This window comes from Protopterus annectens, chromosome 2.part1, assembly GCF_019279795.1.
Source record: "Protopterus annectens isolate FY-2018-M chromosome 2.part1, PAN1.0, whole genome shotgun sequence".
NCBI lineage: Eukaryota > Metazoa > Chordata > Ceratodontiformes > Protopteridae > Protopterus > Protopterus annectens.
In genome coordinates this window covers 1,735,457,856-1,735,971,598 of record NC_056729.1, presented here as the reverse complement: position 1 = coordinate 1,735,971,598, position 513,743 = coordinate 1,735,457,856, and the positions used below count along the sequence as shown (strand labels likewise).

Sequence of the window (513,743 nt, the reverse complement as noted above, 5' to 3'; positions counted from 1 at the left end):
TATGATTGTTCTGTTGCTTTATCTGCTTTAGGTCGTATACTATTTTGTGATTATATTGAGATGAATATTGCTTGTATATGCAGTCTCTGTTGTACTTTTTCTCGCGACTCTAGTTTTGTGAATATTTAAAGTGTATTTTCCCTGTCATAAGGGGTTCCAGCAGCTTATGATCACAGGTAGATTAGCGTTTGAATTGTACTCATCTTATTTCTTGTTTTTTAATGAAATAAACTGTAAATGTGAATATTTACCAAGTTTCTTGTTGCACGGGGCACCAGCACCTTAACATCACATTTAGATGTATCGGTAGTAATTTCGCTGTAATTTCTTGGTGTAGTACTAAAGTAAAAGGAAGGACTATTGCCTGAAAGTGTACCAATTTTTCTTGTCTTCAGTATCCTGAATTTCTGTTTTCCTGCTTTGTGAATTATTGCCTTGTGTATGTCTACACTGTGCTGTTAACTACTGTTGTCCTGCATTACTTTATGCATAGGTGTAAACACTGCTGTGTTCTTAGCTAGCTATGTGTGTAAGACACTCATACAATGGAAATGAATGCTAGGTATACTGCCTATGCCTACCTGTAGAATTTTTTCTCTCTACCCATGGTATTTTTGTCTCTCACACTTTTCCTGAATTACTTGCTCATAACTAATCTCCCTCCTCTCTGGTTTTATAGCACTAGTGTATATTTCCCTGTGGTTTTACCCTGGCCACAGTACAAGCAATACAGGTTTGAGGACCTTAAAAGATACCCTGCAACTCTAATTATCAGTCCAGAAGACGGCATTTTAAACTTAAAAAAATACCACTGAACCCTAGTGGATTTTTCCCTGTGGTTTTCTTCTGGCCACAGTACAAGCACCACAGGTTTCAGGACCTTAACAGATACCCTGCAACTCTATCGGTCCGGAAGCCACCATATTAAGCTTAAAATAATACCATTGAAGTATGTGTCCCAATAAATAACTACTACATAAGGTAATCTTTTAATTAATGCTAGACTTTATAAGCACAAGAAGAATTTACAATTTTTTTTTGCTAGTCGCCATGAAAAGCAGATGCCAGCAGCTCCTATCCTTTCTCTTTGGTTACCCACTATCCTCATAGTGTTTCTGTGTATATTCTCCTGCTCTGTACTTTACCCTTCCCTGAATTAATTTCTAGCCTCACTCATAACTGCCTTTCCTAGTGCACCTGCCCTATTTTACTGTCTTCAGACTCTTACATATTAATTTTTTTTATTATTTTTTGCCCTGCTTTTAGCTGCTAGTAATACCTCTCTCTCCCCCTCCAAAGCCCCTCTCTATTGTAGCTTATTTTAACCATACAGCACTGGGTTTGCTTCAAGTGAATCTACTTGTGTAGCTTGAGGCCAGTGTCCTTTTGTAAGCTTTCTTCTGCTCATATTTTATTTCTTTTTATTTTATTTCTGGTGACTATACCTTTAGAAACTTTATATACTTGCCTCTCAAGCTAGTTTTTCACTATCTTTTTCTGATTGTTTCTATGACTTCATCTTGACCAGGGCCCTAGCCCAGCCCAGTATTAGTCATTACCCCTCCCCCTCACCTCACTTCCTTTTCCTAGTCTTCATAGGTGCCTCACAACAGCAGGAGCCATTTTGAAACCTTCTTTCCCAATCATGCTGCTGAGCATCTGCTGCTTTGTGTTTGGCATTAACAGTTTTGTGATGTCTTTTCTGTTGCCTTAACTGCTTTAAATCATACAATACTTGGTGATTATTCTGTTGCTTTATCTGCTTTAGGTCATATAGTGTTTTGTGATTATATTGAGATGAATATTGCTTGCATATGCAGTCTCTGGTGTACTTTTTCTCGCGACTCTAGTTTTGTGAATATCTAAAGTCTATCTTCCCTGTTGCAAGGAGCTCCAGCACCTTATGATCACAGGTAGCTTAGTGTTTGAATTGTACTCATCTTATTTCTTGTTTTTTAATGAAAGAAAACTGTAAATGTGAATATTTGCCAACTAGGTTTCTTGTTGCAAGGAGCACCAGCACCTTAACTTCACATTTAGATGTATCTGTAGTATTTTCACTGTAATTTCTTGGTGTAGTACTAAAGTAAAAGGAATAACTATTGCTTGAAAGTGTACCAATTGTCCTTGTCCCCAGTATCCTGAATTTCTGTTTTCTTGCTTTGTGAATTATTGCCTTGTGTTTGTCTTCACTGTGCTGTTAACTACTGTTGTTCCGCATTACTTTATGCATAGGTGTAAACACTGCTGTGTTCTTAGCTAGCTATGTGTGTAAGACACTCATACAGTGGAAATTAATGCTAGGTATACTGCCTCTGCCTACCTGTATTACTTATTTTCTCTCTACCCATGGTATTTTTGTCTGTCACTCTTTTCCTGAATTACTTGCTCATAAGTAATCTCCCTCCTCTCTGTTTTTGTACCCCTAGTGGATTTTTTCCCTGTGGTTTTCTCTTGGCCACAGTACAAGCAACACAGGTTTGAGGACTTTAACAGATACCCTGCAACTCTATCGGTCCAGAAGCCACAATTTTAACCTTAAAATAATACCACTGAAGTATGTGTCCCAGTAAATAACTACTACATAAGCTAATCTTTTAACTATTGCTTGACTTTATAAGCACAACAAGAATTTACAGTGTTTTTTTTTGCTAGTCACCATGAAAAGCAGATGCCAGCAGCTCCTATCCTTTCTCTTTGGTTACCCACTATCCTCATACTGTTTCTGTGTATATTCTCCTGTTCTGTACTTTACCCTTCCCTGAATTCATTTCTAGCCTCACTCATAACTGCCTTTCCTAGTGCACCTGCCCTATTTTACTGTCTTCAGACTCTTACATATTAATGTTTTTTTTATTTTTTGCCCTGCTTTTAGCTGCTAGTAATACCTCCCTCACCCCCTCCAAAGCCCCTCTCTTTTGTAGCTTATTGTAACCATACAGCACTGGGTTTGCTTCAAGTAAATCTACTTCTGTAGCTTGAGGCCAGTGTCCTTTTGTAAGCTTACTTCTGCTCATATTTTATTTCTTTTTATTTTATTTCTGGTGACTATATCTTTAGAAACTTTATATACTTGCCTCTTCTCAAGCTAGTTTTTCACTATGTTTTTCAGATTGTTTCTATGGCTTCATCTTGACCAGGGTGCTAGCCCAGCCCAGTATTAGTCATTACCTCTCCCCCTCACCTGATTTCCTCTTCTTAGTCTTCATAGGTGCCTCACAACAGCATGAGCCATTTTGAAACCTTCTTTCCCCTTCATGCTGCTGAGCATCTGCTGCTCTGTGTAAGGTAACATTTTCATTCTTTGGTATTAACTGTTTTGTGATGTCTTTTCTGTTGCCTTAACTGCTTTAAATCATACAATACTTGGTGATTATTCTGTTGCTTTATCTGCTTTAGGTCATATAGTATTTTGTGATAATATTGAGATGAATATTGCTTGCATATGCAGTCTCTGGTGTACTTTTTCTCGTGACCCTAGTTTTGTGAATATTTAAAGTCTATTTTCCCTGACGCAAGAAGCTCCAGTACCTTATGATCACTGGTAGATTAGCATTTGAATTGTACTCATCTTATTTCTTGTTTTTAATGAAAGAAAACTGTAAATGTGAATATTTACCAACTAAGTTTCTTGCTGCAAGGAGTACCAGGACCTTAATGTCACATTTAGATGTATCTGTAGTATTTTCACTGTAATTTCTTGGTGTAGTACTAAAGTAAAAGGAAGAACTATTGCCTGAAAGTGTACAAATGTTTCTTGTCCATAGTATCCTGAATTTCTGTTTTTCTGCTTTGTGAATTATTGCCATGTGTATGTCTACACTGTGCTGTTAACTACTGTTGTTCTGCATTATTTTATGCATAGGTGTAAACGCTGCTGTGTTTTTAGCTTGCTATGTGTGTAAGACACTTATGCAATGGAAATGAATGCTAGGTATACTGCCTCTGCCTACCTGTACTACTTTTTTTCTCTCCACCCATGGTATTTTTGTCTCTCGCTCTTTTCCTGAATTACTTGCTCATAACTAATCTCCCTCCTCTCTGTTTTTATAGCCCTAGTGGATTTTTCCCTGTGGTTTTCTCCTGGCCACAGTACAAGCAACACAGGTTTGGGGACCTTAACAGATACACTGCAACTCTAACTATCAGTCCGGAAGCCACCATTTTAAGCTTAAAATAATACCACTGAAGTATGTGTCGGAGTAAATAACTACTACATAAGCTAATCTTTTAGTTAATGCTTGACTTTATAAGAACAACAAGAATTTACAGGGTTTTATTTGCTAGTCGCCATGAAAGCAGAAGCCAGTAGCTCCTATCCTTTCTCTTTGTTTACCCGCTATCCTCATACTGTTTCTGTGTATATTCTCCTGTTCTGTACTTTACCCTTCCCTGAATTCATTTCTAGCCTCACTCATAACTGCCTTTCATAGTGCACCTGCCCTATTTTACTGTCTTTAGACTCTTACATATTAATGTTTTTTTTTCATTTTTTGCCCTGCTTTTAGCTGCTAGTAATACCTCTCTCTCTCTCTCCCCCTACAAAGCCCCTCTCTATTGTAACTTATTTTAACCATACAGCACTGGGTTTGCTTCAAGTAAATCTACTTTTGTAGCTTGAGGCCAGTGTCCTTTTGTAAGCTTTCTTCTGCTCATATTTTATTTCTTTTTATTTTATTTCTGGTGACTATACCTTTAGAAACTTTATATACTTGCCTCTCAAGCTAGTTTTTCACTATCTTTTTCTGATTGTTTCTATGACTTCATCTTGACCAGGGTGCTAGCCCAGCCCAGTATTAGTCATTACCCCTCCCCCTCACCTCACTTCCTCTTCCTAGCCTTCATAGGTGCCTCATAACAGTAGGAGCCATTTTGAAACCTTCTTTCTGCTTCCTGCTGCTGAGCATCCGCTGCTCTGTGTAAGGTAAATTTTAGATTCTTTGGCATTAACTGTTTTGTGATGTCTTTTCTGTTGACTTAACTGCTTTAAATCATACAATATTTGGTGATTATTCTGTTGCTTTATCTGCTTTAGGTCATATAGTATTTTGTGATTATATTGAGATGAATATTGCTTGCATATGTAGTCTCTGGTGTACTTTTTCTCACGACTCTAGTTTTGTGAATATTTAAAGTCTATTTTCCCTGCCGCAAGGAGCTCTAGCACCTTATGATCACAGGTAGATTAGCGTTTGAATTGTACACATCTTATTTCTTGTTTTTTAATGAAAGAAAACTGTAAATGTGAATATTTACCAACTAAGTTTCTTGTTGCAAGGAGCACCAGCACCTTAGCATCACATTTAGATGTATCTGTAGTATTTTCACTGTAACTTCTTGGTGTAGTACTAAAGTAAAAGGAAGAACTATTGCCTGAAAGTGTACCAATTGTTCTTGTCCTCAGTATCCTGAATTTCTGTTTTCCTGCTTTGTGAATTATTGCCTTGTGTATGTCTACACTGTGCTGTTAACTACTGTTGTTCTGCATTACTTTATGCATAGGTGTTAACACTGCTGTGTTCTTAGCTAGCTATGTTTGTAAGACACTCATAGAATGTAAATTAATGCTAGGTATACTGCCTCTGCCTACCTGTATTACTTTTTTTCTCTCTACCCATGGTATTTTTGTCTCTCGCTCTTTTCTTGAATTACTTACCCATAACTAATCTCCCTTCTCTCTGTTTTTATAGCCCTAGTGGATTTTTCCCTGTGGTTTTCTCTTGGCCTCAGTACAAGCAACACAGGTTTGAGGACCTTAACAGATACCCTGCAACTCTAACTATCAGTCTGGAAGCCACCATTTTAAGCTTAAAATAATACCACTGAAGTATGTGTTGCATTAAATAACTACTACATAAGCTAATCTTTTAGTTAATGCTTGACTTTATAAGCACAACAAGAATTTACAGGGGTTTTTTTTGCTAGTCGCCATGAAAGCAGACACCAGTAGCTCCTATCCTTTCTCTTTGGTTACCCACTATCCTCATACTGTTTCTGTGTATATTCTCCTGTTCTGTACTTTACCCTTCCCTGAATTCATTTCTAGCCTCACTCATAACTGCCTTTCCTAGTGCACCTGCCCTATTTTACTGTCTTTAGACTCTTACATATTAATGATTTTTTAATTTTTTTGCCCTGCTTTTAGCTGCTAGTAATACCTCTCTCTCTCCCCATCCAAAGCCCCTCTCTATTGTAGCTTATTTTAACCATACAGCACTGGGTTTGCTTCAAGTAAATGTACTTGTGTAGCTTGAGGCCAATATCCTTTTGTAAGCTTTCTTCTGCTCATATTTTATTTCTTTTTATTTTATTTCTGGTGACTATACCTTTAGAAACTTTATGTACTTGCCTCTCAAGCTAGTTTTTCGCTATCTTTTTCTGATTGTTTCTATGACTTCATCTTGACCAGGGTGCTAGCCCAGCCCAGTATTAGTCATTACCCCTCCCCCTCACCTCACTTCCTCTTCCTAGTCTTCATAAGTGCCTCACAACACCAAGAGCCATTTTGAAACCTTCCTTCCCCTTCATGCTGCTGAGCATAGGTAAATTTTTGATTATTTGGCGTTAACTGTTTTGTGATGTCTTTTCTGTTGCCTTAACTGCTTTAAATTATACAATATTTGGTGATTATTGTGTTGCTTTATCTGCTTTAGGTCATATAGTATTTTGTGATTATATTGAGATGAATATTGCTTGCATATGCAGTCTCTGGTGTACTTTTACTTGCGACTCTAGTTTTGTGAATATTTAAAGTCTATGTTCCCTGTCGCAAGGAGCTCCAGCACCTTATGATCACAGGTAGATTAGCGTTTGAATTGTACTCATCTTATTTCTTGTTTTTTAATGAAAGAAAACTGTAAATGTGAATATTTACCAAGTTTCTTGTTGCCAGGAGCACCAGCACCTTAACGTCACATTTAGATGTATCTGTAGTATTTTCACTTTAATTTCTTGATGTAGTACTAAAGTAAAAGGAATAATTATTGCCTGAAAGTGTGTTCTTAGCTAGCTATGTGTGTAAGACACTCATACAATGGATATTAATGCTAGGTATACTGCCTCTGCCTACCTGTATTACTTTTTTTCTATCTAGCCATGGTATTTTTGTCTCTCGCTCTTTTCCTGAATTACTTGCTCATAACTAATCTCCCTCCTCTATGTTTTTATAACCCTTGTGGATTTTCCCTGCAGTTTTCTCCTGGCCACAGTACAAGCAACACAGGTTTGAGGACCTTAAGAGATACCCTGCAACTCTAACTATCGGTCCGGAAGCCGCCATTTTAAGCTTAAAATTATACCACTGAAGTATGTGTCCAAGTAAATGACTACTACATAAGCTAACCTTTTAATTAATGTTTGAATTTATAAGCACAACAAGAATGTACAGTGTTTTTTTCTAGTCACCATGAAAAGCAGATGCCAGCAGCTCCTATACTTTCTATTTGGTTACCCACTATCCTCATACTGTTTCTGTGTATATTCTCCTGTTCTGTACTTTACCCTTCCCTGAATTCATTTCTAGCCTCACTTATAACTGCCTTTTCTAGTGCACATGCCCTGTTTTACTGTCTTCAGACTCTTACATATCAATGTTTTTTTTATTTTTTGCCCTGCTTTTAGCTGCTAGTAATACCTCTCTCTCCCCCTCCAAAGCCCCTTTCTATTGTAGCTTATTTTAACCATACAGCAGTGGGTTTGCTTCAAGTAAATCTACTTGTGTAGCTTGAGGCCAGTTTCCTTTTGTAAGATTATTTCTGCTCATATTAGTTCTTTTTATTTTATTTCTCATGACTATACCTTTAGAAACTGTATATACTTGCCTCTCAAGCTAGTTTTTCCGTATCTTTTTCTGATTGTTTGTATGACTTCATCTTGACCAGGGTGCCAGCCCTGCTCCGTTCGCCCTGGCTACGCTCGGGCTCACTTCACTCCCCTACCCCCATTCCCACCCACCCCATTACAATTATCTTTATACCTAACTATCCCTCCCTTTCCTGTCCCACTAGCCACTACAATTCCACTTCCTGCCTATTGCCACAACCACCTTACTAATCTGTCAATCTTGTCAACACCACTTCCTCTATACCACTGTCTCTACCTACTCTATCTGACCATAATTTATTCCAACATTTATTATTTTCTAATATCTTCTATACTACTCCTTATTTTCTCTGTCTCTACCTCTTACCACTCCAATCTGTCTGATCCACTCCTATGTTCACCATCTTCTCACTCATACAACATGTATCTAACTACTTCATCTTTTACTATCTCCCGTAATCTCTTTACTAACTCTACCTCAAGTCTATATAAACTATCCATAATACAGGTTTTTAAACCTTCCCACAAAGCTAAGTCAAAACTATACAAACTCCATCTAGCATCTACTGCACACTCTCTCCTCACTAAAAACCTACTTTGTTCTGGAGATATCCATCCCAACCCTGGCCCCTGTTCTCTCCCCAAAACTACCTCTACACTGCCCCCATCTTACTCCTCTAACAATCACCAACCTCAGTCACAACAATCATCTCCATCCAAATACTTAACTATTTACTCATTGAATATTCAGAGTCTAGCAAATAAAGTGAGCTGCACTCATGGATAGCTCTCAATACCCCTCACATTCTCTCCCTATCTGAAACCTGGCTCAAGCCACAAATCTCAAATAGTGAAATACTCCCACCAGGTTATAATATCTTCCGATCTGATAGACCTGTAAAAAAAGGTGGTGGTGTTGCCATTCTCTACTCAAACAACCTTAACCTCTCACCATACCCTTCCCCAATTCCTGACTTCCTGACTTCCTCCCAGCTGAAATCATCATCCGTAACTGCCATCAGAATCCCCACAAAAAACTTGCAATTGCCTCTATCTACCTTCCTCCTGGTAACAATCTGCTCATTCTTGAAAACATTCTATCCTGGTTCTCCAACAACATACCATATGAGACACTTATCCTTGGTGATGTCAACATTGATTGGTCTAAACTCACAGCTGACTCCCCCCAACTCAGTATCCACCTACATGGCTTCCACCAACTTATAACATCTCCCACTCGCTTCCATAAAAATTCCACTTCCAGCTCCATCATAGACTGAATCCTCACCAATTCCCCCCACCAATACCACAATCCCACCACCTTACCTGACTCCCTCAGTGATCATCTCCCTACTGCCATCTTAAAACACTACTCCCATATTCCTAAACCCCACCTTATCAAACACTGTCGAAAACTATCGACTTTCAATTCATTCCAATTTAACTCCATTCTCCACAACATAGATTGGTCCATCCTAAAACACCTCCCCCTAAATGATGCTGTAAGCACTTTCAATAGCATCTTCATGAATACTCTAAACTCCTTAGCTCCCTCTAGGAAGATCAGAGTAAAATCAAACCATGCTCCCTGGCACTCCAAAGAGATTAGGTCCCTTATGAAACAAAGAGATCGTGCTTGGAAAACCTGGACTAAAACTAAACAACCACCTTTTCTTCAAAAATACAGGCAACTGAGGAACCTTGCAAAAAAACCATACAACTAATGACAAAAAGTTATACTATAGCTCTGCTCAGCTTAACAACAAATCCAATCCTCGAAAATTTTGGTCAACTCTCAACAACATCCTCTATCCTGGAAAGCCCTCTAATCCCTCCCCCTACCCTAACTCTTCCTCTCAGGAAACAGCTACCCTCCTGAATAAACACTTTATCCCTTCCATCTAAAATCTGGTAACCTCTAAGCCAAACTCTACTTCGACACCCACCCCTCCAAGTCCCACTAACAAAACTTTGTTTTCTTTTGAGCCAGTTCCCATTACTTACATCAAATCTCTACTACTCAAGCTAAAACCTTGCTCTCCTTCCACTATCTCCTACATTCCTCAAACTTGCTGCTGACTCAATTGTCTATCCTATATCTATACTAATTAATTGATCTGTTCTGGAATCAGTTGTTCCCACCCTTTGGAAATCTTTCTTCCCTATCCCTCTTCATAAAGGTGGAAACTCCACTGACCCCTCAAACTACCAACCCATTGCCATTCTGTCCCCCCTTTCCAAGATATTAGAACAATGTATCCCACTTACTTACCCCTACCCAACATGAATTTCGTCCTCACCACAGCAGCACCACTGCCCTCCTCTCCTTCACTCATATCATTGCAGAGGCCCTAGACAACAATAAACTCATTTCCAGTCTCTTCCTAGATCTCTCCAAAGCCTTCAATACTGTCTTTCATCATCTACTACTATCCAAACTTGCAAATCTCCACCTATCCCCCTCTGCACTTGCCTGGTTTAATAGTTACCTATCTGGCAGGGAACAATCTGTCAAATGGCTCTCATCCTCCTCCTTTCTTTCCCATCTCCACTGGTGTTCCCCAAGGCTCCATCTTGGGACCCCTTTTGTTTAACATCTTTACCAATGAACTTTACACCTCATGCAAAGAATCCTCCCTTATTCAGTATGCCGATGACTCCACACTTATATCCATCTCAAATAACATTCCTGAACTACACTCCCTGACCCAACTGGCCCTACTATCCACTGAACAATGGCTCTCTCACAACCTATTGATCCTAAATCCCAAAAAGACCAAACTCCTACTTTTCCTTCCCGTTCTCTTTCTCATCACAAAACCTCCATTTTTATTACATCTTCTAACAATACAACTATCCAACCTGACACCCACACAAAACTCCTAGGGGTCATTATCGATGCCGAACTAAAGTCCAACCTACCCATACTCCATTGTATAAAAAAAAAAACCCAGAAACTAGGATTGCTATATCGGAACAAAAAATTCCTAACCCCTGAATCTAGACTTACCCTGGGCCAGGCACTCCTCCTCCCCTCCCTCTTATATGCCGCCCCAGGTCTTACCAATATCCAGGCCTCCACTCTAAACAAACTCCAACAGACTTACCATAAAATAGCCAGATTCATTACTAACTCCCCATACAACTCATACACCACTGCATTTCTTTAAACTTTCTTCAATGGCTTGAACTTCCCCAATTTCTGCTATCTTATCAATTTCATATTCTGCGCTCTATTCTTTAGAAACCCTCCTTCTGTCCATCTCTATCTTCCTTAGTCTCCTTCTACATCCCATCCTGGATCCTCCATACTTCTAACCAACAATTACTTGATATCTAAGACCCAAAAAGGTCAGTAGGCAAACTACTCTACAAACACTCCCTTGCCCATGCTTGGAACAAACTTCCCCTTGACTTACGTTCAGTCTCCCACACCTCACTCTTTAAAAATAAACTAAAAGCTTATTTTCTCAATTCCAGAACTTGCCCTTGCCATGACCCTATCTAGTCTTCATTCCATTTATGTACCATCAAAAGGACCATACTTAGTACTTTATTACACCTCTCTCTCCAATGTGTCTACTATGCATTTGCATAATTTTATACAAACAATTTTTTTTATTGTTGACCTATTGAACTATATCAATGTAAAATTGTTACTTAGCTTCTTTTTAATGCAACTTTAACTTTATGCATGCAACCCAGCATATGTGAATTTTTTTGCTATAACTGCTATTATATCAATATTGTTTAAAATTGTATTTGTTTAAAATGTACTACTGGAGCTTTTCTCCTCAGGTCTCCACTGAAAATGGGCCAAAAGCCCAGTTGGACAAACCCGGTTAACATATGTCAATAAATAAATAAATAAATAAGTCCATGCTACGGGCATTTGCAGATCAGTTTATGAGGAAGTGGGACAAATATTTGACCCATCTTTTGTTTGCTTACAGTGAGGTTCCCCAAGAATTCATTTTTTTCACCCTTTGAGTTGCTGTATGGGCATAGGGTGAGGGGACCTCTAGATTTAATTTGAGATGATTGGGAAGGTGAGTGGGAGTCTCACAAAGAGTCTGTTGTGGCATACATCCTTAACCTCAGGACAAGGCTTAGGGAACTCATGGGCTTGACCCAGGAGAGCCTGGCAGAGACCCAACAACAAAAAAATGTGTGGTATGACAGGAATGCTCAAGCTAGAGAGTATGCTGTGGAGCAGCAGGTAATGGTTCTCATTCCTGTCAGACACAACAAGTTGCAAGCAGCTTGGAAGGGACCCTACAAGGTGGTAAGAAAGCTAAGTGATGTTAACTACATGGTGGAACTGCTAGGCAGAAGGCAGGGGCACAAATTGTACCATGTTAACATGATGAAACCTTACCATGCTAGGGAGGACCTTCTGCTGAGCATTTTCAGTGGATTGCAGGAGGAGTCTGAGGGAGATCTGGGGACTGATCTCCTCAGTGAGGCTCAGGCTGACACCTCAGTGCAAGGGGTAGCAATGTCCCAGCAGCTATCTCTTACCCAGGTTCAAGAAATCCGAGCAGTGTTGCAGGAATTTGGGGACATGTTCACTGGAAAACCACGGTGCACCCACCTGGTGCAGCACCAGGTGGATACAGGCCCACAAAGTCCTATTAGGCAGGCCCCTTATAGGTTGCCTGAGAGAGTCAAACAAACTCTGTGGGAGGAGGTTCAAGAGATGTTGGAACTAGTGGTGATTCAAGAGTCCAACAATCCCTGGGCCTCCCCAGTTGTGCTGGTGCCAAAGAAGGATGTCAGCACCAGGTTCTGTGTGGACTACAGGAAATTAAATAGTCACACAGAGTTGGATGCTTACCCCATGCCTAGGATAGATGAGGCCCTAGAGCAGCTGGATGGGGTTAAGTATCTTACAACCATTGATCTTACCAAGGGTTACTGGCAGGTGCCCTTTACTCCCAGTGCTAGAGAGAAGTCAGCCTTTGTGACTCCTTTTGGCTTGTATGAGTTTACAAAAATGCCCTTTGGGATGAGGAATGCCCCAGCAACTTTCCAGAGGCTGGTAGATCGTATTCTAGCAGGAGCAGGAGGGTTTTCCCTTGCTTACCTAGATGGTATTGCCATCTACAGCCATTTCTGGCCAGAGCACATTCAGCATGTCAGGGAGGTGCTGGGCAGACTACAGAGGGCAGGGTTGACCATTAAGCTGAGCAAATGTCAGATGGGTATGGCAGAGGTCTTCTACCTAGGACATAGAGTCAGGAGTGGTAAGATAAAGTCAGAACCTGCCAAAGTGGTAGGCATTCAGGCATGGCCTGCACCTGTTACTAAAAAGCAGGTGAGGGCAGTTTTAGGGACAGCAGGGTACTACAGAAAGTTTGTCCCCAGTTATAGTACCATAGCTACTCCCCTCACAGACCTGACAAAAAGAACAAGCCAGATAAGTTAGTGTGGACCCCAGCTTGTGAGCAGGCATTCCAGAAGCTTAAAGAAGCTTTGGGAGGACCCCCTGTGTTAGCCAGTCCAGATTACAGCAAAAAATTTGTTGTGCAGGTGGATGCTTCAAACCATGGGGTGGGGGCTGTACTTAGCCAGATTTCTTCAGAGGGAGAAGAGCACCCAGTGGTTTATCTCAGTCATGGGTTCCAACCCAGGGAGGAATGCTATGCAGCTGTAGAAAAGGAATGTCTAGCCATAGTTGGGCATTGCAAGAAACGTCAGCCTTATCTGTATGAAAGGAAATTCACTGTTATGACAGATCACAACCCCCTAACATGGTTAAACAGAGCCAACCAGCAAAATGCCAAGTTACTAAGATGGCGCCTGGAATTGCAAGCATATGATATGTTAGTGCAGCACTGCAGTGGCAGTAGCAATGCCAATGCAGATGGGCTCTCAAGACAGGGAGTGGGGTGAGGTACACTCAGATAGACCTAACCCTCTCAAGTGGTGTTTCTCAAGGGTCACTTGAAAAACTAGCTTGAGTTTTCCGGGGGGGGGGGGCAGAGAAATGTGAAGACTGGTAGAGATGGGTGAATGCTGCCAGCCTAGCCAGATAGAATTGTGCAGATAATTCTATCATTTGTAAATACTGTGAAATGTTGAAATGCAGATTTGCTTCTTAAATGAAAGAATATGTTGTGAAATGCTGAACTTAAAACAATGTGGAAACATTGCCATCTGCTGTAAAGAAAGCTAAGTCAAGCATTTCTTGTTGGTCCTTTGAAATTAAAATTATTTCATCACTGCCTTTGATGTTTACAATTTGGTTCTGGCCAGGCTAGATAAAGGCTTCCTGCCTATTGTTTTAAGGCTAAAGTTAATGACCAGAATTTACATGTGGAATGTCCTTTAAGTGTAAAATAATGTAAATGAAGTTTCTGTCAGCCTGGGAACACCAGGAAAGTGTGAAATAATGTAATGTTTTATCAGAACTGCAGTTTCAATTTAAACAGAGAGAACCAGAAGGCAAAAATCATTTTGTCTTGATCATCCAACTCACAGCACTCTGCCTTGGTCTATGTAAGTAAGTTATTTTAGAAGTGTGTTTCCTTTTAGAAATAGTTAAAACTAGAGAGATTAGACTAAGTGTTTTTCTGTGATGTCAGAACTGTACTATTGAATTATTTTAAGTATTTCTGTGTGATCTCGGCGCTCTTGTCTAGCACAGTATAGTATAAGGTATTATCTTGTGGTTTTAATTATTTATTATTAAATATCTTAAAACCTTTCAACTGTGGCTGTTTTGTGTAGAGATAATTTAAGCTCTAGACTACATTGCATATTTATAGTGATTTCTGTACCAAGTCCCTCTAATAAACTTTGACTGTTTAATCATACTACGAATTGGATAATAATATTCCACAGTAATAATTGGACACCCTTTTAAAGGGCCTTTGAGTAGCTGATAAGTATTAGTGGGTGGTGACCAGTGGAACTACCATATAGTCTGGGAGAAAGGGGCACAGCTGGAGAACCTGTGCCAGCCTTCCCCAGGAGTGTCTGTGTGGTTGTATAACCTCTTCTCAAAGTGTGTGTGTGTGTGTGTGTGTGTGTGTGTGTGTGTGTGTGTGTGTGTGTGTGTGTGTGTGTGTGTGTGTGTGTGTTTGTGTCATCTACTTGGGCAGGGACACAAAACAATGGTTGGACAGAGACGGTGCTAGAAGTTTTAGCTTGCCCACTAGGCTGAGATCTGGACCCTATAGCTGTGCCAGTGGCGAGTCTTATTGGGGACCTGGAGAGCAAGGGAGTGTGTGCTCTTAAGGGAAGTTGTACTTTACTGTGTGTATTTGTTATCTTTTCCTCCTATGTAAGACGCCCTTTCTGGTGTTGGTGGTGAGGACTGAAGCTCCTTGATTGCTGGGCCAGGGCACGGGCATCATACAGGGCATAGGGGAACATCCTTTTTTCTTTTCAATGGGTATTTGCATCCACCTGATCTACCAGCAAGTCAGGCAGATCGGACATTGGTTTAACATCTCATCCAAAGGACGGCACAGTCAGAAGTGCAGCAGTACCCCCCCCCCCTTTGCTGTACTGTAGTATCAGCAATCCATCTGTTTTGGGGGAGGAATAGAACACACAACATTCTGCACCCAAGGTGTGTGTGTGCTACCTATCGCACCCTGATACTGTTGACAACATGGTGGGTGAATTAGGGAACAAATGGCTCCAGAGGGTACTCATAGCAGAGAAAGGCATGTACCAGATCACTGGAGAGTAAGCATTCTACTGCTAGTGTAAAAGAACAAAAGGGACATTCACAGCTGTGGGCTGTATAGAAAATGTAGAAGTAAGATGGGACAGAAGCAGTCTGGATTCAGATCAGTATGCAGCACAACTGACTCAATATTTGCAATGAGATACAGTGAAGAAGCTAGAGATGAGGAAAGAGTCCATCTGGACATTCCTAGACTTAAAGTATATAACAAGGTCCCAAGAAAGCTGATTTGGGCAGTCCTGCAGTAGTTCGAAGTCCCGAAAACATTGTTAAAATGAATGCAACTATATGTAAGGACCCAATAATGCAAATACAAACAATGCTTGAATCAGAGGTGTTCCCAGTGGGAGTTGGTGGGCATTAGGGCTCAGCTTGAATTCACTGCTGGCCATACTGGTAATGGACTACATTAGCAAACAGGTTGGAGAGGTCAGATCAACAAAACTGCTGTATCATGATGATATGGCATTACAGAGAGACTCTGAACAAGAACTTCAGAAAATGCTAAGGAAATGGAATGCAAAAATGAAGGCATGTGGGAAAGACCTGAGTACAAACAATGCAGTGGTCATGACAGTAAATGATGGAAACCAGAAGAAACTGAAAATTGGTATCAAAGGGAAAATAGTGGAATAGGTTAGAGTCTGAATTAGGAGGTCAAAGCTACAATCAGAGGGGCTGCAGCCAACTGGTACAGAGCAGCAGGGGTAGTGTATGACGGAAGAATGCCAAAGAAGCTAAAAAAGCAAGGTGGACAAAGCAGTGGTTTGACCAGTTCTTCTGTATGATACAGAAACCTGGGCAATGAAGGCAGAGCAACTGAGAAGGTTAGATGTGACAGATAAGAAGTGCCTGAGATAGGTGACAGGATGCACACTATGAGGTAAGTGAAGAAATGGTGACATCAGATCAGAAGCCAAAGTAGATCCAGTTGCAGAGATAGTCAAAGAGAACAGATTATGGTGGTTCAGGCACATGCATAGCAAAGCAGAAGTGCTTAAATGATTAAATTAAGAAGATGTGGGAGAGACAAGAAGAAAGTAAAAGGAAATGAGGGTGTCCATCAAAAAGACAGATGGCTTGCACGAGACAGCACCTGTGACATTCAGACATGACTGTTGAAGAAGGTAGGACACTAACACTGAAACTGAATCAAGACAGGTGGTGATAGTTAATGCAACACCCCACTCGTGTAAAAAAATGGAGAAAAGGGAGTTCACGATGATGATAGGGAAACATGGAAACTTCAGAATGATAGTGGCTAATCTGGCAATTAGCACGCAGGAATAAACCTATGAGCTCTTAACAAGCTGTTTCCTGTAGTGCAGGGTTTAATTCCATCAGCCACCATTTGCCTACTGTTTGACTCTGAGTAAGTCACTTAAATAGACAATGCTCTAGGGATGACTCTGAAAAAGATTCATGTGAATTAGGATTCCGCTGTTAAATGAATAAATGAAGGCTAGGACTGACCCTTAGACCCTGGGGCTTGGAGGCCGGAAATTAAAATCACTGAGCCACTTTCCTGCCAAAACTATATATAAGAAGTTTCAGTAATACACAGGTGGTCAAAAGTTCATTTGAATCTAGCTAACTGACTGAATGAAGCTTTCATAACTTTTGTTTTCCATGAAATGCTTTATATTCCATACTACCACGCAGGAAGTCCCTCCCCCCAAATCTCACATTGTTATTATAAATAACTCTAAGGTGATCACACTACAGAAAAAAAGATGCAGTGATAAAAAAAAAATTGAAAGATCTGTTCAGCTGGCTGTTCATTTGGTCACTGGTCATGTGAAAACAGACTGCACATACTATTCTCTCATCCTTTTCGTATTCCTAAGATCATACAATTATGTGTGATGTGCTTTACTGACCAAATAGTGGTCATGTCTCCATCTTCAGGTTGGTATCAGTGCTGCATCAGGCACACTGCCACTGTCACATCTGGATGGGCAAGCCAGTGATGGCCACTCAGTTCTATACTCCCCTGTCTCAGTCCTGTCAACACCTGAGCTGGTACTCAAACCTGGGTCATAGCCAGGACTTTATCCCTCTATTACTCATGGCCAAGGCAATATTCTGACTTTTACCACAGAAAGGTTTACTGCTGATACTTGTAAAATTAGTGCCATTTATAACCACAAAAACTATATGAACTTTAATTTTATGTGGAAGAAGAAAATATTAACATTAACATTTTGGCTTAAGTAGTGAAATGGTTGAAGAGGAGGCAGTATCCCTGGTGGTCACTTACCATTCTCCATCAAGTATTCAGTGCAGTGGCCATAGTGAAAGTACTCATAACACTGGGGCAGCATGGTGGTAAAGGGGCAGGATATTTACCTCACAAGTCAGGAGTTCAAGCCTGACCTCCAATCACTGTTTGAGTCTGCATGATCTTCGTGTATGTGTGTGTGTGTGTGTGTGTGTGTGTGTGTGTGTGTGTGTGTGTGTGTGTCTGTGTGTGTGTGTGTGTGTGTGTGTGTGTGTGTGTGTGTGTGTGTGTGTGTGTGTGTGTGTGTCTGTGTGTGTGTTTTGGGTACCCTAGTTTTCTCCTACCTCCTAAAACACACTGGTTGATTGCTCGCATTACATCATACCTATATATAGTATTAAGTACTTGAAAAGGGTAGCGAGAACTTTTAAGTTTGTCTCCTTAAAGGGTAGGAAAAACTTTTGTCTTTCTCTCTCTCTCTTTATACATATATACACATGCATACACACACACACACACACACACACACACACACACACACTATATATATATATATATATATATATATATATATATATGTGTGTGTGTGTGTGTGTGTGTGTGTGTATATAAAAAAATATATATATATATTAAAATTTATATAACAAACATATATTTGGCAGTGAAAGATGATGCTACCTTTCAAAATTATACATTCAAACAATACAAAATGTTATAGTGTACCTTTTGGATGGTTTGCTTAAAAATGGCCACCACTGTGAACACAGCTTTCTGTAGTTCCTCTTTAAACAAATGATGCATCTACTATAGCAATTATCTGAAACTAATAGAAAAGTAATTGTTTTGCTGCACCATGTAACTGCCTATATATATGTTAACTGTAGCAAGTTAGTGGACCTCCTAGATTTGTTATATTGATTAGGTAAAGGAGATAATAATATCTATTTGTTAACCAGATAGTCCCATTGGACAAACAGCACCTTTTCAGAGGTGACTTGGGAACACTGCCTGGTTAAATGACTTGCTCAGAGTCACACAGCAGGCAAATGAGGACTGAGGGGCTCAAACCCTGTACTACAGAAACTACAGTTCACAGTCTTAACACTCTATACTGACTGTCAGACTCAATTAAATGAAGTGGAAATATTAATAAACTATGCTTAATTGCCACTCCATTGTTATTTTGTAATTTTGATTTACTATGAGATTAGCAAGGGGACGTTTTATGGTTACATTTTTTTAACAATATTCCACGTTATCCTAAAGTCGGTGAATAAAGTCTCTTTTCTTTTGTAATCGCAGCCAACATATTTTGTGAGTAATATATTACCATCAACAAAAAATGGCAAACAGCGAATGTTACTAGCTAAACTCTGTTCATGATAATTTCATATTCATAATCTCAATAAAGTGCTCCTTGGAAGAAGGCAGTTATTGCAGGATAGTAGCTCATCTTAGGTGGTAAAAGTATTTCACCGTATGTTCCAAACCTACTGTACTAAAGAAATGGCTACCTTCCATGGTTGTGCATGCCTTAATGATTAGCTGCACATATTAGTCATTAAATTCAAACAGACAAACCACACGTTTTGTACATTTTGTTCTTGGACAAAGGTTGGGTGTTGGCATAATGGCTACAGTGTTTTTCTCAAAGACACAAGTACTGGGTTTGCGTCTCACCTTGGGAAATATGACTATGCTGTAATAGGCCCCCTGGGTTTATTAGCCTAGTAATTAACTACGAACTTATTTGACTTTATGCTTGCCTGGCTTGTAAAGGCCTCAGTGGTTGTTACCCTAGTGTACACCTATGAACCTATGAAGGGTGGTACAGCAGTAGATTTCACAGTTCATTTCCCAGCTGGGGTGTCTTCTATGCAGCACCTGCTTTTGATCCCGGGGTCCATGTTTTTTACCCTGCAGGCTCTGGTTTTTTTTCCTGTAGCTCAAAGCCATGTGGATAAGTGATTTGATAATGGTCATACTGCTCCTTAGCACATGCAGCATGTACATTAAAGGGTTTGACTCCTGCAATGGACTGCCAAACCTTCCAGAGTAATTTCACGCCTTAACCCTTTTGCAGGGTTAGTTAACCCTTAATGAGATAAAGCAAGGAATGAAGAATGAATGCAACTAAAGAAGGTTGAGAGGTTATGAATTTATGATAAATATCAGCTCTGGCATTAAGATAAATACACTTTATGCATCCTCGCTTAGCTAGGGTTAAAGTATTCCAGGCGCCATAAAGTCTGCTGTTAAAATTTTCCCTTAGAACTAGCCAGTTTTTTAGTTTTAGCACTCAAATCTGTTTCTTTGAGCTCAGCACTTGTTCAGAACTCATTGTAAGCACTAAATAAGCTACAAATTACTACAGCACTCAACTTTCCTCACTTGTCCAGAGGAAAACAGTTTTTAATACTTGATAAATAAGCACCTATCCGGGCATGTCTAAGGGTCAGCTCCCAGTGTTTTCTCATGTCTACCTGATGAATCTGGGCATCTTGGGGCAATGCAGCAATTGCCTCATGTACACAGACAACCCTCTCCTTCTATCACCCAACACTGCAACCTGTGAGAGATGCACTTATATAGCCAAACTGGAAGCAAAGCTGTCTTCACCCAAGACTGGACTAGACAGTCAAGAGGAGAAGGTAAACACTTGCACCACACCACACTCATCACATAGTCCCTCAAAACCTACACCACCAAAACACACACATACATTCACGGAGGCTCTCAATAAAAATCTTCTCAAGCAACAGAGTCCTCCAAAGCAGAAATGCAAGAAACCTCCACCCCCCAACACAACCCAAATGACACATAGCTCACAAACGCAGTGTGCCACTCAACCACAGCCCATAAGGCATAACAAGGTACCCAACACTCTAGTCATAGGAGACTTTATAGTCAGGCACACTGATGCTCCACTCACCAGGCTATACAAGGAGAAAGTTACTGTCAGCTGCCTGTTGGGTGCCAGGATCTGCCACATAATGCACGCACTCAAGTCACTTCACAACAAGTACAGTTATGACTCTGTCATTGTCCATGTTGCTGTGAATGACCTGAGACATACCTCCCTGGACTACATGAAAAGAGACATGGAGGAGCTCTCCGATCCTGTAGCCCAGGCAGGTATGACCCTAGCCTTGAGTAGCATCCTGCCATCACCCAGAATGATACCACAGTGCAAGGACAAAATGATTGACTTCAACAATTGGCTACACTTCTGGTGTCATTCTAAGAGGATCCAGTATCTGTCTGCCTGGGATGACACGATCGACAGACCACTATGCTTTACCGGAGATGGCTTGCACCTGTTGCCCTTGGGTTTCTGGATACTGGCTAAAGCTCTTGCCACCCCTATAGTGCCTTTTTTAGGCAAGGTTCAAATGACAAATTCACCACCATAACAAGTACAAGCAAGCAAAATCTGAGGGTAATGCTACTCAATCCTAGAAGTCTAAACCTCAAAGTGCATTCACTTGACTCACTCCTTAAAATGGAGAACGTCAACATCTGTGCAGAGACAGAGACCTGGTTCAAGGCTCCAGAGACCACAACTGTACTACCAGGCTATAATTCATACCACACCTTTCGGCCACCTAACCTGGAACGAAACACTAAAGGTTGAGGTGTATTCATATTCATTAAGGATATCCACACCTCCAGGTTAGTTGCTCAGCATAATGCATCCGAGATTATCCAAGTGCAACTAACTCTGGGCAAGACCGCAATACAAATTGTAACTTGCTACAGATCCCCCACCATGCCCCAGGATTCCCACTCCTCATTTCTTGATACACTGGAAAATATTAGGGTACAACTCAACACCCTAATAATAGGCGATTTCAACTACACCACCATTAACTGGGAAAACTATTCATGTACCAACTCTTTTGCTCAAAGTTTTCTGGAATTCATAAATACTAATGCCTTGGATCAACTTATCCACACCCCCACCAGGGGCAGCAATATCCTAGACCTGGTCATTACCAACATGGGCGACCGGTGTTCCACACTAGAGGTCAATTCTTCATTGTTCAGATCCGACCACAAGCTAATCACCCTAAACATCCACATCCCATCCCCACCCCCCATTAGGGAAACCACAGTAAAAAATTTCTCCAAAGCCAACTTCACGCTACTTAAGACAGAAGTGGCAAACTTCATGACACTCATGCAGACGGACAATAGAGGTATGACTGCTGAATCCTATGCAAATACATACATGAGTGCATGGATCATGCTGTTCCTAACAGAACTAAGATGCTATCCTCCAGAAAAAGGAAGCCAATCTGGTGGGTCCCAGTCATAAACAAACTCTACAACAGAAAAAAGAAACTGTTGCAAAAAAGAGTAAAATCCCATGATTGGAGGAACTCCTTGGTCAGCCTCAGTAAGAAGCTGAGATCCCTCATAAAATCCTCCAAAGCTAGTTACAAAAACAAAATCGCCACTGATTCTAAAGACAATCACAATGCATTCTACAGCTATGTCAAGAATCTCAATGGCAACACTCAGATCTGCTCTGAGTTACGGCACAATGGCACTAAGTATACAGAACCAACTGATATTTCCAACATCCTGGCAGATAGGTTCAGTGCTAACTTTACCTCCCTCTCACCCCCTAAATGGCCCATCTCTATACCGGAATAATGCAAAGTTCCTGTAATTATGGCTGCATAGGTAAAAACCACACTCTCCAGAGCCAAGAACACAGCATCAGTGGGACCTGACAACATCCCAGGCTGCGTTCTACACAAACTACAGAATGAACTGGCACCCCACCTAAGCACCATGTTCACTCACAGCCTAACCTCAGGCTTTGTGCCCACTGAATGGTGCACAGTGACAGTTATCCCACTCCACAAAGGGGGAGCCACTACAGACTCTGGGAACTACCGCCCCATTAACTAACGAGCCTGGTCTGCAAGACCATGGAACGTATCACCATGGAACTTATAAACAAAGACATTGGTAATCTCCAAACTCTGGACCCTACCCAGTTCGGGTTTGTAAAAGGCAGATCATATCTCCTAAACCCAATAGACTTATTTGAAGCAATCACCAAGGCCGTAGACGAGGGTAAGGTGGTTCACACAGCCTATCTAGCTCCCCCCACTCTGAATTATAGATAAACTGACTAAACTAGGTATAAATCCCTATGTCACAAGACGGGCTGCCAACTGGCTCACTGACAGATCCCACACTGTGAAAGTAGCAGACTTCAAATCCGACTTCAGACCAGTGACAAGTGGAGTACCACAGGGTTCAGTCCTGGGTCCTCTCCTGTTTGGTATCTACTTTTCTGAAGTACAAGCTAACACAGGAGATCTTTGACTAATGAAGTTCACAGATGACTGCAAACTAGGAGCCATAATCGAAACTCCTAACGATGTGGATATCCTACAAAAGGGCCTCACTAAGTCAGATGCCTGGTGTCAAAGCCATGGCCTCAAGCTCAATGCCAAAAAGTGCATTGTCATCCCCTTTGGTAAAAGCTCTGTACCTATTTGCTACCTCATAGCTGGTAGTCTACTTAACACCAAAAGTGTGATAAGAGACCTCGGGACACAGGTGAACAGTAGTCTGCCCTTTGATAATCACATCACCACAGTAGTCAGGAAATCCTTCTACATGGCACACCTCATCACAAAAGGTTTCTCATCCAGGAAAAAAGAGGTCATTGTTCCCTCTCTACTCATCACTCATTAGACCCATTATAGAGTACAATGCCCCTTTTGGAATGTACCTCACAAGACATCTACAGTAACTGGAAAGGCCACAGAAATACCTCACAAAGAGGATTACCAGCCTCAAACAGATGCCCTATGCAGACTGTCTCAAAAAACTTCAGCTTTACTCCTTCGCATATTACCTACTCAGAGGCGATCTCTGCCTAACATACAAAGCTATGTCAAACCCAGAGCTGTTGAACAAGCTGCACTTAAAGAAATCCCAATCCCTCCAAACTACACGCTCTAGGGACCTACACCTTATCACCACAATAAACAGAACATGCTGGAGGGATATATTTCTGTCCCAGAGCTTTCCATACTCTGGAACAAACTACCTATCTATATCAAACAAAGCTCCTCATTAGCACTCTTCAAGAAAAATCTTGATGATTAGATGGGAAATAGGAAATTCACCCTGGCGATCACCTCTGTGGCTCTGCTCGTCAGGGGCACAGGAAAATAAATTTCTTGGATGGTGAAAGCCAGGGTATCTTTTTGGCTAGACTTATATAGGTCCTATGGCTAATAGCCTAGTACCTACCTATGAACCTAGAATTCATCCTTATTTTGAAAGCAAATGCTAAACATAGAGAAATTATTCCATAAAGTTCTTATGCTCATTATATAAAGCTTAGTTCTGGTCAGAGTGCTGTCACAGTCAGTCTTGATTCAGGATTGTCTTCCTCCTTGTCCATGTTTGCCATTGACATATTGAGAGTATGTGTGTGGCCTTTAAGTGGATGTCATGTGCGATTCCTAAATCTTTGCACGGTTGGAGTACAGTATGAAATAGTATATTAGTAACTGATGCAGAACAGGCAGTCAGCCAACCCTGCACTGAGAGCACTGCCCCCTTCCCCCCAACTAGGCCTATCCTTGTATCAATGAGTATACAAGGACTTCTTCCCATTCCTAGCAAATGATCCAGTTATTTTAACCACTCCTACATTGACTGAAATTCATATAGTGATCTGAGACCTTACCTTCTCCCTGTCTCAGAAAATTATGGTACTGACCAGTGTATCTCTCTGCCCTTCCTATCTACCAATGGGGGAATGTAGCACACTCTTCATCCAGTGAGGTAAGCATATGGACTATATACAGAGACCTCAGGAAAACTTACCTCACTCAGGCCTATCCACTACCTACAATCTAACCCTGTATATGACTTAGTGGAAACTAGAATATTATGTCTACCCTTTGAGGACCCACATTGCAGCTGTACTCACAGCTTATCCAAAATCTCTTCACTTTTGACTTGCACTCAGTACAAACACAACATCCTGAGAAGCACTAGCCATCTTCTTCAAGCTTCCCTTCACGTGGATTATTGTAATAGTTTGTTCTAAGTAATTTACCAACCATTGTCCACTTTTAATGTCCTGGCTATAAAACACCTACTTTCCTTTTATTCTTAACAAGAACATTTTTCTGGACAGAGGGGTAGTTGTACCTCACTACAATGAGACCAATTAATCAGTCAGGCACAAAAATAATAGATTTTGTTTTATATCCATTGGAAAGAAAAATATAAAAAATCATCACAGTATTCATGACTGAACATATACCACAATGGGCCAATAAGAGAAAAATTGAAACGTATCCAGTGCAAATCAGGTTTATTCCCTCTTTCTCTATTATTGTTGTTGTGTCATATTCATCTAACATCATTGCTTATACAGTATGTCTTCTCTTTTGCTTACATTTTCTGCAAATTCTGCAGAGTAGTTATCTGTTTTGCATTTCTTACTGAAACCAGAAACTATTTGCCTTAAATTTCCTTTCTCTGACCCTGTAAGTGTGTGTGTGTGTGTGTGTGTGTGTGTGTGTGTGTGTGTGTGTGTGTGTGTGTGTGTGTGTGTATATATATATATATATATATATATATATATACACAATAAATATATATATATATATATATATATATATATATATATATATATATATATATATATACAGAGAGAGAGAGAGATACAGTAGATAGATTCCTAATAGACAGAGTTGTCCTGTTTAACATTAGCCAGGCTAACCCTAAATCATTTTGGTCATCCATTATTATATAATAATTAACTGAAACATAATAAAATATTACGCAGGTGATACTTCAACATTTGTATTTAATTTCTTTGGGCTAGGAAAAGTTATAAGCAGCACATAATTGGATGCATCAGAGTGCATGTTAGTCTTCATATTTTGATCCACGATTTGATTGCAAGGGGTAGGAGAGATGAACTTAAGTGAACAGAGAATAAATAGATCACATTTTCTATGGAAGATGAGGTCTTTAAGATATTCTTTCTATGTTCACTGTTGCTGAATCTGGGTTTATCAAAACAAACTCATCAAATCAGTAGTAAAAAATAGAAACTAGTACAGTAATTACAAACTTTTTTTTTTTAAAAAAAGGAGTAGGCCCCTCCAAACCTATATACTCCCTATCTTAAATATATAAATCAGCTCCAAAACAAAAGTTAAAAATTCCCCCTATGGAAATGCTTTGCAATTTCATAATGTTCTATTTCTTTTATGAATTGCTGATTTCATGAGATTGCTCTAAAGAACTCAGATCCAATAGTTCTTTATCTATCTATCTATCTATCTATCTATCTATCTATCTATCTATCTATCTATCTATCTATCCTTTTTTTGATGGGGTTAGTCCCACTAGGCTAGCAGCCTTTTTCAGGGGTGACACGAGGTGGTATTTATACTACTAGGGGAGATTTGGTCAGGGCAATATGTTACCTTATCGGTCATCCTAGACTCACTCATTTTAAACATATATCTCATCCCCATGACCAGAAAAGTAAATGATTTTAATCAAAGCAATATGTTAAATGCAAGTTTAATAGAAATATGTTTAAAAACATTGATTTGTAAGTGAACTATATTTATCTTAATATAAAATAGAAAATGATGACTTCAGAGAAAAAAACAAAATTCTAATTTCACTTTCTGTAAGTTCTTCTTTATTTACTGATTTATAATCTATGCTTATAAACTGTACATTTAAATTCATAATACTGTAAGTATTTAATACAATGGTATTGTGATTTGCAATATACTGCTACTGTGTAATATATAAATTAAACATTTATATAGTCTGTTTTTTAAAACAGGTATCTAACTGTATTTATCTCTTGTTTTGCAAAGCAAAAAAATGGACACTCTCTTACATTCAATTATACTGTTTGCAGAACCATATTTGAATTAATAAAGAAATGATGGTACAAATGAAGGAAGGAGAATTTGTTCGTGTTCAGAAAATGAGTCCATTCATTAAGTGCAGACAAGATTTGTTTAAAAAGATGAAGGGCATGATGGAGTTCTGTTTCTCTTGCAGCCAAACAAATTAAGCCTCCATCCATTTAGCGCATTGAATTCAGCTGTTTTTAAGCATTTGGCAAAGTTTACTTCACATCGACAAATTCGATTAATACAGAGTGCATATGAGGAATAGCCCACTGCATTTTCTGAAACAAAAAGTAAAAATATCCCATCAGTAAATAATAATTTTCTCCTTGAAGGATTATTACATGAGTTGGTGCTATCATAGAAATGTGGTGATAAAGAATCCATTAGTAAAATTTGTGAACCGTGTGTTACAAATTACAAATGATTTACTGCTTTACATTTTCACAACCTCCAGACACCAGTTTTTGTATTGGGATTATTTCTACTTTTTGGTGATTTTCATTTTATTATAACATTTTATGGCCTAGCTCTACAGAACAGTGGAATGGGAACCTGAATGTAATGCAGATTACAGGGAGTTGATTCACAGCTCCAGTACTAGAGGAGTCCGGCAGAAAGAAGTAGGAGTGAAGGGGAGTGGTGATCATGCCTCCCCCAGGAGCTAGGGGAAGTAAGTACAGTCACAAGCACATTGGGTAGATACAGTTCCCTAATAGTAAATATTGAAATCACCTCTTGTGGGTTTATGGAGGGACAGATTCATGGATAACCCATTCCACACACCATCATTAGAGGTTTGCGAAGTGCACTAAGGGATAGGGTCACATAAAAAAAAATGATGCCCCGCCATCATTTGAATGAGAGTGTTTTCCCTTTAAATGTACTGTAGGGACAGCATGAAACAACTTTCCGCTGAGAAGGAGTTGTACTAACTGTGTCTGTCTTCATGTCAGATACTTTTATGACTGTTCTGTTATAGTCTTTAGTTCAAAGAACCACAAGGAGATGTACATGAATCGCACACTACCAAAGCACTTGTGCATATACAAATGTATGTCAGATTTTCTGCACTTTTCTTGAAGAGCACCCAGGGAGACATCAGAAAATTTAAACCAGATTTACACAATGCAAATTGAAGTGATGATCTAAGAGTCATCAAAGTACAAAGTAAGCCAAAAGTGAAACAAACCAAATAAGGCTCATTGCTTTGGGCAAAGACCCTGTGTTCCCTGAAAACTCCACATTTAATATAATTGACTCTAAGTTCATTGTAGCTCTGGAGAAAATGAAATACTTATTTAACAGCGACTGTGAAACTTAACTTCTCTGTCCCTGTCTTACACAGACATGTACAAGCATAACTCCAAAAATTGTTGCTATTTCTTCTGCACTATGACACAAAAATACACCTTCCATTCTGAATACACAGTTTAATAACTTTTCATCAAAACCAGTGTGCATTCAAGTTCATGGCACTCAGCTTGTTCACATCTCTACCTTGATAAAATGGTGCATCTGACAAATGCATTATATTGGAACCTCAAATGTCAAGACATACAAGAATATTTAATGGCTCAGAGGCATGCTCCTTAGTGGTATTGTTTAATGGATTATGGTGTTTATTGTTAATAAGCTGAGTATTTTATGGCCTAGCCTATGTTCAGTCCAGAAAAATGATAGAACCTACTTCTACAGTTAGTAATATTCATATATGTGTGTTCTTTATGTTACAGTGGTTTGCAATTGTATAGAATCTAGATTCACAGTACAAGTAGAAAAAACTAAAAGGAACAGTGACAGCGACACACCATATGATGTGGTTAATGAAAATAAGCAGATGGTAGTAAGGAAGATGGTGGCAGAAAGTTGTGTGCCATGTAGGACCAGGTTATAAACCTGGCTGATATCAAAAAAAGGAAAAGAAAATGATGAAACAGGCAGAGGCTATACAATGGATTTGTCAAAAGGTGGGTAAAACATTCTGTAGGATTTCTGCTGCCAAAGAAGCTTTCTTGTGGCTGGCTCAGGTGGGCTTGAGGGGTGGAGCCTTGAGTACTTTGAAGTTGACTCAGTTCTGACTGGGTGAGTTAGGACTGAGTGGCAGGGAAGGGGTGGAGCCTTAAGTACTTCGAAGGTGACTGAATTTTGACTGGGTGAGTCAAGACTGAGTGACAGGAGGGGACTGGGTGAGTCAAGACTGAGTGACAGGAGGGGTGGTGCCTTAAGTACTTTGAAGGTGACTCAGTTCTGACTGGGTGAGTTAGGACTGAGTTACAGATGGTTGGCAGTGCAGCAGCAGGGGGAAGAAATGAGGTCCTTCACTGTAGGAACATCCTCCAATTGAAACGCCTAGGCTAATCTTAGGCACATTTTTGTGCTGTTGGCTTCTTTGATGGATGATCCTTGAGGTGACAAGAATTAATAAAGTGAAGGTGCCATCATGAGCTCAGTTTATTTTTGCTCCCCCTCCACTGCCCTTCCTTACTATTTGCCCAGCACTCTGGTACTTGTTTATGCTGGGTTTGCCAACTGTTAACTCCCGCCTCCTCAGACTTAATGCAGTGTATGTGCTGGGGCAGGTCATGGATTGAGGTATCTGGGGGTGCAGTTCATCTCTGAAGCCATCTGGGGGTTTACTTATGCAGTAACCATTTTATACTATTCCCCCTTGTAAAGATCCATAGTTTAGCATGGGGAGTGGTCTTGTAGGTGAGCTGTCTGGTGTATCACTCCATCACCGCAACATCTCAGCATCATCTCCACTCTTTAAGCCCTCTTGTGGGCACCCCGACGGAGTGCTATCCCCAGCCTCTATAAGGGATTGACACTGTGAGTACCATTGGAGCCACCCACCTGCCCCAGGATAGTAACACCCATCCATCCCTTACTGCTCAGTTAGTCCCCCAAGCAGTGAACTGTGCCCTTTTCAGGGCTTTATCCCGCTACACCACCACAGTGGCACATCATGAGGTCAGTGTTGATTGCACTACACCTTCATACATAGGACTCCTCTTGTTAAGTTCAGTCAAAAAAAATTGCTGTCCATATATTTCTTCCATGTCTTGTTTCTCCCCCATTGCCTGCCAACCATCTGCCTGCCACATCTTGGCTAGTCCATGTTTCCTCTATGAGTGAGACTCAGCTGCAGAAGGTTCACACAGGCAGCCATCAGGGTTTATTTTTAATGTTTTATTTATTTATTTATTTATATTATTTATTGACATGTGTTAACCGGGTTTGTCCAGCTGGGCCAGAGACCCATTTTCAGTGGAGTGCCGAGGAGAAAAGCTCCAGTTACAGACAGTATACAATACATAAAAGTTCAGTTTACAATCCATAAAAAATTCAGTTTATAATACATAATATTGCAATTAACAATACAAATACATAGAAATTCACAGTGTTAGATACGAAAATGAGTAGGGAAAATCAGATCAGTAGATGTATACACAATAGCAGTAACCCCCCTGTTTTTTGTTATGGTACTTGTTCTGCAAAATACTACTGTCAGAGCAATCCATAAAAGTTTTGAAGTGGTGGAGAAGAGTGTGTGTTAAGGCAGTAGTGTTTTGGGAACAGTACAATTATGAGGTGTGAGAGATGAGAATGCATGCATAAGGTGGAAGGGAATTTTATTGTGGATAATTCCCTAATCCCTACCCCCTGGATGGGTAGATGTGGTCCACAATACCTTTCTATGTGGTGAATGCTCCCATGCACCTTCTATGAAAGCTATCACCATATGGTAACTTGATGAGCAAATCCAGGGCCCTAGGACACATTTGCATCTGGAGCCTCTCTTCTGAGGGAAGTGCTGTAATTCATGACTTGCTCCATCTTCTTCCACCAGGGTGGGGACACCTATTTTTCCATGTCATCACCAGTAACCATATGTGCAGGCATTAAAACCTGTGTGACCTGGGTCATAGTAAGGACTTTATCCCAACATGGCCAGTCAGTCTGTTACTCCTGTAACCCCAACATCAGCTGAAAGTAATATTATTGAAAGTATTGCATCCTGCAAAGAAGGAGGACATTTTGTTTACATCATAAAGATGATGATTCATTTATTTTTAATGTCAAATGTGTTCCCAGGATCTGCTATAAAGATTGGGTTTGGGGTTTCACTGAGAAAATGCTTTATGTTGCTTTAATTATTCAAAACTACATAACAATTTTGCTTTTTCTTGCAGTGTGTGGTCATAAAACTGTAGGAGTTTTCACACTGTAGGTCGAGATCCACATAGGTCACAATGAGTTTCTCATCAAGGCATTCTAGCACAAACATAGATGGCACATGCATCACTGATGCGTCCATTTGCGTAGGCAACTTGATACATAGTAACAGCTCTCGGAATCTTTACTTCTTAACTTTATGCCTTTGTTGGTTTCACTGTTTTGCTATTTAATGTTCAAGCAATATAGTTTACATGTTTACACTTTAGTATGTTTTATTTTCCGACAGGCACCATCCTTTACATTATGATCTGGGAAAGGTTAGTCACTTATGTTATGAAAAAGGAGAAAAGGCTAAAAGATTAACACAGTAGACTTGAAACAGATTAAAAGAAAGAAGGTGTGGTAAATAGATAATTTTACTAGACCAGGTGTAAATCAAGCCATTTCTGTTTAGTTCCTAGAGCCAAACAAGCTATTCTGGATGCATTGCATGTGGTTTGCCTTAAAAACTAACTGGCAGAGAAATCTGCCAGCAGCATAGTGTGGTAGATACCAAATGTCATTTAACAGTGAAGTTATACAAACGTGCCATCTGTCTATCTATCTATCTATCTGTCTGTCTATCTATCTATCTATCTATCTATCTATCTATCTATCTATCTATCTATCTATCTGTCTATCTATCTATGCCTCTGTTTAAATATTTTGCCCTCCCTCTTTTCTCCTGAGCACAAATCTGTTCCCCTATTTGCTCTCTCAGTTTCAGGGAAAGGGACATCATAAAGTGGTCTTTGGCCTTAGAGGGGTTTTCTTCTATATGTAGGTAAAAGAAACATGGGAGAGGAATGACCTTAACGGGAGGAGGGGGAGAAGCTCATCCCACCATGCCCATATACTTGTGATCATGGTGTGTCCATTCTATTGCCCATAGATGAGATTTAGCAGAATGTGCACAGCAGTGAGTCACCCTTCATTTCCCTCTAAGGCTACTCCAATTGCAAAAAATTCCTATACCTTCACCCAACAATAGACAGTTAGTGTTGACCACTTGATTCCCTTTCTCAATTGGCTGTATTATAACCAAGTGACTAGGCAATATTGAGTCATCAGTAACACAGTTAGATGTCTTGTACGTTCATAGGGATATACTAAGTTAATGCCCAACAGGGCCATTATAACCTTAGCCGTGCAATCCAAGTCGAGTGTGTCCCTATGTAGTTTATTAGGAGGGGTATGTTAGTTAGGAAGTTTCTAAAGTTTAAGTGGTGATGGGGTATGTTAGTTTAGGCATCACTGTCTGCCTCGGTCTAAAGCCTTGCCAATGTGTTGGTCTGTCTCAGAGTAGAAGCAGTCTTAGACACGTGCTTTGATAGCTGTAGGGAAGTAGCAACTGAAGTGTGTTATTTTTATGAAGCAGACCAGTACAGTAGATTAATGAGGTGTCGGAGAAATTCTAGATGGATTTAGATGTGAATATTCTTCAGATATGCTGTGGCTGGACATGCAGGAAGGGAAGTGGAAGGCTGGACATGCAGGAAGGGAAGCGGAAGGCTGGACATGCAGAAAGGAAAGCGGAAGTACAGGCCTAATTGTTTGCAAGAAAGACAAAGCTATCATGGTTTACAAAGGAGGTGCAGGGGGCTGAATAGTCCGAGTAAGATGTGTCAGGCAACACTGTGGGAACTAACATTGACCAAGCTAAGAAACACAAAAAATTGTGAAGTTTAAATGGAATGAGAAAAAATAGCTGCCAGAAATGGGTGGGCATTGTCCAATGAGAGTAAATCACAGAATCAGTGGCAAAGTCAGAGGAGTTGTTTCTGTTTTGCATTTATGAAAGAAGGTGGCTGTTGGGACTGGAATGTCACTATGAGGAGGGAAAGAGAATGTGGGCAGATGGGCAGATGCAGATGGCATGAGAAGAGAACATGGGCAGATGCAGATGGCATGAGAAGAGAACATGGGCAGATACAGATGGGATGGGGTAGAATTCTGGCAGTTAGTGCGGAGGAATAAAGTTGTGCACTATAAATGACCTACTTTCTGTGGCCAAGGGTTTGACTCACTCAGGTTTCTTTTGTCTGCTGTCCCAGAGCAAAATAGTGATATTAAGGAAAAGAGTGCATTCAGACAGCAGATGCAGCACCTACTAGCTAAAACAAAACACAAATTGTTGTTGATATTGGGCAATTTGAACGCACATATCAGGACAGACAGAACAAGATTTGAGGAATGACAGTACCCACATGTAAGAGGCAACAGGAATAATGAAGGAAGCCACACTAGACTTCTGTCTGGATGGTGGCCAACACATGGTTCAGCAAGAGAGGCAGTCACAAGAGTACATACAAGAGTTGTCAACATGCAGCTCAGGTACACTTCCTTCTAATAAGGAAAGAGCACAGGGCAGAATCAATGATTGTAAAGTCATCCTTAGTGAAACAGTCAGCAGCCCACAGCATAAACCACTGGCTGCCATAATCTGTTGTAAACAGTGGTCAAAGAAAACTCTAAGCTCAACAGAGACTAGACTGAAGACCTGGAAGTTGATTGCAGTAAAAGCACAAAAGTCCAAGGAATAACTAAGGGCTGTAGCACCTCAAGAAGAAGAAGAAGAAGAACAGATGGAGCTAAAGATGAATGGCAGCACGTCAAAACAGCATGTGTGATGATTATAGAACAGATATGGGGCTAAGCCAGGTATGGAAATGAGGTACATAAATGACAGAATTATATAATGTAAAAACTTGTTTCCCTCATAGTAATAACAATTATTTGATAGAAAACAATATATAATTTGGTAGAACTGTTTTTCCTTCACACTAACAGAGGTTTGGTAAAACTGCTTTCAATTGTAGTAACAGTGTGATATTTTTAGAACACAACATCTGCACGTACAGAAAAGAAATATGCAGTAAACAAGTATGATTAGCTTAATAGAATGTGCTTGCGTGGAACAAAAAGTATTATATTTCTGAATGTTTTTGTAACAAATTCTCTACTTCTCTCTCCAACAGGCTGCAGTCTGTTAGATAGCTATCTTTGTCCTCCCTTTGTCCCTGTAAAGACAGGTGTTCCTCAAGGCTTTATCCTTTATCATTCAACATTTTTACAAACCACCTCCACACCTTGTGTTCAAATTCTTCTCTCTTACAATATGCTGATGACTCCACAATCATCTCTACTTCTGATAATCTGATTGACACAGCATAACCCAAAACTCATTTAATTCTGTTGAAAACTGGCTTACTAATAACCAACTCTTACTTAATCCAAAAAAAAAAACTGCTTTCCTCCCAAATTTTTCTCTCACCATAAACCTACATTTTCTGTCACATTCCTTAACAGTACTATCATCAGTGTGGAGTCACACACCAAACTCCTGGGTGTTATAATTGATGATCAACTTAAATTTGAGCTACACGTCCATCACTGCATTATGAAGACACACCAAAAACTTGGCTTATTATGTAGAAATAAGAAATTACTGAGCAATGACTCTAGACTCTCTCAAGGTTATGCTTATCTTCTTCCTTGTCATTTTATGGCTCTCAGATTCGAACTCATTTACAATCTTCTCTAAAATCTAAACTAGAAATTACTTTTAATAAAGCTGCAACATTTGCTGCTAATCAGTCCTTTAACTCCCACCACTGCCTCTCTCAAATATCTTAACTGGCTTGAGTTCCACCATCATCTCCTTCTCCCTCAACTGCTTATCATTCACTCCACCCTTAACAAACCTACCTCCTGCCCTGGCATCTCTTCCCTCATTTCTTTCTGTACCACAACTCGGACCCTTCATATTTCTGATCAATAAACCTTGAAAATACATAAGCACAAAGAAACAATTGGCCAACAACTGTATAGGTACTCTATTGCTCAAACTTGGAACAAACTACCCCCTTTCCATCAGAATGATATCTAAAAGTCATAAATTCAATAATGTTCTAAAAGAATACTGGTTGAACTTTTGGACGTGTCCCTGTTTAAATTCCAACTTAAATGAAATCTTTCTTTTTCCTTCCTTTTTGATTTGTTCTTCTCTTATAACTACTTTATACCACTAGTCAAGTTTGTATCTTTTATTATGGCATCACTGTGCTTGTCTTTGCTTTCTTATTTATTTATTTTTGATTATTTTATTTTATTTTACATTTATTTACCAGGAAAGTCCAACTAGATGCATGTCCTTTTTCAGCGGAGGCCCAGGGGAGAAAAGCTCCACAAAGAGCATAATACATACAATTTAACAACATCTGATTAGAATTGATTGCACAGTGAAATACATGTAATAGCTTAAAACAGTCTGGTCCTGTATAGTAACTAAGAAATCCATTACAGGCGCAAGAGCAAGAGACATTAAAGCCTAGCTAATACAGAATGAAATCTATAAACAGATTCTATAGTGAGTCAGAATATTAAAATAAAGTGCAAGTAAGCAAAAAAAACAGAAAAGAGAGACATATACCACCAGATGATATTATTTGTGTAGGACTTGTATAGTTATTTTTAGGTAGAGTATTTTAGTTTCTCACGAGAGCCAACTGTCCTGTAGTAAGTGTAGTGTTAGTAATTGTGAAGAAGAAGTATTAGTATTGGCTGAGAGCAAGATGGTTTAGTCAGGGGCAGAGCAAGGGTGCAGCCATTTGCTGGATAAGTGATATTTTAGCATTTTTTTAAAATTGAGACAGGGTTAAAGTAGTTGTAATGTCCTGTGGTAAAGCATTCCAGATTTTGCCTACGTAACTTGAGAAGTGGGATTCTCCAGCTAGGTTACTGGTTTTACTGATCTTAATAAGGTGTTTGTTGGTGGTTCTGGTAGTGGAGTATGGTTGAAGTAATATTTGAAGGGCTGGAGTTTTATCAGGTTGATTTTATGTGCCATAGCTAACTGGTTAAGGAGAAGGAATTGGGGGAGTTCTAGCCAGTTGAGTTTTTTTAAGTGCTAAACAGTGGTGTGATCTATATGGTGAGCTTTTAGTGTATCTGGCAATTTTATTATAACAGGATTCCAGTTTTGCTAGTTCTGATTTTCTTATATTTGTAAGTATGGGAGATGTGTAAAGCAGTGTACAGATCAGGTGGGATTGGGCAGTGGTAGCCTTAGTGTTGGTTGTGAAGTAATGCTTGTTTCTATACAGTGTTTCTATTTTTCATGTACGTTTTTTACTGTTTGGGATATGTGGCCACCAAATCTCATGTTGGAGACAATTCCGACTACTAATAGTGTGGTGTGAGGTGGGGGGATGATGGTGTTATTTAATGAAATTATGTTAAATGTGGCAGTCAGTACAATTGTTTTAGTGCGTTGGAAGATCACGAGTTTGTTTTTTTTTTGGGATTCAGGATTAGTTGGTAGTTTGTTATCCAGGTCTCTACTGCTAGAAAGGATTGTTGTTAGTGTTTGAAGTTCCTGTAGCAGTACATATCACTATTGAATCATCTGCATATTGGATGAGTGAGGCTTGTTGGGTAGTGGTATGGAGGTTATTTGTAAATATTGTAAAGAGTAGTTGGACTAGTACTGAGCCTTGTGGGATTCCTAGTGTGACTGCGAGAAGGGGTGATAGTGTTTTCTGGCAATGTACTGCTGGTGCCAAGTTAGGTAGTCCTGGAACCAGGCAAGGGTACCCTGGCATAGGTTTAACTCTGAAAAGACATTTAGAAGTGTATTGTGTGAGACCATATCAAAGGCATTTGATAGGTCAAGGAATATAGAGGATGCAAAGCTGCTGTTGCTGCCCGGTTAATGTGTCACTGTTAGACAGAGGCACAGTAGGGCAGATAGCCTAGTATGAACCTATGAACCTATGAACCATATTAGTAAATGATAGTAGTGCGGTGGTAGTACTGTGATTTGGTCAGAAAGCATGCTGAGTATTGGTTAGTAGTTTATTAGTTTGCAGGTAACCTGTGATTTGTTTGTGAGCTATTCTCGCAAGTATTTTAGGTAGCGGTGATAAAATTGAGATTAGGCAATAGTTAGATAAGTCTACTGATGTGCCTTCCTTATGACATGGTATGATATGAGAGGTTTTCCAAATGGTAGGGACATGGTGTTCTGCTATGGATCTATTGTTAAGAATGGACACTGGGTAGGAAATACCCTCAGCAGTTAGCTTTAAAAATTCAGCAGGTAAGTTGCCTGCTTCTAGTATGGTGGTTTTAGTTTTCTGAGTAATTTTTTGATTGTATCTGCTGATACAAGTTGCAGAAAGAAGATGGTATTGTTATTGGTTGCCATGGATGTCGTTTTGATAGGAGAGGGGGGTTGATTGTTGGCCAGGGTTAAGATAGTTTCTGTAAAGTATTTGTTGATTTGGGTAGTGGTGTTGTCTATATTCTTATTAGTGGTGAGGGGGAGTAGAGATTTTGCCAGGTAGGAGTATATTGTTTATTACTGACCAGACTTTTTGCGGGTGATTATGGTGCTTATTTTAAACCTCTGAGTAATAGTTTATGTTGTCTTGTTTAATTTGTTTCTTTGCTTTATTTCTAAGTTGCAGGTAGGTTTGACATGCAGATTGGGTTTTAGTTTTGTACCAATTTTTCCCATGCCTTGTCCTTTGATTTTAATAGTGACCTAGTTTCTTTCCTTAACCGTGGGGCATAGTTGGATTTATCATGTATAGTCCTAGATGAGGCTTGTGTGTTTAGTTTGTCCAGGAAGATAGTATTGAAAAAAATTACTGCTTCTTCCAGGGAGGTAATTTAAGTGGTGTCCAATTACAATGTTTAAGGATATTTATGAGGTTATTCAGGTTATGTTTTTTGTTTCTTATTTGTTGGTATATACTTTATTTTGTTATGTTAGTTCGTTGTCTAAGTAGGTGGGTTGAGAAATGGTCACTGAGGCTGTCTGGGAGACAACCAGAATGAGAAGAGAAGGGTGGTCTATTTGTTAAGATCCAGTTGAGAGTGGAATGCTTATTGGATGGTTTATTAATCCTAGTGGGTTTCTGTATGAGTTGGGCAAAGCCATGTTGATTGATGGAATTTTTTGGGTTTTGGGAGTTATAGTCTAACCACTCTACATTAAAGTTGCCCATGATAATTGTTTCCTGAGGCAGTGTATTAAAGGACCAGTACAATATATTTTCTAATCTTTGGATAGTATCACCAGATGGAATATAGCTACCTATAATGTTTTTATTTTGGGGATTGATCTTCAATTTAGTAAGTAGGACTTCAGCATTGTTCAAGTTTGGTGTTTTGTTATCCACAGATTCTGAGGAAAGGTGGCTTTTAAACAGTAGTACCACACCTACCCCTCTTTTACCTAACCTATCTTGGTGTATGATATTGTAGCCTGGTGGGAGTATTTCATTACTGGAAGTAGTAGGTTTTAGCCAAGTTTCATCGAGGAGTACAATGTTGTATAGCGAGAGGTTGGCATGCAGCTCGTGAATTTTGTTGTTGATGCTTCTAATATTAACATTTAAAAGTAGGACATCTATTTTGTTTCTAGGAGGAATGGATACTGACAGAGTGTGGTAGTTATTTTTGAGGTTGAGCTACTGTTATTAGTGTTTGGGCCTGGGTCGGGGTGTATGCCCCCACTACAAGTTAGTTTGGCAGTAATATTGACTAGTGTTTTAAGGTTTTGACTATGAACCAATGGTATTTTTGAGAAAGCCTAGGAATGCTTGGGTGAGGGAGTAGGAAGTAGTTTGTATAGAGAAAGTCTGTGATATTAAGTGTAGAGCATGATATAGAAATGTTAGTAGGTTTTGTTTTTTGTGGGTAGATGTATTTCCTTACCTCCATATTTGTTTTTACCTGTTTCCTTTTTTTATCTATAATTTTGCTACTTCTTTCTGTCCCACTTGTCCTTATCTAACTCTTTGCCCATCTACTCATCGGGTCTATATTAAATCAGTGAACGCTTAGAAAAGTGAATGCTGATTTATCGACCCCATGTAAGTGAATCTTACAATTCCGAAGACTCAGAACAACGATTTTTTTTCCCAGGGAAAAAAATTGCTGTTCCAAAAAAGAAAAAAAAAACTTTAAAACATTACATAAAGTGGGGGGCTTTGCCCCCCCATACCCCTGATGTGGGGGGCTGTGCCCTAACACCACCCCTACTTAAATATACCAACTCTGAGATCGCACTACAGTGACGAAATGGCAAAATACCGAAGGCGGCCAAGCGATTTCTTTCCCAGGAAAAGAAATTGCTTATATGCTGTTTCGGTATTTTGCCGTTTCACGCTTTCTGTTCGATCAAGATGCATTCAAAAAAATGCGTCTTCGATCATCTAATAGGGAACCTACTCATCCTACTTTTTCTGTTTTTAATGTAATTCTTTATTTGTTTTACATATCTACTTATTTAACAAATGTTTTTTAATGTTTGTATTGCTTTAAAAAGTATGTTCATTTTAATATTTTGATTTTCTAATGTATTCTGTGTTGGAGATTTTCTTTGCAGGCCTCCACTGAAAATGGATCATGCTCAGCCGGTCATTCTTGGTCAACAAATGTTAAACAACTAAATAAATAAATAAATGGCATTAACAGTAGAGGCTTGTTGAAATATCCTAAACAGTTGAATGTATGCAGATATTCAAGTGCATAACCTTGCTAAAGGGGAAGGGCTAACACAGCAGAAAAAGTTACCGACTATTCTATCAATGAAAGAACATTTTGGCCTGCTGAAAAAAACATTTTCTCTGGATGAGATAAGGATGCAGACAAAGAATCCCTCAATACAGGAAAAGAATGTTTCATCAAGGACAAAGTTTGAAACTAGATAAAAGTGTGACAGAAACCTGGTTCAAGATCCAATCATCCAAAGGCAGGAGCCTCCCAAACAACTGTGAAAGACATTTGGTAGATATTTTTGTAATTTGAGTCAGCTGGGGAAGTGCAGTGTATCTGAAAGTGATCTGTGTTATAAAGAAAATGTAAAAAATATTGAACATAGTGCTTGGTCAGCTTGTTTCAATAAACCTTTCAGTACATGAATATAAAGTTGTAAAGTTAGTCTGTGAAAACTGTTGTTAATTCAGTTTAACAATAAGGAAAGCTGATGGTGGAATGCAGAAGTACAAGAAGTCATCAAAAGAAAGAAGGACTGCATGAAAACGTGGGAGGTAGAAAAGACAGACCAAGCTAGGAAGGAATACTGGTTGATTAACAAAGTGACTAAGAAAGGAGCTGTAATAACAAAGAACAAGGTGTCCGCAGCATTCAACCAGCTTCTGGAAAGGAACTTGGTAGATGGTTAAAAGACGCTCTGTCAGGTTGCAAGACAAAAACAGAAGGATAAAGATAGACACCCTTCTTAAGGGATGCGAGCTACAACCTGCTCACCATCCTGCAGGACATAAAAGGCAGATGGAAAGATATTTTCAGCAGTTGCTGACTGAAGAAAAACCCCACAGAAGCAGTATTTCCCTAGACACAGACTATGGTTAGAGAAGAGGAGGAGTCCACCTTAGAAGAAGAAGAAGTAAGAACAGCACAAAGGAAAATGAAGTCAAGGAAAGCAGCAGTCTCAGATGAGGCCACAGCAGATATGATCAAGATGATGGGTGAGTTAGCAGAGAAATGTCTCCTGAGGGTACTCATAGCAATACAGAGACAAAGGCATAACCCAGATGATTGGAGACTCATCCACAACTGTGGGCAGTGTGACGCCCACCAATGCTGCTAGCATGTGATGGGCACCAACATGTGTCATTCCCATGCTGGGCCAGTAATCAAGGAGCCTGAATCCTTACCACTGACACTGGAGAGGGGTGTGCACTTGAAATACAAATTGATACACTTCAGTATTTCCAAATGCAGACCTCTCTGCTTCGAGTATAATTTGCCTTAAGAGTGCACAGGGAACACGCTCAGCCCAGGGGTCTGGATGCCTCTATATATCTGTCTCCCTCAGGATCCCCAATAAGACTCCTCACTGGTACAGCTGTAGGGTTAGGCACTCAGATGAGTGTCCAGGCCAAGTCTTCCAGCACCCTCTCTGTAAAGCCAGTGCATCATATCCCTGCCCCAAGTAGCTGACACACACACTTGGAGAGATTTCATTTTCACACACACACACACACACCTGGGAAAGGCTAGCACAGGTTTACCTGCTGTGACCCTTCTGCCCAGAGTATAAGGTAGTTACTACTGCCACCAGACACTTCCCAATCAGCTACTCTAAGGCTCTTAACAAAGTGTGTCCAATTATACTGTGCAATATTAATACTAATACAAATGGTAGTAGTTCACCAAAATGGCTAGGCCTTCTGGAGTGGCCCACACAGTGTCACCAAATAAATATAAGTACTCTCAAAAGTTAGATACTCTGTACATGAACCAGCCACAATAAAAGTTTTAAAAATATTTAATAATAAACAATAAAAGAACTTGAAAATATTGAAAATATACTTATAGTAAATCATAGAGTTCAGATCACAAAAAATATTGAAAAGAACATTGAAGGACAGACTCAGACAAATAAAGAAAAACAATATCTTTATTTTATTTATTTATTTTTTATTTTACATTTGTTGACCAGGATAGTCCGACTGGATGCATGTCCATTTTCAGTGGAGGCCCGGGGAGAAAAGCTCCAAGGGTAAGCAGATACAGCATTACATAATACCAGCATTACATATTACAAATAGACTACTTACAGCGATTACATAAGTATGTAAGTTAAACAAGTTCCACAGGTTACAGTTAATCCCGAGCGTAAGTCAGGGTTAAATTAAATTACACAGTAAGCTGGTTAACAGATTTTTACACATTCTAGAGAGAGTTAGCCAGGCTTGATACATTGACATAGGCAGTTAAGTACCAAATGTTGTTTGAGTCTAGTTTTAAATTGACCTAAGGTAGAAAGTAAGGTAATATCAGCTGGAAGAGAGTTCCAGGGTCTACTTACAGAGTTTGCAAAGAGAGAGTCACCGGCTGTGTTATTAATTTTGCTTGTCTGAATTAATAGTTTGTTAGAGGATCGAAGCGGTCTAGGATTGTTATAGGGTGTGATAATATTTTTAATTGCAGGAGAATTGTCCGTATTATAGAGGATTTTATAGGCCATAATCAGTTGGTTATACTGGATTAGGCTGGGTAGTTCAAGCCACCCAAGCTGATTTAGATTGATGCAATGATGTGTCCTAAAAGGCAGCCCAGTGGCAAACCTGGCAATGTGGTTGTAGCAAATTGAGAGTTAAGGACAGTCTTGTTTAAATTCAAAAGTAGAGGGGATACATACAGAAGGGTTAAAAGAAGGTGAGAGCGAGCTATGGCAATTTTACCTGGAGGGGTTAGGAAGGCTTTTATTCTGTAAAGTAACTCTAGTTTTTTATTGATGGTTTTCATAGTTTGGTTAACATGTAGGTCGAATTTTAGATTATTATCTATGATGACACCTAGTCGTTTTGTAGAGGGGTCAGGGCAGATTACTGTGCCATCATTTGAATTTATGGTAAAGGTGAAAGCGATAGACCTACATGTTGGTGAAAATAACAGCATTTTAATTTTTTTGGGATTTAGGATCAGACGACATTCAGAAATCTAGTTTTCTATTGTATTAAAGGTGGTCTGGGTAGCTGACCATAACTCTACTGGAGATGTGGCCGAGCAAATCAGAGTAGAGTCATCAGCAAATTGGATACAGCTGACTTTTGGGATGACAGTATAAAGATCGTTAATGAAGATGGAGAACAGCAAGGGCCCCAGAATAGAGCCTTGTGCTACTCCAAGGGTGTTAGGTAAAATATTAGGGAGTTTGTTCTGCCAGAGGACAGCCTGTTGTTGACCATTCAGGTAGGATTGAAACCATTGAAGGGCTCTAGTATCTAGACAGAATGTGTGCAGGGTGTGGATTAAAAGTTGGTAATCAACCATATCTAATGCCTTGGAAAGATCCAAGAAGAGGGCTGAGGATATATAATTATTGTTGCGATTATGGTTTATGGTGTTGGTAAAGGCTAGGAGGGGGCTGAAGTAGTGCTGTGATGAGGACGGATGATATCTAAACTAAGCTTCACTATATTTCTGACTGAATCTAGAAGAATTTTACTGTTCCCTAGTAAATTACTTGGGCAACGCAAGATGAAATACATGAGCAATATTTCTAGTCAGGCTCCAAAAACAGAATACTCAATATTCTGAGATTACTCCCTGTAAAATATAATATGCAAGATATCTTGCAGAATGAACTCATCTGGTCACTTGAATCTAGGTTCTCACAGTATCTCATTTTGAGCTTTTATGGCAATGACTAGGAGCCAGAAATATTTACAAGACTTCCCTTCTTCATTACAAAACCTAAACAATAATAGCTGTTCCCAGACCTAGCATCTCCAGGCCTACTCAGCACTGTGAGGTGCCATTCAGTGATTTAACAGCTCAATTACATTTCCCTTATTTTTCTTAAAATAAGCTAGCTGGTTAACCATTGTTGCGCTAATGTCCTCTATTAAAACATATATATTTAATTCAGATACCATAATACATGTACATTTCTCTTCATTTTAGCAGGATGCAGTGTTGATGCATTTTAACACAATTAACACAAGCAAAGCTAAACACATTTTCAGCACATGCATCTGTACAGATCAGTCTGAGATACAAATAACATGTAATTAATAAAATTCCAGTTAGCTATGCTGGCACAAGTCATACATCCACTGCCCTACTTCTCCCTGGCATGGCTGGCAGTACCTCCAGTCATCACAGGCAGTACAGAAGAATCAAACTCCTGTCACACTGCATGACAGTTCTGGAAAGGGTGAATGATAAACAAGTATGCAGAGTAGAAGAAAGTAAGATGTGAGGTCAGCAGTTCAGATTTAAAGCAGGATGCAGTGCAACCATCCTGATGTTTATAGTGAGACAGATAGCTGAGAAAAACCTATAGATGGAAAAAAGTCCAACTAGGTGTTTCCAGACTTGGAGAATTCATTTGACAAGGTCCCAAGAAAGCTGATTTGGTCAGTACAGTGATAGTGTGCAGTCCTAAAACCATTGGTAGAATTAGTGCAGGCTGTGTACAAGGAACCAGTGAATGAAGCAGAGGATCAGCGATCCCATTTAGAGCTCAGGGCGAGATTCACATTTTTTTTGAGCTAGGGTGATAAAAAATGCCTTGACAACAGCTTTTCACAAAAACATGAGACCAAGACACACAAAAGCATGTCCAAACAGGAAGTTTTATTCAAAGTTTAATGCATTTTCAGGGTCAATAATTTAACTACAATGTGATGCATAACCAAGCCATTAGAAACCAAGATACTAAAAACGCTCTAGCAAAACACAAATATACCAGCCCAGTTTGCATTAAATTCCTCTTCATAATCCTGGACAAACTCACCAGCCCCCACAGTGATACCAACCTCAGCTGGAAGTCAGAGAACTTAGATGGCAGGTGAAACTCTAGGCTGACATGCCCCCCAGGCTTGAATGGGAACCTAAATGTAAAACGCTTACTAAAATGGATCAGATAAGGCAGAACTAACCACCCCCCTCAATAGCCAGTGGAAAGTCTTAAATGCATAAACCTGCAAGTTAAGAATTGTATTTCTGAAGAAGTTTGACCACGTAACACTACCTAATGAACAAAAGCACTCAAATACCTTATGATGTTTTTATTTTCTTAAGTAAAGCTTTGTAGAATTTGGGTCATAGCTCTGTATTTCCTCCAGATCAAAAGGTTTTTACTCACATGGTTACAGTGTACTCTAACCTTTTTGTGTATACTGCAGAGAAATGTTTAGTGTGCATTGCAACACCATTTGGACCTGAAGTTTACATCATATTGACAGCTGCTTGTAACACAATGTTTTAACAGTCAGTGCTAGTTCAGTGAACACCAGATAATCTACACAGCAATGTGTAGTTTATTGTCTGGTAACAGCATGCCTTAGTCGCATGATAAGACAGCAGACACTCACACTGGGAATGCTCTCCTAAATAATATAGGCTTTATATCTGAGTGCCGTATTTCACTTAAAAACTGATCCCCAATCACAGCAAATAAGTAAAGATAAATGCAAAGTGTAAGCGAGTAAGCAACAGAAGAAATCAAAAATTATTGAAAAAAAGACTAGTCACCAAAGCCGTAGACGAGGGTAAGGTGGTTCACACAGCCTATCTTGACCTCGACAAGGCTTTCAACACCATCCCCCATTCTGGAATTATAGCTAAACTCACTAAACTAGGTATAACTCCCTACATCACAAGATGGGTTGACAACTGTCTCACTGACAGAACCCACACTGTAAAAGTTGCAGACTCCAAATCTGACTTTAAACCAGTGACAAGTGGAGTACCACAGGGCTCAGTCCTAGGACCTCTCCTGTTCAGCATCTACTTCTCTGAAGTACAGGCTAACACTGAAGGCCTCTGGCTAAAGAAGTTCACAGATGACTAAAAGCTAGGATCCATAGTCGAGTCCCCAAATGATGTGGACATCCTACAGAAGGGCCTCACTGAGGCAGATGCCTGGTGTCAGAACCATGACTTCAAGCTCAATGCCAAAAAGTGCATTGTCATCCCCTTTGGTAAAAACTCTGTACCCATGAACAACCACATAGGCAGCAGTCTACTTAACACTGAATGTGTGATAAGAGACCTTGGGACCCAGGTGGACAGTAGTCTCTCCTTTGATAATCACATTGCCACAGTAGTTAGGAAGTCCTTCTACATGGCACATCTCATCACAAAAGGGTTCTCATCCAGGAAAAAAAAAGGTTATTGTTCCCCTCTGCTCGACAATCATCAGACCCATTATAGAGTACAATGCCCCTTTTGGAATGTACTTCACAAGACATCTGCAGCAGCTGGAAAGGCCACAGACGTACCTCACAGAGGATTACAGGCCTCAAACAGATGCCCTACACTGACCGTCTCCAAAAACTCCAGCGTTACTCCATAGCATATCATGTACTCTGAGGTGATCTCTGCCTAACATATAAATCTATGTCAAACACAGAGCTGTTAGACATGCTACACCTAAAGAAATCCCAATCCCTCCGAGTTACATGCTCTAGGGACCTAAATCTTGTCACCACAATAAACAGGACATGCTGGAGAGATAGAGTCCTGTCCCAGAGACTTCCCATACGCTGGAACAAATGACTCATCTATGTCAAGCAAAGTTCCTCATTAGTACTCTTCAAGAAAAATCTTGATGAGTGGATGGGAAATAGGAAATACACCCCGGGGATCACTTCTGTGGCTCTGCTCGACAGTGACACAGGAAAATAACTTTCTTGGGTGAAGAAAGCCAGGGAACGTTGTTGGCTAGGCTTACTTAGGCCCTGGGCCGGTAGCCTAGTACCTACCTATGAACCTTGGATTAATTTCTGATAGTATGAGTCATATTGCGTTTATCTCATATACACAAGTTGCAGGTTTAGATTCTTACCTTTGGGATTAGAAATTTGGCTGGGTTTAAAATGGCCCAGAAGGAGGGCAGATAGCCTAGTACTAACCCATGAACTTACATACACACACACACACACACACACACACACACACACACACACACACACACACACACACACACACACACACACACACACACACACACACACACACAGACACACACACACACACACATGCACACACACACACACATGCACACACACACACACACACACACACACACACACACACACACACACACACACACACACACACACACACACACACACACACACACACACACACACACACACAAAATCACACACGCACACACAAAGTTCTTTTGTTACTGCACAAAGCAAACTATGATTGGTATATATCCAATTTGCATGCTAGTCATCAATAAAGGAAGTGTCTGATCTAAAATTAGCTTAATTTTACTTATAACACATTTTATTTTATGTAAGCCCAGTAATAATCCTAAATATACATTCCAATAACTATTTATATACTACATTACGAAACTCTTCAGCTACTTAAACAGCAAAGGAAGAAGACCGGTTTCCAAAGCCCTACACTAGTCTGTGTATCAGACATACAGTATAATTTATTTATTTATTATTTGTTAACCAGGAAAGTCTAACTTGAAATGAAGACAGTTTTCAGCAGAGGCCCAGGGAGAGATGCTCCAGACGTATGTCTTTGCAACATGGCAGGAAACCCACACGAACACAGGGAGGACATGCAGACTCAACACAGAAGGCACTCCAGCTGAGAATTGAACTGGAGAACCTCTTGCTGTGAGACGACAATGCTACCACTGTACCACTGCGCTGTCCAAATAATACTTTGGGCAACACAATTTGTTATTTTGAAAATTTGCAGTGATTGTGATTATTTCAAGGTACCCTAATGTAGACCTCAAGAATCCTATTAAGAATACAGAGTACAGTGAGACCTCACTTTTTTGATGGGACAAAGCCAATTTTGATTTTTTTTCCTCCTTAGTTCACTTAGGCAACAGATGGACTTTCAAGATAATAAGAAACATGCTGAATATTTAGCTCTGGTCCCTGACCATACCTCTCAACTGTCCAGATTTTCACTTCATAAAATTTGTGGTTTTCTGACAAATCAGTGAGGACTGCACTTATTATTTATTTATTTAATTTAAATTTGTTGACCGGGAGTGTCCGACTGGACGTAGGTCTATTTTCAGTGGAGGCCCGGGGAGAAAAGCTCCACAGTTAAAATAAACAGACAGTATTTACATTGGATTACATAGTGATTAACAATTTACATAGCAATTACTTACAGCATATTTACAGATGAAGAACATAGTACATCAGTAGACAACTAGAATCGTTATCTGTGAAGTACATAACAGACATTAACAAATGTTACAATAAGAAGTTCCTGCTGTATAATAAGTAGTTAGGCTTATGAGTAGCTGAGCTTGCTATAATCAAGGTAGTTAGTGGAGTGGAAAGAAAGGTAGTGGTTGGATGGGGTGGATGATATTAGAGTGGGAGTTGCAAGGGCATAGTCAGCATGTTTTTAGTTGCACTTTTAGTAAAGTTTTGAAGTGGGTGCATGATGGTATGGAGGTAATTGTGGGTGGGAGTGAGTTCCATAATTTGGCTATGGAACAAGAGAATAGTGCTTCACCAGCAGAGTTATTGGCTTTAGAGATCTGCAAGTGATTTTTGCTGCTGGATCTTAGTGGTCTGGTGGTGCGATAGGGTTGGAGTAGATTCTGGAGGGATGAGACATTTAGTGGATGGTTTACTAGTTTGTGGGCGAGTAAGAGTTGATACCACTGAAGGAGGTGAGGGAGTTCAAGCCAGCCTAGTTCAGCAAGTGAGAGACAGTGGTGACTACGGTAGGATGCCCCTGTGGCGAATTTGGCGATTTTGTTGTAGCAGGTCTCTAGCTTGTTTAGATCACATTGCCTTAGGTTGGTATATATTGGAGAGACATAAAGTAGGGTGGAGATAAGGTGGGAATTTGCTATTGAAATCTTTGCTGCTTTGGTGAGAAATTGCTTATTTCTGTATAACGCTCCTTTTTGTGAACTTTTTTTATATTCATGGATATGTGAATGTCAAATTTTAGTTTATTGTCTATTTCCACTCCTAGCAATTTAGTTTGTTCAGTTGGGTATATAGTGGTGTTGTCTTTTGCCGTGATGTTAAAGTGAGAGTTGTTTTGAGTATGTTTGGTGGGTTGGAAGATGAGTAGTTTAGTTTTGTTTGGGTTGAGTATTAATCGGGCATCGGATAACCATGTTTCAACAGAGGAAAAGGCTTCCTGTGTGACTTTTTGCAGTTTTGGTAGGGACTGGGCTGAGCAGATGATGGTAGAGTCATCTGCGTATTGGATGAGTGTGCCATGTTTGGTGGCAGAAGCTAGATTACTGGTGTAAACAGAGAAGAGTAGGTGTCCAAGGATGGATCCTTGGGGAACCCCTATGGAGACAGGTAGTTGGGGAGATATGTCATTCTGTCATACAACGGATTGTTGGCTGTCAGAAATAATTAAATTAAATAATTAAATAATGACATACATGTGTGTGTTTCAGATTTCATTTTCTTCAGAAAATGAACGGTTCTACAAATCCTGTTCTAGCAACTTTCTAAGTTTAAACTTTAGAAGAGCAATATTTAAAACCTGTCCCTATTTTTGGACCTTTGACCCCATTATTTTAGGCTTTGTCCAGATTTCTTGTGCTAAGAGGTTAAGAGGTATAACCCCCCCCAAAACTGCTTTCATGAGCGACAAAGACATATGTTACTTTTTTTAATGACCAAGAGGAGACTAGCAATATAAATTTCAATGCTGTGAGTGGTTCGTCCCCACATTGGGGGTACAGGAGAGTCTACCCCCATGCAAAAACACTTATCTTTCAGTGAGGTTGGTCATCAAGGGGTTTTAATCTTACGAGAAATAATTTACTATACCCTTGTTTTAAAAATCATGAAGAATATACATTAAAACTATTCCTGGCTGTGCTGCATGGCTTGCTTTTTTTGCATAAATGGCCTGGCAGTCCCTTCAGGAGTTTGTCCATGAATGCACAAGCACAGACATGACACCAAAAATGAAACATATCCTCCAATGACCCCTTCAGCAGTCTGTCCACATCTACATGAGCAAGAATATGAAATGTTTCCCCTAATGGCCCTTGAGCAGTCTGTCCAAGTTTGCACAAGCAGCTAAACAAAATGTTTCCCCCAACAACTCATTCAGCAGTCTGTCCAAGTTTGAACAAGCACCAAAGTGAAACATTTCCCCAACAACCCCTTGAGTAGTCTGTCTATATATGCATAATTACCAAAATGAAATCTGTCCTCCATCCGATCCCTTTAGCAGTTTGTATAAGTATGCATAAGAAGGATGCTAGTAAGTAATCCTACTTACTTGAGAGAATTGGTCTTTTTTCTGTCCTAGTATCTCTTCTCACACAACAGATGCACCCACAATGAGTGATTTAGATTTTGGAAATCACTACATCGTTCAGCTCACTGTGGGTGCCAGTGATATAGCCCAAGACACTGTCTTTCTCAACCTTGGCACTGCCCCCCACCTGCCCAACAATTACACGCCTTTTAGGAGCGGTGCCCAAGCAAGATGATGTAAGTGGGGATGGGAGGCACACAGAAGCATCTTGGACATCCATTGAAGATGTACTCATTGCCGTTCCCTTAAAGGGAGGTATTTGAATGAAAATGTATATGTGCTTTTTTTATGCGAGCGAATTTCACTCTGAACAAGACAGTGCCTGTGGTTATGCTACTGGACTGAAGTACAAACACGTGTTCAGTCTCACAGAGAGGTTTCCAGTGGGAGTGGGTGTGTATCAGGGTTCACCTCTGACCCACTGCTGTTCATGTTGTTGGCGGACTAAATCTGAAAACAGATCAGAGTGGAACAATCAACGAAGTTACTGTATGTAGACAGTGTGGCATTACAGGCAGACTCTGAGCAAGAGCTTCAGCAAAGGAGAGGGGAATGGTCTGAACAACTGAAGGCACTCGGGATGAAACTGAGTACAGAAGGCACATAGGGTGAAACTGAGTACAGATAAGACAGTTGTAATGGCAGCAAGTGGGGCAGGGAAAATAGTGGGGCAAGTTAACAGCTTTGGGTATCTGGGAGAGATGATTAAGAAGAAGGGAAGTCTTAATGAGGAGGTCAAAGCTAGAATCAGAGGAACTGCAGCCAACTGGCACAGGGTGTTATGAGTAGAGTATGACAGAAGATGAAAAGTAAAGTGTACAAACCAGTGGTGTAACCAGTACTACTGTATAATACCCAAACCTGGGCAGTAAAGGCAGGGAGGTAGAGGAAGCTAGAGGTGATGGAGGTGAAGTGCCTGATACGGGTGGCAGGATGCACACTGTAGGACACACAAATAAATGAGGACATCAGAGCCGAAGACAAAGTAGATCCAATTGCAGAAAAGATCAGTGATTACAAAAAATCAAAGATCATCAGATTACTGTAGTTCGGTCACATGTGCAGAAAAGTAGAAGATAATCTGGTGAAATGGATTTTGGACAGAGAAAAAGAAGGCAAGAGGAAACAAAGGGCATCCATCAAAGATATGCATGGACTGTGTGAGAGCAGACATGAATATTGAAGAAGGTAGGAGACTGGCACTGAACTGAGAGAGATGGAGACAGCTGACATGGTACCCTGACATCATACCAAAGATATGCATGGACTGTGTGAGAGCAGACATGGATCTTGAAGAAGGTAGGAGATTGGCACTGAATTGAGAGAGATGGTGACAGCTGACATGGTACCCTGACATCATACCAAAGATATGCATGGACTGTGTGAGAGCAGACATGAATCTTGAAGAAGGTAGGAGAGTGGCACTGAACTGAGAGAGATGGAGACAGCTAACATGGTACCCTGACATCATACCAAAGATATGCATGGACTGTGTGAGAGCAGACATGAATCTTGAAGAAGGTAGGAGACTGGCACTGAACTGAGAGAGATGGAGACAGCTAACATGGTACCCTGACATCATACCAAAGATATGCATGGACTGTGTGAGAGCAGACATGGATCTTGAAGAAGGTAGGAGACTGGCACTGAACTGAGAGAGATGGTGACAGCTGACATGGTACCCTGACATCATACCAAAGATATGCATGGACTGTGTGAGAGCAGACATGAATCTTGAAGAAGGTAGGAGAGTGGCACTGAACTGAGAGAGATGGAGACAGCTAACATGGTACCCTGACATCATACCAAAGATATGCATGGACTGTGTGAGAGCAGACATGAATCTTGAAGAAGGTAGGAGACTGGCACTGAACTGAGAGAGATGGTGACAGCTGACACCTGACATCATACCAAAGATATGCATGGACTGTGTGAGAGCAGACATGAATCTTGAAGAAGGTAGGAGAGTGGCACTGCATTGAGAGAGATGGAGACAGCTGACATGGTACCCTGACATCATACCAAAGATATGCATGGACTGTGTGAGAGCAGACATGAATCTTGAAGAAGGTAGGAGAGTGGCACTGAACTGAGAGAGATGGAGACAGCTGACATGGTACCCTGACATCATACCAAAGATATGCATGGACTGTGTGAGAGCAGACATGGATCTTGAAGAAGGTAGGAGACTGGCACTGAACTGAGAGAGATGGTGACAGCTGACATGGTACCCTGACATCATACCAAAGATATGCATGAACTGTGTGAGAGCAGACATGAATCTTGAAGAAGGTAGGAGAGTGGCACTGAACTGAGAGAGATGGAGACAGCTGACATGGTACCCTGACATCATACCAAAGATATGCGTGAACTGTGTGAGAGCAGACATGAATCTTGAGGAAGGTAGGAGAGTGGCACTGAACTGAGAGAGATGGAGACAGCTGACATGGTACCCTGACATCATACCAAAGATATGCATGGACTGTGTGAGAGCAGACATGAATCTTGAAGAAGGTAGGAGAGTGGCACTGAACTGAGAGAGATGGAGACAGCTGACATGGTACCCTGACATCATACCAAAGATATGCATGGACTGTGTGAGAGCAGACATGAATCTTGAAGAAGGTAGGAGACTGGCACTACATTGAGAGAGATGGAGACAGCTGACATGGTACCCTGACATCATACCAAAGATATGCATGGATTGTGTGAGGGAAGACATGAATCTTGAAGAAGGTAGGAGATTGGCACTGCATTGAGAGAGATGGAGACAACTGACATGGTACCCTGACATCATACCAAAGATATGCATGGATTGTGTGAGAGCAGACATGAATCTTGAAGAAGGTAGGAGAGTGGCACTGCATTGAGAGAGATGGAGACAGCTGACATGGTACCCTGACTTCATACCAAAGATATGCATGGATTGTGTGAGAGCAGACATGAATCTTGAAGAAGGTAGGAGAGTGGCACTAAACTGAGAGAGATGGAGACAGCTGACATGGTACCCTGACATCATACAGAAAACTGGGTAAAGTGGGGTTAATGAAGATGATGATGATTCTGGGACCTATTAGGCAACCACCTTGATGCTACTGGTATATATGGTATATATACTAGTATATAAACTCAGGAATATGGTGTTTATGGAAATTTTCATTTCATTTCTGGTTGCTTATGTTCTTCAGGACAATAACCAACATGAATTTCCTGAAGCTGGGTCTTATCACTGAAGCCTGAGCTTCACCTAAGCATCACCTGAAGTTCAACCGCAACATGTAGAGGTGAAATGCCTCTTGAAATTCCCCTTTACCTGCTAATATTTGAGAAAACTGAGTTTTTAGATTTATGCTGACATGTAGGGGTACAAAATAGAAGTTATGTCTTACCATAACGTTTCATTTGTGTTGTTGATCTTCACTAATCCTTGACAGTGGGTTCAGTTCCAACCCTCGGAACCAACTCAGCCAAATACTTCAGCTTACACCTCCCAAACTCTCAAGCCAGGCTCTACACATGATGCTCCTCTCAAATTCACCTCAGATTGAGTTTGCAGAGCATAGTGGTAGAAAGACAAACATAAATCATAGTCTGAGCCAGATATGTGTCTTTAATATGAAGCTAGCTATGGCAGGTCCAGTCTATTAAGAGTCTCAGGTTGGGGGCAGGTGGGTGGGGATGTCCAGGATTGGTGAAGATCGACAACACAGATGGAATGTTATGGTAGGACATAACTTCCTTATCTGATGTCAATATTCACCAAGTCCTTCACAGTGGGACAGTTTCCCTAGCTACCTTAGTCTTGGGAGGTCTCACGGAAGAATATTCCTGAGCACCATCGAGTGGAATGATGCACGTCCCCTTGAGACCTGGTTTAATTTGTAATGAGTAATAACAGTATGAGAAAAAGACCAAGTGGCTTCTGGGCAGATATTGTCCGTGGATGCTCTCACATGAAAAACTGTAGACGTTGCTATGGTTTTTGTGGATTGGGCTTTGACTTGATGTGAAAGTTGCTTTGACTTGATGTGAAAGTTGAATTCCTCTTGAATGATGCAATCTCTGAGCCATTTTGCAAAAGTAACCTTAGAAACTGGATTGCCTAATGGAAGAGAGGAAAAAGCCACAAAGAATTGGTCAGATTTTCTAAAATCTTTTGTTCTGTCAAGATAGAAATGTAACTGTCTGCAGATGTCTAATTAGTGAAGAGCATATTCCCCATTATTTGAGAAATTAGGGAAGAAAACTGGCAATTGTAGAGTTTGGTTAATGTTAGACTCTGAAACAAACTTAGGTAAAAAGGTGGGATTTGTCCTAAGGGCAACTTTATCCTTGTGAAAAATTAAATAGTGAGATTTGCAGGATAGTGCCTGAAATACAGATACTCTTTTGGCAGAAGTAATGGCCACCAAGAGTAAAGTTTTCCAAGACCAATATTTTAAGTCACAAGTGGCTGAAGGTTCAAAAGGGGTAATAGTAAGAGCCTGAAGAATTAAAGTTAGATCCCAAGGAGTAGTGGGTTCCTTAAATGGAGGTCTTAACATAAGGAGACCCTTTAAAAATGCTTTATAGAGTTTGTGAGATATTAGCAAAGCACCATTAATACCGATATGAAAATTGGAAATTGCCACAAGGTAAACTTTAATTGTTGAAACAGAAGAGCCAGACTGGAAAAGGATGGATAGGAAATCCAGTACTTTATGAACAGGACAGTTATAAGGGTCCAGTTTATTGGTAAGAGCCCAGCTAGCAAATTTTTCCCACTTTATTGTTTCCTTGTAGAAGGTTTGTGACGCGATAATAATTTGACGGGCAGGAGAAGAATGGAAAGGATGCCTGACAATCATGGGAATTGGAGAAGACATGCAATGAGCTTGAGATGTTGGAGATTCAGATGAACTATGCCCTCTGGATGAGAAGGTAGATCTGGAGCTGGGCAATGAGGATTACTGAGTTTTCTGACCTTTGGGCTTTCTTTAGAAACTGGGATATCAACGGAGTTGGAGGAGACCGGAGGCCAACTGTGGAAAACAGCATCTCTGGGTGACTCCCACAGAGGGGGATTAGAGCAAAGTAACTGCTGCATTTGTTATTTAGGGGAGATGCGAAAAGGTCACAGCAAGGTTGGCCCCAGTGATGAAAAATGTCTTTCATCATGATAGGGTTGAGAGACCACTTGTGAGTCATGAGAATGGCTATGCTCAGTTTGTCTGCTATCACACTGGAGGTCCACAGAATGTGCATTTCTATGAGAAAGTTGTTGGAAGAAATCATCCATTGTCATACTCTGAGGGCTTCTTGACATAAAGGGTAGGATTTGGTTCCCTCTTTTTTCCTAATGTACTAGACCACCGACATGTTGTCCATCTGAATAGCTACTGTTCCTAGAGGAAGGATGTTTTGGAATGCCTTCAATGCTAAGAGTACTGCCCTCATCTCTAGAACATTGATGTGCAGGTTGGCCTCTACTTGGGACCACATGCCTTGGACTGTCCTTCCCAGATAATGTCCCCCAACCCCATTTGGGAGGTGTCTGTGGTCACTATGGCTTGGGGCTGTGGAAGAGTGAAAGGCTGACCCGAGAAAATTTGTTTGGAGTGGAGCCATCATGTGAGATCCTGTTTGCAGTGATTGGTGATGAAGATTAGGTGAGATATTGGTAGGTGTATCAAGACTGCTGTGAATGGAGTAACCATTGCAAAATTTGCATGTGATATCTTGCCAAAGGAACCAACATGATCAAAGTTGCCACAGATCTTAGTGTCTGAAGAACTAGCCTTACTGGAACTTGTCTGCTTCTTAAAATGTGTTTGACTTGTGACCTGATACATTGAAGTCTGTCTGTAAGAAGTGAGGCAATTCCTGATACAGTGTTTAAATAGGCTCCTATAAATTCTAATTGCTGGGTGGGTTGTAGACTTGACTTTTGGAAGTTTATTGTTATGCCTAGAGATGAGCAGGGCGTAGAGTGTAGTCTCTTGCCTGTTCTAACTGTTGCATGGTGGCAGCAGTAAGGAGCCAGCCATTGAGGTAAGGAAATTCTCAAAAACCTTGCAGTCTGAGATGAGCTGCCACTACTACCATGCTTTTGGTGAACACCCTGGGGGCTTTGGTGAGCCTAAAGGGTAGAGCTCTGAATTGGAAATGACTGGCTCCCAGCCAGAAGTGCAGATACCTTCTGGGGCTTTTGTCCATCTTTATGTGGTAATAAGTATCCTGAGGGTCAGTAGAGCACATACAGTCATATTTTTTCCAAGAATGGAAGTATCAATTGTACTGAGACCATCCACAATTTGGTTTGCCGAATGGCCTTGTTGAATTGGTTGAGATCCAAGATCTGTCTTCAGTCCCATGTTTTTTTGGGCAATAAAAAGAATCTTGAGTAGAACCTGGATCTTGTTTGGTCTAATGGGACTTTTTGGATGACTTTTTTGTCCGCAGACTTTGAATTTTTAAAGTTGCTGTTTCCCTGTGACTGGGTGGAGTTTCTTTTGGAGTAAAGGAGGGATTAATAATGGTATTTTGTAACCTCTGGATATTATTATCTGCACCCAATTGTCCATAGTAAGTGATTGCCAGGTAATTTGGTGCAGAGAAAGACATTCCCTGACTACCTCCAGAGGAGGGCAATCAGGCACCCATTCAGGGGTGCTGGTAGGAAGTACCAGAGAAAGGCTTTCTGGACCCCTGATTATGCGGTCCATTTCTGCCTCTGCGGCAGCATCTCCCATTGCTTCCCCCTCTGCCCCGGGTAAAGTCTTTGCCGCGCGAATCCTGGAAAGGCCCTTTGGATTTTTTAAACCATAGTTTTCCACTTCTCTGGTTCCTGGAATAGGGTCTCTGAGGAACAGAGAAACATACGCCTATGGCAGAAAGGGTCATACCATCCTTTTCACATCTGGCTAATGTATCTTTAACCTTGGGACCAAAAAGTGTAGAGCTATCAAACAGAGCATCGATGAATGACACCTTGAATGGCTCCACAGAGTCACACAAGTGCATCCAGGAATGCTTTGTAATGGCTATGCCTGAACCTGCTGCTCTGGAAGTCCCTTCAGCTACATGAGCAATCAGCCTCATGGATGAAATAGAGATTGCATCAAAGATTGCTAGCTGAGAGGTACCTTTGTCCCGCACCACTACAGCTGCTGCTTCTTGGAGGGCATCTGAAAGCTCCTTGAACAGATCCCTCTGTAACCTTGTAAAGTGCGCCATATAATTCAAGAACCTGACAGCAAATGTCTGAGAAGCATAAACGTGCTTCCCAAATCTATCCAAAGTCCTAGACTCCTTGTTAGGAGGATGGATAGTGGGACTTTCCTTGGCAAGTTCCCGTTTAGTGGCCGCCGTTATCACCATGGCAACAGCTATCTCTTTAGACCAATGTGGTTCATCTTTAGGAGCTGATAATATGAAATCAGGCCTCTTGGGGATTGGCTTGATGGCATCTGGTATCTTCTATCTGCTGGGTGATCATTTTAATAAGATCATCAGTGGGCAGAGAGATCCAAGAGGTAGATCGGGCATGAAAAGCCTCCACGTATACTGACTCTTCCGAGGAAGATTGGATGGAGGACCAGCCAATGCTCTGTTTAAGGATTTAAAGATGTTCCCAAAGGAAACAGCATCAGGGGGTGACCTTCCCCTTCATCAAAGTCAGTATCTTCAGTGAAAGACTCATCTGGGGAGTCTAAGTGCTTCCTCTTGCACTTTTTCTTTGCAGGAACTTCCTCAGTGGGGTGATCCAAGGAAGCGTCTGAAGATGAAACCAGCAAAGTGGGCATGCCCTGGGACTTTTGTGCCCTTTGTTCTGGGGTTGAAATGGATGGTAGCTCAGGTCAAGGGGATGTAGACAGATGTCCCGACATGGATAGCAGGGATTGTGAGTCTCCAACAGGTAAGGCCTTCTCCATGATTTGGAAGGCTGGCCCCCCTTCCATAGAGGGATGGGAGCCCAGAACTGAAATAGACTCCTTCAGAACTGGGGTCACACCCCACATTGAGGAGGCAGGCCCTGAAACAGAAGCCCAGGTTGATGCTGCAAAGGCCGAGGTACCGAGAGGCACGGAGGGCTCCGACACTAAAGAAATCAGTCCATGCATCTTGGACCCGACCAGAGAGCTCCAACCCCAGGAGTCCTCTGGTGCCAAAAACCTAGAGGAGCTCAAGGCAGCTCTTGGAACTGGAGAAGAGGTTGCTGCCAGAACTGAGACAGTCGATGCCAGGAATTTCAGAACGGAGGGCTACAGAGACTCAAGAGGAGTTGGAGTAGGAAGATAAGCAGGTATTGTAGTTTGTATGGTTTTGACTCCAGAGTGGCTCAGAACTGAGGACGATCCCCCCAATGTAAGAAGCTGATCCACCAGTCTCAAAATATCAGCTTCAAAGAGAGTCTTAGTAGATCTGACAGAAGACGTGGAGGGAGACTTAGGGGGTCTCACTTATAGGAAAGGGCTGGGTGGCCTATCTTTAAAGGGGTCGACTGTCGGTGAATATTTTGTTCTGGGGAGCAAAGGTAGCTGAGACTGTTTTGGCACCAAGGATACTGTTGGTACTGAAGGAGTCACAGTCAACTCCGATAATGTTTTTGGAGTCAAGCCAGTTAAACTTCGTGGTGCCGAAGAGCTCTTTGGTACCAAGGGCAACTTAGAAGCCTTCTTGGTCGGTTCCGAAGTTCCAGGAAGCAAAAAAGACCTTTTTCTGGAAGAGAAAGAGGATATTGATGAGGATGTACTAGGTTCTGTTCTAGGCCCAGAAATGGTCTCATCAAATTCAGACTTTGGAAGTCCTTTCAACATTAGTTTGTTTTTACGTTCTGTTAAAGTATGGGTAGAGAACCCGTGACAGAAAGAGTAGCTTTCTTGGAGGTGAAGCTTCCCAAGGCAATACACACATAAGGTATGCCCATCAGAATTGGGCATTTTACCTTGATACCTTTGGCACTTTTTAAAGCCAGAGGTGCCTTTTGAAGTTTTAATTGGGGAAGGTTGGTTTTCAGCCATAATGAAAAGGAGGGCTGAAAACACATGCTCACACACACTCGAAAAGCAGGGAATACCAGTAGAAAGGTAAGAAAGAAAAAGAAATGTAACAACTATGGTAGCTAATAGAACTAGCAATGGTAGATAGAGAAAGAGATTCGGACAAAGCTATGACAGGAGGGACAAAAAGAGGGTAGAAAAAAGTTAAGGTAACAAACATAGAAAAGAGAGAGTTAAAAGGAATATAAACTTAGTTTGAAAAACAGCCGAGGACTGAGAGCAGGAGAAACATGTCTGTCACACCAAGTAGCAAACATGATCTGAGGTGAATTTCAGAGGAGCATCATGGGTAGAGCCTGGCTCGAAAGTTTGGAAGGCACGAGCTGAAGTATTCGGCCGAGTCGGTTCCGAGGGATAATTGGCTAGGCTTAAAATGGCTCACAAGGGCAGTTAGCTTAGTACTCAACTATGAACCTATGAACTGAACTCACTGTCAAGGACTTGGTGAAGACTGACAACATCAGCTCAAAATTTAATCCACTGATATTTTCAGACTAAACTCTTATCTATCTATCTATCTATCTATCTATCTATCTATCTATCTATCTATCTATCTATCTATCTTATCTATCTATCTTATCTATCTATCTATCTATCTACAAGACATATCCACATTACACCTTCTCTTCAAAATTTACACTGGCGCCCAAATTAAACATTGTATTACTTACAACATTATTATTTTGATATATCTTTCTCTTCACAACTATGGTCCACCTTACTACAGGATGTCCTACTGGGCTATGAACCTTTTATGTACCCTGTGTTCCATCTCACTCAACCTTCTGGCCATTTCATCTTACAACCTTGATTCTTCAGGTTGTTGTTCAATTAGTTACCTTTCTCCTCCTACTTTGTGGAATCTTTTACCTGGTTGGTTGCATGGCATACCTACCTTTGCTGGTTTTAAAAGTGCTTTAAAATTGCACCTGTTCAATGTTGCTTATACTTGTTTTATCTTTTACGTATTATTGTTTTTATGCTTGCTTGTTTGTAATTTCTGTACAGTCCTTGGGCTCAAGCACTTAAATAAACCTGAACTTGAATCATCTATCTATCTATATATCTATCTCTGTGTATATATGTATGTATGTATGTATGTATCTAACTACAATATGTATGTATGTATCATTTGTTGACCAGTTAGTCCCACTAAGCATATTGGCTTCTTTACAGGGCATACCTAGGGTGGTATTTATAGCACTAGGGCAAATTGGCTAGGACACTGGGGAACTTCCCATACTCTTTTTATAGGGGTTGAGACAGATAGTAGCTCAAGTAGAGGGGATATAGGCAGATGTCCCGACACAGATGGTAAGGACTATGAGTCTCCATCGGACAAGGCCTTCTCCATGATTTGGAAGGCTGCCCCCCCCCCCCATAGAGGGATGGGAGCCCGGAACTGAAATAGGGTCCTTTGGAACCGGGGTCATACCCCGCACCAAGGAGGCAGGCCCGAAACAGAAGCTCAGGTCAACAAAGGCCGAGGTACTGAGAGACATGGATGGCTCTGACACTAAAGAAACTGGCCCATGTATCTCGGACCCGACCAGAGAGCTCTGACCCCGGGAGACCTCCGGTGCCAAAAACTCAGAGGAGCGCAAGGCAGCTCTCAGAACTGGGGAAGAGGTTACTTAATTGTTTAATGTCTTACTTATTTATTATTGTTTTTATTTAATATTTGTGCAGTGCTTGGGCACAAGCACTTAAATAAACCTGAACTTGAATTATCTATCTATCTATGTATCTATCTATATATCTGTCTATGTATGTATGTAAGTATGTATACATCTATCTGTGTATGTATCTATTGTTTGTTGACCAGTTAGTCCCACTAAGCATATTGGCCTCTTTACAGGGCATGGCTAGGGGTGGTATGTATAGTACTGAGGCAGTTTGGCTAGGGCACTGGGGAACTTTCCATACTCTTTTGACAGGTGCCATGGGATCTTTTACATTTGACTGAGCAACTATCAACTCACCAAATGGAACCCCGTTTAATGTCTCATCCAAATAATTGTTGGAATTTCTTTTGTAGATACCTGGAATATATTTTTATTATTTGGAGAGGTAATGTGGATTTTAAAAATCAGTTTTTGGAACACATATCAAAATCTGTCGACTTTCTATAGTTCATCCACAAATATCTGTCCAATTCTACTCATTTTTTTGGATGTGAACTTTTCAGTAAATGGTGACATTTTTGTTTCATCAAGTTATAAGAAAAGCAAATATGCCAATTATTTACATTATAAAAATTGTTACCCTTATAGGTTCATAGGTTCATAGGTAGGTACTAGGCTATCAGCCCAAGAGCCTACGTAAGCCTAGCCAACAAGGTTCCCTGGCTTACGCCACCCAAGAAAGTTATTTTCCTGTGCCACTGTCGAGCAGAGAAGTGATCCCAGGGGTATATTTCCTATTTCCCATCCACTCATCAAGATTTTTCTTGAAATCAAACTGGACGCCACTTCCCTCCCAGGTTTGAATGACAGCACTTCTATTTATCCAGTTTTAAAAATGAGGGCTGCAAAGTTATGACTGCCATTATTAAATTTATGTATTAACATCTTGTCTGTGTTATATATTAAAAGTTCAAATTGTTTATATTTTTTATAACATTTATACTTTTATAATTCATTTATGAGAAATGATGAGATTGATGTTGGAAAAGACTGTTTATATGTTTTTCACAGCAGAATGGTTATACTTTATTTGCTTAATTAACTACTTAATTGTTTAATTGTTTTATGAAAGTGACTAGTTATACTGATGTTGACCACATGGTTTTTATTCTGATGAAGTCCTAAGATCCTAGATGGAAGCGCTTAGTGTTTTTTGTGTGGTGAATAAACTTTTGACTACTAACAGACTTTGTTGTTGGACTTATTTTTGCTTTTACCCGAGACTGCATTGATCCCTTTTGCATGGTTTCTTGGCATTGGGGAATTTCCTATATTCTTTTGATAAGTGCAATAGGATCTTTTACATCCACTTGAGCTAGTATTAACTCTCCAGATGGAACCTCGGTTTAATATCTCATCTGAATGATTTATTTAACATGTTTTCTGTAGTGGGAAACCTACTAAAAACATAGGACTCACATTTTCTTACATTTGCAAATTAGAAATGGCAGAGATGTATTAATAACATATTAATGATGTGTATGTCTTTTCAACTACCAGCTGGTGGTAATCAACTGATGTTGGACTTAACCTTTCGGATTATGTGGTTATGCATTTCTGTCTGTATTCATTTGACACAATCTTCACCAGTATTAATAAACTTCTTGGGATTCAGGGCCCGTGTCTTCCTCAGCTAAGTAAAAATTCCCCTGGTTCTCTATTCTAACTCTGCATTTCTCTTAATTTTAAGCAAACATTCAATTGTACTGTAGTTTAGAAAATGTATTTTTCAGATATATAAGGGTGATGTGCAGAGCTGCAGTAACTACAGAGGGATAAAACTGATTAGTCACAGCTTGAAGTTATGGGAAAGAGTAGTGGAAGCAAGGTTAAGAAGGGAGGTGATGATTAGTGATCAGCAGTATGGTTTCATGCCAGGAAAGAGCACTACAGATGCAATGTTTGCTCTGAGAGTGTTGATGGAGAAATACAGAGAAGGTCAGAAGGAGTTGCATTGCGTCTTTGTAGACTTGGAGAAAGCATATGACAGGGTGCCTAGAGAAGAGTTGTGGTATTGTATGAGGAAGTCGGGAGTGGCAGAGAAGTACGTAAGAGTGGTACAGGATATGTACGAGGGTAGTGTGACAGTGGTGAGGACTGCAGTGGGAGTGACAGATCCGTTTAAGGTGGAGGTGGGATTACATCAAGGATCAGCTCTGAGTCCTTTCTTATTTGCAGTGGTGATGGACAGGTTGACAGATGAGATCAGACAGGAGGCCCGTGGACTATGATGTTTGCAGATGACATTGTGATCTGTAGTGAGAGTAGGAATCAGGTTGAGGAGACTCTGGAGAGGTGGAGATATGCTCTAGAGAGCAGAGGAATGAGGGTCAGCAGGGCTAAGACAGAATATATGTGTGTAAATGAGAGGGAGGGTAGAGGAATGGTGAGGATGCAGGGAGTAGAGTTGGTAAAGGTGGACGAGTTTAAGTACTTGGGATCAACAGTTCAGAGTAATGGTGAATGTGGAAGAGAGGTGAAGAAGAGAGTACAGGCAGGGTGGAATGGGTGGAGAAGAGTGTCAGGAGTGATTTGTGACAGACGGGTATCCGTAAGAGTGAAAGGGAAGGTCTACAAGAGTGTAGTGAGACCAGCTATGTTATATGGGTTGGAGACAGTGGCATTGACAAAAAGGCAGGAGTCAGAGCTGGATGTGGCAGAGTTAAAGATGTTAAGATTTGCAATCGGTGTGACTAGGATGGATAGGATTAGGAATCGGTATATTAGAGGGTCAGCTCATGTTGGACAGTTTGGAGACAAAGCAAGAGAGACGAGATTGCGTTGGTTTGGACATGTGCTGAGGAGGGATGATGGGTATATTGGGAAAAAGATGCTAAGGATGGAGCTGCCAGGTAAGAGGAATAGAGGAAGGCCTAAGATAAGGTTTATGGACGTGGTGAGAGAGGACATGCAGGCGGTTGGTGTGACAGAGCAAGATGCAGAGGATAGGAAGAAATGGAAAGAGATGATCCGCTGTGGCGACCCCTAACGGGAAAAGCCGAAAGAGAATGATGAATCATTATTTTTTTTCATTGCTGAGTCACAGGGAAGCCAAAATCTGTGTCTGCACTTAGATAACTACTAACTGTTGCACTGCTTAGCCATGGTACATATATATATATATATATATATATATATATATATATATATATATATATATATATATTTTTTTTTTTTATTTAAAGTACTTTGTTACATTTTTGAAACAGATATTTTCATTTCAATGCATCAAGACTGCAACTGAAGCTATAAGGTGCTAAGTGCTCTTTACATGTGCCCAGAACACTTCATTTAAATCATCCAGTAATTTATTGCATTATCTTAAGTAGCTTGTGAATAGTTTCCCCTATGCTGACTATGGACATTCCTGCTGCATCTTGCCTGACCCTGTGAAACACAAGATTCTTGTTAAAACAGAGCATGTTCCTATCTTATGTGCTGCAAAGTTTTGTTATAGACTAAAACAGTCTGCTGTTATTAAAAATAAGTGTCGTGCACAAGAGCGGATTCCCTAAGATTCACCCCCCACCCTCTTATTAATTTTCTCCAGTCTAGTCCATACATTGGTTAGCAAAGCAGCAGATATAGAAAAACATAAAATAGATAATTTTATTCTAATATGGTTTACAGCATTGCTGTTTTTGGTGTCTACACTGACCTGCCATAGACTGCTGTAACTGATAGTTTTTTTCTTAGGTTTGGATACATTGGTTTGGGCCGCTCCGTTCACCTTCGCTGCGCTCCGGCTCACTCCACTCTTCTCCCCTACCCTACCTCTATTCTCACTCACTCCATCATTCAATACTTTTATACTTCACTTAACTCTTTCCCCAGACCAATTAACCTATCATTGCCTCATACTACCACACCTACATCTCACCTCCTCATCTCACTAACCACTCCCCCCACCCTACCTCAGCTTCACCATAACTCCTTCCCTACTTCTCTTCTCCCTTTCTTGCCACACCCATAATCTCTGAACCATGACAATCCCCTTAAGTTTCACCTTGTTTGCTACAGCTCTCTTTACATTACTAGGCATTTTAACCCAAGCCACATCACCTACAAGCCAGTTGCCTCCTTTACACACAAAAACCCCTACTCAATCCCTTCCTCCACAAACCCACAAGAACAGCTTTTCTAACATGGCCTCCTCCCTTTTCAACCATACTTACACACACTTTGCAAAAATATAAATCCTACCATACCAAACAAAAACTAATAATCCACTTACCACCTAGATATACCATCAAATCCAAGCATCTCCCTCTTCTCTCAAATCTTCTCTTACAATCATCCAAGTGTGGGGACATTCATCCCAATCCAGGACCTCCTTACCCACTAACCTCCCTCTGGCCTCTCTCAACAAAAGAACTTCTATTTATCACATTAAACACATGTAGTATCTGCAGCAAACTTACCGAATTTCATGCATGGCTTTCGCAATACTCTCCTGATATAGTAGCTGTAACAGAAACCTGCCTTAAGCCACATATTCTGAATACTGAAATCGTTCTTCTAGGGTACAACATTTTAATAGCCAATAGAACACATAAAAAAGGTGGCAGCATAGCTTTAATGTACTGTAACCATTTAATAATAACCCCTATCTCTAAATGTGTCCCATCTTTTCAGAGCACTGAACTTATCATAGCAACCTCACAAAGAACTGCAAACAATTAACAATTGCAGCACTGTACATCCGACCAGGTCAAAACATTCCTATTTTTAGAATAATTTCTTTCATGGGCACCCCAAAATCTAACCAATAAAACTATCATTATAGGTGATACTAACATTAACTGTGAAGTCCTAATCTCTGACTCCCAGATACATAGTATCAATCTGCACAGGTACGTCCAACTTATCACCAGCCCCACATGAATGCAAATAGCCAATGAGACTCAACCTTAGACTGGATCCTAGTCTCAGACCCTCATAAATACTCGGACACTGGCACCCTCTCTAACATCCTAAGCGATCACTCACCAGTATATACACATAGAGCCCACACTCATGACTTAAAACTCCACACCTGCAAAACATCTAGAAATATAGCTAACTTTGATTAACACATTTTCAATAATATACTAAAATCTATGGACTCGACCCCACTAAAAATATTAGAACTGGAAGAAGCTGTGAAGCACTTTAACAAAGTCTTCTTATATATCCTTAACAGACTAGCCCTCATCTGAATCAAAAAGACCCAGCTAAATTACCCCCACTGGTTATCTAAAGCCACCAAACAACTACTACTCTCTACTGACTGCACCTGGAAAGAATGGCACAAACATAAAGACGAAACCACCCAACTCAAATACAAACAGCTATGGAATATAGCTAAAAACTAGTAATTGCAGACAAAAATATTACTTCAACTACTCAACCAAACAAACAACTCAAAGAAATTTTGGAAATCATTCTCCTCACTCCTTAAAAACCCTTCTCCAGCCCCAGACAAACAACCACATGAAATAGCGCAGCTTTTTACCTCCCACTTTATTAATAGTACTCCAAACCTCATAAATAAGTCTCCACCCGATATCACTGCAGCCACACAGACAATCTAAACCCTACAGATCTATACAAACAACTTCCCTCCTACAGGTACCTCAAAAAACAACACTACAACCTGTTCTTTCTCTGTAAATACAGTTCCCACCTCTCTTGTGCACAAACTTCTTAAAAAAAAATAAAACCTTGCTCCCTACCTGCCAGCAACCTTCTCTCAGTTTACCTAAAACTTGCTGCCGATGCAATAGCCTACCCTGTTAGCATCCCCATTAATAGAGCCATCACAGAATCCAATTTTCCAAAACTCTAGAAAAAATCCATCATAACTCCATAGCACAAAGATGAGAAAGCCAACAAACTCACTAACTACCGACCCATATCTATTCTCTCCCCTCTATCTAAACTTTTAGAGAAATGTATTCACACACAGCTAATAAAATATCTTAGTGAAAACAACGTCCTTACACATACACAACACGTTTTTCATCTAGCGCATAGTACCACCGGTGCCCTTCTTTCTTCACTGACACTGTGAACAAAGCCTTCGACTCTGGCCTACTAACTTCAATAATTCTATTAGACCTATCAAGTGTCACATTCCAAGTTACTTCAAGAGCTATCAGTGGTTGGATGCTCTCAATCTCCCCTTAAATGGTTCTCAAGTTACTTAGCAGACAGACAGCAAAGTGTTACATGTAAAGGTAGCCTATCTGAATATTTAGTCAGTAAAATAGGAGTCCCCCAAGGGTCCATTCTCCTGCCTCTGCTCTTTAATATCTTCCTAAACAATCTACATACTGTCTCCCTTCAAAGCATTATCCAATATGCAGATGACTCCACCATCATCTCATTCTCCAACAATCTCCAAAATCTACTAAGCTTAACACAAAATGGCTTTACATCTATAGAAACCTGGTTAAGCGAAGCACAACTTCTACTTAATCCCCAAAAAATCTAAGCTATTACTATTCTGAACCAAACCAGTATCACAAGACTTCAACATATACTCACAAAACAATACAAAAATAGAAATAGTAACCCATGCCAAACTAGTAGGCATTACCATAGACAACAAACTCTCCTTTGAGCAACGTATACATAATACAATAATAAAACACACTTTAAACTTGGCAGACTATATAGACACAAAGTTTACATGGATAAGCACACCAAAAAAGACCCTTGCCAATAGCCTCCTGCTCCCATCCCTCTTACATGGGGCCCCCATTTTCACCAACCTCATCCAGTCTCTCAAGAACAAACTCCAAGTATGCTATCATAAAATTGCCAAATTTGCAGCTGGCATACCTAAATGAGCACACCACTGTCAAGCCATTAAGGAACTAAACTGGCTCATGTTCCAACAATACCTCGATTCCACCCAACTAACTCTAACTCATAAATTCATTTACAAACCAGAGAACTGCTCTACCCTTCAGCATATCCTACAACCATGCTCCCCACCCCAAAATCTACAATCCACTAACAAACAACGTGTAACTATAGACAAAGCTAATAAAAGAGCTGGACAGAGCCTCTACTGCCACAGTTAGGATGTGGAATGCTCTTTCCCCAGATGGGAAGTTGGCATAAATTTAAATGGCCCATAAAGGCAGTTAGCCTAGTACTACTCCATGAACCATATCTTATGATTTCAGAGCTTTAACGGAAAGGCTCACCCGGACTCTGTCACAACTTGCTGTGAAGGAAAAGTTAGTTTGCTTTTTATTTCTTGTATTTTGTATTACTTTAGTGCCTTTTTCTATTTTGTATACTGTGATTTGTTTTCTTTACAATGTGTTTACTTGTATTCTGCTTTTAACTGCATATTAAAACTTGAGAGACCACAGCTCGGTCTCTTGTGAGTCCGACAGAAATTAGAACTGGTCAGTTAAGGAGTCACACATAAGTTAGAACAGGTCAGGATATCACCCTCCTAAACTCATTAAAGGCATTTAAAATATCTTTAAAGAAATACTTCCCCAACAGCCATATTTGTCCCTGTGCCCAAAACCATAAGCCAAAATAAATAAACCCATATTTTTCATCTCTCTGCCATCATACCAAGCTGTTTCACCAAACTATACATTTCTTCTATTCATCTCTCAACTAATGTAACTTCTTTTCCACACCATACTTTTATCTCTTTCCCCCCCTCCTCCACCCCACTTGCCCAACTTCCCATATGCTTTAACCCCCCTTTTTTGTTGTACTTTCCCTCCCCTTTATGGTTTCGTTTTCCTCTTTCTCCTCTTTACTGTGCACCACTTCCTCCTTCCTCCCTCTTTCTAATTTCTTCACTTCATCTGTTCCTACCTAATTCATCTAGTCAAATGCTCTGTTGAATGCACCTGCTAAGTCAAATGGTTATTGTGGCACTCTGTGCCTACATTTATATTATGTATGTAGAAAACTCTGTAAGTTTTAACTTTACGCTGATGTACTAATTAACCAATATAATTTGTTTTTGTTAAACTTGCTCTGTCTGACATTCTGCACATCATATATTTGTGGAGCTTTACTCTCCAGGCCTCCACTGAAAATGGGTGTCTAACCCAGTGGACTTTCCCCGTCAATAAATGTCAATAAATAAATAAAAACATCTGTATTATCACTACTTGCCTAATTTCTAAAATGATGACTACATCAGAAAAAGAAAAGTTTATTATTATGCAACACTGGGGAAAGAGAGAGAAACATTATTTTTGAAGTCATCCACACTGTCAGACTTCCTCATTAACACACAATATAACACACACACACACACACACACACACGCACACACGCACACACGCACACACGCACACACGCACACACACACACACACGCACATACACACACACACGCAATGTGAGAAAGTGAAGCCCGTTATTTCTCATCACTAAGACAGGTTTTATAGTATAAGGACTTCAGCAAATGACCACGAAATACTTAAAACCACTGTAAGCCAGAAGACAAGCCTTAAAAACAACTCTTTAGCATTAATTTTATTTAACTTCATTTCACACATTTGTCAATAGCAATAGACATCTTCAGAAATGAATTGCACAAAAGATACATGAGCTTAAATACTTGAGATAAAATCATGTTAACCAATCACAATAAAAATACAATTAAAAAACATGCCCACTGTTAATTGCTACTCTGTTTAACCCTTTAACATCAAAACTCCTTTGGTCAGCCTATGGTCCTTCAGAAAACATTTAATCATGGTATCATGTAAACCTGGTGGTTTGTCTGCCTCTAATCTTACTTGCCATTCAGTTTCCTTTTGCTCTACCTGATTTTTGTAATTTGGAATGTATTCTACCACTGCAAAGCGAAACTTTTTATAATTCCTGCACCTAATAGTATGTTTATATAGCACATTATTTTCATTATTGGTTTTAATATCATAAAGGTGTTCCTTTATCCTGGTGCCCAACTTCTGAGTGCTCATTCCTATATAGTAACTTGGACAGCTTAAACACAAAGCTATGTAGACTATCCCTTTAGTCTGTCAAGTATATGTTCCAGGTATTTCTATAGTGGACTGTAGATGTTGTAACATCACATAGGGCCCTTCGTATATAAACATACAAGCAGCACAACTATTGCACTTAAAAGTGCCTTTATATTTGTTGGTATGTGGAGCCCCAGCTTTAGTGTGGTCATGTTGTAACATCTGTTTAATGTTAGTGTTATTTTTATAAATAAAGGAAGGCTGTTTTTCTAGGATGTCAAATAGGTCTCTTTTACCTTCTATAATCTTCCAACTATTAGATATACTACTTCTGATGTCAATACTATCTACAGACTTTCTATGCAATATCTAGGCCTAGCTGTTTCCTCTGTAGAATTTTACCTTTTCATTGAAATCCTTTTACTAATTTGGGTTCAGATTCTTCAGATCTTTAGGCAATGATTTCCTTGCTGTTTTTATTAAACATGTCTACCCTATAGCCTCTTTCTTTAAACAAGGCAGTAATAAAGTTTACCTCTTCTGAAAAGTCACTATCTTTACTTGTCATCCTAGAGGGTCTTATATATTGGCCTTTACGTATGTTGTTCTTTATAAAGTTAGGATGATTATTCTGTGGTGAACATAACTGTTGTAAAGGGTACTCTTGTGATGGATTTTACTTATAAATTTATTTTTACTAGTGTCCCAATTTAAATGTACATCCAGGAAACAAAGTGTGTGTTCTTTGCCTCCTAATACAAATTTTAAGAAGTTGGAAAGATTATTAATACTAAGATGTGATTGGTGTTACTCAGTTCTAGTTGATCTTTGCCTATAATAACGAACAAATCATTGACAAACAGCCAAGAAAAACTATGTTTTTAGCACATTTATTTTGCTCAAAATTTCTTTCTCACCAGCCTGCTACTAAGCTGACAAAGGCTGGAACTACTGAAGACCCCATAGCCACCCCCCAGCTGTTTATAGCATCTGTGATTAAACAGAAAGAAACTATTTTATAGTATTATTTCTAAGAGGTAGCAGTATAAATCAACAACAGAAGTATCTATATCTGTACACTTGTTTAGATATAATCTAATATATTCAATACCTTCTTGTTGGGTATTGAGGTAAAGAGAGACACCACATCAAATCTTCATATCTATACACATCCTGAAAGGACTTAATGCTGTTCAAAAAATCCCAGGAATGCCTGATGTAAAATGGTAAAGCCTGAACTATAGGATTTAATATATAATCTAGAAATGGTGACATTTCTTTAGTGCTACTGTGTGGTGGAGACACTAACTGTTTTAATGGGGAGGGGGCATCTTTATGAATGTTTGGTATCCCAAAAATAATACCTATTTTAGGATATTCAACCAACATAAAACCGTATAGTTAACAATCTATTAATCGATTCATAAGGCAGTCATACAAACAATGCATTTAATACTTATCTATATATCATTTATAGAAAGCTCTGCATGAATTCACTAACTGGAAACAGGTGAGATTCATGATAGCAGACAAGGGGGTAGTATGGTAGTCATGAATGTACAAACATATAACACTACTATTGAAAAAAATGTTAGATAATACTGGAGAAAACTTAGAGGTAACTACAACAAGTGCATGATAGCTTTAAGTATATACAGCATTGTTTTAGTTATTATTTTATTTTACATTTGTTAACCAGGATAGTCCATCTAGGTGTAAGCCCATTTTCAGTGGTGGCTAGGGGAGAAAAGCTCCAGAAATACAACTTACACAGACATTAATATAAAAAGGAACAAATACATTCATATAAAAAGAAAAATACAAATGTACAATTGGCATCTTAGGTATAACATAAAAATTATAGGAATAAATTATAGTATACATTGATATATAAATATCATAAAACATGTTTAAGAAGGAATGAGTTGTTGATTTTTTTTTATAAAAGGTATTTGAAAGTATGTAGTTTTAATGTAAAGAGATGTCTTTTGATAGTGGAGTGGGCATGGAGCAGAAACATAATTTATTGGTATGTTGAACAGGATTAATGGATGGTGGAAAGTTAACGACAATGTATTTTAGTAAAAACATTACGGTACTGATATAATATGAGTTGGACTGGTTGGCAGGGCTTTTAGAAAGATTATTTGGGGAGGGGGGTTCGTTGAGTAGACTGACATGGGTAAAGGAGTTCATTAACTGAGGACCAGAAAAGTCTATGGGTGAATTAAGGAGGTTTGTGTAATACATTGCTTTGTCTAATTTGATTTTACTTTTAACTGAGTTTGTCAACTGTTTATATTTCAGAAGGGTACCTTTATATTTGTTCTGCTTCCATTTTTACTAAGCCATATCCCTTTAAATCATTACTTTGTCTCATTAGCCATGGAGGTAGATAACATGTTATTCTTTTAGTTCTTTTAGGAGCCAGTTTGTTTAGAATATATAGATAAAAATTTGCTGAATAGAGACAATGCTGCCTCAAGTTGAAAGGTATGTAAAGAGCTCCAGTTGCTAGATTTTGGAAGGGAAATTAGAGTGTTTATTTTAATGGTCCAAAAAAAATGAAAGAAATGCCATCTTAGTACAATAACAGAAAACACAAACGCACTGGAATACAGATATGATATAATACCTTTTATTGAATAACTCCTGATGAAAGGATCATGCCAGCTCGAAAGCTCGAGTAATTGTAAAACCTGTGTTCATAGGTTCATAGGTAGGTACTAGGCTATTAGTCCTAGGGCCTATATAAGCCTAGCCAAAAAGATACCCTGGCTTTCGCCACCCAAGAAAATTATTTTCCTGTGCCCCTGTCAAGCAGAGCCACAGAGGTGATCCCCAGGGTGAATTTCCTATTTCCCATACAATCATCAAGATTTTTCTTGAAGAGTGCTAATGAGGAGCTCTGTTTGATATAGATAGGTAGTTTGTTCCAGAGTATGGAAGTTTCTGGGACAGGAATCTACCCCTCCAGCATGTTCTGTTTATTGTGGTGACAAGGTTTAGGTCTCTAGAGCGTGTAGCTCAGAGGGATTGGGATTTCTTTAAGTGGAGCATGTCCAACAGCTCTGAGTTTGACATAGCTTTGTGTGTTAGGCAGAGATCACCTCTGAGTAGGCGATATGCGACGGAGTAAAGCTGGAGTTTTTTGAGATGGTCTGCAGAGGGCATCTGTTTGAGGCCAGTAATCCTCTTTGTGAGGTATTTTTGCAGCCTTTCCAGTTGTTGTAGATGTCTTGTGAGGTACATACCAAAAGGGGCATTGTACTCTATAATGGGTCTAATGAGTGATGAGTAGAGGGGAACAATGATCTCTTTTTTCCTGGATGAGAAACCTTTTGCAATGAGGTGTGCCACGTAGAAGGATTTCCTGCCACTGTGGTGATGTGATTATCAAAGGAGAGACTACTGTCCACCTGTGTCCCAAGGTCTCTTATCACACTTTTGGTATTAAGTAGACTACCACCTATGTGGTAGCTCATGGGTACAGAGTTTTTACCAAAGGGGATGACAATGCACTTTTTGGTATTGAGCTTGAGACCATGGCTTTGACACCAGGCATCTGTCTCAGTGAGGCTTTTTTGTAGGATGTCCACATCGTTCGGAGTTTCGATTATGGCTCCTAGTTTGCAGTCATCTGCGAACTTCATTAGGCAAAGACTTTCTGTGTTACCTGTACTTCAGAAAAGTATTTATTTATTGCATTTGTTGACTGGGAAAGTCCACTAGGCCTAAGAAAAGCCCATTTTCAGTGGAGGCCTCGGGAGAAAAGCTCCACAATATACAAAACACCACAATATTACATACAAGAGACAATAAAATACAAAAGAAGCAATGTTGAAACATAGAAAATATTTACAAAGCAAGTGTAAAAAAGCACATGTGTAACAGAGATAATGGACATTAACTATAAGCACGTTAACTCCAAACAAAGTCTTAGTCTGTTAAAGGAAAAGGAAGCACATTGGCTGAATGTAAAGTGGGAGGTGGATATCCTGTGGGAGAGAGAGATAGTAGAGGAGGCAGAGTGTGATGATGTGATAGTGACGTGGCAAAGTAAATAGATGTCCGTTGTGAGCAGGAAAGGAGGGTACAGACGTATGTGGGTTAAGAGCAAGAGTCTTGGTATAGTGTGGGGCTAGAAGCAAAGCAGTACAGATATACAAGTACAAAGCAAGAGGAAAAAGACTGAGTTACAAGTATGAAGTAGGTGGGAAAGAGAAACAGGAAGGTAACAGAAAAGAGAAGAAGTAAATATTAAAGGAGGTTGACAGTGATAGGGACCTAGAGTGACATATCAGGTGTTTAGGTGGGGTACAGGAGCATATCCAGTGAGAGAAGAGATCTACTTTTACGGACTTTTGAAGAAGGCAGGATTGCTGATAATTCTGAGAGGGCGAGGAAGAACGTTCCATAGCTTGGAGATGGCATAGGAATATGACATTTTGCCAGCTGAGAGTTTAGGTTTCTCTATAGACAGCAACATTTTGTTTTCTGATCTGAGGTGGTGAGTGGGATGGTATGTGGTCAGTATGGATGACAGGGAAGGGCAGCTTTCTGGTTGGAAGATTAACTTGTGGGCTGTGGTTAATTGTATGTAAGTAAGGTGGTGGGGATATTCTAGCCAACTGAGCTGATGCAGTGAAGAGCAGTGGTGTGTAGAATATTTTGAGTTTGTAGCAAATTTGGCGATTTTATTGTAGCAGGAGTCAAGCTTACTTTTTAGGGAGGATTGTAGGTTGGTGAAGATGGGGGCACCATACAGCAGAGTAGGGAGAAGAAATGAAGAGGCTAGGGCCTTTGTGGTGGAGAGGCTGAGGAAGTAGTTGTGCCTGTGCAGGGCACCAAGCTTTTGATGTGTCCTCTTGCTGTTATTGTGGATATGAAGGTCAAAAGTTAAATTGTCATCGATAATGACTCCTAGCAATTTTGTACTAGGGACAACTTCTAAGACAGTATTGTTTTGGGAAGTGACAGTAAATAAAGATTTGTTGATATGGCTAGTTTTTGAGGGGATAAATAATAGGAGTTTAGTTTTATTGGGGTTAAGGCCTAGGTGATTCTTGCACATCCAGTCCTTAGTAGATTTGAATGCTTTTTGGGTCAGACGCTGTAATTTGGTGAGAGATTTAGAGGAGCAGATTATTGCTGAGTCATCAGCATATTGGATGATGGAACTCTGTGTTAGAGTTTGATGGAAGTTGTTGATTAATATGCTGAAAAGGAGGGGACCCAGTATAGAACCCTGGGGAACACCTGTATTTGTATGGATGAAAGGGGAGGAGGAGTGTTGCCATTTGGTGGATTGCTGCCTGTTATTGAGGTAGTTGGTAAACCATTGAAGGGTGGGGGGGGGGAATCCTATGTTAGCGAGTTTGGTAATTAGTAGAGAATGTGAAATGGTGTTGAATGCCTTAGAAAGATAAAGAAAGAGAGCCGAGACTAAGGAGCCAGCATCACGAGCTTTATTAACTGTGTGTATAAAGGAAATAAGGGCAGTTTTGGTGCTATGGCCGGGCCTGAATCTGTGTGGAGTGGGAGAAAGTAAATGGTGTTTTACTAAGTGATTTAGGAGCTGAGTGTGGATATATTTCTCAAGTATTTTTGAGATGGGGAGAGTATGGCTATAGGACGGAAGTTTGTGATGTCGGAGTTATTGCTGCCTTTGTGCAGGGGGATGACAAATGCTTTCTTCCAGATGTCTGGAATGTAGCATTCTTGAATTGACCTATTGAGGATGCTGCTGACAGGGTAGGCGATGGAAGGGGTAGCTAGTTTTAGGTATTCTGAAGGTAAGTTTTCAGGGGCATTTGTACAAGGTTTTAGATTGAGGAGATGTTTGTGGATGATGGATGTAGGAATGGGTGATAGAGAGAAGTAGGGTGGGGGGGTTGAAGGATTGTGAGATGATGGGGGTTCTGTAGTGTCTGGGTTGATGGGTGAGGAGGTGGTTATAAGTTTGGTGATGGTGTCAATAAAATATGCATTGAAGAGTATAGCTAGCTCAGAGGAGGTTTTATATGGGTTTGGGCATGGAATGTTATTAGTGCTAGGTGGAGTAGGTAATTAATGGTTCCCCAGAATTTTTTGGGATTTTGTTTATTCTGGTCTTGCATAGAAAGTATTGTCATTTGTTTTTGGCAACTTAACGTTTAGTTTGATTTCGAAGTTGTTTGTAATGATTGAGGTTGGTGGGTGTTTTGTCTTTTTGCCAGGTTTTCCAAGCACTGTCCCTAGTGGACATGAGTTGCTTTGTGGCTTTTGACAGCCAGCATGCATGTTTAGATTTGACTCTCTTTAGTCTGAGGGGACAAGACTGTTTAGGGTTTGTAGAACTGTAGAATTGAAGAATTCTACAGCTTCATTGAGTGGAAGAGATTTTAGTGGGCTCCAGTTTGTTTTCTGCAGTATGTCATTGAGGGTATCATGGGAGAAATTAGACAAATCTCTAGAATATCTATATTGGTGAGGGCTGGGTGTAGAGGTGGGTTCCATATAATGAATGCTGGACAGTGGTCGCTGATACTGTCTGGGAGAGTGCCTGAGGAGAAGATATTGTCGGGTTCAGAAACCAGGATCCAGTCCAAGGTTGACCCTTTATTATTGTTTTTGTGTGGTCTGGTAATATCAGATATAAGTTGGGAGTAAGTATAGAGGCTGATATTTGTAGAGGAGTTTTTATTGGTGACGTCTAGCCAATCGATATTGACCATCTAGAATGATAGTTTTGTTTTGTATGTTGAGGGTTGCCCAGGCTAGAATGTCTTTTAAAATAGGGCAGTTGTTACCTGGGGGAATGTATATGACTATAATGCAAAGGCTTTTGCTGTTATTAAGTTTGAGGAAAGTAACTAATAGCTCAACAGAAGGGTAAGGGGATTAGAGTAAGGAATGACTGTTTAGGTGCTTGGGTATAGTAAAGCAATGCCATCGCCTTTTTTGTGGAGTCTTTCTGCTCTGAGGCAGGAGAAGTTTGGTGGAAGAATCTTGGAATCTGTGATACTTGACTTTAGCCAAATTTCAGTGAGGGCGGTGAAGTCAGGTTTGTGTTGGCTTAGCCATGCATGCAGGTGAGGAATCTTGTTCCTAATGCTTTGGAGATTAAGAGTGGTAAAATTTAAACATTTTGTGTAGCTGGGAGAGTTATGAGAAGGGGGAGTGGGGCCTGAGTTTGGGTATATATCACAACAGAGGGTTAATTTACAGAGAATAGGGAAGTAGCTAGGAAGAGGCCTTTTTGTGTAGCTGATAAGTTTGTGATCTTGGTGAGAAATAGTGCTGTGCTGTGTGGGGAGGAGAATAACTTTCTTTTGTAGTATAGGATTAGAGGGATATAAGCTAGAGCAGATAGTTGTGTAGCTAGGTGTGATGTGATAGTGAGTTGATGTACTGGGGGAAGATGAGGAAGGAATATAGGTTGTATGATATGAAGTTAGTGTAAGCAGGAGATAGAATTAGAGAGTGAATGTCAGAAGAAAGCTGTTGAACAGAAGAGACATAGTAGAATTTATTTATCTAGATGAGGCTAAGGTGTAAGTTGTTGAGAGTGGGTTAGATGTGGTGGGTAGGTAAGGTACAGGAGTCTATGGCAGTGTTGGATGTATAATTGCATGGAGGAGTAAATAATATACTGAAAGTTTGGTAGGGATTGGTCAGTTAAGAAGTGAGGTGGAGTAAAGGGATGGAGTTGGGTTGGGAATATAGGAGTGTGTGCAAGTAGAGAATTGGTAACGGGAGGAGTATATAGATGAAGTAACATAATTAGAGGTTAGGGAGTGTGTGGTATTGTGAGGTGGAGGAGTGTGATTAGTGGTGGGTGTGGCAGGGTTAAGTATAAATGTAATTGCTGTGGTAGATGCCAAACAGGAGAGGACCCAGGACTGAACACTTTGGTACTCCACTTGTCACTGGACTGAAATCAGATTTGGAGTCTGCTACTTTCACAGTGTGGGTTCTGTCAGTGAGCCAGTTGGCAACCCATCTTGTGCCATAGGGATTTATACCTAGTTTACAGAGTTTATCTATAATCCAGAGTGGGGGGTGGTGTCAAAAGCCTTGGCAAGATCCAGATAGGCTGTGTGAACTACCTTTCCCTCGTCTACGGCTTCGGTGACTGCTTCAAAGAAGTCTATCAGGTTTAGGAGACATGATCTGCCTTTTACAAACCCGAACTGGGTGGGATCCAGAATTTGGAGATTACCAATTATAAATTTGTTTATAAGTTCCATGATGATACATTCCATGGCCTTGCAGACCAGGCTTATTAGGCTAATGGAACGGTAGTTCCCGGGGTCCGTGGTGGCTCCCCCTTTGTGGAGTGGGATAACCATTGCTGTGCGCCATTCAGTGGGTACAAAGCCTGAGGTGAGGCTATGACTGAACATGGTGCTTAGCTGGGGTGCCAGATCGTTCTGTAGTTCATGCAGAACGCAGACTGGGATGTTGCCAGGTCCCATGGATGCTGTGTACCTGGCTTTGGAGAGTATGGTTTTTACCTGTGCAGCCGTGATTACAGGAACTTTGCATTCTTCCGGTATAGAGATGGGCCCTTCAGGGGGTGAGGGAGGGGGTAAAGTTAGCACTGAACCTATCTGCCAGGATGTTGGCAATATCAGTTGGTTATCTATATTCAGTGCCATTGTACTGTAACTCAGAGCAGATCTGAATGTTGCCATTGAGATTCTTGACATAGCTATAGAATGCTTTGTGGTTGTCTTTAGAATCACTGGTGATTTTGTTTTCATAACTAGCTTTGGAGGATTTTATGAGGGATCTCAGCTTCTTACTGAGGCTGACCAGGGAGTTCCTCCAATCATGGGATTTTACTCTTTTGCAACAGTTTCTTCCTTTTGTTATAGAGTTTGTTTATGGCAGGGGACCACCAGATTGGCTTCCTTTTTTTGGAGGATAGCATCTTGGTTCTGTTAGGCTAGCACGATCCATGCACTCATGTAAGTGCTTATAAAGTGCAATTGTGTAGGATTCAGCAGTCATACCTCTATTGTCCATCTGCATGGGTATCGTGAAGTTTGCCATGTCTGTCTTAAGAAGCGTGAAATTGGCTTTGGAAAAATTTTTTACTGTGGTTTCCCTAATGGGGGGTGGGATGTGGATGTCTTGGGTGATTAGCTTGTGGTCGGATCTGACTAACGAGGAATTGACCTCTGGTGTGGAACACCGGTCTCCCATGTTGGTAATGACCAGGTCTAGAATATTGCTACCCCTGGTGGGGGTGTGGATAAGTTGATCCAAGGTGTTGGAATTTATGAATTCCAGAAAACGTTGAGCAAAAGAGTTGGTACATGAGTAGTTTTCCAAGTTAATGGTGGGGTAGTTGAAATTGCCCATTATTAGGGTGTTGGGTTGTACCCTAATATTTTCCAGTGTATCAAGAAATGAGGAGTGAGAATCCTGGGGCATGGTGGGGGATCTGTAGCAAGTTACAATTTGGACTGCGGTCTTGCCCAGAGTTAGTTGCACTTGGATAATCTCAGATGCATTATACTGAGCAACTAGCCTGGAGGTGTGGATATCCTTAATGAATATGGGCACACCTCCGTCTTTAGTTTTTTGGTCCAGGTTAGGTTGCCCAAAAGTGTGGTATGAATTATAGCCTGGTACTGCAGGAGTGCTCTCCGGAGCCTTGAACCAGGTCTCTATCACTGCACAAATTTTGATGTTCTCCATTTTAAGGAGTGCCTCGCGTGAATAAATTTTGAAGTTTAGACTTCTAGCATTGAGTAGGATTACCCTCAGATTTTGCTTGCTTATACCTGTTTAGGTGGTGAATTTGTCATTTGAACCTTGCCTAAAAAGGCACTAAAGGGGTGGCAAGAGCCTTAGTCAGTATCTGGAATCCCAAGGGCGACAGGTTCAGGCCATCTCTGGCAAATCATTGTGGTCTGTCGATCATGTCATCCCAGGCAGACAGATACTGGATCCTCTTAGAATGACACCAGAAACTTAGTCAATTATTGAAGTCAATCATTTTGTCCTTGTACTGTGGTACTATTCTGGGTGATGGCAGGGTGCTACTCAGGGATAGGGTCATACCTGCCTGGGCTACAAGATTGGAGAGCTCCTCCATGTCTCTTTTCATGTAGTCCAGGGAGGTGCATCTCAGGTCATTCACACCAACATGGACAATCGTAGAGTCATATTTGTACTTGTTGTGGAGTGACCTGAGTGCGTGCATTATGTAGTGGATCCTGGCACCCAACAGGCAGCTGACAGTAACTTTCTCCTTGTTTAGTCTGGTGAGTGGAACATCAGTGTGCCTGTCTATAGAGTCACCTATGACTAGAGTGTTGGGTAAATTGTTATGCCTTATGGGCTGTGGATGAGTGGCACACTGAGTTTGTGGGCTATGTGTCATTTGGGTTGTGTTGGAGGTGGAGGTTGCTTGTGTTTTTGCTTTGGAGGTCTCTGTTGCTTGAGCAGATTTTTATTGAGAACCTCTGTGAATGTAGGTGTATGTTTTGTGTTTCTATGTGTGTGTTTTGGTGGTGTAGGTTTTGAGGGACTATGTGATGAGTGTGATGTGGTGCAAGTATTTACCTTCACCTCTTGACTGTCTAGTCCAAGCTTGGGTGAAGAGAGCTTTGCTTCCAGTTTGGCTATATAAGTGCTTCTCTCACAGGTTGTGGGGTTGGGTGGGAGGAGGAGAGGGCTGTCTGTGTACATGTGGCAATTGCTGCATTGCCCCAAGATGCCCAGATTCATCCGGTAGGCAGGAGAAAACAGCAGGAGCTGACCCCTAGACATGCCTGGATAGATGCTTATTTATTAAGTATTAAAAACTGTTTTCCTCTAGACAAGTGAGGAAAGTTGAGTGCTGTAGTAATTTGTAGCTTATTTAGTGCTTACAACAAGTTCTGAACAAGTGCTGAGCTCAAAGAAACAGATTTGAGTGCTAAAACTAAAAAACTGGCTAGTTCTAAGGGAAAATTTGAAGAGCAGTGTTGGTTGAAAAAGGTATTACATCATGTCTGTGTTTCAGCATTTTTGTATTTTGAAGGTAGACAGGATACACACATGACGTGTATCCAATTAACTTGTGGGTAGTGATATGCTCTTACATACTGAACGTTGGGAGGTGGTCACAGTGTCAGGAATGCATTTCTGGAAGTAATATTACTTAGGATATTAGGATCCAGTTTAATGTACATGTTCTCTTAGTGTTTTTGTAGTATCTAGCTGGTGTGGAGATTAACTGAAAAAAAACAGAGTGGTTGATGGCATTGTATTTGGGTTCATAAGTTACAGCTTGCCAGTCAATGCTGAAATCACCTAATGTTATGATTTCTTGTCAGACTGAATTATTTATTATTTGTTGACTAGGAAAGTCCAACTAGGACAGAGCCTATTTTCAGCAAAGGCCCAGTGAGAAATGCTCCAGATGCATGTCTTTGGAATGTGGGAGGAAACAATTGTACCCAGATGAAATCCACTCAAATGTAGGATGGACGTGTAGACTCTGCAAAGAAAGCACCCCAGCCGAGAATCAAACTGGAGAACCTCTTGCTGTAAGGTGACAACGTTAACCGCTGCACCACTGCTCCACCCGGATGGAAGATGAAATCCAAGAAAATTGTTTTTCAGTTGTATGTCTGGTAGTTAGTGCAGATGATTAAGGCTACGATTTTTTAACAAGTTACTTCAAGTAGTCCTGGGATTGATTCCTCTAGCCTACATTTGCCTACTATACAACTATAAACTGGTCATTTAATCAAATAATGCTTTAGGAGATTGGGCAGGCTCCTCAATCGTCCTCTAGACCACATGCTTAGTAACACTCTATGAATCATAATTATTACCTGGCAGTATGTAAATTTCTACTATGTTTATTATTTTACTTTTATTGATTTTCAGGGTAGATAACATAGATTTCACCATTTGTGGTTCTAAGGGAGGGGGTCAATGGAGTGATGAGATGAGTAGAAAGTATTTTTGAAAAATGTTGTCATTCTATGAGAGTTGGTATAATAATTAAGGTGCTTACCTCACAGGTGCAAGGTACAGGGTTTAATTCTCATACTTGAAAAGAAAATTGGCTAGGCCTAAGATGGGTGACTAGAGCAGCTAGCCTAGTACTTACCTATGAGACATGTGGGTCCCTATTAATTTTGTGGGTTGTTGGCATAATGGTTAAGGTGTTTACCTTACAAATGCAAGGTGAAGTGTTTCTCACATGGGCTAAATAGCTAGGCTTAAAATGACCCACAAGGGCAATTAGCCTAGTACTAACCTAGGAACCTATGAACCATCTGCTGTACCCTTTTATCTGTCTGATTGGATGACATTGCATCCAGGTGGGAGAATCTCCTCAACTTTTGTAACTTGTTTTAGTTATGTTTCTGTAACTATAATGTCGCCTGGGGATTGCTGTGCTGTCCATACATATACTTCAACTAGTTTGTTTTAAATGCTTCTTAACTTAACATTAATGAAAAGTAGACCTGAGTTTTTTGTTGAATAAGGAGTGGTTTTAAGAGTAGGAGGTTTTGGTTGAGTGAGAGTATTTACTGAATGGTGCAGTGGGCCTGGATTTAGATGAATGTGTTCACAAAGGCTAAGAGTCAGACAGTAATTTAGGTGATATAGGGTCACTTTTATTTAAATTTTCATTTAGGACATATTTTGTTAGGTCAACAGTTAAGAGAATATTGAGCATGTTTTACCTTGAATGATGAATGAACTTGTATTTTTGCAAAAACTGCAGTAATTGTTGCACTTACACTGGTGGAAAATGTAAGCACCTGATCATGGACTTGTCATGCATTGTTCACCTCTGTGGACACGTGTATAACATATTTGGGCTACTAATTCCCTATGAACCTGCTACCACTGTTCCCTTCAGATGTTTCTTCCATTGGTTTTGTGTCCTTACCAACTAGATTTGGTTTTCTAATCCTGTGGCCTGGTGTGTTTCTTGGTGACTTCAACCATGGAAGACTTCTAAATGCTTGTTTAGTCTAAAATGAACGCTGATCAGAATTTGGTGCAAATTCAATGACAAGTAGTTGTACTGCAGAATGTAAATAAGTGTTCTCACATTGAAAAAAAAATTAAATAAGGAGGAAGGTGTGGAATTATGCATAGTGGCTTTTGGGCAATACATCACACTGAAGAACTTGGGCCAAGCAGACTGGGCAAAACTCCTGTCACACTAGTTGACAGGAGAGGAGCTAACATGTATATGGACATGGAAGAGAACTGGGCCAGATTCATTAATGCCTACACTAACTGCACAGTAAGTGTATGTGATCTGTATTCAAGAACATCCCTACCATGTTTGTTGTGCTTTCTAGTCACTCAGAAAGATTACACTAGGTGTACATATAGTCTACACTTTGTGGTAACCTTTATGAATCTCCTCAATATTTAAGGATGCAAGAAAATCAGCAGGAAAACTAAAATTAGGAGGAAGAAAGTGTGAGTTATGCTTGTGTTGTCTGTTCAGTCAGAATGGTGTATACTTAGTGTACACTTAGTGCAGGTGTGAATGAATCCCAGGGAATATATTCTGAACCTGCTAGAACAGAAAGTGAAGATATTAGAAATTCTAGCAGTAGGGGAGTTTAAAACTGCTTTGCAAAGTAACTTCAGTAGGCAAAGGAACCTTGACAATGTGGTAAATTCAGTAGAACACTTACCAGTTAATCACACAATGTTTAAAACTGAAATGCAATACAGAGTTTATAAAGAGAATGTCCCTGGAGATCAGGTATTAGTGTTAATATTAGTATTAGCATTAATATTGATATTATTAGTGTTATTGTTAATGTTAGTATTAGTATTAATGTCAGTGCTAGTATTAGTATTGGTATTATTAGTATTATTATTAGTATTATTTATTTATTTATTTATTTGCATTTGTTAACCGGGTTGGTCCAGCTGGGTAAGAATTACCTTTTTCAGTGGAGACCCGAAGTATTGTCAGTGTTAGTATTAGTATTAGAGCCAGTGTAGTGTTAATGACAATATTAGTATTAACATTAGCATTAGTATTAGTCTTAGTATTAGCATTAGCATTAATATTGGTATTAATAGTGTTAATGTTAGTATTAGTATTAATGTCAGGACTAGTATTAGTATTGGTATTATTAGTATTATTATTAGTATTAATGTAAGCATTGGTATTAGTGTCAGTGTTAGTATTAGTATTAGAGCCAGTGTAGTGTTAATGACAGTATTAGTATTAATGTCAGTGCTAGTATTAGTATTGGTATTATTAGTATTATTATTAGTATTAATGTAAGCATTGGTATTAGTGTCAGTGTTAGTATTAGTATTAGTGCCAGTGTAGTGTTAATGACAGTATTAGTATTAATGTCAGTGCTAGTATTAGTATTGGTATTATTAGTATTATTATTAGTATTAATGTAAGCATTGGTATTGGTGTCAGTGTTAGTGTTAGTATTAGAGCCAGTGTAGTGTTAATGACAATATTAGTATTAACATTAGCATTAGTATTAGTCTTAGTATTAGCATTAGCATTGATATTGGTATTATTAGTGTTAATATTAGTATTAATGTCAGTGCTAGTATTAGTATAGGTATTATTAGTATTAATGTAAGTATTAGTGTCAGTGTTAGTATTAGTATTAGAGCCAGTGTAGTGTTAATGACAATATTAGTATTAACATTAGCATTAGTATTAGTATTGGTATTCATACCTCTCAACCTCTCAGAGCAAGAAATCTGGACAAAGCCATAATTAATGGAGGGACAAATTCCCAAAAATAGGGACACTTTTTAAATATTTCTCTTACAAATTTAGTTGCTAGAATACCAGGCTTGGCATTAGCACAAATTTTCTGAAGGGGATGAATCTGAAACTCAAATGTCTGCCTTTATTTCCTGACTTCAACTCTATGATTTGCCCATGATTTGCCAGATAAACCACAATTTTATGAGAAAAAGACCAAAAATATGAGGCAAAAATCTGTACAGTTGAGAGGTATGAATTACTAGTACTAGCATTAGCATTACTACTGATATTATTAGTGTTAGCATTAGTGTTAATGTTAGTATTAGTATTAACATTAGCATTAGTGTTAGTATTACTATCAGTATTAGTATTATTGTTAATATTAGTATTAGTATACTCAACAGAGAGCAAATTTCTGGCTCAGTGTCAAGGACCATTTCAGGTCACTGGAAGAGTAAGTGCAGTTAACTACAAGTTTAGACAGCCAGAAAAGATAAACACAGAGCAACTCAATCAATTAATGTACTGAAGCCAGGAAAAATAGTAAAACGTTCAGTGGTGATCTTACATGCTAAAGTTCATACAGAAGAGACCAGACAATCACTACTTGTGTAGTCAAAGGAATCCATGTGAAAGATATAAAATTAGGAAGATAATTTCTCTTACCAAATAAAGGAGTGATTTCAGAGAACTAAGCTAATAGAATACAATACAGAGAGCAACACCTGGAATAAAGGTTATACAGAGACCATCAAGATTATCAAAAAAATAAAAAAACAGTAAAGGAAGAAGTTCAAAAGATTCTCAAACTAAGACTAATAAAAGAGTCCCAAAGTGAGTTGAGGAGCCCAGTACTAATAGTTTAAAAACCTGATGGAAGTATTAGATACTGTAATAATTTTAAGAAGATAAGTAGCATATACAAGACTGATAACTATCCCACGGCCAGAACTAATGAACAGACAGAGAACCTAGGAAGATGTAAATACATAAAAGCCTTAGACGTAACAAATGGATACTGGGAGATAACTCCAACTCATTTGCCAAATTAAAAAAAAAACAGTTTTTGTAACCTGTGCTGATCAGTTACAGTACACGGTGTTACCATTTGGCATACACAGAGCCACAGTCATCTTTCAGACGCTGATGGCTAGAATACCAAGTCCCATGATATGGTGCTGCATACCTGGATGATGTGATCACTGATTCAGTGGTGTGAGAATCTTATTTCCAAAAGTGCAGGTTGTGTTAGAATCCATGAATAGCAGGCTCAAATGTGTATGCTAAGAAAAGTACACATGGCATGGTAGACATCGACTATTTGGGACACCTTGTTGGAGAAGAGATGCTAAGAGCACAACTAAAACATAGTGGCACAAAGAATTGCCAAAATATCCTCCACTAAAAGACAGGTAGAGGCTATCCTTGGATTAGGTGGTGGTTACAAGAAGTTGTTCCTAATTTTGCAACTTCAGTCTGTCCTTTGACTGATCTCACAAAAGGAAAAGCTCCTGTCAAGGTGCAATGGCCCCTTTAGACAGAGCATTCTATATACTAATAAATAAGTTTGAAAGCACTCTGTATGATATCACCAGAAAGTTAAGAATACTAAGAGAAAATATTCAGCTATGTAAAGAGAGCATTGGCAATAAAGTCGACCTTCTGTTCAAGTACTTTTATTAGGTTGGCACTTCAGTAACCCTTACAAAGGCTAAATAAACATACAGACATATGGATACCTCTCAAATTCTTAGTGCAAGATATGTGGGTGAGTCTAAAATAATGAGGGGACAAAGGCCCAAATATACGGACAGATTTTAAATGTTTCTCTTATAAACTCAAAAACTTGCTAGAATAACAAGATTTGTGTTAGCATGCACTTTCTGAAAGATATGAAGCCTGAAACTCAAACGTATGTCTTTATTTAGAGACTTTAATTCTCAGTGATTTGCCAGAAAACAAAAACTTTTAAGAGATACATATCAAAAATATGATGCAAAATTCTGGATATTTGAGGGGTATGGACAGATGGCAATACCAACTTATGCATGCCAGTGAGTAGTATGTTTCCAACTCAAGGATTCTAACACTATCCCCCATGCGGGTCTATGTTTAATCATCAAACAGCACGTTCATCGAACACTAATCATTGAAACTTCCTTTAAATGAAAGGCCATATCATCGTAAAGATTTACATGGAACAATGATATTTGGCCAACATAAATGATGCAGGATGTAGTGCTTACTTATCGGTAACTTAGGCATAAGGAAACCTGTCCTTTCCCCATTGTAGTGTGATCTCAGAGCTGGTGTATTTAGCAGGGATGTGTGGGCACAGCTCCCCACATAAGTGTCAGTTCACCATATACACCTCACACCCCTACTAATTATGTATACCAGCTCCGAGATTACATTAAAGTGGGGAAAGGGCAGGTTTCTTTATACCTATGTTATTACTTCTTTTATGTTGGCTAACTATGATCGTTTAATGTACATCTTTATGATTATATGGCCTTTCAATTAAAGGAAGGTTCGATGATTAGATTTCAATGAATGGCCGTTGATGAATGTGCCATTTGATGATTAAACATAGACCCCCGCCATGTTGGTATTATTGACAAACACTCCCAACTTAACATTGACCTGTATGTAGTTCACTGGACTGCTAACTATTAAGGATGAGGGCATTTGTTCTAGACAGAAAAATGTCACTAACAGTGTTGCAGAAAGATCTGTCCTTGTCCCCTCCTCTTTGATATATATTTCTGTGACATAAAAGCTGACAACAAGGGGTACTGGCTGAGTAAGTTTGCCGAAGATTGCAAATTGGAGGTGGTTGTCAAATTCCATTCTGATACTCAGTGTCCAGCAGGGTTTGGATCAAACAAATGCTTGGTGTATGACTCATGAGCTTATCCTTGGGCGGGTGGCCTAATGGTTAAGGTGTTTGCCTTACAAACACAAGGTGCAGGGTTTGAGTCTCACAAGGGGTAATTGGCTAAGCTTAAAATGGCTTGCAAGAGCAGTTAGCTTAGTACTAACCTATGAACTATGAACAAAAACTGCAGCATAGTTTCCTTTGGTAAATCTGGCATCACTACTACTTACCATACAGATAACATTCCACTTAAATTTGACAGAGTCATCAGGGACTTGGGGGTACAGTTGTTGATAACAGATTCTACTTTGACCACCATGTCTCTGATACTTTTCCAGGTCAAGCATACAAACATATTTTAATTACAAGCTCTATTGAACATCCCTCTTTGTGCTATCAAATCGAGTTTGACTTTTATGCTGACTGCAGGAGTTTGAATGTGATTTATTATGCAAAATATCAAATGTGCAGCAATTTTTATGCAGGAAAAACAAACCGGATGCTGAAAGAGAGTATGCTTCAACATGTTGGGGACATTCACAATAAAAAAACTTAAAAATGCTTTAGCTAAACATAGATCTGATTCTGGCTCTGTTCATTGTTTTAAATTTACTGTTTAGAGTGCAATGAACATACCATTAGAGGAGGGGATATCAGAAATATTACTGAACGTGCTGAACTTAGGTGGATTATTTTATTAAAAGCAGATTCTCCCTGTGGTTTGAATAATAATGTTTTCATGAAATCAGTTTTACAACCATGTGGCTTAAGGCATTGATTTTATAACTTTCTAGAATGATCTTATGAATGGTTTTGCCCTACCACTTCCTGAGAAGTCATGTGACCTGATTGTTTTTTTTCTGATTGGGTAACTTGTACTTTTAACAGTGCTACAGTTTGTAGGTAGTATTATGATGTAGAAGCAGCCTCCAGCTGTGAAAGTGCTTACCATTTACTTTTTGGTTTTTATTATTTTTCAATTAAAGTTTTATAAGTGTGTGGTGGTCGAGCTTGTTTTTACGTGAAAGATTTAGAGACATGTAAATGAGCTGATAATGAGGTCTTTCCTCATTCTTGCTAAACATGTCACTGAATCTTATTTACCAAGATCATGGAACTTGCCCCTTTTAACTGCAGCAGTTTGCTTTCCTGGTGGAGTGCTGTCTGAATCCCACCTTTTATCGCCTACATTATTTCCTGTGAACAGACAATGTTCATTTGCTATGTTTCCACAACAAGGTCATGAAACCACAGTTAGGAAAGAATACAGTGGCATTTTGTTACAAATAAAATTTAATCTTAAAAGAAAGATGCTTACCACAGGAAGGATTACCATTGGAGCAATAAACCTCAACATTTGTTGACTTAGGATTACAGTTCTTTAGTTTCAGCCAGTCGTAACAGCAGTCATGTTCAAAACAACACCTGAAAGAATAATTGAATACTAATGATATTTAGAAATCTCTCTCAGCTATGATAAATTGCTTAACTTTTTAAAAACACTAGTAATATTCAAAATAAATTCCACTTTTGGGCAGGCAGGGATATATCTATCTGATTATGATGAATTAATTAGTTCTGGTACACACACATATGCACTTGTGTTCTACATATGTATATTTAAAAACAGAGAGAAGGGAGATTGTATATGAATGGAGTACAAACTAATACAGTGCAGCTTTTGTGATTTTTTTTAAACATTTTAAGTTGTTCCTTATCTTCATCAGTAGGAGGGGATCTTGCCTCTGAAATCAAGTAGAATGACCATTGTGTCGTCTTTTGTTAATTTCTTCAAATCTTTTGGGTTTCTAATACCATAACAGGAATGGGCTCCATTCCTAAGTCAAAGTATGATTAAAGTTCATGAAATTATTATTGTTTCAATCTTTGTCAGCCAAAAGTGCTCTTCCGAACACCCACAATGTTCCCAGTAATAACTCTTTCTGCAATTCATACTGAGTTACATATCTAAATACAATTGTAGATTATTTTTTATAAGACCCATTGCTCCTACTACTACTGGAACTGTCTGGGCATCTTTCTTCCACATTGCTCCTGTTTCTGCCTGCAGATCCTGATATTTTATGACTTTATGTCTCTATGTACACAAGACTCTGTAGTCACTGGGTGTGGTGATTTTAATGATCAAGGCTACTTTTGCCTTCTTTTCATGGACCACTATATCCAGTTTTCTAGCATCTATCTTTTGAACTGTTGGCAATGGGTGATCCTATGTGATATAAGCTTCATCATTTTCTAAGATGCTTTCTGGCTCATGTTTCTAGTGTTTTTCATCCACTACACTCCCCAGTGCAACAGTCTTGCCACATTATTATGCCTTTCAGTATACAGTCCTTCTGCCATTAGTATGTCACAACCAGCAGCAGAGTGTGTGACTGTTTCCAATTCAGTTTTACAAAACCTACATCTCTCTGTTTCTCCCACATGTTCAATGGACTTTGTAAACCAGCAGCCACTACTGTCTTGGGCTGCCAATATTAACCTTTCATCTCTTGTTTTAAATTTGCCTCTCCTTAACCATTCCTGCATTTATTCCTGATCAACATGAGGTTCTTCCAGAAGTTTTCTTAACTTGCAACTATATTTATGATTTTCCACATTTCTTGCCTTCTCATCTGGTCCTTCACCTTATATTCTTCCTTTTGTTTTTTGGCACATTCAGTTGCTGCCTGGTTTTTATCTATTTCTGGTTTGATTTCTATTCCTGCTTGACGCCAATATGCTTCTGCTAGGTTAAGCAGAGAAGTCATCTTAGATTTATTCTCCTCATGTTTCAAAACCTTCACTATATTTGGGTCTTGTGAGGTCAGCAGGTATGTGTAGAGTCCCATGATTGCAGATCTATACATGTAATCAATTTCAAGGAGGACCATCCCTCCTTCGGAACGGGGAATATATAATCTTTGTATGCAATGATTTTTATAAATCATTTGGTGAGCATGAAGCATCTTTCCTGTTTTCCTATCTAATCTATCCAACACATTTTGGGGCCAGTCAGTCACTCCAAAACTGTAAGTTAGGACAGGAAGAGCAAGTTGGTTTATAGCTTGGATTTGTTCCTAGATGGCAACACTGTTTTCAGGATTAAGTCTTCTAAAGTGTTCCTTACTACATTTTACTCACATTTGTTCATGTTTTATTGTTGATCCTTTATCAGTTCCAAATTATTTATACACTCCCTCTTGCTCAAGTTCTTTTATATCATATTCCTGTCCCAAACTGATGTTTTCCTGATGTAGTTTTCTTGCTTTAAAGGTTGATTTGCACATTTATCAACACCAAATGACGTTCTTATATCATCTGAAAAAAGTTTTGACAACTTACAGTTGTACTTCTCTTGGTGTGTATTAAATTTGATGCATATGAATATATAAAACATCCCAGTCTATATGTAGCTTTCAACCTTCCCTCTCAAAAACATGGAACACTATGTTTCATAATGTGGAACAAATGTGCTAAACTTTGGACACTAAGTAACAACTTCATCTAGGATAATCACAGCATGTTTATTACTTTCTTCATTCTTATAGAAGTTTATTTTGTTAAATTAATATGCTTAAGTCTTATTTATCATCAATATTTGTTAAAAAAATCTTAATGACTATGAGGCAGAACCTCCCAATCAGCTATAATGTGGAACATAGTATTTTAAGACTCATAAACCCACATAAGCTGAAGTTCTTAAATACAATCATCCTAAACCCAGAAGTCCTCCCAGACATTGCACTTAAGGCCTCCCAGACATTGCACTTACAAAAGTATCCCCAATAACTTTAGAAGAACTCTTACAAACACTGCACCCACCAAAACAAATACAGTGACATCTCAATGTGTCTCAGCATCTAAGCTCATAAGGCAAACCACCACACAATCCAATATTTTGGCCACAGGAGACTCCATTATGAGACATACTGACATCCCACTCACCAGGATGAGTAAGGAGAAAGTCATGGTCAGTTGCCTATCAGGGGTCAGGATCTGCCACATCGTGAATGCACTCTGGTTATTGGATCACAAGTATCAGTATGACTCAGTCATAGTCCATGTGAGTGTAAATTACCTAAGACATACTTCCATGAAGTATATGAAGAGAGACATTATGAAGGTCTCTGACTATGTGTCCTAGGTAGGTATGTGCCTAACACTGAGACACATTCTACCTTCTCCAAGAATTATGCCACAATATAAACAGATAATAACTGACCTTAATTATTGGATTAGTTTTTGGTGTAATATGAAGGCGGTACAATATTTGTCAGCCTGGCAGGATATGATTGACTGACCATGCTACTTTGTCAGGGATGGTCTGCACCTGTCTCCTTTAAGTTTTGAATAATGGCTAAAACCTTATCCACCCATAGTTCCTGTTTTAGGTATTGCCAACCTGATAAACCTTCTGACATAGCAAAACAAACCCAAGAAAATCAAACAGGGTTACTGCTAAATGCCAGGAATCTAAAAAAGAAACTCCACTCCCTGTAAGCTCTCCTCACCCTGTAGAATGTAGATGTCTATGTGGTCACTGAAACATGGTGTAATGCCATGGAGAGCACCCTGGCAGTGCAAGACTATAATACCTGCCACACATTTAGACCAGCTATTGCATAGGAAGGGACAGAAGGTGGACATGTCTCAATTTACATCAAAAACAAAGACATCTCAAGGCTGGTCAAATACTATGACTCACTTGTTCTTCTCAGCACCTAAATTACCACAGGCAAAATCCAATACCATATTGTTACAAGCTATAGCCCCTACTCTGTTACCAAGGAAATCCATAACACACATTTAAAATGATTTGCTGATGATTTACAATTTACCTGTGCACCATGATTTATGGTGCACAAACAGCCGAACAGTATTTCTGCCCATCAGCACACATTTTTAGCTTATTCTTCTTCTTTAGGAAAAACATTTTAAAATCTACATTTTCCTTGCACTGACGCCACTGAGTAAAACAACTGAATTCTAACTTTGGTGACATCAGTGTAGGAAAAACATCTTTTGCATTCATAGACTTTAATGGTCGTACCATCACACGTGTGAAGCTGCCCCATTAAAGTCTATAGACACACTGCATGTTAACCTAAGATGACATCAGCCTAAACTATTTAAATTTATTTGGGCAGTGGTTTAATAAAATGGTTATCAACTGTTTTATTAAAAACAGTCCATAAACATAAGGATGGACAAACTGTAACATGCATGACAGCACTTGATTCCTCAAATGATGTGTACATAAACATTGGCAAACCACTTTAAACATACTGGAGATGCTTGCCATTTAACCCAGTACCATATTCACGGGTGACGTTAATTACCTCACTATAAACTGGGAATCATGCATGACCCCACATAGGCAGGCCCAGAGATCCCTGGACTTTGTAAACACAAACACCCTAAACCAGCTTGTCCGTACACCCACTGCAGTGCTAACATCCTTGGCCTGGTCTTCACATACATGGGAGAATGCTGTACCCTTCCTATTATAATGTCCACATTGGTCAGGTTGGGCAATAACACTGTCTCATTTGAAATAAAAATAAAACCTGGGATTCCAATTAACATTGAAACCTTTTGGAATTATTCTAAGGCAAACTTTCTGCTATTAAGTGGCATCCTAGCAAAATTTCAGTCTCTCCAAGCCCTGAACTGCCTTTGTGGACCTGTTCATGAAAACCCTGTACAATCATGTTAATGGCTGCATAGAGACAGCTGTACCTATTCAAATAAACACAGGAACAACTCAAAAAAGAAGCCACCCAAGTGGAATCCCAGCACCAATAAGTTATATAACAAAAAGAAGAAAATCATGGCAAAAATTAGGAAGTGCAATGCCCAGCAAGATAAAAACTCCCTCATTCATCTAAACAAGAAACTCAGAATGGCTAAGTCTAAAAAAAGAAACAAATTTGAGATAAAAATAGACTTCTAGGCCAAGGACAATCACAAGGCATTCTTCAGATTTGTCCACAACCTCAAAGGCAATACACAACAATGTGCTGAGCTATTTGTAAATGGAGACACTTATATTGAGCCAGAGGACACAGCAAATCTAATTGACATTGACCAAACTGATGTTGACACTGTACTCTGTCCAATGTAATGGAGTATACCTATACACACATACATATATAAAGACATTCAAACATACACAAGCACCTGTGTGTGTGTGTGTGTGTGTGTGTGTGTGTGTGTGTGTGTGTGTATACATACACATGTATATATGTATGGGGTTATGCTTTCATTTACAGAATTTATAAATACTGTTGCTGTTGTCTGTCATGAAGAAATGTTCAGAGAATATAATGGTGAAATAAAATCAAACTCATTAATAGTGAAATATTAATATATGTTGTTTATGGCAGTTTAATGAATTGTAGTAACATATACAACGCAAACTGATGTACATACTTGTGTATGTAATTTGTTTTATTGTGTTAATGTGCTTGTTCCTGTAAATAACATTTCAATAAAATATTAAAAAATAAAGAATTCTGTAAACACAGCACATTAAACAGATGCAACCCTTTATAAAAACTAAAATCAAACTATTAAATTTTATTTTGCTCTAATTTAAATGATTTTAGCTACTTAACAAATATCTGTTACATAACTGGTGTAATAATGAATTTAATTTACCATTTTCAAGTTCTACAAGGTAAATAAAATATTAACATTTGAAGGGTCTATATCATATCGTCAAACTTGTATAAGTTCGAACAATGTAAAATCAAACCCAAAAGTCCAAAACCGCACAATAACAATAGGGGAAAAAAATCGCTGTTCCCTAAAAAAAAAAAAAAAATAAAAAAATAAACAACTAAAGTGGGTGGGCAAACTCTGAGATTGCACCACAGTGGAGGAAATAGCAAAGCCCCAAAAACGGCCCACCTATTTTTTTCCCCCGGGGGAAAAATGTATGTGCCATGGCTTCGCTATTTTTGCGTTTTGGACTTGATCAACGCTCAGAACATCAAACTGAAAAGATGTTTGGTGATCTGTTATGGTGGGCCCATTCACAGAAGAACAAGAAGGTGAGTGTAGCATTTTTTCACATCTGACCTAATATTATCTTAGAGTCTTTGAGTGGTGTAGAGTTTGGGGGTGTGGGGGCTTGCCTGCACTTCAGGGATCCTCGAGAGCTTGGCCCCTGCAAAAAAAAGTTTAGTGAGTTAAAACCTTGTTAATGTCACTATTATTTTGACTAGAGACCCCTTCAAGGTTTTTGATGTTGATGATGTTTTGATTTTGATGTTGAAGAATCACAAGTCAGTGAATTAAAAAGTTTTGATTATACATGATGGCATCAAATATAAGACTAATACACAATATGCACTGTAGAAATGCAGAGTATTAGGAAAATTAAACAGGAGGCAGGTTCAATGTTAGAAGAAAATTCTACCCAACATCAATGCTTTATGAAAAGTGGCGATTATTACTAAATAGAAAAATACTAAATTACATATAGTTTTTTTAAGATGCATCATTCATTTAATGTATGAGTCTCACAAGAATCATATACTGCATAAAACATCAGAAATTAAAGATGATGCAAATCATAGCATTCTGTCTCTTCCCAACTAACATAGGTTCATAGGTAAGTACTAGCTATCTGCCTGAGGGTATCTATAAGCCTAGCCAAAATGTGTTCGTTTTCGCCGCCCCTTTAGATTAGTTCCCTGTGCCTCAGTCCAGCAGAGTCATTAGTTCCCTGTGGCTCTGTCCAGCAGAGCCACTGCATTGATCCCCAGGGTAAATTTTCTGTTTCCCATCCCCTTGTAAAGGTTTCTCTTGAAGAGTGTTAGTGAGGGGCTCTGCTTAATGTAGATTGGAATCCTGTTCCAAAGCATGGGGAATTTCTGTGGCTGGAATCTATCCCTCCAGCACATCCTATTTATCGTTGTGGTAAGGTTTAGATCCCTAGAGCGTGTGGCTCTTGGGGATTTGTTTTTCTTTTTTTTTAGGTGGAGCATGTCCATCAATTCTGGGTTGGACATGGCCTTGCATGTCAGGCAGAGATCACCTCTGAGTAAGCGGTAGGCAACTAAGTACAGCTGGAGTTTCTTCAGTTGGGCTGCATAGGGCATATGTTTGAGGCCAGTAATCCTCTTGGTGAGGTACTTCTGTGTTTTTTTCAGCTGTTACAGGTGTCTTGCAAGGTACATCCCACATGGGGCATTGTACTTTATGATGGGTCTGATGAGTGATGAGTAGAGAGGCACAATAACCTCTTTTGTTCTAGATGCAAACTCTTTTGTGATTAGGTGGGCCAAATAGAAGGATTTTCTAACCACCTTGGCAATATGATTATCAAAGGAGAGATTACTATCTACTTGGGTCCTCAGATCCCTTATTTCATTTTCTGCATTTAGGGGACTACCACATATGTGGTAGTTCGCAGGTACTTTGTTTTTCAAAAGGGGATGACTATGCACTTTTTGGCATTTATCTTGAGGCCATGATTTTGACACCAGGTATCCGTCTCAGTGAGACTCTTCTGGAGGATGTCTGTTTCAGCTGGAGAGTCAGTTATGGTCCCCAGTTTGCAGTCATCTGTGAACTTGGGCAGCCATTGTCCACCTGTGCTTGCTTGTACCTCTGAGAAGTATATACTGAACAGGAGGGGTCCCAGGACTGAGCCCTGGGGAATACTACTTGTAACTGGTTTAGAGTCGGACCTAGAGCCTGCAACTCTCACCGTGTGGGTTCTATCCATGAGCCAATTGGCAACGCATCTCATGATGTAGGGGGTTCTGTTCAAGCTGGTGAGCTTGTCTATAATACCAGAATGGGGAATGGTGGCAAAAGCCTTTGTGAGGTCTAGGTAGGCTGTGTGGACCTCCTTTCCCTCATCTAAAGCCTTGGTAACTGTCTCAAAGAAGTCCACCAGGTTTAGGAGGCATGATCTGCCCTTAACAAAGCTAAAGGGTCCAATGTTTGAAGGTTCCCCATGTCTCTGTTAATGAATTCCATGATGATGTGCTCCATAGCCTTGCAGACCAGGCTAGTCAGGCTTATAGGGCAATAGTTCCTGGGGTCCATTGTGGCTCCACCTTTGTGGAGCAGGATAACTGTTGCTGTGCGCGACTCTATGGGTACATAGCCTGTAGAGAGGCTGAGTTTGAACAGTGTGTTTAGGTAAGGGGTTAGTTCATTTTGCAGCTCATGTAAGACACAGCCTGGGACACTGTCTGGTCCCATTGAAGCTGTATTTTTGGATTTGGATAGAGCTGTTTTAACCTGTGTGTTAGTGATTGCCGGGGCACTACATTCTTCTGGTATGGTTATGGGCCCTTTAGGGGGTGAGAGGGGGGTGAAGTTTGCACTAAACCTGTCTGCCGGAATGTTGGCAATATCAGTCAGTTCAGTGTATTTTGTGCCATTCTGCATTAACTAAGAGCAGATCTGAGAATTTCCACTTAGGTTCTTGACATAGCTAAAAAACGCTTTGTGGTTATCTTTGGAATCCTTGGCAATTTTTCTTTCGAAGCTAGCCTTGGATGATTTTATGAGGGATCATAGTTTCTTGCTGATACTGATCAGGGATGTCTTCCCTTCTTGGGATTTTACTCTTTTCTGCACTAGTTTCCTCCTTCTATTGTATAGCTTGTTTATGGCAGGGGTCCACCAGACTGGTTTCCTTTTCTTGGAGGAGTGAGTCTTGGTTTTGCTTGGGGATAGCATGAGCCATGAATTCTTGCAGGTGCTCATAGAGTGCCTTTGTAAGGGATTCAGTAGCTTGGACAGCATTGTCCTTTAGCATGGGGGCTGTGAACCTTTCCACCTCGGTCTTAAGTAACTTGAAGTTTGCTTTTGAAAAGTTTTTCACAGTGGTTTCCTTGATTGGGGTTGGGGCTGAATGTGGATATCCAGAGTGATTAGTCTATGGTCTGATCTAACCAGTGAGGGTTTGACCTCTGGTTTAGAACACCGGTCGTCCATGTTGGTGAAGACCAGATGCAATATATTGTAATCTCTGGTGGGGGTGTTGACCAGTTGATCCAGGGTGTTCGAGTTTATAAATTCCAGGAAGCGTTGGGCAAGGGAGTTAGTACTTGAGTAGTTCTCCCAGTTAATGTTTGGGTAATTGAAATCACCCAATATTAGGGCATTTGGTAGGACCATCATATTTTCCAGTGTCTCGAGAAACACGGAATGGGGGTCCTGGGTCATGGTGGGTGATCTGTAGCAATCTGCAATTTGAATTGCAGTTTTTCCTGTTGTTAGTTACACATGGATGATCTCTGAGGCATTGTGCTGTGCCACTAACCTGGAGGTGTGGGTATCCTTGATGAATATGGATACACCCCCACCTTTTGTGTTTCAGTCTGGGTTCTGTGGCCGAAAAGTATGGTATGAGTTATAGCCTGGTAGTGCTTGTGTGCTCTCTGGAGCCTTAAAAAAGATTTCTGTTATTGCACAGATATCAATGTTCTCCATACTGAGGAGTGCCTTGAGTTTTTGAGGTTTAGACTTCTGGTGTTGAGTACCATTACCCTCAGTTTTTGGTTACTTGTGCTATTTATGGTGGTGGGTTTGTCTTTTGAGCCTTGCCTAAAAAAAGGCACTATGGGGGTGGCAAACGCCTTGACCAGTATTAGAAAGCCTAAGGGTGACAGGTGCAAGGCATCTCTTGGGAAGCAATGTGGCTTATCGAGCATGTCATCCCAGGTGGACAGATACTGGATCCCATATGAATGACACCAGAAACTTAGCCAATTGTTGAAATTGATAACTTTTTCTTTATACTGTGGCATCATTCTTGGTGAGGGCAGGATGCTACTCAGGGTCAGGGTCATATTGGCTTGGGCTACGTGATCAGAGAGCTCTTCCATGTCTCTTTTCATGTAGTCCAGGGAAGTACGTCTCAGGTCATTCACACCAACATGGACAATGACAGAGTTGTATTTGTACTTGTTCTGGAGTGACCTGAGTGCTTGTGTTATGTGGCGGATCCTGGCGCCTGACAGGCAGCTAACTGTAACTTTCTCCTTGTCCAGCCTTGTTAGTGGGACATCAGTGTGCCTGACTATAAAGTCGCCTATTACTAGTGTGTTGAGTATGTTATTTTGCCTTAAGGGCTGTGATTGCGTGACACACTGATTATGTGAAGTATGTGTTTCAGGGTTTATGATGGGGTGTGGAGGTTGCTTGTGTGTCTGCTTTGGAGGTCTCTGGTGCTTTTGCAGATTTTTATTTAAAGCATCCGAGTATGTTTTCGTATATTTATGTGTGTTATTTGCCGGTGTTGGTTTAGTAGGTCTATGTGAGACTGGTGGTATGTTGCAAGTATTTTCCTTCTCCTCTTGACTGTCAGTTCCAGTCTTGGGTTGAGAGAGCATTGCCTCCAGTCTGGCTGCATAATTGCATCTCTTGCATATATTAGTGTTTAGTGGTAGGAGGAGAGGGATGTCTGTGTACATGAGGCAGTTGTAACATTGCCTCAAAATGCACAGATTCACCAGTTGGACTGGAGACTACACCTGAAACTGCCCTTTGGACATTGCTGTTTTACTGATTAGCTGGTAGAGACGAAAAGAGAGCCTTGTCCTTCTGGACAGTATAGGGGGTCTACTGCTAGGGTTAATTAGTGCTTACTATGAGTTTTGAGCAAGTGCTGGGCTGTGAAATGAATGGTTTGAGTGCTTAATTTGAAATTTTGTCTAGTTCCAAGGGAAAAATTGAAGAGCAGACTTCGTGGAGCTGGGAATAGTTTAACCCTAGTTAACAGGCACTGCCCGGCATGCAAAACCGCGCAAATGCGGTTTTTATAGCAGGGAAATTAAAGAGATAGAAATTAGCCCAAAATGGCCAATAAACTACTAACTGCTGGGCTACAGCAAACAAGGCACACACATTTCAGAAAGAAACAGATGAAATAAGCAGTCACAATAAGCCTTTAACAAGAAATTCCCAGCTCAGAAGGGTAGAATCTAGCCACTCCTCCCAAAAGAGTGCAGACCACAAACCTTCTTAATGTAAAATAACTGGCCTTAAGGCCAAGTGCTTAAACCAGAACTAATACACTTTTAGAATAACAGACACTGAGCCTTCAATCAGCAGTTCCCAACTTAGAAGGATGTAAGCTACCTGCCCTGCCATAAGAATGCAGTCCACAAACCTTCTTAATGTAAAACAACTAGTCTGAAGCCCAAGTGCTTAAACCAAAAGGCTTAGAATAACAGTTACAATTTAATCAGGCTACTACCAAGCAGTAATAACTGCAGCAGAATAATACAATTGAATACTTTTAAGAAGAAGCACAAGCAAAATAGGGTAATAAAGTGGGAAGAAACAAAATTACAGTAAAAGCAGATGAATAAAGTGCAATTTTATATATATATATATAACAATAGAAAACAAGCAAACTGATTTAAAGAAATTACTCAATTAACCAGCAAAAAAACTCTAAACTGAGCCCTTTTCCAGCAGTCTTCAATCTGACAAGTTCTAACCGCACACTCCTGCCACTAGGGTGCAGGGGAACCTTCTCCAAAAAAGATTTTCTGGATTACTGCTCAAGTTATACAAACAAAGCTAGATTCAGCAGGCCTGAATTTAGCCTATGCTACAGCAGACAAAGTCCCTGAGTTTATTGGCCATTTTGGGCTAATTTCTATCTCTTTCATTTAGAAAAACAGATCAAATAAGCAGGCACAATAAGCCTTTAACCAGGAATTCCCAGCTCAGAAGGGTAGAATCTAGCCTCTCCTCCCACAAGAGTGCAGACCACAAACCTTCTTAATGTAAAATAACTGGCTTGGAGCCCAAGTGCTTAAACCAGAACTAATACACTTTTAGAATAACAGACACTGAGCCTTCAATCAGCAATTCCCAATTTAGAAGGATGCCAAAAGACTTAGAATAACAGTTACAATTTAATCAGGCTACTACCAAGCAGTAAAAATGCAGCAGAATAAACACAATTGGGTACTTTTAAAAAGAGGCAAAAGCAAAATAAGGTAATAAAGTAGGAAAAAACACAAATACAGTAAAAGCAGATAAAGTGCAATTTTTTTATATAACAATAGAAAACAAACAAACTGATTTGAACAAATTACCCAATTAATCATTAAAAAAACCTCAGAACTGAGCCTTGTTCCAGCAGTCTTCAATCAGACAAGTTCAAGGCCTAAGTGGGTATCCCTACTCAGATGTTCTCTCTTTACTTGACAGGATGAACTAATGAGACTAGACTAGGATAGAGCTGGGATAGGGCTGAACAGATGGGAATGGTAGGAGTGTCTGAAATCAAAATATGATTTCACTGTACTCGGTTGAGTGAGCAAATGAGATGGGCCCAGGAGGAGTGCTCAAACACAAATTTACAGGAGGGGCGGTCAATTCCAAAGCCACCAAGATTAATACCACAAGAACAGGGAAGGTGGGTGGGGAAAACTCACTGCAGACAGGGAGAGAACAGAGAGAGAGCTCACAATTTCCAGTAAACAAATAAATAAGCAGATAAATGTATTACTCTTTTTAACACAATATTCAATGAAACAATAAACAGAAAAATAAAATTCAGTACTATCTTATAACACTACAAGTTTGTACTTATCTCAGCTTGTAATAAAGTTGATGTAGGGTATGCAGAAGCTAACCAAACAGCTCCAGTATGCAACTATTCAGCAGAAATAATTTCAGAGATAAGGGACTAAGACTTTAAGGCATAGAGAATCCCTCTAGGCTAAGACTTCTACACCGAATAACAATGAAGTGACAAGAACAAACTAACTGCAGACAGGGAGAGAACAGAGAGAGAGAGCTCACAATTTTCAGTAAACAAATAAATAAGCAGATAAATGCAGTACTATTTTTAACACAATATTCAATGAAACAATAAACAGAAAAAATAAAATTCAGTACTATCTTATAACACTGCAAGTTTGTACTTATCTCAGCTTGTAATAAATTAGATGTAGGGTATGCAAAAGCTAACCAAACAGCTCCAGTATGCATCTATTCAGCAGCTCCAATATGCAACTATTCAGCAGCTCCAGTATGCAACTATTCAGCAGAAATTATTTCAGAATTTTAACACAATATTCAATGAAACAATAAACAGAAAAAATAAAATTCAGTACTTTCTTATAGTATATATACTCATTTCAACTATGTTGCCATTTTAATTTTGTTTTTGAGCCCAATGTTTGCATGATGTGCCGTTTAGCATAGATGTGTTTGACTGTGCTCATCTGGCAGCAGTGCACAAAATGGAGGAATGGACCACCCAGATTACAGACAGGACCCAGACAGCCACATACATAAACTAGATGCATTCAATTAATACTATTGGCCATCGAGCAAACATGGTAAGCGGCGTTGCACTGTGATTAACAGCGAGAACTTTACAATGAATACTAAGATAGGGAATATTATGTAACTAATCCAGTTACAGCAGATGTTAAGTGTAGGTCTGGAGTGCAGGTGGTCTTGGGTTCTAGTACAGGATCTGCAAATTTAGTTTTACTGTTCTGATATCGCAGAACATAGCAATGAAGTGCAATATACACAACTATTTTCTCAGCCTTCTTGTGGCAACAGCTATACATGTAAGACAACTGTAGACATAGTCCATTTGACTAGCACATTTACACAAATGCCTGCATAACAAATAACCTTGAAATTGCTTTGCTTGCCACTGTTGTGCATTTACCATTGTGCAAACACGTTGCCTGCCAGTGTGCACCCTCGACTATTATTTTTGCATGATGGTAAGCAATGCACAACATTTTCAAATGTTGCAAAACCAAAATGTACACTCTCACTACATGCAAGACATGCCGTTGGGTGAAAAACATCAGGATACAAAATGTAGTTGGTGGGAAATGCTCATTTTACACTGAGCTTGCGCTATGGTGCTGCTGTGTGACTGATAACGCCTGATAAGGGGGGAGGGCAGATTATTATGAGTACAGATGATTATAAAAACAGAATGAATGCTCTATTATTAAGTGATACTTATACTGCGGTGTCACAGAATGAGCTTATAGCCTTTGCAAAGATTGATGTGGTGCTGTATGATATGGTAATGCAGGGGCAAATTAATCAGGAAGAATATGCACTCATGGAGAACAGTCAGACAGTTATTGTGGGTATCTTTGGAATACCTAAATTGCACAAGAGTTTAACTGACTCCCCCCCCTTCAGGCCTATGATTGATGCTAATAGATTGAAAATCCGTTATATAGCCAAATACCTAGATAGTATGTTGAAAGAATCTTTTGCCAGACTCTCCCAAATTTGTCAAGATTCATGGGATTTTTTAAATAAGATCAATGGAATTGTTTATGATGATAAATGTATATTTATCACCACTGATGTTGACAATTTATATTCAGTAATACCACATGATGTGGGGCTCAGTTGGCTGGAAGAAGTTTTATTCAACATACAAGTAATGAATTGTGATAAGATTAATGTGGTAGTCAGTCTTACGTATATGATGTTATCTAATCATTTTAATTTTTTTTGAGGGCCAACTTTTCAAACAAGTAAATGAGGTGACAATGGGGGCAGCCTGTGCCCCCAGCTTTGCAAATTTGGTTATGGCCCAATGGGAATCTGCCTATATTTTTAATAGTGGATATTGTGATTATTGGGCATATTACACCCAGTTTTTGGATGGCATATTCCTCCTTTGGATTGATACAGAGGATAGACTTTTTGAGTTCCTCAGTTATATTAATAGTACAACTGTCCTTTTAAAATGTTTCCATTCTCATAATTTTGAAAGTATCACATTCCTGGATGCTGACTTTACAAATAATAGAGATAGGAAGTTTTTCAGCTCAAATATTCTTTGAAAGTAACATTTTCCAATTCCTTTCTTCCTTATAGTAGCTGGCACCCCAAACATCAGATGAAGGCCATAGTGAAAGACCAGTTAGTGAGGTTAGCTAGGATGATAACTGAAGATGATGTATTTTATTGTGAGTGTGACAAACTTATAGAGATGTTTGAAAAGCCTGGATATCATAATGAATTTTTATGAATATTAAAAGGGAAGTCATTGAAAAAAGATCCTGCGGCTTTTATACTCCTTTGTTATGGAAATGTAATGTGACAATAGATGGTGCACAATATATTACTACATAGCCTAAATCACAATGGGGAGATACCTTTTATTTTAACCTTCACAGTGGATAGTCCCTGCATTTTTAATTGTGTTATAAAAAATTGGGATTTTTTTCTCTGTAGATACTAATGTAACAAATTTATTAGGTGAAGTATATAGGAAAAATAAGTCCTTTGAAAATCTATTAGAAAGAAAAATAGTTCAGTTATTACTGGTAAAAAATGGGTATGGTTAAGTGTGAGTGTTGTGCGCAATGCAAGAATATACTTAGCGGGGAGAGTTTAATTATTGGAGGGAAGGAATGTGGAATTAATGGCTACTACAATTGTAATTAATTTCAAGTGATTTATATTGCCTGTTGTGATGATTGCCCAGTATTTTATGTTTATAAAACCTCCAGAAAGTTAAAAGAAAGAATGCATAAGCATTATTGTGACATTAGAAAGGCTAAAAGCACATATACACACATACATAACCACCCTAAGCATAATTTCAAATTTTTAGTTATCGAACAAATAAAAAAAGATTTGAGGAGATTTATATTGGAGGACCATTTACTGCAAAGAGAATTAGTATGGCAGTTAAAATAAAAAGCTTTGAATGAACCAGGGTTGAATGAATCACGTTCTAGCAACCCTGTGTTAAAATGCAGATCATTGGAAGTATGACTTGAATGTTTTATGTATAAATTTATAAAATATGCATCAAAAAGGATTTACACTATATTTGTAAGTATATCTGCAGAGTATTTTTAGAGATTATATATGCACATCTATACTTGTATTTATTTAATATTGTATATTAATTTATGCATTATGTCTCCATTTGTTGTTTTAAAACCACATGTTAAGGTTGTTAATTATTTAATGGAGGTTTTAATTGCTTTGGACAGTTCTGTGGAAATCCCTGAATGGGATGAAAGTGCTTAATTCTCTTGGTTGAATAAACGTGATTACAAGTTCCATGTGGTTATCTTACTGGGTAGGTTCCAGAGTTTGGAGGTTACCAATGTCTGTGTTTATCAGTTACATGATGATATGTTCCATGGCCTTACAGACCAGGGTTGTCAGGCTAATAGGGTGATAGTTCCCGAGATCAGTGGTGGCTCCCCCTTTGTGGAGTGGGATAACTGTTGCTGTGCACCATTCAGTGGGCACAATGCCTAATGTGAGGCTATGACTGAACATGGTGCTTAGGTGGGGAGCCAGCTCTTTCTGAAGTTCATGGTAAAATGCAGCCTGGGATGTTGTCCGGTCCCATGGATGCTCTGTTTTTGGCTTTAGATAGTGCATCTTTTACCTGCATAGTTGTGATTACAGGGACTCTGCATTCTTCCTGTATAGATATAGACCCTTTAGGGGGTGAGAGGGGGGTAAAGTTAATACTGAAACTATCTGCCAGGATGTTGGCAATATCAGTTGGTTCTGGAATTTTCATGCCGTTATGCTGTAACTCAGAGCAGATCAGGGTATTACCATTAAGATTCTTAACATAACTATAGAATGCTTTGTGGTTGTTCCTAGAATCAGTGGTGATTTTGTTTTCATAGCTAGCTTTGGAGGATCTTATAAGGGATCTCAGCTTCTTACTGAGGCTGACCAGGGAGGTCCTCCACTCATGGAATTTTACTCTCTTTTGCAACAGTTTCTTCCTTCTGTTGCAGAGTTTGTTTATGGCAGGGGACCACCAGATTGGCTTCCTTTTTTTGGAGGATAGCATCTTGGTTCTGTTTGGGATAGCATGATCCATGCACTTATGTAAGTGCTTATAGAGTGCATTTGTGTAGGATTCAGCAGTCGTAACTGTATTGTCTATCTGCATGGGTGTCATGAAGTTTGCTACTTCTGTCTTAAGAAGCATGAAGTTGGCTTTGTAGAAATTTTTTACCATGGTTTCCCTAATGGGGGATAAGGCAGGATGTGGATATCTAGGGTGATTAGCTTATTGTTGGATCTGACCGATGAGGAGTTGATTTCAGGTGTGGAACACTGGTCACTCATGTTGGTAATGACTAGGTCTAGGATATTGTTGCCCCTGGTGGGGGTGTGGATAAGTTGATCCAGGTCATTGGAATTTATGAATTCCAGAAAGCGTTGAGTGAAGGAGTTGGTACATGAGTAGTTTTCCCAGTTAATGGTGGGGTAGTTGAAATCACCCATTATTAGGGTGTTTGGTTGATCCCTAATATTTTCCAGTATATCACGAAAAGAGGAGTGGGAATCCTGGGGCATGGTGGGGGATCTGTAGCAAGCTACAATTTGGATTGCAGTTTTGCCCAGAGTTAGTTGCACTTGGATAACCTCGGATGCATTATACTGAGCAACTAGCCTGGAAGTGTGGATATCCTTATTGAATATGGACACACCTACGCCTTTGGTGTTCTGGTCCAGGTTAGGTGGCTGAAAAGTGTGAGTTATAGCCTGGTAATGCAGGGGTGCTCTTTGGAGCCTTCAACCAGGTCTCAGTCACTGCACAGATATCAATGCTCTCCATTTTAAGCAGTACCTCAAGGGAGTGCATTTTGAGATTTAGACTTCTAGCATTGAGTAGCATCACCCTCAGTTTTTGCTTGCCTGTTCCTGTTACGGTGGCAAATTTGTCATTTGAACTTTGCTTAAAAAAGGTACTAAGGGAGCGGCAAGTATCTGGAATCCCAGGTGTGACAGCTGCAGGCCATCTCTGGCAAAGTATCATGGTCTGTCGACCATGTCGTCCCAGGCAGACAGATACTGGATCCCCTTAGAATGACACCAGAGGCTTAGCCACATACGAAGTTACTAATGTTTTCCCTTTTTTTTCTCTCACCACAACACTTATCTTCTCTCTCTTTTTTTATTTTTTTTTCACAGAGCAGGTTAGGCCTGCCACATAGGATCCTCCTGCCCCCACTCCACCGGCTACAGCTCCACTGCCCTGCACTACCTGGCTCCTCAGGTAGTTCTGGCTGGCAGGATAGGCTTGTGTCTTCCTCAGGTGGTGGAAGTGGTGACTTCATCACTCGAGAAGAACTGCCTGGGTTGGTGCATAGGATTGTGTGTCACACTGTAAGTGCATGCCTACAAAGGATGGAGTGCCTGCTCTCCATCCTGGTTTAGAATACCCTTATGAGACGCCGATGTTGGACACTGCAGCTAGAGGCACAGTGAGTTGACAGTGATGACTGGGTGAGGACTCACTTCTCACTGTCAACCAGCTTGATGTGCATGGGACCTCGATTTCCCCATCCTCTCCCAACCATCCCATCCATGGTGTTCACCCACCTCGTGTCCTTCACCATCCCTGTCTCTTGTCATGTTTTTCTTCTCTGGCTGCAATTGCTTCCTCACCGAGACATCCCTACATCCCTTCTTCAACATTTTCTCTACACACACACAAAACAAAGGGGCACCTGTTCAATAAAAAACATCCGATACATAGCTCTCCATTTCGCATATGTCTTCATGACACACTTGATTCAGTCCCAATCATATTGTATGGCCAATTGGACCAAATTGAGTGTGTCTAGAAGACAAGTGTGTGAAATGGAGAGCTATGTATGGGACAACTTATTTTTTTTTTGTTACAGCTGCCTTTTATTCTTTTTTTTTTGAGAGAGAGAGAGAGGAATATTGGGGAAGTGATGCAAGTACGTCTAGGTTATCTAGTTTGGGTAAGTGAGGAAGCAATTGTAGACAGGCAGGACATATAAGACAAGAAACAGGAATGGTGAAGGACATGAAGTGGGTGAAAACCATGGTTGGGGTAGTTGGGGACATCATAAACCCATGGAAGTCAAACTGGGTGATAGTGAGAATCAAGTCAACACCCATCACTGTCACCTCACTGCGCCGATGGCTGCAGTACCTGATGTCTGCATTTATTTATTTATTTTATTATTTATCATTTGTTGACTGGGAAAGTCCGACTAGGTTCCACAGAGCTTGTTTTCAGTGGAGGCCTGGGGAGAAATGCTCCAGATGCATGTCTTTGGAATGTGGGAGGAAACCAGAGTACCCGGAGGAAACCCACGCGAACACAGGGAGAACATGCAAACTCCACACAGAAGGCACCCCAGCTGAGAATCGAACTGGAGAACCTCTTGCTGTGAGGTGACAATGTTAACCACTGCACCACTGCATCTCCTCGTATTATTCAGTATAGTGATGTAGAGCAGTGTCTCCATCCAGTGTCAGCTTACAGCAGCTGTGTGGCACACAATCCTATTCCCCAACCCTGGAAGTTCATTGCAGGTGATAATATCACCACCTCTGCCACTGCTCCCAGAGGGAATCACTGGCATATCCTGCAGGGCAGAACTACTTGAGGGACCAGGTAGTGCATGGGCAGCAGACAAGGTGCCACAAGGTTGTGTCCCAGACATGCTGACCCTTGGTGCCGTAGCTGGTGGAGTGGGTGCAGGTGGATCCTGTGGGGCAGACCTACCCTGCTGTGCTGTAGGAAAAAAATAGAAATTAAGGGTTGGGGTGTGAGACGTAGTATGTAAGCCAGTCTATATCATTTACTTTAAGATGTGTGAGGATATTATCTGGGAATACAATGATATGCAGTTGCCATCAAATGAAAAGCAGGTTGGATGGCACAAACAAGCATAGATGGCTCTTTTTGGGTGGGGGGGGCAAAGGCGAGTTCCTGTTATAGCACATGCAAGGGCACACTGTTCTTTCCAAGGGGGATGCCCAGGCTGAGCTACTGTTATGCACAAACAAGGATATGTTGCTTTTGTTACCCTCCTTATTTTCCATCCTGCCTGTATGATCTTGTGAGTGTTGTGAAGTCAGAAACTGCAATGTCCCTCATTACTTTCTAACTTCTCTCTGTTATGATTTCCCATTACAAACGTATGGTGGTAAACTGAGGGCATGCAGTGATCATCAGTACTTTGGAGAGGTATGCATGTGTGATCCTTTGATGCCTGAGGTCTACTACTTGCTAATGGAGACATACAAGTCAAATAACTCTCTGCTGTCACATGTTAATTTCTGTACAAATCTCTCACCTTTTACTTGCTTACTGTACTAAATGACGAAATACAAGGGCATGCCATAATATTATTTTGCAATACGGTACATGTTGAGAACTTACCTTTGCAGCAGTTGCCACAGTCTTAGAAGAAGTTATGGTTAAAAAGAAGGAATATATTGAGGGACTTCTGGGACTTCTTGAGAGAAATGAACAATGATTTGTATAGAGAAGACTTGGTGTTTGCTACAATAGATGTGCTACACTTATTCTCTAGCATTCTCCATAGAGAAGGGATGGAAATATATTGATGATGAAGAGCTAACACAGAATGAGAAATTAGTCTGTTTACCTTTAATGGAATTAGTGCTGAAATATAACTTCATTTAATTTAAAGGTGAGCTGTACCATCAAATTAAGGGGGTAGCAATGGGTGCTGCATGAGCCCCAACCTATGCAAATTTAGTGCTTGCAAAATGGGACGAAAAACATGCCCTGGGTTCTATTTACAGGGACTGTTGGATTATGTACAGGAGATTTTTGGATGACATTTGTGTCCTGTGGACTGACAATACTGATAAAATGCTATAATTTTTAAATTTTCTGAACAAAACCACATCTTTTCTGAGTTTTACTTACAACATCTCCCATGAGAAACTTCAGTACCTTGATATTGAAATGTATAAGGAAAATGGCAGGTTTATTTCCAAGGTGCATAGAAAAAGTACCTTTTCAAATTCATATTTGCATTTCAACAGTGCACATGCCTCCCATTATAAAAAGAACATTGCCAAAGGACAATTTATAAGGGCTACAGGATGATCTCCAGTAATACTAAATTTGAAAATGAATGTAATTTTTGAAGGGTTTGCTCAGAGCAAGACGTTATCCAAATGAACTAATAGAGCAAGTGGAAAAACAAGTACATGATGATAGGCAAGAAAGATTTAAACCTATACTAGGGGAAGCCCTTGTTGAGAGACTAGAGACTGAGCAAAACCATAAGGTAGATTTTGGTAAAGCAAAAAGATGAATTAAAATTTATAGGTTCATAGGTTCATAGGTTGGTACTGGGCTATCTGCCTGAAGGCATATATTAGACCAGCCATGTTGTGCGGTATTCACCACCCCTTTAGTAGTTCCCTAGACCCTTGTACTAGCAGCTAGTACCCTTGGCCTCTATCTAGTAGTGCTGTTGGTGTGATCCCCTGTGTGAAATTTCTGTTATGTATAAGAACTACCCAAACCTGAAAAATGTTATAGAAAATGATTTTAAAGCATACAGCTCAAGAAAGAAGGGTACCTATAAATGTGTCCGTTGCCAACAATGTAGATACATTATTAACAGAGAAGAATTGTTGTTAAGTAGCAGAAATATAGTGTTAACTAGTAAAGAATTTTTTAATTATGAATCATTTGGAATAGCATATTTAGCAATGTGTGAAGAGTGTCAGTCCTTCTATATAGGCAAAACTGAACGAAAATTAAAAAGGATATATGCGCACTGCTATGTTATGCAGAACAAAAAAAACAATGCTCTCTATAAGCACTCATTAGAATGTACTAAAGTGAGATTTACATTATTTGTATTGGAAGGAGTGAAAAAAAAAAGCAACAGGGGGGCAATGGGAAGAAAAGGTGGAGTATAGGGAGATATGGTGGCAAGTAAGTTTACAAGCCACCACCCCACCTGGTTTAAATGAAAATGTATCCCTGGCCCTTGTACTAAAGATGAGAGCAGCCAAACTATGAAGTTATTTTTAAACAAAGTCATTTTCATTTAAACTTATATACAGTCTGAGGTTCTCTGGGCCAAATGGTTGCTTTTTAACTGAAAGTGTGATTAAAACTTTGACAATTAGAGGGGGTCTGAGCATTACAAAACTGCCTTTCAGCTTCACTTCATGCCGAAAGCTTTTAGTCAAACTATGTTATTTTATTTTAAGACATTTTAATACATTTTATATATCCTGAAGTGTGTTTTAAAAGATTTTAGAGATTTTGACTTTAATATTTATTTATTTTTTAATAAAATATTTTATATATATATATATATATATATATATATATATATATATATATATATATATATATAGTAAATGTTTTACATTGTTTCAGAAACTTCACAAGGTCATGAATATTCATGAATTTTATGATAATTAACTTTCCACTGTTTTTTTTAACTTCCTGTTTAATTTTATTGGTTAACCTGTGTTTTGGAAGGGTATAAAAGTATTATTGTAGTTGTGCATCCACATCTGATGAAGTCTACTTGATAGAAATGAAAACACTGTTGTTTTAAAGTGTATGCATTTATGTAAGTTCTATTTTATATTAAAACTGCTTCAACTGGAATTGCTCTGCTGGTGGTATCTTTCCTGAGTACCTTGGGTTTGGTCTCAGCTATAAGTATCAAAATACTGTCAGTTTATGGGATTGGGGTGGTAACTGCAGGATACACACTTGCTCGTCTGGCTAGAAACATGCACACACACTTGACTGCAGTGAGAACAGAACCTCTACCTAAGTACACAGACTGCAGAACTTGGTACTTTATGCAAGCACCACAGCACTAGTCTGACTTTTACATGGCTGCAGGTGAAATTATAGTAGATGACATCGGCAGGCCATGTGGGGAAAACAGGTTGGGAGGCCTGCATAGGCACATGGATTCATATGAGGTCAGTAGCCTAACAGCACTAGGGTGTGTAGAAGCCTAGCTATGTAAAAACACAAGTACCATTATTGAGCATAGTTGGATGTTTTGAGTTTAGCAGAGCAAGGTTGTCAGCACCACCAACCGGCCCTGTCTATGAGGGAGCACACAACATTATATATTACACTTTGTAGTGTAGTTGATATATGTGTGTAGAACAAATACTGAGACTCCAGGGTTGTAGTGCTTGGTGGGGGGGGGGCAGCACATGTATGCAATGTGAATATATGATGTATATTAAGAATATGCCCTCAATTTGCACTGTTTCCACATGTACTTTTATGTTATACAAAGGAAATGGACAAAAAACACCAATAAGACAACATCATAGATATACAGTTCCGTAGCGCAGTGAGCAGCAATTTGCCTGACAGTTAAAGTGTACACACATGTGAGGTACACCTGTTTGCGTGTAAGTAAACACTGTACAAATGCAAGCCACATTGCTAATATCTAACAAGCAGAATGTAGTAGTGGACAGTTGTGTATGCATTTTTTTTTGCAAAAGGTAAAGCCATGCTAGTCCAAATAGCAGGAATACATTTATAGGACTATAGTACAGAGTATGCCCGCAGTCATAAATTGGATGATACATGTGATAATACATAGATTACTTCATCAATAAAAGTAATACTGTATGAAGATATGATGTATTCAAACCCAGGACCATGTGCATGGCAGTCCTTGACTTATACCTGTTGCCAAAAGAATGTTGAGGAAACAGTTGTCTGTGTTGCACTTCATTATTATAAACTGCAATATCACAGCAGTAAAACAAAGGTTGCACACTCAGTACTAGAGCCCAGTACCATCTGTTCTCCAGGCTGGTTTTTACGATGGCCAAGGGCATTCATTGACCGTATCCGGTTTCTATTTTGGGATGTCTGCTTTGTAGTTGGTCTACCTCACTTTGTGCAAACCAGATAAAGCCAGCCAATTCCTCGCTTCCACTGTATGTGCTATGCGGCACATCATGCAAAAAGTGCAATTAAAAATGGGAAGAATTTTAAAATACTTCAAACTGTAAAATGAGTAAAAAAAATAAAAACAGCTAAAAGCAAAACAAAACAACTTTGATAAACACAAACATCCAATCTTCAGTAAGTACTTTTGTCCACATAGTGAACGATTTCAGACTGAATTACAATTGTAAAACCCATCTTAAATAAGCAAAAACTGGATCGCATGATTCTAAAAACATCATTGGCTGATTAACTAATGTCTTAACCATTTATGTTTCAAATATTCTACAAAATCTTCCTTATTATTTAAGCCAGGAGGAAAGCAAGCATCTAATTCTACTTGCCACTTGTATTCCATCCACCCTAACTCATCTTCAGCAATTAATTTAATTTCATATCTCTCAACTTGTTCGAATACGATACACTTCAAATTTACTTTACATTCACCTGTCTTGTAGTGCTTAATTAGTGCATTGTTGTCATTTGCTGCTGAAAGTGTATACTTATGTTCGTAAATTCTTTTATATAATTCCCTGTTTGTCCGCTCTATATAGCAGGAACTACAGGACATGCAGCTAGCCATATAAACTACATACTTAGATTTGCATGTGATTTTTTTTCTTAATTTCAATCACTTTGCTGTTAACAACTTCCCCAACTCCAGTATAAAGATAGTTGCAAAAATTGCAATTATAACACTTAAACATTCCTCTCTTAGTATTTTGATTGGAAGTAATTTTTAAAACTTTTTCCTTTATTTTGTACAAATACAGGGGCTCACATACCACTTTCAGTAATTCAGAATTACTTTTTACAATTGTCCAGTTATTGGCTATAATTTCTTTATAGCCTTTGCATCTATACTATTAGTGACTTGCAGAAACAAACTGAAATTCCTGTTTTGGGGGTTGACACCTTGAGTCAAACCTGACTTCGTCATATCACATACTTCACTCCATTTTTCTTTAACTACCTTGTCTGGATATCCATGACTTAAAAACTTCTTTCAGAAACTAACTCCTTGTTCCTTAAAAATCATTATCATTTTTATACTGAGGTTATCATAATCCCAACTAAATTTTAAATACAAACTAACATTATTAATATAATTATAAAATGTTTTCAACATCTCAGGGCTTCCTCTCCAAACTAAAACCAGATCATCTATAAATCATTTATAGATTAAAATTCATTTAGAGAAAATACTAACATATGTACCTTTTCCCAGCCATGCATGACAATATTAGCTTAGCTTGGAGCCATTGCAGCCCCCATTGCTACCCCACTGGTTTGGCAATACAATTTGATATTGAACTTAAAATAATGCCTACAACCGCCATTAATAACTTAACTGTATTTTCAGAAAGAAAGCTTTTTGCCTATCAACTTACACCTTACTACAGCCATTCCTTCGTCATTAGGGATGACAGTATATAATGATCTAATGTCTAATATAACTAGAAGATCGGTGTCACATGTATTGTATCTTGGTCATAAAATCAAAATGATCTTTTTAATATATGAACAACTCAACTACGTTTTGCTGATGTTTATCAACATATATTACCAACCCTTCGATTTTGCTTCCACTTCCAGCCAAAAGTATGTATACAAAAACTCATTTGAATTGTTTTAAAATGAATTGTGATGATAAAACATTATCAAAATAATAAAAGAAAGAAAATGTATGCATATAAAAAAGCTTTTTTCAAACGACAAACTGATATTTCAAAACAGTTTGCCCTCCAAACACTAATCTGAGCTGATCCTGCTTAGCCTTTGAAATCAAACTAGATCAAACACGTTTTTATTTTAAAGACAGGCAGCCTTCAACCTCAAAACACTGCCAATAGAGATTGCATCATTAGTGTCAGAAGGTTGGGTTGCATTCAATAGCAGCTGTCAACATAGTTCATTGTAGTCTAAGTTATATTCTAGGTGAAATATCAACTATATCTGTAATAAAAAAAATCTTTAAAGTTGTAACATTAAGTGGAATGTTTATAAAATGCATTGCTAATAACTTAACATTATAACGTAATAACACTGAAGAGTCCAAGGGTTCAACACAGTCAACCATGATGTTAACATTACTGTTTTCATATCTTTCCTCACTGGTGGAAGGTGAAATTGTTTGTTGCAGGTGATTAGGTTCCAAATTATATATGTTTAAATCCCTCTTTTCAGTTCTGGTTTCCACAGTCATTTGTTCTTTAAATGAACTAGTCTTTCTGTAACTCATAAATACTCTGCTGTAGCCATTGAATAAGCAGTGTTAAATCCATCTGGCTGTTGGAAGACCCTGATATTGTTACTGGACTAGGAATACATATCTTAGGATGACACCACTGTGCAAACAGATGAACAAATAACCAACAAAGCAGCAAATGTTTGTTCTACAACTCAGCAGGTTAACAAGAAACTAAATAATAGACCAACCACGCTGACAAGATGAGATGCACCAGGATCATCCAAGATAAATATGTTTTATTATGATTAAGCACTTTTGTTTATATACAAGTTGAATCAGGCTTCATCAGACTCTGTTAAAAGCAACACCTAGTGTTCTACTTAAAGCAATCTAAATAATCACGACAGCTGACTTCTCTTTCTTAAAGATACATAAATATTTATATATGTCCAATAGCTATCAGTCAGAAAAATGGCACTCCATGCTCTCTACTTATCTCCCTGTCATAACCAGTGTACCACAAGGGTCTACACTTGGTCCCCCTCTTTTTTAACATTTTCACTAGCACCCTCTATATATCCACACAACAGGCCACTCTACTACAATACGCAGATGATTCCACTTACATTTGCACATCTGAAAACAGGAAGCTTTAACAGCCACTGAAACATGGCTTCATAACTCAACTCATGCTCAGCCCAAAAAAGACCAAACTACTACTTTCTCCCTCAAATTCCTACCTCATGAAGAAACAAAATTTAAAGGCATCTATTGATAATGCAACCATTAAAGTAATCTTTTACAGAATTATTAGGGATGATGGTGGATGACAATCGTACATTCGACTTGCATACAAAAAATTGCATAAGAAAAACTCATCAAACTTTACAGAACCAAACACTTTCTCAGTGACTCAACTAAAATTACAGTTGCTACTACTTACCCCCTCCCCTCATTACTTCATAGTGCTTCCATTGTTACTAACCTCTAGCCATCACAAAAATTAAAACATGAACAATGCTATAACAAGGATGCTAAATTTGCAGCAAATCCCCCTTTCAGAGCCCACCACTGTATAGCACTGAAAAGCCTAAACTGGTTAGATCTGCCACATCAACTAACATATACACGGCTTCTTCCCACGTATAAAATTATCCAGCATCCATCTGCCTGTCCAGCACTAAAAAACATTCTACATTACTGTGTTCCCAGTTGATCTTTGCAGTACAGTGACCACAATCACCTGTCTGTCTACAAACCTATCAAGTCTTCTGTGCATTGTCTACTTGCTAAGGCCTGGAAGTCCTTACTTGTATCCATCGGTTCCATGCCTTCCATCCTGCTCATCTTTCAAAATCACTAAAATCTGGCCCCGTGCTTTCTACTTTTCATTGTCTGCAAAGAAGTTGTTCTGTTTGTTCTGTTTTCCTAGCAAGCACTGTTTTAAATAACAGATTTTTTGATGTTTGAATTATTCTTTAGTGTCATCTTTCTGTTTTTCTGCTGTTTAAAACATTTTTAGTGTTTCCCACCTAAGTTAGTGTAACTAGTAGCTGTAGCATAGTCCAGATACAGATTTGCTTTGGGTCTGTTTGTAGTGGATGTTGCATTCTGAGCACATTTTCCAAGCCATCTATAATTGGAAGGGGCCCTTCTTCACCCTTGTGAGAGAGGTGTGCTAATTGGAACCTGTCTGGTGAAGGGTGATTGGTTTAGAGTTTGGAGTAAGCACCCTCATTGTTTCCTTGAGTTTTTTAAAAAAAAAAATTTACCTTATGGTATTTAAGCCCTGTGTTTGAGCTGGTTTCAGTTTGTTTGCACATCTCTCAGCACCGCCCACTGCCACGCAATTGTGCACCATAGCCAGACAGATAATTTTGACAATTTTTTCCCTTAGATACAGCTGTAGTACATCAGTGTGGTCCTCATCTTTGGTACATCTCCAGTCTTAGAAGTATTGGTAGTGAGCTGTGACCTATTAAACCACCAGCCAAAAACCCCGTCAGAAAAATCTATCTACAGGGCATCTCCTAGATCAGTCCTGAAAGCACCCCCTTTGTGATAACAGTTCTTCAAACCTAACATTATGGACAGTTGGGCTACCCTTGCTTCTCTTGCCAGCCTTGTTGACTTGGGTACAGAGTGCAACATATGTATCTACACCAAGAATCTTGAATCCCTGCTCTCTTGCACTCAAAACAGTAACACTAAAGAGGTTGTCAACTCAACCACCACTACTCAAGCACATAGTGCCACTACTCATACACATAGTATGCATCCAACACATAAATCAACATATGCAGAGGTTCTCTCAAAAAACTTATGAAAACACCAGAGACCTCCAAAATAAAAGACTGCTTCAACTAACAAAGGTTCCCACAGCACCCAAGACACATAGCAACACCAGTGTCTCACCTACCAAGCCCTTAAGGTGTAACACTTAAAAAACAAATTTTCTTGTCATTGGAGACTCCATAGTGAGACACACAGATGTCCCACTCACCAGGTTAGATAAGGAGAAGGTAATGGTCAGCTGCCTGTCTGGTGCCAGGATTCGTCAGATCATGCATGCACTCAGGTCTCTTGGCAACAAGTGTCATTATGACTCTGTCATAGTTCATGTTGGAATGAACAACCTGAGATGTACCTCACTAGACTATATGAAGAGAGAGATGCTTGAGCTCTCTGAGTATGTGTCCCAGACAGTTATGTCCCTAGCCTTGAGCCCACACATAGAAGGATGCCACAGTACAAACAAAAAAATGATCAATTTCAATAACTGACTTAGTTTTTGGTGTCTTTGTAAGGGGATCTAGTCTCTGTCAGCATGGGATGACATGATCGATAAACCTCGCTGCTTTGCCAGAGACAGTTTGCACCTGGCACCACTATGGATTCCAACTGCTGGCAAAGGCTCTTCTCTCCCCATAGTGCCTTTTTTAGGTAATGACTCAAGAACAAAATTGCTGATGTGAAAATTGCTAACCATAACAAAATAAGGGTCACGCTGCTAAATGCTAGGAGCTTAAACCAAAAGCCCTGGAAGCACTTCTGTCACTGGAGGATATAGATGTCTGTGCAGTCACAGAAACCTGGTTCTAGGCCTCAGAAAGTACCCCGGCCTTGCAAGGCTACAATGCCTTCCACACCTTCATACCACAAAACGAATGTGTGAGAATCAAAGGAGGAGGTGTTTCTATCTATATTAGAGATACATTTACCTCCCAGCTAGTTAGACTGCACAACTCAATGGAGTTACTCTAAGTTCAGATTACTGTGGGTAAGACCCCCATTCAAGTCATAGCTAGTTATAGATCCCCCTCCATGGATCATGATGCGCATGAGTCCTACTTGATCAAACTGGAGTAAATCCAAATATTGCCAAACACTCTGGTCATCGGGGATTTCAATTATCCCACCATCAACTGGGAAACTTACTCCACCCTAACTCAATAGTGCAAAAGTTCCTTGACTTTGTTAACTCAAATGCCCTGGAAAAAATTGTTCAAAACCCAACAAGTGGAACAAACATACTAGATTTGGTCCTCACTATTATGACAAACAGGTGCACCCCCACAACTGTTGGACCCTCATTAGTTAAATCTGACCCCAAATCAGTCACCTTCAAACTGGCACAAACACTAGAACTCACAAAGGGTGAAGTCAGACTAAAAAAACTTCACCAAAGCAAACTATACCCGGCTAGGGAAAGGTATAAATGCATTCCAAGCCCGAACCACAGATGGAAGTGGTAACTACACCAAAGCTCACACTAAAGCCCTGTACAATCACTTGTATAAGTGTATAGACCCGACTGTACCAGAAAGAATCAAAGCCAGAGCCCCAAGTAAAAAAAAGCTGCTCTGGTGGACATCCAACATCAACAAGCTTTAGAACAAATGCAAAAAGTTGTTGTCTAAGAAAATTAAGGCGATTCCCCAACAATAGAAAAGTACCCTCCTCAGCCTCAACAGGCAAATAAGACAACATGTCAAATCCTCTAAGGGTAACTTTGACAAAAACTTAGCAATCACAGCCAAAGATAAGCATAAGGCCTTTCACAGCTACATACATAGTCTAAAAGGTAGAACCCAACCTTGGATGATACAGTAGTACAGCGGTAGCATTATCGCCTCACAGCAAGAGTTTCTCCTGTTTGATTCTCAGCTGGGGTGCCTTCTGTGCAGAGTTTGCATGTCTTTCCTGCATTCGTATGGGTTTTCTTCGGGTGCTCCAGTTCCCTCCCATGTTACAAAGACCTGCATCTGGAGCATTTCTCCCTGGGCCTCCGCTGAAAATTGGCTTTGTTCCAAGTTGGACTTTCCCGGTAAATGAATGTTAAATAATTAAAATAAATAAATGTTCCAAACTAGTGACTAATGGTATCAAACGCAATGAACCCACAGAGATAGCAAATCTGCTAGTGGACAGATTTGGTGAAAATTTCACTCCCGTATGCCCTGCAAACTTATCACAAACCTTGTTTCCAGCTTCCCCCTCACCCTACATATCTGAATAGCAGGTCATTAAAGCCTTGTCTAAGGCAAAATACACAGCCTCTATGGGAACAGATGGCATCCCAGGCTGTTTTCTAAACAAACTAAAACATGAACTAACATCACCTTTAAGTACCATATTCAGTCACAGCCTGTCCACTGGCTTTGGTCCTGTGGAATGGAGAACAGCAACAGTTATTCCCCTCCACAAAGGTGGCTTAGCAAAAAACCCAGGGAATTATAGACCCATAAGTCTGAGCAGCCTCATCTGTAAGGCCATGGAATGTATCATCATGGACCTCATAAATAAAGATATAGGTGACCTCCAAATCCTGGATCTGACCCAATTTGGCTTCATCAAGGGCAGATCCTGCCTTTTAAACCTGGTGGATTTTTTTCAAAAATGTGACCGGGGCCATTGACAAGGGAAAATCTATGCACACAGCATACCTTGACTTGGCAAAGGCCTTTGTCACAATCCCACACTCAGGCATTACCAATAAATTTATCAAACAGAATATAAACCCCTTTGTTGTAAGATGGGTTGCCAATTGGCTCACAAACCAGTCATACACTCTCAAAGTGGGTGACTCCATATCAACCAGCAGACCTGTCACCAGTGGGGTGCCACAAGGGTCAGTGCCAGGCCCCCTACTGTTTGGCATATAATTCTGAAAAGTTCAGTCCAAAGGTAAGGAGCTGTGGCTGATCAAGTTTGTGGATGACTGTAAACTAGGTGCAGTTACTGAATCCCCAAATTATGTCAGTATACTTCAGGAGGACCTTATGCAGACCAGTGATTGATGTGTTAGTCATAGGTTCATAGGTTCATAGGTTGGTACTAGACTATTGGCCCAGGGCCTATAGAAGCCTAGCCATAACAATTCCCTGGCTATTTCTTCCCACAATATTTACTTCCCTGGACCACTGTCTAGCAGGGCGACTGACATGATCCCCGGGGTGAATTTCCTATCTCCCATCCAATTGTCAAGTTTCCTTTTAAAGAGGGCCAAAGAGGCACTCTGCTTGACATGTATGGACAGTCTATTCTAGAGTCTGGGGAGTCTCTAGGTCAGGAACCTATCCCTCTAGCATGTTTTGTTTTTCATTGTGATGACAATGTTTAGATCCCTGGAGCATGTGGCTCTGAGGGATTGGGATTTCTTTAAGTGTAGCATGTCCAACAGCTCTGGGTTTGACATGGCCTTGTATGTTAAGCAGTGATCACCTCTGAGTAGACGATATGCAACAGAGTATAGCTGGAGTTTTTTAAGGTGGTCAGCATAGGGCATCTGCTTTAGGCCTGTGATTCGTTTAGTGAGGTATTTCTGAAGCCTTTCCAGTTGTTACTGATGTCTTGAGAGGTACATACCAAATAGGGCATTGTATTCTATAATGGGTCTAATGAGGGATGAGTACAATGGGACAATGACCTCCTTTTTTCTGGATAAAAAGCCCTTAGTGATGAGGTGTGCCACATAGAAGGATTTCCTGACTGTTGTGGCGATGTGGTTATCGAAGGTGAGACCACTGTCCACCTGTGTCCCTAAGTCTCTTATCACACTTTTGGTGTTTAGTGTACTGCCACCTATGTGGTAATTCATAGGTACATGTTTTTTCCCAAAGGGGATAACTATACATTTCTTCGTATTGACCTTGAACCCATGGCTCTGGCACCAAGCATCTGTTTCTGTAAGGCCCTTTTGTAGAATATCCACATCATCTGGGAATTTAATAATGGCAACCAGTTTGCAGTCATCTGCGAACCTTGTTAGCCAGAGTCCCTTAGTGTTGGACTGTACTTCAGAGAAGTAGATGCCAAACAAGAGCAGTCCCAGGACTGAACCCTGAGGTACTCCACTTGTCACTTGTCTGGAGCTGGATTTGGAGTCGGCTACTTTTACAGTGTGGGTTCTGTCAGTAAGCCAGTTGGCAACCCATCGAGTGACATAAGGATTAATGCCCAGCTTAGTAAGTTTATCTATGATTCCAGAGTGGGGGTGGTGTCAAAGGCCTTGGGAGGTCCAGATAGGCTGTGTGGGCCACCTTACCCTCATCCACAGCTCTGGAGACTGATTCTAAGAAGTCAAGTCAGGTTCAGTAGACAAGATCGGCCCTTCACAAACCCAAACTGGGTGGGATCCAGTGTTTGAAGGTTCCCAATGTCTTTGTTTATAAGTTCCATGAAAATACGTTCCATGGCCTTGCAGATCAGGCTCATCAGACTGATGACCGGTACTTTCCAGGATCCAAGGTGGATCACCCCTTGTGGAGTGGGATAACTTTAGCTGTGTATCTTTCAGTGGGCATGAAGCCTGAGGTGAGGCTATGATTAAATATGACACTTAGGTGAGGTGCCAGTACATTTTGTAGTTAATGTAGTACACAGCCCGGGATGTCATCTGATCCCATGGATGCTGTATTCTTAGCTTTGGAGAGTGCAGTTTTTACCTGTGTGGCCTTTCTTTCGGTATTGAGATGGGCATTGTTGTGGTCTCAAACTGAATGCAAATAAATGCATTATCATTCCCTTTGGTAAAAACAATGTCCCTTCACACTATCAAATTAAAAACAATACTCTATGTACCTATGAAGTGGTAAGAGATCTGGGATCACAAGGAGATGTGACCTTAAGTTTGACCACCAAGTGTCTACTGTACTAAAGAAGGCCTTCTACATAACATACTTGATTAGCAAAGGCATCACATCTAGAGCAAAGGAGGTTATAACCTCTATACTCAGCACTAATCAGGCCCATAACTGAGTATAATGCCCCATTTGTCATATACTGTACAAAGCACCTGCAGCAATTGGAGAGACCTGATAGGTTTCTAACAAAGAAGACCAAGGGACTCCAGCATGTGCCTTACACAGACTGACTAAAGACCCTGTCACTATACTCAGTATCGTACAGACTTCTTAGGGGAGACTTAATGCCTGGCTTACAGAGCAATCTCTGACCCAAACCTAATGAACTTGCTATACATCTGTAAATCAAACAGGACTAGAGCTACACATTCCAGGGACATATGGCCTGCGACTTGAATAGGACATGCTGGAGGGACATATTTGTCTCACAGAAACTGCCCTGTGTTTGGAATAGGCTGGTAATTCATGTGAAGCACAGCACCTCTATGATACTGTTCAAAAGGAACCTGGGCGAGTGGATGGGGCACCATAAATTCTTACTGAGAATAGCACCCACACCCCTCTTGGACATGGGCTGTCATTAATAAATACAATCCTGGGTATTGACTAAGTATTTATGGTATTACACTGGGATGAAATGACTAGGCTTGAAATTACCTTTGGGTCGATAGCCTAGTAACCTCCTATGATCCTAAACTGTATCCCTAAATTTGAACATGTACCTTTTCATTCCTTATAACTCCTTACTCTCCCTTCTTTGCTTACTTCCGTACTTCTATCAAATTCCCTTCCCTGACTTTCTCTTAAAATATACCATAAGCCTGTTTTGACCTCATTTCATATTGCAATTCCTGTTTGTATTAGACTAATTAACCTTTAATTTCTCTACAAACTGCCTAAAATTTCTCTAAATATTAAACGATTGTCATATAAATTGTATTGATTCTTAACCAATGTTTTATTTATGTCTAATTTGTTACAATTATTTAAACTGCAGATGTTTTTGTTTTATTTTTGAAGATTGTAAAATTGTTCTTAAAATATTTTACAATAATTTGGAGCTTTTCTCCTTGGGCCCACACTGAAAATGCGCTTCTTTCCAGTCAGTCTTTCCTGGTAATCAAATGTCAGTAAATAAATAACTATTTTAAAACTTTAACAAAATTTCTATAGATATATTCAGTCACTAATGAGGTATAAATAACAAAAATACAGAAGTTTGTATAAAAAAACCCTTTGAATTACATTATAATGAATTGTGATAATAAAACATTATATAGTGAATGAAATGTGTGCATATAAAAAAAATTCTTACTACAATGACAAACTGATATTTCAAAACAGTTACCCTTCCAAACACCAATGAGGGCTGACTCTGCTTAGCTTTTGAAATCAAACTAGATCAAACATGTTTTGATTTTACAGCTTGGCTGTCTGCAACCTCGAAACCCTGGCAATAGAGATTGCATCTTTAATGCAGGAGGCTAGGTTGCATTCTAGTAGTTGCCACCTTAGTTTATTATATTCTAATATGTTTTCTCCACCCCCTCCCATAGGAGAAATATTAACTTTATAATACAATTGTCTTGCTACTTTGAGATATTTAGCCTTTCAGCACAGTTTTTAATGCTGGTGAGACCTGTTTGGACTTTTCCAACCCTATAGTGCTTTTTTTTTAGGCAATACCAAATTGACAAACCTACCGACATAATAAAATTAACTCAGTGTACTACATCTCAATACAAAAAGCCTATATAAAAAGCTACAGTCCCTCCAAGCCCTCCTAGCACTTGAGAATATAGACATCTATGCAATTAGCAAGACATGGTTTAAAGTGGCAGACAGCACCCCAGCAGGGCAAAGGTTTCGGTGCCTTCCACACAAGTCAATAGACTGGCAATGTTACACAGCCTCAAATCTAGAGGTACAGAGATTCCTGGACTTTGTAAATATAAATACCCTTGACCAAATAGTGAATATACCTGCTAGAGGATTCAACATACTGGACCTTGTGCTCACAAATATGGGACAATGCTGCATCCGTCAATGTATGGTCCTCTCTAGTATTCTCTGACAATAAAGCTGTCTCCTTTGAAATCAAAATTCCAAGGCAAATTATCTTTTACTAAGTGGTGGCTTGTTAAAATTCAATGCCCCTCTAAACCCTGAGAGCACAGCAGCCTATGTTGTCTTGCTCTCTGAAACTTTGTACAACCATGTCAATGACTGCATAGAGGCTGCTGTATCAACTAGAAGTAAGTCAAGTACTAGTCCAGAAACAAACTACTCTGGCTGCATCCCAAATTAAACAGGATATACAATAAAATGAAAAAAATATGGCAAAAATCAGGAAGGGCGATTCCCATAAAGATAAAAACTCTTTCATTAAATTAAGTTGGCAACTAAGAGAGCTAATTAGGTCAAGCAAATTGAACTTTAAGGTTAAGATAGCCTTCCAGATGAATGATAACCATCAGCAATGTCAGAACCCCAAGGGCAGCACACAGCAATGTGCTGAACTAGTGATTAATGTTGCCACATTCACCAAACCTGGCAATATAGTGAAGCTGCTAGCAGACAAGTTCACTTCCAACTTTAATCCCTTTTCACCCCTAACCATCCCTTAAAAATATTGGACAATAAATCATATTAAAAACACAGTAACAAAAACACAGAAAATGCAAAGATAAAAGCATATAAATACAACACAGACCTACTTAAGAAATGTCTAAGAATAGAAAGTTTACTTAAATAGTCTATTTTTTCAAAACAGGTTTAAGTGGAACATGCTTGTTTTTGTTGCTGTGTTTTTAATATGAGTGCTTGTCCAATCATTATTATTTCATTGCTATGGATCATAATTAATTCATTGTGATTGGTGCAATATTAATTCAGATGCTTTTTAAATGCATTTTGAAGAGCTGGTTTTATCATGGTCTGATGAAGAGATTTTGTTTAATCGCGAAAGCACTTACCTTTTTATATTAAAAGTTTTTTAGTGTATTTCTGCAGCAAGTGCTTGCCTGAAAATATCTGTCATGGTGCTGTGCAGTGCTTCTTTGGTTTTGCTACCATGGGGCTGGATAACGTTTTAGCCAGTATTCAAAAGCCTGGAGGGGAAAGGTACAGACCATCCTTGGCAAAGCAACGTGATCTTTTAACAATGTCCTCCCAAGCTGACAAATAATAGATCGCCTTAGAATGACAAGAGAAAGACAGCCAGTTGTTGAAATTAATCATTTTTTACTCATATTGTGGCATCATCCTTGGTAACGGTACTATGCTGCTCAGCGCTAGGTGCATTCTAGCCTGAGGCACATGGTCTGAAAGCACCATAAAGTCTCTCTTCATATAGCCTAGGGAAGTGCATCTCAGGTCATTTACACCTACATGAACCATGATGGAATCATACTGGTACCTGTGGTGTAATGACCTGTGTGTGTGCATGATTTGGTGGATTCATGGATTCACTCTAAAGGGAGTATTTCCTATACCATTAGTACTGTTTAGGTGAAGGCGTTCAAAGAGTGTTTGGTCATATATAGCAAGAAAGGCTTGTCACCTCACTGAAGCCTTTAAAACACTGACTAGAAGAACTGGGCTTTTAATCTATCAGAACAGCTAAGTACACTGAGAGTTACGTGTCAGTGGCATAGTAGGTAGCACACTCACTTTTGGTGCCAAAGGTTGTGGATTTTGTTCCCGCACCACTTAGGTCAATTGTTGGTACTGTAGGGTAGTATGTGGGGAGGGGGTTTCTCCTGAATGCATCATCCTTTGGCTGAGATGTTAAACTGAGGTCTCATCTGTTTGAGTTGGCAGTAGCTCAGGTGAATGTAAAAAAATCCCATAGCACCTTCCAAAAAGAGGAGGGATGTTTCCTGATGCCCCGTCCAAATTTCCCCTAGTAGTATAAATACCACCTTGGGTCTCCCCTGAAAAGAGACTACTAGCCTATGGGTCTAACTCAGTTAACAAAGGATAAATAACTAAAATAAAATCGAGATATTTCTGGTGAGGAAACTTTGAGGTGTCTTAATATGGTTTAGGTGCTCAGTGAAGTACTTGCCAAAGGGAGTATATATTCAATGATGTGCCTAATAACTGAGCAATAAAATGGGACTATAACTTCCTTGGACATTAGGAAGATACCATAAAAGGGTCAGCATGGTGGTGTAGATGGATAAAGCCCTAATTATAGCCCAGATGACCTGGGTATGATTAGTGGTTTGGACATCTGATGGGCTGGCAGGGAGAGATGTGTGTGGCTATCATGGGAGAGAAGGCATTCATTTCAGTGCTCTTGGAGTTGAGGTGTAGTCCATATGGAGGGGTAACCCTCAGATAGCACAGATGATGGCCACAAGGGATCGGGAGGGGGATGGACAAATGAGGATTTGTCATTAAAAAAATGACTCCCCTAGCAAAAGAAGTTGCCAACATGATCCCCCAGGATGCTGTTAAGTTTTTACACTGGCCCCAGCTTGAAATAAGACAAAGTCTGGAGGTGGGGGCACTGCCATAGGCTAGAAAGTATGAAGAAATTGAGAAGGTGGGAAAAAGAAGATACCACTCAGAACAGCCTGCGCAAGGTCAAAGGATTTACTAACCATGATAGAGACATAATGAGCAAAGGAGCGTTTGCTATCAACAAAGGTACCGACGTTAAGTGGAATATTAACTATATGATAATCAGTCATGATGCAGGATTTACCAATGGAAACTAAGCTGGATTCTTAACAAGCGTATAACTCCCAAGGTCAGTAGAGGGACCACAGTTATGTAAGGACACCACATCAACTATTTCCACACTTTGGGGATGTAACCAGTGGACAGACTCAGGATGAAGAGTTGATGGTGGGGGTTTGCTGGATGGGACATAATATTTCTCACCAAATATCCAGGAATATCATCAGAACACAGGGATCTGGTATTTTTAATTTTGGAAAATACCAAAAAATTGGTACAATTTATTTCTGAAGTGGAGGAGTGAGAGGAATGTTGAGGACAGATGGGAGTGTGGTTGGGTGAAGATGGTAGAGAATTTGTCCACAAGAATATTAGCCATGTCCTAGGGGTCAACCTAGGGGTCAAAGAAGGAGAGATACATTCACTACGTAATTGTTGGTTTCTACTAAGCTTCCTAATATAGCTGAAGAAGGTCTTATCTCATTCAAGCTTACAGAGCCTTTTTGTATTCTTCCAGTTCACACCCAGAGCTCCTTATCATGACCAGATATTTTTTGGGTCTGGGTTCTTCAGTTAGGTAACTTTACAGCTAATAATAGGCAGTGTTAGAAAATGCAAGGAGTTATTAACAAAATGACACTAAGATCATTAATCTAGGATGTCCTTATAGGTTCATAGGTGAATACTTGGCTAACCACCCTGAAGGGCTATTACACGTTCATAGGTGTTTACTAGGCTAATGACCACAAGGGCCTTTTTAAGCCTAGCCATGCATCCCAAATCTTTGACAAGTTCTGTTACCCTTGATAAGTGTAAGCATGAGCCTGGAAGATGAACCTTTTACAGATTATCTGTTTGCATCAGAGACACAGGTGCCAAACTAGGGTTGAATTTCCGGATTCCCATCCAGTTGTCCAAGTTGGACTTGAATTGGGTTAGGGAGGAACTCTGCTTCACATGGATAGGGAGCCTGTTCCATAGACACAGTAGTATCTGGGATACATAACTATCTCTCCAGCAGGTCCTATTTATATCACAGGCAAGGTTTAAGTCTTTAGAATGGGTAATTCTGGTACTGTTTGTTTTGTGGATATGCAGGAGGTCCATCATAGTGGGGTCTGACAGTATCCTGTATGCCAAACATAGATCTCCCCTCAAAAGCCTGTAGGAGGCAGAATACAGAAATAGGGCCTTGAGGCTGTCTGCATAGGACATATTACTTATGCTCTGTATTCTTTTAGTGAGGAACCTCTGTAGTTTAGCAAGGATCTATTTTAAGCCTAGCCAATAACCCAAGGTGGGGATCAAACCTTGTACATAGGGCCTATGAGGCAAAGACTTTAACTATTATGTTAAACCTGTCACTCTGCTATAGAGAAATTAATAACATTTTTGCTTATATTTCATATTGTCATAATTATGTTCATAAGTTTAAAATTGACCTCCCTAATTGTTATTGAGGGCTATGGTGTGATATGCCATGGTGGAAGATAGGATTGTCCATGTATATCACTCTATGCCTGAGATATTGCTAGTTGTTTGTTAGTGATTAGGAAAATAAATAATATTTCCATATGTACTTAATACTTCAAAAAAAAAAAAAAAAACAGTGACTTACAAACTGTTACATGACATCAGGTAAGACCTTAGATTTTGTTAAAGTGTATTGATATTTGCATTATACATTGCACATCTTGAGGGATATTCAGCAGTCTTTTCAGACTTGTTGGCTGTTGGTGAAGTACCCACCAAGAGGAGAAAATGCTGAGAGAAGAAAGGAGCCACTTTTGAGATTTTAAGTATTTTGCTTCAGATTATTTGTTAAGTTTTTCTGCATTGCCACCTACTTTTGAGCATTTTCTGGCTTGTTAAACTTGATTTCTGTGTTGGTAACTGTATTTAGAACACAACCTAGAGCTAATTACTGAATTTCCTGCCTGCACTTATTTTTAAAATCGTTTTTTTCTTAAAACTTGCATTTTATCTGTCTCTGGCCTAGCACTCAAGTGTGGGGTCATTTACTGCACTGTTCTAACTTGTTGATACTTGTGAATCTCTGCTTTCCTTAAAAAAAAACAAAAAAATCTTGCTTCCCCACTTTTCTGAGATTTAAAAAAGTTCAGTTACAGATTTGCTGTTCTGAACTGTTTGTAAGTTTCTTGGAGGCCATTGTTTGCTTGGGCTAAAGGGAAGTCTCTGTGTTCATCAGTGGCAGTGATAAACATTGAGCAGCCTGCCTGCCCCTGTGGGAGTGGCTACTGCCTTGAAACTGTAGTTTTATTGGCCATTTTGGGTCAATTCCTAACTCCTTGATCTCCCTCTCTTAAAACCCAATTGCCTCGTGGTTTTGGCATCTTTTCAGACTTGTTGGCTGTTGGTGAAGCACCCACCAAGAGGAGAAAACGCTGAGAGAAGAAAGGAGCCACTTTTGAGATTTTAAGTATTTTGCTTCAGATTATTTGTTAAGTTTTTCTGCATTGCCGCCTACTTTTGAGCATTTTCTGGCTTGTTAAACTTGATTTCTGTGTTGGTAACTGTATTTAGAACACAACCTAGAGCTAATTACTGAATTTCCTGCCTGCACTTATTTTTAAAATCGTTTTTTTCTTAAAACTTGCATTTTATCTGTCTCTGGCCTAGCACTCAAGTGTGGGGTCATTTACTGCACTGTTCTAACTTGTTGATACTTGTGACTCTCTGCTTTCCTTAAAAAAAAACAAAAAAACAAAAAAACTTGCTTCCCCACTTTTCTGAGATTTAAAAAAGTTCAGTTACAGATTTGCTGTTCTGAACTGTTTGTAAGTTTCTTGGAGGCCATTGTTTGCTTGGGCTAAAGGGAAGTCTCTGTGTTCATCAGTGGCAGTGATAAACATTGAGCAGCCTGCCTGCCCCTGTGGGAGTGGCTACTGCCTTGAAACTGTAGTTTTATTGGCCATTTTGGGTCAATTCCTAACTCCTTGATCTCCCTCTCTTAAAACCCAATTGCCTCGTGGTTTTGGCATCTTTTCAGACTTGTTGGCTGTTGGTGAAGCACCCACCAAGAGGAGAAAACGCTGAGAGAAGAAAGGAGCCACTTTTGAGATTTTAAGTATTTTGCTTCAGATTATTTGTTAAGTTTTTCTGCATTGCCGCCTACTTTTGAGCATTTTCTGGCTTGTTAAACTTGATTTCTGTGTTGGTAACTGTATTTAGAACACAACCTAGAGCTGATTACTGAATTTCCTGCCTGCACTTATTTTTAAAATCGTTTTTTTTCTTAAAACTTGCATTTTATCTGTCTCTGGCCTAGCACTCAAGTGTGGGGTCATTTACTGCACTGTTCTAACTTGTTGATACTTGTGAACCTCTGCTTTCCTTAAAAAAAAAAAAACAAAAAAATCTTGCTTTTCCCCCCACTTTTCTGAGATTTAAAAAAGTTCAGTTACAGATTTGCTGTTCTGAACTGTTTGTAAGTTTCTTGGAGGCCATTGTTTGCTTGGGCTAAAGGGAAGTCTCTGTGTTCATCAGTGGCAGTGATAAACATTGAGCAGCCTGCCTGCCCCTGTGGGAGTGGTTACTGCCTTGAAACTAGTTTTATTGGCCATTTTGGGTCAATTCCTAACTCCTTGATCTCCCTCTCTTAAAACCCTCTTTTGCGTGGTTTTGCATGTTTTTGCGCATAGCGCAACATCGGACAGCGCCGCCTAATTGGGTTAAACTATTCCTGGCTCCACGAAGTCTGCTCTTCACTTTTTCCCTTAGAACTGCTCTATCTCTCAAAGTAAACACCATATTCTCATTCTAAGGCCCCTCACTGGTCCAAATAAGTAATTTTACAAGTTAGCACCAATAAACCATAAGCACTACTTACTCTTATACTCTCTACGATTACCTTGTCCCCTATTGGTCCATTTTAATTCAGTTCCCTATATTACTCTAGCATGTCCAAAGGTCAGTCAATTTTCCTCTCCAGTCCAGCTGGTGAATCTGGGAATTTTGAGGCAATATTACAACTGTCTCATGTACACGGACAACCCTCTCCTTCTCCAAACAGGTTTGAATATATGTGAGAGATACAACCATATTGCCAAACTGGAGGCTGAGTTCTCTCATCTCAAAACTGGTGTAACCAGTCAGGAGGAGAAGGTAACCCCACACAACACAATTCTAGTATCACGTAGTCCCACCACAACAGTGAACAAAACACATAAAAACACAAAAACATACTCGGAGGCTCTAAATAAAAATCTCCCTAAGCAACAGAGACCTCCAAAGCAGACATCCAAGCAAACACTACCCCAAAACAAAACATGTACAACACATAGCACACAAAGTCAGTGTGCCAAGCAGTCACAGCCCTTAAGGCTGAATAACACACCTGATACTCTTGTAATATGTGACTCTATTGTCAGACACACTGACGTCCTGCTCACCAGGCTGAATAAAGAGAAGGTCACAGTGAGCTGCCTGTCGGGCGCTAGGATCTGCCACATAATGCAAGCACTCAGGTCACTCCAAAGCAAATACAAATATGACTCCGTCATTGTACATGCTGGCGTGAATGACCTGAGATGCACCTCCCTCGACTACATGAAAAGAGACATAAAGAAGCTCTCTGATCATGTAGCCCAGGCCAGTATGACCCTGACCTTGAGCAGCATCTTACCCTCACCTAGAATGATGCCAGAGTATAAAGACAAAATGATAGATTTTAACAATTGGCTAAAATTTTGGTGTCATTCAAAGGGGATCCAGTGTCTGGCAGCCTGGGATGACATGCTCGACAAGCCACGTTGCTTCGCTAGGGATGGCTTGCACCTGTCACCCCTGGGCTTTCGGATATTGGCAAAGGCTCTTGCCACCCCCATAGTGCCTTTTTTAGGCAAGGCTCAAAAGTCAAACCCACCTCCATAGACAGCACAAGGAACAAGAAACTAAGGGTAATGCTGCTAAATGCCAGAAGTCTTAACCTCAAAATGCATGCATTCGAAGCTCTCCTCAGTATGGAGAACATCGATATCTGTGCAGTGACAGAAACTTGGTTCAAGACTCCAGAGAGCACCCCAGCTCTACCAAGTTATACCTCATATCATGCTTTTCAGCCCCAAAACCTGGACCGAACCACAAAAGGAGGGGGAGTTTCCATATTTATCAAGGATATCCACACCTCCAGGTTAGTGGCATTGCATGAATTATTGGAGACCATCCATATGCAACTGACAGTGGGCAAGACTGCTTTTCAGTTTATAGCATCCTACAGACCACCCTCTCAAAGTCAGGAATCCCACTCGACTTTCCTGAAAACATTGGAGGACATGAAGATCTCTCCAAACACCATTATACTGGGCGACTTCAACTACCCAAACATAGACTGGGAGCATTACTCAAGCCCCAGCTCCTTAGCCCAAAGGTTCCTGGAATTTATAAACTCAAATGCTATGGAACAACTAGTCACCACTCCCACAAGAGGGGAAAACATACTAGACCTGATCATTACCAACATGGGGACTCTGTGCTCCATACCAGAAGTATATCCCTCATTGGTAAGATCAGACCATAAATTAATTTCACTGGATATCCACATCCCGACCCCACCCCCAGCCCAGAAAACCACAGTGAAAAACTTCTCAAAAGTGAACTTCACACTTTTCAAAACTGAAGTGGAATCCTTCAAGGCCCCAGAGCCAGTGGAAACTACGGCCCAAACTGCAGAATTCTATATAAACGCATTCTACGGAGATCTCCAGGAATGCATGGATCATGCTATCCCAAACAAAATCAAGACCCAATCATCCAAAGGCAGGCGTCCAGTCTGGTAGACCCCAGCCATAAATAAACTGTACAACAGAAGGAGGAAGCTAGTACATGATAGAGCAAAATCCCTAAAAGGAAAGGCATCTCTGATCAGTACTAGCAAAAAATTATGATCCCTCATAAAATCCTCCAAGGCCAGCTTCGAGAGAAAAATTGCACAGGACACTAAAGACAATCATAAGGCTTTTTTTAGTTATGTTAGGAACCTGGGATGCAACTCCCAGACTTGTTCTGAGTTGATTCTAAATGACAAAAAATACACTGAACCCACAGACATCGCCAATATCCTGGCAGACAGGTTCAGTGCAAACTTCTCCCCCCCAAAAGAGCAAGTATCTATCCCGGCAGAGGGCAGCCTTCCAAACATCTCTGATGCTCAGGTGAAGGCTGCCCTCTCCAAAGCAAAAAACACTGCTTCCATGGGACCAGATGGCATCCCGGGTTGCGTCCTACATGAACTCCAAGAAGAACTAATCCCTCAAGTAAAACTGCTGTACAATCTCAGCCTCACTACAGGATATGTGCCCAAAGAATGGCGTACAGCAACAGTGGTCCCACTCCACAAAGGTGGCGCCTCTGCGGACCCCGGAAACTATCGCCCCATAAGCCTGACTAGCCTAGTCTGCAAGGCTATGGAGAGGATCATCATGGAACTCATAAACAAAGACATTGGGGACCTACAGACACTAGATCCTACCCAATTTGGCTTCGTCAAGGGCAGATCCTGCCTTTTGAACCTGGTCGACTTCTTCGAAACAGTCACCAAGGACATAGATGAAGGGAAGGTAGTTCACACAGCCTATCTGGACCTCGCAAAGGCATTTGACACAATACCCCACTCGGGCATCATAGATAAGCTATCCAGCCTAAATATAAACCCCTATGTCACAAGATGGGTTGCAAACTGACTCAAAGACAGAACCCACAGAGTCAGAGTTGCTGGGGCCATGTCAGACTCGAAACCGGTCACAAGTGGCGTCCCACAAGGTTCTGTCCTGGGACCTCTCTTCTTCGGTATTTACTTTTCTGAGATACAGGCCAACGTGGGAGGACTATGGCTCACCAAGTTCGCAGATGACTGCAAACTCGGTGCCATAATCGACTCTCCAGCTGGCACAAACATCCTTCAAAAAGGTCTCGCAGAGACGGATAACTGGTGCCAGAGCCATGGTCTAAAGCTAAATGCCAAAAAGTGTATAGTCATACCCTTTGGCAAAAACAATGTGCCCACAAATTACCACATAGGTGGTAACCCATTAAGTACAGAGAAAGTAATTAGGGATCTGGGGACCCAAGTTAATAGCAATCTCTCCTTTGACAACCACATTGCCAAAGTGGTTAGAAAGACCTTCTACATAGCCCACCTCATGATGAAAGGATTCACATCTAGATCAAGAGAGGTAATCGTGCCCCTTTATTCATCCCTCATCAGGCCCATCATAGAATACAATGCCCCTTTTGGGATGTACCTTACCCGACACCTGCAGCAATTATAAAGACCCCAAAAGTACCTCACCAGGAGGATCAAGGGACTCAAACAGATGCCATATGCTGCTCGGTTAAAAAAACTCCAGCTCTACTCAGTTGCTTACCGCCTACTTCGAGGCGATCTATGCCTGACATATAAAGCTATGTCCAACCCAGAATAGATGGACATGCTCCACCTCAGTAAATCTAAATCCCTTAGAGCCATGCGCTCGAGGGACTTGAACCTCAGCACAGAAATAAATAGAACATGCTGGAGGGACAGATTCATAACCCAGAGGCTCCCTTCGCTCTGGAATAGAATTCCAATTCATGTTAGGCAGAGCACCTCACTGACTCTCTTCAAGAAGAATCTTGATGAGTGAATGGGGGATCGTAGGTTTGTCCCGGGGATTACTTCCGTGTCACTATTAGACAGAGGCACAGTAAACTAAACTTTAAAAAGGGCACAGTATACTCAAATCAAAGGGTGGCGTAAGCCAAACACAGTTGGGCTAGGCTTATAAATGCCCCAGGGCAGATAGCCTAGTATGAACCTATGAACCTATTTCTAATGGTAATTATACAATTAAGCATATGTTTTCATATTTATGTAAATACATAGAGGAATTTCTTGTTGCCTCATGAAAGATTATATCAAGTTACCAAAAGTGTATAGTTTCCAAGATGTTATAATTTGTGAAAACTTGGCACAAATATAATTTTGGGCTTGTGTGCCTTATAATATATTATAGTTTTTATGGAAACACTATGAATGAACTGACTGTTATCATTGTATAGAATATATCTTACTGATAGCACTGCTACTTGTACAGCTGTAATAGCTTTTCACAAAATATTTACATTTGTTTATCTTATTATTTTTAAGTTGAGTTTTCAGAAAATGCACTGTATGCAAGATGTGTGTAGGCTTTGGGAGGTGTGACATTCCACACCACATGGGTGTTAGTGAGATACAGGTGATGTTTGAATAAGGTGCAACCCCAAATTCATAGCTGACCTTACATTTCCTACTAGTGAATTTAAGGGACTGATAATGTATCAACAACAAATCAAAAACTAGTTGGCAAGATTATGGTAGCCATTCTTCAATGGATGAAATTTAACATCTTATTAAACATGTCTCACATCTAAAATAGCCAACAGACGATGAAAGACAAATGCATCCCCATCAGAAATTAATATGTAGCACATAATGTGCCTAAAGCAATAGCTGCCAATAGGACAGTGTGTATTGATCCTATTGTGACCTCTGCCAATGCACTTGTCAGTCAAGAAGTTCTTTCCCCACCAGTGTCATCAATGTGGGTAGATCCAGTTCTCCTTTTCCCTATCGGCTCCCTTACCGATGAAGAAGGACCAAAGGAAAGGCCACTCCAAGAGTTGAACACGGAAGGGGTGGGTGCGACAACTGGATCAAATGAGCAGCTCCACAGGAGTGATTACATGTTCCAAGAATCGATGGCCAATGATTTGGTTATCAATATTTCTTCATCAAGGCTGACAGAAGATCAGGTTTCTCTTTTGAATAAAGGTCTGTCATTCATACCCATGAGATCATCTGATGTAACTGAAGTTCTTACAGATTTAAGATTACTTGCCAGGAATGTGTCATTGTCTTTGATTTATCCAGAGCAGAGTACCATGGGTTGAGGGTTCAAGAGACCTAGTACGTATACTCCCACTATACATCCATTGCTTGAAGCTTTTGTTGTTCTCTCTCTGAAACAAAGATTTGCCATTCTTTGACCCATAAACATAAGTCCTTCCATAATTTGTCATCTGAGGAGGAAGTAGCTCTTCAACAATTACATGATGCACCCCACCTTGAGATACATCCTGCTGACAAAGGTGGGGCATCATAGTTATGGATAAACAGTTGTATTTGCAACGTATGCGAGATTTACTTGGAGATGGTAAGACATATACTGGCGTCAGTCAGCAGCAGGTCTCAGGTCTGATTGACAGAGTACATTTTTTGTTCATGATTTGTTAATGACTGGTCTAATTACGCATGAATTGTTTAAATATTTTTTCTCTTCTACCAGTGCTTTACAGCTTACTGAAGGTACATAAGAATATGTTAGAACCACGTATGCACCCCATTGTTTCCAGCAGGAGGTGGGTAACAGAACCACTTTCAATTTTTGTGGTGAAGAATTTGAGACTGTTCTAAATAAGGTTGAAACAGTTTTAAAATACACAAAGGAATTTTTGCATAATTTATATTCCTGGTCTATCAAAAATGTTGGGCATAGTGACATTATTTCCTGAAGCTTTGTACCTAGTGTGCATCTTGACTTGGTTATTGGTTTTATTTTGTGCACACACCACACGTGGTTCTTGGGCAGTCGCCATTTTATAGTTTCTGCTCTTTTCCGCCTTGGAATGAGGTATGTTAGAGGGATTTGGTATCATCCTTCTTTTGTTTGCATCGTATATGCTACTAGTTAAGGAGGTTATAAATAGGTGACAGAGCTGCTCTTGGTCTTATGTGTGGATGATATTCACCTGACCTTACCTTCACCTAGGACGGGATATGCACTTTCTTACTCAAAAGGACTATTTGGATTCTATGCTTCAATGGAGGGTGCAAAGCTTACCACAGCTTATCCCAGCAAAGACTGAGCAATCCACTGTATATCGCTCACGCTTTCTGTCCTATTCCCCTTTATAATATTTTATTTTATTTTACATTTGTTTACTGGGAAAGTCTGACTGGACACATGTCCATTTTCAGCGGAGGCCCAGGGAGAAAAGTTCCACATGAAGAAAAACACGAACAGAGGTAACATATATTGATGGTTAATATACAGTTGTTTTACATATAGGAAGTTTACATACAGTTAGTATTAATCATTCTGCATAGCATCTTTGTAAGGTCAGATTGTACAAAGTCTAAATCTGTACACAGTCTGCATTTGTAGCTAATACTTATTTATTATTTATTTATTATTTTATTTTACATTTGTTGACCGGGCTAGTCTAACTGGATATATGTCCATTTTCAGTAGAGGCCCGGGGAGAAAAGCTCCAAGCATCAGCAGTGACAAAGAATACAATATATAGTAGTAGTCAAGTGAATTACAGTTCATTGGTCAGAACAAAATTGTACTGAGTCGTTTAGTAGGTTTAAGTTAATATCAAATACAGAGAGAAAAACAAAAAAAATATATATATTTTTTTTTCCGTAGTATGGAGGAAATTGTAAATTACAAAGTAGGCAGCATAGAATAGTAGAGTAGAGAAGTACAGAGAGAGCAAGAAGGGGAACGAGATATCAGTCAGAGTTAGAGCAGGGACAACGCCAGTGAGTTTTAAGATGTTCTTTAAGATGTTTTTTAAATAGACAAGTAGAAGCAAGGGTGGAAAGTTCAGTAGGAAGCTGGTTCCAGTTTTTACCTACTGTGTTGGAGAAAAGTGAGTCTCCAGCTTTGTTGTTGGATTTAATAGTGGAAACTAGGAGCTTATTAGCTGAGCGTAGTGTTGCAAGATTTTTGTAGGGTGTAATCAGATTAGTGAGGATTGGGGTATTGTTAGAGTGGTAAAGGATCTTTTGGTTGATAACAAGTTGTTGACAAAGTAGTTGGTTCTGCAGTTCTAGCCATCCCAGTTGTTTGAGGTTGAGACAGTGGTGAGTTCTAAATGGGGTGCCAGTGGCAAATCTGGCTAAGTTATTATAACTGGTGGAAAGTTTGGTGAGGTTGTTTTTAGATAGATTGGTATATATTGCAGAAGCATAGAACAGGCTAGAGATCAGGTGGGTCTGGGCAATAGTGATTCTGGCTGAAGGGGTAAGGAAGGGTTTGATTCTGTAAAGGGTGCCTAGTTTTTTGTTGACAGACTTTATTGTAGAATTAATGTGGACATCATAGCTAAGGTTGTTATCAATTGTTACTCCTAGCAGACAGGTTGTAGTGTCTGGGGATATGTTAGTTACATTGCTTGAGGTTATTGTGAAGTACAGTTGAGGTGATTTTAGAGTTGGAGCAAAGAGCAATAATTTTGTTTTTTTGGGGTTCAGGAGGAGGCAGTGTTGCATGAACCAATTTTCAACACTGTTGAATACAGTTTGGGTGAGGGACTGGAGAGAGGCTATGGTCTTGGCTGAACAAATTAAAGTAGAGTCATCTGCATATTGTATGCAGGTGGCTTGAGGAATTTTGGTATGTAGATCGTTAATAAACAATGAAAAAGTAGAGGTCCTAAGATAGAGCCTTGGGGTACTCCAATATTCACTGGGAGGGATGTAGAAAGATTATTATCCCAAGGTACTGCTTGCTATCTGTTTTCCAGGTAGGACTTAAACCATTGTAATGCTTGTGGATCAAGTGATTGGGCTTTTAGTACATCTATAAGTATGTTATGGTTCACCATATCGAAGGCTTTTGAAAGGTCAATAAATAGTGCAGAGGAAAAAGTGTTATTGTTACGATTTTTGTTTATGGAGTCAGAAAAGGATAGCAGGGCAGTCATTGTGCTATGTAATGGCCTGAAGCCATGTTGGCAGTTGGCAAGTAGATTATTTTGGAGAAGGTGGTTAAGTAGTTATCTTAGCTATTGGAGAGAGTAAGGCAATAGGCCGAACGTTGGAGAGCTCAGTAGATGACCCACCTTTATGTAGAGGGATGATGTGGGATACTTTCCATATGGCAGGGATTTTGCTTTCTAAAATAGTTCTATTTATAAGGATGGAGATGGGATAGGCTATGGCTTTTGCTGCAATTTGCAGGTATTCAGCTGGCAGACAGTTAGCAGATGGGATGCAAGGTTTTAGTTTTTGAAGGAGGTTGCAGATGAGGGATGCAGGTACAGGTTGTATTTGAAAGGCAGGAGAAGGAGTCTTAGTGGTATTTAATGGGGACATGGTAATAGGTGGTAGAGTATTGGCTAGGGTTTGAATGGCTTCAGTAAAGTAGTTATTAAAGGCATCGGGAATCTTGTTGGAGTTATTATGGTTGAATCCTGCAGGGGTAGGAGCTGTAGAGTTCGTGGCTGAAGAAGTTTGTTTATTCCTGACCAGAATTTTTGTGGTTTTTGTTGATGGGTTTGCTGGAGATGAAGGTAATAGTCTTTTTTGTCTCTAAGAATATCTTTCTTGGTGGCATTTCTTAACTGTTTAAAGTAAAGGTGACCTGATGGACATTTGGAGGCTCTCCATTTAGCCCAGATTTTATTTTTAAGGAGGATGTTTTGCCTAGTTTGTTTCGTGAGCCAGGGGGCAATTTTGGTTCTTATTCGGGGCAAGTGAAAGGGGGCATGGTAATCAAGGATTTGAGGAAATTTATTGTTAAAGTAGGTCACTGCTTCATCAAGTTGAAGATGAGACATTGGAGACCAGTCACATGCTTTCACTTCATTTAGGAAGCTCTCGGGATTAAACATTTTTTTGGAGTGGGAGGTTTTAAAATTATTAGTAGTTGGCATATGGACTCTTTGTTTAATAATGTAAGTTAGCATATGGTCACTGATATTGTCAGGAAGGGTTCCTGGTTTATAAGTATCAAGTTGGCTGTTCATAAGGATCCAGTCTAGGGTGGTTTCCTTACTGCTTGGTTTAAGGATTCTAGTAGGAGTGGTTATAATTTGTGAGAATCCATAAAGATTTATGTGATTGGTAGGATTAGGGGAACTACAGGTAACCCAGTCTATATTAAAGTCACCTAATACAATGGTCTCCTGAGATAGATGGGTAGAGAGGTAACTAAGTAAGTTTTCAAGGGTATTGGTATTATTTCCAAGGGGGAGATATGTGCAAATTAGATAGATAGATTTGAGGTTGTTGATTTGAAGCTTGGCAGTAAGGGTTTCTGAATTGGTATCTCATGGTAGGAGCACATTGAAGGGTGAAACTTGGAGTTTAGATTTGTACAAAATGGCTATACCTCCACCCTTTTTGGTTTTATGGTCACATCTCAGGATATTATATCCAGAAGGGGTAATCTCCTTGATGGCTTTAGCCATGTCTCTGTAATACAGATAATATCAAATGAGTGCACATCTAAGAATGCATGTAGGTGTGTAATTTTATTGTTTATGCTTCGAATGTTAAGGTGAGCTATCAGGAGGGAGTTAGGTGGTTTAGTTAAGGTAGTGATAACAGGCAATGTTAGGTTGTGTAGGTTATTGGGATTATTAGCATTGGGGCCAGGGTTTGGATGAATAAAACCATCTAATAGGGGGTGTAGATGAGGATATTGTACAAACTTAAGGATTTTATAGTGATTATTTGAGTTTTTTTTTATAAGGAAGTAAGTAAGATGGGTAACTCTATGATATTTTGGTAATATATAGGTAGAGGTGGAGGTTATGTTACTGTGGTTGAGGGAGTAGATGAAAGAAGATGGTAGAGTTTGATAGTAGTGGTGGTGTTCAGGAAGAGAAAAATGTTCAAAGAAGGTTAGTGTGTATGGTATTGTAAGAGAAGCAAGAGCTGTAGTTAAGAGTAGTATGTTTGTGAGTATAGTCTTGTGTGTTGGGGCCATTGGGATGTGTAGATAAGTGGTTAGAGTAAGTTGTGGGAGGGAGTGTAGTAAGTAAAAGGAGAGAGTGCTATAAGAGGTTGAGTAGGGAGGAAGTGTCCAAGTAAGTAAATAGAGTTGGTTGTAAGAGAGAATGCTATAGAAAATAATCAGTACAGGGTGCGGTGTAGGGAGGTGAGGGAGTAGGCCAAGAAAGGTTATTAGTTTAATTAAGGAATTGTAGAGGTAGAGGGTGTGGCTAAGTCAAGGAGGTAAGAGATAGGCTGATAAAGGGAGGGGGAGTGGTTACAGAAGTATATGGTTAGGACCACTGGGGGTGTGTGGGTGGGAATTGGGGGTAGGGTAGGAGAGCAGAGTGAGCCCGCAGGGCGAACGGAGCAGGGCAGACCCAAAGGAAGGTAATAGCAGGGAGAAAAACAATCAGTATAGTAGAAGGTAAGACCAAGGGAAGGTAAGTAAAAAGGCAGTGGTAGTGAGTGTAAGGAAAGGAAAAATTGAGAGGCAAAAGGGAGAGTAAGGGCTAGTATAGGACTAGAGATGAAGAAGAAGAGGGCTAGATACTAGGGTTAAAAGACTATAGTAAGTGGAAAATAGTGCAGTAAGAGTGATGTAAGAGTAAATAGTTTATAGTAAGTAGAAAGTAGAGAAGTAAGTGAAATTAGAAGTGGGAGAAGACAGCCATATAGTGGTCAAAACATGTAATTAGACAGAGTGGAGACCACAGTAGATGGTTGGAAGAAAAAAAAAAGAAAAAGTAATTTAGAAGGGAAAGGCTTGAGGGAGTTAGAAATACTGAAAAGGCTGGGATGACTTAGAGAAAGAGGAAATGGAGTACAAGAAAAGCATGCAGGGGGGTATGGCTGCTGGCTGATATGGCAGTTTAAATTGGACACCTAGCAAGTATCACAACACTAACGTATACATGTAGGAGAAGATATAATATTATTTGACATACAATCTTAGTTTAAGTTGGCTTTCAATCCAGGGGGGTAGTTTGGTTACCCAGGTGAGGAGATACACAAGCAGGGTTACGTAGGTGAGTAAAGTTGGTCTTTGGAGTCCGGCAGGGCACAGCCAGAGGTAGAGAAAATAGGTAAAGGAAGTATGCACAAAGTCTTAGTTTAACTTGGCTTTCAATCCAGGGGGGTACTTTGGTTACCCAGGTGAGGAGATACACAAGCAGGTTTAGGTAGGTGAGTAAAGTTGGTCTTTGGAGTCCAGCAGGGCACAGCCGGAGGTAGAGAAAATAGGTAAAAGAAGTATGCACAAATTTAAATACTAATTTAGAAGCCAGGGAACGCTCAGCAGCCACGCGCAGAGTAGGAGATTTAAAGATGGCGCCTCCAGGGAGGTAGTTCCATATAATAGGTTTAGAGCGGATATAGTAAGGTAGGGGGGAGGAGTAAAGTGGGGAAAAGCAGATGCAGACTGGAAGACTAGGATAGGGAGGGGGTGCAGGATAGAAAGAGATTCCAAGGCTCTAATAGGATGGAACCGAGGAGGTAGAAAGGAGAAGGGAGGGAGATAGTAAAGAGAAAACTAATAAAAGATGAAGGAGGAGGTCAAAATAGCTTGTATATACTAGGCACAGAAACAGGGTTAGTACCCTGAGGAATGGACAGGGAGAGAGAACTGTAAGGGTGTATATAGAAAGAAGGGAGGGAGATAGATAGCAAGTGCAGGCTAGGTAGAGTATCAGGGAGAGGACCCAAAGGAAGGTAATCGCAGAGAGAAAAACAATCAGTATAGTAGAAGGTAAGACCAAGGGAAGGTAAGTAAAAAGGCAGTGGTTGTGAGTGCAAGGAAAGGAAAAAATTGAGAGGCAAAGAGAGAGTAAGGGCTTGTATAGGACTAGAGATGAAGAAGAAGAGGGCTATACTAGCATTAATAGACTAGAGATGAAGAAGAAGAGGGCTATACTAGCATTAATAGACTAGAGATGATGAAGAAGAGGGCTATACTAGCGTTAATAGACTAGAGATGAAGAAGAAGAGGGCTATACTAGCGTTAATAGACTAGAGATGAAGAAGAAGAGGGCTATACTAGCGTTAATAGACTAGAGATGAATAAGAAGAGGGCTATACTAGCGTTTATAGACTAGAGATGAAGAAGAAGAGGGCTATACTAGCGTTAATAGACTAGAGATGAAGAAGAAGAGGGCTATACTAGCGTTAATAGACTATAGTCTTACATTAGTTTAAGAATCATAACATTAGAACACATTTACATTGGAATCAGCAGTACAGCAACACAGTGTTTTACTATATAATGTCTTTCCTAAGCAGTAGCTAAAGAGAATAAGTCTTACACTTAATTCTGAATGTCCTCGGATTTTAAATTCAAAGGTTTGAGTGGTGTTAGCATGGTAGGGCTTATATGTTAGTAAGGGCTAGTGGTTATGATTAGTTCAGGTCAGGCTAGTGGTGATAGGAGAGGATTAGCCAGGGGTGGAACAAGGACACAGCCATCTGTTCAACAGGTGTTGTTTTAGGGTTGATTTAAAGTGGGCAGTATATACCAGCGAACAGACTGGAATTTTGTGCCTTGTGTCCATGATCGGGGGGGGGGGGGTTGATGACAGATGCACTTTCTCTGAAACAGATGCTTCAAAGTATCTGTAGTTCAATGTAAACATAAAGGCAGGTTTAAAACTAAAGCCATCTGGTGAGCCTGTGGCTCTGAGTTCAACAGAGATACGGCTGAAGACCTGGAAGTCAACTCGATCAAAAGCACAGGACTTCAGGGAATTACTCAGGCTTCTAGCATCTCAGGAACATGTAGGAATAGGTGGAGCTGAAGAAGAATGCGAGCACCTCAAAACAGCAGGTGTGAGGACTACAGAACAGATATGCTGCCGAGCCAAGTAAGGAAATAAGGTACATAAGGAAAACTGGTGTTGGAATGCAGAAATCTGGGAAGGTGTGAAGAGAAAGTACGAAAGCAGAAAGAACTAGGAGACAGAAAAGATAGACCAGGCTAAAAACAGATACTGGGTGGTTAACAAAAATGCTAACACAGCAACTGCAAAGAAAATGGCATCCAAGGCACTTTACCAGCTTCTGGAAAGTGAAACTACATTATGATGCTTGTTATTGCAAATATTGATTGCATTAAATAAGATACCTTGGAGCTTTAGCCCCTGGGCCTCAACTGAAAAACTGCACCTGTGCCCAGTTGTCAATAAATAAATAAATAAGTGGATCAGCAGATGTCAGAAATAAAACTTACCAGGTTGCAAGGCAAAAACAAAAAGATAAAGAAGACAGACATCCTTAATAAGGGATGCCAGCAGCAATCTGCTGACTAGTCTAGAGGATATCAAAGGCATATGCAAAGAGTACGTCCAGCAGTTTTTTAAATGAAGAAATCCTCACAGAAGCTGTACTGCCCCATGCATAGCCTAGAGTGAAAGAGGAAAAAGAGCCCACACTAAAAGAAGGAAGAACAGCACTAAGAAAAATGAAGTCATGGGAATTAGCATGCAGAGACGAAGGAATGGCAGTTATTTTCAAGGTGTCAGGTGAGTTAGAACAGAAATAACTACAGAACCAGCTCATGTGTTATGGGTAGAGAGGCATATTTCAAATGACTGGAAAATTTGCAATTAAGTTTCCAGTGTAGAAAAACAAAAGGGACATTCACAACTGCAGGCAGTATAGATTTATCAAACTCCTATCAAATGCTGGAGGGGATGAATGATAAACAAATACGCAGAGCAATAGAAAGGAAGATGAAAGATGAGCAGTTCAATTTCAGAAAAGGATGCAGCACAACAAACTTAATGTTTATAGGGAGATAGAGAATTAAGAAGAATCTGGATATTAAGAAAGGGTCCAAATGGGTACGTCTATACCTGGAGAAAGTATACGACAAGGTACGAGCAAAGCTGATTTGGGCATACCTGTGATGGTTCAAACTCCCGGAAACATTGGCAGGATTAGTGCAAGCTATGTACAAGGACCCAATGACTCAAGCAGGAACACTGTTCATTCTCATAGAGGGATTCCCAATTGGAGTGAGTGTGAACCAGGGTTCAGCTCTGAACCCACTGCTGTTCATACTGGTAATGGCCTAAATTAGCAAACAAGTTGGAGGGCACAGATCAGGAAATCCTCTGCATACAGATAACATTTTACTACAAGCAGACTACTAAAATTAGTTAGGAGTTGGCATTATGGATAATGTGTTTACCTCACAGACACAAGGTACAAGGTATGAGTCTCATCTTTGCGGACATTGGCTAGGCTTAAAATGACACGTAAGGGCAGCTAGCCTAATATTTATCTATGAAAGTATGAACTTTAGCAAATGATAGGAGACCAAATGCAAAACTGAAGTCACATAGGATGAAACGGAGTACAGGCAAGCCAATTGTTATGGCAGGAAATGAGTGAATCAGAAAAAGCTGAAAACTGAGATAGAAGGGAATACAGTGGAACAGCTTAACGATCAAGTATCTGTGATTGGTAACTGAGAAGAAGGGAAGTCTGAATTATAAGACCAGAGGTGCACGGAGTGTCATTAGTAGTGTGCCAAAGAAGCTAAAAACAAAGGTGTTCAAAACCCGTCACTTCCAACTGTAGAGAAGGTCAAAGACAGCAGATTACAGTGGTTTAGCCACATGTACAGGAAAGCAGAAAAATGATTCTGAAACAGGAAGAAGACAAGAGGAAATGAGGACATCTAACCAAGAGATGGATGGATTGCAAGAAAGAAAACTTGAGACAGGCAGGCATGACTATCATGGTGGTCAGAACATCTTTATTTTATACTGTCAGATTGATATAACAGGCAGTTAGCATTGATCAGTGCATGTCGCCTGCTGATATTTGAAAAGAAAGAAAGCAGGTAAGTGGTATTCCAGTAAAGTGTCCAATAAGGAAGACATGAACTATGCAGCAAAGAAATAGGGTTTATGTGAACAACAGAGAACTTCATGGACATCTCCACAGAATGCCACTTAATATAAGAAATCAAAATAGAAACAGCATTAATCAAATATAGATTTGTTTGTTTGTGTCTTTCGGCTTTTCCCGGTTAGGGGTCGCCACAGCAGAACTCCGGTCCGCTAATGATTGGCATTTGATTTTTACGTACCGGCTTGTCAGGCCTGACGCACAACCTTCAACGAAGGTACGCCCATTCACGCATGTCTCCACACAGAAGATGCTCTAGCTGAGAATCGAACCGGACAGCGTCTTACTGTGAGGTGACAATGCTACTGCAGCACCACCACCGCGGGTAGCTTCTTCTTCTTCTTCTTCTTTCGGCTTTTTCCCGGTTAGGGGTCACCACAGCAGATCGCCTTGTCCGCACATTGAATGGCAGTGGAGTTTTACGGTGTTGAGTTGCCAGCCCGGCGCCCAACCTTCCACAGAAGGCACACTCACACGCACACCTAGGGCCAATTTAGAGTGTCCAATCCACCTGCAGCATGTCTTTGGGATGTGGGAGGAAACTGGAGCACCCGGAGGAAACCCACGCGACCACAGGGAGGACATGCAGACTCCGCACAGAAGGCACCCCAGCCGAGGATCGAACCGGAGAACCTCTTGCTGTGAGGTGGCAATGCTAACCCAAATATAGATATATGAAAATATTTTATAGTTACAACACTGAAACCATAATTCATGATGATTATCAGAACTAGAAGGTTTCTGTAAATCAAGACATGCAACATATTAAGTATTTGTTCCGAACAATTTGTCATGAAATGTATGCAGTATTGTGTTTGGCTGTTTCCCTTCAATGCATTACTTTTTCACAACAGGTGAAAATAAAGTAGAGATATAGTACCCCTACGTCCAGATTATGGAGGGACTGCCCTGATTTGTTTTCAAACATTTACTCCATATCTCCTAAAATTGGAAATTATTTTGAGAAATTATAAGTTAATCATAGTAATGTGTGAATTTTTTCAATTAAAAAAATGTCTCCTGCTCCTTTCTCTAATTAATGTTTTGCTTTGTCTGTAACTTTGGAGGTAATGTTGAGAGCTGTATGTAATTTGCAATGAGTAACACCAGAGGGCAGCATTTGCTTGTTCTCTGCATCTGCTGTCTTCTGTTGCAAAAATAGTCATGGGGGGGGCACTATAGCAGGCATAAAAAGTGGTGCTCAGAGAGGAAAGCAATATGAATTGTATGGACGGAGTATCTGCAGAAGTAAATATGGAAATGTGATATTCATTATATATTTATTAGAAGTCTGTGACTGGAGCAGTCTAACTAAAGAATTATTTAGAGCACTAATGCAAACTTGGAGTCCATACAGTGATGTATTAGAATTAGTACATAGTGCAGTTATTTGTAGCTAGAACGCAGTGTTACCCAGATTTACAAAGCGAAATATCTCAATGTCAGTGTTAATCCCAGTGATATCTATTGTTGAATGTAGGTTCGTGTCATATCAATAGTCTGAGACTGCACTTGTTAAAGGTTACGTGTTGGTGGGAATTTAGAGATGGTAAAACAGTGAAAAGAAACTTAGTAATTACACTCTGAGGTAATGCAATAAAATAATTTATACTGGGAGAGAGAGACATGATTATGCCTAAACTGAAAGTGAAAAGGGTCTGGTCCTAAAGCAACAGGGTAAAGGAAAGCATTCTTACAGGTGAAATGGCACTTGTAAGGGGTACTGGTAAATTAGACAGAGGTTCCAACATGCAGGACACTAAACATGAGTAGTAAGGATAGCATCTGAAGGGATGGAAATTGGTGAATGTTGAAAAATGCCAACTAGTCATGCATGCTTCCTGCTTATCAAATTGAAAAGAGATGGCTAGGAATAGTGTTTTCACATTATGCCATATGCATTCTTTTTAAATTTTAGAATACTGCAGTAGATGGTTCTGAAATGTCTTGACAGCACATTCAAAACGGGAGGAGTATCTAACCCTGGGATTCATTAAAGCCTACACTAAGTGTACACCATTCTGATTGAATGGACGACATACGTATAACTCACAACTTCTTCCTGGGAATTTTAGTTTTCAGACTGATTTTCTTGCAGCTTTAAATATCAAAGGGAATTCGTAGAAGTTACGACAAAAGGTAGACTAAAATGTACACTTAGTGAAATCTTTCTGAGTGAGTAGAAAGCACGACAAATGTGGTAGTGATGTTTCTGATACAAATCATGTACACAGTGTAAGCGTTTATGAATTCTTTATTTATTTTTATTTTTGTTATTTTTTAACTGGGTGAACTCTTTGGTTTCAGATCCTCTACACCTATGACCCAAACAACAATCCCAAGGTTAAGTGTAACTCAGAAATTAAGTTTATTTAAAAAAGTTAATTTAAATGTTTGAACTGAAACACTGCACAGAGTACAGCAGCAACAGAAATATGCAGTATTAATAATAAAACATAATGAAATAAAGCACTACAAAATGGGGAAATATGACTACTAAAATGAACAGAAAAAGAAAAAAATAATAAGAGAAGCTGATAAATAAAATAACTGAGTTCTGTATACATGCAGTGACATATGGACAGACACACAGACTGACACACACACACACACACACACACACACACACACACACACACACACACACACACGCAAACGCACACACATGCACATGCACACGCACACGCACACACACACACACACACACACACACACACACACACACACACACACACACACACACACACACACACACACACACACACACACTCATATATGTACAAAACACAAGGAGTTGTACATGGTTCAGATAATCCTATATAAAGTGCCATGAGGCCTGAATCCCAACAGTGGATGGCTTACAACCCTTCTTCTCTTGTAACATCTGTATCGTTCACATCTCCAAGTGCTTTACTGGACTTATAAAATGCACACCTACTTAAAAATTATATATATATGCTTACCATTCCTGTTGTAACTGTTTAACAGTTTTTATTTCTTGACTTTTTTACAATTCTGTGAAGACATTTCCTATTTTTATAGTTAAACATTGGTGGAAGCTAACTGCAGAGTCTGTGATTTCAGGACAGAATTGGTGGTGAGGGGAAATGGTTGCTAGTGAGAGTCTGGTGTGAAGAAGGGATTTTTGAGTGAGGTCTAGTTATCCTGTACTAGGGTTTTTTGTATGCATGGAACACATTTTATACACAGTTAACTAGTATTCTGATTGCTCAATTTTCCTTACCTATTTTTTTTTTAAATATGCTTAGTTATGTTAACCAGGTTGTCCAACTTGTCTGAGGACCATTTTCAGTGGAGGCTTTGGATGACCCATCCGTGGTTAAGTGACCTGTTCATAACTGGGCAGTAGGCAAGTGAAGACTGCAGGGATAAAATCCTGGACTGCAGGATGAATATTGTTAGTAACTTGCATCCTTAATTCTTGAAACTAAATTGGCAGATTTTATAACTATATATAGACCGACGTACTGATATGTACATACATGCATGGCCAATGACCAGCATGATTCTGGGATCAAACACTAAGTGCTAAAACCTGTAGGTACAGACAGAATGTAAGTACTCTGTGGAGACAGTAAACAAAGATCAGAACTGAACCTGTGACTTTAAAACTGTGAAGCAGAGACTTTGATGTCTCACTAATGTATAGTTGATAAAAACATAACTTATGCTGTACAATGACTACGACATTGTACTACTCTTTTAGCGCTTATGTGACATACAAACAACACAACACCCCCTTGGGACAATGTCTGCATGCTGTCACTCGCTAGCAACTGAAGGCTTGAACCCCATTAAATAAGCCCTGTGACTGCGATTCAGGCTACCAGACCCCCAGAAATGCAAACTTCTTGTCTACAGATAACTTTATGGGATAAGATTTTACACACATTGTCTGTATAATTGAAGGGTTAAACTGTTACTTGTTTGTATGAATTCTGTGATGGTTTTGTGTGTATGTTATTAGCAACAAATGGACTGAAGAAAAAGTTTTAGGGCGAAGTTGAATGGTTAATATTGATCTGTTACAAAGTCATTAGTTAATCAGAAACCAGAACTATTCCTGTCAAATATAAATAAGTTCACTGACATCTCAGTTACTAGGATTCCTTTTGTGGAAAAGCGGGCTGTGTTTGTTGTTGACCTATTTTAGCACAGGCCAGAGGACATTAATTCATTGCCTGCGTAATTCATAGGTTCATAGGATGATACTAGACTATTGGCCCGGAGGCCCTTATAAGCTTAGCCAAGAATTTCGTCCATGTTCCCACAAAGTCAGCACCTGTTTCCCCTGTCCAGCAGGGAGACGGGTAGGATCCCAGGGGTGTATTTTCAGTTTCCTATCCAGCCATCCAGGCTCCTCTTAAAGAGGGCTAGTGAGGTACTCTGATTGACATGGAGAGGGAGTCTATTCCACAGATGGGAGGGTCTTTGGGGCACACATTTATCCCGCCAACAAGTTCTATGAGACGTACCTCCCTGGACTACATGAAAAGAGACATAGAGGAGCTCTCTGAGCATGTAGCCCAGGCCGGTATGACCCTGACCTTAAGTAGCATCTTACCCTCACCAAGAATGATGCCACAATATGAAGACAAGATGATCAATTTCAACAATTGGCTTAAGTATTGGTGTCATTCAAAGGGGATCCAATGCCTGTCAACCTGGGATGACATACTCAACAAGACACGATGCTTTGCTAGGGACGACTTGCACCTGTCACCCCTGGGCTTTCGGATATTGGCAAAGGCTCTTGCCACCCCCATAGTGCCTTTTTTATGCAAGGCTCAAAAGACAAACCCACCTCCATAGGTATCACAAGGGATAAGAAACTAAGAGTAATGCTACTCAATGCCAGAAGTCTAAACCTCAAGATGCACGCACTCTAAACTCTCCTTAGCATGGAGAACATCGATATCTGTGCAGTAACAGAAACCTGGTTCAAGGCTCCCGAGAGCACCCCAGCACTACCAGGTTATACCTCATACCATGCTTTTTGGCCCCAAAACTTGGACCGAACCACAAAAGGAGGGGAGTATCAATATTCCAAAGATACCCACACCTCCAGGTTGGTGGCACAGAGTATCAGAGACTATCCATGTGCAACTAACAGTGGGTAAAACTGCCTTCCAGTTTATAGCCTGCTACAGACCACCCTCCCAAACCCAGGAACCCCACTCGGCCTTCCTGAGAACACTGGAAAATATGAAGGTCTCTCCAAACACCATTATATTGGGCGACTTCAACTACCCAAACATAGACTGGGAGCATTACTCTAGCTCCAACACCCTAGCCCGAAGGTTTCTAGAATTTATAAACTCAAATGCTATGGAACAACTTGTTACCATTCCCACAAGAGGGGAAAACATACTGGATCTGATCATCACCAACACGGGGGCTCTATGCTCCAGACCAGAAGTGTATCCCTCACTGGTAAGATCAGACCATAAACTAATCTCACTGGATATTCACATCCCGACCTCACCCCCTGCCCAGAAAACCACAGTGAAAAACTTCTCTAAAGCAAATTTCACACTCCTCAAAACCAAGGTGGAATCCTTCAAAGCCCTCGGGCCTATAGAATCCTTTATAAACGCATTCTATGAACACCTTCAGGAATGCATGGATCATGCAATCCCAAATAAAACCAAGACCCAATCCTCCAAAGGCAGGCGTCCTGTCTGGTGGACCCCAGCCATAAACAAACTATACAATAGAAGGAGGAAGCTACTACATGATAGAGCAAAATCCCAAAAAGGGAAGGCATCTCTGATCAGTATTAGCAAAAAACTACGGGCACTCATAAAATCATCTAAGGCCAGCTTCAAGAGAAAAATTGCACAGGACACTAAGGATAATCACAAGGCTTTCTTTAGTTATGTTAGGAACCTGGGTGGGAATTCCCAGATATGCTCAGAATTAGTCCAAAATGACAAAAAATACACCGAACCCACAGACATTGCCAACATCCTAGCAGACAGGTTCAGCGCAAACTTCTCCTTCCCCTCCCCACCAAAAGGGCAAATATCTATCCCAGCAAAGTGCTGCCCCCCTGACATCTCAGATGCTCAGGTAAGAGCCGCCCTCTCCAAAGCAAAAAATACAGCATCAATGGGACCAGACGGTGTCCCGGGCTGCGTCCTACATGAACTCCAAGAAGAGCTAAACCCAAACATAAAACTACTGTTCAATCTCAGCCTTAATACAGGATATGTACCCAAAGACTGGCATGCAGCAACAGTGGTCCCTCTCCACAAAGGTGGTGCCTCAACGGATCCTGGAAACTATCGCCCCATAAGCCTGACTAGCTTGGTCTGCAAAGCTATGGAAAGGATCATCATGGACCTCATAAATAAAGATATTGGGGACTTACAGACACTGGATACTACCCAGTTTGGCTTTGTTAAGGGCAGATCCTGCCTCTTAAACCTGGTCGATTTCTTTGAAACAGTCACCAAGGCCATTGACGAGGTGAAGGTGGTCCACACAGCTTACCTGGACCTCGCAAAGCCTTGATACAATACCCCACTCGGCATTATAGATAAGCTCACCAGCTTATATATAAACCCCTATGTCACTAGATGGGTTGCAAACTGGCTCAAGGACAGAACCCACATGGTTAGAATTGCTGGAGCCATGTAGGACTCCAAACCAGTTACAAGTGGCGTCCCACAAGGCTCAGTCCTGGGACCTCTCTTGTTCGGTATATATTTCTCGGAGGTACAGGCCAACACAGAAGGACTGTGGCTGATCAAGTTCGCAGATGACTGCAAACTAGGTGCCATAATTCACTCTCCAGCCGACACAAGCATCCTACAAAAGGGCCTCATAGAAAAAGACAACTGGTGCCAGAGCCATGGCCTCAAGCTTAACGCCAAAAAGTGTATAGTCATCCCCTTTGGCAAAAATAAAGTGCCCACAAATTACCACATAGGTGGTAATCCATTAAGTACGAAAGAAGTAATTAGGGACCTGGGGACCCAAGTTGATAGCAATCTCTCATTTGAAAACCACGTGGCCAAAGTGGTTAGAAAAACAGTTTATATAGCCCACCTAATCATGAAGGGATTCACATTTAGATCAGGGGAGGTCATCGTGCCTCTTTACTCATCCCTCATCAGGCCCATAATTGAGTACAATGCCCCTTTTGGGATGTACCTTACCAGACACCTGCAGCAACTGGAAAGACCCCAAAAGTACCTCACCAAGAGGATCAAAGTGCTCAAACAGAAGCCATATGCTGCCCTGTTAAAGAAACTCCAGCTCTACTCAGTGGCATACTGCCTGCTCAGAGGCGATCTGTGCCTGACGTATAAAGCCATGTCCAACCCAGAATTAATGGACATGCTGCACCTCAGAAAATCCAAATCCCATCGAAGCCACGCTCTAGAGACTTGAACCTCAGCACTGAAATAAATAGGACATGCTGGAGGGACAGATTCATAACCTAGAGGCTCCCTTCACTCTGGGATAAAATCCCAGTCCAGGTTAGGCAGAGTCCCTCATTGACTCTCTTCAAGAGGAATCTTGATGAGTGGATGGGAGATCATAGGTTTACCCCGGGTATCACTTCTGTGTCACTGTTAGACAGAGGCACAGTATACTAACCTCGAAAACGGGCATAGCAAAATTCATTTAAAATGGGTGGCGAAAGCCAAACACACTCTGGCTAGGCTTATAAATGCCCTAGGGCAGATAGCCTAGTATGAACCTATGAACCTACGAACCTATGAATGTCACAGACCAGGTTAAGGCCTTGCATGTGGATTGCATGAGTGGAGTTTGTCTTACAGATATGCAGCAACTCCATCAAGGCTGGGTCTGAAATGGCCTTGTATGCCAGGCACAGGTCACCTCTAAGAAGTCTGTATGAGACTGAGTACAGGGACAAGGCTTTTAGCCTATCTGCATAGGATAGGTGTTTGAGACCCTGGATTTTCCTGGTCAGGAACCTCTGTGATCTTTCCAACTGCTGCATGTGCTTGGCAAGGTACATGCCAAAGGGAGCATTGTACTTGATAATGGGTCTGATAAGGGTGGAGTACAGGGATGTTATGACCTCCTTGTTCCTGGATGAAATACCCTTACTTTTGAGGTGGGCCATGTATAAAGCCTTCCGTACAATGGAGGCAATATGGTGATCAAAATTCATGTTGCTATCAACCTGGATGCCCAAGTCCCTCATGACTGATTGCATGCTTAGGACGTTGTTATTAATGTGATAATTAGTAGGGACACCATTTTTTGCAAAGGGCATAAGTATGCATTTCTTGGCATTCAATTTGAGGCCATGCTTCTGACACCGGTCATTAGTTTAGGTAAGGCCCACTTGGAGGATGTCCACATCGCTAAGGGACTTTAAGACAGCACCCAACTTGCAGTCATCTGCAAACTTGGTCAGCCACAGACCACTGGTTTTGGTTTGCACCTCAGAAAAGTATACCCCAAACAGTAAAGGCCCCAAGAGCATTTCACCAGTGATCTTATTTGCTTGTTCAGACAAAGGAGAGATTGCTTCCAACTTTGCACTTGCTCCTTCTTGGTCCTGGACAGCAGTTTTTTCCTTTTATTATAGAGTTTGTTTATTGCTGCTGTCCACCAGGCAGATTTACTCTTCCTTGAGGAAGATGATTTGGTCCTGTCAGGTATTGCTGAGTCCATGCAACTATGTAGGTGCTCATATAATTTTTTGGTGTAGGCTTGGACATTAGTGCTTGTTCCATCTGAAGAGACAGTGGCTGTGAAACTGCTTATACCTGCTCTCAGGAGATTGTTGTCAGCTTTAGAAAAGTTTTTTTTGCTTGACCCTGAATAGAAGTGGGTGAGGGAAGATGAAATTATATGGGGTGCTGCAGTGGCTACTCATGTTGGTTAGTACCAAGTCCAGGATATTTTCACCTCTCGTGGGGGTGTCAACCAGCTGATCCAGTGCATTGACATTGACGAAGTCAAGGAATCTCTGGGCATTCGTGATTATTAAGTAGAACTTGATAACTGATAATTATAAACTGATAATAAATTAGACCTACAAAGCAGGGTGGGATTGGAAGAATTGTTAAAGTCAACCTAAGATTTGCAAAGTATGGGATTTGATTTTAACATCTGGTCATTGGCAAAGCTAGTAATAATCTGCAGACTGATAGCCTAGCATTTAAACACAGAGTTAGACATTATTAGGAGATAAGCACCAGGTGGTCTATCTATTACTTACTACTAAGTCATCTAACATATGTCACTATTTTGATACAACTGCCTCTGTAGGAAGTATGTCTGAATCTTCTACCACACTATCTGTTAAATAATACTTCTATATATCTGCCCTGAGTTGCCAGCTTATTTCATCAAATAATACACTCTTGTTTACACCTTATTTTTTTTTTAAATGGTACCAAAATAGGCTCCATGGATTTTCTTGAGATAAAGCATTTCTAGAATGTGGTCTACCCTTCAGAACTACCCATGTTAAACTATATTCTTTAAGTACATTCAACATTATACAGACTTTCATTTCCTATGCTTTCCATTACTTCCTCTTTATTCTTCTATGACCTTTGTATATTTTCTCTCCACATCCTGTTTTGGTAGTTCATTCTATAGCACTACAACTCTCGCCATGAAAAAAAAAAGACTTTCACAGATCCAAGGCATAATTGGGCCCTGCAATCTTTATCTTGTACTTCCTCCTCCCCATTATGATATTCCTGTTGAGGGCAACCACCTCACAGCTCACCAACATGATCTTCCACACCTGTATTATGTCCACCCTGTCTCTTATGGTCTCAGGTGTGAAGACGTTCAGCTTCTATCGTCTCTTGTTATGTCTCTTCTCCTTCATTCCGTACAACATTCTGGTCTTTTTTTTCTGGACTTTGACTATCAGCTTTATGTAGCTCTCCTATTAAAGCCTCAAACTGCATGCAGTAACTAAAGCACAGAGGAAGAATTACCCCTTCATTTTTGTAATCTGTCTCCTTCATAATACACCTTAAAATTCTGGTAATTGCTACCACTGACCTCTCACTTTGCTCCTGGTGATTTAGTTCAGCTGCTGCAACTGACCTCTCAGTCTTATTCTGGTAATCCAGTCTGGGTGTGATCTCTCACGCTGATCCTGGTAATCCGGTTCAGGTGTGACCTGTCACTCTGATCCTAGTAATCTATCCAGGTGTGACCTGTCACTCTGATCCTGGTAATCCGGTCCAGGTGTGATCTCTCATGCTGATCCTGGTAATCCGGTCCAGGTGTGACATCTCACTCTGATCCTGGTAATCTGGTCCAGGTGTGACCTGTCACTCTGATCCTGGTAATCTGGTCCAGGTGTGACCTGTCACTCTGATCCTGGTAATCCGGTCCAGGTGTGATCTCTCACGCTGATCCTGGTAATCCGGTCCAAGTGTGATCAATACTCTCAGATTTTTTCCTGATCTGTCTTCATCTTATCTACTATCCCTAAAAGACATTCCAGGAAATCTGGCCTGCTGAGGCCTAGGAGTAGCAGATTACATTTGTTTCCCCATGAACCTCATTCGCTACCCTTTTTATTAGTTAATGAAGAAAACCCAGTGGGAACAACTGTCCTTTTTCAGGAGCAACACTGACTGGGTAAGTGATTTGCTCAGAGTCACACAGCAGGCAGATGGATGCTGAGGAGATCAAGCTCTGCACTAGTGCAAAGCCTTAATCCTCTGCTGTAACTGCCAGACAAAAGTGTATTAAATCTTCTATAGCTGGGAGTCAAACATTAGCATTAATTACTAACAATTAGACTAACAAGGATTCTCCTTTTCATCCCGCTTATTTATTCTTTCCAGAACCTTCCTATGACTCTTCCACTCCCATCCTCCTGTACTGGTTTAATTTTGTGGCATTTGTGAAGAGACTAATGCTGTTTTATTTCCTCATATATGTCCGAAAATGGGACCAATACCTGCAGTACTCCACTGGTCACTTTTCCTTAGTCCTGACATTGTCTGCCTCACCACAACCCTGTGTGTCTCAGATTTTTCAACATGCAGAAATCTTTTTTTTTTTTTTTTTATTCTTGACTTCACCTCTAGCTCCAGTCCCAAGTTTCCTATTAGTTTCCCTGTAAAGCTGCGTGATAAACCTCAATGAAGTTTAGTTGGATCACATCTACCAGTACTTTGAATTTAAATTCTTGTACAACCCAGTCATAAAACTGGATCAGTCTTCTGCAACAGCACATCTATGTATAAGTCCTCATTAGTTGTGATGGAGACTGTTGCCCTATTGGAAAACAGCGAGTATTTCACTCAGGATTCTCTCTGTGGTTTTCCCTTTGTTGTCAGGCTAACAGGCTTGTAGTCCCTTAGTTACTTGGATTGTCCCCCTTGTACAAGGCTTCCACACCTGCTGCCTGCCAATTTAGAGGCAGCTCGCAATGACCTGTGATCTATTAAAAACTTCAGTCAGGTAACCTACTATGACAATTACCCTGCACATTATCCTATTTTAGAAAATGTAACTCATCTTCCACCATCTCTGTCATGCTCTTCGTCCACTGTTGTGACCCTTTCCTCTACCACTCTCTCAGCAGAGCAGCTTACCCAAGGTCTTTTAGTCTTTGTTTTTCTACAACCTTGGATACACACAGTGTATTTTTTCTTGCCTTTTGAACTTTCTGTATACTATTTGTATTGTTGCACTAATGAAGCCTACAGAACTGGACACATTACCCTAGAATAGGTCTTGCCAAATGTTTGTAAAGAGCAACAGTAATTTGTTTTTATTTATGTATTTATATTTGTTAACTGTGGTTGACCTCTGACCCTTTTGGGTCATTTTCAGATTCAGCCCAGAAACACAGATGTAACAGATGACATAAATCATTTTGGCAGATATCAAGCACAACAACAGACATATAGAATCACACAAAATAATATCACATTAATTAAATATATACAGTATGTACTGAATCATTACAATAAGGGAATACATATTAGTAACAAAGAAAATAAAGCTGTTTGGTGAATATTAAAACCAGTAGGAAGCAACTAAAATAGCAGAGACAGGATCATGTTAAAGAAATATACAGTATTTGACACTTACTACAATAAAAACATAGATCAGATGTAGTAGGGTTGTCATGAAAGGTATGTAGAATGTTACAAAAAATGTAAGATATCTAAAGTCTATGTTATTAGCAGTATTTTTCTGGGTGCACAATTGTCACCATTTTATAAAACACAGGATGTGTATCTGTAGTGTGTGGTAGGACAGTATGAATTGGAAAATATGAGAGAATCAAAGGTTTAGGAAGAGAGAATGAAGGTGGTAGGGCAGAGTAAATATAAAGAAAATATTATTAAGGTTTGTGGGTGTGGATTTTGTGGGTTAAAGTAAAGGTGAGAAGTGGAAGTTTAACAGGTTTTTAGGTTGCAAAACGTTTGTTGCTCATTTGATTGTCATGTTTATGTACCATTTGAATTATGCTTTTTTGATGAGGAGTTTATTTTTTTTTAATTGTTTCAGAATATTTTAAAGGAGATTATATATGTTATTTGATTTGGAATGGCACCCCAGACTTTGAGAGTGAGTACGCAAAGACAATGTTTGGTACAGCTTACATTTGTTTGTGGTGTCTGTATGGCTGTGGTAGTCAGTGAGAGAGACCTTTGGTCAAACAGCATGGGGAGGGATGTCTTTCAGACAGTCTGTTTGCAAAGTATTCAAAGGTCTCTAGGTTAGTAAGATTGATAAAATAAGACTTCGCTGCAGGAGTGTTATTCTCTTTGGTATGGATAGACAATTGGCTTTTTTCAGAGTGGTACAGTGGTGTTCTTTTCTTGAAAAGAAGTGTATTTATTTGTTGTTTATTGACTAGGTTAGTCCTACTAGGCTAATTTTTCCTTTTCAGAGGAGACCTGATGTGGTATTTATACTACTAAGGGAAATTTGGCTAGGACATTAGGGAACTTCCCCTACTTATTATTACTGTGAGTGGGACCCATTTTGGAGGAGCACTTCCTGTTTCCATTCCAGGCACTAATGTGGCCTGGAGAAACAGGATGGAAAATGGAGGGAGAAGAAGGGGATGGAGTGGTCGAAGAAATGAAGGAGAAAGCAAATGTCAAGACTGAAGAATGTGTGCAGGATTCCGAGGAAAATTTTCAAAGAAACCTTTGTGATGGAGATGAGTCAGCAAGTGATGGATGTATAATTACATCCATACAGCTGGGAGTGTTGTGGGAGGATTTATTAAAGAAATGGTGGTGCAGAGTGAGATGGAAAAATGAAGGAGATGTTTTCTTGGGGGAGAAAATACAAAAGAAGGATGAAGAGACAATCCTGAAGAAAAGTGGTGAGATGGAAAAGAAACATATACAGAGAAAGAAAGAGAAGGCAAAAGTAGAATAAAGTAGAAGAAAAGGCAGAAGAAAATGAAAAATGGAAGTACATTGTAAGGATTCAAAGTAAAGAAGGCAAATAAATGGACAGGTATGAAGTGTTGGACAATTTAATCGCTCCTTTGGGTATAAAATCACATGAGATGATATCATTTATTCTTATTAACAAAGAGACATTTTGTGACATTATATTTGAGACTGTTTTTTTCAATGGAAAATTGTCTTAGAGAATATGGAAAAGCTGTAACCCATGGAATTTTTATGTGATAAAACAATTTCACAAGGAAACAAAAAAGGAAAATTCATGTATAATTTCGAATAGAGATAGAAAGAGAGGCTTTGAAAAGACATTTGAAAGCTTTAAGTAGAGAAGTACTGGGAATTGCAATAATTTATGGCAAATGGGTTTATGGACTAGTGGCTGAGATTGTAATATTGTGTAAAAATATAAAAAAATGATATGTATACCAATCATAACAAATATGGAGGGGAATAAGGGTATTATAAAATTCTGAGGTCAGCCCAAAACATGTTTTTTTGTGTGGAAAAGAGGGATACTTGATAAGTAACTGTGACAAAAGAAAATGTTATTTTTGTGGGGAAATGGGATGTGATGCAAAAAAGTGAATTGAAATGTAATAAATGTTGCAAAACTGGACATTTATGGATGGATTGAAAAAAATGAAAATAAGGGTAAAGGAAAAGAAATAGAAAGAGAAGAACACAGGATCATAGGTTCATAGGTAGGTACTAGGCTATCGGCCCAAGGGCCTACGTAAGCCTAGCCAACAAGGTTCCTTGGCTTACTCCACCCAAGAAAATGATTTCCTGTGCCACTGTCGAGTAGAGCCACAGAGGTGATCCCCGAGGTGAATTTCCCATTTCCCACCCAATCATCAAAATTTTTCTTGAAGAGTGCTAATGAGGAGCTCTGTTTGACATAGATAGGTAGTCTGTTCCAGAGTATGGGAAGTCTCTGGGACAGGAATCTATCCCTCCAGCATGTTCTGTTTATCGTGGTGACAAGGTTTAGGTCCCTAGAGCGTGTAGCTCGGAGGGATTGGGATTTATTTAGGTGTAGCATGTCCAATAGCTCTGGGTTTGACATAGCTTTATATGTTAGTCAGAGATCACCTCGGAGTAGGCGATATGCTATGGACTAAAGCTGGAGTTTTTTTGAGGTGAGCAGTGTAGGGCATTTGTTTGAGGCCAGTAATCCTCTTTGTGATGTACTTCTGTGGCCTTTCCAGTGCTGCAGATGTCTTGTGAGGTACATTCCAAAAGGGGCGTTGTACTCTATAATGGGTCTAACATGAACAAAGAGAAGACATTTTAGACGTAGTAGAAGTAGAAGAAAAATTACATGAGAAAATAATACAGAGGACATAAAAGAAGATTCTGAAATAAGTAATGAAGAACCCATACATTGGGAGGTAGTAAAAGGAAAAAGGAGAATTTTATTGGCAAAGATTAAAAGACAGAAAAAGAAAATTTAAAGGGAAAAGTACAAAGAAAAAAAGAAAGGAAATAGATGAAAAAGAACAGATCGAGTTTGTAATTGGGGCTTAATATAATGGTTACTGTGTTTGACTCACAGACACAAGATGCAGTGTTTGATTTTCACCTTGGAGAAGGAAATTGGCTACACTTAGATTGGCCTATTAAGAAAGCTAGCCTAGTAATTAGCTATGACATTAGAAAACCATGAATTAAAGAGAAATGAAAAGTTTAGAGTGCTTTCTGTAAATATTAATAGTACTAAGAACACAGTAAGAAGAACAGGAATTTTGCAGTGGTGTAATACATGTGTTGTGCATGTAATTATATTAGAAGACACAAGATTTTTTGCAAAATAAGTTTGTTAAACAAACACGGCCTTGGGGTGATTACTTGAGTTGACATACTTCACATAACAAAGAAAAAATGTTATACATCATATGAACGTAACCTTAAAACACTAGCCAGTAATAGTCCATCATTCAAACCTTGTGATGTTTGAGAATTTAATCTAATTTGTCATTTAAGTTCACACAACTCAAGTAATCATCCCATGGCCCCCCTCTGCTATTCTTTGTGACAGTATCTAACCCAGAAAATAAAAACTTGTGAATAGGAAATTGGTTATGTCAAGTCTGTCTTTTTTTAAGTGCATTTGTTTAACAAACTTATTTTGTGGACTCACGCTTGATGCAAATGACTTTGTAACTGGAGCCTTTGCTTGGTCTTGATTAATCATGTGTCTGGGAGAGGAAGTACTTAAATGTGAGGATTACATGGATTTGATTTTTTTTTGTATTCTGATGAAGTCTTGGTTAGCGTCAATATATATATTTTTTAATAAAATAAAGTTTCCTGTGTTTTTTACTGGTGGTCTCTGGCATCTGGTTTCTAGCTTCATTTTGGAGTTTTTAAAGGTTCTTGGTTTGTTATATCATCTGTGGAATCTGAACCAAGCAACAGTGACCGACTTGTGGATACTCAGGATGAACTGGTGAAAAATTTGGGATTGCTTACCCAGTTAAGTCAACAAATCTCCCAGAGTCTTGAGTTCAATCACACTACAGCAGTTATCGATGGAACACCTAACTGCACCATTTTCTCTTCTATTCCTCCAGGACAAGGACACTTAAGAGTGAGAAATTTATTTGGTTCAGAAAACAGTGATAGTTTCCTTTTAAGTCAAGCTGCTACTAATAACTGTGAAAACAATACCAGCTTATGTACTTTGTTAAACAAACATTTTATTTTCAATGCCCTGGTTTTAAATCTGGTGGCACTGTAAAGCAATCTGTTACACAACTTGTGCAAACATTACTCAAGTGTCCCAAACTCCCACTTGGCATTAGTTACTTCAAAGAGTGTATTCATTTAAAAATAGTGCCAAAGGGTAAGAGAAATTTTAAATTTCCCAATGAGCTCCAACCCAATTCAGACCTACACAGTGAGTTACTTGGCTTATTCAACAGACAAGATTTTGAATTGATGGAAGTTTTAATCAAGCACAAAGACAAGTGGATAGACTTGTTCAACAAGCTACAGTGCTTGACACTAATATCACTAAAGATTTGTTGTTTTACCAACATCATGTTGCTTACAACATTTTTCTTCACCTAGACAAAGTAAGCAATGAAATTAAGGCTAGAAAGGAGAATAAAATCATCATGGATCAAAACAAGTACAAAACAGAACAGCTTACCCTATACTGTAGGGTGCTGGGCCTGTTGGCCCTTCTAACAACTTTCCAACTAACTGAATTCAAAGAGATACGGGAGAGTCACAGGATGAGGAACTCCCTTTAGAACCAGCAACAATGAGATGCTCAGAAAAGTTGCAAAACCAAAGGAGAGAACAACAGGAAACGGAGTCCTCAATTGAGAGGACAGAGGACCAATTTTCAAAATCAGAGGAGGGGGAGAGAGAGGAGGAGCTACTGAATGCCTTGCTCACTCCCATCCAGCTTTTTGCTGACTACAACAAGCAAACTGAACTTATATAATCAGTAACACTAAAGGTGACTTTTCTGTTTATAACTATTCTAGTAATGAATACAATGGTAATGCTGCAGAGTTGTTTAGCATAGGCTTAACATTTGTTCCCACGGCATGTGCAAAACTTGATCAGCTGATTATTGAATTTAAACTGTTTATTAGGAAGTTACATTTTAATTTTTTTGTTCACAAAATATAGAAAGTCAGTTTCAACAAAACGTTTTGACATGCAAGAGTCTTTTTAACCCACCCCCAGTGCAGGTTCCGGTACTATTTGAAAAAATGTGCATGCTTGACTTTAGACAGTTGATGTTTACTAAAGCAATGTTGAACATAACCTTTCTAAAACTGAGTGGTTATTCCTTAAAAGGTTATGCCAGGACAAGCAGATGCAAGTCATGAAAACCAGCAAAGGGGGTAGGACTGTGATCGTGAACAAAGAAGACTATCTTAATTGTTTGAATATGCATTTACTGGATAATGATTTATATGAGGAGGGGTCCCAAAACTGTGTTCATGGGGCATACCAAAGGGCAGATTACTGTTTGGAGGACATGCTTACCCAAGAACAGATAAGTTTTGAGGAATACAACTTTTTGAAAGTCAAGCACCCAACAATACTATCTAGCTTCGGTATTCTGAAGATTCATAAGGACTTGGCAGGCCCACCATTAAGACTTATTGTTGATGGGGAGAGGTCAAAAACTCATCCTTTAGCCAAGTTCATAGATGTGAAGCTAAAAAACAGTTTAAAATCCTTTGAACATCTTTGTCAGGCCTCCTGGGACTTTCTTGATAACTTAAAAAGGTCAACTTTTCGGACAATACCATATATTTAACTGTAGATGTTCAGAATTTGTTTAATGTGATCCCTCATATGGCAGGCGTACAAGCTTTTCATGAGTTCCTGGTAGATTTTCAGGGTTCAGTAACAATGACATCAACACCCATTGTACTTTAATGGAAATGGTACTAAAAAGCAACCATGTGTTCTTGGAAGGTCAATACTTCCTACAGAAAAAGGTGATGTTATGGGAGCCTCATGTGCCCCCATATTTGTGAACATTGCATGTTACATTGGGAACAAGAATACATGTTTCAAAAATTCCAGGAACCACCCTGGTCTCTTTATGTCCAGTCTCCTGGATGACATTTTTATTGCCTGGGAAGCGGGCTTAAGCGAGTTACAAAAGTTTGTTGAGTACTTGAATTTAACATCTAGTTTTTTGAAATGTACCAGTACTTATGATTTATCACACATAGACTACCTGGATGTTGAAATCACTAAGGATGTTGCCCAACAGAGAATCATAAGTAACATTTTCAGGAAAAGTACATAGTTTATTTTACATTGTACGAGTTGTCACCCTGAAAAACAAAGAAAAAAGGAATAGTGAAAGGGCAATTTGTGTGTTCGGCACGTGCCTATAATTAGAGCCCAGGAGCCATTCAAATCTAATAGGGAGAGTTTTGTCACCACATACACGACTGATAATAACAGCATTCTAAACATTTTGAAAGATAATTGCTAAATTTTCAGTTGTTATGAAAATGCTGTAGAAACAGTGGGAACAGGACCTAGAACGGTATTTAGGAAAGGTAAATCCTTAAAACATACCTTGAAGGTCAGAGTAGAGAAAGTAAGGGGACATTAACAAATAAAAAGAACGGCACATTCAAGTGTGGTTTTTGCACCCAATGCAAACATATACTAGAGAAACACTACATGTTGATTAATTGGTTGAATATTTTTTCTGAGTTCCATTACAATTGCAATACTTCTTACATAGTGTATCTAGCCAAGTGTCAAGAATGTGACAGTTTTTATGTAGGAAAAACAAAAGAAAACTTTGTGATAGTATATACAAACATTTTTTTGATTTAAAAAGCCAAAAGGATTCTAATGCTTTGTTTAGAAAATTATCAAAATTTCCTACTCACAAGTGTTTATTTTTTGGGTTAGATCTTGTCACAAAGAATAGTAGAGGGGGCCCTGGGATGATTTACTTGAGCTGTGTGAACTTAAATGACAAATTGGATTAAATGCTCTAACATCACCAGGTTTGAATGACGGACTCTCACAGGCTAGTGTTTTAAGGTTACATTCATATGATATGTAACATTTTTTCTGGGTTATGTGAAGTCTGTCTTTTTTCTTTTTTTAAGTGTATGTTTCTTTAACAAATTTATTTTGTGGACCACACTTGATGCAAATGACTTTGAAACTGGAGGCTTTGATTGGTCTTGGTTAACCATGCGACTGGGAGAGGAAGTACTTCAAATGTGAGCATTACATGGATTTGATTTTTTTTTTTTGTATTCTGATGATGTTCTGGTTACATTTGATGAAAGTACTCAATATCTGTGTTTTATAAAATAAAGTTTCCTGTGGTTTTTACTGGCAGTCTCTGGGATCTGGTTTCTAGGTTCGTTTTGGAGTTTTCAAGGGTTCTTGGTTTGTTATGTCTTTAATGATAGAAAGTACTTTGACAAAGAAAAAGAATTATATGAACTAAATTGAGAAAAAATGCAAGAATTGTTTTATAAGCAAATATATTTTTACAATGAAAACAGAAGAGGTGTCAAATTACTTAAGCATATTAGTAAGGAAGATGATAGCAATATGACAGAAATAAAAAATGTAAAAGGAGAAATAGAATTCAGGAAAATATTATGAATAGTGTAGTACAACATGTACAAGAAATGTTTAAAGAAAAAAAAAGAAGGTAGGGAAAATGTGGAAGGTTAAAACGTTAACAGAAATAGAGAATAAAGATCTGGAAATGGACTAATCTATGAACCTATAAACCTATATGCAAATGATATTATAATATTTGCATAAACCACTCCACAAAGGGGGAAATTCTACTGACCCAGGTAACTACCGCCCCATAAGTTTGACCAGCCTGATCTGTAAGGCTATGGAAAGAATCATCATGGAACTCATAAATGGCGACATTGGGGATCTGCAGACCCTTGATCCCACACAGTTCGGTTTTGTAAAAGGCAGATCCTGCCTCTTAAACCTGGTTGACTTCTTTGAGACAGTCACTAGTGCCATCGATGAGGGCAAGGCTGTCCACACTGCCTGTTTGGACTTGGCTAAGGCCTTTGACACAATACCACACTCTGGCATCATTGACAAGCTCAGCAGCCTAAATGTAAATCCATATGTCACAAGATGGGTAGCAAATTGGCTAAAAAACAGAACCCATAAGGTTAAAATTGCTGGAGCCATGTCAGACTCAAAACCCGTCACAAGTGGTGTCCCACAGGGCTCAGTCTTGGCTCCACTCCTATTCGGCATTTATTTCTCAGATGTGAAAGCAAATATGGAAGGATTATGGCTGACAAAGTTTGCAGATGACTGCAAACTGGGTGCCATAGTGGATTCACCTGCCGACACACACATCCTACAGAAAGGTCTCACTGAAACGGACAACTGGTGCCGGATTCATGGCCTCAAACTTAACGCCAAAAAATGTATAGTCATCCCCTTTGGGAAAAACAAAGTACCCACAAACTATCACGTAGACAATAACCCACTGAATACAGAAGATGTAATCAGAGACCTGGGGACTCAAGTCGATAGTGACCTCTCCTTTGACAACCATGTTGCCAAAGTGGTCAGAAAGACTTTCTACCTTGCCCATCTCATCATGAAGGGAGTCTCATCCAGATCAAAGGAGGTCATTGTACCTCTGTATTCCTCCCTTGTCAGGCCCATGATTGAATATAATGCTCCATTTGGGATGTATCTCACCTGGCACATGCAACAACTGGAAAGACCCCAGAAGTACCTCACCAAGAGGATCATAGGTCTAAAACATGTGCCTTATCCAGCTAGATTAAAGAAACTCCAGCTCTATTCAGTAGCATACCGCCTGCTCAGAGGTGATTTGTGCCTAACATACAGGGCCATGTCCAACCAGGAATTGATGGACATGCTCCATCTCAAAAATCCAAATCCACCAGAACCACACGAGCTAAAGATTTCAACCTCTGCACAAATATGAATAGGACATGCTGGAGGGATAGATTCATAACACAGAGGTTACCCATACTCTGGAACAAAATCCCAGTTCACGTGAGACAGAGCCCTTCATTGGCACTGTTCAAGAAAAATCTCGATGCATGGATGGGAGATCGCAAGTTTACCCCGGGAGTGACCTCAGTGTCACTACTAGACAGAGGTATAGTTTACTAAATAATGGGGTTCCACATGTGTTACTACTAGAGAGGCGCAACTATATAGTATGGGGTGGCTTAAAGCCACATCACTGTTGGCTAGGCTTATAAATGCCCCCGGGCAGATAGCCTAGTACACTACTATAAAACTATGAAACTATAAAACAAAATTTTGATAAAAGAAGTAATGATTTTCTCAAATGAGTGTCTACAGATGATAGGGATGGCTTTAAATAAACAGAAAAGTAAAGATTTAGGCGCAACTAACAGTGGGTAAAACTGCCTTCCAGTTTATAGCCTGCTACAGACCACCCTCCCAAACCCAGGTACCCCACTTGGCCTTCCTGAGAACACTGGAAAATATGAAGGTCTCTCCAAACACCATTATATTGGGCGACTTCAACTACCCAAACATAGACTGGGAGTGTTACTCTAGCTCCAAAACCCTAGCACAAAGGTTCCTAGAATTTATAAACTCAAATGCTATGGAACAACTTGTTACCACTCCCACAAGAGGGGAAAACATACTGGACTTGATCATCACCAACATGGGGACTCTATGCTCCAGACCAGAAGTGTATCCCTCACTGGTAAGATCAGACCATAAACTAATCTCACTGGATATTCACATCCCGACCCCACCCCCTGCCCAGAAAACCACAGTGAAAAACTTCTCTAAAGCAAATTTTACACTCCTCAAAACCAAGGTGGAATCCTTCAAAGCCCCCGGGCCTGTGGAAAATACGGCCCAGACCACAGAATCCTTTATAAACGCATTCTATGAACACCTTCAGGAATGCATGGATCATGCGATCCCAAATAAAACCAAGACCCAATCCTCCAAAGGCAGACATCCTGTGTGGTGGACCCCAGCCATAAACAAAATATACAATAGAAGGAGAAAGCTACTAAATGATAGAGCTAAATCCCAAAAAGGGAAGGCATCACTGATCAGTATTAGCAAAAAACTACGGGCACTCATAAAATTGTCTAAGGCCAGCTTCGGGAGAAAAATTGCACAGGACACTAAGGATAATCACAAGGCTTTCTTTAGTTATGTTAGGAACCTGGGTGGTAATTCCCAGATATGCTCAGAATTAGTCCAAAATGACAAAAAATACACTGAACCCACAGACATTGCCAACATCCTAGCTGACAGGTTCAACGCAAACTTCTCCCCCCCTCCCCACCAAAAGGGCAAATATCTATCCCAGCAGAGTGCTGCCCCCCTGACATCTCAGATGCTCAGGTAACAGCCGCCCTCTCCAAAGCAAAAAACACAGCATCAGTGGGACCAGACGGTGTCCCGGGCTGCGTCCTACATGAACTCCAAGAAGAGCTAAACCCAAACATAAAGCTACTGTTCAATCTCAGCCTTACTACAGGATATGTGCCCAAAGAGTGGTGTACAGCAACAGTGGTCCCTCTCCATAAAGGTGGTGCCTTAACGGATCCTGGAAACTATTGCCCCATAAGCCTGACTAGCTTGGTCTGCAAAGCTATGGAAAGGATCATCATGGACCTCATAAATAAAGATATTGGGGACCTACAGACACTGGATCCTACCCAGTTCAGCTTTGTTAAGGGCAGATCCTGCCTCTTAAACCTGGTTGATTTCTTTGAAACAGTCACCAAGGCCATTGATGAGGGGAAGGTGGTCCACACATCCTACCTGGACCTCGCAAAAGCCTTCGATACAATACCCCACTCGGGCATTATAGATAAGCTCACCAGCTTAAATATAAACCCCTATGTCACTAGATGGATTGCAAACTGGCTCAAGGACAGAACCCACATGGTTAGAATTGCTGGAGCCATGTCAGACTCCAAACCAGTTACAAGTGGTGTCCCACAAGGCTCAGTCCTGGGACCTCTCTTGTTCGGTATATATTTCTCGGAGGTACAGGCCAACATGGAAGGACTGTGGCTGACCAAGTTCGCAGATGACTGCAAACTGGGTGCCATAATCGACTCTCCAGCCGACACAAGCATCCTCCAAAAGGGCCTCATAGAAACAGACAACTGGTGCCAGAGCCATGGCCTCAAGCCAAATGCCAAAAGTGTATAGTCATCCCCTTTGGCAAAACAAAGTGCCCACAAATTACCACATAGGTGGTAATCCATTAAGTACAGAAGAAGTAATTAGGGACCTGGGGACCCAAGTTGATAGCAATCTCTCATTTGACAACCAAGTGGCCAAAGTGGTTAGAAAAACATTTTATATAGCCCACCTAATCATGAAGGGATTCACATCTAGATCAGGGGAGGTCATCATGCCTCTTTACTCATCCCTCATCAGGCCCATAATTGAGTACAATGCCCCTTTTGGGATGTATCTTACCAGACACCTGCAGCAACTGGAAAGACCCCAAAAGTACCTCACCAAGAGGATCAAAGGGCTCAAACAGATGCCATATGCTGCCCGGTTAAAGAAACTTCAGCTCTACTCAGTGGCATACCGCCTGTTCAGAGGCGATCTGTGCCTGACGTATAAAGCCATGTCCAACCCGGAATTAATGGACATGCTGCACCTCAGAAAATCCAAATCCCATCGAGCTACGTGCTCGAGAGACTTGAACCTCAGCACTGAAATAAATAGGACATGCTGGAGGGACAGATTCATAACCCAGAGGCTCCTTTCCCTCTGGAATAAAATCCCAGTCCAGGTTAGGCAGAGTCCCTCATTGACTCTCTTCAAGAGGAATCTTGATGAGTGGATGGGAGATCATAGGTTTACCCCGGGTATCACTTCTGTGTCACTGTTAGACAGAGGCACAGTATACTAACCTCGAAAAAGGGCATAGCAAAATAAATTTAAAATGGGTGGCGAAAGCCAAACACATTCTGGCTAGGCTTATAAATGCCCTAGGGCAGATAGCCTAGTATGAACCTATAAACCTATGTAGTAAAGATCAGGGGTATATGTTTTACAATGGATGAAATTTCTTTGTTAGGTATAATTTTTGAGAATAAAAATTTAAGTAGAATTCTGTAGGGAAAACAATAAAAGAAATAAATCAAATTTGTATTTTCTGGAGAACATATAAATTATCATTCAGCAAAAAAGGCTTATTTGATAAGTTTAGTACAGATGGAAAAATAGCATACTTAGCAAGTGTATTTATGTTGCCAACAGGATTTGAAAAGGAATTATTGCAGGTATTGTTTTATTTATACAGGGTTCTAAATTAAACCCAATAAAAAAGAGGAGTTTTGTATGCACATAAAGGAGAAGGAAGTTTAGGGTTATCTAACCCCGTGGTATACACTGCTTCATTAAATTTATAAAAAGTGTTTAAGTGGATAAATGAAAAAGATGAGAGATTAGAAGTAAAACTGTATACATATAAGTATGATACATTTTGGGGTATGGTAAAAAAAGAGTAAAAGAGAACAATAGTGTATAAATGTGGAAAATAAAAATTGATGATATACAAAAGGACTGAGAAATATGCTATAAGAATGCAATGATGAAACATTACTATGTAAAACCATGGTAAAATCTAACAGATGAAACAAGTCAGATTGTTTTTTATTAATCAATAGTGAAAATAGAATGGGCAATAAGACTAATTCATATATGATCCTCTGCTAGTAGTTGTTGTTGGTGAGAGTGTGGCTCCAATTTATACATTAAGGGATTTGTCGGAGAAGGCATATCTAAACCAGTGCATGCCTGTAGACCTATGCTGGCAGCAAGCAGTGAGTTTAACTGTATTGTGTGACTGAGTCTGCGAAAAGCTTTTGTCAGGCTGATAAAAATGTCCTCATTAGAAGATGTGTAGTCCTTATTCTGTAGGATTTATTGTTTCTTTCTGTTTGATTACTGGGGTAGTGTGAGTCATACAAGACCCCTTTTCAGCAGATTCTCATAGCTAAAAGGATGTCATATTTTAGGGCATAGATTTTGGTCATTAAACGTCTGCCCTCCCAGTAACCATGCTGATATTGAGAGACTATAGTGTACTTCTGGAGGTACTTGCCTATCTGATTGAAAATTAATTTTCCAAGTATTTTACCCAGGGTAGGGAATGGAGAAGAGCGTACTTCTGAACGACTCAAGAAATGAACATCAGAAATATCAGACGTGGACTGTTTAGACATGAACCTATTTAGACTTACACATCTATTTATTTCTTTTATAATCACTTGACTAGGTGTGTATAGGATTTACCTTTACAAGGTTATGGGCAGTTTGTACTATCCATCTTGAGATGACAGTCAATATAAAGGGCTGGAATGTGATTACACAATATGTGTGTTGGTCTTTTTTAATATATACTGTGCAGATGATTAGTGGGAAAGAAGGCATTAGACCAGGGAGATCTCTCTCTATCTGTGAATGAAGCAGTTATAGGAAGGTGTAAGATTCCAGACCACATTAAACTTTGATTTCATGCAACAACTCTGAAGAGGGGATCTACAGGGCCATTACTGAGAAAACATGCTAGATAAGAAAATTAGACTTGGCAGATACGTGCAATATTGTCAGGTGCAAAGCGATGTCTCAGGCAACTGCTTGAGAACTGGATGAAAACTGGATAGCATGGACACAGAAGTCCATTCCCTATTATTTCCCCATATTTTGATACCAGATGTACGTGATTTACTGAATGGTTCATAGGGAAAGTGGTCATCTTTTGTGATGAGTAGCCAGGTTCAGAACTGGGTCCATACTACGGGAAGAAGGTTCTCTAATTGTTTATTTTTACAGGTTTGGGGCAATGAAGTCCTGGCAAGTCATCCATTTTTGAAAGAAGTCTGTTGCATAAAATTAGCCTAACAATCTGAATACAGAAAAACTGATGTAAAATTCTTAATCAAGCAATCAAGTACTGCCCATCCAAAAAAGCTGCAGTCTATCAGATGCAGTAAAGATAAGTATGGAATAAACTGGAGATGGTGCCCCTGGAGGAGAGAGAGACTTTTTGGATGTAGAGCCTTGAAAGTTAATTCTAATAATATTCTGTCTTCTTCTCACACTTCTTTTCAATTGTCCTTCAAGCCTCTGTTTCGAACATTAATAGATTCATAGATTGTTACTAGGCTAATGACCTGGGGAGCATTTTTAAGCCTAGCCATGTTTTCCCCCAAAAATAATGGTGCCCCTTATCCAAACAGGACATGAGGGCCAGACATTTATACACTACCTCTCTGCATAAGGGACATGGGTGCCAGACCCGGCATAAATTTTCTTTTCCCATCCACTGGTCTAGGTTGTGCTTAAACTGGTTAATAGATGAACTCAGCTTCACAGGGATGGGAAGCCTGTTGCATAGGAGGGGCAGTTTGTGGGATGCATACCTGTCTCTGTAGCATGTTTTGTTTAAGTCACAGACAAAATTCAGGTGCTTAGACCTTGTGTTCCTAGTACTCTTTGACTTACGAATATTTACATAAAACTAGTGCATTTTTAAGATTTAAACTAACACTCTCGTTGGAAGTAATTCATTTTTAGATATTTTTATTTATAGTTTGGATGGTACTATATATACAAAAATATACAAGAAAGATGTTCAAAAGAATAGGTATCTACATAGGGCAATCATGCAGCCTAAGCATGTTTTTAATGGGTTGGTTCGGTTCATGGGTAGTTTTTAACAGCTAGTAGGTTGAATACTGAAAAGCATAATTTTGATGAACAAATTGAAATGATGATGGAATTTATAGACAGAAGCTATCAATCGGATATTTTACAAACAAGTTGAAAGTTAAATTAGAACACAGAAGTATAGGTGCAGCATATTTTTCTAAGAGTGCTAATAGGAAAATTAAATGTGATGAACCTTGTATGAGATATTTTATGAAATATAATAGATTATGACCATTAAGAAATATTGGTCTACACTGTCAACAATTCCTCAGGTAAAGAATATAGTAGGTGAGAAAATGAAATTTACATTTAGAAGGAACAGGAATTTAAAAGAATAATGTTGTAAAGATTTACAGTGTTAATACAACTCAAGTTATGACAGATCATACTGTCTCGTTTAAATTGTCTCTTTTGTACATATATAGCAATCAATAATATATTTAAACATCCAGTTACAGCTAAGGAATATACCTTTAAATAGTTTACTTCCTACAGCTCAAAATGTTATTGTTTACTTACTAACATGCTGTAAATGCACCACATTCTATGTAGGAAAAAGTAATAAGAAAATTAAACGAATGTATTTGCCCCCATCCATCTGCTATTAGAAGAGAAGTGATTCCTAATGTGTTATTTAAACATATGGTAGTTACTGATAATACTCATAGTTTTAAAATTATGGTATTACAGAAAGTATTTGTTTCACTTAGGAGTGCAGACATTGCTTCCTAAACAGGGAATGAGGAATATAAATGGATTTTGTTATTGAGACCTAATCATGCACCAGGTCTAAATGCAACTATTAATCTTACACCAGTGCTTAAGATGAAATTTAATAAGATATGGATGAGTTTTTATATATATTTATTAAAAATGGTTTTGAATAATGTAATTTATTATATTATTTTATCTTATGTTATGGCTGCATTTTTGATTAATTATTTAATTATTGCGTGTTTGTTTATTGATTGTTTGTTTAATTGATGTGGCGATAGAATAAAGTGGATATAAAAAGTGTACACACCCCTGTTAAAATGCCAGGTTTTTGTGATATAAAAAATGAGACCACAATAAATCATTTCAAAACTTTTCCCACCTTTAATGTACAATTCAATTGAAAAGCAACAAATCTGTTAGGGAAAAAATGTAAAAAAATAAAAAAGTACAATAATCTGGTTGCATAACTGTGCAGAGCCTTAAACTAATACTTTGTTGAAGCATCTTTTGATTTAATTATAACATTCAGTCTTCTTTGGTGCACACCTGCCATCAATTAAAGAGACTGATTAACCCCAAATAAAGTTTAGCTGTCCTGGTAGGATTTTCCTGACATTTACTCAGTTGCCTGCTACAGCAAAAGCTATGGTTCAGAGAGCTTACAAAGCATCAAAGGGATCTCATTGTTGAAAGGTATCAGTCAGGAGAAGGGTACAAAAAAATTTCCACAGCATTGGATATACCATGGAATACAGTGAAGACAGTCATCAAAAAGTGGAGAAAATATGGGACAACAGTGGTGTTGCAAAGAACTGGATGTCCCTACAAAATTGATGAAAAGACAAAATGAAAACTGGTCAGGGAGGCTGCCAAGAGACCTACAGCAACACTGAAGGAGCTGCAAGTACTAGTCGTGTACTACATATGACAACAATCTCCCATATTCTCCATATGTCTGGACTATGGGGTAGGGTTACAAGACGGAAGCCTTTTCTTACATAGAAAAACATCTAGGCCAGTCTAAAATTTGAAAAACAATGCATCAAGTCTCCCAAACGCATGTGGGAAAATGTGTTATGGTCTGATGAGACCAAGGTTGAACTTTTTGTCCACAATTCCAAAAGGTACGTTTGGCACAAAACAACACTTCATATCCACAAAACAACATCATACCCATGGTGAAGCATGGTGGCAGTATCATGCTTTGGGGTTGCTTTTCTTCAGCTGGAACTGGGGCTTTAGTCAAGGTGGAGGGAATAATGAACAGTTCCAAATATCAGTCACTTTTGGCCCATAACCTTCAGGCGTTTGTTAGAAAGCTGAAGATGAAGAGGAATTTCACCTTTCAACATGACAATGACCTCAAGCATACATCCAAATCAACAAAAGAATGGCTTCAGCCAAAGAAAATTAAAGTTTTGGAATGGCCCAGCCAAAGCCCAAACCTAAATCCAATAGAAAATCTGTGAGGTGACCTGAAGAGGGCTGTGCTTAAGAGATGCCATTGCAACCTGACAGATATGGACCGTTTTTGCAAGGAAGAGTGCGCAAATATTGCCAAGTCAAGATGTGCCATGCTGATAGACTCCTACCCAAGAAGACTGAATGCTGTAATTAGATCAAAAGCTGCTTCAACAAAGTATTAGTTTAAGGGTGTGCACATTTATGCAACCAGCTTATTGTATGTTTTTTATTTTTTATATTTTTTCCCCTAGCAGATTTTTTTGTTTTTCAATTGAATTGTTCAGGTTATAGGTCATATTAAAGGTGGGAAATGTTTTGAAATGATTTATTGTGGTCTCATTTTTTTATATCACAAAAACCTGGCATTTTAACAGGAGTGTGTACACGTTTTATATACACTGTATGTGTAAGAGTCCTTGGTTTGTTTAACTGTTTTGTTTACATTGAGGAAGGCCAGTCTGGTTGACAGCTTTGTGAATATTAAAATTTCATTTTTTGAGAGGTTTTCTCACTCCTTGTGAATTTTGGATTTCGTTTTGTTAGACAGACACTGTACCTGTTATTTTGATACTTACAAATATGTAGGAGATTCATAAGTATGGGGTTTGTGGATGCCTTGTAAGTGAGTCATAGATCACCCCTCAGCAATCTATAGGAGACTGAATAGAGGAAAAGGGCTTTACGGTGCTCTGCGTAAGGCAGGTTTGTTATGCCTTGTATTTTATTTTGTAAGGAACTTCTGAGGTTGTTCCAGTTGCTGCATATGCCTGGTGAGGTACATACCAAAGGGAGCATTGTATTCTATAACTGATCTGATAAGGGCAGAGTACAGTGGGATAATGACCTCTTTGGACCTAGATGCCATGCTCTTACTTATAAGTTCTGCAACATAAAAGGATTTCCTCATCACTGTGGTCGAAGGTAAGGCTACTGTCTATGTGCGAACCCAGATCCCTGACTGTGTATTATCAAAATGGTAATTAGCCAGGATGGTTGATTTCCCAAAGGGTACAATTATGCATTTCTTAGCAGTTTAGGGCCATAGATTTAGCAACATTTGTTAGTCAGAGATAGATCTTCTTGAAGAATGCTAGTGTCTGCAGGGGAGTTGATGATAACCCCCAGCTTGCAATCATCTGCAAACTTAGTCAGCCATAAACCTTCAGCATTTGGCTCTATTTCAGATAAATAGATTAAAAAAAGAGTGGGCCCCGTATCAAGCCCTGGGGAACTAGTCTGCTAGTGACTAGTCTTTTTATAGAGGTGGCCTCACCTATTTTGACCTCCTGAGTCCTATCAGTGAGCCAGTTGGCTGTCCAGAGGGTGATAAAAGGGTTTATACCTAAATTAACGAGCTTATCTATAATGCCCAAGTGGAGTCTTGTATCAAAAGGCTTGGCCAGGTTGAGGTAAGCTGTGTGCACAGTCTTACATTCATTTAGTGCTTTATTGTCGCTCTCAAAAAACTCCACCAGATTTAATAGACATAACCTTCCTTAGCAAAGCCGAACTGTGATGGGTCTAGTGTTTGCAGGTTACCTACATCCTCATTTGTCATGTCCATAATGATTCTATCCGTGGCCTTGCATATGAGACTTCTTTATGCAGAGAAATGACTGTAGCCATATTCCATTCCTTGGGCACAAACCCTGAATGAAGGCTCCAGTTGAAAAGTGATTCAAGTGGACCAGAGAGGTCATGTTTCATGCTATTTATTAAACATTCCAGGATGTTATTGGGGCCCATCGATGTGGTGTTTTTGGCCTTGGAAAGTGCATCGATGACCTGTTCCCTAGAAATGGTTGGGGGTATTGTGGTATGTGGTATTTCCTTTTTAGTATCGGGACAGAGTGGGGGGAAAAAATTTGAGCTGTATCTGCCAGTCAAAAGATTGCCAATGGCCTCTGGTTCAGTGTGTGTGTGTGATGCCATTCCCAATAAGTTCTGCACACTGTTGTGTATTTTTCCTGAGGATACAGACATAGCTATACAAAGCTTTCTGGTTGTCCTTTGCCTGAGAAGCTAATTTTCTTCAAATGTATTCTTTGAAATATTAATTAACCCTCTTAACTGCCTGTTTAGATTGGTCAGGGGGCTTTTATTTTATATGGCTTTGTTCCTGCTATGCTTGGCCAAGATTTTTTTCCTTTTGTTGTATAACCGATTGATATTGTGATTCCACCAGGGTGGCTTGTCTTTTGAGTTTGTCTTATTCTTAATATGAGTGGGCACAGCTTGCTATCTATAGCTATCAATATGGCTGTACAGGGATTTTATAAGTAGCTTAGTGTATTCTATGGTGTTTACTGGGTTTGGGTGTGCTTGGAATTTAGCCAAGGTGTTACTTAGTAGAGAGAGGTTAGCCTTGGAATAGTTCCTAAAAGATTGCCAGATTTAATTTTTATTTCGAGTAATACTGCCTTATGGTCAGATCTGAGAAGAAGACATTCCATTAGGTGAGTACAAGGTCAAGAATGTTTGTACTTCTAGGAGGAGAATGGGCCAACTGTTCCAGGGTGTTGGTATTAACAAAATTTAGGAATCCCCGGGCTTGTGCATTAGAGGTAGCGTAAGATTCCCAATTTACAGAGATGTAGTTGAGGTCCTCCATGAATATCATATTATGTTCAACACTGAAGGGCTCTAGTACATTAAGACAGGTAGTATGCATTTCCTGGGACATGGATGGCGAACTACAGGTTGCAAGGATGTGGTACAATACCCTGTTTATGCTGAGATGCACATGTATGAGTTCCAGTGGGTCATAAACGTCAACTAGTCTGGATGTGAGGTTGGTTTTAATATAGACTGGGACTCCACTGTCATTAGTTCCCTCCTGTGCAGTATCTGGTCTAAAGGTGTAAAAGGCATTATAACCTTGTATTGCTGGGGTACTCTCAGTAACTTTAAACCATGTCTCCATTACTACACAAACGTCTACACTCTCCAAGGAGAAGGCGGCTTGCAGGAGTGGGAGTGGAGTTTCTTGTTAAGATTTCTAGCTCAGAGCAGTACTTACCACCAGTTAAGTCGGTAGGTTTATCAGTTTGGCATTGCCTAAAAAAGGTATTATTGGGGTGGAAAAGGTTTTTGCTGATATCTGAAATCCTAGAGGGAACAAGTGCAGACCATCCCTGGCAAAGCAGAGTGGTCTGTCAACCATATCCTCCCAGGCTGTCAAATATAGTACCCTGGACTGACACCAGAAGCTAAGCCCAGTGTTAACATCAATAACTTTCTGTTGGTAATGTGGTATGATCCTTGTAGAAGGTAGTATGGTGCTCAGTGCTAGGCTCGTGGCTTTCTGAGTGAGCTTGATCATGTCTTGCTTCATATAGTCATGGTAGGTATGTCTTAGGTCATTAACACCCACATGGACTATGACAGAGCCATACTGGTATATGTGGTTCAATGACCTGATTGTCTGTGTGACTTGACAGATCCTAGACCTTGAAAGGCAGCTAACCATGACCCTCTCCTTACTCAGTTTGGTGAGGGGGATATCAGTGTGCCTCACCATAGAATTACTAATAACCAGGACGTTTGGCTGTGCACTGATTTGTCTTAAGGGCTTAGTAGTAGAGGCACTGGATACAGTGTTACTATGTGTAGCTGTGGGTGGTGTTTAACACAGTGTAGCAGTAGAGGCACTGGATACAGTGTTACTGTGTGTAGCTGTGGGTGGCGTTTTAACACAGTGTAGCAGTAGAGGCACTGGATACAGTGTTACTGTGTGTAGCTGTGGGTGGTGTTTTAACACAGTGTAGCAGTAGAGGCACTGGATACAGTGTTACTGTGTGTAGCTGTGGGTAGTGTTTTAACACAGTGTAGCAGTAGAGGCATTGGATACAGTGTTACTGTGTGTAGCTGTGGGTGGTGTTTTAACACAGTGTAGCAGTAGAGGCACTGGATACAGTGTTACTGTGTGTAGCTGTGGGTGGTGTTTTAACACAGTGTAGCAGTAGAGGGATTGGATACAGTGTTAGTGTGTGTAGCTGTGGGTGGTGTTTTAACACAGTGTAGCAGTAGAGGCACTGGATACAGTGTTACTGTGTGTAGCTGTGGGTGGTGTTTTAACACAGTGTAGCAGTAGAGGCACTGGATACAGTGTTACTGTGTGTAGCTGTGGGTGGTGTGTTAACACAGTGTAGCAGTAGAGGCACTGGATACAGTGTTACTGTGTGTAGCTGTGGGTGGTGTTTTAACACAGTGTAGCAGTAGAGGCACTGGATACAGTGTTACTGTGTGTAGCTGTGGGTGGTGTTTTAACACAGTGTAGCAGTAGAGGCACTGGATACAGTGTTACTATGTGTAGCTGTGGGTGGTGTTTTAACACAGTGTAGCAGTAGAGGCACTGGATACAGTGTTACTGTGTGTAGCTGTGGGTGGCGTTTTAACACAGTGTAGCAGTAGAGGCACTGGATACAGTGTTACTATGTGTAGCTGTGGGTGGTGTTTTAACACAGTGTAGCAGTAGAGGCATTGGATACAGTGTTACTGTGTGTAGCTGTGGGTGGTGTTTAACACAGTGTAGCAGTAGAGGCACTGGATACAGTGTTACTGTGTGTAGCTGTGGGTGGTGTTTTAACACAGTGTAGCAGTAGAGGCACTGGATACAGTGTTACTGTGTGTAGCTGTGGGTGGTGTTTTAACACAGTGTAGCAGTAGAGGCACTGGATACAGTGTTACTGTGTGTAGCTGTGGGTGGTGTTTTAACACAGTGTAGCAGTAGAGGCACTGGATACAGTGTTACTATGTGTAGCTGTGGGTGGTGTTTTAACACAGTGTAGCAGTAGAGGCATTGGATACAGTGTTACTGTGTGTAGCTGTGGGTGGTGTTTTAACACAGTGTAGCAGTAGAGGCACTGGATACAGTGTTACTGTGTGTAGCTGTGGGTGGTGTTTTAACACAGTGTAGCAGTAGAGGCACTGGATACAGTGTTACTGTGTGTAGCTGTGGGTGGTGTTTTAACACAGTGTAGCAGCAGAGGCACTGGATACAGTGTTACTGTGTGTAGCTGTGGGTGGTGTTTTAACACAGTGTAGCAGTAGAGGCACTGGATACAGTGTTACTGTGTGTAGCTGTGGGTGCTGTTTACAGTGGTAGCAGTAGAGGCACTGGATACAGTGTTACTATGTGAGCTGTGGGTTTTTAACACAGTGTAGCAGTAGAGGCTGGATACACAGTGTTACTGTGTGTAGCTGTTTTAACACAGTGTAGCAGCAGAGGCACTGGATACAGTGTTACTGTGTGTAGCTGTGGGTGGTGTTTTAACACAGTGTAGCAGCAGAGGCACTGGATACAGTGTTACTGTGTGTAGCTGTGGGTGGTGTTTTAACACAGTGTAGCAGCAGAGGCACTGGATACAGTGTTACTGTGTGTAGCTGTGGGTGGTGTTTTAACACAGTGTAGCAGCAGAGGCACTGGATACAGTGTTACTGTGTGTAGCTGTGGGTGGTGTTTTAACACAGTGTAGCAGCAGAGGCACTGGATACAGTGTTACTGTGTGTAGCTGTGGGTGGTGTTTTAACACAGTGTAGCAGTAGAGGCACTGGATACAGTGTTACTGTGTGTAGCTGTGGGTGGTGTTTTAACACAGTGTAGCAGCAGAGGCACTGGATACAGTGTTACTGTGTGTAGCTGTGGGTGGTGTTTTAACACAGTGTAGCAGCAGAGGCACTGGATACAGTGTTACTGTGTGTAGCTGTGGGTGGTGTTTTAACACAGTGTAGCAGCAGAGGCACTGGATACAGTGTTACTGTGTGTAGCTGTGGGTGGTGTTTTAACACAGTGTAGCAGCAGAGGCACTGGATACAGTGTTACTGTGTGTAGCTGTGGGTGGTGTTTTAACACAGTGTAGCAGTAGAGGCACTGGATACAGTGTTACTGTGTGTAGCTGTGGGTGGTGTTTTAACACAGTGTAGCAGTAGAGACATTAGATAGAGTGTTACTGTGTGTAGCTGTGGGTGGCGCTGTAATAGAACGTTTACATGATGGCTGAGGACCCTTTTTTGATTGTACTGCACACTGCATAGGCGGTGTTAGTGTTTTAGGAAGGTTTTCTCTAAGTGCACAGAAATGAGATGAACGAGGAAACTGAACTCCGCCGTATGAAATTTATTTTAGGTTTTTTTAGGATGAAGATGTTTTGACATATTTTATTTAATGTGGAATAGATCCTTTAAAATGCCAAAATGGTTTTACATTTCCTGCTGATGTAATTGGTAAGAACCTTATTTAAAGCGAGTGTTTTGTTTGTTATTTGTCTGAAGAAATTAATGAATGAAAGCGCTAACAATAAATTTCCTTCTACGGAGTTCAGTTTCCTTGCTCATCTCATTTTTATGGCTTTAATAGTTTTTGTCTTTGTATCAGTTACTTATCTCTAAGTGCCTCAACATAAGTAGTTTTATGTGTCGGGACTCTACCCTGTGCAGTGGGCATGTTGCAAGTGTCACTGACAACATCTGTAGGATTAGTTTTGGTTGTATGAGTGTTGCCCCCAGCGTTAAAGTGTGTTTACAACTTTCGCATACTTATCTGGTTTATTAAGAATAAGTGGGCTGTCAGTGTACATGAAGCAATTGCTACAAAGCCTCAGAATACCCATCTCAACCAGACCGGCCACAGAGAGAGTCAGGAAGTGCATATCCATGGCTACTGATCTACCAGAGATGAGTGAGGAAAGCTTAAATATTGAACAAGTCAATAAGACAAGGAACTGGATCAGCAATTCTCAGCTATGAGCAAACTAGATGCTCTAGTAGTTAAAACATCTGTCTAAGCAGTAATGCCACAGGAATGTAGACCGTAGACCTTACTAAAGTAAAATAACTACATTGAACCAAAGAACTTGGCTGTATACTTTTCAGCCCTTTTATTAACCACCTAATGCTATATCTATCGTGCAGCTTTTCTCCCCAGGCCCCCACTGAAAATGGGCTTCTACCTAGTTGAACTTTATGGGTAATCAAACGTCAATAAATAAATACATACATAAATAACTAAAGTAGTATAATTTGATTCTTTCTGTTGATGAATTAGTACACTTTGAGTCAGCCTTTAACCATAAAAGTGCCTTGAATAATTATAAAGTAGTTCTTAACCAACTCCATTTGTCTACAATTTAAGCAATTAAAACTGAATGCCAATAAATCTAAGGTTATGTTCTTCGGTTCAGGACAGAGGTTTAAAATGTTACCCATTTTAACAGGTTCACTTACTTCAAATAATCCTACAGTTGAGTAACTATCCACCTTTCGATAATTAGGTATAACCTGACTCTTCTCTTACTATGTCATTCCACTTAAATAAAATAAAAGTTAAAATTAACTCAGCTTTCTTTGTCTGCAGTAGAATATTGTACTTCCTCACCTCTGAAGGCAGAACTGCTATAGACAAATGTATTGTACAGGCTCCAAGTGGAATATGGCCTACACTGCTAAGAAAAATCTCATATATATATCATTAGGATCTGCTGATTTATTTATTCTCTTCTTTCCCAATGCTTATTTATTTATTGTTTATTTATTGACATTTGATTACTAGAAATTCTGACTGGGTAGAAGCCTGATTTCAACAGAGGCCCAGGGAGAAAAGCTCCAAACTATTACAAAACATTTTAAGAACCATAATTTTACAATCTTCAAAAATAAAGAAAAATCTGCAGTTTAAATAATTATAACAAATTAGACATAATATAAAAACATTGGTTAAGAATCGATACAAGTTATATGACAATCATTTAATGTTTAGAGAAATTGTTGACAGTTTGTAGAGAAATTAAAGGTAAGTTAGTCTAATATAAACAGGAACTGGAATATGAAGTGAAGGAAAACAGCCTTATGGTATATTTAGAGAGAAAGTCCAGGAAGGGAATTTGATAGCAGTAAGGAAGTAAGTAAAAAAAGGGAGAGCAAGGAGGTATGAGGAATGAAAAGGTACTAGCTCACGTTTAGGGATGTAGCTTATTCTAGATTTGAGCAAGCACAGAGCCAGATTTTAGCTTGGAAGTTTTTCAGAATGGTTTTCAAAGGTAGGTGGGAAGGTATTGACCTGATAGATACAAGTGAGGAGTTCTAGGCCTTAGCAAACTTGTACAAGTGCAGACAATGTCCAGCAGGTGTGCTACATTTGTAGACAGACAGGAGTATTTGGCCACTGGATCACAATGACCAACTGGAACATAGTTGTGTAGAATGTTTTTAGTGCTGGATAGGCAGATGGATGCTGGACAATTTTATAGGTAGTAAGAAGCTCTGTTTATGTTAGTTGATGAGGCAGTTCTAACCAGCTTAGGACTTTTAGTGCTATACAGTGGTGGGTTCTGAAAGAGTATTTGCTGCAAATTTAGCATTGTTCACGTTTTAATTTTTGGGAACCTTATGTCTTAGATGGCCTGACTGGGTACCAGTACAACAACAGATTGATCTCACCCTTCTGAATGTTGCTCACAGGGCACTCTGTATTGATTGTCTGCCTATACTCATGTCCACACTGCTAGCAGAACCTCCACAATATCACTTGTGCTGTTATGCATCAAATGCCGTGATTTAACAATGATGTAAAGATAACCTGAGATCTATTGAACATCCCTTTTCAGTTCTTGATCTTAAAATTTGGGACACCCTCCTCAGTAAAAGCAGGAAATGCTAATCAGCCAAAGAGTTTAAATCAAATCTATCTGCTTTAGAGAAAAAATGTCCATGTTTCTCATGCTCAACCATACTGTAATCCTTTACACTTCCATCATCTTTTAAACTTTTACTGTAAACATGTAAATTGTTTATGTAACCTCCTCTGTTCAAAACCAGGCTAGCTGCCCTTGTAGGTGATGTTATGCCAATTTTTCCTTTCAAAGATGAGAATCAAATCTTGTACCTCATGTCTGTGAGGTAAACATCTTAACCATTATACCATTCCCCCAACTCTTATGCAATGACGTGCTGATTACACAGTGGGCTGTGTATTTTATTTTGTTTTCACTGCCAATTGCTGGTTGCCGATTTTACATATGTTATTTGATTCATTTTGCATATATTATTCTTGTTTTAAGTGCTGTGCATGTCATTTTTCCTAGTTTACTGTTATAAATATTTATTTTATTTAATTTATTTGTCCATTGATAACAATGAAAGTCACTCTGAGCCACTGTCCTATTTTTGGCAGAGGTCCTGGGAGAAAAGCTCCATAACAGATTCAAAAACATTTAAACAATAGTTAATGAGTAGTTATATGCAAGGGTAGAAAAGTCTGGAAACAGATTCAATATTTTACAGTGAGCTGGGGAGAAAGGCTGCACAAAAACACGCATAAAATCATTTTACACTAGCTGATAAGGAATTCTATACAAGGAGAAAAATCCCTGCAACAGAGAAAATGCAAACAGATTGAAATACATTTACCAAATATTACTAGGATAACTTGCGATCAAGAATGCAAATATGTACTGCACGAAGCAAGACACACCGCAGAAGTGGATAGCCTATGTCAAGTAAACTAATACATACTTATTCAAAAAATATAATTATACAAATAGAATGCAATTTGTACATCTCTCAGGCAATGACTGAAACTGGTTAGCATGGGTAAATCTACAACCCTGATAAACAAACTTTAAAATAAATAAATAAGATGAGACCTGAGTGTTTTAGTAGAAAGCAAGCTATGGTCAGGGTCATTGGCAGAATTCTTGTAACTGTATACCACCATCTAGGTTTCTGTGCTATCCCGTATGTATTTTTTACTTTTACGGTTTATTTTGGTAGACATTTATTGTTTTTAAACTACAGTTTTGGTTAGGCTTCCTGTTTCTTACTCCAAGTGCAACAGAAGTTGTGAACTAAATGATTTCCATTATAGGGAGTTTGCCATTTCCCCTTGTAGCTTAACCACAGAGTCACTATACTGAAATATGAGATGTGTACACTGTGGGGTGGCTTTGTTTCTAGCCTAAAACCCTTTTTTCAGTGTTTATGGCAAATATGTGGGAGTTAGAATTTTAGGTTCCACATTTTACAGTTTCTTTTTTATTCATGCCCAGCATAATTCAGTGATTAACCCCAAACTCATGCTCCCAAACTTTATGAGGAGGTGCAGAGTGGTGTCAGAAAGTGTGCCTTATCTTTCTACAAGCCATAGGATACAATAGAGAGCATCAAACTTCCTAGTTCATGAAAGTTAAGATTTCAAATGGATGCATATACAATTTGTCTGTCAGTTGGCTTAGAGGATTAAAGAGCTGTTAACAAGCTGTTTCTTGCAGTCTAGAGGTACAAGGTTTGATTTTCTCAGCCTCTCTTACCTAACTGTGTAACTTTGAGCAAGTCACTTAAGAAGACACTCCTGGGATGAACATGAAAAAAGTCTGTGGAGATCAGTAATCTACTCTTGAAAATAAACTTAATTATGGGGCAAATCAGGTTAAAATAAGAAACCAGAATGTTTACTGAGGACATACGTGAATGAAAGACTGAAAAATGTGCACTAAATGATTCATTTCTTTTTTCAAGCAAAAAAAAAGTTATCAGTTGTTCTTCCTCTTTCGGCATTTCCCGGTTAGGGGTCGCACAGTGGAACTCCGGTCTGCTAATGATTGGCAGTAGATTTTTTACAGGTGCCGAGGTGCCAGCTCGACGTCCAACCTTCAGTGAAGGCATGCCCATTCTATGCATGTCTTTCGGACGGCACTTGACCGTGGGGAGGACATACAGACTCCACAGAGAAGGCACTCCAGCCGAGAATCAAATGGGAGAATCTCTTGCTGTGAGGCAACAACGCTACCGCTGCACCACTGTTACTGGAAAAGCTCTCCTTCCTGTATAATATGTTCCATGGTGTTCAAAAGTATACTTTTGAGACTAACAGGTGTATAATTCCCAGGGTCAGTAGAGTTACCACAATTATGCAAGGACACCACGTCAGCTATCTCCACACTTTGGGGATGTAACCAGTGGACAGACTCAGGATGAAGAGTTGATGGTGGGGGTTTACTGGATGGGACTTAATATTTCTCACCAAATATCCAGGAATATCATCAGGACACAGGGATCTGGTGTTTTTAATTTTGGAAAATACCAACAATTTGGTACAACTTATTTCTGAAGTGGAGGAGTGAGGAATGTTGGGAACAGATGGGAGTGTGGCTGGGCTGAAGATGGTAGAGAATTTTTTAACAAGAATATTAGCCATGTCCTAGGGGTCAAAGAAGGAGAAATAAATTCACTACATAATTCTTCAGCTATATTAAGAAGCTCAATTATGTTGTAAATTCTCTACATAATTGAGCTTCTTAATATAGCTGAAGAAGGTCTTATCTCATTCAAGCTTATAGAGCCTTTTTGTATTCTTCCATTTCACACTCAGAGCTCCTTATGGCGACCAGATATTTTTTGGGTCTGGGTTGTTCAGTTAGGAAATTTACCAGCTAATAATAGGCAGTGTTAGAAAATGCAAGGAATTATTAACAGAATGATACTAAGATTGTTATGCAAGGAATTATTAACAAAATGACACTAAGATTGTTAATCTAGGATGTCCTTATAGGTTCATAGGTGAATACTAATCTACCTACCCTGAAGGGCCATTTCATGTCTAGCCAATAACACAAGGTGAGAATCAAACCCTGTACCTAGTGCCTATGAGGTGGGTCTATGTTATATATTCGAACTTTCAAAGCTTCAAATACCATATGTTCGAAAACATATGGTCGAAGTTTGAAAGACCGAATATATAATAAAAAAAAAAAGAAAAACATACCTTAACTGTGTGATCAGGGGGGCAAGCCCCCCTGCATCCCCCACACCCCCTACTTAAATATACCAACTATGAGACTGCACTTCAGTGCAGAAAAGGGAAATTCTCCCATTCTGTACCATACGGCACTGTTAAATTCAACCTTCGAACTCTTGAAATGTCAATCATATGGTGTCAACCATATGACGTTCGACATTTCAAGCGTTTGATGTTCTGACAGGAACCCTATGAGGTAAAGACTTTAACCATTATTCCAAATCTCCCACTCTGCTATACAGAAATTAGTATCTTTTTTTTTCTTATATTTCATATTTATGTTCATATTTTTATAACTTATAACTAAACCGAATTAACCACAACAAATGCATAAACATTTTCTGTATTTACATTCCCCCAGGGAACAATACAACCACCCTGGAAGATATCCTCCAATGGTTATCCACTAACCACCCTCAAAAAACCATTGTGCTTGGTGACTTCAACATTGACTGGACCACTTGTGCAGCTGAATCCCCTGTCACCCACATAAATCTCTTCAGGTTCAGACAAACTAAAACCGCTCCTACCAGGATCAGCAAACCTAATAACAGAGAAAGTATTCTGGATTGGATTCTTATCAATAATCATCACCACTTGTATAAAGCTGGAACCCTCCCCGATGACCTAAGTGATCACTCTCTAACTTACATTATTAAGGATAAGGGTGAGAACTCCCATCAGCCCACCTATAGAACAGTTAGAAATACCGAAAACTTTAATCTTGTAAATTTCCAAAATGAACTTAACTCAGTCAACTGGGCAATTCTAAAACGTTTACCACTGGAAGACGCAGTGGCTTTTTTTAATACTAAATTCCTAAACATCCTAGACTCCCATGCGTCATCTCGTAATATTAAAACTAGAACAAATTCAGCACCATGGCTCACAAAAGAAACAAAGCTAAAAATCAAACTTAGAAATAAAGCCTGGGTCATCTGGCGAGAAACTAAAGCCCCTCTCGACAAACTTAAATACTGTCAACTTAGGAATGACACAAAAAAATCCATTCAACTAGACAAAAAAAAGCTACTACCAAAACTTGCAGCAGAAGCATCAAAACAATCCCAAAAAGTTCTGGGCAGGTATTAACCAGCTTCTTCATCCAAGACAACCTACCACTCCAACCCCAGCAAATTACACCCCAAAACCACCAGAGAACATAGCTAGTGCCTTTAATAATTTCTCACTGAAACAATCCAGTCTCTCACTAACCAACTCAATCCCATACACTCTAACTCCACCACTAATACACCCTTGATTAGCTCCTCCACTATCATACCCACTACTCACCACCCCTTCAACTTCCAACCTGTCTCTACTATTTGGTCACTAATCAAAAAATTGAAACCCATCACCCTATCTGCTGACATGCTCCCAGCTGAGTTCTTAAACATAGCTGTTGATGTCATAGCATTTCCCATATCTATCCTGATCAACAGATCCCTAACTCTTGGCTCTATCCCCCCCATCTGGAAAATATCCCATGTTAACCCACTTCACATGGGTGGAAGTTCCACAGAATTATCCAATTACAGACCTATCGCCATTCTTTCACAACTGGCCAAAATAATGGAAAAGTGCGTCCACAAACAAATTATGTACCATCGCATACAGAAACAAATACTGGCCGTCTCTCAGCATGGATTTAGGCCACATCATAGCACCACCTCCGCTCTCCTTTCCTTCACTAACGCCATAAATCTAAACAGAAATAATAACCTGCTGTCATCAGCCTTATTCTTAGACCTCTCAAAGGCCTTTGACATGGTCAATCACCAATTACTCATCCATTCTCTGAATTATTTCCCTGGACAACCATACTATACAGTGGTTCTGAATGACAGACAACAAGCCGTACTTTGGCAGGGCAAACTATCCACTCTGTTACCTCTCACTCTTGGAGTTCCTCAGGGCTCCATTTTAGGTCCTTTACTCTTTTCCATCTTTATCAGTAACCTACCCACTGCCATCCCAGATGCATCCTGCATCCAATATGCAGATGACTCCACCCTGATCTGCTCAGCCTCCTCCCCAACAGCCCTGCAAACCCTAACCCAGAGTACATTCAACACAGTTGAAAAGTGGCTCTCTAATCACCATCTTCTGTTGAATCCCAATAAGACCAAACTGTTACTCTTTACCCCCACTTGTAGGTCCCCCCACTTTCCTTTACTATAAAATCAAACAATGGCACCTCTATTTCACCAGATATTCAAACCAAGCTCTTAGGGGTAATAGTAGACAATAATCTCAAAGTCGACTTACACATCAATAAGACTATCAAAACCATTAACAAAAAGCTCGGCTCACTATATAGAAATAAACCTTTTCTAACCCCTACAGCTAGAATCGCTATCACCCGCTCTCATCTCCTCTCTACCCTTCTATATGCTTCCCCTATACTCTGTAACATAAACAAATCAGAACTTACTAAACTCTGTCACTGCTACCACCATATTGCTAGGTTCGCCACTGGATTAACATATAGGACACATCACTGCCACAACCTCAAACTCCTAGGGTGGCAAGAACTGCCAAGCTTAATACAGTTCAACCAGCTAATAGTAGCACATAATATTCTCAGCCAACCCAAAAACACCCCCGCCCTTAAAAACTATCATAAAAACCATACAGTAACTCCAGACCATTACGCTCATCCAACAAGCTGTTAGTCCAAACACTGAAAGCTAATAACTCAGCTGGTGACTCCCTATTTGCCAACTCCATTGGGAAAGCTTGGAACTTACTTCCAGTGGACATTACCCTGGAACCCTCTCCATGCCTCTTCAAAAATAGCCTCAAACATTATTATAAAATGCACTAGCTCTGTCCATGTTCTAACCCTGATTAATCCCCATAACAACTCCCTAACTCAACAGCAATGCAGTAGCTTCTTGCACACAGATGCTTGCAATGGCAATCTTGTTCTGTACATTTCTTTGTAATATAGTGTTGCTGTAATCCAGCTGTTAATTTTTACATTCTATGATATGCTGTTAAATTGTGGATCCCTCTTGAGGGACACACCTTGCTTCTTGTAAAATCTGCTTCTTATTTAACTGTTGCTTGGGATGTTTGTTTTTGTCTGCTCAATTGGAGCTTTTTTTCCCCTGTTACATTGTAAAACCCTTAATATGTATGCATGTTTTTGTCTATGTTTGGAGCTTTTCTCCCCGGGCCTCCGCTGAAAATGAATATGCATCCAGTCAGACTATCCCAGTCAACAAATGTAAAATAAAAAATAACTGACCTCCCTAATTGTTATTGAGGGGTATGGTATGATATGCCATGGTGTGAGATAGGAATTTCCATTTATATCACTGTATACCAGAGATATTGCTAGTTGTCTGTAAGTGTTTAGGAAAATAAATAATATTTCCATATGTATTCAATACTTCAAAAAACAAATAACTTACAAACCATTGCATGATATCAGGTGAAACCTTAGATTTTGTTAAAGTGCATTGATATTTGCATTATAAGTTGCACATCTTAAGAGATATTCAGCATTATTTATAATGGTAATTATACAATTAAACATATGTTTTCATATTTATGTAAAAGCATGCCTTCATAGAGGAATTTCTTGTTGTCTCATGAAGACATATCAAGTTAGCAAGTTAGTTGTTTTAACAATATTTATCTGGGTTGCATAGTTTGATAATTTGTTTGAGAAAGCTTGGTACAAATATAATTTTGGGCTTGTGTGTCTTATAATATATTATACTCTTTAAGAAAAATCTATGAATGAACTGACTGTTATCGCTGTATAGAATATATCTTACTGATAGCATTGCTACTTGTACAGCTGTAATAGCTTTTCACAAAATATTTACTTTTGTTTATCTTATTGTTTTTAAGTTGAGTTTTCAGAAAATGGAGTGGATGTTTGTAGGCTGTTAGAGGTCTGATATTCTATGCCACGTAGGTGTTAGTGTGATATGGGTTATTTTTAATAAGTTGCAACCCTAAGTTCATAGCTGACATTAGATTTCCTACTAACGAGTTTAAAGAACTTAGTTTTAAATCTCTTAGATAAAGATGGAATGCATGTCTTTTTGTGAAGTCTAAGAGCTTTTTTTTTTATTTTTCTTACATGTTTTGTTGATGGAGTATATCCATGTCATCATTAACCCCTTCCCATTTTTCTACATGTGGTCAGGGCACTGGGACAACTTTTGCCACCTCGTTTGATTCAGTGCCTGACTGTCACGTGTTTTCTTTCATGCAGTCCATCCATCTCTTGGTTAGATGGCCCCATTTCCTCTTGTTTTCCTGTTTCAGAATAATTTTTCTGCTTTCTGTATGTGCCCAAACCAATGTAACCTGCTGTCTATGATCTTCTCTGCAGTTGAGACTCACTGTTTTGAACACCTTAGGTTTCAGCCTCTTTGGCACACTACCATCGACACTCTATGCACCTCTGGTCTTATAATTCAGACTTCCCTTCTTCTCAGTTAACCACTCACAGATACTTGATGATTAAACTGTTCCACTGTGTTCCCTTCTATCTCAGTTTTCAACTTTTCCTGATTCACTCATTTCCTGCCATAACAATTGGCTTGTCTGTATTCATTTTTATCATGTGACTAAAGATTTGCATTTCAGTCACCTATCATTTGCTGACATGTTTAGTTTCACAGACAAATACTAGTCTAGCTGCCCTTACATTTTCAGTCACCTATCATTTGCTGACATGTTTAGTTTCATAGACAAATACTAGTCTAGCTGCCCTTACATGTCATTTTAAGCCTAAACAATGTCGTCAAAGATGAGAATCAAACTCTCTACCTTGTGTCTGTAAGGAAACACATTATCCACAATGCTAACTCCCAACTCATTTTCATAGCCTGCTTGTAGTAAAATGTTATCTGTATGCAGAGGATTTCCTGATCTGTGCCCTCCAGTTTGTTTGCTAATTTAGGCCATTACCAGTATGAACAGCAGTGGGTTGAGAGCTGAACCCTGGTTCACACTAACTCCAATTGGGAACCCCTCTGTGAGAATAAGCACTGTTCCTGCATGAGTCATTGGGCCCTTATACATAGCCTGCGCTAATTCTACCAATGTTTCCGGGAGTTTGAACCATCGCAGGTATGCCCAAATCAGCTTTCCTGGTTCCATGCTGTATACTTTCACCAAGTCTAGGAATACCCATTTGGACTCTTTCTTAATATCTACCTTTTTCTTAACTCTCTGTCTCCCTGTAAACATTAAGTTTGTTGTGCTGCATCCTTTTCTGAAATTGAACTGCTCATCTTTCATCTTCCTTTCTATTGCTCTGCGTTTGTTTATCAATCATGCCCTCCAGCACTTGATAGGAGTTTGATACCTCTATACTGCCTGCAGTTCTGAATGTCCCTTTTGTTTTTCTACACTGGAAACTAGACTGTATATCCTCCAGCCATCTGGAATATGCCTCTCTCCTCATAACACAATGAGCCGGCTCTGTAGTTATTTCTCCTCTAACTCACCTGACACCTTGAAAACAGCTGCCATTCCTTCGTCTCTGCATGCTACTTCCCATGACTTCATTTTTCTTAGTGCTGTTCTTACTTCTTTTAGTGCGGCTCTTTTTCCTCTTTCACTGTAGGCTATGCATGGGGCAGTACAGCTTCTGTGAGGATTTCTTCATTTAAAAACTGCTGGACGTACTCTTTGCATATGCCTTTGATATCCTCTAGACTAGTGAGCAGATTGTTGCTGGCATCCCTTATGAAGGATATCTGTCTTCTTTATCTTTTTGTTCTTGCCTTGCAACCTGGTAAATTTTGTTTCTGACATCTGCTGATCCACATATTTATTTTTTTATTTATTGATTGACTGATTGACATTTGTTTACTGGGAAGGTCCAACTGGGCACAGGTGCCCTTTTTTCAGTGGAGGTCCAGGGAGAAAAGCTCCAAGGTATCTTATTTAATGCAATCAATATTTGCAATAACAAATTTCATAATGTAATTTCACTTTCCAGAAGCTGGTAGAGTGGCTTCAATGCCCTTTTTTTTGCAATTGCTCTGTTAGCATCTTTGTTAACCACCCAGTATCCATTGTTAGCCTGGTCCATCTTTTCTGTCTCCTAGTTCTTTCTGCTTTCCTACTTTCTTTTCACACCTTCCCAGACTTCTGCATTCCACCACCAGCTTTCCTTGTGTAGCTTATTTCTGTACCTGGCTCAGCTGCATATCTGTTCTGTAGTCCTCACACCTGGTGTTTTGAGGTGCTGGCATTCTTCTTCAACTCCACATATTTCTATATCATCCTGAAGTGCTAGAGCCCTAAGTGTTTCCTTGAACTCCTGTGCTTTTGATCTAGATGACTTCCAGGTCCTCAGCCTCATCTCTGTTGAACTCAGAGCAATGGTCTCACCAGGTGGATTTAGTTTTAAACTCCAGTTATGCTAGCATTGAGCTACTGCAGTCATTTCAGAGCATCTATTCAGGAGAAAGTGCTTCTGTTGTCAAAAACCTGCCCCCCATCATGGATACAAGACACAAAATTCCAATCTGTTCTCTGAGGACAGGACAGAAAGAGTGAGCAATATATAGTGTATTGCCTCGGTCTCTGCTGTGGTCAGCTTTGCACCATCCATTGAAGCACGGAATCCAAATAGTCTTCTTTAGTATTAAAGTGCACATCCCTTCCTAGGTGAAGGTAAGGTCAGGTGAATATCATCCACACATAAGACCTAGAGCAGCTCTGTCTTCTTTTTATAACCTCCTTAACTAGTAGCATATACGATGCAAACAAAAGAGGGATGATGACAGAGCCCTTTGATATTCCAAGGGAAAAGACCAGAAACTATAAAATGGCTACTGCTCAAGAGAGAAGTGACCCAAGAACCATGTGTGGTGTGTGCACAGAATAAAACCAATAACCAAGTGAAGATACACACCAGATGGAAAGCTTCAAGAAATACTCCATGAAATTAGATCATTGTCTCAAAGATTTTTTTGATTTTTTTTAATAAAACAACAAAGTTTAGTGCTTTCATCTTACTAAAAAAATGGAGAGGTGAACCACTCTAAGACACTGCCACTCAGTCCACAATAGGACTTCTGCCACTAAGTATGAGCCCATACACTTCATCTCAAACACCACCCCCAGCTATACAACAGACACCCACATATGTGGAGGTTCTGAACAAAAACAAACCCAAACAAAGGAGACCTCAGAGGCAAAAACACATGAGAACTCCACAACCATCCACACCACATACCATGCATAGTCCACACACCAGTGTCTTGCAACCACTAAGGCCTAACCATAAACCCAACATATTAGTCATAGGAGACTCCAGTGTGAGACACATAGATGTGCCTCTCACCAGGCTAGTAAGGAGAAAGTCACGGTTAGTTGTTTGTCAGGTGCCAGAATCCACCATATCACACATGCGCTCATGTCTCTCAACAATAGGTACTGTTATGACTCTGTCATTGTCCATGTTGGCGTGAATGATTTGAGGTGTACCTCCCTGGACAATATGAAGAGAGACATGATTGACCTCACTGAATATCTGTCCCAGGCAGGTATGTCCATAGCCTTAAGCAGCATTCTACCATCACCCAGAATGATGCCTCAATACAAACAGAAAATGATTGACTTTAACAATTGGCTTAGTTTCTGGTGTCATTCCAGGGGGATTCAGTGCTTGACAGTCTGGGAAGATATGACTGGTAGACAGTGATGCTTTGCTAGAGATGGACTGCATCTGTCTCACTTGGGCTTCAGTCTTCTGGCAAAGGCCCTTGCCTCCCCATAGTGCATGTTTTAGGAAAAGTCATGAGGTCAATACTACCAACACAAAAATTTCAACAAAAAATTAAAGGTCATGCTGCTAAATGCTAGGAGTCTAAGCATGAAACTGCACTCATTGCAAGCATTCTTAACCCTGGAAGATGCTGACATTTGTGCAGTCACAGAAACCTGGTTCAAAGCTGTGGAGAGCACCCCAGCCTTACCTGGTTACTCATCCTATTATACATTCAGACCCCAAAATGCAGGCATCAAAGCCAAAGGAGATGGAGTTTCAGTATATATTAAAGACACACACACCTCAAACAGTATGATGCAGAGGAGACACTCCAGGTGCAGTTAACTGTTGACAAGACCCCTATTCAAATTATAGCTAACTATAGGCCCCCAAATTTGACTCAAGATGTCCACTCGACCTATCTGGATCTCTTCATATCTATCAAGATTCAACCCTTTACCCTGATCCTGGGTGACTTTAATTACCCAGCCATAGACTGGAAAAACTACTCATGCCAGAACACAAATGCCTAGAGATTCTTTGATTTTATCAGTGCAAATACCTTGAAGCAGCTAATGGATACCCCCACAAGAGGTGATCATATCTTGGACTTGGTATTAACCAACATGGGTAACCACTGCAACATCCCTATAGTATCATCCTCCCTGTTAAGATCCGACCATAAAGCGATCACTTTCGAAGTCACCATCTCCCCTGACCCCCTTATAGCTAGGGTAAAAAAAAAACTTCTCCAAAGTTGATTAGAACCTCCTGAGGGATGGTATAAATAGCTTCACAGCCCCATCCCCACTGTAGGAACTGGCACCAATGTCCAAATCTACACCAAAGTACTATATGAGCATTTATATAGATGCATGGAATAAGGAATACATGAAAGGACAAAAATCATATTCTCCAAGGAAGAGTAAACCTGTCTGGTGGGCATCTGCAATAAATACACTATATAACAAAAGGAAAGAAAAATGCTATACAGGATCAAGAAGGAGCAGGTGCCCAATTGGAAGCAATATGTCCTTACCAGAACAAGCAAATAAGAGCACTAGCTTATCCCCTAAAGCCAACTTTGAGTCCAAATTGACCACATCTACTAGACAATCATAAGGCCTTCTTCACATATGTCCGCAGTCTCAATGGAAGCACCCAGATCTGTTCAGAACTGGTGGTCAAGGACTTCTGTGATGGCTTGGTGGTTAACTACTGTGACTGTGGTGTATAGGGTCCTGGGTTCGAGACCTGTATAGCTGTTTATTTGTGGGGTGGGAGGTTGGCATAATGGTTATAGTGTTTACCTTGCAAGCATAAGGTGCAAGGTTTGATTCTCACATGGGTTAGTTGGCTAGGCTTAAAATGATCCACAAGGGCAGTTAGCCTAGTAATAATCTATGAACCTATGAACCTATGAACCACATACACAAATGCTGTAGATATAGCCAATCTACTGGCTGACAGATTCAGTGAAAACTCCACCCCTATGTCCCCCCCCATCAATAAATTAGGAACTCCCCAGTACCCCCCACCCCTTATTTCTAGATAACAGGTCATCAATGCCCTCTCAAAGGCAAAAAATACAGCCTCCATGGGACCTGATAACATCCCAAGCTGCATCCTACATGAACTCAGGCATGAACTTGCAGAACCATTAGGCACCCTATTCAACCAAAGCCTGAGTACCAGCTTTGTCCCAGCTGAGTGGAAGACAGCCACTGTCATCCCTGTACACAAAGGTGGCAAGTCCACTGACCCAGGAAATTATAGACCCATCAGCCTAACTAGCCTGATCTGCAAGGCCATGGAACAGATTATTATGGACCTCATTAACAGGGATATTAGCAACCTCCAAACACTCAACCTCATACAGTTTGGCTTTGTCAGGGGGAGGTCATGTCTGTTAATTCTATTTGACTTCTTTGAGACAGTCACCAAATCCATGGATGAGGGGAAGACAGTGCACACCACCTACCTTGACCTAACCAAAGCCTTTGACACTATTCCCCACTTGGGCATAATAGATAAACTCTCTTAACTAGGCATCAATCCATATTTTACCAGATGGGTAGCAAACTGGCTCACTGATAGAACTCACGTAGTCAAAATAGGGGAAGCCACCTCAAGCAGTAGAGTTGTAACAAGCTACATACCCCAGGGTTTGGTCTTGGGGCCTCTGTTATTTGGGATGTACTTTTCTGAGGTGCAGGCTAAAACCAGTGGGCTATGGCTGACCAAGTTTGCAGATGACTGCAAGCTGGGTGCAGTCATCAATTCCCCAAGTGATGTGGACGTCCTCCAAGAGGGTCTAACCCAAACAAATCACTGGTGCCAAAAACATGGCCTCAAACTAAATGCCAAAAAATGCATCATCATCCCCTTTGGGGAGAGTGATGTCCCTACATATTATCACATTAATAACAATGTCCTAAGTACACAATCAGTAGTGAAGGATTTGGGCACCCAGGTTGATAGCAGCCCGACTTTTGACCACCATGTTGCTTCTGTTGTACGGAAAGCTTTCTACATGGCCCACCTCATAAGTAAAAGGGTATCTCATCTAGAGACAAAGAGATCATAAGATCCCGGCATTCTTCCCTTATAAGGCCAATTATTGAATACAATCCCCCCTTTGGCATGTATCTCGCAAAGCACATGCAGCAGCTGGAGAGACCACAGAGTTTCCTTACCAGGAGAATCCAGGGCCTTAAACATCTACCCTACACAGATAGGCTAAAAGCCCTGTCCCTCTACTCAGTTTCATACAGACTCCTCAGAGGTGACCTCTGTCTGGCATGCAAAGCAATCTCAGACCCTGCCTTGATGGGACTGCTGCATATCCGCAAGTCAAGCTCCACTCAAGTAACCCATACGCATGACCTCAACCTGGTCTGTGATATCAATAGGACTTGTTGGAGGGATAGATTTGTGTCCCAGAGACTCCCCCATCTGTGGAATAGACTCCCACTCCACGTCAAGCAGAGTACCTCATTATCCCTTTTTAAGCGCAACTTGGAAAACTGGATGGGAAACAGAAAATACACTCCTGGGATTCCACCAGTGTCCCTGCTAGACAGGGGCTCTGAGTGTTGACTTGTCTAAACATGGGCTAAACTCTTGGATAGGCTTATAAGGGCTTCAGGGCCAATAGCCTAGTAACCTACCATGATCCTATGATCCTCCTATGATCCACACTTTGTAAGGCCATTAAAAGATAAAGGAGGTTCTTCTCCTTTTGGCTGTTCCCATTAGGGGTCGCCACAGTTTCCATTTCTTCCTGTCCTCTGTATATTCCATCTCAAACCTCCTTTAAAAGATAAAGGAGGTTTGAGATGGAATATAACTGCTAATTTCTCAGTACCAGCAGGTCATCAACCACTCTGCTTATGTGCAAAATGCACTCAGGCAGATATTAATAATAACTTAGTTTAACAAAGCTGAAATTATTTTGCAGAATGATCAATGTATTACAGGGCATCTGATTAAGCAGCTAAAGAAATTCCAGGTTTGGGGGTATTAACCTATTTCACTATCTGTCCGTGTCTTCTGTCCAATGTGCACATTATCAAACACTACAATGATTCATTTTATTAATTGCATTACATTTGGACTATGTGCATGGCACATAGAGAAAATCCCATTCACAGGACTGAATAATCCATATTTGAGCACTCCAGAGCATCTAATGCACATGGTCTCTTCCAAAGCTAAGTCTTAAGTCCTGGCCAGGTATGTTGTTCATACATTCTCTTGTTCTTCCTGTTTGTTGGGTTACTTATGTATTCTGCTGGGTGAGAGGAAGGTGCTCCTGCATTTAGTATATGTTTCACAGCAAGGCTGGTTTGTAGGTGAAAAGGAATAGAAGGGTCATTGGAGGCTACTAGGCTAGCGGCCCTAGAGCCCTTACAAGCCTAACCTATATAAGTGCAATAGTGTAGTGGTTAGAGCATATGCCTTGCATATAGTCATTCATGGTTTGAGCCTTACCAAAGCCATTTCCATTTTAGTACAGACCTATGAAACTATCAAGGGTCCAGGGAAGTAGATATTGTGGGAAGAAATAACCAGGGAATTGTTGGCTAGGCTTGTATAGGCCCTAGGGCTGATAACCTTGTACCAACCTATGAACCATGTTAATCCTGAGTTGCCTCACTTGTTCTTGGTTAGATGGACATAATTCACACAGCAGGTCTATGATAAACATGGACTACCCCTGTCCATGAGGGCCATGGGTATCACTTCCCAGGGTGAATTTGCAGTCTCCCTTCTATCTGTCCAGGTTGCACATAAATAGGGTCAGTGAGGAGCTCTGCTTCATGTTTATTGGAAGTTTAATGCAGAGTAGTGGCAATTACTTGGAGATATGTCTGTCTCTTCAGCATGTTCTCTTAATGTCACAGGCTAGGTTAAGATCCTTAGATTGAATGAATTTTGTACCATTTGACTTGCAGATGTGCAACATATGCATCAGAACAGGGTCAGAGACTTCCTGTAGGCCAGGCACAAGTCACCTCTCAGCAGCCTATATGATACAGAGTATAGTGACAGGTCTTTTAGTCTGTCCACTTAAGTCATGGTTTGTAGGCCCTGTATTTTCTTGGTTATAACCCTCTGTAGTGTCTCCAGCTGCTGCGGGTGTCTGGTGAGGTACATGCAGAAGGGAGCATTACATTCTATTAATGGTCTGATGAGGGTCAAGTACAGTGGAGTTATAACATTCTTAGACCTGGATGCGATGCCCTTACTTAAGAGATGTGCAACACAGAAGGCTTTCCTTTCACACAAGGAGGTGTACATGGTTTAGATAATCCTACATGAAGAAGTGTCATGAGGTCTGAATCCTAACAGTGAATGGCTTACAACCCTTCTTCTCTTGTAATATTTGTATCTTTTATATATCCAAGTGGCTTACTGGGCATAAAATGGACACCTACTTAAAAATGATATATATGTGCTTACCATTCCTGTTGTAACTGTTTTAACAGTTTTTGTTTCTTGACTTTTTTACAATTCTGTGAAGATATTTTCTATTTTTATAGTTAAACATCGGTGGAACCTGACTGCAGTGTCTTCTGTGATTTTACAACAGAATTAGTGGTGAGGGGGAAATGGCTGCCAGTGAGAGTCTGGTGACTATGAGGAAGAAGGGATTTTGAGTGAATGTGAGGTCTAGTTGTCCTGCACTAGGTCTTTTTTTGTCGTATCCTTGCTTATGTTTTTTATATACGCATAGTAATGTTAACCAGGTTGTCCAACTTGTCTGACAACCATTTTAGTAGAGGCTTGGGATGACTCATCCGTAGTTAAGTCACTTACTCAGAACTGCACAGTAGTGCACACTGCAGGAATAAAACCCTGGACTACAGGATGGATGTTGTTAGCAATTTGTATCCTTAATTCTTGGCACTGAACTGGCAGATTTTATAACTATATATATATATATATATATATATATATATATATATATTTTTTTTTTACAGACATACTCATATGCACATACGTACATAGCCAATGAGCAGCATGTTTTTGGGAGCAAAACACTAAGTGATAAAACCTGTAGGTACAGACAGAATGTGAGTAATCTGCAGACAGCAAACAGAGATCAGAACTGAAACTTCGACTTTAAAACTGAGAGGCAGAAACTTTGATGTCTCACTAATGTATAACTGATAGAAACATAACCTATGCCATACAATGACTGTCTTGTAGAGCTTGTATGACATACAAACAATACAACACCCCCTTGGGACAATGTCTGCATGCTACCACTCACTAGCAACTGAAGGCTTGAACCCCGTTAAACAAGTCCTGTGACTTTGCGATTCAGGTCACCAGATGCCCTGAAATGCAAAACTTTATGGGATAAGATTTTACATACATTGTCTGTATAGTTGGAGGGTTAAACTGTTCTGTGTTTGTATGAATTATGTGATGGTTTTGTGTTCGTTATTACTAATAAAACTGATTTAAAAAGTTTTGGGGTTAAGTTGAATGGTTTACATCGATTAGCTGCAAACTCATTAGCTAATCAGAAACCAGAACTATTCCTGCCAAATATAAACAAGTTCATTGACATCTCAGTTACTAGCATTCTTTTATTTGAAAAAGAGGACTGTGTCTGTTGTTGGCCTATTTTAGAACAGGGTACAGGACATTAACTCATTGCGTGCTTGATTATTAATTAGAACTTAATAACTGATAATTATAATTTGAGAATTAATTAGAACTACGTGGCAGGGTAGGTTTGGCAGAATTGTTAAGGCCTTAACCTAAAAGATGGAAAGTATGGGATTTTAGTCTAACTTCTGGTCATTCGCAAGGCTAGTAATAATCTGCAGACTGATTTAAACACAGACAGACTTGTTATGAGATAAGCACCAGGTGGTTTATCTATTACTCACTAGATAAGACATCTAACTTACATCACTATTTTGATAGAACTGCCTCTGTAGGAAGTATGTTTAAATCTTCCACCACATTATCTGTTAAATAATACTTCTCCATATCTGCCTTGAGTTGTCAGCTTGTATCCTCAGATTATGAACTCTTGTTTTCACACTTTACTTTTTAAAAAAAGGTGTCAAAATAGGCTCCACGGATTTTCTTGAGATAAAACATTTCTAGCACGTGCTTTATGGCCTGTAGAACTATGCATATTAAATTATATTCTTTAAGTACATTCGACATTATACAGACTTCCTTCCTATGCTTTCCGTTACTTCCTCTTTATTCTTCCATGCACTTTGCATATTTTCTCTCCACTTCCTGTTTTGGTAGTCTATTCAATAGCACTACAACCCTCTCCATAAAAAAAAAAAAAATACATTCAAACATCCAAGGCGTAATTGGCCCCTGCAGTCTTTATCTTGTATTCCCCCCCCCCCCATTATGATATTCCTGTTGAGGACAACCCCTTCACAGCTCACTAACGTGATCCTCCACACCTGTATTATGCCCTTCCTGTCTTTTCTGGTCTCAGGTGTGAAGACATTTAGCTTCTATTGTCTCTTGTTACATTCCTTCCTCTTCATTCCATACAACCTTCTGGTCTCTTTTCTCTGGAATTTGACTGTGAGCTTTATATAGCTGTCCTATTAAGGCCTCAAACTGCATGCAGTAAGTGTAGCAGAAGAATTACCCCTTCATTTTTGTAATCTGTCCACCTCATAATACATCTTAACATTCTGGTGATTGCTACCACTGACCTCTCACTGTGATCGTGGTAATCTGGTCCAGGTGTGATCTCTCACTCTGATCCTGGTAATCCGGTCCAGTTGTGATCCATACTCTCAGATCTTTTCCTACTCTGTTGCCATCTTATCTATTATACCTAACTGACATTTCAAACCAGGACTGCTGTGGCCTAGGAGTAGCATTTTACATTTGTTTCCCCATGAACCTCAGTTGCTACCCTTTTTATTAGTTAATCAAGAAAACCCACTGGGAGCAAGCATCCTTTTTCATGAGCAACACTGACTTGCTGAGGAGATCAAACTCTGCACTAGTGCAGAGAGTGCAGATCTTAATCCTCTGCTGTAACAGCCAGACAAAAATGCAGCAAATCTTCTATAGATGGGAGAAGAACATCAGCCATGGGAGCACCAATTACTAACAATTACATTAGGGAGGATTCCCCTTTTCATCTCACTTATTCATTCTTTCCAAAACCTTTGTATGACTCTCCCACCCGCATCCTCCTGTACTGGCTTAACTTTGTGGTGTTTGTGAAGAGGTTGATGTTGTTCTTTTTCCTCATATATGTCTGAGAATGGTACCAATACCTGCAGTACTCCACTGGTCAGTTTTTCTTAGTCCTGACATAGTCTGTCTAACCACAGTCCTGTGTGTCTCAGATTTTTTCTCCATGCAAAAATCTTTTTTTTTTTTTTTTTTTATTCTTGATTTCACCTCTAGCTCTAGTCCCAAGTTTCCTATTAGTTTCCCTTATAAAGCTGAATGAAAAACCTCAATGAAGTTCAATTGGATCACATCTACCAGTACTTTGAATTTAAATTCTTGTACAATCCAGTCAAAAAACTGGATCAATCTTCTCCAACAGCACCATGTATCTATAAGTCCTCATTGGCTGTCTTCATGGAGATTGTTGCCCTATTGGAAAACAGCCAGTATTTCACTCAGGATTCTTTTCTGTGATTTTCTCTGTGTTGTCAGGCTAACAGGCTTGTACAACTTTATCCCACATGTTTTTTGATCGTGGATATCCCATTGAGATGATAAAAGGGCATTTGACAAAGTAGTGGCTGGTAGACAGGGTAGATTTAAGCTTGTTTTAGGTGAGGACCTTAATACTGTAAACATCAACTCAGACATGCAGGGTGCTGATAAACACACCGATATAGAGCCATCTATTGTCAAAGGCTTTATTACTGAATTTAATGGGGATTCCATGATTATTAGGGACATTTTGGAAAAAGAATGGCACACATTTTCTCACCTGTCGGACTGAGTCCTATTTTTGATATTCCTTTTAAAATTATTTATATTAAGGGTCCAAATGTAAAAGATTATCTTGAGCATACTGGTATAGCAAGGATGAATAGCAGAACTACTGGTACCTTCAAGTGTGAACTTGTCCGCAGTGTAGATACATTGTCAACAGGGGAAACACTGTATTTAACAGCTAGAAAATTCTGTTTTTCCAGCAATGTACATAGTTCATGTGACTCTTATAGCCTGGTTTATACTGCCTTGTGCAGTCAATGCACTGCCTTCTACAGAGGGAAAACTGAGAGAAAATTAAAGAGAAGAATGTACGAACATATGAACGACATTTGTACTAATAACACTAGAAGTGTCCCCTACAAACACACATTCACCTGTGTAGGAGCCACCTTTTCCTTTTTTATGGTGGAAGAAATAGCTAAGGGCCTGAGAGGAGGACCCTGGGAAACTACAATTGAGTACAGGGAGGTATTCTGGCAGATATTACTGGAAGCTAACAAGCACCCAGGATTAAATGAAGTTATTTCTTTAGCTCCAGTTTTAAAATTACGTGCTGCCAGGTTATAACAACATCATTTTAGTAATTCACTCATGAGAATAAAATTTTTTACACAAATGATTATTTTAAATTAAGGTATAGCTTTTTATTATTGTAATGAATTTTCTCAAAATGACCACTAGAGGGTATTCACCACTGAAAAAAGAAAAAAAAATCTTAGTGACTGTTTTTATTACATTTTCTACATATACACAGAATTTTACCCATTATTTAAGTACAAAATCTTCAACATGGGGCATTTGTGTTTTAAATGTGTATTTTTATTATATATTATATGGATTTTTATGTGATACATTTTATCCCGTCACATTGTATTCTGTCACAACTTGATATTTTAATTAGTTACACTGTGATTGGAGCAGCACCATTTATTTATTTATTTAGAAGTATTTAAACTGCTGCTTGTGAGGTACATTCATCTATGCATCTGAGGAAGTCTGTATAGATGAAGACGTACTTGTGGATATAAACATTTATGTTTTACTTTGTGGAGTGCTGTCTCTGAATAAACCAGTGTGCTGTAATTTGTTGGGCTGTCCGTGATGTATTCTTAAAATTTATTGTTTTTATTTATGTATTTATATTTGTTAACTGTGGTTGACCTCTGATCCTTTTAGGTCATTTTCAGGTTCAGCCCAGGAATAAAACATTTAGAACAATAACAAGCAGAAAACAATGAGTAACAAGGTCACACAGACAAACCAATCAGTAAAAACTACAAGAAAAATCTAGCAAAGCTAGATTTTCCACGGTCTAATTCCTTAAAACATCTTGCATTAGAAGTAACAAGGAATATATGCCAATGACCCCTTAAGGACCTCAGGTGTTTCAGTTACATGGCACTTCTCAATGCCCATAACCTTTTTCTTTTTAAGTCTGTTATGGACAAATTCAGGTTAATAAAGCCAAACCCCATTAGCTGTGGACAGGCTGAAACATGCATGTCCTATGTATGACAGACAGTATGAATTGGAGAATGTGAGAGAATCAAAGGTTAAGGAGGAGAGAATGAAGGAGGTAGGGCAGAGTAAATATAAGGAGAATATTATTAGGATTTGTGGGTGTAGATGGTGTGGGTTAAAGTAAAGGTGAGGAGTAAAAGTTTAACAGGTTTTGAGGTTACAGAAAGATTGTTCATTTGATTGTCATGTTTAGGTAGCATTTGAATTATTCTTCTTTGATGAGGATTTTTTTTAAATCGTGGTCAGAATATTTTAAGAGAGGTTATATATGTTATCTGATTTGGAATGACACCCCAGACTTTGGGAGTGAGTACGCAAAGAAAATGTTTGGTACAGCTTACATTGTTTGTAGTTTTGTAAGGCTGGGGTAGCCAGTGAGAGTTTGGTCAAATGGCATGGGGTGGGATGGGGGGTGTTTCAGACAGTCTGTTTGCAAAGTATTTCAAGCTCTCTAAGTTAGTAAGATTGAACAAATGAGGCTTCTCTGCAGGAGTGTTATTCTCTTTGGTATGGATAGACATTTGGCTTTTTTCCAGAGTGGTACAGTGGTGATCTTTTCTTGAAAAGAAGTTTATTTATTGTTTATTGACTGGGTTAGTCCTACTAGGCTAATATCAACTTTGCAGGGGATACCTGAGGTGTTATTTATACTACTAAAGGAAATTTGGCTAGGGCATTAGGGAGAGATGGAAAAGAAATACATGCAGAGAAAGTAAAAGAAGGCAAAAGTAGAATAAAGTAGCAGAAAATAAATGGCAGAGAAAAATTAAAAATGGAAGTAAGGATTCAAAGTAAAGAAGACAAAGAAATGGACAGGTATGAAGTGTAGGACAATTTAATAGCTTCATTGGGTGTAAAGGCACATGATGTAAGAGCATTAATTCTTATTAAGAAAGAAACATTTTGTGACATATTTAAGGCTGTTTTTCAATGGAAGATTTTCTTGGAGTAATTGAAAAAAACATGGAATCTTTATGTGATAAAAACATTTAACATGGAAATTCAGGTACAATTTCAAACAGAGGAAGAAAGAGAGACTTTGTCATGGACATTTGAAAGCTTTATATAAAGAAGTACTGGGCATTGCAAACATTTATGACAAAAGGGGTTTATGGTCTGGTGGCTAGATTTGTAGAAAGTGGAAAAATATACATATACCAAGTATGATAAATGTGGAGGGGAATAAGGGCATTATAAAATACCAGGGACAGCCCAAAACAAGTTTTTTTGTGTGGAAAAGAAGGATACTTGATAAGTAACTGAGACATAAGAAAATGTTATTTTTGTGGGGAAATGGGACATGATGCAAAAAGTGAATTGAAATGTAATAAATGCAACAAGACTGGATGCTTATGGATGGATTGGATAAATAAAAATAAGAGTAAGGAAAAAAGAAAGAGAAGAACACAAACAAAAGACATTTTAGAAATGGTAGAAACGGAAGAAAAATTAGATGAGAAAAAATAATGCAGAGTACATAGAAAGGTTCTGAACAAGTGAAGAACAACACATAAATTGGGAGGTAGTAAAAGGAAAAAAAGAAAATTCTATTGGTAAAAGAGTAAAAGACATGAAAAATAAAATTTAAAGGGATAAGTACAAAAAAGGAGAAAGGAAATGGATGAAAAAGAACACATAAGGCTTGTGATTAGGGCTCGGTATAATGGTTAAGGTGTCTGACTCACAGACATAAGATAAAATGTTTAATTCTCACCTTGGGGAAGGATTGGCTAGGCTTAGAATGACCTATTAAGAATGCTAGCCTAGTAATTAGCTTTGAATGTATAAAGCAATGAATTAAAGGGAAGTGAAAATTTTAGAGTGCTTTCTACAAATATGGGTAGCATTAAGAATCTAAATATTATAGATATGAATTTTGCAGTGGTGTAATACATGTGTTGTTGATGTAATTATATGAGAAGACACAAGATTTTTTAGCAAATAAAGAAAGACAGCAGAGAAATTATGGGGGAAGATAATCTGGAATTTTGGAAATGTATTCTGGAATAGTCCTATTCTGTAAAAAAATACAGTAATGATATTAGATGCAACTTTAACAAAAAATGGGTAACTTAACCATTGTACATTTAAAAAGGAAAAACCAAATATATAGAAGTATAATGCTACATGTTTATACTAATTCTAAAGAAAGTGAAAGCTAATTTCTTCAGATTTTAGACTACATAGTGATAAATTTGAATAGCATAAAAACAGGAGACTTTAATTGTGATTTAAGAGGGAAGAGTAAAAAGAAAGAAATGATATAAGAAAAATTTTAGAAGCTATAAGATGTAGTAAGTTAAAACTTTGGGACAAAAATTCATGGACTTTAAAAGGGGTATGTATATAACTGAAATAGGTTATTTTATAGTATCAGAAGGTTTAGTTATAATAGAAGGGATTATATTATAGTATCAGAAGGTTTAATTATAGGAGAAGGTGAGGTAGTTGAAACAAGATTTTTTGATCATCTTGTAATATGGCTAGAGATAAAGGAAAACAGAATATATAAAAATAGGCAAAGGAATAAAACAGATAAATAAGAAAGCATGGAATGAAGAGGGAAAGAGATTAGTAACACAGTTATGGAAAGATCATATTACTATGAGAACATTTTATAAAAATTGATCTGAATGGTGGATGATATTAAAGGGAAATATAAAAAATGCTTTTATGGAACAATATCATTTGAGAAAAAGTAGAGAAATAAAAATATAAAAGAACATATAATTATGCATTTGATGATTTACAACATGATAGAAAGTACTTTCCAAAGGAAAGTAATTATATGAAAGAAATCAAGAAAAATGCAAGAATTGTTTTATAAGCAAAGGTATGTTTGAAAATAGAAGACGCATTGAGTTACTTAAGCAGATTAGTAAAGGAAGATGATAGTGTAATGAGAGAAATTAAAAATATAAAAGGAGAAATAGAACTCAGGAAAATATTACAAATATTGTAGTACAATATGTACAAGAAATGTTTAAAGAAAAAAGAAGGTAGGGAAAAATCAAAAGTTACAAAAGTTAACACAAAATGAATATAAATATTTGGAAAAAGACATTTCTTTAAATGAGCTAGATGAAATATTAGGACAAGTAACTATAGATTTAGCTGCAGGACCAGATGTAATAGGGTATGAAATGTATAAAAATGTAAGGGAGTATCACAAATATTTTTAAAAGATTTTGAATGAATGTTTAAATTAAAGTTTTATGTATAAAGAATTGTGTAGTAGAATACTTAAATTGATATGGAGAAGGAAGATAGATGACAGGTAATACACTAGAGACTGATAGTATTGAATAATGATTATAAGATATTTATCAAAATAATACAAAACAGATTTGAAGCTAAAATGGAAAATGTTATGGAAGATAGCATATATAGTACAAAGGGGAGGGGTTTTCAAGAATTATTAATAATAGAGACTTTGTGGATGATATTATGAACAGAAAAGAAGAAGTAAAAAATCATGATAAGAGACCATAATAAGGCCTATGATACAACTGGATATGAAATATTATGGATAATAATGAAATAATATAATATAAGTGAGAAAGTTAGAAAATTATGTATGTCAGCGTATAGTAATAATAAAGTAAAAATACTTGTAAATGGTTGGTTAAGTCAAGTGGTAGATATGAAGGGTGATGTAGGATAGGGATGTCCAAGGACATGTATACTCTTTAAATTAGTTTTGGATGTGATAATATGTGAAATAAATTACAAAATGTATATAACACCCAAAGGGTTAATAATTCCAGTTCTGTTAAAATATGCATATGACATTATAATAATTGCAAATACATTTTGGATAAAAGAAGTAATAATTTACACAAATGAATGTCTAGAGATGATAGGGATGGTTTTAAATATAAAGATTTATGTGATGTAGTAAAGATCAGGGGTATATATTTTACAATGAATGAAATTTCTGTGTTGGGTATAAAATTTGGGAATAAATATTTAAGTAGAATTCAATGGAGAAAACAATATAACAACTAAAATAAGCCTGTCTTTTTTGGAGCATATGTAAATTATCATTCAGAAAAAAGGCTTACATGATAAATTTAATACTGATGGAAAATGACATATTAGTAAGTGTATTTATGTTGCCAACAGTATTTGAAAAAGGCATCATTATGGACATTGTTTTCATTTATATGGGGTTCTAGATTAAAACCAGTAAAAAGAGGATTTTTGTATGTAAATAAAGGAGAATGAGGTTTAGGCTTAATTAACCCAGCAGTATATGCTGCTTCATTAAATTTGTACAAAGTGTTAAAGTGAATAAATGAAAGAGAGAGATTAGTAGTAAAACTGTATAAATATAAGTATGATACATTTTGGGGTATGGTAAAAAAACTAAAGGTTTAGGTGGTGTAGTAAAGATCAGGGGTATATATTTTACAATGAATGACATTTCTGTGTTGGATATAAACTTTGGGAATAAATATTTAAGTAGAATTCATTGGAGAAAACAATATAGCAATTAAATAAACCTGTCTTTTTTGGAGAATATGTAAATTATCATTCAGAAAAAAGGCTTACATGATAAATTTAATACTGATGGAAAATGGCATATTAGTAAGTGTATTTATGTTGCCAACAGTATTTGAAAAAGGCATCATTATGGACATTGTTTTAATTTATATGGGGTTCTAGATTAAAACCAGTAAAAAGAGGATTTTTGTATGTAAATAAAGGAGAATGAGGTTTCGGCTTAATTAACCCAGCAGTATATGCTGCTTCATTAAATTTGTACAAAGTGTTAAAGTGAATAAATGAAAAAGATGAGAGATTAGTAGTAAAACTGTATAAATATAAGTATGATACATTTTGGGGTATGGTAAAAAAGAGTAAAAGAGAAAAATAATGTGTAACTAAGGAAATAAAATATTATCAAGAAACATATTTTTGTGGAAAATAAATATTGATGATATAGAAAAAGACAGAAAAATATGGTATAATAATGTAATGATACAATATTACTCTCTAAAACCATGGGAAAATCTAACAGATGAAATAATTAAAGCAATAAAATAAGAAGCAAATAGTGTATTCAGAAAGTAGAATGTCAAAACGTCTTGTGGAGACTGGTAATAGATAAAGTACCAGTGAACGGAAATATGCCATATAAGAAGAAAAGTGACAGAATATGATGATATTATCAAGAAGAAGAAACTACTGAACGTGCGTTTTTGAAATTTAAAAGAGTAAAAAATATGGGGAAATATGTAAAGGAGATATTTTTGAAGATATAAGTGAAGTACATACAATAAAGATGAATATGATTAAATACTATAACAGTAGAAGTAAAAATATGTTAAAAGAATAGATAAAAATGTTTTAATTTATATGGGTTATATGGAATGAAGGAATAAATGAAATTATGTTTAATGATTAATGTATTTTAGCAACAATATTAAGTAAAATCAGATGGAAAAAGGAATGGGGTCTAATAGGGATGAAATTTAACACAACTGTATAAACAGATTTGTGTGTGTGTGTGTGTGTGTGTGTGTGTGTGTGTGTGTGTGTGTGTGTGTGTGTGTGTGTGTGTGTGTGTGTGTGTGTGTGTGTGTGTGTGTGTGTGTGTGTGTGTGTGGTGTGTGTGTGTGTGTGTGTGTGTGTGTATATATATATATATATATATATATATATATATATATATATATACACATACACATATACATGTACATATACATACATGCAGATATATATTTGTACACGTAAATATTTGTAAGTAAGAATTATTTTTGTATATAAATAAAGGTCCTCTACTCTTTTAAATAGGTGCTGTGGGATCATTTATATCTGTCTGATGGCTTAATATCTCATCCAAGAAATGACTCATGTAGGAGTGGAGCACTCCTTTTATGCTGCACCTGTGGGATCGTTTATATCTGTCTGATGGCTTAATATCTCATCCAAGAAATGACTAATGTAGGAGTGGAGCACTCCTTTCATGCTGCACCTGTGAGATGGTTTATATCTCTCTGATGGCTTAAAATCTCATCCAAGAAATGAGTCATGTAGGAGTGGAGCACTCCTTTTATGCTAAACCTATGAGATTGTTTATATCTGTCTGATGGTGTAATATCTCATCCAAGAAATGACACATGTAGGAGTGGAGCACTCCTTTTATGCTACACTGCAGCATCACCAATCCATCTTCCTGATGTAGGAATAGAACCCACAGCCTTCTGCATTAAAGGTGTGTGTTACATATTATGCCACTAACACTGCATATTTATGAATCTACAGCTGCTATTTGATGTACTTGAAGTGAAGAAAGATTCTTCTTTGGGGCTGATGCAAAATCTGAGAACCCATATTCCAGTTGTAGAAGCAGGACTCCATTTATAATGGCTATTCTACTAACATGGGATAGAAAGCATGAGTCCCATAAGAGTTTTTTTAGATTTAGTAATGTTAATGTGGTTTTGAAAAATCATTATTGTGGAAACTGTCCAATCAGTTGAAGTTTTTATACATTTTTGCTGTATCCCACTTAATATTCCTTTGGTATTGTTTACATTGAGGATGTTATCTGTTTGAATAAGCCAAATACAGCGTTTAGCTGGATCTTACTCTGGCTGGTGTTTGATAAGTAAATGAGGATTGGTCAGCTTTGTAGATGACCACATCATTGGCATAAAGCTTAATGGGCAGTAGGTGGAGGTCAGATTGTTTTTGATTAATGAATAATGAAAATAGAATGGGGATAAGACTGATTCTGGGACAACCCTTTGCTAGTAGCAGTTGCTGGTGAGGGTGTGGCTCCAATGTATACATTAATAGATGTGTTGGAGAAGGCATATCTAAACCAGTGCATGCCTGTGGGCCTACGCTGGCAGCAAGCAGTGAGTTTAACTGTATTGTGCGACTGAGTCTGCAAAAAGCTTTTGTCAGGCTGATAAAAATGGCCCTGTTAGAAGATGTGTAGTCCTTGTTCTGTAGGATTTATTGTTTCTTTCTTTCTGAATGTTAATTAGTCTGACTGGGCTGTATAAGACCCCTTTTTAGAAAATTCTCACAGCTAAAAGATCCAGAATAAAGGATGTCATATTTTAGGGCACTGAATGCAGTCATTAAACTTCTGCCCTCCCAGTAATCATGTAGATATTGACAGACTATAGTATACTTCTGGAGCCACTTGCCTATCTGATTGAAAATTAATTTTTCAAGTATTTTACCCAGGGTAGGGAATGGAGATGAACGTACTTCTGAACAACTCAAGAAGCTAACATCAGAAATATCAGACGTGGACTGTTTAGACATGAACCTATTTAGACTTACACATCTATTTATTTCTTTTATGATCACTTGACTAGGTGTGTATAGGATTTACCTTTACAAGGTTATGGGCAGTTTGTACTATCCATCTTGAGATGACAGTCAATATAAAGGGCTGGAATGTGATTACAACATATGTGTGTTGGTCTTTTTTTAATATATACTGTGCAGATGATTGGTGCTGCGGTAGCGTTGTTGCCTCACAGTAAGATGCTGTCCGGTTCGATTCTCAGCTAGAGCGTCTTCTGCGTGGAGACATGCGTGTATGGGTGTACCTTCGTTGAAGGTTGTGCGTCACGGCTGGTAACTCGGTATGTAAAAATCAACTACCAATCATTAGCGGACCGGAGTTCTGCTGTGGTGACCCCTAACCGGGAAAAGCCAAAAGACACAACAACAACTGTGCAGATGATTAGTGGGAAATAAGGCATTAGACCAGGAGGATATCTCTTTATCTGTGAATGAAGCAGTTATAGGAAGGTGTAAGATTCCAGACCACATTAAACTTTGATTTCATGCAACAAATCTGAAGAGGGGATCTACAGGGCCATTACTGAGAAAAGATGCTAGATAAGAAAATCAGACTTGGCAGATACGTGCAATATTGTCGGGTGCAAAGCAATGTGTCAGGCAACTGCTTGAGAACTGCATGAGAACTGGATAGCATGGACACAGAAGTCCATTCCCTATTATTTCCCCATATTTTGATACTAGCTGTACATGATTTACTGAATGGTTCATAGAGAAAGTGGGCGTCTTTTGTGATGAGTGGCCAGGTTCAGGACTGGTCCATATTAGGGGAAGAAGGTTCTCTAATTGTTTATTTTTACAGGTTTGGGGCAATTAAATCCTGGCAAGTCATCCATTTTTGAAAGAAGTCTGTTGCATAAAATTAGCCTAACAATCTGAATACAGAAAAACTGATGTAAAATTCTTAATCAAGCAATCAAGTACTGCCCATCCAAAGAAGCTGCAGTCTATCAGATGCAGTAAAGATAAGTATGGAATAAACTGGAGATGGTGCCCCTGGAGGAGAGAGAGACTTTTTGGATGTAGAGCCTTGAAAGTTAATTCTAATAATATTCTGTCTTCTTCTCGCCCTTCTTTTCAATTGTCCTTCAAGCCTCTGTTTCGAACATTAATAGAGTCATAGATTGTTACTAGGCTAATGACCTGGGGAGCATTTTTAAGCCTAGCCATGTTTTCCCCAAAAATAATGGTGCCCCTTATCCAAACAGGACATGAGGGCCAAACATTTATACGCTACCTCTCTGCATAAAGGACATGGGTGCCAGACCCAGTGTAAATTTCCTTTTCCCATCCACTGGTCTAGGTTGTGCTTAAACTGGTTAATAGATGAACTCAGCTTCACAGGGATGGGAAGCCTGTTCCTTAGACAGAGTAGACTCTAGGACATATACCTGTCTCTCTAGCATGTTCTGCTTTAAGTAAGACAAAATTCAGGTCCCTAGACCTTGTGTTTCTGGTACTCTGACTTACAAATATTTACATGAAACTAGTGCATTTTTAACATTTAAATCCACTATTTCATTGGAAGGAATTAATTTTTAGATATTTTTATTTATAGTTTGGATGGCACTATATATACAAAGATATACAGGAAAGATGTTCAAGTGAATAACAGTATCTGCATAGGGCAATCCTGCAGCCTAAGCATGTTTTTAATGGGTTGGTTTGGTTCATGGGTACTTTTTAACAGCTAGTAGTCTGAATACTGAGAAGCATAATTTCAAAGAAAAGATTGATGAAATGCTGATGGAATTTATAGATAGAAGCTATCAATTGGATATTTTACAAACAAATAAGTTGAAAGTTAAATTAGAACATGGAAGTATAGTAGCACCATATTTTTCTACATGTGCTAATACAAAAAATTAAATGTGATGAACCTTGTATGAGATATTTTATGAAATATAATAGATTATGACCATTATTAAGAAAACATGGTCTCTATTGTCAAGAATTCCTGAGATAAAGAGTATAGCAGGTGAAAAACACAAAATTTACATTTAGAAGGAACATGAATTTAAAAGAACAATTATGTTACAAAGATTTACAAAGAGTGAATACAACTCAGGTTAAGGCAGATCATACTGTCTCTTGTTTAAGCTGTCAACTTTGTACATATATAACAGCCGATAATATATTTAAACATCCAGTTACGGCTAAGGAATATACCTTTAAATGGTTTACTTCCTGCAGCTCAAAAATATTGTTTATTTACCAACATGCTGTAAATACATTGTATCCTATGTAGGAAAAAGTAATAAGACATTAAAAGGACGTATTTGCCTCCATCTATCTGATATTAGAAGAGAAGTGATTGTTAATGGATTAATATTCATACACTAGTTACTGATAATACAGATAGCTTTAAATTACGGTATTACAGAAAGTATTTTCTCACTTAGGGGTAGAGACATTGTCACCCAAACAAGGAGGATGCAGTACAAATTAATTTTGTTATTAAGACCTGATCATGCACAAGGCCTAAATGCAACTATTAATCTTACACCAGTGCTTAAGATGAAATTTAATACGTTACGGATGAGTTTTTATATATAGTTATTAAAATGGTTTTGAATAATGTAATTTATTATATTATTTTATCTTATTTTATAGCTGCATTTTAATTAATTAATTACTGAGTGTTTGTTCATTGATTGTTTAAGTAACATGGAAAAGAGTGTGTGCAAGAATCTTCGTCTGCTTAACTGTTTTGCTTAGATAGACGAGGGCCAGTTTGCTCGAAAGCTTTGTGAAAATGAAAATTTCATTTTCTGAGTGGTTGTGTCTCTCCTTGTGAATTTTGGATTTTGTTTTATTGTGGAAGACACACTCGGACACTGTACCTGATTATTTTGTTACTTACAAATATGTAGGGGATTCATAAGTGTGGGGATTGTGGATGCCTTGTAAGCCAGTCATAGATCACCCCTCAGCAATCTATAGGAGACTGAGTAGAGGAAAAGGACTTTAAGGTGCTCTGTATAAGGCAGGTTTGTTACGCCTTGTATTTTTTTGTAAGGAACCTCTGAGGTTGCTCTAGTTGCTACATATACCTGGTCAGGTACATATCAAAGGGAGCATTGTACTCTATGATTGGACTGATAAGGGTGGAGTACAGTGGGATAACGATCCCTTTGGATCTAGATGTAATGCCCTTACTTATAAGTTGTGCAACATAAAAAGATTTCCTCACCACTGTGGCCACATAGTGGTCGAAGGTGTACCCAGATCCTTAACTGTCTTATTATCAACATGGTAATTAGCCAGAATGGTTGACTTTCCAAAGGGTACAATTATGCATTTCTTAGCAGTGAAGAAGAGAGTACAGACAGGGTGGAATGGGTAGAGAAGACTGTCAGGAGTTATTTGTGACAGACAGGTACCAGTAAAAGTGAAAGGGAAGGTCTACAAGAGGGTAGTGAGACCAGCTATGTTATATGGGTTGGAGACGGTGGCATTGACAAAAAGGCAGGAGTCAGAGCTGAACGTGGCAGAGTTAAAGATGTTAAGATTTGCACTGGGTGTGATGAGGATGGACAGGATTAGGAATCAGTATATTAGAGGGTCAGCTCAGGTTGCATAGTTTGGAGACAAAGCCAGAGAGGTGAGATTGCATTGGTTTGGACATGTGCTGAGGAGGGATTCTGGGTATATTGGGAAAAAGATGCTAAGGATGGAGTTGCCAGGTAACAGGAAAAGAGGAAGGCCTAAGATGAGGTTTATGGATGTGGTGAGAGAGGACATGCAAGGGGTTGGTGTGACGGAGCAAGATGCAGAGGACATGAAGAAATGGAAACAGATAATCTGCTGTGGTGACCCCTAATGGGAGCAGCTGAAAGAAGAAGAAGAAGAAGAAGCAGTGAGTTTAAGACCATGGCTTTGGCATCATTTGTTAGTCAGCGATAGACCTTCTTGAAGAATGCTAGTGTCTGCAGGGAATTGATGATAACCCCCAGCTTGCAATCATTTGCAAACTCTGTCAACCATAAAATGTTCAGCATTTGCTTCTATTTCAGATAAACAGATTAAAAAAAAAAAGTGGGCCCCATACCAAGCCCTGGGGGACTAGTCCACATGTGACTGGCCTGTTGGTGGAGGTGGCCTCACCTATTTTGACCTGCTGGGTTCTATCAGTGAGTCAATTGGCTATGCACTGGGTGGATAAAAGGATTTATATCTAAATTAGTGAGCTTGTCTATAATGCCCGAGTGGAGTCTTGTATCAAAAGCCTTGGCCAGGTTGAGGTAAGCTGTGTGCACAGTCTTACCTTCATCCAGTGCTTTGCTGACCCTCACAAAAACTCCACCAGATTTAATAGGCATGACCTTCCTTTAACAAAGCAGAACTGTGATGGGTCTAGTGTTTGCAGGTTGCTTATGTCCTCATTTATCATGTCCATGATGATTCTATCCATGGCTATACATATGAGGCTGGTAAGACTTATGGGCCTATAGTTACCCATATCAGTGACTGGACCTCCTTTGTGCAGGGAAATGACTGTAGCCATCTTCCATTTCTTGGGCACAAAACCCAAATGAAGGCTCCAGTTGAAAAGTGATTCAAATGGACCAGAGAGGTCATGTTTCATGCTATTTATTAAACATCCCTGGATGTTATTCTGGCATATTGATGTGGTGTTTTTGGCTATGGAAAGTGCATTGAAGACCTGTTCTGTAGTAATGGTTGGGGGCGGACTGTGGTATGCAGTATTTCCTTTGGAATATTCGGAGGGAGTGGGGGGAAAATGTGAGCTGAACCTGTCAGCCAAAAGATTGGCAACGGTTTCCAGTTCAGTGTGGATGATGCCATTTACAGTAAGTTCTACGCATTGTTGTGTATTTCTCCTGAGGTTACAGACATAGCTGTAGAAAGCTTTGTATTTGTCCTTTGCCTGAGAAGCTCTTTTTTCTTCAAATTTAGCCTTTGAAGTATTAATTAACCTTCTAAAATGCCTGTTTAGATTGGTCAGGGGGCTTTTAGTTTGTATAGCTTTGTTCCTGCTGTGCTTGGCCAAGTTTTGGTTAGGTTTTCTGTTTCTTACTCTAAGTGCTACAGAAGTTGTGAACTAAATGATTTTCCATTATAGGGAGTTTGCCATTTCCCCTTGTTTAACCACAGAGCTGATATATTGAAGTGTGGGATGTGTGCACTGTAGGGTGGCTTTGCCTCTAGCCTAAAACCCTTTATCAGTGTTTATGGCAAATGTGTGGGAGTCATAACTTTACGTTCCATATTTTACGTTTTTTTTTCTTGCATTTCTTTTTAGGACATGAATCCATTGAAAAGATTCAGTGAGGAATAAAACAGTGATTGTGTGTTAGCAGGAGGAAGCAAAAGGTTCTGGTTCAGTAACATTCATACAATCACGTAGCGGGAATAGCCCGGAATAGAAGTGGCAGCACAAATCAAAACAAAATAAGGGTCATGCTGCTAAATGCTAGGAGCTTAAACCAAAAACTGCACTCCCTGGAAGCACTTCTATCACTAGAACATGTAAATGTCTGTGCAATCACAGAAACCTGGTTTAAGGCCTCAGAGTACCCCAGCCCTGCAAGGGTTCAATGCCTTCCATACCCTTAGACCACAAAAGGAACGTGTGAAGACCAAAGGAGGCGGTGTTTCAATCTATATTAGAGGTAAATTCACCACGTCTAGTTAGACTGGACAACCCCATGGAGTTACTCCAGGTGCAGGTTATTTATTTATTTATTTTATTTTATTTTACATTTGTTGACCGGGATAGTCTGACTGGATGCATGTCTATTTTCAGCGGAGGCCCGGGGAGATAAGCTCCAAGGGAAGCAGAAACAATAAAAACATGTTACAAATATAATATTGACAAACATTACATAAGCAAACATGAATAAACAAGTTCCACAGGTTAGAATTGCTCCCTGGTGAAAGTCAAGGGTAAATTCAACAGTAAGCTGATTAATAGATTTTACACATACTAGATGAGAGTTAGCCAGGCTTGATACAGTGGCATAGCCAGTTTAGTGCCAGATGTTGTTTAAGTCTAGTTTTAAATTCACCAAGGGAGGAGAGTAAAGTAATATCAGCTGGAAGTGAGTTTCAGGCTCTGCCTACAGAGTTTGCAAAGAGGGAATCACCAGCTTTGTTGTTAATTTTGCATGTTTGAATTAGTAGTCTGTTAGAGGATCGACGCAGTCGCGGATTGTTATAGGGGGTGATAAGATTTTAATGTGCCGGAGTATTATGGGTAAGTGTGGGCCAGAGTTATGGTGGTTAAGACCCCTATTAAAGTCCTAGTTAGTTATAGATCCCCTTGCATGGGTCCCTACTCCCACAATGCCTACTTAAGCAAACTGAAGACAATCTATATTTTAGCGAACACACTGTTACAGGGGATTTCAATTATCCCACCATCAACTGGGAAACCTACTCTAGCCCAAACTCGCTAGCACAAAAGTTCCTTGACCTTGTGAATTCAAATGCCCTGGAGCAAATTGTCCATACTCTGACAAAAGGAAGAAACATTCTAGATCTGGTCCTCTCCAACATGTGAAACAGGTGCACTGCTGCAACTGTCGGGCTCTCATTAGTAAAAAATGACCGCAAATCAGTGACCTTCAAACTGACACTAACACCAGAACTCACAAAGGGTGAAATCAGACTAGGAAACTTCACCAAGGCAAACTATATCCTCCTAGGTGAAGGTATAAGACTAGAAAACTTCATCAAGACAAACTGTACCCTCCTAGGTGAAGGTATAAGACTAGAAAACTTCACCAGGGCAAACTATACCCTCCTAGGTGAAGGTATAAAACTAGAAAACTTCACCAAGGCAAACTACACCCTCCTAGGTGAAGGTATAAAACTAGAAAACTTCACCAAGGCAAACTATACCCTCCTAGGTGAAGGCATAAGACTAGAAAACCTCACCAAGGCAAACTATACCCACCTAGGTGAAGGTATAAGACTAGAAAACCTCACCAAGGCAAGCTATACCCTCCTAGGTGAAGGTATAAGACTAAAACACTTCACCAAGGCAAACTATACCCTCCTAGGTGAAGGTATAAATGCATTCCAAACCCCACCCCAAGCTGAAAATGGTAACTGCAGAGAAGCTTAGACTAAAGCCCTGTCCAATCACTTGTATAAGTGTATAAACTCGGCTGTTCCAGATAGAATCAAAGCCAGGGCCCCAAGTAAAATCAAGCTGCCGTGGTGGTCTTCCAGCATCAACAAACTCTACAATAAATGCAAAAAGTTGCTGTCCAAGAAAACAACGACAAGGACCCAACAATGGAAAAGGACCCTCCTCAGCCTTAACAGGCAAATAAGACGACTTGTCAAATCCTCCATGAGTTCCTTTGACAGAAACCTAGCAAGTACTGCCAAGGATAACCATAAGGCCTTTTACAGCTACATATGTAACCTAAAAGGTAGGACCCAAGCATGTGCAGAACTGGTGGCCAATGGTATCACACACACTGACCTCACAGAGATAGAAAACCTGATAGTGGATAGGTTTGGTGAAAATTTCACTCCCTTATCCCCTCCTGTCTTACAACAAACCCTCCCCCAAATTTCCCCTCACCTTACATATCTGAAGAGCAGGTCCTCAAAGCCCTGTCCAAGGCAAAGAACATGGCCTCTATGGGACCAGATGACATCCCAGGCTGTCTTCTAAACAGGCTAAAACATGAAGTAGCATCACCACTAAGTATCCTTTTCATCATAGCCTGACCACAGAGTTTGTTCCTGTGGAATGGAGAACAGCTACAGTTATTCCCCTCCACAAAGGTGGCCTAGCAACAGACCTGGGGAATTACAGACCCATAAGCCTGACCAGCCTCATCTGTAAGGTCATGGAATGCATCATTATGGACCTCATAAATAAAGACATAGGTGACCCCAAAACCTGAACCCTACCCAATTCAGCTTCGTTAAGGGCAGTTCCCACCTGTTAAATCTGGTGGAAAGTGTGACCGAGACCATTGATGAGGACAAACCTGTGCACACAACATACCTTGACTTGGCAAAGACTTTTGGAACAATCCCACATTCAGGCATCACTGATAAACTTAACAAACCGAATGTAAACTCCTTTGTTGTAAGATGGGTTGCCAAATGGCTCACAAACCAGGCACACGCTTTCAAAGTGGGTGACTCCACATCAACCAGCAGACCTGTTACCAGTAGGCTGCCACAGGGGTCAGTGCTGGGCCCCCTACTGTTTGGTATATACTTCTCAGAACTTCAGGTCAAAACTAAATGGTTGTGGCTGACCAAGTTTGCAGATGACTGCAAACTAGGTGCAATAATTGAATACCCAAATGATGTCAGTACACTCCAGGATAGTCTCACCCAGACCAATGACCGGTATATTAGTCACGGTCTCAAACTGAATGCAAAGAAATGCATCAAAATTCCCTTCGCACAAACAGTGTCACTTCACACTATCAAATCAATAACAATACCCTAAGTACCCATGACGTGGTAAGGGACCTGGCATCACAGGCTGACTGCGACCTTAACTTCAACCACCATGTGTCTACCATTGCAAGGAAAACTTTCCATGTAGCTCACTTAATTAATAAAGGCATCGCCTTGAGAGCAAAAGAAGTTATAACCCCCCCCCATACTCGATATTTATCCTGCCGATAATTGAGTATAAAGCCCCATTCGGTATGTACCATGCTAAGCATCTACAGTAATTAAAGAAACCTCAGAGGTTACTAACAAAGAAGATCAAGGGCCTCCAGCATGTGCCTTACACGGACCAACTAAAATCCCTGTCACTATACTGAGTATCATGTAGACTTCTTAGGGGAGACTTATGCCTGGCCTTCAGAGCAACCCAAGACCCAAACCTAATGAACTTCTTGCATTGGATGGTGCAGTGGTGGAGTGGTAGCATTGTCGCCTCACAGCAAAAGGTTCTCCAGTTCGATTCTCGGGTGGAGTGCCTTCTGTGTGGAGTCTGCATGTCCTCCCTGCATTCTTGTGGGTTTTCTTCAGCTGCTCCAGTTTCCTCCCACATTACAAAGGCATATGTCTGGAGCATTTCTCCCTGGGACTCTGCTGAAAATTGGCTTCATTCCAAGTCAGACTTTCCCAGTAAACAAATGCTAAATAAATAAATAAACAAATGTTAAATAAATATTTAATATCCATAAATCAAATGGGTCTAGGGATACCCGTTCTAGGAACTTAAATATGGCCTACAACTTAAATAGGACATGCTGGAGACACAGATTTTATCTTCCAGTGACTGTTACATCTTTGGAACACGCTACCAATTCATGTGAAACAGAGCACCTCTCTGACACTGTTCAAGAGGAAGCTGGATGAGTGGATTGGGCAGTGTAAATTCTTTTTGGAGATAGTGCCCACAACCCTCTTGGACATGGGCAGTCATCAATAAATGCAATCTTGGATATTGACTAGCACCTCTACAGTATTACATAGGGTTGAAACGGCTAGTCTTAAAATGACCTCTGGGTTGATAGCTTAGTAATCTTCTATGATTATGCACAAAAGATCCATGCTCAGTGAGTATGTACCCCAGGGGTGCAGAAACTTCAGTCAGGTGTAAATCATTCAGGTGGTTAGAAGTGGGTGATTGATCATCAGGATACACCTTAACAATTAGATGTGCCCGGAATAATTCAGATATTAACCCCAAACTCACGCTCCCAAACTTTATGAGGAGGTACAGAGTGGTGTCAGAAGGTGTGCCTTTTCTTTCTACAAGCCATAGGATGCAATATAGAGCATCAAACTTCCTAGTTCATGAAAGTTAAGATTTCAAATGGATGCATATACAATTTATCTGGCAGTTGGATTAGAGGATTAAAGAGCTGTTCACAAGCTGTTTCTTGTAGTCTAGAGGTACAAGGTTTGATTTTCTCAGCCTCTGTGTAACTCTGAGCAAGTCACTTAAGCAGACACCACTGTTGGGATGAGTATGAAAAAATTCTATGGAGATCAGTACTTTTCTCTAGAAAATAAATGTAATTATGGGGCAAATCAGGTTAAAATAAGAAACTGGAATGTTTACTGAAGGCATATATAAATGAAAGACTGACAAAAAAATTTGTACTAAATGATTCATTTTTGTTTTGAAGCACAAAAAAACAAGCCATAAGTGCAACTGGAAAAAGGAACTCTGTGATTACTGCATAAATGTCTTTATGACAGCAAGCTTCTTCTGACTGAGTTAAACGGAAAAGTAGAAGATGGCAACACCAGGGGAATGGAGAGGCTGGTCTCACCACTCCCACCAAAGTTGCACTGCGAGTAACCCTAGTGAATACCCAGGTGTAGTTCAAGCAACATATTCAGGTCTACATGGCAACAACGTGAGCCATTAAGCCAGACTCCAAAAATAAGTATTACCTTTATTGTGGAAAATTACCTAAAATTCTGTAATACCCAATGAAGTTCAAAGAGTGAGTTTAAAAGGCATCTCCACAGTGGCAGCAGGCTTACTGTAATCCAAAATAAAAAAAATACATATAAAATATAATCAATTTATTTTATGTGTTGATGCAAAGTGACAACACTTTTGCCCATCATGTGACTGGGTTAAAAATGTGCACAGTCATGTTTGTTCGGTGAGTTGAGGAAATCATTTACGAGGGGCAGAACTGTTGTCATAGGTGTTAAAATTCTAAAGATAGGGCTGGTTAGACACAAAAAAATGACTTTGAAAAGGATTAGCCATCAGTTGTCTTGAGTATTGTCAAATATCACTGATTTTGTTTTATATTTATGCCCTGTCCAACATATTTTTTTTATTTTCTAGAAATAATAGAGTACTCTAATCTGTTAATAATGCCAGACATTAGAACATTTCAGAAAATGCACGTTGATGCAAATGCTGTTGTTTTAATTTTTTTAAATTGAATAAAATTTGGACTTAAAAAATTGTCCCTGATTTTTGGACTTTGTCTCCATTTACTTTTTGACTTTGCCTCTGATTCTAAAGCAAAGAAGTTGAACTTTATCTGATGTGTGTAAAACTGCTGAAATTATTAAAAATCAAGCTAAACAACAGTGGGCAGAGGATACTTTCAGTGTTAAAAACCAAATATAAAGTGGAAAACTATTTACATTTTTTTTCAATAATTTTTTTTTTTTTTACATTTGCAAAAACCATAACCATTCCATATTTACAAGAAAACTATTTACATTTAAATTTCCAAGGATGATGGCTATAAGGCATTTAGTACAAGGCAAAAAAAAAAAGAAAGAAAAAAGAAAAAAACTAAGTTTGGAGCAGTTCGTAAAGTAAAGGAGTATTATTTTTAAAGAAACATTGCAGAAATGCCTGGTACAGTGGCACATGCTTATAATTCCAGATGACATGGGTGACTGTTGGTCCAATACTGGAATATCAATAAGTATACTGTATTTGGGATGTGTCTGTTCCTTGTGGTTACAAGCTCTCATGGATCTCTAGCAGATCTGCAAGACAAACAGCACCAGAAACATTAGATTCAAAGAGCTGAACTTTGTCAGCGACATAAATAAATAATGACGAAGGGACCGATATGTCTCTAAAGGATCCCTGCTCTATGGAATAAGTCCCCCTATCTATGTGAAACAGAGTTCATCCCTAACCCTATTCAAAAGGAACCTTGATCATGGGATGGGACATCACAAATTTATCCCTGGTCTGGCCCCCATGTCTTTAATGGACAGAAGCTGCGAGTAGGCAAATTAATCCCCAGCTAATATACTCCACTATATAACCCTTAACTACCTATTTACTAACAGAGCCTACCATATAGGTGTTCAAGGAACTCTGGGACAAAACTGGGGTGGGTTGCCCTGCTAAGTTTATAAAGATCCTGTGGTTTGTTAGCCTAGTATAAACCTATGAACCTATAACATTCCATATATTTGTGCACTGCAAATGATGCATTTAGTAGGGGTTGGCATAATGATTAAGACCCTAACCTCACAGACAGAATGGACAGGTTTTGATTATCATCTGTGAATACTATCTGGTTATTAGCTAGCCAAGAAATACTCTGCAGACTGATTGCCTAGCGTCTACTTATGAAATGTAGTTTATAAACTGCACTGCTTTGCAAAAAAAGTATAAAGCCGCAAAGTGATAACACTAAAACAGCTAACAGGAGTAAAAAGATAATTCTCTGTAAATGAACAAATGACGAAGGGTAAACTGTCAAGATTTGTTTGTTGGAAGTGTGAGTCTAAGCATATGCTGCAGAAAATAGGAAGCATATTAAAATATATATTGATACTGAAGCAGCTGCATTTAAACTGGCAAAGGAGCAAAGGCACTTTTGTTGCCTTAGAGACATTTTTGGAGATTTCCTGAAAAAATGAATAGTAAAGAACTGATATTAACATTTTTGCTGGGGACATAATGACTGCTTGTTAAACGTGTTCAGGCTACTTAGACTTCTCCATTAACAACCGCTGTACTCCTTATGTTAACAGACATAATCCACTCTTTTTTGGGAAAGTAACACAGTCTCAGGTTGATGCTGCAAATTTTCATTCCATCTGCTTTGCGGTCAGCAGTAAAGTCTTTGTATGATGTTCATCATATTGCTCACTGCTGCAGTAGCCTTAGCTATAGGGGTTATATCCTGCCAAGGATATGATGGCCAGCCAGTTTGCAAAGCTTCAGGGCACCTTCCATGTACGCAAATGGAGTTTGAACTGAGCTGACTAAAAGACCATTTTGGGCACAAAGCTCTTCAGAGCTTTACTTCTACCAAAGAATACACTCCTCTGAGGCATTTGAGGATCAACAGTCGGTTGTGCTTTTCTTTGCTGGGCAGATCAGGTCCCTTTGGTTAAAAAAAAAAGTCAATTTTTTTAACTGACATTTCATTGTTTTCATCTTTAGAAAAGTTATTTTAACGCTAGTCTGCTTTAGCAGACTGTTTCGACACAGTAACATACTTTTAAATGGATCACTCATTTCTATGTCAGTTTAAAAGTAGTCTATAAATCTGCAAAATTGGTTTTCATCATTTTGAACTGTCAGGTTCATATGTTAAAGTTTGTTCTGACAAATTGTGAAAATATGAAAAATGTTTTATCTTCACTTTCTTCTTGTGAAGAAAAATCTGCTTTAAATAACTTTCTTTCTTCTTTTGCACAGGTCACTACTTATTGTCTGTAGTGTGTGCATGACTCTGCTAATACTTCTTCCAGGGCTATTTCCACATGTAGTGTTTAAAGAAGGTTTACGTGGCTGCATTTTCAGAACCTTCCAGATTTTAAATTCTCCCTTGGATAGAGATTTCGTGTTTAGCCCTTCTGCTGCAGAGGTAATCAAAAAGTGTTTATCTTATAAATAAATCCTCGTGTTTGGATCAGTGGATTTCAGCCTGTGTTATTCAGTGTGAAAGTCAGCGTTTTCATCCAGAAAGTTTAAATCTCCATTTTTCTCTTTGGCATCAGGCTGCTTCAGACAAATGGGCACTGAATATAATGGTTACAGATGGCAGAGGGAGGAGATTCCTCCTTTCCAGGGGATCATTCCTCATCCTCTAAACCAGAGTCTTTTGTTTCCACCTGTTCTTCATCACATGCTGTTCCAAGGACTGATAGAACCAGTCCCTCCTTTCCAAGTGGGGAAGAGATTTTATTCAAGAATATTCCTAGTGCCACAAGTCACAGCAGATATGATAAAGATGCTGGTTGAGATAGGGGAGAAATGGTTCCTGAGGCTACTCATAGCACTGTGGAGAGAAAGGCATATCCCAGATGACTGGAGAATGACCATACTCGTACCAGTGTACAAGAATAAAGGGGGCATCCACAAAAGTGGGGAGTACAGAGGTATCAAACTCCTGTCACATTGCATGAAAGTTGTGGAGAGAGAGTGACTTGATAAATGGATATGCAGAGTAGAAGAAAGTAGGATGGGAGATAAGCCGTTTGGATTCAGATCAGGATGCAGCACAACTGATGTTTGCAGTGAGGCAGATAGTTGAAAAGAAGCTAAGGATGAGGTAAGAGTCCAAATGGGCATTCCTAGACTTGGAGAAAGCATATGACAAGTTCCCAAGAAAGCTGATTTGGTCAGTACTGCGGTGATTTGAAGTCCCGGAAACACTGGTAGAATTAGTGCAGGCTATGTACAAGGACCCAATGACTCAAGTACGAACAGTGTTCGTTCCCATAGAGGGGTTCCCAGTGGGAGTGGGTGTGCAGAATGGTTCAGCTCTGAGCCTACTGCTGTTCATACTGGTGACAGACAACATCAGAATATAGGTCAGAGGGGAGAGATCAACAAAGCTGCTGTATGCAGATGATGTGGCATTATAGGCAGACTGAACAAGAACTTCAGCAAAGATAGGGGTATGGAATGCAAAACTGAAGGCACAGGAGATGAAGCTAAGCAGAGATAAGCCAAAATTAATGGCAACAAATTAGAGAAATCAAAAGAAGCTAAGAACTGAGATAGAAGGGAAGATAGTGGAACAGGTTAATAAATTAAAGTATCTGGGAGAGGTGGTTGAGGAGAAGGGAAGTCTGAATGAAGAGGTCAGAACTAGAATCAGAGAGGATGCAGCCGGCATAGAGTGTCTGGTGTAATGTATGACAAGTATAACATGGGTGAGAGAAGAATGCCAAAGTACCAGTACAGTACTACTGCATGGTAAAGAAATCTGGGTAGTAAAGGCAGAGCAGATGAGAAAGCTAAAATTAATGGAAATGAAGTGCCTGAGAAGGGGCGTAGGATGCACACTGTGGGGCAGACGAAGAAACCAGACATAAGAGCAGAAGCCAAACTAACTCCAATTGCAGAAAAGGTCAAAGAGTACAGATTATGGTGGTGTGGGCACATATGCAAAAAAGCATAAGACAATTTGGTGAAGAAAATTTGGAACAGACAGCAAGACGGCAACAGGAAACAAAGGCATCCAGAAAAGAGGTGGATTGACTGACCATTGCCCAGGGGTTCCTGGACTCTTCTCCTTCCACCTTCCAAATGTAGTTAGTTATGGTAAACTAGCCATATAACTAAGGCTACTTTAGCAGTGATCAACATGATGAAAATAGTAAAGTTGTTTAAGATGAACTTACCATAACAGTAGATGTTCTAATAATCACTGCTGCAGTAGCTGCTCCCTCCCTCCCTCCATGCCCCTTGTTTTTATTTTTATGCCAGGGGGTATACATTTGTTTTATTGTTCATATCATAGTCCTTTCAGGGTTCAACCTCTTTCTATCTGCTGGCTTGAAATCTATGAAGGGTTTTGCACCCAAACTTGTCTTTTAGTCAGCTCAGCTCAAGCAACATGACAGTTTGGGCACATGGAAGTGCCCCGAAGCATTGGAAGCTGGACAGCTGTTCTATCCTTGGCAGAATATAACCCATATAGCTAAGGTTACTACAGCAGTGATGATTCAAGCATCTACTAGTATTCATGGGTAAATTAAACTAAACTGACAAAACCATCTATGAATAATAGAGGTGCCATCTATAGGATAATGTACTGGACTCTCTTTCATCTTGTGCTGTATCTTGTTACACTGTCTATGAACATCATTAACAGGATAGAAAGACATAAAATATACTCTTGTGAGAATCCAACACCCACCTTGAATGAACTTGGCTTACTGCCAAGTACACGGGTACTACTCTCTCTGTGTATTAATTCAGAGATCAGGCTGAGCTCAGCAACAGTCCTCAAAAATCATATTTCCACAGGAACTGTTAAAGTACATCTTCTGGACCACTTTGTAGTCCACCATCAAGACACCTCAACGAATACTTTTCAATACATGAGAATGGTGCATTAAAGTTGTTTAAGCTGAACTTACCATAACAGTAGATGTTTGAATAATCACCGCTGCAGTAGTTGCTCCCTCCATCCATCCAGCATTCTCCTTTAAAATATGTTATTTTTTAAACATGTCCAGTGTTTATTAGTTCCCCTTTAAAATGTGTTATCTTTTAAACATGTCCAGTGCTTAATAGAAATAATCACCATCTGACAGTCAGTGAAGATAGGTTAACCACTCCATGCAAAATCTGCTTGCTTGGGCTTTGCCCTTGTGGATGAGCTACCATTTGTCTTTAGAAATCCATCTTTATCATCAGGCAGATTGTGGATATGATTATATGCTATGTCTTGCTTGTCTTTCATGAGCATGGCATGCTTCCTGACAAAAACCCTCTGTCCTGTAGAGGCTGTCAGTGATCTCACTGGGCACCCTGTAACATGACTCTGGAGAACAAGTAATGCACCTTTAAAATCTGTTTTCTAAGTGTGGAAACATTTTTAAGAACAGACAGCTTAACAACAGTTTGTATTAGTCACCTAGTTAACAACAGTTTGTATTAGTCACATAGTTAACAACAGTTTGTATTAGTCACCTAGTTAACAACAGTTTGTATTAGTTACATAGTTAACAACAGTTTGTATTAGTCACCTAGTTAACAACAGTTTGTATTAGTCACTTAGTTAACATCAGTTTGTATTAGTTACATAGTTAACAACAGTTTGTATTAGTCACCTAGTTAACAACAGTTTGTATTAGTTACATAGTTAACAACAGTTTGTATTAGTCACCTAGTTAACAACAGTTTGTATTAGTTACATAGTTAACAACAGTTTGTATTAGTCACCTAGTTAACAACAGTTTATATTAGTTACATAGTTAACAACAGTTTGTATTAGTCACCTAGTTAACAACAGTTTGTATTAGTTCTTCTTCTTCTTTCTTCTTCTTGCTTTTCCTGCTTAGGTGTCGCCACAGCGGATCACTGTCCGCTCATGATTGGCAGTGGAGTTTCTTACAATGTCGAGTTGCCAGCCCAGCACCCAACCTTTCACAGAGGGCACACACATGCACACACTCATGCCTAGGGCCAATTTAGTGTGCCCAATCCACCTACAGCATGTCTTTGGGATGTGGGAGGAGACCGGAGCACCCGGAGGAAACCCACGTGACCACAGGGAGGACATGCAGACTCCGCACAGAAGGCACCCCAGCCGAGGATTGAACCGGAGAACCTCTTGCTGTGAGGTGGCAATGCTAACCGCTGCACCACCGTGGCCACCCAAACAGTTTGTATTAGTTACATAGTTAAAAACAGTTTGTATTAGTCACCCAGTTAACAACAGTTTGTATTAGTCACATAGTTAACAACAGTTTGCATGTTACATTGTTAAGGTTAATGGTCAAGTACTACTATATATATATATATATATATATATATATATATATATATATATATATATATATATATATATATATATATATATATATATATATATATATATATAAACTTACATATAGTTATATCTATGTCTAATATATGTATATATACACATACACATATACACATATATGCATGCATACATATCATCTAAAGGAAGACCCTGAGAGTATTTCATGAGAGGCTGGCCAGAGCTACCTGTTAGACCTGTACGTTAGGCCTGGGGGAGGTCTCTAGCTTTGGACTTTCCTTGTACTAAAAGACAGCCTGTTTCCTGGATGGTCTGTGTGGACTAAGTACTGTTACTGAAAGGTACCAAAAGTACTGCTTGTGTTATTGGAAACTGCAAAGCCAAGTGGACTAATGTTTTGGTTTGCTGGAATTACTGAAGAAATCCTTTTTTCATGACTCTTGTGCCTTGATGGACTTATAGTCCACACAATGTACAAATATTATATAAAACATTTAGAATATTTACAATACATTTACAAACTTTGTAGAATTATGCAATCCCAGAACTAGTCACTTCCAAGTCTGGAACCCAGGACTCTGTGCACTACAATCACAGCAACATACCTCTACACCAGCTGAGCTAACGTAGAAGCTGTAGACCTTTATCAAATGCATCAAAAGCAGGTCTGTGGAAAGTAGTGACCTTATGACAATGCAGGGAATAGTCAAGGCTTTTTGATCGTTGCAGTATCCAGACAACCATCAACACTAGGTAAGGTGGTTCCACCACCTGATGTTATGGTGGTGAAAGCACTTTTACCTGAGGGTGGGCTTACAACAAAACTTCTTGAAGACTGCTGTATTCTGTTCTGTGTCAACACTTTAGTCAGTTTTTGCTAGTATACAGTGTGCAATATATATCAATAATTATATAAATCATTATCTGCTAGATTAAAGTAAAAATAAAGCTCACAGCTAAATCACAGTATATATCACAAGCAAAAAAAGTGTTATCTACGTATGAATTTTGCAGGATAGATATTTTTGTCATATTATTTTTAAATTATACCTGTCTACTGCATCAACTGTTTGACCATATCCCCCAGCTCCACAGTGGCAGCCATAAATGATAAATTGTGCAAAATGTTTTCCCGTAGTACATTTCATCAGTTTACTGAGACGTGCCAAATATCCTTGCATCTCACTTAGCCCTGTGGAAATAAGAAAACGTTAATTTCACTTCGCATATCATTTTATTGCAATTTTTTTGTAATGCTGATATTATCCTCTAAATAAGAAAAGCACTCTGAGTATCTGAAATCAGGAGCTTTACAAAATGAATGCCTAGCATGGGTTTGCGTGTTTCTTTTTATAAATTCTTACTTAAGTTTCATGTTTTTCTTTTGTATATTAACTAATAGTAGGCAAAATTTCTCGTTTCATTGCTGACCTTGGAATAGCATTTGGTTAAATGTCATGTTTTACGTTATATGGAAGGCAAATGGAAACAAAGGGCATCACAACTTCACAACAGGATTATGCTCATGGTGTTAGTCGTGTGTCAATCTGCCAGCTACAAATGCATAGTCAGTACTGAGTTTCCATGAGATTATATACTGATGTGTCAGATTTCACTGGATTTGTTCTGAAAGCCAGAAATCAGTCTGTTAACTAATATATTACGTAAGTCAAACTCCCTGATTGCACACCTGTAGAATGTTTGGGGGAAATAGTTTTTTTTTTTTTTTTTTTTTTTTTTTTTGCAAATGGGAAGGACTCTGCATTCCCCATGATCCTTACTTTCATCTACTAATTCTATGGTCACACAACCTCAGGGAAAAAATAAAAAGCCTGTTAAGGGTAAAACGTGACTCACGCAGCAAGAATGCAGTCTCACAGTAGAGCCACAACAGTGTTAAAACATTCCAGAAACTGCCACAGCAGTGAACCTGCCTCAGGTGCTGTTTACAGAGGATCTATGGTGGAAGAGATCCAGATCTCCTGAGTTCATCTGAAGGTATCTCAGAAGCATGTTCTGTTATTAAACATGCAGCGTCCATCTTTCCGATGCTTACTACAGCGGATAAAACTTGAACAGCGCTAACTTGACATACTCCATGGTAAACGCATGAGCACAGAGAAATCTGAATTTAATGGTACAGGATACATCAGGTAGAATAATAGTCATGAAGGAATTGTAGTGTTCCATTATGAAGCATGCAAAACACATTCAAAGATTTACACCTGCAAAAATGTTAAAAAAGCTGTATAAACAGGCAGACTGATTGTCAAAATAGGCTTCTCATACTTCTATAGGTTCATAGGTGTGTACTAGGCTAATGGCCCTGGAGCCTTTACAAGTGCCCTGGCATCGTGCCACTCAGCATTAGTTCCCAGTGCCTCTATCAAGTAGAGCCACTGGAGTGCATCCCCAGGGTGAACTTTCTATTTCCCATCCACTCATCAAGACTTCTCTTGAAGAGGGCCAGTGAATAAGTTCATAGATTAGTACTGGGCTAACTACCCTTGTGGGCCATTTTAAGCCTAACCAATTATCCCATGTGAGAATCAAACCCTGCACCTTGTGTCTGTAAGGCAAATACCTTAACCATTATGCTAACCTCACCACATTGGTGAGATTTCCCATACAAGGCACATAGCACATTAGACTGTGTAGACGAAATGTGCTGATATGGATAGTACAAACGTCTAACAAACTTGGATGTTTACCTCCCCCTAATTGGTAGCAGTTAGTTCTGCAGACTTGTGCTATAAGCTGATCCATGTTCAAATCACCATAGGTAAAATCCAGTATCACTTCCTTGCAAGCTACAGGTCCCCCTCTATAACCAAGAAAACCCTTACCATGTATTTAAACTTATTAGAAACACTAACCATCCAACCCAATACCATATTCATGGGTGACTTTAATTACCCCATTATTAACTGGGAATCCTATACGACACCAAACGTACAGACACAGAGATTCCTGGATTTTGTAAACACCAACTCCCTGGACCAGACAGTCAATACACCAACCAGGGGTGCAACCATACTGGATCTGGTCCTCACTAATATGGGAGACTGCTGCACATCCCTTACTGTAATGCCTTCCCTGGTAAGGTCAGACCACAAAATCGTCTCCTTTGAAGTAAAAATAAAACCTGGCCCCCCAGCTAAACCTGAAATATTCAGGAACTATTCTAAGGCGAGCCTTCTGCTATTAAGTGAGAACCTGTAAAAATTACAAGCCCCCATAAGCCCCCATAAACCCTAAGAACACTTCTTCCTATGCAAAACTGTTCACAGAATCCCTGTACAAGCATGTTAATAGCTGCATAGGGACAGCTGTACCCACCAGGAAGAAGTACAGACATTTGCCTTTATGTTATCCACCATCTTGAATATCCTTGAGTACATTCTCCCGCCTGCCAATGCACTAGAGGCACAACAAGCACTCGTCTAATAAGTAGGTTTTTTTTTATTTGTAAACATTCACACATTTCATATTATTTACATATTTACATCAATAATATCACTCAATACATCATCAACTTCATTTTACGTATTCTCCCCACCCTTTTACCCACACCCAAAACCATATTTTCTTCCATATTTTTGTCAATGTTCATTGTCCATTGTATTTTATCTAAGTCTCTCATTCCATATTGTCCATATTAGATAAAATATAACTCTGTCCATGTTATTTGCCTCTTCTTGAGATTGTGTTCCATAATAATCATATTATGTGTCCATATTTAACATGTCAAATTTCAAGTAATTTTTAACCAAATCATATTTACATACTTCTTTCCACAACTCTTGAATTATTTCACATTTTAAAAATATATGTTCTGTAGTTTCAAACTCTTTACACTTATTACATATTCTAGCCTGTTTATTTTTGTAGGCAATATTTGCTTTTACTGGTAATTTACCTTTGGACAACCTCCACAAAAATCATTATATTCTTTAATTCTTTTATAATTTCTATATCTCATCATTATTGCTTTTTTCTTACTTATATTTAAGTCTTTATGCAGATCAACAAAATAAAAGGATTTCATAAAACTTGACATACCATTCCTTTCTGTTCTTTTCTATTGCATTCTTTTTCCATAACACAGTTTTACTATGAAATTCCTCAGTTTCTTCATTAACACATTTACTTATTTTCTTCATTCGCATTTCTTCCAAAGTATTTACCATGTATTATTGTCTGAACCAAATTTTTATTATCTTTCATAACTCCTTTTAATACTGTATACATATTTAATGAAGCTCCGTATACAATTGGATTTATCAGTCTGAGCTCCCAGCTTTTCTTCGTATATAAAATTCCTCTCTTTACAGGGTTCAATCTCGACCCCCAGATAAATGAAAATATTATCATCATAATTTCTTTTTCACACTTCACCGATATCATGTAAATGTTTGCCACATAGGCTATTTTACCCAATATTATAGTATTTATCAAACGTGTTTTATTTCTATTTGAAAATCTATAGGTATTCCAGAAAGCAGTCATCATATCTTTGATTCCTTTAATAACTTTGTCCCATTGTTCATGTTTATATTCACATCTACCAAATACTATACCCAGTATATCTATACACGTTTTATTATATTTTATGCCTCCTATTATACCTTCATAATCAAGTTCTTTACTTTTTATTTATACTTCAACCAATTTTCTTTAATGTTATACTTAATTTTTAATTTATTTCTTCCATCCATAATTTATTTTTAGCAATTATTACAATTTCATCAGCATAAGTATACATTATTGATATTTGTACTTCCTTCATCATTTTATATCCTCCATTACTTGTCATTTTATTTATTTCCATAGCTACTATATTCATGACTAATGAAAATATCATACTGATTAGCCGGACATCCCTGTTTTATTCCACACTCTATTTTCACGTCTTCCCCTAACCAACTATTTATGTTTAATTTTGCATAATTCTTTTCATATATTGATTTCATAATTTGCAATATTTTGTCACTTATTTTATAGGCCAGCATAATTCTCCATAATGTTTCATATTTGATATCATATGCCTTACTTACATCATCTATCATAACCTTAACTTCTACTTTTTTAATAATGTCATCAGTTACTTCTTATTAGCCACAATGATTCCTGACTTCTGTTTCCTTTTCTTCCAAATTTTGATCGTATAACATTTTTGCATTTTACATTGTACTCTTTTAGCTATTATTCTCATTAAATTTTATAGTCCATATTATTTAACTTTATAGGTATCCATTTTTTATCTCATCTTTATTTCCTTTCTTAAACATAAATTTTATAACCCCATACAAATTTCCTTATACTTAATCCCTGTTTCCATCCATTCATTCATATAACTAGTATTTTGCCAGCCTTCCATTTCTTTATACATATCATATTCAATCCTATTTAATCCTGCAGCTGAACTTATGTTAATATCTTTCAAAATCTCATTCAACTCATTTATATTTATTTTTTCTTTAAATATTATTTTTATTCTTTATTAAATCTCCACAATTATAAATTTGTTCTATGCACACATCTCTTTACCATATCAGTCTAGTAGTACATAGCTATTAGTTATTTCATATATTCCTTCTTGCTTCTTAACATGTTTTCCTTCTTTATTTTTTAATTATCTTATTATTTTTCTTTCTTTTGTTGTTTTACCTTAATATGGTGCAATATTTTTGCTTATATAATAAATGATTAATCTTGTCTTGATTTCTTTTATATATTTCTCTTTCTTCTTCGTATAATATTCTCTCCTTTTCTACTAAACCATTAAAAATTATTTGCTTAATACTCTGCATTCCATTTTTTCTCTTTTCCTCTTGTTTTTCACACATTCTAAAAATACTTTTTATATTTCTTTTTAAATTGAATCTACCAAATAGTTCAGTTTTCATAAAAAGGTCTCATGCTAATATGTTGTTTCCATAATTCTGTATGCTCTTTCCTCTCTTCTATATCTAATTATTTTCATTAATTCTTTTTATTCCTTTTCCTATTTTTATATATTCCTCATTTTCAGGAATTTTTATGCAAGTAGCCACATGATCAGAAAATCCAGTATAAAACACTCAACAGTCCACAGGGGACTATAAAAACAAATAAGGAAAAAAATAATAAATAACCGGACCACCAAGGTAATATGCTGTACTTTAATAATACCAAATAACTGAGCGTTGAAGCCAGAGTCTGATTCTGGTGAAAGTGCTCAGTTATTTGGTACTATTAAAGTACAGCGTATTACCTTGGTGGCCCGGCTATTTATTATTTTTTTCCTTATTTGTTTTTATACAAAATCCAGTATATTTTATTCCTTTTTTGGGTCATTTTTATTTATTTATTGTTTTATTTATTTATTTACATTTGTTTACTGGGGAATACCAACTGGACACAGGTCCTTTTTCAGTGGAGGCCCGGGGAGAAAAGCTCCACAGAACAATAAATGAGCAGCAGAGTACATGAAGAACAATTTAATATACATACAATAGTAAATAGTACATTCTGCAGCAAACATTAGCTATACATACAATATGAAACATAGCAATGAACAGATATACCAATATCTCGCTAGAGGCTAGGAATAAAAGTAGGATGTATATACAGCTAGAACTAAGCTCAAACTGTTCTAAACTCATATACCTAAATCTTATATACAAATACTGCACTAAACTCAAGCAGATATAAAGCAGAAGCTCCACATGAAGGTGGAACAAGCTAGAAGGGCTAATGGGATGGAAGGGAAAGATAGAGGAGTAAGAGAGGAGACAGTGAGTAGTATACGTGGTAGTGAGAGGAAACTAGGTGTAAGTCAGTTGGATATGTATTTGGAGTTGAGATGAAGTGAGGTAGTTAAGCATGTTATAACAGGTCTGAGAGATTGAGTGAGGATTGAAGGGGAGGGTAAAGGGTGAGCCAGAGCCTGCAAAGGAAGGGATGCAATGATCAGACAGTGTGAGGCACAGTGGCCAGGGGATGGAAGAGGAAGGGGAGGTAAAAGGAGGGTTACTAGTTGGGATTGGTGCATGGGGATAACCAGAGACTTTTTAAGTGAGTTTTTAGTGCAGTCTTGAAGTGATTGCAAAAAAGGTAGTGTGGTTATGGGGTGGGATTGTTCCATAATCTGGAAATGATGCAGGAGAATAGTGCTTCTCCTGATCAGTTCTTGGGTTTGGTCACTAGAAGTAGATTTTTGCTGTTGGTGCGTGGAGGTCTAGTGGATCAGTAGGGCTGGAGAAAGTTTTGAAGGGATGGGACTTTAAGAGGATGGTTTACTAACTTATGGGCAAGGGAAAGTTGATACAGGTGAAGAAGGTGAGGGAGTTCAAGCCGTCAAGTTCGTTAATTGAGATACAGTGGTGGCTGTGATAAGATGCACCAGTGGCAAACTTAGCAATTTTATTGTAGCAAGCCTTGAGCTTGTTTAGGTTTGTTTGTCTAAGGTAGGTAAGTATAGGAGAGGTGTAGAGTAAAGTGGATAGGAATTGGCAGCAGAAATTTTGGCTGTCTTGGTGAGGAATTGTTTGTTTCTATATAATGCACCTAGTTTTTTTTTAACCTTTTTAAGGTACGATAAATGCGAGTGTCAAATTTGAGATTATCAGTTTCAACACCAAGTAGTTTGGTGTGTTCTGTTGAGGAGATGATGGTATTGTCTTTGGCTAGATTATTAAAGTGGGGGATAACTGGGTTAGATTTAGTGGGTTGGAAGATAAGGAGTTTAGTCTTGCTCGGGGTGAGTAATAACTGGGCATTAGATAGCCAGTTTTCTGCAGATGAAAAGGCTTCATGTGTGATCTTGTGAAGTTCAGGTATAGTTGGGGCTGAGCAGATGAGGGTGGAGTATCTGCATACTGTATAAGAGAAGCATGCTTCGTGGATGTGAATAGATCATTGGTGAAGAGTGAGAATAGTAGGGGATGAAGAATGGAGCCTTGGGGAACATCGGGTGATACAGGAAGTCAAGGAGATAGGCCATTATGCCAGACAACTGATTGTTGGTGGCCAGTTAGATAGCTCTGAAACCAATTAGTAATGGATTGGGAAAATGATAGATTAGTGAGAACAGAGATTAGTAGTTTGTGTGAGACCATGTCAAAAGCCTTGGGTAGATCCAGAAATACAGCAGATGAGAACAGGCCATTATTTTTATGATGAAGGATAGCATTAGTGAAAGAGAGCAAGACAGTAGTAATGCTGTGGTATGGCCTGTAGCCATGCTGGGTGCTGGAGAGGAAGTTATTAGCTAAGAGGTAGTCTAAGACTTGAGAATGGATGCAGTTCTGAAGTATCTTGGAAAGTGGAGAAAGGATGGCTATGGGGTGGTAATAGGAAAGTTCAGTGGAGGAGCCACCTTTACAGATAGGAATGTTATGGGTTATTTTCCACAGTGTGGGGACTTAGCTTTCTGATAAGGACCAATTAATTAAGATATAGACTGGATAAGTTAGGGCTTCTGTTGCTGTTTTTAGGTATTCAGAGGGGAGACTGTCAGCTGCAAGTTTTGTAGGCTTAAGTTTCAATAGAAGTTTTTTATATAGGAGGTAGGTATTGATGAAAAAGAAAAGACTGTGGGCAGAGTATTTGGTTTTGATGTAGGGAGGGTGGGTAGAGGGCTGTGTTGTCTAGTCAAAGACAGAATGGTTTCAGTAAAGTGTTTATTGAATGAGTCAGCAATACTGCTGAAGGAAGGGGGACTGGTAGTTGGGTGTTGCCTACCTTAGCTGGGTGGAGAATGAAGTTTATTGTGGACCAGAACCGCTTAGGGTTGTGATGGGAGGAGTTTAGGGAGACTGATAATATTGTGTTTTATCTTCTTTTATTTGTTTTTTGACCTTATTGCACAACTCTAGGAATGACTGTCTAGTGCTCCCAGGCCTTATCTCTGATTTTCATTGGTGCCCTGGTGCTTTTTTGTAGCCAAGGGGAGTACTGTGTTTTGAGTCTGGCATTTCTTATGGAGGCATGTGTGTTTAGGATGTTTAGGAAGGTGCTATTGAAGAAGTGGATGGCTTCATCCAGATTGAGGTACGTGTGTCCAATCACATTTTTGAAGGGATGAGATAAAAGAGAGATGGTTAAAGTTTACCCTATTTCAGATTTGCCTATAGATAATGGATTTAGAACAATTTAAATGGTGTCTCAGAAGGAATGTTGAAGTGTGGTCACTGAGGCTGCCTGATAAACAGCCAGCTAAGTATGATTGAGGGTCTTTATTGACTAATATCCAGTTGAGAGTAGTATGTTTATTAGAGTTTTTATTTATCCGGGTAGGTGACTGTATTTCTTGGGAGAAACCATGAAGGTTTGGGAGCTGGGCTGGATAATTGTTACTACAAGATAGCCAGTTGATATTAAAATCACATAGGATTATGGTTTCCTGGGGCAGGGAATGGTTAGCCCAGTTCAGGAGGTTTTCCAAGGGTAGGATGTTTTGGGCAGGTGGGAAGTAGCATCCTATGATGTTGATTGTTTCATTTGGGTTTAGTTTGAGATTGGCACATAGGATTTCTTCATTTCCAATGGGGGGGGGAGCAGATGTGCGGGATGTTGAGATGCTGTTTAAACATTAGAGCCACACCACCCACTTTGTTAGACAGTCTATCTACTCAAAGAATGTTATAACCTGTTAGGAGGATTTCTTCACTTTTGATGTGAGGTTGGAGTGAGGTTTCAGTCAGGATGACAATATCAGGAGAGTATAAGGCTATGTTGTGAGAAGAAGCAGTTATTAGGAAGACTTTTAGGTGAAGAGTTGGTAATGGTAGGACCAGGGTTAGGGTGGATATCAACACTGTGGGCTAATTTAGACAAGGCAATAAGCATAAGTTTTATAAATCTGATAATTAATCTGTCATATTTTAGGGATATTATTGTTTGAATGTAACAGGTAACTGGTAGTATGGTGGGTGTAATAGGATAGATATTGTGGTGGCCTGACTTAGTAGGTGGTGATAATAGAAGTAATCAATTTCTGTCTTAATTTTATTCCTTTTATAGGTACAGTGTTTATTCTCCCATATTTGTAATTGTCCACTCCTCATAATTTTTGTAACTTTTTACCATCACAGTCTTTCTTTTTTATCCCTTATGTTATAGTTAGTCACTTCCCATTATTATATCCATATTCACACAAACATAATTAAGTAGACTTTTAAACATCCTCTCTCTCTCACTCGTTTTTTCACGTAAGCATATAATGCTTTTACCCTGCACACATGCTTTTTCCATCTCGAATTGACTACAGTTGTTCTTCCTAGTTGTGTTATTGCTATGTCTAATATCTTTATATTATCTTTACACAGTGTACATATACCTGAACATGTTTCTTTACCTATGTTGCAAATAACAGTATCATTCCAAAGCCTTTCTGTTTGTAGCCTTTCCACTTTTGTTAGCAATCTCATGTCTTCTAACATTATTATTTGAGCATCTACAGCCACACACCAATGTATAATATTAATTCTCCTCTTAATATTTTTCATACTGCTTACGTTTAAAGCTAAAATGATCAGCTTTATAGAACAGTTGCATAAATTATATTTCTATGCCTTACCTTTCTTATTTTCTTTTACCATGTTATATTTAAAACGTTCTTTTCCTCTCCCCAACTCTCTTTCCTGCTGATTTTTTTCTTTACTTTTACTATATACCACTCCGTCTCGTCTTCACTTGTCTCATTTATTTCTTTTTCTTTCTCTTTAATTTTAAAAGCACCTTCTACATTTTTAGTTGTGTCGTATCTTCCTGCACAACATCCTCTTCTATCTTTTTTCTTGTATAACTTCATTTAGTTTCTTTTTTATTCCCATTTTCTTGTGCCTCTATCTCACATTTTAACCATGAATGTCCTGCATTGCCACATTTTTACACTTTGTCATATTTCTTTCCATTATAACCTGTCTGACTACATAAATAGGATCTTATTGTCATATTTCTTAATTAAATGATTATTCTTTCCACAAAAATAGCAACTTTTAAGTTGTTGTCTATATTTCACAAAACCCCTATTACCATGCACATTAATAATACTAGGTATATTCACATTGTCATTTTCCATTTTTAAAACTACTCCACAATCCCATCCACCAGTCCATAGTCCTCTGTCATCATATATTTCAGCTGTGTCAATCACGTCTTTATATATTGTCAACAAATGTTCTTTCAGTTCTTTTGCTTCCACTTCACTTCTAAACTGAATCAAAACCTTTTTTTTGTTTGTCTCAAAAAAATGTTGTACAACATATTCTGACCATGGAAAGCCTGTTTTTTTATACTCCCTCCCCCCAAAATAAATTTCCATAGCCTGACCATTTTCAGATATCAAGTCACAAAATGTTTTTTGTTAATGACAATGAAAGCTCTTACCTCTTCAATTTTAACAACCAGTGGTACTATAACATTGTCTCATACCTCATTTTTGTCCAAACCCTCTTCCTTTTTTTCTGCTCACCCAAGCAACATATTTTTTATTTTGCTTCTTTTAGTTCCAGCTCCTCTTTAGCTGCTTCTCCCGCTGTTTCAGCATAGCTCTTTTTCTCTGGAACCTTCTCTGGCACGTTTTCTTTTTCTATTTTCTCCTTAATCTCATTCTAGGATACTGCCACTCTACTTTCTGGCTCACTCTGGTTTATCATCTCCTCCAGATAATCATCCTACAACCCTCCCAACTGGAGTGTTGAAATAGTGCATTGCTTTACTATTTCTGTTGATTCAAACAGATTTTTCTGAAAATTTTGCTCCAAATCCATTTCCACCTCTGCATTCAACTTAGTTTCCTTCTTGACCTCCTCTCCATTTGAAAGCAAAAATTTCTCTGCTCCCAAATCATTTGCAAACATTTCTGGTAGAAAACGTACCATTTCTCCTTGATTTTCAATACAGCCTCCATATTTTCTCCCTGTTTCTCTGGGCCACCTCCTGGCCTGGACCAGAAACAGGAAGATTGATGTGCCACACTCAAGCACTTCCCCTTATGTCGAAGAGTAGGGGAAGTTCCATAATGGCTTCAATGGCCTTTGCCATGCTTGTTAATCTGGCCAGTCCACATGGCTTCAATGGCCTTTGCTGTGCTTGTTAATTTGGCTAGTGTACATGGCTTCAATGGCCTTTGCCATGCTTGTTAATTTGGCTAGTGCACATGGCTTTAATGGCCTTTGTTGTGCTTGTTAAATTGGCTAGTGCACATGGGTTCAATGGCCTTTGCCATGCTTGTTAATTTGGCTAGTGCACATGGCTTCAATGGCCTTTGCCATGCTTGTTAATTTGGCTAGTGCACATGGCTTCAATGGCCTTTGCCATGCTTGTTAATTTGGCTCATGCACATGGCTTCAATGGCCTTTGCCGTGCTTGTTAATTTGGCTAGTGCACATGGCTTCAATGGCCTTTGCCATGCTTGTTAATTTGGCTAGTGCACATGGCTTCAATGGCCTTTGCTGTGCTTGTTAATTTGGCTAGTGCACATGGCTTCAATGGCCTTTGCCGTGCTTGTTAATTTGGCTAGTGCACATGGCTTCAATGGCCTTTGCCGTGCTTGTTAATTTGGCTAGTGCACATGGCTTCAATGGCCTTTGCCATGCTTGTTAATTTGGCTAGTGCACATGGCTTCAATGGCCTTTGCTGTACTTGTTAATTTGGCTATGCACATGGCTTCAATGGCCTTTGCCGTGCTTGTTAATCTAGCCAGTCCACATGGCTTCAATGGACTTTGCCGTGCTTGTTAATTTGGCTAGTGCACATGGCTTCAATGGCCTTTGCCATGCTTGTTAATTTGGCTAGTGCACATGGCTTCAATGGCCTTTGCCGTGCTTGTTAATTTGGCTAGTGCACATGGCTTCAATGGCCTTTGCCGTGCTTGTTAATTTGGCTAGTGCACATGGCTTCAATGGCCTTTGCCGTGCTTGTTAATTTGGCTAGTGCACATGACTTCAATGGCCTTTGCCGTGTTTGTTAATTTGGCTAGTGCACATGACTTCAATGGCCTTTGCTGTGCTTGTTAATTTGTCTAGTGCAGATGGCTTCAATTGCCTTTACCATGCTTGTTAATTTGGCTAGTGCACATGGCTTCAATTGCCTTTACCATGCTTGTTAATTTGGCTAGTGCACATGGCTTCAGTGGCCTTTGCCGTGCTTGTTAATTTGGCTAGTGCACATGGCTTCAATGGCCTTTGCCATGCTTGTTAATTTGGGTAGTGCACATGGCTTCAATGGCCTTTGCCATGCTTGTTAATTTGGCTAGTGCACATGGCTTCAATGGCCTTTGCCATGCTTGTTAATTTGGCTAGTGCACATGGCTTCAATGGCCTTTGCTGTGCTTGTTAATTTGGTAGTGCACATGGCTTCAATGGCCTTTGCCGTGCTTGTTAATTTGGCTAGTGCACATGGCTTTAATGGCCTTATCTGTGCTTGTTAATTTGGCTAGTGCACATGGATTTAATGGCCTTTGCCATGCTTGTTAATTTGGCTGGTGCACATGGCTTCAATGGCCTTTGCCGTGCTTGTTAATTTGGCTCATGCACATGGCTACAATTTGCCGTGCTTGTTAATTTGGCTCGTGCACATGGCTTCAGTGGCCTTTGCCGTGCTTGTTAATTTGGCTCGTGCACATGGCTTCAATGGCCTTTGCCATGCTTGTTAATTTGGCTAGTGCACATGACTTCAATGGCCTTTGCCATGCTTGTTAATTTGGCTGGTGCACATGGCTTCAATGGCCTTTGCCGTGCTTGTTAATTTGGCTGGTGCACATGTCTTCAATGGCCTTTGCCGTGCTTGTTAATTTGGCTGGTGCACATGGCTTCAATGGCCTTAGCCGTGCTTGTTAATTTGGCTGGTGCACATGGCTTCAATGGCCTTTGCCATGCTTGTTAATTTGGCTAGTGCACATGGCTACAATTTGCCGTGCTTGTTAGTTTGGCTGGTGCACATCTTAGATAAAAAAGATGTGCTCATTAAATTTGTGAGGAACAGAAATTTCATTTTTTTAAACCAATTCAGTAAAGATAAAAAATCTGACACTATTTGCTTCAGTTACATGCAGTGATCCTTGTCAAAGACTGCAGTACTGAACAAGCTACCTGAAAGGTAACAGAAGGGGATTTATTTTATTTATTTGACATTTGTTAACCTGGATAGTACAAATGAGGAAAAGCCCTTTTTCAGTGCAGGCCCAGGGAGAAACGCTCCACAATATACGTTATTTGAATAGTGTAACTAGTAGAGAAATGATAGCAGCATACATAAAAAACTTTAAGCAGAGAAGTAAACCACCACAATTTTATCCTAGAGCAGACCATCAAGCTAATAAGATCAATACATAAAATACTCTAAAAGCAAATAATCACATCTTTTTCACAGAAAAAAAATAAGTAAAGAATCAAAAAGTGGAAGACAATAATAATGAAAGGAGGTTGTACAGCAATAATTAGGAACTTCACATATCTATTTACAGTGATTTTGGAATGTTCTAGAGGTTCCAGGAATATAAATGACCAGTAAATGTTTAATAGTGTAGAAAGAATAAATCCAGTTAGTCGAGCGTTAGTTATGAGAGGGTGGAGAGTAAGTTAAAGAGAGGGGTACGAAGTAGGTGAATTGGGAGGGAATGCAGAGTGTTGGGATAAGGAGACAAAGATATGTAGCGACATGTAAGAGAGTTTGGAAAGCACAGTAAAGAGAAGAATTATGGGATGAAACAAGAAAATGTTGGACTGCAAGCTAGAGACTTCTTTTCCTATCAGAGTACAGGCAAAGTGAAAGGGATAGGGGAATCCTAAGTGAAAGACTTGCTGTGGTAGTGTTTTTAGTTGAATCTAGAACAAAAACTGCTGTTAAAAAAGGGACAAATAGTGGGACATATAAAATATTGTAAGAAAACTTTACAAATCAATCAGAGGAAGTTACAAAGAAATTGAGAAGACAGACTGGAAAAGCAATGTACACGGAAACAGTGGGGGACATATCTATGTCTCCCAAGTATGCAACAAAGTGCAGAAAGCTTAGGATTTTTTGATCTGCATAGTATTTTGTACCTAAACCAGACCTGAAAGAATTTATTCTCAAGTTGATAGCAAATGTCGGAGGAATGTCCTGAGGGAGATAACAAATGTTGTGGGAGAGAGATAGAGAAGACAGAGATGACAGGGAAAATGAAATGTTTTTTGAGAGTGTATTGAACTGGCAGATTTAAAAATTTCCTAGCATACTCTGTCAGAAGTATTGTGAGGTCACATAGCTGCAACTAAAGAAATGATTCCTTTGAGATGGGACACAGGATGTGAACTGCCCATGTATACTTAAGTCTTATTAACTTTAATTCTCCTTGGCAGTCAAAAAAGCAATTACTTGAAAATGGAAATCAAAATGTAAGCCAGCTGTATTTGAAGTACTGAATACTGTAAAAAGGATGAAATAACTGAAACTGGGGCCTTTATAAAAGAGAAAGAGCAATTTACATATAGATAAATGGAATTTTTGAGAACAATTTATGCAGATTAATGTTCAGGAGGAGGAGTGAGGTTAAAAGATGGGAGGAATTGAACAATATATGTAATTTTGGACTGAATGAAAGTTTGTATAAATAAAAAAAATGTGTAATGTTTAATGTATGTAAATGAAACAAAATGTTAATTTGATTTGTTTTCTATTAATGTTTGTGTCTATATCTTAAGTGATAATTTAATGAAGGTGATAAAACATTTCAAAGTCTCTCTCCTGCCTCTGAAATACTCTTTAATATATTCATAGGTGTATACTTGACTAACAGCCACTGGGGCATTTATAAGCCTAGACAAGCATCCCAAATGTATCCAGCAAGCTTATGTGCTGGCCTTTTGTATGTCTTGCCAGGCTTCCCAAATGTATCCCACAAGTTAATGTGCATTGGGTGTTATTTTAAGGGATATATGTAAGCTAGGGCAAGATTTACAGGCTATGTCTGTCCATTAGAGATATAGGTTCTAGACTTGGGGTATATTTCTGATTTCCCTTTCACTTGTCCAGGTTTCTCTTGATTACGGTTAAGGAAGAAACCTGCTTCACATGGATGGAAAGCCTGTTTTAGAGAAGGTGAATTCTCAGATTCATATACTTGTCCCTCCATCATGTCAAATGCATGTTGCAAGCAAAGTTTAAATCCCTAGATTGAGTAATTCTGATGCTAATCATTTTGTGGTGGTGAAAAGGTCCTAATATTCGAGTGGGATCCAGGGATGCCCTGTATGCCAGGCATAGATTACCTCATAACAACCTGCAAGAAACATATGCAGAGATACATTGAGGTGATCTGTAAAGGCCATGATGTTTATGCCCTCGGTGGACATTCCAGTTTTTGATGTGCCTGGTCAGGTATACAAAAGGAGGAATTATACCTAATAATAAACATGATAGGGGTCATTTACAGTGGAACAATGAGCTCCTTGGACCTAGATGCCCTTGTTTATAAGTTGAGCAACACAGAATAATTTTCTTACTACCTCAGACACATGTTGGTCAAAAATAAGGTTGCTATTTACATACATATGCAAATCCCTCACTACTGATTCTACTCTTAGGAGTGAACAATTCGATGGGGTAATGGGGGAGGCTGACTTCCCAAAGGGTTCTATTATGCACTCCTTTGTAATGTTTCCTCCTTTTTTGTTTATAAACAGTGGTCATTCCTCTACAGTTTGTAATACCTTTTCAAACCAGACATAGTACACCGATTGCTGTTAACTATATTTTTAATATTTAAGGTAACGACCAAAAAACAAGTGGCATAGATACAGTACAATCAGCATTGCTAGTGTCAATAGTCTTAGGAATGGCTTTTATAATCCATCCACCCAAACCCCCTTTTCCCATTTTTGTACATGGGGTGGGGGTGTCACTTCAACAATGACAATCATCTAGAGCCAAGGATTACAGTGTTGAGTGGCTAACCCTGCCATAGTAGTTCATCCACATCACACACTTGGACACACACACTCACACCTATGGCCAGTTTAGAGTGTCCAATCCATTTACTGCATGTCTTTTATAACGCTATCAATAATTTTATCAGGATACTCCTTAAAATAAACCTTTCATGTGACAAGTCTGACTACTTATCCATCTCTTCTGTGTCATACGTTGTTTCACTCAAAAAGCTTCTCTGTTACGAAATTTTGCCTTAAATAAGTTCCAAACACTATTGACACTAGCAACACTGACTGGACACTGGTCTTGGACAAAAGACACAGAGATATTGGGGAGTAAAATATGGGTCAATCATGACATATTTACCTGTAGTAAGAGAGGACTTTGCTTTTTTGTTTCATTATGACTAACAGCACCGGGTCATGGCTAAATTTTATAAGAAAATGCAATTACCAAATGCAAAGGGCTACAAGTTAAATTATGGTACAAAATTCACATCTCATGTCTGTTGCCTAAGTTACTAGGAGTTGCAGCTAATGTTTTCTGCTAGATTCTCTTTTACTACAGATATCACACTAAACACGAGAACAGTTGCTATATATAATTACAGTGGGCATTTATTTATTTTATTTTATTTGACATTTGTTTACCGGGAAAGCCCAAATAGGACATAAAGAACCCATTTTCAGTGGAGGCCCAGGAAGAAAAGTTCCATAAGACAATATGTTTATATATGAAACAATATTAGACAAACAGATTAGCGTAGTTGTATGAAAAGCAGATCCTGCCCATGTGTCCCGCAGACACCTACAACGCCAGAAAGACAAAAGGAGAGACTTTGGAGTGTTTAAGTACCATTTTTGTTTTTTCTTGTTGTTTACTGCTATTTCCGCCTAAACGCTCGTTTTCTGGAATTTATTGCTTCTCAAAACACTCATTTTATACTGAAAATTGCATTTAATTGTGCCTGCACTTTAAACAAGTCGTTTTTGCTGTAAATTGTATTTTTTAATTGTCTCTGGCACTTTAAACAAGTTGTTTTTGCTGTAAATTGTATTTTTTAATTGTCTCTGGCTTCCCACTCACGTGCGGCAGCCATTACTGCAGTCTAAAAGTTGTTTGTTACCTGTTTCTACTGTATTTACTGAAAAAACAAAAAATTCTTGCTATTTTCCCACCTTACTAAGCTAGAAAAGTCCAGTTTCAGATACCTGCTGATACCTGGACTGTGTTTAAGCTTCTGTGTTGGCCATACCTTACTTGGGCAAAAAGGAAGTTTCTTTGTTCACCAGTGAGAGTGGGGAGCTCTGAACAGCCTACCTGTCCTTGGAGGAGTGGTTTCGTCCCAGAAACTGTAGTTTTATTCGGCCGTTTTGGGCTAATTTTTATCTCTTTAATCTTTCTGATATAAAAAACTGTATTTGCGCGGTTTAGCGTGTCAGGCAGTGCCGGTTAGCTAGGGTTAAACTATTCCTGGCTCCACAAAGTCTACTCTTCAGTTTTTCCCTTGGAACTAGACAAACTTCAACTCTAGCACTCAAACCATTCATTTTACAGCCCAGCACTTGCATAAAACTCTTAACAAGCACTAACTACCCCTTGCACTAGCCCCCCTTATACTGTCCAGAAGGACAAGACTCTCTAATTGTCCCCACCAGTCAATCAGGAAAACAGATCACTCTACCTATTCAGGCATGTCCAAAGGGCAGTTTCTGGTGTACTCTCCAGTCCTTCTGGTGAATCTGGGCATTTTGAGGCAATGTTACAACTGCATCATGTACACAGACAGCCCGCTCCTCCTACCACCAAACACTGATATATGCGAGAGATGCAATTATACAGCCAGACTGGAGGCAAAGCTCTCTCAACCCAAGACTGGAACTGACAGTCAAGAGGAGAAGGGTAATATTTGCAACACACCACCAGTCTCACATAGACCTAACAAACCAACACAGGCAAATAACCCACATAAATACACGAAAACATACTCAGAGGCTCTAAATAAAAATCTGCAAAAGTAACAGAGACCTCCAAAGCAGACATCCAAGCAACCTCCACAACCCATCACCAACCATGAAACACATACTTCACATAATCAGTGTGTCATGCAATCACAGCCCTTATGGCAAAATAACATACCTAACACACTAGTAATAGGTGACTCTATAGTCAGGCACACTGATGTCCCACTAACTAGGCTGGACAAGGAGAAGGTTACAGTTAGCTGCCTGTTAGGCGCCAGGATCCACCACATAACACAAGCACTCAGGTCACTCCAGAACAAGTACAAATACGACTCTGTCATTGTCCATGTTGGTGTGAATGACCTGAGACGTACCTCCCTAGACTACATGAAAAGAGACATGGAGGAGCTCTCTGATCATGTAGCCCAGGCCGGTATGACCCTGACCCTGAGTAGCATCCTGCCCTCACCAAGAATGATGCCACAGTATAAAGAAAAAATGATCAATTTCAACAGTTGGCTAAGTTTTTGGTGTCATTCAAAGGGGATCCAGTGTCTGTCTGCCTGGGATGACATGCTCGACAAGCCACGTTGCTTCACAAGAGATGACTTGCACCTGTCACCCTTAGGCTTTTGAATACTGACAAAGGCTCTTGCCACCCCATAGTGCTTTTTTTTAGGCAAGGGTCAAACGACAAACCCACCATCATAAATAGCACAAGAAACCAAAAACTGAGGGTAATGCTACTCAACGCCAGAAGTCTAAACCTCAAAATGCACGCACTCGAGGCACTCCTCAGTATGGAGAACATTGATATCTGTGCAGTAATAGAAACCTGGTTTAAGGCTCCAGAGAGCACCCCAGCATTACCAGGCTATAACTCATACCATACCTTTCGGCCACAGAATCTGGACCGAAACACAAAAGATGGGGGTGTATCCATTTTCATCAAGGATACTCCCATCTCCAGGATAGTGGTGCAGCACGATGCATCAGAGATCATCCAAGTGCAACTAACAATGGGAAAAACTGCAATCCAAATTGTAGCTTGCTACAGATCACCTACCTTGACCCAGGACCCCCATTTCGCATTTCTGGAGACACTGGGAAATATGAAGGTCCTACCAAACACCCTAATATTGGGTGATTTCAACTACCCAAACATTAACTGGGAGTACTACTCAAGTACTTACTCCCTTGCCCAACACTTCCTAGAATTTATAAACTCGAACGCCATGGATCAACTGGTCAACACCCCTACCAGAGAGAACAACATATTGGACCTGGTCATCACCAACATGGGCGACCGGTGTTCCACACCTGATGTTAACCCCTTGCTGGTTAGATCAGACCATAGACTAATCACTCTGGATATCCACATTCCGCCCCCAAACCCAATCAAGGAAATCACCATGAAAAACTACTCAAAAGCAAACTTCAAGTTACTTATGACCGAGGTGGAAAGGTTCACAGCCCCCACACCAATGAACAATGCTATCTAAGCTGCTGAAACCTATACAAAGGCACTCTATGACCATCTGCAGGAATGCATGGATCGTGCTAGCCCAAGTAAAACCAAGACTCACTCCTCCAAGAAAAGTAAGCCAGTCTGGTGGACCCCTGCCATGAACCGGCTCTACAATAGAAGGAGGAAACTAGTACAGATAAGAGCAAAATCCCTAGAAGGAAAGACATCCCTGATCAGTATCAGCAAGCAACTATGATCCCTCATTAAATCATCCAAGGCTAGCTTTGAAACAAAAATTGCCAAGGACTCCAAAGATAACCACAAAGTGTTCTTTAGCTATGTCAAGAACCTAAGTGGAAACTCTCAGATCTGCTTTGAGTTGGTGCAGAATGGCACAAAATACACTGAACCAACTGATATTGCCAACATTTTGGCAGACAGGTTTAGTGCAAACTTCACACCCCTCTCACCCCCTAAAGGGCCTATAACCATACCAGAAGAATGTAAAGCTCTGGCAATCACTGACACACAGGTTAAAACAGCCCTATCCAAAGCCAAAAACACAGCCTCAATGGGGCCGGACAGTGTCCCATGCTATGTCCTAGACTAACCCCCCACCTAAACACACTATTCAAACTCATCCTCTCTACAGGCTATGTACCCACAGAGTGACGCACAGCAACAGTTATCTCACTCCACAAAGGTGGTGCCAAAATGGACCCCAGGAACTATCGCCCTATAAGCCTGACTAGCCTGGTCTGCAAGGCTATGGAGTGCATCATCATTAAACTCATTAACAGAGACATTGGGAACCTCCAAACTTTGGACCCCACCCAGTTTGGCTTTGTTAAGGGCAGATCATGGCTCCTAAACCTGGTAGACTTCTTCAAGACAGTTACCAAGGCATTAGATGAGGGTATGGAGGTCCACACAGCCTACCTAAACCTCCCAAAGGCTTTTGACACCATTCCCCATTCTGGTATTATAGACAAGCTCACCAGCCTGAACATAAACCCCTACATCATGAGATGGGTTGCAAATTGGCTCACAGACAGTACCCACATGGTGAGAGTTGCAGACTCTAGGTCCGACTCTAAACCGGTTACAAGTGGCGTCCCCCAGGGCTCAGTCCTAGGACCCCTGCTGTTCAGTATATGCTTCTCAGATGTACAGGCAAGCACAGGAGGACCTTGGCTGACCAAGTTCACAGATGACTGCAAACTAGGGGCCATAATTGATTCTCCGGCTGATACAGACACCCTCCAGAAGGGTCTCACTGAGACGGATACCTGGCATCAAAATCATGGCCTCAAGCTGAATGCCAAAAAGTGCATAGTCATCCCCTTTGGAAAAAACAAAGTACCTGCGAACTACCACATAGGTGGTAGTGCCCTAAAAGTAGAAAAAGTAATAAGGGATCTGGGGACCCAGGTAGATGGTAATCTCTCCTTTGATAATCATATTGCCAAGGTGGTTAAAAAATCCTTCTATGTGGCCCACCTAATCTCAAAAGGGTTTGCATCCAGATCAAGAGGAGGTTATTGTGCCTCTCTACTCATCACTTATTAGACCCATTATAGAATACAATGTCCCATTTGGGATGTACCTTACTAGACACCTGCAGCAGCTGGAAAGACCGCAGAAGTACCTCACCAAGAGGATTACTGGTCTCAAACAGATGACCTATGCAGCCCGACTAACGAAACTCCAGCTGTACTCGGTTGCATACCGCTTACTCAGAGGTGATCCAGCCCAGAATTGATGGATATGCTCCTCCTAAAAAAAAACAATCCCTGAGAGCCACATGCTATAGAGATATAAACCTTACCACAACGTTAAATAGGACATGCTGGAGGGATAGATTCCTGACCCAGAGACTCCCCATGCTTTGGAACAAAATTCCAATATACATCAGGCAGAAACCCTCACTAGCATTCCTCAACAGAAACCTTGATGGGTGGAGGGTGGATGGGAAACAGAAATTTTACCCCGGGATCACTGCAGTGGCTATGCTGGTCAGAGTCACAGGGAACTAATCTAAGGGGGTGGCGAAAGCCAACACACTCTGGCTAGGCTTGTAAATGCCCTTAGGCAGATAGCCTACTACTTACCTATGAACCTATTCACTTAACAGTAGCTGAAATATTCAACATAATAGTAGCACTAATATAACAATTGGTTACAAAACATAGGATACTCCCATTTAAGTCAAAGCTTGACACAGCATTACATATTGGGGTAATTATTGGGAAGATATAAAGTAGTCGAGATGGTTGCTTTAAAGAAATTGGAGAGGGTGTAGTAGCAGGAATAGGGGAGGAGATAGGTAGAAGGAATAGTAAGGGGGTTAGGGCAGACAGATTTAAGGGTAGCAGAGGTAGGAGGTACAGGTGTGATGAAGTGACAAGAGTTATCAGCTTGGGCTTGAGCAGGAGCAGATTCAGGATTTAGAGAGTTGTTCCTGACATGCAAGCATGAAGGATGTGTGCATGTGGTTGGATCTGATAGATAAGGGAAGGGTGTTCCAGATTTTAGTAATCGAGAAGGCATATAGGTTATGTCCAGCTGATTTCATGGGACGATGCTCTTGTAAAAGCTGATTATTTTCTGACCTGAGAGATCTGTTTAGCCTGTAGCAGTGGAAGATTGTATTTAAGGCTGGGCAGGTTATGGGTCTGTGAATGATTTTGTGTGCTGTGTTGAGCTGGATGAAGTTTAGGTGATGTGGAAATTCATGCCAATTGAGATTGTGGAGGGGTATGCAGTGACGAGTGGAGTATTTTGCATCGGGTGGTGAACTTAGCAATTTTGTTGTAGCAAGTTTCAAGCTTAGATTTTAGGCAGGTTTGAAGGTTATGAGAACTGGGGCTCCATATAAGAGAGTGGGTAGGAGGTAGGAAGTGGCTATTGTGTGTTGAGTGAGAGAGTCTAGGAAATATTTGTGCCGGTAGAGAATTCCAGGTTTCTGGTGTGTTTTCTTAATGCTATTTTGTGTATGTAGTTCGAACTTAAGGTGTTAGTCAATGGTGATACCTAGTAGTTTTGTGTGGGGAACATGTTTGACTATTGGGTTGTTCTATGAGAGAATAGTAAATTGGGTTTTATTTAAGGAGTGCATTTTGAGGGTGAAAAGTATAAATTTAGTTTTGGTGAGGTTGCGCAGTAGTTGATTATTAGTTAGCCAGCTCTCAATGGATGTAAAAGCAGTTTGGGTGATTTGTTGGAAATGTGATCTACAATCAGATGAACAGATGACTGTAGAGTCATCAGCATATTGTATGACTGCACTCTGTTGGGTGGAGGTATATAGGTCATTAGTAAAGATGTTGAATAAGAGGGAGCCAATGATAGAACCTTGGGGAACTCTAGTAGAGGTGTCCTGGAAAGAAGAGAGGGAACCATTTAACTGCCTGCTGTCTATTAGAGAGGTAACCAGTGAACCACCTGGTGGTGGGAGGGGATACTCCAAGGTTGCTGAGCTTTTGTATAACAAGATGATAGGGAACGGTATCAAAGGCCTTAGATAGGCCAAGTATCAGAGACGAAACAAGTTTGCCTGAGTCACAAGCTTTGTTTACTGTGTCAGTGAAGGATAATAACACTGTGTTAATACTGTGTCCAGGCCTAATGCCATTCTGTGTGGAAATGAGGATTTGATTATTAAGGAGGTAGTGGGATAGTTGTGTGTGGATGCATTTTTCGATGAGTTTAGAGATTGGTGACAGTAAGTCAATGGGTTGGTAATTGGATATTTCAATGGAGTCGCCACCTTTGTGTAATGATATAATGAAGGATTTTTTCCAGAGTGTTGGAACATAAGCGTCTAGGATAGCTCTGTTTATGAGGATGGATATAGGATATGTAATGGCATCAGCTGTCATCTCGAGATATTCTGCATGCTTTGAGTTTGAGGAGGAGCTGCTTAATTGTGTTTGTAGAAACAGGCTGTAGTGACAAAGCAGATGAAGATGAAGAAGCGCTGGAGTGAAGGAGTGAGGGTGGGACAAGGGAGGAGGCAATGTGTGTGGAGGGGTGTGATTGTGGTGAGTTGTGTGTGGTGGGCGGAAGAGATGATGAGTTTGAAGTGACATTCTGTATGCATTCAATGAAGTACTTGTTAAAGAGGTTGGTTATTTGTGTGCTGGTTTGTCAGGAAGTGGGTTGGGTTACTTTTTTTTGCTAGGACTGAGAAATGATGAAATGGACGACCATTTTTTTGGGATTTTGTTTGTTAAAGGATTGTAATGTTTGACAGTGGTCTCTTTTCTCTTTTGATACAGATTTTTAGTCAGATTGTGAAGATGCCTAAATTTGATTAGGTCTAAGGGAGATTTGGATGTGTACCAAAGTTTCCAGAGCCTGTCATCTTTTGTAGCTTTCGATAACCAAGCTATGAAGTTACGTTTGATTATTTGCCTATGTATGGGTGTCAGATGGTTAAGGGTGCCAAGGAAAATTGTGTTGAAGTGGTCAACTATTTAGTCTAAAGGAAGAGTTTTGAGGAAGGACCAATTGGTAGCTTTTAGTGAGTTGATGAGTCATTGTTCATTAAAATTAGACAAGTTTTGAACAGTTTTGTGCTGATAGTCTTTAAGGAGGTGGGAGAATGTTCAAAGAGTGTAGGCAGGGAGATGGTTGCTCAAAGTATCTGGGAGGGTCCTAGCATCAGAGAATTTGTTGGGGTCAGAAACTAAAATCCAGTCAAGTATGGAGCCCTGACTGTTGTTGTTGGAGAACCTAGTGGGGGTGGTGATGAGTTGGGTGAAGTTAACAAGGTTTATACTAGAGGTATGATTACAAGAGAGGTTCTGCATGCTGATATTGATGTCTCATAGAATGATAGTTTCATTTTGTATAGTATTAGATATCCAAGATAGTATGTGTTCAAGGATATGGATGTTTGGACTTGGAGGAATATATAGTACTGTAAAGCATGGTGTTTTGATGTTGTTGATTTTTAGGAATGTGATAAGGATTTCTGCTTTATGAAACTGAGGAATTGGATTAGAATAGTAATATTGAGAGAGTTATGATACAAGAGGGCACGTCTTTCAGCTTTGTTGTGGGTTCTGTCAGCTCTAATAAGGTTATAACTTGGAGAGAGAATTTCTGTCTTTAATGGTGGGTTTAAGCCAGGTGTCTGTGGCAGCTAGAATGTCAGGACTGTTCTATGATAGCCAGGCATGGAAGCTGGAGATTTTGTTACAGATGCATTTTTATCTTTTGTTCAAGTTATTACAAACTAGTATAATTTGTTGTCTCTTGCCTTCTGGTATCCTAGCACATAAAGTTTGTTATCTATATTCTGAGTTTGTTTTACCACTGTTGTTTTATTTTATTTTTCTTTCTTTCTTTCTTTAATAATGGGGGGGGGGGGGGGGATTCAGCTGCAAATGATTACATTATCTGGGTAGGTTGTTTATTGTGCCAGTTATTAAATTAAGTGATTTTGTAACTAGTTTCGATGTGAGGAAATTTCTTCTTGTGGCTATAAAATATTACTCTTGAAGTTTCATATTATGATACAGCATTACTTTGACAAGAAATACATTGTTATACCAGCATGCTGACAAAATATTAATATTTTTTTCATGAAAAATCACTTAAAGAAAAAGTAAGATTAAAAATTAAACCGTTATTTCTTTCCTTGGATACAAGTGAGTTAAAATTCTCTTCTGGAACCTTAACAGAGTTCTGATAGCCAAGATGAGGAAATTACTCTGGCACCTCGTTTATAATTCTCCTTCATTAATTAAAGCTGCATGTCGCTAAGCGTGCTATACAGATGTTTGACAGCTGCTTAGTTATACTAGGGAGTGGATTCAGTTCAGGGATGGAGCAGGTCTTATCTTACTAAGAAGGGGCGTTCATTTTAAGTAGTGTGCAAAGTTAGCAATTTGGAAATCTAGAGTGGATAAAGAAGGAAGGATGTTCTTCATATCGATCACCGCAGCAGCAACCTTAACTATATGGGGGTTATATCCCACCAAGGCTTCAGGTCCCCTTCCTCCCACTCAGACTGTCAAGCAGCTTGAGATGAGCTGAGTAAAAGACAAGTTTGGGTGTGCACCACTTCAAAGCTTTACTGCCACCGAAGAGTATGGTCCTGCGAGGCTTTTGGGGATTGACTGTTAGCTTGTGCTTTCCTATGCTGGGCAGATAAGTTCCCTTTGGGGAAAAAAATCTTTTATTGCCTTATATTTACTGATATTGTGTTATTTTCCACTTCAGGAAAGTTATTTTAAATCTAGGAGTGTTGTGTTTTAAAGAACTGTCTCGAGACTTTTAAATGGAGCACTCAGTTTTTTCTGTCAGTTTTAATGTTGTGTAAACTAACTGATAACATATTTTCTGTGGAGAAATTCTGTTTAGTTTTCCATTATGGGGCTGCCATAGAGTTTGAAAGTGCTTTTTACTGTGTTTTTTTCTGTCAAAAAAGTAATTTCCGTGGACTTGAAGTTTATCGGCATTTGCTGCTTGTCTTCCAAGGGAAAGAGGCACTATTTTTTGCTTGACCATGGAACAGATTGCCGGTCCCATGGTCAGTCCTTCTTCCAGCCACAAAAAGTAAACTTAAAGCAAACAGCCTTTACCACCACATCAGGCTAGCAATTTGCCATAGCCACAGGTGGATGACTTTACTCTGCCCATTAATTCCTCTTCAGATGGGTCTACTTTATTTATTATTTATTTATTTATTTTATTTATTTGTAATTGGTTAGATAAGGAGCTCTTTTGCTACTAAAAAGAACCGTTTAGGACGAAAGCTTAAAACAGCGAATGCATATGCATCGAACTATATGCATCAAAAGTGCAAACCATTGAAAACTGTAAACGGAAATTTCTGTAGGTGGAGATTTCTGTTTACTTCAATGTAGTGCGATCTCGGAGTTGGTATATTTAAGTAGCGGAGGGTGTGGGGGGTGCAGGGTTGCTTTCCCCCCTGCCTACAGCTGTTACATGTTATGTTTGTTGTGTAGTTCTGTTTTTATTGTGTTTCGATGGTTTCTCGGTTCGATGCATATGGTTTGATGCATATGCATTCGCTGTTTTAAGCTTTCACATGAATAAAGTAGACCCCTTCAGACCACTCATTTTTACCCCCAATCCCTCTGGTGTAGAATCTACAGCCATTATAGACTGGGGGTTACCCACATCCTCTGTTGCTGTTGGGGTCCCCACAGTTGGCAAGGCAGAACCACTCTTGTCATCCTGGGAGAGGGAACAGGGAAGGTTATCCTGTTGTGTCAGAATGCTGTGTCTATCCCTCGGGAAGCAGCAGCTGTCACTAGTAACATGGTTGGCCCCATTTTACCTGTCAAAAAGAAACAGAAAACCAAACATGCATGTACTCATACTCAAATTTCTTTGCACAGGAGTCGTTTAATGGGTGTGGCTCTAGGTTTAATTCAGTCTATCAGTCCTTCTTGTAGAGTAGTTTCTGGTAAAAGAAAGCTGGATGCCTCCATTCCTGAAGAGATTCAAGATTCCGAATTTGTACAGGAAGATGTAGGGATGGATTCAGAGTGTTTTCCGTGGAAGTTTCTCTTTGTCTGAGACTGTTGCTAGAATGTGCCAGCATTTTCAGTGGTAGAATACTGAGGTTCTCAGTCTCTCAGAAAATACTATGAGTTGCTACAGAAGGATTTTCCAGAACCTACACCCATTCCTCCTGTCATGTCTGCATTACAGGATGTGTGTCTTACTGCCTGCAGCTTTCCTGATAGTCAGCCAGCTGTCCGTAAAAAGGCAGATAGGGTATATAAAATTAGTTAGAATTTAAATATTTCCAAACCTGATGCAGCAGTTATAGCCTTTGTTGACTCCGCTGTTACTAAGCGCTCATTTAATTATCCCACTCTTTCAAATATGGATGGAAAATGTATCGACAGGTATAGGAAAAAAGTGTAATCTTTTGCTACTTTGAATTTCAGAATTTTAAATTGTCAGGCCCTTATGTTAAAGTTTGTTCTGACACATTGTGAAAGTATGAGGAACGTTTTATATGCAGTTTCTTCTTGTGAAAAAACTACTTTAAATAACTTGGTTTCTTCTATTGCACATGTCACTGCTCATAGTTTGCACTGTGTGTGTATGATTCTGTTAAAACTTCTTCCAAGGTTGTGGCCACTGGTACTGTTTTAAGGAGATTTGCTTAGTTGCATTCTTCGAATCTTCCAGATGATGTAAAAAATTAGATTTTAAATTCTAACTTAGACAGAGATTTAGTGTTTGGCCCCTCTACTACAGAGGTATTCAAAAATTGTGATGAAAGGGGCAAGCGGGACAAGAGAGTCTCTAAAATATTTCAGCTCTCCTATTCCAAAATGTCCAAGGGATTTACTTTGATCTCATCTAGTGTTGGTAAAAAAAAACAAAAAAAAACAGAAAAAAGAGTCTCAACATAATTCAGGTAAGCAGATGTTTAAGAAGATGTGGCAAGAGGGTTCCAAAAAGAAGCCTCAAACCTCTCAAAACCAGAGACAGTCCAAGAAGTCTGAATGACTATTTATGAGACCTTGTGACCCCTTCCAACCCTGGCCCCTATTATCTTCCAGAAAGTCTGAATCTCCATTTTTCTCTTTGACAACAGATTGTTTCAGACAAACGGGTTCTGAAAATCATTCAGCATGGTTACAGATGGCAGTGGGAGGAACTTCCTCCTTTCCAGGGCATCATTCCTCATCCTTCAGATCAGACATTTTGTTTCCTTCATTTCCTCATCACATGCTTCCCCAAGGAGTGATAGAACCAGTTCCTTTTTCCCAGGTGGGTAAGGGGTTTTATTTAAGGATGTTCTTAATGTCAAAAAATGCTTGGAAATCAGTTCTGGATTTTTATTTCCTAAACCTGTTTGTGATAATGGCAAAATTAAAAATGATGTCACTTCACAACCTGTTACCTTTTCGTCTTTTTCTTTCAAGTTTCCTGATAACGCTGGACTTAAAAGATGCTTATCATCACATCCCTATTCACCCAGACTTCAGGAGTTTCTTAATATTTTGTGGATCTGGATCACATTATCAGTTATCTGTCTTACCCTTTGGATTAGCCACTGTGCTAAGAGTATTTACAAAGTGCCTGGCTCCAGTTATAGCTCCTTGCAGGCTACAGGGTGTCAACATCTTTTCATATTAGATAACTTGTTTACCTTTGCAAGTCTTTTCAAAATGTCAGGAGTCTCTCTCTCTTGGGTGAGAGATCTTTTGCAAAAGCTGGGATGCCAGGAGAACATTCAAAAGTCTTTCTTGATTCCCACACAGGATTGTGTTCCTAGGATGTCAAATATACACCTCAATTCAAAGATCTTTTTTTCCACAGAAAAAGTAGACCTTTATCTAGATCTATTTCTAACATTTTCCACTCAGATTTGGTCACTGTGAGGGAATACCTCAGAATTTTGGGTCTGATGTCATCTGTGATTCTCATAATAACCCTGACAAGACCCAAATGAGAAAGATATAGTGGTATTGTAAATATCCTCAGTCCCAACATCAACAACTTTTATCTTTTAAGATCCCACTACTGGGGTTTGGTAGAAGAGAAATGTTTTGGTAGAGACAACATATATCTTTAAATCCATGTCTCCCCTTCCCCATCCCTGCTTCAAAGCAGTCAGTCACCACAGACACTTCAGACTTTATTTGGGAAGCAGTTTTGGGAGGGACAAAAGTGAGTGTGGGACATCAAGGACAAACACAAGCACACAAATATCAAGGAGATGCTTGCCGTGATCAAGGCACTCAACTCTCTGAACCATCTTTGGTCCCTGGGACCTCTTTAAGTGGTTACAGACAATGCCACAGTCATGTGGTACAAAAACAAGCAAGGGGGAACCAGGTTATACTCCTTTGCAGACTAGCCATGATAGCTTGGGGTATAGCTTCACAGTACAATCTCGCTCTACAGGCATCCTACATTCCATCAGAGAGTAAGACAAGGGGAGAGTCTCATGAATAGAAACTAGATTGAGGGATCTTCCAAGATTTGGTCCATCTGTGGAGAGTTCCTTAAGTTAACTTCTTTGCCTCTATTCTGAACAATCAACTGGCAAAATTCTGTTCCAAGGCTCCATGCAAGAAGGCCTGGAAGGCAGATGCCATTTCTTTGGACAGGTATTTTTCTGTTTTCGGTTTCACCCTTTCCACTAATATCTATGGTACGTCTGAAGATTCAGTAGGAATCCACCAAGATCATTATCATGATTCTCTCCTGGCCCAGGTAACGGTGGTTCTCCCTTTATTTGGAAATGGCCACAGGGGCAATTACCACAAGTTTCTTCTCAGAATTAATCTACTCACAGAAAAACAGGAGTGTTTGATACATCCCTACAGATTAAGGTGGGTGCTATTGATTCTGCAGCATTACGTCCATTCCTGAAATAGACCCAGATGAAAACAGACGAGAATTTTCCGGAAGCTGAACAGTTTTCCTTTGCTATATTAACCTCAAAATAATTCTTAGAATGAAATTTGGAGTCCGACTTTCGGACGCCTATACACGTGTTACTTATTATACAGTTACTATTATTCTTTGCACTGTGACGTAACTATAACGTCATTGTGTTTATTGTTAACCAAAGATTTCAAGTTAATGCTATCAATTTTACATTAAACAGTTTACTTTGTGATATCTTTCGTACTGTTTCGCGCACGCTTGCTTTGGCGTCTCAACTCAGTGGATGGGATAAAGTGAAAAAGAAAATGAAAGAAGCAGCAGAACAAGAAAAGCTTTTGGCAAAAATTCCAAAATTGAGTTCATACTTCAGAGTACAAGCAGCTTCATCTCAATCGTCTGCATCGGATGTGATTGCGAGTTTGAGTGCTCCTGAAGACTAGGCCAAGCAAGATGAACCTGTGGAGGTAAGAGAGAATAAAGAGCAGGAAAATTCAGCGGAGAGAGAAGAGGCGAAAGGAGATGCTATTGCTGAAGCACTAGTGCCGACGCTGGAGGCTTTCACCGATGATTAGGGACAGTGAGATGAAATTGAAACTGACACTTGAGAATATTGGGCCAAGAAAGGTCCAAAAGACTGCCAACACACTGAATCAAAGTTTGAAATGAGTGCCAGACGATACCCAGGCGAGTCGTTCCAACGTTGATGCACAAAGACCTTTGTGTGTACGCATCCGCTCAATGGTGAAAAATCCTGTAGACAATGGTTGTGCTACTTGCCTTCTACAAGGAAGGTGTTCTGCTTTGTATGCAAGTTGTTCGGCGGCAGTGCTGTTCAAGCATCCAAGTTCATTTCTGGCAGTTTTGACAACTGGAGGGCAGGCGAATCCAGAATAAAAGTGCATGAAAGCAGCGATGGTCATTGCAAGGCTATCTTGTCCTTTGCGAGCCGACAGAGGGAGGCTGGTCGTGTTGACTACCTAGCTGCCAAACAGGTCAAGGAAGAGTGGTGTTACTGATGCCAGATTCCGAAGCGGCTCATCGATGTTCTGATATTCCTAGCTGAGTGTGGTCTTGCTATAAGGGGCACGGATGAGATCATAGGTTCCGCTCATAATGGTAACTGCCTTGGCATCACTGAGCTGTTGGCAGAGTATGATACTCTGCTGGCTAGCCTTATTAGAACGTATGCGAACCATGGGAAAGGTCATGTTTCCTATTTGTCATCAACAATTTGCGAGGAACTTGTGATGTGCATGGGACAAAAGGTACAGGACACCATCCTGAAAGAAGCCAAGGAGGTGAAGTATTTCTCTGTCTCGATTGACTCGACACCTACCGTATCATGCCTCGATCAGCTAACGATTGTTATCTGGCATGTTTTGCCATTGGGCCCAGCTGAACGGTCCCTGACATTCATGCCTATGATGATGAGACACATGGCGGAGCAGATGGCTAGCATACTTCTGAACTTTCTGAAGGAAAAAGGCTTGGATATTGCTAACTGCAGAGGCCAGTCGTATGACAATGCATCAAACATGTCAGGACGGTACAATGGTGTCCAGGCAATTGTGAAGTGAGAATGTAAATACGCCGCTTTTATTCCATGCTGCAACCACAGCCTAAACCTGGTAGGAGATCAGGCTGTTGAAAGCTGCAGTGGCTGTACCAGGTTTTTTGATTTTTGTCAATGGACTATATGTATTCCTGTCTGACTCAAAATATCGCTAGCAGCGACTAAAGAATCACTGCACGCTGACGCTCAAGGGTTTGCCTGGAACCCGATGGTGTGAACGTGCAGATGCTGTCAAAGTGCTGGTAGAAGGGTGGAAGAGCATTCAGGAAGTCCTGGATGAGCTTGCAGCAGACAAGGAGCAGAAGGCAGATAAGAGAAATCAGGCCGAGGGATTTTCATGCAGGATGGACGAACTTGAGACAGCAGTTATGGCGACTGCCTGGAACAATATCCTTGGCCGTCTCAACAGTACGAGAATTAGCCTCCAAGATCCTACAGTCAGCCTGAATACGGCAACTGGCTTGATGGAATCACTGGTCGACATGGTTCAGTTTGCACGGGACAGATTTGATGTGTATGAGGAGATTGTGACCGAAAAGGTTCAAAAGGGCGAATACAAGGCTGAGCAGCATCGAGGCCATAAGCGAAAGTGAATGCTTGATGAAGGAGCTGCAAATGAAGCAGACCTCAGCCCAAAGGAAATGTTCAAAACTCAGACGTATCTGGTCATGATCGACAGTCTGTTAGCTGAACTGGAAAAGACGATGAAGGCGTATGACGATATTTGTAAAACATTCGGATTTCTCTCGGAGCTAACTTCATTGAGTACTGTGCAGATCGAGGACAAAGGTAAGAATCTCATTTCCTCATATCCAGATGACTTGGAAGACACACTGGTGGCTGAGCTGATACAGTTTGCTGCATTTATGCGCTCTCAGAAACCGGTGATTGTGAGCGAATCAGCAGAGCTTACCATGTACAAGCTTTTGTCATCGTTGAATCTTTCTCAGACATTTCCAAATGTCGAGATTGGGATGTGTATATATCTGTGCATGATGGTGTCCAATGCCTCCATCGAGTGGAGCTTCTCAAAGTTGGGAATAGTCAAAGGAGAGCTGTGGTCCTCAATGGGGCAGGAAAGGCTAAGCATGCTGGTGCTTATGAGCATTGAGCATGAGCTGCTGTGCAGCCTTGACTTCACTGACACGAGCGAAGAATTTGCACTTGCTAAGGGTTGAAAAACAGCAATATAAGTAAGCAGCTCTAGTGCAGTAGCAAGAGTGACAATATGCCTAGGTAGGCGAGGTTAAGTTGATCTGGTTTAGCCTTTTCTGCATTAAGTGCACTTTTCAGACAATTGCTATTGAATGTTGATGTTACATAGCTTGATGTTAATCTCGAGTTGTTACGATAATTTGTCGACACGTTATTATTATTCATGTTCAATAAAGGCTGGCTGGTTGCGTCGCAAGCAATTAAGGCTTCTTGGTCGGTCTGAGTGCGCATGTACAGTGAGTGTCGAATGCACATGCACCAATGTCGAGAAAAAATAGGCCCTTTTTGCACTGCAGCATCAGGCCCAATTTGGCCTTAATCTGGCTTTGTCCCTACATCAATCATCTTCAAGTGACTGCATGGATGATAGTCTCTTAATTGGGTTCAGGTGCCTAAGCAGTGAAACATTTCCTTGTGGTACATTTGGTTTGGGACACATGGCTGTTGCAAATTCCCTGTGGACAAAGAGAAGAATGTGGTGCCATGACCAGAACATCAGTATCCAAATGCACAGGTAGGTAATAATGTCCATGGCCTCCAAGGCAACTTGAGACAGCTGGCAGTATGGCAGGCATCAGCAACAGGCTGGCCAGTGGGCATGTCAGGGGCAGTAAAAATGTAGTGCACAATGGGCAGTGCCTTTATAACTGGTGTGTGTGGACCACCACCCCCTTCACAGTGTCTGCGGAACATTACCTAAAATGTATATTACAGTAGCATGCAGGATCTCCTCCATGCTATAGCACACGTCCACATGTTGCAGTTACTTATGCAATTATTATAACCTACCATGTATGTATTACATTATCTATGCATGTCTCCATGCTATAGCATAGTGCACACACCACATCCACATGTTGCTTATGTATGTAACCTACCTAATATTACAGTAGTTATGCATGTAGTCCTCAGGATCTCTAGCACGCTATCCACATATTTGCAGTTACTTATGCATGTAACCTACCTAAAATGTATATTACAGTAGCATGCAGGATCTCCTCCTCTATTGCACACGCTCACATGTTGTTAGTACATATTATGCATGTAACCTACCTAAAATGTATATTACAGTAGCATGCAGGATCTCCTCCATGCTATTGCACACGTCTACATGTTGTAGTTACATATGCATGTAACCTACACAGAGCACAACACTCATTACTTCTTCTGCCCTCATGCACTTGGTTACTAAAACTGTGGGCATGGTAGTATGTGCTTCCCTTTGCCCACAGGGAATTCACAAAAAGCCATATTTCTTTGCAGCTAAATGTCACTTTATCCATGCCTCACTGCCTAGGCATCTGAACATTTCTTAATTCCTTTTAGACAGGATGACATAAGGACTAAAATCTGTGGGCCACCTAAATGCAGTTTCTGTGAATACTTGATGGAGTGTGACTCATTTGAGTGCCCCTATCTTAAAAAAATAGTGAAATCATCAGCAGGTGGTCACTGTAATACTGAGAAACTTGCATATAGGGCCATGTGTGATGACTGCGCTGCATTTTATGTGGTTAAGCTAGGAATAAACTAAAAATGAGGATTTCAGGTCATTTTTCTGACATCAGATGTAAATGCCAGATGAACACCTTATCCAAACACTTATTAGAACACCCCAGACAATCTGGTTTTGAATTTAATATTCTGGACTGTGTGGAGATGGATGAGCTTGAAAGGGAAGTCAATGGTGTTTTGGAGAAAAAAGAATTATCGTGGCAGTTGAAATTAAATGCATTCAGAAAACCAGGACAACTATTGCTCTGTTAAGAGTGTATTGAATTTATGTAAGCTGCCACACAATCTGTAAAGGTTTTTTTTTTGCGAAGTTTTTGAGGAAAAATGTTTTCTGTACTAAAGCTATACTAAATAATACTATGCTGCTCAATGCTAGAAGTCTAAATCTCAAAATGCACTTGCTCAAAGCACTCCTCAAAATGGAGAACATCGACATTTGTGCTGTAACAGAGACCTGGTTTAAAGCAGCAGAAAGCACCCCTGCGCTACCAGGCTTTAACTCATTCCACACCTTTCGGCTCCAGAACATGGACCAAAGCACCAAAGGTGGTGGTGTCTCCATATTCATAAAGGATATGCACACCTTCAATGAAAGAATGGAACTTCAACAAACTATTAAACCACAAAAAATGGCAAAATAAGCAAAAGCTAAAAGCTAAAAATATTTAATATATTAAATAGTATTAAATATTAAATAATATTATAATAATATTTATAATAATATTTTTAGCTTTTAGCTTTGGCTTATTTTGCCATTTTTTGTGGTTATATGCACACCTTCAGACTAGTAGCCTAACATAACCCATCTGAGATACTTCAGGTACAACTAACATTGGCTAAGATGATGATTCAGGTCGTAGCCTGCTATAGGTCCCCAACAATGTCCCAAGGCTCTCACTCCACATTCCTAAGCACTCTAGAAACTATTAAGATGCAACCCAACACTCATACTAGGTAACTTCAACTGCCCCTCCATCAACTGGGAAAACTACTCATGCACCAATGCACTGGCCCAACGCTTCCTGGAATTCATCAATTCCAATGCCCTGGACTAGCTGATTCTTACCCCCACTAGAGGAGGCAACATCCTTGACCTGGTTATTACTAACATGGGCAACCGTTGCTCTACACCAATAGTCATTTCATCCCTGTTTAGATCTGACCACAAACTAATCACCATGGAAATCCACATCTCATCGACACCCCCTGCAAAGGTATCTACCATGCAAAACTTCTCCAAAGCTGACTTTGGACTCCTAAAACCAGAAGTGGCTAATTTCACGGCATACATGCCAATGGAAAATAGATGCATAAATGCCGAATCATGCACCAATGCACTGTATGAACACGTACATAAATACATGGAACTATCCATACCCAACAGAACCAAGACACTGTCCTCTAAAAAAAGGAAGCCAATCTGGTGGTCCCCTGACATTAATAAACTCTACAACAGAAGTAAGAAACTGTTGCAGAAAAAGGTGACATCCCAAGACCGGAAAAATTCCCTTATTATCCTCAATAAAAAGTTGAGATGCCTCATTAAAGCATCCAAAGCCAGCTATGAAGGCAGAATTGTGGCAGACACTAAAAACAACCACAAAACCTTCTATAGTTATATCAAGAATCTCCATGGCAATGCTCAGATTTGATATGAGTTACTGCACAATGGTACCTGCTATACCGAGCCAAAAGATATTGCCAACATACTGGCCAGCAGATTAAGTGCCAACTTTACCCCTCCCCCCCAAAGGACCAATCTCAATACTGGAAGAATGCCAGGCACCCAGCATTACTGCAGTACAGGTTAAAGCTGCATTGTCCAAGGCCAAGAATATAGCTTCCATGGGACCCGACAATATCCCTGGCTGTGTTCTACATAAATTACAAGGTGAACTGTCACCACATCTGTGTGCCCTGGTCACTCACAGCCTCACCTCAGGATTTGTCTCTACTAAATAGCGCACTGGTACAGTCATACCTCTCCATAAAGGAGGAGCGACAACAGACTCTGGAAATTATTGCCCCATTAGCCTGACAAGTGTGATATGTAAGGCTCTGAAGTGCATCATCATAGACCTAATTAACAAGGATATAGGGAATCTCCAAACTCTAGATCCCATTCAATTTGGTTTTGTGAAAGGTAGATCATGCCTGCTCAAGCTGGTTGACTTCTTTGAGTCAGTCACCTGAGCTGTGGATGAGGGTAAGGCAGTTCATACACCCTACCTTGATCTGGCCAAGGCCTTTGATACCATTCCTCACTCAGAATTATTGATAAACTCACCAAGCTAGGCATCAACCCCTATATCATTAGGTGGGTTGCAAATTGGCTCACAGATAGAACCCATAGTGTGAAAGTAGCAGACTCCAAGTTAGACTGCTGGCCAGTCACAAGTAGAGTCCCACAGGGATCGGTCCTGGGTCCTCTCCTGTCTGGCATCTACTTCTCAGAGGTCCAGGCCAACACAGAGGGACTCTGGCTGACCAAGTTCATAGACGACTGCAAGCTGGGAGCCATTAATAACTCCCCAAATGATGCAGATATCCTACAGAAAGGCCTCACTGAGACCAGTGGCTGGTGTTGAAACCATGACCTTAAGCTTAATGTCAAGAAATGTGTCATCATCCCCTTTGGGAAAAACTCAGTTCCCACTAATTACCACATCTGTGGGAGCCCACTGAACACTGAAGGCATTATAAGAGTTCTCGGGACACAGGTTGACATAAATCTCTCCTTTGACCACCACATTGCCAGTGTGGTCAGAAGGTCCTTCTATGTGGCACATCTCATTACCAAGAGTTTTGCATCCAGGAAGAAAGAGGTCATCATTTCTCTCTCCTCTTCCCGCATTAGACCAATCGTAGAGTATAATGCCCCATTTAACATGTACCTCACTACACACCTGCAACAGCTGGAGAGGCCACAAAAGTATCTCAGAAAGAGGATCCTAGGCCTTAAATACATGTCCTCCATGGACAGACTCAAAAAACTCCAGCTATTCTCTGTCTCATATCATCTACTACCAGGTTACATTATCTATCAGGCTGACAGAACAAACAAAAGGGGTGGAGGTGTTGCCATCCTCCACTCTGACCAACTTAACATTTCTCCACTCCCTATCCCCCTACCTACCTTTGCTCCTGCAGAAATACTCATCTTAAACTGCCACCTCAACCCCCATAAATATTTGCCGTCGTATCCGTCTACATTCCCCCCAGGCAACAACAAACCTATTCTAGAAAAATTTCTATCATGGCTCACCCTAAGCATTTCATATGAAACCATCATACTTGGTGACATTAACATTGATCAGTCTTCTCTTTCCTCCACTTCCTCTACTCAGGCTATTAGTCTATATGGCTTCGAACAACTCATATCTTCCCCTACCAGATCTAACAAGAACTCCACCACTGTCTCCATCCTAGACTGGATCCTTATTTCTGCTACCCTATTCAATAAGTATTTCATAGACACAATTCAAAAACTAGCTGAACACTGTCCCACTCCCTCTTCTCTGCCCCACCTCACAGTCCATCTTCCTCTAATTCTTTCTCCTTTCATCCTGTTCCCATTTCCTTTATCAAATCCCAGTTAAACAAACTCAAACCAGGCCCTCACTCGGTTGACAATCTACCCCCCACTTTCTTAAAATTACTACCAGCTCTATTGCACACCCTATTTCTACTCTTATAAATTGCTGTATTACCGAGGCTTTCATCCTTTTACACAATCCCACTACACAAGGAAGGTAACTCCACTGACCCCTCAAACTATCGTTCCATAGCTATACTATCCCCACTATCCAAAATACTTGAAAAATGCATTCACTCCCAGCTACTCAAATACTGTCTTGAAAATAATCTCCTAACTCCCTCCCGACACGGTTTTTAGTCCTCACCACAGCACATCTACTGCACTTCTCTCATTCACTCAAACAGTGGCAGAAGCCGGTGATAACAACCTACTTCTCTCCTGTCTATTTCTTGATCTCTCCAAAGCCTTTGATACAGTCTCCTACTCTAAACTGTTAACTGAGCTGTCAGACCTTCACCTCTCCCCCTCTCTATATCCTGGTTCTCTAGTTATTTATCTAACACAATTCAATTTATACACTGGGAAATCACCACATCTCCTTTTCTGCCATCAACACCGGAGTTCCTCAAGGCTCTATCCTGGGTCCCCTCTTGTTCAACTTTTTTACTAATAACTTACACTCCGTTACTAATCTGTCAATCTTTTTACAATATGCTGACAACTCCACCCTCATAACCACAGTCAATACCATCCCTGAACTCCTTTCACATTCCCAAGATACTTTCACTTCCATAAAGACCTGGCTCATGACAACGAATTAATATTAAACCCCCCAAAAAACATACTCTTGTTATTCCTTCCAAAAAATGTTGCACAACATAAAACCTCCTTCACCATTACCTCCTGCAACAATGCCATCACCAAACCCGAACCACATACCAAATTACTTGGTGTTACCATCAACGACAAACTCAAATTCGAGATACACATCAATTTATGCATAAAAAAAAAAACTCACCAAAAACTTGGCCTATGATACAGTAATCACAAATTTCTTTCTAACTCCTCTAAACCCACCCTAGCCTTATCTCTCCTTTTACCCAATCTACTATATGCAGTCCCAGTCCTCACTAACCTTCAGTCTTCTCAGCAAACTAGAACAGACCTACAAAAAAATAACAAAATTTGCTGCTAACCTCTCCTATAAATCCCATCACTGCCTCGCCCTTACATGCCTACAATGGCCGGAATTCACAAATGAACTTCTCCTTCCACAACTGTATATCCTGCCCCTCTGTCTCTAATATTGTATCACAATATAACCCGTGACAACAACTCCGCTCATCAGATAAACATCTGCTGGACAATAAAAAAAATCTAAAACATTAGGAAGTCATTATATAAATTCTCAGTTGCTCACTCCTGGAACTCCCTTCCTTACAATATAAGAAGTATCCCCCATAAATTACAATTCAATCTAGCACTCAAGCACTACCTACATAACATCTTGTTCTGACCCTGTCTAGCTCCAACCTGAATTCCTAAAACCTATGCCTTTTACATACCATCTTTTTCCCATTCTTCTCCTCTTACCCCTCTTCCGTGGAAAAATGTCGACAGTTCCTTCTAAGTGTAAATAACTCCTTTGTTTTTCTCCTAAATGCCCCTCTGTTTTGTTGATAATGTACATTATTTCATTTTTTTTTACAAAAACCTGTACAAAACAACTTTAATTGTGTTATTATCTTTTGCTGTATAAACTCTTTTCGAGATGTAATTTCTTTTTTATATATGACTGAATTTACTTTGTTTATGACTGTAATTTGTAATTGGAGCTTTTCTCCTCAGGTCTCCACTGAAAATGGGCCTTTGGCTCAGTTGGACAAACCCGGTTAACAAATGACAATAAATAAATAAAAAATCTCTGCTTGACTTATAAAGCCATGTCTGACTCAGCTCAGTTAGAAAAGCTACATCTAAAGAAATTCCTCTGCACCACATGCTCCAGAGACCTCAACCTCATTACCTCAATCAACAGAACATGCTGGAGGGACAGGTTCATAACCCAGAGACTGCCCATGCTATGGAATAGACTTCGCCTAACTTGTCAAGCAGAGCACCTCACTAGCCCTCTTCAAGAGAAATCTTGATGAGTGGATGGGAAACAGAAAGTTCACCCAGGGATCACTCCAGTGGCTCTACTTGATAGAGGCACTGGGAACTAACATTGGGCGGCACAATGCCAGGGCACTTCTATGAGCTAGGCTTGTAAAGGCTCCTGAGCCATTAGCCTAGGATGCACCTATGAACCTAAAAATGATGTGTAGAATGTATATATATGTATATATGTTTAGTTACTTTAACCTCAATTCTGCTTTCATTAGTTTTATTGCATCACACCAGAGATATAAACAGTAAATTCAAAACATTTTTTCATGCTGCTATTACCATGTAGTATTGTCATAATTCTCCATTTACCATACTGGTAGATGTCCATGCACACTCATGCACACACCTGCACACTTTTAAACATTACTAGTTTACTTCATCCACAGTTTTCTGTATTTTTTTGTATGTTTTTTCTACTAGTTTTCATTGTATAAACATGTTTTGGGGTTGCAAACATGAGAACTATCATGACAGCATGACAGTTTTTCTTTTTTCTTTTTTTTCTAAGCACTGACATTTTTTCTGAGCTGTTAATTACTTAGTATTTTATGAACACTAATACACATGGATGGATATTTACTAGATGATGTTATTAGACAGATGTATTTTTATATTTATAGCATTGTATTAGATCGCTTTGTGTTTTTTTCATGTCTATATTATAATATCATATGATGAAAATAGCGAATGCTATTTCATCGTATCGATAATATCTAAACAACAAAATATTGAACAAACGGAACAGCAAATTTTTTCCCTGGGAAAAAAATTGCTGCTCTGTAAAAAAAAAAAACCTTAAACGCAAATTTAAATGGGGGCTTCAACCCCCCCACACCCCCGATGCGGGGCCTGTGCCCCCACACCCCCCTACTAGTCCATTCGATACTGTCATATAAACCCTTTTTGTTCTTTAATTTCTTGTCACAGACCTGATGAAGGCTTTATTGCATTATGTAGCCCAAAGCAATTTTAGTTAAAAGCCTTTTTATGTGTATTTTATGCTTTTCTTAATACTTGATTTGACATGTGGGTTGAAAATAGGCAGTGTTTTCCTTAACTAGGATTTAGTTTGATCTAATCAGTTTGTAGTGTGTGGGGGTGGGTACTTGTTCTTCTAAAATGCACTTTTATGGCCCTGTTTACATTATCCTGTTTATACTGTTTGCCTTGAATAGGGTGGTTTAAAATTAAACAATATGTACATTTTCTACATCTAAGTATATAAAAGCTGATATGTTTAATATTGTTAAAATATTTCTGATTTTGTGTTACTGAGGATCGCTTGTCTGTAACGAATAAAGGCTTGTCGCTTTGGAACACTACCTGGGTTTCATGATTTTTGGAAATTATTGTGAAGAGCTCATCAACAAAATTTTAAGACTATTAGTTTATCTGTTTTTTTATTTTTTTCCTCAACACTGATGGTGGTGAGGTTGGAACTAGACAGATTCCTGTGCTTGTTTGGTTTTCATTTTTTAAATTTCTTTTAGGCACCTGTTTTCTCAGGATGAGCAGCAGTTACTAATAAAGACAACAAACCTGCTACTAGAAAATCATACATTAGCAAATGGAAACGGTTTTCTAATTGGTGCCAACATATTCAACACCCATTCAAGGCTAGTTGTTCTCTGGTTTTACAATATTTGTGTGAGTTACTATCCTATGGCCTTTCTTATTCCTCTATCAAGGTTCATTTATCAGCCATTTCAGCATGTCTGCCCAAGGATCCACCTCTTTCAAGGCAGTCACATGACCAAATGCTCTTGAAAGGGGTTTGCATAACAGATGGCCTATCCTTGAATTTTAAATTTGTGTTAGAGAAGCTAACACTTGCTCCATTTGAACCAGCCGGTCTGGTTAACTTGAGGTTTGTAACATGGAAGACAGTTTTACTGATTGCTCTGACCTCTGCAAAAAGGGTTTCTGAGTGGCAAGCTCTAATGATGAGTCAACCCTGCCTCATTGTCCCTAGGAATAGGGTTTCTTTGACAACTAATCTTTCTTTTATGACTAAAGTGGTATCTGAGTTTACTTTAAGCCAAACTATCCATCTCCCCCTTTTCTTTCCTGAACCTAAAAGCGAGGGAGAAAAGATAATCCATACCTTGGATGTCCGCAGACAACTCAGTTACTGTCTTGATAGAACTAAATCTTTTAGATCTTCGGATCAATTTTTCAATTTTTGTGAAGGTAAGAAGAGCAGACAACCTATGTCAACACAGACTTTTTGAAATGGTTGTCTAAGGCTATTGGCTTTTGTTGTACTCATCATAACAGATCTATTCCAGGCAGGGTCAAGGCCACTCTACCAGGGCCTTGGCCTCATCTAAGGCTTTCTGGAAAGGGTTGGACTCTAGAAGTATTCTAGAAGCTGCTATGTGGTCCTCTGTACATACTTCTAGAAAAGCACTATAAGCTTGATTTCTTCTGTAAGGCTTAAATCAAGTTTTGCTAGGACCATTCTCCAGGTGGTCTTGGACCATTCTAATTCCCCTCCCAGATATAGTTAGCTATGGTTATCTACTCATATAGCTAAGGCTAGTGCAGCAGTGATTGTAATAAAGAATGTATCACAGCTGTTTAAGCTGAACTTACCACGACAGTAGATGTTTGAATGTTCTCTTCTGCAGTAGCCACTCCCTCCCTCCATCTCCTTGGTTTTTGCTGTGTTTTTATGTCAGGGTGTGGACATTTATTTTTTTCTTATTTCTGGCATTGCCCATTTAGGGTTCAACCTCCCTCTTGCTACTGACAGGAAAGCTCCGAAGGGCTTCGAATCCAGACTTGTGCTCTAGTCACCTCATCTCAAGCTGCTTGACAGTTTGGGCACATGGATGGTATTATGAAGCTTTGGAAGCTGGGTGGTTGTTATATCCTTCGCTGGATATAAACCCCATATTGCTAAGGTGGAGGGTGGCCTCGGTGGAGCAGCGGTTAGTGTTTCTGCCTCAAAGCAAGAGGTTCTCCAGTTCAATTCTCAGCTGGAGTTTCTTCTGTGCGGAGTCTGCATGTCCTCCCTGTGGTCACGTGGGTTTCCTCCAGGTGCTCCAGTTTCCTCCTACATCCCAAAGACATGCTGTAGGTGGAGTGGACACTCTAAATTGGCCCTAGGTGTGAGTGTGCACCAGCTATGGAAGGTTGAGTACCAGGCTGGCAACTCAATACTATAAAACTCAACTGCCAATTATTCTGTGAACCGTTATTCTGCTGCGGCGACCCCTAACTGGGAAAAGTCAAAAGGAGAAGAAGAAGATTGCTAAGGCTGCTGCAGCACTGATCACCTACCTGATCATTCTAACACCTACTGCTATAGTAAGTTAACTTACACAACTGTACTTTTTATCTGTTAGAATTTAAATGCATGCAGATTAATAAAATAAATATTTTGTAATTACATCTCACATTACTGACTGTGATTATAAAACTGAATGTTTAGCAAGTATTTAGCAAATTTTCTGATCATATGCAGAATCAACAAAACCTAAAAAGGCACACAGGATCAGTAGTACACTATGAACACTTTTTCTTCTTTAATCTCTCAAGATTTCTTTAGAAATGAAAAAGAAAGTATAAAGCCAGACCATATATACCTGTTCTAAACATCACATGTTCCACTCACTATGAATCAAAACGTTAACATTACCTATTCACAACTTAGAGGCTTTCATTTTTAAAATACATTTAACATTTACAGACTCATTAAGTCCTTACTGACCTAGCCCACCACTGCCTGACCCTAATGAACTACCACAGCCCAAAATATAACCCTATAATTTCTGCTAACATTAACTTGAATCCTTATCTCCTAACCCAAACCCTAAAATTCCTCTCTTGCTCCTTAAACTTAAATTCACCGATTGCTCCCTTAACCTAAAACTCCACTTCCCCTCCGTAACCATAGTCTTTGATGAATTCCTAACCGTAAAACTCTGTTCCTCCTCCCCAAGCCTAAAGCCCTGTCACTCTCTAAACCTAAACCTATACTCCCCAGTTGTTCCCCTAAAACTACCTTCCCACTTTCTAACCATATACTTCCTTGCCAGTCCAGTCCCTAAATCTAAAACTCCCCTGCTGCTCTTTAACCCTAAACTCGCTGCCCATTCCCTAAACCTAAATCTTGCTTGCTGGCTCTTAAACTAACTGCTGCCTAAAAAAAACTAAGCCATCACCTCTTGCTTTCTCTGCACAGATGCTGTCCTTTTTCCAAACTCATTATTCAAGTCTGAATGTGAGCTCCATGTGCGCTACAAGATACTCAAGACCTGTGTATAAGGAGGTAGCCTTTCAATAACTGGCACTCGGGCATTTGTAGTAAACCCTTCCAGTAATAAATGGTCATATTTAATTTGCAAACTTACAAAGTTAAAGCTTACCCATGGTTGTAAAGAATGACAATGCATTATCTACCCTATTGTTCCATATCATTCTAAGATCAGAAATGTAATGTCACTGTTCGTATCATCACAGTGCCTTTAAAGTATTAGATTACATATAACTGGAATAAAAGAGTGACTTTGAATTGTAAGGCATAGGCAACACCTTTTACAGATCTATCAGACCATTTAAGCTAGTAAGACTAAGAACCTTTTGAAAAAATATATATCACAATGTCTGGTTGTGTATATGTGAGGCACGCTTCTCAAAGCAGATCACACTATGTCATGAACACTATAAGGGTACATTACATGTTAGTCCAGTTAAAAGATAATTGCAGCCATAATTTCAGTATCACCACAGTGAATTTTATTTCTTTCAAGATGTCGTAATTTTAAAATTTGTGATAAAATTTAATTGCAGAAAGGAAATTCTGCTTAATTCCTTAGAAAATATTCACCATGTTTGCTTCTGATTTGTTGCAGACTAGTGCCATTTCTTAATTGCAGATTACAAATGTGACATATGCTATCCTCAGTGCAGCTAAGAAATCATTGCATGCCCTGAAAAGTGATATAACACTCTACATGAAAGCATTAACAGACATTAATATGCCTCTCCTGCTCCCTTTCTTATTGCACACTTTTACCTCACAGCTATAATGATGATCTGCCATATATGCATTTGAAAAGGAGTTATGATTCACAGACATTACACTTCAGAGGACTAATTGTTAAACTATTTTACTTTATATTCAGTGTATAATTAATCTCTATATAAAACTTTGCAGCTGCACATTTAATTATATATATTTTACTTGTAGAAGCTTTACTTTTGTTTGCATATTTTTAGGTAAAACCTTGTTAACAATTCTTGATTAAAGCACTCTTTTATATGGCATAATTATGAGTGAACATATATTAAATGTATATTACCATTTATTTTCGTTACATTACAGCCATAAAACACTTTGGTACAATTACACTGTAACCGACATGACATTTTATTTCTGTCTGTCATACCACTTAGTCATTTCTGAGTACCTTTTTTACATTCACTGTACCTTTTGCATTCCTCTACCTATCTTGCAGATGTAAGAATTACGGAGTGCTTACCTGGGCACAGGAGGAAAACAAACAACAACGAAAGTTTCATTGTTTTATCACCACGACTGCACAATGAGTTGTGTTTGAGCAGATGGCACTTTTAAATGATTCAGTGAAGGTCACTTTTCTGAACTTGGCAACACCTATCAGAACAATTTTAGTTTCTGTTGACTTGTCTGTGTATTTTAGTATTTCCCGTAATGTGGTTTTCGCACAGAAGATAACATTTACTGCACAACCTCTGGCATGTGCAGAACAGTAAAAATTAACTAAGGAATCTGGCATTCTGTTTAGTTTGTTACTATATAGTCATGCCCTTTCACAAAATAAACTCTTTTGTTTATTACTAAAATGCTTAATTTAAATAATATGTTCTGATTTACATTGGTCTCCTAGGACTGGGTAAAAAATGATAGAGATTGTTTTGTTGAAGCTCAGGAAAAAAAGTGGGGGGAGGTGGGGGTAAAAAAAAGACCCCTTGTTGCCATCAAGTGGTAATAAAACAGAGAGAGAAAGAGTGAGAGAGCATGTGATTGATAGTAAATAACTATATTATGGGAGTGTAGGAGTAGAGCTTCTACCTAGTTACAACACAGATTATTAGGTTAAAGTTAGTTGAGGAGCGAGAAATGGAAAATAGTTGGGGGGTGTTGTATAGCTGTAATAAACAAGGTACGAAGAAGAGATAGCACATGCTTTTTCTTCATCTAGCCATGTCCCAGGGTTTTTTCGCACTCTTTCCAATACAATATTTTACACATATTTACAGCTGTAGAAGTAATAGGGCTTCCACTATGAGTGGATGAAGTACAACCGGCAGAGGACTGGAAATACTAAAACTGCATCCCCCCCATGAGTGTTTAACCTCCAATGTGGGGACAAGCCCCCACCACCCAAAATTATATATAGCAACTCCGTGGTTGTACCAAGTCAAACCAAGGGGAAATTACCCTTGAAAAGGGTATCACAGCTGGCACAGCTTGCCAATAGTGATTCCTGCAGAGGAATTCCACTCCTCAGTGTGTTAACTTTTGAGCAAGTGATGCTTGAGAATTCAGTATTTATGCACTTACAGCTTACTCAGTAACAGGCTCCTGTCCTAGAAGCAACTGCTGTTGACCTTCCTGGAATAGGCATTTGGTAGGCTGCATTTGCTATATTTGCATCCCTCTGCCCCCCCCCCCCCAAGACTGTTCTAGCTATTACATCTCGTGGACTAAAGCAAGCAATCAAAGACAAGAAACTGATTCATCTTGATATTCTTCTCTCTGGAGCACAACTGAGGCTTACTGAGTAGGGAAGACATGGGGGATGCTATTGTAGTTATTTGAAATAACTACTAAAAGCACCTAAGAGCTTGTTGGACAGACCTAAGAAGAGAGTGGAGGCTGTTTCTCCCAGTAGTGTTATTAGGACTAGGCAGAGGTATCTGAACTCCCCCTGTTATGTCCATTTAACAAAAATGGATGGCACAGTGGTGCAGCAGTTGCACTGTCACTTACAGCAAAAGGTTCTCTGGTTCGATTCTTGGCTGGGGTGCCTTCTGTGTGGAGTCTGCATGTCCTCCCTGCATCTGTATGGGTTTCCTCTGGGTGCTCCAATCTCCTCCCATATTGCAAAGACATGTATCTGGAGCATTTCTCCACGGCCTCCGCTGAAAATTGGCTTTGTTCCAAGTCAGACTTTACTGGTAAACAAATGATAAATAAATAACATTTGAAGGTAGTATTCTTGGTCATCATTGCAGCCATGTTTCAGTAATCTCCAGTCAACAATCCCATCAAAAGTAGCTATTATCTAGACACACATTTTCAAAGACTGTAAACAGCTAATTGGCTAGGGAATTGCTATCCTGATAAGTGAAATCCTGACCCTAGCTAATTTCCTACCATAAACTGTAACAGGAGCTGAGTGTTGCTTTGTGCTTAGAATAATAGCTTCCAATTAACTAAATATGTAGGAGGAACAGGTTCCTCCCCTCCTAACAGCAACTACTACCGGCCTTCCTGGAATGATCACATAGTTAACTGTATCTGCAAGATTATTTTGCAAATATGTTAAGCTTTCTAAACAATATTTCTGTCTGAAACATTGTGCAGTCATCCCAAGCTAAATCACTTCCTCCTACTCTCCTTCCACATTGCAAATGGAGCCAAAGGCATTTTTGTAACTTATACAGTGTTACTTTAAATAAGGTCAATGTCTGTGGTAGCACTTACCTCACAGCAGCCAAAATAGACTCATTGAATTACCTGTCTTAGGCTTAGATGGATCTTTCCAGAATTCTGCCCAATCAGGTTGCTTTCGATGATCACATTTTCAGGAAAATTCTACTGCCACAGCCTGCCTGCACTTGACTGTGCTTCATTCCTCCAGTCTTTCTCCATTCCCACCCAACCCTCCTTAATATATTAGATTAAAAGGCATTTGATGGGGTGGCATCACCTTCCCATAACCCCAAGCCAGAGGCATGCATCTGCATCAGGGTCACCCATTACAGGATACCAGTTCATCCAAAATCCGCAACATTCTGTCTGCAGGATCCAGGATCCTGAGTAATGCCAACAAGTGATGGAAAAAAGGCACCAAATGACCTAATAAATAGTTTTAGGAATGTATTAAATGGATGTCCAGGCTTGTAAGTGCTCTAGGGCCATTAGCATAGTAACCTCCTATGAACCTATGATCATATGACTGGTTTTGCTGATATAAAATGAGCTTCCTCAGTTATTCCAAATCTTTTTGAGAACTTCAACCTAACAAATTCTTGAAACAATTTATCTGGTCATTTGGTTGCCTTTTTTTTCTGCTGCTGGATTTGCTTTTACCAAGAACCTGGATTAGTGACTGTCATCAACATGCACTTTGGTGCATTTTTATAGGTTCATAGGTTGGTACTAAGCTATCAGCCCTAGGGCCTATACAAGCCTAGCCATAACAATTCCCTGGCTATTTCTTCCCACACTATTTACTTCCCTGGACCCCTGTCTAGCAGGGTGACTGACGTGATCCCCGGGGTGAATTTCTTTTCTCCCATCCAATCGTCAAGGTTCCTTTTGAAGAGGGCCAAAGAGGCATGCTGCTTGACTTGTATGGGCAATCTATTCCAGAGTCTGGGGAGTCTCTGGGTCAGGAACCTATCCCTCCAGCATGCTTTGTTTATTGTGATGACAAGGTTTAGATCCCTGGAGCATGTGGCTCTGAGGGATTGGAATTTCTTTAAGTGTAGCATGTCCAACAGCTCTGGGTTTGACATGACCTTGTATGTTAAGCAGAGATCGCCTCTGAGTAGATGATATGCGACAGAGTATAGCTGGAGTTTTTTAAGGTGGTCAGCATAGGGCATCTGCTTTAGGCCTCTGATTCTTTTAGTGAGGTATTTCTGCGGCCTTTCCAGTTCTTGCAGATGTCTTGAGAGGTACATACCAAACGGGGCATTTTATTCTATAATGGCTCTAATGAGGGATGAGTACAGTGGGACAATGACCTCCTTTTTTCTGGATGAAAAGCCCTTAGTGATGAGGTGTGCCACATAGAAGGATTTCCTGACTGTTGTGGCGATGTGGTTATCGAAGGTGAGACCACTGTCCACCTGTGTCCCTAAGTCTCTTATCACACTTTCAGTGTTTAGTGTACTGCCACCTATATGGTAATTCATGGATACATGTTTTTTCCCAAAGGGGATAACTATACATTTCTTGGCATTGAGCTTGAGCCCATGGCTCTGGCACCAAGCATCTGTTTCTGTAAGGCCCTTTTGTGGAGTATCCACATCATTTGGGGATTCAATAATGGCTCCCAGTTTGCAGTCATCTGCAAACTTTGTTAGCCAGAGTCCCTTAGTGTTGGCCTGTACTTCAGAGAAATAGATGCCAAACAAGAGTGGTCCCAGGACTGAACCCTGAGGTACTCCACTTGTCACTTGTCTGGAGCTGGATTTGGAGTCGGTTATTTTTACAGTGTTTTATCAACATCAACAAGTGGCCAGAGTTGAAATATGGACTGATTTATACAAGCCCAAAATAGACAGGTAAAAGATCACTCCAGGATATCTTCACAGATTAATCAAAATACACCTTGTTCTCAGTGGCATTCTAGGAAGAAGAACTGCGGTTTTAACTTTAATATAAAATGATGCAAAACTTTCTGCAATACTATTAGGAAAGATTAATGCCACCTCATACAGAGATCATAATTCTCTTGTCTTGCAAATTATTATAGAAAACCATGCCAAGATTCTCATACTTGCTAATTATATTCTACCTCCTTCAATGTTGAGTCTTTTGGCTTTTCCCGGTTAGGGGTTGCCACAGCGGAACTCCGGTCCGCTAATGATTGGCAGTAGATTTTTACGTGCCGAATTGCCAGCCCTGACACACAACCTTCAACAAAGGTACACCCATTCACGCATGTCTCCACACAGAAGACGCTCTAGCTGAGAATCGAACAGGACAACATCTTACTGTGAGGCGACAACGCTACCGCAGCACCACCACCTACCTCCTTCAATACTGAACTCAATTTAAACAACCTGTTAGACTTTGCTAAACATTTTAACTCTAAATACTAGAGGACCTAAACATGGACTGGATCGGATAACAAAAATCCCAAGTTATCTGAATGTTAGCAATTAATGATCTGATACAATTGGCAATGGAAGGACAATATCGAACCCTAGGTTTAATAGTAACATATTACTGGATGGATTGACAAGAAATATTCCCCATGATAAAATCGAGTTACATACTGTCCAGCTTAATGAGTGGTCACATTCCCATTTTTTTTTTCTCCCCAGTCTTTCAAAATTAAAAAAAGCTCCCTCTCCCACAAGTAGTAATTACGACTCTGCCCTTGAGTTCTCAGATTTTACTTTAATAACAAAATACACTAGACTCAGCTATATACTTGAACTGACCCCACCATTTATTCTCATTATTGTGCTATCTGGTCACTCTATTCAGGACAGATTTTGTCCAGTCAAAAGAAGAAGGGTTCAAGGAACAACAACACCTTGACTGAAACCAAAACTTAAGCAATTCATAAAGGCTTAGGACAATGCATGGATAAAAAATATCTCAATAATCAAGACAAATATGCTCCGTTTCAGCAGATAAAGTGCAAATATATCAAAACTAGATTACCCCACCGATTTACAAACCACATATCTTGATCAACCAAAAACATCTTAGAAACAAAAAGATACTCCTCAAAGGCCATCAAGCAAAATCGCAAGACAATTATAACAAATGACATTTAAGATATGACTGCACTCTCAAACTCCAACACCATTATGTAATAATATCCCTATTACTGCACCAAGTGACCCAACTGTATACAATAGTATCCTGCCTGCCACTCTACTTTAAAACAATTCAAAAATCAGAGATAAAAGAACTTCTTAGAAAAACAGACTACCAGTACAACCCAGTCACCACATAGACTACATCCACAGCACAGTAGGCTAAGCTTGTTTAAACCTCTAACATACATCTAAAGTTTAACACATTTTGCTTAAAACGCTTGTTTTAAACATGGTCTGACAATACCACATGCCCAAACCCCTTTCCTTTCTACTGCTTATGACTTTAGACAAATTGCAGATATTTTCCCCATGTACTAATACTAGAAGATCTCTACGAGTATGACATACTGTCCAATAAACAATTTGGACTGGGCCTCATGTAAAGCACCTTACCTGCACTCAATACCGTAAACAAATATTTTGAAATATGGATGAAGGGCTACTAAATATGTATATATTTCTAGAACTTGGAACAGCCTTTGAAACTGTATACCATACAATAATATTTCAGAGACTAGCTAGTTGCGGATTTGAGAATGAAGTAAACCAATGTTTTTTCAACTATCTTAGTGACAAATGTTTCAAGGTGTAGACCATATTACCTGCTCATAAATTGGGGCTTTTATGTTGAGTCATTCTTTATCTGTTTACTATTTATATCCCATTCATATATACATCTGGGCATAAGATAAACCATAATATGTGAACCATACTCCCTTGTTTAAGCCCTCCCTCCACAGAACCTAGGATTAAGAAAACAAAACAGTGCATTGTAGTGCACAGGCTGGTGTTACAATCCACGCATAGTTTTTATTTTGTGTTATCTCTGTCATGGTCCATAGTTTTGGACCAGATACCCTATTTTTACCAGTGCTACAAAGCATTGTGTCCAGCACTGTCTTGCTTAGGGTGCCTCTGAAGATGGTTATTCTAAGTGTCTGAGTCCTTGTCCTCCAATGCCCTAACAGGTCGCTTAGGCAGCATTGTGATACTCCCACATTGTAAATGCTTGTCTTAGTCAGCATCATGATACTTCCACATTGTAACTGCTTGTCTTAGGCAGCATTGTAATACTCCCACATTGTAACTGCTTTTCTTAGGCAGCATTGTGATATTCCCACATGTAACTGCTTGTCTTAGGCAGCATCGTGATACTCCCACATTGTAACTGCTTGTCTTAGGCAGCATCATGATACTTCCACATTGTAACTGCTTGTCTTAGGCAGCATTGTAATACTCCCACATTGTAACTGCTTTTCTTAGGCAGCATTGTGATATTCCCACATGTAACTGCTTGTCTTAGGCAGCATCGTGATACTCCCACATTGTAACTGCTTGTCTTAGGCAGCATAGTGACACTCCCACATTGTAACTGCTTGTCTTAGGCAGCATTGTGATACTCCCACATTGTAACTGCTTGCATTAGGCAGCATCGTGATACTCCCACATTGTAACTGCTTGTCTTAGGCAGCATCATGATACTTCCACATTGTAACTGCTTGTCTTAGGCAGCATCGTGATACTCCCACATTGTAACTGCTTGTCTTAGGCAGCATAGTGACACTCCCACATTGTAACTGCTTGTCTTAGGCAGCATTGTGATACTCCCACATTGTAACTGCTTGCCTTAGGCAGAATCATGATACTCCCACATTGTAACTGCTTGTCTTAGGCAGCACTGTGATATTCCCACATTGTAACTGTTTGTCTTAGGCAGCATTGTGATATTCCCACATGTAACTGCTTGTCTTAGGCAGCATCATGATACTTCCACATTGTAACTGCTTGTCTTAGGCAGCATTGTAATACTCCCACATTGTAACTGCTTTTCTTAGGCAGCATTGTGATATTCCCACATGTAACTGCTTGTCTTAGGCAGCATCGTGATACTCCCACATTGTAACTGCTTGTCTTAGGCAGCATAGTGACACTCCCACATTGTAACTGCTTGTCTTAGGCAGCATTGTGATACTCCCGCATTGTAACTGCTTGCCTTAGGCAGCATTGTGATACTCCCACATTGTAACTGCTTGTCTTAGGCAGCACTGTGATATTCCCACATTGTAACTGTTTGTCTTAGGCAGCATTGTGATATTCCCACATGTAACTGCTTGTCTTAGGCAGCATCATGATACTCCCACATTGTAACTGCTTGTCTTTGGCAGCATTATGATACTCCCACATTGTAACTGGTTGTCTTAGGCAGCATTGTGATACTCCCACATTGTAACTGCTGGTCTTAGGCAGCATCATGATACTCCCACATTGTAACTGCTGGTCTTAGACAGCATCATGATACTCCCACATTGTAACTGCTGGTCTTAGACAGCATCATGATACTCCCACATTGTAACTGGTTGTCTTAGGCAGCATCGTGATACTCCCACATTGTAACTGCTGGTCTTAGACAGCATCATGATACTCCCACATTGTAACTGCTTGCACAGTACCAGATGTACAGTATGAACATCTGACTGGAGATCTCAACTGCATGCACAGTGTGACAGTAGATGTGTCTGAGCAGTGAAGGCATGACTTCAAGACCCTAAACACACATTCAACAACATTTGATGTCTGTGAATGTGTGGTGTTGTATGTCATCTCAGCCATACTTTGGAAGGTTTTGATGATGGTCAGTACCCATGGTTCCAATGTGAATGTGTGGTGCTGTATGTCATCTCAGCTGTGCTTTGGAAGGTTTTTGGTGATGGCCAGTACCCATGGTTCCAATGCATAGTCAGCATCACCTGCAACACATAACATTTGTTTCAGTTATAAATGGTTGCTACCTTCTTAACTGGAAAGTGTTTTTTCTGACCCAAGTACCAAGCACTTTGTGTGCCTTCCAAGTAGTTGGCCCTGTCAAAAGTCATTCTATATGAAACTCTAGTAGAAATCACTTGTGTGTCAGATATGAAAATCATGGAAACTGCTTGGGCCGTGCACAGACACATTCTGTATATTGCCCTGTCCATTGTACACTGCCTTGATGCCCTTCCATTTGATATAATAGATTCCATGTGGAATAGGTGGGACCTTGATGACACTTTAGGTGTAAACAATTGCCCCAAAGACCTCAGGCAAAATAGACTGTGCTGTGAAGAGACCCACATAATGTTGGTTGTCTCTTGTGTTGTCCCGAAGACCATAATTTATAGGTTCATAGGTTCATAGTTTCGTATTAGGCTATCTGCCCTAGGGCATTTATAAAGCTAGCCAGAGTGTGTGTGGCTTTCACCACCCCTTAGGATGAGAATACTACACCCTTTTAGGGTTTAGTTTACTGTGCCTCTGTCTAGTAGTGACACAGAGATGACCCCTGGGGTAAACCTACGATCTCCCATCCACTCGTCAAGATTTCTCTTGAATAGAGTCAGTGAGGGGCTCTACCTAACATGGACTGGGATTCTGTTCCAGAGTGTAGGGAGCCTCTGGGTTATGAATCTGTCCCTCCAGCATGTCCTATTTATTTCTGTGTTGAGGTTTAAGTCTCTTGCTCTCGTGGCTCTGATGGATTTGGATTTTCTGAGGTGGAGCATGTCCATTAATTCCAGATTGGACATGGCCTCAGGCACAGATCACCTCTGAGTACTGAATAGAGCTGGAGTTTTTTCAGTCGGGCAGCATATGACATATGTTTAAGACCCTTTATCCTCTTGGTGAGGAACTTTTGGGGTCTTTCCAACTGCTGCAGGTGTCGGGTGAGATACATCCCAAATGGGGCATTGTACTCAATCATTGGCCTGATAAGAGAAGAGTACAGGCCACAATGACCTCTCTTGATCTAGATGTGAAACCCTTCATGATAAGGTGGGCAATATAGAAGGTCTTCCTAACCACTTTGGCAATGTGAGTGTCAAATGAGAGGTTACTGTCAACCTGGGTCCCTAGGTCCCTGATTAGCTCTTCCGTACTTAATGGATTACCACCTATGTGGTAATTTGTGGGTACCTTGTTTTTCCCAAAGGGTATGACTATACATTTTTCAGCTTAAGGCCATGGCTCTGGCACCAATTATCCGTTTCTATGAGGCCTCTCTGAAGGATGTTTGTGTCCACTGGAGTATCAATAGTTTGCAGTCATCTGCGAACTTTGTCAGCCACAATCCTCCTATGTTTGCTTGTACCTCGGAAAAATAAATGCCGAACAAGAGGGGTCCCAGGACTGAGCCCTGTGGGACACCACTTGTGAAGTCTGACATAGCTCCAGCAACTCTGACCCTGTGGGTTCTGTCCTTGAGCCAGTTTGCAACCCATCTTGTGACATATGGGTTTACATTTAAGCTGGTGAGTTTGTCTATGATGCCCGAGTGGGGTATTGTGTCAAAGGCTTTTGCAAGGTCAAGGTAGGCTGTGTGAACTGCCTTACCCTCATCAATGGCCTTAGTGACTGTTTCAAAAAAGTTGACCAAGTTCAAAAGGCAGGATCTGCCCCTGACAAAGCCAAATTGGGTAGGATCCAATGTCTGTAGGTCCCCAATGTCTTTGTTTATGAGTTCCATAACGATCCTCTCCATAGCTTTGCAGACCAGGATCGTCAAGCTTATGGGGTGGTAATTTCCAGGGTCCGTAGAAGCACCACCTTTGTGAAGTGGGACCACTGTTGCTCTTTGGGTACATATCCTGTAGTAAGGCTAAGATTAAACAGCAGCCTTATGTGTGAGTTTAGTTCCTCTTGGAGTTCATGTAGCACACAGCCCGGGACACCGTCCGGTCCCATTGATGCTGTGTTTTTAGCTTTAGAGAGGGCGGCTCTCACCTGGGCATCTGAGATGTTAGGGAGGCTACACTCTGCTGGGATAGTTATTTCTCCTTAGGGAGGAGAAATTTGCACTGAACCTGTCTGCCAGAATGTTGGCAATGTCAGTGGGTTCAGTGTATTTTGTGTCATTTTGGACTAACTCTGAGCATATCTGGGAGTTTCCACCCAGGTTTCTAACATAGCTAAAGAAGGCCTTGTGATTGTCTTTATTTTTCTCTCAAAGTTGGCCTTGGATGATTTTATGAGTGATCGTAGTTTTTGCTAGTACTGATCAGAGATGCCTTCCCTTTTAGGGATTTTGCTCTGTCATGTAGTAGCTTCCTCCTCCTGTTGTAAAGTTTGTTTATGGCTGGGGTCCACCAGACCGGCGCCTGCCTTTGGGAGAATGGGTCTTGGTTTTATTTGGGATTGCATGATCCATGCATTCTTGAAGGTGCCGTAGAAGGCATTTGCAAAGGATTCAGCAGTGTGGGTTGTGGTTTCCACTGGCCCAGGGGCCTTGAAGGATACCACTTCAGTCTTAAGAAGTGTGAAGTTGGCTTTTGAGAAGTTCTTCACTGTGGTCTTTGTGCAGGGGTGGCGGGATGTGGATTTCCAGTGAGATTAATTTATGGTCTGATCTTACCAAAGAGGGATATACTTCGTGTGGAGCATTTTGTCCCCATGTTTGTGATGATCAGGTCTAGTATGTTGTCTCCTCTTGTGGGAATGGTGACTAGTTGTTCCATTGCATTTGAGTTTATGAATTCTAGGAACCTTTGGGCTAGGGTGTTGGGGCTTGAGTAATGTTCCCAGTCTATGTTTGGGTAGTTGAAGTCTCCCAAAATGATGGTATTTGGAGAGACATTCATACTCTCCAGTGTCTTCAGGAAGGCTGTGTGGGGTTCCTGAGTTTGAGAGGGTGGTCTGTAGCATGCTACAAACTGTAAGGCAGTTTTGCCTATGGTTAGTTCACCTGGATGGTCTCTGATGCTTTGTGCGTTGCCACTAACCTGGAGGTGTGGGTATCTTTGATGAATATGGATACTACCCCTCCTTTTGTGGTTCGGTCCAAGTTTTGGGGCCGGAAAGCATGATATGAGGTAAAACCTGATAGTGCTGGGGTGCTCTCAGGAGCCTTGAACCAGGTTTCAGTCACTGCATAGACATCGATGTTCTCCATACTGAGGAGGGCTTCGAGGGTGTGCATCTTGAGGTTTAGACTTCTGGCATTGAGCAGCATTACCCTTAGTTTTTTTCCACTTGTGTTTTCTAGGGAGGTAGGTTTGTCATTTGAGCCTTGCCTAAAAAGGCACTATGGGGTGGCAAGAGCCTTGGCCAATATCCGGAAGCCCAGGGTGACAGGTGCAAGCCATCCCATGTCATCCCAAGCAGAAGAATGACACCAGTAATTGCCAATTGTTAAAACTGATCATTTTGTCTTTGTACTGTGGCATCATTCTTGGTGAGGGTAAGATGCTGCTCAGGGTCATACCGGTCATACCGCCTGAGCTACATAATCAGAGAGCTCCTCTATGTCTCTTTAGGTCATTCACACCGGCATGTACAATGACTGAGTCATATTTGTACTTGCTGTGGAGTGACCTGAGTGCTTGTGTTATGTGGCGGATTCTAGCTCCTGACAGGCAGCTTACTGTGACCTTTTCCTTGTTCAGTCTGGTGGTGTGTCTGACTATGGAGTCACCTATTACAAGTGTGTCTGGCATGTTGTTTGGCCTTAAGGGCTGTGACTGTTTAGCACATTGACTTTGTGAACTATGTGTTGCATGTGCTATTGCTTGAGGTGGTGGTTGCTTGGGTGTCTGCTTTGGAGGCCTCTGTTGTTTTGGTAGATTTTAATTAGTGCCTCAGTATGTTTTTGTGTGTTTATGTGTTTGGTTTGCAGTTGGGATAGTTCTATGTGAGACTGGGTTTGTGGTGCTCCTCCTGACTGGTCTTGCCAGTACTGAATTGAGAGAGCTCAGCCTCCAGTTTGGCTATATAGTTGCATCTCTCATATATTTGTATTTGTTGAGGAGGAGAGGGTTGTCTGTGTACATGAGGCAATTGTAACATTGCCTCAAGATTCCCAGATTCACCAGCTGAACAGGAGAGGACACCAGCAACTGACCCTTCGACATGCTAGAAATAGTGAAAAAGATTGCTGTGTAACTGAGTCAGAAAGGACCTATAGGGAAATGGGTACTCAAGGGAATTTAGGTGAATTAAGTACTTTCTTTTGTTTAAGAGTGCTTTACCTGTATAAAAAATGCTTTAGGAGCATGTGCTGAGCTTTTCAGATAGAGTATAGGCTGTTTAGATTGCAAGTAGAACAGTTCTAAGGGAAAAATTGAAGAGCAGACTTTATGGAGCCAGAAATAGTTTAAACTTGATTAACCGGCGCTGCCCGATGCTGCTCTATGAGCAACTTTTAATTAATTGGCTAAAGCCTAAAAAGCGGCAAAAGCGGCTTTATAGCAGGGGGTTGAAAAGAGCCAGGAATTGACCCAAAATGGCCAATAAACTACAAGTTGCTGGGCTGGAACCAATCCTCTAGGGACAAATAGGTTGCTCAGTGCTCCCCACTCCCACTGGTGAACAAAGAAGCTTCCTCTTATCCAAATAAGGATATGGATAGCACAGGAACTAAGACAAAGCCCAGAGATCAGCAAAATCTGAAGACTGGGCTATTCTAGTTCAGAAAAGCGGGAAAACAAGGATATTTTTTTGTTTTTTTTCTTTTTTTTTTTACAGAGAAAGGAGGAAAAGATACAGTAACAAACAGTAAATGCTATAAAATGGCTAGCGCACTTGAGTGTGTTAGCCTAACAATTAAATTAAACAAAAAATAACTTTTAAAGTGCTAACAGTATAAATTCAACACAAGTACAGTAAAAACAATATGCAGAGCTGTTTTTTAAGCGAAATGCAGTCGAGATGCAGTAATTTAAGTGAAAGCCAGAAAAAATACTTATAAATCCAGGAAAGTCACTCTTTCACTCTCTGCTGCTTGTAGAACTCTGCAGGACACCACAAGGAGCTGTGCTGAGTCTTTTACAAGTGAAAGCGGGCTTTATAGCAGGGGGTTGAAAAGAGCCAGGAATTGACCCAAAATGGCCAATAAACTACAAGTTGCTGGGCTGGAACCAATCCTCTAGGGACAAATAGGTTGCTCAGTGCTCCCCACTCCCACTGGTGAACAAAGAAGCTTCCTCTTATCCAAATAAGGATATGCATAGCACAGGAACTAAGACAAAGCCTCTGCATGCTACATGTAGGATCCATGACAGCATCATGTCAAGAGATTGATGTAGGATCCATGACAGCATCATGTCAAAGGATTGATGTAGGGTCCATGACAGCATCATGTCAAGGGATTGATATAGGATCCATGACAGCATCATGTCAAGGGATTGATGTAGATCCATGACAGCATCATGTCAAGGGATCGATGTTAATCCATGACAGCATCACGTTAAGGGATTGATGTAGATCCATGACAGCAGCATCATGTCAAGGGATTGATGTAGTATCCATGACAGCATCATGTCAAGGGATTGATGTGGGATCCATAACAGCATCATGTCAAGGGATTGATGTAGATCCATGACCGCATCATGTCAAGGGATTGATGTACATCCACGACAGCATCATGTCAAGGGATTGATGTGGGATCCATAACAGCATCATGTCAAGGGATTGATGTAGGATCCATGAAAGCATCATGTGAAGGGATTGATGTAGGATCCATGACAGCATCATGTCATGGGATTGATGTAGATCCATGACAGCATCATGTCAAGGGACTGACGTAGATCCTTTACAGCATCATGTCAAGGGATTGATGTAGAATCCATGACAGCATCATGTCAAGGATTGATGTAGGATCCATGACAGCATCATGTCAAGAGATTGATGTAGATCCTTGACAGCATCATGTCAAGGGATTGATGTAGGATCCATGACATCATCATGTCAAGGGATTGATGTAGGATGCATGACAGCATCATGTCAAGGGATTGATGTAGGATCCATAACAGCATCATGTCACAGGATTGATGTAGATCCATGACAGCATCATGTCATGGGATTGATGTAGATCCATGACAGCATCATGTCAAGGGACTGATGTAGGATCCTAGAGACTGACAAATGAAAAATTCATAATGTGTCCTTTGTTGGATGCTGAAAGTTCGCTGTAATTAGGATGGTCAATGCCACACAAACATTCATATCCAGAAGGATAGGCAGTCCAGGAAATTCCCTGGGTCCATATGCAGCAAGCATATGTCTTCTAACCCCATTATGGTGTCTCTGTTCAGACAGAAGGTGTTGACAGTGTCTTGATTGTGGAAGTAATTATATGCTAGCCACTGGTGTATCCATCTGCAATATGGAGGAAGGTGATGATAAACATCATAGGTATTAGCTCAGAGACTGGCCAGTAATACTCACTGTCTACCTAAGACTGCTGCAAATCCAAGCATAAAATTGCAAGTGAAACTCTGTAAACAGAGAAAGCATAATGTTCAGAATATACAAGTGATGCAGCTTTGCTTTGAAATTACACTTCTTTCAATTATAACTCCATGTTTGATTTCATCATTCACAGATTCAGAGATTCATAGACTGTTACTAGGCAGATGACCCAGGGTAGCCGATCTAAGCCTAGCCAAGTTTTTCTGAAAAAATAATGATGTCAACCATCCAAATAAGACATTGAGGGCTACCTCTGTCCATAAGGGACATGGGTGCCAGGCCAGGTGTAAATTTCCTAGCCTCTATCCACTTGACTAGGTTGTACTTACACTGGGTAATAGATGAAATCAGGTTCACATGGTTGGGAAGCCTGTTCCATAGGAGGGGTAGTCTCTGGGATACATACCAGTCTCTCCAGTATGTTCTGTTTAAGTTACAGACAAAAATTCAGGCACCTAGACCTTGTATTTCTGGTATTTGTTGCTTACAGATATGTAGGAGGGTCATCAGTGTGGGGTTTGCAGATACCTTGTAAGCCAGGCATAGATCACCCCTCAGCAATCTATAGGAGACTGAGTAGAGGGAAAGTGCATAAGTCAGGTTTGTTATGCCATGTATTCTTTGTATAAGTAACTTTAAATGTTCCCTTCTGACTCTCCTTAGCATGATGCCATTTATTTGCATGCCATGATGCTATCATTTGCATAAAATGACTGCTGCACTATTTCTTGTATAGAATGATTGTGCTAGATGTCTCTGAATTTTCTCCTACCCATACATCACCACTCTATATACTATTTTGGGAGTTGGGGGTTGGCATGATGGTTAAGATGTTTGCCTTACAAATGCAAGGTACAGAGTTTAATTCATACCTTGGGAAGAATGGTTAAGCTTAATAAGGCTTTCTGAGTCAAATGCCTTCCAATCACCTAGTCAAATAATAATACATGGGGGGTGGGGGGCTGGCATAATGGATACAGAGGCAAGATCCGTGGTTTGATTCTCAAATAGAATAATTGACTAGACTTAAAATGGTCTGCAAGAACGGTTAGCCTAGTATGGCTCTATGAACCTATTTTACTTAATGCAGTGAGTACAATGTTTCTGAGCTCAAGATCCTAAGTAAATAATATGGTGTGTCACAGAGATCTGTGGTAAATGATGGTGAATGGAAACATAGCTCTACTGAAGCCTGACATCAAAACAAAAATAAGACAGCTACTAAAATATACAGTTCATGCCAGAAAGGAGCAAAATGTAGAAATGACGCAGTGCAATAAACTGACAGAAGCACAATTTAAGTCATCCTTTTTTCCATCACTTAACCATATTAGTTATACAAGTTGCAAGGCAGGGGTGTTTTCATTTATTTGTATCCATTGTATAAAATAATAGTTTCCTCAGTTGTTTTAAGCATACTGATACAGGGTACGAAAATGACATTATGACATAAAATTAAACATAAAACAACAAAATGGCATTCCATTTGAGCTAAAATACTTGACTTGAATGATGACACTTCAGAAGTTATAAATGAAATCACCCCACACCATTATAAAGAGGCATATCAAATGTCAGAAGGAAACTAAAGTTAATGTTGTACAACAATTGTCAGGAAAGAGATGTGTGTTGACTTTGAAATGAATCAATGTAACAAGATATGCTGAAAGAGTATTTTTATATTTATTGGTTACATTTCATTGCAAAACTGGAACATATGATGACAGCTCTTTTGATTTTGAAATGATTCAGTATAACAAGATATGCCGACACAATATTTTAATGTTTACTGACTACATTTCACTGCATAATTGGCTTTCTGGTAGTAATCACTAAGGGTGACTGTAAATTAATCTTTTGAAATTCTTCCCAATAAAACAACTAAGCATCCTTGGGTATAGTTACCTCTCTTGACTTCTCTCTTAGAGTGATTAAATGAACATGTTTTAGAAGTACAGTGTATGAGTTAAGTAGAGTGAAGAACATGAAGACCTCCGTGTGAGGGTACAGGCATGTGAAATCTCTTAAGTGTAGGAGTTTACCACATTTACTGTTGTAAACATTAAAACATACACTTAGTAAACTCGGCTTTAGTAATACTATAATAAAATGGTTTCAAAACTTCTTATCAAACAGAACTTTCCAAGTACATGACAACAATCGATACTCCTCAATTTGAAACCTTAAGACAGGAGTTCCCTAAGATTCATTACTGAAACCTGAATTGTTTTCCCTTTTCATAAATGATCTAAACAAAGAACTACCTCAAATGGATAATATCCTCAAGCTAGATGACATTTTACTACTTCAAACCAACAAAGCCTTCCAAATTTGCAAGGACAACTCCAAAAAGCTTTACTTCTCTGTGCCAGTGGTTAATCTCCAATACGTTTCTAATCTAAGTCTGCTAAGACAAATGTTCTTTACCACTGTCCAGAAACTTACTCCTCCTCACAATGAAATATGTGGAGGGAAATATCATTGCAGTTGTCAAAGAATATAAATGCCAAGGTCTCGCCCTCAACCCATCATTCTCGTTTACTTCACACGTAGATATCATCACAGAAAAAGTCCTGGCTGAGCTCAAGCTTTGTAATAAACTTACACATTTACTGTTCCCATCATGCAGAACTGAAATAGCTAAGAATATTCTTCCCCCAAAAACAGAATAATGCCTAACTTTAATCACCTTACACTCAATATGTTATACATAAAGAGTTCAGATAGCTTAAAATAAAATAATTAGATTTGTCCTTCTGTCAGGCTCACGTGCACAATATACACAATAAAATAACTAAAATCTCTTCTTTCTGTAAAGCTTGACCTAGTTCATCCATAACCAGACTGTGTATAAACCTGTTTGACTGCCACCCCAGTTAAAGACCAGCTACTATGATTGAACAGCATCTGTATTCTCCACTTATTTTGTTTTGCTGTGAATGTTGATGTCTGATTCAGTGTTAGTCTGTTATTTCTCTTAATTTTTCTGTTGTTTTGTAAGTTTCCACAAGTTTTGGTCAAGGTGTTAGTTATGTAAGAGCAGCGTGCTCCGTGGCAGAGAATGCTTTTGGTCAAGGTGTTAGTTATGTAAGAGCAGCGTGCTCCGTGGCACAGAATGCTTTTGGTCAAGGTGTTAGTTATGTAAGAGCAGCGTGCTCCGTGGCAGAGAATGCTTTTGGTCAAGGTGTTAGTTATGTAAGAGCAGCGTGCTCCGTGGCAGAGAATGCTTTTGGTCAAGGTGTTAGTTATGTAAGAGCAGCGTGCTCCATGGCAGAGAATGCTTTTGGTCAAGGTGTTAGTTATGTAAGAGTAGCGTGCTCCATGACAGAGAATGCTTTTGGTCAAGGTGTTAGTTATGTAAGAGCAGCGTGCTCCGTGGCAGAGAATGCTTTTGGTCAAGGTGTTAGTTATGTAAGAGCAGCATGCTCCGTGGCAGAGAATGCTTTTGGTCAAGGTGTTAGTTATGTAAGAGCAGCGTGCTCCGTGGCAGAGAATGCTTTTGGTCAAGGTGTTAGTTATGTAAGAGCAGCGTGCTCCGTGGCAGAGAATGCTTTTGGTCAAGGTGTTAGTTATGTAAGAGCAGCGTACTCCGTGGCAGAGAATGCATTGCTGCTATATTTAGAATTTGCTCCTTTCATTTTCTCTGCTGAGGTAAACCTCTCTGCATGCAGCCTGTTTTTTTTTAAACACCTTTATTAAATTATCACTGAAGACACAGGCAAACTTACATTAACAGAAAAAAAAACCACATCATTTTAACATTTTTCCATTTAAATACAACCTATATCACATATATTTTCTTTGCTACTATCATTATGCAGTTTATTTGTTGTCTTGAATTAAAGACGAAAGAGAGTGCTGAAGACAGTACACGTTTTAAACCTGCCAAAGTTGACACGTTCAGTTCATTTCTCCAAAAGTATTTGAATTCAGTTGCACTTAACAATTGTCTAATGATTTCTACAGTTTGAATAATATTTAATTCACTTTTACTGTATTTATTTTATGTTTTTACAAACGGTGGTGGTGCTGCGGTAGCGTTGTTGCCTCACAGTAAGATGCTGTCCGGTTCGATTCTCAGCTGGAGCATCTTCTGTGTGGAGATATGCGTGAATGGGCATACCTTCATTGAAGGTTGTGCCTCAGGCCTGGCAAGCCGGTATGTAAAAATCAACTGCCAATCATTAGCGGACCGGAGTTCCGCTGTGGCGACCCCTAACCGGGAAAAGCCGAAAAGACACACACACTTTTAGGCTAAAAGTAAACTGATTCTGCTGTGTTTCTATTCACTTAGCTGATAATGTATTCCTACTGCCCCTGGTATCTAATTCAGTGTTGTCTTTGTCTTTCTCTTAATTTGTCTTTTGTAAAAATACTTTTAAATTGTTTTGCTAAAAGCAACTGTTACACTGTGTTCATAAAGTCAGTTGCCTCTCTAATACTTCATTACTATTTCCTGGTATTGATTTCTCTAAATGTTGTTGTTTTGTAAGTTTCCAACTAGTTTTGGAGAAGGTGCTTGTTATCTAAGAGCTAGGGTGTTGAGAATAAACTGCTACTGTATCTGAAAAGTTTATTGGCTGAAACCCTAGATATTTTCCTGTTGTTTTTTTTTCTTTTGAGTTAAACTGTGCTGAGCATTTCTTTGTGCCACACCACACAACCCTGTGCTAGACAGATGCAGGCACTTCCTGATTAAATTTCTCTATAAACAACTCTAGTCAGTCTTACATTCTGGGTCAGATTAAAAAAAAAAACTTGCTCTCAGTGTAAGTAATTAACTCTGTTGTATGCCTGCTTTATATGTGGGACTTATACCAGACTAAGTCATTTACACTGAGGTCAATGAGGTAAAGTCTTTTGGAATCTGGACCTCAGTGAGTGACTAAAGTTGTATTTCCTCACTGTCTTCAGAAAATAGAACCGCATTCAGTTCTAGCTGCTGATAATTATGAAGCATTTTATATTATCGTATCTTATCTTTATTTATCTCCTTTTGCCCTTCCAGACTACAACTACAAAAAATGTAAAAATAAATTCTTAAAGAGATGTTACTATATATTTTAGGAACTATATTCTTTTTAACTATAGTATGAACTAACGATCTGTTAAGAATTCTAATGGAATATTACCATATGCGACACTGCCAGCCCAGCTATCTGGAATTTTGTAAATAATCATATGTCATTTGTGAATATTAATATGATTCATATGCTTGTCTTACAAATGTAAGAGAACTATATGTTATGTGTATATTAAACTACTGGTGCAGAAGTGTGTGTTGAACTGTATGTTATGTACTGAGCTTCAAGAATGTAACCACAGTGTACCCTGCTGGAAAAGAGCAGAAATGTGTATAACTATATACCTGTGCAAATATATGTTTTCATAGTAGAAGTTGGAACATACAGAGTTAACTTGAAGAACTTCAAGAAAATAAGTTGAAATTGTTTATGATTGTGCTATAAACGTTAGTTATGCAAGGAGTTAGGATGTCTAGAGCTAGAGGTTTTTCTATCGTCTTGAAACAGAAATAATTACTAGGCTGAAATGTAAAAGCATTTCACTGTTTTATGAATTCCAGTTCTAGGCAAACTTCTGAGAGATATGCACTGCTAACAAAGAGGTGTTAGTCTCTGTTAGCCTAGGAACTGAAGGCAGGTGACAAAGAGTGATGTCATCCCAGCTAACCCAGCAGTAATGTGTATTATTAAGTCTGGGCATTTTGTACTTGTCTTTGGACATGGAAACATCCATCTTCAGCACCTCTGCCTTGCTAATAGTAAGTAACTAGGGAAAGTAATTTCTTTTAAAGATAGATAGGAATATAGTAAGATTAGTTTAGATGTTTTCTGTATTTGTTTGAGACTGTCCTGCAATGTTGTTCTAAAATATTTCCAGTGATTCTGACCTCTGTAGTCACTGTGTTGAGTTATTGAGTATTGTCTTGTTCTTTTATTATTTATTATTAATATATTTAAACCTTTTAATTGTGGCTGGTTTGTTTAGAGATATTTAATCTCTTAGAGTACTTGCATATGTATCTAGTAGCACTATATAGGCCACTCCTAAATAGTCTTAGTCACACTTACCATTTGGATAGTAGCAACATTACACAGTAAGATTGGTCACCCTTGATAAGAGCCTTATAATAGGTGATAAAGAGCTGGTTGTTGGCAGTGATAACTACATTTTAGTATGGGCAAAAGGGGGCATAGCTAGTAAACCTGTGCCAAGCTTTCCCAGGTGTGTGTGTGCTTTTGTATATCTGTATATAAATCAAATCTCAAAAGTGTGTGTGTGTCAGCTACTTGGGCAGGGACATGAAGCACTGGTTGGACAGAGATGGTGATGGAGGCTTTGGCTTGACCGCTTGGCTGTGATCTTAACCTTATAGCTCTATCAGTGGGGAGTCTTATTGGGGATCTAGAGAAAGAGGGAGAAACCAGCCCCAGACTCACTGTGATCTCTGTGTGCTCTTAAGGGAAATAATACTTTACTGTGTGTGCACTTGTCATCCTCCCAATGTGCACATCCCTCACTGGTGCTATTGGTGAGAATTGAGACTCCTGATTACTGGGCCAGTGCAGGGGCATCACACCATATTTTATGGACTATATTATTTTATTCTTCTTTTTCTTTCAGCTGATCCCATTAGGGGTCACCACAGCAGATCATCTGTTTCCATTTATTCCTGTCCTCTGCATTTTGCTCTTGCCACACCAACCACCTGCATGCCCTCTCTCACCACATCCATAAACCTTATCTTTGACCTTCCTCTTTTCCTTTTACCTGGCAGCTACATCCTTAGCATCCTTCTCCTGATGTTCAAACCAATGCAATCTCACCTCTCTGGCTTTGTCTCCAAACCATCTACCTTGAGCTGACACTCTAATATACTCATTTCTAATCCTGCCCATCCTTGTCAGACCCAGTGCAAATCTTAACATCTTTAACTCTGCCACCTCCAGCTCTTACCTCCTGTTTTTGTCAGTGCCACTGTCTCCAACCCATATAACATAGCTGGTCTCACTACCATCTTGTAGACCTTCCCTTTCACTCTTACTGGTACCCCTCTGTCAAAAATCACTCCTGACACTCTTCTCCACCCACACCACCCTGCCTGTACTCTCTTCTTCACCTCTCTGCCACACTCACCATTACTCTGAACTGTTGATCCCAAGGATTTAAACTCATCCACCTTCACCAAGTCTACTCCCTGCATCCTTACCATTTTTCTGTCCTCCCTCTCATTTATACATTTATATTCTATCTAGTCCTGCTCACCTTCATTCCTCTCATGTCTAGAGTATATCTCCACATCTCCAGTGTTGCCTCTACCTGTTCCCTACTCTCACTACAAATCATAATGTCATCCACAAACATCATAGTCCTGTCTGATCCTGTCTGTCAACATGTCCATCACCATTGCAAATAAGAAAAGGCTCAGAGCTGATCCTTGATGTAATCCCACCTGGGTCTATATTAGAACACTGAAGTTTTGAAACTTTGAATGTTCTAATTTCAACCCCTATTCAGCGAACGCTGAAAATAATGAAGCTGCAGAACACCGAATTTTTTCCTAGGGAAAAAATTTGGTTGGCAGTTTCTGTGGCTTCGCTATTTTCAGCACTGTGGTGGAAAGTTATGGGTCAGGTTCAGGTAAGTGTGTGATTGTGTGGATGTGAGGGTTAGGGTGTGGGTTAGGTGAGTTAGGGTTAGGGTGTGGGTCAGGTAAGTGTGCATTGTGACAGACATTAGGGTAGGGTGGGGTAGGTGAGTTAGGGTTAGCGCGCAGGTCAGGTAAGTGTGCGATTCTTACGGATGTTAGTGTAGGGCGCGGTAGGTGAGTTAGGGTGCGGTTGAGGTAAGTGTGCGATAGTGACGGACCTTAGGGTTAGGGTTTGGGTTAAGGTAAGTGGATAGATAGTAGTGTATGTACAGTTTAGACTAGGGTTAGATGTAGGATTTTAAGTGTATTTGTGTGGATTGCTTTTTTTTGGTGTGCTTGTGTTGTGTGTATGTATTTCGGAACAGCAAATTTTTTCCCAGGGAAAAAAATTTGCTGTTCTGCATGTTCGATATTGTAAGCATTCGCTGAATAGCGGTCGATATTAGAACATTCAAAGTTTTAAAATTTTGGTGTTCTAATATAGACCCATCCCACCTCCACCTTGACTGCATCAGTCACGTCTACCACAGACCTCACCATTGTCACACTGACCTCATACGTATCCTGTACTATTCTTATATGCTTCTCTGCACTTCTGATTTTCTCATACAATTCCACAACTCCTCTCTAGGCACCCTGTCATATGCTTTCTCTAAGCTCACAAAAACAGAATGCATCTCCTTCTGACCTTCTCTATACTTCTCCATTAACACCTTCAGAACAAACATCACATCTGTAGTGCTCTTTCCTGACATGAAATTTTACTGCTGCTCACTAATCATCATCTCCCTTCTTAACCTAACTTCATGCTGTGGCTGATCAGTTATCCCTCTGAAGTTACTGTAGCTCTGCACATCACCCTTATTCTTAAAAATCTGTACCAATACACTTTTCCACTCCTCAGGCAAAATTTCATTAAACATTCTGGTTAAAAAACCCAATGCCATCTCTCCTAAACACTTCCATGCTTCCAAAGGTATGTCATCTAGACCAGCAGTTTTTTCATTCTTCATCCTGTTCATAGCTGTCCTTACTTCCTCCTTGCTAATCCATTGCACTTCCTGATTCACTATCCTTACATCATCCAAAATCTATCTCTCTCTCTCATTCTCTTCATTCATCAGCCTCTCAAAGTACTCTTTCCATCTGCTCACCACACCTCTCCTCACTTGTGAGTACGTTTCCCTCATTATCCTTTATTGCCCTAACCTGCTGCACATCTTTCCCAGCTCAGTCCCTCTGTCTAGCCAATCGGTACAGGTCCTTTTCTCCCTCCTTAGTGTCCAACCTTTCATACAGCTCACCATATGCCTTATCCTTAGCCTTCGCCACCTCTCTCTTCACCATACAACTCATCTCCTTGTGCTCTTGTCTACTTTCTTCATCTCTCTGTCAATCCCACTTCTTTTTCACCAGCCTCTTCCTCTGTATACTCTCCTGTACTTCCTCATTCCACCACCAGGTCTCCTTGTCCTCCTTTCTTTGTCCAGATGACACACCAAGCACCTTTGTAGATGTCTCCTTTATCTCCTCTGCTGTGGCTGTCCAGCTATTAGGTATCTCTTCACTACCACCCAGTGCTGTCTTAACTCTTCCCTGAACTCCACCTTATAGTTATCAATTTTCAATTTCCGCCCTTTAATCCTTGGCACTGCACTCACTCCTCTTCTTCTTGTTCACCATTGTCATCCTACAGACCACCATCCTATGCTGCCTAACTATGCTTTCCCCGTCACCACTTTTTAGTCTCCATCCCCTTCAAACTGGCCCTCCTGCATAGGATATAATCCATCTGTGTGCATCTTCCTCCACTCTTGTACATCTCCCTATGCTCCTGCCTCTTCTTAAAATGCATTCACCACAGCCATGTCCATCCTTTTTGCAAACTTCACTACCATCTAACCTTCTGCATCCTCTCCTTAACACCACACCTACCCATCACCTCCTCATCTCCTCTGTTCCCTTCACCAACATGCCCATTGAAATCCACTCCAATAACCACTCTCTCACCCTTGGATACACTCACCACCACTTCATCCAATTCACTCCAAACTTTTTCTTTCTCATCCATTGCACACCCAGCTTGCAGAGCTTATGCACTGACAACATATTATTGTAATCAATAAAACTACTAAATACTCAAATATCTGTTTGAAATAAACCAGATACCCAAGTATTTCTCTGTACTCTTGGACTAAAATGGAAGATTCAGCCAGCTTGACCAGTCCCCTCAGTTACGAGTCTCATATCACTTAGTATCCTCACGCACCTCAGGCATATCTTGTTGTCTTTTAGGCTGATGCAAAAAGACAACGTGTTATTGCTTAGCCTGTCACTATCTATATGTGAGAGATGCAAGCACTTGGCCTAACTGGAGGACTCCTTCTCATAAACAAAGACAGTCTATGAGCAACATACTCATTCCAGGGAAATACACAGAAATTATCAAATGCTAATGCTGTAAAAAAGTCTTTCCTAAAATGTACGACACTTACCAAGACTACAGCTTAGCATAAATCCAACGCCCCAAACCTATTGGCACAGCCATAGTAAAGGGACACCAATCAATAGTGATGGATAACTCCATTGTCAGTCACACTGCTGCAACTCTCACAATAGTGATGGATAACTCCATTATCAGTCACACTGCCATGATTATCACAAGACAAAGACAGGATGACAGTGAGTTGTCTTTCAGGAATCAAGATCTCTAACATATCAATGATTTACCCTTATGACTAAGAAATGTGATTATCCATGTCAGGCTAAATGACCTGGTGCACAAGACATTGAGGAATATGCACATAAACATGACAGAGGTCTCCATGCATGTCACAATTGTAGGAGAGACCCTGGTATTTTGTGGAATCCTTCCTTCTCCATGAATGATACCACCGTATCTTGATAACTGATATAATTCTAGGGGGATCTAGTATGTGTTAGTGTGGGAAGAGATGCTAGACAGACATAATTGCATTGCCAAGGATGGCTTACATTTCTCATTCCATGGCTTCCCCATACTGGATAAAGCCCTTGCTGGCCCCTGGCTACCTATTTTATGCAGATTCCAGCTAATGGATCTCCCAACTTAACAAAGGAAATCAAACACCAAAACCCATATTAGGATGGTCCTGGTAAATGACAGGAGTCTCATTAATGAATTGCCTGACCTAGAGACCCTACTGCATTTGAAATGCATTCATGTGTGTCTTATTACAAAAACTTATTTTAAAAGTGTAGAAGACACACCCTCTGTGCTTGGGTTTTGCACCTGTGGCGGAGTATACATATTTGTTAAAGACCACATTACCTCGGGGCAGATTCAGTCAGGCCTACAGACAGCATTCATTGTAATCAAATGATACTAAACTGGATGAAATATCAAATTGTGGCATATTAGAGAACTCCCTCCATGCCCCCAGAAAATGATGTTAGATTCCTAAATATAATGTGTGAACTACTAATTAACAGGAATTTCTTCATCCTGGGAGACCTTAACTACTCGGTGATGAACTTGAATACCTACACCGCAATAGCAGGATATGTCCCTAAAAATCCTTGATTTAATAAACAAGAATTCCTGGGATTAAATTGTCAAGGAAATTACTAGAGGTCAAAATATTATGGATCTGTTTTTTAAAATATATGTAGCACCCACTGATCTTCACTTCCACAGTTAAATCTGATCACAAACTGGTAATCTTCTCCATCAAAATTCCTAAACCATTAGATCCAAATATCACAATATTCAAGGACTTAAACGTGTGCATTTCTATGATAAAGTCTCAAAATTCGAGTATAACTATTTTACACAGGATCTTGGCATAACGAGTACTTATATAAACAAATTCTATGCTCATTTGGATAAATGCATTCCCCTGGCAGTCCCTACCAGATACCAACAAAATGGGAAGGTTAAAAGTAAACCAGCCTGGCGATCCACATGTATCAATAAAAAGTTCAATGAAAGAAACAAGGTTTCTTAAAATACACAGAAAAATAATCAAGTTTAACATTAAGAAGTTACTGAAGGAATTAAAACCCAACAGTACAAAAAGGAAGGCCTCCTACGAACTCAAATGATCATAAGCAGCTAAAGACAGAATTCCTTCTTTAATTACATAAGAAAATTAAGAAACACACCCAACAGTGCACAGAGCTTATTCAAAACTGGATAAAAAACTAATAAAAGATTTCAGTGCAAATCTCACCCCTGAGACTACTATACCAAACCCACACATGTTTGAGAATCTCACACCACCCATTATTACCAAACAACATGTGATAAAGGTACTTTCCAACCAAAGATACCATGAGACCTGATATCATACCGGGCCGCCTACTGAACAGTACAAAGCATGCACCGACGGACCTGCTCTTACAACTATTCATACTCAGCCTGGCCACTGGCCTTGTTCTGGAGTTCTGGTAGGTTGCAGTTTTGATGCCATTTCACAAAGGTGCCCCCACTACAGATCACAGAAATTACACACTCATTAGCCTAATGAGTCTCACCTCCAAGACCATGCATGGAATGTGCCATAACTGACATGAAACATCTTATAAGTCTTGACCACAGCAGTTTAGTTTTGTCAAGGGTCGATCCTGTCTAATAAATCTGATAAACTTCTTTGAGAGGGTAACACAAATTGTGGACACAGGTGATGCAGTAAATAAGGCATTCCTTAACAATGCTAAAAGGTGTGATAGCATAGCACATGCTGACATAATTAACAAACTAAATTCATCTCTATCTAGTTAGGTGGATTACAGTTCATAAGGCATTCCTTAACATCGCTAAAAGGTGTGATAGCATAGCACATGCTGACATAATTAACAAACTAAATTTGTCTCTATCTAGTTAGGTGGATTACAGTTCATAAGGCATTCCTTAACATCGCTAAAAGATGTGATAGCATAGCACATGCTGACATAATTAAACTAAATTCCTCTGTATCTAGTTAGGTGGATAGCAAATTGGCTGAGGGACAGAGTCCACAGGTGAAGGTGGCAGGTGCGTTCTCAGAGACCATGAGGATGACAAGTGCAGTCCCTCAGGGATCTTTGCTGGAATTTCAACTATTAGGCATTTGCTTTGCAGATCTTTAAATTACAAACAGTACTCTATGACTTCCCAAGTTTTCAGATAACTGAATGTCATCCTCAGTTCCTCCTCTGATACACAGACACTCCAACCTGGACTTTATGCACACAAAACAAGCTAATACTAAATATAAAATGTATAATATTGTCACATTCAGCAAACTCCATCAGACTTATAGTAGAGACAATATCTCACACCAAAATGAAAGTGCTGTGATAGACCTTGGAACATGGCTAGATAATTTCCTGTCCTTTGACCATCATGTACCAGTATTGGTTAGGAAGTCCTTCTACTTGACATTGTTGATTGTAAAGGGTATTTCATCAAGAATCAAAGAGATCCTTATCCCTCTATACTTTGCATTGATTAGATCTTTCACTGGGTTGTATCTTACTAGACATATCATACAAAAAGTTGCAAGAGGTTCCAAATTTCTGCGGTGGTGGTGCTGCGGTAGCGTTGTCGCCTCACAGTAAGACGCTGTCCGGTTCGATTCTCAGCTAGATCATCTTCTGCGTGGAGACATGCGTGAATGGGCATACCTTCATTGAAGGTTGTGCATCAGGGCTGGCAACTCGGCACGTAAAAATCAACTACCAATCATTAGCGGACCGGAGTTCCGCTGTGGCGGCCCCTAACCGGGAAAAGCCGAAAGACACAACAACATGCATAAAAATTTCATTGGTGCAAGAGGTCCCAAACTAAGAAGATTACAATCTTAAGAGTGTCTGTGGTGCAACAGGTAGCACACTTTCCTTTGGTGCAGAAGGCTATGAGTGTTCTATTCTCACACCAGGGAGACAAATTGATGACACAGCAGTGCAGTATAAGAGGGATGCCACACTTCTGAGTTTGTTGTCTCTCAATATAGATGTTAAACTGAGTCCCCATCGACATGAGTTGGTAGTAGCTGAGGTGGATGTGAAAGATCCCAAGGCTCCTATTGAAAATAGTAGGGAAAGTTTTGTGATGCCCCAGACAGATTTTTCTAGTAGTATAAATACCACCTGGAGTCTCATCTGAAAAGAGGTATTGGCCTAGTGGGATTAACTTGGTTAGCAAAGGACAAATAAATGGTAAATAAAAATTAAATGACCTGAGCTACCAGGAAAGCCTGAAAGCCATGTTCCTTTATTCAGTGTCCTATAGCCTCCTTAGGAGTGATTTGTGCCTTTACTTTTGGAACATTAGAGACCCAGCTGTAGGTGGATTGGATACTCTAAATTGGCCCTAGGCATGAGTGCTTGCATGTGTGTGCCTTCCATGGAAGGTTGGGCACCAGGCTGGCAACTCAACACCATAAAACTCCACTGCCAATCATGAGCGGACAGGTGATCCGCTGTGGCGACCTCTAACCGGGAAAAGCCGAAAGAAGAGGAAGAGACGCAGTAGTCCAGGACCTCTTATGTCTCCACAAATCAAATACTCCTGCAAACACTAAGACCAGGGATCTGAACCTAATTCAGCAAATAACCAATTATGGTGGAGAAACAGATTCAGCATGCAATACCTACCCCTTCTCTGGAGCAAACTTCCACTTCAAATTAAGCACTGTGACACACTCTTCCTTCAAAAAGGAGTCCTGTATCCAGATGGGTATTCAGAAATTCACCCCTGGCATGACTGGACAGTCACTTGTTGAAAAAGAAGCTGAGGTTCATGGAATGGTACTGGTACTAGTAAACATAGCCAATGGCCTGGTTCCATTGGACCGTCTATGATTATTTTGTGCAGAAACAATCAAGTAGTCATCTGAGGCTTATGTTAAAAGCAATGCATTTATTTAAACTTTTTATAGAATATTTGTTGAAAACAGCCTGTGATAACTACAAAGTATATTTATGGATTTAAAAAAATATATCTTATACAGTTGATATTAAGGGACCTCTGGCACTAGCTTTGTAGGCCCATTACAGGGAAGGTAGTTGATTACAAAAGAGAGATGTAAGGCAGGCAAGTAAATGCTTATGTTGAGGTTTTAAATTGGCCCTTGGAACACTTAGCAGCCTGTCACCTTATTATCAAAGTATAAAACAACAGCTATTTTAAACAGACTGGACTAAGGTCTTAGGTTCATAGATTCATAATAAACTTATGGTCAAAGGACTATAAGGAAACTTACCCATCACACATCTCCGTATTGAGACTCTATTAGTTACCCTTGTTAAGGAGATTATTTGTACATAACCCAAGCATGCAGTTATAGTCTTCCATCTAATGGTCAAGTCTAGTTTTGCAAGTACATAACCCTTTGTTTGACCTGTGGAGGGAGTTCATTACAAAGGTAAGGAAAGTGCAGGGTTATGGATTTTTTAAAGCAGCAGATATTGTTGATCTAACTCTGGAGGTTCATATTTTGGTACAAGCATTAGACAGACTGTTACTTCTCCGAAGGGAGGGGGGGTAGCCAAAAGGGTAAGGACTTGTCATGTAAGACACAGAAAGTTAAAATCAAAATCTGAGAATCAGAATTTGCTGAGACAGGCAGTCAGCGAAGTTTGAAAGGACAAGAGTAATATGCCTGAATCACACGGCAGCAGACAAAGCCCTGACTTTAGAATGCTGCAGATCATGTAGTAAGGAAAGGTCACATAGGGGGCTGCCACCTATGTGGTAGTTTGTGGGTACTTTGTTTTTTCCAAATGGGGTGACTGTGCACTTTTTGTCATTTAGCTTGAGGCCATGGTTTTGACATCAGGTATCTGTCTCTGTGAACTTGGTCAGCCATAGTCCTCCTGTGCTTACCTGTGCATCTGAGAAGTATATGCCAAACAGGTGGGGTCCTAGGACTGAGCCCTGGGGAATGCCACTTGTAACCGGTTTAGAGTCAGACCTAGCTCCAGCAACTCTTATCATGAGGGTTCTGTCCATGAGCCAGTTGGCAACCCATCTCGTGACATAGGGGTTTATGTTCAGGCTGGTGAGCTTGTCTATAATACCTGAGTGGGGAATGGTGCCAAAGGCCTTTGCGAGGTCTAGGTAGGCTGTGTGTACCACCTTTTCTTCATCTGTGGCCTTGGTAACTGTTTCAAAGAAGTCCACCAGGTTTAGGAGGCATGATCTGCCCTTAACAAAGCCGAACTGGCTAGGGTCCATTGTCTCTGTTAATGAGATCCATGATGATGCGCTCCATAGCTTTGCAGACCAAGCTAGTCAGGCTTATAGGGCGATAGCTCCCGGGGTCCATTGTGGCTCCACCTTTGTGGAGTGGAATAACCATTGCTGTGCGCCACTCTGTGGGCACATAGCCTGTGGAGAGGCTGAGTTTGAACAGTGTGTTTAGGTGAGGGGTTAGTTTATAAAATAATTTATAAATTAAATAATTGAACCATCAAATGGCCAGCCAATCATAGAGAGTGTAAAGGTATGAAATGGTTTTAGAATGGTTATGAGATGATTCTGATGAAGTCTCCGTGGAGAGATGAAAGCGCTTAATCTGTGCTCAAGTTTATTGTTTTTACTTTAATTAAAGTGTCCATTTACAAATTCTGGATTTATTTTTTGGAATATCAGTGTCACAGACTCAGCAGTATGATATACTTGTGGAAGACAGCCTTTATTGTTCTGGAATTGCACCCTGTGTATTTCTGGTGGTGAACTTTCTTCTTTTTTTGGTTAGTGGTTCATTTTTTGGTGCTTGTTCCGATTACGAGGAGTCTCCGATAAAATGAACAACAGTACCCTGTTGAATGAACTTATTAGGGTAATACAGAATCATTCACAGAATGATAATCCACTTCCTGAATCAGGAGCAGAATTGCCATGCGCACAGTGTAGTCCAAGGGTAACGGTTGAGGCCGAGATGACATCAGACGCCAGAAATGAATCTAATCGTGTTACGAGGAGAGGAGAGCAGGTTCAGGATAATGTGATGACGAGAGAGAATGGGGTTAATGGTTGGCAGAACAGGAGAACTGAGAGCGAACAACATGAGGCACATAGGAATAATTACTATGAGAATTTGCATTTCAAATCATGGTTGGACAGTTCGTTCAGTAAAGCTGATAAACAAGAAGGGAGAGACCAGCTTGAGAACACGACATATGAGGACAAATGTAAGACATTCAAAAGACTTTTGACTAGGTATAAAACCCTAGCAGTTGATAATTGGTATTTTAATAAATGTTTAAATTTCAAAATTGTACCTAAGGGACTTAGGATCAACAAGTTCCCAAACAATATTGATGTTGATACGGATTTTTTTTAAATAATTAGTGATATCTTAAATGAATGTGGACTGGCCATTTTGAAAGCGATGATAAAAAACAATGAAAATGTAATGGAACAATGTAAAAATGAGATAGAAAGGTTAAACAGAGATATTAATGCTGACTTGCTTTTTACTGTTGTAGAATATAAGAATGTTTATTTTAGAACCTTGCAAGATGTAGATAATATTACTGTTAAAAGTTATAATAGGAAAACCGTGAAGTTGGAAAGAGACTTAAATGAATATCGATGGGGAATAGTCTATTACTGTGATAATAGGAATAGGAAGGGAAATGGATGTCTGGGGAAAGTAATAACAGCAATGAAGCTGGGGAAAATGGTGGATACAGGAAACAAAATGACTATAACCACCACAAATACCATAAAATGGGCATAAACAAAATTATGAGGTGGTTGAGGAGAATCAAGATGGGGAGAACCCTTTAGGGGGAGAAGGACCGAGAGGATCCGAGAGTATCCGGAACCGCACCCAACAACCATCCTATGCACAAGTGATGGCCAATTACAGCACTTACCAACATGGGAGGAATGGTTACAGATGACAGACACAGGGACAAACTGTGAGAAGATAGTGGATGTTGATTCCAATGAACATGGTGTCAATTTAGAAAAGAATAAAGTTATACTTTATTCATTTATTAATTTTAATATTTTTAATTATACAGAAACAAGAGTCAATGAAAATTATTTTAAATTATTTACAAAAGGGTTTACTTTTGTTCCAGTAAGAAAACCAAGTATTGAGAGTATTATACTTGATGTTAAGATTTTTACTAGAAAATGAAACCTGGCACATATATTTAAAGATGAGCCAATTAATAGACGGGGGATATGTTAAAAAAGAGGACTACCTACAACCCTCCCCTACATCAAGATATACAAAATTTTGAAAGTTGTGTTGTTAGTATGCTAAGAAAAGAATACAAAAAAGAAAAGAAATTACAGGCGAATTTGACAATAATAATAATAATAATAATCATCTTTCGACTTTTCCTGTTAGGGGTCGCCACAGCAGATCATCTCTTTCCATTTCTTCCTATCCTCTGCATCTTGCTCTGTCACACCAACTGCCTGCATGTCCTCTCTCACCATGTCCATAAACCTTATCTTAGGCCTTCCTCTTTTCCTCTTACCTGGCAGCTCCATCCTTAGGATCTTTTCCCAATATACCCATCATCCCTCCTCAGCACATGTCCAAAGCAACACAATCTCGTCTCTCTTGCTTTGTCTCCAAACTGTCCAACATGAGCTGACCCTCTAATATACTGATTACTAATCCTATCCATCCTAGTCACACCGAGTGCAAATCTTAACATCTTTAACTCTGCCACATCCAGCTCTGACTCCTGCCTTTTTGTCAATGCCACTGTCTCCAACCCATATAACATAGCTGGTCTCACTACCCTCTTGTAGACCTTCACTTTCACTCTTACTGGTATCCGTCTGTCACAAATCACTCCTGACACTCTTCTCCACCCATTCCACCCTGCCTGTACTCTCTTCTTCACCTCTCTTCCACATCCACCATTACTCTGAACTGTTGATCCCAAGTACTTAAACTTGTCCACCTTTACCAACTCTACTCCCTGCATCCTCACCATTCCTCTACCTTCCCTCTCATTTACACACATATATTCTGTCTTAGCCCTGCTGACCTTCATTCCTCTGCTCTCTAGATCATATCTCCACCTCTCCAGAGTCTCCTCAACCTGATTCCTACTCTCACTACAGATCACAATGTCATCTGCAAACATCATAGTCCACAGGGACTCCTGTCTGATCTCATCAGTCAACCTGTCCATCACCACTGCAAATAAGAAAGGACTCAGAGCTGATCCTTGATGTAATCCCACCTCCACCTTAAACGGATCTGTCACTCCCACTGCAGTCCTCACTGCTGTCACACTACCCTCGTACATATCCTGTACCACTCTTACATACTTCTCTGCCATTTCTGACTTCCTCATACAATACCACAACTCCTCTCTAGGCACCCTGTCATATGCTTTCTCTAAGTCCACAAAGACACAATGCAACTCCTTCTGACCTTCTCTGTATTTCTCCAATAACACTCTCAGAGCAAACATTGCATCTGTAGTGCTCTTGCCTGGCATGAAACCATACTGCTGATCACCAATCATCACCCCCATTCTTAACCTAGCTTCTAATACTCTTTCCCATAACTTCATGCTGTGACTGATCAGTTTAATCCCTCTGTAGTTACTGCTGCTCTGCACATCACCCTTATTCTTAAAGATAGGTACCAAAACACTTTTTCTCCACTCCTCAGGCATCCTCTGACTTTTCAAAATTTCATTAAACAATCTAGTTAAAAACTCCACTGCCATTTCACCTAAACACCTCCATGCTTCCACAGGCATGTCATCTGGACCAACAGCCTTTTCATTCTTCATCCTCTTCATAGCTATCCTTACCTCCTCCTTAATAATCCATTGTACTTCACAATTCACTATCCCCACATCATCCAACCTTCTCTCTCTCTCATTCTCTTCATTCATCAGCCTCTCAAAGTACTCTTTCCATCTACTCAACACAAAGGTAAATTACTTAAAGAACTGAGTGAAAATGAAAAAAATTAATGTAATGAAACCAGACAAAGGGGGAGGAGTTGTACTTTTGGATCAATGGGACTATACCAATAGAATGATGGAAATATTATGCAAAGATAATTGTTATTCTTTGGTTTCAAGGAATGAGGTTAATATTTCATATAAGAAAATAGATTTTATTTTAGAGGACAACTTATTACAAGGACTGATAGATGTTAGTTTATATAATTTTTTAAAAGTTTCTAAACCAGTTATACCAGACATTTTTGGCATTCCCAAGATACATAAAGCACTTGATAACCCACCCATGAGACCTATTGTTTCTTCACAAGGATCAAAAAAGCAACCGCTTGCTATATATGTGGATACAAAATTAAAGAAGTTTCATGTTAATTATCAACACATAATAGTGGATTCTTGGGACGTTTTGAACAAAATTGGAAAGAGCCCGTATATAGATAAAATTAGTTTTATTACTATAGATGTCAATGACTTATTTTCTGTTATACCTCATACTGAAGGGTTACTATGGTTTGAAAAAATGTTAATTGAAATGGGGTTTCTAACAGCAGATGAGTTTAAACTGGTTTTGGAAAGCATGGGATTGGTGTTGAAATACAATTATATCTTTTTTCAGGGCGACCTATACCGCTAAAAGGATGGGATGGTTATGGGGTCAGCTTGTGCTCCAGTTTATGCTAACATTATTATGTTGTATTGGGAACAACAGTATATATTTAAGTCCTTATACTACCAATACATAAAAAGTTATTATCGTTTTTTGGATGACATTTTCATCCTTTGGGATGGTCCAGATGAAATGATTAGTGAATTTATGTATTTCATTAACCACAGTACCAGGTTTTTACAATTTACATATGAGATTGGTAAAGAAGAAACACATTACTTAGATGTTAGATTGCGGAGAGACCAAAGTCCAGTATATATAGAACTGTGGTGGTGGTGCTGCGGTAGCATTGTCGCCTCACAGTAAGAAGTTGTCCTGTTCGATTCTCAGCTAAAGTGTCTTCTGTGTGGAGACATGCGTGAATGGGCATACCTTCGTTGAGGGTTATGTGTCAGAGCTGGCAACTCGGTACGTAAAAATCTACTGCCAATCATTAGCGGACCGGAGTTCCGCTGTGGCGACCCCTAAACGGGAAAAGCCGAAAGATACAACAAGTCCAGTATATATAGAAAGGAATGTCATTCAAATTCATACTTCCACTATGAGAGTTATCACCCTTACCATTTCAAAATGAACATAGTGAAGGGTCAGATGATAAGAACAGCTAGGATGACATCTGACTGAAAAGAGTTTGTAGAAGAAATAGGAAATGTGCAAAGGATGTTTAAAGAAAGAGGATACCCAGACGAGTTAATACACCCCATCAAATAATTTGTTATACAGAGATGGGGAACTGTATATGTACCACTATTAACCAGTAATGAAACAATGGGGCGGGGGTGTCAACAATGAGAACAGTATGGTACGGCTACCATACTTAGCAGTTACTTATTATAATGGAATAGGATGGTTAAAGTAGTGCATAAACGAAATCTGGGGGATGTGTAGCAGGATACCAACAAGAGTGAATGTTTTCCACAATACTTTGACATACAGTTTCAGAAGAAATAAAAATTTGAAAAATATTTTAGAGATGAAAAAGAAAATATGTGTAGGTAGAACATGTTTGAAATATGGCACATTCAAGTGTGGGAGATGTACACAATGCCCCTTTATAGCAGGGTTAAAAGAAGTAAGGATTCCAAGTTTGGACATGACTTTAAGTGCAAAAAGATATAATAGCTGCTACTCTAAGGGTGTTGTTTATTTGGCATATTGTAAAGCCTGCCGGGGGTATTATGTAGGTAAAACTGAACGTCATCTAAGAGTACGAATATATGAGCATTTAAGAGATATAAATAAGAACAAGGAAAATAATGCTTTGTACAGACACACATTGACATGTAAGGAAGCTGATTTCAAGTTTTGGGTACTTGAGGAGGTTGAATATTTTAAAAGAGGGGGTGACTGGGAAACTAGGTTAGAATTTAGAGAAATTATATCGCAACTCAGGTTGGATGCATGTAGTGGGAAAGGCCTGAATGACCATATTTCTATTACCCCAGCCTTGAAACTGCTTTCAGAAGATCCTAAAAGGCATAATATAAAAAGCAAATAAGATATATTAATACAATAATAAAAGTTTCAGGGCTTTACTAAGAGTATTTGGTCCTATAGGTATATTTTTTGATATAGTTCTTTATATAAAAACATACTTCATAAATTTACGTTTATAATGCTCTTTTGATGGAATATAAAATGTTTTTTTTAATGTTTTTCATTAATTGTGTAGATGTTGATTAAAACATTTTGTAATGTCTATGTATATTCTTGAAATATATAAATGTATGGAATTTTTTATAACAAAGTAATTAAAAGGTTAGAACGCTTGATGTGAAACATCAAAAGTTTTTTTTTTAAAAATTATAAATTAAATAACTGAAGCATCAAATGGCCAGCCAATCATAGAGAGTGTAAAGGTATAAAATGGTTTTAGAATGGTTATGAGATGATTCTGATGAAGTCTCCATGGAGAGATGAAAGCGCTTAATCTGTGCTCAAGTTTATTGTTTTTACTTTAATTAAAGTGTCCATTTACAAATTCTGGATTTATTTTTTGGAATATCAGTGTCACGGACTCAACAGTATGATATACTTGAAGACAGCCTTTATTGTTCTGAAATTGTGCCCTGTGTATTTCTAGGGGTTAGTTTATCTTTGAGCTCGTGTAGGACGCAGTCTGGGACACCGTCCGGTCCCATTGATGCTGTGTTTTTGGCTTTGGAGAGGGCTGTTTTAACCTGAGGGTCTGTGATTTCAAGGGCACTACATTCTTCTGGTATAGTTATGGGCCCTTTTGGGGGTGAGGGGGGGTGAAGTTTGCACTGAACCTGTCTGCCAGGATGTTGGTTATATTGGTCGGTTCAGTGTATTTTGTGCCATTCTGCACTAACTCCGAGCAGATCTGAGAATTGCCACTTAGATTCTTGACATAGCTAAAGAATGCCTTGTGGTTATCTTTGGAGTCCATGGCAATTTTTCTTTCGAAGCTAGCCTTGGATGATTTTATGAGGGAACGTAGTTTCTTGCTGATACTGATCAGGGATGCCTTTCCTTCTTCGGATTTTACTCTTTTCTGTATTAGTTTCCTCCTTCTATTGTATAGCTTGTTTATGGCAGGGGTCCACCAGACTGGTTTCCTTTACTTGGAGGAGTGAGTCTTGGTTTTGTTTGGGATAGCACAATCCATGCATTCGTGTAGGTGCCCGTAGAATGCATTAGTAAAGGATTTTGTAGCTTGGACAGCGTTATCCTTTAGCATGGGGACTTTAAAACTTCCCACCTTGGTCTTAAGTAATGTGAAGTTTGCTTTTGAAAAGTTTTTCATGGTGGTTTCTTTGACCGGGATGGTGGCAGAATGTGGATATCCAGAGTGATTAGTTTATGGTCAGATCTAACCAGTGAGGCGTTGACCTCTGGTGTGGAACACCGGTCGCCCATGTTGGTGATGACCAGGTCAAATATGTTGTCACTTCTGGTGGGGGTGTTGACCAGTTGATCCAGGGCATTTGAGTTTATAAATTCTAGGAAATGTTGGGCAAGGGAGTTTGTACTTGAGTAGTTCTCCCAGTTAATGTTTGCATAATTTAAATCACCCAATATCAGGGTGTTTGGTAGGACCATTATGTTTCCCAGTGTTTCCAGGAATGCAGAGTGGGGGTCCTGGGACATGGTGGGTGATCTGTAGCAAGCTATAATTTGAATAGCAGTTTAGCCCATTGTTAGTTGCACGTGGATGATCTCTGAAGCATTGTGCTGTGCCAGTAACCTGAAGGTGTGGGTATCCTTGATGAATATAGACACTCGTCCACCTTTTGTATTTCGGTCCGGGTTTTGTGGCCAAAATGCATGGTATGAGTTGTAGCCTGGTAGTGCTGGGGTGCTCTCTGGAGCCTTAAACCATGTTTCTGTTACTGTACATATATCGATTTTCTCCATACTGAGGAGTGCCTCGAGTGCATGCATTTTGAGGTTTAGACTTCTGGCATTGAGTAGCATTACCCTCAGTTTTTTGTTACTTGTGCTATTTATGGTGGTGGGTTTGTCTTTTGAGCTTTGCCTAAAAAAAGGCACTATGGGGGTGGCAAGAGCCTTGGCCAGTATTCGAAAGCCTAAGGGTGACAGGTGCAAGCCATCTATAGCGAAGCAGCGTGGCTTTTCGAGAATGTCATCCCAGGCTGACAGACACTGGATCCCCTTTGAATGACACCAGAAGCTTAGCCAATTGTTGAAACTGATAATTTCTTCTCTATACCATGGTATCATTCTTGGTGAGGGCAGGATGCTACTCAGGGTCAGGGTCATACTGGCCTGGGCTATGTGATCAGAGAGCTCCTCCATGTCTCTTTTCATGTAGTCTAGGGAGGTACGGCTCAGGTCACTCACACCAACATGGACAATGACAGAGTCATATTTGTACTTGTTCTGGAGTGACCTGAGTGCTTGTGTTATGTGGTGTATCCTGGCACCCGACAGGCAGCTAACAGTAACCTTCTCCTTGTTCAGCCTAGTGAGTGGGACGTCAGTGTGCCTGACTATAGAGTCACCTATTACTAGTGTGTTGGGTATGTTATTTTGCCTTAAGGGCTGTGATTGTGTGGCACACTGGTTTTGTGAACTATGTGTTTCATGGTTTGTGTTGAGGGGTGGAGGTTGCTTGGATGTCTGCTTTGGAGGTCTCTGTTGTTTTTGTAGATTTTTATTTAGAGCCTCTGAGTATGTTTTCATGTATTTATGTGTATTTTTTGCCGGTGCTGGTTTCATAGGTCTATGTGAGACTGGTGGTGTGATGCAAGTAATACCCTTCTCCTCTTGACTGCCTGATCCAGTCTTGGGTTGAGAGAGCTTAGTCTCCAGTTTGGCTGTATAATTGCATTTCTCACATGTATTAGTGTTTGGCGGAAGGAGGAGAGGGTTGTCTGTGTACAAGGCAATTGTAACATTGCCTCAAAATGCCCAGATTCACCAGTTGGACCAGAGAGTACACCTAAAACTGCCCTTTGGACATGCCTGGATAGGTACAGTAAACTGTTTTACTGAATGGCTGGTAAGGTCGAATAGAGAGCCTGGTCCTTCTCTACAAGTATAGGGGGTTCTAGTGCTAAGGTTTATTAGCGCTTGCTATGAGTTTTGAGCAAGTGCTGGGATGAGAAGTGAATGGTTTGAGTGCTTAAGTTGAAAGTTTGTCTAGTTCCAAGGGAAAAATTGAAGAGTAGACTTTGTGGAGCTGGGAATAATTATACCCTAGCTAACCGGCGCTGCCCGGCATGCAAAACCGCGCAAATGCGGGTTTTATAGCAGGAAATGGGAGATAGAAATTAGCCCAAAATGGCCAATAAACTACTAATTTCTGGGCTGAAACCACTCCTCCAGGGACAGATAGGCTTCTCAAAGCTCCCTCTCTCACAGTGAACAGAGAAACTTCCTTCTATCCAAGTTAAGGTATGGGCAAACACAGAAACTTGGAACACAGCCCTGAATTCAGCACTAACCTAAAAACTGGACTATATTAGCTTAGAAAGGTGGGAAAACAAGTATATTTTTTTTTTTTTTCAGAAAATAAAGCAGATACAATCAAAAAAAACACTTTAAATGCACAGAAATGGCTATCACACTTGAGTGTGTAGCCTACAACAGTTAAACAGGTAATTTAAACACAAAAACAACTTTGTTAAAGTGCAGGCAGTAAAATAAGTACAATATATATCTGAAACAAGCTTTTTAAATCACAGAAACTCTAGAAAATCGGCGTTTTAGGCGGAATTAGATAAAGGCAGCAAGAAAATGCAGAAAAATGATACTTAATCACTCCAAAGTCTCTCTTTTGTCTCTCTGCTGCTGTAGAACTCTGCAGGGCACCAGGAAGGAGCTTGCTGAACTGTATACTATATATATAAATATATATATATATATATATATATATATATATATATATATATATATATATATATATAATGCCTTCCACATGTTTAGGCCAGCAACTTCACAGGCAGGGACTAAAGGTGGAGGTGTCTCTATTTACATCAAACAGGACAATGCACTTGAGCTGATCCATGTTCAAATCACCATAGGAAAAATCCAGTAGGTTCATAGGTTGGTACTAGGCTATCAGCTCTAGGGCCTATACAAGCCTAGCCATAACAATTCCCTGGCTATTTCTTCCCACAATATTTATTTCCCTTCCAATACCACTTCCTTGCAAGCTATAGGCCCCCCTCTATGACCCAGGAAACCCTTACCATGTATTTAAACTTATTAGAAACACTAACCATCCAACCCAATACCATATTCATGGGTGACTTTAATTACCACACTATTAACTGGGAATCCTGTATGACACCAAATGTATATGCACAGAGATTCCTGGATTTTGTAAACACAAACTCCCTGGACCAGATAGTCAATACACCAACCAGGGGTGCAACCATACAGGATCTGGTCCTCACTAATATGGGAGAATGCTGCACACCCCTTACTGTAATGCCTTTCCTGGAAAGGTCAGACCACAAAATGGTCTCCTTTGAAGTAAAAATAAGACCTGGGCCCACAGCTAAACCAGGAATATTCAGGAACTATTCTAAGGCTAACCTCCTGCTATTGTGAGAACCTGGCAAAATTTCAAGCCCCCATAAACCCTGACAACACTTTTGCCTATGCAGAACTGTTAACAGAAACCCTGTACACGCATGTTAGTAGCTGCATAGAGGCAGCTGTACCCTCCAGGAAGAAGTACAGAAATTACTCAAAAAACAAGCCACCCTGGTGGAATCACAAATTCACTTGGTTGTATAACAGGAGGAAGGAAATCTTGGCAAAAATTAGGAGATACTGCACCCAGCAGGATAAAAACACTCTCATAAAACTAAACAAACAACTTAGAGGACAAATAAAGTCTACCAAAGCCAAATTTGAGGTAAGTTTAGCCTCCTAGGCCAAGGATAACCACAATGCATTATTTAGCTATGTCCCCAACCTCAAAGGCAGTACACAATTGTGTGCAGAGCTCATTGTAAATGGAGCCACCTATACTGAGCCAGAAGATATAGCAAACCTCCTGGCTGATAAATTCAACCCCAACTTTACCCCTCACTGCCCCTCAACCTTCCCTCAGGTAATATCATCAAATATAACTCCCCCTACTATCACTAGGGAACAGGTCCTTAATGATCTCTCTCAGACAACTCCTTTTTGGCATTTACTTTTCTAAATTAAAAGGCAAAATGTCAAGGGCTTCTGGATAGTCATAGAATCCCCCACCAACATTAATGTTCTTCAGAAAGGGCTGACACAGACAAATAACTTGTGTCAGAGACGTGGACTAAAACTAAATGCCTGGAAATGCATAACAGTATCCTTCAGGAAGTCATCTATCCCTGATAATTAACATATTGAAAATGCACCCCTAAGAGTCAACCCAGTTGCCAGGGACTTGGGGGCACCCACAGACAGTTATCTAGCCTTTCATCATCATGTGTCTACAGTAGTGAGGGAATCCTTCAATGCTGTGCAACTTATAAACAAAGGTATGGCATATAGGTCCAAGGAAGTCATTGTTCCACTGTATTCAACATTCATCAGACCTATCATTGAGTAAAATGCTCCCTTTGGTTTGCACCTAACCAGGCACATCCAACAACTCCACCGATGTTTTTTACTAAAAGAATACAGGGCATAAGTAACATGCCCTGTGCAGATCGTCTGAAAGCCCTATCCTATATACTGCTTCCTGTAGGTGTTTATGGGGATATCTATGCCTGGCATATAAAACAATGTTGGAACCCACCCTGATGGACCTCCTGCATATCCTCAAAACTAACGGCACCAGAATTACCCATTCTAAAGACTTAAATTTCACCTGTGACATAAATAGGAGCTGCTGGAGAGACAGGTATGTATCCCAAAGATTACCTTATCTCTGGAACAGGCTCCCCATTCATGTGAAGCAGAGATCCTCCCTAACCCAATTTAAATGCAACTTGGATAAATAGGACAGAAACTGGAAATTTACCCTGGCTTGTCACTCATGTTTGTAATGGACACAGGCAGCCAGTAAATGTGTCATCTTCCAACCCCCTGCTTACACATACCAAGGGTACGAGAACATGTCAGAGATTTGGAATGCACGGCCAGGCTTAAAAGGCCCTCGTCTTTGTTATCCTAGTACACACCCATGAACCTGTGGGCTTGAGCTTCAGTAGTATTTCTGTCATATGGCTTGTTTATCTTCAGATCATGAAGTAAATATCACGCAAGTTGTCCTTCTCCTTTTTTGAAGCTACTATTTCCCCTTATGTGTACTCCTTTCACATTTCAGTTTATCATGCACCTGCTCTGCATTTAAGCTACCAGGTTTTAGACCATCCCCCAGACAAGCTCCTTCCATTCTTTTTATGATTATAATTTCATATGCATCCAATCATTTGCATATGTTTTGTGCTTAGCAAAAAAAAAATTGCTTTTCCATCTAGACTGATTTATTTAATTTTAGTTACTTGCTAACTGGGTAAAAACACCTACTAGGCACACATGCCTCCTTTCATGGGTAACTCAGAAAGAATGACTAAATAACTCACTAAAAGTCACATGCTAAACAAATGGAGACTGATGCAATCAGACTCAGGGCTACAGTATGCAGGTCATTTATAACTCATAAACTTAATTCTTAGTACTAAATTGTCTGATTTGCAGCAATGCCACTTAAATGAACCCTGAAAAAGACTGTACCCTATATTCACTCCAGTATTACCCTGACTGGCAATCATCTGTGAGAACCCCTGTTTTTTCTGTTCAATGTATAATAGTGGGCAGAATTTAGCTCTAGTCCCAGGTGAGCATTTTAAAAACTTTTATTATCTTGTGGTTCTTGTTTCTTGGATAAGATCTAAGTTTAGTCTTGAACATCAATGTTTTCATCAAACAGTTCAAATAAAGATTTTTATTTCATTCATACCTGCTCTATCCCATTATCTTATTTAGGGTCATAGTGTGGCCAGACTACACCCTAGGAATTATCTTGTATAAGACAGAAAACTAATTTCAGACTGGACTGCAGTCCTTTGCAGACAATTCTTATGTTACATAACACAAATCACCCACACATTCAAAGAATTAGATGACAAGTACCAGTATAACTCAGTCATAGTCCAAGTGGGTGTAAATGACCTGAGATATACATCCCTGGACTATATGACGAGAGATATTATGGAGCTCTCTGACCATGTGCTCTGGGTTGGTAAATGACAGGCACTGAGCAACATTCTACCTTCACCAGGGATGATGCCACAATATGAACAAAATATGATTGACTTAAATAACTGGCTTAGTTTCTGGTGTCATTCCAAGGGGGTACAATATTTGTCAGCATAGGAGAATATTGTTAGCACCACGTTGCTTTGCCAAGGATGGTCTGTACCTGTTCTCTCTAGGCTTTCAAATATTGGCTCAGACATTGGCCTCCTCCAACATGCATTTTTAGGCAATGCCAAACTAACAAACCTTCTAACATAGAAAAACAAGCTGAAGGGGAGCTAAATGTGTTACTGTACAATGCCAAGAGCCCAAACAAGGAACTCCACTCCCTTCAGGCTCCCCTCACCCTAGAGAATGTGGACACCTGTGCAGTTACTGACACATGGTTTAAAACTGTGGAGAGCACCCTGGCAGTGCAGGGTTAAAATGCCTTCCACACATTCAGGCCAGTGACTACATGGGCACCGACCAAAAGTGAAGGTGTTCCAATCTTTGGCAGCAACAAACTCACCTCAAGACTAGTCAAACAGGATGACATGCTTGTATATCTCCATGTCCAGATTTCCATAGCAAGCTTCCTACTATTAACTGATAAACTGTAAAAATTTCAAGCTCCCCCAAACCCTGGCAACACAGCTGCCTATGCAGAATTGTTCACAGAAACCCAGTACAATCATGTCAATAAATGCATAGGCAGTTGTGCCTTCCAGAAATAATCCCAAAACTAACTCAAAAACAAACCACCCTGGTGGAATCCAAACATAAATAGGTTGTACAACAAAAGACAAAAACTTATAGCTAAGATTAGGAATTGCTATGCCCAGCATGATAAAATGTTCTCATCAAGCTAAACAAACAACTAAGAGGGCAAATTAAGTCTACTAAAGCTAAATTTGTGCTAAAGATACCCCCCAGGCAAAGGACAACCATATGGCTTTGTTTATCTAAGTCAGAAACATCCATGACAGCACACAGAAGTGTGCAGAACTGATTGTAAATGGAGCCACCTACATGGAGTTGGAAGATACAGCAAATCCACTGGCCAACATCAGCTCCAATTTTGCCCCTTCTCTCTTCAGTTGCTCTCTAGAGAAATACCATCAAACAAGCTCACTAGGAAGTAGGTCCTTGATACACTCTCTAAGGCTAAAAACTCTGTATCATTGGGCCCAGATAATATCCCAAGATTCCTCTTAAATAGCCTGAATCTTGACCTATCAGAACCATTGGAGTCGCTGTTTAACCATAGCCTCCAGACAGGTTTTGTGCCACGTGAGTGGAGAACTGTGATGGTCATCCCTCTGTACAAAGGGGAGCCACCAATGGACCCTGGAACTGTAAATTCATATGTCTGACTAGTCTCATATGCAAATCCATGGAAAGAATTATCATGGAAATGGTTAATAAGCATATTAAAAAACCTCGTAATGCCTGATCCAACCTAGTTTGGTTTTGTCACCAAGGCAATGGATGAAGGAAAAACAGTGCATAGTGCCTACCTTGACCTGTCTAAGGCATTTTATGCAATACTCCACTTGGACATTGTAAACAAATTCATGGATATAGGAATAAACCCCTATGTTACATGGTGGATAGCCAGCTGGTTCTCAGATAGGACCCAGACAGTTTGGATAGGGGAGCCAACTTCCACAAAGAAGCTTTTCACTGGCTGCGTTCCTCAGGGCTTTGTGTTGGGTCTGCTCCCATTTATCATCTACTTCTCTGAAGTCAAGGCTAGTGCCAAGAACCTCTGGCTGACCAAGTTTGCAGATGACAGCAAGCTAGAAGCAGTCATAGAACCCTCGCCAAGAGAGTAATATCCTACTGGAAGGACGAACACAGAATAATGACTGATGCCAAAGGCACAGTGTAAAACTCAATGCCAAGAAAAGTGCCCTTTGTGAAGTCAGCCGCCATAGGAATTGACATTATCAACAACACACCACCTAACAGTAGAAGGGTTAGTCAGGCATTTGGGTATGTATGCAAATAGTAACCAGGCTTTCTACAAGCATGTGTTGGTAGTAAGGAAATCTTCTTATGTTGCTAGCCTTATAAGCAAAGGTATGGCATTTAAGCCTTCATCAAGCCCATCAATGACTACAATGCCCCCTTCAATATGTACCTGACCGGGCACTTACAACAACTGGAATATCCACAGAGGTCCCTCACAAAATGAATACAGGACACAAACAGCATGTCCTGTGTAGATCACCTCAAAGCCCTATCTCTATACTTTGTTTCCTATAGACTGTTAACAGGCGTTCTATGCCTGGTATACAAGGCATCCTTGGATCCTGCTCTGATGGACCTTTTGCATATCTGTAAAGTGAATAATATTAGAATTACTGAATCTAGAGAATTAAACATTGTTTACAACATAAATAGGACATGTTGGAGGTTCCAGTATGTGTCTCAGAGAATTCCCTTCTCTGAAACAGGCATCCATGTAAAGCAAATGTCTTCCCCTAACCACATTCAACAGAAACCTGGATCACTGGATGGGAAATCAGAAATACACCCCAGATCTAGGACCTATGTCTGTAATGGACAGAGGCAGCCTTTAAATCTTGCCCTAGCATACATATACCCCTTAAAATGACCTCTAAGGCATATAAACATTAGAGATAAAATTGGGATACTTGGCTAGGCTTGTAAAGACCCCAGTGGTCATTAGCCTAGTATGCACCTATGAGTTGATGAATCTATGCTGCAAGGCATCTCCAGATTGCTCTGGGGATGTCTTATTCTACTGTCTTTTTAAAAATAGGTTTCTTTACTTGGTGAACTAGTGGCCCCTTATTCATGACCCTCATATTGGAAGTGGTGAATGCAGGCAAAATGGTTGTGCTGGCTATCATGACTGCATTGAACTTCTGTGATATTAAATGACCTCTTGGCCATGTGACCCTACCTAAATGTCCTAGCCAGTATTGCAGGTGGCTTACTGCCTACAATATTAGGTTCATCATAGAGATGGAGCTGCTATGCTTGAGAACTTCATCCAGTCTTAGTGGCTCTACCTAGTCTTTGTACAGCTTTGGCATTATGCTCATACTAGGTAATATGGCTCATTAACATAGAATGCTAAGAATCACATTATTTTATCTAGGAATAGTGGGCTCCCATTCAACTCAATTCAATTCAATTCAATTCCATACCTCAACATTGCAAGATAAATTAACTGGGTAGATCCTGGTCCCAAGGATGTTGTCATCCAGGGGTGTGGATTGGCTCTTCCTATTTGGAGTACTAAGGGGGGAATAGAGGAAGGAGTGTGCCCTCACTACTCCAATAAGCCCACAGGAGGACTTCCTCCTAATGAAATACCATGTTAGAGAGGTCCTTTCTAAAAGATAGGTGCATGTATATATACACATATACAATACAAAACAACATCCCCATGTGTAAAAGTAATTTCCTAAACAATGTTTTTCTAAGTGTTCCCTAACACATTATTCCAAATATGCACATATGTTCATGGATTTAGTTAACTATATACATGTACATATTGGGATATATTAATCTAGGCTGCCGTGCCAAGGGAGTGTAAGTTAATTTTCTGCTGATCACGCTCTGCTCTTCAAGTGACCACACACTACCGAAAGACTCCAGTCACCAAGTGCCACACACGCAGATGTAAACAATAAAATAAAGATACCAACCAAGAAAAGGTAACTAAAAAACACCAAATTAAGTTGCCTGCACCACTGATGTGTGAGACTGCACCCACCACACCTCACAATGTTCCTGCTTCCTAACTCTGAGGTAACAGTAATTAAAAAAACACCAGATTAAGTGGCCTGTGCCACTGATGTGTGAGCCTGCACCCACCACACCTCTCCATGCTCCTACATTCTAACTCTGAGATAAAGGTAATTAAAAAGGTAATTAAAACAACACCAAATTAAGTGCCCTGCACCACTGATATGTTATGCTGCACACACTGCACCTCTCGATACTCCTGCATCCTTACTCTGAGATCACACAAACTTGGAGAAAAGAAAACAGTTGGTATTATGTTTCACCGACTCTCCCTTTTATGATGTCTCTGTACAATCTCTGCCACTGAAATTGAACTCCACTGCTCCCTACTGCAGTTATGTTCATAGGTTATTACTAGGCTAACTGCCCTTGTGGGCCATTTTAAACATAGGCAGGTTTCCCCCATGTGAGAATCAAACTCTGCACCTTGCATTTGTAAGGTAAATACCTTAACCATTATGCTAACCTCCCACCATCAAGTCTTGAACCCAGGACCCTGCACACCATAACCAAAGTGACTTACCACTAAGCCATGTCAGATGCTAATATAACTCTTTCTGGTACTTTTCCGTTATACCCCTACCAGTCTGCGGTGCTGTCCATGGTGCTGTAATTTTCTTGTGTTTCCTCACACAAGCAAGGAGTTATATATTTGTCTGTTTTGACGTTATTTCATTACATGTTAACGTATTAAAAGAAAACATGACATAACGAACAAATGCTAACTTCTTTCTTTTTGTGAGGAAATACCGGCAAAACAGACATATATACAACTCCTTGTTTGCGTGAGGAAACACCGGCAAATTACAGCACCGCGGACTGGTAGTTGTATAAGGGAGAAATTGTGGATGTGTGTCATGTTTTGTTTAACTACATTAAACCCCTGCCATGTGTTTGCTTTGCTGACTGTGTAAATCATGAGGAGTGACAGTGTGTGTAGTGCAGGGAAGTAGACAAAGAAGAGAACGCTACATTATCGTGCATGAAAACAGGTTTAATTATGTTGAAAACAAAACAGCAGTTTATACACTTTTAGTACATGTAGTGGAAAAAACAGGGATCATTAACATAAAAAAACTGGAATACTGAAAATATTTACAACAGTTGTAACACTAAAAACAACGGATTAAGGCACATAAAGTACTTTATTCAGCAGGCATGAAACTCCCAATGTCATTTAGGATGCTACTGAAGAAATGTCTCTTGTCATGTATGTGGCGCCACCTAAATTCAATCAGATAGGATTGTAGATGTTGTTGGGCAGTCCCTTGTTGGCGTTTGTTCTGCCACTTGGCAGTATCCCATAGATGCTCCACTTTCTGGGTATGGTAGCCAGTGTCAGGATCTACAAAGTTATAGGAATGATTGACAGTCAGATGTCAGTATCCTGCCAATTCCAATTCTTCTGACTGATATCCCCTCCAGCAGTCAGAATAGATAGTGCTTCCATCCTTCACATGTTCCTGGATTGCACATAGTAAAGATTTGGCAGAGCGGTCAGGGACAGCCACAAGGAAGCACTCATTGGATTCACGACACACACCGCCAAACACCCAATGTGGGGGCAGAACCCGACCTACATTGGACTTTCTTCGGGTGAACAGGCTCTCATCTGTCTCCACTCTGTCTGGCCCACAGATATTTTTATTGGGATGAGATAGTAAGGCATGGGCACATACCTCTCTCAGGTAATTGTTCCAGTTGACAGTTGTGTTATGGTGAAGCTGCAGCTGTGCTTCACAGAACTGGACAGATGTTAACTCCAAAGTCCACAGATAAATGAACCGAAGAGCAGTCAGGAAAGGGATCAGGGATCCATAAAACCAGGTTTTTGTCCGGACACCTTACATAACCACTTGGGGTTACTGAGAATTTCACCCTCATCTGGTGATTTTGAGAGCACAGTCGGACTTTGTGCACAATGCCTTTCTGCTGCAGGAAAGTAAGAGCAGCCTGCTCATCTACTGGTAAGTCCCAGAGCATTAAATCCATGTCAGCCATAACTCGGAGAGGTGATATTTCACAGACAAATAAAGGGCAGATGTCACTAGTAGTGTTTCATGCGCTTCTACACTGACAGGAAAAGCGGGAAATAAAGCTTTCAAACACAAAGTCCTGTACTACTGTAAATTACTGTAAATAGAATGTTCATCAACGGCTTGGGCTATGTGTGCGCTTCATGTTTTATTTCCCCTCAAACCTGCTATCACAGCTACATCATGTTGAAAAAATATTCCTTTGAATAATGGTGACAGACAATTTAACATGAAATACTCAGATGGGTGGATACAGAGTCATGTTTTACTGTAAATTACTGTACATAGAATGTTTAGCGCCGACTGCTGCTTTGTGTGTGTTTATGTTTTACTTTCCATAAAACCTGTTATCACAGCTAGATCATGTTTAAAAAATATTGCTTTTAATAATGGATATAGAGTATTTCACATAAATTACTCAGATGGATACTGACAATGCAGCACATACTGGCAAAATAACATTGCGGTCTGGTAGGGGTATAACGGGAAAGAACCCTCTTTCCACTACTTTACAAATTTATGATTATGCTACAGTATCAGCACATTAAGTGTAAGGTTTCCTCTCAAAAATATAGGTTTTACTTCATTGATCCAAATCTTTTGGAATGTGGCCAAAGAAGTTATTAGCAGAATGTAACTATTTTCAATTCGTACCTACAAGGCCTTCTAGAGTTTTGTTTTCATAATGTCTTCAGCTGCAAGTTGTTTCCTCGCTGAAGTGTCAGCTTCTACACCATCGTAGCTTGGTCTTTCCTCCCTTTAGAGTCACTCAGTGGGTCCATTCAGTCTCTGCATAACTAATCTGCTTGCTTTTATACATTTCCCTTCCAGATATCATTGCTAGTTTCATTTCTAGAAGACATTTCATTTTAATTTTCTTTCCCCAGGATGCCTGATTTACATTAGGCTTTGTCAGCCATACCCTGATTCTTCTCTCTCTGTATATTTCATTTCGATAACAAAGGGTGTGAACAAATTTCAACTAAGTCCTGGAATATAGACTTTTAGAAGAGCATCAGAACAAAACAGCATTATTTTCAGATAGTATGAAGTTGTCTTAAGACAGTAAGATTTCTGCTTCATAGTTTTAGCATTCTGTCCTGACTTGTTTCACTCTCTGTGTAAAGTTTTGCATGTTGTCCCTATGTGCATTTTATTATGGAGTATTACAGTTTCATTTCATCTCCCAAAAATCATGCTGACTGACTGGCTGCCCTAAATTGTCCTGGCATAAGCTGTATTTACCCTTACCCTACTAACCCAGGTTGAGGATGAAATGGGACCACAAATGGACAGTTAACTTTTTCAGTTATAAATTAAAAAATAACCTTCACAAGTCTATAAAACATATTTAACAACAGGGAAAAAATACAAATGCCTTTGACTCAAGGCCTGACTTCTGGTCTCACTGTCAGTATCTTGTCCCCAGCTTCCTTTATGGGAAGAAGCAAGTGGCTTCCTCAGGCTACGTAACCCTCTATACTTACGTGATCCTTCATATCCTGCCAATTATGCCAGAGGTTGTGTGCTGGCACAGTAGTTAAACGTGTTTGCCTCAAAAACATAAGGTACAGAGTTTGATTTTTCACCTTTGATGGGAAATGTAAAAAACTTGATGCTTTCTATGGAAGGAAGACTGAGCGTAAGCTTAAGAAAAGGATATATGAACATTTATACGGTATTAGGACTAAGGTGAAAATAAATGTTTTATACAAGCACACCCTTAGTTGCCTCCAAGCCAGTCACAGATTTTTCATTCTGAAGGTGGTAGCACAAGGTCCTAGGGGAGGACCATGGGAGATGAGGATTGAATACAGGGAGATTTATTGGCAATTAATATTGGAAGCCAGCAGACCACCTGGTCTGAATGAAAATATCTCCATAGCCCCCATATTAAAACTCAGAGCAGCTAGGCTATGAATGCTATCTATCTATCTATCTATATATATATATATATATATATATATATATATATATATATATATATATATATATATATATATATACATATATATATATATATATATATATGTATATATATATATATTTAATTGGATCGAACTATGCAGAGTTTTTTACTAGATGCCATATTATTCTGCTGTGTTTTTAAAATGTTTGTGTTTGCTGCATCTGAAATGTTCAAGTGTTACTTGTTTTTTTTTAGATTTTTTTTAGTTTTTCATCCCCCTTATGTTCACACACAAAATAGTTACTTGTATTTTGCACATTTGCACTTTTTACACTAGAGTGTGGCATTTATTAAGGCTTATATAAAATTTTGTGTCGTTGAAATGAAGATTTTAGCTATTTATTAACGGGTTTCACCATGTTTTTTATAAGTCATAGTTGTTATATTTATATAGGTTCATAGGTGTTTACTAGGTTAATGACCAAAATGGCCTTTTTAAGCCTAGCCATGCATCCCAAATCTCTGACAAGTTCTTATACCCTTGATAAGTGCAAGCATGGGCCTGGGAGATGAACCATTTACAGCTTACCTCTGTCCATTAGAGACACAGGTGGCAAGCCATGGATGAATTTCTGGTTTCCCATCCAATTGTTCAAGTTTCACTGGAATTGGGTTAGGGAGGAACTCTACTTCACAAGGAAGGGGCGAGCCTGTTCCATAGACGGGGTAGTCTCTGGGACACATACCTATTTCTCCAGCAGGTCCTATTTATATCACAGGCAAGGTTTAAGTCTTTAGAATTGGTAATTCTGGTGAAACCCCTGGGACAAATTTGTGGTTTCCCATCCACTCATATAGGATCATAGTGAGACTTATGGGTCTATAGTTTCCAGGGTCTGTAGATGGCCCATCTTTGTGCAGAGGGATGATTGTTGCCTTTCTCCATTCATGAAGCATGAAGCCTGTTTGGAGGCTACAGTTAAATATCAATTTCAGAAAGCTCTGATAGGTCATGTTTCATGCTATTAAGAAGGTATCCTGGGATATAGTCTGGGCCTATTGATGCAGTGTTCTTGGTCTTAGAGAAAGTATTGAAGACCTGTTCCCTAGTGATAGTTGGGGAAGTATATTATGTATTACATGGTATTTCCTGAGGGGAGGTTGAGGAGTAGAGGGGGGGGAAATTAGAGCTGAATTTGTTGGCCATTAGGTTTGCTATATCTTCTGGCTCAGTATAGGTGGCTTCATTAACACTGAGCTCTGCACACAACTGTGCATTGCCTTTGAGGTTGTGGACATAGTTAAGGAATGCCTTGCGGTTGTATACTGTCTTAAAGAAAGAAAGAAGGATGCGATAGAGCATTTATTTATCTCCCTGGAATCTGCAGAACACAACTGGGTGCACGCTGCTAAAGAAAAACATAAAAAGAACATAGGAGAGTAAGACAGTCTGATGGACAGGGATGAAGGTTCAAGGATGATATGGGGATGTATTTCTTATGTAATATATGCAGTTTATCCAGAATGCAGGGCAATAGTCAGCCTAGGAAAGACACCCACATTGTATCTATGCTTCTTTCTTTCTTAAATAATCTAGTTAGTTTCATCTCATCCTAGATTGCTTTAAGATTAGATTGCACTTCTGTTCCACGCAACTGCCATGATACTTTGACATAAGGACAATTTATCCTTACTTAAAATTATGGCATTCTGATGCAAGAGGAAAATCCATGAAAATGAAGCTGACACTGACCTCTAAGAACTTGGAATCCATCTGGTTTGTTTGCATTGGTCCGAGGCCTAATCAACAATAAAAGGCCGATCAAGTTAAACATTTTGTCTGCCAAAATACAGGGATTTATTTTTAACTGAATTTTCAATTTGTGTTTTTTGATACCTACCTTGACTGACCATTGTAATTTGAACAATTTTGCAATCTGAGGGGTTTTATAAGGATATATTTAACCTAGGATCATTGTTTTTTTAAATCAGTGGTTAAGTGTTACAAGTACACATCTTATATAATATCAGAAATCCTGATTTTTTTCAAGTGCCGCAAGCAAGAAAATGCAACTCATAAATATTGCAGGGAGTATATAAAAAAGGAAACAAGAGCGTCCAGCAAAGAGGTGGATGGATAGGGTGAGAAAAGATCTGTGACAGTCAGGCATGAGTGGCGAAGGAGGCAGGAGTTTGATGTTAAATCGAGTGTAGTGGTGACACTTAACACAACACCCTGACCTCATGTAGAAAATGGGAAGAAGGGTGTTCATGATGATGATGATGATGATGAATATGCACTATAAAAGTTAGCCATAAGGATAACTGGTAAGAATGTCAGATCCCGGCCTCAGCTAACTTAGCAAAACTTAACAAAAATAAATATAGCCCTCTTTCTAGAGATAAAAAAACAGTCCAGTTAAGGGTTTAAGCAGACCTTTATTCAATAATGGATGAGCTCTCTTGTCTCTCGCTGGCATCCCAAAAATGAGCATTTTGAATGGCCTAACACCGACCCCTGGGTAGGGAGATAAGGGATCAGTGTCACTGTAGTGGCCCACAATGCCCTACCCTTTTAAATGTATCCTTCCACGCACTTGCTACCACCCACTGAGTGGACTTGGCAAGCCCAGGACCTACCATGGCCCCATCCTGTATGTCATAGTCATTCCTTCAAGAGATAGCAGCAGTAGTTGCACCTGGCTGTGGTCCTGTCCACCTCCCAGATGGACCTACCTATTCTCCCTGCCGGCATCATCAAGTACTGAAACAGCTAGTCAAGCCTAAATCACATGGACAGTAGCCAGGGCTTTATGGCCTCACTTTCAACTCAGCATAGAGTACCTGCACTAGGTGGAGGTTACAGAGAATGTTTATCAGCTTCTGGAGAGATCAGCCTATGATGATATACAAATGCATTCATGTTATCACACCAATGTACACATCTGTTGTATATTCTTCTGTCATAGGTGAGACCACACATCTATAACACAACTAGCAGATCAATATTACTATGACCCTTCCTAGGATTGTAACCTCATCATGATGGAGAGGTTTGCTCATCCAGTGTTCCTTAAAACTATTTTGTGTGGAGCTGTATGCTCTTGTTGAAGCCACTCTTTGTAAATTACTTTAGCAAGAGGGGTCAGGCAGAGATCAGTCCCCCTCCAAATAAGCCTCCTGATAATTTGATCAAAGAATAAGAGAAATCAACCAGAGTAGGGATACTGGGACCCTTTTTTAACTAGGGGTGGGACTATTGCTCACCACTAAACACCTGTTGGTCAGGCGAAACAGGCAACATGGCTGAGCTTACCACCCACAAAATAAAAGTGGGGGGCTTAGATGAAATGTCAGTCAACTGATAGTCATGATATGATTAGATTAGGACAGACTCGGCTCTGTTAATGAAGGCTGACTTAAGAAACATAGAAGGTCATCCCACCACAAGGAAGGAGCAAGATCTTGTTCTGAAGGATGAAACATACCAGCTTGATTTATTTGGTTTTATACTTGCACAGTATATCTTGATTGAAAATGGTCTCACTTGCTGTCTCTCTATGTCTGTCTATTGCTTTTGAGTTTCTCCTTCAGAAAGGTCTAGGTGGACACTGTCTACTTAGAGTTTATGCTAGTAGAAAGATTACCAAGATGCAACTGCAAGCTGCAGAAAAAGAGAACTTTGTTTGTTTGTATGTACATATGCAGCTAATAATTGTTTGCCTTCAGTGAAAACAGCTGGAGCAGTTCTTAACAAGACACCATCTACTGACTTTGTAAATCCTACTCATGTGTGAAGTCTTTGACAGAGTACTGACTACTGACTTTGTAGTCCTGTCCATGGTGTGATATTTCATAAGGTACTATCTATCAAATCTGTAGTTCCAATGGGTATGGTGTTTGATAGGGTAACTCTGACTGTATAGTCTTCTCCATGGATGTGGTCCTTGATTGGGTATCACCTGTAGACTCTGGAATATTGTCCATAGGTGTGGTATTTGATAGGTTACCCCCTAATGGCTCTGTAATGCTTCTAAAAGACTTAAACATTGATATGCAGACTGGTGAAGACAACTGAAGGGGGTATGGCTGGATGAAGGGCTTGTCTGGTATGAAAAGAAATGAATTGTTATTGTAATTCTTAGCTAGCTATGGACTGTCCATAATGAACAGCATGTTCAGATGCAAAGGTTGTGTATTTATAACTGTTCTTGGTGCCGGAGCAGTCTGAACCAAAGATCAGTGATAGACATTGCAGTGGCATCAACAGACATGAGGCCATATGTGGGGTAGCTAATTGTCAGGCCTAGGCTAGCTGGGCAGAACTGTAAAACCTCAACATACATGAAGGTGCCTTCAGAATGTCTAGCAGATGCTTTTGTGTAGGAAGAGTTTAAATCTCACCTCCAGAAGACCTTTTTCTGTATGCCATTAGAGGCCAGAGACGTAAAGTCCAAATAGCATTGTTACAACTTTAGTAGCTGAGGTCATGGTAGCATCTGTTGTTTAAAGTTAGTCAGTGCTTAGGATACAGGAAACCTTAGCTCACTCTGGTGAACACCAATAGTGGGGGAAGGGAGTCCTTCCAGTTTTTACCAATAGGTACAAATAGACCAGGTAGACAGCAGCTATGGAAGTCACTGAAATAAAAGCTTTGGTGGGAGGAGTTGTCAAGGCCATGGAGAATGACTGTTTTTGAAAGCTGTTAAAGAAGATGTGATTAACCATCAGGTATGTCTCAAGTAAGGTCCGAATGGAGAGATGATAGGTCAGCTAGCAAAGAAGAGTAGTATTGCTGAAACTGAATTCATCCTCAAGTCTTGGTGAGCACCTTTACAAGGTGGACCCTCTTTTTCACAAAACCTCACCAAGACGACACTGATACATAGAATGTATTTTCTATAGCATATAGCACAGACAGAAGCAGGTCAAAAATTAAAAAAGACAGCTGGGTGCACAAGACCCAGGATAAAAAAGTGCCCAATCCTGGTAGGTGCACTGGTGCCAAGACTGGAAAAAAATGACTGTACAGAATCCTCAAAATATGGAAACTGACAATGGGGCTAGACCAGGCTCAGGGGGGAATGGACCCCCTGTTGTAGAAGGAAGTAATAGTCCACAAAAATCACAAAAACTGATAGGCCAGAGAAGAGTCATAAAGATGATAAAGTGAACTATTGAGGATAAGAAAGAAATTATACCTTGTTACTATTATGTATTGTTACTATTATGCAAAAAGCCCAGAATTTCCAGACGCAAGATATACAAAAAGATTAAGAGAGAAATTAGAGGAAAGAAAAATACTTCCACAAGAAAAACTGTCAGAATCTTCAAATAAAAATTTGTGTTCACTAATACAACAGATCTGTGAAAAACATTCTTTTTATCAAGAAACTCAGATCTGCTTGGAAAAAGAAACATCTGAGGAAGTGCAAAAATATAAACAACAAAACCTAAAGATTTTTGAAAAGTAGAAAAAAAATATGGACATGGGAAAGAAAGAAAGATCTGATATGGTGCAATATTTATGCAAAGTTGAAAGCCAAATTAATCAATACAAAAAGGCAGCCCCAAAGATATTCAAAGAGAATACAGGCAAAGGCATCTAGATATGAAAAAATTCACAATAAAAAAATAATATCACAAAGAGGGACTGTAGAAAAGAAGATCAGTAAAGTAGAAGGTAAACAGAAGCTGAAGTTATGGAATACCTGTAAACTGAAGGATTTGGTGTAGAAGGTCTTACGCAGGTTACATCACAGCATGATGGAATGAATCCCCAAAGTAGGGAGAAACAGGAAGATCAGGAGACATCTGAAGAAGAAATATGGACATGGGAAAGAAAATTGACTTAATATGGTATAATATTTATGCAAAGGAGAAAGCAAAATTAATCAGTACAAAAAGAGCAGCACCGAAGATATTTGAAGAGAAATGCAGGCAAAGGAATCTGGACATGGAAAACTTTACAATATAAAAAAATAAGAAGACAAAGAGGAAAAGCAGAAAAGGAGATCAGTAATGGAGGAGTTAAAGAAACAGAAACTGAGGTTATGGAGTACCTGCGAAGTGACGGATTCAGTGTAGAAAATGTAACTCAGAAAGCATCACACCAGGATAAAGCAATAGACATCCAAATTAAGGAGAAAAAAGTGGAACAGGAAGCAACTGGGCAGTTGCCATATGAAGATATGTTGGAGCCTTCCCCAGGAAAGCAGTATAAACATTCATTTGAAGCTAGACAGCAAGGGAAGGAACAGGAAGCTTTGGCAACTCTGGCACAGTCAATGTTGAGGAGTGACAGGCCACTGAGTTCCCATATGACAGAGCAATGGATGGCACAGGATGAAATTGAACAGAATGTGCCATAGGAAGATGCTATAGAACTTACTATAGAATTACCGCAGGAAATGGAGAACAAAATATGTGCTCTCAGTTTAGAAGAAAATGATCTAAGAGAAGAGTTGTTTGATTTAATAGAGATGGACAGACATATTAAGATCAATGAAAGAAATAGACTGCAGAAGGTCAATAAAACCGAAAAAGTCAAAAGTTTAATAAAACAAATAAGCATAATAATTTGACTATGCATAAAAAAGAAGGGAAAACAAAATAAACTGTTTTAAGCAGGGGGAAAGATCCCCTGCACCCCCCACACCTCCCGCTACTTAAATATACCAACTCCGAGATCGCACCACATTGAACAAAACGGAAACCTTCGCTTATGGATATTTCCATTGAAAGGCTCGAACATTTACAAATTCAAACTTTTGGTCTCAACCATATGAGGTTCGAACTTGTAAAAGTTCGACTACGTGATACGAACCCGATAAAAGCAAGATGCAGTATTATAACAGATCAGGATCTATCTTGCGCTATTGCAAATAATGCACTAAAAATCTCAGCACAGGCAGAAAAACTTAAAAGAAACACAGATAAATATAAAGGAAAAGTACAAAATAAGCAATTTATTGATGACCCCAAAAAAGTTCTATAGAGAATTGGGAACCAAGACAAAAGGAATTGAAAGACTACCCAAAACAGAAGAAATAGATACATTTTGGAGAAATATCTATAAAGATCCCGTGGAACATAACAAAGATGCTAAATGGATAGAAGAAGTAAAAGAAAGAATAAGAAGTTCAAAGGTACAGGATATGAAATGGGATGAAGTAGTGGCCAAAGAGAGAGAGATTGAGATAAAGTTAAGAAAAGCCTCCAATTGGAAAACCCCAGGCCCAGATGCAGTACATAAGTTCTGGCTAAAAGTATTAACATCTTTGCATGAAGATTTAACCATGAGTAAGAACTATTTATATGCATTCCCTGAGCAGACACCAGCCTGGCTAACAACAAGAAAAACAATGCTTCCAGCTAAGAGTGAACCTGCAAGCTACCCTAAAAATTATACACTTGTCTTCCAGAGACGTATAAACTATACACTGGAACTGATGCTAACAAAGTTTATAATCATTTAGAAGAAAACTCAATTATGGTGATAGAACAAAAGGGTGATAAAAGAAAGTCATATGGAACAAAGGATCATTTGTTGTTAAATAATGTCATAGTGGAGAACTGTAAAAAGGGGAAGAATCTATGTATGGCATGGATAGACTACAAAAAATAATTTAACGGTGTCCCACATTCATGGGTAAAAGAGTGCTTAAAATTTATAAGATACACCCTACACTGATAAACTACATCAGTGCACCCATGAAACAGTGGCAAACCACTTTGTAGTCAAGCCATGATAAAGGACAAGTTATTATTCCAGAGATAAAAATCCAAAGGGGGATATTCCAGGGTGAGTCTCTGTCACCACTGTTCTTTTGTCTTGCCCTAACCCATTAAACTGTCTGCTTAACAAATTAGGTCATGGTTATAATTTGGCTCCCAGAAAGCAACAAAGTATAAAGAATTCATCTTCTGTTTGTTGATTCTTTAAAATTATATAGCTCATCAGATGAGGAACTAAAAGCACAACTGCAAGTATTAAAAACTTTTTCAGATGATATAAGAATGTCACTTGGTCTTGATAAATGTGCAAAATCAACCTTTAAAGGAAAGCTGCAGCACAAAGTAAACATCAGTTTGGGACAGGAATGTGAAATAAAAGAACTTGAGCAAGAGAGAGTGTATAAATATTTGGGAATTGATGAAGGATCAGCAATAAAATATAACAAATGAAAATAAAACTCAGTAAGCAATAATTTAGAAGACTTAAAATAATCCTGAAAACAGCATTGACATCTATGAATAAAGTTCTAGCTATAAACCAATTTGCTCTTCCTGTCCTAACTTAATTTTGGAGAGACTGACTGGCCCCAAAAGGTGTTGGATAGATTAGACGGGAAAACAAGAAGGATGCTTCATGCTCATCAAATGATATATAAAAATCAGTGCATACCAAGATTATATATTCCCCATTCCGAAGGAGGGATCGGCCTCCTTGAAATTGATTACATGTATAGATCTGCAATTGTGGGACTGCGTACATATCTGCTGACCTCACAAGACCCATACAGTGAAAGTTTTGAAACATGAGGACAATAAATCTAAGATGACTTCCCTTCTTGATCTAGCAGAACCATATCAGCATCAAACAGAATGGAAGTCAGACCAGAAATAGATAAAAATCAGGCAGAAACTGAATGTGCCAAAAACCAAAAGAAAGAATATAAGGTGAAGGACCAGATGAGAAGGCAAGAAATGTGGAAAATGCATAAATGTAGTTGCAAATATAGAAAACTCCTGGAACAACCTCATGTTGATCAGGACTGAATACAGGAATGGTTAAGGAGAGGCCAATTCAAATCAAAAGATGAAAGGTCAATATTGGTGGCCCAAGACAGTGGACTATGTACATGTTAGTTTACAAAGTCCATTGAACATATGGGAGAAACAGACAAATGTAGGTTTTGTAAAACAGAATTGTATACTGAAAGGCATAATAATGTGAGAAGACTGTTGCAGTGGGGATTGTGTAAACATTATAATACTGAAGTAGCTGAAAAGCACTGGAAATATGAGTCATAAAGCAACACAGAAAATGATGGTCTACATCACATGAGATCACCGATTACCAACAGTTCAAAGATAGATGCCAGAAAACCAGATATAGTGGTACGATAAAAGAAGACAAAAGCAGCACTGATCACTGACTACAGTGTCTTATGTACAGAGAGACACAAAGTCATACAATATCGGATTTGCAGGCTGAAATGAGAACAATGTGGAAGAAAGATACCTAGACCGAATTTGCTACATACATACAATACAAATAAAAACAAGACACAATGCATCAAGATTAGCAATTGATTTATGTTACATACACACACACACACATATGTATGTATATACATATGTGTATATATATATATATATATATATACACACACACACACACACACACACACACACACACACACACACACACACACACACACACACACACACACACACACACACACACAGAGAATAGTTTTATTGGTAATGTAGTTAGGATCAGATTGTGTAGTAAATGTAGGAGAGAAGGAAAAAGAGGTGCTATTGTAGCAGTAAAGTGGTAAAAGAAAAATCGTGGGATGGTAGGGAAACTAAGTATTGGGCAGATAGGATGAAGTAAAGGTGAATGGTATGAAAGGGAATGCAGTGGGAAAAGTTATATAGAGAGGGCAGATAAAAAGTCAAGAGAGAAAGAAAGAAGGTATATAATTTGATAAGGAAGTTGGTAAAGAAAACAGAAAGAAAAAAGAAAAGAAATAGGGGATGAAATGGAAGAGGGGAGTGTGAGGGGAGAACACAGGAATAAGAAAAACATTTCTGATTATTTATGGTGGTCTATAATTTTGGGCACAAGAACAGATATGATTGTTGAAGAAAAGTATTTCTTAATGACAGTTTAAATGTTCTTAATGAGTCTAGGAGTGTAATATCTGGCGGTAGGACATTCCATAGCCTAGCTATGGCATGGGAGTAGAGGCTCTGTCCGACTCTTTTGTTAGGTTTGAAGGTGGTTAAGAGCTGTTTATTATGGTTGTAGGATGTATTGTAATGCAGGGCAGTTGTCTGGTTTGTAGATTATTTTATGGACATGGGTTAATTGGGTGGAATCAAGGTAGTGTGGGGATTCAAGCCAGTTTAATTCCTTAAGGTCTTGGCAATGGTACTCTTGGTAAAGTGTATCAGCTGCAAATTTAGCTATTTTATGGTAACATGCTTAGAGTTTATTTTTAAGAGACTGGTTGAGGTTGGTGAAGATGGGGCCCCATATAAGAGGAATGGGTGAAGATGGGCCCCATATAAGAGGAATGGGTGAAGATGGGCCCCATATAAGAGGAATGGGAGCAGGAGGTGGTTGAGAAGAGTCTTTTTGGTGGGCTTATCCATGTGAAATTTATGTCTATAAAGTTTGCCAATTTAGAAATGTGTTTTTTTATTTTACTGAGTATATGTTGCTTGAAGGTAAATTTATTGTCAATAATAATGCATTAGTTACTATTTCAATTTCTGTGTTGTCTTTTGAGTATATTTTGAAGTCTTGTAAGACTGATTTAGATGAGCAAAGCAATAGTTTAGATTTTTTTTGTTTAAGTAGATGTTTTCTTCATTTAACCAGGTCTCTATGGATGTAAAGGCATCGTGTATTTTATTTAGGAGATTTTGGTGGTTATTGGATGAGGAGATCATGGTGAAGTCATCTGCATACTGGATGAGCATACTTTGAAGGGAGACTGTGTGCAGATTGTTTATGAAAACATTAAAAAGCAAAGGCCCAAGAATAGCTCCTTGAGGGACTCCTGTTCTGTTAACTAGATATTCAGATAGGCTACCTTGTCATCTAATACATTGCTGTCTGTCGGCTAAGTAACTAGAGTACCATTTAAGGGTTAGTTGTTGTAGTAACTTAGGCTCTGACACTGTGTTGATGACCTTAGATAGGTCTAGTAGGATTACTGAAGTCAGTAGCCCAGAATCTAAGGCTTTGTTCAAAGTGTCTGTAAAGGAAGGTAGAGCAGTGATAGTACTATGTGCCAGAGGAAAAGCATGTTGTGTAGGTGCAAGGAGGTTGTTTTCACTAAGATATTTTATTAGTTGTATGTGAATACCTTTCTCTAGTACTTTGGATACAGGGAGGAAGATGGAGATGGGCCGATAGTTTGTTAGTTCATTGGTTTACAACCTTTATGCAATGGAGTTATGATGGATTTTTTCTAGAGTTTGGGAATATCAGATTCTGAGATGATCTATTAATGAGGTTAATAACAGGGTAGGCTATTACGCTGGTGGCAAGTTTTAGATATTCTAATGTAAGGTTGTTGGCAGGTAGGGAGCAGGGTTTCAGTTTTAGTTTTTTAAGATGTTTATGCACTAGTGAGGTAGGTACCAAGTGTAGAGAGAAAGTAGAGGCTATGGGGCTGTTTCTTGAGATTCCTCTGGGAAGAAAGTTATTTGTATAGAGGGTTGCTTGAGATGAATCTACATAGCTTGGATTGTTTGAGAGACTACAGTGGGTGTTGTGTAGAGAGTGATTTATGGGGGTAGAATTCTGTCAATGAAGTGGGAATTAGACATGAGCTATTTCTTGTGGCTCTTTGTCTGGGGCTGGAGATGAGTTTTGTGAGGTTCTAGGATTAAGGAGTGAACAGACAGATTTCCAAAATTTGTTTGGGTTATTTGCTTGGCTGGATAATTTTTGTGAGAAATATGTTTATTTGTCTGTAATTACAAGTTTTTTGCTATATTCTGTAGCTGTTTAAACTTAGGGTTGTTGATTTAATTTTTATTTTTGCTTCATTCTTTCTAGGCTCGGTCTCTGGAGATTAGTGTTTGTTTGGTGGGTTTAGTTAACCAAGGGGTATGGTTTAGCTTTGTCCTTTTGGTTCGGATGGGGGATAAGCTATTAAGAGTATATGTGAAGACTTTGTTAAAGTAGTTAATAACATCGTCCCAAAGGTAGTGTTTTTAGTTGCAAATTTTAGTATATCATTAAATATTTGTTGGTTAAGTTAGCTAGATTTCTGGATGTTTTGTAGGTATGAGGTTTGGATTCATGAACTAGGGTTCTATAAGTGTATGCTGGTAAATGATCACTTAGGAGGGTACCAGTGTCTGAATATTTAGGGGGTCAGTGACTAAGATCCAGTCTAAGATTGAGTTGAGTTGGTTATTTTACACCCTTGTAGGGCTTTAAATAAGTTGTGTGTAGCAGTGCAGATTTATGGTATTCATAGGTGAGTCAGAGATTAGATCTTGCCAGATGATATTTGTGTCACCTAGAATGATAGTTTCATTGGTAAGGTTTTGGGTCGTCCATGAAAGAAAGTCTTCTAATATAGTGATGTTTTGGCCTGGTAGCATATATAGCAGTACAATGGCTAATTGTTTGGAATTATTTATTTGTAGGGAAGATGTGATTAGTTCTGTGCTCCCAAAAGATGCAACAGGTTTAGAAATAGGGATTATTATTAAGTAGTTGCAGTAGATTAAAGCTACACCATCACCTTTTTTGAGCTCTATCAGTTTATTTATTTATTTATTTTACGTTTGTTAACTGGGTAGAATCCAGCTGGGCAAGTAGCCCATTTTCAGCAGAGACCCGGGGAGATAAGTTCCATAACAATAGTACAAAAAGATAAATTTTTCGAAAGATTTATAAACAATATACAAAAAGGTTTGACAGTTGCTAACAATCACAATTTACAAAAAGGGGAATGTAAAACAGAAAACATTACATTTCCTAACTACAGACAGTAATATGAAACTCATTAGATATATAACTAAAAACCATTGTGGCATTTTCATTTGGGAGAAGTATGACAAGAAGACAGCAGAATAGAAAACATTTAATCGAAGGCATGAGAAACTAGCCAGGAGTATTACAGCAGCATAGCCATTGTTGAGTAAGGTATTCCTTTAGGAGTTTTTTTGAAGCTGTAATGATGTGTTCTTTAAGATATTCTAGGGTAATAGGTTCCACTGCTTGGTTACTTTGAATGAGAATAGAGAGTCACCAAAGTAATTATAGGGCTTTGTTACCTTGAATATGTTTATTGGATGATCTAAGGGTCCTGGAGTTGGTATTTAGTTGCTTGTGGATAATACAGTGGGCAGTGGTGAGCTGATTGACCAATAACAGTTTGGGAAATTCAAGCCAGTGTAGTTTTTAAAGAGCAAGGCAATGATAGATCTTGTTGCTCATAAAATATTGTATCCTGGAGGGATGATTTCAGTATATAGAATATCTAGAATATGTGGTTTTAGCCAGGTTTCTGTGACTGCTACTATATCAGGGGAGTATTGTGAGAGCTATGCATGAAATTTGGTGATTTTGTTACAGATACTGTGTGTGTGTTTAACATTATAAATAGTTGTTTTGTTGTGGTAGATCGGGGTGAGCTTAGTGGCTGATCAGGTCCAGGGTGGGGGTGAATATCTCCACACTTGAATAGTTTTAGGAGATGGTCAAAGTAGGAAATAGTTTTAGTGGAATTACTAGATACAATCTGGTTTGTTAGCTTCTGTTTGGTGATGGTGGGAAGGATTTGGATTTTTGTAAGGTGTGTGTTGCTGTAGTTGAATAGGGAATAGGCTATATCAGAAAAGCTATCTTGTGTGGGTTTGATGTGGTAGGGCTTGAGTAGATCTTTTTGCATGTAAAGGAGACATAAGGAATACAAGGTAGGGGGCTTGAGTTAGAATGCCTAGTAAGGTGAAGAGAGCTATTTTGAACATAATAGTGCCAGAGGAATTGGCATAGTGCTGACCTGTTATTAGTGCGGAAAAAGAAGTTAATAAGGCAGGATTTGTGGTGATGTCTAAGGTTGGTGAGGGGGAGTGGTGAGTAATAAATTAAAGTGGTAGGTGGCTGATATGGTGGAATGTGGCATTAACTGGATAATTGATCATGGGGAGGAGTTATGAGAAGTAAAAACCTAAGGAAAGAGTGGGTGGGTGGGGATGGGGGTAGGGTAGAGGAGTGGAGTGGAGTGAGCAGGCTGAGCTGCGAGAAGTGGGAAACTCAGAAAAAAACAGAAATCCAAGAGTTCGGCTACAAAGAGTGAGCATGGGTAAATGTAAGTGATATATTCAAGGAAGAGTGTTTTATAAAGGAAACTTTATATGTTTACCAAGGGTACCTAGCCAAAATAGTGAACAACATGTTTATATATATAGGTGGCATCACAGAATGGAAAAAGTAATAATAAGCAGCAAATTGTTCTAAGAAAAAGGAAGCAGTCTATTGGCAAGGGAAAACTTTTGGAGAACAGTGAGCTAGAAGTGTATTTAAAACTGGGGGGGGGCACCGATAGTAGCATGGTCACCACAACCTGTACTTTAAGTGTTTAGTTGGGAAACCAGAACACTTCAAGATATAATAATTTTTTCTAAAAGCAGGCATACAATGCACTTTTGGTAGCTAAAAGGCACTCCATAAGAGTCACTTTCAATTGTAGGTGGCAGTATTCCAACCAGTTCTTATGAGGCATGGAGATGAGAGAGTGCACATTCTTTAGTTAGGATATCTGTGTTTGGGAGTCTTTGAATATCAGAAACCCAGCTTGAGGTAATATCAACAGACTGGGAATATAAAAATGATGGCCAGTTTTATTTTCATCATGATTTTCAGATGTAGAGTCCTCTGCTACTGCAGATAATACATATTGTTTCTCCAAATCTGCACCAAGATCTTATTATTAAAAAGGGTGTTTTCCAATTATAGATGAATAGCAAATCTTAACCTCCTTGGGCAAGCCTGTGGTAGGGTGTTAGAAAGAAGCCTAGTGAAAACTGAGCTTCTGCATTAGAAGATGCAGTGCAGATATTGTCTTGACCAGGGCGTGATGCATTAGCTCATGGTCCTTGCATTTCGGATGCAGTGCAGATATTGTCTTGGCCAGGGGTTGATGCCTTAACTCATTGTCCTTGCACATCAGATGCAGTACTGATACTGTCTTGGCCAGGGGTGATGCATTAACTCATTGTCCATGCACATGAGATGCAGTTCAGATACTGTCTTGGCCAGGGGGTGATGCATTAACTCACTGTCCATGCGCATGAGACACAGTGCAGATACTGTCTTGACCAAGGGGTGATGCATTAACTCATTGTCCTTGCACATCGGACACAGTGCAGATATTTCTTGCCTAGGGGGTGATGCATTAACACGTCCTTGCACATCAGATGCAGTGCAGATACTCTCTTGACCAGGGGGTGATGCATTAACTCATTGTCCATGCACATCAGATGCAGTACAGATACTGTCTTGGCCAGGGGGTGATGTATTAACTTATAGGTTCATAGGTTCATAGGTAGGTACTAGCCTATCTGCCCGAGGGCATTTTATAAGCCTAGCAAGAGTGTGTCAGCTTTCACCACCTCATTGATTAATTAACTGATGCTCTGTCAAGCAGAGCCAATGAAGTGATCCCAGGGGTGTATTTTCTGTTACCCATCCACTCGTCAAGGTTTCTCTTGAAGATTGTTCATAGGTTCATAGGTTCATACTAGGCTATCTGCGCTGGGGCAATTATAAGCCTAGCCCGATTCTGTATGGCTTACGCTACCCCTTGATTTGAGTATACTGTGCCCTTTTTTAAGGTTTAGTTTACTGTGCCTCTGTCTAATAGTGACACGGGAGTAATCCCTGGGACAAACCTACGATCCCCCATCCACTTATCGAGATTCTTCTTGAAGAGATTCAGTGAGGTGCTCTGCCTTACATGAACTGGAATTCTATTCCAGAGCGAAGGGAGCCTCTGGGTTATGAACCTGTCCCTCCAGCAAGTTCTATTTATTTCTGTGCTGAGGTTCAAGTCCCTTGAGCATGTGGCTCTAAGGGATTTAGATTTACTGAGGTGGAGCATGTCCATTAATTCTGGATTTGACATAGCTTTGTATGTCAGGCATAGATCGCCACGAAGTAGGTGGTATGCAACTGAGTAGAGCTGGAGTTTTTTAACCAAGCAGCATATGTCATCTGTTTGAGACCCTTGATCCTCTTGATGAGATACTTTTGGGGTCTTTCTAATTGCTGCAGGTGTCGGGTAAGGTACATCCCAAAAGGGGAATTGTATTCTATGATGGGCCTGATGAGGGATGAATAAAGGGGCACGATTACCTCTCTTGATCTAGATGCGAAACCCTTCGTGATGAGGTGGGCTATGTAGAAGGTCTTTCTAACCACTTTGGCAATGTGGTTTTCAAAGGAGAGATTGCTATCAACTTGGGTCCCTAGGTCCCTAATAACTTTCTCTGTACTTAATGGGTTTCCGCCTATGTGGTAATTTGTGGGCACATTGTTTTTGCCAAAGGGTATGACTATACATTTTTTGGCATTTAGCTTTAAACCATGGCGCTGGCACCAGTTATCTGTCTCTGTGAACCTTTTGAAGGATGTTTGTGTCAGCTGGAGAGTTGATTATGGCCCAGTTTGCAGTTGTCTGCGAACTTGGTGAGCCATAGTCCTCCCACGTTTGCCTGTACCTCGGAAAAGTATATACCGAACAAGAGTGTTCCCAGGACAGAACCCTGTGGGATGCCACTTGTGACCAGTTTCGAGTCTGACATGGCTCCAGCAACTCTCACCCTGTGGGTTCTGTCTTTGAGCCAGTTTGCGACCCATCTTGTGACATAGGGGTTTATATTTAAGCTGGATAGCTTATCTATGATGCCCGAGTGGGGTATTGTGTCAAATGCCTTTGCAAGGTCCAGATAGGCTGTGTGGACTACCTTCCCTTCATCTATGGCTTTGGTGAGTGTTTCAAAGAAGTCAACCAGGTTCAAAAGGCAGGATCTGCCCTTGACAAAGCCGAACTGGGTAGGATCTAGTGTCTGTAGGTCCCCAATGTCTTTGTTTATGAGCTCCATGATGATCCTCTCCATAGCCTTGCAGACTAAGCTAGTCAGGCTTATGGGGCGATAGTTTCCAGGGTCCGTAGAGGCTCCACCTTTGTGGAGTGGGACCACTGTTGCTGTACACCATTCTGTGGGCACATATCCTGTAGTGAGGCTGAGATTGTATAGCTGTTTTATTTGAGGGATTAGTTCCTCTTGTAGTTCATGTAGGATGCAACCTGGGATGCCATCTGGTCCCATGGAAGCAGTGTTTTTTGCTTTGGAGAGGGCAGCCTTCACCTGAGCATCTGAGATGTTTGGGAGGCAGCCCTCTGCCGGGATAGATACTTGATCTTTGGGGGGGGGAGGGAAGTTTGCACTGAACCTGTCTGCCAGGATATTGGCGATGTCTGTGGGTTCAGTGTATTTTTTGTCATTTAGAATCAACTCAGAACAAGTCTGGGAGTTGCATCCCAGGTTTCTAACATAACTGAAAAAAGCCTTATGATTGTCTTTGGTGTCCTGTGCAATTTTTCTCTCGAAGCTGGCCTTGGAGGATTTTATGAGGGATCATAATTTTTTGCTCGTACTGATCAGAGATGCCTTCCCTATTAGGGATTTTGCTCTATCATGTAGTAGCTTGGTTTTGTTTGGGATAGCATGATCCATGCATTCCTGGAGATGTCCGTAGAATGCATTTATATAGGATTCTGCAGTTTGGGCTGTAGTTTCCACTGGCCCTGGGGACTTGAAGGATTCCACGGGTTTGAGCAGTGAGAACTTCGCTTTTGAGAAGTTTTTCACTGTGGTTTTCTGGGCTGGGGGTGGGGTCGGGATGTGGACATCCAGTGAAAGTAATTTATGGTCTGATCTTACCAATGAGGGATATACTTCTGGTGTAGAGCATAGAGTCCCCATGTTGGTAATGATCAGGTCTAGTATGTTGTCCCCTCTTGTGGGAGTGGTGACTAGTTGTTCCATAGCATTTGAGTTTATAATTTCCAGGAATCTTTGGGCTAAGGTGCTGGGGCTTGAGTAGTGCTTCCAGTCAATGTTTGGGTAGGTGAAGTCGCCCAATATAATGGTGTTCAGAGAGATCTTCATGTTCTCCAATGTTTTCAGGAAAGCCGAATGGGATTCCTGACTTTGAGAGGGTGGTCTGTAGGATGCTATAAACTGAAAAGCAGTCTTGCCCACTGTTAGTTGCACATGGATGGTCTCTGATACTTCGTGCAATGCCACTAACCTGGAGATGTGGATATCTTTGATAAATATGGAAACTCCCCCTCCTTTTGTGGTTCGGTCCGGGTTTTGGGGCCGAAAAGCATGATATGAGGTATAGCCTGGTAGTGCTGGGGTGCTCTCTGGAGCCTTGAACCAGGTTTCTGTCACTGCACAGATATTGATGTTCTCCATACTGAGGAGAGCTTCGAGTGCGTGCATCTTGAGGTTAAGACTTCTGGCGTTTAGCAGCATTACCCTTAGTTTCTTGTTCCTTGTGCTGTCTATGGGGTTCATAGGTTCATAGGTTCATAGGTTTATACTAGGCTATCTGCCCTAAGGCATTTATAAGCCTAGCCCAAAGTTTTGTGGCTTACGCCACCCCTTATATGAAAAAATACTGTGCCCATTAGTTTGTTGTGCCTCTGTCCAGCAGTGACACAGAGATGATTCCCGGGGTAAACCTACGATCTCCCATCCACAGGTCAAGATTTCTCTTGAACAGAACCAACGAGGTGCTCTGCCTCACATGGACCAGGATTTTATTCCACAGCATAGGGAGTCTCTGAGTGATAAATCTATCCCTCCAGCACGTCCTATTTATATCCGTGCTACGGTTTAAGTCACTTGCTCTAGTGGTTTTGGTGGATTTGGATTTTTTGAGGTGGAGCATGTCCATTAATTCCGGGTTGGACATGGCCTTTTTATGTCAGGCACATGTCACCTCTGAGCAGACGGTATGCGACTGAATAGAGCTGGAGTTTCTTCAATCTGGCAGCATATGACAGATTTTGGAGTCCCTTTATCCTTTTGGTGAGGAACTTTTGGGGTCTCTCCAATTGCTGCAGATGTTGGGTGAGATACATCCCGAATGGGGCATTGTACTCGATCATTGGTCTGATAAGTGAAGAGTACAGAACAATGACCTCACTAGATCTGGATGTGAATCCCTTCATGATCAGGTGGGCAATGTAGAAGGTCTTTTTAACCACTTTAGCAATGTGAGTGTCAAAAGAAAGGCCACTGTCAACCTGGGTCCCCAGGTCCCTGATAACCTCTTCTGTGCTTAGTGGATTGCTGCCTATATGGTAGCTTGGGGTTACCTTGTTTTTCCCGAAGGGTATGACTATACATTTTTTGGTGTTTAACTTCAGGCCATGGCTCTGGCACCAGCTATCTGTTTCCGTGAGACCCTTCTGAAGGATATCCGTGTCCGATGCACTTTCCACTATGGCGCCAAGTTTGCAGTCGTCAAACTTTGTCAGCCAAAGTCCTTCCATGTTGGCCTGTACTTCTGAGAAGTAGATGCCGAACAATTGGGGACCAAGGACCGAGCCCTGTGGGACACCACTTGTGACCGGCTTGGAGTCTGACATAGCGCCAGCAACTCTAACCCTGTGGGTTCTGTCCTTAAGCCAGTTTGCAACCCATCTTGTGACATATGTGTTTACATTTAAGCTGGTAAGTTTTTCTACAATACCCAAGTGGGGTATTGTGTCAAAAGCCTTTGCAAGGTCAAGGTAGGCTGTATGGACTGCCTTTCCCTCATCAATGGCCTTGGTGACTGTTTCGAAGAAGTCGACCAAGTTCAAAAGGCATGATCTGCCCTTCACGAAGCCAAACTGGGTCGGGTCCAATGTATGCAAGTCCCCTATATCTTTGTTTATGAGCTCCATTATGATCCTCTCCATAGCTTTGCAGACTAGACTTGTTAAGCTTATGGGGCGGTAATTACCAGGGTCCGTAGAGGCACCGCCTTTGTGGAGTGGGACCACAGTTGCCGTACGCCACTCCTTGGGCACGTATCCTGTGGTAAGGCTGAGATTAAACAGCTGCCTTATGCACGGGTTTAATTCCTCATTTAGCTCGTGTAGCACACAGCCGGGGACACCATCCGGTCCCATTGATGCTGTGTTTTTAGCTTTAGAGAGCAGCTTTCACCTGCGCATTTGAGATGTCTGGGAGGCTACACTCCACTGGGATAGTTATCTCTCCTTTAGGGGAGGGGGGTGAAGTTTGCACTGAACCTGTCTGCCAGTATGTTGGCAATGTCTGTGGGTTCAGTGATTTTTGTATAATTTTGGACTAATTCTGAGCATATCTGGGAGTTTCCACCCAGGTTCCTAACATAGCTGAAAAAGGCCTTATGATTGTCCTTTGAATCCATGGCAATTTTCTCTCAAAATTGGCCTTAGCTGATTTTATGAGTGCTCGTATTTTTTACTAATAATGATCAGGGGTGACTTCCCTTTTATGGATTTTGTTCTATCATGTAATAGCTTTCTCCTCTTATTGTAAAGTTTGTTAATGGCTGGGGTCCACCAGACTGGACGTTTGCCCTTTGTGGAAAGAGTCTTGGTTTTATTTGGGATTGCCTGATCCATGCAGTCCTGGAGGTGTTCATAGAAGGCATTTGTAAGGGCTTCCGTAGCTTGGGTTGTGGTTTCCACTGGCTCAGGGGCCTTGAAGGATACCACACCAGTCTTGAGTAGTGTGAAGTTTGCTTTTGAAAAGTTCTTCACTGTGGTCTTTTTTGTTTGGGGTGGGGGCGGGATGTGGATTTCCAGTGAGATTAGTTTATGATCAGATCTCACCAATGAGGGATATACTTCCGGTGTGGAGCATTTTGTCCCCATGTTTGTGATAATGAGATCTAGTATATTTTCTCCTCTCGTGGGAACAGTGACGAGCTGTTCCATGGCATTTGAATTTATGAACTCCAGGAACCGTTGGGCTAGAAAGTTAGGGCTTGAGTAATGTTCCCAGTCTATATTCGGGTAGTTGAAGTCACCCAATATGATGGTGTTTGGAGATACATTTATACCCTCCAGTGTCTCCAGGGAGGCTGTGTGGTTTTCCTGAGTTTGAGAGGGTGGCCTGTAGCATGCTACAATTTGTAGAGCAGTTTTGCCTATGGTTAGTTGCACCTGGATGGTTTCCGAAGCTTCGTGAGTTGCCACCAACCTGGAGGTGTGGGTATCCTTTATGAATATGGATACACCCCCTCCTTTTGTGGTGTGGTCCGGGTTTTGGGGCCGGAACGCATGATATGAGGTAAAACCTAATAGTGCTGGGGTGCTCTCAGGAGCCTTGAACCAGGTTTCAGTTACAGCACAGACATCGATGTTCTCCATACTGAGAAGGGCCTCGGGTGGGTTTGACTTTTGAGCCTTGCCTACAAAAGGCACTATGGGGTGGCAAGAGCCTTTGCCAATATCCGAAAGCCCAGTGGTGACAGGTGCAAGCCGTCCCTAGCGAAGCAACGTGGCTTGTCGAGCATGTCATCCCAGGCTGACAGACACTGGATCCCCTTTGAATGACACAAAAATTTTAGCCAATTGTTAAAATTGATCATTTTGTCTTTGTACTGTGGCATCATTCTAGGTGAGGGTAAGATGCTGTTCAAGGTCAGGGTCATACCAGCCTGGGCTACATGATCAGAGAGCTCCTCTATGTCTCTTTTCATGTAGTCCAGGGAGTGCGTCTCAGGTCATTCACACCAGCATGTACAATGACTGAGTCATATTTGTATTTGCTTTGGAGTGACCTGAGTGCTTGCGTTATGTGTCGGATCCTAGCACCCGACAGGCAGCTCACTGTGACCTTCTCTTTATTCAGCTTGGTGAGCGGGACGTCAGTGTGTCTGACAATAGAGTTACCTATAACAAGAGTATCAGGTGTGTTATTCAGCCTTAAGGGCTGTGGCTGCTTGCACACACTGACTTTATGGGTTATGTGTTGTGTGTGTTTTGTTTTGAGGTAGCGTTTGCTTGGATGTCTGCTTTGGAGGTCTGTGTTGCTTAGGTAGATTTTTATTTAGAGCCTCCGAGTATGTTTTTGTGTATTTATGTGTTTGGTTCGCTGATGTGGTGGGACTATGTGATACTGGAATTGTGTTGTGTGAGGTTACCTTCTCCTCCTGACTGGTTACACCAGTTTTGAAATGAGAGAGCTCAGCCTCCAGTTTGGGTAAATAGTTGCATCTCTCACATATATTTGAACCTGTTTGGAGGAGGAGAGGGTTGTCCGTGTACATGAGACAGTTGTAACATTGCCTCAAAATTCCCTGATTCACCAGCTGGACTGGAGAGGAAACCATTGACTGACCTTTGGACATGCCAGAGTAATAGGGAAACTGAATTTAAGACGGACCAATAGAGGACAGGGTAATCGTAGAGAGTATAAGAGTAAGTAGTGCTTATGGTTTAATAGTGCTAGCTTGTAGGATTACTTAATTGGACCAGTGAAGGGCCTTAGAATGAGAATATGGTGTTTAAATTGAGAGATAGAGCAGTTCTAAGGGAAAAAGTGAAGAGCAGACTTTGTGGAGCCAGGAATAGTTTAAACCCAATTAGGTGGCGCTGCCCGCTGTTGCGCTATGCTCAAAAACACGCAAAACCGCGCCAAAGAGGATTTTAAGAGTGGAAGGAGTTTTGGAATTGACCCAAAATGGCCAATAAAACTACAGTTTCAAGTCAGTAACCACTCCCACAGGGGCAGGCAGCCTGCTCAATGTTTGTCACTGCCACTGATCAACAGAGAGACTTTCCTTTAGCCCAAGCAAAAAATGGCCTCACGGAAACTTACAAACAGTTCAAGAACAGCCAGCCTGTAACTGAACTTTTTTAAATCCAGAAAAGTGGGAAAAAAGCAAAATTTTTTTTGTTTTTTTGTTTTTTCAGAGATAGCAGAGGTTAACAAGTATCAACAAGTTATAACAGTGCAGTAAATGACCCCACACATGAGTGCTAGGCCAAAGACAGATAAAATGCAAGTTTTGAGAAAAAAACGATTTTAAAAATAAGTGCAAACAGGAAATTCAGTAAACAGCTCTAGGTTGTGCTCTAAATACAGTTACTAATGCAGAAATCAAATTTAACAAGCCAGAAAATGCTCAAAATAGGTGGCTATACAGAAAGACTTAGCAAATAAACAGAGGAAAAATACTTAAAGTCTCAAAAGTGGCTCCTTTCTTCTCTCAGCGTTTTCTCCTCTTGGTGGGTGCTTCACCAACAGCCAACAAGCCTGAAAAGACGCCAAAACTACGAGGCAACCAGGTTTTAAGAGAGGAAGATGAAGGAGTTTTGGAATTGACCCAGAATGGCCAATAAAACTACAGTTTCAAGTCAGTAACCACTCCCACAGGGGCAGGCAGTTAGTGAGGGGCTCTGCCTAATTTAGTTTGGAATTTTGTTCCAAAGCATGGGGAGTCTGTGTGACAGGAATCTATCCCTCCAGCATGTTCTATTTATTGTTGTGGCAAGGTTTAGTTCACTAGAGCGCGTGGCTCGCAGTTACTTGGATTTCTTTAGGTGGAGCATGTCCATCAATTCTGAGTTGGACATGGCTTTGTAAGTCAGGCAGGGATCACCTCTGAGTAAGTGATATGCCACTGAGTACAGCCGGAGTTTTTTCATTCTGGCTGCTTAGGACATATGTTTGAGGCCAGTAATCCTCTAGATGAGGTACTTTTGTGGTCTTTCCAGCTGTTGGAGTGTCTTGTGAGGTACATCCCAAATGGGGCATTGTACTCTGTGATGGGTCTGATGAGTGATGAGTAGAGGGGCACTATAACCTCTTTATTTTAGATGCGAACCCTTTAGTAATTAGATGGGCTACATAGAAGGATTTCCTAACTACTTTGGCAATATGATTGTCAAAGGAGAGATTGCTATCTACCTGGGTCCCCAGATCTCTTGTTACCTCTTTTGTATTAAGGGGGCTGCCACCTATGTGGTAATTCGTGGGTGTTTTGTTTTTCCCAAAAGAGATGACTATGCATTTTTTGGCATTTTGCTTGAGGCCATGACTTTGACACCAGTTGTCTGTCTCTGTAAATCTCTTTTGGAGGGTGTTCGTGTCAGCCAGAGAGTCAATTATGGCTCCCAGTTTGCAGTCATCAGCAAACTTGGTTAGCCATAGTCCTCCTGTGTTTTCCTGTACTTCTAAGAAGTATATGCTAAACAGTAGGGGTCCCAGGACCGAGCCTTGTGGGACACCTCTTGTGACTGGTTTAGAGTCAGACCTGGAGCCCGCTATTCTTACCGTGTGAGTTCTGTCTGTAAGCCAGTTGGCAACCCATCTCATGACGTAGAGGTTTATGTTCAGGCTGGTGAGTTTTTCTGTAATACCCGAGTGGGGAATGGTGTTGAATGTATTGGCGGGGTCAAGGTAGGCTGTGTGAACAACCTTTCCCTCTTCTATGGCCTTGGTGACTGTCTTGAATAAGTCAACCAGGTTTAGTATGCATGATCTGCCCTTAACAGAGTCGAACTGGGTCAGGTCAAGTGTTTGGAGGTTCCCAATGTCTTTGTTAATGAGTTCCATGATGATGCGCTCCATAGCCTTGCAGAGCAGGCTAGTCAGGCTTATGGGGTGATAGTTACCAGGGTCAGTTGTGGCCCCTCCTCTGTGGAGTGGAATAACCGTTGCTGTGTGCCATTCTATGGGCACATAGCCTGTAGAGAAGCAGAGGTTGAACAGTGTGTTTAGGTGGGGGGGTTAGTTCATTCTGTAGTTCATGCAAGACGCAGCCTGGGACACCATCTGGCCCCACTGACGCTGTGTTTTTGGCTTTTGAAAGGGCTGTTTTCACCTGTTCATCTGTGATTTCCAGGGCACTACACTTTTCTGGTATTGTTGTGGGCCCTTTTGGGGGTGAGAGGGGGTTGAACTTTGCACTGACTCTATCTGCCAGGATGTTGGCAGTATCAGTAGGTTCAGTATATTTTGTGATATTTTGCACTAGTTCAGTGCATATCTGCGAGTTGTCACTTAGATTCTTAACATAGCTAAAGAAGGCTTTGTGGTTATCTTTTGAATCCTTGGCTATTTTTCTTTCGAAGTTAGCCTTGGATGATTTTATGAGGGACCTTAGTTTCTTACTGATACTGATCAGGGATGTCTTTCCTTCTTGGGATTTGATTTTATTCTGAACCAGTTTCTTCCTTCTGTTGTATAGCCTGCTTATGGCAGGGGTCCACCAGACTGGTTTCCTTCTCTTAGAGGAGTGAGTCTTGGTTTTGCTAGGGATGACACGATCCATGCATCCTTTTAGGTGCTCACAGAGTGCATTTGTTAAGGTTTCTGCATCTTTGGCAGCATTATCCTTTAGCGTGGGGTCTGTGAAATTTACCTCCTCTGTCTTAAGTAAGATGAAGTTTGCTTTAGAAAAGTTTTTTTACTGTGGTTTCCTTAGTTGGGGGTGGTGGTGGGGTGTGGACATCCAGAGTGATTAGTTTATGGTCTGATCTAACCAGTGACTGGTTGACCTCCGGTGTGGAACACCTGTCGCCCATGTTGGTGATGAACAGGTCCAATATGTTTTCACCTCTTGTAGGGGAGTTTACCAGCTGATCCAGGGTGTTTGAGTTGATGAATTCCAGGAAGCACTGGGCCTGGGAGTTTGTACTTGAGTAGTTTTCCCAATTCATGGTAGGGTAATTGAAATCTCCCAATATCAGGGTGTTCGGTAGGACATTCATGTTTTCCAGTGTCTCTAGAAAGGTAGAGTGGTGGTCCTGAGTCATGAAGGGTGATCTGTAGCAGGCCATGATTTACATTGCAGATTTGCCCAATGTTAGTTGCACATGGATGATCTCAGAGGTATCATGCTGCGCCACTAACCTGGAGGTGTAGATATCCTTGAGGAGTATGGATACACCCCCTCCTTTAGTGTTTTGGTCTGTGTTCTGTGGCCGAAACATGTGGTATGAGTTGAGGCCTGGTAGGGCTGGCGTGCTCTCTGGAGCCTTGAACCAGGTTTCAGTTACTGCACAGATGTCGACGTTCTCCATCCTGAGGGTTTCTTCGAGTGCATGCATTTGAGATTTAAACTCCTGGCACTGAGTAGCATAACCCTCAGTTTTTTGATAATTGTGCTGTTTACGGAGGTGGGTTTGACTTTTGAGCCTTGCCTAAAAAAGGCACTATGGGGGCAGCAAGAGCCTTGGCCAGTATTCGAAAGCTTAGGGGTGACAGGTGCAAGCCATCTCTTGCAAAGCAACGCAGCTTGTCGTGCATGTCATCCCAGGATGACAGGCACTGGATCCCCTTTGAATGACACAGAAGCTTAGCCAATTGTTGAAATTGATCATTTTTTCTTTATACTGAGAGGTATCATACTTGGTGAGGGCAGGATGCTACTCAGGGTCAGGGTCATACCAGCCTAGGCTACATGATCAGAGAGCTCTTCCATGTCTCTTTTCATGTAGTCCAGGGAGGTACGTCCCAGGTCATTTACACCAACATGAACAATGACCAAGTCATATTTGTACTTGTTCTGGAGTGACCTGAGTGCTTGTGTTATGTGGCGGATTCTGGCTCCTGACAGGCACGTAACAGTAACCTTCTGCTTGTCCAGCCTACTGAGTGGGACATCAGTGTGCCTGACTATAGAGTCACCTATTACTAGTGTGTTAGGTATGTTATTTCACCTTAAGGGCTGTGAGTCCTTATTGATTTATTGTCCTTGCATATCGGACGCAGTGCAGACACTGTCTTGACCAGGGGTGATGCATTAACTCATTGTCCACGCACATCAGATGCAGTGCAGATACTGTCTTGGCCAGAGGTGTTGCCTTAACTCATTGTCCATGCATTTCAGATGCAGTGCAGATACTGTCTTGGCCAGGGGTGATGCATTAACTCATTGTCCATACACATCAGATGCAGTGCAGATACTGTCTTGGCCAGGGGTGATGCATTAACTCATTGTCCATGCACATCAGGTGCAGTGCAGGTACTGTCTTGGCCAGGGGGTGATGCATGAACTCATTGTCCGTGCACATCAGTTGCAGTGCAGATACTGTCTTGGTCAGGGGTGATGCATTAACTCATTGTCCTTGCACATCAGATGCAGTACAGGTACTGTCTTGGCCAGGGGTGATGCATTAACTCATTGTCCTTGCACATCAGATGCAGTGCAGATACTGTCTTGGCCAGGGGTGATGCATTAACTCATTGTCCATGCACATCAAATGCAGTGCAGATACTGTCTTGGCCAGGGTGATGCATTAACTCATTGTCCTTGCACAGCTCTTGCAAGAGGCATGAGAGTTCACCAGTAGCTGCTACTCATGTTTTGTAGATCTGGAGAAGGCATATGACTGTGTATCCCAGAATACCTTGCGGGTGATACTACAATGTTATACAGACCCAAATACGTGGCCGCTCCTCTGTGCATTCTGGTTCCTGTATCTGCCAAGTGAGACTTGTGTCTGTATTTTAATCATTAAGTTGTGTTCATGGTGATGGAGCACTTTAGCCAGGGTACGTCTTGGTTTCCTTCTATTTGTTATGTTCTTGGACAGTATATGAAAATGTAGCTGAGGTTTAGAGAGCACCCAGTAGGTGACAAGAGGGTTCCATGTAACAGTATTGTTTTGTTGGAGGGGTTTGCAGCTGAGTTTTAAGCAGTTGAGATAAAATGATCTGTATCCAGCTCCTGTGACTGACTCGTAGTTACTCTGTTGCCCTCCTTTCCTACCCAAATTGCACATTTAATGTATCTGTAAATCTTTATTTCCTTATCTACATAACTACTGTACTGATTGTTAAACCATGGCAGTCTTTGTTGTGCTCTGTATTGGTCTTTGTATTTTTCATTTACATTTTACTCTTGTGCATTGTTTTGTTTTATCATTCCATGAGGAATCGTCTCAGCCTGATTATGAAAAACTGGCAGCTGCTTCCAGCATTACTGCCTGAGTACAGAAAATATGAAATTAATATAAATAAAAGGCCATCATTTCCAGTGCTATAGCCAGTGAATTCATGTTACTTTCTGTTTACAAAATTAATATAAATAAAAGGCCATCATTTCCAGTGCTATAGCCAGTGAATTCATGTTACTTTCTGTTTACAAAGGCTCACAAAATATAGTTTAATATACATTTTTAGGGGGTTGATTTGCAATTGATGCAGCTTAAAGAACTTCTCTAGCAAACCACAGGAATTCACTGTAATTTACCATTATATCTACAATATGTATACTACCCTGTAGTCTGATTTGATGTAACCCATAAAACTACTACATTACGAATGTTATGTGGAACATTATAATAAGTTTTATTTCAGAAAATACATACAAATATAAAATGTGAGTTTCATTTTGCAGAATTCTGGCAAAAACAAATTATTTCATTTTAACTTTCCTTAAGTAAACCTGTGTAAGATAGAATTACAGAACTGCATGCCCAAAAGCATTCTCTTATGATAAAAGGTTTAGAATCTGTGAAAATAATCCATACTGTTTAAAAAGTGCATAATAACAGCAAAGCACAAACTGAATTTGTTATAACTTCAGCAGAATAATAATTTTATTGCAACATTTGAATGAGATGATATATTTATTGTAAGAATCACATGAAGGCAAAAAAGTTAGGGCTATATAGGTGGTTAAATAGGTTGTTTGGCACTGGGCTGATGTGGGAGATATGTGCACATCAATGTACCCAAGGGCTTTGCAGGTGCCAGAACAAAGCATTTCTTTTCTTCTGTACACATGAATAAATATTTCAATAATTGGTACACAGATCCCAGAAATCATCAGAGGAATAAAACCGCCACCATTTCACTTGGCTGAAGATTTTTTATAAGCAGAGGTATGTCACAGCCCAACTATAAAGAGCAATGTTGTTTGTGTACCTGATCATCCATTTGTATTGCACGTCCTTTTTTCTTCACTGTCTAAACAATAATGTTGAAGAATTTAAACTGCCCGGTGATTACATCATTGGAGGTCTGTTTCCTGTTCACTGGGCAACCAAGAATTTTACCCATCCGTATAAGCCACAAAGGTTGAGTTGTGAAGGGTAAGTAATATGTTTCTGGATGGTTTTATCGTCATGTTAATTTATCTTTTACTCTTTGCCAGTATTATACTTTTCACTGTTTTGCATTTTAAGCAATCAGTACCTTCTCTTCAGCTGCCTGCTGCTTTTATCCAACATTGCTTCTTTGTGGATTTAATAGATAGGAATATCGTTTACTAGACTGTGTATCCCTTTCATACATACAACAAATATTTCAGGCGTGGGCAAGGATGCCCTTTTAGCCTGCAAATGTATCAAAACAGTCATTCCTATAATGAGTGTCCAAGTTGTTCTTAAAGATATCTAAATCAGTGCTTGATTTAATATAATTTCTTATCCTATTCCATGCATTAGTTACTTTGTCTGAGAACCAGTTAATACATCTGGCATTCATACATGATCTCCTGCATAGTTTGCTTAATGATTTTCTACTACTCTTTGATAGCCACAAACATTTCCAGAGGTGTTTGTCTCTAAATGCCCTGTATATCTGAATAAGATCTCTTATTGAATATCTACATGAGCCTAACTGTACAAGTTCAGATACTTTAATCTTTAACTTAAAATATCCACATCTGTATTATACCTATTTACAGTGAGGTTATAAGACCAGTAAGGTTCGGTTCATAGCACAGTTTCTCTTGTTATGTTCAGCCATTCATTCTTTCATTAACCAAATAACACACACTTGGCACAGGCATCTGTTTTCAGGAGTGACCAGGAACACTGTTTAGATTTGAAAACGTACTCAGGGTCACAGGTACCTGTTTTCATGACTGATTTTGAGAAATACTGAGATTAAATCACTTGCTGAAAGTTATAATTACCTGTTTTTAGGACTAATTTGAAGCACTACTAAGATTAAATAACGTGATCAGGACACATACTATGGAAACTGAAGAAATAGCACAGAGAACCACATACTGCAAGTATGGCAATGTGATGGCAACATGGTGGTTTAGTGATAAGATCTTTGTCACACCTTTACGGTACAGGGTTCAATTGTGACTTTGTGGGAGGTTCCATAATGTAGAGGTTATCACATCTGCTTCACTCACAGAAGACACTAGGTTCGAGCCCCAGATGAACCAGTTAATCTTTAGGAGCTGGAAGGTTGACATAATGGATAAGGTGTTTGCCTTACAGACACAAGGTACAGGGTTTGATTCTCACCTTTAAGAAGCATGGCTAAGCTTAAAAGAGCCTCGGGTCATTGGCTTAATTATAACCCATAATCACAATATAGTCTAGGTCACATATTCAAACAGGTTTCAGTCTGCATTTAAATTCCATATGAAGGTGCACACTTACAGCTCCAAACCCGTCACCTGTCTCACTACTGAGAAATTATTAAATTAAGTACCATTATTAGAGATGAGATTTTCAGGTTTAATTATTTGTACCCATTGATGGTATAATCTAGGTGAATTTAGGTGGGTGTTTTCTGGCATGCATCACTTTCTTTAGCTTGCAGACAGCCCTCCTGGGATGACGACTTCTAGATATTCACAAATCAAACTGTACCTGCCTTTTTCTTCTTGTTTATGTAACAGACATTAGATGCAATTTTCCCTCCAATACAAATGTGAAGCTGTATTTTGATTCTGTCTGTTTTCTCTGTCATCAGATGAATCTTCTATGAAGAAAGTCCTTATGGTATTTTATGGGAAACACACAAGCAGACTTTTGCAGTAGATAAGTATAACTTTCCCACTCATAGGTTCATAGATTCATAAGAGGTTTCTAGGCTAATGGCTCTACAGCCTTTACAAGCCTAGCCATATTTATCCTGAGTTGTCCCAGTTGTTGGTGGTTGGGTGAGTGAAGTTCACAGAAGTAAGGGGCTATTGTAGTTAATACCAATTTCTTCAGTCCAGAAAGGACATGGACACCACCGCAGGAGTGAACTTGCTGTCACCCATCCATTGATCTAGGTTACATTTAAACAGGGTTAGGGAGGGGCTCTGTTTCATGTGAATTGAAAGCATTTTCCAGAGAAGTGGCAGCATCTGGGAGATGTATGTATCTCTCCAGCATGACCTGTTCATGTCAGAGGCTAGGTTAAGATCCCTAGAGTGAGTGAACCTTGTGCAGTTTGATTTACAAATGTGAAACATTTGCATTACGGCCGGGTCAGAGACTGCCCTGTAAGCCAGGCACAGGTCAACTCTTAGCAACCTATAGCAGAATACAGTGACAGGGCTTTCAGCCTTTCTGTATAAGACTTGTATGTGTACCCTGTAATTTCTTGGTGAGAAACCTCTTGTGGTCACTCCATTTCCAGGTGTCTGGTGAGGTACATGTAAAAGGGAGCATTGTACTCAATTATTGGTCTGATGAGGGCTGAGTATAATGGAATTATAGCACCCTTACAAATATATGCGATGCCTTTACTTATAAAATGTGCAACAGCCAAGGATTTCCTTACTACTGTGGATACTTGTTAGTCAAAGTTCAGGTTGCTATAACCTGAGTACCCAGCTCAGATAACACTGAGTCTACACTTGGGGGAGGGGGGGGTGCTGTCCGTAATGTAATTAACAAGGTTGTTAGCTTTCCCAAAGGTTATAATAATGCATTTTTTGCATTTAGCATTAATCTGTGGCTTTGGTATCAATCATTTGTCTGTGCTACTCCTGTCTGCAGAGTATTAACATTGTTGGGGTGCTCAACAATTGCTCCCAATTTCTAATTATCAGCAAACTTGGTCAGTCACAGGCCGTCTAGGTTTTCTTGGATGTCTGAGAAATAAATTCTGAACAGTAAGGGGCCCAGCATAGAACCCTGTGGTATATCACTGGTGACTGGTGCCAATTCCCTTAACTGTTTGTAAGCTGCAGAATATACTAAGCTAACAGTTAATTTTGTTTCCTTGTACTTTTTAATAACCATCTCAGTTCATTCCCATGACATCTTGAATTTATTATAGTTTTGGCTCTCTCTACCTCTTTAACATAGACATTCCAAACTTTGTCCGTGAAAACAGTACTTCCTCGTATTTTCCCTGAGATGTTCACATTGCTTCTTCATATTGTTTCTTCTTACTGCCATAAAGTTTCTTTTTTTTGTTTTGTTTGTTTTATCTGAGAGATGGAACCTCATTGGAATTTAGGGATTCTACTGAAGTCTTTGGATGTCTCTGCCAGTTTGTTTCTGCCAGTTCATCATACTGACCTTTTTATTTTAGGACTACATATCTGAAACTATTCTTGTCTTTGCTTGCATGATTTCTTGTGTAGACTGTGTATCATTTCTGCCAGCTTTGTCTGAATTGCATCTATCTTATCAATGTCTTTATATGGAAGATAATGTTATCTGTGGCTTTACCAAGTTTGCATACAGACAGATAACGATTCTGGATTTGTCTGCATCCAGATGTAGATTACCTGGTTTTGTTGCTACTCTTTCATACTTCGTTCTTATCTTTAATCCGTCAGCTACAAATTACTCCGTCTTTTACCTTTTTTGGTTGTTGCCCCTTTTCCACGCCCTTCTTTGATTTGTTTTCATTCCAAATGAACATATTTTGCTTTGTTTTTGCATTTAATTTTAGCTGGCATGATTTAGACCATGCCATACTGTTGCACTGGACAGAAAGAAAAAAGAAAGAAACAATTCTTATATTGTTTTGCCCTGGAATTTTAGATATATAATAATTAATTCATTTTGTCTGTCACAGGTATATCTGTTTTTACTGATACACATGAAGAAGAGCATTTGTATTTACAGTTTGAAATCAAATACAGGTCTGGCAGCTAGTGCAGAGGATTAAGACAATGAGATCTCCTCCGTGTAGTCCAGAGTTTGATTCCCTCAGCCCCCATGTATCTACTGTGTGACTCTGAGGAACTTACTCAATTAGACAGAGCTCTGGAAAAATGCACTAGGCTCCTCAGTGGTCTTCTGAACCACGTATAGTAACTATTATGAACCTGTAAGGTTTTTGACTCAGAATGCTCAATTGTTTGGTTCAGCTCCTTGCTGAGATAACTTTTTTTTTGTATACCATTACTGTATCTGGCAGGCTTTTGCCAAGGTTTCTGTTTTCCACCACTTGTCAAAGACATCTCACAGACTACTTTCCCCACCTTTAATGTGACCTATAACCTGTTCAATTCAATTGAAAAACAAACAAATCTGTTAGGGGGAAAATATAAAAAATAAAAAATGTACAATAAGCTGGTTGCATAACTGTGCACACCGTTAAACTAATACTTTGTTGAAGCACCTTTTTATTTAATTACAACATTCAGTCTTCTTGAGTAGGAGTCTATCAGCATGGCACATCTTGAATTGGCAATATTTGCCCACTGTTCCTTGCAAAAGTGCTCCAAATCTGTCACATTGCAAGGGCATCTCTTGTGCATATCCCTCTTAAGGTCACCCCACAGATGTTCTACTGGATTTAGGTCTGGGATCTGGCTGGGCTATTCCAAAACTTTAATTTTCTTCTGGTGAAGCCGTTCTCTTGTTGATTTGGATATATGCTTGGGGTCATTATCTTGTTGAGAGGTGAAATTCCTCTTCATCTTCAGCTTTCTAGCAGATGCTGAAGGCTTTGGGCCAAAAGTGACTGCTATTTGGAACTGTTCATAATTCTCCTTGACCTTGACTAAAGCCCCAGTTTCAGCTGAAGAAAAGCAGCCCCAAAGCATGATACTGCCACCACCATGCTTCAGCGTGGGGATGGTGTTCTTTAAGTGATGAAAAGTGTTGTTTTTGCGCCAAACGTACCTTTTGGAATTGTGGCCAAAAAGTTCAGCCTTGGTCTCATCAGACCATAACACATTTTTCCACATACTTTTGGGAGACAATGTATTATTTTGCAAATTTTAGCCAGGCCTGGATGTTTTTCCTGTGTAGGAAAAGGCTTCCGTCTTGCAACCCTATCCCATAGTCCAGACATATGGAGAATATGGGAGATTGTTGTTACATGTAGTACACAACCAGTACTTGCCAGAAGTTCCTGCAGCTCCTTCAGTGTTGCTGTAGATCTCTTGGCAGCCTCCCTGACCAGTTTTTGTCTTGTCTTTTCATCAGGTTTGGAGGGACATCTAGTTCTTTGCAATGTCACTGTTGTCCCATATTTTACCCACTTTTTGATGACTGTCTTCACTGTGTTCCATGGTATAGCCAATGCTGTGAAAATTGTTTTGTACCCTTCTCCTGACTGATACCTTTCAACAATGAGATCCCTTTGATGCTTTGTAAGGTCTTTGCAAACCATGGCTTTTGTTGTAGCAGGCAACTGAGTAAATGTCAGGAAAATCCTACTAGGATGGTTGAACTTTATTTGGGGTTAATCAGAGTCTCTTTACTTGATGGCATGTGTGTACCCAAAAAGACTGAATACTGTAATTCAATCAAAAGGTGCTTCAACGAAGTATTAGTTTAAGGGTGTGCACACTTATGCAACCAGCTTCTTGTATGTTTATTTTTTTAAATTTTCCCCTTACAGATTTGTTTGTTTTTCAATTGAATTGTACAGCATATAGGTCACATTTAAAGGTGGGAAAAGTTTTGAAATTATTTATTCTGGTCTCATTTTTTATATGACAAAAACGTGGCATTTTAACAGGGGTGCGTACAGTTTTTATAGCCACTATATTTTAACTTTATCTGTCCATAAGGCCTGGAAAAAAGATTGACGTTTCTCTAACAATTCTGAAATCACTTTGGAGGCATAACAGTAAAAGGCATTATGTAAAAATGATATGAAATGTCTATGTAAAAGTTTTCCAAAAGATGAAAAAGTTCTTTTTCTAACAGATCTTAACATATTAATCTTATCCACATCAGAAAAGGTTCGATTTTCGTTTCAGTGTAGCAGAGAAGATATATAAGGTAATATAATTTTATAAATGTCATATAGGTCAGGTATAGTTTTTTTCTTTATTTGACTACACTAACAATAAATATTTTAATACAGCAGGACAGCTGTCCAAGCTATCCTCCATTTAACCTGCAGTTTCATTGATATGTGCTTTATGTAGATATCAATCTCTAGTAACCCTTCTATATTTATGAATTGTTTTATCGTGATAATAATGGTGTTACATTTAAACAACTAAACAGCATATCAAGTCTCTCATCTTCCCAACTTTTGTTCTTTTATAAATAATATTTTCTGTAAGCTCCATTATAAGTAAAACTGAAGATATTATAAAAAAGTCAATTTAAGCTAGATATTCATACAATCTATTTTAATAAATATTTCATTGCTGAATTAAAATAACTTGATTTAATTGTTGCAGAAATAGAATATTGAAAATAATTGATCATAACCCTTACCATTTTATTATTAATTAAATGAAATAATTGAGTCCAGAGCATACATTTATTCACTCTGTAAATTTCATGCAGTTATTTCTATTTCACACAATATGACACATCTATCCATTGGAAAATTATCTTAAAAATAAAATCCACAACAAAAGTACCAGTATTTGGAAATTCTATATTAATTTTCCCAGGAGATGCCATGCTTAGATGTTATAGTAGGTCTGTTTGGATACCTTGGAATGTATGTCAATATTTTGTGTTTGGATTCAGTGCTGTTGGGTAATAATAGCACCACATGATTACATTTAATTTATAACTTGTTATGTGTAGATGCTATTTCTTAAAAATTACAACATATTTTTAATTTTTAGACAACGTCAAACCCGAATGTTTAAAATTCTTTGAATTCCACTTTATTTTCTTGAAAAAACAGGTTTATAGTTTGGTTGCTTTAGATAACTTTCATTTTATTTTCATTATATTTGAGGTTGATTACTTCTTCAGAATGTTTTACTGATGGGTTTGAATGAACCATTGGTGATTAAACAGTGGCTAAGGTTAATACAATATAATCTGCAAATAATGATAATAAATTTGTAACTAATCTCAGACCTTTCCATAAATTTATTTTGCCTTATACAATTCATGAATAGCAACTAAAGCAACAAAGGATTGAAAAGAAGACAACCTGTCATTGCTTCTTTCTTATATTTATGATAGCTAAAACCCTTTAATGTGATTTAGAGGTCTATATATTAATAATGCAATTAAATATTCTGGGAAATCATACATTTTGTAACACTTTTAAATAAATACTGAGAACTTAAGGAATCAAATGTTTTTTTTGTATCTAAAGTTATGAATACCAGATTTTGTTAATTATGATCAGCTGAATCAATTCCTGATACAGTTATTATAATATTATTTTGTGTTTCTAGTTTTATTAGAAATCTACTTGAGCTCCATTTACTAAAGTTAAAATAACTAATTTAAATACAATTCTCGTATGTGTGTATGTGTAATGTATTTAAGTGTATGTGTGTGTGTGTGTGTGTGTGTGTGTGTGTGTGTGTGTGTGTGTGTGTGTGTGTGTGTGTGTATAAAACATGCAGATGTTTAATAGCAATAAAAGTTTATGTGAGGAATATATGTTAGAATCTTTATCTTACTTTAATGTATGGATTGTTAAGCTATATCACCATGCGGGCAATCATGACCACATTTTACGGATTAATAACTTTTTTCTCACTAATTGAATAATATACTTTGAAAATAATTTATAAATCTCAGGGATTAATTCATCTATTCCTAGGGATTAATTCCCTTTTATTTTCAAACTTGTTCATATATTTGTAAAAATGGATGTAGGTTTAAAGACCCAATATTCTTCTTAGTTAATATGCTTTCTTTACAGGACTGCATATGTTTTATTTTAGTATCTCAATAATGTTTCCTAAAAACCTAAGAGTCTTTAATGTTCATAACTGGTTTATTATTATTGTGATTTTAATGCATTTTATCTGATTTGTTCTAGACATCATATGAGACCTGGTTGTTAACTCATGCAATCCTTTAGGAATAATTGAGTACATCTGAAATGTCATTATTTCTGCAGCTATTTCTACTTCTAATACAACTATTGACGATGTTGCTTTTTTTTATTTAAGTCATTAACTACATCTAGAAATGTACATTCTCCCTGTTACACATTTCATTTAACAGCATTTAAATATTTTTTTAAACAAATCCTTATTGCTTCTTTATCTTTATTATTCACACCAAGTTGCAACTTTGCTAAATAGATAACACTTAAAAAAATATACAGCAAGTTCCCATTAATCTTATCATTATTGCTAAATAATAAGAACATTTCCATTTTGTTTGTTCATCCATTCTTTAAATTATTTTATTTTATTTAACTGTAATGAAATTCAGTTAACTGTCTCAACATGGAGTTTCATGTACATTATCAACATTTTTCATATTTCCATAGTTACTATGACAGGCTAGTGATTCAGAGTTGAAGAAGAAGTAAAAAATAAAAGTTTTTCCTCAATTATTATATCTGTCAATACATTTCCAACTTTGGGTGAAGTTCAGTTATGTACCTCCAACTGTCACACCTCCACTGTGTCATTATACACTGTACTCCACAGACAGCTTATTTAGTGGTATTATGTAGCCTAGGGTTCTAATATGGTAGCAGAGCCTGAATCCATTAAATTGTTATTCATATATGATGGAAAAAGATCAGTACTACAATTTTTGGAGTGTTTTGGATGTTGTATGAAAGAGAATTACAAGAAAAAAGAAATTGCCAGTCTCTCCACAATTGAAAGAAACCATCACTTTGTTAAGAACAATATCTAGTAGTGAATATGAAATCAGAAAACAAAGGTCATTATTAACAATGGTCTCCAACCCTGGACTAAAATTCAACAATTACTGGAAACTATGAGCTTGCTCCTAAATAACTATTCAAATATCATTAAATTTATTTCAATACATTTCGATTGTTTTTTATTTATGTATATGATATGCCTATAATGTATATAGTGTAAATAGGTCTTGTATATAATGTATATAGTGTAAACTAGGTCTTCTATATCTATGAGGTCACTTATTTCACTGTTTGGTGTGGTTTTCTGCTGCATCTGTTGGATGCTGTTTTCTGTTGTCATAATCCATATCTGTATCTAGCTATCTATATATTTATATGAGCGCGCGCACACACACGCACACACGCACGCGCACACACACACACACGCACGCACGCACGCATGCACGCACGCACGCACACACACACACACACACACACACACACACACACACACGCACAGGTACATTCACACATATATGCAGCGCAAAAGCCACATTCAGAGCATGCAATAATTTTCTTTTCTTACCTAAGAAAATTAAACTAAATATTTTCCATTACAGTATAGGATAAATATATCTAGGGTTATAAGGGCTCTAGGGCCATTAGCCTAGTAACTTTTTATGAACCTATTAACTCTGTGTTTTTCTACTCATTTTTCAGGTTCCCTTTTTACTTTCGTGGTTATAGACATCTCCAAGGAATGAGATATGCCATCGAAGAGATTAACAACTCCAGTTCGCTACTGCCAAATATTACATTAGGATATGAGGCCTTTGATGACTGCTTTGAACCTGCTGGAGTCATGGCGATCTTTGACTTTCTTGCTAGTCATTCACAGCCCTTTGTGAAAGTGCTCAGTAACTACAGTGCATACAAGCCCAGAGTGATAGCTGTTATTGGCCCAACTGTTAGTGATACTGCTGTTGTCACAGCCAGCATCCTGAGTAACTTTCTTGTGCCACAGGTAATATTCATTTTATTAATAACACTGCCTGATATACTATTGCATTTACAGATGTACCACAATCAATTCAATGAGCCTTCCTTATGCAATAGAGTAAGCTGATTGCAATGCTTTCTGATCCGACAGCAGGAATTTCTTGCCAAAGTGTCAGTTTCTTATTAAAGCACACTTTCTTTTAACAAGAAGGTATGTCAAGACTGAAGCTATAGTATGTTCATAGGATGATAGGATCATAGGAGTTTACTAGGCTAATGATAGGATCATAGGAGGTTTAGTGATGACCGCCCATGTCCAGGAGGGTTGTGGGTGTTATCCCCAGTATGAATTTGTTGCAAATTGTTTGCAAGAATAACCATAGCTAGAACATACCTTCTCTCCTCACTTTTATATGCATCCCGCATACTTACCAACCTCAAAAAGTCAGAACTAAGTAAATTAGAATCATGTTACAATAAGATTGCCAAATTTGCAACAAATTCCATACATTCAACCCATCAATGTCAATGCCTCAAAAATCTTTCTTGGTTGGAGCTATCTCATATTATGAAATATAACCAGTTAATAATGGCTCACAAAATAATACACAATCCTGACAATGTACCTGCCCTAAAAACATCTACAACCCTATTCTAACATTCATAATCTTCGATCCTCTAACAAAGACTTACTCCAAGTAACCAAAGTATCCAATACAACAGGCAATTCTCTTTACTGTAACTTTGTTGCTAAAAATTGGAATACCCTTCCACGTAGTATTAGAGACATAAGTAATCTTAATAATTTCAAAATATTTTGGCTTTGCACATGTAACACTCCAGGTTAATTATTAACTTAGCATTACTTATACAATTTGGCTGTATGTGCTAACTCTGTTAACATATCCTTTCTAACAACACCGCTTCTCCATAAGTAGTTACAGTCCTTGCTCAACTCTCACTAAGGAAGTATTACTAACTATACACTACTTTGCCTAAGTGATTCTCCCTACTTAATTTCCTAACTCATGTTATGTCCCTCCACATATATGTTTAACCATATATTTGTCTGTAGTAAAGTGTTTAAAGTCTTGTTCTATTTGACACTATGTATATATTTTTGTTTTTAAATTTTTATCCTGTAATTGCGTTAACACTCATTTTTTTCTATACTTTCTATTACTTGATGTGATGACTTTGTATGTAAGCTTAAGCTGGAGCTTTTCTCCATGGGCCTCCGCTGAAAATGGGCACTGTCCCAGTTGGACCATCCTGGTAAACAAATGTAAAATAAATAAATAAATAAATAAATAAATAAATAAATTTACGGTCCATCCACTCATCCAGGTTCCTCTTGAACAATGTCATAGAGGTGCTCTGTTTCACATGAATTGGTAGGCTGTTCCAAAGATGTGGCGGTCACTGGGACATAAATCTGTCCCTCCAACATGTCCTATATAAGTTGCAGGCCATATTTAAGTCCCTAGAATGGGTAGCCATGGACCCATTTGATTTACAGATATGCAGTAAAATCATTAGGTTTGGGTCTTGGGTTGATTTGTAGGCCAGGCATAAGTGTCCCCTAAGAAGTCTATATGATACAGATTATAGTAACACGGACTTTAGTCGGTCTGTGTAAGGCACGTGCTGGAGGCCCTTGATCTTCTTTGTTAGAAACCTCTGAGGTGTCTCCAATTGCTATAGATGCTTAGTATGGTACATACCAAATGGGGCATTATACTCAATTATGGGCCAGATAAGTGCTGAGTATAGGGAGATTATAACTTCTTTTGCTTTTCAGGTGATGACTTATCTAATCAAGTGAGCTATGTGGAACTCTTTCCTTACAATGGTATGCACGTGGTGGTCGAAGGTAATGTCGCGGTCAACCTATGATCCCAGGTCCTTTACCACTTCATGGGTATGTAGGGTATTGTTATTGATTTGATAGTGTGAAGGGACTGTTTATGCCAAAGGGAATGATGATGCATTTCTTTTCATTCAGTTTGAGACTGTGACTAATACACCAGTCGTTGGTCTGTGTGAGACCATGCTGGAGTATACTGACATCGTTTCAGAGGTTCATAGGTTGATAGGTTGATACTAAGCTATCGGCCCTAGGGCCTATACAAGCCTAGCCATAACAATTCCCTGAATATTTCTTCCTACAATATTTACTTCTCTGGACCCCTGTCTAGCAGGGTGACTAACATGATCCCCGGGGTGAATTTCCTATCTCCCATCCAATCATCAAGGTTCCTTTTGAAGGGGGCCAAGAAGGCACTCTGCTTGACATGTTTGGGCAGTCTATTCCAGAGTATGGGGAGTCTCTGGGTCAGGAACCTATCCCTCCAGCATGTTTTGTTCATTGTGATGACAAGGTTTAGATCCCTGGAGTGTGTGGCTCTGAGGGATTGGGATTTGTTTAAGTGGAGCATGTCCAACAGCACAGGGTTTGACATGGCCTTGTATGTTAAGCAGAGATTGCCTCTGAGTAGATGATATGCCACAGAGTATAGCTGGAGTTTTTTTAGATGGTCAGCATATGACATCTGCTTTAGGCCTGTGATTCTTTTAGTGAGGTATTTCTGTGGCCTTTCCAGCTGTTGCAGATGTCTTGTGAGGTACATACCAAACGGGGCATTATACTCTATAATGGGTCTAATGAGGGATGAGTACAGTGGGACAATGACTTCCTTTTTTTTGGATGAAAAGCCCTTAGTGATGAGGTGTGCCACATAGAAGGATTTACTGACTGTTGTGGCGCTGTGGTTATCAAAAGTGAGACCACTGTCCACCTGTGTCCCTAAGTCTCTCATCACACTTTCGATGTTTAGTGTACTGCCACCTATGTGGTAATTCATGGGTACATGTTTTTTTCCAAAGGGGATAACTATACATTTCTTGGAATTAAGCTTGACCATGGCTCTGGCACCAGGTATCTGTTCCTATAAGGCCCTTTTGTAGAATATCCACATCATTTGGGTATTCAATAATGGCTCCCAGTTTGCAGTCATCTGTGAACTTTGTTAGCCAGAGTCCCTTACTGTTGGCCTGTACTTCAGAGAAGTAGGTGCCAAACAAGAGTGGTCCCAGGACTGAACCCTGAGGTACTCCACTTGTTACTTGTCTGGAGTTGGATTTGGAGTCGGCTACTATTACAGTCTGGGTTCTGTCAGTAAGCCAGTTGGCAACCCATTGAGTGACGTAGGGATTTATGCCCAGTTTAGTAAGTTTATCTATGATTCCAGAGTGGGGGATGGTGTCGAAGGCCTTGGAAAGGTCCAGATAGGCTGTGTGGACCACCTTACCCTCGTCCACAGCTCTGGAGACTGATTCAAAGAAGTCATTCAGATTCAGGAGACAAGATCGGCCCTTCATAAACCCAAACTGGGTGGGGTCCAGTGTTTGAAGGTTGCCAATGTCTTTGTTTATAAGTTCCATGATAATGCGTTCCATGCCCTTGCAGATCAGGCTTTTCAGACTGATGGGATGGTAGTTCCCGGGATCCAAGGCAGATCCCCCCTTGTGGAGTGGGATAACTGTAGCTGTGCGCCACTCACTGGGCACGAAGTCTGAGGTGAGGCTATCATTAAACATGACACTTAGGTGAGGTGCCAGTTCATTTTGCAGTTCATGTAGTACACAGCCTGGGATGCCATCTGGTCCCATGGATGCTGTATTCTTAGCTCTGGAGAATGCAGTTTCTACCTGGGTGGCCATGATTACCGGAATTTGGCAATCTTTTGGTATTGAGATGGGCCCTTTAGTGGGTGAGAGGGGGGGTGAAGTTGGCACTAAATCGATCTGCCAGGATAGTGGCAATATCCTTGAGATCAGTATATTTAATGCCATTCTGTTGTAGCTCAGAGCAGATCTGAGCATTGCCATTTAGATTCTTGACATAACCATAAAATGCGTTATGGCTGTCTTTGGAATCTTTGGCAATTTTATTTTCGTAACTAGCTTTTGAGGATTTTATGAGGGATCTCAGCTTCTTGCTGAGGCTGGTGAGGGAGTTTTTTGCATCCTGGGATTTTCCTCTTTTCTGCAACAGTTTCTTCCTTCTGTTGTATAGTTTGCTTATAGCAGGGGACTACCAGATTGGCTTCCTTTTTTTGGAGAAGAGCATCTTGGTTCTATTTGGGATGGCATGATTCATGCTAGAGTGGATGTGCTCATACAGTGCTTTAGTGTACGATTCTGCAGTCGAACTTTCAGATCCTGTCTGCATGGGTGTCATGAAGTTTGTCACTTCTGACTTCAGTAGCATGAAGTTGGCTTTGTAGAAGTTTTTTAAGGAGGTTTCCTTACTGGGGGGTGGGGGTGGGATGTGGATGTTAAGGGTGATTTGCTTATGGTCAGACCTGACCAATGAAGGGATGACCACTGGTGTGGAGCATCTATCTCCCATGTTGGTAATGACCAGGTCTAGGATATTGGAGCCCCTGGTGGGACAATGGATTAGTTGATCCAGGGTGCTGGAATTTATGAATTCCAAGAACCATTGGGAAAAGGAGTTGGTACCCGAGTAGTTTTCACAGTTAATGCAGGGTAGTTGAAATCACCCAGGATTAGGGTGTTTGCTTGTATCTTAATATTTTCCAGTATGTTTAGAAAGGTGTAGTGAGAATCTTGGGGCATGGTGGGGGATCTGTAGCAAGCTACACTTTGGATTGCAGTCTTACCTAGTGTTAGTTGCACCTGGAGAATTTCAGATGCATTGTGTTGGGCAACTAGCCTGGAGGTGTGAATATCCTTGGTGAATATGGACACTACTCCATCTTTAGTGTTTTAGTCTTGGTTTTGTGGCCGAAAAGTGTGGTAAGAGTTGTAGCCTGGTATTGCAGGGGTGCTCTCTGGAGCCTTGAACCAGGTCTCAGTTACTGCACAGATATCGATGTTCTCCATTTTTAGGAGTGCCTCGAGAGAGTGCATTTTGAGGTTTAGACTTCTAGGATTGAGTAGCATTACCTTCAGATTTGGGGATTCAATGACTCCAACTAGTTTGCAGTCATCTGCAAACTTGGTCAGCCACAATCCCTTAGTTTTGGGCTGAACTTCTGAGAAGTATATGCCAAAGGGGCCCAACAATGACCCCTGTGGCACCCTGCTGGTAACAGGTCTGCTAGTTGATGTGGAGTCACCCACTTTGATAGTGTGTTTGTGATTCAGTTGGCAACCCATTTTACAATGAAGTAGTTTACATTCAATCTGCTAAGTTTATCAGTAATGTCTGAATGTGGGATTGTGTCAAAAGCCTTTGCCAAGTCAAGGTGTGCTGTGTGCACAGATTTGCCCTCATCGGTGGCCGTGGTCACACTTTCAAAGAAATCCACCAGATTTAACAGGCAGGATCTGCCCTTCATGAAGCCAAATTGCATAGGGTCCAGGGTTTAAAGGTCACCTATATCTTTATTTATGAGGTCCATAATGATGCGTTCCATGGCCTTATAGATGAAGCTGTTCAGGCTTACAGGTCTGTAATTCCCCGGGTCTGTTGCTAGGCCACCTTTGTGGAGGGGAATAACTGTAGCTCTTCTCCATTCTGCAGGAACAAACCCTGTGGTTTGGCTATGATTGAAAAGGGTACTTAGTGGTGATGCTAGTTCATGTTTTAGCCTGTTTAGAAGACAGCCTGAGATGTCACCTTGTCCCATAGAGGCCATTATCTTGGTCTTGGGCAGAGCTTTGAGGACCTGCTCTTCAGACATGTAAGATGGGGGGAAGTTTGGGGGAGGGTTTGTTTTAAGTTAGGAGGGAATAAGGGAGTGAAATTTTTACCAAAGTCACTCAATACAAATGTCTCCTGCCAGGGCTGATGCAGAATACTGTCTCATTAAGTGTTTTGCTCAGAGTCAGGCTGTATGTAAATGAAGACCGAGGGAACACAGGCATGCATGATGAAGTTCATTAGCAGGGCATTCACTTTATCCTCTGAACTAAACTTCCAGTTAGGTGTTCCTAGCAGAAGGTGTTGAACACCCTGATTCTCGTGTTCAACACCCATGAAGTGCCATAATCCTAGTAACTCATTCTCTGTAGTGCATGAATAAAAACATAACAGGACGTACTTAGAGGCCCAGATCCCTTAACAGTTGTTATTTTGGAGGAACATTCCAATTTGCAGACCTGCTTTAGGATGCCTCTAAGTTTAGACTTGATTTACTGCTTCACTCAATTTTCTGAATCATTCTTATCTGTGATTTTTGAAGTAGTTTTGTACACAGAAGACCACGTTACATGATGAACATACTAGGAAAACCAATAATTTAAAGTAAGAGGACACACATCTTACATTTCTCATTTTCTGAAGCAAAAAATAAATGGCCTTGTGTGGTAGAATTTTGTAATGCAGTTTATTCAAGTTTATGGATTTTACACTGTTCGACATTATGCGTATATTTTTTCATCATTTTTGTAACTCTCTATTTTTTAGTCCCGTGTTTATGAGTAGTATCCCAGATTCCAACTAGAAATGGGAAAAGCTATGCAGTATTCTGTATTTAAATTTTTATGCTAATTAGATGTCCAGATTTTTAGCCAGATCTTCCTATTATTCAAGGACCTTTGTTCCAGTGTTCAACATCTGCAGGTTGAGAGGTATGCTTGGTGTAGATAGATAGATAGATAGATAGATAGATAGATAGATAGATAGAGGAATAGATAATAGATAGATAGATAGATAGATAGATAGATAGATAGATAGATAGATAGATAGATAGATAGATAGATAGATAGATAGATAGATAGATAGATAGATAGATAGATAGATAGATAGATAGATAGATAGATAGATAGATAGATAGATAGATAGATAGATAGATAGATAGATAGATAGATAGATAGATAGATAGAGATAGATAGATAGATAGATAGATAGATAGATAGATAGATAGATAGATAGATAGATAGATAGATAGATAGATAGATAGAGATAGATAGATAGATAGATAGATAGATAGATAGATAGATAGATAGATAGATAGATAGATAGATAGATAGATAGATAGATAGATAGATAGATAGATAGATAGATAGATAGATAGATAGATAGATAGATGGATAGATAGATAGATAGATAGATAGATAGATAGATAGATAGATAGATAGATAGATAGATAGATAGATAGATAGACAGACAGATAGATAGATAGATAGATAGATAGATAGATAGATAGATAGATAGATAGATAGAGAGATAGAGAGATAGATAGATAGATAGATAGATAGATAGATAGATAGATAGATAGATAGATAGATAGATAGAGATACAGATAGATAGATAGATAGATAGATAGATAGATAGATAGATAGATAGATAGATAGATAGATAGATAGATAGATAGATAGATAGAGGGATAGATAATAGATAGATAGATAGATAGATAGATAGATAGATAGAGGGATAGATAATAGATAGATAGATAGATAGATAGATAGATAATAGATAGATAATAGATAGATAGACAGATAGATAGACACACATATCATAATTATGAGAAGTAAAATAATGGAAAGAATCATCACAGCCTGAAGGTATGAGAATGTAAGGTGATAAATGGAAGAATTTATGAAAAATTTGGATTTAGTCCATTATTTAAAAATAAATAGACGGAGCACCTTCTCAATAAGTGTATTGCATTGACAAGATCAAGACAACAAGACACCCACATTTTGACTTATTGCATATCCTCATCAATTATTAAAATTATGGAGCTATAAGCATTTTTGCAGGGTAACAAGACCCCTGCACCCCCTCATGAGGGGAAAGATTTCTCCCACAATGCCTGCTACATATATAGGTTCATAGGAGATTACTGGGCTAATGGTCTAAGACATCTTACAAGCCTAGCCATATTTAACCCAAGTTTCCCAATTTTCAGTAGGTAGATGAAAGAAGTTCACAAAGTTATGAGCCTATGCTATGGTATCTGGTACCGACTGTCTCTGTCCATGAGCGTCATGGGCACCCCAGGAGTAAATTTACGATTACACATCCATTGAGCCAGGTGGTGCCTGAAGAGGGTCAGGAAAGGGCTTAGCTTTGCATAAATGGAAAGCTTGTTCCAGAGAAGGGGTAGTCTCTGAGAGATGTAGCTGTCTCTTCAACATGATTTATTCATGACACAGTCTAGCTTAAGATCCCTGGAATAAATGACCCTTGAGCAGTTTGATTTAGGAGACTGCCCTGTAGGCCAGACACAGATTGCTGCTCAGTGGTCATTGGGAAACAGAATACAGTGATAGGGCTTTCAATGTTTCCATATATGACTTGTTTTTTATACCCTATATCTTCCTGGTGAGTATCCTCTGGGGTTGCTCCAGCTGTTGCCGATGTCTGGTGGTGAGGTACATGCAAAAGGGTGTATTGTTCTTAATTACTGGTCTGATGACAGCCGAGTACAATGGAATTATAATGTCCTTTGACCTGGATGTCATGCCCTTACTCATGAGTTGTGCCACATAGAAGGACTTCCTTAGCACTGTGGACACATGGTGGTCGAAGTTCAGATTGCTATCAACCTGATTACCCAGTTCTCATACTGCTGGGTCTGCTCTTAGGGGGTGCTGTCTATATTGTAATTAACTGGATATTTGCTTTCCCAAAGGGAATATTTATGCATTTTTTGCATCTAGTTTCAATCTGTGGCTCTGGCACCAGTCATTTGTCTTCATTAATCCTTTCTGCAGTATAACAGTATCGTTCAGGGATTCAGTGACTGCCCCCAATTTGCAGTCATCTGTGAACTTGGTCAGCCAAAGGCCATCTGCTTTTACCTTGACTTCTGAGAAAGAACAGGAGATGGCCTAGCATAGAACTCTGTGGTAAGTCGCTGGTGACTGGCCTCTTGATAGAGTTGAATTCATCCATTTTGACAGTATGTGTCCTGTCAGTGACACATTTAATTACCCATCTGATGGCGTAGGAGTTTATGCCCAGTTGAGAGAGTTTCTCTATCATACCTGAGTGGGAAATTGTGTCAAATGCCTTGGCTAGATCAAGTTATGTGGTATGCACAGTCTTTCCTTCATATGTGGCCTTGGTGACCTTCTTGAAGAAGTCAACCAGATTTAACAGACATGATCTACCCTTAACGAATTTGAACTGGGTTGTGATCAGAGTCTGGATATTACCTATGTCCTTGTTGATAAGGTTCATGGTGATTCTTTCCATGGCCTTACAGATGAGCCTAGTTGGGCTTATAATTCCTTGAGTCAGTTGACTGTTCCCCTTTGTGCAAAGGGATGCTGTCATCCAATCTGCTGGAACATTGCCTATCTGTGGTTAAATAGGGATAGAAATGGGTCTGCTAGGTCATGTTTTAAGATATTTAAAAGGCAACCTGGGATATTCTCAGGGCTCATTGATGTTGTATTTTCAGACTTAAAAAGTGCAGAGATGACCTGATCTCTTGATATAATAGGCTAAGGAATGGTGGCAGATCTACTTTGGGGAATGACCAGTGGGGCAGGTGAGTGAAGTTTAATCAAATCTGTCAACTAGCAGCTTTCCATTGGTTGAGTATGGGTGTTGCCATCCACAACCTGCTCTGCCCATAGCTGGGTATTTCCCTTAAGGTTTTAGATGTAGTTAAAAATGCTTTGTGATTTTTCTTTGCTAGCGAGGCCATTTTTACAAGCCTAGCCAATAATCAGAGGTCAGATTCAAGCTCTGTACCTAGCATCTGTAAGGTAAAGATCTTAACCATTATGGCAACCCAACAGCTACAAAATTACACTGTTTTGGATAAAGGGAAGCAGTTTTTCACTATATAGAAATTAGAGATCTGTGTATACAAAAATGGTGCCCCTTTATTTTGCATGGACCTCAAGTATAAATAGGTTATATAACAAAAAGAAGAAAATAATGTGTAAGACCAAGAGAAAACCTACTCAGCAGAAGAAGAATACCCTCCACAGCTTGAAAAAGCAAATCAGATATCTAGTGAAGTCCTCTAAAGCTAGTAATGAAGCTAAATTAGCATCCCTAGCTAAGGATAATCATAAAGCATTCTTTAGCTACATCCAGAATCTAAAAAGGAATGCCCTACTTGTGTCGAACTTATAGAGGATGGTACCTGTCGTAATGAACCTGAGGAAATTTCCAACCTACTAACTGACAAATTCGGAGCAAACTTCACCCACCCTGTCCCCACCAACCACACCCCAAAGCATACCTGACACCAGTCCTCTACCTAGTATCTCCAAAGAGCAGGTCATATCTCTGCTCTCCAAGGCCAAAAATATGGCTTTTATAGGACCAAATAACATCCCAGACTACTTATTAAATAATCTGCAACAAAAGAACCACTTGGCAAGCTATTTAACCTCAGCCTGAGCTCTGGTTTTGTTCTAGCAGAGTGGAGAGTAGCAATAGTAATCCCCTTGCTCAAAGGGGGTCCATCAACCGACCATGGGAACAACAGATCCATAAACCTAACCAGCCTTATCTGCAAAGCTATGGAGAGAATCATCATGGACCTTAGCAACAAGGACATAAGAAACCTTCAAACTCTTGACCAACCCAGTTTGGCTTTATTAAGGGTAGGTCATGCACATTAAATCTGGTGGACTTCTTCAACAATGTCACCAAAGCCCTGGATGAAGACAAAATAGTACATACTGTCTATTGTGACTTAGCCACGGCTTGTGACACAATCTGCCACTCAGGTATCATTGAGAAACTCTCCCAGCTGGAGATGAACCCATACAACATTAGATGAGTAGCTAACTGGCTCACCGACAGAACACATACTGTCAAAGTTGGGGATTCCACCTCTACCAGTAGACCAGTTACCACTAGCATGCCACAAGGATCTGTGCTGGGCCCTCTACTGTTTGGAATATATTTCTCAGAAGTTCAGGTGAAAGTAGATGGCCTGTGGCTTACCAGGTTCACTGATGATAGCAAACTGGGTGCAATCATTGAGTTCCCAAATGACGATAACATATTACAAAAAGGAGTAACACAGACGAATGATTGAAGCCAAAGCCACAGACTAAAACTAAATTCAAAAATTACATTATTATCTCCTTTGGAAAAGAGAAAGTCCCTGCAAATTACAGTGATGACAGCAGCCCCCTAATCTCAAACCCAGTGGTGCGAGATTTGGGGACACAGGTTGATAGCAATCTAAACTTTGATCACCATGTGTCCACAGTGGTAAGGAAAACATTCTATATTGCGCATCTCATAAGTAAGGGCATTCCATCCATGACTAAGGATGTTATAACTCCTCTGTATTAGACCCTCATCTGTCATTAAGGAAGTGAACCTCATGGCTGCTGCTCAGCTTCCCACTGTAACACTGTCGTTAAGGAAGTGAAACTCACGGCTGCTGCTCAGCTTCCCATTGTGATGCTGTCATTAAGGAAGTGAACCTCATGGCTGATGCTCAGCTTGCCATTGTGACGCTGTCATTTAGGAAGTGAACCTTACAGCTGCTGCTCAGCTTCCCATTGTGACACTGTCATTAAGGAAGTGAACCTCATGGCTGCTGCTCAGCTTCCCATTGTGACACTGTCATTAAGGAAGTGAATCTCACGGCTGATGCTCAGCTTCCCATTGTGACGCTATCATTAAGGAAGTGAACCTCACAGCTGCTGCTCAGCTTCCCATTGTGACGCTGTCATTAAGGAAGTGAACCTCATGGCTGCTGCTCAGCTTCCCATTGGGATGCTGTCATTAAGGAAGTGAACCTCATGGCTGATGCTCAGCTTGCCATTGTGACGCTGTCATTTAGGAAGTGAACCTCACAGCTGCTGCTCAGCTTCCCATTGTGACACTGTCATTAAGGAACTGAAACTCATGGCTGCTGCTCAGCTTCCCATTGTGACACTGTCATTAAGGAAGTGAATCTCACGGCTGATGCTCAGCTTCCCATTGTGACACTGTCATTAAGGAAGTGAATCTCACAGCTGATGCTCAGCTTCCCATTGTGACGCTATCATTAAGGAAGTGAACCTCACGGCTGCTGCTCAGCTTCCCATTGTGATGCTGTCATTAAAGAAGTGAACCTCATGGCTGATACACGGCTTCCCATTGTGATGCTGTCACTAAGGAAGTGAACGTCATGGCTGCTGCTCAGCTTCCTATTGGGATGCTGTCATTAAGGAAGTGAACCTCACAGCTGCTGCTCAGCTTCCCATTGTGATGCTGTCATTAGATGATGAGAGAAGAGGGATGGCTCAGTATTATAATGAGCTGAGATGGCTGAGGCATGAATCTTAACTAATTAAGGAAGTGAACCTCATAGCTGATGCTCAGCTTCCTACTGTGATGCTGTCATTAAGGAAGTGAACCTCACGGTTGATGCTCAGCTACCCATTTTGACGTTGTCATTAAGGAAGTGAACCGTACGGCTGTTGCTCAGCTTTCCAGCGTGACACTGTCATTAAGGAAGTGAACCTCATGGCTGCTGTTCAGCTTCCTGTTGTGATAATGTCATTAAGGAAGTGAACCTCACGGCTGATGCTCAGCTTCCCATTGTGACGCTATCATTAAGGAAACGATTTTCCCTTTCTAATTACTGATGATCTCAGCTTGTGTTAGCACAGAGTTTTTTAGTAATCCAGTCTGTTCACTACGGGAAGAACTATACAAGGGAAAAAAAAGTGTTTTTTAATCTCATCCTTTTTACATCCCAAGCGAAAAAGTACTTGAAATTCCTACCACTCCTGTGCATGAAAAACCTTTGAAAATATCAAAAAACACCTCCAACACCCAGAAAATGAATAAATTACACTGAACTATTTTTCAGCATTTTTATTAAGGAAGCAAGAATTCCATAACCTCCAAGGTGGCAAACAGGTACTGTTTTCAGTCCATAGTAGGTCTATATTTATCTGCCTACCTACATATTGAAGTATAAATTCAAAAATATTCATTAACCCCCCCCCCTTCCCCCTGAAAACAATGCACCTAGGGAAACGATGCACTGCTGCTCCTTTTTGGATGACAAATCCAGCCCGCCCACTCTGTTATTAGTTCCATTGACTAACCTTTCCATAAATAAAAGAAGAAGAATTAATTTATGATAACAAAACTGACATATTTCCACAGCAAATAACACTATGTACTGCCATCTAGTGGTCATTCATAGGTACTTAGTCTACTCATCTCTGAGGATCTTAAGAAGCCTAGCCTTACATTCCCATGGTAGTTTTTAGCTCTAATATTTTGCATATAAGTACTCAGAGATCAACCAAACAAGGATATATTGGGTGTGCACGCACTCGAGGCCCTTCTCAGTATGGAGAACATCGATGTCTGTGCTGTAACTGAAACCTGGTTCAAGGCTCCTGAGAGCACCCCGGCACTATTAGGTGTTACCTCATATCATGCGTGCCCAAAACCGGACCACACCACAAAGGAGGGGTGTATCCATATTCATAAAGGATACCCACACCTCCAGGTTGGTGGCACCTGACGCCGGAAACCATCCAGGTGCAACTAACCATAGGCAAAACTGCTCTACAAACCCTCTCAAACTCAGGACCCACACAGCCTTCCTGAACACACTGGAGGGTTTAGATGTATTTCCAAACACCATCATATTGGGTGACTTCAACTACTCGAATATAGACTGGGGACATTACTCAAGCCCTAACTTTCTAGCCCAACGGTTCCTGGAGTTCATAAATTCAAATGCCATGGAACAGCTAGTCACTGTTCCCATGAGAGGAGAAAATATACTAGATCTCATTATCACAAACATGGGGACAAAATGCTCCACACCAGAAGTATATCCCTCATTGGTGAGATCTGATCATAAACTAATCTCACTGGAAATCCACATCCCGCCCCCACCCCAAACAAAAAAGACCACAGTGGAGAACTTCTCTAAAGCAAACTTCACACTACTCAAGACTGGTGTGGTATCCTTCAAGGCCCCTGAGTCAGTGGAAACCACAACCCAAGCTTGCCCTTACAAATGCCTTCTATGAACACCTCCAGGACTGCATGGATCAGGCAATCCCAAATAAAACCAAGACTCTTTCCACAAAGGGCAAGCCCAGTCTGGTGGAACCCAGCCATTAACAAACCTTACAATAACCGGAGAAAGCGATTACATGATAGAACAAAATCCATAAAGGGAAGACACCCCTGATCATTATTAGTAAAAAATACGAGCACTCATAAAATCAACTAAGGCCAATTTTGAGAGATAAATAGCCATGGATTCAAAGGACAATCATAAGGTCTTTTTCAGCTATGTTAGGAACTTGGGTGGAAACTGGGTAGATATGCTCAGAATTAGTCCAAAATGAAAAATCACTGAACCCACAGATTGCCAACATACTGGCAGACAGGTTCAGTGCAAACTTCACCCTCTCCCCTAAAGGAGAGATAACTATCCCAGCAGAGTGTAGCCTCCCAGACATCTCAAATGCGCAGGTGAAAGCTCTCTCTAAAGCTAAAAACACAGCATCAATGGGACGGATGGTGTCCCCGCTGTGTGCTACCTAAGCTAAATGAGGAATTAAACCCGCACATAAGGCAGCTGTTTAATCTCAGCCTTACCACAGGATCGTGCCCAGGAGTGGCGTCACGGCAACTGTGGTCCCACTCCACAAAGGCGGGACCCTGGTAATTACCCCAAGCTTAACAAGTCTAGTCTGCAAAGCTATGGAGAGGATCATAATGGAGCTCATAAACAAAGATATAGGGGACTTGCAGATTTTGGACCCGACCCAGTTTGCCGTCAAGGCAGATCATGCCTTTGAACTTGGTCGACTTCTTCAAACAGTCACCAAGGCGATTGATGAGGGAAAGGCAGTCCATACAGCCTACCTTGACCTTGCAAAGGCCTTGACACAATACCCCACTGTAGAAAAACGTATCAGCTTAAATGTAAACCCATATGTCACAAGATGGGTTGCAAACTGGCTTAAGGACAGAACGCACAGGGTTAGAGTTGCTGGCGCTATGTCAGACTCCAAGCGTCACAAGTGGTGTCCCACAGGCTCGGTCCTTGGCCCCTATTGTTCGGCATCTACTTCTCAGAAGTACTGGCCAACATGGGAGGACTTTAGCTGACAAAGTTTGCAGACTGCAAACTGGGCGCCATAGTGGAAAGTGCTTCACGGATATATCCTTCAGAAGGGACTCATGGAAACAGATAGCTGGTGCCAGAGCCATAGCCTGAAGTTAAACGCCAAAAATGTATAGTCATACCTTCGGGAAAAACAAGGTAACCCCAAGCTACCATATAGGTGGCAATCCACTAAGCACAGAAGAGGTTATCAGGGACCTGGGGACCCAGGTTGACAGTGGCCTTTCTTTTGACACTCACGTTGCTAAAGTGGTTAGAAAGACCTTCTACATTGCCCACCTGATCATGAAGGGATTCACATCCAGATCTAGTGAGGTCATTGTCCCTGTACTCTTCACTTATCAGACCAATGATCGAGTACAATGCCCCATTCGATGTATCTCACCCGACATCTGCAGCAATTGGAGAGACCCCAAAAGTTCCTCACCAAAGGATAAAGGGACTCCAAAATCTGTCATATGCTGCCAGATTGAAGAAACTCCAGCTCTATTCAGTTGCATGAGGTGACCGCAGAGGTGACATGTTCCTGACAAGGCCATGTCCAACCCGGAATTAATGGACATGCTCCACCTCAAAAATCCAAATCCACCAAAACCACTAGAGCAAGCGACTTAAACCTTAGCACGGATATAAATAGGACGTGCTGGAGGGATAGATTTATCACTCAGAGACTCCCTATGCTGTGGAATAAAATCCCGATCCATGTGAGGCAGAGCACCTCGCTGGCTCTGTTCAAGAGAAATCTTGACCTGTGGATGGGAGATCGTAGGTTTATCCCGGGAATCATCTCTGTGTCACTGCTGGACAGAGGCACAACAAACTAATGGGCACAGTATTTTTTCATATAAGGGGTGGAGTAAGCCACAAAAATTTGGGCTAGGCTTATAAATGCCTTAGGGCAGATAGCCTAGTATAAACCTATGAACCTATGAACCTATGTACATGTTTTCTCAATGTAAGAGGGACAGGGGTGATAAACCAGGGGTGAATTAGTGGATGCCCATTCATTTATCTCAAATACATTTGAATAGGTTAAGGGATGTACTTTGCTTTAAGTGGAGTGGAAGAAGTCTTCATTGAAGAGGTATTCTTCATGATACAAACCTACTCCTCCAAATTGTTCTATTTATTTTGCAAAAGAGATTTTCCTTATGAGTTCCCTCATACAAGTCATTTGCTGATGTCTGCTCTGGTACAGAAATGTGGTCCAAAGCTGCAGAAAGCATCCCAGTAGTGCAAGGCTACAGTGCCTATTACACAGGCCACCCTCTGTAAAGGACAAAAATTAAAAGAGGAAGTGTTTCCATTTACACAAAAACAATCACACCTCTCGCTTGAGATACTCCGTGTCCAGCTGATCATAGGCAAAATTCTGCACTATATCATTGCTAGATACAGGTCCCCGAACAATGAACCATGAAAGCCACCGCACTTACCTGAAGTTACTAGAATCACTTACCATTCAGCCCAACACACTACTCGTGGGAGATGTTGACAATCCCTCCATAAACTGTGAAACCTTCACGATCACTAACGCTCAGACTCAGAGATTCCTGGACTTTGCAACTTTTCCAACCACTACCTTTCTTTCCACTCCACTAACTACCTTGATTATAGCAAGCTCAGATGCTCATAAGCCTAGCACTTATTATACAGCAGGAACATCTTATTGTAACATATGTTAATGTCTGTTATGTACTTCACAGATGAAGATTCTAGTTGTCTACTGATGTACTATGTTCTTCATCTGTAAATATGTTGTAAGTAATTGCTATGTAAATTGTTAATCGCTATGTAATCCAATGTAACTACTGTCTCTCCGGGCCTCTGCTGAAAATGGACCTATGTCCAGTTGGACACTCCCGGTCAACAAATATAAATAAATAAATAAATAAATACAATTTGTCAATGCAAATCTACTGGAACAGCTGGTCTGCACTCCCACTAGGGGTTCAAAAATCCTTCACATAGTACAGACAAACATGAGTGAGCATTACACCCCCCAGTGCAATGTCCTGATTGGTAAGATTGGATCATAAATCAGTCTTATTTGAAATAAATGTAACTACAGACCCCCCATCAAGCCCTAAAACCCTAAAGAATTTTTCAAAGGCAAATTACCTTTTATTAAATGATTGCAAAGGTAATTTTAAGTCTCCCCTTAACCCTGAAAAAATGGAGCCCTGTGCAAAAGTATACACAAATGCCCTGTACAACCACTTAAACAGCTGCATAGAAATGGCAGTATTTGACTAAACTAAACCTATGTCTAGCCAGGAAAACAAGCCACCCTGGTAAACCTTGGCTTAAATAAACTATACAACAGAAGGAATAAATTCCTGTCTAGAAGGAAGTGGGACTGCACACAGCAGAGAAAAAAATCCCTCATTAGTCTCAACAGGCAAGTCAGTCAAGTATTCAAAAGCTAAATAGATTACTAAAATAGCCTCCCAAGCAAAGGATAACCACAAAACATTTTTAGTTATGTCCGAAATCTTAAAGGAAACACTCAACAATGCACTGAGTTGGCTGTAAATGACACTACCTGTACTCAGCCTGAAGAAATAGCAAACGTAAGGCTGATAAATTTACCCTCTTATCATCTCCGGTCACTCTCCGTGAAACACCCTCTACCAGTTCATTGTCTGTTATCACAAAAGAACAGGTCATTACTGCATTCACTAAAGTAAAAAACATGGCATCAATGAATGCCTATTAAATAGCTTGAAACACGGACCTAGCAGACACACTCGGATTTCTATTTAAGTGGGTCCCTATTAGTTTAGTGAAAATTTAGTTCAGTGAACGGCATTTTCGGTGCACTTACATCAAACATGCCAGTTGTTGAACTGTTCATACTGAGATCGTGGTACAGTGAAGGTTGGGAAATTTGCCCTTTCCCCACTGTAGTGTGATCTTGGAGTTGGTATATATAAGTAGTAGGGGATATGGGGGGCACAGCCCCTCACATGAGCTGAATTTGATGAATGGCATTTCTGATGAAATGCCGTTTGTTGAATTCACTTTTCGCTGAATTAATACAGACCCATTTAACCACAGTCTCCACATAGGCTTTTCCCAGTAAAGTCAAAGTCAAAGTAAACTTTATTGTCGATCAGAGATACACAGCAGTGCAAGCTAAATGAAATTACGATGCTTTGGTCCCCATGCAAGACATAACAATAAACACAGTTTGAATGACAGTAAGGCTAATGCACATATAGTAATAATTAAAATATTAACAACACAATAAATTAGCACAATTGGAGAGGAAGACATTAGACAGGATTATACTAGTAGGTATTGCAAAGACTATGACTTCATATTGTGATTGGTTAGAATATTGCACTTCATCAGTTGTAGTACGACATATTCTGATGTTCATATTCACATGTATGGAGTGGTGACTCACTCCTGACTATTGCACATTCAGGAAGTAATAGCATAAGAAATCAGGCTAAATGTACCAGTTACTGAAGGAATTTTGCCAGAGTGACTACTATAGCTGATACTTCACAGCAAGTGGCATATCGATCAAATTATTCACTGTCATGCCTGGCATTCAAGTTCAGCAGCCTTATGGATAGAGTAAAGTAGTAGTTTGGCTATAATAGAGTGGAGGACACCAACAGTCATCCCTCTGCACTAAAATGGTTGGGGATTGGCATAATGGTTAAGTTATCCAAAAAAAACATAAACGTGAATCAAGCAATGAGGTGGTATAAAAACTTTTATTAGAATTACCACATAAGCGCTTTCACAGGTGAAACACTGCTTCATCAGATGTTCAAGGGTTGTAACTCCTTCTTCTTCTTTCGGCTGCTCCTGTTAGGGGTCGCCACAGCAGATCAACTATTTCCATTTCTTCCTGCCCTCTGCATCTTTCTCTGTCACACCAACTGCCTGCATGTCCTCTCTCACCACATCCATAAACCTTATCTTAGGCCTTCCTCTTTTCCTGTTACCTGGCAGCTTCATCCTTAGCATCTTTTTCCCAATATACCAACCATCCCTCCTCAGCACATGTCCAAACCAATGCAATCTCACCTCTCTGGCTTTGTCTCCAAACCTTCCAACCTGGGCTGACCCTCTAATATACTTATTCCTAATCCTGTCCATCCTCGTCACACCCAGTGCAAATCTTAACATCTTCAACTCTGCCACGTCCAGCTCTGACTCCTGCCTTTTTGTCAATGCCACTGTCTCCAACCCATATAACATAGCTGGTCTGACTACCCTCTTGTAGACCTTCCCTTTCACTATTACTGGTACTCGTCTGTCACAAATCACTCCTGACACTCTTCTCCACCCACTCCATCCTGCCTGTACTCTCTTCTTCACCTCTCTTCCACACTCACCATTACTCTGAACTGTTGATCCCAAATATTTAAACTCATCCACCTTCGCTACCTCTACTCGCTGCATCCTCACTATTCCTCTATCCTCCCTCTCATTCACACACATATATTCAAGGGTTTTAACTCTTTCATATGCTTTAAATAATACAAAACATCAGATCAACAACCAATCAGAAATATTCCCTCTGAATACATTATTCTTTCCATTGCCATTTAAAGTGATAGCACAAAATATTTTATGCATGTATATATATATATATATATATATATATATATATATATATATATATATATATATATATATATATATATATATATTTATATATATATATATATATATATATATGGGTGTCCGCAGTGGTGCAGCGGTTAGTGTTGCTGCCTCACAGCAAGAGGTTTTCTGGTTCAATCCTCAGCTGGGGTGCCTTCTGTGCAGAGTCTGCATGTCCTCCTTGTGGTCGCGTGGGTTTCCTCCTGGTGCTCTGGTTTCCTCCCACATCCCAAAGACATGCTGTAGGTGGATTGGACACTCTAAATTGGCCCTAGGTGTGAGTGCGTGCATGTGTGTGCCTTCTGTGGAAGGTTGGGTGCTGGGCTGGCAACTCAACACTGTAAAACTCCACTGCCAATCATGAGCGGACAGGTGATCCGCTGTGGCGACCCCTAACCAGGAAAAGATGAAAGAAGAAGAAGATTATATATTTATATATATATATATATATATATATATATATATATAAGTCATACAGTCTTATATATACAAAAGTCTATCTTTCAAGAGGGGTTTAAGAGGTTCATACATTGTATTTATTGTTAGTGTCACAATTATTGTTGGTTGATAATGGTTGTTACTTACCTCACAGACAAGATGTACAAGGTTTGATTCATTTGATTCTCACTAAAGGAAATTGGCTAGGCTTAAAATGGTCCACAAGGGCAGCTAGTCTAGTACTTACCTATGAACATATGAGCAAGGGAGGATTATTAAATGACCCAGGAAACTAACAACCAATAAGTCTGACTTATTCAGATCCTCATTGCAAAGCTATGGGAAGGATAATTATGGATTATGGACCTGATTAACAATGACATAGGAAATATCCAGACTCTAGACTCAACCCAGTTCGAGTTTGTCAAGGGCAGGTCCTACCTGCTCAATCTAATGGACTTGTTTAAGAAGGTCATCAAGGCCATGGATGATCGTAAGACAGTGCATACCACCTGCCTTGACCTGGTCAAGACATTTGACACAATACTCTACTTGGGTAATATAGATAAACTCACAAAATTGGGCATAAACCTCTTCATCATCTGATGGATAGCCAAATATCCCACGGACAGGACACATTGTTAGAGTGGGTGAGTCTGCATCCAGCAAGAGGCCAGTCACTAGTGGAGTACTACAGAGCTCAGTGCAGGGCCCCCTCCTATATGGGATATACTTATCAGATGTCAAGGCAAATGTAGATGACCTTTGGCTGACTAAGTTTGCTGAAGACTGCAAGTTAGGGGCAATCAAATTATATTGATACTGATATCCTACAAAAACGTCTGATGTAGGCTAATGACTGGTGTCAGAACCATGGCCTCAAACTAAACACAAAGAAGTGCATAATAATACACTTTGGGAAATCAAATACCCCTCCAAGTTGCAACATTGATAGCACTCCCCCTAGGAGCTGTCACAACAGTGAGAGATCTGGGTACTCAGATAGATAGTAATATAATCTTTGACCATCATGTGCCCATGCTGGTGAAAAAACCCTTCTTCGTGGCTCGGCTTATAAGTAAGAATATGGCATCCAGATCTAAGGATGTCATTGTACCACTGTACCCAGCTGCCATCAGACCAATAATCGAGTACAATGCACCCTTTGGCATGTACCTCATCAGGCTCCTGCAACAACTGGAGTATCTTCAGAGGTTTCTTACCTAAAAAGTACAGGGTATAATTAACATATCATATGCGGACCGATTAAAAGCCCTATCATTTTATTCAATTTCCTACTGACTACTGAGGGGTCATCTGTGTCTGAGCTACAAGGTAGTCTCTGAACCAGCCCTGATAGAAATGTTACATATTTACAAAAATAACTGCATGAGGGTCAAAGATCTAAACCTTATTTCTGACATGAATAGATCATGCTGGAGAGACAGAGTTTGTCATTTTGACATTGTCTAAAAAAGGCTCTAAAGGGGGTGGATACAATTTTAGCCAATATCTGAAAGTCCAGGGAAGACAGGTACAGACCATCACTGGCAAAGCAAATTGATCTGTTAACCATTTCCTCCCATGTTCATAGATACTGGAAGTGAAGTGACACCAGAAACTAAGCCAGTTATTAAAATCAATCATTTTCTGTGGTGTCATTCTTGGTGAAGGTAGAATTCTGCTCAATGCATGGCATGTATATACCAGTCTGTGACACATAGTCAGACAGATCCATGATGTCTCTTTTCATATAGTCCAGTGGGGTATGCCTCAGGTCATTTACACCCACATGATCAATGATAGACTCATACTGGTACCTGTGGTGTAGTGAAATGAGTATGTGCATGATATTGCAGATCCTTTCTCCAGATCCGCAGCTGACCGTTATTTTTTCCTTATCCAGCCTGGTAAGAAGGGCATCTGTGTGTCATACAATAGAATGACCTATGACCCGAGTACCAGGTATAGTATTTCCTTGTGTGTCATACAATAGAATCCCTTATGACAAGAGTACCAGGTCAAGTGTTTGCCTGCCTTAAGGGTTTTGTTCTTGTGGATTATTGGGTGTAGGCGTACGTGTAGTGCTAGGTGTTACTTTTGTTGTGTGCTTTAGTAATTGCTGAGGGTAAGCATTGCAGTTTGAAGAGTTATGAGGTCTTTGATGTTTGCAGAGGTTTCTTTTAAGTATCTCAGCATAATAAGGTCATTGGGTGTGTTGAGCAGTATGTGTGAAGGAAGTAGTGTGTGTGTTTCTGACAACCTTGTTTGTAAGTGAGAGTATTGTCTCCAAGGAAATTCTGTATGTAGATCTCTCACATTTATTTATTTTACATTTGTTAACCGGGCTAGTCCAACTGGATATATTTCCATTTTCAGTGGAGGCCCGGGGAGAAAAGCTCCACATTATCATTAAAACATTTATAATGTACAAGTATAAGAAGGAAAAAAAAAAACAAAATAATCTTGTTGATAAAAATAATGAGAGATCAGTAGTTACAAAGTCATACAATTTAAGCAAACACAGTAAGTACTGTGTTCATGTCTTTAAAGATTAAAGGGTTGTCTGAATACACAGGACAATTGCTACATTGTCTAACAAAGCTCATATCTACCAAGCTGACCACAGACACATTATGACATTGCAAATCCATGTTATTAGGATCTGTAATAGGGTTGGGCTATCATGATTTAGGGTTTTGGTTTTACAGGGGTCACCTGAGTGGTGTCTAGCATGAAGGCTATATGTTAGATAATGTTATGACCCTAGTGTTGTATGACACTATCTAACTGCCCTAAGCATAGCTCCACGCAAAGCCTTTCTGAGTTATGGGTTGAAGTCCTAAGTACTAGCTTTATAGGGTTGCTACTGTATAGGGTACTGTTAACCACCACTGAGCACTGAAGAGCTCTTTAAAAATGTGTCTAATTTATAGCAGACAGAAAAAGCTGAACACTAACTCCTGTGCCCTGTGGGCAATAAATGTCTACACTGTAAGCTTCATGGAGTGCCTCTCAACTCAGGGAGACCAGGTAAACATCTTCTGCCACAAGATGGATAATCCTGGAACTTCTTCATGTAAAAGCACAGCAAAAGTAGTTCTCAAGTACATGTTAACACCTAACTAAGTCTTTAAAAGTCCATCTGGCTGATGAAACAATCTCCATTTAAGCTTCCCTATGTGTTTCCCGACTCAGACTAACCAGACTACTTTACTATTGCCACTATGATACCAGTCATAGTCTTCTTAATGTAAAACATACTTTGGTTGGCCAAATGTGAAAAGGTACCAACTAGTTATGATAAACAATTTTCACTTTCAGCTCCCATGTGTGTTTCCCAACTTGGACAGACCAGGCTACCTTTCTACTCCCACTTGAATAGCAGTCCCAACCTTCATAATGTAAAAACACACTTTAGATAGACAAAAATGAAAAGGTATCCATTAGAGACATATGTGCCAAACCAGGGATGAAATTCTGGTTCCCCATCCAATTGTCCAAGTTGCACTTGAATTGGGTTAGGGAGGAACTCTGCTTCACATGGATGGGGAGCCTATTCCATAGGTGGGATAGACTCTGGGATACATACCTGTCTCTCCAGCAGGTCCTATTTATATCACAGGCAAGGTTTAAGCCTTTAGAATGGGTAATTCTGGTGCTGTTTGTTTTGTTGATATGCAGGAGGTCCATCAGAGTGGGGTCTGACAATACCTGCCAGTCATAGTCAAAAGCCTGTAGGAGACATAATACAGGGATAGGGCCTTGAGGCAGTCTGCATAAGACATTTTACTTATGCCCTGTATTCTTTTAGTGAGGAACCTCTATGGACATTCCACTTGTTGGATATGCCTGGTTAGGGGGCATTGTACTTAGTGATAGGTCTGATGAATGCTGAATACAGTGAAATAATGACTTCCTTGGACTTAGATGCATACCTTTGTTTATAAGTTGCACAATACAGAATGATTTCCTCACCACTGTAGACACGTGATGATCAAAGGCAAGATTACTATCTATGTGTGTCCCTAAGTCTCTGACTACTGGGTGAACTCTAAGGGGTGTGTTATTAATATGATAGCTGGCAGGGATGACTGACTTCCCAAAGGATACTATTACACATTTCTTGGTATTTAGTTTTAGTCCATGGCTCTGACACCAGTTGTTTGTGTCAGCCCCTCCTGGAGAACATTTGTGTTAGTGTGAGATTCACATTGGGTACCTAGCTGACTCACTGCTAGGTCCCAGGAGGTTAGAATCTATGAGTCCATATCCACAAACAGGCTGATCACCAGTGGAGTCCCCCCAGGGCTCTGTGCTAGGCCCACAACTCTTTGGCATCTACTTCTCAGATTTAAAAGCCAATATCAATGACTAACTAAGTTCACAGATGACTGCAAACTGGGAGCAGTCATTGAATCCCCCAAAGATGAGAACACCCTTCAGGAAGGGCTAATACAGAAAAATGCTCGGTGCCAAAGCCATGGTTTAAAACTCAGTACCAAGAAATGTATTATAGTACTTTTTGGGATGTTTACCATGCCAGGCAGCTATGCCATTAATAAAACACCCATAAAAGTTGATTCACTAGTCAGGGATATGTGAACTCATGTAGATAGTAACCTAGCCTTTGACAAACATGTGTCCAAGGTAGTAAGAAAATCCTTCTATGTTGCTCAACTTATAGGCAAGGACATGGCATCTAGGCCCAGAAATGTCATCCTACCACTGTACCTGGCCCTCATCAGACTTATCTTAGAGTGTAATACCCCCTTTGGTATGTACCTGACTAGTCACATGCAACCATTGGAATGTCCACAGAGGTTACTTACAAAAAGAACATAAGAAGTTAACACAACATCTTATGCTGATCCCCTCAAGGCCTTTTCATTTGGTATCATACAGACTTCTGAGAGGTGATCCTTGCAAGGCACCCTTGGACCCTGTTTTGATGAGCCTTTTGCACATCTGTAAAAAAAGCGGCATAAGAACTGCTAGATTAAAAGACGCAAACTTTGCTTGCAACATAAATAGAACGTGCTGGAGAGACAAATGTATTTATTTATTTATTTATTATTTGTTTACTAGGAATGTCACCCATTTTCAGCAGAGGTCTGTGGAGAAAAGCTCCAAAGCACATCAGCAAAGTTGCAATTTTACATTGATTACAGATGCTATTATCACAGCAAACAAGTAAAAAATTTGAATAAATGAAAAATAAACAAAAATGTTATAAGGTCATGTTATAGGGTCAAACAAAAAACTTCTCCTGAGGGAAGGTATAAACAACTTCACAGCCCTCTCCCCCTCCATAGGAACTGGCGCATATAACCAAACCTACACCAAAGTACTATACAAGCATTTATACAGCTGCATGGAATCAGAAATAACCAACAGGACAAAATCCTCCTCCTCAAGGAAGAGTAAACCTGTCTGGAGGACATCTGCAATAAAAAAAACTCTATAATAAAAGGGGAAAAACTGTTGTCCAGGATCAAGAAGGAGGTGCCTAATTTTAAGCAATCTCTCCTTTGCCTGAACAAGTAAATAAGAGCACTAGTGAAATCCTCCAAAGCAAACTTCGAGTTCAAACTGGCCACATCTACTAAAGACAATCATACCGCCTTCTTCACATATGTCTGCAGTCTCAACAGAAGCACCCAGATCTCCTCAAAACTAGTGGTCAAGGACACCATATACACAAACACCATAGATATAGCCAACCTGCTGGCAGACAGATTCAGTAAAAATTTCACCCCCTCTATTCCCCCATCAGTAAATCAGGACATCCCCAACACCTGTCCACCTCCCCTTATCTGTAGGCAGCAAGTCATAACTGCCCTCTCAAAGGCAAAAAAATACAGCCTCCGTGAAACCTGATAACATCCCAGGCTGCATCCTACATGAAATCAGGCAGGAACTTCCAGCACCATTAGGCACCCTATACAACCAAAGCCTAAGTACCGGCTTCATCCCAACCGAGTGGAGGACAGCCACTGTAATTCCTTTGCACAAAGGTGGAGCATCCACCGATCCAGGAAATTAAAGACCCATCAGCCTAAGTAGCCTGATCTGCAATGCCACCAAGTAGATTATCATGGACCTCATTAATAAGGACATTCACAACTTCCAAACATTCAATCCCACACAGTTTGGTTTTGTGAAGGGGAGGTCTTGCCTATTAAATTTGGTTGAATTCTTTGAGATAGTCACCGAAGCCATGAACAAGGGTAAGATGGTGCACACCGCCTACCTTGACCTGGCCAAGGCCTTCGATACTATTCCTCACTCAGGTATAATAGATAAATTCTCTCAACCAGGCATCAATCCGTTTGTTACCACATGGGTAGCAAACTGGCTCACTGATAGAACCCACCTAGTCAAAATAGGGGTAGCCACCTCAAGAAGTAAACCAGTAACTGGGTGGTGTACCCAAGGGATTGATCCTGGGGCCTTTGTTGTTTGGGATATACTTTTCTCAGGTGCAGGCCCAAACCTGTGGGCTATGGTTGACCAGGTTTGCAGATGACTGCAAGCTGGGCACTGTCATCAATTCCCCTAATGATGTGGACATCATCCAAGAGGTTCTCACCCAGACAAATGACTGGTGCCAGAAGCATGGCCTCAAACTGAATGCCAAAAATGCATCATCATCTCCTTCAGAGAGCGTGATGTTCCCACAAATTATCACATTAATAACAAGGTCCTAAGCACACAATCAGGCATGAGGGACTTGGCTATCCAGGTTGATCACAAACTGACATTTGACCACCATATTGCCTCCGTTGTACGGAAACCTTTCTACATGGCCCACATCATTAGTAACGGTATATCATCCAGGGACAAGGTGGTTATAACATCCCTGTATTCTTACAAGACCCATTATTGAGTACAATACCCCTTTTGGCATGTACCTCACAAAGCACATGTAGCAGGTGGAGAGACCACAGATGTTCCTCATCAGGAGAATCCAGTGCCTCAAACATCTACCCTACACAGATAGGCTAAATGCCTTGTCCCTCTACTCAGTCTCCTACAGACTCCTCAGAGGTGACATCTGTCTGGCATACAAAGCAATCTCAGACCCTGCCTTGACAGGACTGCTGTATATCCACAAGCCAAGCTCAACTTGAGTAACCCACACATGTGACCGCAACCTGGCCTGTGACATCAATAGGACTTGTGGGCAGGACAGATTTGTATCCCAGAAAGTCACCTGTCTGTGTAATAGACTCCCTCTCCATGTCAAACAGAGTACCTCATTAACCCTTTTAAGCACAACCTGGATAACTGGATGGGGAACAGAAAATACACTCCCTGGGATTCCACCTGTGTCCCTGCTGGACAGGGGCATTGGGTGCTGACTTGTCAGAACATGGGCTAAATTCTTGTCTAGGCTTGTAGGGCCTCAGGGCCAATAGTCTAGTAACTTCCTATGATCCTATAATGCACTATATAAAATCTAGCACAAGCTCTTTTTCAATAGATACTGTTATGGTTTCATGAAAGGGAAGGGTAGAGTAAGAATGGAAATGAAGGAATAATTAGAGATAAGGTTTGTAGATGGAAAGGCTAGAAAAAGTGTAAAGTACAAGGGCTAATGGGATGCATCATGAGAAATTACTATCACCAAGATTCAGAAAGAAAAAAAAAATCAAATCACCATGATTCAGAAAGAAAAAAAAATCAAATCGTCAGGATTCAGAAAGAAAAAAAAAATCAAATCGCCAGGATTCAGAAAGAAAAAAAAATCAAATCGCCATGATTCAGAAAGACAAAACATTTCTATCACCAGGATTCAGAAAAAAAAATCAAATCGCCATGATTCAGAAAGACAAAACATTTCTATCGCCAGGATTCAGAAAAAAAAATCAAATCGCCATGATTCAGAAAGAAAAAAAATTAAATCGCCATGATTCAGACAGAACATTTCTATCGCCATGATTCAGGAAGAAAAAAAATACCATCACCATGATTCAGAAAGCAAGAAAAAAAATTCTAGGCTAAGGACCCTAAAGGGGTATTCTTCTCAGAGAATTCCCATTCTCTGGAACAGGCTCCCTATCCATGGGAAGCAGAGTTCCCCCATCCCTATTTAAGCCCAACTTGGATCAATGATGGGTAATCAGAAAGTCACCCCTGCTCTGGCTCCTATGTCTCTGATGGAAAGAGGCAGTCAGTAAATCACCCCCTGTGTAAATAAAATTTGTGTGTCACATTTGGATTGCATGGCTAGGCTTATAAAGGCCCTAGTGGTCGTTAGCCTAGTATAAACCTATGAACTCAAGTTTATATACCCCTACCCAAAAAAACATATGGGATCAATACCGTTCTAATATTTCTAGAAAGCATGGTGAGGATTAAAAAGGCCCTTTAGGATCACTGGCCTAGTATTTTCCTCTGACCTATAACCCTATGATGACTTCTTTTGGTCTGGATGATATGCCTTTAGGTATCAGTCGTGATAAATAAAACAAATTTATTGATAGCAATTTAGGTATTACTTGTGATACATAAAACAATTATCTAACTCCTGCTGCTACATGTTGGACAAAAGGAGAGGGCAGTATTGGCCCAGATTTCAAGATCCCTGACAACATTATCAGTCTGGAGTGGGGGATTAGCTATACTGTACAAGTGTGAATTGCTTACTGAATGTGATAATACTATGTTTTTTCACATTTAATATTATCCCTTTTTCTGCACAACATTTGTTTATGATGGTCAGTTCCTGCTGTACTGAATGGGTATTGCAGGGAAATATGAGAATAATGCCCAGTATACAGTCATCTTCAAAGTTAATTAACTGAATTTCCTGATTTGAAGATGGAAAAAGTAACTGCAAAAAAGTAGGGGTTCCAGTACTGAGCCCTGGGATGCACCACCAGTTGCCTTCGTACTTTCTGAGGAGGAGCCCACCACTTAACTATGTGGCTATTGTCTTTCAGCCAGTTTGCTATCCACCTCACCATATAAGATATATTTTTAAGATGCTTAGCTGATTGATATTGCAAGCATGGGGTATACTGTTAAATGCTTTTGCCAGATCCAGACAAGCTGTAAGAACAGAATGAGCACTGCTAAAAGACATGAGACCCTCTCAAAGAAGCTAACTAAACTGAATACACATGCTCTCCCTTTGACAAAGCAGATTGATTCAAGTCTCAGCTGATAAGGTTTTTGATATCATAGGATCATTAGATCATAGGAGGTTACTAGGCTATTGACCTGGAGGTCATTTCAAGCCTAATGTAATTTATTTATTTATTTGACATTTGTTGACTGGGTATGTCCAACTGGGCAAGAGCCCCTTTTCAGCGGATGCCTGGGGAGAAAACCTCCAGAGTTAGCATGGAACATCAATTTAAACAATAAGTAATCCAATAGGTAGGTATCTGAGTAACAAAAAATGCAAGTTTAACATTATCAAAACCGATGACAGATAGTGCTCCAGTTGGCAAATAAATCATGAAACAAAAGGGGCTTACTAATACTGACAGAAAGAGAAGATATTCAAAATACAGATGAATAAGTTAGTACTTAGTATCAGAGATGTAGAAATTATTTCAGAGGAAGTACGGAAGACAATTATTGATAGAGAAGAAATATTAGTAAGGGAGAGAATTCAATAAAATAAATGAATAAGGAGAACTGGGTTAGAGCAAGGGAACAAACAGGAAAGTTAAGAATTAGTTAATAGACAAGATGACTTAGGATAGAGAGATGGCTAGATAAAAAAGGAAGATGAAGAATAAGAACAAGATGATGGAGCAAGAGTAGGGGGAGAGAGATAGTAGAAAAATGTTATAATACACAGAAAGTTAGGAGGGGGGTGGATGTTAGTAGGGAAGGAAGGAAGTGAAAAAAAAACTGAGGGAGGGGAGGAAAAACTGGTGGTAGAAAAATGTTATAATACACAGAAAGTTAGGAGGGGGGTGGCTGTTAGGGAAGGAAGGAAGTGAAAAAAACTGAGGGAGGGGAGGAAAAACTGGTGGAAGAAGAGGGAAAGGTGAGAATGGGGGAGAAAGGAATGTTTAAGTGGTTACATTGTTACACTGACATTTGCTAGAGCTAAGTAGGTATTGTCGGAGAGCTGTTTTAAAGGCTTGGCCATGAGTGACATTTCTAAGAGCCAAAGGAAGCTTATTCCATAAAATAGCTGGAAGGTAGCAGTAAACGTTTTGTCATATGATTTTTTTTGGCTTGTAAATCTGTAAAAGACATTGAACAGCACTTCTAAGGGGGCGAGGTAGATCATAAAGAGAGGCAAGAGAAGATAGACTGGGACAAGAAGAGGGCTTATTAAGGATGGTATGGATTATAAGAAGTTGAGAGTAGCTGAGTTGTTTAGGAAATTCTAACCAGTTGAGATTCTGAAGAGCAAGGCAGTGATGAGATTTAGGTGGTATCTTAGCAACAAATCTGGCAACTTTGTTACCTTTGTTATATGTAGTTTGTAGTTAGGAGACAGCACTGTAAATTAGTGAGCAATAGGTTAGGAAGCAACAAGGCCTGGGTAAGAGAGAGTCTAGAGTTAGGGGTAAGGAACTTCTTATGTCTATAAAGTAGGCAAAGCTTTTGGTGGGGTTTCTTTATACAGTATTGTACATGGTAGGGAAATTTAAGTCAGTCATCAATGATTACACCAAGCAGCTTAGTGTGGGGTTCAGTTGAAATAATGGTATTGTTAAGAGAAGTGATAGTGAAAGAAGATTTTAAAGCATGTAGACTTTTGGATAGAAATAGAAGGAGTTTAGTCTTTTGGAGGTTAAGAATGGGCTGGTTGTTAGAAAGCCAAGTCTCAGTCAGGTTAAAGGAGGTTTGAGTAAGGGAACACAGATCAGAGAGATTGTCATCTGTGGTAATGATGGTAGAGTCATCTGCATATTGTAAAAGGGAAGACTGAGGACAGGGTTTATTAAGTTGGTTAGTAAATATGTTAAAAACAAGAGGACCCAAGAAGGAACCTTGGGGGGACACCCATTTTTACTGGGAGAAAGGGGGATAGGGCTGTAAGCCATTTGACTAATTGTTGTCTGTTAGTAAGGTAGATAGTAAACCAGAAAATAGTGGAAGAGGAGAGGTGTAGTTGAGTTAGCTTAGAGAGGAGGATAGAATGGGAGACAGTGTCAAAAGCTTTGGAGACGTCTAAGAAGATGCAGGAAACCAGTTTATTATTGTCTCTAGCAAGGGAGACAAAGTTAGTAAAGGAGATAAGAGCTGTAGCACTACTATGGGCAGGGCAAAAACCATGCTGAGTAGTAGTAATACCATAGATACTCTAGTCCGTACCCAGGATTGTATTTATTAATGACTGCCCGTGTTCAGGAGGGTTGTGGGCACTATCCCCAGTAAGAATTTATGGTGCCACATCCACTCATCCAGGTGCTTTTTGAACAGTGTCATATAGATGCTGTGCTTCACATGGATTAGCCAGCCTATTCCAAAGACATGGCAGTCTCTGGGAGACAAATCTGCCCCTCCAGCATGCCCTAGTCAAGTTGCAGGCCATATTTAGGTCCCTGGAATGGGTAGCTCTAGTCCCATTTGATTTACGGATATGCAGCAAATTTATTATGTTTGGGTCGGAGATTGCTCTGTAGGCCAGGCATAAGTCACCCCTAAGAAGTCTATATGATGCTGAGTATAGTGACAGGAACTTTAGTCGGTCTGTGTAAGGTACGTCCCAAAATCCACAGAAAGCAAAGAAGGACCACGGTATAGCAAAAAAAGCTGTTTATTCCAATACTGAGCACTTTTGTCTCAATTGTAAACAGACTTCTTCAGAGTATACAAAAACAAACACACAGGTTTAAATACTCTCTATTATCAGTCACATGACTCCACACACCCACATAAATTAAATATAAAAGCCTAATCTGCTCCGCCCCCTCCATAATTGAACTCCAAGGAAAAACCCAAGCAGCTCTCCTTAATATAGAAGACTATCTAACTCACCATCAAATTATACTTAACCCCAACAAGACAAAACTAATGGTCTTCTACCACACTCCAACATCTAATAATCCACTCTTCCAATGGTACTATTATAGAGCCAGTTGATCATACAAAACTTCTCGGCGTTACAATTGACAGCAGACTCAGGTTTGGCAGATACCCTGCTTTTACCATTAAAAAGGTGCATGCCAAACTGAGCTCACTGTACAGGGCAAAATCATTTCTCACTGACCAAGTCAGACTCACAACAGCTTGAACCCACCTACTATCTTCCCTTCTTCATTGCTCTCAAATATTCACCAGTCTTCGTAAAACTGACCTAAATAGCCTTGAATCTTGCTACAACAAGATTGCTAAACTTGCTACAAATCAACCTCATAGATCTCATCATTGTACAACATTAATTCAGCGAAAATGTCTTGAGCTCCCTCATCTTCTTAACCTGAATCAACTTCTAACTGCTCATACAGTCCTATACAAGCCTGACAACTGCCCATCACTATCAGGTTTAGTCCAACCCTATAGAAACCTGACATCCCTTAGGTCAGCTGATAAAATATTGCTAAAAGTTAATAAAGCCCAAAACACCTACGGCACCTCCCTTTTCTCTCACTCCATTGCTAAACTATGGAACGCCCTCCCACAGCACATTTTTACCATCACTGACACACACATATTTAAACAGACTCTAAAAGAATATTTCTCTAAACATAGGCTTTGCTCCTGTTCTCACTCTGGCTAGATACATCAATAAACAACCAGTCCTTCCTCTGCAATATCCTTCTCAATATCTAACCAGTTCTCACCCGGCTAGATACTTCAGTAAACAACTAGTCCTTCCTCTGCAATATCCTTCTCAATATCTAACCAGTTCTCACCCAGCTAGATACTTCAGTAAACAACTAGTCCTTCCTCTGCAATATCCTTCTCAATATCTAACCAGTTCTCACCCGGCTAGATACTTCAGTAAACAACTAGTCCTTCCTCTGCAATATCCTTCTCAATATCTAACCAGTTCTCACCCGGCTAGATACTTCAGTAAACAACTAGTCCTTCCTCTGCAATATCCTTCTCAATATCTAACCAGTTCTCACCCGCTAGATACTTCAGTAAACAACTAGTCCTTCCTCTGCAATATCCTTCTCAATATCTAACCAGTTCTCACCCGGCTAGATACTTCAGTAAACAACTAGTCCTTCCTCTGCAATATCCTTCTCAATATCTAACCAGTTCTCACCCGGCTAGATACTTCAGTAAACAACTAATCTTTCCTCTGCACTATCCTTCTCAATCTCACCTTCTTACACTACCTTCTCTCTATCTCCTAACATTTGAATCCTTCTTACACCACTCATTTTATGAAAACAAAGGAAAAGTTTCTTAATCGTATGAAAATAGACTATGTTTTTTGAAATGCTTTTGACAATTGCATAATATTGTGTAATATTTCTGTTATATACCGAACTGTATTATTTCTAGGTATGAACCTTGCAATTATAGTACTAATTTGTCTATCTCATTTGATGTAACTGGCATATGTAAATTGTAAATACTATTGTAATCTTCCTTGGAGCTTTTCTCCCCGGGTCTCTGCTGAAAACGGGCTTCTGGCCCAGACTGGCACTACCCGGTCAACAAACAAAATAAATAAATAAAATAAATACACCTGCAGTCATAAAATTGCACAATTAAGTAAAAAAAATCTAAGTATGTAGGTATTTTGCACACAACAATACATTGTTATACCTGATAAGACTTCAATTTTAAAACACTACCTATAGAAATCTGTTCATTAAGCCCGGGGGGTGGGGGGGACTAGCATTTAACCACAGTTACCAAAGTAACTCACATTGTTCTAATAAGTCCTCCCAAGGACCTCCCTTAGGGTTCCTTAAAACACAATCCAATTCAAAAAATTAAAAATGATGAGATGGGTTGTTGTTGACATATTTAGCTAAAGAGTTAGTACCCTTGTTTCTTCTAATATCAAAGGAATACTTGTATATACATTCCCTTAGCTTTCTCTGGGTTTTCCCTACGTAGACACTGATGCATTTTTGACAAAGAGCCAAATAAATGACTCCCATATTGTTACAATTGCAAGCAAAAGTAGCTTTAGAAAAGTACCCTTGGGAGGACTTATTGGACCCCTGCCCTGGAGAGGTACAAACTAACAGTAAGGCTGCTATAGACACCTCATCATTTAGGTTCAGAAGTTGCATTTCCATTACTGTTCTCCATTTGACTGTACTTAGTTTCAGTGGAAGGTGAGTAATTTACTTTGAAATGTTTTGTTTGGTTTTGCATTTTTCATATTACTCATTCTAAGCATGAAAATTACAGAATGCTCATTCACAGAGGACCTTACTCTAGAAGAACACTGAGATTGTGTTGCAGTTTTAAAGCCTGTATTACTAGCACTGGCTTCAATGACTGTTTTGAGTTTTAAATGTGTTGGCTTCAGCTCTTATAACTGAGGACGTCAAAGTACCGTCCCTGGGAAGGGTCAGATTAATGGAACTGTGTTTTCTTCTTCAGGTCAGTTACAGTGCTGCCTCTGAAGTCTTGAGTAACAAGAGGGTTTTTCCATCATTTCTAAGAACGTTTTTGAGTGACCAAAAACAAGCACAGGCCATGATTTTACTCTTAAAGACATTTCATTGGAACTGGGTGATTGTAATAGGTAGTAACAGTGAATACGGGCGACGAGGGAAGCAACAACTCGTTACACTGGCATCGGCTTATGGCATATGTGTTGCTTATGACAAGACTCTGAATCAAGGTAGCAGTACGTTCAAGAGTGATATCGCAGACATCATTTACGTGATTTCAAAACAAAATGTTAATGTCATACTCTTATTTGCTGAAGACCTTTTTGCAGCTGCATTCTTTAAGGAGGTTATTCCATCAAATGTCACTAGCAAAGTATGGATTGCAAGTAGTGTATGGGCTATAGATAGAAGGGTCACAGAAATTCCAAACATTTGGAAGATTGGCACAGTTTTGGGGATTGCACCACAACATGGTGACATGCCAGGTCTGAAGCAGTTTTTGTCTAAGTTTGTAGGTCAAAAACCATCCGAGTACAATGCATCCTTCAGTGCTTCAGAAGAATGGTATGATGTTTCAGGTAATTGCAACCACATCTGTGAGGAATGCAGCTCCTTAACTCCAGAGGCTGTATTAGACTCTCCAGAAATAAGGGCTGTCTTCAGGACATATTCAGCTGTGTATGCCATGGCCTATGCTCTCCATAACTTGCTTGACTGTGATACGGATCTGTGTAAAGAAACAAACATTTTTCCATGGCAGGTAAGCTTCTGTGAATAAAGTGGGGTATTTCATTGCAATGATTTATTTACTTGTTTATTTATTTATGCACTTATTTATTATTTTTGTTAATTGGATAAGTGGGCTGCTACATTGACCCTTTTAGCTGCAATCCAGGACTTGCAGAAAAAACAATCAGTTACATGACATATATGCACATACACAAAGTCACATATATGTGATGGTCTCTCTTACATTCTCATTTGAATACTGACAAAAGAGTTTGAGAAAACTTGAAATCACAGTATAGAACCCTAATACATAGTTGAAACAGTGAGGAAAAATGGAATTCAAGTTGCAATGAGCAAAAGTGAAAGTATTGCCTAACTTTGTTATACAAATGTTATGCCACATAAACAATTCTAACAATAAAATCATTTATTATAGTGATTAAAAATGTCAGTGTTATTCAAACATGAATAAGGTGGAGGTACTGTACTGACAGATGTAACATATCTAATCAGTGCAATAAATGTACATAGCTGAGGCTTCTTTAATGTGCCATTGGTGTGTTCATGTTTCATGTTGCTAAGTACAAACATTTTTTACAAGTGATATTTAAAACTTCGTGTAGCACTAGTATGCCAATAATGCATTTGCATTGCTATCAGTAATTAATACTGAGACATAATTTACTTTCAATGGCAGCAACATTTATAAGGTAATGAGATACATCAAGACTATCTTTATCTGATTCTGTATTGTTTAGCTTAAACATTACTTATATTAAAAATATTGAAATCATACCGTCTTTATGCAATAGCTCAAACTTGGTAACCATTGAAGATTGGCAACATATAACATTAAACAGCTGTGCTCTGTATAGTAGTAAATGCTTAGTTTATAAAACATACCAATACAGCTAGTGTTTAGCACTTTAACCTGTAAGACAGAAAGGCTTTGTGTGATGCTAAGCTTAGGGAAGCTAGTTAGTGTGTTGAACAGCACTAATACCAGGTCATAACACTAACACCTAGCCTTAATCCTAGACACCACTTTGGTGACCCCTGTAAAACTAAGTCCCTAAACCATAATAGTCCAACCCTAATATAGGCCCTGACAACAACAATATGCAATTTCCTAATGTCTCTGTGGCCAGCTTGGTAGATACGGGCATCCTGCAACAATGTAGTAATTGGGTCATTTACTCAGGCAACCTTTTAACCCTAATGCAGTATGCAAGAAATATACATACAAAACTTCCTTGAAATCGAAAATCTAGCTTACAAACAAAGTTGTCAAGAACATATACACTACATCCTTCAAACATACCACTCACCACACATAGGCCTTCTTGCACTGAGGCACTTAAACTGTAACCTTCCCAAACTTCAAAAACCTCCTAAGTCATTAAACAGCAACACCTATCCTTAGCAATCACTAAAACACACACCAAAAGCAAAACCTAACACCACACATAAGCCTACACCCGATGATCCTCCAAGAACAAAGCCCATAAGACAAGCAAACACTTTGTCTAGTACTCTTGTCATAGGGAATTATATAGTATGACACATATGCCCCTCTCGCCAGCCTGGATAAGGAGAAGAGATCTGCAATATCACCAAGACACTCAAGTCACTGTACCACAAGTACCAATATGATTCTGTCATAGCCCATGTGGGTGTAAATGATCTGAGATGTACCTCACTGGACTAAATGACAAGAGAAATTATGGATTTCTCTGAATGTGTGTCACAGACAGATATGGGCCTTGCACTGAGCACACTTCTACCGTTACCAAGGATACTGCCACAGTATGAACAGAAAATGATTGGTTTTAATAATTAGCTTAGTTTCTAATGTCACTCCTGGGGAATCCAGCACCTATCAGTATGGGAGGACATGATTAACAGGCCATGCTGCTTTGCTAAGGCTGGTGTGTATCTGTCTCCCCACCTACCAGCTTTCAGACATTAGCTAAAACTTTATCCACCTCCTAAGAGTCTTTTTAGGCAGTGCCCCCTTGGGATTGTGGATACTGGCTAAAATATTATCCACCCCTTTAGATCTTTTTGTAGACAATGTTAAACTGACAAAACTAACATAGTGAAAAAAAAACTCAGAGCAATCAATCTCAAAGTGTTACTGCTCAATGTGAGAAGTCTAAAGAGGAAACTCCACACCGTACAAGCTCTCCTCACTCTGGAGAATGTGGACCTCTATGCTGTTACCAAGACTTGTTTTGTGCCTTATGCACATTTATTTCAACAGCAGCACAGATAGGGGATAAAAGTGGAGGTGTCTTAATCTACGTTAGCAACAAATACATCTCCAACTTGGTTAGACAGCATGATGGCCAGGAGTTCACCCATGTCCAAGTCTCCATAGAGAAGGTTCCTTACCATGTCCTGGCCAGCTACAGGTCATCCTGAGTAACCCACAGAACACGCAACTCCTACCTAGACCTACTAGAGGTGCTCACCATCCAACAAAATATCCTATTCATGAAAGACTTTAACTACTCCTCTATAGATTGGGAAACATACCCTGCCTCTAACTCACATGTATAACATTTCCTGGACTTTATCAATGCAAACACCCTGGTCTAGATAGTGCACACTCCCAAAAAGAGGACCAAACACGTTGGACCTAGTACTCACCAACAAGGGAGAACATTGCACCTTCCTTGTGTCATGTCAGACTACAAGGCTGTCCCCACTCGAAATAAAATCAACCCAGAAAACCCAACTAAACTATAACAGTTAAGAACTATTCTAAAGAAACTACATCCTATTAAGCAATACTTTGGCAAAAGCCATGGCTCCCCTAAACCCTGCAAATACAGCTACCTATGGAGAATTATTTACAGAAACCCTGTACAAACATGTAAATGCCTGCATTGATTCTCACGTAACTACCAAATCTAATACCAGAAATAAACCCCACAGATGCAATCCTTAGCATAACAGAGTATCTAACAAAAGAAAAAAGTCATGGCCAAAGTCAGAAATAGCAATTCTCATAGAGAAAATTGCTTCCTGAGACAAATGAACAAGAAACTAAGAGGTCTAATAAATTCCAGCAAGGTCAGTTATGAGGTCAGGTAGCCTCCCAGGCTATGGACAATCACAAGGCCTTCTTTAGCTATGTTAGAAACCTTAAAGGCAAAACTCAGCAGTGGAAGAACAAGTTGTACATGGCACAACCTTCTCTGACAAGGGTGACATAGCAAATCTATTCACTGATAAATTTTGCTCTAACTTTTCCCCTCACTCTCTGCCCCACTACCCCACATGAAGTCCCTTCTGGCTTACCCTGCCCCCCTCATCAACTATCAACAAGGAGTAGGTCCAGGTGGTGCTTGCATTGGCCAAAAACACTTTTTCATTGTGCCCAGACAAAATACCCCATTGCCAAATAAATAGCCTAAAAGATGATGTAGCAGGACCACTTGAGGCACTCTTCAACTACAGCCTCAAAGCACGTTATGTACCAGGTGAAGGGAAGGCCACAATGATTATCTCTCTTCATAATAGTAGACCATCAACTGACCCTGGGTACTACAGACCCATCAGTCTCACAAATCTAATATGCAAATTCTTATAATGAATTGACATGGAAATGATCAACACAGACATTGGCAACCTACTGACACTGCACCCATCCAAGTTTGGCTTTGTTTAAGGGTAGGTCTTGCCTACTCAACCAGGTAGACTTCTTTGAGAGGGTCACTAAAGCTATGGAGGAGGAGAAAACAGTACGTATCACCTACCTTGATGTGATTAAGGCATTTGATAAAATACCCCACTTGGGTATTATTGACAAACTCTTGGAACTAATCATAAATCTCTACACAATGCTCTGGTTTGCTGACTGGTTCATAGATAGGACCCAAGAAGTAAAGACTGGTGAGACCACCTCCATTGGGAGACTGGTTACCAGTGGATAATGCCAGGGTCCATGTTGGGCTCGATCCTGTTTGGCATCTTCTTCTTGGAAGTCAAGGCTAATGCCTAAGGCTTCTGACTCAACTAGTTTGCAGATGACTGTAAATTGGGAGCTATTATAGATTCCCCCCATTACACCAACATCCTACAAGTGGACCTAACACAAATATTTGGAGCCAAAGCCACAGATTAAATCTAAATGCAAAAAAATGCATTATAGTGTCCTTTGGGAGCCGAGCCACCCAAGCTAAAGCTAATCACTTCATTGATAAAACACCCTTAAGAGTTGACCCAGCAGTTAGGGATCTAGGAAGATATGTAGACAGTAATCTGTACTTCGATGAACATGCAGGCAAAATAGTAAGAAAATTATTTGTGTTACCCAGCTCATAACCAAGGGTATGGCATCCAGGTCCAAAAAAGTTATAGCATCACTCTAATCAGCACTTATTGGGCCCATCATTAAGTACAATGCCATTTTTGGCCTATACCTAACCAGGCACTTGCAACAGTTGGAATACTGTCAGAAGTTCCTCACCAGGAGAATCTGGGGTATGAAAAACCTGTCTTACAGCGATCACCGTAAGGCCCTATCTGTCTGTGTACTCAGTCTCGTGAAGATTACTGACAGGTGATCTATGCCTGGAATATAAGGCATCCTCAGATCCAGCTCTAATGGATCTTTTATACATCCACCAAAAAAAAAAGCAGCAGAAAACTAGATCCACAGGCCTGAACTTTGCCTGTGACATAAATAGAACATGCTGGAGAGATTGATTTGTGTCTCAAAGGATCCCTGCACTATGGAATAAGCACCCATCTACATGAAGCAGAATTCATCCCTGCCCATTTTCAAACAAAATCTTGATAACTGGATGGGGAATCTCAAAAGATTCACCCCTGGTGTGGCCCTCATGTCTCTGATAAACAGAGGTTGACAGTAATTAAATTAATGCCCAAGTAACATATTTCTTCCCCCATAACCCTTAGCTACCTCTTTACTAACATTCTCCATCATATAAGTATCCAATTTACACATGGACAAAACTGGGTTGGGTTGCATGGTGAGGCTTATAAAGGCCCTGGTGGTCATTAGCCTAATATATACCTATGAACTAATACTTCTAGAAACTTCCTAACATACCCCCTGTTAATAAATGCTAGTGACACATAGGGACACAACTGGTTCGGGTTGCATGGCCAAGCTTATAAAGACCCTGGTGGTCATTAGCCTAGTATATACCTATGAACTAATACTTCTAGAAACTTCCTAACATACCCCCTGTTAATAAATGCTAATGACACATAGGGACACAACTGGGTTGGATTGCTGGGCTTGGCTTATAAAGGCTGTGGTGGTCATTAGCCTGATATATACCTATGAACTAATACTTCTAGAAACTTCCTAACATACCCCTGTTAATAAATGCTAATAACACATAGGGACACAACTGGGTTGGATTGCATGGCCAGGCTTATAAAGGCTCTGGTGGTCATTAGCCTAATATATACCTATGAACTAATACTTCTAGAAACCTCCTAACATAGCCCCTGTTAATAAATGCTAATGACACACAGGGATACAACTGGGTTGAATTTCATGGCTAGGCTTATAAAGGCCCTGATGGTTATTAGCCTAATATATACCTATGAACTAATACTTCTAGAAACCTCCTAACATACCCCCTATTAATAAATGTTAATGACACATAGGGACACAGCTGGGTTGGATTGCATTGCCAGGCTTATAAAGGCCCTGGTGGTCATTCGCCTAATATATACCTATGAAATAATACTTCTAGAAAGTTCCTAACATGCGCCCTGTTAATAAATGCTAATGACACATCATCTTGTTAGTATTAAAATATATATCTATTTATCAATATATATATATATATATATATATATATATATATATATATATATATATATATATATATATATATATATATTATAGTTTGATGAGTATGGAATATTCAGACAATTAATTATTGCCCTAATAATTGCTGGTTTTACTTAAGTTTCTGTATCAGTAAAGTTAAAATGCCCAAGATTCCAATATCTAGTGTGATGCCCAAGAGCTAATCTAGGCTTATAGGGATACTGAACAAAGTTTAAAAGTAGTTTATGTTTCATTAAAGGTACTTTATTGGGAGGGAGTGCTAAAGATTCTATTATATATAACATCTTTTAATAAGACTATTTTTATTAAATGAAACCTGTCTTCAGCTGTCTCTATGCATTTATTGATATGATTGTACTGGGTTTCTTTGAACAATTATGCCTTGGCTTCTGTGTTCTTGGGGGAAATGTTGACAGATTAACATTAGCAGTAGGACATTTACCTTGGAATAGTTTCTAAGTGTTACAGGGTTAACCAAGGTCACAGAATTTTTATTATGAGGGAAAAGGCTTTGTTGTCTGAACTTACCAGGCAGGACTCTACATTGGGGGTGTGGTACTTGTATAAAGCATTTATAAAGAAAACAAGGCCCTTAAACATGAAGCACGACTGAAGCATACCTAATCAGCATTAATTAAATTAGGCATAAACTCCTTTAATTTATTTGCCAAGATGGACAAAAAGATTTTAGAAGGTAAGTTTAAAAAAGAAATAAATCTATAAATGGAACACAGCTGGTGATTATTATCTTCTTTAATAACAGAAGAAATTAATGAATATTTCTAAGATGGGGGGATTATGCCAGATACTTGTATATTTGTTAGAACATTTTGAAAAAGTTGTATCATTAGACAAGGGAGTAATTTAATAATTCTGGAATTAAACCACAAATTTCTAGTGATTTGTTAGGTTTTAATTCTAAATAATTATTCAAGTAGTCTTGTTTTTAATTTCGTAGAAATCTTGTTTTATTTTTCCATATCTATTAGTGAATTTCATTTTAATTTTGTAATATCATTTTTTGAGAGCATCACATTTAGAGAAATATGATATTTTCTAAAATATCCCCTATATCAGTATATTTTTTATTGTTATTGGACTTTTTGATCTCTTTCATGCAATATGATCTATATTGCAGATTTACTGTTTTTGATAGGTTATACAAGTGCTTAGAGTACATAGCATATGAATTTAGTTTGTTTTCCAACAGCTGTAGCTATCTTATGTTTTATTAGTCCTGAATATTCTTATTTTAAAGAATCATTTTTGTTGCTATATCTCTTGCAGTTAATTTTGAATATCAAGAAATTCTTTGTTCCATTCTTTTATTTTTTTATTCTACCAAGCCATAGACCTGCCACAAATAGACTATAAAGGAATCCCAGATCATAATATTGCATATTTCTAGCGAGCAATTTATATTCAAGAAGAAATCTATTTACTGAGGAAATGTGGGGAATGATGAGCTATTTTGATTTTTTCAGTTTGCATATGATATTCAATATGTTTGTATGACGTAAGGATTCTGCTTTGCAGCTGTAGTACCTCCATACATAATTTTTACTGTAACTACATCCTGTGCACCATTTTCTATATGTTGTTTACAGGCTTTTAAACTTTATTGATTGTACTTTGTTTAAGTTTTATGTTTATATTAGTCTACCTGGGCTGTGACTGAAGAGTCAGTTGATCAGCTGACCTACCTGGTTATCAAGTTGTAAAATAAAGTCAGGGGCAGGCTTGTTGACTTGCAGTTCCCTTTATTTATCTGCTTAAATTTAACTGCCTGTTAATCAATTAGCAATCATTTAATTATTTAAATTATTCATTAAACATTTAATTATTTATCATTAATCATTCAATTATTAGTTAAGCATTTTAATTATTAAACAATGGTATTTGGGACCAATGAAAAATAGCCAAAGCACCCCAGCTTCCTTAACATGAAAGATGTTAACAATACCAGCACAGAAAGCTACAACATCCTTCGAATTTCTTGTAATTTGACTAAAACAGTCATTTAACTTTCAACTACACATTTAAAACACAAACAAAAACATAAATGCATTACTGTTCTGGGCAAACTAGCTATCAGCTCTTCTGTCCAAGCCAGACAAAGCTGCCAAAGGCAAAGGTATACTCTTATCTCAACTCAAATACGGACTACCCATTATAATTGTAACCTGAAAAAAATGCTACCACCTTTCAAAACATCTGTAATAAAATCTGCTGGTTCTTTACTACTGCCCCCAATGATGAATACCACTGCCTAACTCTCACCAAAGCTAAATGGTTCCCAGTACATTTGAAAGCTAACCTCCTACTAGGGTCACTAATTCAGCAAGCCCTTTCTCCTGAGACATCAACCTCTCTCACTCATAAACTTTTCATCAGTTCTCCTGCATATAATCTCAGGAGTCTCTCTCAATCTCTGCTCACCTTACTAACTCCAAATAGTAAACTGTGTTGCACTGACCGTGCATTTTCCATCCAAGCCCCTACACTATGCGACCCCATTCCCCTCTCAGTCCTAGATGTCCAAATGTACTCAAGCTTCAGACAACAGCCCAAGGAAAACCTGTTCACTGAAGCAAAGTGCAGATGCACTCACTCAGGTCACATTACCTGAACCGTGCAGCTCTCTCACTCACATCTTTATCTCTGTTTCTTCCCTCCTTATCTCATCCTGTCATCCCTTAGTTACTGTCTCTCCTTCATCCTCCTTTCCTCTTCTCTTTGCATCGCTCACACTTCTTCTCCTTTCTACTACTTTTCCCTCTGCATACCTCTCTCACCTTTTGTCTGTCTTCTACCAATGGTATCTTTTCTTACAACTATTCTCACTTGCCTCTTACAAAGTCTTCATGCTTCTCTGCATAATGACATGCCTGTAACATAATCCATCTCAGTCTTTATGGCTACATCTTATGCATAAAACTCTTTCTATCCATGTTTTGACATTGTAAACTGCTTCTTGAACTAAATGTTGTAGCATATTCTTGCATCTGTAAATATGAATATATATATATATATATATATATATATATATATATATATATATATATATATATATATATATATATATATCTATATATATATATTAGCATATCCTTGTATCTGTAAATATGCTTTGTTCATTTCTTATGTGATCCTATTCACCAGGACTGTGCCTACAAATGGTCTATTGAGATCAGTACACTCCTAATATAAACAGATAAAAGATAATAAATAAACAATGAACTTACGTTTGGATCTACATCTCTACGAGTACTTCAGGTTAGTACTAGTACCAAACTCTTTGAAGTGACACATGCGCTGAAACACCCACTGGCATAACACTCAGTATTTTGTTTCTTGTTATATATATTTATTTCACAATGGAGTAATGCGCTAATCCACAGTAGACCTCTTTACACACACCATAGATGAGAAGCAGAGCCATCACAGAGGAAAACAATTTTATAAGCAACGATATATAGACACACACACACACATGCACACACACACACACACACACACACACACACACACACACACACACACACACACACACACACACACACACACACACACACACACACACACACACACACACACACACACACACACACATGCGCGCGCACACACACACACACACACACACACACACACACACACACACACAACAAAGACCCAGTTAATCTAGTCTTATAGATTCATAGGTTCATAGGTAGATACTAGGCTATCTGCCCTAGGGCATTTATAAGCCTAGTCAGAGTGTATTTTGCTTCTGCCTCCCTATTAGATTAGCCTACTGTGCCTCTGTAAAGTAGGTCATAGAAGGTACCCTTTTAAGATTAGTTTACTGTGCCTCTGTCTAGCAGGGACACAGAAGAGATCCCAGTGGTGAATTTGCGATTTCCCATCCACGCATCCAGATTTCGCTTGAAGAGGGTCAGCGAGGGGCTATGTCTAACATGAATTGGGATTCTATTCCAGAGTGAGGGGAGCCTCTGGGAAATGAATCTGTCCCTCCAGCATGTCCTATTTATTTTTGTGCTGAGGTTTAGGTCCCTGGAGCGTGTAGCTCTAAGGGACTTGGATTTTTTGAGGTGTAGCATGTCCATTAATTCTGGGTTTGACATGGATTTGTACGTCAGGCATAGATTGCCTCTGAGTAGGCGGTAAGCAACTGAGTAGAGCTGGAGTTTCTTTAGTCGAGCTGCATAGTTCATCTGTTTGTAGCCTATGATCCTCTTGGTGAGGTACTTTTGGGGTCTCTCCAGTTGCTGCAGGTGTCGGGTAAGGTACATCCCAAAAGGGGCATTGTATTCAATTATGGGCCTGATGAGTGACGAGTAGAGGGGCACAATGACCTCTCTTGATCTAGATGTGAACCCTTTCGTGATAAGGTGGGCTCTATAGAAGGTCTTTCTAACCACTTTGGCAATGTGATTGTCAAAGGAGATATTACTATCTACATTGGTCCCCAAATCTCTAATTACTTCTTCTGTACTTAATGGATTACCACCTATGTGGTAATTTGTGGGCACCTTGTTTTTCCCAAAGGGGATGACTATGCACTTTTTAGCATTTATCTTGAGGCCGTGGCTCTGGCACCAAGCATCCGTCTCTGTGAGACCCTTTTGGAGGATGCTTGTGTCAGATGGAGATTCGATTATGGCCCCCAGTTTGCAGTCATCTGCGAACTTTGTCAGCCATAATCCCTCCGTGTTAGCCTGAACCTCAGAGAAGTATATACCGAACAAGAGAGGTCCCAGAACTGAGCCCTGTGGGACGCCACTTGTAACTGGTTTGGATTTGGACATGGCACCTGCAATTCTGACCATGTGGGTTCTATCTCTGAGCCAGTTTGCAACCCATCTTGTGATATAGGGGTTGATATTTAAGCTGGTAAGCTTATTTATGATGCCCGAGTGGGGTATTGTGTCGAAGGCTTTTGCGAGGTCCAGGTATGCTGTGTGGACTACCTTGCCCTCATCTATGGCTTTGGTAACTGTTTCAAAGAAATCAACTAGGTTTAAGAGGCAAGATCTGCCCTTAAAAAAGCCGAATTGCGTAGGATCCAGTGTCTGGAGGCTCCCAATGTCTTTGTTTATGAGTTCCATGATAATACGTTCCATAGCTTTACAGACCAGACTAGTCAAGCTTATGGGGCGATAGTTTCTGGGGTCTGTTGTGGCACCACCTTTGTGGAGTGGGACCACTGTAGCTGTACGCCATTCTTTGGGTACATATCCTGTAGTAAGGCTAAGTTAACTGAATAGTACCTTAAACCTCTTGGTGTGGATGCCCACAGAGATAAACAAATGATTCCTAAAGGACACTACATGGCTTCAAAATGTTCATAACTTTTTATCTTTTGAATTTTAATTGGTGTTGTGACCAGAAAAGCCAGACCAACTATCAGTAGGCACGAGATGTTTTAGTCTTGAGAGTGGAGGCCTCATAGGAGATATGCAAATGACCCTTAAAGGACACACCAATGATTCAGCTACATGGCTTCCGGATACCCATGATGTTTTACTGTTTTTTTAAGTCTTTACTAGTACACTCAGGACAATAAAGCCAAACCCCAGTAGTTGCACATATTCCATGTTTTGCCTTTTTTCCTGAGCTTTATAGAACAGCAAAAGTGAAGTCTGATGTCCATAAACAACAGGGTGCCTGCAAAATATCCTAAACAACATCCAAACGAAAGGGTATAAAGGTCACACACCCAAGCTATTCAGTAAAAAACTACAAGTCTTAGTGGGATTATCTTACATAGTTTCAGCTATAACTGTCATTCTTTGCATGCTGTTGTTCAGAAAATCATGTCTATGAACTTTTTTTTTTATCTTTCGTACAAACTGGAAGAAAAGAATGTATTTTCAGTTTGCACAAATACTAGTGGGCCTAGCTCTTTCACCTTCATGGGAGTGGAGTCCTTTCAGGTAAAGGGCAGATTTAAGTACTGAATGTAATACAGGCGCTTATATTAACATTACAGTAATGATATATTCTGGCCTGAAAGGCCGACTAAGGTCAGCCTTTTCCCCCTTGTTATTGTTATTTCTTTCTTTCTTTCTTTCTTTCTTTCTTTCTTTCTTTCTTTCTTTCTTTCTTTCTTTCTTTCTTTCTTTCTTTCTTTCTTTATTGTGCATACTGGTTTCTCTACTGCTCTGGAATAACTTCAGATCCATGACTCAGGTAGGAATGGGGGTGATTTATTATCACAAGTGCGATGTTACCTCTACAATATCTAGTAACACTGACTTACAACAGCGAAATACAAAATGCCAAAAAAGACAGTATGCCAATCTCCTAGACTTGCCTACCTTTGGGGCTCATGTTAGCACTTTTTCCTGGGTCCAGAGCAGTAAGGACTTTAGAGAATTGATGTTTTCTGGTATTTAGTGTTTTCAGCATTTTGTTACTTGTTGCTGTGGAGTCAGCTTTGTGAGATTCATTGCAGGTAACGTTGCACTTGTGATACTAAGCCAGTGGGGATACATAGTAACAGATGACTGCATACATAGAGCTGTATCTCAGCCTGCTGCAAGACATTGTTTCCTAAAATAGAATTTAGATTTTAGAGAGGAAGGCTCTGACTATTCTATGCTGATTTATCCCCAACACAACTCACTTTATTTGATTGTTTTTTGGACATTGCAGATTTGCAGCTCAACGTGATGCCCCCTATAGGTTATGTGGTGGTACTGCGTGATTTTAACACTTAGCATGTAGAATGATGGAAATAAGGGGGGTTTGATTGTGAAGAATTGCCACCCCCCAACCAAAACTCAAGTGATGGGTTGTTATTGCATCTGGATTATCCTCAGAATGTTGTTGTGTCTTTTGGCTTTTCTCGGTTAGGGGTCGTCACAGTGGAACTCCGGTCCGCTAATGATTGGCAGTAGATTTTTATGTGCTGAGTTGCCGGCCCTGACGCACAACCTTCAACGAAGGTATGCCCATTCACGCATGTCTCCACACAGAAGACGCTCTAGCTGAGAATCGAACAGGACAATGTCTTACTGTGAGGCGACAACGCTACCACAGCACCACCACTGCAGAGAATTACATAATAAGTACACCTGCATGAGTGAGCATGCAGTAGGTAATAAGTACACCTGCATGAGTGAGCATGCAGTAGGTAATAAGTACACCTGCATGAGTGAGCATGCAGTAGGTAATAAGTACACCTGCATGAGTGAGCATACAGTAGGTAATAAGTACATCTGCATGAGTGAGAATGCAGTAGGTAATATGTACACCTGCATGAGAGAGCATGCAGTAGGTAATAAGTACACCTGCATGAGTGAGCATACAGTAGTTAATAAGTACACCTGCATGAATGAGCATGCAGAGGTAATAAGTACACCTGCATGAGTGAGCATGCAGTAGGAAATAAGAACACCTGCATGAGTCAGCATGCAGTAGGTAATAAGTACACCTACATGAGTCAGCATGCAGTAGGTAATAAGTACACCTGTATGAATGAGCATGCAGTAGGTAATAAGTACACCTGCATGAGTGAGCATGCAGTAGGTAATTAGTACACCTGCATGAGTGAGCATGCAGTAGGTAATTAGTACACCTGCATGAGTAAGCATACAGTAGGTAATAAGTACACCTGCATGAGTAAGCATGCAGTAGGTAATAAGTACACCTGCATGAGTGAGCATGCAGTAGGTAATAAGTACACCTGCATGAGTGAGCACGCAGTAGGTAATAAGTACACCTGCATGAGTGAGCATACAGTATTTAATAAGTACACCTGCATGAGTGAGCATACAGTAGTTAATAAGTACACCTGCATGAGTGAGCATGCAGTAGGTAATAAGTACACCTGCATGAGTGAGCATACAGTAGGTGATAAGTACACCTGCATGAGTGAGCATACAGTAGTTAATAAGTACATCTGCATGAGTGAGTATGCAGTAGGAAATAAGAAAACCTGCATGAGTGAGCATGCAGTAGGTAATAAGTACACCTGCATGAGTGAGCATGCAGTAGGTAATAAGTACACCTGCATGAGTGAGCATGCAGTAGATAATAAGTACACCTGCATGAGTGAGCATATAGTAATTAATAAGTACACCTGCATGAGTGAGCATGCAGAAGGAAATAAGAACATCTGCATGAGTCAGCATGCAGTAGGTGATAAGTACACCTGCATGAGTGAGCCTACAGTAGGTAATAAGTACACCTGCATGAGTGAGCATACAGTAGGTAATAAGTACACCTGCATGAGTGAGTATACAGTAGGTAATAAGTACACCTGCATGAGTGAGCCTACAGTAGGTAATAAGTACACCTGCATAAGTGAGGATGCAGTAGGTAATGAGTACACCTGCATGAGTGGACATGCAGTAGGTAATAAGTACACCTGCATGAGTGAGCATGCAGTAGGTAATGGTTACACCTGCATGAATCAGCATGCAATAAGTATTAAGAACACCTGCATGAGTCAGCATGCAGTAGGTAATAAGTACACCTACATGAGTCAGCATGCAGTAGGTAATAAGTACACCTGCATCAGTGAGAATGTAGTAGATAATAAGCGCACCTGCATGAGTCAGCATGCAGTAGGTAATAAGTACACTTGCATAAGTCAGCATGCAGTAAGTAGTGAGAACACCTTCATGAGTGAGCATGCAGTAGGTAATGAATACAGCTGCATGAGTGAGCATACAGTAGGTAATGAGTACACCTGCATGAGTGAGCATGCAGTAGGCAGTAAGTACACTTGCATGAGTCAGCATGCAGTAAGTAATAAGAACACCTGCATGAGTGAGCATGCAGTAGGTAATAAGGACAACTGCTGTAAGAGGACATTAGGATGAAATGTTCTTGATGGACTTTATACTTGTGACATATCATAGGGCACATGATGCGGATACTTGGAGGTAGAAAACAGACACTTGGCACAGAATCGATTTAGACAGGTAGCTCATGGCCTGAACAGAGGGGAAACCAGAGTGAATAATTAAAGTATGTTGGGAATTCATAGCATGCAATTTCATGCAGAGAGATTTCATCTCCGAAAAAAAGCTCTCATATATCACAGGACAAATCAGACACAAACTAAGTAAAAATAATTTAACAATGAATTTATACCATTCTTGCTAATATGGTCATATATTTCTTTCAGGCACGCATGCCTGACCTTTGTATTTTATCTAATGTGAAGTAAGTAAATGTACTAGTCAGTGTATCTGCCCATAATAGATTTGTGCCAAGTTCTTTTCCCTGCTGTAATATATGCTGTACTTTTAGTCAGAACAAGCCAGAATATGGCGTAGTGCCCTTTTAAATGTGTTGCTTTTAACTCTATTACAAGAATCTGCTCAGTAAGGGTAGACCTTAAGTACAGACTACATTTTAACATTTTGAAATGATTGCTTTATGCATCTTAGAACAGCATGATTTTTGCTGTACGTTTGTGACCTTATTCTGCAAATGACTCCTAGTTCTACATCTTCTATAATTTGGGATATACACAGGGGGAAGAGTGTTTCAAGAAGTTTCTGAATGTAAACAAAATCCTACTGAAGCTATATTATGGCATGCACAGCCCACAAGTGAAGATGAAGGAAACAAAAAAAAATCCTAGAAAATGTATAAAATGCATTATGGAAGATGAAATGAGGGAAACTCAGTTTCAAATTAAGTTACTGTAAATCTGATCAAATGCTACGTGTTTTAGGGAAGAAATGACTCCGGAGGTACTCATCATGGTTGAGAGAGACAGAGCATATCCAAGACAACTGGAAGATAAGCATTTTAGTGGCAGTTTAGAAAAACAAAGGGGATATTCATAACTGCGGGCAGTACAGGTGTTTAAAACTCCTATCATATTGCATGAAAGTACTGAAAAAGAGTAGTTGATAAGCAAATGTGCAGAGTAGTAGAAAGTAAGATAGGAGAGGTGCAGAACCTAGAGATAAGAAAAGGGTCAACCTGGGCATTCTTAGACTTGGAGATAGCACCTGACCAGATCCCAAGAAAACTGATTTGAACAGCTCTGTGATAGTTCAAAGCCCCAGAAACATTGCTAGATTTACTACAAGAGCCTAATAACAAAAGTATGAATACGTCCCTGAACAGACTCCTATAGGTCTCACCACTGTCTTTCCCTAAAAAAACTACACTGGCTGGAATTTCAACATCAGCTCCTCCTCCCACAGCTTCACCTGGCCCACTCACTCATTCACTAACCCGTAGCCTGCCCATCTCTGGCAAAGCTTATCTCCCCCTATATTCCTAATCGATACCTACATAGCTCTGACCAACTCTTGCTACATACCTTGAAACCCAACAAATCCATTGGCAAAATACTATATAGTCACTCAGTCTTTTCTGCCTGCAACAAACTCCCCTTCCACATACGCTCTCTTAGTAACCCATCTAGTTTCAAAACAGCATTAAAGGACTTTCTGATTAACTCCTGGATCTGCTCCTGTAATGTCCCCCGGAATGTCTCCACCTCCATCCTCTCCCTCATCTCCCCCCTTCCTCTTTCATCCCCTTAACTAATTTCCCTTTCCTTTAGTGTGCCTTTTCTATCTCCTCAACTTATGACCTTAACCTAGTTACTGTCCCCAATAATTTTTCTTCTGTTCTCCTATCTCTTCTACACTTCCTATCCCCCAGGCCATCCTTCAGCTTAATGATGACTGAGTTCTTAAGCAGGCCTTCATACTCCACTTCAACTAATGGTTTACCTTCACATGTTTATATTTTGTTCTTTTGCTGTTACTATATTGTATTAATATATACTTCTGACATATGATTTATTCCTGGTATCTCTATTGGCATGCTACAAATAGTATCTGATGTACTTATCTTTCCTATTTGATTTTTACTATGTATATAATGACAACACTTTTGTTTGCTACAACTCTTGCTTTATTTTTTCACTGTATAGCTAATTTTTTTATGTAACCTGGAGCTTTTCTCCTTGGGTCTCTGATGAAAAAGGGCACCCTGCCTAGCCAGACTAACCTGGTTAACAAATGTCAAATAAAATAAAATAAAATAATAATAAAATAACAGTGTTCTAATTCAAAGAGAGGGTCCAAATGGGAGAGGGTGTGCATAGGAGCTCAACTTTGAACTCACTCCTGTTCATACTGGTGAAAACTACATCAACAAACAGATCAGAGGGGTACAGATCAATGGAACTGCTGTATACAAATTATTGTTATTGTATACAAAAATAGGTTCATAGGATGTAGCTAGACTAGTGGTCCTAGAGCCCTTACAAGCCTAGCCATGTTAATTCTGAGTTGCCTCAATTGTCATTGGTTAGATGGACATAATTCACAGAGCAAGTTTATGATCAACACCAACTATCCCTGTCCATGAGGGACATGGCTGCCACCCCTGGGGTGAATTTTGTAGTCTCCCATCCATTTGTCCAGCTTGCGCTTAAATAGGGGGTCAGTATTGAGCTCTACTTCACGCAAACGGGAAGTTTATTCCAGAGTAGTGGCGATCTCTGGGAGATATATCTGTCTTTCTAGCATGTTCTGTTAATGTTATACACTAGGGTAAGATCCCTAGAGTGAGTGACTCATGCCATTTGACTTACAGATGTGCAGCATTTCCATCAGGTCAGGGTCAGAGACTGCCTTGTAGACCATGCACAAGTTACCTCTCAGCAACCTATACAATACAGAGTACAGAGACAGGGCTTTTAGTCTATCCACATAAGTTAAGGTTGGGGGGGGGCGGTCTATATTACAAAATGGCAATGTAGAAGGCTTTTCTTACCACTATGGAAACTTGGCGGTTGAAGTTCAGATTGCTATCTACCTGTGTTCCCAGATCTCACACCATTGGGGTTGAACTTGGAGGTGCTAACAATATTGTAATTATCAGGGAATTCCACTTTGCCAAATGGGATAATAATGCACTTTTTTATATTTAGCTTTTGACAGTGACTTTGGCACCAGTCATTTGTCTGTGTTACGATATGTTAACATCATTAGTGGGCTCAATGATTGCACCCAATTTGCAATCATCAGCAAACCTTGTAAGCCAAAGGTTGTCTACTTTAGCCTTGACCTCCTAGAAATAGATTCCAAACAGTAAAAGGCCCTGCACAGAACCTTGTGGTATGCCACTGGTGACAGGTTTACTGGCAGAGGTGAAGTCACCAGCTTTGACAGTATGTGTTCTGTTGGTGAGCTAATTGGCTACCCATGTAGTGATATAAGGGTTATGTGTCCTGTTGGTGAGCTAATTGGCTACCCATGTAGTGACATAAGGGTTATGTGTCCTGTTGGTGAGCTAATTGGCTACCCATGTAGTGACATAAGGGTTATGTGTCCTGTTGGTGAGCTAATTGGCTACCCATGTAGTGACATAAGGGTTATGTGTCCTGTTGGTGAGCTAATTGGCTACCCAAGTAGTGACATAAGGATTCATTTTCATATCTCCATTTAGGAGAGCTTCTCAATGATGCCTGAGTGGGGGATTGTGTCAAAAGCCTCGACTGAGTCAAGATAGGCAGTATGCACTGTCTTAACTTCATCCAGGGCTTTGGTGACTTTCTCAAAGTATACTAGGTATAATATGCATGATCTACCCTTAACGAAGACAATTTGAGTTGTAGCTAGAGTGTGAAGGCCTCATATCCTTGTTGATAAGGTCCATTATAATTTTTTCCATGGCCTTGCAGATGAGGCTGGTTAAACTTTTATGAACACTGTTGTTGTTCTCCATTTTGCTGGAACAAAGCCCTTTCTCAGGCTATGGTTAGAGAGAACATCAAGTGAGTCCACTAGGTCATGTTTAGATTGCTTAATAAGCAACCTGGGATATTATCTGGTCACATTGAGGCCATGTGTTTGGCCTTGGAAAGACCTGATATGACCTGATCTCTAAAGATAATAGGTAGAGGACTGGTGTCAGGCATGCTTTGGGGTATGGCTGCTAGGGACAGGCGCCAAACCTGTTGATTAGCAGATTGGCATATTCCTCCATAACAGTATGAGTGGGTACCATCTACTACCAGTTCAGCACATAGCTGGGCAATCCCATTTACATTTTAGAAGATTTAAAGAATGCCTTATGATTATCCTAAGCTAGGGATGCTATTTTAACTTCATAGATAGGTTTGGAGAACTTTACAAGATTTCTTTGTAACTTTTTCAAGCTGTTGAGGGAATTCTTCCTGTGCTGAGTCAGTTCCCTCTTGTCTCTGGATATCAGTTTCTTCCTTTTGTTATATAACCTGTTTATACTTGACATCCACCAGGGTGGCTTGTTTTTTGATGAGGACCAAGTTTTAATTGGGTTAGGTACAGCTGAGTCTATACAGTTGTTTAAGTGTTTATACAGGGCATTTGTGTACACCTCATCCCCCCCCTCCCCCCCAAAAGGAGAGATATCTATACCAAGCGATTGCAGCCCCCCAAACATCTCCAACGCCCAAGTGAGAACTGCTCTCTCCAAAGCAAAAAACACAGCATCCATGGGACCTGATGGTGTCCCCGGCTGTGTGCTCCTGAACTCAACGAGGAATTAAACCCACAGCTAGGACAGCTGTTTAATCATAGTCTTACCTCTGGATACGTACCCAGGGAGTGGCGCACTGCAACTGTGGTCCCACTTCACAAAGGCGGTGCCTCCACCGACCCTGGAAATTACCGCCCATTAGCTTGACAAGCCTTATCTGCAAAGCCATGGAGAGGATCATAATGGACCTCATAAATAAAGACATAGGGAATTTGCAGACTTTGGATCCATCCCAGTTTGGCTTTGTCAAAGGCAGATCATGCCTTCTAAACTTGGTTGACTTTTTGAAACAGTCACCAAAGCCATTGATGAGGGAAAGGCAGTCCATACAGCCTACCTCGATCTGGCGAAGGCCTTTGATACAATACCCCACTCGGGTATCATTGAAAAACTCATCAGCTTAAATGTTAACCCATACATCACAAGATGGGTTGCAAACTGGCTGAGTGACAGAACCCACAGGGTCAGAGTTGCTGGCGCCATGTCAGACTCAAAGCCTGTCACAAGTGGTGTACCACAGGGCTCAGTCCTGGGCCCACTCTTGTTTGGCATCTACTTTTCCGAAGTACAAGCAAACACAGGAGGGTTATGGCTGACAAAGTTTGCAGATGACTGCAAACTGGGCGCCATAGTAGAAAACACATCTGACACAGATATCCTTCAGAAGGGTCTCACAGAAACGGATAACTGGTGCCAGAGCCATGGCCTAAAGTTAAATGCCAAAAAATGCATAGTCATACCCTTCGGGAAAAACAAGGTTACCCCTAGCTACCAAATAGGTGGCAATCCACTGAGTACAGAAGAAGTTATCAGGGACCTGGGGACCCAGGTTGATAGTAGTCTGTCATTCGACACCCATGTAGCTAAAGTAGTTAGGAAGACATTGCCCACCTTATCATGAAGGGATTCTCATCTAGATCAAGGGAGGTCATAGTCTCCCTATACTCATCACTCATCAGACCAATGATTGAGTACAATGCCCCATTCAGAATGTATCTGACCCGACACTTGCAGCAGCTGGAGAGGCCACAAAAGTTCCTCACCAAAAGGATAAAGGGTCTCAAACATCTGTCCTATGCTGCCCGACTGAAAGAACTTCAGCTCTATTCAGTCACTTACCGCTTGCTCAGAGGTGACCTTTGCTTAACATACAAGGCCATGTCAAACCCAGATTTGATGAATATGCTTCACCTCAAAAAATCTAGATCCGTCAGAGCCACAAGGGCGGGAGACTTAAACCTCGACACGGCTATTAATAGGACGTGCTGGAGGGATAGATTCATCACCCAAAGACTCCCTATGCTGTGGAATAAAATCCCGGTATATGTGAGGCAGAGCACCTCGCTGGCCTTGTTCAAGAGAAATCTTGACCAATGGATGGGAGATCGCAGATATACCCCAGGGATTACCTCAGTGTCACTGCTCAACAGAGGCACAGCAAAATAATGGGTATAGTTCCCCATACTAAAGGGGTGGCGTAAGCCACAAAACTATGGGCTAGGCTTGTAAATGCCCTCGGGCAGATAGCCTAGTATGAACCTATGAACCTATGAACCTATGAACCTCTGCATAGGAGTCTTTGTTGTCTATGATTGTGGGGGTTATAAAACTTTTTAAACCATTGCTTAGTTGGCTGTAGTTTGGTTTGGAAAAGTGTTTTAGATATTTTGCTCCTGTTTGGTAACAGGTTCAGTAATTACTTCAAATGAGAGTGATTTATGTTCCGACCTTACCAGGGAGGGCATCACACAGGGGGCAGTGCAGTGACCTCCATGTGTTGGTGAGTACTATGTCTAGGATATTTGAGCCCCTTGTGGGGGTGAAGATTATCTGTTCTAAAGCATTTGTATTGACAAAGTCCTGAAACCTCTGGGGAAGCATGTTCATGCTCACGTATGTCATCCAGTTGATGAAAAGATAGTTGAAATCTTCCATGACTAAGGGGTTGGGCTGTATAGTGAGTGACTACAGTAAATCCAGGTAGGTGATGTGCTTTTCTTGGTTTATGGTGGGGCACCTATAGCTAGCAATGATGAGATAAGGGTATTTTGTCTATAATTAGTTGGACATGGAATAGTTCAAGAGAGTTGTACTGTTTGACCAGTCTTGAGGTATGCTTTGCTTTAATTAAGATGGATACACCTCCAGTATTGGTTCTTTCACACTTATTTTGAGGTCTGAATGTGTGGAAGGCATTGTAGCCTTGCACAGCTGGCGTGCTCTCTGCAGCCATGAACCATGTCTCAGTGACTGCACAGATGTCAGCATTTACCAAGGTGAGGAGTGCTTCCAGGGAGTGCAATTTCATGTTTAGACTGCTAGCATTAAGCAGCAGAACCTTGAGTTTGTCTTGAGTGGATTTTGTTACATTGGAAATGTTGTTTTGCTATTGCCTGCAAAAGGCACTATGGGAGGCAAGCACCTTTGCCAGTATCTGAAAGCCTAGAGGAGGCAGGTGCAGACCACCTCTGGCAAAGCAGAGTGGCCTGTTAACCATGTCTTCCTAAGCTGACAGCTACTAGATCCCCCTAGACTGACACCACAAGCTAAGCCAGGTTTTGAAGTTGATAATTTTTTGTTTATATTGTGGAATTGTTCCTAAACTATCGACATGATAAACAACAAGCAGTTAGATGGGACAACAACCCATCCTCACTGCTGCCCAATACTACAGGAGTCCCACAAGGGTCCATTCTGGGACCCCTTCTATTCTCCATCGTCATTAATGACCTCCACAGCATATGCCAAGTTGCAACTGTTATACAATATGCTGATGACTCAACATTAGTCTGCTCAGCCAACGACCCACATGAACTCCTCTCCATTACCCAAAAAGCCTTCCAAATTACAGAAACCTGGTTTCTTAACAAAAACCTATTACTTAATCCCAAGACCAAACTGTTGTTATTTAGACCAAACAAATCCATCTCATTGCCCAGCACATTCAATATTGTGTCCAGAGATGGGACTATCATCTCTCCAGGCTCATACTAAACTGCTAGGGATGATCATTGACAACAACCTCAAGTTTGATCTACATATAAATCAAACTATTAAAAACATTCACAAAAACCTGGGCAGTCTTTATAAAAACAAACCATTTCTAACCCAACCTGCTAGAAACACCATAGCTCAAACCCACCTCCTCTCTACACTATTCTATGCGCCCCATCTTCACCAACCTACCCAAAACTGAAATGGCCAAGCTTAACATCTGCTACAATCAAATTGCCAAATTTGCTACTGGTGCCCCCTACCGCGTCCACCACCGTCATTCACTAAATCAACTTAACTGGCTGAATTCCCAAATCTCCTCTCATTCCATCAGCTTTCTTTCACCCAGAAACTCCTACTACTTCCTGAAACCACCCCAGCACTATCTAATCTACTTAAACTACAAAGTAATACCACCAGAAACCCCCAGCATGATCTATCTACTTAAACTACAAACTAATACCACCTGAACCCCCCCAGCACTATCTAATCTACTTAAACTACAAACTAATACCACCTGAAACCCTCCCAGCACTATCTAATCTACTGAAACTACAAACTAATACCACCTGAAACTCCCCCAGCATGATCTAATCTACTTAAACTACAAACTAATACCACCTGAAACTCCCCCCAGCATGATCTAATCTACTTAAACTACAAACTAATACCAGACAACTTCACTCTAGTGATAAGCACTATCTAATCTACTTAAACTACAAACTAATACCACCTGAAACCCCCACAGTACTATATAATCTACTTAAACTACAAACTAATACCAAATTCACTCTAGTGATAAGCACTATCTAATCTACTTAAAATACAAACTAACACCAGACAACTTTGCTCTAGTAATAAGCGCTAGCTAATCTACTAAAACTACAAATTAATACCAGACAACTTCACTCTAGTGATAAGCACTATCTAATCTACTTAAACTACAAACTAATACCAGACAACTTCTCTCTAGTGATAAGCACTATCTAATCTAATTAAACTACAAACTAATACCAGACAACTTTGCTCTAGTGATAAGCACTATCTAATCTACTTAAACTACAAACTAATACCAGACAGCTTCGCTCTAGTGATAAGCACTATCTAATCTACTTAAACTACAAACTAATACCAGACATCTTCGCTCTAGTGATAATCACTATCTAATCTACTTAAACTACAAACTAATACCAGACAACATCTCGCTAGTGATAAACACTATCTAATCTACTTAAACTACAAACTAATACCAGACAACTTCGCTCTAGTGATAAGCACTATCTAATCTACTTAAACCACAAACTAATACCAGACAACTTCACTCTAGTGATAAGCACTATCTAATCTACTTAAACTAGAAACTAATACCAGACAACTTCACTCTAGTGATAAGCACTAGCTAATCTACTTAAACCACAAACTAATACCAGACAACTTCACTCTAGTGATAAGCACTATCTAATCTACTTAAACTACAAACTAATACCAGACAACTTCGCTCTAGTGATAAGCACTATCTAATCTATTAAACTACAAACTAATACCAGACAACTTCGCTCTAGTGATAAGCACTATCTAATCTACTTAAACCACAAACTAATACCAGACAACTTTGCTCTAGTGATAAGCACTATCTAATCTACTTAAACCACAAACTAATACCAGACAGCTTCGCTCTAGTGATAAGCACTATCTAATCTACTTAAACCACAAACTAATACCAGACAACTTCACTCTAGTGATAAGCACTATCTAATCTACTTAAACTACAAACTAATACCAGACAACTTCACTCTAGTGATAAGCACTATCTAATCTACTTAAACCACAAACTAATACCAGACAACTTTGCTCTAGTGATAAGCACTATCTAATCTACTTAAACCACAAACTAATACCAGACAACTTCACTCTAGTGATAAGCACTATCTAATCTACTTAAACCACAAACTAATACCAGACAACTTCACTCTAGTGATAAGCACTATCTAATCTACTTAAACTACAAACTAATACCAGACAACTTCACTCTAGTGATAAGCACTATCTAATCTACTTAAACTACAAACTAATACCAGACAACTTCACTCTAGTGATAAGCACTATCTAATCTACTTAAACTACAAACTAATACCAGACAACTTCACTCTAGTGATAAGCACTATCTAATCTACTTAAACTACAAACTAATACCAGACAACTTCGCTCTAGTGATAAGCACTATCTAATCTACTTAAACTACAAACTAATACCAGACAACTTCACTCTAGTGATAAGCACTATCTAATCTACTTAAACTACAAACTAATACCAGACAACTTCGCTCTAGTGATAAGCACTATCTAATCTACTTAAACTACAAACTAATACCAGACAACTTCACTCTAGTGATAAGCACTATCTAATCTACTTAAACTACAAACTAATACCAGACAACTTCACTCTAGTGATAAGCACTATCTAATCTACTTAAACTACAAACTAATACCAGACAACTTCTCTAGTGATAAGCACTATCTAATCTACTTAAACTACAAACTAATACCAGACAACTTCACTCTAGTGATAAGCACTATCTAATCTACTTAAACTACAAACTAATACCAGACAACTTCACTCTAGTGATAAGCACTATCTAATCTACTTAAACTACAAACTAATACCAGACAACTTTGCTCTAGTGATAAGCACTATCTAATCTACTTAAACTACAAACTAATACCAGACAACTTCGCTCTAGTGATAAGCACTATCTAATCTACTTAAACTACAAACTAATACCAGACAACTTTGCTCTAGTGATAAGCACTATCTAATCTACTTAAACTACAAACTAATACCAGACAACTTTGCTCTAGTGATAAGCACTATCTAATCTACTTAAACTACAAACTAATACCAGACAACTTCACTCTAGTGATAAGCACTATCTAATCTACTTAAACTACAAACTAATACCAGACAACTTCACTCTAGTGATAAGCACTATCTAATCTACTTAAACTACAAACTAATACCAGACAACTTCACTCTAGTGATAAGCACTATCTAATCTACTTAAACTACAAACTAATACCAGACAACTTCGCTCTAGTGATAAGCACTATCTAATCTACTTAAACTACAAACTAATACCAGACAACTTCGCTCTAGTGATAAGCACTATCTAATCTACTTAAACTACAAACTAATACCAGACAACTTCGCTCTAGTGATAAGCACTATCTAATCTACTTAAACTACAAACTAATACCAGACAACTTCACTCTAGTGATAAGCACTATCTAATCTACTTAAACTACAAACTAATACCAGACAACTTCACTCTAGTGATAAGCACTATCTAATCTACTTAAACTACAAACTAATACCAGACAACTTCACTCTAGTGATAAGCACTATCTAATCTACTTAAACTACAAACTAATACCAGACAACTTCACTCTAGTGATAAGCACTATCTAATCTACTTAAACTACAAACTAATACCAGACAACTTCTCTAGTGATAAGCACTATCTAATCTACTTAAACTACAAACTAATACCAGACAACTTCACTCTAGTGATAAGCACTATCTAATCTACTTAAACTACAAACTAATACCAGACAACTTCACTCTAGTGATAAGCACTATCTAATCTACTTAAACTACAAACTAATACCAGACAACTTCGCTCTAGTGATAAGCACTATCTAATCTACTTAAACTACAAACTAATACCAGACAACTTCACTCTAGTGATAAGCACTATCTAATCTACTTAAACTACAAACTAATACCAGACAACTTCACTCTAGTGATAAGCACTATCTAATCTACTTAAACTACAAACTAATACCAGACAACTTCGCTCTAGTGATAAGCACTATCTAATCTACTTAAACTACAAACTAATACCAGACAACTTTGCTCTAGTGATAAGCACTATCTAATCTACTTAAACTACAAACTAATACCAGACAACTTCACTCTAGTGATAAGCACTATCTAATCTACTTAAACTACAAACTAATACCAGACAACTTTGCTCTAGTGATAAGCACTATCTAATCTACTTAAACTACAAACTAATACCAGACAACTTCACTCTAGTGATAAGCACTATCTAATCTACTTAAACTACAAACTAATACCAGACAACTTCACTCTAGTGATAAGCACTATCTAATCTACTTAAACTACAAACTAATACCAGACAACTTCACTCTAGTGATAAGCACTATCTAATCTACTTAAACTACAAACTAATACCAGACAACTTCACTCTAGTGATAAGCACTATCTAATCTACTTAAACTACAAACTAATACCAGACAACTTCGCTCTAGTGATAAGCACTATCTAATCTACTTAAACTACAAACTAATACCAGACAACTTCACTCTAGTGATAAGCACTATCTAATCTACTTAAACTACAAACTAATACCAGACAACTTTGCTCTAGTGATAAGCACTATCTAATCTACTTAAACTACAAACTAATACCAGACAACTTTGCTCTAGTGATAAGCACTATCTAATCTACTTAAACTACAAACTAATACCAGACAACTTCACTCTAGTGATAACCACTATCTAATCTACTTAAACTACAAACTAATACCAGACAACTTTGCTCTAGTGATAAGCACTATCTAATCTACTTAAACTACAAACTAATACCAGACAACTTCTCTCTAGTCATAAGCACTATCTAATCTACTTAAACTACAAACTAATACCAGACAACTTCTCTCTAGTGATAAGCACTATCTAATCTACTTAAACTACAAACTAATACCAGACAACTTCTCTCTAGTGATAAGCACTATCTAATGTACTTAGGTTCATAGGTTCATAGGTTCATACTAGGCTATCTGCCCTGGGGCAATTATAAGCCTAGCCCGATTCTGTATGGCTTACGCCACCCCTTGATTTGAGTATACTGTGCCCTTTTTAAGGTTTAGTTTACTGTGCCTCTGTCTAATAGTGACACAGGAGTAATCCCTGGGACAAACCAATGATCCCCCATCCACTTATCGAGATTCTTCTTGAAGAGATTCATTGAGGTGCTCTGCCTAATCCCAGACAACTTCACTCTAGTGATAAGCGCTAACTAATCTACTTAAACTAAAAACTAATACCAGACAACTTCACTCTAGAGATAAGCACTATCTAATCTACTTAAACTACAAACTAATACCAGACAACTTCACTCTAGTGATAAGCACAATCTAATCTGCTTAAACTACAAACTAATACCAGACAACTTCGCTCTAGTGATAAGCACTATCTAATCTACTTACACTACAAACTAATAGCAGAAAACTTTGCTCTAGTGATAAGCACAATCTAATCTGCATAAACTACAAACTAATACTTGACAACTTCCCTCTAGTGATAAGCACTATCTAATCTACTTAAACTACAAACTAATACCACCTGAAACACCCCCAGCTCTTTCTAATCTACTTAAACTACAAATTAATACCACCTGAAACCCCCCAGCATGATCTAATCTACTTAAACTACAAACTAATACCAGGCAGCTTTGCTCTAGTGATAAGCACTATCTAATCTACTTAAACTACAAACTAATACCAGACAACTTCTCTCTAGTGATAAGCACTATCTAATCTACTTAAACTACAAACTAATACCAGACAACTTCACTCTAGTGATAAGCACTATCTAATCTACTTAAACTACAAACTAATACCAGACAACTTCACTCTAGTGATAAGCACTATCTAATCTACTTAAACTACAAACTAATACCAGACAACTTCACTCTAGTGATAAGCACTATCTAATCTACTTAAACTACAAACTAATACCAGACAACTTCACTCTAGTGATAAGCACTATCTAATCTACTTAAACTACAAACTAATACCAGACAACTTCACTCTAGTGATAAGCACTATCTAATCTACTTAAACTACAAACTAATACCAGACAACTTCACTCTAGTGATAAGCACTATCTAATCTACTTAAACTACAAACTAATACCAGACAACTTTGCTCTAGTGATAAGAACTACCTAATCTACTTAAATTACAAACTAATACCAGACAACTTCGCTCTAGTGATAAGCACTGTCTAATCTACTTAAACTACAAACTAATACCAGACAACTTCACTCTAGTGATAAGCACTATCTAATCTACTTAAACTACAAACTAATACCAGACAACTTCGCTCTAGTGATAAGCACTATCTAATCTACTTAAACTACAAACTAATACCAGGCAACTTCACTCTAGTGATAAGCACTATCTAATCTACTTAAACTACAAACTAATACCAGACAACTTTGCTCTAGTGATGAGCACTATCTAATCTACTTAAAGTACAAACTAATACCAGACAACTTCGCTCTAGTGATAAGCACTATCTAATCTACTTAAACTACAAACTAATATCAGCTAACTTCACTCTAGTGATGAGCACTATCTAATCTATTATAAGTACAAACTAATACCACACAACTTCGCTTTAGTGATAAGCACTATCTAATCTACTTAAACTACAAACTAATACCAGACAACTTCACTCTAGTGATAAACACTATCTAATCTACTAAAACTACAAACTAATACCAGACAACTTCGCTCTAGTGATAAGCACTATTTAAGTTACTTAAACTACAAACTACTACCAGACAACTTCGCTCTAGTGATAAGCACTATCTAATCTACTTAAACTACAAACTAATACCAGACAACTTCGCTCTAGTGATAAGCACTATCTAATCTACTTAAACTACAAACTAATACCAGACAACTTCACTCTAGTGATAATCACTATCTAATCTACTTAAACTACAAACTAATACCAGACAACTTCACTCTAGTGATAAGCACTATCTAATCTACTTAAACTACAAACTAATACCACCTGAAACACCCCAAGCTCTTTCTAATCTACTTAAACTACAAATTAATACCACCTGAAACCCCCCAGCATGATCTAATCTACTTAAATTACAAACTAATACCAGACAGCTTTGCTCTAGTGATAAGCACTATCTAATCTACTTAACCTACAAACTAATACAAGACAACTTCATTCTAGTGATAAGCACTATCTAATCTACTTAAACTACAAACTAATAGCAGACAACTTCGCTCTAGTCATAAAAGACTAATCAAGGTGACCAAAAGCAATAACACAGCAGGTGACTCCCTCTTCCCTAACTACATCGGTAAAATTTGGAACTCATTACCTCCTGCTATTACCTCAGCCAACTCAATGGTTGCATTCAAAGAGCTACTAAAAGAACAGCTAAAACTTGCATGGCTATGCCCTTGCTACCCACCAGGTTGACCCATATCACACACACCCTCTGACACCTCTCGTGGTCCTTTTCACTTCTATCCCTTCAAGAAGAAGCATGACTCCTCCTTATAGTGCCTCACCTGCGAACACTCACACCAACAGTCCACACTTATACACATTCCAACTTTAAACCAAACCACATCTCACAAAACTAACCCTAACATCCACTCCCAACCCCCTTTTACTTACATTTGTCTCAATCAGTGTTATTACTGGAAACTAGAACATTCTAAGTACTACTTTACTCTAACTTTAAAACTATGGAATCTTGTTAAATCATGTGTTTTCCTATGAATACTTGCTTGCTATGTAGAAATCTCCTACTTGTTTCTTCTTAATCTGTGGAGCTTTTCTCCCTGGGTCTCTGTTGAAAATGGACATGTATCCAGTCAGACTCTCCCGGTCAACAAATGTAAAATAAATAAATAAATTATTCTGGGTAAAGGTAGAATGCTGCTTATGGCTAGGGTCATACCTGCCTTGGACCCATAATCTGGGTGTTCATCCATGTCTCTCCAGAGTAGTACATTTATTTTATTTTATTTTTACATTTGTTAACTGGGGGTGTCTGAGCTGAAAACGCCCTTTTTCAGCAGAGAACCCAGGGAGAAAAGCTCCACATAGAAAAATGACAGATACATTTAGATATATAGACATGATCAGTATACACACAAATTACAATAGACATGTTTTTACAGTGGCATGCAGCACATCAGCAGTTACAGTGGAGAGAAACAAACAAGAAAATATTAATTTAAAAATAAAGATAATAAATAGAGTTGTTGTGTACAGCTGAAATTTGGAACATATGTAGAATACATACATAGTACATAGGTACAGTACATATATTGTAGATTAGCCAGTGTTTGTGAGTTAGATTGAAAACTATTATCAAGTACTCTGGGTTTCGTATGTATACCTTAGCTAGCCTAGGGAGCAGTCATGGCACTGCCAACTTTGTTGAGATGCTGCTTGATAAGGTCTTTAAAGGAGGCTTTGGACGATGTGTTTTGAATGCTAGTGGGGACAGAGTTCCATTTTTTAGCTACTGAACTACTATATAGTGCATGTTCAAAGCTATTGTAGCTGTTGGTGACTTCTAGTAGTAGTTTGCTTGATGATCTAAGAGGCCTTTTGGCTGAGTAATGATGTACTAGGTTTTTGAGGGCAGGACACTTATTGGGGAGGTAATAGATAGAATGACAGAGGCAGAACTGATTGTAGGTTAGGAAGTTGGGCAGTTCAAGCCAGTGGAGTTGTCTCAAAGCAGTATAGTGATGAGTTCTATATGAGCAATTTGCAGCAAAGCGGGCAATTCTGTGATAGCAGGCTTCCATTTTGCTTAGTTCAGTTTTATTGAGATTAGTCAGAATGGGAGATGGATAGAGTAGGGTGGATAGAAGTTGGGAGTGAGCAGTGGCTGATCTTGTGTTGTTGGTAAGAAATGGTTAGATATGATAGAGTGATCCCAGTTTGGCATGTACTTTTTTAATAGTTAAGTTGAAATGAGGTGGGAGTCTATGGTTATTCCCAGTAGCTTAGCCTGTGCCACTGGAGCGACTGGAGTAGCATTTGTGGAATAGATAGTGAATTGACTGTTAGAGTTTTTGTTAGAAGTGGTTATAATCATAAGCTGAGTTTTCTTTGGATTGAGGATAAGGTGGGCTTTGGTAAGGTAGTTTTCAACATCAGAGAATGCTAGTTGGATTTTTTGCAGGAGGGTGGGAATGTTTTGTGCAGCACAGCTTAAGGTAGTATCATCTGCATACTGAGTGATAGATGCATGCTGTGTGGAGGTATAGAGGTCATTTGTGAAGATTGTGAATAGTACTGGTCCTAAGATAGAACCCTGTGGGACTCCTATAGTTATGGGCAGCTGTGGAGAGAAATAATTTTCCCATTTCACAGCTTGGTACCTGTCAGTCAAGTAGCTTTGGAACCAGGTAAGAGTGGAATTTAATAAGTGATATTGGTTTAGTTTGTTTAGCAGGATTTGGTGCAAGACTGTGTCAAATGCTTTGGACATACCCAAAAAAGGAGTCGACACCTGCAGGCCTTCATTTTTGAGATGGTTTACTGTGTCTGTGAAGCAGAGGAGGGCAGTAGTGGTACTATGTGCAGGTCTGAAACCATGCTGAGTAGGTGACAGGATGGTGCTGTCTAGGAGATAGTTTAGCATCTGGGTATGGATGCATTTTTCTAGGATTTTGGCCATGAGGGAGGGTAAAGCAATGGGTCTGTAGTTATTAAGTTCAGTGGAGGTCCCGCCTTTATGTATGGGTGTAACATGGGATATTTTCCAGAGTTTGGGCAAATAGTTTTCAACAATTGATCTGTTTATGAGAGTGGAGATTGGGATAGCAATAGCATCTGCTGTGAGTTTCAAGAAATAGCTGTGGAGTAGGTTGGCTGCTGTTGATGAGGTTTTTAGTTTGGAGAGCATGCTTTTGATTGAAGTGGTGGAAACTGTTTTGAGGGTAAAGCTTGTATTAGTGCAATTTGTGTCGGGGGGGGGGGGGTGGGTAGTGAGGTTGGAAATGTCCTGTGATACTAAGGATAGAATTGAGTTCACAAAGTGGGAGTTGAATTGTGTTTCAATGGGAACTTTAGTGTCAGGGGTGGTTGGTTTGGGGGTAACCTTTTGGGTGGGTTTTAGTAGCTGGTTTACATTTTTCCAAAATTGTTGGGGGTTGTGTTGGTATTTAGTTTGTAATGTCGAGTAGTAGGATTTTTGTATCCAGCCTAATGCATTTTTTGCACGGTTGCTCAGTTCTTGGTACTTAGGCTTTGTGTTTCTTTGTTTTTTTGATAGAAAAGCCAGGCAGTGTCTCTGGACTTGAGGATTTGTTTGGTTTCCTTACTGAGCCAGGGGTTTGTAGAGGTTCTAACCTTGATTTTGCGCAATGGAGCGACAGTGTCTAGGAGTTGTAGAAATGTTTGTTGAAATATGCTACAGCCTGGTTAAGTGGGAGGGTTTTTAGGGGGGTCGTCACAGTTACAGAGTAAAGTATTGAGGACCTCAGGAGAGAATCTTTTTGTGTTTCTAGTGGATTTATAGTTAGTGGTTTTGCATATGATTGTTCTACTACGTATAAGGTATATTATGTTGTGGTCACTTAAGGTGTCTGGGAGACTGCCTGTGTGGGGGTACAATGTGGGGTTGTTAGGACCCATTTAAGGATGGATTCCCTTTTAGATTTTTTTATCACATCTAGTTGGAATTTGTATACATATCTAGTAATTCACCCCAACATGGACAATGACAGAGTCATAACTGTACTGGTTGTTAAGTGACTTCAGTGCCAGTGTGATTTGATGGATCCTGGCACCTGACAGGCAGCTGACCGTAACCTTCTCCTTGTCCAGCCTGGTGAGGGGGACATCTGTTTGTCTCATTATGGAGCCGCCAATGACCAAGACATTAGATTTTGAGGTGTTTTGCTATAAGGGCTTATTTGCTGACACACTGGTGTATGTGTTATTATGTGTAGTGGTTTCTATTTGCATAGCAGTGTGTGCAAGTGGTTTACACATATGTGTCTTGACCTTATTTTGTATGGGAGGTGAAGTGTGTGTGCTGACAACCTGTTTGATACCTGGTTTGATGTTAAATGAGAGAACTGATTGCGGTTTTGTAGTGTAATTACATCTCTCACATAGGGTACTTGTTTATTTTGGGAGTAAGTGATTGTCAGTATACATGAGGCAATTACTACATTGCCTCAGGATGCCCATGTCAATTAGCCTGGCTGGTGAAATGATGGAAAACTGCCCATCCATTATAACAGGTTTTTACCATATGTACTATTATGGAAAGGAGTGGGCTAGTTTGACCAGTTTTTGTGTTAGGACTAGCAAAGATGGTTGTTCTACTGAAGGTATGGATGATAAGTGTGGCCACATTGCTCAGTGCAGAACTGAATTGCCAGTAGTGCAGTAGGGAAGCTTGGCAGAGTTCCACTGACAGATATCTAGGGAAAAATTGAGTTAAGATGTTTGCATTTATACAGTGCACCGATAATTCCTGTTGGATGGTGTGGTGCAACCCACAAACACGAGGTTTAAATACAGGAGAAATTAAAACATTTTTAAGCTAATCTACCAATAGGAAAGCACACAATGAACCTTCCTCCAGCAATCCCCAGCTCAGACAAGGCTGGATCGACACTCTTCTCCCACAAGGGTTCAGGGGAGCCCTTCGTAATGTAAGATGGCTGGTTTAGTGCTCAAGTGTATCAACAACAGGCTAGATTCAGCAGGTCTTAATCTAGTCTATGCTATCTAGGTATCAGAACAGTGCAAAACAAGTGCAGAGAACTGCAAAAAATATATATATTTGTAGCCCTTTTGTGTGTTTCTCAACTCATACAAACAAACTAAACTTTAAACTTAAACCACACAGAGGCAGCGAGTAAACTGGTAGCTACAGACAAAATGATTTATTGTGTTGCTCTTTGAGGCCGGTAATACCCTTCCTTCATCAGACAATTCAATACACAAATTAACCTTCCTTATATAGCTATAACATAATTACTAAGTGACATCATTATAATCAAAATAGAGATCAATTGAGCACAAAAACACTGGTGAAGCTGGAGCCTAGAGTTTTACTTTCACCAAGCTTTAAAACTAAATAAGCCCATAAAAATCTAGTCATACATATTTCAATACACATATTTACAAAAATCAGCTAAATAAAAATGAATTAACAAATATGTAATTCATTAAATAAATAGTAGATACTGCTAATGGTAGCAAACTAATAACATATTTTAAAAACCTTCTAAAATCCATTTAATATACTAAAATGTTATAAGTATAATAAATACTAATTTCATCTAACACAATAAATCATTTTGTCTGTTTGTAGCTACCAGTTTACTCGCTGCCTCTGTGTTTCTCAACTCAGATAGACCAGATAAACACCTACTGCCACCAGATGAACAATCCCAGGCCTCCCAATGTAAAAGCACAGTGAAGGAGTGTCGGGAGTGAAATGGTACCACAAACAATCGTAAATGGTGCAAAATGCTGCCACAAACAAACTTAAAGATATGGATACAGTAATGTACTTTAAACAGCTTATAAAAGTGTGATTATTCAATAAAACTACTTCACTGAAGTACATAATTGTGAAGAGGACTTTATCAAATAGTGAAAGGACTGGAATGCAAAATTGATTGCACTTGCAATGAAAAAGAGCACAGACAATGCAGTTGTTACAACAACAATTTGAAACTAGTCTAACTCTCAACCTAAGCACTCAAAAAGCATCCTACAGTCCAGCACTTGCTCAGACCTAATAGCAAGCACTAATATGCCCTGACACTTGACTGCCTAGCAGGGCAAGGCTCTTTATCCACCCCTCACCAACCAAGCGACTAAGCATCTCACCCTACTAGTCAGGCATGACCAAAGGGCAACTTCAGGTGTACTCTCCAGTCCAGCTGTTTCATCTGGGTAGCCTGAGGCAATGTTACAACTGCCTCATGTACACAGACAGCCCTCTCCTCCTACCACAAAACACTAACATATGTGAGAAATGCAATTATACAGCCAAACTGGAGGCTAAGGTATCTCCACCCAAGACTGGAACAGACAGTCATGAGGAGAAGGTTAACACTTGCACCACACCTCCAGACTCACATAGACCTACTAAACCAGAACTGGCAAAAGGTACACATAAATACACAAAATCATACTTGGAGGCTCTAAATTAAAAACTGCAAAAGCATCACAGAGCTCCAAAGCAGACACCCACAAAACCTGCACCTCTTATCACAAACCAGACATAACATAAAACACAAAATCAATGTGCTGCACAATCACAGCCCTTAAAGCGAAATAACATACCTAACACACTAGTAATAGGTGACTCAATAGTCACACTGATGCCCCACTCATTAGGCTGGACAAGGAGAAGGTTACTGTTAGCTGCCTGTCAGGAGCCAGAATCCACCACATAACACAAGCACTCAGGTCACTCCAGAACAAGTACAAATATGACTCTGTCATTGTTCATGTTGGTGTGAACAACCTGAGCTGTACCTCCCTGGACTACATGAAAAGAGACATGGAAGAGCTCTCTGATCATGTAGCCCAGGCAGGTATGACCCTGACCCTGAGTAGCATCCTGCCTTCACCAAGAATGATACCTCAGTATAAAGAAAAAATCATCGATTTCAACAATTGGCTAAGCTTCTGGTGTCATTCAAAGGGGATCCAGTGTCTGTCAGCCTGGGATGACATGCTCGACAAGCCGCGTTGCTCATGTTGGTGTGAACGACCTGAGCTGTACCTCCCTGGACTACATGAAAAGAGACATGGAAGAGCTCTCTGATCATGTAGCATCCTGCCTTCACCAAGAATGATACCTCAGTATAAAGAAAAAATCATCAATTTCAACAATTGGCTAAGCTTCTGGTGTCATTCAAAGGGGATCCAGTGTCTGTCAGCCTGGGATGACATGCTCGACAAGCCGCGTTGCTTTGCAAGAGACGGCTTGCACCTGTCACCCCTTGGCTTTTGAATACTGGCCAAGGCTCTTGCTGCCCCCATAGTGCCTTTTTTAGGCAAGGCTCAAAATTCAAACCCACCTCCGTAAACAGCACAAGTAAAAAAACTTAGGATTATGCTACTCAATGCCAGGAGTTTAAATCTCAAAATGCATGTTCATGTCCTAAGTATGGAGAACATCGACATCTGTGCAGAAAATGAAACCTGGTTCAAAGCTCAAGAGAGCACTCCAGCACTACTGGATTACAACTCATACCACACATTTTGGCCACAGAACACGGACCGAAACACAAAAGGAGGGGGTGTATCCATATTCATCAAGGATACCCACACCTCCAGGTTAGTGGCACAGCATGATACCTCTGAGATCATCCATGTGCAACTAACATCAAGCAAATCTGCAACACAAATTGTGGCCTGCTACAGATCACCCTCCATGACCCAGGACCACCACTCCGCCTTTCTGGAGACACTGGAAAACATGAAGGTCCTACCGAACACCCTGATCTTGGGAGATTTCAATTACCCTACCATTAACTGGGAAAATTACTTGAGTACAAACTCCCAGGCTCAGCGTTTCCTGGAATTTATCAACTCAACTGCCCTGGATCAGCTGGTAAACTCCCATACCAGAGACCACAACATATTGGACCTGGTCATCACCAGCATGGGCGACAGGTGCAACGTACCGGAGGTGAACCTGTCACTGGTTACATCAGACCATAAATTAATCACCCTGGATGTCCCCAACCAAGGAAACCACAGTGGAAAACTTTTCTAAAGCAAACTTCACCTTACTTAAGTCAGAGGTGGTAAGTTTCACAGCCCCCACGCTAAAGGATAACACTGCCCAAGATGCAGAATCCTTTACAATTGCACTCTATGAGCACCTACAAGGATGCATGGATCATGCCATCCCTAGCAAAACCAAGACTCACTCCCCTAAGAGAAGGAAACCAGTCTGGTGGACCCCTGCCATAAACAGGTTATACAACAAAAGGAGGAAACTAGTTCAGAAAAAAAGCAAATCCCAAGAAGGAAAGACATCCCTGATCAGTATCAGTTAGAAATGAAGGTCCCTCATAAAATCATCCAAGGCTAACTTAGAAAGAAAAATAGCCAAGGACTCGAAAGATAACCACAAAGCTTTCTTTAGCTATGTCAAAAATCTAAGTGGCAACTCGCGGATATGCTCTGAGATAGTGCAAAATAGCTCAAAATATACTGAACCTACTGATATTGCCAACATACTGGCAGATAGATTCAGTGCAAACTTCACCTCCCTCTCACCTTCAAAATGGCCCACAACAATATCGGAAAAGTGTAGTGTCCCAGAAATAACAGAAGCACAGGTGAAAACAGCCCTTTCAAAAGCCAAAAGCACAGCATCAATGGGGCCAGATGGTGTCTCAGGCTGCATCTTGCACAAACTACAGAATGAACTAACCCCCCACCTAAACACGCTGTTCAACCTCAGCCTTTCCACAAGCTACATGCCCATAGAATGGCGCATAGCAATGGTTATTCTGCTCCACAAAGGAGGAGCCACAACTGACCCTGGTAACTATCGCCCCGTAAGCCTGACTAGCCTGGTCTGCAAGGCTATGGAGCGCATCATCATGGAACTCATTAACAAAGTCATTGGGAACCTCCAAACACTTGACCCGACTCAGTTCGGCTTTGTTAAGGGCAGATCATGCCTACTAAACCTGGTTGACTTCTTCGAGACAGTTACCAAGGCCATAGACAAGGGAAAGGTGATTCACACAGCCTACCTTGATCTTGCCAAGGCGTTCAACACCATTCCTCACTCGGGTATTATAGAAAAACTCACCAGCCTGAACATAAACCCCTACATCACGAGATGGGTTGCCAACTGGCTTACAGACAGAACTCACACAGTAAGAATAGTGGGCTCCAGGTCTGACTCTAAACCAGTCACAAGTGGTGTCCCACAAGGCTCGGTTCTGGGACCCCTACTGTTCGGCATATATTTCTCAGAAGTACAGGCAAACAGAGGAGGACTATGGCTAAACAAGTTCGCCGATGACTGCAAACTGGGAGCCATAATTGACTCTCTGGCTGACACGGACATCCTCCAAAAAGGCCTTATTGAGACAGACACCTGGTGTCAAAGTCATGGCCTCAAGCTAAAAGCCAAAAAATGCATAGTCATCCTGTTTGGTAAAAACAAAACACCCATGAATTACTACATAGGTGGCAGCTCCCATAATACAGAAGAGGTAATAAGAGATCTGGGGACCCAAGTAGATAGTAATCTCTCCTTTGACAATCATATTGCCAAAGTAGTTAGGAAGTCTTTCTATGTGGCCCATCTAATTACTAAGGGGTTCGCATCTAGAAATAAAGAGGTTATAGTGCCCCTCTACTCGTCACTCATGAGACCCATCATAGAGTACAATGCTCCATTTAGGATATACCTCACAAGACACTTCCAACAGCTTGAAAGCCCACAAAAGCACCTAACCAAGAGGATTACTGGCCTCAAACATATGTCCTATGTAGCCCGACTGAAAAAACTCCAGCTGTACTCAGTGGCATATCGTTTACTCTGAGGTGATCTCTGCCTGACTTACAAAGCCATGTCCAACTCAGAATTGATGGACATGCTCCACCTAAAGAAATCCAAATCACTGCGAGCCACGTGCCCTAGTGAGCTGAACCTCGCCACAACAATAAATAGAACATGCTGGAGAGATAGATTCCTATCACAGAGACTCCACATGCTTTGGAACAAAATTCCTAACTACATTAGGCAGAGCCCCTCACTAACACTCTTCAAGAGAAGCCTTAATGAGTGGATGGGTAACAGAAAGTACACCCTTGGGATCACTTCATTGGCTCTGCTTGACAGAGGCTCAGTTAATTAAAAGCCGACACACTCTGGCTAGGCTTATAAATGCCCTCGGGTAGATAGCCTAGCACCTACCTATGAACCTAAGTGAGGAAAATCTGAAGAAGCTTAAAACTGAGGTAGGAGGGAAACAGTGGAAGAGGTTAACAGCTGCTAATATTTGTGAGGCATGGTTAATGAGAAGGGAAGTTTAAAGTAAGAGGTCAAAGCTGGAGTCAAATGGGTTGCAGCCAGATGGCACAGATTGTCAGGGCTAGTGAGTGACAGAAGAATGTCAAAGAAGTTGAAAAGTAAGGTGTACAAAACAGGGTATAACCAGGGTTTCTGTATGGAATAGAAACTAAACAGTGAAGACAGAACAGCTGAGGGAGCTTGAGATGATGGAGATGAAGTGCCTGACATGGGTAGAAGGATCTACATTGTGAGAGAGATGAAGAAATGCAGACATCAGAGCAAAACCCCCAAAGAAGCTGCAATGGCAGAGAAGGTAAAAAAGAGACATTACAGTGGTTTGGTCACATGTGCAAGAAAGCAGCAGATGATTTGGCAAAGCAGATTTGGGAGACACATGAAGAGGTGAAAACATCAAGCCAGGAGATTGGATGGACTGCATGAGAAAGACCTCAGACTGATATGACTGACAAAGTGCAAAGAGTGGCTGTAAATAAAGAGATGGAGGGGCAGTTGGCACAACAACCCTAATCCATGTAAAATGGGAAAAAAAGAAGAGGCTGCTGCTGATGATGTATAAAGAGAGAGACATGAAGGGAGGGCTTGGGGGTCATCGCTGTTCCCATGTGTGCATGTTGGGGGTCATGGAATGCTGCCTGGTGAGAAGACAACTAGGGAGGGATTTGGGATCATCGCTGTTCCCATGTGTGCATGTTGGGGGTCTTGGAATGCTGCCTGGTGACAAGAAAACTAGGGAGGGATTGGGGGTCATCGCTGTTCCCATGTGTGCATGTTGGGGGTCTTGGAATGCTGCCTGGTGACAAGAAAACTAGGGAGGGATTGGGGGTTGTCTCTGTTCCCATGTGTGCATGTTGGGGGTCTCGGAATGCTGCCTGGTGAGAAGAAAACTAGGGAGGGATTGTTGGTCATTGCTGTTCCCATGTGTGCATGTTGGGGGTCTTGGAATGCTGCCTGGTGAGAAGAAAACTAGGGAGGTATTGGGGGTTGTCGCTGTTCCCATGTGTGCATGTTGGGGGTCTCAGAATGCTGCCTGGTGAGAAGAAAACTAGGGAGGGATTGGGGTCATCGCTGTTCCCATGTGTGCATGTTGGGAGTCTTGGAATGCTGCCTGGTGACAAGAAAACTAGGGAGGGATCGGGGGTAGTCTCTGTTCCCATGTGTGCATGTTGGGGGTCTCGGAATGCTGCCTGGTGACAAGAAAACAAGGGAGGGATTGGGGTCATCACTGTTCCCATGTGTGCATGTTGGGGTTCTTGGAATGCTGCCTGGTGACAAGAAAACTAGGGAGGGATTAGGGGTAGTTGCTGTTCCCATGTGTGCATGTTGGGGGTCTTGGAATGCTGCCTGGTGACAAGAAAACTAGGGAGGGATTGGGGGTAGTCGCTGTTCCCATGTGTGCATGTTGGGGGTCTTGGAATGCTGCCTGGTGACAAGAAAACTAGGGAGGGATTGGGGGTAGTCTCTGTTCCCATGTGTGCATGTTGGGGGTCTTGGAATGCTGCCTGGTGACAAGAAAACTAGGGAGGGATTTGGGGTAGTTGCTGTTCCCATGTGTGCATGTTGGGGGTCTTGGAATGCTGCCTGGTGACAAGAAAACTAGGGAGGGGTTGGGGGTAGTCTATGTTCCCATGTGTGCATGTTGGGGGTCTTGGAATGCTGCCTGGTGACAAAAAAACTAGGGAGGGATTGGGGGTAGTCTCTGTTCCCATGTGTGCATGTTAGGGGTCTTGGAATGCTGCCTGGTGAGAAGAAAACTAGGGAGGGATTGGGGGTAGTCTCTGTTCCCATGTGTGCATGTTGGGGATCTTGGAATGCTGCCTGGTGAGAAGAAAACTAGGGAGAGATTGGGGGTAGTCTCTGTTCTCATGTGTGCATGTTGGGGGTCTTGGAATGCTGCCTGGTGACAAGAAAACTAGGGAGGGATTGGGGGTAGTCTCTGTTCCCATGTGTGCATGTTGGGGGTCTTGGAATGCTGCCTGGTGAGAAGAAAACTAGACAGGGATTGGGGGTAGTCTCTGCTCCCATGTGTGCATGTTGGGGGTCTTGGAATGCTGCCTGGTGAGAAGAAAACTAGGGAGGGATTGGGGGTAGTCTCTGTTCCCATGTGTGCATGTTGGGGGTCTTGGAATGCTGCCTGGTGACAAGAAAACTAGGGAGGGATTGGGGGTAGTCTCTATTCCCATGTGTGCATGTTGGGGGTCTTGGAATGCTGCCTGGTGAGAAGAAAACTAGGCAGGGATTGGGGGTAGTCTCTGCTCCCATGTGTGCATGTTGGGGGTCTTGGAATGCTACCTGGTGAGAAGAAAACTAGGGAGGGATTGGGGGTAGTCTCTGTTCCCATGTGTGCATGTTGGGGGTCTTGGAATGCTGCCTGGTGAAAAGAAAACTAGATACGGTGTAGGGTATACAAAGTGTCCTCTGCAGCATGGTAGGGGGTGCAGACTATGTCCTCCTTGAAAAAGTCTGAGTGTGGCTATGCTCTCCATGACATTTGGATAAGTATGGCAAAGTTTTATACACAGCTATACTTAAAAATAACAAAGTTGGTTTGTCTGTGTGACCTTTTTACTCTTTGGTTTGGATGTTAGTTGGGCTATTTTGCAGACACCTTAATGGTTATGGACATTGGCTGGGTTTAAAAACCCTGTGTTTATGAAGGATAGCAAAACAGTCTACATATGCTGTGCTGATGAGGTCATAAGAAGGCCGGACTCTGCATGCCCACACCTAGTGGGGCTTGGCTTCAATGGCCTGAATGTATCCATAAAAACTTAAAAAGAAAAAAAGTAAAAAGTCATGGACATTCAGAAACCATATAGCTGAAATACTTGATGTCCTTAAAGGGTCATTTGCATATATCCTATGGGCCTCTATTACAGGAGGTCTAAGGCATCACACAGTGAAAACACTAGCTAGGCTAGGTTTTTCTTGCGGTTTTATTATTTGGTTTGTCTGTGTGAACTTTTTACTCTTTGGTTTGGATATTTCTAAAATATTAAGATACCTACAATATTTATCTATGATTGACTAATTAATTAATTACAGTAGAGAGTCAATTATCCAAACTAATTGGGACCTAGAATAAAATAAAATCTTGTTTCTTCTGCATGCAGGGAATACACTTTTCAAACATTCAGCGTTTCCAGTAGACAGTAAAGAATATTTTTCACACAAGAGTGGGCTACAAGCTCAAACACGCACAAGCAAATACATATAATGTTTACATATTCAGACTTTATGATTTTTCCAACCTGAAAACATTGGAAGCCTGCATTTGGATAACTGATGTTTTGAATAATCGACGTTTGGATAATCAACTCTCTAATGTATGTAAATTGCTTTTATAGTTAAATGTTTGTAATTATTGATGTCGTTATTTGTCTTCTTGGAAGGCCAGATGGCTGAAGTACCAGAAACTTTTAAACATGGAATAAAAGTTATGTTTTAAATGGACAAGTGTGCATATTTTAAATTATTGTTGTTTATGTAAATAAAGGCAAAGATATTGTTGATGGTAATATTCTGAATAATTGCAGAGCTATGAACTAATATTAATGTTTACATCTGCCTACTAATAAATCTGTTCAGTTACATAGTATTGTGGTTGTCTGTTAATTGTGGTTGTAGTGGTGGGTGGGATCCTAGACTAAGGCAGTTTCATAACAGAGAGTGTGTGTGGCCCTGATCTGCCCTGCACAATAGGCAAACTACTGGCCGTTAGGCCTAGACATGGGGGCTGGGCTAATAGGTTTTTGGCTCTGGACAGGGCAAAACTGAAACAAAAAAGGGTGGTGTAGCCTGAGAAGGAATATAACCTGAAGTTCGAGGTAGAGTCACAGGATTCATACAATTTAATGAGTTGTGAGGCATTGTCAAGGCATTTTAGTCCCATGACCATAAACACCTCGATAATACTAGTGCTCTGGCTATTAACCCCCCCCCCCCCAGCCACCAGAGACAGCTTATTCCAGAGAAGAGGAAGATACTTTGTAATGAATCTATCTCTCCATCATGGTCTCTTTGTCAGCTAGTGAAGAGTTAGGTTCCTGGTTCTGGTTCTGGTAGACTTGCAGATCAGGAAATCAGGGACAACAGGTTCTCTAGTGGTGCAGTAGGTGAGACATATATTCTAAAGATAACGTAAATTGCTAAAAATAACTCAGATTGGCAAAATAACTTAAATAGATAGCAAAAGACCTCTAGTCAGATAATAGCCTCTAGTATAACTTAAAACAGATAAAAAGCAAATAAATTAATAGAAGTAATTATCCAGTTGGTGGAAGTCTTAGAACCTAGCAGATGGATTTAAAAATAACAATCTGATAAACACAAATAACTTAAACTGACACACTATGCCATGAATCAGATATAAACAACCAAAATAACTTATAACCGACAAAAAGCAAATATAGGCACTAGAACCACTTATGCATTTGTTGCAAGGCCTAGAAATCTGTAGCGGATGGGATGGAAGGTCTGGAAACCAAGTAGATAGATTTAAAACATGTGCTGGGATTCAAGAACATTTCTCAGAACTTAACAGACAGTATGAGTTACACTTATAAAGTGTTCCCAAGCAGTCAAAGCTCTTGGACTAGCCTTTCACTCTCTTCTCTCACCAGAAAAAAAAAAAAATAAAATAAAAAATGGATTTAATTCCAACAGGTAAACCACTTAAATAACAAAGATGTAGTTAAGCTACTACATGGAATTTGTTAGTGTCACAAAGGGCGATACTGCCAGCACAGGTCTCTGGAATTTTGTAAATAATTATATTATTATATAATTATGCTTGTGTTGCAACTGTATTAGAACTGTATGTCATATAAGTTGGTTTGTAAAGATGTGTGCTGAAGAGATATTTTGTAGAGTGCTTGAAATGTATCCACAGTGTGCCCTACTGGAAGAGAACAGAAATGTACATGCACTATTGTAACTGTTTAAATGTATATATTTTAACAGTGGAAAGTGGAATACAGGGGGTTACCTTCAGTCCATCAAAACTTCAGAAAAATAGCTGAAATTACTTTATGACTGCTACAGACATGATGTCTGTGTTGAGAAGCTTTCTGTATTGTCTTTGGAGTGAACTAATTACTACAACGGTTTTATGATTTCCAGCATCTGCCAAAAGATCTGAGGTCTATGTATTTTCACAGGTAGATGCTAAATGCTGCTGCCTTCCAGCAGTGGGAGTTTCACCTGGGATAGAGCTGGATGACAAGAAATGATGTCATTCTGCAAGCTATCCCAGCAACAATATTTGAAATATTCATTTAAGAAGTCTCTTAGAGAGACACAGCATTCTGTATTCTCTCCAGCATTCTGTATTCTCTCTTGGACCTGGCAACAAGGAGACCCATTCACCACAAATCTGCCTTGCTCTTAAATAAGTTAACTAGGGAATAATATAATTCTCTTAGCTATAGTCAGGAATATATCACAGCTTAGTTTAGATGTTTTTCTTTATTTATTTGAGACTGTAGTGCAATGTTGTTTTAAATATTTCCTGAGATTTTGAACTCTTGTCACTGTAAATATGTATTTAGTCTTGTCTTGTTCTTTTATTATTAAATATATTTAACCTTCATTTTGGCTGATCTGTCTGGAGATATTTAAGTTCTGAGAGTACTTGCATATTTGTTTGGTGACATTGTGTAGGCTACTTCTAATAGCCTTACTTTTGGTCAAACTACCATTTGTCTTAATAGTAACATTACACAGTAAGACTGGTTACCCTTTGTTAAGGGCCTTAAAGTAGCTAATAATGAGTTGGCTGGTGGCAGAGATAACTACCTTGGAGTATGGGCAAAATGAGACTTAGCTAGTAAACCTGTGCCAGCCTTTCCCAGGTGTGTGTGTGTGTGTGTGTGTGTGTGTGTGTGTGTGTATAAATCAAACCTCAAACAGTGTGAGTGTCAGCTACTTGGACAGGGAAACCAACACTGGTTGGACAGAGAGGGTACTGGAGGTCTTGGCTTGGCTTGGTCACTCAGCTGAGATCTCAACTCTATAGCTGTGCCAGTGGAGAGCCTTAATGGGGATCTGGAGAAAGAGGTAGAAACCAACCCCAGAGTGTGGCCTCTTCATGATCATAAGGGGAATTGCACTTAATGCTAAGAGCTGCATCTGGTAATACTGTGTGTGTACATTGTCATCCTCCTAGTGTAAGTCCCCGACTGATGCCAGTGGTGAGGATCGAAGCTCCTTGAATACTGGTCCAGTGGTGGGTTGTCACAGTTAGAATAAGAGTTTAAAAGAGCTTGGCATACCCAGTTGTTAGAGGGTCAGAATAATGACAATGATAAATATTATAACTTAAATTGATAAAAAAAATAGCTTAAACTGATAAAATAACTTCAACCAGATAACAGCTGATAAAATAACTGATCTGGTAAAAAGCAAAGGAAATCACTAGAAGCAATTATTCATTTGTTATAGGGCATGGGAATAATAGCAGATGAGTGGCAGTCCTGGAAACTAGAAGCAGATAGATTTAAAACAGGTGCTATGGATTAAAAAAAAAGCTCACAGAACAGCCGATACAAATTGCACCCATAAACTGCTTGTAAGGAATCAAAAGTTTTAAACAGACAGATTTTTTTCTTATTTCAGCAGAAATGAAATTTAATTCTAACAGCTAGACCTCTTTAAAAAAAGTTGACTTCCGTGGTGGTGCAGCGGTAGCGTTGTTGCCTCACAGCAAGAGGTTCTCCTGTTAGATTCTCGGCTGGAGTGCAGGGAGTGCCTTCTGTGTGTAGTATGCATGTCCTCCCCACGGTTGGGTGGGTGTTCGAAAGACATGCGTAAATGGGCGTGCCTTCGTTGAAGGTTGAACGTTGAGCTGGCACCTCAGCGTTAGTGAAAATCTACTGCCAATCATTAGGTGACCGGAGTTCCGCTGTGACGACCCCTAACCGGGAAAAGCCGAAAGACAGCAATATAGCTATTAAGTAGAATTTGTCAAACTAAGAGCTTAAAGAGTATAAATACCTTAACTAAGTTGTTGCAGGGTCTGAATGAGGATAGCAATTGGCAAAATAACTTAAGCTTAAACTGATTTGGTATCAAACTACATTTTCAGTAGCGTAAGAAGAATGAAACTCTGTGCTCTACTTTTCACATCTCTCATCTTTTCTTCAAGAAACTATTTCTCCCTTTGACTACTTATTAATCTATCATTCTATCTACAAACACACACACACACACACACACACACACACACACACACACACACACACACACACACACACACACACACACACGCGCACGCACGCACACATGCACACGCGCGCGCACACATGCACACACACACACACACACACACACACACACACACACACACACACACACACACACACTCCTCTATCTCTTTCTCTCTCTCTCTCTCTATATATATATATATATATATATATATATATATATATATATATATATATATATAGGTCCCCTACAGATGATTGAACTTTTAAAAGTTTGACTTTCATGTGGCAAGACCATATGATCGAACTTTTAAAAGTTTGAACACCTGATTAAAAAAAGGGGAAAAAAACAAAAAAATGGCCCTGAATGTTCTTAGCAGGGGGCAAGCACCCCAGCACCCCTCTTCATCCCCGGATATTTACATATACCATCTATGAGATTGCATTATAGTGAGGAAAAGGGAAATCTTCCCATTACGCGCTGCATGGAGATCTCCATTCAGAACGTTCAAAATTTTAAAAGTTCGATCATATTGTCTTAGCCATATGAAAGTCAAACTTTTAAAAGTTTGATCATCTGTAGGGGACCCATATAAATATATATATATATATCATCATTATCATCATCTTCTTTCAGCTGTTCCCGTTAAGGGTCGCCACAGCAGATCATCTGTTTCCATTTCTTCCTGTCCTCTGCATCTTGCTCTGTCACACCAACCACCTGCATGTCCTCTCTCACCACATCCATAAACTTTGTCTTAGGCCTTCCTCTTTTCCTGTTACCTGGAAGCTTCATCCTTAGCATCTTTTTCTCAATATACTTAGCATCCTTTCTCAGCACATGTCCAAACCAATTTAATCTTGCCTCTCTGGCTTTGTCTCCAAACCTTCCAACCTGGGCTGACCCTCTAATATACTTATTCCTAATCATGTCCACCCAGTGCAAATCTTAACATCTTTAACTCTGCCACATCCAGCTCTAACTCCTGCCTTTTTGTCAATGCCACTGTCTCCAACCCATATAACAAAGCTGGTCTCACTACCCTCTTGTAGACCTTCCCTTTCACTCTTACTGGTACTCATCTGTCACAAATCCCTCCTGACACTCTCCTTCACCCAATCTATCCTGCCTGTACTCTCTTCTTCACCTCTCTTCCACACTCACCATTACTCTGAACTGTTGATCCCAAGTATTTAAACTCATCCACCTTCACCCCCTATACTCCCTGCATCTTCGCCATTCCTCTATCCTCCCTCTCATTCACACACATATATTCTGTCTTAGTCCTGCTGACCTTCATTCCTTTTCTCTCTAGAGCATATCTCCATCTCTCCAGGGTCTCCTCCACCTGTTCCCTACTCTCACTACAGATCACAATGTCATCTGCAAACATCATAGTCCATGGGGTCTCCTGTCTGATCTCGTCTGTCAACCTGTTCATCACCATTGCAAATAAGAAAGGGCTCAGAGCTGATCCTTGATGTAATCCCACCTCCACCTTAAACGCATCCATCACTCCTACCGCAGACCTCACCGCTGTCAGACTACCCTTGTACATATCCTGTACCAATCTTACATACTTCTCTGACACTCCCAACTTCCTCATACTATACCACAACGTCTCTCTAGGCACCCTGTCATATGCTTTCTCGAAGTCTACAAAAACACAATGCAACTCCTTCTGACCTTCTCTGTACTTCTCCATCAACACTCTCAGAGCAAACATCGCATCTAAAAAGTGCTCTTTCCTGGCATGAAACCATACTGCTGGTCACTAATCATCACTTCCCTTCTTAACCTAGCTTCCACTACTCTTTCCTATAACTTCATGCTGTGACTGATCAATTTAATCCCTCCGTAGTTACTACAGATCTGCACATCACCCTTATTCTTAAAAATCGGTACCAAAACACTTTTTCTCCATTCCTCAGGCATCCTCTCACTTTCCAAGATTTCATTAAACAATCTGGTTAGAAACTCCACTGCCATTTCACCTAAACACATCCATGCTTCCACAGGTATGTCATCTGGACCAACAGCTTTTCCATTCTTCATCCTCTTCATAGCTATCCTTACTTCCTCCTTGCTAATCCATTGCACTTCATGATTAACTATCCCCACATCATCCACCCTTCTCTCCCTCTCATATATATAGGTTCATAGGTAGGTACTAGGCTATTGGCCCTAGGGCCTATATAAGCCTAGCCAAATGGTACCCTGGCTTTTGCCACCCAAGAAATTTATTTTCCTGTTTCCCTGTCAAGCAGAGCCACAGAAGTGATCCCCGAGGTGAATTTCCTATCTCCCATCCAATCATCAAGATTTTTCTTGAAGTGTGCTAATGAGGAGTTTTGTTTGATATAGATAGGTAGTTTGTTCCAGAGTATGGGAAGTCTCTGAGATAGGAATCTATCCCTCCAGCATGTTCTGTTTATTGTCGTGACAAGGTTAAGGTCCCTAGAGTGTGTAGCTTGGAGGGATTGGGATTTCTTTGCATGGAGCATGTCCAACAGCTCTGGGTTTGACATAGCTTTGTATGTTAGGCAGAGATCGCCTCTGAGTAGGCGATATGCGACAGAATAAAGCTGGAGTTTTTTGAGACGGTCTGCATATGGCATCTGTTTGAGGCTGGTAATCCTCTTTGTGAGGTATTTCTGTGGCCTTTCCAGTTGTTGTAGATGTCTTGTGAGGTACATACCAAAAGGGGCGTTGTAGTCTATAATGGGTCTAATGTGTGATGAGTAAAGGGGAACAATGACCTATTTTTTCCTGGATGAGAAACCTTTTGTGATGAGGTGTGCCACATAGAAGGATTTCCTGACTACTGTGGTGATGTGATTATCAAAGGAGAGACTACTGTCCACCTGTGTCCAAAGGTCTCTTATCACACTTTCGGTGTTAAGTAGACTACCGCCTATGTGGTAGTTCATGGGTACAGAGTTTTTACCAAAAGGGATGACAATGCACTTTTTGGCATTGAGCTTGAGGCCATGGCTTTGACACCAGGCATCTGTCTCAGTGAGGCCCTTTTGTAGGATGTCACATCGTTAGGAGATTTGATTATGGCTCCTAGTTTGCAGTCATCTGCGAACTTTGTTAGCCAAAGACCTCCTGTGTTAGCCTGCACTTCAGAGAAGTAGATACCAAACAGGAGAGGACCTAGGACTGAACCCTGTGGTACTCCACTTGTCACTGGTCTGAAGTTGGATTTAGAGTCTGCTACTTTCAGAGTGTGGGGTCGGTCAGTGATCCAGTTGGCAACCCATCTTGTGACATAGGGATTTATACCTAGTTTAGTGAGTTTGTCTATAATTCCAGAGTGGAGGAAGATGTTGAAAGCCTTGGCGAGGTCTAGATAGGCTGTGTGTACCACCTTACCCTCATCTACAGCTTTGGTGACTGCTTCAAAGAATTTTATCAGGTTTAGGAGACATGATCTGCCTTTTACAAACACGAACTGGGTAGGGTCCAGAGTTTGGAGATTACCAATGTCATTGTTTATAAGTTCCATGATGATACACTCCATAGCCTTGCAGACCAGGCTCATCAGGCTAATGGGGCTGTAGTTCCTAGGGTCCGTGGTGGCTCCCTCTTTGTGGAGTGGGATAACTGTTGCTGTGCACCATTCACAGGGCACAAAGCCTGAGGTGAGGCTATGATTGAACATGGTACATAGGTGGGGTGCCAGTTCATTCTGTAGTTCATGTAGCACCCACAACAAGCCTCTGTCTCACAAGAACTGGTGAAGTGAGAAGCCCCACTCATCCATGAAGTGAGGAATTAGAACTTTTAGGTAGATTATAATAGAAGAGAAAGTTAGGTGAGATATGGAGAACAGGTGATCACAGGATCATAGGAAGTTACTAGGGTAATGGCCGTAGGGCTCTTACAAGCCTACCAAGTTCTATCCTTATTTTCATGATCAGCACCACTTGCCCCTGTCCAAGGGGGACACAGATGGAACCCCCGGGGTGAATTTATGGTTATCCATCCAATCATCCAGATTGCGTTTGAAAAGGGCCAATGAGGTGCCCTGTTTGACATGAAGTGGGAGTTCATTCCAAAGATGTGGTAACCTCTGGGAGACAAATATGCCCCTCCAGCAGGTTCTATTAATGTCACATACCAGGTTAAGGTCTTTAGAGTGAGTAACCCGTGCACCATTTGACTTGCTGATATGCAGTATTTCCAATAAAGCAGGGTCAAAATTGCCTTATATGCAAGGCATAGATCACATCTGAGTAGTCTGTATGAAACAGAACACAGTGACAGTGATTTCAGATGATACACGTAGGACAGATGCTGAAGACCTTGAATTTTCCTTGTGAGGAACTTTTGTGGTCTCTCTAATTGCTGCAGGTGCTTGGAAAAGTACCATACCAAAAAGAGTGTTGTACTCATTTATTGACCTGATGAGAGAAGTGTACAGAGAGGTTACAACTTCTTTTTTTCTGGATGCAATGCCCTTACTTGTGAGATGAGTAATATAGAATGATCTTCTTACTGCTGTGGAGACATGGGGGTCAAAGGTAAGGTTACTGTCGACCTGTGTGCCTAGATCTCTCACCACTGAGTACGTACTTAGGGTGTTGTTATTTATATTTTGGTTAGCTGGAACATCCCACATCAAATGGGATGATAATACATTTTTTTTGCATTGAGTTTAATGCTATGACTTTGGCACCAATCATTTGTTTGTTGACATAGTTTAGAGATTCTATGACTGCTCTAGGTTGCAGTCATCAGCAAACTTTGTCAGCCACAGACCTTCAGTTTTAGCTTGTAATATGAAGAAATAGATTCCAAATAGTAGAAGTCCCAGGACTGCTCTGTGTGGAACACCACTGATTACAGGTCTGCTTTTGGAGGTGGATTCCCTTATTTTGACTATATGGGTTCTATCGGTGAGCAGGTTAGCAACCCATCTAATGATATAAGGGTTGATACCTAGCTGGGTGAGTTTGTCAATGATGCCTGTGTTGGGGATAGTGTCAAAAGCCTTGGCTAAGTCTAGGTAGGCTGTGTGCACAGATTTCCCCTCGCCCAGGGCCTTGGTGACTGTCTCGAAGAAGTTCACCAGGTTTAACAGGCATGGTCACCCTTTGACAAATTCAGTCAAGTAGGGTCAAGTGTTTGGAGATTACCTATATGTTTGTTGATAAGGTCCATGATGCTTGTCTCCATGGCCTTGTAGATAAGGCTAGTCAGGCTAATAGGTCTATAGTTCCTGGGGTCAGTGGAAGCCCCACCTTTATGCAAGGGTATAACGGTGGCTGTTTTTCATTCAGCTGGGACAAAGCTGGTGCTTAGACTATGATTGAAAAGAGTACCCAGTGGTGTTGCTAATTCTTGTTTGAGCCCATGTGGGATGGAACATGGGATGTTAGTAGTTCTCATGGATGCTGTGTTTTTGGCCTTAGAGGGGGTGTTTATGACCTGCTCTTTAGAGATACAAGGTAGAGGACAGGTGGTAGAGATGTCATGGGGTATGTGTGGTGGGGACAGGGGAGTGACGTTTTCACAGAACCTGTTGGCTAACAAGCTAGTTATATCCACAGGCTCAGTATATTTATTTATTTTACATTAAATGTAAAATTAATGCTTAAATGTAAACCCATATGTCACAAGATGGGTTGCAAACTGGCTTAAGGACAGAACCCACAGGTTTAGAGTTGCTGGCGCTGTGTCAGACTCCAAGCCGGTCACAAGTGGTGTCCCACAGTATTGTTTGGCATCTACTTTCAGAAGTACAGGCCAACATGGGAGGACTTTGACAAAGTTTGCAGATGACTGCAAACGGATATCCTTCAGAAGGGACTCACGGAAACAGATAGTGCTGGTGCCAGAGCCATGGCCTGAAGTTAAAAAAAAAAATGTATAGTCATGCCCTTCGGGAAAAACCAGGTAACACCAAGCTACCATACAGCTGGCGATCCACTAAGCGCACAACAGGTTATCAGGGACCTGGGGACCCAGGTTGACAGTGGCCTTGACACTCACATTGCTAAAGTGGTTAGAAAGACCTTCTACATTGCCCACCTGATCATGAAGGGATTCACATCCAGATCTAGTGAGGTCATTGTTCCCTGTACTCTTCACTTATCAGACCAATGATACAATGCCCCATTCGGGATGTATCTCACCGACATCTGCAGCAATTGGAGAGACCCCCAAGTTCCTCACCAAAAGGAAAAGGACTCCAAAATCTGTCATATGCTGCCAGATTGAAGAAACTCCAGCTCTATTCAGTGAGGTGACATGTGCCTGACATACAAGGCCATGTCAATGGACATACTCCACCTCAAAAATCCAAATCCACCAAAACCACATAGATTTATCACTCAGAGACTCCTATGCTGTGGAATAAAATGACTCTGTTCAAGAGAAATCTAGACCTGTGGATGGGAGATAATCATCTCTGTGTCACTGCTGGACAGAGGCACAACAAACTAATGGGCACAGTATTTTCAGATAGCCTAGTATAAACCTATGAACCTATGAACCTATGAACCTATTTGTTTACCAGGGAGATCCGACTGGACAAAGCTGTCCATTTTCAGCAGAGGCCTGAGGAGAAAAGCTCCAGAAACAATTGCTAACATACTATACATAAGATATTTACAGTTATAAAATATAACAGATAATAACATGATTGTATAAGATATTTACATAAGCATACTGGTTTAGACATGCAATAAAAAGTATAGCAGGTAGTAACCTATTATGGTTGTTCATAGAGTATGTTTAGTAGATATAATCTTAAAGATGTAATGAAGATAAGAGAAGAAAGAAAAAACTAAAAATACCAGCCAGTTTGTCAAAGGATGAGAATATAGACAAGTTCATATGAGGTTCATTGACATTTTAAGGGAAAGCTTTTCAACTTGGTCTAGGGGAGCAGGTGACAGTGAGGTGGTAAGTAGCATGTGATAAATATAGTGCACATGTGGGAGTTTTAAAGAAGTGGTTGAATAGTGGGTAGGGGAAAGGTGTTAGAATACGTCAGCCAGGTGCTAAGCAGTTACAAGTAATGTGTGATAATATATAGTGCATCTCTGGGAGTTTTAAAGAGGAGGTTGGTTAGAGGGTAGGGGAAAGGTGTTAGAATACATCAGCCAGGTGCTAGGCAGTTACAAGTAACGTGTGATAATATATAGTGCATCTGTGGGAGTTTTAAAGAAAAGGTTGGTTAGAGGGTAGGGGAAAGGTGTTAGAATACGTCAGCCAGGTGCTAGGCAGTTACAAGTAACGTGTGATAATATATAGTACATCTGTGGGAGTTTTAAAGAGGAGGTTGGATAGTGGGTAGGGGAAAGGAGTTAGAATATGTCAGCCAGGTGCTAGGCAGTTAATAGTAACGTGTGATAATATATAGTGCATCTGTGGGAGTTTTAAAGAGGTTGGATAGTGGGTAGGGGAAAGGAGTTAGAATATGTCAGCCAGGTGCTAGGCAGTTACAAGTAACGTGTGATAATATATAGTGCATCTGTGGGAGTTTTAAAGAGATTGGATAGTGGGTAGGGGAAAGGAGTTAGAATATGTCAGCCAGGTGCTAGGCAGTTACAAATAATGTGTGATAATATATATTGCATCTGTGGGAGTTTTAAAGAGGAGGTTGGATAGTGGGTAGGGGAAAGGAGTTAGAATATGTCAGCCAGGTGCTAGGCAGTTACAAGTAACGTGTGGTAATATATAGTGCATCTGTGGGAGTTTTAAAGAGGAGGTTGGGTAGTGGGTAGGGGAAAGGAGTTAGAATATATCAGCCAGGTGCTAGGCAGTTACAAGTAACGTGTGATAATATATAGTGCATCTGTGGGAGTTTTAAAGAGGAGGTTGGATGGTGGGTAGGGGAAAGGAGTTAGAATATGTCAGCCAGGTGCTAGGCAGTTACAAGTAACGTGTGATAATATATAGTGCATCTGTGGGAGTTTTAAAGAGATTGGATAGTGGGTAGGGGAAAGGAGTTAGAATATGTCAGCCAGGTGCTAGGCAGTTACAAATAATGTGTGATAATATATAGTGCATCTGTGGGAGTTTTAAAGAGATTGGATAGTGGGTAGGGGAAAGGAGTTAGAATATGCAGCCAGGTGCTAGGCAGTTACAAGTAACGTGTGGTAATATATAATGCATCTGTGGGAGTTTTAAAGAGGAGGTTGGATAGTGGGTAGGGGAAAGGTGTTAAAATATGTCAGGCAGGTGCTAGGCAGTTACAAGCTACGTGTGGTAATATATAGTGCATCTGTGGGAGTTTTAAAGAGGAGGTTTGATACTGGGTAGGGGAAATGTGTTAGAACATGTCAGCCAGGCGTTAGGCAGTTGAATGTCGAGGAATTGTTTAGGTGGGAAATAAGCTATTTTTTGAAGAAGGTTTTGTTAGGTTGTACCCTGATTTGTAGTGGTAGGTAGTTCCAAGTCTTGGCAATGTCATTAGAATACAAGGAGTCACTAGAGCTGTAATGGCTTTTGGAGATTGCGATTAGTGCCTTGTTAGTGGATCTAAGTTCTCGGTTATTGGAGTAGAGGGTGATCAGGTCTTGTAAGGCTGGAGTTTTGTCAGGTTGGTACAATATTTGGAGAGCTAGAAGAAGTCGGTTCAGAGCTAAGATGTTAGGGAGTTTATTTTATTTTTTATTTATTTTATTTTTATACCAGCCAGGAAAGCTGTTTTAGGGCTTGACAGTTGTGGGTGCGGTAGGAGGAATTTGTGACGAATTTTGATATTTTGTTGTAGCATACTGATAGCGTGCTTAAATCATTATTGTTTAAATTAATTAGGACAGGAGAAGCATACAGTAAGACAGAGAGAAGATGGGTATGAGCTAGAGTAACTTTACTGTTGCTGGTTAGGAAGTTTTTACATCTGTAAAGAGTACCTAGTTTTTTGTTGACTTTGGTTATTGTATGAGCTATGTCTTTATTGAATTTCATATTATTGTCAATAATAACCACTAGTAATTTGGTTTGTGTGATGGGGGAGATGGAGGTATTATCTGAAGCAGAAATAGAGAACGGGGGAGTAGGTAGTGCTGCTTTGGAAGGATGGAAGAGCATAAGTTGGGTCTTTTTAGGATTTAGTATTAGCTGGGAGTTTGCTAGCCAGATTTCGATGGATGTAAAGGCTTCTTGAGTCTTGATGTGAAGTTGTTGGAGGGTGGGGCAGAGCAGATTAAGGTCGAGTCGTCAATGTATTGAACCAGGTTTGTTAGAGGGGAGGCTTTGTAAAGATTATTTATAAATATAGTGAAAAGTAGGGGTCCTAAGATTAATCCTTGGGGTACTCCTAGTTTTACAGGAAGTAGGGGGAAAGGGAGTTTTTTCACTGAACAGCTTGTTGGCGTTGGGAGAGATAACCTTGAAACCATAATAGAGTGCGGGTTGTTAGTTTTAATTCTGAGAGCGATGTTAGACTTTTTTATGGGAGACTGCATCAAATGCCTTTGATAAGTCAAGGAAAACTGCAGACACTAGATGGCCGTTGTTGCATTGCATATTTACTAGGTTACTAAAATGGATGAGTGCAGTGGTAGTGCAATGGGTGAGGCGGAATTCATGCTGAGTTTCAGCAAGAAGATTGTTGGATCGAAGTTGTGTTAGGATCTGGTATCATTAACTATATAGTATATGTGGTATCATTAACTACCAGTTCGGACAAATCTTTCCTTTTAGGTTACGGTTGTAACTAAAAAATGCTTTATGGTTGTCCTTAATTGAGGAAGCTAATTTGGATTTGTTATTTGCATTGGAGGATTCACAAGAAGTCTTGTTTGCTTGGTTAGGTTGAGGAGGGATAGTTTCCAGTTTAGGGCTCCATCCTTCTTACTCTTATTGTAAAGCATGTTAATGGCAGCTGTCCAAGATGTCTTTCTCGACTATTGTATGGGGTATGGGCTATGTCCTTCTTTGCTGGGTTTGTGGTATGGGCTATATCCCCCCTTGATATTTGTATAAGGGCAAGAAGACCTTCAACATGGCATTCCTTGGTAAGGAAGGACACTGTTCATAGACTGAGTACATGAGGTGCTGAGTATATTGTTGCTAAATGTTGAAAACTAAAGAAGGCATGCAATGGTTTGATTTACAAAGTTATGATCCACTCTCACAGCTGTAGACATAAATAAGAAATATATAAACTTAAAAAGCATTAATGGGCTAATAAAATTATAGCCAGGATATTTTGGAGACATCCTTAATAGAGTTAACAGTTTGTTAAGGAAGACTGCTGAGTATCACAGAGTCAGTGGTGCAACAGGTAGCACAGTTGAATTTGGTGCAGAAGGCTGTGGATTCTATTCCCACATGTGTAAGATGGATTTGTTGATATTGTAGTGCTGTATAAGTGGGGAGATGATCTCCTGAGTCAGTTGTCCTTTGGATGAGATGGTAAATGGTGGTCATATTTGTTTGAGTTGTTGAATGCAAAAGATCTCATAGCACCTATTGAAAAGAGTAGGTGAAGATTCCTGGTGGTCTCGCCAAATTTTCTTATTATAAATACCACCCTTGGTCTCCCCTGAAAATAGACTACTAGCTCATAGAACTAACCCAGTCAACAAAGAGTAAGTAGAAAAAATGTTACAAGCTGGATCCAACTGGAAATAAACTAAATATGTGTACAACTGAGTGGTGGATATAAAAGAAGTCACAAAGTTACTTAAAGTGTGATTATCTCTGACATGTTGGATTTGTAAATACAGTCAAAAATTTGTGACGATAATATTTGGAATGATTAGAGAACTGTATACCCGTGTTAATGTTTATACCTATCTATACGTAAATCTGGTCACTTACAAGGTGGTGTGACTGTTTGTTGCCTGGAGAGAGATGACTTTGGGACAAAGAAATTATGCCTTTCTAAATGATCTTATCCTATTACGTTTATACTAATACTAACGTATTTTTAACTGTGAAGTACAAAATGAAGGAAGTCCAAAAGTAATCCAAATTTATTTCAAGACATGTAACTCCACATTTATCTTAATAACCATAAAACAAACAGCACAATTTTAAGTTGAGCTTTTTTTATACTTGCAATAATACAAAAGCTTCTTCAGAACTAAAAATCATCCATAACATTTCCTCTTATATATTACAAGCAATCAATACGCTAATTGCATCTAATTACATTTGCTGCTCATCTTAAAGCAATACATTGCTATACAAGCTTAAATGCTGTTTAAAAAATATATAAAAATATTTGCAGTTGTATACAAAAATACACAAGTTTAAAAATTTTCCTACCAACAAATAAAAAATGCATATGTATGTGTATGTAAATATACTTTAAATCCTCTTTCACTATATAAACACCTCTAACTAAGTAAACATAGTCCATGTAAACATTTCCCCTAAATAATACATATTCCTAAATACTCAACCTAACTATACTGTAGAAATTACTAATTTCATATTAAAAAATATATATACTCTACACAGTCAAAATTGAACCCAAAGCAGGCAAAAACAGCCAAATGAATATCTAAATTACATAGAATTTAAATGAAAATTCATCAGGGAACATATTTAGATTATTTATAAATATTTATAATTTAGCCTGTCTTAATCTCAACACACTCTGTATGCTAATGCTGTCATTCAATCCGAGGGTCTACTGGCATCCAATTTTAGTTGCCAAAATAGTTCCCTATATTCAACCCTTGATTCCCAGTTACCCCCCCGGGATCCATCACTACCTGTTCAATGACCGCAAATTTAACGTTCATGTTTTTGCATGTCAATGAATGTTTGTAGAACGCATTAGACTCCTTTCCTTTTTTTATTTCATATGAGTGTTTTCTTAGGGTATGTGTAGATTTCCCTATATAAAAACTATTACAAGCCGTACATGTTCCAATGTAAACAATACCTTTTGTACCACAATTATAGTGTCTGGATGGAACCGACTTGTATTTTCTGGATGTAATATGAATCTCCTGTCGATCTAAAATATGTTCACATTGTCCACAGGACTCACATTTATATGTGCCTTTCTTACTATTAGAATTCCGTGTCTTATTTAGTTCATTTGTCTCTAATAAATCTTTTAAATTCTTTTCTCTTTTTCTAATAAAAGTGGGATGGTTAGGGATGTAGTTACCAATGTCGTTGTTCATTTTCAGAATTGGCCAATATTTATTAATAATTTTTTCCACAATATTGGAAGTATCCAAGAAAGTGTGTACCATAGCATCTTGTAAATTCTATGTAATTTAGATATTCATTTGGCTGTTTTTGCCTGCTTTGGGTTCAATTTTGACTGTGTAGAGTATATATATTTTTTATATGAAAGTAGTAATTGCTACGGTGTAGTTAGGTTGAGTATTTAAATGTTTACATGGACTATGTTTACTTAGTGTTTATTATATATGAAAAGGGATGTAAAGTATATTTACATACACATACATATATATAAGAGGAAATGTTATGGATGATTTTAGTTCTGAAGAAGCTTTGTTATTGCAACAATGTCCTTAAAATAAATTTGGATTACAAGTACAAAATGACCTTTGTGGTTTCATTTCTCTGCAGTAATGTATTTCCACTTATTAATAACAGATTGCTGAATTTGTCTCTGAATTCAAAAAGGAATTGTTTAGATTTCAGCGGAGAATCATAAGAACAATTTTGTTGATATTTCTTGCTGAAGGAACATCTCGATCGTTATTAATTTTTGGGCGAGCTCACTCAATACTGTTTCAGGTTTCTTGTGATGGCAACCAGAAGATGAATATAATATTTATCTGACTGATTTCTTTATTTCATTGTGTTTTTGTAAATCCCATGCTCATTATGACTGGTTTATACTTACAGCTTCTTGAAAAAATAAAACAAGTTAATTTTACTCTCCATGGTAAACAAATATATTTTGACCAAAATGGTGACGCACCCACAGGCTATGACATCATTATGTGGAACTGGACAAACTCAAGGGCTTCTTTCGATACAGTTGGGACGTACACTTCCATCCCTGGAAGGATTGATGTAAATACTGCCTTGATAACATGGTACACAGGTGATAAAATGGTAAGTAGTTTTAAACAAAAAATATGGCTGTTCTGTTCTTTTGTACCTCTAGATTGCATCAGTGACATAATACTTGCTGTAGTAAATTAATACAGTATAGTACAGCAAATACTGAATGTCTTTGACATTTTTGAGTTACTGTATCATACACTTAGTGGTAAAGAAGATGAAACACCTTATTCTATTTATAGACATTTAATTTATGCACTACTACTGCAATATTTTTCAGTAGCTTAATGATAAGGGTTAGGAGGGTGGCCTAATGGTTAAGGTGTTTGTCTTACAAACACAAGGTATAGAGTTTGAGTCTCACAAGGGATAATTGGCTAGGCTTAAAATGGCTCGCAAGGGCAGTTAGCTTAGTACGAACCTATGAATATAATTAACTTAACTACCACCATATTCCCAAAGTGGTAGAAGTTCTCCCGAATGTACTAATGGCCTCATTCATTGCCTTGACAGCAATGCAGGTTAGCAACCCACTTCTGTGTAGCAGCTGCTATTTGATTTGCAGAATAACACCTAAACAGATTGGTTAGCTTCTGTGACAAATACTAATTCCCCTGTGAGGCAAATTCTGTACAGTTTTTTGGTAGCATAATGCTGTACACAGAGGAAAGTTATGCATGTTTCTGCATGTCCCTATCTGCAATCACCTAAGAAGAACTGAGCATTAGGGCATACAACAAAGGAACTAGATTCCACTATGTGAAATGTATAACATCTAAACCAAATTTTCTTAGAGGTAAGGTCTTTCTTAGTCTGTAGGCATTGAAAGACTCTGCTTTGAAGATATGAACAGGAATTGCTAGGGTTTTTTGATATAACTGTCTCTAAAACTGAATTGATGCTAGTTTCTGGGTATAGTAATATACTAGGGGCCATCTTGTTTCACTACCCAGACAAGATCTTGCTTTTGCTATAAGAAATATTATGTTATATTGAATCATTACTATACACAATTATTCTGCAGTGACTTAAGTCTTCTCCTTTTGTTTGCAAGCTTATATTTTAAATACTCAGAACACATGGTAGAAAATTAAATGAGAAAAAAAAGCTGCATTCATGTTTTGGTAAACCTAGAGGTTACAAAATAAGCATGCAGCTTTGAAAGTGCAAATAACAAAACCATGAAATTAATAAGGTAATGTTACTCTAAAATTTGTTCCTGTTACCATTTTATAGGGTGAAAGAAAATGACATAAAAAAAATTATACCTATTACATTCCACTGTCTCTCTTTTTCTTTTCCAAGGTTCCTAAATCTGTTTGTTCAGAAGAATGTTTACCTGGGCAGAAAAGAAAGCAAGCAGGTCCTCACTTTTGTTGTTTCTTCTGCCTGACTTGTCCAGAAGGGACATACCTTAACAGTACTGGTATGGCAAGTCATTTTTTATTTTGTGTGTGAGTAACATGATTGCTCAGTAAATCTTCTTAAATATGAGAAATTATGTTTAGTACTCCTGATTTTAAAATTTCCCATTGTTAAAAATGCTTCCACTTGAGCAGCATAGACTGAAAATGTTCCTGGGAATGTCCAGACGAAGCACATAACATAGCTTACCTGACTCATAGGTTCATAGGTAAGTACTAGGCTTGCTGCTCTTGTGGGTCATTTTTAACCTAACCAGCTTCCCTTTGTGTGCTCGAATTTACCTACCTTACTTGGTTAGAGATTGTCCTTACCCATCCTGTGGTCGATAATTATATATTACCCCTAACGAGAATAACTGGGATCATAGCATAGATAATTTATTTATTTATTTTATTTATTTATTTGTCTGTTTACTGGGAACGTCTGACTGGGTAATACCCATCTTCAACTGAGGCCCTGGGGAAAAGCTCCATTTGCCTACATTGCATTATGCTAAGTTCCAGTCAAACACAGAGTAGTTGCATTTCTATTTACATTTATACACAAGCTGTAGTTACATTTATACATGTACATTCTACAATTTTAGAGAGTTGGAAGTTACTAAAAAGAAAGCACACATGCAACTTAGTGGATTGTACAGGCAGCAGTTATGTATAAAAATTGTTTGTCATTTCAGTAAGAGGTTGAGCATATTATGTTTAAGGAGAGTATCTGGATAGTACTGTACAGCAACAACATTTTAACCCTGTGATGAGCATGTACAGGACTGGGACTGGTTAAGATGTTGTTTAAGCGGTGGTTTAAAACTGCAGTTTGTCTGAGAGTTTTATTTGTGTGGGGATACTATTCCAGAGTTTAGCAATTTATTGGGAGTAGAGCAAGTCTCCTGAAACACTATTTGACTTATTTGTAAGTAATAAGAATTTGTTACGAGAATGGAAGTCCCTTGCTGGATGGTAGGGTAGTAATAAGTTATGTAGTGCAGGGCATTCTTCTGGATGATGAATACGTTCGTGTGCTGGAGTCAGTTGTGAATATGTTAGACTGTTGTGCAGTTCAAACCAGTTTAATTGCTTTAAGCTAAGACAATGGTGGGCCCTATGAAGGAACTTGTTTTACTGTAGCAGGAGGCAAGTTTCTTTCTTTGAGTACTGTTTAAGTTTATTAGGATAGGAGCGGTCTATAAGAAAGTTGGTGATAAGAAGGTGGTGGCTAGAGATTTTCTTGCAGTATCTGTAAGGAATCCATTGATCCTATAAAGGGAGCCTAGTTTCTAGAGTGTAGATTTTATGGTGTGCAGTAAATGGTGGTCATATTTAAGACTGTCATCTATTATAATGCCTAGAAGTTAACTGTGAGTTACAGTTTCTATGACAGTATTATTTGCTGACTTTATGGTAAAAGATTGCTTTTGATTTTGGCAACTGTTTGAGGTGAAAAGCATTAATTTAGTTTTCTTGGGATCGAATAAGAGGTTTGATTCTTTGAGCCAGGTTTCTACAGAGGAGAAAGATTTTTGTTAATGTCTTGGAGCTTATTTATTGTTGAGGCTGCACATATTAATGCTGAGTCATCTGCATACTGAACTAAGCTAGCATGGTGAGTGGAGGTGTGGAGGTCATTAATAAATATATTAAATAGGAGAGGACGCAGGATAGAGCTTCGAGGGACACCTGTACTAACTGGTTGAAAGGATGAGTAGGTTTGTTGCCATTTAACACCTTGCTGCCTTCCATAAAGGTAACTAAGGAACCACAACAAAGAGTATTGTGAAAGTCCTAGTGAGGAGAGTCGAACGAGCAGATGATGGTGCGAGACAATAGCAAATGCATTTGACAAGTCTAAGAACATGGTGGCCACAAGCAGACCCTCATTTCTATGTAGGTTTATTATATTGTTAAAATGTAATAGAGCAGTAGTGGTGCTGTGCTGGGGCCTAAAGCCACGCTGTGTTTCTGACAGCAGGTTATTTGAGGCTAGGTATTGCATCAGCTGCATATGGATGCATTTCTCTAATATTTTGGAGGGGGGAGAGGATCGCTATTGGTCTGTAGTTATTATACTTTGTAGATGTGCCACCTTTGTGCAGTGGTATGATGTAGGAGTTTTTCCACAGTGATGGGACATTATATGGACACAGGGAAGGCTATGACTTCTGCAGCCATTTTTAGGTATTTTGATGGTAGTTGGTCTACAGCTACAGAATTAGTTTTTAGTTTAATGAGCAACTTCCTTATGAGTGAGGTAGGTACTGGACTAAAATTAAAGAGCTGTGGGTGGTTTTTATTAGACAGGGATAGAGTGAGGGGGGCAGATGTGTTTGTGTATAAGATAGATAATATTGATTGTATAAAGTAGGAATTAAACTGTGTAGGGATAGAGTCTATCATTTTGTCTATTTTTGGAGATTGACTAGTGGTCTTGCTAGGGTGGAGTACTTTATTTAGTGATGACCAGAAAAGTTTTAGGTTGTTTATATGTTTGTCTTGTAGGTTAGTATAGTATGTTTGCTTATCCTGTTTGACATGGAGTTTTGCAAGGTTTCTAAGATGTCTTAATTGCTGGAGGACATTTTGAGTTCTGTTTTTATACCAGTTTTTTCCAACCTTTATCCCTTTTCATCATGATTTTTTTTTGTTTCCTTTGTCAGCCATGGTGCGGGTTGGACTTTACTTTTTTATTACGTACAGGTTCTAGATTATTTAATGTCTGTAAGAATATGTTATTAATGTGTTCTACAGCAGTATCTAGTGGCATTGTTCTAAGTACATTCCAGTTATATTTTTTAATGTTTCGTTAAGAATATCTTTGCTAAACACAGTTGTATTTCATATTTGATTATAGATAATATGTTTATCTAGGTTATGGTGAGTTCTAATAACATATGTTGGTATGTGGTCACATATGCTATTTGAGAGGCAGCCTACTTTTGTCAGTTTTGTCTGGTTTGTTTGTAAGAATCCAATCTAATGTTGAGTGTCTCCTTGAAGTTTTATTGATTCTAGTATGTGTACGTTTATGGATTCAGTGGGGTAGTGGAATTTATGAGTTGCCAGTCTATAATTATTTATCTAAGTATTATAGTTAAATGATTGATTTGAGGGATCCCGTGCAGGGGATAAAACATTTACGAACTGCTTCTGTCCATTAGTAGTAAAGGGGGCAGTCCTGGGGTGAATTTTCTATTTCCCATCCATAGATCCTAGTTGTGCTTGAGTATGGATAGAGATAAACTTTATTTTATGTGGATGGAAAATCTGTTCCAGGGTAGCAGTATCCTCTGTGAGATATACCTGTCACACCAAACCATTCTGTTGATGTTGCAGAAGAGGTTTAGATCCCTAGACCGAGTATTTCTGATGCCATTTGACTTACTGATGTACAGTAAATCCATCAGTATTGGGATGGAGGATGCCTTGAATACCAGACAAAGGTCACCTCTTAGCAGTCTGTAGGATACTGAGTGTAGTGGCAGGGCTTTGAGTTGGCCCAAAGGTCACCTCTTAGCAGTCTGTAGGATACTGAGTATAGTGGCAGGGCTTTGAGTTGGCCTATTTAGGGCATTTTATTTAAGCCTTGTATCCTTTTATTAATGTATCTTTGTGGGTATTTAGACAGATACATGCCAAAGGGGGAATTATATTCAATGATAAGCCTAATGGGGTCTAAGTAAAGGAGGGCAATGACATCCCTAGATCGAAAATCAATTCTCTTTGTTTATAAGTTGTAGAGGGGCTTTTAACAACAATGGACACATATTGGTCAAAATTTAGGCCACAGTCCTCATAAGTACTCAAATCCCAAACAACTGGATCAACTCTTATAATCATATTGTCAATGTGGTAGTCCCCCAGGGGAGATGATGTCCTAAAGGATACAATAATGTATTTTTTGGAATTTAATTTCAGTCCATGATTTGGGTGGGATGTTGGTATAATGGTTAAAGTGTTACCTTACAGACACAAGGTGCAGGGTTTGAATCTCGCATGGGGTAATTGGCTAGGATTAAAATGACCTACAAGGACAGTTAGCGTAGTACTAACCTATGAGTCTTTTTTGACACCAGTTATTTATCTGGGAAAAACCCTTTGTAGGTTGGCTAAGTCATTTGGGGCTTCAGTGACTGCTCATGGTTTGCAGTCATCTGAAAACTTAGTCAGCCAGAGATCTTTGGTATTGGCTTTTGCTTCAGAAATGTAGATGCCAAACAGGAGAGGTCCCAGCATAGAACCCTCGGGGGACTCCACTGGTGACTTGTCTCTTGTGGAGGTAACTTCTCTTATGTTGATTTGCTGCATCCTATCTGTGAGCCAGTAGGTGATGTAGTGGTGTATTCCCAATTTATTTAGTTTTTTTACTATGTATGAGCAGGGAATAGTTTCAAAAACTTTGGCTAGCTCGAGGTATGTGGTGTGTACCATTTTGAATTCATCCATTGATTTGGTGACCTTTTCAAAAGAAGCCACCACATTGAGTAAGAATGACCTGTATTTGACGAATCCAAACTGAAATGGGTTCAGTGTTTGGAGGTTCCTTATGTCCTGATTGATTAATTCCATGCTAAGTCTTTCCATGACTTTGCATATGAAGTTGGTCAGACTTATGGGTCTGTAATTGTCTGGGTCTGTGGAACATCCTCCCTTATGCAGGTGAATGACTGTAGCTGTTCTCCATTAACTTTGTACAAAACCTTTATGGAGGCTGAGACTGAACAGCGTTGTTATGGGTGTGGCTGAGACTGAACAGTGTTGTTAGGGGTGTGGCTGAGACTGAACAGTGTTGTTAGGGGTGTGGCTGAGACTGAACAGTGTTGTTAGGGGTGTGGCTGAGACTGAACAGTGTTGTTAGGGGTGTGGCTGAGACTGAACAGTGTTGTTCGGGGTTTTGCTATATCATGCTTCATGCTATTTAAATTGCATCCGGGGATATTGACAGGGCCCATTAATGCCATCTTTTTTGATTTTGATAGCACTTTTAGGACTTGGTCTTGTTTGATAGCTGGAGGTGAGCCAGCTTCTGGTACATCTTGCGGGACAGATGACAGAGTGGTACAGTTAGAGCTAAATTTATCAGCCAGTAGGTTCGCAATAACTTCAGCCTCAGTGTAAGTAACTGTTCACAATCAGCTCAGTGCATTTCTTCCTTGTGCTTTTGAGATTATGAACATAAAAATGCCTTGTGATTATCTCTGGTTTGGGTAGCTATTTTAGCCTCAAACTTGGATCTGGTAGCTCTTCTTAAGCTCCTGCTGAGTATTTTGTTTATTTCAGTGATGAGGGCTCTAACATTCTGAGGATTACTCTTCTTACATTTCGTCAAAATTATTTTCCTTTCATGATAAAGATTGTTGATATTATGGTTCCAGTATGTGGGTTTGTTTCTGGGGTTTCCCTGCACTTGTTCCTATAAGGTAAGGCTGCATCTGTGCAACTGTTTACATACTGTGATATAGTGTGGTGGTGTATGTTTCTGTGTATTAAGTGTAGTTAGCTGGGTTTGGTGGGGATTTGAAGCTTGCCAATGTTTCACTTAGGGGTACATAGTTTGTCTTAAAGAAGTTTCTAAAGGTACGTTGGGAGGAAGGGATTTCTATTTTCAGTTTTATTTTGAAGGAAAATAATAAAAGAAAAAATTGCCAAAAGAAGACAACCCACCAGGTCCCATCTATCATAATATATTTTATTTCATTCACAATAACTAAAACTTATATAAAAAAAATATATAAATATATTATATATATATATATATATATATATATATATATATATATATATGAATAAACATCAAAATATACATATGTTGTGTTATTAAAATATTATAAATCAAATATACTGTATTGTGGACAGCAGGAGACCTACAAAGTGGTCTCATCTTTAATTTAGGTTTCAGGGGGATGCACTCATTCAGGCCATGCCCTTCTGTGGCTCTAAGCTTTGTGATCCAGATTGCTTCCAGATTCTCTGTCTTGTGCATTATCCCCTAGTCTCATGCTCTCATATAACAAAGCTATAACTCTGAATTTGAAAGTGCTATCAAATTCCATCACATGTTTGGCTAATGCATTGTTCTTATTCCCTTTCCTGATGTTATAGGTATGCTCCCTAATCCGATCTTTAAGATGTCTATCTGTCTTCCCCACATAAAATTTTCTGCAGATCCTACAGTCTGCCAAGTAAACCACATGTTGACTGGTGCAGTTGGCTCCTGTATTAAAATAAAAGTCCTGCTTCAAATCAGGATGATAGAAACAAGGACTTTCATCTATATACGTGCACCAACTACAGCTACCACTACCTTGGCAGACTGTAGGATCTGCAGAAAATTTTATGTGGGGAAGACAGATAGACATCTTAAATATAACATCAGGAAAGGGAATAAGAACAATGCATTAGCCAAACATGTGATGGGTAATATATTCATCTCCTGCTGTCCACAATACTTTGTTTTATAATATTTTTTTATTCATATATATATATATATATATATATATATATATATATATATATATATATATATATTATATATTTATATATATTTTTATATAAGTTTTAGTTATTGTGAATGAAATAAAATATATTATGATAGATGGGAGTATAAAGGTGTGGTTTTAGTGCTTGTATACACCTGAAGAAGCTTAATTGTGAAAGCGCTTGTTTGCAAATTCAAGTAAAGGCATTCGTCTCCGCTCTCTTTTTTTTTGGATTACCTACATTTTTCTATACAGAGACGCAGTGGTGGGTTGTCTCTTTGTCAATTTTTTTTTTTTATTATTTTACTGTGGTTTTTGCCGAAGAACCCACTGAGATGGCTGAAGAAATTGTTTCTCTTGATACTGCTATTCCTGTTCTCATATCTCAGAATGAAGTTAATAACAAGAAACTGAACAGTTATTTAACTAGTGTTACTAGAACTGAAAATCCACTAGTTAATTGTACTGACACAACAGCAGATAGTATGAGCAGCATATCTTATGATGTTATTTCGTTGAAAACACAGCTGTTTGCTGTAGAGAAAGAATTATTTAAACGTAAGCGCAGTCAGTTCCAGAAATACCATCTAGAGGTATGTCTTAATGAACAAATCATACCTCGTGGACTGCGAGTGCTCAAAATGCCTTCATTTCACAATGGTGACAATGTGTTATTGAAAGAATGGCAGAAGATTAATCTGCAATCCAGTTTCAGCTATTTACGCTTATTAGTTGCAGCAGCTGAACGTGAAATAACTGCATCTATTGAGAAGATAGAGGACATGTATAAGAGGATTTGTAAAGAATTCACGATCACAGTTGTTGATGAACACTTAGAGGACATATTAAATTCTCTTTCTTTGTATGAAATGAAGTTACAGAAAGGGAAAATAGCGAAAATCATCAGAGATCGGAACGATTTTCGCAAAGGTCAAATCTTCACCTGGCCTAGAGACGAGCATACACCAGGGGAAGAAGTTCCTGTGAACACCACAGGATCAGCGGATGTAGCTACACCACCATCTTTGCGTGAAGTTCATGCGGAAGCTACGAATAATGCAGATAATACCAACAACACACAGAAAGTGAATTCAAATGTTTGTGCTGCTCAATCCATGGAGCAGGGTGCTAGAAAGAAGACTTTTTTGACTACAGCGCAAATACATCGAGATGGGCAAGGGGCGCAGTCGGGCTCCATAAACGAGGATTTTTTTCATCGACACAATAGACTAGACTCCCACTTCCAGTCAGACCAGACCATTACACGACTCGAGAGCATTCGAGAGGGAGAAGTGTGACGAGGGGAAAAAGGAAATGGGAGCACATCCCAGGGAACCAAATGAAATGGGAGCACATCCCAGGGAACCAAATGAAATGGGAGCACATCCCAGGGAACCAAATGAAATGGGAGCACATCCCAGGGAACCAAATGAAATGGGAGCACACCCCAGGGAACCAAATGAAATGGGAGCACACCCCAGGGAACCAAATGAAATGGGAGCACACCCCAGGAACCAAATGAAATGGGAGCACACCCCAGGAACCAAATGAAATGGGAGCACACCCCAGGGAACCAAATGAAATGGGAGCACACCCCAGGGAACCAAATGAAATGGGAGCACACCCCAGGGAACCAAATGAAATGGGAGCACACCCCAGGGAACCAAATGAAATGGGAGCACACCCCAGGGAACCAAATGAAATGGGAGCACACCCCAGGGAACCAAATGAAATGGGAGCACACCCCAGGGAACCAAATGAAATGGGAGCACACCCCAGGGAACCAAATGAAATGGGAGCACACCCCAGGGAACCACATGAAATGGGAGCACACCCCAGGGAACCGAATGAAATGGGAGCACATCCCAGGGAACCAAATGAAATGGGAGCACACCCCAGGGAACCAAATGAAATGGGAGCACACCCCAGGGAACCAAATGAGCACCAAGAAAGCCTTCATGAACAGCAAGAGGGACTAGTTTTGAATTTGTCAACGTTTGTCTTGAATGATTTTCATCTGTCTGTTCTAAGTAAGGGGCTTTCCTTCATACCTACGAGTTGCTCTAATCATACTGAGGTCATTTTTGACATTAAAATGTTTGTGAGAGCTTTGAATTTAAAAATGTTGTACAAAGACAATGCAATTGTTGAAGGTACATGCAGTGTGTTTTCTAAACCAAGTACTTTTATACCTAATGCAAATACTTTGATTAATGCTTTTGAAAAAATATGCATACGTGACATCTATGAAATGAATGCAACACATGTTTATAGAAATACGAGACATAACATGACCATCTCTGAGAGAAATGCTTTGACTGAACTAGAGAGAAATACAGAAATTATAATTAGACCAGCTGATAAGGGAGGCTTGATTGTCATCCTGGACAGAGATATGTGTCCAGTATGCAAATAAGTTTGATGAATGACTTGTTTTATGAGAAGTTAGACACTGAACAAATTTCCTGTCATATTAATGCTGTATGGAATGTTTTGGTTTACTTGATGGTGACTTAATTGATGTGAAACTTTTTAATTATTTTATGGTCAGTCATCCAGTTACACCTATTTTGCAAGGCCTCCCTAAAGTACACAAATCTGTTATTGACCCTCCTATGAGACCTATTGTCTCAGGTAGAGGTTGGTGTACAGAACCAATCTCTATTTTCATTGAGAAGCACCTGAGACCAATTTTAGACACAAATGAACATGTTCTTAGAGATACAGAGCATTTTTTGAGAGGTTTGTATGAGTTTTTAGAAATTCATGATTCCAATGTAACTTTTGTTACACTGGATGTAGTTTCTTTATTCACTGTGATCCCCAATATGGAGGGTATCATAGCTACCAAGTGTTTTATGGAAACATCAGCTAGATATAGCCCTGATCTAGTGTGTCTGGTCTTACGATTGCTTGAACTGGTTTTGGAACATAATTTTTTTCTATTTATTGATCAATTCTATAGACAGTGCAATGGCGTAGCTATGGCCACTTCTTGTGCCAATAGCTACGCCAATGCGGTCATGGCAGTATGGGAAGATGAGTTTGTGTTCAAGGGCCCATTCACCCACTTGATTACCTTTTATCGGAGATTTGTGGACGATGTTTTTATTTTATGGGCAGGAGATGAGTCGCAGTTAGCTAGTTTTGTCAGTTTCATCAACAATAGTACACATTATTTAAATTTCACACATAGGATGTCCAGATTTAATATGGATTTTTTAGATGTAGAGATTGTAAAAGGCAATAATGATGCAATATTTACAAGACAGCACAGGAAAGATTGTCATGTTAACCATCTACTACACAGGAGTAGTGCACATCCACCCCATATTTTTAAAAATGTGATTACCAACCAGGCCATGAGAGCCTCACGACTGAATGTGAGGGATGATGATTTTAATGTGGAATTGGATAGGGTTAAGACATTTTTAGGTGACAGGGGGTACAGTAACAATAGTATACAGACACATATACCTCGGGTTATGGCCATGAGAGATGATCAAGCCAAACCATATTTTTCACGTAGAACTAGATCTATAGGCAAGAGACAGACAGCCCTCGACAATAGTAAAACCAGACTATCCTTGAAGTATTCCACTGATATAAATAGGTACACTGATATAGTGAAGAAGAACTGGCAGATTTTACTAACAGACAAAGATATAGCCAGTTTGGTTGATAATGTCCCTAAATTTAGTTACAGGAATGACAGATCCCTAAAGAGGAGGCTATGCTACCCCAAAGATAGACATACAGATATTAGTAATGGGAGCACCAGACCCTGTGGTAGCTGTAGTTGGTGCACGTATATAGATGAGAGTCCTTGTTTCTATCATCCTGATTTGAGGCAGGTCTTTTATTTCCAACTGCACCAGTCAACATGTGGTTTACTTGGCAGACTGTAGGATCTGCAGAAAATTTTATGTGGGGAAGACAGATAGACATCTTAAAGATCGGATTAGGGAGCATACCTATAACATCAGGAAAGGGAATAAGAACAATGCATTAGCCAAACATGTGATGGAATTTGATAGCACTCACACTTTCAAATTCAGAGTTATAGCTTTGTTATATGAGAGCATGAGACGAGGGGATATACGTAATAAGACAGAGAATCTGGAAGCAATCTGGATCACAAAGCTTAGAGCCACAGAAGGGCATGGCCTGAATGAGTGCATCCCCCTGAAACCTAAATTAAAGATGAGACCACTTTGTAGGTAATATATTCATCTCCTGCTGTCCACAATACAGTATATTTGTTTTATAATATTTTAATAACACAACATATGTATATTTTTTGATGTTTTTTATTCATATATATATATATATATATATATATATATATATATATATATTATATATTTATATATATTTTATATATTTTTTATATATGTTTTAGAAATTGTGAATGAAATAAAATATATTATGATAGATGGGACCAGTTGCATGACTATCAATTGGGTGATGTAACATGAGTATAAAGGTGTGGTTTTTTAGTGCTTGTATACACCTGAAGAAGCTTAATTGTGAAAGCGCTTGTGTTTGCACCAAGTAAAGGCCTGTTCTGGATTCCAAAGCTGTCTCCGTCTCTTTTTTTCTTGGTTTATTTTGAAGGAGACTGATTCATGGTCAGACCTAACAAGTGATAAAGATATGCAAGGGATGGTGCAAGATAATCCCATATTAGTAAAGAGACAATCCAAGATGTTACCCCCCCCCCCCACAAGTGGGTACTCTGACTAATTGTTTTGGGACATATCAATTGACAAAGTCCAGGAATTTATTTAACATTTGTTTACCAAGAAAGTCCAACAAGGACAGAGCCCATTTTCTGTGGAGGCCTGGGGAGAACCCTCCAGATGCATGTCTTTGGAATGTGGGAGGAAACTGGAGCAAACCCATGTGAACACAGGGAGGACATTCAGACTCTGCACAGAAGGCAACCCAGCTGAGGATGGAACTGGAGAACCTGTTGCTGTGAGGCAACAATGCTAACCACTGCACCACTGTGATTGTACACTAGTGGTGGTGCAGGTTTCACAGTCTATAGCTGGATAGTTTAGATAACCTAGGAAATGGTACACTGGGTTTAATACTGAGTTATTCTAGTTCCTGTAGATAGGCATTGTGGCATTCTTGTGTCATAGACAGAGTTCTGCAGCTAGCTAATATATGGTATGGGACCTTACTGATGGCTATTTGGACATGAAGAACCTCTAATGCATCATGCTTCATTACTAGCTTGGATGTGAGTCTGATTTGAATGCAGAGTGATGCCCTTCCATTTTTTTCTTCTCCTGCTTAGTAGATAGTCTACATTTGTGGAAGGTGTTATAGCCCTGCACATTCGGATTCCTGTCCACTATATTAAACTAAGTCTCAGTCACTACACAGATGTCAGGGTGAGAAGGGCTTGTAGGGAGTGGAGTTTCTTGTTCATGCTCCTACCATTGATCATTGCCACCTTTTTTCCATTAATTATTTCATTGTGTTGGTAGGTTTATCAGATTGGTATTGCCTAAAAAAGACAAAATAGGGGTGGACAATGTTTTTGCCAATAACCAAAACCCAGACAGGACAGATGCAGGCCATCTTTGGCAAAGCAGCATGGTCTGTCAATCATGTCCACTCTGGTTGACAAATATTGGACCCCTGTTGAATGACATCAAATCTAAGCCAGTTATTGAAGTCAATCTTTTATTACTCATATTGCAAAGTCATCTTTGAATGATGTTGTGATATAAACAACACATAATTGACTTCAATCATTGGGGTTTGGTGTCATTCAACGTCTGTGCTGAATTTATTGATTTTGTTGAACTTATCACTGTTTTTCAGCCTGCACTTTTTAACAAAATGCTATTGTTGGTTACTGTACTGCTTTTAGGTTGTTTTAACAGTATTTTGATATTTCCTAACCTCCCCTGATCCTGCAAAAGCTGTTCTAAGTTTGCTAAAGTTCTTCTGAGCTTGCCAGAATATTTCTAAGTTTTGCAAAGTGTTTCTGCGTTTGTAGACATTCTCCTATGTTTGCACACTTTTTCTGTACTTGTGAACATTTCTTAGGGACTGTGAACATATTTCTAAGGATTCCTGATAATGCAGGAGTTCTGCCTTTTGTTGTAAAGCATTTGCTACTGCACTTGAGCTTAGAACCAGTTAATTTTACATTAAGAAGGTATTTTTGTACTCTGGTAGTAGCAGAGGGCTGATTCAATTCAAAAGAGTTGAGATTTGCTCCTTATTGTGTGTTTATCTGATTGGCTTGATGTATTAACTGTTTAAAAGTCTTTCATCCTGCTGGTATAAAAGCCTTGTGTTTTCTCAATGCACAAATGCGGCTACCAGTGCCTTGTCTATAAGCAAACCTTTGCAGTTTAAAATCCTTTATAGGAAATGCTTTCCATAGTCTCTCACTGTTCACAGTTGCTTGAAGAGCTGCCATTTTGCACAGAGTGTAGCACCACTGCAGGTCATCTAATAGTATACTTCTAAACATTCTCAGTTAGACCTTTAAGTGACTCTCCCCTACTCCTTCCTGTCTACCAAGGATGTGGTATAAGGGATAGGTGCTTCCCTGTCATCTCTGTTTCTGGCCTGGTGGATATAGGCATCCTGAAGCAGTGTAGTAACTGCCTCATGTTCATTGATAAGCATTTAAGTTTAGAACAGGCAAACTCAGTGTGTGAGAGATGTCGATACACAATGTCATTGGAGGCAAAGCTGTCACATGCACACACAAAAAAAATCAAACGAGGTTGTTAGCGTTACACCCAAAACACTCACTACTAACACTAAGGAACATGCACATAGACCCACATATGCAGAGATACTCACTTGTAATCTACCAAAACCTCCAAGACCTCCTAAAAGCATCTCTCAGTGGCCTTGTGCACACTCAAAAAAGACAGCACCTCACACAACACATAACTCTGAAAAGCAAAGTGGCCTCACTTCCAAGTCCATAAGGCAACACACCACACAGCCAAAAATTATAGTTATTGGGGATTACAGTTTAAGACATGCTGATGTCCCCCTTAACAGGCTAAGCAAGGAGATCACAGTGAGCTGTCTGTCTGGAGCCAGGACCCACTAGATGACACATGCATTTATTCCTTGTAATCACAAGTACCAGTATGACATGGTCATAGTCCATGTGGGCATAAAAGACCTAAGACATACCTCACTGGACTATATAAAGAGAGACATGATGGAGCTCTCTGAATATGTGCCCCAGGTGAGTATGAATCTAGCCTGGTGGAGCATCCCACCTTCACCAGTGATGATACCACAGTACCAGCAAAAAATGATTGGCTAAGTATCTGGTGTCACAACAAGGGGATCGAATATCTGTCAGCCTGGGGAGACATCATCGACAAACAAAACTGTTTTCCCGAGATGGTTTGCACTTGTCAGCACTTGGAGTGGAGTCTGGATAGTGGCAAAAACTTTATCTGTCCTCATATTACCTTTTTTAGGCTGTATCAAGTTGTTAATCCCTCCAACATAACAAGAATCACTCATGACTATCTAAAGTACTACTGCTCAACACTAGGAGTGTAAATAACTAAACTGCACTCCGTGGAAGCACTCCTTGCCTCGGAGAAAGACATATGTGCAGTTATGGAAACATGGTTCAGAACCATAGAAAGCACCCCAGCTATCAAAGGCTGCAATGCCTTTCATACATTTTGATCCTCTATAGCTCAGGATAAAACAAAGGGAGGAGGTGTCTCAGTGCTCATAAAGGACAAGTGCACTGCTAGACTGGTCCAACAACATGACTCGCTTGGGCTGATCCATGCCCAGCTAACCATAGGTGCTACCCCCTATCATATCCTTGCAACTACAGATACCCTAATATGAGTCTCAGAAACCACATCTCCTACCTAAACTTACTGGAATCTCTTAACATTAAGCCTAACACTATATTTATGGGTGACTTTAACTACCCCTCTGTTAGTATTAAAACTAACCTAGAACCCCCATCAAACGACAAACCTGTCAAGAACTTTGCTAAGGCCAATTAGCTCAAACTAACTGACAGCTTCTCAAACATTCAAGCCCCTCTGAATGCAGATGACACTGACGGCTACTCTGAGCTGTACACAAAAGCACTGTATAGCCAAATTCATAGCTGCATAGAGGAGGCAGTACCAGTCTGAGTCAAACCTATGATTACTGGCAAAAATAAGCTACCCTAGTGGGCTTGTATTATAAGGCTATTCAACAAAAGGAAAAAAAGAATCTCCCAAGCCAAGAAGGAACAGACAAGACACTGCAAAGAGACACTCACCAGTCTAAAAAACAAATTAGAGAGATGGTCAAATCTGCCAAAGCAAACTATGGGGCAAAGACCACGCGAAATATAACAATAAGGCTAATAAGGCTTTTTTTAATTATGTCAGTAACCTCAGGGGAAATGCTCATCAATGTGCCGAGTTAATCATGAATAGCAACACTTACACCCAGCCTGAAACTGTAGCAAACCTGCTGGCCTACAAGTTCAGTTTAAACTTCTCCCCTCCATCACCACCTACCACACCCAAATAAATACCCACAATCATCCCCCTACTGGTCATTACGAGGGAACAGGTCCTCACCGAACTTGCTAAAGCCAAAATACAGTCTCCATAGGTCCCAACAACATTCCAGGATGCTTCTTAAATAGTTTAAAATAGAATTTATCAGGGCCACCAGAAACCCAGTTTAACCATAGCCTTCAGACAAGCTTTGTCCCAGAGGAATGGAGGATTGCAACATGCAATCCTCTGCACAAGGGGGGCCCATCAACTGACCCTGGGAACTACCGTCTCATAAGCTTGACCAGTCTTATCTGCAAGACCATGGAAAGAATTATCATGGATCTAATCAATAATAACACAACAACACTCCTAAAACTGGACCAGACCCAATAAGTCTTTGTCAAAGGGAGGTCTTGCCTGCTTAATCGAGAAAATCAATAAGGCCATGGATGAGGGTAAAATGGTGCACACTGCTTATCTAGACCTGACCACATTTTTCTACTCAATCCCACATTCGGGGATCATAGACAAATTTATTGAGTTAGGTATAAACACCTACATCAGCAGATGGATACCAACTAGCTCACTGACAGGACACCTGTTGTCAGGATAGATGAATCCACTTTCTATAAGAAACTTATTACTAGCAGTATCCCACAGGGCTTAGTGTTGGGACACCTCTTGTTTAGTGTAAACTTCTCTGAAGACCAATGTTGGGGGACTCTGGCTCACTATGTTTGCTGATAACTGTAAGCTGAGAGCAATCAGTGAATCCTCAAATGATGTTGACATCCTACAAACATGCATAAAAATGAGAAATGACTACATGCTAAAAATGTGTAATCATACTCTTTGGTAAATCAGATATCCTTGCAAATTATAATATTGATAGCACACCTCTAAAAATAGACTCAGTGGTGAGGAACCTAGGATTGCGGATAGATAGTAACCTAAACTTTGACCACCAGGTAGCTACAGTAGTGAGGAAATCCTTCTGTGGCTCAACATATAAGTAAAGGCACAACATCAAGATCAAAGGAAGTCATAGTGCCACTGTACTCGGCCCTCATCAGGTCCATAATCAAGTATAATGCTCCCTTCTGCATGTACCTAACCAGGCACTTACATCAGTTGGAGCAGCCCCAGAGGTTTTTCACTAAAAACAATATAAAACATAAGATACATGTGTTATGCAGCCCAACTAAAAGTCCTATCCCTTAACTCCATCTCATATCATTTATTGACAGGGGACTTATGCCTGACCTACAAGTCATTCTCTGATTCAGCCCTGATGAAAATGTTACATATTTGCAGGAAAAAAATTTCAAGGGTCACACATTCCATGGACCTGATCTTTATTTGTGATTCTAACAGTACTTGCTGGAGAGAAGATTCTTATCCCAAATGCTACCTCTTCTATGGAATAAACTTCCCATCTTTGTAAAACAAAGCCCATCTCTCTTTCTCTTCAAAAAGAATTTGGATAAATGGCTGGTGAACCATAAATTCACTCCCAGGCTACGGCCCATGTCCCTTATGGACAGAGGTAGTCTGTAAAAATGAGTGCTCCGACACCCAAAGACCCACAACCCTGATACTACCCCATGCCATACCTGGGGAATTAAGATATAATATTGTGATATCCTGGGTATTATTGGCTAGGCTTGTAAAGGCTCTTCTGTCATTAGTCCAGTAATAACCTATGAACCTATAGGGAAGGTAGAATGCTATTCAGTGTTAGGATCATACCTACTGTGGACACCTAGTCTGAGAGCTCCATCATGTCTCTATTTATATAATCCAGGGAGGTACACCTCAAGTCACTGACACCTGCATGAACTATGACAGAATCATACTGATAGTCATGATGTGAAGTGATTGACTATACAAAAGATCAGAGAAGCATCATCAGTTAAGTATGACGATGCAGGCAGGGTACAGAAACCTTGGTATGGCTCATACATTCACGAGTAAGGAATTTTATAGAACTCTTGTCTGCCATTATAAGAAAAACAATTACTTTTTGTTTAATTGCTAACCTGATAAGTAGACTGCTCTATTTCATGCCCCGCCGGGCAGCAAGTCAGTCTATACATCTTAACCCAAAAACATTGAAAATAGGAATGATGGTCCTTGAAAAAAGACATATCCAGACAAAAATCGGTACATCTAATTAGCATACATCTGAATATGATTTAGTACATAAGTCTTCCTGCTTGCAGTAGGAATGTGGGATAGTACTCAGGAACATGTTTAAATAACATAGATGGACAAAATGATGGAAAAATATAAGTGCATTATCAAAGAGGCAGTGTAAAATCTGTAGACTTTAGTAAAATATAGTGCAAAATTCTACCACAGAAACTCATTTCTTTTTGCTTATGAAAAAAGTGTAACATGTGTGTCCTCTATCTTTAAATTATTGGTGCCACTAGTATGTTGGTCATGTAATGTGGTTTTATGAGCACTAGACAGCTTCAGAAATTATACGGGATGAGCAAGATTCAGAAAATAATGTAAAGGTGTAAATCAAACCCAAAAATAGGAGCATACCTTCAAAAATACTGGCATCCAGTGCAGGGATAAATCAGGCCTGAAAAGTGGGACATAATTACAAAAATAGGAGCATGCTGAACGGGTAAATTAGGCCTGAAAATAGGAATGCTCCTCCAAAACAAAGATCGAGAGGTCTGACCAAAGCCATAACAGTGAGTGTAATGCAATGTATATGGATAGTTCAGAGTAGGCGATCAATCAGCATTCTTTTAGGATGGGGTAAAATCAGAGTACCCAGAAAAAAATCCACACAGAAATGGGGAGGAATTGCAAACTCAACGTAGACCACTGACCAGAAAAGTGTTGCCAAAAAAAAAAGGAACACAAGTTGTCAATTGTTCTTGGCTTAGGGTCAGTCACTGTCAAAATGAGAGCACTATGAAGTGATGAGGTCAAGTCACTAGGATACTTGGAGTTTTTATGTTATTTTATTTTTATTTTACATATGGGACATTTTTCAATCAGAACTTGAAGCTCATTACAGGTAGTATCAAAAACACCCACTAAATCAGAATTAAATTTACTTAATGCTACAATGCAGAAACAATTATAAACACTCTTTTGGAAACTTTCGTGGTAATACTGTCCCAACCTCAGATATATCTGGTTGTACTTACTGATATTTATTCCAAGATGACATTATTTAACATCAGTGTCACTTTTACATGAAGAATAACAAGAGTGCTTTAAATTTGTTGAGAGATGAATGTGGGCTGTTTTATGGATACTTTTCAGACACAAACTGGGCCACAAAGACAAGCATAAATATGAAATGCACTCACACACACACACACACACACACACACACACACACACACACACACACACACACACACACACACACACACACACACACACACACACACACACACACACACACACCATGATCATCACTATTTGCTTTTCTGGTTAGTATCCTACATTTCTGCTATAATCAGAAGAGTTCTGTATAATTTCATATTCAAATTTTATGCTAAGTAGATTCCAGATTTTTGGATGGATGTACCAATTTTAAAGGCCTTTGATCCTATTTCAAACATCTGCAGGTTGTCATTAGCCCATCTGAACACATCTATATTTGCCTAAAGTATTTATCTTTCTTCTTATCTCTCACAAATCTGTTCCAATATCACCTTCTGCTTTCCTGCACATGAAACTGAACCGCAGTAATCTTTTTTAATTGATCTTCTCTACAGTTGGGGCTACTTTAGCTTTGGCTCTGATGTACTCATTTCTTTGTCTAGGAAACATCATTCTGATCCCCCCAGGCACGTCACCATCTTCACCTCAAACTTCTTCAGCTGCTCTGCTATCACTAACCAGGTTTTTGTGCCATACAGCAGCACTGGTTAGACCAGTGTTTTGCTCACCTTACTTTTCAGCCTATTTGGCATTCTTCTCTCATACATCAGTCATGACACTGTGCCCTTTGGCTGCAGCGCCTCTGATTCTAACTTTGACTTTCTCATTCCACTTTTCCTTCCACCTAAACCAAACCTCCCAGCCATTTGATACTGTTAATATGTTCCACTATTTTTCCTTCTATCTCAATTATCATCTGTATAAGTGATACTGTAAACTCAGAGCTGTCATTAGCACACCTGAACATACCTATATCCTCCAAAAGGTTTTGCCTTCGCAAATGGGAGGTTGGCATAATGGTTAAGGTGCTTACCTTAGAGACACAAGGTACAGGGTTTGATTCTCACATGGGGTAATTGGCTAGGCTTAAAATCGCCCACAAGGACAGTTAGCCTAGTAGTAACCTATGACCCTATGAACTTATGGGCCAAGACCAAAGACTAAAATTAATTTAGGAGAAATAGACTACCATACTCTTTAGGAAACAGGAAGAGGAACACCCTGCATCACACCCTTGGGTGATATTCCTCCTAAAACAAATACTGTCATTACAGACCTGGGCTTCTTTGATTACTATGTATCAAATATTTTTACCTGGCTCAAGTAGTAATTAAAGCCTATCCTCCAGGTCAAAATAAGTTAATGTCCCTTTATATTTTATTCCCACTAAAGTCAACTCTTTTAATACAAAGACATTCTCTATCAACAGTCAAAATAACACTCAGCTAGAACTGGTGACAGAGACAAAATTGCTAGGAGTCCAAATTGATAACCAATTAAAATTCAACTCCCATCTACAAATAAATATAAAAAAAAACCCATCAAAAACTAGGGATGCTCTATTGACAAAACCACTTCCTTACAACTGCCACTAAAATCACTCTCTCTACTTCCTTTCTTATTCCCGCCCTTCTCTATGGAGCTCCACTTCTAATTAATCTACAAATCTCCCTGAAAACACAACTTTCCTCCTGCTACAACAAAATCGCCAAGTTTGCTACCAGCCAAAAGTCCTCAAGCCACCACTGTTCCTCTCTCCAACAATTAAAATGGCTAGAACTACCCAGTCATCTCACCTATACTCAACTATCCCTCGCACATAAGCTTATTTTCAACCCCTCCCTCTGTCCCTCCCTGTCTTCTGTCTTTAAAATACACATACCTAATAGAATATTAAGGTCTAACAACCAAAATCTATTAGAAGTGTATAAACCAACCCGTCCCCCTGGCAAAAATCTTCTATCACATGGCCTAGCTCGACTCTGGAACTCTCTACCTCCATCAATCCGTATCACCTCTAACCATTTTATGTTCAAAAAATCTCTTCACTCACATCTTCTATCTCAGTGGGAATGCTCTTGTTCCCACCCCTCATAACTAATACTGGGTATTCCTTTTTATTCCTTTTTATTTCCTTTTCCTTTCCTTTCTCCTGCTTATACCCTTGATTTCACTCTAACATTTCTCCTAACTCTTATATTATTATTACTATAGTATCTGCAAGAATATACTACACTATACCTCATAAGTGTAGGACTCTTAATATGTAATGACTTCTTATTTTTAATTGTAAAATCCTGTTTAATCTGCTTCTCATATTAGTTTTAACTCTTGTTGAATTAATTGTAATTGTTTGTTTATTATCTGTATTGTCTACTCAGATTTTTTTTACAATGTCTAAACATGTCTAAGAACCTATTGTAACCTAAAATGTCTGGAGCTTTTCTCCCCAGGACTCCATTGAAAACGGGTTCATCTTGGCCCAATGGACTATCAGGTCCATGCATGAATGTAATGGTGTCTTTGACATATACCTGGTCAAACATATCACCTAGACAGAAAACAAAAATCAACTTGTCAAACTCGCAAGATAAGCACTCAACCTTCATTCTACAGCCCAGCACTTGCTCAAAGTTCTCAGTAACCACTAACAAAGTTTAGCACTACACCCCCTTATACTATCCAGTAGTACAAGGCTCCCTATTCGTCCATTTCTGGACAATCAATAAATCAATTCTATAAACCATCCAGGCATGTCCAAAGTGCAGTTTCAGGTACACTCTCCAGTCCAGCTGGTGAATCTGGGAATCTTGAGGCAATGTTATAATTGCCTTATGTACACAGACAACCTTCTCCTTCTTCCAACAAACTCAAATATTTGTGAGAGATGCAACTATACAGCCAAACTGGCGGCTGAGCTCTCTCAACCCAAGACTGGCATAGTCAGTCAGGAGGAGAAGGAAACCACTTGCACCACACAACCAGTCTCACATAGACATATTGCACCAGCAAACAAGACATATAAACCCACAAAAACATACTTGGAGGCTCTAAATAAAAATCTACCAAAGAAACAGAGACCTCCAAAGCAGACATCCAAGCAACCACTACCCCACAACAACTTTCATGAATCACATACTTCACAAAGTCAGTGTGCCACGCAGTCGCAGCCCCCAAGACTAAATAACACACCTAATACACTAGTAATTGAAGACTCTATTGTCAGGCACACTGACGTCCCACTCACCAGACTGAACAAGGAGAAGGTCGCTGTAAGCTGCCTGTCAGGTGCCAGGATCCGCCACATAATGCAAGCCGTCAGGTCACTCCACAGCAGGTACAAATATGACTCTGTCATTGTCCATGTTGGTGTGAATGACCTGAGATGTACCTCCCTGGACTACATGAAAAGAGGCATAGAGGAGCTCTCTGATCATGTAGCCCAGGCCGGTATGACCCTGACCCTGAGTAGCATCTTGCCCTCACCAAGAATGATGCCACAGTATAAAGACAAAATGATCAATTTCAACAATTGGCTAAGCTATTGCTGTCATTCAAAGGGGATCCAGTATCTGTCAGCCTGGGATGACATGCTCGACAAGCCATGTTGCTTCACCAGGGATGGCTTGAACCTGTCACCCTTAGGCTTCTGAATACTGGCTAAGGCTCTTGCCACCCCTATAGTGCCTTTTTTAGGCAAGGCTCAAAAGACAAACCCACCTCCATAGACAATACCAGAAACAAAAAACTAAGGGTAATGCTACTCAACGCCAGAAGTCTAAACCTCAAGATGCATGCACTCGAGGCATGGAGAAAATCAATATCTGTGCAGTAACAGAAACCTGGTTCAAGGTTCCAGAGAGTACCCAGCACTACCAGGATTCAACTCATACCATTCTTTTTGGCCCCAGAACTCAGACCGAAATACTAAAGACGGGGGAGTATACATTTTCATCAAGGATACTCACACCTCCAGGTTAGTAGCACTGCACGAGGCAGTGGAAACCATTCATGTGCAACTAACAGTAGGTAAAACTGCTTTTCAGTTTGTAGCCTGCTACAGAGCACCCACCCTGTCTCAGGACCCCCACTCGGCATTCCTGAGAACTTTGGAAAATATGAAGGTCTCACCAAACACTATGTTATTGGGGGATTTCAACTACCAAAACATTGACTGGGAAAACTACTCAAGTCCCAACTCTTTTGCCCAATGGTTCCTGGAGTTTATAAACTCAAATGCCATGGAACAACTGGTCACCACTCCTACAAGAGGGGACAACATATTGGACTTAGTCATCACCAACATGGGGGCTAAATGTTCCGCACCAGAGGTAAACCCCTCGTTGGTAAAATCAGACCATAAACTAATCACAATGGACATCCACATCCCGTCCCCACCACCAGCTAAGGAAACCACGGTGAAAAATTTCTCAAAAGCAAACTTCACACTTCTCAAGACCGAGGTGGAAAGTTTCAAAGCCCCCAGGCAAATGGAAAATGCTACCCAAACTGCAGAATCCTTTACAATTGCGCTCTATGAGCATCTACAGGAATGCATGGATCGTGCTATCCCAAGTAAAACCAAGACTCACTCCTCCAAAAACAGGAGACCAGTCTGGTGGATCCCAGCCATAAATAAGCTATACAACAGAAGGAGGAAACTATTACATGAAAAGGCAAAATCCCAAAAAGGGAAGGCCTCCCTCAGTACTAGCAAGAAACTTCAATCCCTCATAAAATCATCAAAGGCTAGCTTTGAAAGAAAAATCACCAAAGACTCTAAAGATAATCAAAAGGCATTCTTTAGCTACGTCAAGAATCTGGGTGGCAACTCTCAGATATGCTCTGAGCTGGTGCTAAATGGCACAAAATACACTGAACCCACTGACATTGCCAACATCCTGGCAGACAGGTTCAGTGCAAACTTTACCCCCCTTCCCCCCAAATGAGCCAGTATCTATCCCAGAAGAATGCAATTCCCCAGACATCACAGATACACAGGTGAAAGCAGCCCTCTCCAAAGTAAAAAACACAGCATCAATGGGACCGGATGGTATCCCGGGCTGCGTCTTACACGAGCTCCAAAATTAACTAAACCCTCACATAAATTCACTGTTCCAACTAAGCCTTAACACAGGTTATGTACCCAAAGAATGGCGTAGAGCAACAGTGATCCCACTCCACAAAGGTGGCACCACAACGGATCCAGGGAACTATCGCCCTATAAGCCTGACTAGCCTGGTCTGCAAGGCTATGAAGCGCATCATCATGGACCTCATAAACAAAGACATTGAGAACCTCTAAACACTGGACCCTACACAATTTGGCTTTGTTAAAGGCAGATATTGCCTCTTAAACCTGGTTGACTTCTTTGAAACAGTTACCAAGGCCATAGATGAGGGAAAGGTAGTCCACATGGCCTACCTGGACCTCGCAAAAGCCTTTGACACAATACCCCACTCAGGTTCAGCCAGAGTATGTTTGGCTTTCACCACCCATTTTAAATTAATTTTGCTATGCCCTTTTTCAGGCATCATAAATAAGCTTACCAGCTTAAATATTAACCCATATGTCACAAGATGGGTTGCAAACTGGCTCAGGGATAGAACTCACATAGTCAGAATCGCGGGTGCCATGTCCGACTCTAAACTGGTTACAAGTGGCGTCCAACAGGGCTAAGTCCTGGGACCCCTCTTGTTTGGTGTATATACTTCTCTGAGGTACAGGCAAACATGGGAGGACTGTGGCTTACCAAGTTCACAGATGATTGCAAACTGGGAGCCATAATAGACTCCCTGGCTGAGACAAGCATCCTTCAGAAGGGCCTTACAGAGACGGATACCTGGTGTCAGAACCATGGCCTCAAGCTAAATGCCAAAAAGTGCATAGTCATCCCCTTTAGGGAAAACAAAGTGCCCACAAACTACCACATAGGAGGTAATCCACTAAGTACCGAAGAAGTAATTAGGGATCTGGGGACCCAAGTAGATAGTAACCTGTCCTTTGACAATCACATTGCCAAAGTGGTTAGAAAAACCTTCTATATAGCTCATCTAATCACAAAAGGGTTCACATCTAGCTCAAGAGAGGTCATTGTGCCCCTCTAGTCATTGCTCATCAGGCCCATAATTGAGTACAATGCCCCATTTGGGATGTACCTTACCCGACACCTGCAACAGCTGGAGAGACCCCAAAAATACCTCACCAAGAGGATCATGCGCCTCAAACAGATGCCCTATGCAGCTCGACTAAAGAAGCTCCAGCTCTACTCAGTTCCTTACCACCTACTCAGAGACGATCTCTGCCTGACGTTCAAGGCCATGTCTAACCAGGAACTGTTGGACATGCTCCACTTCAAGAAAACCAATTCCATTATTGCCACATGCTCCAGGGATTTAAACCTTAGCACAACAATAAACAGGACATGCTGGAGGGATAGATTCATATCCCAAAGGCTTCCCTCGCTCTGCAATAGAATTCCAGTCCATGTTAGGCAGAACCCCTCGCTGACCCTCTTCAAGAGAAATCGTGATGAGTGGATGGGAAATCGTAAATTTACTCCTGGGATCACTTCTATGGCCCTGCTGGACAGAGGCTGAGGAATCTAGTCTAAAAGGGAGGCAAAAGCCAACTATTCTGGCTAGGCTTATAAATGCCCTAGGGCAGATAGCCTAGTACCTACCTATGAACCTATGAACACTTGTTAATAAAGAAAATGTTGGGAATGAGCTTCTTAAGCTACCCAGAGCAACTAAAAGCCCTGTCTGCCCACTTCTGCCTGGCCTATAAGGCAGCAAATAAGCCTGTCCTGCTTAATCTCTAAGGCATTTGAAAAATGGTAGCACCACAGATATGTGTCTAGAAACCTAAATCTACACCATACATAAACAGAACCTGTTGGCATACTCAATATCTCTCCTAGAGAATTCTCAACCTTTGGAATAAATTTCTTCTCCATATTAAACAAATTAGACCCCTAATTCTCTTAAAAAATAACCCCAACGAATGGATGGGGCTCCAGTAGCGGCAGTAGGGGGTGGTCCATAAATTCACTCCTTGTTGTGCCTCCCCATTCTTTAAGGCTAGGGGGAGCAAATAGTGGGAATTATATTGGGTAGGCAGTGGTGCAGCGGTTAGCTTTGTCACCTCAGTGCAAGAGGTTCTCCCGTTTGATTCTCAGCTGGAGCACCTTCTGTGTGGAGTCTGCATGTCCTCCTTATGGTCGAGTGATGTTCAAAGACATGCAGGTAGGTGCATGCGTGAATGGGTGTGCCTTCTTTGAAAGTTGGGCGTTGGGCTGGCAACTTGTCACTGTAAAAATCCACTGCCAATCATTAGCGGACTGGAGTCCCACTGTGCAATCCCTAACTGGGAAAAGCCGAAAGACATTGGTTAGGCTGAAAATGGTCTCCTTGACTGAATGCCTAGTATCTGTTTATGAACCTATGAAATTATAATGGTTTCTCTGCCTTTCCCTTTTTCATTGTGAAGATATGTTATGGCTCCTCCAGGACTTCTGAATATGATAAAACAGGTATTGGAAAATGAATGAACAAAACAGTATTTCAACATAATGTTTTGATTCTCTGAAGTGTCCATTCTTTTCAGCACTTCTGCTACTGTATTTCTGGATCCAAACACAAAATGCATGGAATCAGGTTGAAACTACCTACTCAAGCTCATGTACCATCTAAACATGTGCTCTTGAGGGTGAGCGATCTTTGTGCAAATGTGACATAAAGAAAATTAATTAAAACAATTTCTGTATGAAGGGGTAAACTCCCTTCACCTTACTCCATGTGGGGATCTCTCCACCAACACCAATGTACATTATTATTAACAAATGAACCAGTATTCTTTATGTTTGATATGATTACTGCTTCTCAGAGCTGATAGGATTTTTGAGTAAAAAATAAAGAATAAACTTTCATCCCATGGAAACTGTTGCAAATGTGCACTGAGCAAACTGACACTGAGAAATAATGCATGAAACAAAGTGCCTGAATAAACACATTATGAGCAAACTGGAACGGAAAACTCGTAGGGAATCCTCTGCAGCCCTCAACACCCCTTTTTAAGAGGGTGTAGTTTCTCCCGTTTTTAACAGGGTGCGGTTTCCTTAACCTGATGATTTAATACTAGTATATGAAATCATTATTGTTTTATGGTGGTGGTAAATAGAAAATCACTTGCATATTAATTGTTGCATTATTGAATCATTACTACTTTTGTTGATGAGCAGATTTTGTGATTATTGCTTTAGGAAATGTAATGCAAAATCATTTATATCACCTTTCTGTTGCAGACTTTTTTCTTAGCTGAATAAGGGAAGGAGTTCTTTTTGGACTTTTTCCAGACAGACCTGCATTATAAGAAATAAAGTAAATACAAAATATATACAATCAGCTTTATCTAGCAAACCAACAGTCATGGTTCGGGACTTGGGAGGAAAACTGTGTACCAGAAGAAAACTGATGTAGTCATGAGGGGGAAGATGCAAAATTTCACATCAACAATGACCAGAGGTCACTCAATAGACCCATTATAGAGTACAACGCCCCTTTTGGAATGTACCTCACAAGACATCTACAACAACTGGAAAGGCCACAGAAGTACCTCACAAAGAGGATTACTGGCCACAAACAAATGCCCTACACTGACCACCTCAAAAAACTCCAGCTTCACTCCGTAGCATATCGCCTACTTCAAGGTGATCTCTGCCCAACATATAAAGTTATGTCAAACCCAGAGCTGTTGGACATGCTACACCTAAAGAAATCCCAATCCCTCCAAGCTACACACTCTAGGGACCTAAACCTTGTCACCACAATAAACAGGACACACTGGAGGGATAGATTCCTGTCCCAGAGACTTCCTATACTCTGGAACAAGCTACCCATCTATGTCAAGCAAAGTTCTTCATTAGCACTCTTCAAGAAAAATCTTGATGAGTGGATGGGAAATAGGAAATACACCCCGGGGATCACTTCTGTGTCTCTGCTGGACAGTGACACAGGAAAATAACTTTCTTGGGTGGCGTAAGCTATGGTACCTTGCTGGCTAGGCTTACATAGGCCCTTGGGCAGATAACCTAGTACCTAAATATGAACCTATGAACCACAACTGCTGCAGCTAAAGAGTGTTAGATGTTAACACCGAACCATCACAATAGTGTTTTTTTAATCTGCTGCACATTTAATTAATTTCTACCCTCTTCATCCAAATTCTGGCACTTTCTGCAATAGGTTTGTAGGTTCATAGGATGATACTACGCTATTGGCCTGGAGGCCCTTATAAGCCTAGCCAAGAATTTCACCCATGTTCCTACAAAGTCAACACCTGTTTTTCCTGTCCAGCAGGGACACAGGTGGGATCCCAGGGGTATATTTTCTGTTTCCCTTCCAGTTGTCCAGGTTTCTCTTAAAGAGGACTAGTGAGGTACTCTGCTTGACCTAGAGAGGGAGTCTATTCCACAGATGGGGGAGTCATTGGGAAGCAAATCTGTCCTGCCAACAAGTTCTATTAATGTCACAGACAAGGTTGAGGCCTTGCAAGTGGGTTGCATGAGTGGAGTTTGACTTAACGGATATGCAGCAACTCCATCAATCTGGATAGGGCTCCCTATTGAAATGTTGCCAAGTGTTGACAAACTGAAAAACAAAGACAGAAAATCCAGGAAAAGAGTGGATCTCGAAGTTCTTTTTTTTTTTTTCATTTAAACTTCTTTTTTGCAGGAGTGCAAGCCCCCTGCACACCCCATGTTGGGCCCCACAACCCTATGTAGTTATATATACCAGCTCTGAGATCACTGTACCGCAGAGAAAGGGGAATATTAAGGGAAATTACAATCTCGGACTTAGTATATGTAATTCTCTATTTTGGACATTCAATCTCTGTGCTTCAGGATGTGCTGTAGTGGGTCCCAACATTTCACATGGTTATCTCATGGCAATAGGCTTTGCTACATGAGTTGGCCTCATCACCAATTGGATGTGCAATTATACAACATAACACTGATTGTGCTTCATGCACAGTTATAATTACTGTACAGGCATAATTTACTTGTTTCTGCAGGAGTAAAATAATGTTTTAGCAGACAATGTTCATGCATCAGTGTGCATGTACTTAAGAATGCATATGCTACTATTGCAGCTTTGAAAAATGTTTAAATTTAAGCACATGTAATTTAATAACAATTTGCTGAATGCATTAATTTTTGTTCACAGACCCTTATGAATGTCTGCCTTGCCTTAAAGACATGTGGTCCCCTGAAGGAAGTCAAGTTTGCTTTCCCAGAACCCTTGAGTACCTTGAATGGAACAATGAGATCTCAGTCCTGTTAATGATATTATCAGCTACTGGACTTTTCCTGACTGGACTAACAATGCTTGTCTTCCTTAGGAACCTGGATACCCCAGTAGTGAAAGCTGCAGGGGGCAAAGCATGTCTGCTGATGCTCACTTTTATAATATTCTGTTACTGCAGTGTCTTTTCATTCATTGGAAAACCAAATGAAACAGCCTGCGTGGTGAGGCAACTAATGTTTCCCATAAGCTTTACTGCCTTCATGTCATGCCTTGTACTTCGATCATTTCTCATAGTTTGTATATTCAAAATGGCTAGTAGCCTACCAAAGTCATTTGACTACTGGGTTAAGCAGCACGGTCAGAGTTTGTTCTTGGCAGTTGGTACAGCAACACAAATGACGATTTCTTCTTTCTGGCTCACGAAAGGTACTTTTAAGCCTGCGCTTGATTACACTTTTAAAGAAGCCATTATTTTAAAATGTGGCACAAATCAGTCCCTTGCTTTATTAACACAAGATGCTTTCACTGGTTTCCTTAGTATAATTTGTTTTGTGTTCTCATACATGGGAAAAGACTTGCCAAAAAACTACAGCGAAGCAAAGTGTATAACAGTAACTATTCTGGTATATTTCTTTTCCCTTGCATCTTACTTTTTATTTAATGTGGCCCAAAATGAAAGATACAGCACTATTTTGTTGGCTGCAATCATCCTAGTCAGATTATATGGCATCCTTGGAGGATATTTTTTTCCTAAATTTTATATCATTGCCGTAAGGCCTCAGAAGAACACCACTGCATATTTCCAGTCTTGCATTCAGAACTACACAAACAGTTCTCTTACTAATTAAATTATAATTACTTGGATTTATGAAGAGTGGTTTGACTGATGGCTCTAGTATCTTATTTTATTGTATTTCTTATCTATATTTTACCAACAGGGAGGCCCAGGGAGAAAAGTGGAAAAGAGTCAGTATAATACAAAAAGTGAATTGCTTGCTTGATTGTTATTACCGCTATATTCTATTAATATCTTGTTAATGAAATGCAATATATACTAAGCACTGAAAAGAAATAAGTGACGTAAATGATTAATGAAAAGCAATTATGTGTTAAAATCAGAGGCAATAAGAGTAAATACAACTGACTGTAGATATATTTAACAATGATATGACTTGGGGAAAGGACGTTATCCCTGATTTATTACGTTGTTTTTATTTATACTATGTGATTTTTTTAAATATCGTATCCCATCTGTATAATATGTGTGGATGACAGTACAACTGACTTTTCCTCTAAAGTTTTGATTGGCTAATATATAAGGCGCTGCACAGTTTGGTTTCAGGATAACATGTGATCTTATGTACTGATAAGTCTCTTTCCCTGCTGCAGCCGACCAATTATATGGGCTGTCCCTCCCTCACAGATAAAGCAACCAATAAAAAAGGCTTTTTAGAGACCACCCTCATATTTTGAAGTGCTCCTTGAGTGTCTATTGCGTTTTAACTGTTTATAAAATAGTTGGTATCTGAACATTTATAATTTTGTCATAAGCATTAATGTAGCAGTGTTGTATTAACATTACTAGTAATTCCCTTTGTTATCTACAGCAAAGAAATACACTAATCTGTGCTATTTATATGAAACTGTTTTACTACCTAATGGAGGAGCTTCTTTTAGTATCATCATGTTGACACTAATGTTCTGTGGTCTGTAGGAATTCCTTTAAATATAAGTGCGAAGTATAGGACAGCTCCTTATTTACAGAAATTTGACACAGAGCCATGACAAAGGACGTCCTGAGGAATCGATCACCTGAAGCTCTGAAGATTTTTTCCCACCAGATGACTGCTGTTCTAATGTCTTAGCAAGAAATGCACCTTTTCATCTCATAATGTCACCTGTTTAACAGATATATTTCATTAATAAAACCAGCTTTCTAATTAGTATTAGAAAATGTGTGTCCTTTGAAATGTTCTTTCGAATTTAATTTTTTTCCACAAAACAAAGTATTTTCTGCTTATCTCACTTATGGCATCTTCAGCTGCTCTCTGTCAGAAGAATTCAAATTCTTGAGGGTCTACATAGCTGGATTATCCAACAAAAATTATGATCTGAACTTTTAATCTACTGATGATGCATCTATTAGCCCATCCTTATCACAGTCATGCCAGGATATCAAGAAATGATCATGCTCGTATTTCCCCTTGCTACAGTGGTACGGCAGATAGCATTATTGCCTCACAGAAGAGATTCACTGGTTTGATTCTCAGCTGGGGTACCTTCTGTGTGGAGTCTGCATTCATGTGGGTTTCCTCTGGGTGCTCTGGTTTCCTCCCACATTCCAAAGTATGTACAGTAGGAGGACTGGACGCTCTAAATTAGCCAGAGATGTGATTGTGCGTGCAAGGATTTGGTATGGAAGAACTATTGTGGCAGGGCCAGCCACCTGGTTGTGTAAACCTTGGCTCTAGATAATTGCCACCATTGAAGTGACACCCTAACCCTATGTGCAAAAATAGGAAAAAGGGCTTGTGGATAGACATAATCTACATAATCCAATGTACATAAACCAATTAACATTGTTTTGATTGTTTCCCATCCTGTACTTCAATATGTCTGCACATTTTTTATTTATTTATTTGTCTTTTCTTAACCTGGTTAGTCCACTGGCCTGGAGGCCCATTTTCAGTGGAGACCTGAGGAGAAAAGCTCCACACAAAAATAACAGTAATAATAACAGTAACAATAACAATAACAGAAAACAATAACAAAGTTTACATTACAAGCAATGCAAATTTCTATAAGTAATTATGTGCATTCATGCCATAAATTAATATGGGTAGATAGCAAACATAACAATCATGTGGCAGTGGAAAAATGAACAAAGTATAACATTCAGCAAAAACAATAGCTAAAAAGCAGAAGTGGTGGAGATCTGTAGTAATAATGAAGATTTACAAAAACGGGCATCAGAAAAAAAATGTCATACAGCTTTAATGACGAAAAGTTAGTAGAGAGGAAGAAAAAGGAGTAATAAATAGAAGGGATGAAATAGGGGTTTAAGGAGGAAAGTTTAGGGCAGTCAAGGGAGTGAAAGAAAGCCAAATATGAGAAAGAGGGAGGGGGTGGGAAGTACAATAGGTAAAGAAGAGAAAGATGAGATTTAAGTATAGTATAACTCAGCGGCAGAGCTGAGACACTACAGTACTAGCATTTATGAAAGTTATATTAAAGTAAAGAGAGGAAAATTGTTATAGGTTCATAGGTTGATACTAGGATATCTGCCCTAGGGCATTTATAAGCCTAGCCAGAGTATGTTTGGCTTTCGCCACCCTTTTAGATTAGTTGACTGTGCCTCTGTATAGTAGGTCACAGAAGGTAGCCCTTTTAAGGTTTGTTTACTGTACCTCTGTCAAGCAGCAACACAGAAGAGATCCCAGGGGTAAACTTACGATCTCCCATCCATTCGTCAAGATTTCTCTTGAAGAGGGTCAGTGAGGGGCTCTGCCTGACATGGATTGGGATTTTGTTCCAGAGTGAGGGGAGCCTCTGGAATATGAATCTGTCCCTCCAGCATGTCTTATTTATTTCTGTGCAGGTCCCTGGAGCGTGTAGCTCTAAGGGATTTAGATTTCCTGAGGTGAAGCATGTCCATTAATTCTGGGTTGGACATGGCTTTATACGTCAGACACAGATCGCCTCTGAGTAGGCGGTACGCAACTGAGTAGAGCTGGAGTTTCTTTAGCCGAACTGCATAGGGCATCTGTTTGAGCCCCTTGATCCTCTTGGTGAGATACTTTTGTGGTCTTTCCAGTTGCTGAAGGTGTCGGGTAAGGTACATCCCATACGTGACATTGTATTCAATTATGGGCCTGATAAGTGATGAGTAGAGGGGCACAATGACCTCTCTTGATCTAGATGTGAACCCTTTCATGATAAGGTGGGCTATATAGAAGGTCTTTCTAACCACTTTGGCAACGTGATTGTCAAAGGAGAGATTGCTATCTACTTGGGTCCCCAAGTCCCTAATTACTTCTTCCGTACTTAATGGATTGTCACCTATGTGGTAATTTGTGGGCACTTTGTTTTTTCCAAAGGGGATGACTATGTACTTTTTGGCATTTAGCTTTAGGTCATGGCTCTGGCACCAGTTATCCATCTCTGTGAGACCTTTTTGGAGGATGCTTGTGTCAGTCAGAGAGTCGATTATAGCACCCAGTTTACAGTCATCTGTGAACTTGGTCAGCCATAGTCCACCCATGTTAGCCTGTACCTCGGAGAAATATATACCGAACAAGAGAGGTCCCAGGACTGAGCCTTGTGGGACACCACTTGCAACTGGTTTAGAGTCTGACATGGCACCTGCTATTCTGACCATGTGGGTTCTATCCCTGAGCCAGTTTGCAACCCATCTTGTGACATAGGGGTTGATATTTAAGCTGGTGAGCTTATTTATGATGCCCAAGTGAGGTATTGTGTGAAAGGCCTTTGGGAGCTCCAGGTAGGCTGTGTGGACTACTTTCCCTTCATCTATGGCTTTGGTAACTGTTTCAAAGAAGTCAACCAGGTTCAAGAGGCAAGATCTGACCTTAACGAAGCTGAATTGGGTAAGATCCAGTGTCTGGAGGTTCCCAATGTCTTTGTTTATGATTTCCATGATGATGCATACGTTCCATAGCTTTGCAGACCAGGCTAGTCAGGCTTATAGGGCAATAGTTTCCTGGGTCTGTTGTGGCACCACTTTTGTGGAGTGGGACCACTGTTGCTGTACGCCATTCCTTGGGAACATATCCTGTAGTAAGGCTGAGATTGAACAGTGACTTTATATGAGGGTGTAGTACTTCTTGGAGCTCGTGTAAGATGCAGCCCGGGACACCGTCTGGTCCCATTGATGCTGTGTTTTTTGCTTTGGAGAGGGCAGCTCTCAGCTGTGCATCTGTGATCTCAGGAAGGCTACAATCTGTTGGGATAGACATTTGCTCTTTTGGGGAAGAAGGGGGGAGAAGTTTGCACTGAACCTTTCTGCCAGGATGTTGGCAATGTCTGTGGGTTCAGTGAATTTTTTGTCATTTTGCACTAACTCAGAGCATATCTGGGAGTTGCCTCCCAGGTTTCTGACATAACTTAAGAAGGCCTTGTGATTATCTTTAGTGTCTTGTGCAATTTTTCTTTCAAAGCTGGCCTTAGAAGATTTTATGAGGGATCGTAGTTTCTTGCTAGTACTGATCAGTGACGCCTTCCCTTTTTGGGATTTTGCTCTGTCATGTAGTAGCTTTCTCCTTCTGTTGTATAGCTTATTTATGGCCAGGGTCCACCAGACAGGTCTCCTGCCTTTGGAGGAGTGAGTCTTGGTTTTATTTGGGATAGCATGCTCCATGCATTCCTGTAGGTGTCCATAGAATGCTTTTGTAAAGGATTCTGCATTTTGGGCCATATTGTCCACTGGCCCGGGGGCTTTGAAGGATTCCACCTTAGTTTTGAGTAGTGTGAAGTTTGATTTTGAGAAGTTCTTTACTGTGGTTTCCTTGGCTAGGGGTGGGGACAGAATATGGATGTCCAGTGAGATTTGTTTATGGTCTGATCTTGCCAATGAGGGGTATACCTCTGGTGTGGAACATAGAGACCCCATGTTGGTGATGACCAGATCCAGTATGTTTTCCCCTCTTGTGGGTGTGGTGACCAGTTGTTCCATAGCATTTGAGTTTATAAATTCTAGGAACCGTTGGGTGAGGGTGTTTGGACTTGAGTAGTTTTCCCAATCGATGTTTGGGTAGTTGAAGTCACCCAATATAATAGTGTTTGGAGAGACTTTCATTTTCTCCAGTGTTCTCAGGAAAGCTGAGTGAGGTTCCTGTGTTTGGGAGGGTGGTCTGTAGCAGGCTACAAACTGAAAGGCAGTTTTGCCCACTGTTAGTTGCACATGTATGGTCTCCGAAGCTTCGTGCAGTGCCACTAGCTTGGAGGTGTGAGTATCTTTGATAAATATGGATACTCCCCCTCCTTTTGTGGTTAGGTCTGAGTTTTGGGGCCGGAAAGCATGGTATGAAGTATAGCCTGGTAGTGCTGGGGTGCTCTCGGGAGCCTTGAACCAGGTTTCTGTTACTGCACAGATATCAATATTCTCCATACTGAGGAGAGTCTCGAGTGCGTGCATCTTGAGGTTTAGACTTTTGGCATTGAGCAGCATTACCCTTAGTTTTTTTTTCTTTGTGTTGTCTATGGGGGTGGGTTTGTCTTTTGAGCCTTGCCTAAAAAAGGCACTATGAGGGAGGCAAGAGCCTTAGCCAGTATTCAAAAACCCAGGGGTGACAGGTGCAAGCCATCCCTAGCGAAGCAACTTGGCTTGTCGAGCATGTCATCCCAGGCTGACAGACACTGGATCCCCTTTGTATGACACCAATACTTTAGCCAATTGTTAAAATTGATCATTTTGTCTTTATACTGTGGCATTATTCTTGGTGAGGGTAAGATGCTACTCAAGGTCAGGGTTATACCGGCCTGGGCTACATGATCAAAGAGCTCCTGCACGTCTTTTTTCATGTAGTCCAGGGAGGTATGTTTCAGGTCATTCACACCAGCATGGACAATGACGGAGTCATACTTGTACTTGCTTTGGAGTGACCTGAGTGCTTGTGTTATGTGGTGGATCCTGGCACCCGACAGGCAGCTTACAGTGACCTTCTCCTTGTTCAGCCTGGTGAGTGGGACGTCAGTGTGTTTGACAATAGAGTCACCTATTACAAGTGTATTAGGTGTGTTGTTTAGCCTTAAGGGCTGTGACTGTGTGGCACACTGACTTTGTGAGCTTTGTGCTACGTGGATATTTTTTCGTGGTAGGTGTTATGGTCTAACAGTTGGGCTAGTATGCATTAGGTAGGGTGGTGACAGGTGCACAAGGGAGAGTTAGCAAGGTAGTTCTTCAGTTGTGTTTTAAAATGAAATGAGGACTGAATAGAATGTATAATGTTTGGGAGTTTCTTCCATGTTTAAGATATAGAGCATTTATAAAGTAGTCTGCCTATTGTTTTGTTAGCATGTAGGTGTCAAGTAGCAGTTGATCAGTGCTATGTAGGGATTGTGAGGGTTTGTATAGTGATAGGAGGGTGGACAGGGAGGGACAGTCAGCACATTTGTAAAGTAGAGAATGTGTCATCTGTAGCTGAGAAAGTTGGAGTAGTTGAGGGAATTCAAGCCACTGTAATTGTTTAAAGGCAAGACAGTGATGGGATTTGTAAGGTAAGTTGCGGGCAAATCTAGCTATCTGGTTCTAAGTTTGTTAAAGTTTAGTTAAAAGATTTGCTTGAAGGTGGGTAAATATAGGGGAGGCATACAGTAGGCAGGAAAGGAGTGAAGTCCTTAAAGTAATGGATAAGAATTTTTTTTGTGTCTATACAGTAAAGTGAGTTTTTGGCTGGTCTTTTTGATGGATTGTTGGATATGATGGTCAGATTTCAGTTGATCGGCAATTGTGATTCCAAGAAGTTTGGTATGGGAGTCAGCATGAATGAATGATGGTGTTGTCTAGGAAAGAGAGAGTTAAATAAGTTTTAAGGCTGGACATAGATTTTGGAAGAAAAAGAAGAAGTTTAGTTTTCTAAGATTAAGAATGAGTTGGTTACTGATTAAACAATGTTCAAAGGTGTTAAAGGAAGTCTGGGTGAGGGAGTGAAGGTCAGTAGGGTTGTCAGAGAGGGTAATAAGAGTAGTTTCATTGGTGTACTGGATTAGAGAAGAGGTGCAGCAAGTGGAACAGAGATTGTTAGTAAAAATATTAAAGAAAAGGGGGCCTAGAATGGATCCTTGGGTACATCTGTTTGGATAGATAGGAAAGGTGAGCAGGAGGTCTGCCATCTAACAGATTGTTGTCTGCTCTTAAGATAACAAGAGAACCAGAGAGAAGTTGATGAAGAGACGTTGAGTTCAGTTAGTTTGGTAAGAAGCTTAGGGTGGGAGATGGTACCGAATGCCTTGAAGAGGTCAAGGAATAGGCATGACACCAGTTTATTGTTATCTCTGACTCTACTATAGTCTGGGTGATGGATAGAAGGGCTGTGGATGTAATGTGATGGGGCCTAAATCTGTGTTGAGAGGGGCTGAGAAGGTTTTCCTGGAGTCGATATTTATGAAGTTGTCTGTGGATACATTTCTATAGAATTTCTGAGAGGGAGAGTATGGCTATATGTCAGAAATTGAAAGGGTTGGTAGTTACCTCCTTAGTGAAGTGGAATTGTATAGAAGGATTTTCAAATTTCAGGGACTCAGGATTCTTTAATAGAACAGTTAATGAGAATTGAGACGGGATATGTTATAGTACTGGCTGCAAGTTTGAGAAGTATTGGGGGGTTGTCAATGGAAGTAGACCAAAGTTTATGTTTTTGCAAGAGGGAGTTTATATATGCAATGGAAACATGTTTCAGGGAGAAGGATGAGTGGAGGCAGATGGTGGTGGGGGGTGGGCAGTTGTGATTGGTAGTTGTTGGGGGTAGATAGTTATTGTTTTTTTTACATTGGTCTACTATCTGCTATCATACTGAGTGCCGTACCACTGTTGAATGCTCTTTATTTCCATTATTAAGCCACAGAGGTGCAGCGGTAGCATTGTCGCCTCATAGCAAGAGGTTCTCCGGTTCGATTCTCAGCTGGAGTGCCTTCTGTGTGGAGTCTGCATGTCTTCCCCGCGGTTGGGTGTCGTGCGAAAGACATGCGTGAATAGGCATGCCTTCGTTGAAGGTTGGGTGTCGGGCTGGCACCTCGGCAGCGTAAAATCGACTGCCAATCATTAGCGGACCGGAGTTCCACTGTGGCGACCTCTAACCGGGAAAAGCCGAAAGAAAAACAGTAACAACTGCAGTACTGTATAACAGGAATAAAGTATGGCCCTTTTAAGCAAGTGCTCTTTCCTTCTTATGCACATGGTTTGTGTGTGTGTGTGTGTGTGTGTGTGTGTGTGTGTGTGTGTGTGTGTGTGTGTGTGTGTGTGTGTGTGTGTGTGTGTGTGTGTATAGGTTCATAGGTTCATAGGATGATACTAGGCTATTGTCCCGGAGGCCCTTATAAGCCTAGCCAAGAATTTGGCCCATGTTCCCTCGAAGTTAACACCTGTTTCCCCTGTCCAGCAGGGACACTGGTGGGATCTCAGGGTGTATTTTGTCTTTCTTATGATATTCAGGCAGAAGAGAGTGAAATACCTGCATAGCCATACCTTATGAAACACCATAACTGTTCAAAGATTAATCATGTTAAGTTACATAGAACAGGAATAAGTTAGCATCACATTATTCAGTTAGGTGACCTCAAAGCTCTATCTTTTCTTAGGATCTGCCCATAGCTGATCCTACTACATTCTGGAAACTGAGTAAGGCATAGCTCTTATTCTCCAAGCTCAACATAATGGCTGAAGATCTGGAATTCAAATGTGCATCTTTGTTTTGGTAGAATATTCAAAGTTGTCTGAATAGAAAATACCAGAATGCAGCATTGATGTAGCTATCTAACAGTTGGATAGTATGGTCAAGATATATGTGTAAATGTTTCCTTAGAGTGTATACTGAGTCATATGTAAATATACCATCTCTGATTAAATGTGGAGTTTTACCAATAAAAGATGGAATATAATGAGCAGTGATTCATGTTATGTTTTTTGTTGTATTATGTGTTTAGCGTTTAAAGCAGACAGGGATGTAAAATGAAGAAAGGAACTTTCTTCTTGTGTAATTTTTATTGCAAGGAATTACTAATTTTATGATGAAAGAACAGGCAACATTTTTGATCAAGTAAATGTTTTTATTCCTGCAGTAACAGTGTGGTTTCCTGGGCTTGTTGCTTCACATACAAACCATTTGTGAAGGCAGGACTGGACGCAAACTTCAGCAGAAGATAAAGGAGCAAATATATACTATTGAAATGAAAGAGTAATAAAGTGCAATATTTATGCATACATTACCATGTGTGTTGTGTCAGAGGACTATACCACCTATGGGTGGGGATTTGGAATCAGACCACGACAGAATTAAGATGCATCAGTAAATATCAGTAGCAGTTAAAGTTGTTAACTTTTTGAAATGTCAGGACCTTTTAATGGGAGTCCCAAAATATGGAGACTGAATGGCTGAAAGATCTGAAATACATATACCAAGTCTGAGATGCCATTTCATGGAATTTTCCCTTTTCTCCATGGTATGGTAATCTTGAAGTTGGTATATATAAGTTCAAATGTGTAAGAGTGGCTTGCTGCCTAGATGAGGTGGTGCATGGGAGCTTACTCCCCCCCCTGCAAGAATTTTTAAGGAAAAATGATTCTTGAGATTCGCTCTTCTTTGGGGTTTTGGTCTTTTTTAGGGGGGTGTCAGTATTCAACAATACAAGTGCTGACTTTTTAAAAGAGAGACATCTATGTACCCCCACACCTAAATGAATTTATGACTTTGAAACAAGAATTTAAAAAAATCATACATTAAGTGTCAAAGGAAAAATATACTTTAAAAATGATCAAAACACGGTAGGTTCAGGTTAAGGCACTTTAATCTTGCAGCAAGGAGACAAAAACGTGCTATTACAGAGTTTGTCTAACTAGAAACAGGAAATACTTTCATTTTTATATGCTTTCTAATAAGACATTGCCTACCAAGCTGACGTAACAAATCACAAGTCTTTTCATCATCACTCATTAACAATTAGTCTCATGAATTTCTGCTGATTTATCAATTTTTGTGAGAAACTTCCTAAGGAAAACAATGTGGCCTTGGTTACCACCGGTTAGATACATGTAATGTTACCATTCAAGGTACTATGGCTAATTCAAGCACAAAGCTAGCAGTTCATTTCTCTAATAATCCTTTGTCTACACTATCTCTAGGCCACTGCAGCTGCATATGTTCTCATACTTCGAACAGAGCTGATTGTTTTCAATCATTACATTTACAGGATATAGCATTGTTCATTCATTCTTTCCTGACCTAGCAGATAAGCACCTGCTTCTCAAGTACATTTCCAAAAGGCATAAACATGAATATTGCTGTGCTAGCGATTACTAGGTCAGAGGCACCTTGCAAGTTTCAGAAAGCACACTGCAGTTTCAAAAAGCATCTTTTCAGTCTCATATGAAACTCATTTTATATATAAAACAGTGCATATAAAATAGAATGAAAAACGTGTTAACTCATTTAGCTTCTAATTAGCATTAAGCATACACACATTAATACATATTTTTCTGACATTTCCCCCCTGTTAATACTTTTTAATTCTATTTTCAAAAAGAATAAACAGTTTGCTTCTTTTCCTAACCTCTTCCATTCAGGATCTGCAGTTAAGAAAGTCATTCAGTTTAAACTTTATGAAAGGGTTTCACATTCTAGCAGCTCTTCAAATTCAGTACTCTGATACATAGTCTCAGAAACTGATATATCTATAAATTCTTTCATGAATTTCTTCATGCCGGGGATTCCACAACAAACACAAACTCCTATTAGGAGTAATCCCACACCAATGGCAATCAAGATGTTCATTAGGATGGAACCCCACCCCCCGAATAAATTCTGGAAAAAGTCCGCAGAGGGTTTGGGCCTGGCTTGGTCATGGCCGACACTTGCTGAATCACCTCAAGGTGGTCATTAATTTTGTGCTGATGATCTGGTATAAACGCACAACATTCTTCTTTGATTAAAGCGCATGTACCACCCCTCGCCGCTAGGGTGAAGTCAAGAGCCATTCGGTTCTGGAGCACTACAGTTCTCATAGCATTCAGTTCATCAGTTATCAGTTCAAGAGCAGAGAAAGTTGCATTACTCATCACTTTGAGAAGTTTAGACAGTTTTCGCAGCTCCCAAATCGATTTAACTGCACCATATGTAGGTAATATGCCTGCCCACGATATGACAGCATTACTCAAGTCCATGTGCGTAAGTTTGGTACCCACAGTATGATGGTCCTTCCAGCCCGCCTCAATCTGTCCCACTGGATTCTCAGGCATTTTAACAGCTTTCTTGGCCACATCTCGGGTATTTCGAATATTTCCCTGAGGCAAGACTGCAGTGTGTCATATGGCCGGGACCAGGTACCCCAAAAAGCAAATGCCGGACCAATTCTCAGGTAACCATTTATATGCTTTTTTACCACACACAAAATAACAATCCTCTACTTTAGTAGTTACTTTGTTACGAAATGACTGCCCTGCATGAAACATTTTCCTATCTATTACAGATAACTGTTTAAAAAGTACAGGATTACATTGCACTTGATCAAGAGTCTTGTGCATAGATTTAAGAAATGAGTTATAATCTGTATTACAAGATTCACCCAGATTGTTTGCTTTTGTATAACATTTATATTGTACAGTCACATTACACTTACACCAACCCACTTGTATTGTGCCATTCTTATAAAAACATACAATTCCCTTTTGTGTCACAGGCAAATACAGTGCTACCTTATCATATGCTTTAATAGATACTGTGTCAAAAAACATATTTTCCCAGGTCTCATTGATCCCTAGGGGGATAGCAGTCATTAGTATGCTGTTGGTATGGCTGTGTAGATCCAGCAGTTCGAAACATTAAAAGTCTCAGCATACACATGTGTAATTGCCTGATAAGTGTTAAAGTTCGGGTGCCAGTCTATGTTTGGTTCATCTCGCTTAATCAGTTCAACTTTTGTGGCAGGAAAAAAGAAAGGCCACAACAAAAAGAACAATGTTATCAGCATAGCTATCAAAATAATCATGCAAGTTTTCTGAGGTTGTTCAGTGTCTCTATTCACTCTGTACCTGGTCATTTTGTTCTTGTTGTGCAACAGTAACAAAGTTTTTCTCTAGTTTAAAGTTCTTAACCAGTTTACAGTGTGAAATTAATCCAGGATGCTCGCTCCGTGATCTTGACTGCAGTGGGTGTCGATAGTAGTACCTGGTACGGCCCTTCCCACTTCGAAAAACTCCAATTCTTTTTCTTCACTACCTTCACCCAGACCCAGGTGCCTGGGACTACTGCTGCTTCCGATTTCATTTGCACTTTATCTGAAACAGAATTTAACTGCAAAAGTTTGTTATTCAAAAATCGCCTCATATACCCTGCAAGTGAACTGTCAGCCTCCTGCTCTGCAGACATGAGAGGTTTCCATTGAGGTGTATAATATGCCCTCCCAAACAAAACTTCAAAAGGAGTTAATCCTTTTGCATTTGGAACAGTTCTCATGCTCAACAGTGCCAGAGGCAAACAATGCACCCAGTTCTTTTGTGTCTCACTAATCAATTTCCTAAGTCTATTCTTCAACACCCCATTATGCCTCTGTACTAATCCTGCAGATTGGGGGTGGTATGCACAGTATTTTTTTAATGATATCCCGAAATAGCGACTAAGTTGTTGTATTGTTTGGTTTCCAAAATGTGTGCCATTGTCACTATAAATCTTTTCCAGTATGCCAAATCTAGGTATAATTTCTTTAACAAGGACCTTTGCAACAGTAGCTGCATCTGGATTTTTAGTTGGAAAAGCTTCCACCCATTTGGAAAACATATCTATAATGACAAGGCAGTACTTCTTATTTTCGCATTTGTTTAGGTCTATAAAACCCATACAAATAGTATGAAACAGATATGGTGGTGTAGAGAAACTCCCTTGCTTAGGTTTCAATGCCCCTTGTTACAAACATGGCATGCTGCACAAAAATTTTTTGTGTAATTAGTAAAGCCATACGTTGTAAACACTCAATTCACTAACTGTACCATCCCCCCTGTTGAGACATGGCTCTGCCCATGGCTCAACAAAGCTGCATATCTAAACAAGTTAGATGGTAAGATTGATTTATTTTCTTTGGAGATGTACAGTCCTTTTTCAAGGATTGCTCCTCGTTTTATCCACTTTTGTTTCTCTACATTTGTAGTAAGTGTCTGCATTGTTTTTAACATTTCTAAATCTAAAATCTCAGAAGGTTGTAATTCTTCGCTCAAAAGAAAAACTTCTGAAGCTGAAGCTGCCTGTTTTGCAGATGTATCAGCTCTCGCATTACCTTTTGAAATTCTATCCTGTTGCTTGGTATGAGCTACGCATTTACAAATAGCTACTTTCTGAGGTAACTGAATAGAGTCTAACAAATCTAAAATAAATTGCGCATGGTTAATTGGTTTACCAGTAGATGTTATCATTCCTCTATTTTTCCACTGTTGTGCAAAAACATGTACAGTAGAAAAAGCATATTGACTGTCAGTAAAAATATTCACTTTCTTACCTTTTGCTAAGGTACATGCCCTCATCAAGGCAATCAATTCTGCTGCTTGTGCAGATAAGTTGTGTGGTAAAGACTTCGCTTCTAAAATCTCGGTATCAGAAACTACTGCATACCCCACTAGGTTCTGTCCCGTAGGACCCCTCCTGCATGAGCCGTCCACATAGTATGTCACCTCAGCATCATCCAAGGGAACATCTGTAAGATCTTTTCTAGGTAGTGTCTTTTGCTCAATCTCCTGCAGGCAGCAATGTGGTTTACCATCTGCAGGGGTTGGGAGCAAGGTTGACGGGTTCAAAGTGGTGCATCGTTCAATTGTTATATGAGGTTGGCTGAACGGTATAGTCATACAGGAAAGATGTCTAGCAGGAGAAAGATATGCTACTTTTTCTTGCAGTAAAATAATCGCGACTGCAGGAGGCACTCTCAATGTGAGAGGGTGGAACAATACTACTGAGACTGAAGCCTGCACTGCCATTGCAGCTGCCACTACTGCTTGTACACAGTGGGGCAAGGATCACACCACTGGGTCTAACTGTGATGAATATTAAGCTATGGGGCGTTGTTTGTCCCCATGCTGTTGTGTTAACACTGATGTCATATAACCTTGCTTACAGGCTACTGTTTGAAAAAATCGCTTATGATAGTTTGGTAATCCTAAAACTAAGGAAGATGCTATCAGTTGTTTCAGTTTGCAGAAAGCTAATTCTGCTTCTGGTGTCCACTGTAATAAATCCTGTGCTGCCATCAGCTTTTTGAGTATCAAATTAGTTAGTGGAACAGATTCCAAAGCATAATTTGGTATCCAACTCCGACAAAAGTTAGTAGTTCCCAGGAAGGACATAATTTCCTTCTTGGTTGTTGATCTAGGTGCTTGTAATATTGCCATTTTCCTGTCTTTGTCTAATATTCTGCCCTCTTTGGATATTACATACCCCAGGTGTTTAACCTGTTTTTTCCAAAGTTGCAGTTTGTTCTTGTTTACCTTGTGTCCCTGAGTAGCTAAAAATTGTAGTAATGCTATGGTATCTTCTCTGCATTCTTGCCGGGTGGGGGCTACCAGCAGAATGTCGTCTACATAAAGTAAAATCTGACTTCCTTTCGGTGGGATAAATCCCGCCATGTTACTTGCCATTTCTTGTTCAAATATCGTTGGACTTTCACAATATCCCTGTGGTCATCTCGTATATGTATACAGTTTCCCCTGAAATGTAAATGCAAACCAATGTTGGCTGTCTGGGTGTATCGGTATTGAGAAAAACTGCATTGCTAATATCTACCACAGAAAAATACTTCTGTTGAGGTTTCAAATCATTCAACAAAGTGTGTGGATCTGGCACTGTTGGTGCCCTAGGTATAACTGCGTCATTCACAGCCTGTAGATCTTGGACCATACGCCACTCCCCGTTTGCTTTCCTAACAGGAAATAAGGGTGTATTACATGGTGAATCGGGAGATTCTATTAAGACTCCTTCCTTAAGTAAGGCTGCTATTATAGGTTTGATCCCTATCTCTGCATCCTTTCTCAAGGGATACTGTCTCTTTTGAGGTCTAAATGCTGATTTTGGTGTGGTAGTGACTGGTCCTGCTGTACGAATAAGTCCTACATCTGATTTCCCTGTTGACCAGAGAGTCTCTGGTATGTCTAGTAAGGCTTTTTCCTCTTCCTCTAGTAAGAGTGCTACTCAGCTATCCTCACTTGCTCGTGAGTGTACAGCTGGGTGTGTCTGTGTTAGCCAATTCAATTTCTGCTTCTGTACTCCTTGTTCAGAGAGTTCAAACTCTGTCTGTTTTTCCCACCTCGTGACTTTTTCTCCTAGGTGTGCCCACTTCAGATTTCTATTTTTAGTTAAACTTACATGTGGCAATCGATTAGATTTGTAAAGTGCTAGGAATTCCTAAGGCAATGAACAGCTTACTACACTGTTTCCTTCTGTGTCCCAGTACAAATTTCGCAATACTAATCTCTTAGCATGATTTTTAAACAGTTCTTGCTCGTATTCTTTATCAGGTCCTGGTCAGTTACAGTAATATAGAGTGCAATGCAACAAATGCTGTTTATCAGTGTCATAGGAGGGGGATTTACTGATGGCTACGTTCATCAGTTCTTCGGTTACTGCCCCTGGACCAGTCGTAACTAACTCCTGGCTGTACCAATAAAATGTCTCACCCTCCGGTCGTACTACAAAAGTATCCATTTGTCGCTGTGCTTCCATACCCTGCATAGTTGGAACTACAGCTATGCCAAATATCTGCATCAAGTCTCTGCCCAAAAGATTTACTGGGCATTTTGCAGAAACAACAATTTTGCTTTTCTGGGTCATTCCTGAAACGGGGTCGGTTATTGCTATGTCATGGGAGAGTGGCTCCCGATACAGCTGTCCATTAGCTGCTTTCACTAGTATGTAGTCTGGTGATTCTGAATCTCCTGGGAGTTTGGAAGAATGTATCAGGGTCCGTGAAGCCCCTGAGTCACACAGGAATTTAACTTCCCTCCTTTCTACCAGAAGTGTAACTTCCGGTTTTGTGTCTGCTAAGTAGAGCTCTAGGCTCAATAATGCTAAGTCCAAAATTTCATTTTCTTCATTATCTGTGATTTCATGTACATCCTCTATGCCTTCTGTCACATCCTCTACTCTTCCTACCACATTTACATTTGTCTTTTCTTGTTTATTCCTATAAAGTGACTCCTGACTATCATATAGTCATTCCTCACCCTCCTTATCTTCCATAGTTACCTTTTTATTTAGCCTGCAATCCCTTGCCAAATGTCCCTTTTTTCCACATTTAAAACATTCACCCCTTTTCTTTCTTTCTTCAAAGTCTTCTGATCGTTTATCAGACTGTCTGTTTCCCTGGGTATTCTTCTTACCCTTCTTCCCGGTTTGTACTACAAAGACTTCTGACCTATCTTCTACTGCAAATACTTGAGCTTTCTTTTTCCTTTTACTATTAAAATGCCTTTTGGCATGTCTTGCATATTCAAGTAATGACTGTACTCTACTTGTGCGATGATCTACCATATGCTTCGTAATAAAGCTGCTAATGGGAGCAATACTGCCTTTCAAAAATGCATTCTTTAGCTGCTGCTCATATGGGGAATCATGTGTTTGGTCTTCAGGTAACTGCATTCCACAATGGTTATTAAAACATTCTAATAGTCTGGCATAATATCTATCAACAGTTTCACCTTCTTGTATGCATTGATTAATGCAAGTCCAATCAGCCCTAGGTTTCCATTTTTCAGAGATTCGGTCCGTCAGACCTTTCACTCTGTTGTCCAGTTCTGTGTTACTATGTGGGAGTGGTCTAAGCTCTGCGTCACGGGGATTCTAGTTGCCACTGATCATGTGCCAATCTGGATCCACGATTTGTCTAACTACTTTCTCTCCTTCTTCTCCATTTAAATGGTAACTTAACCTCATGCCCTGCAAGACTTCTAAGAATTTTCTAAAATTAACTTTTGGATGGGGAATTCCCTCTGTGGCTTTCCGGATGTCTTCCGGTGTCCACGGTCTATATACTAAAAGAGTCGGATCCTGTCCAGTCTGCCCTGCCTGCAGATTTGGTACTTCTATGAGTGGACTTATTTCTTCCTCACTCATAGTTTGTGAATTTCTATTTATTTCATACAATTCAATATCCCCTCTTAAGTTGCGTGTTCGAGACCTGGTCTTGATAGGATCTCTGACAAACGGTTTTGGTTTTGCAGCAACAGCTGGGTATAGCGGAGGTGGATCAGCTTGTCCACTCGCTTCATATTCCGGTAAAGGGTGCGGAGGGGGCAGAGGAGGGGCTGTCGCTACTACTAAATTATTATCTTCTTTGTCTAAGAACATTGCTTTCGAATTTTTAATTTTTTGTTCCCTGCGGTTTGCTTCCTCAAGCCACCTGTGTGCCTGAGGGACTCCTAATTGTCGTTGCCTTTTTAGCTGACCTTTTGCGTCTGTTTTAAGTTGTCTAGCAAGTTTAATAAGTGAAGATTTATCTAAATTACCATCAAATTTGTATTTGTCAACCCATTTTGTATAGTACTTAACATTATCGGCATGCTGTAATTGCATATATTTTGCGTCTTCGGTTAGGGGCGGGTCTCGGGAATTTTTCGTGCACTGATTTCCCATGTTGCCTCAGAAATTGTTACATAACCCTTTTTATCATGTGGTACCACAATTTACACCTTTTCACAGTTTATCTAGAATAACTGCCTACCTTTTCTGTTTCCCTGATTTATGACAAGACAGCAATCTTTTTGTCCCTGATCTGCACATGCAAATCTTCCTGACAATGCAATAATACTGTAACAAGTCCTTGATCTAAAACAGAAAAAGATAAATTCCTCCTTACCTGACCCTCCGTGAGTTGATCCACCGGAACATTGACTCGTCCTCCAATCCCAGATCAGAAACACTGGCTGGCCTCATTCGAACGACAATTCAGTCGGAGGTCTTTCAAAACAGAAGAGCCGACGTGGCCACTTCTCCATATGGGTACATGCCACCGGGCCCAATTCTGACCTAGGCCTAGAGTGAGAGGTTGTTTCCGGTCCGAAGGACCAAACTGTCAAAGGAAAAATATACTTTAAAAATGATCAAAACACGGTAGGTTCAGGTTAAGGCACTTTAATCTTGCAGCAAGGATACAAAAACATGCTATTACAGAGTTTGTCTAACTAGAAACAGGAAATACTTTCATTTTTATACGCTTTCTAATAAGACATTGCCTACCAAGCTGACGTAACAAATCACAAGTCTTTTCATCATCACTTATTAACAATTAGTCTCATGAATTTCTGCTGATTTATCAATTTTTGTGAGAAACTTCCTATGGAAAACAACGTGGTCTTGGTTACCACCGGTTAGATACATGTAATGTTACCATTCAAGGTACTATGGCTAATTCAAGCACAAAGCTAGCAGTTCATTTCTCTAATAATCCTTTGTATACACTATCTCTAAGCCACTGCAGCTGCATATGTTCTCATACTTCGAACAGAGCTGATTGTTTAGAATAATTACATTTACAGGATATAGCATTGTTCATTCATTCTTTCCTGACCTAGCAGATAAGCACCTGCTTCTCAAGTACATTACCAAAAGGCATAAACATGAATATTGCTGTGCTAGCAATTACTAGGTCAGAGGGCACCTTGCAAGTTTCAGAAAGCACACTGCAGTTTCAAAAAGCATCTTTTCAGTCTCATATGAAACTAATTTTATATATAAAACAGTGCATATAAAATAGAATGAAAAACGTGTTAACTCATTTAGCTTCTAATTAGCATTAAGCATACACACATTAATACATATTTTTCTGACATTAAGCAACTTTTGTATGGGAGACTGTCACCTGCATCTGCACAGGCCTTTAGATTAAAGTGCTTATGTGATGTTTTTGTGTGTGTTTACTTTTTTTAAGTACTTTTGTAAGATATGTGAAGACTGGATACTGTAAGTCATGTGGTGGCACTTCACAATGCTGTTGGTAATGTTGCAGTCTCTGAATCAGTGTTCTCAGAAGGTGTAATTGGTTTAGTTACAATGGGCAACATAATGTTTTGCATCCTAAAGCAAACAAGGTAAGCAACAAAATGATGCCCAGCTTTTTATAACAGCTTTAGCAAGTGCAGTTTATCCTTGTAACATTTCTTCATAAAAAATTTTTATAGCAAAAGATTACTTTAATAGCAGGGGCGGCTTGTCCCATCGGACTGCAGGACTGCAGCCCCCCCAGCAAGAAAAAAGAACTGTTTACTATAAATAATTAATTCATTTATTTACTCTGTCCTTCTTAACCTCAGCCGGCTGCTTTACTCCAACTGACTCATCTGCGAGCATGCGCACTTTGCATAGTTCGAGCTCCGGGTTTTTAAAAAAAAAGTTTTGTTTCTCTAAATAAAATAATAAATCCAATTCACGAGCAAATGCATCAGTGTGATGCCCAGAAGTCTATGCAGTTTCTAACCGCATAGAAATGGAAGGGGCTCGGACCGCCACGTTCTCAGGCACGTACGTGACGTGAATAGGCTGAATAACTGATGATTGGTTCTCGCTCTCTGCCCGGGCTTTATGTGCTGGGAAAAGAGTGAAAAGCAAACAGTTGCAGCTAGTTAAGTGAATTTAACTCGTTTGCAGATGAATTTTATTACTTGAAGACTTCCTAACTTCGTTCGCCGGACGTGATTGACTGACACAGCTGAAAGATTGAAGACGCTCAACTGTGACTACACTACAGTATATTTTTTTCTTGGTGGTATGTGTAATGATAATCTGTGCCCTGATTATATGCACTAAATGTCGTGTGATGCATTGCTGGTATTTTCTTGCAAGTGCATTTCAGTGAATACTCAAATTCTGTGCCCCATGACCAAAAAAATAAACGAACATGCCCAAGCAACGAATCAATACCAGATTGTCCTACAGGGTCTCAGTCTTAGCCTTAAAATTCACATCCTACTGTCAAAGTATTCTTCATTTTTTCTTTTGTTTAATTTCCACAGGGATAAAAAATAAATAAAACTATGTTATTCTGATAAATGTAGGAGAGACCTTAGTAATGAAGTTCACAAATGGATTATCTTAAAAGATTCATTGTTTGGAATTCCGAATGTCTTTTCATGTAGATAATTATTTAACTGCTTGACCACAGTCATCCTATAATTTTTTACACATTGCTTCACTGCTGACTTGAAGAACTCCTTAACCTAACGTTGACATGGTATTAATCATGCCATTATGAATATATAATTCTAAGTAGTATGTGGCAATGGAACTGACTATGCCCCATCTTGTTTATTGTGTTACACTTCCCTCTACCTATAATACAGTAGCTACTCTATTTAAATGCTTGTGTGTATCATGAGTCAAATGCAAACAAGTTAAAACCATATAGTTCAGGGGAAAAAATAATATTTACACACAATAAAGTTGAACCTCAGAACAAAATCTCAGTTTGGAAATATCTGCCATTGCTATACTACATATTTTTGTTACTCCTGGGGCACCCCTTCTTTCATTTTGCATTTCTTCTTCCTCTTTTGGTCTATATTTCAAATTACCTACTTTTCCATCAGTTTTAGGAGGTGATTATAATAACAGATCAGATGTAGATGAGTGCTGGAAAAGAGAAATGTTTGTGAGTACTGGAGATTAAAGAAAGATGAGAGAGCAAAAGAGTCTGACTAGAGAGGTGATATTGAGATGCACAGAAGAAGACAGGGAGTAGTGGTTTATGGGGGGGGGTAGGGAGGGTGTGTAGTGAGGTCTCTTAGGAAGAATATAAGAGAGTAAGGATTAAAAAAGTGTGAAAAAATATAGTAGTAAGAGAAAATATAGTAGCCTATGTTAGGAAGTATAGATGAGAAGTGCTAGGTTTAGGTAGGAAAGCATGCGGCTATAGAACATTCATGGAGAAGGTTGGAGATGGAGCATGAGAACAATTAGTCAGGGGTGGAACAAGGACAGAACCAGGAAGCCAAAAGGTGCTGCTTAAGGTGGAATTTAAACTCCCTGCTCATGTTGTTCATTATAAGGAGTATGGATAGGCTGCTCCATAACCTAGCAGCATATGAGGAGTACAAGGAGTCACAAGCAAGGTTGTTTGAGGGGGTTGCAAGAAGAAGCAGTTTATTTGTGGAGCAGGGAGATCTGTTAGTGGAGTATAGTAGTACTATATTAGTGCTGAGCATAGTTTGGGTTTACAGATGAGATTTTTGTATTATTACCAGTTGAGAGGAGGTGAGGTCATGTGCAAGTTCTAGCCAAGAGATTTATTTTGGGGCATGATAGTGATGGGCTTTGTAATGCAGATTAGAAATAAATTGTGCAGTTTTATTATAGCTTTGTGCCAGGAGCCTGCAGGTTGAGAAGTACAGGAGAAGCATAATCGCAGGTAGGTTGAAGCAGTGTATGTTCATGATGACCTGCGTAGGTATGGAGCAATTCTACAAATGGAGCCTAGATTTTGATAGGTTTGCTTTACTGTTTCTTTTACAAAGAGATTGAAATTTAGGCTTTTGTCTAGTATGAGTCCTAAGAGCTTAGTATTTGACACCAGTTTGATATTGGCATTCTTGGTTAAGGTTAGATAAAGAGATTTTTTGGCCAGAGAGTGATCTAGAAGTGAGTAGCATTATTTATTTTTCTTGGGGGGGGGGGTCAGGAAGAGTTTTGATTTATCTAGTCATGATTTAAAAGTGGGAGATTCTTGAGTTTAAGTTGGAGCTTAGAAAGTTTTTTTGTTGTGCAGATCAGGGGCAGCTTGTGCTGTCAGACTGCAGTTCCCGAACCTGTAAAATTGAGAAAAGAATTTTAAAAATAAAATACTTAGCTGCAAGTCCCGGAACTTGAACTGCACATGCATGCTCGGCGAGTTCCAGACTGTTGTTTAACCAGTCCGGATTATGAAGACAAGGCATCAGTGCACAAATGCCCAGAAGTCTATGCGGTTTGTAACCACATAGACTGGAAAAGGATCGGACTGCAACGTCTGCAGTCATGTATGTGGATAGCTACTGGCTCTCACTGCAATGGAAGGAGTGTGTGTATGCATGTGTGTGTGTGAAATGCCCCAGTCAAATATACCTGGTGGCTAGAATTACTCAGGCTCAAGCCCTGTACCTTGGGTACAGGTAGCAAGAGCCTGAATTCCCTACCACCACCATTTGTGAAAAATGTCCAGATTTCTGCTTCATATTTATGTTTTGTTCTGTTCTGTTCCTCATAAAATCTGTGGTTTTCTGGATTTTTGTAATCAGCGAAGGATTGAATTCACTAAATAATGGCAGGCATTTGAATTTCAGACTTCATATTCTTCAAAAAATATATGGTAACACAAAAGCTTTTATTCTAGCAATGTTCTAAGTTTATAAGATCGATATTTATTTATTTATTTATTTGACATTTGTTAACTGGGTTGGTCCAACTGGGTTTAGGGGCCATTTTCAGTGGAGACCCGAGGAGAAAAGCTCCAAACATGACAGCAATTACAGTAATAAACATATTTAACATATCTAAATCAGATTACTGCAATGAACTTGTTTTTTCAGGAGGTTAAAAGCACAATAAAAAAGGCATGCATGCTCAAGGAAGAACTACATAAAATTTATACAGATTAATGAATATATATATATATATATATATATATATATATATATATATATATATATATATATACATATTTACATAGAGATCTAACTAACAGAATGGTAGATAGAGTATAGTAAGTATACACAGAGTAGGGTAATAGTAGAAAGGGGAGGGAGGGATCGATTAAAGGTGTATTTGTGAATCTTTGGTTGGGTCTTGACAAGGGCAAGTTTTGGACTTGAATTTGCAATTTGAAATTTGAAATTTGTCCCTATTTTTAGGGGCTGTAATCCACCCCGTTATAGGCTTTGTCCAAGTGTTTTGTGTTAGGAGGTTGAGAACTATGGTGAGAACTGAATTCACTAAATGATAGCCATTTAAGTTTCAGTATTCCTCTCTTTCAAGAAACAGCTGATTTGGCATAACAGTATATTCCTCTGACTGTAATGCATCAGGTCCTGGGTTTAAGACTTGGCAGTGAAATGCATGGTGGTAACACATTTTATTCTAGCAACTTTCCAAGGTTATACAAACAATGTTTAAAATGTGTCCCTGGTTTTTGGCCTTTTGTCATCCCTCCAATAAATTCTGGCTTTTTCCAGAGTTCTTGTGCTGCAGAGTTGAGAGAGACAGTTGAGTGTTGAGTGGATTTTACAAGGAACTGAGAGCTTCAGGGGAAGAGAAGTTTAGTGCTGCTTATGCAGAGTCTGCTTGCATTGTTAATAGCATAACAGGTTGAATACTTGCTTTTGATGCATAAGGCTGTGGGTTCTACTCCCACAGTATGTAGATGCATTGCTGATACTGTACTGTGTTGTACTTTTAAAGTGGTGAATGCTGCAGTCCTGAGAATGTCCTCTTTGGTGGAGATACCTAATAACTATGAACCAGTTTGACATCCATTCCCTATTGCAATATTACCAGCTTATCATTTTTTTAATGTAACATAAGCAATTTATTCCTCAAGGGCAACAGGCACTTTATTGGTAGATGAAAGAATGAAACCGAGGTGGAATCCTTCAAAGCACCCGGGCCTGTGGAAAATACGGCCCAGACCGCAGAATCCTTTATAAACGCATTCTATGAACACCTTCAGGAATGCATGGATCATGCAATCCCAAATAAAACCAAGACCTAATCCTCCAAAGGCAGACGTCCTGTCTGGTGGACCCCAGCCATAAACAAACTATACAATAGAAGGAGGAAGCTACTAAATGATAGAGCAAAATCCCAAAAAGGGAAGGCATCTCTGATCAGTATTAGCAAAAAACTAGGGGCACTCATAAAATCGTCTAAGGCTAGCTTTGAGAGAAAAATTGCACAGGGCACTAAGGATAATTACAAGGCTTTCTTTAGTTATGTTAGGAACCTGGGTGGGAATTCCCAGATATGCTCAGAATTAGTCCAAAATGACAAAAAATACACCGAACCCACAGACATTGCCAACATCCTAGCTGACAGGTTCAGCAAACTTCTCCCTTCCCCACCAAAAGGGCAAATATCTATCCCAGCAGAGTGCTGCCTCCCTGACATCTCATATGCTCAGGTAAGAGCAGCCCTCTCCAAAGCAAAAAACACAGCATCAATGGGACCAGACGGTGTCCCGGGCTGCGTCCTACATGAATTCCAAGAAGAACCAAACCCAAACATAAAACTACTGTTCAATCTCAGCCTTACTACAGGATATGTACCCAAAGAGTGGCGTACAGCAACAGTGGTCCCTCTCTACAAAGTTGGTGCCTCAACGGATCCTGGAAACTATCGCCCCATAAGCCTAACCAGCTTGGTCTGCAAAGCTATGGAAAGGATCATCATGGACCTCATAAATAAAGATATTGGGGACCTACAGACACTGGATCCTACCCAGTTCAGCTTTGTTAAGGACAGATCCTGCCTCTTAAACCTGGTTGATTTCTTTGAAACAGTCACCAAGGCCATTGATGAGGGGAAGGTGGTCCACACAGCCTACCTGGACCTTGCAAAAGGCTTCGATACAATACCACACTCGGGCATTATAGATAAGCTCACCAACTTAAATATAAACCCCTATGTCACTAGATGGGTTTTAAACTGGCTCAAGGACAGAACCCACATGGTTAGAATTGCTAAAGCCATCTCACACTCCAAACCAGTTACAAGTGGCGTCCCACAAGGCTCAGTCCTGGGACCTCTCTTGTTCGGTATATATTTCTCGGAGGTACAGGCCAACATGGAAGGACTGTGGCTGACCAAGTTCGCAGATGACTGCAAACTGGGTGCCATAATCGACTCTCCAGCCGACACAAGCATCCTACAAAAGGGCCTCATAGAAACAGACAACTGGTGCCCATTGACCCCACCCATTCAGCTGCCTACTGCAGCCCCCCTATGATTTGAAGTCACCAGCCGCCACTGTTTAATAGGCTTTAATGCACACAGAAATGGTTAAGTCCCATTCAACACTTCCTTTCCCTGTTGATGTTTTGAATAAACCTTCTAAACATCATATTGCAGAGACAGCTTAAATCCCACTTCTTTCTCCATACGTAGCTTCCCTTTATAGTCTCACACACAATAATTTCTT

The 513,743-nt window shown here is 39.8% G+C and overlaps 2 protein-coding genes across 2 annotated transcripts; one reads left to right on the top strand and one right to left on the bottom strand.

The window, feature by feature from the left end:
• Nucleotides 1-26,428: 26,428 nt before the first annotated feature.
• Nucleotides 26,429-273,614, bottom strand: LOC122794616 (basic phospholipase A2 4-like). Its single transcript, XM_044063188.1, has 4 exons — nt 273,513-273,614; nt 228,332-228,473; nt 88,291-88,397; nt 26,429-26,955 (listed from the first exon to the last, which is right to left on the bottom strand). Exons 1-4 carry the CDS (start codon nt 273,550-273,552, stop codon nt 26,783-26,785), a joined length of 462 nt encoding a protein of 153 aa, XP_043919123.1. The 5' UTR covers nt 273,553-273,614; the 3' UTR covers nt 26,429-26,782.
• Nucleotides 273,615-304,467: 30,853 nt separating this feature from the next.
• LOC122795022 (taste receptor type 1 member 1-like) lies at nt 304,468-489,806 on the top strand. The gene is made up of 6 exons (XM_044063604.1): nt 304,468-304,883; nt 362,880-363,183; nt 397,781-398,554; nt 457,792-458,004; nt 459,259-459,379; nt 487,800-489,806. Exons 1-6 carry the CDS (start codon nt 304,468-304,470, stop codon nt 488,726-488,728), a joined length of 2,757 nt encoding a protein of 918 aa, XP_043919539.1. The 3' UTR covers nt 488,729-489,806.
• The last annotated feature ends 23,937 nt before the right edge of the window (nt 489,807-513,743 follow it).

Excerpts from the sequence above, each read along its gene's own strand:
- LOC122794616 (XM_044063188.1), bottom strand. The coding sequence starts at position 273,552 with ATGAAACTTTCGTTGTTGTTTGTTTTCCTCCTGTGCCCAG. Across the intron at positions 228,474-273,512 it reads TGTTTTCCTCCTGTGCCCAG|GGCTAAGTGAGATGCAAGGA; the intron begins GTAAGCACTCCG and ends TTATTTCCACAG. Across the intron at positions 88,398-228,331 it reads ACAGTTGATGCAGTAGACAG|GTGTTGTTTTGAACATGACT; the intron begins GTATAATTTAAA and ends TTATTCTTTCAG.
- LOC122795022 (XM_044063604.1), top strand. The coding sequence starts at position 304,468 with ATGAACAACAGTACCCTGTTGAATGAACTTATTAGGGTAATACAGAAT. Across the intron at positions 304,884-362,879 it reads TTCAAAAGACTTTTGACTAG|GTTCCCTTTTTACTTTCGTG; the intron begins GTATAAAACCCT and ends CTCATTTTTCAG. Across the intron at positions 398,555-457,791 it reads CAAACATTTTTCCATGGCAG|CTTCTTGAAAAAATAAAACA; the intron begins GTAAGCTTCTGT and ends TTATACTTACAG.